Source organism: Mastigoproctus giganteus, chromosome 4 (genome assembly GCF_048544385.1).
Source record: "Mastigoproctus giganteus isolate SK-2022 chromosome 4, ASM4854438v1, whole genome shotgun sequence".
Classification (NCBI taxonomy): domain Eukaryota; kingdom Metazoa; phylum Arthropoda; class Arachnida; order Uropygi; family Thelyphonidae; genus Mastigoproctus; species Mastigoproctus giganteus.
The window spans coordinates 34617432-35072395 of NC_143578.1; the positions used below are offsets into that span (position 1 = coordinate 34617432).

Below are 454964 nucleotides of genomic sequence, written 5' to 3' on the forward strand. Positions count from 1 at the left end.
TGCTGCCACTTTATTAGGTACACCCCCGCTGTGGATATAAATGCATCAGAACAACCTTTCTAGTATCAGTTAAGCGTACAAACCGTAGCAAGAATGGGGAAAAGGAGTGATCTAACCGACTTCGAACATGGCATGAAGTAGGTGCAAGACGTGCTGGACAAACCATCTCTGAAACGGCAGTTCTTCTGAACTTTTCTCGCACCACAGTTTAAAGGGTGTATCGATAATGGTGCAACGAACAGAAAACATCCTCTTAACGGCACTCCTGTGGAAGAAAATCGCTTGTTGATGAGAGAGGTCAGAGGAGGATGGCTAGAATTGTGCAAGCAAACAGACGGGCCACGATGTCGCACATCACGTCACAATACAACCATGGGGCGCAGAAAAAAATATTGCAACGGATCACTAGTCGCAGTTTATCGCGAATGGGCTACAACAGCCGACCACCACATCGCGTACCTTTGTTATCAATGAGAAACAAGAGAGCACGCCTCCTGTGGGCACAGCAACACCATCATTGGGGTATCGAGGATTGCAAAACAGTTACTTGGTCTGACGAGTCGAAGTTCCTGGTGCATCATGCTGGAAGGCTCAGAATTTGGAAAACAACATGAATCCATGGGTCCATCATGCCTGATGACTACTGTGCAAGGTGGTGGGGGCAGTGTTATGGTGTGAGGAATGTTTTCTTGGCACACGTTGGGTCCATTGATACCCATAGATTCACGTCTGAATGACACATCGTACCTAAACATTGTTGCTGACCAAGTGCATCCGTTCATGTTGACAGTTTATCCTCAGTCAGATGGTTACTTCCAGCAGGATAATGCGCCAGTGTACAAAGCCCGAATTACTATGGAACGGTTCCAGGAACATGACAATAACTTTTCTTTGCTACAATGTCCCGCTCAGTCTTATTGAACATCTTTGGGATGAGCTGGAAAGGGCTGTTCGCTGCAGGCCTACACCTCCGTCGAATCTCCAAGGAACTGCGTGACACACTCATGTCTGCATGGTGCTCCATTCCTGCACAACGTTTTCAGCATCTTGTTCAATCCATGCCTAGATGAATTCAGGCTGTTTTGAAGGCTAAAGGAGGCTCAACACGCTACTAGGTAGGTGAACTTAATAAAGTGGCAGCACAGTGTATATATGCAGTAGTGCCCTTCACTACTGCACTGATGGAGTCACTACTCCATCGATACATTGATGGGGTTACTGTTTCATCAGTGCGGTGACCTTCGATCCATCGGAGGAGGAGAGGCATTCGAACAGCATCAAAAGCTGCTTCGGGATTAAGTTATGACGAATTATTCTTTCTTTTCTTCCAAAAGAATGCTGTGGATGGGCAAGATAGATGACCTGTTCGGTAATAAAAAATAAATTTAAGGCCGAACATGCGGAAGTCCTGAGTCGTGAAAATAAGAAGAAGGATCCTTTCTAGTAATTTCAGAAGACATAGGAATGTGGATGTAGTCTGAAGTGTTTTTTAATGTTCATGTTCTGATTTTTGGATGCGGTCAGACCTGATAAACATTCTATCGGTGAAGAAAGATGTGTTGGGTGAGTACTGCATTGAAAATGTTGAGTAGGAACTGGATGATACATGATCTTAGGCAATTCAGCATAAATTGGGGTATTCCTAAAGAACCAAGAGTTGTAAAGGTTGGTGTCGGGTTCAAGGCTGCTATGATTTGCTTTATGGATACGAGGTGGCGTTTGAAAAGTTCATGGCCTGAGTATGAAAGCCTAGTGGTACACTTTTAAAAGTTTCTGTACTTAATATATAACACTTCAAATAGTAACCCACCAGGGTTCATGCAGCTTTAATGGCATTTTTCTTCAATTACAGGTCCTGAAGTCAACAAATAGTGTGAAGGAGGAAAGATGAAAATCAATCACCGTGCAGTGATCCAAAATTAGGAAAAAAATGGACTAATACAAAAAGCAATTCTTGAGAATATGATTACAACACTGGGAGAGGATGCCCCATCTATTTCAAGAGTAAGAAGTAGGCAGCAGAATTTAAACGAGAGAGGGAGAGTCTGGAAGTTGATCCACGCTGTGGAACACCTACAACATCCAACACTCCAGAATTTGTTGACGCATGATCTGATGATGCGTGATCAACGAGTGAGAGTTTGCATTTCCAGCGTCTTGAGCTTCTAATCTGAACATGCACAGTATATCACATAATAATGGAAGTTCTCGCCGTGAAAAAAGTGTCAGCACGATGGATCTCAAAGTTGTTGGCATCTAATGAAAAACGCACAAGAGTTATCAAATGAACATTTGCACCGTTTCCAAACAGATCCAGCAATTTACTTGAAAGGTTTGTTACCATGGATGACATCATTTTAAAAAACAGTGGAAATACAGCTCTACCCTCCCTCTCCAAAGAGCCAAGTTGATTCCTTCTGCTGGAAAGGTGTTGGCATCGGTTTTTTTTTTTTTTTTTTTTTGGGATGTTGAAGGAATGTTGCTGGTGGATTACCTTCAGAAAGGCCAGACAGTCACAAGTGCATGTTGCACAGAACTTGTGAAGCATTTGTGTGAAAATATCAAAGACAAACTCCAAGGAAAACTCAACAAAGGAGTCTTGTTCCCCCAGGAAAACATGCCTGCTCACAAGTTTATCATTACCATGGTTGCACTGCATGGGTGCAGCTCTGAAATCTTGGACCCTCCCGCATATTCATCAAATCTACTACCACCGAATTTTCACTTATTTCCTAATTTTAAAAAAATACCTGCTTGGCAGCCATTTTCCCACTGACAGTGGCATCATTGCTGCAGTGGATGCATTTCTGGAGGCCCAAGAGAAACTTTCTTCGCAGCTGGAATCAACGCATTGTAGCATTGGTGGTATAAGTGTAACTCCAAGAGGGACTCTGTTGAAAAGTAACATGTCACCGGATTCCTAAAATCAACCCTTCATACTTAACCCATGAACTTTTCAAACACCCCTCGTATAAAAATTGAGGTTAATAAGTTCTGTCTCCCATCGTTCGGTATGGATTCGAGATTAATTTGAAATCTCATGACTTCTTCAAATCGCGTTATGAATCAGTCCATCTCTGAGGATCAAAGCTGATCTGGGAAGCCAGGACATTCTTCAAGGTAAATGTGTTTCTAATTGTGAGTGAGCGATCAAGTAGATCTAGATGACCATATATTTCTTCCAGTTGAAAATGGTCTAGGCTTCTAAAAGGAAATTTTGTCTTGATTCCACCAGATTGTCTTGATATTAAAATTTAAGAGAGAGGGGTGTTATTTGTTGAGTATGTTAGCAACCATTGGATTCTGCAGATTTATTATTTAGGCAATAGAGCTGATGCTGTAGAAAGGAGAAATTAAGAACTAAAGAGATTAATACTTAATGCTTTTATTAAAAATTAATCTCTTTAGCTTTTAAGAACTAAATGATTAATTCCGCGAATTAAGAGCTAAAACATTCTAAAATTTAGTTATCCCCCTAAAATCCTGCGGGTAAAAACTGGCCAACCACGGCGCGGGATAGGAAAAAATGAAAGGTTTTTGGGAGAGGCCTTTGCCCAACAGTGGGTCAGCAATGGCTAAAAATAAGAAGCAAAACATATACGACCTATACCGAGAAGTCGCGCTGGTCAACTGCTATCTATGTGTCCACAGCCCATTGGCAAAAATTAAGGCATATTTCCGACGCTGACATTGGCTCTGGTCAACCTGTTTTCTACTGTAAGGCCTCTTAGAGAATTAGGAGAAAGTGATTTTCCTTTATCCAGGAAATCCATCTGTTGTTTCGAAGAAATGAAGAAGTTTTGAAAAAAATTATAGAGGATTGCGAGCTCAAAGACATTCAACGTTGATAAAACAGATCTATTTTTTAAATGTTTGCTGAACAAGACGCTGACTGTTAAAGGTAATAAATGTTTAGGTGGTCAAAATAGTAAGGAGGGAATGCCATCTAGTGTCGAAAACATCTAGTGTCGAAAACCTTTAAAGGTTTTCGACACTAGATGGCAGCACTCACTCATCAGAGATCAAAGATAGAAAAACGTAAAGTTTCGAGTAATTCAGCGTTTGAAATAAAATTTGGAAAAAAATAAATAATAATAAAATACTGTGTTTTACGATGTATAAACAGTCATAACGTTGCAATATACAATAATAGAAAATAAAATACACACTGTGGTCGTTTTAAATAAGAACCAATGAAAATGAGAATAACTTCGACTAAAAGAATGCCTGAGACACGAAATATGTCTCACCTTTGAAGAACGTTTTTTGTAAATTTTATCTCTAGCATTCTTTTACTCAAAGCTTTTTTTTTTTCCTTTTTTTATTTTGTTTCTTATTTAAAACTAAACAGCCGGTCTCAGGCGATGGTAACGCGGTTTTTCCCCTCCCGGAAAGTCGGGTTTTTTCTTCTTGCAAACAGCAAACTGACCACAGAAAACACGCAATTACAGATATATTATTTACAGCGCAATTATGGCCAAAGTTGCTAACACCTGAAACCCTATAACAGCCAACCAGCTACTTAAAAAAAAATCAATGAATATGACACCTTGTTAAAAGTGTGACAAGGATTACTTCCAGGAAAACACAACGCCAATCTACCAAGCCATAAGGAAGATAGACAAAAGGCACACATCGCTCAACCACAACAAGAAGATCCCATTCACACAGAGACTACAATGACCTCCATCAACATTACATAGACAAGATCCTTTCGAATGCATGGTTTCGAACACAACCAACAGCAACAATAATAATAATAGTAACCGAACACAACCAACCACCCCATGCACCTGGTACCAGTACCCATCACGGGTTGGAAAAAATCCCATAAAAAGGGAAAAGAATTTTTTTATAATAATAAACTGATCAGGAGAAAGAACCATAAATGAGAAAGATAAAGTTGATCGTCCACACATTTTGAGCTGTAAGTTATATAGTGCTGCCATCTAGTGCGAAAAACAACATGAATGAACAAAGAAGGAATTATTGAATACCGGAAAAATTTTATTTTCAGGTCGAAAAGAAGTATATTTTTATTTATCCTTATCATTTGGAATTGCAGAAGGAATCAATGGCAAGTTCGTCAATTCTTTTGACATACTCCACTTGCTATGACAATTTTGGTTACAACCAAGCCATAAGGAAAAAATAATGGTAGTCAGGTAGTTCTCTCGAACTCTCTATAAAAGTCTAGATTCAATCGTGAAAGTAATTTTCAATACACTCTTAAATGTAGGACACCCTCTGATTCTTTTAACATCTGGAAGTTGGAACATTATTGTGATAGCCTGACGGTTGGGAGGGGAAAGGTATCATTATGAATGGTCACGCCGTTTATACACCTAGAAGGGAGCCATCTTGACTGGGAAATCTCTTTAAGCACTATGTGAATCTTCCAAGTACAACAGCCCGTTAATTCATTTTCGAAGAATTCCTTTGAAGATATTCTTCGGTGGGACCTTCGTGAGTAACACAGTTGATACAATCGCCGTCCACCACACACCACATGGAAAAGACCCGAGTTCGAATCCCATTAATGACGCGAGGAATTTTTATGGGCTTTTTTCACAAAGTGACTGAGTTAGTCAATGTCAGGCGAGAGTATCGCGGTTTTTCCTCCGAAATCCGGGTTTTTTTCTTACAGCAAATCAACCACAGAACACAAAATTACAGACTTATTACATATGGCGCAATATAGCCAAAGTTGCTGATACCACCTAAAATTCTCTAACCACCAACTATTCTTTGGATGGAAGTGTTAGAAAGATATCCAGGATTCAATACGATTGAGGCGCCGGGACAATTTTAAGGAGACAAATTGCACAGTAGACTAATCTCCTTCCAGGACCTTCTGTACATATTTTTAAAATCCTAGGCTTTTAAAAGTCCGTGGTTTTGATGTCCCATCCTAGTTATGACTGATATGTGGTATAACTGTATGCACGAACACCTCCACTGTCCTCAAAAAATTTACTGTATTTAAATATGCAACTGAACGTATTTTCCAGAATAGAATGCATTTTTTCAATTAAAATTTAAAATATAGCCACTCAGCTTTGGTACATTTGCTAACAGTATACCGATAGGTCTATTATACTGTTAAAAACGATTTCGCCTATTTTCTTTGCAAGTAAGTGTATAATTTATGAAAGAGGCAAGCGGCCGATTTATAAATTTGAAGCTCCTAGACCTAATGACCATCAACGAGTCCCTACAGAAGAGGATCGGGAGAAATTTGTCAAATAATGATACCCTAAACATGATAGTAGGGTGTAAAAAAAAATCGGAAGCTCAAGGTCACTTATTTATCTCCCCTCTCCCATTTCATTAGTATGAAATGGAAAGCAAAATTATTGACTTTGAACCTCCTATTGCTTATATCCCTACTATAATATGCTGGCTCTTCCAACACGAAAAAACTCCATATTACGAAGGGAGGATAATGAATATGTGGTTGGAACATTGCAGGCGATCAGAATAGAGCTCTGGTCTGAACCCAAGAGAACACTTTGGGATGAACTGGAACGCCCAATTAGAGCACAGCTAAGATGGTCCTCTTCGTTTGTGGATCTTAAACGCTTTAAAGGAGGAATGAAGCAAAATGTCACCAGCTTCCTACCAGAAATTATAAGAAAATCTTCCACAATGCACTGAAGCATTCATTATGGCCAAAAGGAGGGCAACCGCTATTAATTTCTTAAAATGTCATTAGCAGATACGCTGGCCAAAAAAAACGAAAGAAAGAAAGAAAATATACGAACCTTTATTCAGTATCGAATCAAGCGACTTTTGTTTTGAATAACAGCAACTGTGAGGCGCGGCATGGAATCTACAAGGTGTTTTAGTGCGTTTTGATCTAATTGTAACCAATATTCCAGCAAAACATGGCGCACGGCCACAAAATTGAAGGACGAGGACTTCATTGCCGAATATTTCTCTCCAGCATATCCACACATTCTCGATAGGATTGAGATCAAGTGAATGTGCGGGCCAGGGAAGGTGGTGGAAATCCGTGTCATGTTGTTCGAATCATTCTTGCATTCTGGCACAGTGCGCTGTTACATTGTCATTCATAAAGTAGCTATCATCTTGGGATTAAAATGCAAAAATTGCAGGATGCAGTAGATTTGATACAAAATTCAGGTACTCTCTGGATGACATCCATCGGTATCAACACACCCACTCCGTGCCAACAAAACATTCCCCATACCTTGATAATTCCTCCAAATGCTTCAGTAACAAGACAAGCAGGGTCCATCGCTTTGTAGGGTTTTCGCCATACACTCTGGTTACCATCAGTGAAAATTACGAAGTTCTCGGCACCACTGCAAGCGGATTTTTCTGTTTTTCTCTGAAACAAGTGGCTTCAGAATATGCAGGCGACTGTCAATATCCAATTTCTTCAATTTCTTGCGCATAGAGGGCAGTTCTGAGCTTCGTTGAATTCAGATGACATATTTGGTACACACTGGATGTCTTATTTTTCCATACAATCCTTAGAGTGTGACGGCTTCGCTCTTGAAGTATTGTTTTTCATCCACATTTACGACTTTCAGATGGGGAAGAACCGCTTGCTTTCCATTCATTAAAAAACTTTGGTATGGATGCTTTTGAGCAATCAGTTGTCTTTCATTTCTTGAATCGCGGCTCCTGCTAATCGTGCACCCAGGATAAGTCCTTTTTCAAAGTCTGATAACTCACGCGTTTTCCTCATTCTGGCTTCAGATTAAGGCAATCTTTGTACTTTCTTTGCAGGTAGATTCAAAGAAAACTGTAACCTACTTTACAGTTTTCTTTGCATCTGTTTGCATTTATTTTGTCTGTGACTGGCTTAATATAAAGTTTCGTATTTTTTGAACAGTGTATACATATTATCCATATGGTGCAAGAAAGCTCCAAGTGTTTGCTGCACTAGCCAAAACAAAAGATATACAAATAAATAAATAAAAGAAACTACATATTTCACTCCTTTCTCACGTAGGCACCTATCGAACTGACCTTTGAATTTCACCAAGCTGTCAGCCTCAACTACTCGCATAGTTAACTATTCGAGTAATTAACAATTCGTTGACTAAAAGAAAACTTTCTACAATCCAGTCTGAATCTCTTCCCCTCGTAATTTGAATTGATGGTCTCTAGTACCATATACCTCAATCGTGACCCCATTTTTTTCATAACTTTGGACTTTCGTCTCATAATTTTGGTAAGATAAATTACATAAAATCCTGATTCTGCACCTGAGGTAGTTATACCCTCATCTTGGCTCTATTATATCGACTATCATCACAAGAGCTGCTTGACCAATAAGTAAACCTCCCCCTCTGCCCCTGAAGCTCATTATGAGGGTTGTAAAAAATCTCGACTGATAGGAAAAACTGCCTGATTAATGAAGCTATTGTATAAATGGTTTTGTTGAAGTCAAATCAATGCAGCTATCCGGAAGGTGAAGAAGTACTGCTCTTCTAAATTTATTTTATCACTTTATGTTTTGACCTCCACGGTCTTATGATCCAGAACTCCAACTCGTAATATTAGAGAAATGAAGCTACACTTCAGAACATGAAATAAAAAGCGCTAACAATAAACTGACAAGATTGAGGTCACTTCCCACTGCCGGGAATACTACACATAAGCACTCATAGCCCATAATAACCCAGACCATCTCAAACCGGCCAGGCAACTAAGAGAGGGTTTAATCCATGTCAGCAGGCGTTATATCTTGAACACGAATGTGGTGAAAATCTGTCAAAAATCCGAGATATAGCACTCCTATGCAGATGATGTCACTACCAAGAGAAACACTTTCAACCAGAAGAAAGATGACTCAGCTTTTCAGCAATCTGTTTCCAGCTCAGCCAATGATGACGTAAATATAACCACACCCGAGAGATCCTAGCGCTAGCCTGGCTGACGGCACGCACCAAACTAGTTCTCTGATAACGAATTATCTCAACTTCAAATCTACACAGGATGGTAGTACAAGAGTCCGTTGCCATAGGAAAAATTTATTTACAATTTACTACTTATAATACTTGCTAACTTTTCTGCATTCTTTTGTGATGTTATCTTTCAACTCGTTGAATGTTCAAGGTCGGATTTGGTAAACGACCGACTTCACAGCAGGATATTAGAATCATCAGATTCAGGATTCTGTGAAAAATCCATAAAAGCGACCAGGAGTGTTTTTTAATTTCAGCTGTCGACAAGAACTGAATACAAATCTGTACCACACGGTATGAACCTGTGTTTTGATCTCCACCCATCCTTTCTCCGATTTTTCATAGATTTCGAAACACCATGAAACAACTTTCGCCCTATTAATACAAAGTTCAGTTTTGAGGACAAAAATAAATAAATAACATCCTTCAGTGGGCTGAAAGGCTGAATTCCATGTGGACAGTGGTCAAACAATCTACATTGTGGGGGTGAGACAATCTGCCTTGCAATCTCCATTGATCTTGCTCAATGGTGTGATGTTATTTTCATAACTAGTTCGACGAACTTTAATTTTCAGAATTTTGTCTTTAGAAATGGTAATGTATTACAAGTTGTTGACACGTTCAAAAACTCCATGGTTAAGTTTATACCAAGCGATCAATAGAATTAAAATTTTCGAAGTCAAATTCGAATTTGTGGACGGATGCTTTCAAAAAGTACACCAATTTGGGAGGAAGTACAATCATACGAGTACTACTGATACGGAATAAATTGACGAAAAATTAAAAATATATTTTAAATTAGTTGAAAGAGAGGAATGGTGATGGCGTAAGAAATCTTGTTGGTGATCATCATTTTTTCTAAAGTTTATATTTCAAAAGACCTCGAAAATTGAAAAATTCAGGCTTTTTGTTTGCCATTCCAGTGCTAATAAAAATGTTGAAGAATATTTTCGAATATTCACAAATCATTATTCAAATTATATTTGTGAAAAAGTTATAATTCATTTAAAATATTTCGTAATTTATAATCTTCCATAATGCTACTGATCATCAATTGGTTGTTTATGTCTAAGCTAGTTTAAGTTTCTTCTCTGACTACCAGATGGCAGCACAAATTCACTTCCAATAATTTTCAAATTATATTGATTTTATATTTCAAAATAACAGAGTGGTTGTTTGGAATAAACCCGATATAAATTTAAACGTAGTTGCATGTACAACGTTTTAGAAGTGTAGACTAAAGAAAGTAATACTAAATTTCAAATATTAAGCATCCTCGAAAAGTTATTTCCTTTTATGACGATCAAAGATTGCATTCTCTTATTTATTATTATTTTTTTTATTATTAGAAAAATCTGATTAAAAAACTATTAACACATAAACATCATTAAATTTTCTAAATAGAAGTAAAATAGTGTAGATAACAGTACTTTTGCGTCACCAACTTTCTAAACAGGGAATTAAGGTTCGACTTCAGCTATTTCCTCTCCACACTGAGTTAGTCGAAATCGGCCGTGGTAGGAATTCAATTCAGTCACCAAACATGCAATTCAGTCCATGAATTGAATGAATAATAGTTGATCTATGGATAAACTCCAAAGTGTCTTTTGCAAGGAAACTCGAGTGGAAATTATTAATTTCCACAGTTTTAGTCTATCACAATTAAATTCCCCAGTTCCTCCTACAGTCTAATCGATCCGCAACATCCTTCCTGGAATCCATCGTAGACGCGTCATGTCACATGTTAGTACAATATTCTAGAGTTAGCTAAGTCTATCGTTATATTAACTTAGCAGCAACTCCTACCTGTAGCTAACGATTTCTCCCAGGAGATGTTACTATAGTAACGAAGTCATCCGCTTGTCCATTTATTCCATGAACGAATGGAAAAAAGAGTGGAGTCAACGTCCAGACAAATTGGTATTCGGGAAGTAAAGATTTTGCGTACATCCTCAGGTAATTGTGTGTGGGCGTAAACACTAAGCACAAGGTTTTTTTCGGGAACTTGTATATAACCTTATCGCTTCCATAGGAAGATACTGTTCAAGAGGATTTTAAAACGTTATCTTTAAGAAAATGTTTGGTTTGCAATGTAATGATGCATATCATTGTTCTGCCTTTCTAGGGACAGCTAAAAAGTACTTTGGCATGTTTTGTTAGAAGAAAAGACTTGTCCTATGAGGATAATTCTGCAAGAACCAGTTTATTTTTGTCTTTACTGATAATTCCAAATCCTAAAGATTGTTGAGCTTCTATCATCTTACAATAGCACCGTGGGTGTATTTACTTTGTTTTATTGCGAATATCTAAATGGTAAATTAATAAAGTTACAAGCTATTTTAAAGGAATATTTTTACGAATAATACTGTGAAAGGCATAACTTGGGATAAATACTCAACATTTTTTAAATTTATATACTTCACTGACTCCACTCCACTTGACTCCATTTTATGCAATTAAATAGTTTATTGAGTCTCTGAAGTAGAAATTAGACAAAAGACTTAAACTTATTTCTTATCATAAAGCTAAGTCCAATATATTAAATAATACTGCAATCTTGCTGACGTTTTGAATCCAACTTTGAGTATCCGTTATAAAGACTAAGTTAAAAAGGCAACAGGTCTTCTCCAAGTTTGCTTTTTTCGCTTTGTTTGCTTGCCAAAAGTTACCAGGACATACATCAGGATAATTTTTGGCACGCAAACTTTTTCGCACTGACGTCATTGCCACTTCAATAGTGTGGCAATGACGTCCTTCTTTGGCTGCTATGACCATTTCTGGGTAGGCCTTCCACTAACATACGATACACCAGCTGGTATAGTCCTTCATTCCTCCTGCAAAACAATGATTTTTGTTTTTGTGGGGCCTGCTGGTCTGGCCCTTACTCCATAGGCGTTCCATGGAGTTCAAATGGAAACTCCAGCTCATTCCAACTTGTTGTACATTCATGTCCATGAATGGCACCGGCGTTATGCCATGGAGCATTATCCAGTTAAAAAAAAAAAAAACTTGCGTCTGTATTAAATAACCTTCTGATCATTGGGAAATGAAATTACCGAAATGTTACGGTAGGCGTTGGTGTTCTCAAAGCATAGCTACCAAACGCCCTAGGCCATAACTCCACCTAGTTGGCATAATGCACGCTAGCAGTAGGCATTCTTTGGGTATCCTCTACACCTATACCCAAATGGGATATGACGAGATTAGCTACTCCACAGGACCAAATCTCATTGCTCTGTGGACCAGTTACGGCATTCGTTGCACCATATAAAGCGAGATCGCTGATTGCAGTTGGTGTGTTCGGCTTATACGCCGCCGTTCTTCCATGAAAACCGAGGCTGTAGAGCTCCGTATTAGTGTATTCGTATAATCCCTCTTGATAGACTCCTGGTTGATGTTTTGCATGGATGTCTGACAAGATTGTCGTACTACTCTTCTAAGTACCTTCTAGTTACGTGTAGTGAACTTCAGTGGTGATCTTCGTGTGCGTTGCTAGACGATAGTGGTGCCGAAAAGCTTCCATTTCATGATAACATCACCGACGGTCGATTTCAGATGGTGTAAGCAGTTAACAATTGCACGAATCGATAAGCCAGAAATGTGACGTCGGACAATAGCAACTCTCTCGAAATCAGTCAACAACACGGTTGTACGTGCTATGGCAAGAACAACTAACTTGTGAGGTTCATACGGTTTTCTTATATATCGGCCAGAGTCACTTGTTTAGCTAGAAAGGTGTAATGAATTTGAAAACAAGCGTGTCCGGATATATTTGCGGAACTTCTATATTTCGTATTTGTTTCTGGCGCTATCGATTTCAAGATATCCATCATTGTAAAACTATCATAAAGGCCCGATTAGGACGATCCTTTGAGGTGGAGAACAATAGGGAGAATGAAGATAGGATAAAGTAAAATCGAAATTGCCAGTGGCTGAATGACTGGTTGTAAACACACTGTGGAACCAGTTTGAAAACACGAAACTATTTCTCTGCGAAACCGTCCTCTTATCATCTCCACATGAAGTAAGCTTATCTGGTTCTAACTGCTGGAGTTATAGAAATTTGCCATCACGACAACTGCTTCACGCTTGCTGTGCAGAATGACTTGTATACAAGTTAGTTTTTGTTGTTGTAGGGTTTTACGAATATCGGCAACCAAGACCATATTGTTCCGATTTTCTGTTTACTGGATGAAAAACCCGAGTTTCTGGAAGAAAAAACCGTCATGCTATTCTCCCCTGAAACCGACCAACTCAATCACGTTGAGAAAAAAGGCCCATCGACGGAACTCGGACTCAGGTCTTTTCCACCCGGTGGGAAGGAAGGCGATTCTACCAACTGTGGATTGGTAGAATCGCCTACCACATAAGGTGCAGGTGACGCAGATCACCAGGGCCCTGACGGGGGAGGGCCCAAAAGGAAAAGAGAAAAACGAGAAAGGCGCATAAAAAATTATGTTGCATCAGTATCCAACCTCGTAATGATAAACCATTGGACCCAGAAGCAAAGGATATACACAGAGCAACATGACCTTAGTCGCCGATGCTCCTAAAACCCAACAGGAGCAATAACTAGGAGCAAAGAGTCATGGTACTCTTCATTGACGAGTTAAGATACAGTTTTCAATCAGATTCCCGAGGCATTTTAATCTAAAAGGAACTGGGAACCAGATTCCGCAGAAAAAGGTACTCTTGGAGATTGTCGTTTAATATTTTTTAGTTAGAACCATTGTGACTGGTCGTACAGATTTCAACGTATTCACACAAGGAATTCTTACGTCTCTAAGATACCAAGACGAGATCGTCATGTTCACCTTTTTGGGGGAGCAACTGGTCCAGACTTTCTTTTATTAGACGATAATGCATGTCCTCCGTGTAGAATCCCCAACCAGAACTCAAGACCTCAATCCAATAAAGTATAGCTGGGAAAAAATAAAATAAAAATGTTCTGATCATACGCTGGCACGACTGCATTAAACTGAAATACACGGACCTACTGTACTTCAGCATTAATACTCTACGCAGGATGGTTTTGCCAGTCACGTCCTCCTCTGACCTTGTGTCAGCCCTTACATAAGAATGAGAATCGATACCACATGTTAATCATAATTAACACTCTCGTTTTCAGTATGAGGAGTCGATGTCACGCCTGTATTACTATTCGCGGAGATCTTTTAACGCATGTTTCATTGGTTTGTCGACGCTCCATTTTTAGCAACTCATGAATTCGTTTGAATAACGCTAATTTCTGATCGAATTTGTCCAGCGTTTATACATTATTAAGACACGTTAAAACGAATGTCTCTCTCTCTCTCTCTTTCAACATAATCTAATAAAAAGGCTTTAATTTATTTATGTTCTTTTTTTGCGTGTGTATGTGTGTTTGTCCTTAACTTTTTGAGCGTATTAAGAAAATATAAAGCGCAAAAGCAAAAGATATAGATTCGTGCAACTGTTCTTACTTCATATTTTAATAAGAACAAATTTCGGCCATCTTATGGAATATCTATCGTAAAGCTACTTCTTTTATCACCCATTTTGTCAGGTATAATATTGGCCCACTCTCTGAAGGGATGGCAATACCACGTAAACAACTATTGGGGCAGGGATACTATAAATAAATAGCAATGAATTCAATTTAGTCCCGAAAATATTGATAGTTTTTAGAATTAGGAAGAAAATTGTGCAATTTATTTCCACCTAGTACGAAGGATGCTTCCCATTTAAATCGTAAATAAATATTCGAAGCTTCGTCATACATTTCAAATTATCCAAACCAGGCTCGAAATAACAGATTATGATCTCTCGATTATGCCTATCACTAGATTATGACTGGATGGAAGGCGAACTGGATCATCGAACTCTGATCCAAATATCAGATAGCTGGCGTGTATCGCAAGTAAATTATTATCATTAAATATATCTGTAAATTTGGTATATTCTATAGCCGGTTTGTTTGTTTTCCTGGATGAAAAACTTGAACTGTCCTCTAACATTAATTTCTCACACCCTTGCTTCCTAAACCGCTCCTTACTGTCATCACTATCAGCCGTGAGGGCAACATGAGCTACTTTCTACAGTTTGCTACCTAATCAAAACAAACTTGAGATATCAGAGGTCATACCCAAATAATTCCTAAAAATTTATCAGCTTAAACTATGATGGCTTTAAGTTGTAGTTCAGCTGTTAGCAAAGTAACAAAAAAGAGGAGAAAAAGCAGATAGCGAAAAATTGCAATTTGGACTGCTTCCTGACAATTTCAAACTGGTTTGATTTTATTTGTCAGAAACCCGACATGCAAAAAAAAAAAAAAAAAAAAAAAGGTTGGTTGTATTCGTGAGTTTATTTATGTAACTTGGTAAACGTCTTATCAAACGTGTGTTGTGCATGTGTGTACTAGAAATTCTGCGATTACATCAATCACTGAAGAAGAAAGATGCCTTGAGTCAGTTCCTTTTGTTGCTTATCGTGTTCCGACCATCACTTAATGCTGTATCGTGTCACATGTTAGCCAGCATACTGATAAGACTGTACCCAACCGGTCTGTTATGCAATGTTTCTATTCGAAATGAGGAGACGGAATGTTCGCTTGAAATACCTCCACATTAAATATCCGGGGACTTTTTATAGCACTATATTTTTCAATTTTATTTACTTTTTTTGTTGGTAAAATATTATCATGGCATTACACACTAGCTAATCAGAGAGGAGGAAATAGTTAAGGGCTTGGGCACCCCTCACCAAAAAGGAAAGAGAGATCGTAATAAATGATATTGTAAGGTAAGAAAGGTCACCTCACTCGTAGAGCCATTGAATAAGAATTAAGTACTGCCTTGCATATGATTTAGTTTTTTGAAACAGAATACTAAAATTGCAACTATAGTTGTTATAGTAGGATTTCATGAGCATCAGGGACTAAGGCCATATTTCTCCGTGTATACTGTCTGTAAATTGCGTGTGTTCTGTGGTAGATTTTCTGTTTTCTGGACAAAAAACCCGAGTTTTCGGGAGAAAAAACCAGGTTACCCTTGCCTGAGACCATGTTGTGAAAAAGGCCAATAAGATTTCCTCACCTCATCGACGGGATCCGATCTCAAGTCTTTTCTACCCGGTGTGAGGAGGACGGCGATTCTACCCACGAGGAAACAACTATAGTACTAACTTCTAACATTTATCAGCACACATTCTCAAATATCTAGGAATAAAGTCAAATTTTCAAAAATATTTTATTACCAAAATAAAGACATGGGTAATACAAAGGTTAAAGTTCCTGTTTAAGGTTCAGTGGTTAGTTTATTTAATCAGTAAATCCCCTTCAACGTGACATGCCTTTTTATTTATCTCTCTCATTTGTATCGCTTCGCTCAATGTCTCTGTTAAAAGAATCAAGGAAGAGCTTCAGAAAAAGAAAACGAATATGTCTGGATTTGATCAAGCATGTCCGAAGTAATAAACACACAAGAGAGAAAGTGGATCACGTAAAATATAAATGCTAATACAACTTAACATTACGTGCTAAAAGTTTTACTCCTTTGTCCATGTCCAAATTATGTATTTTAAGCGAAATATAGATTAGTTAAACATTCATATCCTGTATCATAAAGTATGAGACCCCACGTTCAAATCAATGTTGCCTATTTCAGAAATGAATAAATCATCCAAAGTGACTCAACCCTCATCCATCGTCGGGTTGGTAATTTCTTTCTTTGTTCATTCGTATTTCAACTTAGAATGTACTTTATATACCGTTGTATAATAATTTCGAATATCACCCAAGAAAATCACCGTGGTAGCTATTAAATGCTGATGTAGTCAGATTTTCCTATCCATTGGCAAAAGAAATGGAGGAAGCAATTCATCTAGATTGCGTGGATTTAAAATAATCGTCTAGTCATGGGTTTATGTGGTAGACATGTTGCAAAAATCATTACTGTAATGACAAAAGCATTAACTTAATTCTCGTAAAATATGGGTTTCCATTGAAGGGATTATATTAGTTGTCTTTAAGTGTGATTCACTTAAAACGGATGATACGAACTTATTTCGCTATTAAAGAGAAACTTTATGGAATTGCTTAACTATATTTAGAATGTATAAAACGAATCGCTTTACATGCAACTCTTTTGAACGTTTTTTCCCTTCATGGAGGAATGGCAAAATTGCGTAACTGTGACCCACAATCCTTCTTTTTTACCAATATCCTAAGCAATTAAGAATTATTCAGTCGTGCGATTTTCCTATGTTTATTTGGTACTGCATTTTCCATACATCTGCAATATCGTTATTAGATTATAATACTGTTAATACTCGATACGCATGACCCAAGTTTTCTTCGTATCCTCCTCAGAAACACAGTTGATAGAACTCCGTCCTCTCCACACCAGGCGAAAAGACTTGACTTCGAATCCAGTCAATGACGAGGAATTTTGATGGACCTTTTTCCACAATGTGGCTGAGGTAGTTGGTCTCAGGCGAGGGAGCATGGTTTTTTTTCTTCCGGAAACACGAGTTTTTCGTCCAGAAAGCACAAAACACACGCAATTTACAGACATATTATATACGGCGCAATATGGCCTAAGTTGCTCATGGCCTTAACCCTGCACCAAGGAGCTTTATAAAGATAAATATAAAATTGACAGACGTTATTTGAAATACTGCTGCTTATTCATAAAAAAGGGACATAAAGTGTAATCATGGTTTCAGTAAACCATAAAACAATAACCAGGCAATAATAAGCAATGCTTAGTGCTTCAGTAAACCCAGAGTTAATCAACTTCAGAAATAACGCAACTGTTGTTGTAGGGTTTTGGGCGCATCAGCAACTTAGGCCGTATATAATATGTCTGTAAATTGCATGTCTTCTGTGGTCGATTTGCTGTTTGCTGGCCGAAAAACCCGAGTTTCCGGGAGAAAAAACAGTGCTGCCCTCGCCTGAGACCAACTAACTTAGCCAGGTTGTGAAAAAGACCCATAAAAATTCTTTCCGTCATTGACGGGATTTGCACTGAAGTCTTTTCCACCGGTGTGGGGAGGACGGTGATTACACCAACTGTGCTAATCACGAGGGCAGTATAACGGACAGCGTCCACTGAGCTAAGCTTTTTGTCCATACAGAACCCAGTGACTTAACTGCCTCAGTTTGATAGTGTTTCCCATCATTTAAAACATTTTAACAAACAATCAACAAAATAACGCAAACCACTTTAATTCGCAGTTAATGAGGAGACTGGCCTTATTTCGTTTATCAATACAATATATAACCCCACGGGTTCACATCTAGTGAGTATGGACTTGGCACACCCAGGGTCCTGAGCTGGATATCATCATTCTTCTCTTTCTTGGTGATTCCCTTCTACTACTGACTGTTGTTTTTTTTCTCTCTCTCTCCGGGGTAACTAAATTTTTTTTTTTTTGGCTGGTGCAGCAAAAGCCTCAGGCTTCCTTGCACCATATGGCTAATAATAATAATAATATCCGATAATCAAATAGAAAATATGAAGCATTTTTTGTTCTCTTATATGACATTGCTGAAATGTTGTTTTGAAGTCATGAGTACAGTTCCAGCTGTTTGGAAAGAAACCCCAAGCAAAACCAACTTCGTATGGCTTGCGTCTTTTACAAGATTCACATCGTAGAGAGTACAAGTGTGCCAGGATTTTTCCCATCATCACCTTCCATCAGTGTGTCAGACATCAGCAGGGAGTTATCCGAACCTTCAGCCACAATGCCAGAGTGTGCTTCGAATTCTGAATGAGCTTCAGTTAGAATCTTCACTGCCACTATACGACGTTGCAGAACTTCAACACCCTCATGGGGTCCATTAAATCTAGGTTTTACTGTATCACAAAAAATTCAAAATTTGGTCTTAAGCCATTATTAATAATTTATATTTATTGTTATAAATGCGGGCATTTATTGCTATGAATCTCGTACTAGTATTTTAATTTTTGTTTGTAAAAATCCTGAGTAAAGTATATATATCACCGCTGTAATATATTAAATCTATACGAAAACATAATTCGATTTACAATTTTGATATAAGTGGGTTTCAGAAACATCTTTCACGTAAATCGAGGGCTGTCTGTATATTTAAAAATAACTGCTTTGCTACAGGAATGTGTCATTCGTAAATTTGGTGCATTGATTTATTTTTTCCAACCACTTTGGCCACGGATTACAGTTTTTTGATTTTCAAATTCTTAAAAACTATAAAAATATTTCCACTAATTCTTCCTTCTTACCTTGTTATTTTCGTATTTAGAAAGAGCACTATAAATTTCACGCATTTCGAATGAAATAAAACGACAGTTGTTTACAAAATGGAAACTATTACTCCATTTTCTAAATTACAACAAAAATAAAATAAAAATTTTAACTTAAGAGCGGAAATGTTAGAAGATCAACTCAGACAAAATATTCGTTGGTAGAAGTAACTTGCTAAGAGGCCACTAATTTTGTCCTGTTTCTTGTCAAAAAAGCGTAGTTTGATGTATGACGTCATGTAATCTCGTATGAAGTGACTCACGTTCAACGTGACTGCTTTTAGTGGAGTACAGTGTTTATTTGTATTACAAGAAGACAGAATATCGCTTGGGGAAGTAAGATAGTAATCAGAAACTAAATACTTCTCATTTTTTCAGTTGATAACGAAGTGATTTAAGTATGTAGTTTATTCATATTTAATGTAATGTTCTACGTAGACGGTTAATGTTTATGTTTATTTTTTTTCTTTATTTTCGTATTAGCAGACGAACGATGCGTGATGTTTACAGCAGTGTTGTTGAATGTTATTATGATTACCATAAATATTTTAGTTTTCATTTAAATTGAGTTACGATTTTAAGTTTTTCTCCCCATGTTTTATTTATTTTTGATTCAGAAATGGTTTAAAATATTTGCAGATGATCGTATACAGTGTTCCACTTTCCTGATTCAAAAGAATCTGATTCGGATTTCTACACAACACATATTCCTTCTCGTATAAAGCTTAACTTTGAACCTTTCTTGGCATAAGCACATTAGAAGTACCACTTCCTCTACTTCCAAAATACTCCACCTCTCCTACATCGTTCTTTTTCTGAGTAGCTGTTGACTATTCAAATCTATCCTACCATTGGATATTCTTCCCATATAAACGTGGAATGTTTACTTCCGTACAAGAGCACATGAATATTTGACTGTTCTTTGTTTTTGACCTCAGAGTGCAGTGTAGTCTACTGGAATCACCAAAAGTTTGCGCACAAGTTCAAGTCTTGTAGAGTCACTGTTGTTGTAGGGTTTTAGGAGCATCAGCTACTGAGGTCATATTGCTTAGCGTTTATTGTCTGTAAATTGCGTGTGCTCTAAGGTCGATTTTCTATTTTCTGTATGAAAAACCCGAGTTTCCGAGAGGAAAAAAACCATGCTACCCTCGCTTGAGCTGACTAACATAGCCATGTGAAAAAGACGCATGAAAATTCTCACGTCATCGATGGGACTCGAACTCAGGTCTTTTCCACTCGGTGTGTGGAGGACGGCGATCCTACCAACTGTGCAACTACTCATAGATGCAAATTAGAAGGATAGAGATATGCTGCATAAAATTTATACCTCTGTTCTGTACAGTAAATTCGAATCGCCTTCTTTCGTTTGATGAGAAAACACAAAATAAATACACCATTCTTATCAAATGACGTAATATATTAACTAAACAAAAACTGAGTTATAAAGACATGATGTTACGCCCTACGGCCTCAGTTACTTTGCCATCTATTCTAAATAACGATAATACCTCTTCCGACTTTCATTTTTGTATCCCGAAAACTGGTGACTCACATATGCAAATTCTCTCTCTTCAGTAATGTTTCGGATGTACACATACATCATTTCAGCAAACAGTAACGGGATCTTTTAAATTTTGAGCAAGTGACAACGTACAAGTGCTCGTATTTACAATTGTGTTGGACATTATAATGACTAGTTGGCTAGTCCTCTTTCCCTATTAATGTAAAAACATAAATTACTTGTTAAAATATACACTTTTATTAACGATATTTGTACTGGTGGTCATCTTTTCCTGCTTTCAAGACCTGGGGTTATTGCAAAGGAAAAAAAAAAAAGGCTTAGATAAAACAAAAAAAAAAACAGAATTTAATGGGACTTGTGTAGAATACAAATCGAGTGATAGGGAGTAGCATACCTTGTACCACATACCTAAGATAAAAACAGGTTCTAGGTACGCAAAAATCGTCTTTCTGTAGTATCCACGTGCAGGAAGTTCGTGATAAGCCATCTTTCATGAGAGATTTACTCAGAATGAGACTAAGAGGAAGAATCCATTTTGCAGCTTCTGAGTTTCTCTAGGACTATTCTGGAAGTCAGAAGCTGCAAAATGGACTCTTCCTCTTAGTCTTATTCTGAGTAAATCATTTTGCAGCTTCTGAATTTCTCTAGGACTATTCTGGAAGTCAGAAGCTGCAAAATGGACTCTTCCTCTTAGTCTTATTCTGAGTAAATCATTTTGCAGATTCTGACTTTTTCTAGGACTATTCTGAAAATTATTAAATAAATAGATGCAGCCATAGTAAGAAATAGATTTCTCAAGAACTTCAGAAATCTATTTCTTACTCTGGCTGCATCATTATTATACACATTTGGTAGCACATGTATATAAGATTCCTGGCACGAATCAATTGAAGTACGTCTGAAGCACGTGGATGAGTATAGAGACAGGGCCAAATTTACACTAAGACAAATAACACAATGTAAAAAATCAGTTCAAATTGTCTGGGCCCTTAATTTGGTAAGGCTCGTGACAATTCCTGACCCAGGTGCTGTTATATTAATTATGTTATCTTTTGAAATTCATCATCATCATCTTCTTCAGCCATTGTCGATCCGGTGCAGGATGAAGGCCTCCTCAACACGTTTCCAGCAACTGCAGTGCAGTCTTGCGCTTTCTGTTGCCATTGTATTTCAGAATTTCATTGATCCACCTCATCTTTGGTATTATTCTTGGGATTTTAGAATCAAGCAGTATCCATTCCAAAATTCGTTAGACCATCTGTTCTTCTTGATAAGTGACTTTGCCCATTTCCATTTTAAGCGCATGCGAATACATACATTTGTTTTTTTTTGGTCTCTTTTGGTTATGTTCAAAATTCGGGGCTCTGGACTTCTCTGTGTGACCTTTTTGTAAATCTTTTGAAATCAAGCACATGTAAATCGTTGCTTTAGACCACGATACATACCTTCCCCTCCCCATTACTATATTTTGTCTATGGTGTATTTGTCCACTTTTGTGTACAGGAATACAAACCCGTATTTAACAGTTTAGGCCAATAGCTTTTTGATACGCTGTGAAAGCCAAAGAGTGATGTAATCAATGAAATTATTGGTTCCATGCCAATTCTGTCTTTGTTTTTATTTTCGACATAAAAATAAAACCAAAGTTTAGAAAGTACTTTTTTGGTCGCACAGATCCCGCCATTCGTTTTAAAGATTGTAAAGTCTTTGAGCAGTTTTAACTTTTAAAAATGTGAAAAAAAAATAGACAGGATAGAAAACTGAAATATGGAAATATTGCATGCCATTTCATTTTTCTCTGTCATAGTAGTAATTTTTTTGTAAGACTATGTTGTTGTATGGTTTTGGTGCATCAGCGTCTTAGACCATATTGCATGGTATATATTATGACTGTAAATTGCGTTTTCTGTAGCCTATTTTTCTGTTTGCTGGATAAAAAACCCGAGTTTCCGGGCGAGAAAACAATTCAGCAATTCATTTTCGTTGTGGAAAAATGCCACCTAAAAATTCCCCGCGTCATTGACGGGATTCAAACTCAGGGCTTTTCTATCCGGGTGTGAGGAGGACGTGATTATACCAACTTGTGTGCCCATGAGGTATTATTAATTGTGAAATCATTTCTGATTTATAAACACTCTATCTGATATTGTTTGTTTTGTTTTTTGTTTTTTTCGCTTTTATGGAGTATACGTGTGATTTATTTTAAACAAAAAATTTGTTCTAAAATTTGAGTGCCACGAGAGTAAGTGATTTATTTAATCAGCATCTACACAAATTAACTTTTGCATTCGTTATAAAAAGGAATGATTCTGGGATCGGAGAATTCAAGTGCTTGCTTATAGGTGGTCCAATTCTTCGTCGTCAAGGTAAAAATCTTGGTTATAGCCCTAACTAAGTGCAGTCGAGTACGTTTTAAACTTTTGTCCAAAGATAACTTTATTACAAGAATGATGGTAGTGTTATTGCAATCTTAGAGCGTATCAAAGACATAAAAATGTCTCAAAGCCTCCTTTTACAAGAAGAAGGCTATCTAACTCGTAAGTCTGGTTGTCGGTCAGCATCACAAGAGGTGATTCAAGGAATTAATGGTATGCAGCAATACCAACAAGCAGGATCAAATTCGTTGAGATTATCTGGTGCTCGCCATACATTTCATATGAGTGATACTGTAGTGTTCCTTGGAGCGCGATGGTTAAAGCCTTAAAGTAGGCCTCCACCTATTTCCCTATAAAACCAAACATCTGCATCGACTAGAGCCACAATACTATCAAAGGTGTTGTGATTTCGCCAAGTGGATGATTGACAAGGTTGCGCAGAATTCAGAATGGTTATTTGACATCATATGAGACGTATGAAGCGCACTTTCACCTAGATGGATCTGTGATAAGCACAAATTGTTTGTGCTTATCAGAGATTATAGATTTGCTCACCACGACCAAGAGTTTGTTTATCAGAAAATAATGACACGGAGATTTTATCGTCAATTAAGATTGGTGAAAATTTTACCACTGTATTATTTTTCTAAATTTCTAATAATTTTTATTGTTTAAAATAAATATACAGTATGTTGATTAATATTAGTGAGGCCAAGTGGTGCAGGGAAGCGGACTTTTTCTGCGTCAGCCAAAAATAAATAAATATAAAATAATAATAATAGTAAAATAAAATAATAATGATTATAATACAAAATTATGTTTCTCGATATGATCAGCTTTACAGTTATTATAAAAGAACTTTATAACCTCTGTACTTGTATGTTTGGAGAGGTGTCCCATTTAGTCTGTGCGTTTATATGTACTTAACACTTACATCGGGGGCTCCCTGTTGTAGTACTAATACTGCATGGCCCATTTATCTGTAAAGATGTTGTGCAATAGCAAGTTAATTTTTTCCTTTCCTTTTTATGGCTATGGATAAGAAACGGAAGTATGAAGCCTGAAAAAGTATTACGAAATAGGAAATGATTTCATTTCAAATGTCTCACTAATGGACAATATGGATTGATGTAATTCGTTTTAGACGGCAATTTAAAACAGCCTTTTGGTTATATCAGGTATTCGTACAAATGGAAATAGCTAGAGTGCCGAGATTAATATTAATTTCATGAATATATAATCAAGAAATTGTTTCAGCGACAGCCATAATCTTTTATAGGAACCCTTTCGATCATCTTTTTTCTACTCCTCTTTCAAACCATCTGCCGCATCCAAGGAGGAATATCATGGCTGTATTCCCTCTCATCTTAAAAGTATTCATGGAATTCTGGCTACGATTCTGTACCGTTAAGTCCAATCTGAAACATAATCACCTCACAACCAAGCCCTCAAATCTAGCATTATTACCCAGAAAGCATGGAACTGTCAAATATATCAATGTATTGAAATTACGAACAACAGTCCTCGTTCCAGTTCGCAAGACGTGTGGTCGTCATGGAGCATAAACAGAAAATTTAGTTATTTATTTATAATTTTCAATTAGGCACACAAACAATTTGATGAGTAGGTGGTGTATGTTAGGCATGTTTTAGTGGTACGATTTTTCAGAGTTAAATTTGTTAATATAAAATTAAAAAATATTAAATGAATTATCAAAAACAAATTATATATTAATCCTTAAATAAGAAAATAGATAACTGTTAAACTAAAACAAAAATGGCTGGAAGAAAGATATCCAATTCGTATACACTTTAATAAGTTTTAATTAGTAATGTATAAAGTTATGTATTAATATAATTAAAAATTAAACGTATAAATCATTAATTCTAAAGAACAGAGTGTGCATGAAAATACAGCTTTATTTTTATTTAATTAATAGTTGATTTAGAAGCAGATACTAAGCTACCAACTCAAGGAGGAAACCTCTATTAATTAACTCAATAAAAAATTCCTTTCTCCAACGCAGCCTACGCATTTTTCATACTTTGAACGAGCTGAGATCAAGACACTCGTCAGACAACGTTCTCCACCAGAATTCGGTTACATCACAATCAACAATAGTTCTATTATTCAAAGTCGCGATTTTATGTTTGCTCATGTGGGAGGGAAAACGTCTGAGTAGCCTAGTCTGTATGTAGTAATGACGGCACACACCATAAAGAAAATCAAAACGCCTTAAACTGCATTCGTAATTGTAAGTTGTAAAAAGATTATTTTTCTACAGACGAATGCTTGTGATAAGATACGATTGACTGGTGTTGTTGAAAATCGTGTTTTATATCATTGAATAATTTTAAATATGTAAATATGCACAAGTCTGGATAGGTTTTTGCATGGTTTGTAAACACATTGAAGATTTGCGGAAGAATCCTTTATTGGATCGTTCAAATATGACTACTGAAAGTCTGTTTCTTCCCCTCCCTTCACCCACCCACGCCAGTCTTATGTGAGCAAAAGACTAAAAACAAAATGAAAAAAAAAAAAAAAAGCCACAATCAACCAATCTTGCGGCAGCCGCCATAAGATCGAACTAAGAACTCTTTTTAATGGTCCAAACGAATAACCATCACAAGGTGCCCATTCCATACTGCTGGAGGAAGGGAGGGTGAAGAAACACTTCTGAGATCCAGAAGATATTGTCACTGTGGTTCTGTGAGACCTAGCAGCACTTTGGCTTAAATTTCAAAAATTAAAATTAATCAAATTATTGTTAAATTATTACCATAGTTAATGTTTACCTTTCCATTCGATTAATCACCATTCGCATCTCTATGTTTCTTAGTAAATCATTAATGAAAAAATCTCATTATTTTCAGAACCACCCTCATACATTATACAGGAAAAATCAAAATGCTCAATACAGTGAAAATTGTAAGCTAATGTTAATTTAATTTGAGAAGAACATTATCAAAACTAACTTAGTAGTAATACTACTAAGTTAGTTTTAAGACGGTACACCTTTGCACGTAATTCGATTTATTTTTAAGTCAAAAGTACAAATATACATATTTTTACCATTCAGTCCCAATACCTAAAAATGGTAATGTTTCTAAACTTATTGATACAATTCTGATAGTAGAATTCAACAAGGAAATCAGAAACGTTGCAATTTTAATTTAAGGTAATATAACTGAATCCTTCAAATACTTGTAAACATTTTAATTCTCACTTACCAGTAAACATTTTAACTAATTTTAAATCTTATCACACGAAAATTGCATTTTCTTAAAATACCAAGTTTGTTTTTATTAAGCTCTTATATACTATACTATGTATTCCACTATTTTAGGCACGTTCGTAAATACCTAGAATGCCTACTGTCTTCACCATGTCGTCTATCCGTTTTTCTGTCCCCATGTAACAACTCAACTCTCATTGCATGGATTTTCATAAAATTTTAAATTTGGATATTTTAGAAAGATTTGCTGAGCATTCCCAAATTTCATTAAAATTGAACCAATAGAATTTCGACAATTTTTTATCCGTAAAATTTCGAGTTATGTTTATATATAACTCGAAATTATGTTTATATATAAACATAACTTCCCAGAAGTTATGTTTATATATAAACATAACTTCTGGAAAGGTTTTCGGATCAATTGCGACTCGCCAGCACCCCAGTTCCCTTTCCCCTATCGAACGTTTCTCGAGAAGAAAATGTCGGATTGACAACAAAAAACAAAACTGACAACAAATTTGAAAACAAAAATAAGAGAATTGACAAGAAACGAAAACAAAATTTACAACAAATTTGAAAACAGAATTGACAAGAAACAAAAACAAGATTGACAAAAAATTTTAGATTCAATTCCGATTTTGCATTGAATACCACGTTTTTTTCTTTTTTCTCGCTCATAGCTTAAGTCAACGATTAAACATTGTGTTCATAAATTCCAAAGATGACAATAAAAACAACGTTATCTGCTCTTATAGACAGATAATATTTCTTAGATTTCATCACTTGCGCTTGTGGGCGTGAAAATAGTTAAATTCTTCAAACATCTACAACCATTTATCTGTGCAGACACATTTTCTTATCATTTGTCTTCTGGACTTGTAATCACATCTGTCATTGTCGCCCACCCATCTCTTTCTCTCTACTGCCTTCTTTTGTTTTCGGTTCATTTGTTTGTGTCTGTTCCCCACTCCTTCTATATTCCTGTTCGTAACCTAGCGACACTGAGAGGGGGAAAACTTACTCTTTTGTCTTGTTCATCTATTTCGTGACTCTCTCTCTCCTCCACAAGGTCTGTATATTGCTGACAGTGCGTTCATTTATATCGTGGTAATACTCCACCCTGGTCTTCTGATCGATATTGTCTCGTAGACATAAGAAAAATTACAAATTACAAAATTCGTTCTTAACAACCCACTTCTTGATGGTAACATCGTTATAATTGATTATAATTACATACTCGTACAGTTATACTCCATTGTGATGTACCATGCAGTTGGAAGCAGCATACATAGAGTACACGGTCGTACATGAAAATCCGTTACCAATAATTACCTAATTATAATTAGACTTAATTAGGTAATTAAGCTTAGTATTACTACGTCAATGTATTTATTCTTGTATTAAACTTTGAGTATGTCATTTGGTAAAGATCCACCGTCAAAGTCAATTATCCAACAAGTTAAATTCCAATATTTTCAAATAATCGGCATCAAAATATATACATATTGGGACAAAATATTTTTTTGGATTTGGTTTGTTAATGAAATCCTGTTTGAAATATACGTGTTATAATGGAAGGCCTGGGTCCTTCAAAAAAATAGTTATAGTGTACTTTAGTTTTAACTACAATTTCTTATATAGTTGGAAGTGGCTGTGGGGATATCTTGTGAATTCTGACGATAATCAAGAAAAGGACCACGTTAAGATGTTGGAAATTAGTGAAATAATGAGCACTTAAACCTGCGTGGAATGTAATCTGCCTTTAATTTCTTAAAGAATTACAGATTATTCTGACGTTTCGTGCTACTTAATGTACCACTAGTTCAGTGAACCCCTGTAATGCTCTCCTTACAGAAGTACCACGAAATATCTGAGAATAATCTGCAATTCTTTAAGAAATTAAAGGCAGGTTCAAGTGGTGCTCACTATTTCACCAATTTCCAGTTCTTGATATATATATATATATATATATATATATATATATATATATATATATATATATATACCTGCGCACCATGCACACTAAAGGATCAATGTTAAGGTGGAAGTGCTATCGTGATAGGACAGTTGATATAATCACCATCCTCCCCATACCGGTCGGAAAAGACCTGTGTTCGAATCCCATCATTGACGAGAGGAATTTTTATGGGCCTTTTTCGCAATGTGGCTGAGTTAGTCGGTCTCAGGGGAGACAGCATGATTTTTCTCACGGAAACTCGGATTTTTCGTCCATCAAAACAGAAAATCGACCACAGAACACACGCAATTTATAGACATTATATACAGCACAATATGGCCTGAGTTGCTGATGTGCCTAAAACTTTACAACAGCCAACAAGGTGGAAGTCTGGAAGCAAACACATCCAGATGCTAGATCTCAGGACGATAGAATGAATAGTATCAATGGGATCTTTTCATGTGGTGGGGCCGAGGTAAAATGAATACAGAATTATCAGGACGGTTTCATGCAATGGGGAGGAGCAGAATTTTCTTTACTTAAAAGTTCTGACTTGCCTCTGGTCTTGAAACTCGAAGTGACATCAGCTAGATATGATAATCATGCGCCTCTCATACCGCAAGATGACATCTGTCAAAGCTAATAAAAAGTTGGAGCAGTGACGAGTCTTCTTTAGCTAAATTTTGGTAAAATAAGGCTCAAATATTCACTAAAGACTTGCAGTACAGTTGAACAGTGATGCCTGTCAAAAAGGCAGGTGTAGGAGCGATGGATGAGCAATTTCTCTCGATGTTTCACGGCCGCAAACAGTAGTCAATCCTGAAAATTAAAAAAGTAGAGAAGGTTATTCTGGACAACTGCTGCATTTTGCGTATGAAATCTCAAAAGCGAGCATCAGTGCCAGTAGTTCAGAGAATCGTTAACGACGACCTTCACTTTCGAAAAGTGTGCAAGATAGATCCAAATATGCAGACATTCGATCAAGTAGTGTCGAGAATTGAAGTTTCTTTGAGGCATTTGGAACGTCACAGAGTGGAGGGAAATGCATTTCAAAACGAAGTTGAATGCAGTGCTGAGGGTAAAGCGTCCAGAAAAGTTCAAGAAAGGGATCATTATTCTAAGCAATGCTCAGCCGATACTGCCAATAAGACACTTACAATACTCAACACTCAGGGTTGGAGATCCTAAATTCCCTCTTCCTTACAGTCCATGCATATCTCTTTCAGATTTCTACTTTGAATTCAAATGAATTTTGGAGGATAGAAGCATGACAGCAAAAGAGTAGTGCAAGCAGGTATTCGACTTTTTCCCCTTACGATACTAGCAGCTGACCCTTCCCACCCCCTTATATGACAAATACTGTAGCATAGCCCTAGTGAAATAAGAAACTTTATACAAGGAGTGATCAGCTTACTCCTTCACACTTTGTGCACGCGGCCACCTAGTCATCCTTCAAGTGTTATGTGCCCCCGATTTTAAGACTAGCATGTCATAAAATATAGTTTCACATTGACTTTTGAAAATATCCGTATTTAATAATATTCGATTTTTCTGTATTGCTTCCTCATGTTTTATGTATCTTCCTCACAATTTAGCAATATTATTATAACAATATGTAATAATTGATTGATTTTATTTAATTATTAAATATAAAAACTGTAAATACGAAAGTACATAACAAAAAATAAATTCCATTTCAACAATGCATAGGTCCCCAGCTAAAAACGGTTAGACACCCCTCCATTACACTCATAGTGTAACAGAACTTTTGACGCACAGTGTAAATATTAAATATTCAAAATCATAGATAACTATAAAAATACGAAGTACTTTTTTATTGTTCTCTTGTATAATGCTATAGTGACTGTTTCTCCATACGTTTTTACAAATCAGAACGTTCAATACAAAACCCCCAAAGTTTATTTTTATAGTTCTGTCTTATAGAATAAAGCAAAACATTAATATAAAAAAAAAAAAAAAAAAATCTGCCATTACTGACAATTGTTATTCAACCAACTCCAACAGTTATTTGGCGCGCCCCCACTAGACAAGTTGAAATTAAAGTTCTCTTCTCGCTGCTGAGATAACTGGTCAAAGCATTTATAATATCCTGTAACAGTAACATAAGAACTTTGGAACGTGACCCTTTAACCCAGATTGTCTAAGGACCCCGGTATTAAGTGGCCTATCACGGCCTGAATGACGTCATTGACTTCAGTTAGGCAAACAACGTACTCAGAAGGAGAAAGAAAACTGAAGTAAAAATAGCAAGGGGAAAAAAAAAAAATGGAAATAAAAGAAATAGTCGTTTAAATGATATGGTCATCTGGATAAAAGTCGCGTAGTAGAACCTTTACTATGCTTTCTCCTTGAAGGTAAATGGCCGGTAAACAATAGCTGTTTATGTCTTGTAACTGATACTAGAAAAAATAAAAGACAAAAGTATCTGTGCATGAACTCCACTGCAAAGTTAGGGCAGATATTGGCTGCTACAACCAACGATTCAACAGAAGCAAAACTGTGTTTGTGATAAAAGGAAGTGAGAAAGTGCAGTATACTGTTGCATGTTCGTTGCTATGGTTACATGCATGTGACCTAGACTGCGTAATGAAATAAAGTAGAATGGAATATCGTAAGCACTTTCTTTCGGCAGGAAAGAAGATTGTATTTTAAGTGGTAAAAACTGTACATTCTCTGCGAGAAAAATAAATGGTTGGGGGAAGGGCTATTAAAATAGTTATAAATGTTTCTCATCTCGATTTAATAATTGGAGAATTAATATATTTATTATACATAGTGTTTTTGGGGAGGGGGCGCCACCGGTGGTTTCCCACAACTGCGCGTATTTATTATACAGTGGAAATTTAATACGTTTTTCACTATACCGAGAAAAATGAACTTTTTTTTTTTTTGTTTAAATGTCCACTTTTTCCAGCGAAGTGAAAATGTGCATTTACTTATACAGAAAAGTGTGCTGAAGCAGAAATTTATCCATGCTCGATGGCACAAATGACATTACGCCATCGTATGGCTTTGATAGGTCAGGAATTTGGGAAGATCATTACAATGATACCAGTAAGAAGATTATCTGAAAACACCCTCTCCCATCCAGAAAGAAATGCTGCATCATCAGCTGAACATGGTCAACAAACACCGAGAAAGAGTAAAAGAGTTACATGTCTAATTTCAGGGGTGTACCCACGGGCTCGCGCTTAATTTGTTAAATTATTACATAATTTAACAAATTTGTTGTTTTTGGTTACATATATAAGCTACTATAAACTAAAATTGGTACCCTGATCGTGAAATTGAAAAGCAAAAAGTTGTAGCAGGCATAATTTTTTGTTTTATGCGAAACACGCGAGTGTACATATATTTATTATTCAATTTAATGTAATAATAACGCTTTTTGAAAGAGAATAAATTTTTATTCATTAATAAAACATCATTTTCTTACATTATGTCGAAATATTATCACGGAAAATACAGTGACTCATAATTAGATAGTATGAATCAGAGCTGTATTACTCAATATGTTCTACGTTGGTAATAGTATTAGTAAATTGATAAGAGGAGTTTACCTCAATATAGTACGTGGAACACTTCCGTATGATACCCTCCAGAAATTAAAACGAAAAAATCGACAACTTACCGGTACATTAAAGTAAAATATAAATAATTAAAGTGAAATATAAATAATTAAATAATCAATTTAACACAATTCAAAATCAATTCAAAACAATTAAAATTCAAATTAACGCAATTAAAAGAATCTAACGAAAATATAAAGTAAGGAAGAAAAATCGTTTTGAATATTTTCGTTAGATTCTTTTAATTGCGTTAATTTGAATTTTAATTGTTTTGAATTGATTTTGAATTGTGTTAAATTGATTATTTAATTATTTATATTTCACTTTAATTATTTATATTTTACTTTAATGTACCGGTAAGTTGTCGATTTTTTCGTTTTAATTTCTGGAGGGTATCATACGGAAGTGTTCCACGTACTATATTGAGGTAAACTCCTCTTATCAATTTACTAATAGTGACTCATAATTTAATCATTAAACTCACTCTGTTCTTTTAGGTGTGCTTCTTTGCTGCTATGTGGGATGTAACTTGGATTTTACATTCCATTCGCTTCTTCGTTATCGGGAATAGGAAGTTCTTTCCAATTAATAGTTGATACAAGATTGCCTTCCCCATATGGAATTGGATTCATTGCAGAAGCAACGTTTTATATATATTTTTGCTGTTCCTCAAAAAATCTGAAATTTTCTAAGACAGAAATAGTGGTCTTCCTTGTGGTTAGTTGAATCACGCCATACCTTGGGAACACTGTTTTTCTTTCATCCATTAAATAAGCTTACATGGTACAATATGCAGCATACGTACGGTACCCAACTTGTCTTGTTATCCTAAGTGGCATCCAAAGTGAAGATAATTACTTTAACTATTTTTGTTATAGAACAACGTTGTCATTTTGGTGTAACCTGTCCACATACAGTTAACAAATATTGTCTGGTGAATTTACACCGCCAGTGTGTTGTCGTTTCTCCATACGGATTATCAGAAAACCATTTTAGGCAAAGAAAAACATAATAATAAAACACAACCGAGAAATGTCCTCAATTCACAACTAACACGATTGATCATATTGGGGTTTCAGGCTTATCAGCGACTTAAACCACAGAGTACTGTATATATTATGTTTGCAAATTGCGTGGGTGTGCTGTGGTCGATTCGCTTGTCTGCCGAACTTCTGGAAGAAAAGCCATGCTACTCTCACCTGAGACCAATTAACTCAGCCACTTTGTGAAAAGGCCCATAAAAATTCCTCGTATCATCAACGGGATTCGAATTCAGGTCTAACTGTGATACCCACGAGGCCCTGACACCAACTAACTCAGCCACTTTGTGAAAAAGGCCGATATTTGGGATGAGCTGGTCGCTGCAGGCCTACACCTCCATCGAATCTCAAGAAACTGCGTGGCACACTCATGTCTGCATGGTACTCCATTCCTACACAACGTTTTCAGCATCTTGTTCAATCCATTGCTAGATGAATTCAGGCTGTTTTTAAGGCTAAAGGAGGCTCAACACGCTACTAGGTAGGTGTACCTAATAAAGTGGCAGCACAGTGTACATTCAGTAAACCGCTTATTTTCAAAAGTTGTTATGAAAATCAGTTATTGTGATTTTTCTGGAAACTGATATGCTATAAAATTTGTGTCCACATTCGAAATTAACATTACAGAATTAATTTCAAAAATTAGTTCCCTTTTTTTTACCTAATTCTTGTTAAATAATGTTATTAGTCTTTTGGATGGTCTGCCGAATCTAATGTTAAGACAATTAGGTGAAGAACGGTTGATCTCAATTGGCCAGTCAACTGTTAATAATATAGAAAGTCAACGAAACACCACATCTCAGCTTTACCTTTGGTTGGTTGTTGTTGTAGGGTTTAGGCGCGTCAGCAACTTAGGCTCATATTGCGCTGTATATATATACAAGGGGATATCAAAAAGTTTGTACCCTTACCTAGAAATAATAACCCGAGAAAGGTGAAACTTCGCAGGAACTTTAATCCTTTCTATGTATTCTCCATGTATAGTAACACATTTCTCCCATTTATGGATCAATTGTTTAATGCCTTGATCATAGAAGTCCGCACTTTTTGCCTGAAATCACGATTCCACGTCATTGATGACTTCCTGAGACGAATCAAAGCGGCGTCCACTCAATGGTTCTTCATTTCTCGAAACAAGAAGTCTGACGGTGCTAGGTCAAGAGAATAGGGTGCGCGCTGCAGTAGTTCGAAGCTGCACTGGGCAACAAAGTTGGTTGTAGCAATGGCTTCTGCAAAGGCGTCAGCAGTCTTGGAACCCATCGTGCGGAGACTTTAGACATGTGTAGATGGTAATGTAAAATGCTGTGGGCGGACTCATAACTAATTCCCACTGCAATTGCGATGAAATGAATTGTTACATGTCTGTCACTCAGCACCAGCTGCTCAACCTTTGCAACCGTCTCACTGTGTGTGGACGTTGATGGCCTTCCTTCTCGTGGCTCATCAAAGACATTTGTACGATCGCACTGGAATTGCAGTTTCCACCTTTTTGCAGTGTCATAGGATGGAAAATTCTACCCATACACAGCTTTCATTTCTTCTTCAATTTCCTGAGCTTTCTTGCCCTGCAAATGCAGGAACTTGATCAGTGCTAGGTACTCCACTTTGTCAACCGTAGCGTTCTTCCTCAGATTCCGGGCTCCACCTGTGTTGGGTGCACCATCACCTACGGGAATTAAATTTCACTTGTTAGTTATTGAATATGTAGACAACTTATATTAAAAACGGCATCTTCCTACTGACGTTTGACCTAGGTCAGGGTACGAACTTTTTGAAACCCCCTTGTATATCTCTAACTGCGCGTGTTCTGTGGTCTATTTGCTGTTTGCTAGAAGAAAACCCAGTTTCCTGGAGAAAAACCATGTTATCCTTGCCTGAGACCGACTAACTCAGTCACGTGAAAAATACTCATAAAAATTTCTCGCGTCATTGACGGGATTCGAACTCAGGTCTTTTTCACTCGGTATGAGTAGGACAGCGATTATACATCTATACTACCCCGAGGACCAACTCTACCCTTATATTTTTTCTTCAAACTCAAGATTTGTAATGAAATCGGCAGTTGTCTTTAGCATTAATAAGTACAATAATTCGAAGTTCCTGATGTTATTTTTACGTCAGTTATACATTTTCATAATCGACACGACACATCATTTTGACCCTCGTTTGGAGAGATCTGAATTCGATTCTTCTCGTATACAGGAATTTCTAAAGATCCTCTTCAATCGAAGCTGTAGTTAGCCGATAGAAAACACTAATCGCTTAGGCAGAGAAATTAAGGTTTTTCCCATGAGTTTTCCTGTTTTTTTCAGTCCACAAACAGGAAAATTGGCCCATGCACACACACTTCCTCAGACAAATACACATATGCGGAATTGAACACGATTAATAATATTGTATTAATATTATATTATTAATTGAACACGATTAATAATATTGTATTGTTCATCTCGCATTTATCAACGATACGATATGGCAGTTCTGCACAACAGAATTCTTAAACACAACGTTTCGGGATCTAAACCAGTCTCTTGATCAAATGCGGCCCTTATGCTTCTGAATTATTTGCAAACAGACCAGTTATAACCGAGTTTATTATAAGATCTTTGCTTGCATGCTATCAACACGATTAGGGTGTTCAAAAACAAGCAGTTAGATAGCTGCATTTAAAAACCCATTGTACCCTCGAGGTAGTACAGTGGTTACAGTCGTTTAGCTTGTATTTAAGACCATGTGAAAAAAAGGCCAGTGCATTAAGCGCTTCAAGAGGGAGGAATTTCTCTCCTGAGCACAGCAATTATAATCACCGTCCTCCTTCACCGGGTGGAAAAGAGCTGAGTCATTGACTCGAGTTATTGTTATTTGTGAAAAAACAAAGTGGCTGGGTAATTCGGTCTCAGGGAAGAATTGTATAGGTTTTCTCCGGAAACTCTAGTTTTTCATCTAGCAAACCGACCAAAGAACACACTCAGTTACAGACACAATATAATTAAACGGAGGAACTTTATATATTTTTTTTATATTTTAGCCGAGCTAGTCGGTTTCGGGAGCTGTATTACATAGTTTTGAATCCCGGAAGCTTGTGTTTTTCATTCAACAAATTATGCAAACCGACCATAGAATACATACAATTTAACGCTTAATATTCTGAGTTGATTTGGTGAAAAAGCAAAATAATATAATAGCATGAAACATTGCAGTTAGGCGACAATTCTCAATAGTGACAATAACAGGAACTTTCGCATCTCCTAGAATCTGGTTTTAGTAATATGCAGTCGAAATTTGAGAGGTGTACAACCTTTCCGAAATATTAGAATACGAAGTAGCTTTAGAAATTTTAAAACTACACTGTCAAAATAGATGCAACTGAAATATTTCATCTTTCATTAAAGTCATTTTTATTCACGAGAAGGTTAATGAGTTGAGCAATGCTATTAACTTAGATTGTGTTGCTTTGTATAAACGCAGAGGAAATTAAGGCTACGCGGTGTCAATATATTTACAGTCACGCAGTACTCTTTTTATGCGAACGATTTGCAGAAGGCCGGTATAACTATTAGCATTCTACACCGACGTTAAAAGAGCTGGTCATTTGTGGAGAGTTGGATTTATTACCGCTCCAGTCTACGTGGCTTAAATGACAACTTCGGATAGGCGAGTATGATGGGAATTTCCCAGACAGTGATAAAATGATCACATGAGAGAACGTCTGGACCAAGTTGTCCTAATTTCTCTAAACAACATCAAGTTGATTATTATGTTGTGTTGGAAGCATACGTGATGCTGTAGGTTATTAGTACTCGCTAGATCCCTAAGTCACTATGAGATGGCAATGTCTATATGATCATATTGCAGATAATCATAATGGGTACTCAAATTTCATGTCTCTTGGAATATGAAATTCGATTATGATAGTCAATATTGCCGTAAAATATTGGAATTTACTTAAACTTGAATCCTAAAACGATAATAAGGACAAAAGTGATTCAGTCAGGTTTAATTTAAAATTCATATAATTATAATTTTTAGAATAATATGGATAGAAAAGTACTCTAAGCGCTTAAAGCTGTGGATAAAGGGGTTTGAGTGGCAGGACACATAGCGTAGTTATTAATGGGTACTGCTCGTTTTGGACTAAAGCTATTAATGGAGTCCCTTAGGGGCCAGTGCCGGGTCATCTCTTACTATTCTAAATATTGATTAACGATGTTAATGAAGGCATGTCAATTTAATGTCTAAGTTTGCTGATGATACAAAGTTTGGCAGGGTGGTTAATGACAAGAATCAAGGCAAACTACTGCAACAAAACCTAGAAAAATCAGACAATGAGCTGAGAAGTGGCAATTGAGATTCAAAATTGATAAATGCAAAGTACTGCATATGGGCAGAAATAATACTAGAATAACATACCAGTTGAGTGGCACCATGTTCAAGGTGGTGAAAAAAAGAGACCTGGGAGTAATTGTACACTCCGGCATGAAGTTTTTTGAGCAAAACACACAGGCTGCACGACAATGATATACAAGAATTTTTCCAGCAGAGACAAGGAGGTGATTATCTCATTTTATAAAGCAATAGTTAGGCCGCATCATGAATACTGCATACAAGTGTGAAGCCTTGTTTTAGAAGGATGTGAATCTGTTGGAACGAGTGCAAAAAAAGATCAACATGATTAGTCAGTGAACAAACGGGTACTAAAAAAGTCTTCTTAAATTGCAACGTCTGGAAACTAGTCACCCGCGAAAAGACTTGATTGAAGTGTTTATGGCTTTAAATCGATTGAGTAAACTAAATATTGATGGCATCGTTATCCTTTCTTGGACAACGCACACATAAGGGAACATGAAGTAAACTAAAACAGGATGGTTGCAGGATAGATGATGCGAAAATTTTTCTTTCAGTCATTGTTGGGACAAACTTCGATTTGATATGGTGAGGTAGATAATTTGAATAAAGTCAAGGAACGATTAGCCAAATTATTAGAGGAGATGGTCAAATGATGTTTTTTTATTATTATTTTTTTATGCTGACGTTGTATAAGGTTACTTCCTTGCATCATTTGCTACTACTAATACCTAAAATCTCGTCGTCTTATATACAATGAGTGCGACTTCATATTAGCATTCTTCGACCCCTGGCCGATTTTAAAACCAGCAATGTGGACGCCATTTCAGGACGCCACTAGATTATCTCACCATCAATATGAACATATGTAGGATAGAAGGAACATTTGCGTCACTTGATTTCTGTTCCAGCCTACGAAAAAGACAAGTCTTTTGCAAATATCTTAGTACCAAAAGAAATAATTCGTTATTCTTTTAAAAAGTGTTACCTCTCCCGGAAACTCTGGTTCTTTATCTCTCCAAGGCTATAAAATACCGTCTAAACCAGTCGGGGACCGAGAATTATCTTCTTCTATCTTCCTTCTATTCTTGACAAAAGAGGGAGAAGGCATGCAAGGACGAACCAAGAGGAAGAATTAGGTGAATTTTGAATATTTGGAAAAGATTTATTTATATTTTCTTAGTTGTCAGCCATGAATAACATTAAATCTCCTAATATCAAATTTAATTCTACTCACTGAAATTTGTAAATAGTATTTATTTTGTATTAACTGAAATTCTTTTTGTTATTTTACATTCAGGTGTTTTAAAATATATAATTGTATGCTGAATCGAAAAATGATATCCATTTTTGCAAATAGCCATGCAAATTTTTTCAATCTTTACCTAATTGAAAGCCGCTTGAAAGCATCATTTTAAAATCCTTAAAATCAAGCCGAAATGCATGTCACTGCAGAGTTATAAGCATACCGTGAAAACCAGTTTTAAAACTCGAAAAATGTGTAGAACGGCTTCGGACAGGTCTTCGAGAGTAGACATGTCCGAGGCTGTCCTCGTGTTACCTCCATACAAGATGGCCGTTATACGGTCCTAACAGGAAAGAATCATAAATATTTCATTCGATGACAACTGTTTTCAGAGCTTGATGGATCTGCTGCTAGACTTGTATCCAGGCATACACTGTATAGATTTTATGAGAGGGAGTCTTCAAGTACATTTTTATTGTAGGGTTTTAGGCGCATCAGCAACATAGTCCATATTGTGCCGTATATAATGTCTGTAAGTTGCGTGTGTTCTGTGGTCGATTTGCTGTTTGCTGAACTAAATATTCAAGTGTCTGAGAGAAAACATCATTCTACTCTTGTCTGAGACCGACTGACTCATCCACGTTGTGAAAGAGACCCATAAAAATTCCTTCCTTCATTGAGGGCATTAGAACTCATATTTTCCACCCAGTATTTGGGAGGACGGTGATTATAACCCACGAAGGCGTTTATTAGCGGAGCTACCCACGAGGGCGTTTATTTACAACTTTCTGGTTTCTTTTGTTTCTGTATGTGAATGAAGCAGGTTAAACTGATGCCAATAGCAAGGTGACTGGATCCAGAACCCTCGTGAATGGCACAGTTGGTATAATCACAGTCATTCCCACGCCGGGTGTAAAAGATCTGAGGTCGAATCCCGTCAATGACGAGAGGAATTTTTATAGGCCTGTTTCACAACTTGGCCTCCAATAACTTGTTTAGTATTAATGGTAACAAACGGTACAAAACAAACGTACACAGCATCAGAAAAAAAAATAATAATAATAAACCCTTTCAAATATTCATTCCCTCCAATAGCTTGTCTAGTTTTTCCTTCAATTTATTTACGCTATCAACTTCCACAACAACAGATGGAAGTTTGTTCCAACAATCAACCATCCGCTGTAGAAGGGCAAATTTCTGCACATCTGTTCTACAACTGTCCTTCCTCAATTTTAATTTGTGCCCATTTATGTGAATAGTCTGAGCAAGAGGAAGAATCCCATCAGCATCATATCACCTCGAGGTGTTTAATCTCCAGACGCCGCAATTTGCAGATATGAAGCCATTCTTGGTATGAGCATCCCTTTGTTCCCCTCACCAATCTTGTTGTCCTTCTCTGTACCCGTTCCAGCAGCTCTACATCCTTCCTAAAATGAGGTCTCCAGATCTGTATGAAGTATTCAAGATGCGGCCTAATCATTATCTTATAGAATGGTATAATCAGCACCTTATTCACGCTATCAAAATTCCAGTATATCATTGACAAAACTCCATGAACTGTCCTGCCATACTATCTGCATTGCTCAGAAAACTTCATATGAGACTGCTCAATTAACCCCAGGTCCTTTTAATTTCTACTACCCTGAGTTTAGTACCATACAGTTGACATGTTACTCTACGATTAACCGGGAGTTAATCTTCCTCAGGCGAACGTAGCATGTATTTTTCTCCGAAAACTCTGGTTTTTTGTTCAGCCAACAGCAATATACGGTGCAATATTGGCTAAGTTGCTGATGCGCCTGAAACACTACAAGAACAACTGGATCCAGAAGAGTGGACCATGGTTTTCTGATTGAATATATCTCGACTCATCAGTGACGCTGAGTTGAGTTATGAGATATGTTCTCAAAAGTCGAAAATCTTACTGAATATCTCTCGATTAACATGATGTAAGTGGAATGGAACCTTGGTCTCTATTCGCTGTATGAAAGTTACGTCGATACATGTTATTTATGTTGTGAGTTGGAATTACAAAGAGCTCTACTAGAATATACACTCCAAAGGGAGTGTATATTCCGTATGGAATGGCCAGTCAGATCGCCAGACCTCAATGTAATAATACGTGTCTGAGATGCTCTGGACAGGAGGGTTGCTATTCATAAGTTTCCTTCCCAGAAACCTCACTGAAATGGCGTTCGTTCTTACATAAGAACCACAAATTAATACCTCCAGCACTAATTAACAACTGCTTTCGTAACATGAAAAGTAAACTCAAGATTACTCGTTTTATTAGGATATGCCTGTCTATTTATGAAAATGCATTTTTTTTTTTTTTTTTTTTTTTTGATCAAAGAAAATCTTTGGTATGATGTAGTGACGCACACTTTCGAATTCAAAGATCTGTGAGGATATATTCCCTAAATAAACCGGTATATACACAAAATTATTAAGGGATTGTTTTAGATTTTTGCGGAGGTGTGGGAAACAGGTTGCATACAGTTCGAAGCTGCTGCACCTCTGAATTTTGAAGAGAGAGAGAGACAGAGAAGTAGCCGAATAATCGTTTATAAGCACACTTAATTAATTTATAAATGATTTGTATTTCTTTTTTTTTTTTTAATAATAACCTCAAACATGAAACGAATAAGAACCTATAGTATTTCGGTACGGGTTGAAGGCTGGACGAGAGAAGATACTTCTTGACATTGGACTTGAATTTCTCTAGATTGTAATTTTCAAAAAAAAAAAAAAAAAAAATACACGAAGCAGGGTTGTGCCAAAGGAAGTTATGCGAGGTTGGAATTGGAACAGTGAATAGATGTTAACTAGAAGACATGTATTCGGATTGGTTTGGTAGGACGGTAGAGGAATTATAGATACCAAATGAGATGTGGGTTAAGTTCTAAAGATCCCTCGTGGGTAGCGAGGGATCTTTTCCACCTGGTGCGATCCCTCTGGGATCACACCAGGTGGAAAAGACCTGAGTTCGCTTCCCTTAGATGACGTGAGAAATTTTTCTAGGCGTTTTTCAAAACGTGGCTGAGTTAGTCGATCTAAGGAGAGGGTAGCATAGTTTTTTTCTCTAAGAAACTCGGATTTGTCGTTCAGGAAACAGCAAATCGACCACAGAACACGCAATTTACACACTATATATGGAGCAATGTGGTCTTAGTCGCTAGTGCTCCTAAAATCTACTAACAACCGGCTAAATTCCAACGCCACTAAAGCTATGAGACATTAGTGTATTTGGTCGGTTTGTTGGACTAAAAACTCGATTTTCCGGGAGAAAAACCATGCAACCCTCCCTCGAGACAGACCACCTCGGCTAAATTGGGAGGCGGGATTCCATAAAAGTAGATGCCAAATCGAAAGAATAGTGCCCATGGAAATATCTACAGAACTACCATGTAGCAGACGCTGAATGTCTGCGGGACAGAGTGGAGAAACTTCGTAAGAGACGGGTCCTTAATTAAACTGAGTGCCCTCTTTTGATCGAAGTAAAGGCGTCTGGGAGAGGCTTAGGGGGCACCACCCTAGATGTGGAAGCAATATTTCATGGTAGGACGGATTTGATATTTGACAGAGTGAGTGTTGTTTAGAAGAAAAGGAAAGCTGTATGAGATTAAGAAAATTTAGTTATTTTTCTTCTTTTTATGCAGAGGAAGCAATATCTGTGAAGTACTCATGTTAAGAGAGATTATAAGTGAGGGTATTTCTTAATAGTGTTATCAAAGATGGGAGCAGCAGCCTTTCTTGCGAAAAATAACAGGACCGAGTTAAAAAAAAAAATGAAGCTAATCTTTTTTCTTTGTTTCATTCATGAATTACCTGAAGATCGGCGTGTAAAGAATTGGCTGTGGTTATTCAAAAATGTGAACTTGTTTGTGCAGAGCAGGCTTCTCCAACTGAAAGGTGAAATACAATGTAGTGTGCTGTCATCCGAAAAAACTATTGATAGGATTTTCAGGCAGTAGAAGAAGGTCATTTATGTAGAAAGAAGGAGGAAAATAATGGGAGAAAGAAAGATAAATAACTTTTCAACTAAAGTTAGTTTTCCCCGAGGTTCAGCTTGGGGAACACCAGCATTAGAAGTTAAAAGATAGAGAGCCACCTACTATCACCCGCAGTGCTAAAAAAAAAAAAGGAAAAAAATCATAAAATGGAATCTTGTTTAAAAGACATGACAAATTATGCCAAACAAGATCAAAACGTGAATTTAAGCAACATAGAAATATGACATATACAGAGGAGGTTTTATATCCTGGCCCTAGCCTCATATAAACAGGTGTACTGGCAACCGTACAGTGGCGCGTTATCCTATAGGCAAAAAAAGACATGTGCCTGGGGCCCCCGATCAGAGGGGGTACCAAAATCACTATTTCAAAAACTAATTGTGTTTTTCACTAATATTTTTTAAGTGATTTTTATCGTAAACTTAACTTTCTACCTACCACGGTCAACTTTACTTGAAGATTAATTTGAAAATTAAACTTTTATCAAAGTTTTTTTTGATAAAATTTTATATTTAGTTCTTATGTCATATAATTTGTTTGTTTTGTTGTAACAATAAAATGAAATTGAAAGTTTTTTATTAAGATGGGGCCTCAAATTCCAATGTGCCTTGGGCCTCATGAAGGTAGAGATGGGGTCTCCAAATTCCATTTTGCCTTGAGCCCATGAAAGTATAAGGAGCCACTGCAGCTGTCCTCTCCAAAACGATGTAGTTGGTAGAAGCCGTCCTACACACACACACACACACACACACACGCTGGACAGAAAAGACCTGAGTTCGAATCCAGTCGATGACGCGAGGAATTATGGGCCTTTTTCACAATCTGGCTGATATAGTCGGTCTCAGACGAAGGTAGCATGGTTTTCTTCCCGGAAACTCGGGTTTTTTGTCCAGCAGACAGTAAATCGACCACAGAACACATTTACAGACAAAATATAGTAGACTGTCGAAATAAGGGAACATTCCAGCTAACGGCAAATTGAGAGCGAATGTTTACATACAGAGGAAATGTTTTGCAGTGCCAAGTTCGCCATTTTGGAAGTGAATTCTTTACCGATATCACGGATTATACCTCTGTTTTACATTTATTTTAAATTATAAATCCCCTCACTATGGCCCCTAAAGTTAATAAACCTCATACAAAGAAGAAAAGATAGAACAAGCGTAAGTAATAAAAGTGCATACTTAATCTCTCACTACAACAAATAAACAATCCTATGCCATAAGATTTTCACAAATATGAGTTGAGCTGGCACTTTTTTTTTTTTTCCCAAATGCTTTCCTCTTAGTAAATTCAGATCTGGACATCGAATATGCCCAAAAGAGCCCTCTCCTGTATTTTCTGTTCATAATGGCTGAGCTAAAATAATTATATTTATGAGACGGAACTTATTTAAAACAATAATAAATAAATTAAATTAAGCGCTAATAAACTTGAAGCATGATCAAGAAAGACTGAGTAAAGGGCCTCAGACAAAATGCTGGATATAACCATACATGGGTCCCTACAGAGGGTTGATCGAGGATAAGATTTTAAAATAATAATAATAATAATAATAATAATAATAAATTTAAAAAATAAATACAAAATAGTACACTAAAAACTAGAAGCGCTGAACTCTGGACTGATTTAACTATTTTCGGGGGAGTGTGCATGCAGGGGTTTTCTTCCCACAAATAGGTCTTTCAAGCATAGGAAATTTACGGGCATGATACACTACCCCCCGATGCCTGGAAGAGAAAAACAACAGAGGATACGCTCATTGAATTAAGTGTATTCCGTTCTAATATTAAAAAAAAAAAAAAAAAAGTAAAGACTTATAAGTCGCAAACTTTCCTCAGAGGTCTAAAACTTAAAAGTAGGCTTTGGCCTTTCAAAATTTTGCGATACTCTTGCAGTGAACTGTCCACACAAATTAGTGTTCATTCGTTGCGATAGCAACGGGTTACTATGGCAACGAGTTCTTCAAATAACAGCACTCCGTATGAGAAATACGGGAATGCTATTTATTTCGGGGGAACTCGTTGCAACAGCTTCGCATCTTCAGAGGGCAAAGCCTATTTCTAGAACTTTTCCAACTTTTCTCGCAAATAGGCTTAAACCCTATAAAATAAAAATGAATTTGGTTACTTTGTAAGCTGCTCTCCCGGATTTGTACACTGAAATAAGTGGTTAACTAAAAACAACTATAACACATAACATTCCTCACCCATTCTCTCATCAAATAAAACGTTACTTTGTTTTTTTCTTTTATTCATTATTGCAATTACTGTTTATATTAATCTCAACGTGAGAATTTGCATTCTCACGCAAGTTGTATTTAAACAAAATATATCACTTTTGTATAATTGGTATACAAAAAGCGATATGCTTACTTCTGCACAGTGCTAGATTAAGGTACTGGCCAGCAGGGCCCTTGCCCGGGGTGCCAAAAGCGAACAATGAGCCGAAAAAAAATATATATCCTTAGTAAAGGGCGCCGAAAAATCTTTCTGCCCGGGGTGCTGCTAATATACCTTGGTCCGGCTCTGCTTCTGCAATAAACCTTATCTTTTGGAATAAGAAAAATACAGGGCACCCCTATTCTTCATTGATGCTCAACATTTTCATTATCAGTACTATTTCGACCATACTTTTCAAAGTTGGTGAACTTTTAAGTGTTAGGTTCACTGAGCCGTACCATTTAAATTGTACACTACGTTACAACACTGCGGTGCTTGAGAGTGGGAGTGGCGAAGGGAGCTAGTTCTGTGTGCTTAAGATGCGGTGTTCAAGAAAATAGTGCAGCATAAATGAAAGAAAAAAATGTATGGTAACTTAATTATAAATATAAACGTCTAATCCTTATATATATAGATGGTTATTTTCGTGTAATACCCAACTACTTTTGTTTTTATGGCCGTAGTACATTTGTACACGGGCGCATTGGTACACCGGTAGTAGAATGTTTGTGTGCTGAGGTTCCGTATCTCCGTCATTCCCAAACGTGCAAGACGTGGGGTGTCAGTGTGGCCTGTTTTGGTGTTGTGGTGTGGAAAAATTTATTCGGTGCAGCTATATTTTGTTCTTGGTTTTGTATCCAAGGGAACCCTGATCTTTTTTTTAAATTCAGATCTTCACTCTTAAAGGTAAGAAAAAGATATTTAAATTTTTTTATTAATTTTTCCTTATTATTTCAACACTGTTTACCTGACGAGATCTGTAGGCTTAGGTGCGCCATATTTAGTACGTGTACACTGAGGCCCCGTCGCCGACAGAGTAGGGTCAACTAGGGCTACGCCTAGTAGAGGGAGACGGAACGTCACGGTAGACTGATACTTGCCTGTTCTGAAACAAATGCTGTTGCGAAAAATATGAAGCTAACCTACGCATTTTCATCTTAGTAGTGATATAAATGGATGCGTACTACGGCTCTTTCAAGGGTATTCAAATTGTATGCATAAAGCTGAATTGTGTACACCTTGCAACTTTTTTAGCGTGTACAGTGGGACTGAATCTAACCGTATATTCATCTCATGCTAACCCCGTTCATCTCAGTAATGGTATAAATGGATATGTACTACGGCTCTTTTAAAGGTATTCAAATTTGTACGCATAACACTGAATTGTGTACACCTTGCAACTCTTTTTAGCGTGTACAGTGGGACTGAACATAACCGTATATTCATCTCATGCTAATACCGTTCAGGTGTATTCAGTGATGAAATACTGAAAAGTAGCAGTTCAGGAAAGCAGACATTTGAACATTTCGCCTGTTTTTTTATTTAATTTATTTTATTTTTTGAAATAAAAGCCGTCTCTTGAAAGTAATGGTGCAATTGCAGATATATATGAAGAGAGTATGAACAATATTTTCCACATTTGTGTGTATGTGTACATATTTTTATATTTTTTCCTTATTCGCCATTTTAAAATTTTCGTGTAGATGGCGGGCTGTAATATTTTCTCGATTCTGTTATTTTATTTTTTTGCCATTTTTATTTTTAGCAGAATTATTTTTCCACAAATGACATCATGCTAGGAGAAGAAATCTGTGTGATTTATAATAAATTCGTGTTACGATTTCATTGTTTTATTAAATATTCCTTAAAATAGCTGATACAATGCGAATGGAGTCATATTTGTTGACATGGTAAATGCTCGAATTATGATTATGTCATTGAACAGGTGAAACTGCTGATGCAGCAGCAGAGGCGTAAAGTTAATTATCTACTGGTCTCCTTCAAACATATTGCGTACCAACCAACATACTTTAATTATAAAAATTCGTAAATTTTTATTTTGATGATTTTTACAAGACAACAAAAGTTTTTTGATGTCTTGTAGAACACAGAGAAGTGTTCTACAAGACACCATAGAGGTAATTCCTCACTTTCTTAACTAATTGATGTAGAACGTATTGAGCCATTGCAGCTCTGTCATCTATTAATTACAAAAATTCGTAAAGTATGCTAGTCATCTAAATAATGCACTGAAGTAAAGCGTATGTAGCTTCACAACAGACAGGACTTATCCATTCTCATCAAAAAGAACTTGTTTTGGCCATTCTCCTTCCTCTTAGGTGTTCGTGGACTACGGGAATGATTGTTTCACCATTGCAGTGTTTTTACGAACTGTGTGCTAAGTAGTCAACATGACCTGACAGGGAAAAATTAAAGTGATAAGATGTGGTATAAATAGACCTACTTGTTCTGTTATTTCATAATATTATACTTGGCTCCAAACGTGTACTATCGGTTAATAAATGTTTTGAGAGCTGTGGTTCGCTTATTTTTTTTTTTTTATTGTTTAACCCCTTTGGCTGTTAGTAAAGCTTTAAAATAAAATTAATTATTGAATTGATTGAAAACATTTTAGTATTATTATTTTTTATGTTTCAAGGATTCTGGGAACATAAAAAAAAACACTCAACTGAAACTAATGAGGTATCCGAGTTCGTTTTGAAGAATACATTGCTTTAATTCGTCTCAATAGAAGGGAGTTAAAATAGTCTCAAATCTGGCTCAGTATCAGACTTGTTGGGGTAATTTGACTTCACTGAGGCGTAAGCCGAAAATGCTTTCTTGCACATCATGCAAGGGCGGATCCAGCTTAATTTATGGGCGGGGGAAGAGTGGGAACAGCATATGAAAAGTGTTCGATAATGATAAAGCATAGCATGCTCTTGGAATAATCTTTGGGGAAGGATAATTATCCCTCTCCCAACGCTGAACTATCTGTTTCATCATCAAGTTTTCTTTATGAAATAAAAGGAAATTAGGAAGCGGGAAAACTAACAGCCTTGCAGTTGCTGTTAGTGCTCCTATGTTAGAACGATATAATTTTTTAAAAATTATACAATCTTTTAAAGTATTTTTAAAAATATATAAATTTTTTTAAAATAAGTTTTTGACAGATGCAAGCTGGGTCTATTTCTTTGCATCCTTGTGCTATTTTAATGCTCATACTAATTATCAGGCTGTGAATAATTTTATTATAAGAATAATTATAATTCTTATAATAAGATTATTTCAAGTTTTATTACTCTATATCATAGCCACTCTGCTGTTGGCCGCCAGTTACCTCGTTTCTGGAAATGTCTGGTGTACCCGTTTCTAGTAGCAAGAACCGCTATAGGATTTTTCAAGGGGTAGCTGATTTGGTCCCAGGTGGAGGTGTGTGGTTTTTCATCCTGCAAAGAATGCAGGTTGACCTAGACTACACCTAATTTACAAACGTATTATGTTGGCGCTTCTTGGCCTTGAATTCACGATGCCTCTAGGAGAGGGGCGCATGAATGTTACGCAATAGTTTTTTTTTACAAAAATAAATAAATGTAACGGAAGTATTTGGCTACGTAATAATTGGCAAGAGGGTAGTGTTAAACTTTTGTTACGAAGCATTTAATTACCTTGGTGTTTATCTAAAACAGTGGTTTTCAACCGGGGTGCCACGTAATTTGGGTTTAAGTTACTTAAACTTATTATTTTTTAAAATGTATATGTTTATTTCATTATAAAAAGGTGTACAGTATCTTTTTAATTTTGTGGTGATCTATAATTGATGTTTACTTAGTACCTCTATAAAAAGAATAATATTATTATATACTATATATATAATTTGTATTATTGTAATAACTATCATATAACATATTTTTTTAATATTACACACACGCACATACACATAGAATCGGATCTAACAGGCAGAAAATTGAGTAGGGATGCCACAAAATAAAAAAAGGTTGAAAACCACTGATCTAAAACAACCCAACCATATTTAAGAATAGCAGTAGGAATTAAGTTTATTATTATGATTTGACTAGCACTGTACCAGATTATTCACCACTTAAATGGGTGTGGTGACTTGCAGATGTGCTCGCCCGCCCACAATCAGACAGACGAATTGATTTCGGTTAGTTGGATCATATTTTAACCCTGATAACTAATCAAAGTAAAACATACAGAACTGCTTTCTGCTGAAATTCATTAAAATAATTCATTGAGTGTTGAATATTTTACCATGGATGAAACGATATGATTTCCCCCTTCCTGGATTGCAAATTTTACCTCAGACTGCTAATATGTTGTAAGAAGTCTCTCTAATCAGTTAGGACAGAGACCTTTACTGAATAGGAAGTGAAGTCCATGGCACTTTAGCTATCATTTTAATGAAAATAACCAGCCCCAAGGGCTCACATCACATCTGGTGAGTATGGGCTTGGCACACCCAGGGTCGTGAGCTGGATATCATTCTTCTCTTTCTTGATGATTCCCTTCTCTCTGTCTCTCTCTCTCAGAGGTAACTTAGAAAAAATTTTTTTTTCTTTGGGCTGGTGTAGCAAAAGTCTCAGGTTTCCTTGCACCATATGGCTACTACTACTAATAATAATCCAATGTCTAGCATTGTCACAGCGTGTTGTTCTCTGCTACCCCCCTCTAACTCTATTAATCCCTACCTAATTTTTTGTTGAAAATCCCATCCCATAGCTCTTTCTACGTTTATTTCCTTGTTCTGTTTAAAGTAACCTGGTTGAATTTATTGACATAAAAGCTTCTCTTATTTTTCGTTTTTCAAAGTCTCTTCCCCCACAACCCATCACCACAAAGTTCCCTTCCCGCATACGGTCTGCCAATTCAGATTCTTTGGTTTCCATTAGCCATGTTGTGCGCATATTTCAAATTCTCTTCCCATAATTCCCATGTATATCTTACTGCATTTACATTTATTTTTGTATATTATCTTCTGTAATAATCTGGTGTTGGATCTTTAAACAAACTCTCCATCTTATTTAATCAGCTTAAAGGTCACCTGAAAACTACTTTTTATAGATTTTTTTTTTTTTTTTCCACCAGTGCCTTTTACATACTTTTCAATTAAAAAAAAAAAAAAATTGGAATCGTTACTGCCCATTTCTAATCCATATTCTGTGTTGTGTTGTTTATGTTGGAATGTTTTTCAATGGCTTTGTTGATTAACTGCCTTAAGTACCTGCTATTTAATAATAATCCTTTAATAGTGCTGATTTCATCTGTGATTTTTTTTTTTTTTTTTGTTATCATGAATTTTGGAAAATCTGCTCATTAAAGTTCTGTTAATGCCTGTTTCCATTTTTTGTGGATGATTAGATGCATAGTTCATCCATCAGCCTGAATTTGTTGGCTTCCTGCACACCTGCAAACATAGCGTATTTTTCTCTTTGGTCACTTAGGATGTTCAAGACAGGCAATTTGTTATTGGCTTCAATCTTAAACTTAATTGTGTGATGAATGCAGCGTAGATATTCTTTGAATTTAAGTAATTCTTCCTGTTCATGTTAGCAAATTATGAATACATCATCTACAAAATGGGCCCATAGGGAAGGCCTTAGAGTGTCTTGTCAGATTGGTGATAACTGGTTCCTTGTGCTGGGGCCTATCTTTTTTGTGTGTATATTTTATCTTTGAACTTAAAGTAACATGGTTTTAATGCTAATTTGAAGATATAAGGTTTCTGTTAGGTAATATCTTATTATTTTGCAACACACCTTCCTAACCTGTGATTTTTTATTTTTTCTATAATGTTATAATTTGATTCATTGATATGCATAGGCCGGATGGTAAGGAGATTTAAAATGTTCATAGACAAATATTTCAGAATAGTAGTGGACAAAGACAACAGACTTATGACTAAAGGGACTACCAAAGAACTTAATTTGGCAGAGCATGTGCTGGAGTGCAGTCAGGCATATAGTGATAGGAAATTTTCCATAATAGAGGAAGAAAGTGTAAAAAGAAAGATAAAAGAAGCTCTTTATATCTTGAAATTTAGTAAGGTTTCTTTAGACAGAAATAAGGGGAGAAACATAGAGGACATAGGGAGTGGGCTTTTCAACAATAAAATTAAGTAGGTATTAATGGTGTGTGCGGGGGCGGGGAGATGGTGGAGAACAGTTAGCTGTGAGAATGCTAGACTGGATTAGCTGCACCTCTTACGACATGACATCAGCAGTTTGAGAAAGACAAATTTGCAATTCTTGTTTTTACTCATTATGCATGTGAATGAGAACCTGGTAATGGGTTTTGTAACACAAAACTCATTTATTAAAAATTATTTATTCTGGTGTATAAAGCTTTAGAATAGTTTATTTTTTTATGGCTATCGCTTGAAAAGATGTCTTTAAATGTCTCATTTAAAGACATGATTAAAGCCAAAATAAATTGCATATTTCACATAATAGTCATAATTAACTCTCTTTTATACCACTACTGTTATTCACATAAGTAGTAGCACATCATTAAGTGAATTGATGGTAGCATTGCCAGAATTTGAAACACGGAGGGATAGAAAAGCATTATTTAATGGTTTTGCCATTTAAGTAGTGGTAGCAGCAGCAGCTTGTTAATATGGATCTGGCCTTAGTTGCTAATGTACCAATAAAACTTAAACCAAACCAAGCTGGATAATATATTTAAAGAACTTCACATTTGGGGGTGGGGTGAACTGCTGAAATGGATTGAGCAAGCTCAGTGCATATGACACTTTTCCTCTTGCTGAAACTACACACATGAGGGGGCATAAATTCAAATTGAGGAAGGATAGTTGCAGGATCGATGTGTGGAGGTTTTCCTTCAGCCGGCAGTGGTTGAGTGGTTTTCTGAGCAGTGCAGACAAGCTGCCAGAGAAACTCATGGAGTCTTGTCAATGATATACAGGAATTTTGCTAGCAGGGATAAGGAAGTGATTATCCCTTTGTATAAGGCACTTTGAGTACTGCATACAAGTATAGAGGCCTCATTTTAGGAAGGATGTAGAGCTACTAGAATGAATGCAGAGAAGGGCAATGAGATTGGTGAGGGTAACAAGGGTTGCTGTTACCAAGAAAGGCTTAAGTTCTGCAAATTGCTGCATCTGGAGACTAGGCACCTGCGAGGTGATCTGATTGAGGTGTATAAGGTCTTGAATGGTTTGAGCAAGCTCAATGCTGGTGGAATTCTTTCTCTTGCTCAAATTACACACCTGAGGGAGCATAAATTCAAATTGAGGAAAGATAGTTGCAGAATAGAAAACAGTTAAAGCGAAAAAAGATCAAAAGCTTAGTTGCAATTATAATGAAAGAGAAAATGCTTCATTAATAAAATTGCATGTTTTATATTCAGTTTATATTTTATATAAAACATTTATATGTTTTATACTCCCTATTTTTTATTATGAGTTAGTGCAAGAACTGAACTTTAGGCTGATGTTGTAGTGCTGCACCCTTTGATGGCCATTAGTGTCACATGTGCAACTTGTGGTGTAGCATTATCTTGCAGCATAAAACACAGTTTATTCAACACCTCTGACATTTTTTTCAAATTGAATCCATTAACCCTGCCATAGTATTGCATTTCTTGACAGGTCCTGCATAAAAATATTTAATCCTGCTGATTTATTTATTGAGGATTAGTAATTGTTACATTTTGTACTTTTTTAATAATGTTTTTATTATTATTATTCAATTTACTGCATATGCTCCATCCCTGCACATCCTACAGCCAGGAGGTCTTTTATGTGTTCATTTTTTGTAGATTTACATTGTTATTCACTTTACGTAAGCTGAGAGGGTACTATTGAGGCTATGCGATATCATTTACATTACTTCATTGCGTCCAGCCAAGTACAGTGTGTTGTGTACTGAAGCACAACTTTTTATCATAAAACAAACTCTCAATTTTCATAAGAGTTTGTAGCCATGAACACTAAATCAGCCAACCCCAGTGTATTTGCATTCCAGGAAGGTGTCACAGTAGCATTCTGCATTACTAAAAAAGAAATCCAGACAGCTATTCTGACATGTAAAATTTAGTGACATGTTAATGACATGTGGCAGTAAAATTAATGCTTCAACAGCCACAGATTGTCACATTTTACAACTCTATGAAAGGGGAGGGGCTTTTGACATAAGTTGTGTGCTATGTATGATATTAGCTGGAATACTATACGATGGTCCATGGTGATTTTGTTTTTCTTCCTAATGAATTCAGCAGGCATCAATTTGCAAGTGACATTTCTTACTAACAATACACATACAGATGGTAATATGCAAATAATGCTATTCCTAAGGAAAATAAAAATTATTACAAGAATGGTGAAGCACCATTCTTTATTTTATATTTCAGTTGTGCAGAATTTTCATGTAGTGAAGGTTACAAGAACTTACAAGAATAATTTCATGTTACTATTTTATATTTATAATATTCGTTACATACACAGGCAGAATTAACAGAAATTTATTCTTTCTTTTTTTTTAGAAATAAATTAATTTCAAAGTGTGTTTTGTATAAATATTGGTTTAATTTGTTGTGTTGGAGATAATGCCTTGAAGTTTTATGCAATTAATGGCCTCATAAACTTATTGGCAGAGATTGTTTCACATTGCAATTTTGTGTTACCAACACCTCTGAAAATTTAAGTATAGTCAATGAACTAATTTTTTTTTTATTAAAAATTAAGTATTTTTGATGGCCAAAAAACATTTGCAAGATTTTCAATTATTAAAAAAAAATTAAGAAATAAAATTAAAATGCAATGCAATCTACTGGCAAAAGATCAAGCTCTAGATGCTCCAAGCACAATTCAAAAAACTGAATACTTTTACAAATATTAAAATTAAAATTTGGGCTTGTCAGGCTGCACAATATCAGTATTACAAAACTGGGCAATGCTGCTTCTGGTTAAGCACAAAGTGATATCAGTAGCACTTGCAAATAATAATCACTGGTTGCCTGCCATTTGGTATGGAGCACTCATTGCTGTAGTGTGATGCTCTAAGTATCATAAAGAATTGACATAAACTTTCCTTCAGAAAGGAGAGTATAGGAGTTTTTTCAGCGGATATGAATCTTTGTTTCCAATCATATGATTACTGTTTTTATTTTGGATTGTAATGTCTAATCATGGTTCATTGCAGGTAATAATGAGTGATAAAAAATCCGTAATCCACTTCTGTTTTTGCAACGTGTTGCTCACAAATTTCCACACGCTTTTGTTGTTGCTCAAATGTAAGAGCAACCCTTTGTTCCCCTCACCAATCTCAAGGCCTTATACAACTCGATCAGATCACCTCGCAGGTGTCTAGTCTCCAGACACTGTAATTTGCAAAACGTAAGCCTTTCTTTGTAAGAGCTAATCTTGTTGCCCTTCTCTGTACTTGTTCCAGCAGCTCTTCATCCTTTTTAAAATGAGGCCTCCAGACCTGTATACAGTACTCAAGGTGTAGCCTGACCATTGCCTTATACAAGAGGATAATCACCTCCTTATCCCTGCTAGAAAAATTCCTGTATATCATTGACACCGTGGGCTACTCTTGCAGACCATCTGCACTGCTCAGAAAACTTCATATATGCCTGCATAATTACCCCCAATCCTTTTCATTCTCTACAACTGTCAGTGTAGTAGACAGACCACAGTTGATACATTACTCTAGGGTTACTGCTTCCCATATGCAGTACTTTACATTTGCCAATGTTAAACTTCAGTTGCCACCTCTCAGCTCATCTGCTCAACTTTTCTAGATCCTGTTGCATCAGTGTACTGTCATTAGTGTCATTAACAACCCTGCCGACCTTCGTATCATCTGCAAACTTGGACATTAAGCCTGATATACCATCATCAGTATCATTAATAAATACAGAAAACAACAATGGACCCAACACTGAACCCTGGGGGATTCTACTAATAACATTAGTTCACAAAGAGCAGTGTTCATTGATTACGACTCTCTGTCTTCTCCCACTCAACCATCCCTTTATCCATAGCGGCAATTTGCCTCCATTGCCACACTGCTCCAATTTGTGCAGCAGCCTTCCATGTGCAACAGAAGCAAAAGCCTTTCTAAGATCCAAATATATGATATCAGAATTATTCTTTGCATCCAGTTCCTTTGTGACCACATCATAATATCCAATCAAATTGGTCAGAGAAGACTTCCCCTTAACACACCCATGCTGTGTCTGAATTATTGCTGCAGTCTTGTCTAGATGATCCATCAATGCATCTTTAATCAGTGACTCCATTATTTTACCCAGAACAGAAGTTAAACTAACAGGTCTGTAATTACTTGTGTTGCCCTTTGATTCTCCTTTGTGAATTGGGGTCACATTTGCACATCTCCAGTCCATGGGTACCTCCCCAAAGAAGCTCTCATAATTATGGCTAAGGGTTTGCTTTCTTCCTTTGTTGCCTCCTTTAATATAACTTGATAGATCCCATCCATCCCAGGTGCCTTTCTTATGTTTATCTTCAACAATTTCTTCACTACTTTGCTCTCAGTTATTACAAAATCATCTAGCTCATTGCCAGAGTTTAATTCACCTCTGGCTTTCCTCTCCCTGAATAACTCCTCATGTGTGAATGTAGATGCAAAATATTCATTTAGTTTCTTAGCTGCTTGAGCAGGATCATCAACAGTTGAACCATTGATATCAAGTGGACCAATCTGATTCATCCCCTTCCTTCTAGAGTTTACATAAGTAAAGAATGCTCTGCTGTTTTTCTTTGCATCCTTTGCCAAAGATTTCTCATAATCTGCCTTTGCCTGCCTAACCTCCTTTGTGACTTGGTTACAGACTAGCTTATATCTATCATAGGCTTCCATGTCATCTGTTAATTTATATGTATCTCATGCATTTTTCTTCTCTGGCACATGTCTCATTAGTACAGTATATCTGACATCCATTTAGGCCTAAACCTTAAACAGTATTTCTTAGTTAGTATGAAAAGCCCAGAAGCTTCCAAGATTAAAATTTGCTGTTATTCACATCATCAGTTGGTCCCACTGGGCAGAATTTAAATACTGTCTCAGACCGTAGTCACATTTACAAAAGCAAAAACCCTTCCCTTTACCCCTGATGGTAGTTACCTCTTTGAGTAAATCCCACTTCAGCACTGTGATCTCTGCCACCTAGTGATCTTTTTCTGCAGATTCTTAATGGGAGTAATACTCTTGATCTTATTATCAGTAGTGAAGAATCACTACTGATAATCAGATCAAGAGTATTACTCCCTCTAGTTGCCTCCTGAACATACTCCTATGGAAAATAGTCATTCAATAAATCCACAAAAGCCTTGCTAGTGTGTGAGTTACCAACCCACAAATTCCAGTCAATCTCTGGGAAATTAAAATCCCCCATTATAAGACACTTTGATTTACTGGCCCACTCCATTTCTCTGTATAGTTGTTTATTATACTCATCAGAGTCATTAGGCCTATAACACTCTCCTACTCTCAATTTTGCTCTCCCAGTGCTTATGTCACACCAAACTGACTTGACACTGCACTGTCTAGCCATGTCGACTGGCTGTACTTCCTTGGATTTTGTGTTTCTTAACTAATAGCATAACCCCTCCTCCATTCCTATCCTGTCTATCCTTCCTGTACACATCATACTCTCCAAATTCCAGTTCTGCATTCCTTATATCTGTGACACCACATCTCTGATATCCCAACAATATCTGCTTTTGATATTTTGACCAACACCTCAAATTCATTAAATTTATTTACCAAACTCCTATCATTGGTGGACACGCAGGTATACATGCACCTGTTCCTATTCTTAGCTACCCAACACAGCCCATGTATTTACTTGTTCCGCAATGACTCCCAGAAGTCTCGGAAATTCCTTGCACCTTGTTTTCCAGGCTGCTGCTCATTCCAATAGAAGCAGTGCAAGAATCACTTTCACCTCTGCCAGCGACTACTGTTAATCTATTAGTCCGCGTATTCCCCCCCCAAGCTAGCAGTTTTCCGACCCACCTAACACTGCTTCAATAGCATCAGCAAATATTCTTGCACCCTTTCTATTTAAGTGTATCCCATCCCTGTAGAAGCCGTCTCTCCTGATGACAAGCCCAGACTAGGCTGAGAAAAATTCTACCCCTTGAGCCTTGCACAAAATCTCCATGGCCAAATTGATTGACAAGGCTCTCATCATATACTCGCTCATCAGCTACCAGAGCAGAATCATCAACAATCAAACCATCGATATCAAGTGGACCAAACTGATTCAACCACTTCCTTCTACAGTTTAAATAAGTAAAGAAGTCTTTGCTGTTTCTCTTTGCATTCTTTGCCAAAGATTTCTTGTAATCTGCCTTTGCTTTCCTAACCTCCTTTGTGAATTGATTACAGACATCTTTCTAGTACTACTTTATCTCAGTGTCGAAGAAGTGGACACTGAGAAAAAGTTTCTCAGTATACTGGTATGCAACCTTCCTCTTAAAAGAAAATTATGTTTTGCTTGTTTTTGATGCATTTTTGTTGCATATTTAAAAAAAAAAATTTTTTTTTAATACTCTACACAACGAAAAAAGTATAAAATAAGTTTCAAAGTGGGAGAGGTTGTAATGAATATATCAGATGTTCTGAATTTGAAATCATGAAGTATAGTTGTATATTAGTGATTTTCCCTCGCATGTTTCAGTTTAGCATTTCATGTTAAATAAAAGTTTGGTTGTGGCTACCTTTAGTTAGATAGGTTTAATATTTTTGTGTTAAATAAATATTTATTTAGCACAATATGTGTTATGGAGATAACACATTATTAAATAAATTTTAAATTTTATTGATAAATCATCAAATTATCATCAGAAATTAGTTATTCCAAAAAAAAAAAAAGGTTGGACACCAGTATAGGTTGTATGGTTTTTAGATGAGCACAAGAAATTTCTTGAATTTTATGTGGTATTTATTAAAGTGGTTGGGAAACACTGATATATAGAATTCTGTATTATTATGATGGAAAGAAGCCTATTGAACTTAGGACAAAGGCCTCCTGCTATGTGAACTATAAAACCTAATTGTAGAGGTACGGCATAGCCTCAGTCTCTAGTGCCTACTTCTCAACTGATAAGGTTCCAGAAATAGCCAAATAGTAGTATATTTCTCCATTGGAGTAGTGCTTTTTTTAAGATGCATAGTGTCATACAGTGGCAACTCCTGGTAAAGTGCCTATTCAGTATAAGATCAATGTACATTGCAACAAACTTAATATTCTCAGTACTTTGTACAGCCTGAAGCTATGCTGTATCTGTACAAATTTTGGAGGCCTGACAACTGATTGGATAAGCTGGTGAATGAAATAGTATATGTATTTGAGTTTATCATGATTCAAAGGTCATGTGACTGCTAAATACAGTTAACTGTTATTCTTTGTCAGAATGATTACTGGGAGCTCCTCTGACCTAGTGATCATTCTGGAGTGTAAAACAGAATTTTTTATTTTTATTTTTTTTTTTTTTATTAAATTCTTAGAATAAATTAACCATCAATTTCCATTTTTCTGTAATGAATTTAGCCCAGCATTATATAAACATGGGATTTTATTGCACAGAGTAAATGTTTACTTTTTAGTATAGATGTTATAAATTTTGTTTTGTTTTCTGTATGACTTAAATACCAATTTTTTTTTTTTTTTTTTTTTTGCTGTAACATTTCTGTACTTGTTAACTAGGTGTGTAATAATAACTTTCAGCAGTTACCACTTATCTCAGAATTCATTGCTTCAGAATAGTTTTAAGTTCTGAAATGCTCAACTGATTATAAAGTTCAATTTGACTTATATCAATATCATCAAATGTAATTAATACCAAAAAAAAAAATAAAATAAAATCCCTAAATAACTTTACATGGGTTTCTTTTATTATAATGTATTTCATATTTTATAAAATGAATAGCTGAATATTTGCAGCTGAGAAGGGATTGCGATTTTGTTATATATTGATTATAAATGAAGTGAATACTTTAGGAAATTTTTTTTATTAAACTGATGTAATTTCATCATAATAAAGTGAAAAATTATATTTGATTTTCAGTATTGTACATATCTCAGAAGTTATTCTGCACTGTGCTGTACTTATGAATTTGTGCAATGTATTTGTAAAGGTTTTTTTTATTAAGTGCAAAGAGGGGAGACAAAAATTATATAAAATCAGAACAGATAGTATGGAAAATACTTTGCAAACATCTTGCTGAAAGAGCTAAAAATTTCAGTTCTTGCAAGGCTATTGTTTGATAAATAAAGAATATTACACATTCTGCTACAACACAAAGTTGCTGGAAAGAAATAAGTCTTTCTGGGATACTTATTTTTAGTGATGATTAAGCTGTGCTTCACATGTGCAACAGAGTCAATATTAAAAGGCCCTAGAAGCCAGATGGAGCATTCATGGTAAATGAACACTAAAATATAAATCTGGTTTTATATTTTTATTTTAATCATCAGATTTTTTCTTTAATTATCCATCTTATAGTTTCAAGAACTGTTTCAAGCCACAGAAAGAATACTTTCCTGGAACATTAAGTATAAGCTTAACATAGTGCTTCACCTCACACCTATTACAGATACAGTATATGGAATATTGTTTAAATACGTGGGGAAGAGGATTCAGGTGGTCCGAAGACAGTCTATCTCTCTCCAAGTCTCTAACTTATTCTCTTATCATTATTGTAGAGGAAATTTTGGCAGTTTTTTTTTTTTTTTCTTTTTCCAATTCAAACTTAAAGCAAGATTTTAGTAAAAGAAACCTCATTATTTTTCAACATAGTTTCTTCTTTCTGCAGTATAAGTTTTCCAACACTAAACTAATGTCTGGGTGCCATTAGAGCAAATTTTTTTGATTGCTTGCTGTTCTACCCATTCACTTTTTTTTTTTTTTTTTGACCTTGTCATTAGAGTGGAAGTGCTTTTCCCCTTAATGCTTCTTTGGATGGTCCAAGAAAAAGAAAAAAGAGATAGTTACCAAAGGGAGCCAAGTCAGGAGAATAAAGTGGGTATGGCAGCACTTTAGAATGTAGACCTTGAATGATGCCAACAGTTACATGGGCACTGTGAGCATGGATGGGCCTTTTCATGCCATAAATAGGGCCCTTTCAAGATCAACCCTTGGTGTTTGGTCTGGTTATTCGTTCGTTATTTGGTTTTTAGGAGCATTAGCAACTAAGGCCATATTGCTCCGGGATATGCGGTGGTCATTCCTTGACCTTTCCGCATACTCCGTATTTGGTGGTGACGGGCTCGAACCCCGGTCTAATCAAGAAGCATGTGCTACGCACTGCTGCTCCTTCCCACCTGGCTACGGAGGCGCCCGTTTGGTCTGGACTGCAGGCATTAGATGACTTACAAGTCCACTGCAGCACAAAGCACTGTTGATAATTGTCCCCTTCTTCTTGTAACTCTCCAAAATAACTTCATTTTTGTTTCAGAATATGGTTAGCATTGCATTTCCTGCAGGTGGCATTGTTCAGAATTCTTGGTTTTGTGGGACTGAGATGATACCACTGCTTGCTGAATTTCAGCCTGAAAGTAATGCACTCATTACTGACTTCCAGGCCACTATACAATTTAGAAAATCAACCATTTCTGAATCCCAGCTAGTTATGGACACTATAATGAACAGATGCTGTGCTCACATTGAGTATCTTATGTCTTCAAACAGACAAACCAAACAATATTTCAACAGAAATATTGTTTGGAGTAACTGTGATTAGAGTAGCTAGGTCAACAAGGATGAAATTTTCACAGTTATAAATGATTCTAGAACTAGGCACCACAAATTCAAGTTACGGGGAGAGATGTTTAGATTGTATTGCAGGAAGTTTTAATTTAGCCAGTGAGTTATAAATTACTGGAATAAGTTATCTACGTGGGTTGATCGAGGTTGAAAGTTTGGGGAAATTCAAAGGTCAGCTGGATAGTTGACCTTTGAATTTCCTATGGGAGTGGGGAAGTGCATAGGTTGTCTATTTCCTTTTCTCTTATTATTATTATTATTTATTAATTATTTATTTATTTATTTTTTGGTTGGTGCAGCATAAGCTTTAGGCTTCCTTGGACCATATGGCCATTACTAATACTAAATACTAACCAGAATTATCTTCCAGATTATGATCTCCATTTTTAAACCTTTGAATCTACTCATACACTCTCCTTTGTGGAAAAGAGGTATTGCTGATAAACTTTAGCCATCCAAAAATGAAATTCAATGGGTTTTATACTTTCTGCCTTTAAAATTTCTATAACTTTCCACACACACAAAATGCCATTTTGAAACATGCAGCTGTAGGTATTGTCATCTGCCATCAAAACAGATTATCATCCCTTTGTTCTCAGAGTTGGGGCTAGGTTTTGAGAAAATGCACATTCCATTTTGCTATTACATATTCACCATTTAAATTGATTGTATTCACCATGCCATTGTTGTCTTTAGGCAAATATGTAACAAGAACTGAAATGAATATTATTATGGTAATCCACAGTGCCCAAACATTAGGAAATTTTTTTTTCTAGCCATATTAGCTCCCATTATAACACTCACACTTATATCCAACAATAAGTGGGAGTGGATGCTCATTTCTTCTGATCCCATGTTCAATCCTATGAAGTGGCATGCATTTTTTAATATCTGTAGCACTCTCTTTTAAACACTTTCCTGCTTAGATTTTTTTTTTTTAAAGGTAAGTTACATCCAGTTTTATTCCTTATTGGAAGACAGATTATCATCCCTTTGTTCTCAGGTTGCTGAATAACACAAAATAGCCCTCTGTTAATTGTTTCACATTACATACATTATTGCAATAATACACTTTGCGGCTCTCATTTGAATCATTCTTGTATAAATATTCAGTCAGGTGCCAACAGGTTAACTGTTTATTCCTTTTTGGAATAAACTTGTATGTAACTTTCATTTCTTTTGATGTTTGACTGTGAGAAAGGGATAATAGGAGGCAAAATTCTAGGAATTTTTATTGCACAATTTTTTTAGCATTAGTTGAAGCATATGATGCAAGAAAGCAAGTTTATACAGCATCAGCCAAAAAAAAAAAAAAAAAATCTTTCCATTTCACCCATCCAGTCACTCCAAATGTTTGTCTAGTTCAGCATTAAATTTATTTAAGTTATCAACTTCCACAACAATGGATGGAAATCTGTTCCAGAAATCAACTACTCACTGGCTATAGGAAACATTTCACACATCTATTTGACAACTGTCTTTCCCCAATTTCAGTTTATGCCCACTCAGGTTTGTAATCTGAGCAAGGGGAAGAACCCCATCAGCATTGAGCCTGCTCAAACCATTCAAGGCCTTATACACCTCGATGAGATCACCTTGCAGGTGCCTAGTCTCCAGATGCTGCAACTTGCAGAATTTAAGCCTTTCTTCGTAAGCACACCCCTTTGTTCCTCTCACCGATCTTGTTGCCCTTCTCTGTACTCATTCTAGCAACTCTACATCCTTCCTAAAATGAGGCCTCCAGACCTGTATACAGTACTCAAGGTGTGGCCTGACCATTGCCTTATACAAATGGTTTCTGATTACTTCTTAGAAATTATTCTTGGTGCACGTAACATTTATTTCATATTTAAGTTGAATCTTTGAAGGTAGATAGGCAACTCAGTGTCTGGCTATTTATTGTTGCATATAGATGCTCTCCACACCTTTTTTTTTTTTTTTTTTTAATTCAACGTTATTTGTTCACTTTCTTGGTACATTTATTAGTATTTTTTGTCTGTGAACATGTTTCATATTATTATTATTAGCTACATGTTGCAAGGAAGCCTGAGACGTATGCTGCACCAGCCAAAAAAAAAAAAAAAATCCCAAGTCACCCTGAGAGAGAGAGAGTCAAAAGTAGAAGGGAATCACCAGGAAAGAGAAGAAGGATAATATCCAGCTCAGGACCCTGGGTGTGCCAAGCCCATACTCACCAGATGTTGAGCCCCTGTGGTTATAGCATCAATAACTTTCATTACTGATGGCATTATTATGTTTATCATATTTATACATGGACATGTATCTTATGCAGGGCACCTCCTGAACATTAGTTCAGTTCTTCTGTGCTATATCGTGATGATACATAACTGTAAAAAGGTGAGAAATGAGTATAATACTATGTTTGTGCAGTGTGCATATTGTTTAGTTGTTTCTGGCCACTTTGTTACCAGGAAGGCTGCTTCAGAGTGCCCATCCATGCGGCAAGAAGGTAGGCCAAAATTATGTGTGCTTTGCCTTTTGTAAAATTGCTTTAAGATGTCATTTTACTCAAATATTTTCACCTAAATACACACTTAACAGTTTGGCTATGTTTTTAGGTTATACTGAACCTTGTCTTCCACCCTAGTTTGATATGGAATTGATACTAATTCTAATTACAGTATACTAATTTTTCATAAACATTCTATTAAAAAATATACCTTTAACTGCTGTAAACTTGTATGTTTCCTTTCTCTTTGCACATAATTTTTTCAAGTTTCTTTACACAGAATTTTCAGATTACAGGGCACCTTCTGAACATTAGTTCAATTCTTTTGTGCTGTGCTATATCGTGATGATACATAATTGTTCTGATGGAGTGCATGTAAATTTTAGCTTTGCTATTAACTACTTTTGTTCTTTTGAATAGCCACTTTGCAAGTGTGTAAATTTGGTGACTTTTCATTCAGATTGTTTTTGTTTTCTTACTAATGAAAGGTTCATGATCTTTTGTGCCAGAGTTCAAGAAGGTTAATGTTACGTTTGCTGGAAGAGCACTTAAGCCTCTCTCTCTCTCTTTCTCTCTGACTTTATTAATAACATATTTGTTTTTACATCTTAAATTTTCTTATTGGGGTGTTTTTCATATTGATCATCATACTTCATGGAATATTTAGAAAATTACTAAAAATGTTTTCTTATGATGTAAGCTAGTACTATAACTAACCGGACTCCATACCCCAAAGTAGTTATTATTAATATACAAGTTTAATGAACAAAATAAATACGTATTTCATAATGTTTTAATTAATGGCATTAACCCTTGCTTGGGACTTTGAGTGGCAGCATTTAGTGGCAGCTGAAGTTTAATCCTACCTAATGTAACTTGCATTAGTGGAAAATGCAATTTAGCCATAATTATGAGCACTTCCTTGGACTCAGGGGAGATAACCATGGATTGGAGATGTGCAAATGTGACCCCAATTCACAAAGGAGGATCAAAGGGTGACACAAGTAATTATAGACCTGCTAGTTTAGCTTCTGTTCCAGGGAAATTAATGGAAGCATTGGTTAAAGAAGCATTGCAGGATCATCTAGACAAGACTTTAGTTATAGCTCAGACACAGCATGGTTTTGTTAAGGGGAAGTCTTGTCTGACCAGTTTGATTGGATACTATGATGTGGTCACAAAGCAACTGGATGCAAAGAATAATTTTGATACCATATATATTTTTGGATCTTAGAAAGGCTTTTGATACTGTTGCATATGGAAGATTGCTGCACAAATTGGAGCAGTGCGGCATTGGAGGCAAATTGCTGCTACGGATAAAGGGAATCAATGGACACTGCTTTTCGTGGACTAATGTTATTAGTGGAGTTCTTCAGGGTTCAGTGTTGGGTCCATTGTTGTTTTCTGGATTTATAAATGATATTGATGATGGTATATCAGGCTTAATGTCCAAGTTTGCAGACGATACGAAGATTGGCAGGGTTGTTAACGACACTAATGACGGTATGCTGCTGCAACAGGATCTAGAAAAGTTGAGCAGATGGGCTGAGAGGTGGCAAACAAAGTTTAACATTGAAAAATGTAAAGTACTACATATGGGAAGCAGTAACCTCAGAATAATGAATCTACTCTGTGGTACTACACTGACAGTGGTAGAGAATGAAAAGGACCTGGGGGTAATTGTGCAGTCAGATATGAAGTTTTCTGAGCAGTGCAGATGGTCTGCAAGAGTAGCTCATGGTATCTTGTCAATGATATACAGGAATTTTTATAGCAGGGATAAGGAGGTGATTATCGCCTTGTATAAGGCAATGGTTAAGCCACACCTTGAGTACTGTATACAGGTCTGGAGGCCTCATTTTAAGAAGGATGTAGGGCTGTTGGAATGAATACAGAAAAGGGAATCAAGATTAGTGAATGGAACAAAGGGTTGCTCTTACGAAGAAAGGCTTACGTTTTGCAGATTACAATGTTTGGAGACTAGGCACCTGCGAGGTGATCTGATTGAGGTGTATAAAGTCTTGAATGGTTTGAGCATGCTCAATGCTGATGGGATTCTTCCTCTTGCTCAGAATAATCACCTGAGAGGGCATAAATTCAAATTGAGGAAAGGCAGTTGTAGGATAGATGTGCGGAAGTTTGCCTTTAGCTAGCAGTAGTTGATTGGTGGAACAGACTTCCATCTTTTGTTGTGGAAGTTGATAGCCTAAATAAATTTAAGGCTGAGCTGGACAGATATTTGGAACGAGCAGAGGGGTGAAATCAGAGCGTGTTTTTTTCTTTTTTTTGGCTGATGCTGCATAAGCTTGCTTTCTTGCATCGTATGCCTCTACTAATGCTAATGCTAAAATAAATCTGTGGTGAAAAAAAAGAGAATGACATTTGGAATATTGTATTCAGGTCTGGTGGAAGCCTCACTTAACAAGGTCATAGAACTTCTAGTGCAGGTCCAAAGAAGGATAACATTGATTAGAAGTTCTAAGGGTTATCCTGATGAAGAGTGTTTAGAAGGTATGGACTGTAGATTCTGGAGACAAGGTACCTTAGGGGTAACCTAATGGAGGTGTTTAAGACCCTCAAAGGAATAAGCAAAATAAATAAGGCAAGTATATTTGCACTCACAGGTGAAACAAGGGGGCAATTGAATATAAAATTTCTGAAAACAATAGAGGATTAGATCTCATGCATGTTGTTGAGTGCTGGAATTTTTTTTTTTTTTTTTTTCAGATGTAGAATAAGGGGATCATTTGGCCTGATTAATTACTAACACTATTATATCTTTTGTTAATATTAATTAATTTTATTGTAAATGGCCACAGTGGGATTATAAACTAATTACCACAATATTAGTAATTAAAATATGTAACATTTGGAGTTTGTCATCAGGCTTCAAGATTTGGTAGAACTTTGAAGTATCACTATAGTGCTTTAACTACTGAAACTAGATAGCTGAAATGGTGGCCTATTCAAATCCATAATCATGTGTGGACTAGGTTAATAGTTTAATTTTAGAGGTGTTAGCATTAATCTTGGCCTCAGGTGATAATACAATACCACATTATACAATTATGTTATGTTATACTTGTGAAAGTGTATAACCAAGTTTAGAATATGTGAAAAGTGTTTCTTATCCATGTTAAAATCCCAAAATTAATAAGTAAAGCAGTGAGAAGCCAGGCATATGAAATTGTATGTATTATTTCCCAATATTTTTGTTCTGTAGAATTCAAGGCTAAAAATTTGAATTACATGTGTGTTACATGTGAAACAACAGAATTATATCTTCCTTCTTATATATAAAATATATTATATATAAGAAGGAACAAAGTAAGTAAAAATAACTTAAAAGAAGAATGGAAAGGAAAAAAGACTGGGGAGAGATAGTGTTTCCTTCCTCTAAAGATAAGAAAAATAGGCATAAAAAAAATGAACAAAGTAGACAAATTTTACAAGGTGTTTTGCTGTTCATTTTAAAATTCATGATATTTATGTCTCACCTTAATGCTTTTTGTTTATGTCTATCCTTAATATCTTTGAAACCACCTATGTATGTAAAGAAACAAATTTTAAATGAAAAGTGCCAGTCCCAGAGAAAACATTTCATCAAAGAAATAGAAATAGTGATCATGTAAAAACAATACTTAGAAAGAATATACAAAGGGCATTTGAAAAGCTCATGGCCTGAGTATGAATGAATTTGAGGCGTATACTAACGTGTTAATTTTCAACGTAGTCCCCTTTGGAGTCAATACACTTTTGCTGCTGATACCACAATGTGTTCATTCCAGCTGTGAAAAAAGTTTCCTCTTGGGCCTTCAGAAATGCATTCACTACAGCAATGATGTCATTGTCAGTGGGAAAATAGATCCAAGCCAAGCCAAGTATGTTTTCATATCAGAGAATAGATGAAAGTCTAATGCTAGATCTGGTGAATATGGGGTTGGTCCAAGATTTTGGAGCCACCTTCATGCAGTGCAGCTATGGCAATGATAGACTTGCGAGCAGATGCATTGGCCTGGTAGGCCAAGACTGAGTTTTCCTTTACTGAGTTTTCCTCACAATTTGTCTTTTTTTTTCACACAGGCACCTTACAAGGTCTTTGTAATATGCCCCTGTGACTGTCTGGCCTTACTGAAGGTAATCCATAATGTTCCTACAGCCCAAGAAACTGATATCATCACCTTGTCTGCAAAGAAATTGACTTGACTTTCTTTGGAGGGGCGAGAATACTTGTGTTTCCATTGTTTGGATTGCTCCTTTTTCTCTGGCTAGAAGTGATGGAAGATCTTATCCAAGGTCACAAATCTTATATGGAAATTTAATTTTCTGGATTTGCTTGAAAACAATGGAAGTGTTCACTTGACAACTCTTGTGCATTTTTGATCTGTTATCAACAACTTTGGGATCCATTGTGCTGATGTGTTGTTTGTTTTCATAGCAAGAACCTCTGTTTATCATCTGTCATTGTTCTGCTATTCCACAGGTCGACATATGAAGCCTTACCACCATGCCCAGACGTGTACTTCTCTCTGTTGTTTCTTGCCACCTTATTCTTGGTTTTCCCCTTGGTCTTTTGTCCCTTAATTGTAAATCAAACATTCTTCTTGGCAAACTCCTCTTGTTCATCCTCTTGATGTGTCCAAACCATTTCACACAGGACTTTTCAATCCTATTCTAGAGTTTTTCAACCTGAATTCTCTCCCTAATCACATCATTTCTGATTTTGTCGCACCTTGTCTTTCCGGATATGCTCCTCACAAATCTCATTTCTGCCCCCTGAATTCTGCTTTCATTCTTTTTCCTCATAGTCCAAGTTTCAGATGTATACATCAGAATTGGTATGTAAGAGGCCTGATATATAGCCTTCTTACAGTTCAGTGGTATGTTCCTGTTCCAGATCAGATCTCTTGTCTGCCTATAGAAATTCCCTCCCGCTTGTATCCTTCTACTTATTTCTTCATCTATCACTCCAGTCTTTGTAATGATGCTTCCTAGATACTTGAAGTTGTTAGCCATTTTTAGCTCTTTCCCCTTCCATTGTAATGTATCTGTCCAGCTCACCACTCCTATTTAGAGCCATTACTTCACTCTTCTACTGACTGAAAACCAGTCCCTTCCATTGTAATGTACCTGTCAAGCTCACTACTCCTATTTAGAACCATTACTTCACTCTTTTACTGACTGAAAACCAGACCAAATTCATTGGCCATACTAGCCCATATATCAACTTGCTGTTGCACTTGTTCCCTGCTCTCTCTCCCCATTGCAGGAGACAAAGGGGCCCCACTCTTTGTGTAAAGGGGGGGTCCACCCTTTAATAAAAATGATTTATTAAATTTTTTTTATTAAAATAGTAATACAATGTAAATTTTAGTTGCATACAGTAATAATATTGGAACTTCTATTATATTTTCAAGCTACTAAAAGGTCATTAACATATTGTCTAATGTTATTGCAAGGGGCCCCACTTGCCATTGGGCAAGCTGACACCCTGACCGGTCCGCCACTGGCAGAGGTCATCTGCGAAGAGCATGACTTTCATCTGGTCCTGTCCAAGTTGTTCCACCACTCTACATTGCACATCATTCATGACAGCTATGAATAGTAATGGTGACAGGACGCCTCCTTGCCTCAAACCTGATGTTATTTCGAAGCTTTCCATCAACCCCATCACTGTTTTTACTTTGCCCACTGTATTGGTGCATATTCTCAATTCTCTCCATAAGATGTTCCTCTATCCCAAAGTTTCTCAAAACCTCCCACGCTTTCTCTCTTTTTATGGCATCAAACACTTTCTTTATATCCAAAAATGCTATCCATAATTCTTTATTGAGTTCATAACACTTTTCCATCAGTTGCCTAAAGCAGAAAAGTAGATCCACCATCGATCTGCCAGGCCTAAAGCTATACTGTTCCTCGACCATCCTATTTTCAATCGTTCCTTTTATCTTCCACTCTAACACTCTCTCATACAGCTTACTCACATGTGATGTCAGTGTGATGCCTCTATAATTGGAACACTTTTTCCTGTTCCCCTTCTTGAACAACGGGATGATCAAACCTTCTTTCCAGTCCCTCGGCACCTGTTTCTCATCCCAGATCTTACAGAACAGTCTGTATGTCCACACTATCCCTGCCTCGCCTGTGGCCTTCAGCATCTCTCCATTTATCTCATCCATACCAGCAGACTTACCTGTCTTGATGTATTTCCATGCCTGCACTACATCATTCCACATCAAGTCTGTCTGCTCGCTCTCTCCGTATCTTCTCTTCCATCCCCTCTTCTATGATCAACCTGCCTTTGTCCCTTTTGCTGGCTGTCCTGCACGTTCAACAGATTTTCAAAATACTTCTATATTTTCAAAATACTTCTAGGTTCTCATTCTCATCCATCAAGTATTTGCTCTGTTCACCATCTCTTCTTTTATTCCTCACTATACCATACAGCGTCTTTTTATTACCATGTATATCTTGTCATAGGGTTTCACTCCATTCTTCCAACCACAGTCTTCTCTCCCTGTTAACTATCCTCTTAGCCCCTCTCTTCACGGTTTCATATCTCTCTGTATTCTCATCATTTCTGTTCTGAAAGTAGGTCCTGAATGCATTATTCTTGATTTTCACAGCCTCTCTCATCCCATCATTCCACCATGGGGTTGCTTTCTATCTCCTTCTCTTTCTTGTCCTTCCACAAACCTGCTCTGTCAGTCCTACTATATAATCTTTGAATGCTTTCCATTCTGATTCCATACTGTTCACCACTGTCTTAGGTACAACCTTCCTGAACCTCTCTGAACATCACCCCTTTTTCCTCTTCTTTCAACTTCCACACTCTTAGTTTTCTCTCTCTTGTTATTTTGATCCTCTTCAATTTAGGGAATCTTAAAACTCCAACAACTAACTTGTGATCACTACCCAAGGAGACACTAGGAATGACCTTGACGTCCACTAGTCTTCTGTGTCGCTATTTATCCACGAGTATATAGTCAAGAAGGGATTCCTGTTGACCATCCCAACTGTATCCTGTCACTTTGTGACTCTTTCTCTTCTTGAACCGGGTGTTTCCTATGACCAAGCTGTTCCGTAAGCAGAAATCCAACAGCCTGTCACCATCATCATTCCTAGGTCTCCAACCATGCAAACCCATAACATATTCTAGTCCTTGTCTCTCCACTCCGACTTTTGCGTTCAAGTCACCCATGATAACTATATCTCCACCTGTGATGGTCTCTTCAAGCTTATCCTCAAACTCTATCTTCTCCATTTCTTCCCAACCAGTTTGCGGTGCGTAACATTGTACTATTTTCACGGTCATTCTTTTGTAGTTTAATTGACATTAGTCTGTCGCTGATATTATTCACCTCCAGTAGCCTTTCCTTAATTCTGTGGTCTATAATGATGTCTACACCCTTCCTCGTTACATCACCCCAGACCAATATAGGTTATAGTCTCCTCGTAATTCTCTACACCCATTTCCTTTCCATTTTGATTCACTCAATCCAAGTATGCTTATTTTTCTGTCCTTTAAGATGCCCACACACTCCTCAATTTTTCCTGACATAATATTGAGTGTGGCTAGTTTAATATATGCCGTCATCAGCTGATCTTGTTGATTGTAGATACCACCACGTCTGGGCTAATTAGCTTTGAGGCTTCTTTTTCTATTAAAGGCAATAAATTTAAGCTGCCGATCTGCGACACCTGTCGCAGCTATAGAGATGTGGTAGCTCTTATTCAATGGTGAAGCTTCTTCGTGATGTCGCAGTTCTATCCATGTATATCCAAATCAATAACTTTAACTTGTATGTCTTGATATTTCCTATCCCCTTCTTCCCAGATTCAAATAACCCTTCAACTGTTATCTATTGTAAAGATGTAAATTAACAATTTTACGCAATTTATGCCGATTTGCTAGTCACCACTGAACAAGCAGGTGGCACTGCTGTAGTTCTTTTATCTCATGGATAAATCCAAATGGCTAACTCGGTAGAATTACTGTGACCTTGAAATTTACAAAAATTAATAACTCAGCAACAAGTGAGTATTTTTAAATACAATTTGGTATCCTGAAAACTTCTGCAACAAAGCCATCAAGTAGCATAACTGTTCTGTTAAGAAGTCCCAGTGACTGATCATAGTTCCTTAAAAATTTATCAACCTTGAAATTTCCCGTGTTTTTCTATATTCAAGAATAATAGTATGTACTGTATATGGTAGCCATTTTTAGGAAAAACGTTCACAGTCAGAAATTGAAACCCCCCTTAGGTCCCAAATCACTCACCAACACTTATTTTATCTAAAACGTATCTTCTTTTTGAGAAGCACTCCTTAAAACCCAGGCGCCTCCGTAGCCAGGTGGGAAGGAGCAGCAGTGCGTAGCACACGCTTCTTGATTAGACCGGGGTTCGAGCCCGTCACCACCAAATATGGAGAATGCGGAAAGGTCATGGAATGACCACCGTATATCCCGGAGCAATATGGCCTTAGTTGCTAATGCTCCTAAAAACCAAACAACAACAACAACCTTAAAACCTTCTTTATTAATTAACTTTATTAGTGCACTAATTTAGCTGGCATACAGCTGGTGCTGCCAACGTCACCTGTAACCTCTGTTATTATAAATAAATAAATTTCCTGTTTGTACTCAAGGATGACCATATGGTCAGAAGAGTTCACAAGGTAGAGAGAATACAAGAAACAGCACCATATTAAGCAGATAATGAGCTTGAACCCCCAGTTCACTCAAAGTATATGTACTTACGCATTGTCATGCCTGACCACTTGGCTACAGCTGCTTAACATGGTATGCACATTCAATGAAATGCCCAGTATGCTGGCAATATATCAAATTGTCACCCATTGATCACTCATCACGAGGTCTTTCAATGCGCACTTTCAACAACTTATGGAGTGATGGACATTGCAAGTCTGCCACAGCATGGGTCATCTTTTATGCTCTCCCACCCTCATTTAATTTAAATACTGCTGCCCACTCCTTAACCATGGAATAGGAAGAGGCATATCCCCCCCCCAATGTTGTAACCAATGAATTGCCTTTAGCTTTAGTCCCTTTTTTCCCAAATATTGCATGACTGCACAGTGACTGATTTTGTCCATCCTTCCTCATTCACACAACTTTATTCATCTTCAGGACCTGTAATTAAAAAAAGACATAACTGAAACTGCAAGAAACTTGGTGGGTTACTGTTTGAAGTGTTATACATTAAGTACAGACATTTAATACTGCACCACTACACTTTCATGATCAGGCCACGAATTTTACAAATTCCCTTCATAACATGCCGGGTTGCAAAGCAAAGAAATGAACACTGATGAGATATATGTGCATTCAGGTCATGCAGAAGCTTGGTGTGGGCAATCTCCTGATGAAAGCAGTGTACTGTTACTGAACAGAAAAGCCCTTTGGTTAATTATTGTTCCTGATGGAAGAGGTGAGGGGTTCGTAAAAAAAAAAAGAATAAAAATTATTAATTTTAATTAATTTTTTTAAATTTTAAAAGGAGACATGACCTTGGAAAATTTTTTGAAGTGGAGAGAAGAAAAACTCATACCAAATATTTTGACTAACTGTGTAATTGTAATGAATAATGCTAGTTATTTTTGTGTCCACAAAATAAAAAATGAACAAGTTCATGATCTCTGAAAAGAGATGCATAAGAATGTAACATCATATATAGTGATGAGCCGAGAAAATCAGAACTCCTGGAACTGGTAAAAATGATGTTCAAATACCATTAAACTGATGAAATTTTTAATGCAAGTGCACATACTTGCTTATAGACTTCCACCATATCATGTAGATATGAATCCAGTTGAGCTTGATTGGGAAGAAATCAAAGGCCAAATTGCTTCAGAGAACACTGCTTTAACCCTGGATGCTGTGAAAATACTGGCAAAGAAGCTGCTTGAAGATTCTTTGATAACATGGTAGGTAAATGTAAAAAGTGTTGCAGTCATGAAATCAAAAATAATTAGTTGTATTGGAAAAATGAAAGTTAAATTGATGAAGTTGACAGATTGATAATAAGTACTGCACAGGATGATATCATCATCTAATTCTGATAGTGGTCAGAAATAGTATTCATTAGATTCTTAATGAATACTATTTCAGTTTTTGAAAATAAAATCTATAGAAATTTCTATTTAATATTTTAATGGATAGAGGACTATAGTTAGGAACTTGTGATAAGTTTATAGCAAACAAAAACTTAATTGTACTCTTTCCTTTGTTATTCTTACATGACCTCCCACTCCACTTGAGCACATTTTACACTGACTCAGCAAAGGCCACCATTTAAGTTGTTAAGTTATAGTGTTGTGGTTACTTTTTAACCATTTATAATAAGATTACTTAATATTAACATGTGGTTTTAGTGTTCTTTCATCTTATTCATTCACAGTGAATAACCACATGATAGCCTTTTTTCTGAAGACAGAAGAAAGTTTCCAAAGAATGTCTGTAAGAGCGATTAGTACTCCATTGCATTTATAAAACACCAAATAAATTATTGATTCATTAAGCATGCATGAACATGTTTTTTCTCTCTCTCATTCTCATTTACTGAGAACTACAAAACTGTTACCTAATTTTAAAAGCTCAATTAAGTTATTAATTTAACTAAATTATTTATTTTTGAAAACAGTCTCTGACATTATTTTAAATCCTGATTTATTTAAGCTTTATTAAATTACTTGTTTAACGCTATAATGATGCGTATCCATCCTTTTCTGAACCACTTAGTACTGTCAAAGTACTGTTGGGCAGAGACAGGACCAGGATATGGTAGAAATGCACTATAATGGCCTTTTTTTTTTTTTTTTTTTTTTTTCCCCAGAGGTCAGGAGTAAATTAATACAAACACTATTATTGTTGACACTGACCAGACATGAAATGTAATTTAAAATTTTAAGCTGTAAAATAAAGTCCATTTGTACAGTTAGTGTTTTCTTTCTTTTTCTGTTATTTTTTTCATATACAAGCAGATTTTCATATTCTGCTATTTATATTACTACTTAATTTTAAATCACATTTTTCTGTCTGAAATGTGATTTCATATATTGGTGTCAACAAGAATGTTGTTTGTGTTATGGTAGGAATGTCTCCAGCCATGGACACAACGATCTGTGCAGCACAGAATATGTTGGGTGTTATAATAAATTAAATATTTCTGTAAGATTATTTATCCTTCTACTTTTAAGGGGCATAATTTTGAAATTTGGCCACCGATGTAGAAGTGTTTTGTGTCAGCTTTGCTGTTTGGAACTACATTCTAGGTATGTTATGAGGTCACCACCTTTCTGTACATCAAGTCAGAACCAAAATTGAAATTATGATTCTTTCAGATTGTCTGCAAATCAGATTAAATCTGGAGCAATTGCATGAGGCATCTGGAATTATAATCATCTTTTATAATCAGTAATCATAGAGCAAATACTGATAGCATATACCAAACATAAAATGATAGGGTTGTATTAGGTCATTTTGGAATGATGCCAAGGCATTACAGACTAAGTGGTGTACAGTAGAAAATTGGCATCCTTCCTCCACAAAACACATTAGCCTTTTAAGAATAATGTTAAGGAAGGCCCTTTGTAAGTGGGAAGATGAGCAATTCTCTAGATCAGCATTTCCCAAACTGGGGTCCCTAGACCAGTTCCAGGGGGTCTGCAAAACAATGGTTGACCATATATATATGCATATAACATGCATATGTTATATATAGGGGTCTGCAAAGTTTTTTTGAATTTTTAAGGGGGTCTGTGAACATTTTTTGATTTTTGAAAGGGTCCGTAGATCTCAATAGTTTGGGAACCATTGCTCTAGATATATCCTCTCCTACTTTTCATTGTTGTTAAAGACCATTCTGCAGGCCTGCTGAGAGCCAGCATGGGTCCTTGGGTACAGAGCTTCATGAGCTTCACCGGGACCATCAATTTCCTCTTTTCTCTCAAAATTGGGGTGGTGGAGAACATTATACCTGAACCCAAGGCAGCTGATTTGCCTGTCTACCTCCCCCCCCCATTGACACTTTTTCTCTTCCTACGCATGTAAAGTTAAATAGCAACTTGCCAAGTTGCTTATTTTACGTTTCACGTCATGCAAAGTTATTTACAGCCTTTATCTTATTTATTCTGAAATTCTTGAAGATCTTGAAAGTAACTATTTAACAGCACAATTTAATTTGCTTATAATAATGAGTTAGTTTTACATATTGCAATTGTCTTTGTCAGTAAATGGCATTCTTTTATTAAAGGCCTATGAAAATTGTAAAAATAATCGGGTTGCCACACCTTCAAGCTGGATGTGTGCACACCCTATAAGAATACATCACATTTTAGAAATTTCATAGAGCCTTTAATAAAATAATGGATTTTAAAATGTGGCAATCACTTAAAAAAGTGACGATAAGATGAAATGCGCCTCATTCCGAGTTTAACCTTAAATCATTTTCCAATGTTTCCTTCAAACCTCACTGCAATTTGGCAGTTTTATAATGAAATATATACTACAGTAAATTTCATTTTGTGAACATAATTTAGACCAGTGGTGGGCAATCTTTATAAATAGTGAGGCCAAATAAAATGTCTGTGAGGTACATGCAGGCCAAATTTTTGTTTTGCTTGCCACGATTTTTAGGATTATTAAAATGGTGTGTAATGAAAAAATTTTCATAAACAGTTTTATGTTATTTATTGTAAATATATATACATGGGTATATATAATTAATTTTATTAATAAGAAAAATGAAATAAAAAATTCAAGATAAAATTACCAAAATACAATAATAGTAACAAAATACAAATACAATTCCAGTAACAAAAATTGCAGTATTTTATTTTTATAATATTTAATGAGAGATTTGATACTGTTTATTTTTATCTGTGAATCAATATCTGGATCGATATTTTTCGTAGCAATGCGTGGAGTATTTTCGAAATTTATGTCAGAAATTACATTAATTCAAAAATATATATAATAAATGGTGGACCATTTATTATATATATTTCGAAAAGGCCTGCAGGCCAGGTTATGCATGTTTGTGGGCTGGAGGTTGTCCATCCCTTATTTAGACAATTTAACTAATAACAGTACATTAAGATACCCCATCTGATTAATTTAGCATTGGTCAAATCAAATCCTTCCACGTTGTGCTCAAACTTATTCAAAATAAGAGTTGAAGGACATGGTAATAAATGCAGGAATTACTAATTCCACCCTGTGTGGTTTTAATCCTGATTGTTCTTTCCAAAACTTGCATTTTAGATTTTACCTGGTACACTAAGGATTGAAATTCCTGTATAATTTCCATATTGCAGTAAAGCAAATAATGGCTTGCTACAATATTAAACTTTTCCTTTGGGAAAGTTTAATAAACTGATATTACATCATCCAAAAAAAAAAAAAAAAAAAACCCCTACCCACATCAATATGTTTTATCCCCTCTAACAATTTATCTAATCCTTCCTTAAATTTATTCAAACTCCCATTTGCACAACACCAGATGGAAGTTTCTTCCAACAGTCATTTACACTCTGACAGAAAGCTAATTTTCAGTCACCTGTCCTGAAACTATCCTTTTTCAATTTAAATTTCTCTTTGTGTGTGTGGCATCTGAGAAAGATTAAGGATGCCATCAGCATTTAAATTGCTCAATCCATTTAATGCCTTAAGCACTTTAAATATGTCTCTTTGTTGGGGCCTACTTTCCAAATGCTACGATTTACAGAACTGTAGTCTTTCTTAATAAGAGTACCCCTTTGTGCCCCTGACTAGTCCTGTTTGCTGTTCTTGCAAGCATTCCAGTGGATCCACATCCTTCCCAGGATGAGGCCTCCAGACCTTTATGCAGTATGCAAGATCTGGCCTAACCATTGGCTCACACAATGGGATAATTACTTCCTTGTTCCTGCTGGCAGAATTATTGCATATCTTTGATGTTACCATTGTGATAGTATATTCCTTTAAGAAGTTCAGGTCTGATGATATCTTTCCATAAAAATAAATCTCATAGAACAGGGTTGTATGAGATTTACCCTCAAACTTTTTCTGCTAATTGGTCACATTACATCTGAATGGGTGCACTAAATGTTGGAATCATGTCAGAATTGTTTTTCCTTCTGATTTCCTTTCACTGTATTTATGTAACTTATCGATTAAAAATTTACATTTATTTCTTTCACACTTGGTAACAATGAGCTTTGGACATGTTCTTTCTGAATGATGTGAATCTTATGCAGCATTAGCAAAAGAAAAAAAAAAAAAAAACACTACCCACTTTGATAGTCCATATGAAATAGACTATATCAAGGCTGACATAGTCTGTTTTACATGGCCCTTGTTAAGTTTGTATTTAGTAATACACACCTTCCTTCTCTTCAGTCTTGTTTAGATGTTTTTGGCCTGAAACAAAGAAGTTGCATATTGTTGCATTTGCCATCAACTTAAAGATAAGGAACAAAAAGGTTAGGAAGTTGAATAATTACAGTTTCTACTTTTTCTACAAATTAGACTGTTGAGTTAACAATCTGAATGCTATTCAAAAGTCAGATTTGTCATCACTGAACTCAATCAGATCAATATGTAACCACCAAGGACAGATGCTTTTGTTGTTATATATATAAAATTTCTGCCTATACTTCCACAATCAACTTCTTTTTGGTTTAACAGTGGCCCAGATGGTGATACCCAAGAAACATTAATGTGAAGAACTGCAATTGGATCTGTAGCATATATGCAAAGGTTTATAAGTTCTATATTTGATGACTGAGCTTAATCTATTAGGGTCGATTTCAAATCTATTACAAAGTTTTATTATAATATTAGGAAAAATGTATTTAAATGCAGCTGAGGTTTCAGGCTTGCACCTGAATGCATTTTGATATATATTCTTCCAAGAAAAAAAGAGATGATTAATCTGATATCTGACACATCAGTCTTCTTTAAGATTTCATGTTGCAGTTTTAATATCTCTAGAGATAACTAAAAATGTCTTTACATCTGAGAGTAGCGAAAATAATTTATTGCAAGATGGTAACTGGACTCTACATGAGATAGTTTAATCACCTTGTTGATGTATTTCGGAATATACTACACAAGTAATATCTGATTCAGAGTAATAATTTCAGTTGATGTAAATAAAGTGCCATGGAAAATTAAGTGCAGTCCTTGATTGGCCCTAAGTCTTATATTTGATCATTTTATTAACTCGAGGCCCATCAGTTAGGATGTATATATTGTTTCTGTGATTCTTTTTTTGTAAAGGTGATTTGTGCTGACTTCTTTAATTTAATTCCATTGGATTGGAGACATTCACAAGTTTAGATGTGATCTGTATAATCCCTTGATTTACTCTTGGGCCTAAATGACAAGTTTCAGACTGTCAGCATATGACAAATTTGGATAAGCTGAAGGGAAAGGTTCTTGAGCCATGAAAAAGTGGTAATAGATGGGATTTCTGAAATCTCCTCTAGAGAAGATTTCAGAAAGTCCATATGAAATAGATGGGTTGTATGTTATTATTAGGTTACATTTGAGAAAGGGATTTTAGCTAAAATTATTAAAGGGCTACTAGAAATACTGAAATAATATTCTGATATATAAAAAGTTATAATTGATAGCCTGCCATAGTGCTTTGATATCCAGGAATCAAGTTGAATTTTGGAGTCAGTGATTTAACTAGGATTTTTGGCATCTGTGGATAAATATCAGAAATATGCCTCTGCATTTTTATTAACATGATTTAATATGACAAAGCATTGTTTTTGAACTGATGTGTTTGTGCTTTTCATTAATGCATTCCCACTGTATCTGCCCATAGTAACTGTTACACACCCCAAACATACTGGTGTGGACTGTACATAGGCTAGAAAGAGAGAACAATTTTCAAAAACATTTTAGAGAGAAAAAGAATTACAATCATAATATATTCATAAAAGACTTTCATAATAATTTATTTAGATAATAACAAAATAATAATTGAAACATGTAACGTTACTATAGGGATCAACATGATAATATCACTAAAAATTAATGGGAAAAGAAAAGATCACGTAATAAATAAGCAAATTACTGTTGCAGTTAAGGTTGAACTTGGCAAGGTGCAATTTGACACCAAGCCACCTAATATTCAAAATAAAATAAAAATAAGGAAAGACAAAGCAATACTTGCCCTAAGCAATATGAATGCATAAACTCCTGTGCCAATCCTTTTGGGAGTTCACAAGTGCTGATGAGGCGCCTCCGTAGCCAGGTGGGAAGGAGCAGCAGTGCGTAGCAGATGCTTCTTGATTAGACCGGGGTTCGAGCCTGTCACCACCAAATACGGAGGATGCGGAAAGGTCAGGAATGACCACCGCATATCCCGGAGCAATATGGCCTTAGTTGCTAATGCTCCTAAAAACCAAATAACAAACAAGTGCTGATGTCCCTTTGAAGCGGTAGTGCTTGAGAGTTGTTGGTTCCTGTTTATCATTTTGTTATAAAAGTGGCAATCATTCTTTAGGGAGTGATTGCATCCTGGATGAGGGCTTGTGTATTTGTACTGTGAGGATGAGTGTTGTTTTATCCTTTTTTTATTTGGATATTAGGTGGCATTGGAGCAGAATTGCACCTTGTTAAGTTCTTCCTTAACTGCACCAATAATTTGCTGTATGTGTTACATGTAGTGTTTTCCTTTTTTTTTCATAAGTCTTCATAATCATATTTTCAAAATAAATTATAAATTAATTTATTCTGTGTCCTTTCTCTAGCCTTTTCTTCCAAAAATTGTAGTTTTGCACCTGGAACTTCAACTTGAGGGCAGCTCTTTCCCCTTTTTTGACTTCATTAACCATAGCTAGTTATGCCACTGTTTGTAGTGAAAGGTTTCTTATATTTTGAAGTGTGTCTGAAGGAGTTTTGTGATGGCTGATCTGCCACTGATAATTATTCTAAAGATAAAGCAGCCTTTGTCCAAAAAAAAAAAAGGTTATTGTTTTTAACTTTTTTTTTTTTTTTGGAAGACTTAGAAGTGAGCAGCTAATAGATATTAGTCTAAAATCATTAGATGATTTTGATCCCCCACCCTTGAGAATTGGTTTTGCCAGGTGTGTATTTCTAATAGATGGTGGTGAAGCAGTGTCTCAAGCATTTTAAGAATTTCATTAATATGTAATCTTTTGAAATAGGACAAAAAGAGACTCCATTAGATACTGTAATTTTATTTGGAAAGTTTATTTATTGCCATCCGGAATGTGTGAATGTTTCCTCTTCCCACTCAGAGAAAGTGCATTCACCCATGATAAAATTCTTCTTGTGTGTGTGTGTGTGTTTTTAAGCTGATTCAAAATGTATTCATAAAGCATCAGTTTCTTCAGCCTTAAAGATTATCATCATTGGGAGCACTTGTCTTCTCTTTTTTTTACCATTTTCTGGAAGAGAACTGTGATTTCATTTTGGGTTAAAATGGATCACTTTTTATTCATCCAAGCAGTCTTCTTTAGTTTGAGTACATGTCAGTACTTACCTTAACTGATAGGCCACATGTGCTCTGCCAATTAATTATATCAAAGTGTTGAAAGGTTTTTTTTTTTTTTTTTTTTTTTGAGGAAATTTATGAATACAGAAAGTAATGAAGATCTTAAAATTGGTTATTCCTGATTAGATGCACAAATTCACGCATCAATTCAAAGGTAAGATTTAAGATCATGCTTAGCTGAGCCATGCCTTAGAAGAAACATTAAAGTTGCTGAATAAATGTAGGAATGACACACTGAACGTAATGTACCATTTATATAATGGCACATTACCTTCAGCCTTGAATTGAGGGTGTGGTCAGGAAGTAAATAATATATTTGAATAATTTTGCTTCTGAATTGTAGTTTGGCACCTGAAACTTCAAAGTGAGGCAGCTCTTCTCTTCCCCCCCCCCCTTTTTTTACCTTGTCTACCATTTCCATCAAAGAGGCAATAGCATGATTTGCTTAAAAGGTCAGTCTTACTTGCTCACTCTCTATCTTGTGAAACTCAGGTTTTTATTATGCAAATGAAAGTAATTTTGTCATAAATAACTAGAATTTTGAAGGGTCTGAATTTATTTGAAATACTTCTAACATTTTTGGAATGGCGTGAATAGCTGTAAGCATTTGAATTTGAGTGGGGAGTTAATTGTTTTATTCTTGTAGACTGTGGTGGTTTTTTTTTTTTTTTTTTTTCTACAAAGAGAAAGTTTTAACTTTTGAGTGCTTCGTCAGATTTGTAGGTATGAGAATGAATTCAAGGTCTTGAATTTTGCAAGATATTTGAAATGATGTGTATTACGGATGGGCATTGTGTTTATCTTCTGTACCTTTGTTAGAATCCATATTTTTTTTATTTATTATGCTTTGGACCATTTTTGTTCTAGTGGATGGGCTGAGTCTTGTCACAATGATCAGCAGGTCCCAGAACAGATTTGGCAGATGAGGTTTCTGTCTTTCTACAAATTAAAATACTAATACCACTATTATCCACAAGTTTGAGAGTCTGACTAATAATGCTGGAGTTAGCACCCATTGGTTGCAGAGGTTCATTATAAAGTAGTCTGATTAGCAGCGGTAGTTCTGATTGAAGCTAAGTGAAAAATGTGCATTGTTGATGATTGAGCAAGAAATCACTTCATAGATTTTGGGCTGGTAGTTAGGACCTCTCTCTCTGGTTATCTTGAGTGGTTTTGGGGTTCTGTGTGAGAACAGCAGATTCGTTATTTGTCTTCAACAGTACTTCATGCTGTTTTTAGGGAAAGACAGATGGGGAGGTAGATTCTTTTGGAATCTACTGAGAATTGAGAACCCAGCTGTGCTGGGAGGGGTTGCTTTGTATGGTTTGTCAAGTTGAATGAGTAGCAGAACCCTTAGTCCTTTGATGCTTCTTTGAAATATGAGACTTGTAGACTCTTGATACATCCTCATGGTCTTTGGTAATCTCTTGGGCTAGCCTCCTAGACTTAGGGTGTTCACTGTCATTAAGATAACATCTTGTGTCATTGAGAGATGAAACTGTAAAGTGAGAACCATATCTTTTTTCCAGTCTTTTCTTATCAATGAATTTGAATCAAAGGGTAGTTATTCTTGGAATGAACTTAAGAACTACCGTACTTTATTATCGAATAATGGCAGTTGTTTGTCATTTCTTATTTTGCTTATTCTCTTTCTTAACTCTTAATTCTTTTTTCATAATCTATTTTTCATAATTGATATTCTCCCAATGTTTTGGAGTGAAGATTTTCAACTCATCTCATTTTTCTGAAATTTGAACTGCTGCATGGTTATATTTTTTGCCTTGCTATTTCGTTTTATTTATTATTATTTTTTTCCTTTCTTGGAAAGGCACTGGTTTAAATCCCATGAGTGAAACAAGAAGGCTTGAAATGTACCAAGCAGGAGCTGAGTTAGTAGGTTTAGGTGCTGGAAAGGAGTTTTCAGTGTTTTTTTTTTTTTTTTTTTCCACAAAATAACTTTAGAACAGATTACAAACACAATACATTGATATTTCATGGTCTGAGACGTTTTGTTGTTTTAACTGAAACACCCAGCTCTTTGTTTTTAAATGATATTTCAGTGTTTATTGTGAGCCTTTTTTGTACTTCACTGTACATTTATTTCTCTGAACTGTATATTTTATTGCATTTATTTCCTCTCCAGTATGTTAATATTCCGCCCGCATCCAGTTCACTCAATTTGAATAGAATCTGGTAAGACCTTGTTGTGCTGTGCTTTTTTTTTTACATTTTGAAACTACAGCTAGATTCTCTTTTACCTTGACCACTGCCCTTGAAATACAAACTAACCATTTGTTGTATTCGTTTCTGGTATTGCCTATATTGATTAACATACTTTTGCTTTTTTGTGCAGCATCTTGGCAACTTTCCAGCATCTCACTAGTTGAAAGACATTTGTAAATGGAGGTGCCAAAATAGTAAGGCACATTAGAGAAATCAATTTTGAGTCCTTTAGTTATAGATCCTTTGCATCATGGGGTGATTGTGAAGTACACTGGTGTACAAAAATTGAATAACAAGTGAACAATATATAAAAAATACCTAATTTTAAATACATATATAGAAGGATGGTTCAAACGAAAAGACCAAAAGTTTAAATAATATACACTGTATATTTTTTTTTCAAATGCCGTGGTAAGGAAATTCGTTATTTTTCAAAATGAAGTAGTTCATCTCTATGCCTTCTCGGTTTTGTTATAATTTAAATATAACAAAAAAGTAGGAGATAGGGAAAAAAATCAGAAATTTTGAGAGGTCATCCTTGCTCTTTGAAAATAGTACGTGCTCATCTGATGCCGACTGCTCATGCGCATAAGGTTTCCACATACTGTACCTACACTGCAGTTCATAAATACATGCTAGTCAGAAAGGGAGGTGGGAGAGACAATTTTGTGGGTTGCGTTACTTTTGAATTTTCGATTGTTATTTTTTCATGCATGTCCCAAAATTGGAATTACTTTGCTCTAATGTTATTTGGTGGAGTCTAGGCGACTACTTAATAATGATAGACTCACCTCGTGCCAGAGGCCAGTTTATTATTATATTTGTGTGTAGGGGAGGAGAGGAAATAAATCAAAACATCTCAAAAAAAGTTACTTCCGCAGGAAGGGAGGCTTTTAGCAATTATTGGTGCTCCATATCGGATTGAGTACTTCTGGAACGTTTCTTTTGAGGTAAATCCTTTTATTTTTACATAATGTTGTACAAAATACTTTTACTATCTTCCTGAACTTATGGTAAATGTTTTTACAGGAAACGCCATTCGAAATTGAGATAGGTTTTGAAATATCGAGTTTGAAATATCGAACCAAAGTCTTTGTGACTGATGTGTCCCATTTAGGATATTTCTGTTAGTAAATATTAAACTCACGCTGTAAAATAAACTTCGTGCAAATGGCAGTTCACTTTTAGCTGAAAGGAGTCGTTTGTTTATTCAGATGATGGTGCTGGACCGCTCATTTGTGTATATTACAGATGGGAAGAAAGATAGTAAAATTTAGTGCGTTTTTATTGCGTTTTTATGAATGCCGTCGTTAACGAATAGAGATCATTTATAGCTTCCAGGATCGTCACCTGAACACGTGCACTAGGTGTTGGAGGGAAAAAGAAAGACTAGTGGGGTCAGTCAACTCTTCTCTTTTTCCCTCTCGTAAAACAGCATGATGTTTTAACCCTTTTAGTACACAATTTGTGTTTTTTTTCTCTGCGCTCCCAAAATTCCCTTCATTTTTCTCAGTTTCCGTTAATTGTATTCTGGCTGTGTGTAGAATGAAGACTAAAATTTTTAACAAATTTATATGATATTGTTTATGCACTCACTGGCATAAAAACTAGAAACCCTTCTGCAATATCTACTAGGGTCGTCTTTTAAATTTTGCCCATACACATACACATTTTGCCCATACACACCGAATTTTGCCCATACACATCGTGGTGTGGATTCCACTAGATGGCTGAGGGAGGCTAGCTCCAGATATCAGCATTCTTCAATTAGGATATTTGTCAGCTGTTATATTGTGGTCAGTAGAAGACTGCGAAGTCGAATTGGCCTTTCCATTCAGAAGTTCTCAATTGAATTCACACCGGTAGAATTAGGCGGGCCAGGGTAGATGTTGGAAATTTTGGGAATGTCTCTCGAACCATTCAGATACAATTTTTGCACTGTGAATAGTTGCGTTATCGTCCTGAAAGAATCCATCGCATGCGGGTAAAAATGAAGCATTTTCAGGATGAAGTTGGTCTGACACGACAGAAAGACATTCATTGGAAGTAACACGTCCTCCTAACAGTATGAGCTGACCCAGTCTGTACCAACAGAACAGCCGACCGGGCTAGCCGGGTGGGTAAAGTGCCTACCTAGCAACCCAAAAGTCGCGGGTTCGAATCCCGCCTCGGGCTTGGATCAAAGTACTGCAAAAACCTTGGGAGGTGCATTATGGCCACAGAAGCCGATGCGCCAACTACTACTACAAAAAAAAAAACCAACAGAACATAACCCATACCACCCTCAGCTGCTTGAGTGGTGGACACAATGCATTACTTCATGACATTCAAGCTATACTTTCAACGTACCTGGTGAAAAAAGTGTAAATGGAGACTCGTCACACCATATGACATTTTTTTCCCATTGCCTCGCATTTCTTCTAGTCGAATATTTCGATTTTATTACGCGAAGAAGTGACTACCAAATCCCAGGTTCTTAACCTCCCACCAGTGGGCCTTTCTTTCCCTAAATTGAAAATTTCAGTCATTTTCTGCACACTGGAGTTTCTGTTGTGACGCACAATTCACATTAAATTCCTGCGATCTCATTCTTGAGGTACCGACTTTCTGACACATTTCTTCCTTTTAGAGCTGCATTCTCCTTTCGTCTTCCACTCATTGTATACCTTTGAGTTTGTTGCTTTTAACACACCGGTGATTTCTTTTGTTCTTATTTTGTCTCCTGCCCAAACATGCTCCAACAATAACACGCTTCTGAAAATCGGAAGGATCACCTGTCTTCAGCATGACTGGATCGACTACGAAACCCTAGGAAAACTTGTATTTGTGATATGGAATTTTTGATCATGCCATGCGACAGCCTCCATTTGCATAAAAAAAGGAAGGCAAACTGCAGCTATTATCAATCCTCTGCAGGATGGAAACCTCCTCAACGATTCAGGTTGAGGGAAATGAACCATAATCTGCCACGCTGGTCCAGTGCTGGTTGGTAGATCGACCGTATTTAGCAGTCAGGGGCTTGAACCCCAGTCTACTCAAAGAGTGCACACTACTGCACTCTTTATAATGACCACTCGGCTACGGAGGCTACTTTGCATACGATACGTTTAATTATACTCCTATGTTGACGTCAATTGCAAAAGGCTTCTGATTTTTTGGCAAGCGAATGTAGATGCTATGCGAAACAGAAAAACATACTAGAAATAAATCTCCCTCTGTATTTTCAGTCACCACGACTTCCTGATGTTGTCAAATAACAAGAACTGAACGTTTGCTTATTTCCGTAGTTTGAATCATAAGACTCCTTTCCAGTTCAACTTGAGCGTAAACATCGTTTGCAGAGCAACCATCACGTGCGCAAGCGCATCCCACTCCCAAAGAAGCAAGCTTCTTTGGGAGTGGGATGTTGCCGTACCGTTGTGTAATCAAGAGGGAGAATAGATAGCAACCCAGCGTGGAGAACCTTCATTATCTTCATTCTTAGTTGCTTTTAAACAATTACAGGTTCTTTAAAGTGTGCGAAGCTAATGATCACGAGCTCATTTTCCGTCTAATAATATGACCAAATCGTTTGTTTGAATGTAATGGCTTTTGCACAACCCGAAATAGCTTGCGATTTTTTTTTTTTTTTTTTTTTTTTTTTTGTCAGTAATCAGCGTGAAAAAAAAAAAAAAAAACTTCGCCCTGCTGAAAGAATGGATTTTAGTTTTCTTCGTTGTTTTTATATCACGAAGTGCTCCATAATGATAGAACGCGTGTTTTAAGAAAAATTTTTATTTATTTTTATTATTATTTTTTTTATTCGTATTCAGCTCTACAATTTGGAATGGAAATCAATGGATAAACTAATTTCTATCCTCTCAATTTTTGTTTCCAACGAGTTTTTCAAACCAAGTTCGTTTGAAATCCATAAGGAAGCATTAGCTTACGCTGCAGCTCTTTTGAAAGCTTACGATGATGTAAAAAAAATATATCTTTTGAAGATTAAATTTCAGACGCGTAGACGTGGAAAATATATTAAAAATATAGTCAAGTGATTTCAGTGCACCCTGGTGCATAGCGAGTGGAAACTAATTGAACTTGTTTGTTTATATTTTATTGGTATACAATCGCTTCAGAAGCTTACATGCTCTTTATTGGACTGCTTAAGTGCCAATATTTGGAATTTGAACACCGTTATAAAAAAATTCCAAAAAAAAATCAAAATATAATTCATTGTCTGGAGGTACTGGATCGGTTTAACAAACAGATCTGAAAACAGCGTGAAAGGCATTATGGGGTGAATACTTAAAATTTTTACACATGATTGTACATTATTTATGCAATTTTTAATGGTTTATTGAGTCTGAAGTAGAAATTAAACAAAAGGATTTAAACCTATATTTATGTACATAAAAAAAAAAAAAAACAGGCTTGGTATACAAAATAATATTGCAATGTTGTCGACGTTTCGGACCCAACGTTGAGAATCCATTACCAAAACAAAGCTAAGAGAAAGAAGAGCATAAAATAACTAACTTAAGAAAAACACAAGGATAGTCAAAAAATTTAATTAACCATAAGTACTTTTCTTAATTTATCTATTTTATGCACCTCTTTCTATTAGCTTTATCTTGATAACGTATGCCCAAAGCTGAATCCGAAACGTCGACAAGATAAAATATTTTTTATATATATTAAGCTTCCCTTTTGGTAGGAAATAAAATTGTCTTTTGTCGAATTTCTGCTTCCGGGAGTCAATAAACTATAATTGCATAAATAACATGGAACCAAGTCTATAATTTTAAACATTTTTGAGAGTTAAAACTTTTTGCTTTGCTTTTTTCCGTTATATATTTTAATATTTGCATCTAGAATGCCAGTAATCCATGCACTTCATGTTACTGTAACTATTTTTCTTACCCATTAAGTAACAATCATTTTAAATGTGTGAACAGTTGAAGATTAACGACTTTTCTCAACTCTTAGACACATCTTATTATCCGTCGGGCTCTGGAGTAGTCGGGCACGGATGTAGTGAAGGTTTCCGTAATCCCCGGGTGGGGGAGGGGTAGGATGTGGAAGCCTTTACCACGTTCCTGCTAGAGATCTTAACCTGCACTTTGGATAGAAAATAGTACAGTTGCCGAAACGTTTTGCTGTGTGGCTGACGATTTCATATTAGTAGTTGCCACTTGAAGGAAATTGTCTGCTGGAATTGAAATAGAATCGCTATCTCGTCGTACAAACTCCGGACTGGATGCAATGTCCGCCGAATTGGTCGTTAAGAAAATTACCCCATTTGAGGACGTCAACGAATGGTCCGTTTTGTATTAAGGATACCATTTGGAAAGGAATTGTAGAAAACGGAGTTAGACGATGGTCATTTCTTACCGGGAATTGTGTTTTTGGCAACCATCCGTAGAATGAAGATTGATTCTTATGATCGGGGTGGAGTTTACTACTCACTCGAGTAGATGACGTAATAAATGTATTAAACTTAAAGGGACATTGAGTGTAAAGCAGCTGGCATCGATTCATTCAACGCAAGTATAAAAATTGACTAGTACATCATATTCATCAGCATCCAATAATATTCCAGTTACGAGCTGCATGGTGTAAAATATGCCCATCCTTCGATAATTTAGTTCTCCACGACTCATAGGCCACTCTTTCTAGAAGGCTAACTAATTGTGTCGCCGTGACATCTCTTTGCTCAGATATTGGAAGATGTTCTTTTATCACCGCTGTTGACTGTTTTCAGGAAATATCCGGTAATTTGGTGGGAGGCGGTGAGGTCATGTTACCTGTTTGCCATTATCGGTATATGCTGTGTTGGAGTATCACATACGCCTGTACGGTGTGGAATTTCATTCCTGATGGTATCGCATGACCTCCCCCGTAAAGTTTTCTAATAGCTTACAGCGAACACCGCCTGTCTGTCCTGAAGCTAGCGATGCATTCCGGCCATGACCAGATATTCATGGTCTGTTAACTTTAACTGGCTAAGGGCGCTGGAGAGAGAGAGAGAGAGAGAGAGAACCAATTCTTCCAGGTACATGCTACGAAAGAGAACGCCATCATAGTTTCCAACCGGAAAATTGATGCACTATAAAAACAACCATCTTTGGTCTAGGGAAAAGCGATAATTAGGGCCTTTCAGAAGACGTGTTTACGCATCTTATGTACTCAGAGTATTTTCCTCATTCTTTGTATTATTTTCGAGGTCTCGCTCCCTTTTTTGTGTATGTTATCTTCTACTAGTGTTAGATAGCAGAAAACAGCACATTTCTTACGAATACTGATAAAAATCCCCCCCCCCCCCTTCAAGATCTGCAGTCTTGTGTTTGATACCGTGCACATGAATGAGATGCTTCCTTATCTTCTCTGTCGTAATACGATTGCGAAAGAAGGTATGGGGGTGGTGATTTGCATACCGTTGTGCTGCACTACTGATACTAATTTTGAAGTCTGAAACGGAATTTTTATTCACGGCACAGACGCATTAGAGTATAGTTGCTAGTTATTTAATTAAAATCCATGCCGTCTGACGGGCCAAATTAGTAAAACAAATGTTTTGCTGGCTACATTTATATTTATTTCAAGAGAAACATCGTATAAAAAAAAAAAAAAACTGTAAGATGGTCCTTGTGTGTCGACGTTTCGAGGGAAAAATGGCCTTGCTTTCTTCATTACCAACAATACAGAAGACAATATGATAATCGAATATAACAGGAAATTCACAAAATTAACTAGTCAGATGTTTGTTTCACTGATCTTAAGAAATCTGAGGAATTCCCGTTTTTAAGATTTTATCTTTAAAATATCTCAAAGTATTAATTTATTATTAAGAGTAATTTAAATTATTGTACATCTTGAAAAAAATCTTTTGCGTATTGCATTTTTATTTTTCTGGAATTTCAAGCGGGGCATTTAGCATTCTTTTCCTCTTAGGACGAGTAGAGCATCTGATATAAAAGTGTTTAGTTTTAAGTAGTTTAAAGATTTATTTTTCTCTGCCGTTTGATGGACCAAACACGTTCCTTCTTAAAGATATTTCTTGGCTAAATGCCTAAGAGTATGAAAGAGTTTGTTTATGCATGTGTAATGCACGCACCTCATTTCTGCTACCAATGTAGTTTAAATGAATCATTTTAATTATATCTCATATGTGAATACCTTCACAACAAGTTGCCATGGTAGGGCACTATCTCGAATAAGTAACGCTTCACCAGTGGAGAAGACTAATGTTACTTATTCTCGGCGGATACCACCAACCAGACGGCACCGTTTCGAAGCTTATTGGCTTCTCATCAGTGGGTGAGCAGGTACCGTATTGTTGCAATAGTGACAACCTAGTTATGAAGCTTAACTCCACAATATGGAGTTATACTTCACGTTCCTTCTTTCTCCAACATTTGCAACACGGCACCCGCCATTTTGCCTATTCATTCTTCCATTGGTGCACCTCCTAAAACAGAATTTCCAGTTCAACTTGCGGTATCATGCTATACTTTTTTGTGAGGTGGTGATGATCGTGAAATTTGATAATCAAACGCGTATCGTAAGCCAATTTACACGATCACCGTTGTAGCTAACCGCCCAACAGAAATAAAACACTTTGGAGTTTACGCTTTCACAATATGGCTTCCGTGATCATATTTCATTGTGATGTTTTCTCGTAATGAGCTTTATTTTTATTTGCAGATGTTTTCCAACCCTTGATCAGATTATTATGTGAACTTTAAAACGCTTTTCAAAAGTGTTTACAAAGGACAGCGATTTGGAGGTTGGCAATGGGATTGAAAAACCTCTACTTGTATATATTATGTTGGTGGCACACGTTTGCAATTCGCTGTTCCATTTTATGTGAATAGGAAGTAAAGTAAGCGTTTTTAAAAGGAAGATAATTCTCACGAGAGGGTAGAAACTAGTTATTTCGTCACTGTGCAACTCGACTGTGCGGAGATTTATAGAGGCACGTCGATTGCGTCAACGCAGACGCATCCTACGCAGATGCAACCAATAGGTTGACATAATTGCTAAACACGAAACAGGATTATAATTGTCGTATTATACTTTTTTTTGTGGGATTAAGGGAAAAAATTCAGCGTACTATTATCGCACACCTTCATTCTCTTGTCTGTGACGTTACTTAACAAGAGGAGTAGTGCAAGGAATTTAGAAAATGGTCGTAGGTGACTAATGGCTGGTCGGCCTCTTAATTTGGCTATATTTTTTTGTATGTGGGGGTTGCAGGAAAATGATGCTGAACGGCTATTTGTAACATAATCTAGAGTTTTCTTCTTTTTTTTTCCCCCTACGAAATTAGCTGATAGTGGCACACGTTTGCAGTTCGCTTACGGCACATCTTTCTTATTTACAGTTTCAAAACAACGTACTATAAAACAAGCAGTGATAGACTTCAATGAGTAATATATATATATATATGTATATATATATTTTTTTTTTTTTTTTTTTCCCTCTAAGCGTATATGTCATGTCAGAAACAGAGGCCCACTTATTGTTGTCTTTCTTTTGAGTTTAATGTTTGACCCCTGAAGGCGACATTGGAATTATGAATTATATAGCAATAAGTACTTTCTTATTGTTTTTCGTAGTTCCAATCACCGTTTGTAGTTTATATTCTACGCTCATCCCCAATCTCTTCTCATTTAATCTTTACAAATTACTGCTTTGGCTGTTGTAGTAATATAAGAATTATTTAGAATTTTTGGGTTCAGGAGGATGAATAGTTACGGTTTCAGCACAGTGAGACACCAGTGCACTAGAACCGTGGGGTAAGGTGGGCAAAGGCCTAAGAGGGCTTTCTAAGAAAGTTTTACTGGGAAAACAAAAGTATGGCTAACGCGTGGAACGGTTGTGAAAATATGGTGAATACGTAGAACGTATAGGACACTCCACTCCAACCAGCCCTAAGCAGCTGTATCCGAGAGGAGTTAGTAAAATAAAATACACTTTTAGAGAATAGTAAGTTAAGTAAACAATTTTTAAATAATAATGTTTATATATATATATATATATATAATGCACAGTGAGTTAAGTAAAAATCATTGTAATAATACGAGTTTAAATGAATTACAACTAATAGCATAGAAAAGATAGAATATATATAAAAATAAATAATCATAAACCAAGGTACGTATTATCTTATCAAGAAGCTACATGACCAGGATTTATGGCATTATATTAAATCCACTCTCTCTCCCCCCGGTCCCTCCCCTATCTGCTGATTATTTATACTCTTTTTATCCTTCTTTCTTTTCTCTTCCTTTATTATTTCTTTATTATCATTTTATTTTCCTTGCATTGCTGAGGTGAGCTTTTTTTTTTTTTTTTTTCTCTTTTGAATTTCATTTGCCTACTCTTTTTCTGTCCCCTTTTCTTTTTATGTATTTTACATATATACATAATAAAATAAAAAAATAATAATCGATAATAATAAAAGTATAAAATAATGATAAATAAATCAAAAATAATAAAAATATAAAAAATAGATTAATTATGTAAATATAATTAGCCTAATTATGACAGTTGTTTGGGTGAATAAACGTACTACACTGAATCATCACATTTATTGACTGGTGTGTTCGAAAATGAACCTTGTAGTTTAATGTACTGGGTGGTTATAAATTAATTACGTCAAAATATATTAATCTATTTACAAGAAGACATAACCAAGTTTTATTGTGTGGCTTTAATTTACAGGACTTGCAAATATTGCTCAAAATGTTATCCTCTGAATCAATAACAGTTCCGATTCGGATAATGAAATTATCAACAGCGGAGGAAAGCTGATTTCGCGACACATTAATTAGTTCTGTTTTGTTCGCTACATCTTTGGAGAAAACATCAGGGCCCAGGTGTAGACTGCGAGGTGGCCACTGTTTAAAAGCTCTGCCGACATTTGGAAATTTCCAAATCTGAATCCGTAGAGATGAGAAAAGGTTATTGAGGTCTCTTTAGGCACACTAGATTTGGTTGCTCTTAGGCGGAGGTGCATAGCTTTTCCCGTGATTTTTACACACGCTTTTTTGTCATCCGCAAAAAGACAAATCACCGTCAGAATACGCAATATACTGACGTCTAATGGCATGCAGAGGAAAATATACCGGTACTTGGTCACACATAATTGATTTATACTATGAAAAAAAGTATATTGTTATATTTTTGTTTCGGCTTACTTTTGGCACTCAAGCCAGGAAAGGTTCACCTTTGCTGGATGAGGTTTTATTTCCTTCAGTCTAAATAAGCTTAAGCTAATATAAAGGTTATTACCTAGTAGTTCCTCTGGTTCCTTCGTGGCCTTATAGAGGCAAACGGAGTTAGGTCATTCGTTACTTCTGTTATGAGTATAAACTGTAGTAGTAAATTTTTATTGTTATTATTTTTCCGGTACAGGTTTTTCGTGTCGGTACATTGAATGTAAGAAGTTGTTTTGTTACTAAGTTGCGTTTTCTCGTCCTAAAGGGGAACAAAAAAGTGTACGGCATAGAAATAGAATTCCGGAAACAGTGTCTGTAATGTTGACTTCCTTTTAAAAGCAAGGGGTCAGGTCATCAATTTTTGTAATTTTAAAATGGGAAACCGCTTTTTGTTTTTTCCTTTTCGTAAATGCTCAGATATTGGACAGAATTATCTCTGACTGCCCAGTATCCGTGCAGTAGTGATGGTGTGTTTTTGTCTGAAAAACTGTTCACTTCAGGATTACAAATTGGACCTGTTGTGGTTGATCTATTGTCTTCACTTAAAACTGATAAGTGTTTGTTAAACCTATAAAAGGTTTTTAGTCATTACCAAACCCTCGTTCAGTTCTGTTTATTTATGATGCTGTTGTTGTTATTTGGTTTTTAGGAGCATTAGCAACTAAGGCCATATTGCTCCGGGATATGCGGTGGTCATTCCCTGAATGACCTTTCCGCATCCTCCGTATTTGGTGGTGACGGGCTCGAACCCCGGTCTAATCAAGAAGCGTGTGCTACGCACTGCTGCTCCTTCCCACCTGGCTACGGAGGCGCCTATTTATGATGCATTTCCACCTATTATCATATTTGACTGACTGTAGGACAATGGGTGGAAACGCTTTTGATCGTCTCCACCTACGTAAAAATCCTTGTTGGCGTATATCTATAAATGTATGCGGCCAAGAGGACGCGATATGTAATACGAAGCGAACTTGTATAACCTGCTGTTATCCCGGAAAGAATCGAGTTCCTAACAGGTTACGTCACATTTCACGTGTGACAATATTCCGCCTTATTCACTCCCTAACCCACCTCCCCCCCGCCTTAAACTTCTCCCCCTTCCTCCGTCGTAAACAGTGGCATCTAATGTGATGTCATTTTGGGGTCGTGAGAACCGGCTTGGGACTTGTACGAGTGACTCGTCTAGCTTGTAGGTAAACCTGTGACCAAAATTAAATGTGAAGGTAATATTGATGTGTACTGTATCGTCTCCGGTTGTCACCACTTCTATATCTGAAACATGCACGTGTCGGTTGTAGTAAATAACCCGCACAAGTTTCACCATCCTCGAAGCAGTGTGGGTAAAACCACTGTATCTTTTCATAAAGAACATCCGCAGTCATTTATGATGGCAGGTTTGCAATCTTAAGTGTAATGTCTCGGAAGTCAAGCTGTAAATCAAATATTCGATTAAAAATTTCCAAATATTTGCATTCACGCAATTTCCTGCCTCTCTCTTTCTTGCAACTAGACATATTTCTTTCTCGTTTGCAATTTCACGATGTTTTTCTTCATTCTAATTCAACTGACAGAAAGGAATGAGACCAATGACTTTCCATCCTCTTGCAGTGCAAATTTAATTTTGAGTTAATGCGTATGCAACAAGGGGCATCGCTCTGCCTGCGAGTTCGATGCACGAATACTCCCACGCAATTCTTGGTGATGGAAAATTTATATCTCGTCAGCCAACGGTAGTTTTAATCTTTAAATCACCTCCTCTTCCTCTCCAGGTAAACAAACTTTAAATTAGTTTCTTTGTGTTCACTTGCCGAATTCTTAACAAAATCAGTTACCCGTACCCACGAGGATTTGCTATGAATAAATTTAACCGTTAGCGCCATAGATGCGGTCAACAACTATTTATTTATTTAACTGGCAAAGGAAAACATCATGAGTTTAATATCAGAAGAGTAATAGAATTTATTATTTTGATTGCATTGGGAATTTTGTCATTCCTTACATTTCTGCCAATCGATTTAAATGTAATGTAGTGTATTAGCTGAATAGTTATGCCCATTTGATACTTGTTTATAGAAAAATTGACAGCCGCGATTCACCGACATAAACAGGACCAAGAGGGTAATTAGATAACCGAAATGTTAAAAGAAAAAAAAAAAAAAACTATAGTACATATGCGAGTGTATAAACATAAGATTTAATAACAGTGTGTCTGGATCATTACTCAGAATATTAATTATATTTAATAAGAATGTTAATATATTTTTATTAAAAAAATTGTAGTTGGAGCATGCATGCATGTCATGGGGCAGCAGTAGTGGATGGATACTGAGTAAAATTGAGGTAATGCATTAAATCGAGTTGTTTCAGTAGTTTAAAGGTAAAGTATGTTCCCTATGGCAGATACAAACACTATTCCTTGCGCTTTAACAAGGTGTGTGACTTTGTATAATCGTAGTCCTGGATAAACGCAATCGTTTCTAAAGAGTATACGCTCAAGTTCTCTCATTGTCACCAGAGACTGAAGCAGGGCATCTGTGTTCAGTTGGTGGGAGGCATTTTAAGGACGGCAAGTAGGGTCAAGGGTGAATCTCATAGTGGCTGAGAGCAAGCACAGGTATAGTCGATTTGAACGTTTGGAGGAGGAAGACAGATTGAGACAATGACTGCTGATTAATTATTTGGAAGCTCTGTGGTAGCACTTGAGGGATACAATTCTGGAAAAAATAATTCCAGAGACGTTAAGTCATCATTCTTCCTGCAGGATAACGGCAGAATGCCTTCTGCAGGTACATCACTCTATAGCGCGGATCCCTTCCCCTGTCGGTTTGTGGGCTTTCCCGACCTGAAACATTAACTAAAAGGCCAATTTGGTATCGATGCAGAGGTAAAAAAAAAAAAAAAAAACCGATCATGGCCGCTATTTTGAAGGGCATACGAAAGGACATGTGGCTGCTGCACGAGTTTGAGAAGTGAATAGACTGTTTAAATAAGAGCCGCTATTTTGAAAAGGAAACTGTTTATAACGCTCAGAATAGTTCTGCTTCCGTGCAGTCTCAGAACTTTTTAAACCTCCCTATTCTGTCATCAACAGTTTCTAAATTGTTAATGAATTATTTTCATGTTTTAAATGAATAGCAGATTCACCCTCTTGGTTGATGTTAACTGTTTGAAAACGATATTAGTAACTTTAGGTCGACTCCTGGATAAACGTAGTCGTTTTTAAACAGTGTAAGTCCAAGTTCTCGCACTGTCACCGGAGGAACTGTAATGTCCCCGGAAAGTAAAACAACGTTGCTATCCCCACCACCTTTCTTTACTGAATTTCATGGCTTAATGTTTTAAAACTGTTTACAGTTCTCTGCATTTATGGTGTTAGTTAATGATTTTTATTTTTTTGTAGCAACAAACCCCTCAATAGGAAAGGAATGGAACAGAAAATATGCATTTTTTTCTGTTCCATTCCTCTCCTATGCTTCAAGTCAGCTAGTTTTATTTACCTTGAAGTTTAGGCTGCGAGGACCTTGAGAACATCATCTGCCGCTATAGCAGAACCGGAAAGGAAACTGGATCAAGTAGCATGCCGCATGTGATAACATGGCTGACAGGTCGCTTGTGGCGTAATTATGGAGGTGAGGACAAAAAAAAAAAAAGAAAAAAAAAGAGAGTTGCTTCACTGTAGTGCATGTTGAAAAATGGCGGAAGTCTACCACAGCTTGGCTGCAGATATTCGAACTAATCATGTTTTCCTTAACGTGTCGGCTAGCCGAGACTGCTTTGTGTAGAATCATTCTTAAATATTATTTATTGGTGAAGTCTTAGATAAAAGTTATTTCTCAAAATGTATTTATTAATGATTTAGTAGTTAAAGTCATCATATATTTTTTTTGTTATAGATATTGTGAGTATATGACAGTGATGTTCCGAATCACATCAAGAATGATTTTAAAAAATATTTGGATGCATGTAATCATTTACATGCAAATGATTTTTTTTTTAAGTAAATCATCCATAAATGATCGCGAGCAGCCGCATTGTTTGAAGACTGATTAGAAAGTTTTTCTATTTTTGGGAGTGAAAAAACTATTCATAACCGATGTTCCCCACCTTTTCTCCCCTTTTTATTGCTTTGTTTTCGATGTAACTCTTTTTGAATGGACATGCACTTGAATTTTGTTTATGCCACTTCCTTTTCCAGCAAGTACAGTACTTTTCTTTTAAATTTTATTTTTTGGCTTTATAGTAATCATAAACAAGAAAAGTTGCTGCAATCTGTCTACTATTAATAATGTATTAGCAAACCTGTCTACCATTAATAATGTATTAGCAAAACGATGCAAAGAAGCTAGCTTATGGAGCACAACCGTAGTGGGGGATCGTAATAATTAAATGAATTGAATTAAATTTCTTAAAAAAAAAAAAAATGAAAGTAACCAATATCACCTTTCCTCACTTCATTTACCTATTTATTTTCCAGTATTTATCATATCGCTCTTTAAATTTAGGTAAACCTTCAAATTACACAAGAGAAGGTAGGAGTTTTTTTTTCTTCTTCTCCCAGCACTCACTCTTAACTAAACGAAGTTTTGTACATCTCCACTTTATCCCCTCTCAATTTAAATTTAGGCGTGTTACATGACAGAATATAAAAAAAAACGAACAAACACACCTAAGGTTTACCTAAACCTTAAAACACCTCGTTTCCAAACAAAACTCAAGTCTCTCTTGATAAGAATCACCCTTTCTGCCCTTAACCCATCTCCCCCTTTTTTTTTTCTTTTTATCTTCTCTACCAGGTTCGCAGCTTTCTTAAAATGGTGTCTCCAAGCTCCTATCCTATATTCAAGATAGGGTCTGACTATTGCTTTATGTAATGGTATTTAAAAAAAAAAAATTTTTTTTATGTAAACCCCAAACACGAGAGGTATTAAAACCTATGTACTTAGTACCGTGCTTGGGTTGGAGGTTGAGAAGACGAACGAAGATATTTGTTGACATTGGACGTGAACTTCTGTAGACCGTAATTTTCAGGAAATACGTATGAAGGAAGGTTGTTCCAGAAAATGGCAGTTGAATAAATAAACGAGGAAGATGAAAAGTTGGTTCTGTGAGTTTGAAATTGGAAAGTAAATGGATGTTGGCTGGTGGCGGCACGTGTTCGGACTGTTTTGAAAGAGAGAGCGGGAATTATAGAAGCCAATTCGGAAGACAGTGCCCATGGAAGTATCTGTAGAAGAGGCATGTAGCAGAAACAGAACGTCTATGAGACAGTGAGTGAAGAGGCTCTGTTAGAGATGAATCATTAATTAAACTAACTGTCCTCTTCTGATTGGAATCAAGAAGCCTGAGAGAGGTTTTGGGGGCACCACCCCAGATGTGGGAACAATATTCCATGGCAGGGCGGATTTCCGATTTATACAGAGTGAGTAGCTGTTTGGAAGAAAAGTAACGCCGACAGCGAAAGAGAAAACGAAGTTTTTTAGATGCGGAGGAAGCAATATAGATTAGAGAGATTAGAAGTCAGGGTAATCCCCAAAAGAGATATCATTTTGCCTAGAAATCAGAGTGTCACCAAAGATAAGCATAGGAGCAGAAGAATCCTTTTTGTGAGAAATAAGACAAGACTGAGTTTTAGAAGGGTTGAAATCAACTAAGTTGTCTTTGCCCCACTGGAGAATTACCTGAAGATCGGCATTTAAGGAATTGGCAGCAGATTTTCGAGAACTTGAAGCTGATTGAGCAGGGCAAGGATTCTCAAAATGGAAAGTAGAATGCAATGTGCTATCATCGGCAAAACTATGGATAAGATTTCCAGTCAATGGAAGAAGGTCATTAATATACAAGAAGAAAAGAGTGGGGGAAAGAACTGAACCTTGGGGGACACCGGCATTAGTGGAGAAGTTAGAAGATAGAGAGCCATCTATCATCACCCTCAGTGAGCGATCAGAGAGAAAACTGGATAACCAATTACTAAAAACAGTTGGAAAACCATAAGATGGAAGCTTGTTTAGAAGACCTTTATGCCAAATACGATCGAAAGCCTTTGAAATGTCAAGAGCAACTACTTGTGTTTCACCGAACCTTTCCATTGAATTAGTCCATAAATGGGTAACATAAGCCAGAATATCATCAGTGGATCGACACTGACGGAATCCATACTGGCGATCGTTTCTAGACGCAAGGTTTCTAGATAGTTTAAGAGTTGGCGGTTAATTGATTTCTCCATTACTTTAGATAGAGTAGAAGTAATTGCAATGGGACGATAATTGGATGGGAGGGATTTGTCACCCTTTTTAGGAACTGGCTAGATATGAGCACATTTCCAAGCAGAAGGAAAAGCACCTTTGGAATAAGAAAGTGAAAAAAGGCGGCAAAGAATAGGAGCACATGTTTTGAGAACAACTGGAGAAATGCCAATCGGACCTGGAGCTTTCTTTGCATCAAGATTCGTCAAAATCGTTCTGACATCCTTTTGACGGAAGACCACAGGAGGCATTGAATGGAGTGTGTTGGGAATGGTGGAGGTGTTTTACCATGATCATTAATACACGAGTTGGAAGAAAAATGGGATGCTAGCAGGTCAGTTTTATCCTTGGCTGAAGCGACAACAGAACCATCTGGTTTGGACAGAGGTGAGAGCAGAGATGGGCAAAAGTTGCGGCCAATAGCTTTGGCAAGAGACCAGAATGCTCGGCTACCATTAGGGCAAGAAGCAAGTTTTCTACTCTTAGCTTGTTCAAACTCTAGTTTGGGCTGATTAATACTGCTTTACAATTGTTGCGAGCTTTGGTGTAGGCAGAAAATGAAACTAGAGAATTAGAAACAAGCCAATTACGATATGCAACATTCTTCTCTTGAAGAGCCTTAGCACATTTATGGGAAAACCAAGGTTTAGATAAAGGACGAGATTTTAAAGTGGAGTGTGGGATAAAGGATTCCATTTCTGCAAGAATAATTTCACTGACAAGATCTGAGCAAACGTTGACATCAGAAGTTTTGAAACAGTAATCCGACCAAGGAAAAGAAGAAAAGAAATATCGCAGGTCATCCCATTTTGCATTCTTGTAATGCCAAACAACACTAGGTTGGGAATAGCCATGAGATAAAGGCTCCATTGGAGAAGAGACAATCAACAAGTTGTGATCTGAAGTGCCTAAAGGACCTCTCACTTCGACCGTGTACTTAGAAGGGTTGTTTGTGAGAAAAAGATCAAGCGTATTGGCTGTATGATTAGGATTGTCCGGTATTCTTGTAGGTAAATGAACAATCTGTGCAAGGTCATTAGTAATTGAAAAAGTATAATGGCCTCTTTATTTCTCCTGGCAAACTTCTTACATATTATTAACAGGACCACGATGTTTCCATTTTTCGGCCCATCCAAATAATTTAAATCCTGTTGAAGTTGCCTACTCTAATTAATGTCATTGACCGTCATTGTTTCATCAGCAGACTTAAACATTAAACTTGAAATACCTACATCCGTATCATTAATGAATTATTAGAAACATTAAGGAGCCAAGAACCGAACTCTGTGGGATTCTAGGATTCGATAAGACGGAAGAAACTTGTTGACAAAGGAGTTTCTTTAGATTGTATATTGTTGAATTTTCATCCCGGCCTTTTATTAAAACTATGTTATAGCGTTTCAAGGCCACGAGTCATTCAAAAACTTCCTATTTGGAGTGTGAGAGATCATGTATATCCAAATGATTTAATTAATGATGGTAGATAATCCCATTTATCACCAAATCAGCAGAGGTAATTCCATTAATATTAAAAATCTGTGTGTATAACAAATATTCATGTATGCAGTACAGTTGTTCAAGTAATCAGCGGTTTTGAGTAAATTTCTTACTGCATTGGGCTGCGAACACTACGAAATAGTTTTACTTTAGTGTTTTTTTTTCTCTTTGTCTATAAATTGTGCGAACTCTGGCGATAACTCGAAGTCCGTGAAGTGAAGAGTTGGCGAATGTCCCTATTCCCCCACCTTAGAGTGCTTGTGCGCCTTTTTATTTTATTTCCTTATTTTCGAAACTTGACCAAAGTAATAAAAATAAAGAATATTTAAGTCTCAGAAGATCGTTTACCCTAAGTTTTGTGGAAGAATATATTTGGAGAGAAGTAGGTCACCGGATGAAAGGTTGTATTTCCTTTTTTTTTTTTTTACTCTGTTTTGCTCCTCTGTTCCAGACATATTGCCGCTTAAACTTTGCTGTAAAGAGAATATATATATATATTACACATTTTCCTTTCTTTCCTTACCAACGCTGAGAATCTTTTTTCTTTTTTTGCTGAATAGCTTAACTCTCAGGGAATGGAAGGGAGAATAATGGAACACACAAAATACTCCCAGTTCTCTTCCCTCAGTTTTCATTTCTTATTTGTTTGCGTTCGTGCATAAAATTCATACGTTCTCTGGAAATTCGTAAGTGGGATTATTTAAGTAGCTTTTCTTCTAGCAGTGTGCGGTTATGCATTGTTAATGGAAACCACATGAGGATTGAGTTGCACTAAACACACACAAAAAAAGAAAACATGGCGTCATTTTTTTTTTAATGTTACTTTCGTACTTGCTAATGGTTTGTGAAGGACCGCTCTATTAACCGCAAGCCGGCAGATTACAACAAATCGACCCTCCTCCCCCACCTCTTTTTTTTTTTTTCCCCTTTTGCTGTGACCTCTACATTAATCTTTGGAGGCTGCCGTTCCTGTAATTAATCTGTTGTGGTTAAATGCCGCTTGGTAGAGTATGTAGAACGTTTATGTGGACCTGACCTCTTTGGAGTGGGAGGTTACACCTAGTGAGCGATCCCCCGTTGACGTGGGAGTTCGTGACGTGATGTGTGGCGTGAAGTAGCTGTTTTTCCACTTCCTCGGTAGCTGATGACAGCGTTAGCGAGATTCTTGGTTCCTAATTTCAGTTATTTAGGAGTGTCAGATTTCTGCAGCTGGGATTTTGGGCCACATCATGGAATTACTCGCTGAATGCGCTCATTATTACCATATAGTGAAATTTCATTATAATAAAAAAAAAGTATTATTATTTATTCGGAGCTATCCTTATTGTTTTTTTTTTGTTGTTTTTTTTTTTTTTTTTTTTTTAATTTCTGAAAATAGTTTTTGAATTTTACAGTACTTTGTGGAAGCTTCTGCAGATGTAACAGTTTCCGTTTCTTCGCAATCTTCATCTCGTTGTTGTCTGGATCCTGGTTGTGCTACAAGACAGATTTGAGCGACTGCAAGGTCGGTGAGTTTTTGAATTGCAGCAACTTTTGTAATCTGTATTTGCAAATTTATGGAAACTGCTGAAGGTGGCAGTCGGTCGGAGTTTGGTTTTTAATATCTTTGTAAAAAGAAATATTTCTTTTTTGTGCAGCATAATGATTGCTTTTAATCCAAGATTCTATCAGCACTCGACAACTGTTGATATCTGCAGATTCTACAAATAGCTGTCAGTTTTATTCTTTGCAGTGGAGGCGAGACCTTGGTGGGTAATTTCAACCATATGTTTTGAACTTCTTTCAGAGTTTTTTGGAAGTGAATCGTGACAGCGTGAATGCTGTCTTATTAATCTAAAGGCCGAAGGAATGATGTGCAAAATTCCTGATCAGTTGGTGCTTGTCTCCTTCAACTGCCGTCATAGTTTTAACTTTCCTCAAATAAAATTGCCTCAAATTAAAATTATTAATAGCGAATGCCTATCCATTGGCAAATTAACGGTTTGTAACTACATTTCAAGCGCATTAGAAAAAAGTAATAGTTCATGATTTATAAAAAAAAAGGAGCAAAAAAAAAAAAAAAAAAACCCAATTTTATGCACAAACCGAGAAAATTTCGTTTCTGCGCCTCCACCATATTGCTATTCATTCTTCCAACCAGCGCATGGCAAAAAACATTATATCAATTGTTTCAACTACAATATACGGTATATAGATACCCTATGTGATATGTATGAAAATAAATAAATAAACTATAATTTCAGAATTTCTGTTTCGATTTTAATGAGATTTGGAAAGGTCCTACAAATCGTTCTAAAAGTGCGAAATATAAAATTTCATGAAAATCCATTCAGTGGGAATCGAATATGCGGATGTATGGACAAAGAATTAATAATTGTCGGGTTTCTAATAGAAATCCGATTTTAATGAAATTTGAGATGATTCTACAACTCTTTCTAAAAGGTCCAATTATAAAATTCCATGAAAATCCGACACTGAAAGACAAGTTGCTATATGCAGGCGAGCAGAGTGGCATGGTGAAGACAATAGATGCATCATGCATATATGCTAACTCCCCAAAAAACGGCAAGAGTTTAATTAAGCGACTCTTTGCACTAGAGAACTTTCCCGTACCTTCGATATTATAGATCTATAGCCTGACAAGCTGACCATGATTTTTAACTATCATTAGTTTATATACTAGGCGTGGTAATAAAGTTCCCGGACTGATGCAACAAAAAGTGAAAGAGCCCAAAAACGGTTTTATTTTTATTCAAAGTAATCACCACCTGATTCAAATGCACTTATTACACCCTTTCTAAAAGTTTCTGGAAAGAGTCAGCGAAGGCTTCGAAAGAGGTGTTTTCTTTGTTTTCAACATCCGGAAATCTTTTTCTTTTGAGAGCAGTTTTCATTTCGGAAAGAGAAGTCCTCTGGTTGTAGGTCTGGAGAGTGGGCTGAATGGTTGATCTGTACAATGCCATGTTTAATCAAAAATGTCCTTGCAACAATTGCTAAACGGGTGGGGGTATTGTCGCGCAACAAGTACCGTCTGCCTTTCTCTCGAAACTTTGGCCTTACAGGCTAAATGCGCTTCAGTAGCTATTGGAGCATCTATATGTAGAATTCAGCATCGACTCCCTCCCCTTCAGGCACAAATTCCTTGTGAGTCACACCCTGTTTGTCAAAACACATGATCAGCATCGTGCTGAACCTGGACTTCTGTAAACAAAAAACATTTTGGGCTTTGGTGCTGATTTGGAAGTCCACTGCATGCCTTGACTTTCGTCTCTGAGTCGTACTGAAGCACCCAACATTCATCTTCAGTGACAGTATAGTCGAGAGAATTAGGATTGTCTTGTAAAGTCCGGATGACCTGTGCATGATGACACTCTTCGTTGCTCTGCTCATCAGCGAGGCTGTGCGGCACAAATGTTGCACAGAACTTCCTTTTATTACTACGTCTTCCTGCAGAATTTGACGTTTGATCTTATTTATATCCAACTCATCACATTCATATTCAACATCATGGTGGGGCTTGTCCTTGCTGACCTTTTGGGGTTGCCTTCCCTATCATACCCATACTTCTACCTGTTTCTCCTCGTTCTTCAGTTTTTACCCCTACTCTAACTCATCGCGATTTTTTTTTTTTTAATATACAATAGGCCCTTGCCACTGAAATCTTCGGAAACTAGGGGGCAGGACCTGCCAGAGTACTAATGCGATCTCTCTCTATGCTTGACCTGCCTCCTCGGGGCGAAGTGTGTGCAACAGAGAATCCCACTAGGGCCCAACGGCTAAATGGTCAGAGGAATAACACAACACTACCACATGCCTTACACTTTTTAAAAACCTCTAGACTTCACAGAGTTCTGTGGTACACAAACAGAGTACAAAACGCGGAGATTGTGGGGGAACCTCTGGGTCTGTCAGACATTAAGTACTTTACCCAACTTATACGCCATCATTGTGAGGGTTAAATGACGATTTCTTTCCACAATTTCCCGAACTTTTTTGCAACTGTATCCTCATTTCGAGAGGTTGACGGACAGCCACTTCTTGGGTCATTGCGAAAGTTCAGACACACTAGTACGACTTAACGTTTCATCGCCATAAACAGTTTTTAACATTTCGTACGTTTCTGTTGCAGATTTTCTCATTTTAAAGCAAAATTTGATATTTGTTCGTTGTTCCATTGCAAAGTCTTGACACGGAACGTTAACGCTACTAATGAAACTGGTTATTACTTGCAATCTGTCAGCCTACCGGACAATCTCTGTACTACCATCTGTTGTAGGAAGTTTGAACTACTTCCATTTATTTTCAAATTCATCGAACATGACCGCAACGACACCAGTCCGCGAACTTTATTGCCACACCTTGTAGATTATGCTTGACAGCTGTGGTCATTGAAACTGGTATTACCGACAGCTATTGAAAATCAGACCTTTGCGAGATAAATTGGGTAGCGCACTATTCTTTTGAAGCCTTCCATCGGACCAGTCTATGGTAACCATAATCCAATAACCCATGCCTTCGCAGAAAGTAATTTGTATTTTCCATTCATTGGAATGAAATATGTAAAGAAGAAATAAGAATCACAACATGGTCATCAAACAACTGTCAGCCCACTTGACCAATGGCTCAGCCATCAAAAGCTACAGACAAAAGTAATTAGACAAGACTATTCTATACAATTAATCTACTTAAAAAAAAAAAAGTTGTAACTAAGTGTCTTGTAAATTCTTGTGAATAAATGTCATAAATTCTACTATATTGAATTAATGATTGACTATTTGAATGTAAGTCTTATTTGTTGTTGACACACACTGGTATCCCGTGGCTTTGCAGAGGGGTCAGCAGTTTTGATTCCTTAAATAATAAACGATTTACTGAATTGTTGAATGGCTGACGTATTAAGTTCTTATAGGTCTCATATATTGTGAAATTGTTGTTTTTTAGTCGCTTCAGTGATTTAAGTCATATTGTGTATTATGTCTCTCTGTGTGTATATATCACGGGCGATTTGTATTTTTTGTAAATTCAAAAATATCTATATTTGGAGTTGTTGATTGTTTTGGGAACATCGGCTGCTTCGGTCATATTGCGTCAGTTCATACAATAAAATAAATTTAAAAAATAATAAAATAAATCTGTCTGTATATCAGCTTTATTTATTTTTTATTCAGAATAATAAAATAAAGCTGTATATGTTTATCAAGGTTGGTTGGCAACCTTGTAATCGAGGTAGTAGTAGTAGAGGAGGCATGTGATGCAAGAAAGCAATCTTACGTAGCATCAGCAAAAAAAAAAAAAAAAAAAAAACATTTCACACATTCATTCCCCTCTAAACGTTTGTTCAGTTCCTCCTTGAATTTATTTAAGCTATCAACTTCCACAACTACAGATGGAAGTTTGCTTCAGCAATCAACTGCCCTCTGGCTAAAGGTAAATTTCCGCACGTCTATTCTGCAACTGTCTTTTTTTCAATTTGAATTTATGCCCCCTCAGGTACGAAATCTGAGCAAGAGGAAGAATCCCATCAGCGTTGAGCTTGCTTAAACCATTCAAGGCCTTATACACCTCAATCAGATCTCCTCGCAGGTGCCTCGTCTCCAGACTCTGCAATTTGCAGAATTTAAGCCTTTTTTGGTAAGAGGACCACTTCGTTCTCCACACTAATCTTGTTTCCCTTCTCTGTACTCGCTCAAGCAACTCTACATCCTTCAAAAATGAGGCCTCCAGACCTGTACGCAGTACTCAAGGCTTGGCCTGACCATTGCCTTATACAAAGTGATCTTCACCTCCTTTTCCCTACTAGCAAAATTCCTGTATATCATTGACAATACCCCATGACCTTCTCTGGCAGCCTCTCTGCACTGCTCTGAAAATTTTATATCTGACTGCACAATTACTCCCAGGTCTACCACCCTAAGTGTAGTACCACACAGTTCATACGTTTCTCTTGGGGGGGGGGGGGTGTACTTCTACCCATATGCAGTACTTTGCATTTGTCAATGTTAAACTTCAGTTGCCACTTCTCAGCGAATCTGTCCAACTTTTCTAGATCCTGTTGCAGCAGCACACTGCCATTACTATCATTAACAACCTGCCAACTTTGTATCATCTGCAAACTTGGACATTAAGCCTGATATACCTTCATCAATATCATTGATAAATATACAAAACAACAGTGGGCCGAACCCTGGGGGACTCCACTAATAATATTAATCCACGAAGAGCAGCGTCCATTGATTACCACTCTCTGTCTTTTCTCACCCAATCACCCTTTTATCCATTGTAGCAACTTGCCCTTAATACCATTCTCCTCCAATTTGTACAGTAGTCTTCCATGCGCAACTAACATGACATCCTTGTAGGTCACAAAAGATTACACTAAGTTACAAAATGTTTAAAAAAAATTAATTAACGAAATATGTCCGGCTTGGAATGAAACAGTTATTCTAATTCCGGCCGATTAGTCACATGCCAATCTGATTGGGTTTCAGAAACTGACATGCGCAGTGACTGAACTGTTTTTTCTTATATTTTTAAGATGTGTGCTTTTTTTTTTTTTTTTTTCTAGTTTAACACAAATCAAATTATTTGATGGGACGTGGATTGATCCTGAATATGAATTTTACTTTTACGCACAAAAACTTTATCGTAACGTTAATTCTGTTGCTAGTTCTCACTCTCAGAGAATACTTACTTCATCTTCAGCTAAATCGCTTTTCACTTGAATCCGGAGCTTTAAAAAGTCGTGCAAAATTGAGAATTAGCAAAAAAAAAAAAAAAAAAATTTATTCAGCGGAACCTTTTGTTTATTTATTAATAGTGTGCTCGGGATGCCACCATTATCATTTACTAGCAGCTTGCATCCTTTCCGAGGCCACTATTTCTATACGCTCTGCCTCCTCTCCAGACTGGTGATTTTCACCACGTCAAGGGCGGATCCAACCTTCACATTTTATGTGGAAGATAACAGCAGAGGGAAACAAGAGAGATCCAATCTTAGGGAAAATAACAGCGTATGAAAATTGTTCTGTTCTCAGATAATTCAGAAGCATAAGAACATACTTTTGGAATAATTTAAGGGGGATAATTGCCCCAAATAGAAATTACAGAAAAGCTAGTTGGGTTTGTTTTCTCCTGCTATCTCCACCCACCCTCTATCGATCAGAGCCGAAATAGTGCAGCTATTTCAAAATAGCGTGCATGTTGTTCGTGCTTCAACCTTGTGCTCCATGAAATAATACGCCAGAAGTAAAATAGTTACCCTCAATTCACGATACAAATCTACTAACAATAGGGCTTTGTATGATTTTGCATTATGTTATTATAATACATTTGTAGTGACTGTGTGACGATTGGTTGGTTGTTGTAGGGTTTAAGTCGCATCAACGACTTAGACCATGTTGCGCTATATGTATATTATGTCTGTAAATCGTGTGTTCTGTGGTCGAAGCCCTCGTGGGTAGCACGGTTGGTAGAATCGTCATCTTCCCCACACACCAGGTGGAAAAGATCCGAGTTCAAATCCCGTTAATGACGCGAAGAATTTTTATGGGCCTTTTTCACAGTGTGGCTAAGTTGGTCGGTCTCAGGCGAGGGTAGCATGACTTTTTCTCCTGGAATCTCGGGTTTTCCCTCCAGCAAACCGATCACAGAATACACGCAATTTAGACACATTATATACTGCGCAATATGGCCTAAGTTACCGATGCGTCTAAAACCCTTCAACAACCAACCAATTGTGGTCGATTTGCTTTTTGCTGGACTAAGAACCCGAGTTTCCGAGAGAAAAAACCATATTAATTCTCTCCTGATACCGACTAACTCAACCACATTGTGAAGAAGACCCATAAAAATTCCTCGCGTCATTGAACGGATTCGAACTCAGGGGATGGGGACAGTGATTATACCAACTGTGCTACCTACGAGGGCCAATGGGAAGGAAATAACAGAATTCATTCTCCCTCACGGCTCGCACGGTGGTTATAATGATCATACTCCCACACCAGGTGAAATGAACCTGTATTTGAATTTTATTAAAGACGTCAGAAATTTTTATGGACTTTTTTTTTCATAACGTGGCCGAGTTAGTCTGTCTTAGGCGAGGGTTAAATATATATACATATATTTTTCGTCTATCAAACAGCATACCGACCATACAAAACGCGCAATTACAGATGCAGTATACTTGAGACCTGATAGCTTTAATCGCCTTGACGCTTAATGTATAATTCATATTAATTGCAACTTGCTTGCATCATTTTATGTTTGTATATGTATATAATATACAAATACAATGGCTGCTGAATGATCTTGATCCTAAGCGGATCAAGGTCATTCAGTAGCTATTTCACGCTACCATTCTACCCCTCCTCACCAACAAACTAAGAAATGCAGTGTTTACGTCGGCGGTCAGTACCACGAATTATGTGGGTGTACTGAATAAGAGAGAAGCGGAAGCTAACGAATGATATTCAGCCGCCTATAGAATTTCTCTATAATATAATAACTATAGGGATATGCGAATCAGCCGAGCTGTTAAATATTTAGCAAATTGTAACTTTTTAAAAATGTGAATAATAAATGCGAATTATTTTTAGCATCTTTTTCTTTTATTAATTTTTTAAAGTGCAGTTTCAGCAAGATGAATGCTACTGGAAATCGCCCTGTTATATGTAGCCGGTTCATGCTGACAGGCTCTTTAAATTGTCTCACTCTAACATGTTTGGGCTGTACTATTAGAAGTCTAAATAAGTCGATGACGTGGTATAATACGTAACTTTTTTTTTTTTTAATCGTTTCCCCGCATGTGGGCTGCTCCAGAGTTGATAGTAAAGGTAAAAATATGCACTACATGAAGAGGTAATTTAACGGTTAGGCGCCTGACCTCACATTATCCTATTACGTGTGGCTGGTATAGACAGGAAGTATTGTCCGCCAATTATGTGGCTTGCCTTTCACTTCACGTGTAAGTCGTGTGTTCTTATCCTGACCTGGAGGAATGGATTTTTTTTTCTTTTTTTTCCCCATCGTAATATAAATCTGTTGGTTATGGACTGCGTAACACCGAATCTGTCAGAGAAGGGCGAAGTTTTATGAAGCAGCCAATTTCCCAAACAAACTATCTCATGGGTTTGACTTTTACAGCTCCATTCGTAAACAGAGTGAATATTGCGGAGATGGATGTTAACCATTCATAAATGCGCCACCTTGTCAGTTATTATTTCGAATTTTTGCTTTACTGAAGCCATATTTCATCGTTGCTTAGCAACGGTCTCATTCGCTGAAATTATGCATAGTGGAGTCAAAAAGTTTCTGAACTTCAAGTATTTATTTACGTTAAATGATAGTGTTTAAACCACACCTCCGAACCCGTATTGCTACTTTTGTTACTACAAAAAGAGTTGCTATTAAGACATACTGTTGTTGAAACAGTCCTGAAGGTCTCTGTACACACGATATATATTAGTTTATTTTTGAATGAGCTAGAATATTAACCGTTTTGTGACACACTAGTCCAAGGGTCGAGAACCTTGACAAGAGCTTTATCACTTTTGGTGGAGTGATGCATTCTAGCTGAGCAATATGTTATTCTGCTGGAAAAGTTCTTTGGGAACCAGTGGGTCTGCTAATACCTGTGATTCAATACCTGGACAGTTCAGTATAGATTGGTTAAACATCTCCATGAATTTGGTGTATCCCATCATAGTATTTATATCCAACCTACCACAGTGCCCAGTATTGGACTGTTGTCTACTCAGAGGACATTTGATGAATCCACTTTCTTCCATTACCCAGGTTTTGAGGGATGTTATCCACTTTTGAAACTCGATGGTCACTATTTGCATTACATTTTTTCAGGATTAAAAGTTATATTATAGTTATATTAAGATTATAGTTATATTGTGATACGAAAGTTAAAATCATCATTAAAACTGACTAGAGATGTTGATTCAATAAAGAAGATATTTAGCCATTTACATGAGATTATTGTACTAATTACTTTGAAGTAACTGTTATAGTCTCTAAGTGTATTATATTTGGTACAAAAATATATTTTTATACCTATGTAAGTATTTAGAAATTGAATTAGATAGAAAGTTAAGGACAGTCGCTGCTGTTAGAAAACAATTTTAGCTAATTTGAGATGAGGCTAAAACTTCTTCAGTAATGAAGTGTGTGGATTTCGAATGAATAACATAATTGCTGGCATATTCTGTGATGGATTCGAAAACGAAACAAACTACTCTCCAGAATAATCTAATCCAAATTAATAAGGGTAATAAATATAAAAGAATTTTGAAAATGGTAACAGTGTCGAAGTTTTCACAGAGAATTCAACTGTACCCGACTAGGAGTTTCAGTAGTTTGCTGTGCCTATTGTGAACATCAAATTACAATCCAAGGTGAACCCTTTAATTGATCACAGTTAACTGTTTCCAAATAAGGAATTATCATATATTAATTTTATTCTGGGGATGAATTGAAAGTACGTTATTATTTATTTGAAGGATATTGTCATTAGTTATAAGTCTTCAAATTGGTCCGGCACAGATAGTCTGCTCTTGGCTTCGCATATTTATTTTGTACCTGGTCCCGAAAATCCCTATTGCTGAACTTTTTAAATAGATATTTTGACATCAACTGTGTATGTTAAGATTTTTAATCCGAAATTCTCTGCTATCACAGCGATATCGTTTATAAAGATCAGGAATAAGAATGAAAAAAATAATAATAATAAATAATAATAGTGTGTTGATAAAAGCTGTTAAAGTTTGCTTAGGAGCCTTTACACGATAGTTTCGTTGTATTTTATCTTCAAAATTCGGGTTTTTCATCCGGTAAAAGCAGGTAAATTTACCATAGGACACGCAGTTTACCGATATATATTTTACTTTAAAAATTGGGAAAATTTAGTATCACAGCATGTATAGATAGATTAGATTAATTGAAGGTTAATTTATCCATGTTTGAAGTAAAAGCTTTACATATCCAATTTTGGATAAATCAACGTTAAATAGGATTTATAATGAAAGTCTGTTTCTAAATACAGAAAGTTTACTGAGTATCCTTATTCTTCACAAACGTTGAAGAAAGGGTTGGAGCCCACTATACACGAAATGAGTAATTATGTGTTAACTGCTTTAATAATCGCACAGTTAATGAATCCATTAAGTGAATTATGTAATTACCCATTAAGTGGACTATTTTAATTATCATAATTACGATAAGTTCTCAGTACTAATTCACTGCCGTTTTCATGTTAAGTTTCCACCAACAGTATCTGTTTTAATGTGCTTGTTTTCAAAACGTTGCTAAAATTGTGAAGTTTTTTACGTGCAAATTTTCCGCTTTTCTACTAATGTCCACCATTTTTTTAAATAATATCCAGAAATGACGTCATTATTCACCAAATTGTTTTACCTACATCGCAACTGTTGCAAATAATCTCTTGTAATTGTTTGCTGATGAGGTACATCAGAAAATGCTTTTTGTTTGATTTATGTAAGTAATGAAAGAACATGTGACGAGAAAGGTTCATTTGAATATAGTACTGTATTATGAAAAATAAAAGGTTTACTGGAGCCTATTTATCCCTTGTGGGTAGCGCAGTTGGTAGAATCGCTGTCCTCCCCACAACGGGTGTAAAAGACCTGAATTCGAGTCCTGTCGATGATGTGAGGAATTTTTATGAGCCTTTTTCACATGGCCGAGTTAGTCGGTCTCAGGTGAGGATAGCATGGTTTTTCCTCCCAAACATTCGGGTTTTTCTTCCAGCGAACAGAAAATCGACCACAGAACACACTCAATTTATGGGCGATATAGTCTTAGTGGCTGATGCTTCTAAAACCCTACTACAACCTTAAATAAGCTCCACAACTGGTGCTTATTTAAGGGAATTTAACAATAATGTCCACTTGTTCACACCATTAGTGCCCCCCAGAAAATTTTAATGAAGGGGAATTATACGAGTTCAATGGCTATAATGTCCTAGTAGCCGAGTGGTCAACTTGAGCATGCATCGTGCTTTGAGTGACTGTGGTTCATGCTCGCGTGACCACCAAGCATGGCGCTATTTCTTGTATTCGCTCAATCTTGACGATATGTCTTCACTTTGTATAAATAGAAAATTTATTTTTAAATACACTGCCTTGTCAATTTAGCGTGAATTCAGTTGCTTTTATACTTGTTTCTGACACTTAGATTGCGGGTGTGGCTTTATTTAGGCTGAATGGTCAATCGCGATAGTGCAGAAGCACAATGTGCTTGAGTGGACCATGATTCTAATACTCTTGACTGCTAAATACTGTTAACGATTGTATTTATTATTGAAATGATTAATTATAAACTCCTGTTATTAGTAGTTGTGCCGGAGAATAAACAGTGTTCCAAAATTCAGGGGTATTCGTATACGTTTCATAATATAGTGTGCTACTCAATAGGCGGCGTGCGAAATCCACTGCAATGTGCGACTGGTTGGCACTTTCTTTGTTAAGAATTTTACCATTGAAAATACTTTCCAGTAAAATTTCCACCCAGTTCAGCCACCCACTCGTTCCTATCGTGAGAAAGCGTGGTATTGATAACACTTGTTTTATTGAGTGTGATAAATGGAGCAAGCGAAGCAAAACGAAAGCAGAACGAAGGGATGGTAGCCGGGCACGATGAACTAAACTAAAGTTCTGACAGCATATTCCCGAGGGAGAAGTTATTTGTAGCTCCCTTGTGGCTAGGTTTCAGTAAATTATTGGTTTACTGTTGTCACACACCAAACTCGCTGTCTAACGCAGAGCCTAGGGCTTATCGAGGTTGTCATCCAGAACGAGAATAAAGTTCTGAAATCAAATAAGTATACCGTAAATCAAATCTGAAATGGGCGGGATGGTGCGAATGTGGCAGAAAGGGACGTTTTTGATTAGTTTCAATGATGTTACAAGTGATCTTAATTACAATATAGCATAAGAAATTTCTGCTATATTATTATAGATTAATGCATTAAAAAAATTCCATTAAAAAAATATATACACGCGCACGCGCACACAGACATATTGAAAGGACATCAAAATAGTACCACCTACCTTAATGGGAGCAAGTAAATGTTCAGCTAGGCGAGCGCTGCAATCAGTCGATGCGTGTGTATGTGTACAGCTGACAAGTAGCGTTGCACACATGGTAAGAAACTGCGATATAACGAACTTCCATCGAGGCAGGATTGTTATTAGCACAAGATGGGGATGTGTGCCCATCTCTGAGTAGGATGTTCTGGGTGGCAAACAAGAACGAAACGCTAGCTTGACATAGCCGAGTGATTAACGCGGGTATGTAACAGTCGTAAACGCGTTTTTTGTTGACCGTGGTTAGAATTCATGTGACCGCTAAATGCCTTCGTATTCTCTATTTTGTTAATATCTCTGACATCCTATGTGAGAGTCCTGAAATATAAACAAACTATGACAGCCGAGTTGTCAAGTTTAAATGGACCTTTGTTTGATCCCACCTAACTACTAAATACGCCGAATACGCCCAAATATACTGCTTCTGACTACTCGGCTCCGGAGGCCTAAGCAGACATTATGTAATACTAAAATGAAAATTCCGCGTTCCATCCAACGAATCAGTTATTCAGTAATGCTTATTATCGTGTCAGTGGAATTTTTTCCCTTCTACAGGTACATTGGTTTTATCTTGATTTTCATTCGTTTACCAATAGAATATTTTACTGTCTACTTAGACCTGAAGTGTAACTGGAACATCACTATCAATTATTAAGCACTCTTCCACTGCTTCTTTATCCAATGACTGGTCCTCTCGACATGACAAACCTTTAGCATAGTTCACCAACTCAGCGATAATTTTCCTCTCCTGTTACACTAAAGCCGAATGATTTCAAGACTCTTGTTCATCATCATTGTCTAAGAATATAGAAATAAATTATGCATCCATATATATAGCCATAAGTTATGAATTTACCTTAGTCGCAGGCCTTAGCAGCACTCCAGATGACGTTTTTGACTTTAAATATGTCATCTGGAATTTCTTTATTCCTAAACATTTTATTGTATTCTGTCAGAATGTTTTTATTCCAGATTTCCCCTTATGTGAATTTAATAACTGCAGAATTCCTTAATCAAAAGGGTAGATAAAATATACAATTAGGTGAAAAATACACACAGACACATTATATTTGAATGTGGGTTCATTTCTCAGGTCCAGGATGGTTTTCCACGGGAACGTTAGTGTTCTATCAAGGAGTGCCACACCTTCATCAAGATTAAAGTACATGTATATGATAAGCAGCTTACACACTTTGATGTAGAGTTTAGTTAAAAAAGAAGGCAGTTGTAATAAATTTCTCTTTCAAAATATAGGAATTTATGAAATACCTTTTGAATGTTTTACGTTTTTGAAATAAGTGGATGGGAGGGAATTGACCCCATTTTGAAAGAGTGATTACGTCGTCTATAACTCCAACGTCAGCATTTATTTTTCTATTCACAGTCATCCACTTACTGATGTCTCCTCTCAATACAGTTTTTGTTTCGGGTTTATTTAATTTTACAAATTAATTCCAATGGAATGCTGATAATTTTTCAAGTAAATGTGATAAATGCATTTGAGCAATTTCCGTGTCCTATTTTGTATTTAATTTTAAAATTTCTATTACTTTTCAAATAAAGAGTTATGTTAGCATACACCATTTCCTCGGTTCTTGAAGTTAAATTTATATTAACTCTTCCCTTGTATGATTTCCTAGCCAATTTCGATAATAGCTTCTTTATTCTGTTGGCCTTCACTTAATCATTCTCATCTTGTGCTAACGGGAGAGAAAGATGAAGAATCTTTTCGCTTTGTATTCAGCACGTAGTATGCGAAGAAAGTGAGGCATTATCTTAATATGGACTTGGGGAAACAGTCATTACCATTCAGTTTCATCCAATGTGTTTATATTGGACGAAATTGAATGGTAATGACTATTTCGGACGTTAGTACAAACAAAATTCATTCATTTTCAAGATTCATTCATGGTTTGGGGAATTGGCTTCCTTCTTGTAGTTGGTAACCATGTACAGATAAATCTCCTATCTCGGGAGTTAGCATTGGCCAAATTGTCCAAAGAAGCCGATCTTTTCTGCGTTAGCCAAATAATAGTAAAATAAAACAGAATATGCATACTATCTCATTCTCACAAGCTAACCTCCATTTTGCTTGGGTGATGATTTGATTAAATAGCTATAGCAACGGTACCATGATGAATGTGTACAGACTTTTCTTTGGAAGACAGGTATTCCGTCATGGCCCACTCCCCCCCCCCCTTTTTTAGGAGGATATTTTAAGTCTTCACAGTTGATTGTAATGTTGTTCCTTGAGTTTCTTCGGGTTGGGATTATTGTTGGGAGTCCTTGTCCGTCCTGTGATTGACTTTCACGTTCAAACTTGGTTGTCAGTCACTCATCGAAAAATTTTCTGTCCATAGTCCTTGTGTAAGATTTAATCTGCTTTTGTCGTTTTCACAAAGCATTTTATACCTTACTTTTCATAATGCAATAACTTTTGGACTATCAAGGCAGTTTAAATGCACACAGGTCCTCGCAGGTGGTTGCGATGCTAGCTGCCATCTTCTACACATTTTGGAGAAGACTAGGTTAGTCTCGATTAGATGGGAGGAACTTTTATGGGCTTTTTCTTTTCTCTACGCCATGGCCGAACTAATCTTGGGTAATCTTGCATCATGGTCTCGGGGCAATGGCTGCATGATTTTTCATCGAGCAATTAGGAAGCCGACGATATATATACCTGTGATTTTTTTTTTTTTTTTTAGTTGCATCAGCAACCTAGGCCATATTGCGCCGTATATATTACATATCTGTAAAGTGTGTGTGTGTGTGTTCGATTTTATGGACGAAAAACCCGACTTTCCGTGACGGGGAAAAAAAAAAAAAATATATGCTTGTCTTGCCTGAGACCGACTAACTTAGCTACATTTGGAAAAAAGCCCATAAATTTTCCTTGCATCATTGACTGGATGATTAAGACTTGGCCTTTTGCGGGGAGAACGGTGATTATACCAACTGTGATACCCACGAGGGTATTCCTTTAATATGTACAGTATATTTAAATTTTACAGCCTGTACAGCATATCAAAATAAAGAAAATATAAGATAATTTAAAAAAAGTTGTGTAAACAGGGTGTCTCAAAAATATTGGTACAAACGTTTAGGGGAGGTAAGTAACATCTAAAGGAATGTGAATCGCATAGGAACCCATAACCGGAAACGTCATGGGAAAGTAGTAGCAGAGGCACAAGGCAGTAATTAGTGGCAAACATTTATTTGACATAATATTAACAATGGAGTACGAGATGGATGCATTTCATGATATTACAACAGATGCTCGAAGGTTCTTCCACCATGAGACGCGATGCATGCATGACACCGACGCAGCATGGATTGGCGGACACAGTCGAACACACCTGGAGTTTCTTTGACAGTAGCAGCAGCGCAGACGAGATCCATTTTCGTCTCCACAGGCGAGTCATACACGATAGATTTGAGGGACCCCACAGAAAGAAATCAAGGCTTGATAAATCAGGTGAGCGTGGGGGCCAGGCCAGGCAACGGTCCACCACGGCCAATCCATCGATGCCCAACACGCCTGTTGAAATGGTCACGAACACATCTTCCATGATGGGCAGGCGCCCCGTCATGTTGAAACCAAATGTTGCGTCTCACATTTTCTGGAACATTGTCAAGTAACCCTGGTAGAACTTGTTCAAGAAAGATCCGATATTTAGCGGAGTTCATGCGGGATGGTAACAGGTATGGGCCGACTAAGCAGTCACCGATCATACCTGGCCACACATTTATTGCGAAGCGATGTTGTGCCGTACGGGGGCGCACACCGTGTGGGTTGTCGTGAGCCCACACATGAGCATTGTGCTGAGTGAATAAGCCTTCCCGAGTGAAATAAACCTCATCCGTGAACAAAAACATAGGCTAGAAAATTCAAGTCTTGGAACACTTTCTTGGAGAAACCACTGCGCAAAAGCCACACGTGCAGGATGATCTTGGGGGAGCAGTAATTGAACCCTTTGGAATCGTCGTGCCAGACACGCTGTACACTGCAACGAGACACTCCTAAGGCAGAGGCAACGGCACGTGTGCTGGTAGTAGGATTATTCTGGACGGCATTCAACACACTTTCTTCCATGGCCGGAGTTCGCGTCGAACGTGATCTGCCCGCACTACTCCTGTTACCTCTAAATGATCCATAATCTCACAAATTTTGATGTACACGTTGTGGTCCGGCACATGTCTATCTGGGAAGCGTTCTCCATGAATTCATCGAGCGGCTCGTCCGTTGCCCTCTGCTAATCCATACACTAGATGCATGGGTGCCAGCTCACAGTTCGTATATCGATGCATGCTCTTTGTGCGGCGACTATTGCTTGAATGAGTAAACCAGAAATTTTTCCTCTCGCGAACTGATGAACAGCGCCGTCTACCGACTTACGGGACATTTTCGGTTATGGGTTCCTATGCGATTCACATTCCTTTAGATGTTACCTACCTCCCCTAAACGTTTATACCAATATTTTTGAGACACCCTGTATATTAAAAATGTTTTGTTTGTATTACTTAAAGTCATCAAATAATTTTAAATTCATCAACCTACTACGTCCATCAGGATTGGCAAGGATGCCAATATCTTAACTTGTAAAAGGTTATCTGTGACAAGGGTACTCTTATTTCAAGAGGCTATTGACTTTCATATCAGGCAGATAGAAGACAAGTATATTTTAAAAATACTTATTGGATGTCATCATAATGGATTATATTTTGGATTTTACAAACATATTTCTTCGCAGATTACTGTTGCAAAGGTAGGATTGATATCTTATGAGCTCTTTACGTTACTGTTTTCGAGTTTTTTTTTTTTTTTTTTTTTTTTAAACTACATACAGAAACATTTAAGTATAAACAAGACTGTAACAAAATGGTAATAAAATCTCAAAAGAATTGAAAAAAGTTGTTGTATCTTATTAAAATTTAAACATTTTTTTTTTTCTAAACCGTTTGTAAATCCAGACTGTATATATTACTGAATAATGCAAGTAATTCAGCATGCAGTAATTTCATCGTCCTCTACAACCCATTTAGAGATGGTATTTTATTATTAATATTTCCCTCTTAAGGCCTTGCAGCAGTTGCGCAAGACAGTCAGTCGGGTCGGCACTACCAAGAAGTCCAGTGGGACCTTTCATCTCTGGTTCTGTGAATAATTTAACTTGATTCCGAGCCTGTAATCACCATGTAATTTCTTACGTCTGATTCTTAATGCGCAGTGATAAAGCACGAGCCGGATAACCTCATCAGATTTTGGAACGTAAATGTCAGTGAAGTAATAAACTTAAGCAGCATATTGGATCTCAACCTGTTTACGGCAATTTGGTTTCTACAAGTTAGTTGCTAATGGTCTCTCTTTCTGTCTGTGCTTGTTATAGCCTGCAGTCATATTCATACCACGTAGACAACTGATTGAACTGATTGCGCGCACACATTTTCTCTTGCCAAGAATCGTGACTTGTAGTTTATCAGGAGATGAACATTTATTTAAAGTTTAGTGATGATGTTTCAGGGTCAGTGGAGTATCATTGGCAATATTGTTAAAAATAAAATAATATTTGAAGTTTTTGTGGTCGTGAGGATTGCATATGGTCATAAAAACGTGTATCATCACCTTCAATATTTAATAATGATTTATCACTTTCACTTTGCATTATTATTTATTTATTATTATTTTTTAAATGAAAACCCAAAACGCTATACCCGTGTATGGGTTGATGGCTGAGAAGACAGCAGATATTTGTTGACTTCAATTTCTGTAGATTGTAATTTAGGGAAATGCATGAGTTTTTTGCACCCCGTTACCTTTTTCACTTAATTTCGAAAGTCCATTACTGACTTTTTAAAAAGTTTTTATCAAAAAGTTTTGAGTTAAAAAAATTCTCCACAGAAATACGTGAGATAAAAATATTTTTATTTTATTTTGTTTTAATATTTTAATTAGAAAGTTAGAAATTTCTTTTCACCTCACTCATCAGATTAAAAATTTTAAATTTCCAAAAAATTTTATCCCTTTCTCGATCATAGCGCCCTCTTGCATGTGAAAGGCATATAGACAAAAACCCATTATTATATAAGATTTATGTATTAGTCATGCAATGTTATAACTTTTTGGTTTTAATAGAAGGTGGAGGGAAACCTGTGCAGCTTATAATGGCTGTTAATCCGTATGTTAGGTGGAATTGACTTATTTCGTAGAAAAATAAAACATGACTTTTTTTTTTTTTTTGCTGAAATGATTGATTTTCCTATTTCCGATTCAGTTTCGAAACTGATACCATTAACCTGTCTCTTTCATTCCAAGATATTAAATTTGTCATTGATGGATAGCACTACATGTTAATATTAGACATTTTATTAATGCGATGGGCAAAGCAATGCGATACAGAATTTAAAAAAAAAAAAAAAATATCGAATAAGAATGTAAAGGCATATTGCATATCGCGAACAAGCTGTTCTTGTTCGCGATATGCAATAATTCAACAACTTTTTCTTTTTCCAACAAAAAATTTCCCAATGTCAACAACTTTTTTATACGCCATAAATAAATTACAGTATATAGTCGATGCTCCCAAATACGGCAGCCTTGGGACCTGATTCTTGCTGAAATAAAATAAATTATTTTCCGTTCCAAAATGTACCATATACAGTTGATGAATCAACCCCGAAGTTATACACAAGCACTTCACCGAAGCCTACTGTAGAGCTCATCTAACAAGGCTAGTGTGTATGTTTGTTATTTAGGAGCATTAGCAACTAAGGCCATATTGCTCCGGGGATATTCGGTGGTCATTCCCTGACCTTTCCACATCTCTCGTATTTGGTGGTCATAGGCTCGAACCCCGGTCTAATCAAGAAGCGTGTGCTACGCACTGCTACTCATGGCTACTATGGCACCTCTAACAAGGCAACGTTTTCCACAATTAATAATGACCTGTGTTTGCATTTTAAACCACTACAGTCCTCTGGATCACTTGATTTTCTTTTAGGCAGAATATTTGAGTGCAAACCTCCTTTAAGATTTTACTGTTTCTTTACAGGATAACCTCGAAATAATGTATACGTCTTGAAACAGTCTTGGAAATTTTATTTTATTATTATTTGTTTTTTCCTGAAATACAAATGAATAAAAGTTGCCGAGTCTATGTCGAATCACGATAATCTAAATTTTGTTTAGTGTTCGGGGAATGTGTTACGTCAGCCAAAAATTTTTCTGTACAATCGCAGGCCCTAGAAAGTATTGAAATCGTTAATCTACTCAGCTCTTAAGTCGCTGCTTCGGCGAATGGCCAACCCAAAAAGTAAATTTTTCGATTCTCAGGCGGTTGCCCGATTCGTTCATTTTCCTAAAAAGAAGGCAGGCAAATGGATTGCCAAATTTGGGAAATTCAACTATAACAGCAGAAACTGCAAACATGATTTATTGCACGGTATTTCTAAAACTGCATCGTTGGTCTTGAAAGAGAATAAAAACCTTCACATTTGGGCGGTGTTTTTATTCTCCACTTTGATTTTAGACGAAAGGAAACCTAGCCCAGCCCTTCCTTTTAGTTTTAAGTTAATGCTTTTCTATTGATAAATTTTTAAACTGATATTAACTAGTAATATGAGGATATTGACAGCGCATGTAGTAACGCCATCTACCGGTTTCCTTTTGGTTCTGATAATGCCTTTAAGAATGCCTCCAGCGGGATTCGAACCTGCACTTCACCAAACAAATGGCGAAATCACTATACTCACGGAGGACGAATTTGGTTATAGGTAAATCAGTTATTGGTATTTGGATTGATGTAAGCTTAGTAACCTTTAATATGGATGCATAATTTTATCCATGTACATCAGACCTTTATCGCGTTCCAAGAAACTTCCGCTACGCCCACTAAAATGGTAGATGCCTTTTAACAAACTAACAATTAAACTTAGCCAACATAATTGCATACGTCATGAAAATAAAATGCATTGATGCTTTGGAGCATTAGGGCGTGGTAAGATATAATCAGCCCGTATTAACAGCAGTGTCATTCGCATGGCTTTTAGACACATTTCACTAATAACATTTTCCGTTATCTGTGCAGCTTGTCAGGGATGAGTTTTGACAAAGGACTGAAAACCATCCAAAAAAATTTTCCTGCTCGTTTATTTTATCACTTTTTTGTTTTAAATATTGCTATTTTAGGACGATGGTAATAAGCCAACATGACTGAAGTGTCACGTTATTAGGCAGTAACTGCTATTATGAGTATAATGGACACGTTGTAAGAAGTGACTTGCATTACGGCATACTTGGATTGATGAGAGGTATATTAGATGAAGAAAAGCATTAAATGAGAGACGAGTAATGGACCGGTAGTTGATGAAAAGAAAGTTTACCATTACTTATTAGTGTAAGTCAGTTTTATGTTAGCTATTCCATTGTTCTTAAGAAGTGCTGTTATATGCCTTCAGTTATATACCTACGCCATTCGCAGACCATCCAAAAGAGGTACCAGTATTCACAAGGATTTCATTGCTTTAATTTTTATAATTACGAAACATGACTGCCTACCACGAAAGATGTGATTCCTAGCTAATTTGGAATAAAAATAACGGAACCTCGTCATATAGTTCAATTTTTGAATTCCACTCGGAATTCAAAAATTGGGATTCAGGAATAAATGTACTGATGTATAGCAGATATTTCAGAGTTGTTCAGAAGGAAACGACATATATGTTTATAGTCAGAGAAACCTAGAAGAATTATGATGCGATGTATTTGTTTCTCTAGTTAAACTTTAATTAGAGAAACAAATTAGCATTAGCATTAGTAGAGGCATATGATGCAAGAAAGCAAGCTTATTCAGCATCAGCCAAAAAAAAAAAAAAAAAAAAAACAACCACTACTCCCATTTCACCCCTCAATTCGTTCGAAATACCTGTCCAGCTGAGCCTTAAATTTGTTTAGGCTATCAACTTCAACAACAAGCGATGGAAGTCTATTCCACAAACCAACTGCCCGCTGGCTAAAGGCGAATTTCCGCACATCTATCCGACATCCGTCCTTCCTCAATTTGAATTTATGCCCTCTCAGGTGATTATTCTGAGCAAGAGGAAGAATCCCATCGGCATTGAGCATGCTCAAGCCATTCAAAGCCTTGTACACCTCTATCAGATCACCTCGGCGATGCCTAGTCTCCAGGCTCTGTAATTTGCAAAACTTAAGCCTTTCTTCGTAAGAGCAACCCTTTGTTCCATTCACTAATCTTGTTGCCCTTCTCTGTACTCGTTCCATCAGCTCTACATCCTTCTTGAAATGAGGCCTCCAGACCTGTATACAGTACTCAAGGTGTGGCCTGACCAATGCCTTATACAAGGGAATAATCACATCCCTGTCCCTGCTAGAAAAATTCCTGTATATCATTGACAAGACACCATGAGCTACCCTTGCAGCTCGTCTGCACTGCTCAGAGAACTTCATATCTGCCTGCACAATTACCCCCAGGTCCTTTTCATTCTCTACCACTGTCAGCGTAGTACCACAGAGTTGATACGTTGATCTGGGGTTACTGTTTCCCATATGTAGTACTTTACATTTGTCAATGTTAAACTTCATTTGCCACCTCTCAGCCCATCTGCTCAACCTTTCCAGATCCTGTTGCAGCAGCATAGTATCAGTAGTGTCCTTAACAACCCTGCCAACCTTTGTATCGTCTGCAAACGTGGACATTAAGCCTGATACACCATCATCAATATCATTTATAAATACAGAAAACAACAATGGACCCAACACTGAACCCTGAGGAACTCCACTAATAACATTAGTCCACATTGAGCAGTGTCCATTGATTACCACTCTCTGTCTTCTGCCACTCAACCATCCCTTTATCCATAGCAGCAATTTGCCTCGAATGCCACACTTCTCCAATTTGTGCAGCAGTCTTCCATGCGCAACAGTATCAAAAGCCTTTCTAAGATCCAAATATATAATATCAAAGTTATTCCCTGCATCCAGTTCTTTTGTGACTACATCATAGTATCCAATCAAATTGGTCAGACAAGACCTGCCCTTAACAAACCCATGCTGTGTCTGAGCTATAACTGAATTCTTGTCCAGATGATCCTGCAGTGCTTCTTTAACCAGTGCCTCCATTAATTTTCCTGGAACCGAAGTTAAACTAACAGGTCTATAATTACTTGTGTCAGCCTTTGATCCTCCTTTGTGAATTGGGGTTACATTTGCACATCTCCAGTCCATGGGTACCTCCCCTGAGTCCAAAGAAGCTCTCATAATTATGGCTAGGGGTTTGCTTACTTCCTTTGCTGCCTCCTTTAATATAACTGGATAGATCCCATCCACCCCGGGTGCCTTTTTTATGTTTATCCTCAACAATTTCTCCTCCACTTTCCTCTCAGTTATTAGAAAATCATCTAGCTCACTGCCAATGTTTACTTCACCTACGACATTCCCCTTCCTGAATAACTCCTCATGTGTGAATGTAGATGCAAAATACTCGTTTAGATTGTTAGCCACCTGAGCTGGATCCTCAACTGTTGAACCATCAACATCCAGTGGACCAATCTGATTCATCCCTTTCCTTCTTGAGTTTAAATAGGTAAAGAACTCTTTTCTGTTTTTCTTTGCATCCTTTGCCAAGGATTTCTCATAATCTGCCTTTGCCTGCCTAATCTCCTTTGTGACTTGGTTACAGACCAACTTATATCTATCATAGGCTTCCACGTCACCCATTAATTTGTATGTATCCCATGCATTTTTCTTCTCTGCCATATATCTCATTAGTTCATCTGACAACCATTTAGGCCTGAACCTTGAACAATATTTCTTGGTTGGTATGTAAAGCCTGGTAGCTTCCAAGATTAGTTCCTTGAATGCTTCCCATTTTGAATTTGCTGTTGGTAACATCATCAGTTGGTCCCACTGTATAGAATTTAAATACTGTCTCAGACCATCATAGTCGCCTTTACGAAAGCAAAAACCCCTCCCTTTACCTCTGATGGTAGTTACCTCCTTGAGTAAATCCCACTTCAGCACACTGTGATCACTGCCACCCAGTGGTTCATTTATCTGCAGATTCCTAATGCATGAAGAATCACTACTGATAATCAGATCAAGAGTATTGCTCCCTCTTGTTGCCTCACGAACATGCTGGTGTAGAAAACAATCATCCAATAAATCCACAAAAGCCTTGCTAGTGTGTGAGTGACCAACCCACAAATTCCAGTCAATATCTGGGAAATTAAAATCCCCCATTATAAGACTCTCTGATTTACTGGCCCATTCTATTTCCCTGTACAGTGTCTTATTATACTCATCAGAGTCATTAGGCCTATAGCACACTCCTACTCTCAATTTTGATTTACCTATGCTTATGTCACACCAAACTGACTCAACACTGCACTGTCCAGCGATGTCAACTGGCTTCACTTCCTTGGATTTTATGTGTTTTTTAACTAATAGCATAACCCCTCCTCCCTTCCTATCCTGTCTATCCTTTCTGTAGACGTTGTACTCCCCAAATTCCAGTTCTGCATTCCTTATATCTGTGTGACACCACGTCTCTGATATCCCAACAATATCTGCCTTTGATGTTTTGAGTAATACCTCAAATTCATCAAATTTATTTACTAAACTCCTAGCATTAGTGTACATGCAAGTATACATGCACCTGTTTCTATTCTTAGCTACCCTAACACAACCCATGTGTTTACTTGTACCGCAATGACTTCCAGCAGTCTCTGAAATATCCTGCATCTTGTTTTTCAGGCTTCTGCTCATTCCAATAGAAGCAGTGCAAGAATCTCTTTCACCTCTGCCAGTGGCTACTGTTAATCCATTAGTCTTTGTCTCCCCCCAAGCTAGCAGTTTTCCGACCCACCTAACACTGCCTCGATAGCATCAGCAAATATTCTTGCACCCTTTCTATTTAAATGTATCCCATCCCTGTAGAAGCAATCTCTCCTGTTAACAAGTACAGTCCAGGCTGAAAAAAATTCTACCCCTTCAGCCTTGCACAATCTTTCCAGGGCCGAATTGATCGACAAGGCTCTCATCATATACTCCCTCCTATGTTTATAGTCAGAGAAACCTAGAAGAATTATGATGCGATGTATTTGTTTCTCTAGTTAAACTGTAATTAGAGAAACAAATTAATTGAAGAAACAAACAAATTGAAGAAGCTTTTGTTGAAATCATCAAACATCATGTGCTACAGTAATTGTAACAGAGACATGAACATGATTTCTTATTAGATGGTGGTCTTGACTTCGGAATATCTTTCTAATTCCTAAACTGAATGCAACTATTATTATCTTTTAATTTTTTTTAAATATTTTTTTTTATAAATGCAACATGCTGATCCCCTAGCGTACCTTTGTGCATCCAGTTTGGAAACGTGGTGATTAATATTGACCTTGTATGAAATTGAGCCAGTGGATGTAAGCAAACCCTCTGAAGACAGTTATATTCATGATTGATTTGACTTAATAACAGAAGCAAGAATTAGTTTTAAGGATGAGAAATAAGTTCGCTTCCAGCATCATTATAACATTTTAATACTGATCCCAAAGTGGATTCAAAAAAGTCGTCTGAAAATAAGCAATTACTTTAGTATATTGACTTGTCTGGTTTGAAATTTCCCGAACAAGAGTTTCCGAATATAGCCATGTATGGCATAATAGTCACATGTTTGAAAAGAAAAAAAATGCAAGATTTCCTGCTACCTTTCAAAAAGATCCTTCATGTGGGAAAGAAGATTGAGGAAACTGACTGTGTTTAGAAATGGAAGAGTCTCGGAAGGCAACCGGGCTCTGTAACTCCAGTGGGTGCGGTTCGGGCGAGTTTGCTAGTGTAGTCTAGGAAAGTCCACCTGCAAGGTTCTCCCTGACAGCCGAGCATGATATACACTATTTAACTAGCTTTTCGTAAGTCTGAATGAGTGCTCTCTTAACTTTGGAAAACACCTCCTCACCTTACAATCCTTTAATAAAGCTCTTAAGACACGAGATAATACGTCTCCGTGAGCATCAGCAAACTGTTATCTTCTTTTGGATCCCAGGCCACAGTGGTATTCTAGAACATGAATATGCAGATGATCCTGCAAAACGTCCCTCCAGAATAGCCTCAACAGTAATCAGTCCCATATTCTGATTATAGATGCAATATACAGAGAATATGTATGGAAAATGCAAACTGTTTCGACTGAAACGCGAACTACAGTTATGGACTTCTTACCATTCATAAAAATAGAAAAGAAGTAGTAATCCTAGCCAGAACACGAATAGGTCGTACTCACTCATCTGTTTACTTAACAGATGAGTGAGGTTAGTGTGATCTATTCGAGTTCCGGCCTTGTTGAACAATGCCTGACAACACTCCATTGAAGTTTCATTTCAGATATGCATGGACTTTTGTCGCCCAGCCCGCATCATAGGTAATGATGCAAAATACTCCGATTTTTTTTACTACCTGAAACAAATTCAAATGTGTGACCACTTCTGACTGTTCCCCTAGCAGTTATTATATGTAGACTTTGTTACTTTGGTAAGCGCAACATGTAGCCAGAAATTCCCATAACAACAACCTCGTGCAGTTATTGAATATGTGAGTGTTGGTCCTCTTTTTTTGCTGTGTAAAAAAACAAAAGTATTCGGATTCCATTTTCTTTTCAGGGAATGCTATCCCCCGTTTTTTATTTATTTCGATATATTGCAATATACAGTATATGGCAATGTGCCTCGTGCCCACTCCGAAAAAAATGTTTCCACATAATGATTTGGCCTATTGCTTGTAAGAGAAATTTTCAGTGACTTTAATTACTCCCACTCCCAAGATGGTGACCAACGTATGGTCAACATCTTGGGAGTGGGCACGTATCAGAATCCCTGAGACATGTCCAAATATAAAATAGTTCACAACTTATATAAACATTGCATATACTCTGTGTATACGCATGCACGTAAAATTTGCTACTGTTCTTTTACGCGTATTGCTGAATGACAAAACAAAAAGTGTAGCAGGAAATAGCTTCTTTCTTAAAAGAGGAGTGAGCCGTACAAGAGTTTTTGTTTCCTTCGGAGAGGATTCTCTGTGCTATTGCATCTTTACAATGATGTATACAGCGGATGTTAGAATTTTTACTTCCTGCTTTTATGGCTGCTTAATAGCAAGAGGGAAAAAAAGGAACTCAGAGTAGTCAGGTAGTGTGCGTGTGCATGGATTAAACATTACTATTCGCAGCCACTTGTGAAAGAACGAACTCTGGAACAGGTTCTGGTCGATATCTCGACATCACTGGCGTGTGTTGCCGTGATCAAGTTGAAGGTAACGTTGGAATTTTGTATTTGTTTCTATTAAAAGCCTTGGAAACCATCCGTCATCATTCGCTTCAAACACGCGTTGCAGTTCATGAAGGTCAAGGTGTGCAGGGTTCTTGTCGTGTTTGCTACTTCAGAGAAGTCTTTCAGTATATCGCTAATTTTGTAATGATAAGCATAAAGTTACTCGCACAAAGAAGTTATAGTTGAACGACAACGACCCTGTTATTCATCTTGAAACTTTAAGTAATTATGTTTCATCTAGCTACCACTTTCAGCGTGTAATAATTAGTGTGTGTTGAGTGAAACATTAAACAAAACTTTTTTTTTTTTTTTTTTGCCAGCGTCTCTCTGCACGCCTTTTAAATATACACGAAGTTGGATTTTCCAGTACGATGCACAATTAGATTCTGGATTGAAGTGCAAATAAGTATTTATATACATGGTGAGCCGAAAGCTGGAGTACGCATAAAATAAAATCTTGGAAAATATAGTTAGAAAGGTAAATTGTTTCTGTTTGTTGCAGGAAAAAGTAATTTTATATGCATCTTGAACGAAATAACAACCCAAACTAAATCTCTAGTGGTAAAGCTTTATTACCAACATTCCAGTGTGGCGATCATCCGAAAAGATGGGCTAAGCATTTTCATTCTCTATTACCCTCAAAATATGATATCTGTCAAATAATTAAGCGCTTAAAGGGAGACAAGAAGCGTTGCTAATCGCCTTAGAAGCGGAAAACCGCGTTCAGCTTGAAAAGAAGATAATGCCACTTGCATTATGCGAGAAGCCACAAGAAGGTTTTCAGGTGAGCTATACACCAAACTTCGGTGAGAAGAATTTTCAAAGGTTCAGGACACATGGTTTTCTTTCTAAAATTGCATCAAACACTTAATTGAAGATGATCCAGGTAGACAGGAGAGTTGAATTTACAGAAAAGTTTCTCCATATATGTTTCAAGATCAGTGGACTTATTAATCGATACACAGTTGTGTTCATTGAGCCACTGAGAACCCCTAATGTCCAAATTGCAAAGGAACTAAACTTTTCAGGCGTTGCTGGGCTGGAATTTACTCAGAGGGGATTGTTGGGCTGTTTGTTTTCATTATTTTAAGAATGTGCCAGGCTATAGTTTATTAAAGGGCTGATGTTTTTAATAATGTGTGTCCCGAACAATTTTTTTTTTTTTTTTTTTTACTGCACTGTACCCCAAGAACTGTGAGTTAGAGGTTCTAGGGACATAGTTATTGAGTGAAAGTTGTCTGTCACTGTGTTAAATAAAATGAATTTAGCTATAGAATAATATGTGAGCGTCTAGTTTGGGGCTATGAGGGTACCCCCTCATAATGTACTTTCTTGTGAATAGCTCTAAGAAAGGGCAATCAAATGGTGGGAATCAGGGGGTGTCTTCACTCAACACATACATGCTGTTGTAGCTCTTGGATTTTTTTCCTATTAAATTGCTCTCGTACTCTTGAGTAAGATTTGCGGTTGCAAACCACGTTGGCCAAGAGACACCATTTTGAAGTTTAACATGCCTTTCGCAATATGGTCATAACATTTTTGATGAGTTTGTTGATAATAAAAAGTTGTGTTTATGATAATATTTATGTACTTTTCCAGAGAATTTTAAGCGTACCTTGACTTTTGGTGTACACGTTTAAAAAAAAAAAAAAAAAAAAAGAAGTTATTTATAGTACATGCGAGAGACGAACTGAAATATTTGAATAAAATTTAAAGCGCATTTTAATATAGAACACGGATTGTAATTTGTTTTTCTGCCAAGGCAACTACGGGTTTGAAGCGCTAGTGTATTATCTGTATTGTGTGTGGTCAGTAGACTTTTTTGCTGGATGCAATACTCTAGCTTCTGAGAAGGGTGACTGTGCGACCTTCTCGCTGACTAACTCTGTCACAGTGCGAAAAACTAAAAAAAAAAAAAAAAAAAAAACTTGACCCTTCCGTCTTGACGGAATTCGAACCCATACAATTTTTTCACATCGTGTGGTAGGACATTGAGCGGAACTACTCCGGGGGGGGGGTGTTTTTATTTTTGGAGTAAAATAAGAATGTTATATGAAGCATCACTATCATCTCTGTAAATTTCTAGTGGTCTAAGGCTGGTTTGTTTTTGCAAATTGTTAAAATTGAGTTGGTAGCGCGATTCGAACCCGGACCTTTCCGAACGAATAGCAAGTGACATTCATCATCCTACCACGGAGGCTGATAATCGACAGTCAGTGGTTTGCCCTTTCCTCCCATCGAGAATGATGGAAAGTAATAAAAATATTGTTGTCCATGACGATGACCTGGAAAACGTGCGACTGTACCTCCTGTTCAAACAGTGTTCGGTATTCCCCATTGTTGTTTGCCTTTCGCTCAGTGAACGCGTGCTACTCGTATTTGAAAAGAGAGTTAGTTCTTTGCGCACGTGGCAGGACAGCCTACCAATAATATGGTTCCTAAAAATAGATCGCCGCACGTGCCGTACGCGGGACTTGTCCGATATTGTGTTTGTACAAGCGGCAGACTAGCATTAAATAGCAACTGGCTGCAGATAAAGGTGAAACATCAGTACAACGAACTCCACTGGACTTGAGAAATTACAGTATTCGTTAAGGGGAAATCAGAACGACTATCTTTACTCTCCTGTCGTATAAAACTAGCTAAATAGTAGAGAATATTTGTATGGAGCAATGGTACCTTTGCTATTTAAATGACCTCCATTCTTCTTTCTGTATTCAATCACGGTACTCCTTCATACACTGGCTCAGTTCGATCTTAACTGGTTGTATATTCAAATAAGTTAGCATGTGAAGGAAAACGAGGTCAGATTTTTTTCTCCTTTCCCCATTCTAGAATGTGAAGCCATCATTGAAGGGTTTTTATACCGCCTTCGAAGCATCATAAGAAATAATCGAACGTTTGTCTTCTGCAACCTCTTTTCTGCTTGCAAAAAGCAGTAATGGAAGTTGGCATTCTTAACAAACACGGATGGGATGTGTAACGTGAGCCTTCTTTTTGAAACCATTATGGTTTCCTGTTTTGTGTTGATTTTAAAATAACGAGTTAACTTTTCCATGCCTTTCAAACTACAGTAAAGATCCATAAATGAAAACAGTTATGATATACTCGTAGATTTGCACACGAAACTGTATTTCATGAAATAAATATTTGTGGAAGCTCAGTGCGCTTTGCCCACAAAGGAGTGGGTTGGAGTAGAGGGTTTTATGTTAATGTAGTCCGCAAGATGAGTTTCAAGTGGGGTTTTCGCTCAGGTAGAAAGCTATATTAGTGAAAATATGTTGCGTATTTTCTAATCTTATTGTTACTGATGATAACGATTAGATCCGCTATGGACAAAAAGTTAAAATACAATCAGAACAATGGAATTATTTTGACCGATTCATCGCTAACGAATAAATTTTAGTGTTCAGCCATCAGCGAACAAAATTCTGTAATGCAATAATTCTGGACCGTCAGGAACTTGCATTTCCTGTACCTGAAGCATTCTCTGTAATAAGAGAAAACAACTACAAATTCTGCAAGGTCATCTCCCACTATTGCAACATAATCCAAAGCTGAAAAATGGTTTCGCTCTGCACCACCTCACCTTACATGCATATTGCGTAACTTCGTGCCCATTCCAAACCATTTAGTGTGACAAGAAGTCGGGAATCACCGCAGGGATTGGAAGCGAACGCTGGTTAACAGTCGCCGACATTCTTATTCCAGTGACCAAAAATATACTAGAAGGTAATCAATAATTGGGCCAGCGGATAGCATATCTTAGGTTATGACAGTTGGCTCGAGTTACGCAGCATTTTTCTTATGTAATGCAAGGAATAATAGCATAATGATTGCGCCTTTTTTTTTTTCTTTTCTTTTCCCCTCTGTCTTTATGTTGGGTTATCGTATTTAATCATCATTTGTGTGCTCCCTGACGTCCACCTTTGAGTAACTGCTATGTAATAAAATCAGATCGGACTTGTGTTTCAAATTTGACCCATGTCATATGTTTCAAAATGATTTTTTTCCCCCCTGCAACTTTTTAGAATCCAGTATTGACGAAGAAAAATGGCTTCGAGAAGGAGGATCATCATCCTTAAGAAGAATGGTCTAAATAAATAATTTGAAACGATTTTGGCTTGTGTTATGACCGTACAGTTTTTGTTGTCCTTACAGTCCCGATTACATTTTCGATAGTGTAGGCACTTAGATTAAGTAACTTTGTATTACAGGCAGAAACATTAATTGGGAAGAAGTAGCAGCAGGGATTTCTTCATGCACTGTCTTTTCTTTTTTGTTCCCTACGCTTGGAAAGTGTGCATTCATTCATTCACTCTAAGATCTTGTAAGAATAGGCATTCATTCATTCACTCTAAGATCTTGTAAGAATAGGCATTCATTTTTCTTGATATCTTCTTCTTGACAGCCGTAGTAAGTAGCCTTTAGATTTGCTTGTTAATGTATGTTTTTACGCAATGGATTTGACAGTAATTGTGGACTTCATTTAATTGTTTGGTGTAGTGGCGTACAACGTGCAGATTTTTATCCCAAGAAAGATCAACCAAGACTAAAATGATGTCAAGTTGCTTTTGGATCATAATTTTCCTTTTGAAGTTATCAGTTACCATTTTTTGCTTGTTCGTGTTCGTCAGCAATCTTATGACAAGTATTAATAAATGTTTTGCATTGAGATTGGTCCAGAATAGACGTAGTCTCTAGCTATACCAAAAAGTACGGCACTTGGATAATATAAATTAATTTTGACTTACCCCCGTATTATAAACCTGCGATGCTACTGTCGGTCATCCATATATGAATTTATCATAATTTCAGATGAGAATAGAAGTAAATTGCCCTTGAGCACTTCCTCCCTGTGTTCTTGTCATTGTGAATTAGTGCTGTTATTATTAAAATTGACAGCATAGCTAAATTGGTAGTCTCATTCACACCGTCCTAATCGAGACTGTGCTTGTGGTGAAGGAAACAACGCGCTTGCTTTAAATATAGCCCAAAGGGAAAGGAAAATAAATAAACACCGAATGGAGAAGATCACAACAGATAATAAAATGAAAAATATGGCAATAAAAATATAAATAAAACCAGAATGGATGATAATGCAAGCATAACTCGTAATTCGTAAGCATAATTCTGTTCATAAGATGTCTTTCCGGTGTATGGATATTGTTTGTTGCATGTCCACTGGGTTTTTGTACTATCATGCGCATAACGGAATGATTCTGCACAAAGATCTGTGTAATATTCGTTTCTATTTGAAGGGTTATAAGGCGAAATATCCCCGAACCATTATTATTATTTTTTCTCTATGAAAACCCATAAGGAATTGTCGCAAGTAAAAGACCCGGGCCTTTGGAAGGCCGGTCCAGTGGAACGATCAACGTAGCTGACCTAGGCTGATCGCTCCCTATATATGCTGATTTTACCATATGCAGTAAATCCTCTCTTTAACGGATTTCGGACATAACGGACGGCGTCTTCTGAACCAGGCTTTTTTGTCTGTATGGGACTCGATGACGTCATCACATCAGTGTAATGGTGTTTACTATCAGTTAAAATATTTCCACAGTACAGCCGCGTATCAGTGGACCAGGATTATCCTCACCAGTGCCTTCTATCAGCCTGCCGAGCGTGTCAGACATCAGTAGGGAGTTATCTGAACCTTCGGTGAGGGTACTCGAGAGCTCTTCAGACTGAATAAGTTTTAGTTAGGGTTTCCATTGCCATTATACAACACAGCAAAATTCCAAGCTCTTCAAACTCTACACAATAAGTGCAATAGAATACAGTATTACTACTTGTGATGGTTTTCATTTCGCAGTACAATTTTTTTTTTGTAACGTTCTAGCAATTTCAGAGACTTATTTCTTTGTATTTCTTTCGAATTTAACGGACAATCGGATTTAGTGGACAGGCGTTCCTTCAATGTATTCTGCTAAAACGAGGTTTTGCTGTGCAGTATATGAATGTCGCAGAACTGGTGTATGCTCTGTTTTTACGTTTAATGAGATTTTCAGAGAACAAAATTCGCCCACGTTTGCATTTTGCTTCATGGATTTAAAACAATCGTGGTATAAAAGTGGATATATGTTTCAGTAAATCCTCACTAATTTGGACCTGCAATTCGGATTGGTTTCTTTTATTATATACTATGTATTTTATTTATGAAGAACGAAGAGTTGAGTTCGGGTCCCATTGATGACGTGAGGAATTTTATGGACCTTTTTCACAACATGGCTGAGTTAGTCGGTCTCAGACAAGGGTAGCATGGTTTTTTTCTCCCGGAAACTCGAGTTTTCCGTCCAGCAAACAGAAAATCGACCACAGAACCCCAGACAGTATACAAAACTCTGAAGCCTACAGGAGTCTCATTTCCAAACAAATTATGAGAAATACAAACAGCTGCCTGCCTGCAATCCAGTAACCACATCCGAGAGCCAAATGTGATGTTCTGCAATATATATTTTTGATCATTATAATTCATATTCGTTGTTAATGTATGTATAGAATATGCTATGCATTTTTTTATATATATATATATGTCTCCTTTGTACTGAATTTATGTCCCTAGCCTAGTGCTGTGATGGGCTTGCTGTAGTTGCAATAAATGAATATTTATAAGGAGCAATATGGCCTTAGTTCCTGCTACTCTTAAAACCCTACTATGACAACGGAGAGTTTTTCTAAACATTCTGAACTTATTTCAGAATTGTTTTGCCGTCTTCTTGCAAAAGAAATAAAATCATTGAAAAAGAAAAATTAAATTCAGATAAAAACATTCAGGCACGAAAAAAAAAAAAAAAAAAACGGCGATATAATATGGGACTTTTACTCGACAGAAAATTTTCGATTTCTGCAAAAAACAACACGATTCGGGAGGATCTAAATCCAGTTAAATGTATAGTTTATAACATTTACCACATTAATTAAAGTTAATTGTTTAAAAATCGTATTTGTGAATTATTTGATATGGACCGCGTATTCCATTTTGCTTTGAATATAAATATTTTCATAAAGTTTTATTTTTCTTTCCACCAAATTTGTGCCTTAATGCCATCTAAATGAACAGAAATTTTGCTGAATTTGAATAAATTTCCTCTTCTGATGACATTTGTCAACTTAGTTCTTAATTTTAATCAGAGATTTGTATCTGAAAGTCAGCTTAGTTGACTTTCCTCGGAGTTTTAACCTAGTTCCTGATTTTTTTATTTATTATTTTTTTAATAAGAGATTTGTATCCGTAAATGTAAACATTCATAGTGAGTCTTCTTCAAAGTCAGGAGGAAACATTTACTTAATCGCTGGCTGAGTGCATCAGTCGATCTCTTGTATGTTATATTTTATTCATGCGAGAAAATTGTTCCATTGATCATAAATTGTCACACTATTTTGTCTATTTTAATCGATCTGGACGCTTTTTTGTGGGTAAGGATGGGTTAGGAAAGACGTTTTTCCTGCAATGTTAGCTTTCAAATGGTTATACTGTAGACCAGTCTTTGATGAACTGTTCTTTCAGAAATAAATGGACGTAATATTCTGATACCTGAGCTGAGTGATTGATGTATTTTTTGATTACAGCAGCTGGTCTCTTCAAAACACGATCCATCTTGAAAGTGGAATGTACTTCCTGTCATTGCTTGATATTCTCTTTACGTTGTGTTACTCGAAATTTCTCCATCAGACAAAAAATTGTTGTACTACATTCTAATCTACATATTTATACGTAGTCTTAATAAGCCATTATGTGGTTACGAAAACTTTGGCTAAAACAGTATTTTATAACCAAAATTGTCGTTAATGATGAATTTTGACCTAAATTGCATCATCATTTACGAGAACTTTTGATGATATTGCGTCATTATTTCTCAAATGATGATGCCATGTTTAGCAGAATGAAGCGATTCTACCATTCTGCTGAACATGTATGCGCAAAAAAATGGAGAATCTGTTGCTGAATACAGTATCCATTCTGATTTTTACAATCACTGGCATCTTGATATTTGTAATTTTTTCCCTATGTTTAATGTATTCCTTCAGTGCGGCTATGCAAAAATTACAGCACTGACAGTAAACTTCCGATTTGCAAAGCATGGGATGACACCTGGTGCCATATAAAGGAGGTTACTGAACTGGATGTGCCCGAAAGTTCCTCTTCCAGTGCACTTCTTACCGTATTGAACTTCTGTCATCTAGGCTGATCAGACTCATGCTTACACATATTCCTGTGTAATTCCGATCCTTTTGTTAAGGGAAACTTGATTCAACTAGTCATTGGGGCTAGGAGTTTCTGCTGAGATATTTGCGTAGTACACTGTAGTTGTAATGGACAACATTTTATTGAAGGCTGCCAGTGTTGAAAACAGTTTTTCTCTCGCTAATGGAGCACCAAGGAAAAGGAGTTGAAATGTCACCATGATTGATATGGGCACTTTTGTAAGAGACATTGTTAGATAAAGTGGTGTACATAAAGCTGCTCTGAGTGGAACCGTTGTTAGATGGGAGCAACAAGATCAGGAACCCAACTAAAAAGAAAACGTGGAAGGAAAAAGCTTTTCCGATAGAAGCTGACAGCTGAGAGAAGGATAGTCCTGAAAAGTAGATTTTTATTATCCAAACAGCTTGTGCAAGAGCGAAATTAATCAATAAATATTGTTGCATCGCTGGCGACCCCTGTCAGGAGGAAACCTTTACTGAATAAAAAACAGACAGGTGCGCTTGAAATTGGCAAAAGGGAAAAATCAATATGCGCTATGGGAATGGTGGCTAAAGTCCCAAGGTGTTGGAGAAAGCATGAAAACACAGTGTATGGTAAGAACAGTAAAATTCTCAGCACGTGTCGTGAAGTAGTCATGCATTAATATAGATGGAACCGGTAGGCTGTGCATTATAGGGATAACCTGTCAAGGCCGATGTTTACATAGGCATTTTGAAGGAAAGTATGGAGACATTCATTGATCCTATTTCGTTTTCAAGGCGAGTCAGTCACAAAAAAAAAACAACCGAAAAAGTGGTTGCTCGATGAGATTGGTTCTTGCATCAGGAAATTCTCCTGATTTTAGCCCATGGAGAATGCTTCTACGCTTACCAATGTGTCTCTGATTCGAAGCCAGAAAAATTACAGAGAACACATTGTAGGTTTGGAGGTTTAAATAAAGGTTTAAGTCGTGCAGACTTCAACAGAAAATATAGGAAAATACATTGTATGGATACCAAAAGACGTAGTGTCGTTACTATCAACCGTAAAGCATGGGCGACTGCTTTGGGGATGGATGAGGGATTGGAGAACCTAATGTATTTCTGGTAAAACGATGTTTTTTTTTTTTTTTTTTTTCAGAAACGGGAATCTAAAATAAATGCCTACGATTTCAATTTCAGAATATTGAAAGTGTAGTTATTAAATATTAATAGCAAATTTTGTCATTAAAAAAGGAAATTAAGCAAACCATAGTCCGAAATTTCTTAACTGCTGATTGTAAGTGGGACATTTAAATTTATCACGAAGTCAGGGATTTGGTACGCTCTGAGTTTTCGGAAATCTAATTAATGGCATGATTAATAATGTACAAGATGGTCCATTCACTGAAATAGTAATAATCTTTCTTTTAATGTGTTGAGACAGAACGTTCGTGGCTGTTTATAATGAATTAACCTGAAATGTTTACAACACTAAATAAACTGCGTTAACAGTTGCTATCAAGCGAATATCATTGTGAGCAAAACATCGCGTTAAGTAGGCTAAACTCCCATACAGTAGATCTACTTGACGTTTTTAGATTCCGTGTTGAATCCCGTCATCACGCCTAATCAGGAGATTTTAAGGCTATTACTCACTGTACAGGGTAGAAGACTGTATTCTTCCACGTAGGTGATGTATTCGAAAAAGACAGAAAGTGCAGAGGTGGTTTTAATATGCGGATGGCCAAGGACTTTAAATCGATTAATTGTTACTAAATTAATTAAACAAAGCTATGTAGCGGCCAGCCGAAAATGTTCAACCGACGAATTAACAGTGTTAACGGCATAAATGGGTTGGATTCTAAAGCAGGCCAAAGAAATCAACAAGAATGTTATCTCAGGAGACAGATAGGAAGGTACATCCAGCGAATTCAAAAGAAAATCATAGCTGCAAATGCTGGAGACATTCCTATGTGCACTCTGAACAACGTTCCATTGGCACAACGGAAAAGCTGTGGTTCCAGCAGGTCATTGAACCACCGCATTTTGCAATCGTTGTTCGGAACTTTTTAATTTGCACGTGTTAATGCAAGTTAATCGATCGACGTTGGGCCCTTCGAATAGGTACCATGTCATCGGGCCTCACCACTTTTTACCTCTTTCTGTGGGGAATTTGAAGTCAGTTGTCTATGCTGAAAGTCTCAAGTTACTTAGTCGTTCCTCTTGTACCAGCTGGTGTCGAGGTTTCACAGAGAGAGATCGCCATCTTTACCTGTCACGAGCAATGGTTTTGACCTGTCAGGCCATTCCCCTCTCGGCCATTCTTCCCATTTCAAACATGGCCTCTCCCCCTCTCGGTTGCGCTCCAGAGGGTTTGGCTTCCGAGGCTAAACGTGGAAACTGATTGTCGTCCATTCTGATGCATGGCCACACCATCGAAGTTGGACTTCTTCGATCTGCATTTGAATTGCATTTACGTTTAATACGGCGCCTCCGTAGCCAGGTGGGAAGGAGCAGCAGTGCGCAGCACACGTTTCTTGATTAGACCGGGGTTCGAGCCCGTCACCACCAAATACAGAGGATGCGGAAAGGTCAAGGAATGACCACCGCATATCCCGGAGCAATATGGCCTTAGTTGCTAATGCTCTTAAAAACCAACCAAACAAACAACTTTGCATTTACGTTTAATGCAGCCCATATAGTTTTATTGCTGGTTCGGTCTTGTCTTTTATTCCACTCTACAAAAGTACCTGATCTCGACAGCCTGCAGTTGGCTCCGATGCTGCGAGGAAAGGATCCTTGACTCACAAATATATTCAAGATTGGTACATAAGTGGACTTGTCTACAGTTAACATGCTCAAATCCTTCTTGCTGCTAAGCCCTCGGTTTACGGCATGGTGCAGGCGTCTTGAGGCTGCAGGCCTTGCATTTAGCTCTTCATGTATTTGGCAATCCTCGCTGATGATAGATCCTAAATACTTGAAGTGATGAACCTGCTCAATGTTCTTCCCATCTAAGGTGATCAGATGGCGTACAAGTTTGCGGGAAATTACCATAGACTTGGCCTTGCCGGAACTAATGACTATTCCTCTTTTCGCAATAGCTTCCTACCAATACATTCAGGTTATGTTGAAGATTTTCCTGCGACTTGGCTATCAAAGCCACATCGTCGGCGAAAGCAAGCTCGGAGATGGCGAAAGGCCTCATCATTCAGTTTCCCAACCAGATTGTCCGGATATGTGCCTTGTAGCCCTTGATGATGTCATCCATGATGAAGATGAAGAGATACGGGGGAAAGAATGTCTCTGCCTCACACCCGATATGGTAAAGAGTTTTTCAGTTCCCACATGGTTTGTGGCATCACGTTTAGTAACTCCTAATGTTAGCTACCAAGTTTCTGCTAACATTTTCTTCTCCAGCACTCTCCGTAATTCAAGCCGTGGAATCTTGTCAAATGCCTTTCAAAAGTGTCAAGGTAGCAAAGTGGCACTTTTGAGTCGTATTCAACGGATTTCTAAATAATCTACCGGAGCATAAAGATAAGATCTTGTGTGCTCCTTCCTTGTCTGAATTTGCTTTGGGCCTCCCCCAGCTGCCCTTCCACCTCTTTCCTGAGTCTCGTTTCTAGTATTCGAGAATGCACCTTCCCTGGTACGCTAAGCAAGGAAATGTCTCGGTGGTTTTGGCACTCTCGGTTGTCACCTTTTAAAAAATGGGCACAATGATAAATCCCAGTCTGCCGGTATCTCCTTACCCTCCCACACCAGCTACATCACTATTAATAGAAGATCCATTCATGCGTCATCCATGTACTTCACCATCTCAGGTGTTATGCCATCATGTCCAGCTGCCTTTCCAGATTTCATCTTTCATATAGCCGCACTCAGATCTGCCAGACTGATATTGTTCTCCTCTCTGTCTGCATCTACAATATCATCACATAAGCTGGCTCCCTCATTATCATGATCTTCATTCTCCGTCAAGGGTTCCTGGAAATACACCTTCCACCTACCACCTATTCATAACTTCACCCTCTTCGATTAGAAGCGAACCTTCCTTTAATTTGATGAACTTCAGGGGATATTCCCTCTCCTTTAAGTTCTTGAGGACCCTGTAGAACAGTTTCTGTTTTTCTTTCTTTGCCGTTTCCAGGAATTCCCGAACTCATCCCATGACTTGGACTTTGCTGCTAGGACTGTCTTCTTGGCTTTTTCTCTATGCGCCTTGTATTCCTCGTAATCCTTGCTGGTCCTTGATGAACGATACTCTTTCCACCGAGCCTTCTTTTTGTCCACCTTAGCTTTTACAGATTCGCTCCACCATGCTGTTTGTTTCTTCCTTGGTTGTTGTTGTTGTTATTTGGTTTTTAGGAGCATTAGCAACTAAGGCCATATTGCTCCGAGAATATGCGGTGGTCATTCCATGACCTTTCCGCATCCTCCGTATTTGGTGGTGACGGGCTCGAACCCCGGTCTAATCAAGAAGCGTGTGCCACGCACTGCTCCTTCCCACCTGGCTACGGAGGCGCCTGTTTCTTCCTTGGACCGACTTGGGAACTTGGGAACCATAGGCTTTGGTTGCAGCGTCAAGTATAGATGTCCTGAAGAGTGTCCACGCCGCCTCCAAATTCGCCACTAGGTCCTCAAACTCTCCCTAGTGCTTGGCCCCTGTCTCTGAGTGACCTCCTGGTATTTCTGTTGGACGCCCACCTGCTTCAACTTATAGGCTTTAATCTTAGTGCAAATCGTCTTCCTTTTCCCTTTCTTAATCTTCTTCACAGGCGATTCAAACACTAACTCCATAATCAACAGAAGATGGTCACTGCCTATTTCTGGTCCCCTTTTAACGACGACGTTCCTGGCAAACTTCATTTTATTCTTCTTTATCATTATGTAGTCGATAATGGAATTCTCATTCCTGTACGGTTCTACTCTAATATACTTATCGATATCCTTATCAATAAACTTAGTGTTAGTTATTATAACGAGATCGTTAGCGATGCAGAACTGAAAAAGTCACCTACCGTTATTGTTGACAATTTCCTGTCCTCTGCTAATAATATTCTCCTACTACTCCTTTTCGTTTCCAACTCTCCCATTGAAGAACAATCATTCATCTCTTGCAAAGAACATTCAAGTGTTCTTTGCAGCTGCTCGTAGTACTCGTCCTTCACGTCGGTGCATTTGTCTTCGTTGGGAGTGCATGGCACCACCAAGGATATTTCTGCCTCCATCAACTTTATGTTAAATACCATGATATGCTCGCTGACTAATTCCTAGCTACTGATGGTACTCACGCTGGTCTTAGTAACAAGTAATTCTACCTCCGCTGTAGCTCTTTCTGTCTTATGGAGGAATATCATGTTCTTTCAGAGTTTCAGTGCATTTTCCCTTTTTTTCTGGTCTCAGCCACAGCTATATATTGACTTTAATCTTCAGGATTTCCTTTGCCCATTCCACTTCCTTCCCATTAACTCCTCTTACATTCAATTTCCCCAGAGTCACAGTCCTAAATTCGTGCCAGTTTCTTTGCAGCAGTAACATCTGTCCAATATCCTCTCTTACTTTTAATTAATTCAGCTGAGAAGTGCAGGGGATTGGCCTACATACCCGATGGCTGCTTCAGGAAGTCGGACGTTGGAATCCTTTCTTCCTGAGATTGAGAGCCTTCCCTCTTTACTCAGGCGCAACACCGTCACTCTCCTCCTTTATTCTGGTGTGGGACAGGCTACTACAGTCAGTCTCTTCACTGTATGTGGAGTTAACAGTTCGAATAATTTAGTATGCCATAGCTGTGCAACTTTTGCTGTACCATGTACATTAAATATATATTTACCATTGAGATATCGATAGGTGAACAATCAGGGATTGGAGGAAAGTAAACTACGACTATATCAAAGAGAGCTGCTCATTTCACGATTTAACAGTGGAATCATGGTTGGTGGAAACCTCTTATGATTTAATTTCCACGAGCCGTATGGCTTTTGCGAATATTTCGTAAATTCGTGACTAGGATAGCTAACCAAACTTCTCGCACTGTTTAAACGAAAGGCCAGTTATCCTTCAAAATTCTAGCTAATACGGCCAACAAAGTAAGTGTGCAATGCAAAACAGTCTCTCACATTGACGCCCTCGTGGATAGCACCAACTGGTAGAATTGCCGTCCTCCCCACATCGGGTGGAAAAGACCTAAGTTCGAGTCCCAGCGATTAAGTGAGGAATTTTTATGGGCCTTTTTCACAAGGTGACTGAGTCAGGCGAGGGTAGCATGGTTTTTTCCTCCCGGAAACTCGGATTTTTCGTCCAGCAATATGTAGTCCCTGATGCCCCTAAAACTCTATTACAACAACTCTCAGTTTGACACGAATACCGCTCCCAGTCCTATACAGTATTGATTTGAAATGCCCAGAGGTTGAGTTGTCATAGTGGCAATTTCAAGGCAGTTACAGGAGAAAATAGAATTCGCGATATTCATGGTTTGAACATTCTCTGAAAGCCACTGACCTGGTTATTTCGAATTGTTGAAATGTATAACTATTCGAATAGTGTTAACATTACCCATTGTTATTGGGTAGAGAAAACAATGTCTATCCACATGTAAATTGGAAACTCATCTAGGATCGTCAATAATTATGTCAAGAGAGGCTGAGTGGATAGGCCTCATCTCAGTCAAACCAGAAATTGTAAATCTCAGATGAAATTTGTTCAAATATTCATTAAATAAATATTATATGATATATTTTTATGATAATTATACTTTTTTTTTTTAGAAAATTAGGTGTCTAATTTTAGGTATATATTCTTCAGAAAGAATATTTCGGAAATTATATAGAGATTGTTGATTGCCTTCATTCTGTTGGCGACCTCTGGCATAGTGAAAAAAGCAGTGAATTAATCGTATGTGAATGCAACTTTTATAAATAATTTGAAAATGTTGCTAGTACCTTCCATACACCAGGAGAGCAGGTTTACGGATTATTTGCAAGTCATCTGCCCTCTAGTCTTCTACGCTGATCTTCCTAGGTAATCAGTTTTTCTTTTCTGTTCCTTGTTGCTTTCGTAGACATCTGTCAGCTAGGACCCATATCAAAGCAATCATAGAACGGTGCTGAGAACTGTCCATATCATGAAAGAAGAGGAATTTCAGTTTTTTATCGATTCATAACCATAATGGAAAATCGAGCTGCTTTTCTTAAAAGTCTTACTCCAAATTGTGCAAAGTGTATTTCCTTTGGGGCTTCCATTATAAAATTCCATCAAATATCAAGATAGAGTGCCCTCTATCTTGATATTTGTCTTACATTGTTATACATTGTCTTCTATTTTTTTGTCCTAATCATGGCGTTGGATAATGCAAAATTTGTTATTCGTGTTTCCTTTGTTGTCAGGTAGAATCTCTCCCAGGACAGCCACCGTTTTTTTTTTTTTTTTTTTTGTGTAGCTCTGTGTGTGTGATTCTTCCATGCTTTCTCCCTCCATCTTCTATAAAGAATTCCTGGAGCATGCTAATATGGTTACTTATGTAATCCAATCTAGTTGCTTCAACTCCTCCTAATTTTCTTAATCAAGTTTTGTATTGCGCACCAAATGTTTAACTTGGTAACGCGTGTGTTTTTGCTGTCGAATTTAGAAGCAACGATTCGGGCGCAAAAAAGGGAAGCTTGTGTGAGGGGGAAGAATCGAAAAGTCAGCACAATATGTGTATCCAGTCGTGAAGGGTAGTTAGTTTTATTTGTGGGATTGAATGTCACAGCGTTGCTGGCCAGTAGTGACAGAAAATTGCAGTCGCGTGCCCCTAGCATTGAAGTGTGTACGTGTAGTATTACCATACCTCCCATCCTTGTACAACAAATCCTCCAATTCCTGTTTTTTGTAGTTGCATCGGCATTTCGGATAACCAATTATGTTTTTTTAATATGAAATGTAGTGTTTTAGCTCTTTTGCTGAAAGATTTATTTTAATCTCTTCCCTTCTCCCATTCGCAAACTTTCTCCCAGCTTGAAATTTTAGATAATCTCAAACGTGCTGTGCCCCCCTTTTTTTTGGTGTACTTAATTTATGTTTCCTTTCAACAAGAACTAATTATCTTCATATTAAGGCTAATTATCTGTAAAAGTAGGTGAAGCAGCAGGGCACATCTCTTGATTTGGAAGGAATATATCGGAATTTTGGTATAGTATTCGCATCCTTTGGAGATTTTTTTCCTTTTGATTTTAATTGAGCTTAATTGGTTATTGGTGGTCTTCCTGTAAGGAATATTTCGTAAGTATGTTGTGTGATATATTCGCTATGCGACCTGAGCTAAATCAGTAGAGACATCTTATAGTACATAGAGTTTTCCAATTTTAAATCTGGTTTACATATTCTCCAACAGATAACTGCTGGAAACATCAGTACTTTGCGTGATGAATTATATTTTTCCCATAAAATAAATTGTATAACTAAAGTCATATGCAAGAAATGGATTTAAAAAACTATTTAACTCAAGGATCCCTCTTAAAAAAGGGACAAAAAAGCACTCTGTTTACACGGTGAAACGAGTCATTTGAAATGAAAGCGAGATAAGTATTTGCAGAATTTACCTCATTTAAAACACTGAATTCAGCATCCTATGTGATCGTTTATGTTGTTCTGGTCAAAGGCATTACAGATACTAGTTTTTTTGAAACTTTTGTAATCTTACCTTTACTCATTAAACTTCAACTCCAAACAAGCCATATCACTAATGCACTGCTTCATGTACCATTAATATCTGATTGCTTTACATTTATGGCTACATGGTCCCAACGGAAAATGAAGTGAAATAGCTGGTTGCGGAAGCCTGGAAGCAAGTCACTTCCACTACTTGTGATGCAGTCGCTGTGCATGAACTGAAAATCAACAAAACGATCACGAAACCTTTATGTGAGGGAAAATACAAATTCCCTATTTTTCTACCAGGATCTCTGCGTGCGACCTATATACAAAGGAAACTAATCCCGGAAATACGGTAAAAAGAAGTGAAATATTTATTTATTTGTTTATTTTCTTATGAAAACTCCAAACATGAAAGATGTTAGAACCAATAGTACTCAATATATGCGAAAAAAAGAGAAATAAAGTTCTATCTTCTCAACAGATGGTTGAGAAGATAGAAGATGCAAGATGCTTATTGACTTTAGACTTGAATTTTTGTAGGTTGTAATATTTCATGCATGTGAAATACACATGAAGGAAGATTGTTCCAGAAAACAGAAGTTAAAGGGACAAATAAAGGACGAGGAAAAGTTGGTTCTGTGAGCTTAGAGTTGGACCTTGAATGGATGCTGACTGGTTGCTGCAAGTGTTCGGACTGCTTTGGAAAAGAGTGGTGGGGGGATTACAGATGGCGATTCAGAAAAACAGTGCCCATGGAAGTATCTATAGAAAAGGCATGCAGCGGAAACTGAACGTTTCTGAGAAAGAGAGTGGAGAGACGTTGTAAGAGATGGATCAGTAATTAATCTAACTGTCCTCTTTTGAATGGAGTCTAGAAGCCAGAGGGACGTTTTCTGGCACCATCCCAGATGTTCCCACATCTCCATGGTAGGGCGGATTTGAGATTTTTATAGAGCGAGTAGTTTAGAAGAAAAGTAATGCCGGGAGCGAAAAAGAAAATCCAGTTTATTGGATGCAGAAGAAGCAATATTCGTGATGAGCTCCTAGTAGAGATATGTGATTTTGTCTAGAAATCTGGATGTCATCGAAGGTGGGCAGTGAAAGGAGCAGTGGAATCTCCCTTTTTTTATTTTTTTAGCGAGAAATAAGACAGGACTGAGTTTTAGTTGGATTAAAGTTAACTAAATTTTCTTTGCTCCGCTTAAAAATTACCTGGAAATCAGCTTTTAGGGTCTTGTTAGAGGATATTTGAGAAGTTGAAGCTGTTTGTGCATGACAAGGTTTCTCGGATTGTAATGTATCATCATCATCAGAGCTATGGATAAGACTTCCAGGCAGTGGAAGAAGTGCATTAATATACTGTAAAAGAGAAAAAGAGTAGTAGTAAGAACTGATCCTTGGAGAACACCAGCATTAGTGGAAAGGTAGAGAGCCATTCCACAATCATATGCAGTGAGCGTAAATTCTGAAGTGGAATGTGAGTTAAAAGAAGATGCTACATAAAGTTAGCTGAAATTCCTGTTACAATTTTTTTTTTCATGACATTTCTTTTCGATATCCTTGATGTGTCTTGAAGTATTTTGACACCTCTGAGTATGTACTACAAATTTTGCCGCTGATACTCTCTTACCAGTACTGTTTAATTAAGAAACTGTTCTCTGTTTTCAGTTCTTTTACTGCACGCATTTACTGCCCACATCTACTTGAGGTCTGCCAAATTTAAGTGAGTAGTAATACCAATAATAAAATTGCAAATTGGAGATGCATTATAATTACATTTATTTTGAAAACAATAATTAGTCAGACTTTAAAACCATTTTCAAAGTTTTGTCAATGATGTAATACTAACCAAATCTGTAACTCGTGCCATTTTCATAACAGTAATATATGTAATTTTGAAGCGCTTTAGCATGTGTGTGACCGGTCTATTGTCTTCACCATGTCTGCCCGTCTGTCACCCTGTAATAACTCGGCTCTTAATGGATGAATTTTCATGACATTTTATATATACGTATGTCATAGAGCACTTTAGGGTTATAAGCCTTAGGTTGTGAAATAGTTAACTGACGTGTAAGTTAGTGCAAGTGTATCATTTCTACACGCAGCCAACTACTAAGTAACTAGGAATTGGCATCATTAAGTACATCTCATATTATGAATGCCTTCAAACGAGTTACCATGATATTCTCGGGGGTTACCACACCCAGACTGCACCGTTTCGGAGCTTTTTTGGCTCCTCATCGGTGGGTGGGTAGGTACCCTGGTGATGTAATGATAATAGCCCAACGACAAAGTAGCTGGCTGCGTGTAGAAATGATGCACTTGCACAAACTTACACGTCAGCTAACTATTTCGCAACCTGAGGCTTATAGCACTAAAGTGCTCTATGATCTAAATTATTTGCACACCACTAGGCATCTCTCATGCTGTGGAGTTATACATTATATCACCAGGGTACCTGCTTACCCACCGATGAGGAGTAAACAAGTTCTGAAATGGTGCAGTCTGGGTGGTGATATCTGCCAAGAATAAGTAACAGTAGTCTTCTCCATTGGTGAAGCGTTACTTATTCGAAGTAGTGCAATATCATGGTAACTCGTTGTGAAGGCATTCACAATATGAGATGTACTTAATGATACCAATTCCTAGTATGTGTATATATATATATATATATTTTTTTTTTTTTTTTTTTTTTTACGAAAACCCCAAGCACGTGAGGTAATAGAACCTATAGTACTATGCATAGGTTGAAGGTTGAGAAGATGAAAGAAGATATTTGTTAACATTAGACTTGAACTTCTGTAGATTGTAATTTTCAGGAAATACATATGAAGGAAGGTTGTTCCAGAGAACGAAGTTGAATGAATAAATGAGGAAGAAGAAGAGTTTGAAGAGTTCTGTGAGTTTGAAGGTGGCCAGTAAAAGAATGTTAACTGGTTATGGCACATGTTCGGACTGCTTTGGAAGAGAGAGTGGGAATTATAGAAGCCTATTCAGAAGAACAGCGTCCATAAAAGATTTGTTGAGTCGTTCAAAATTTCATTAAAGTTAGATCAATAGAAATTCGACTATTATTTATTTTTTTCATGCATATCACATGGATTATCCATAAAATGTATATTGTTGAAACACTGGATATTATGTTTGTTGCCGTGCTCTGGTTGGAGAAATGAATGGACGATGTGGCGGATGCGCAGAAACGAAATGTTTTCGATTCGTGCATAAAAGTCGTTTGCCTTTAGCTCTTTTTTTTTTTTTTTTTTTTTGTTATAAATTATGAATTATTACTATTTGCTAACGAGCCAGAACTGTAACGCACTGTACATTAACTAATTTGTAAAATTACCGACTTTTCAAAATAATCGACTCGATTATGTCAGGCCATATTTAAACAGTTAAGTTATCCTTGTAATTTGCGAGTACAGTATGTGCGACACAAATGTAAATAAAGTATTCATAGTTTTCAATGTGTTCACATCCTCACTTCCGAGTTCCGTTGGCCCTTCTTGCAAGCCACAGTCTTCTCCTCCTGCAAACAGTATAAATGAACCGGTTCGCTGTAAAAAGGATGAGGTTTCGTGACTGGATAAGTCTCCATATAATCATGACTTTAGTTATCATGTCACTCACTTATCCGACACGAAACCCAACTAGCGTTCCGACGCTATCATTGGAGAATGGAAGGCTATCAAAGCAAATGCTCTTAACACCGCAAGTAATAATTTGGGAGTGTTCCGACGTCTTGCGTGTGTACTTGTCACTGTCGGCCGTTGCCCCGTATAACACCTGTCTTCACAATCGTTATTTTCCAGTCTTTTTGGTGGATGAAACGAATCCTTTTGATTTGCAATCATGGAAGCCAATAGTAAGTTTTTCTTTTGTGCTGCGATGCTGCGTCTCTCTCTCTCTGTCAGCATTGCGTTGAGTTACCTTAACGAAGTACATCTATGGTCCTCACTAATGAGACCCCCCGCCTTTTTTTTTTTTTTTATTTATCACAGGATTTTGCGAGTCACGCACAAAAAGAGATCAGCTATCCGTATCTTGCTGTAGGTGACAATGAGTCATTATTTAACATCCAGCCATGATCTCAGTAGTCGTAGTATCGTACTTCCGCGTCTGTTCTTGGCTGGTGGGTGTTAGCTGACTCAAGGCAGCGTGTTATGTGTGTGTGTGTGTGTGCGCGCGCGCACGCTGATGTCAAAGTCCGGTTTTATAAAGGACTCGCTTCCATGCACTGGCTGGTTTCCTCTACCTACACTTTGCACTTATTGTCATTTTTCGTCACGCTCTTCCTTTGGCAGCCTTGTGGAAATCCGGTCACCAGCTGACGTTATGCGACATCCCTTCCGAAGGGGACAGGTGTAGGACGCAGGAAAATGATTGTGATGTCATCGTCGGGTCTTCCTTAAGTCAAATAAATCAGATGCAGAAATGAGGCTACAGTGGTTAAAATGGACGTTGGAAAATAATTGGATGAACGTAAACGTCTCGTTTTCTGTCGGTTTGTTACACCAAAGGGTCCAAATTTCTTTGCTTTGTGCGCCGGTTGGAGACCAAGAACTGTAATGGAACAGAACAAATGACGTGAGTCAAAGGTTGCTAGAATACGTTTCCCGTTTAATTAGCTGAAAAAAAAAAAAAAAAACTAACGCTTGACTTGTGTATAAAGTATGTTCTTAATTCGACTTAGCCGAATGGAAAACAGGCGAAGCCATTAACATCCACCGATTGTTAGTAAAAGGTCAAGAACTATTTAAACACTGTGGGAATGAAGCTTGTTCTCATGTGACTTTCAGTAGACACGAAAAGGGGATTGTAACAAGTAACTTGACATAGTGGGTTTACCACTCGTTAATCTTTTCGAAATGTATGTGCATTCGAATCTAGTCGCTGACTGCAGGAGTGTTTTCTAGGTCTTTTCATCCGAGGCTCAGTTAGTTTAAGCCGAAGCTCATGTTTCCGTTGGTAACGAGGGCTTTTCATCCCGCAAAACAGGTAACTCGATTATACAATACTCAGGGTTACAGTGTGTTGTATAATCGAATTAGGTCAGCGCAATATCAACTGCAGTGAGATGAGTGTTACCGAAATTGATTTTGAATAAGCTTAAAATAGTAAATAAACATGTGCGTTCCTGCTACCGAAATCAGTTAAGATAGTTTTACACACGTAATCAGTAGAAGGGGCCGTGGAAACATTTCATTGATTTTCCCCCTCTCCTAGACGAATATAAAGTTAGACGAGGGATTTGGTACCCCATTGGTTCTGTTCTTTCACCTATTCTTTTATTTCTTGTTTTTTAATGATTTTCAGTTAACTGGAAACGCTAACCATAGTTTTGAAATTGGTTTGTACACTACATTCCACTTTGGTTGCACAAACAACCTAAGGTACTGAATGCCCACTGCCAGTTTTTTTTAAATGCTGATCACCACGTCATTATTTAGAAAGTTAGTTAATTTAATTTTAATTGATTGAAGCTTAGTTGATTTAATTCTTAGGAAACCCACTCTTGTGTTATTCCCCTCCCCGCTGGCTCGAAAATAATGAAGAATGTGCTGTTCATCTTCGAAAATAACGCTGAATATTTCCAGATACAAACACGTTTCTTTATTTGTCTTTATCTTCCACGCTTGGTGTTAAATATCACAACTGTCGCTTTCTCCATCTACATCCAAAGAACTAGACTTTCTTTTTTCTGCCCTCGGCATTGTATTTCTTTTGATCCACTTTGAACTCTGTACAAATCTTAAATCCGTTCTACCACAGAATATTTTTTGCCACAACAGGGACAGGTGTCTTCCGGAATCCTCTCTATAACTTTTTTTAATGTATCAAGAGAAGAACAGCTAGGTTAATCAATGATCCCCTTGACCCTTATTTCGAATATTCTCGCCACTTCTCTTTACTTATGTATGTATTTCCTGAAAATTACATCCTTACAGAATACCACGTCCGGTATGAACACGTTTCTTCTCGCTTATCAACCCATCCACGGTATTATAGTACATCTTTAAAATTCAACGACCTTTTATGTTTGAGATCGTTATTAAATATATACACTGAGTGATCACTGAATTATGACCACCTACCTAATACTTCGTAGGTCCTCCTTTTGTCCTCAGTACAGCAGCTATCCGACGTCGGAAGCGTTCGGGAGGTATGGCCAACCAAGCTGTGTGTAATGCGGCTAGCAAAGCAGGTATGGGGGTGATCGCTGTATCCAGACGCCTGATATGCCTTTTCATAGTGTCCCACGAGTGCTCTATGGGATTGATATCGGGAGAGTTCGGAGGCCATTCGATATGCTGGAAGTCAGAACTGTGGTCCTCAAACCATTCCTGCACATCAAGTGCCCGATTGCTCGGCGCATTGTCATCTTGGAAGACACCATCGCCATTCGGGAAACAGTGTAACAGAGCGGGGTGTACACAGTCAGCAAGCAGTTGACGATAGCGGAGACCACTGGTACGTTGTTCCACATTCACCAGGGGGCCAAGTTCCTGCCAGTGAAACATGCCGCACATTATACAACCGCCTCCACCGGCCTGCACTTTTGATGCCATGCATGATGAATGAAGAGCCTCATGTTGTTGACGCGAAATCCGTACACAACCATCCACGGTGTTGAGTGAATAACGTGGTTCATCCGACCAGTACTCCTTCTTCCAGTATTCTAACGTCCAACTTGCATGCTCTTTGCACCAGAAGTTTTTTTTTTTTTTTTTTTTTCCGCCGATGAACCTTAGTTAGGAGAGGATGCCGTAGGGGTCGTCTGCTGGTATAGCCCATACGTGTGAGCGTGCAACGCATGATCATGTCAGATATTGTTCCGGGTTGTCCCATGTTGTATTGGGTAGTCAACTCTTCAACAGTGCTGTGCTTGTTCGCCTGTACAAGTCGTCGGACCCGGCGCTCACCTCTAACATCAACCTATCGCTGACCTTTGCAGTTTTGCCGTCGGGTCGTTGTTTGATCATTTTGACGGCAATCCTGGTACACTTTAACAGCGGCGGCTCTCGAACACCTCACCAGTTCAGCCGTTGGGGAAATCGAGTCACCAGCTCGTCGAACTCCCACAATCTGTCCTTTATCAAAGTCCGATAAATCCTTCCTTTTACCCATCACGCTCCGAATTTTACTACTTTCTGAACCACTGACACCTTATCTATGCTACGTAGGTAGACTAACTCCACACTCTCGTACCTCACGTGGTCAACGGGTCGCATTCAGTTTTCATAGGGGTGGTCGTAATTCAGTGATCACTCAGTGTATATATGAGTGTAAGATTATCATTGTATCGTATTGAGTCGCAGACTATGGAATAATTGAACTTTGGTTTCAATCAAGATTTTTTCTGTGAATTGCTTGACTTGGCAGTTCTTGTAAGATTGATAATGTCTTGTTTTGGTATGGACAATCTCTGGGAATATTGTACGCTGCCACAAATATTCTACTCTGTCACACATATATATATAAATTTTAATATAATTACTTTCCAAAAAAAAATTATTTTTTATAGCGCTAGTCGGAGAAAGAGTGAATATATTGTAGCAGCGATGGCGCTCATATGATATTAATTTTTTTTTCATATACAAATTTTTAATGCGAGAGCAGCAAGTATTCCCTTCATGGGTCAGGCTATGTTCCATTCTATTACTCTAGCTCCTCTGTTTGATAGCTGACCAAGTCGTTTGAATGTTTCACCACAGGCTTGTTTTAGACTTCCACGTGTAATACAGTACGGCAAAAAGTTATTTTTAAAGGATTGTATCTCTCGAAGGAAGTGGCCTACGGATGCTGTACATTAATATGCTGGCAATGCGATTTGTGGCCATGGAAACACATTTTGAGTTTCCGAAAGTACATCCCAGGGCGACAGTAACAGTAGTAAAAGAAATGACCACACGGGCGAGGCAATAAAACACCCAATCCAGCAACAACGAAACCATTTGTGCAGTGTACTCGAAACATGCAAACAAACAGATTGACATTAAGATGTTGTCTTGCGCTGGTACTGTCAACGGAAGTCAGCCGCATCAACCGTAAGAAAATGTGTTCGAATCCGCAATTATCATTAAAGTCAGATTTTCAGACTAGCGTTTGGTATGTGACATTACCTGTAAGGTTACTGTAAAACAGTAAACATGTTGAACTAAATTTTTGAAGCCAATAACCATCACGTGTTGCGGAAAGGCATTCAAGACCTTTGAACGATTTGCTACACGCAAGAACTGCGTGCTGGGATTGGCATCTTACACCGATGCTCTATGTTGGAATTCTTCTTGTGGACTCAGGTGGTAGATGACTTTCATCAACCGGTGAAATACCACCACTTTGCTTATTGGAGACTTGAAGTGGTGAAACCCATGTTTAGTCTCTAGAGCAGAGTTTCCGGCATCCCTCTCCCCCGATACTTCTCATTCAACCCATGCACGGTACTTAGTACCGTGCATGGTTTTGATACCTTTCGTGTTTGGGGTTTTCATAAAAAAAAAAAAAAAAAAAAGTCAGACAAGTACTGGTTTGGCAACATTTTTCTGGGCAGATGAGTTCCATTTTCATCTCCATAGACTGGCCCGTACTCAGAATACTATCATCTAGGTTGGGTGATAGATAACCATTTACGATCCTTTTGAAAAGATTTAGGTTCGAATTCAGTTGAATATGTGAGGAACTTATTCAGCCATTTTCAATTCTTAATTCGACTTAAGATATACAAAAAGTCACTCAATCAGTTGGGATATTTACTTCCCATGGGACTATTCTCTGATTGTATCTCGCAAACAGGCAATCAGACACGAAAACACCTCGTGAGCTGAACTATTTGTCGTTAATGAAAATAATCCAGTCCAACTTTTTGTGTGGGATTTTTACAGGATCTTCATTACATATGGACCGTAGGCGCTCTCTGAAATGAAACAATACCGAATCTTCTTAATTTTAAATAGTAATTAAAAGGGAACAAAAATTTGATATTCAGACCGAAATAGTCTTTTTAAGATATCAAAATAAAGACGAACAATCAGGCTGTTTTTTTTTTTTTTTTTTTTTAAAATAAAGACATCTGCAGTTCTCTAAAAGAATTGTAAACGCTGATTTTTTCGAAAATGTTTTCATGATTAAAAGTTCCATCACCCATAAATTATTATATCCCTTAGTTTGATGCTCACTTGTTCAAGGAAGTAGTCGTTTTATAAGAATTAAGTAACTTTTTTTTCGAGCACCCTGTATGTTAAGTTCGCTGTCAGAATGGTAGCGTGAAGAGAACATCAAAAAACATGTATTTTACTTCAAGTATAGTGGGTCCTAGCTTGAGAAGTGGGTTAACGAGATACAAGTTCTGCATTTAATGATCATTATTGTATAGTAACAATAAAGGCTATAATCTTCTTTCACGGCCACATGGCCAGGAGCTGCTGGATATTTACTTGATATGTCACTTCCTCATTCACACACACACAACTTACTTTTCGAAACTGCAGTCATTCCGTGTAGGATGGATGTACTTCCTGATTGCTGTTCTGCTGCCTCTGGATTCTTGGAACAAAAAGACCTTGAAGGTGCAAATCATTCCATTCCTTTTCTTTTGACGTTACACCTTTTTCGTGCAAAATGCATCAACGCTTTATTTGGGTTTTGCTTTTCTTTGCTTGCTGGTTGGCTATTTGTTGAGCAGAGAAGGAGGCGAGTGGACCATTATGTTTTTTGTTATAAAGCATATATTTGCTGACGCGCCTGAAATGTAACGCCAATGCGTTACGTTGCGTACATTAACTAACTTTTTTGTTATTAATTTATTAAATATATAAATAATGAATTATTACTACGTGCTTAATATACTAATCATAATAGAAACGTGAACTACATGTTATATATTTGAATTGTTATTAATATCCTGGAGTAAATAAGTAAAGTACATTAGAGAGATGCTGATTGCCTATTACGATCTGACGTACGTGTTGCTATTTGCTTATTTTATTAAATTACGGAAAATCCGTGAAATACGTGTTGCATCTCAATTTTTCTTAAAATCCAGGAGATAAACATTGACTTAAAATCCAAAAGAAAAATCCATTTTGACTTTAATATGCTTGATATATATAAAAAACTCTAATATCACTCTTATACTCTCATAAATGCCTATCTTATTTTCACAGGTTCAATTCAATACAGTGCAGTACGGAATAACAAGAGATTTAAAATAGCCAACTCAAAGGAAAACATGGATGTCACAAAATTGGAGCACCGCGTCGTTGTCAGATTTTTGACAAAAGAAAGGAGTTGACCAAAAGTTATTCATGAACGCACGACAGCTGTATATGGCGATGTTGCTACTCCTCTTGAATGCCAGATAAAATTTTGGTCAGTTTAAATTGGGTTGAGATTAGTGGAAGATGACCGACGACCAAGTGACAACTCCAGAAATGTGCTAGATAATTGAATACCGCTTATGCAGGATAGACATATTGAAGTGTGTATGATTGCCAGGAAATATAATATTTCTTAGGGATCGGTAATGACCATCCCCTTGAACACGTGATCATGTGTAAGGTCAATTCTTGTTGGGCGCCAAGAACGGTCTTCTTCAAAAGAGCGTTCCTGGAATCTGTGCGGGAAAAATTTGCTGAAAAATTTACACATTCATGATGCAAATCCACAAGGGTTTCTTACAAGAACTGTAATTTATGATGAAACATGACCTCATTACTAGGATTTGGAAACAGGACAGGAGTAAATGCAATGGAAACACCATGGGTTACGGGTTACCATCGCCTGGAAGATTATAACCACCTTTTTTAGGGAGGGGGATATGGAAGAAATAATTCTTTTGATGGAGTAAGTGCCATATAAGAAAACAGTAGGTGGCGATGCCTATGCTGCTGTTCTCAAAAATTTTAAAAGGCCATAAAGGAACAGAGAAAAGGGAAATGAACATGAGGTGTCGTGCTTCTTCATGACAATGCTCCTATAAACAAGTCACATAAAGCAGTTGCTAGTCTGGGAAGGCACGGTTTTCCACGCCCTACAGTCCAAACTTGGCCACCAGTGATTATTTCTTCTTTAGAAATCTGGAGAAACACCTGCGTGGTCATCGAATTTCATATGGTGACTATTTCAAGCAAGTTGTAAATTGCTTTTTCAAGACTTCTTCTTTTTTTTTTTTTCATTGAATTTCCCGTTTGCCCTCAAAATTGGGGATATATATTGAGAAGAAAGAAAAAAAAAAATAATAATAGGCTATATTATTATAGCCTCAATAAAAAAATCCAAAAGTTTCAGAAGGAATATTGCTTTATACTAAAGATGTTAAAAAGCAGTGGTGGTTGCGGGCGCTTCTAGAAGTTTCCGTTATTTTTTTTTCATGTAAGGCTTTGTCACGAATGACTTAATAGATCTTAATATCGTAATCTTTATAGATCAACTGTTCGGAGCAGACCATAACCATTAGTAATTCAGTGAACTCAGGCGCGCGCGAGGTTTATTTATAGCTTTTTGCTGAGTAGGAGTAGCTCCCCGGTGACTGTCGGAAATAATGGACAAAGTCAATTAAGGGAGTGCTCTATAAAAAAAAAAAAAAAAAAAAAAATATATATATATATATATATTTTTTTTTTTTTATAGAGTATAAAATCATTTTATACTCGGCAAGCGACGATTGTTGTGAAATTTATCCATGATATCATTTTCATAGAGTATTCTCTCAGTTCAGTTTCTGTGATAACCAGAAGAGTTAATATAATCATGTGACAAGTAGCTTATTCTTCCATAGTTTTCTTTTACACCAGATCGCTAATTGATTTTTTTAAAATCCTTTGGATGGGCTAAAAAAGAAAGTTTTGAACGAAAGGTAACTTCGCTTTGCGATAGTGGAGGTTATTTGTATTATGGGGCGGGGACTTCAATAAACCTTTTTCCTCAACCACAGTAGGTCCTCCTCTTTTATCACTACAAATTTCAGGTTCCATTACGCCTGCAATGACTTCTTTTCGCGCATATCTTGAAAATCGCAATTTCTACATCCACTTTGGCGTAGTCTTCAAAACACGTTTCCCTCTACGTTTATGATGTACATCCTCAAAAATTTCTCACTATTCGGACTGTTCTCGCGATCAAGAGAAGCTTGCGAATCTTCATTCGTTGCATTATTCAAGGCGACAAATCCAGCATGTTTTGAAACATTTGGAGGTCACTTTTCGTCAGCCTCATCTGTTCTTCGATAACTTTTCTTAAAGCACTGAATTATACCTTCGTCAAGTGGCTGAAGAAGTGATGTCATATTAGATGGCAAGTACTCAACAGTGATTGAACGTAGGCCATTAACTTGGCAACGAGGGGTGTTTTTCTATTTTCCCGCTCTTCTTGCAATCCAAGTCTGATTCATTCTTTTTGAGCTTGCTCGATACATAGTTGACTTAGACCGGGATTCGAGCCCGTGACCACCAAATATGGAGGATGCGGAAAGGTCAGGGAATGACCACCGCATATCCCGGAGCCATATAGTTGCTAATGCTCCTAAAAACCAAATAACAAACAAACAAACATAGTGGACAATATCAAACCGTAACTGCAACGGGGCTTCTGGAATTCCCAACGCAAGAGATTTCTCTAAGATACTTCAGCCTCAGTTTTTAAAAGAGTTCCGTGTACTGGAATGCAATTTGATTGTGTCATCGTCAGCCATTCCAAGAGCACCTTTTTAAGATCCAGATACTTCATCTTTCTTGTTCTGATCCTACCCGGCGCAGCAGATTTCTCTAAGCTTTCAAACATTTTTCTATATTGTAGAATGGTGAATGGTATACTCTTAGGAATGCTGAGCTGTTTAGCAATGTCGGTCTTGCAAAATCTTAATTTTGTCTGCGATTGACAAAGCTACTTGTCTCGTAAGAGTCATATTGATAAATATGCAGTCCGTACAGCGCCTCCGTAGCCAGGTGGGAAGGAGCAGCAGTTCGTAGCACACGCTTCTTGATTAGACCGGGGTTCGAGCCAGTGACCACCAAATATGGAGGATGCGGAACGGTCAGGGAATGACCACCGCATATCCCGGAGCAATATGGCCTTAGTTGCTAATGCTCCTAAAAACCAAACAACAACAGTCCGTACATAATGTATAATAAATGAACTTATAGTAAATTTTTTAGTCGAAGTTAATTTCATTTGCTAACGAGCGATTTCTCGCCGTCAGTCTTCAAGCTCGTCTTTAGTTTCAATAAATTAGCGTTATTTCATTTTGATATGCGAATATTGTTATAAAAAATGGTGAAAAATAAGGTAGAGTGGAGAAAAATTTTGGGTCATTATACAGAATTTACTCATATTTCAAGGTCATTATTATAACGAATGTAAAATAACATTAGGTTTATGGGAAATTGGCTAAGACCCACCACGTGGCAGTTATAAGTAAATTTTCTGTTTATATTCCGAACGGTCAAAGGCTAGAGAGAATACAAGAAACAGCACCATATTTAGTAGAATTACGGGCTTGAACGCTGGTTACTTCGTGCCGTGACGTTAAAAAGGGAACCACTGTAAAGAGCTTCGATTGTATTTTAGTAAATACTAAAATACTATATGTCTAAAAGCATTTGGGCACCCCACTGCGAATATTGTGAACTGCGCCAGTTCACCTCGCCTGCGTATCGGCACAGACATACCAATATAATCTCGTGGCTTAGAAATCAGTATGGAACGTGAATCAGAACTTAGACTTTCAACGTGGGATGGCGGTTGGATGCCATATCAGTAACTTTGATGTGCGCACAATTGCCACCTGTCCGAACCTCCTAAAGTCCAGTGTAGTAGATGTTATTCGAAGATAGAGGCCTGGTAATACTCGCGGAACATGTTCGATGAACCCTAAAGAGGGTAGTTCTCGCCTCACGCTTGTCGTCTCCAGGATAGGTCCAAGAGGCCACAGGAACTGCCATCATTACTTTAACTTCTGATAGTGTTTGCAGCCCTCGGTTTAATGGTTGGGCAGCTGCGCATAAACCCAATATCATGGTCACCAATATGAAACGGTATTTGGAATGATGTCATTCCCGACGTTCGTGACTGAAGAACAGTGGCAGAAAATTCTGTGGTGACGAATCTCGCTACAGAATATTTATTTCTGATGGACGATTTTGGGTGTGCGCGTCAGAATCGGCTGCTGAAGCCAAATCTGGCACTTCAGTTCGGCTGGGTTGTAGCCAAAGCGGCGGCCTTTTAAATTTGCTCTGATAGCCGCTTTTCAGGAAGAATAGATGCGAATTGCTGTTGCTATCAACCAGAAAATTACGTCCAGGAGGGTTTAGACTGTCATACCGGCTACAGGTGGCCATTCTGTTTATTAGGTTTCTGAATTAAAACTCCTTTTTTGCAACTATCTGTGTGTCTAATACCTTTGATCATTGATATTATTTAAAAAAGGTAAACAGTGCTTGGCAAACATTAGGTTTATGGGAAATTGGCTAAGACCTAACAGGTGGCCGTTATAAATTACAGCAAAAATGGAAACTTTGTTGCAATTTTTTTGTGCAAAATTACACTTTTTACGGTTTTCACTGCTAGATGTGGCTAAAATACCACTAAAGAAATTTGTTTTGAAATAAAATAAAATATTTGTGGTTGTGGATAAATTTATTTATGTGTGGTTGCGTACCAGTGTCTTTTACTATGTGTGCTATTGGTTCGTCATTGCTGCAGTAGTGCAACGTATCTGAGTAAATGCGGTTTGGAAAAGAAGCCAAAATAAAATAAATGTGCCACTTGTTTATGAATTAAATATGTTCATCGAACAGTCAATGCAGAGAAACTGCATTCTTCACAGTAACATTATTTAACATGCATTATATGTTTGTTCACTTTCCTGTTGATAATCCATTCTAAATATGTGAAAGATTGGGATGCTTATGGAGCCACTTTTGTGTTTGCAATTTTCATTTAATAACGATTACGTGAAGTAAAGGATCCATGTACGATAATTCAGCTTTTTTTCCCTTTGTGTGTGTGTGTGTGTGTGTGTGTGTGTGTGTGTGTGTGTGTGTGTGTGTGTGTGTGTGTGTGTGTGTGTGTGTGTGTGTGTGTTTTCGAAGCTTTTCCATCGCGGTGTTTAATTTTCTGCACATTAAATGTTGATCTGGAAATTAATTGACGATAATTGAGTCCAGTAAAAAAAATTACATATTCTTACTCTTATTTGAGCGAAATCCGACACTGCGCTTAATTATTTTGTTTATCCAAGTTTTTATGACCCCTTGATCGATAATCTCTTTTATGGTTATGAAACATTCAGATGATGATGAGAATTTTATATTATCATAGCGAACCGAAACAAAATATGTCACTCCAAGTGTTCCCAGTGGACAATGGAAATTAGACGGAGCACATTTGTGTTGCATTGGATGACGATGACCTCTTTCCTGAAAATGCAGCAGGCCGGATATAATTGCGAAATGGCGGAAATGTAGACAGTATAATTAAAAAATAATGGAAGGAGTGCTGGTTACACTAGACGCCTCTTATGGAGAACTTATTATATTTAGTTCGAAGTGGTTCATTTATAATGAAGGTGGACGTTGTGTTGTAAGCCTCTTCAAACCAATTAAAAATTTGAGGAGAACATGTCATTATTGCTGGTTATAACAGTCGCATATGCAATAATTCACTTCTAGCAGAATATTGTTAACCATTATTTTTTGTTAGTACAGCATTTTGTAATCAATCTAAACTATCACATGAATGCAATTTCGATAGATGACGTCTTTTTCTTTCTTTTTTTAGGTCTATCCTTGCTAATGATGCTCTAAGAATTCAGCAGCACACAGCATTACTAGGTGAGTTCACATTAATAAGGAGATACTGTACTACATTTATTACAAGCGAAGCGTCAATATTTTTCCTGAAAAAAGAAACTGTTGATTTTTTTCTATGATTTTTTTTCAGCAGCTTATTCTTTAGTACATATATTAATAAGTTGAACTTAGTTCCTTGTTCTGGCATGCATTTGTGATTTACCGGACAATTTCATTTTATGCATGCTTTCATGATCCGGTTTTTTCCGGAATCTTTAAACAAATTGGTTAATTCAATTTTTCCTTCTGATATTTCAGATCTGAGGAATTCCTATTTTTCTACTGAAAATTCCTATTTTATCATAGATATTTGCGCTCAGAAGCCTTTGAAACTAAGATTACCCAGTAACTTGTTGGAATTCGCTGGGGCGGATACCGACTGGAAGAGTTCGACGATTTCATTTCACAGATACTCGATGGGGTTCAGATTTTAAGAATTGGCAGAGAAGGAAAGGAGGGAGAAGTTTTCCGAATGTTGCACACACCAGACATCTGTTTTCTCATGGCATAGTGAATTTCCTCTTTGAAAGATTTCATCACCGCTGGGTACCAACCGAAATATTACAGCAATGAAATAGCCCATAGCTATGGGAGGATCCAGAGATTCTGATTGAGGTGTATAAAGCCTTGAATGGTTTGAGCATGCTCAATGCTGATGGGATTGTTCGTCTTGCTCAGAATAATCGCCTGAGAGGGCATAAATTCAAATTGAGGAAAGACGGTTGTAGGATAGATGTGCAGAAGTTTGCCTTTAGCCAGCGGGTGGTTGAATCCTGGAACAAACTTCCATCTGTCGTTGTAGAAGTTGATAACTTAAATAGATTCAAGGCAGAACTTGACAAACATTTGGAGCGAGGGGATGGGTGAAATAAGGGGATTTTTTTTTTTTTTTTTTGGCTGATGCTATATAAGCTTGCTTTCTTGCATCATGTGCCCTTGCTAATGCTAATGATTCACAACAAAACGTTGCCAAGAATGTATCGTCGAATATCCTGATACCACGCAAGTTGCAATCATTGGTAATGTTGATGTGAGGGTAGCTGAGATGGGAGAGTTGTAATCTGGCGTGAATGTCTATCGTTATACCTCAACTTGGAGGGCATATGACAATGCTCTACTGGAAATGGCACTATCTGCGCCTCTCGGCGCTAAATTACGAGACGAGTGTCTCTATTGTCACTGGCCTATTGTAATGTATTAAAGGTTGCAATACATTACAATTTCCTCATATTTCACCCTATGCATCCACTTTCTGTTTTTTTTTTTTTTTTTTTCTTTTCATTATATCGCTTGTATAGGTGGACGCCTTTGTACTCAGTTTTCAAATCTGTATATCATCACATAAACAGACAGAGAGAGAGAGAGAGATTTTATCAGTTGGCATAAAGCCATCCTTTTTTTGAACTCCAGTAGATGACTACGTTTTCTCCATGAATGAGTACTACGATGGCTCAGCTCGTTTTTTGTTGTGCTGGAATGGTTCGTTCTCTACCATTCTTGGAGGAGGGTTTCATGTGAGTATTTCAGTGGCTGTTTTATTGGCCCAGTGTTTTTCAGTTAGAAAAGAATCAATTGACTGTGATTTTACTTTCGATCTATCATTTATTTCTTTAGCAATTAAAGCAGCTGTTAGTAAAACGAACTTTATTAATTTCATTATATGAGATAATTGATTTTAGTTAACTTCATGATTTTTTTAAAAGTTGTCTAATAATTTCCATATTAATTGGATTCGTACAAAATTACTGAGCTGTGCGTGGTTAAATTAAGAGTATGTTTTTACCGTTGCTTTGTGTATATTGTCTGTAAATTGCGTATGTTCTGAAGTAGATATTCTGTTTGCTGGACGGAAAAACCCGAGTTTCCGGGAGAAAAAACCATACTGTCCTCGCCTGAGACCGACTAACTAAGCCACGTTGTGATAAACACCCATACCTTCCTCCCATCATCGATGGTGTTCGAACTCATGTCTTTTCCACCCGGTGTGGGGAGGACGTGTGTGTGTGTGTGTGTATACTGGTTCAGGGTGGTTCCCAGGCAAATGCCCATCTCCACCTAAATCATTTAAAACAGAAAATCTGTAAAGTGGACCTGATAAATAAAAAGATAACTAAGAAATAAGAAGACAAAACATATTTTTGAAATGAGAAGTAAAGTAAAAAAAAAAAAAAAATTTTAAGTTAAGTTCATAATCTAAGCTAAGTTAAGTGTATAAACAAGAAATTTTGAATAGGAAAGAATAAAAGTAAATATAAGAGAGATGTTTGTGAGTGTAATATGTTGTTTATGTCAGGTCACTTTGCCATCAGAAAGCAGCTGAACTCTTCAACTGCAATCTGATGCTCATCCCTGGCACGTGGAGCCGGACCTGGTTCTATCTTTAAAAGCTGAAGCGCCAAAGCACAATTAAACACTCAACAGAGAGAGTGCTAGACTGTTGAGTGCCAGCTGTCCAGCCTTGGGCCGCCCAAACCCAAGAACTGAACAACAACTGAACAAAAAAAAAAAAAAAAAAAAACCACTTAAGTGGTCTATGCCCAGGAGCCCCAGACCCGACCAAAAGCTTCCAGGTCTGAAGCTCCCAAGCCATGATGCAATCAATGAAGATTCTGGTTGTAGACGGCCAATTCAATGTCCGTGAGGTTTAGTATGATAGATCTTTTAGGGAACACAGCATTTGCATACTCTTGTAAGGCCTGAAAGTTGTTAACTCCTTGCACTAATATATGTACGTTATCTTCATTAAAATTAGCTATCTGTTTTCCCAAAAGACACCGTTCAGCATTATAATAAGGACAAGAGAACAAAATATGCTGCCAAGTCTCTGCCGCTCCACAAGAACACCATGGATCCGGCTCCAATCCACGAGAATACAGTTTATCTCTGATCGACCCATGACCCGTTAGCAAAAAACTGGTATACATAGACGGACAGAACCACAACGACACCGGTTTAGTAATGGCAAAATCTGCCACAGGAATGATCTTCCTGGTTATCTCTCCCACCTCCTGAAGAACTCCACCGTGCTCTCCATATTCCGACCAACCCAGTCCAAATTTGAAGTTTCTCCTCCTTAACTGTAGCTGTAAGATTCAATGAAATCCCTAGATATTGTGCAGGAATACCTTTCCGCATCGCATACATCATTCCTCTATAGACCACATATAAATCCAGCGGTAACAATCCAGCAATCACCTGGAGTGCCACCGTAGACACAATCCGTGGTGCATACAAATAAGTCAGTATCATAGAACGTTGCAACGACATTAACTTACGTTGGATTCTGGCCTTGAACACATCCGCAATCCATACACCGGCAGCATAAGCAATAATTGGTAAAAAGATCGTCTTGTAATATAAACTCATAGTTTTTTTACTAAGACCCCATTCTCTTCTTGAAATTCGTACAACTGAGTAAATAAACTTCTTTATTTTGTCATTCAAATGTGCAACATGTAAATGGAACCTCATCCTATCATCCAGTATCACCCCCAAGTACTTAATGTTGGACACAAAAGGAATTTGCCTTCCGTTTAACACTACTCGAGGTGGGCGGTTATAATCAAAATGATTTTTAAATACCATGAATTTAGTTTTTGTGGATGAAATTTTCAACTTGTTCAAGGCAGCCCAATCAGCAAGGTACACCAAAACTTCCTGTATTCTATGCTCCAATACAATTCTAGATCCACCCGGGACCTCCATAATCAAATCATCCGCGTACGCCACATGGAAACAACTTATAGCTAGAGACTTCTGCAACCGCTGATCCAGTACGGCATTCCAAAAAATTGGACCCAGCACTGATCCCTGTGGCCATCCTCGGCCTACATAATAGCTATACATTAGGTGCTTCGCACATACCTTTACCAATCTATCTCTAAAATATGAACGTATTACTCCATATAAATACCGGTCACAGCCAGACCTCCTCAAAACACTCAGAACACTCTCCCACCACACGGAGTCAAAAGCACCTTCAAAATCTACAAACACAACCAAAACATATTTCTCGGAAGAGGACTGCGATCCTACCAACTGTGCTACCCACGAGGACAAATTAAGAGAGGGGAGGGATAGAGAATCCAGTACTAGAGTACGTACACTCCCGCCTAGAAGTTTGGAATCACGTTTAATTTTTTTTTAATTTTCAGAGTTTTTATTGAAATAGGACTAACTTGTTTGCCAATTTTTATTAAAATATTTTCTATTATGTATAAAAATCAAAAAATTGAAATAATAGTCAAAAATTATTTCTGGAATATTTTTCAATATTCCAGAAAGATGATTCCTGAATAGGGTAGAACGTTGTTGATGATTCTAGAATATTCTTGAAAGTGGGAGTCGTTTCAATATTATGGAAGATTGCAGATGGTTCTAGAGTGTTCTGCGATAATATAAATTGAAGAGTATGAGTTGTAACGTATAAAATCGAACAACCGTCATTCAGAAAGAGTGTCTGGTGTAAATGTTATGTGGTTCGTCATAAACATAGCAAGAAATAAGGAACTGAGTGTTGAAAAAAGAATTGCTATTATAATTCAGTACAAAGAAAGTTATTCTATGAGAAATATTGGCAAAAAACTAGGTATTTCATTTAAAGGAGCATAAACGATGTAAAGAGCGATCATTATCCTTTTTATTTTTATCCATATTTTTCCATCATATTCTGCCTGCTCACCTTGAACCGCATTCCTTTCCACTCCTTCAAACGCTATTTGCTGAAGTGGCCTAAAATTGCTTGCGAGTTTTTTTTCTTTTTCCCCTTTTTCCCTCGGTTATCGTGTTATTGACAGTGTCATTTTTTGGGAAGGAGGTAGTGCTCCTAAAAGAAAATCTCATTACTTTAGCGCAAAGATTAATAGCTATAGACAGAAATATCCTTGATTTCAGTATGATATTTGTGAAACTCTTCGCGTATATGGAAATTTTAAATAATTTTACAAACTGAAATTGAATGGTATACGGGAATAATGAGAGAATTGAAAGTGGTCGTAAATATGGATCACAGTGAAGACTGTTTTCTATCTTTGTGATTATTGGAGTCCATACTGAAGCATGTATACATTTCTGCCAATTTCCGTTTTTTAAAAGGCTCATCCAGTTTCATATAAAAGTTTATCGCACTTCATGGACTCGTTTAAATGAGTTACATTTTATTAGCAAGGAATCAAAATGTTTGAACAAGAGGTGTGTAGTTATCCTACATTATTTCTGTTGCATTATTTGTGCGTCTAAGACTGAGAAAAAGTCTAATTAGGTACAGTACTTCCAGCAGTTACTCTTTTGAAATTCTTGGTAATGACTGTCTTATTTCAGTCATTGAAAGAACGCTCCATTGAATAGACAAAAATATATTATGGAATTGCTGAGGAGCCATTTTCGCAGAAATCCGAACTTTTTTTTAGAGGTTGTGGCGAGATACGCTCGATTATATATGCTGCTGATTACTATAGTGATACCGTAAGATTCTCTGTCGAGCTCTGCATAATCTATATATAGGGAAAGCTTTCTCCTTGAAAGCAGCTTAGCTTACGAGGAGAAAGAATGCTTTAGCATTACCAATGAAATATGACAGGATAGCTTTGTAACTGTCTCTGAACGTTATTTTTCGCTATTAGTTAAAAAAAAAAAAAAAAAGAAAGAAAGAAACTGCCAGCACCGAATGTAAAAATGTATGTATTTTTTAATTTTTCAGGTAATGTCTTAAAAAATAAATCGAAAAATCTGAGACTACTATGCAAGACATTTAAAACTTTTACAAACAACAACTGGTCAAGCAGCGCAAAATGTTAGCAATTATAAGATATCTCCTTAGGCCAAACAGATGAAGGTATTCAGACCTTTTTTTGAAATTTGCAAAAACTGCATCCAGTGTTACGTACAATGTCGCGTGCACCATCTTCAAATTTAGATGACACAAATGAAATTTTGGACCATGTGGAAATTGAAGAAAACCAAACCACTGAAGTAATTGAACTAAATGAAAACAATGAATTTCCACCACGACAAAAAAAAAAAAAAAAAAAAAAAAGGCCAGCAAAGAAAGTACACAAGATAAATAGAATAGCCTTCGGTTGATAAAGTAATATCATACTTGAAAAATACTTAAAAAAAAAAAAAAAAAAAAAAAACAACTCATGAACAATTATTGCACTCAAATTTTGATGCCAGTAGAGCTTATGGGTTTTTGGGATTTGTAAAAACAATTAAGATATTTTCACCATGGATGCAAACACTGACAAAAATTAAAATTGCAAACATCATTATGGAGCAAGAAGCGGAACAGTCATTATTATCATCTACAGCCAGTTCTGATTATGGGGAAAGGACATCAACTGTTACACCTATACCTCCCAGTTCAGTTGAATTTTGTTCAACTAAGTTCATTACCTCTGCAGATCCCGACTTTGATTCAACTTGATTCAACATGATTCATATGATTCAACCATTAACAGAATAAAGTAGTGGAGTGCATACCAGCGTCCTGGTACGCACAATTTTCCATCCAATAATTCAAGAAAGATTTAATTCCACGATCTACACTAATATCATCCGTCCATTTTCTTTTTCTGGTTCTAAAAATCCATAAACATAATTAAATTTATTATCAAATATATATGAAATACAAGACATCTACTTAAAATCTAGTTCATATTTATGAAATGAAGTTCTTTTCTTCATCTTCACAGAATGCCAATAATAAGAGATTTTGACTCCTCAAATAGGCCTCGGATGTTCGGAAAGTTACGACTCATACTAATTGCAGTTGAATACACCAACTATATATGACCAAAACTTTATTAAGATAGAATAAAACAAAATATAACAGAATAAAATTTTTGATGTAAAAATAAAAATGCACCGATAACTGTAGAGTTAAAAGCGATAAAAATATAGATAAAGGAGGCAAGCTTTATCTTAATAAAGTTTTGGTCATATACGGTTGGTGTATTCAATTGCAGTTAGTATGAGACCTTATTGGATTATTTATTGTATCCGTCCCTTGCAGGGTGGATACAATAAGTAATCCAACAAATCACGAAATAATACAGTGCGCATAGTGGATACAATGAGTAATCCAATAAACAGTCAAATAAGTAATACAATAAGTCACGATTAATAATAATACACTGGTGTGTAAAACTTAAGGACCAGTCAGGTTTTCACCTGTAGCTTCTAATAGGAGTGACCTGGATATGGGATATCAAAGCAATCTCATGAAGAAATGAAGAAGGAAACAAAATGGTACAGAGGGACCTTATTAAAAAAAATGGAAACATAGCACTGGCTGCCATGATACAGATGCATCACTGCCAAAGACGGAACAAAGGGAATAGGTGGTCCTCAGTAGGAGATATGGCCACCCCTAATGTCGATGCAGGCTTTGCACCGCCTGTCCATAATTAGAACAATGTTGTTGATAAGTTCTTGCGGTAACATCGTCCATTCCTCTGTCAGCGCCATTTTCAGCTGGTGAACATGTTCTGGTGGGTGTGGATGTGCCTCTAGGCGTCTCCCCAGAGCGTCCCATATGTGTTCGATGGGATTTAGATCGGTAGAACGGGCAGGTCAATCTATACGAACATTGTCCTCACTTTTCAAAAACATATCAACAGCTGCAGTGCGATGGGATGTGGCGTTATCATCCATAAACACGAACTCGGGGCCAATGGCACCTCTGAACAGACGCACATGAGGAAGGATTACCTCAGTACAGTAGCGTGCACCGGTTGCAGTACCGCCTTCCAATATCTGGAGTTGTGTATGTCCATCCAAGATAACGCCTCCCAAACGACGAGAACACCTCGACCGCCATACCGATCCCTTTCAGTGATGTTTGCGGGGTGATACAGTGTGGCAACCTCTCGCCAGACTAGCTGACGTCCAGAATCGCTGCTGAGACCGAATCTACTCTCATCAGTAACGATTACCTTACCCCATTGTGCTGCTGTCCAGTCCTTGTGTTCGATGCACCACTGTAAACTGTGTCTCCGATGGGCAGGTGTTAAAGGGACACAGTGTACTGGTCGTCGAGCAAACAGTCCACCTTTGTGGAGTCTCCTGGCCACAGTAAACCGCGATATCCTGCGTCCTGTGCAGCTGGTTTGCGGTGGATCCCGCTGTCTGGTATCGGTCCCTCTTGGCCTGTAGGAGTATATAGCTGTCATAATTGGGCGTTGTTTTTCGTGGACGACCACCACTGGTACTTCGAACAGCTGTACCTGTCTTTCTGAAGGCCCACCACGCACGTGACACGATGCTATGGCCGATACCGAACTCTGCAGCCACACTCCTCGCACTTCGAGCTTCCCAATTATTTGACCCCGGTAAAGTCATCCATATGTTGTCTGCTGGCCATTTCATTGTCTGTTGCACTGTATGAAACCAATCGAATGTCTGTAACAATCGTGCTCACCATTCGGTAATTTGCACATAACTGCTGAACTGCTGCTTTTATCTGTTTATGTGATCCCTCTCATCACGATTCAGATTTTTGCACGCACCAGCTTTCTACTGATCGGCCACAATTATGCAAATCGCCACAGGCTGTTTCGTTTGATTTTGTGGTTGTAATCTTTAGAAATAATGTTGGTCCTTAAGTTTTGCACACCAGTGTAGTTCTAGGATGTGTTTCTGTGGAAGGAAGAGTGAGAAAAGGGTTTCTCCAATTTGTGTAGGTAAACACAGCATCCTAAACAAAATGATGCAGGGTAATCCCCTCAGTATATTGATTGCAAAATAAGGTTATTGACATTGAAAGGTACTAGATTAACTTTTTTTTACCTCTGGATATTCTTTTTAAATTTACGTAGCAAGTGCCATGCAGTTCACAGATTTAAAGCCTGTTGATCCCTATTTCAGTTGATGAATTTCCCAGAAGGTTTTCGAGTATATTCCCGCTAATACTTTAATTGACAGAAAGATCCATTTAGCTCCTACTGCAACATGCGATTAGTCTTCGCTTCATTAACTTTCGGTGTATCCATCGTGACGCTTAGTATTTAATCGTAACAGAGGGAAAAAAAAAAATTTAAATGTTCCAGCTTGCAAAATTAAGCTTTTATGGATGAGAAATTGTCGTCTAGAGGCGCTGTCTCCCACTTATAAGAATCCCTCCGTTGAAAATCGAGTTTAGAAGTTGCTTTCAGCATCTAATCTTAGCGACTTTAGGTTCCTATTTAGCACCGACGTCAATAGCTTCAGATATATATAGGTGGTTCAGAACGCAGAATTATACTCCAGGTAAGTCTCTGACGAGCTCTGCAGAATTCACTGTAGACCGTGAATGTGGCTTAAGGAGAGATGTGTGTAGATTGTACTTGACGTTTTCTCTCAAGTCACGATTCATTCGTGTTATTACGGTCTTTTTCTGTTTTGTCTTTTAAGAGGTGCTTTCATACCTCACATGGCTGATTGTGTGGTGTGGTAAAGACATAAAGCTTGAAGAGGATTGTCAAGGAAATAAATTTCACTTGCTTTACTTGAAGTAGCGTTGCTTGTTAGTGTCTGCGAATGAAAACGGCTCTCTCAGCTTGAAAATGCCGAATTAATCGATTTGGAGTTGCACTTTTTCCCCTCACTCTTTCACTGTAAATTTTCATCGTGACTCATTTAACAGATGATCTGACTTGCAGGCTGCATTACCCAATATACTACAGCATGCGGTGATAAATTTGTTTTTTTAGAGAAAATATTAAAATAAATTATATAAAAGAGAAAATTAACAAATTGTTATTAGAAGAGAGAGAGAGAGAGAGAGAGAGAGAGAGAGAGAGAGATTCCAAGTCTTGACAAGATTGACAAGAGATTCCAGGTCTGGAGATTCCAAGAATGGTCCAGATTCTTTGTTGTAACATAAAGGGCTTTTTGGTTCTCTAAGCTGTATTATTTTATTTTTTGATATATCTGTTTACCTGAATATTGACTGATTTTGAGAAATAGATATACTGCTGGTATCCTTATCTTTATTAAGGTAATATATGTTTCTGCGAACTGTAGACAACACTGCTATTCGATTTATATATTTCTATAAACGGGCCGACATAAAAAATTTTCGTTTGGGTCCCCAGCTTAAAGCATCTTCCACGATGTTGTATCTATTATTCTGATTTTGCTATTTATATTGTGTCAAACTCCGCAAAAATCCCCAGCAGTGTACAGTTCACTGATCACAGATTTCGTAGACTATACTGTATGCTCCTATGAAAAAATGGTTCATCAGTGTAACCATCTTTTTATTATGCGCTTTCAGGCTTGTGTTTTGTGAGGTTAAAAATCCAATGAAAAATTCTAGTCATCGACGAGATTCGAATTTCAGGCATTTCCATTTGGCAAGTATATGTTGACAGCCTTAAATGTTGTGCGTCCACTGAGTTTAAAAACTAGTGTCACAAAATATTAGTTTCACTTTGACTTGAAAATATCCGTTTTTAGTAATATTCGATTTTTCTGTATTGCTTTCTTATGTTTTTTTATTGTTCTCAACTTCTCAGTATTCGACAATATTATAACCATATAATGTTATTAGTGTTATGTAACAACTGTTGGAATTTCTTATTTTAATTAATTATTAAATGTCAAAAAAAAATTAACTTTAAATATAGTCCCTATAAGGAGCTGCCTCCTATAAGCAACGCCTTCGTGCTGTTCTTTATAAAGAGCGTTGCTATGTTTTCGCTTTGTCTTAGTATAGAATACCAAAACAGCGTGTTTGTCGTTGTAGAATTTTAGGAGCATCAGCGACTAAGGCCATATTGCTCCCTGTATACTGTCTGTAAATTGCGTGTGTTCTGAGGACGAGTTTCTGCCTGCTGGATGAAAAACTCACGTTTTCGGGAGAAAAAAAAAAACCATGCTAACCTTTCCTGAGATCAACTAACTCAGCCACGTTGTGAAAAAGGCCCATAAAAATTCCTCTCGTCATCGATGGGACTCGAACTCGTCTTTTCCACCCTTTATTGGGAGAGCGGCGATCTTACCAACTTTGCTACCCAAGAGGGCCCTAAAACAGCGTGTATTTTGCAAACTGAATATATTTTAGTATATTGTAGCAAAGGCGATAAACAAACAAAAGAAGAATTTTAAAGAGCAAATTGAACACCTTTATTATTGCATGCATGATATGTATAAACGTACAATACAACTGTATTGTAAAAACAATTCAGTGTATTATTTCTTAAACATGTCCAAAATTATAGATTAAAGATAGTCTATAAAGCGAGACGTGCTTCAGTTGCCTTAGCGTGGCCGATCGGAGTATCGATAATAACTTCATCACTGCTATCAGAACTATCACTCTTATGTTACTATTTTTGACTTTCTGCACTATTTCTTCATCAATAGCCGGCTCAGTAGTTACAACATCATTGTCAAAAGTAGCATACTTTTCAACAGAAGCATTACTGTCAACTAAACCTACTGATGCCAATATAACAAATAAATTTTGAAGTTCACTTCAATCTTCTTTGAATGGGTCTGGATTTAAATTGGCAACTTGAAACCCTGCATGTGCAAAGCACTTTTTAATGGTTTCATTTGTAACATGAAGCCATGAACGATTTAGCATTATTAGTGCATCTATTAGATTGTGCTTAAAATCGATTTTAGAATCAATAGATTCAATGCGTTTTTGCAGTAATTTTCGTCAATACAAAATTTTAAGGTTATTTATTATACCTTGATCTATAGGCTGTGTTACAGATGTTGTGTTCGGCGGTTAAAAAAAAAAAAAAATTAATTAATAGCTTTGACTGAAAGCTAGTTGAGGTGAGCATGGCAGTTGTCAATAACAAACTGTACTTTTCGATTTTTCAGCTCTCGTGGGTAGTACAGTTGGTGGAATCACCGTCCTCTCCACACGGGGTGGAAAAGACCTGGGTTTGAATCTCGTCGATGACGAGAGGAATTTTTATGGGCCTTTTTCACAACGTGGCTGAGTTAGTCGGCCTCAGGCGAGGGTAGAATGGTTTTGTCTCCTGGAAACTCAAGTTTTTCCTCCAGCAAATAGAAAATCGACCATAGAACGCATGCAATTTACAGACAGTATATACTGAGCAGTATGGCCTTAGTCGCTGATGTTCCTAAAACCCTAATACAACAACAACAACATCGATTTTGCAACACAACACTTTTTGTCAAGTTTCTGAATAAAATTCTCAAAAATTTCCCCGGTCATGGTCATCCATGCCTTTTTATTTGCCTTTTCTTGGTTTTTTTGGAAAACATCGATGATTTTTTGATTTATGAATGGCTAATAATGGCAACTTTTCATTGCCATCCATGTTTGCACTTACTAAAAATGTTTTTCGCAGCTTACTCATTGTACTACCACCATGACAATTGTCATTTTTAAGCTTGAACATGAATGTCTTATCAGTAGTGCTTCACAAAATAAAGCAGATTCGTCAGTATAAAAAATATTTTCTGAACTGTAATCTGTAAGCAAACCTGGTAGTGTTGAATCATACGATTGTTTTTGTCAACTTGCTGAACGACCTCGAAAATTGCTTCATGCTTGCGTTTAAATTTTGTAAGCTAGCCATCACTGGCCTTAAAATCAATTTCATTGTAACTTAACAATTTTGCAAAATTTTGAGCTTTAAATTGAATTAAAGGACCATCAAGTGGAACATTTTGATTGCAAATTTCTTTAATCCATTTTAAAGCTGCTTAATCAACATCTTCAAAGTCAGGCATACGAATTATTTTAAATTTATTTACATTTGGAAGATTTCTTTTCTTCAAAATCTTTTATTTGGTGCCAATATTCTTTGTATTACAGTTTTTGGAAGTTAGAATTTATTTGACAAATCTTGTAGAGATAAGTTACCATCCCATCATGCAGTCTTATCACATTTACTTTAACAGATTAAATCATAAAAAAACGTTTGAGACATTTTAAATTTTTGAATTCACAGAAAAGATGCACATAAACTAATGCTTATTTGTCATATAATATGGATCTTTGTAAAGTTAAGATATCCAGTATGTTTCTCACATAGGTATTTACCATAAAGACTGCTCCTTATAGGGAGAGTAACTTAACACATAAGATACACTGGCGTTCAAAGAAAGTGCATCACCTAGGAATTTCACATTTCTAACCTTTTTTCGCGATGGTGTTACATTAATGACTAGCATCACAAACAGAAATATAAACAAAAGATATTTATTAATAGTTAAGGCAAAGCTAAGTAATATTTGACAGGTGCTCTCAAATTCTTCTGAAATGTTATCAGAAGCCCTCAATTTGCTTCAGTTTATCATTATTTTAAATGGAAAACAAAATGAAAAGTTCGCCAGGTGCAAATTAATATTTAGTTGAACCGCCTCTGGTCCTGATGACAGCAGTACACCGTCGAGGCATTGACAAGATCAATTTCTGACGATAATCAACTGATAGTTCGTGGTTCCAAACACGAATTATTACTTTCTGAAGTTCACGAAGGGTCTTTGGTTTCTTTCTGGCAACTGCAGATTCCACACGATGCCAACAGTTCTTTATAGGATTCTGGTCCGGCCAGCTAACAGTTGTATTGGGCCGTTCTTCCAACCATTTTTTTTCACCTGTAACAAATGTAAACACATTACTGTCGAACCTCTAGTACAGAAATGAAGCTAAAGTAACTACAGAAATGCCTACTTAACGCTTTTCGCCCGATGACAAGGAGCAGAATCGTCCTGAAAGATGCAATTACTTGACAGGTTGAAATGGTCTCTAATGGTTGGCAGCAATTTGCCTTCCAATATAGCCAGATATCCATTGGCATTTACGGAACCTTTTATAAACTGCAGGTGACCTACCCGTGATACGAAATGCACCCCCATCTCATTTGACTAGTAGGGAATTTCACTGTAGACACCATACAGTCTGGATGGTATTCTTCACCACGTCCACGACGAATCGTTTGTCTCCCATCAGAGCCATGCAGGTTGAATTTCTTCTCATCCGAGAAAATAACTGACTTCCACTGCTGGGGGGGTCCATTTGCCATGCTCCTTACACCAAATTAATCGTCCTTTTTCATTTTTTTCTGTGAGGAGGGGTTGCTTCTTAGGACTACGGGCTACAAATCCATTTTTGAAGAGGCGTCTTCTGACTGTTACTTACTGCAATTGCTACCACTCCTGTATGTTCTTCCTTTTACTTTTCAGCTTAGACGAAGAAGCTTTACGGTTTTTAAGGCATAAACGCTACAAAATGCTGTCCTGTTTTGGCGTAGAGACTCGTTTCCATCCATTTTTCCTATCAGCAGAACCAGTATTCTTGAGTTTGGAAAAAAATCTACTCACTGTCGACTGATTACAAGACACTCTATAAGCAATATGACGGGAAGAATATCCTTCCTCACGTAAAGCAACAATAGCACTCTTTCTTCGTGGCGTCAACTGCACGTAACTCGCCATCCTAACACAATCAAGGAATGACTGCAACTCTTGCAGAGCGTGCTTATATAGCTGAAAGTAACAGCTGATGCAATATTACGTCATCCCCTACGCGTGTCAATATTATCTGATGCAGTCTGTAAGAAATATTGCCATAGACTTACGTAATTCGGACGACAATTACAATTTTAAGGGGTAATGCACTTTCTTTGAACACCAGTGTATACCTCTTGCGTTCCTTATAGCGAATAGAGAAAGTCCTTATAGAGTATTGAATACTTCAGTACTGTATAATATGTTTTGGCCTGGAGTAAGCAAAATGGTTCCTTATAGGGAGAGTCGACTGTATAAAATCGATAAAAATTAAATTTTATGTTGAAAAATTCGTAATTAGTGGGAAAGGAACTGTTCTGGCGACCCGCTTTTGGCGAGAACCTGTGCGGCACGCATTCTTAAGCATTTTATTTATTTTGGCCTTTAGCCAAAAAAGGTTGGACGCCCCTGATCTAAATGATCCACAAATGAGTTACAGAATATCCATAATCTCGCCTTGTTTGATAAGGATTTCATATCAAGAGTTTTAAATGTGTTGTTTCCCGTTTATAAGAATTCTAGAACAGAATACTTCGCTACTACAGCCCAACTAATTGATTAACTGAACGCCATTTGTTTTTTTATTTGCGCCCAGTTGCTAATTGTTTTTGTTTGCTTTCCTAACGAAATCTTACTCTTTTTAAACATCAGTAAGAGACGTACTAAAATTACTTTGTTTGAATACACAGATGTAGAAATATTATCCTATATACAGTGGTTATTTAAATAGTAAAATCCATTAGAAGAGCTATTCAGACGTGTAATTTTATATTAGTAGTTTATTCAAAGATCCCATTAAATAGGGTGGATGGGATGGCTTGGGCTTTATGCGTTGTCTTTGCCTTGAGTAAACATTGAAAGTAGCCTGCAGCCCTGTTTATATTCATTCTTATTATCTTCATTATTTTTGGATGAGCCATCTGCCATTTCAGATTATCAACTGATGTGTAGCAAGATTTGCTTGGATTTTCGTATTTAGTATTCTAAAAAAAAGTTGCCAATCTAAACAAGCTTAGCCGATTTGCAATCCCAATAATGAACTGGAATATTATACCGATTTTAAACATTAACCGAAATTCAGAATAAACATAATTCTATTCGGTGCCTATGATATTTCTGATTTCTTTCCATTGCCATACACCGTGGTGCCTTAATGATTAATGCAATTTTATAAAAATCGAACAATCGCATTCGAAGCTGCTCTGTTAAATCATAGCTTTCTAAATGAATGAAGTTCGCATTTGTCGCGCTCTGTTTCGCGTACCATTAAAATCTCGACCATCTACGAAGTAGCATAGATCAAGTGCAGAAAACTATCACTGGAAATTATTCAAGAATAGTACCCACCACTTTTTGTTGGTAATCACTTCTTTTTGCTACTGACAGCCTGAATTTCTAACCTTGTTCAAAGATACAAGACTGTTACCATAGAAATACGCAATTCGGGAATTCTATCAGAACGTTAGCAGTGTATTTCTTGGAATTGATTGCAGTGGGACTGTTTTTCTTTTCATCCTGATTTTTTGTTGGGCCATGTGGGATTTTTCCGTCTTCGATCACTAGTGCTGAGTCATAGCGGGTGGGGATAGTTGAGTACATTGTGAGTGTTAAGTTATAGCTGTTTTCTTTTAGAAACAGCAGCCCGCCCATGAAATAAGAAACGCATGTTCCCAACGGTCGTTTAGCTACAAGAAAGACACCCGGCTGTCATATACATAAAGTTCCTGTTGTCCAGACTGCTTTTCGAACGAAATCTGGAAACTGGTCAATTTGGCTAAAATTGTTATTATTTTTTTCTTTTTTGCTCATTTAACCCGATTCATTCTTTCGAATATTGTTCCAGGTTATTTCTAGAACTGATCGTTCTAGCTACACCTACACTATTGTGACATAGCATTATTCCTTGAATTACACATAAGTGAGGTTCTTTCATTAAATTTGCGTTTACAAGCTCAGTTGGTAGAAAATATTAATTCTGAAGTCATCTGGAAATTAAATATATATTGTTCTGTGGGGTGAAATGCAAAACTTTCTTAGGAGGGACACTTGGCATGCAGATATCATAGGTGAGAACTACAGCCCAGGGGCTGATGCGTTCCTCGAACCGGCCAGAAAAAAATTTGAAAATTATCGCTATTAAAATTAGATATCCTAGAGGCAAAATATGGAACTATAGCTTTTCACATCAGATATAAGTATTCACACCAAAGTTTTGATATACCCATGGAACACAGCTCTAAGTGCTTCGAGATCATTCATAAAACTTTAAATAATAAATGTTCTATTTTTTCCCTTTTATTGATATTCATAATTAAATATAAAAACGACACCATGCATCTTCATTAGCTTTTGCGGAGCAAAGTACAACGTTATTCATTAACCCTTGGAGGACAAATCGGAGCACGTCTTTAAATCAGCCCTTTATGCTGAAAGAATTTGGTAGGACTATAGTCTCAGCCTACATAAAGATTTCACTTAACGAAAAGGTTAGTGCAATTGCATCGTGTTTTTTCGTAAGTGAATTACCAAATTGTTAAAATGGCATCGTTTTTGTCATATCTCATATTGTGAGAGACACCATCTGGCGCGTCTCATATTGTGGAGTTATACTTCATAACTGGGTTGTCACTATTGCAACACCAGGGTACCTACTCACCCACCGATGATAAGCCAAATAGCATCGAAATGGGCGTCTGGGTGGTAGTATCCACCGAGAATAAGTAACAATAGTCTGATCCATTGGTGAAGCGTTACTTATTCGAGGTAGTGCAATACCAGGAAACTCGTTGTGAAGGTATTCACAATATGAGATATGATAAAAATGATGCCATTTTACGAATTTGTTAATTCACTTGGGAAAAAACATGATGCAATTGCACTAACCTTTTTTGCCTTTATGTAACTGGCCCGCGAACTCTCAGAAAATTCCTTTGGTTGGGATTGTTACAGTGGATGCGAAAAACAGATTGCGACTGACCTCTCTCTCTCTCTCTCTCTCTCTCTCTCTCTCTCTCTCTCTCTCTCTCTCTCTCTCTCTACCTACCTACCTACCTACCTACCTACGTACTTTGTCCAGTTAGTCTTCAGAACACGAAGAATATACTAGATATAAATTTATGCATTCTGTTAAAGCAAAGCATGATTTTTTTTTTTTTACTACACAGCACTGTTCATTATAATTCAGCAATCCACCAGTGTTATAATGTGCAAGAGTCATTTGAGATTATAAGCAGGTGCAAGGTTCCCTCCCGGTCATGCCTGAAATCAATAGGTACTCTTTTAGCAAGCGATCATGTCAAAAATTCCCGGGAGAGGTCACCACCACATAATTGAAATTTCGTTCGCTGTGACACGAAGCTGCTATCGATTTAACATCAATTCTTACTTTTCGCACATCAGTAGAAGGCCAACGCAGAATCATAAACAAAATTAGACCGTTAAGTGGAAGCCAAGTGAGGAAACATTTGAGAATTTCAAGTTTAATGATTTGGGAGACAGCATTAAGCAGAGATACACAGTTCATATACTGGGAATGAATGGTCCGTTTATTTAAGAACAGTCACAGTAACTGTGATATTTCTTTAAAGAGTTCTCTTACCTAATTAAGCTTGAATAAAGTTCATTCGACAAGGGTATTAAGAACGCATTTTTACGTTCTGCTCTAGTAGGATAATGCTACCATCAGTTTCTGCCTCTTTCATTTCCCATTGGTGTGTTTATGGATCGTATTTTGCCTTATTCAATGGTGCGTTATCCTTTAAAAATTTTTTTTTCTTTGTTCTGTTTGGTTGTCAATGAGCTGTTGTCCTGTTTCTTAAGAATCTTGAATACTCAGCTTCTTTATTTAATTATTTTAAGAAATGCTCGTAGGAATCCTCAGCCTAAACCAGTGGCATCTCTGTATTGGAAATGTTATTTATTGTTCCAAACATTGGACTCTGTCCTTCCTTTTCGTTGTTTTGACGAAGTTACAGAGGCTTGACAACACGTGTCACTGAGCGGAATGCGATTCCAATTACGTCGTGTCCTGTTTCAAGACGAAATTAATGACCTCCAAAATAGAATCAGACTGCAAATTAGTCTCCCGACCTTAACATTTGTAATTGCTTTTTTATTATATCGATGGCAAAAAATAGAAAAAATGAACTCATCTGAAAAGGAAATATAGACTTTTTTTTTTTTTTATTCAAGCAAGTGACATAATAAAATGTACTCAAGCGTGTATAGAATTTTTATCTTCTCGTGGCGCCATCTGGTTGCGGTGCTCTTTATCAAGAATGGCGTTCGAAAGCTGAGTAATCTCGAAAAATCTCTACACTTCGTAGACTTTCTGAGTTTATATCCTGTTGTATGCACTTAACTTGTTGACACGCTGAGGGATTTATCGTCTGAATAGTTCTGGCATTTATTTGCCATCGCCCCTGCACGAGAGGAAGGGGTGATTTAATTGACGCCCTTGTTGAATGGTGGCGCGGAGTACAATATAACCCCTCTTCAATAGGGCGGCAGTCTTGCGCCGGAGTACAGGGTTCTTGAAAGGACAATTCGCCGACGATCTCTGGGAGAAGATGAATTGAATGATATATTGATTTTAACGACTTTCCCCCTCGAGGGTGATGACGGCAGAGCAAGACACAGATTGCTGAGGCAGCCTGGTGCCAACTGTGCTATCGGAGAGAAATGAAGAGGACCGCATATTGTAGTGTTGCCGTGCGAGCAATGAAACATGCAGTTCTTTTGACAAGCGTGGTGGCGTTTTGTAATAAAGGTCATGTGATAGGTTGGAGTCGATGTTCTGCGCATTAACGCCATTTTTCACACACCTTTTCCGGACGTCATGTTGATCAATGTGTCAATTTTGAAGTATAGTCGTCGGATTGTCTGGGAAGAAGAAAAAGAGAAACCATCTTTATCTCTTCATCCATCTACCTTGTGCAATTCTAGTGTGACTCAATATACACGCCCCATTTCTGACTTATATGAAGTCTTTGCTTTCGTTTTTCCTTTGTTACCTTGAAATTGTGCGAAAACGTAATCTCCACAACGAAATTGAGTTCTGCTTAGTAACATTCCACCAACGAGAATTTGTTTCGCCTCAGTGGAAAACATTGCTGATTCATTTCCCTTTATGTACATTTGTTTTTGCGCTTGTTTCACTGGAAATTTCCTTTTAAGGGAGTGTATTAAGGATAACTCGTAGTGAACCGATTTTTACCTTTTAAAACAAACAAGACTTGGGACGAGTCTTATTTAGTGAGTAGCAGTGTGAATACAAGTAAATTGCTTTTCTGTGTGTTTCCTGGTTCTGGCCTGTTTTTGCGGTCTGATGAAAAGGCCGTATTTAAGAACGAATTTTCTAAGTTTATCCTGTTTGTTAACTTATATAACTCTTCTTCTTCTTTTGTGTTAAATATTTTTCGGAAATTATTTTAATCGTTGAACAGCAGCCGTTTATTGGATTGACGTCATTCATTTCTATATAGGTCCTGAATTAACGTGAGGTGCAGGTAAGATCCAAACTATGGTTTTTATGTATACACCTGTTTAGAATCTTGGTGGCCCCAAGCTTACTTTTATTATTGGATCTCTTCCCTTCTTAGGTAAATTATGCCACAAAAATTGCATGGCTCATTGTTAACAGAGCGCTGTTCAATTAGATGCCCTCACAGTGAAGTTCTAGGAACTTATCTTTCCCGACGGCTGTTCCAGGATATAAAAAGAAACCTCAAAACTTTTGAATTCGTTTCCTTACCAATATCCAGTCTTTTTTAAAAAATATTCGTAAAAGTGTATTTTGATTTTTCTTTTTAATATTATTTGGAACCTTGTGAGAGACCCACGTTTTTAACTCATATTTTAATCCGTATTGCATCTTGCATATTTTTACGGGATAAACTTTTATCTTTGATGATAACGTACCATTCATCTTTACTAAATCAGTACTTTATATAGTGCTTCGACCCGTTTTTTTTTTTTTCCCACCTGAATGAGTTTGTGCTTTTTTAAACTTTTGTACTCATCACTTGAATCTCTTTTCAGACATCAACAGTAGTCTTCCAACATTGCCTCATTCCATTTATTCTGCTATCATGTTTTTTTTTTTTTTTTCCCCATTTCATATTCTTGGTATATTGGGAAAATTTTCCACCCTGCTCTTCACTCACTACGCCAAGGTTCTGTGGAAAGTATTCAAGGTGGCGGCTGTACAGAAAATGAACTTTTCACATGTTGCGAGGTAGATCTTTGAAAGTAGTTGTTTTTTGGCAATCTTCTCTTAGTCCTTTGATTTATAAATGCCTGAAGTTTTTCTCAACATTCTTGATTGTCAACCAAGCCTCCGCTTCTTTCTGAGATTTAGAAATTATGAAATTTTCACCTTGCAGCAGTCTTGGTCATTTGTGGTCCGTCGAAAACACCAGCATGGAGTTTAGTATCAGTTATGAGGGGGCGTTCAATAAGTTATCTACCTTGACCTGTAAATATGCTTGATATATAAAAAAATTGTGGTTTTAATCATACTGTCATAAATGGCTATCTTATTTGCAAGGTTCAGCTCAATTCAGTAAAGTACAGTAAACGAGAATTAAAGTAGCTACCCCAAAGGAAAACATAGATGTCCGAAATTGGAGTATCAGGCCATCATCATAATGTCATAAGAAAAGAATCGCTGGAGATGCCTATGCTGCTGTTCTCAAAAGTTAAGGGACCATAAAGGAACAGAAAATAAGGAAATTGACACAAGCTGTCTTGCTTCGTTATGACAAATGATCCTGTATATAAATCCCGCAAAGCAATTGCTGCTCTGAGAGATGGTTTTCCATGATTTATTTGCTCTTATTAAATGTGAAGAAACACCCGCGTGGGCATCGATTTTCATTGATGAACATCTTAAGGAAGCTGTAGATGGCTTTTTCAGAGACCAGAACAAAGATTTTTTCCCTCCAGGTATTTCCTCTTTGTCCTCAAGATGAAGGACATGTATTGAACTCAATATACATACTGTATAGGGAAAAAAAATGTATAGGTTATGTTTTTTTTATTACCGAGATAGATAAATAACAACCTTCTACCTTTCTTCAGAGAAAGAGGCTCATCGATGACATTTATGTATGGACTAATCTCATACATAAATGGCCACGTCTTTCAAATGAAATGATTTAGAAAATGTTAGAATGATAATATGCTAATATTTTACAAGTTGGGCTTAGCCTCAATTAAAATATTACTACTACTACCACATTAATGGCAAATTAACAATTAAACCACTTTCAACACTTTTATTATTATTAGAAAATACAGTTCCTGGTATGGTCTATATCTCAGTTTTTTGTTTTGTTTTGTTTTTTTTTTCATGAAAACTCCAAACACGAAAGGTATTAGAACCTGTAGTACAGTACTTAGTACCGTGCGTGGGCTGAGGGTTGAGAAGATGAAAGAAGATACTTATGGACATTGGACTTGAATTTCTATAGATTTACTTTTCAAGAAATGTGTATGAAGGCAGGTCATTCCAGAAAACAGAAGTTGAAGGAATAAATGAGGAATTGGGTTGCCTACCTTAAGGAACGTGCGAAATGTATTTTTCTTTATAAAGAGAGAAGAAAATGTCCAGTTTTCCAATTTATTCATACGCTGCTTTAGCTCTGATCCCTTAAGGGTTTCCTGTCTACACGCAAAGAAGTTTTAACTTTTTATGCCCATGGGGTGTTCACTTGATAAATTACTCGGGTCTGAAATCACCCACCGTGATTGGAAACTATTCGCGCATTCCCAGCCTCACTGGTGTATCGGTAATTAGAATCTTTTCTATAATCGGAGCAGTGTCCTGTCACATCGGTGTTGAAGATTAGTGTGGGGTTACCGAGGAAGCAAATGTATCTCTTCATCGATTGCCACTGTCAGTTTTAATGATTCCACGCCGGGGATAGCGATTCGTCTGGCTCATTGTCCGTCTAGAATAATGACTCGAACTAGCATTTTCATGTGACCAGTCTGAGTGATGATAATTGAGCAGAACTCTTTGTTGACGAAATTTGTTCAGGTAATAGGGATCTTCTGAAAGGAAAACCATTTAAAAAAAGAAAAAAAAAATTCAGAAATGTAAACTAAAACAAGATCTGACAACTTCACTTAATTCCCTTCTGACATTACTTCAACAGTTTTTCTCCCTGAAAAAATAGAAATTTTCAGCAATAAAGGCAGAATGTTTTTTTTTTTTTTTTTTTTCTGCAGCAAAACAAATATGCCAATTGTGCATTCTGTGGTTGTTTCATTTTTTGTTGGATGAAAAATCTGAATTTTTTGGAGGGGCAGTCCTCTCAGTTATAAAGAGCTGTTTGTTATTTTTTAGTTTGTCTTTGTTCTGTTTTGTTTCTTTGCATAAAATAAATTTTAAAATGAATTTTTAAAATGTTTTTGACCTTTGATTATGTGCTTTTAAGTAGATCTCAGCATTCTTTGGGGAAGTTGATTATTAGACTGCAACCGATAATATAACGTTTAGTTGACGCCGTACTTGATGGTAGGCTTTCTCATTTATATGACTTACTTCTGTTTTTTTGTCGAAAGAATAAAAAAATAAAGGGTATAATTAATTTAAAATTAATTAATTAATTACAATTAGTTCACAGCTTAGATTTGATTATCTGCATAAAGAAATTGCCTAATGATGGAAGAAGCAAAGAGCAGCGGAGAGAAATAAGAACAGGAATAGCAGTGGATAAAAAAGCTTTTGAGAAGCGAAGAAGAATATCATATGGGAGATTAGGAATTGGTTTAAGGAGAAAATTGGTACGATGTCTGGCATGCAGTGTGGTACTTTATGGAGCAGAGACAAGGACACTGGGATTGGAAGAAATTAGAAGATTGTTAAGTTTTGAGATGTGCGTATAGAGAACGATGGAAAAGATAAGATGGATTAATAAAGTGAGAAATAAGAAGGTTTAGAAAAAGGGTGGGTGAGAAAAGATGTGTGATTGAAATAACCAGAATGCGGAAAGAAATTTAATAGGACATGCGTCAAGGTGGTGGATTCATGAAGAATTTGATGGATGGCAAAGTTAAGAGGACGAGACCTAGGGAGAAATTCAGAAAAACTTTGATATTTGATAGAGGAATTGAGAAGGATTGGTAGATATGGAGAGATGGGCTCAGAATAGGGAGATATAGAGAAATAGTTGAGACCCGTGGACCTGCCCTTGCCGGAACACCAATAATAATAATATTATTTTTATATTAAAAAAATAATAATCAAGAAACTACGATGACGAATGAAATTCGTCTATCCACCACTTCGTGCTTCCCTACTGGTTGTTAAACTGATAACAATAAGCTTATTGAGATATATAGGTTGTCCCAAAAGTCACTGCGTATTTTAGTGAAACAGTGTGATTTTCAAATAAATTTCATTACGACAGGTATATTTATTCTTTTTTTACATAAAACATAAGTACTGTATTTGTAATGTGTTAGAGATGTTATACTTTTTATTAATTTTTTAATGTTTTCTTTTCAGACCCATAATTCATTATGAATGTTCAAGAGCGAATTTTTGTTGTAACATCCCACATCAAAGGAATAAATCCCGGTCCTACAGACAATGCGATTTATGCACTGGTGAATAAGTTTAAAAGAACTGGGTCTGTGCGTGGCGAGGAGAGATGTGGATGCTCGAGGACAGCGCGTGAAAGCATTGAATCAATTCGAGAAATGTTCGCAGAGGACCCAAAATTATCAGTTGGAGAGGGATCTCGAAAACTGACCATACCCAAGACAGTTGTTCACAGAATTTTGCGTTCTACATTGATGAAAAAGCCCTACCACATCCAACTGTTTCATGACCTGCATGAAGAAGATTTTCCACGTCGAGCAGCAATGTGTGCAGAACTTGTCGATCAAATCCAAAATAACAGCTTAATGGACCACACTATGAAATTTCCTTGAAAATCTTTCCCTAATTTCACAAAACTTAATTCCTTTGAGGCGGGATGTTACAACAAAAATTCGCTCTTGAACGTTCATCATGAATTACGGATCCGAAAATAAAACATTAAAAAATTAATAAAAATTATATCATCTCTAACACGTTGCAAATATTTGTTTTATGTTAAAAAAGAATAAATATACTTGTTGTAATGAAATTTATTTGAAAATCACGGTTTTACCAAAATACGGAGTGACTTTTGGGACACCCTGTATTGACGCTAGTAAAATAAAAAAATAAAGAAAAAGAAATTCGCAATTTGGCTACAGAAACTATTGTTCATTTACTAGTAATATCGTAATTAAAATTATTTTAATTGTGGCTAATACCATAAACTTGGATCTTTGCCAAGGCTTTCGAATAATATTTGATATGTCTTTGCAGATGGAAAACTCGAGAGTAAGATAGAAGAAAAATATTCAGGAATGGACTTTAATAACATATAGTGTATGTAAAATGTATAAATTATGTAGAATCGATTTTACCTGATTTCCAATTTAAAAATATCTTTTCTGCTTCTTTTTTTCCCCCCCTAGATCTTTCTTGATTTGCAGCTCCAGTACCGAGATTTAGAGCCAAAATATTTTCCTTCGACGTCACAGTGCCATTTCAGTAAGTTGTTTATTTATTTTATCTTTAAGTGTTTACTGGCAACAGTGAGATTGGGGCAGGTATTATTTTGATCTGTTTAAGTAAGGGTCAGATTTATTGTGGGTACAAAAAGGATGGCAGCATCCCAGAAATGCGCAGTTGATGAATGTCTCTCTGCCCGTTTCATCTGTCAGCTAGCGGGTCTGCTCTTCCAAACTCTTGGTCACCCGTCTAGTTTCCTCCTCCCCTCCCCTCCTTTTTCGTTGCGTGCGATGGTATTGATTTTTGAAATACATTGTAAGATAGAAATTCGATTAGCTTGACCCAACGAATGGCCTGGTTCATTTATTTGTCGTGATATTGAAATGACTGCACTGTCTAGACAGGTGATTTATTAATATTTCTTACTTATCGACTACCACAGTTTATCTTTTAAATGCACAGCATTTTGATCATTAGCTACTGTGATGACACATTTGTTTTCACCTTTTTGGTTTTATGAATGTTGTATGCTAATTTTGGCTTTAGACTTGCACACTAATGATACTTTGTGTGCATAGTTTGCTGTGAAAAACACATTTTTATGAACTAAAAATTTTGAGCTGTTGTAATTATCTTCGGATATAACATGGATGAAATGTGTCCTTCTTATCCAGATAGAAGTAATCCCATGAAAATGGCTGACTTTTCTTATGCTCGTTTTGTTACAACGAGATTAATTATTTCGTTATATAAGTTACACGTCGACATTGTTATCCGAATACTAAATAATAAAGGAATTGCTTTTGGAAACGATTTTAAATACAGGGTAGTTCAAAATCGTGCAACCCAGAATGAAAGAGCTAATTTCTCTCATTTAGGTAACCATGCGCAATTCTTACAAAACCAGGCAACACTGTATACCGCCGCAGGAAGTATGGTTGTGAAGTAACACTTACACGAATACCGGCTTGTTCTTGATAAAGACCTTATGCCATATTATCTGAACAGTGCTATAACGTACTTTCACCCAAAAAATCACTAGAATACTTTCATCTTAAATGGGGATATCTTATTTAAGCGCATAAAGGGCTGTGAAAATGTCAACCCCCGCATCTCCATCACGTTCACATAATGCATGAACTTAAACAACTTGACTAAGAACTTAGACTTGACTTCAGCAAAGCTTTTTATACGGTTTCCTATGAAAGGCTGTTATATAAAATGGAGTAAATTGGGATTACAGGTTGTTGGATCAAGGGCTGCCTAAAAGAGAGGGTTCAGTAGTGGGACTGCTTGTTTTTCCCATCTTCGTTAACAGGCACTATAGCCAATTGACCAGGCGCATTGTGCTGACACGTTTGTGGGGAGTGTAGATCAAGCTCTCGTGACTGATAAATACGGTTAACGATTATATTCACTGTTGAAATGGCTAACTCTAAACTCCTCTGATCTAGTAGTCGTGCCAGAGTATAACCAGAATATTTTTAATGACATTGGTGAGGGAGTGCATGGAAAGTTTGCTGATAATTTAAAAGTAGAAAGGATGTTTAACGACCAGAAGTAGGCTATTTTTCTTGAGAATGACTTAGATCGATGCACAAATGGTCTGAAGAATTGCGACCGCAGTTGAATGCTTTTAAATGTAAGGATTTGTTTTGATTGCTGAACAGAAATCCAGGAATTACTTATAAATTAGGGGGGGGGGAGTATAGTTAAAAGTGGTCCAGGACGAAAAGGACAGGATTACGATTTAGTCAGACGTGAAATTTTCAATTCAGTGTAAATAAGTGGCTAGGAAGGCACACGGTGTCCTGGCTATGATATAGGAGTTCCCAAGAGAAAAGGATGCCATTGTTCCTCTATACAAGATGGTGGTGAGACGACATTTAGAATATCATCTGAAGGTTTGGAAGCCACACTTGGGGGAAGACAAGAGTTTTTAGAAAGGTTTCGAAGAAGCAGCCAGATTGGTGAGTCGCGTTGATCGATACCTTTATGAAGAACGGCTGAAGGGAGGAACAGAAGACTTGATCTGATGAAGTTTACTTTCTGGTAGCATGTTGTAGATCAGTGGAATAAATTTCCTGCACAGTAGTCGAGGCAGAGAGTTTGGTAACATTCAAAGCGGAATTGGATAGCCAGTTTTTGGTGACAGGGAAGGTATGAGTGATAGAGAATTTTTTTTTTTTTCCAAACGCAGCAGAAGTCAGCTTCCTTGCATCATTTAGCCATTATAATACTAATAATAATATGCAACATTAGATGGAATATGGTGTGGAAGGGAAGTGGTTTTCGTAAATTTAAAGAAGGGTTAGACAGACTGTTAGAGAGGAATGGATACATGAGGTGTCGAATAGAACTGGCATTTTGGCTAGTTCTATAATAGCCATAAAATATTATGGCCTCCGAAATCACCGGATTATTATTAGTGAGACTTGTTGAAAGGCAGAGTGTATAAAAATAATCCTCACACACTGCGGGAACTGAATGCCAACATGCAGAACGAAAATGCGAACATAAACCAAACTTTACGAAACGTGTAATCGAATATGACGAATGTGACATTTTAAACTTTTTTTTATATTTTTGATAATTATTATTGTAAAGTCATTAAAGTTATTATATTACTTGATTGCATAATGTTGGTGGTAAAAGAATTAGTAAATGAATCACTGCGTACTATTGCACACTTGAGAAAGAAAAGAAAAGAAAAATAATAAATCGTACTTTAAACACGGTCGAGATGAGATTGGCCTACTCTTTACGAGAGAGAAGAGTACTTTTGTTTATTATATGAACTCTTGAGAGATTTTTATAAATGAAAGTGATTCTCTCTCTCATTTTTCTCCTCAGTTCGATTTGCTATGTCGTTCCTGGTTGTTTTTCTGAAGAGTTGCATGTGACTTCGCTTTTGCAGATATGAAACGTTATTATAACGAGTATTGGACAAGTTCTTGATCTGCTGAAAGAGGCGTGTGACTGTCTCCAGAAGCACTTTCATGTAATTGTTGAACCGATTGATTGGGAAGAGGGGGAGGAGGTTCCCCATTTTCCAGTTCTTTATGGGTGCTTTTCCTCAATTGTAACATTCTCCCAGGGTTGCTCACACGGATGTGATGGGGAGATACTAATTGGATTTCCTGCTCTTCTTTTCCGTTTCTTTCAGTCTCTCTCTCTCTCTCTGTATTGATTTGTGTAACTACACAGTGAACCAGTGGTGCCTGATTCGTCAGAATGTGGCATCCTTGTTTTTATGATCAATTTCTTTCTCTTTTTGTTTTTCAGCATCTCTTTTCCTGCTTCAAAATGTGAGCCAGCCTTTTTATGAGACTTGAAAAGCATATAAAATCAGAATATTAGAATCTAATATTGGATGATTTTATTTCCAAACACTTGGGTCCATCAGTTAGACTTTACGAGAAAACTAACTAAAGTGAAGTAGGATGTGGAGATTTTGAAATCTTGCTAGTGACAATTGTTTGCATTTCTGCAGATCGGAAAGGTGTATTTTGCGCGATTTGTTGATGAATATGAAGTGTGTTTTATATACATGTATATCCCAGGTCATTTAGGAATTCACAGGATAAAGATCAGAAGAATATTGCATTTCTCTTCGCATCACGTGGTTTCCAAACGCGGCGTTTGTACTTGGACTTGATTGCGGTTGTGCCATTAGAATGAATTTTTACTTGTGTTCACTTATTCTTTGACTGTAGAGGAAATTTTGTCACTAGGGCTCCGCAGACCATATTTTGGGTGGAGATTGTCATATTTAAGAACCTATGCTTTAAAACAAACAGCATTTTTTAGTTTACTATTTCTTGAATCACTTGAATGGTGCAAACAAAGTAATCGCTGTCAAATTAGAGTGCCCCTGTAAATGTCGCACTCTGGTCTTTCACTGCTACAAGCCACGTTCTCTCAAAAACAGCTTTGATATCATATTTAGCAGTAAAATAAACTCGACCTTGTAACTAGATTTAAAAACAGAATCATGGTAGGATCCGGATACGCCCATCTTGTCTGGATATAAACAGTTGTTTCGCAGTCGCACTTAAAAATAGTTCTTAAGGGTCCTTTATGGAAGCGGCCGTGCGTGACATTGTGATATTTTTGTGCTGCCATCTGGGGAAGGGCGAGGAACTGAGCGATAGCATGATGGCTTAATTTATTTTTTCTTCTTCTATTCTTCCTATTTTCTTCCTCCGAAGATCTATTAATACAACTTAGTTGTGACAGGTAGGAGGCATTTATTTACAATTGTTATGCTGGCGTGTTTATAGCTAAAGAAAGACGTGTTTTAATTGCAGGCGTTGAACGTGAACTCTCATGCGATGTATGGGCTTTGTGATGGGTCACTTCCGCCTTCTTTATTTTTACTCGGCTCTTCGTGCGGTTTACTCAGCGGTTCAAGTTGTCGATATCTCTTCGGCGCCATCATCTGGGGTTATTGACATCAGCGTTCCCGCTCTTGAATTCAATACTGCTGATTGCGAACCGGTTGATTCCTGCTGTGGGGATATTTTGGTTTGAATTATGGTCAACAGTTTGATCATTAAACCTGAAATGACGAATCTCCCCGCAGATACTTGGGACAGGGGAAGGTTCGCATATTTTACCTGACAGTTGCACACCTGCAAGTTCTCTCGTCTCAAGTTGTTGATAGCATGGGAAGGAAGCGGGTCACACCGATAGCATCTAAAGTGGAAACTACATAATTGAATTATGCGATTTCATTTTTATGGAAACGTTAATTTAATTATTGGTACTACGATGTACCAGTCATGAAATTTGGCGTTCTTTGCATATCAAACGCAATAGGGGCCCACCTCTTATCACGTCCTTCGTTGCTATAGCAGTTTTTGAGTAGTCAGTGTCACAGTAATTGGTTGTCATAGTAACTAGTTTCATCTAAGTGTTCAGTAGTCACTTTCATAGTAATTGGTTGTCATACTAACCAGTGTCATCTTTCACCATTTCCATTGGAAGTCAATAAAAAAAAAAAAAAAAAATGTCCTGTTTATACTCTGTCACTTGCTAGAATATAAGCAGAACAATAAATTTGAGGAAGGAAACATGAAAAATATAACAGCGTCGTTCGAATGTATTTTGCTGGAATTTGGTATTTCAGTCAAACTGATTTTTCCATACCAGCTTCTTTGTATTTTACTGGAGAATATATCAGTAAGATTCTTTTTGTTCACATTCCATTTTACTCTTAACAGCTCTTGGTTTAAGAAATTTCGTTATTTAGATGCTTTTTTTAGTTTTATGTTTCCGTCATGCTTCTGAAGAGTCTGTGGGTGTAGAGTGTGTTTAGTGTCAAACGGCAACAGGGGTTCCCCCATCCCCGCATAGTATACACTGGTGTTCAAAGAAAGTGCATCGCCCTTTAAAATTGTAATTGTCGTCCGAATAACGTAAGTATATGGCAGTATTTCTTACAAATTGCATCAGATAAGATTGACACGCGTGGGTGATGACGTAATATTGCATCAGCTGTTACTTTCAGCTGTATAAGAACGCTCTGCAAGAGTAGCACTCATTCGTTGCTTGTGTCAGGATGGCGAGTTACGTGCAGTTGACCCCACGAAGAAAGAGTGCTATTGTTGTTTTACGTGAGGAAGGATGTTCTTCCCGTCATATTGCTTATAGAGTGTGTCTTGTAATCAGTCGACAGTGAGTAGATTTCTTTCCAAACTCAAGAATACTGGTTCTGCTGATAGGAAAAAAGGAAATGGATGCAAACGATCTCTACGCCAAAACAGGACAGCATTTTGAAGCGTTTATGCCTTAAAAACCGTAAAGCTTTTTCGTCTGAGCTGAAAAGTAAAAGGAAGAACATACAGGAGTGGTAGCAATTGCAGTAACAGTCAGAAGACGCCTCTTCAAAAATGGACTCGTAGCCCGTCGTCTTAAGAAGAAGAAGAATCTTTATTGCAACGCTTAGAATGATAATTTACATATTAGTTGCAACAGCCCGTCACGGGACAGTGGCCAGGGGTTAACATTGTAGTACAGAGACATTATTTCCTCAGGAACCAAAATACATAAATAAATAATAGAAATGATAAATAAGTGCAAAAAAGTACAGGAAATTGGATTAATAACTTTAGTATACTACATATATAAAAGCTCCTCCTCACACAAAAAATGAAAAAGGCCCAATTAATTTGGTGTTAGGAGCATGTGAAATGTACCCCCGAGCAGTGGAAGTCAGTTATTTTCTCGGATGAGAAATTCAACCTGCATGGCTCTGATGGGAGACAAACGATTCGCCGTAGACGTGGTGAAGAATACCATCCAGACTGTATGGTGTCTCCAGTGAAATTCCCACCAGCCAAATGATATGGCGGTGCATTTCGTATCACCTGCAGTTTATAAAAGGTTCCGTAAATGCCAATGGATCCTTGACTATCCATTAGAGACCATTGCTACCAACATTAGAGACCATTTCAACCTGCCAAGTAACTTCATCTTTCAGGACGACTCTGCTCTTTGTCATCGGGCGAAAAGCGTAAGTAGGCACTTCTGTAGTTACTTTTGTTTCATTTCTGTATTAGAGGTTCTACAGTAATTTGTTTACATTTGTTACGGGTGGAAGATCGGTCCATTACAACTGTTAGCTGGCCAGGAAACAGCCCTGACCTGAATCCTATAGAGAACTGTTGGCATCGTGTGGAATCTGCAGTGCCAGAAAGAAACCAAAGACGCTTCGTGAACTTGAGGAAGCCATAATTCGTGTTTGGAACCACGAACTATCAGTTGATTATCTTCAGAAATTGATCTTGGTAATGCTTCGGCGGTGTGCTGCTGTCATCAGGCCAGAGGCGGTTCAAATAAATATTAGTTTGCACCTGGTAAACTTTCATTTTGTTTTCCATTTAAAATGATAAACTGAAGCAAATAGAAGGCTTCTGATAACATTTCAGCCATTATTGTCGTGTTTACCAAAACTGTTGTATAAAGGTTGCAAATGCTCATTTTGGAATATTTTGAGAGCACCTGTCAAATATTACTTAGCTTTGCCTTAATACACCGCGGTAGCCAAATCGTGTAGTTTACTTGTAAGGGGGAAAAATAATAATAATAAAAAAGAGAGAGGAGAGGAGGGACCCGAGTTCACTTTAATTCCTTCTGCTCATACCTCCGTTGTTCCGTAATTGCATCTGCGTTCCTTAATTACAAACCTCTTGACACTGTTGTATGAGTTTTAACCCTTTGCAATGAGTGGAATAAAGCTCCCTTGTGAAAATAGTTTGTCAACATACTAAATCTTTCTCTATTGCATTCTGACTCAGCTATCAGTCAGCCAGACTGGCGACACCGATGCACTTGTGATATGAGCAAGTTTGGGATTTAAGGAATTTTGTTTCCTGTTAGCTCTCTCTCTCTCTCTCTCTCTCTCTCTCTCTGTCTCTGCTCCCAAGGACACTGTCAAGGATTGCATTGATCTTCTGCGTCCTTGTCCCTAACTGTCTTAATGCTGTGTGTAATTGCCGTCAGTTTAACGCCTACGATAGCGAACCTGCGCTGGATTTGACGCCTTAAGTGTTGGAAGTAAGCGCCCTTCACGTACTGGCCGTTTGATGTTTTCGGAAGTTGGTTTTCCTAATCCCGCTAATGGCGTTTTTCCCAAGAGTTTGGCTTCAAATGATGTTTAAATACACGACAGATCCAGTTGAGCACTGAAAATTTGTCTTGTACTTGGAAACAATTTTATGTCGGGTTTGTTGCTCCCTTTTCTACCAACGAACTCATCTCGCGTGATCTCTCAAGGATTTTTGTTACTTGACGTTGTGCGCCTCTTGTGGAAAATGTGTGAAACGGCGGGGAAAAATAAACACTCAGTTGAAAGTAACGAACATCAGTAGTGCCACAGCTAGAATTTGATGCTTGGAGATGACTTGGATTCCCCTTCGTGCAGATTCCTTTCGTATTCCCGTTGTTTAATGCCTGTCGCATTCCTGTTTATTTTTACCCTTCATGCAGACTACTGTATTTAGCAGTCAGTCCATCATACTGATTTTGTTTGATTGCTTTAGTATTATTAGATATACCAGGTTGCTACATACGTTATGAGAGTGGTGCGATAATAGTACGAATTTTACCATCTAGGTGGTATTGAGTATACGTTGGTGTTAGTCGTTATCGTTGTACTTGTGTACGCCAACCTGGTATATTGAAATTGTATACATACGTTTTGCGATTTTTTTTTTAATGAATTGTTTTTTAAGTTGATAAAAACAGCTTCAAAAAGCTGGTTTGTTGAAAGCACAAACGTTCAAGTTGTTTTCTTGCGAAGAAATAAATGACTGTGGTGCTCGATCCCCTTACTTTCCAATTCTTACACCCTTAGATTTGTTTTTGTTTCCAAGGATGAATTTGAAGTTCAAAGGGAAGAGATTTAACGATGTCTTGGAGGTTGAACAAACGTCGCAGGAGGATACTTGACAGGATTTTTTCTGTCAAGTTTAGAAGGGTGGCAGAATCGCCTAGCATGGTGCATTAATATCTGGTGAGTACTTTGAAGAGTACAGGTTGCAAAATTAGGTAAGATAAAGAATTCTTAACCTTAAATACATTCTCATAACTTTTGGGTACGTATGTATGTATATATGTAATTAACTTTGGCCTCTGAGGTGTCTAAGGTTGCCGTCAGTACCGCATTTTTAATTGTGTGCAGGAGCAAAACTGCCGAGGCTAATCTTGCGAATGGTATGGATCTTGAGTGAGCAGTGTTTGGTTTTGTTGTTTGTTGGAGACTGGCCACTTTGCTGCCAGCGATCACCTTAAGGATGCTTCCTAGTATTCATCCCTGCTGCGACCTGGCGGGCCATTATATACTACTCTGATAGGGCGGCACCTCCTCTGGTCGGAGCGAACACGGGAAAGGGGGGGGAAGGTTTATAAATGCACAAGAAGAACAGAGGAAAAGTGGGAAGGTTGGAAGGAGCATCCTCCAAAAATGGAACTTTGATAACTTTTAGTAGCGCCTCGTTTGTTATCATGCCTCTACGCCTCAGTATTAGGGTCTGCATGTTAGGATTAATCGTTATCCCTTGCGATTAGCGTAGTGCTTACGATATCGTTGTTTATTGATACCGTCTGGAAAAGGCCTGGGTTTGAGTTCCATCTGGACTGGAACTTTTTTTTTTTTGGACGTTTTCACCAAGTTGGTTAGTCTCGCATGAGGGTTGCAAAGTTTGCTGTCCGAAATTCGGGTTTTTTTATCCCTCAAAACAACCAGAGAATAGACACAGTATAATGGCAACTCATGTCCTCAGTTGTATCGGCGCAAAATCAGTAACAGCGACTGTTGACGTGGCTGTCTGTTTCTGTCATTACTTCAGACCCTTTTTGTATATTCTAATGGGGAGAAGGGGCTACCCAAATTGGACCAACGCCAAATTTCTTGTTTGGACCACCAAGAAATTCCAGATATATTTAAAATTTCAGTAGCCACTTGGTAACGAGAGTGCATTGCTTTTTGACCATCAGAGTTGTCCTTATTAGTTTAGTTTCTTGAAAGAAAAAAAAAAAAAATGTATAGCATCGTCAGAATGAGTGAATCTACTATGCATTTAAAAATATGAGACACCATCAGGTCAGCTGTTTCAAATCCTACTGGCTTCTCATCGTAGTAATGTTTTCGAATAGAAGATTTACTTCTGTACACCACTGGATGTTCACTTAGACACAATACATTATTCACAGTTAAGCTTACATTCACTAATAGAGATTACCCTCCCTCTAGCAGATGAGAAGCCAGTAAGCTTCGAACTGTGTCTCAGATATTTAAATACAGTATATAGCGGATTCATCCATTCTGGTGAAGCTATACAATTTAAAGAGATAATAGCATCTTACACAGAACCGTGGATAACGTTCATTATCTCTAAGTTGAACATAAGCTTAGGCCTTAGCGAATACGCATTCCAACCTGTTATTTTACTCAGTCCCCTCTTGAAGTTTGGCAGGAGAATTGGAAATCAATTGCATTTATCCGACTGTAATTATGTTAAATGTGGCAAACTGGCATGTTCGATTACTTATAAACTAAAGCAATTGTAATTGTTTAACTTAGTTTATGAATGAAGCCATTTATTGTGTTTATCCTGTATAAAAATCGTGTATTAAAGGCAGCATTCCCCCCTTTTGGGCCATTCATTTAATAAGACCATTGATAGTTTATCTTACAATGTCTGTTCTTGTACAGTAAATGGCACATCAGTTTAGACGTATCTGCTCATAATTTTTGTACCTTACGAATTGCTGCTGGGAGCTAAAAGATGCTGCGTTGCTATTTTTGAGTTAGATTGCGGGGAGGGAAAAATCCATTACGCAAATATAAGATTCAAAAAATCTCGCTCGGCGAAAAGGGCACCATTCTTCCGCAGTCTGGCAGACTCCTTCGGTTACGCTTCCGATTTACTCAAGGGCTTGTTTTTACTGTAATTTTAGAGAAGCAGGGTCGTCGGTAGTTTCATGCCCGTGACGTAAGTCAGCAGACGGCTTCCTCCCGTTAATGAAGAAGAATGGAGTTCGCGGACCAGTTTTGTTGCTAATACTGTGCTGTTGTCCGGCCCAACGAGAAAGTCGATTCTGTCGGCAGTCATTAGAGCGAATGGCTTGCTGTTGCAGGCCGCAACCTGCTTAGGACTATTGTTAAGGAGGTCCTTGTAGCGATCAGCCATCAGGTGAGGAATGCGAGAACATCAAGTGACGTCATAAAGTGCCAGTGAGTATCTCTTTCTGTTGCACAGATTTCTGCACTTCAGAATGCATGCATAAACATACAGAAAATTTCTAATGACCACCCCTATTATTTCACTGTATGATTATAGTATATTTTCTTCTATTGTGCCTAATGATTTGTGCTAGTATATTTCCATTTTTGCCCTGTGATAGTCATTCGCCCTTTGGCTCGAATAGTCATTTTAATCATGGATTATAAGATGTTTTAAGGGATATCGCCCTCGTAACACCATCCCTCAGGTATCGGAATAGAATTTTATGGTAGAACGGATGGATTTGGAATTTGTACAGCGAGTACGAAAGCCATATTTTTTTTTTTTTTTTTTTTGGATGCGCAGGAAATTGAAGTATCAATTTTGTGCAAAAAAAAAAAAAAAAAGGTTACAGACTAAAGTTATTCCAAGTTCAGAAAGCTGAACTCGTTTGAAGATCTGGATATTATCGAAATCATTACCCATACATTTCATTACAACTGCAATGTTTAAAATGGCCGCTGAAATATTAACCTACGATTCCAGAAGACTCGAAGATGAAGAATTCCACATTGTCTCAGGTCCAACTTGACATTACATCCAATCAAGTAATCTCTGTACCTCTCGGAAGAATTTCTTCTATAACGAATGCTCGTCCACAGTTCGTACACATTAATGTACAAACTGTTATTCTACCCTTTTGCCATAGATAAAAAATAAAAATGAATCCTAACTGAATACTGGGCCAAACATGGTGATTGGACTTTAAGTAGCTGTCCCGCTTAACCTGCACTTATCAATCTCTACCTCGGGAATGTACTGACTCATTCTCGAAGATGGCCTGTGGAATCCCTAGAATTCTCCTGATACGAGTCTTAGAGATGTTGTCTAGACATTCTGACAAAACAGAATGCACCGGCTCATGGTTAAAGCATCCAATTGACATTCCTCTGTTTGTTACTGAATGTCTCTTTATTAATTTACGAGCTGCCTCACAGTCGGGCTATTATGTCCTGACAAGTCTCAAAGTGTAGAGATTTTTTTTCGTGACCATCATAAGGTTTATTATTCGTTAATTATACCCCAGTATGACTTGCATTTTTATAAATGCTCTTCCAAGACTTTGCTGTCTTAATATGGTGCTGTTGTATTCTAATATTAATCGAGATTGTGTTAAAAACGGACATTATTTGCTTGTAATTTTTTACCATTGCAATCCTAATGATTTGTGCGAGTATATTTCCATGTTTGTTTTTATCTGAGTGTTTTCATCGGTGTCAGCCCGTGGTCGGGTTGCAGGTTTGCTCAACCTCCAGTTTTCTTTTATTATTTATATTTTTAAAACGAAGTTGGTATATAATTAATCGGTACTCTGCAGTAAAGCAATATTATTTTCTCTTATGTGATGAATTTTTTTGATTTTCCTGCCTTGATGACTTCGTCGAATTTCTCGTGATTCCACTGTATTTTTCTTTTCTTGTTGTAGTTTCGTGTTATTTCTGCTAACACACAGAGAATTCTCTTTGGGATACTACAAACCAAATATAGTTACTATATTTGCTCTCTTTATTTGCTTCTGTATCATTGCAAGTTGGATTACTGTTTTCCTCCATTACACCAATTAAATCTTTACTTTTCCATTAAACGCCCTTGCAATTCCCGTCATTCTTCAGCTAATCGGATTTCCTGTTTAGATGTCCGTTCCTGTCGATTCCGTTTTAGCTTTCCTGTTATTTTTTCGTTCACTGGAATTGGGGAATTAACTTTACTTAATGGTATTAAGCTAGCTTAGATGCCGAACTGAATTTGCGCTCAAAGACGAACAATATTCAAGGCGAGCAGGGGATTTGTATAAAGTTCATTAGCCTTAAGTAGAAAAGAAAACTGTGTCCAGCATTACGTCCCCCAGCATTCTGTCTGTTTTTCGAGATGAACCAGTAAGCTAGTCCAGCCTATGAGGTGACTTAGTCCATTTGAAGCGTTGCTTGTCCAAACTTCTTCCAGTAATTATCTGGTTGTCACAAGTCAGGTGTTTTCTTTTAGGAATCGCAAATGATTTCGAGAAGCGCAGCTTTAGGCACCATTCTCAACATTTTATTATGATTTGACGTGTGCCAGTATTCCATATTACCTGCTTGTTAAAAAGTATCTGTGTTATCGGAATTTTTGATTTTCTGGGTTTTTATAGCGTTCCTAGTGGCAGGAAATCGTTAGTAGCATTCTTACAAATGCTTCAAATATATGAAAAAAACAAAGGGAATGTGTCTCAAACTACAGTTGAACCTCCATTATCCAGCAGTCCATTTTCTGGCACTACCCATTTTTCGGCTGTTTTAGGAAAATGAGTGAATACAAACCACTCGAGAATTGTCAATTTAATTTTAGGATTGCCACTTGCTGAAGTGATACGACAGAGTACTGAGCGCCCTTAGTCTATTAGTCGCATCTCCATTTGTTTTACATCATCATCTCTTATATTTGTATCCATTTCACAGTGAAAAAAACTTCAAATTCTACTTCTCCCCGCGAGATATTGGAACACCCTCTCCTCTGCTCTAACGACCGTATTATATCCAACTGTCGGATCCCTCTTACTTTTTGGGTCCCCCAACGATCCGCGTTAGCGTCCCTTGTTTGCGGTATGGTAGTTTCCCTGCTGCCATTTCACAAGTATATTTAGCTTGCATTTTTTTCCTTAATTAAGTATTCTGCCTACAACAAAGGCAAGTGTTCCAGTGGACCGAAGTGCTCAAAACGCAAACAAAATCCGTGTTTGCGTTTTGAAAAAGCGTATTATAAAAGAAACACGACATAAATCTCAGTAAAGGACTTTGGTGAAACAGTTTTGTGAAATTCTGCGTTCATCAGATGTTTATTAGGTGAAGAAAAGCAGGGTGAAGTTGTTTAAATTCTTTGCAAACATTGCAGAAAGATGCAGAAAAATATACTTGTGAAATTGGCACAAAGAAAAGAATGAAAAAGTGTACTATATTTTTCTCTCAATGTAAGGTATATAGTACTTTTTATTATTACTACAATATTTTTTTCCATTAGTGTATGTATTTACATATATAAATATGGACTTCCGAAACCCAAAAAGGACCAGACCCGGCTTCAAGGTTTTTTGGAGATTGAAATGGATCTAACTCTCAAGAGCTACTGAAAATATTCGTCACCAGTATCCAAGTCTGCGTATTGGTGGAGGACATGCCTAGTATGTAACAGCCCTGGTCACTGGATTTAACTTCGACATTTTCTGGTGGGAGCTTCTGAAAGTATTCGGAAATAAGTTTCGTGATTATCGGCCTTCTGAAGAACAATATTTAAAAAAAAAAAAAAAAAACCGCCATTGCAGATTTGTATACAGCATCTTTTTGTTTTATAGTGTAACTCATTCTTTTGATTGATTAAGTTTTGAGAAGGATATTTGGCACTCTTTATATTGCTTTTGACAAGCCTTTCAACATGAAGAAAAAAAAATTAACTCAGTATTTGAATATTTTCAAAATAGCTCCAACTTGTTTATCCCTTGTCTGCATTCCTTGTGTTGTGTGAAGCCTGAATGCCTACAGATAACCGGATCACCCCATGTCAAATCAGCCAAGTGTAACGTTTAAGCCTTCATCGTTATCAGATGCGTAGCTTTCTCCACAATGAGGAGATAAGATTTTTTTTCTCTCTTTTCATATCATAACGTCATAGTAATTAAGCAATGTTTTCTAGATTCTTGATTCTTTTTCTTGCTTGCATCTTTTTTATAAAGAAAACATGGGAAGGCGCATTACCGTGTCGCGAGACTGATAAATTAAGGCGATATAGACCTTTTGATGTAATGTCTTGGAGACATTACATTAAATGTGTTCACAACGGTGACATTATTTTTTCTGTATGTCAAGGCATGACTCACCCCTCTTGCCTCCTCCTCCTCCTCCTCCTCGTTCTCTTCTCTCCCCGGGAGGAAGAGGCGGCGGTGTGTAAAATAGAATGTTCCGTCAAGGTCACTCTCGTTAGATACGCTACAGGAACCAAAAGACACCACCTGCTTGTGGTGAAGATAACACCTATGGATGTGCTGCTGTTGTGCGGTAGGATTATCGAATGAACGATACACTGAGTCAGTCAGTCTCTCTCTCTCTCTACACCCCTTTCTTATTCTGTAGCCTATAATTAGTTCTCTGTCTCGGGCCCTCTCGTAATCTTTAATGGTCATTCAACCTTTTCTGTTCTCTGTCATTTGTCAAAATATAATCAGCACTAGAGGTTGTAGCCCGTTTGGGAAGTTTCGTTATCGGTAGTCCGCTTCCAGTTGGTCTTTAATGTGTTTCGTTTTTTTTTTTTTTTTTTTTTTTTGCTTTTTTTCCCAATTATTTTTTTATTATTATTTTTTTTATACCTGAAATTATATCGCCTTGTTTTTTAAATACTCGAGTATACCGAATAAAATTTGATTTTGTCATGTTGTTTTTCCAGGGGAAGGGGATTCATTTGCTATGGGTACTGCTGTGGCTTTAACCGACAGCACGTGGGTGCTTAAATTGACTCCCAACAGGATATTGCAAATAGCGATCCCATGGAAATCGCATGCGTTTTCTGCTGTTTAAGTAATTGCTTCCTTTATCTCGGAAAGTGTTCTGGGACCTTCGCTTACATGCATGAAGAACCCTGTCATTATTTCGAACATTGTTAGACGCACTTCAAGTACATTACATATGCTGAGTCTTACTAAAAGTCATGGGAGACTCCCGACTGCAGGAAATTGTGCAAAGATTTTAGCGTATAAAGGTGATCAGCGGTTAGCCTGGAATTCGTTTCAGACATGTATGTACAGTACTAACAGAGTTTCTGAGAGGAATAATAGTTGGATGTCGTGGGGAAAATGTTGGTGCATGCATCAGTTATTAAATATTTCCAAGTCGCCAACTCGCAACGTGCTAAATGGATGTCCAGAGATGATATTGAGTCCAAGGATCATTCATGTAGGCGTAAAATAGACAAACGGGAGGCGACGGCCTCTTAGCTCAACTTGCTATCAGATCCCAGATAATTATAGTTTTGAGCTGCGAACTGCTACAGGAAAACCTACACATGGAGCTTTCTACTAATCATAGTCATGGCTGCACATACCATTAATTCTCATGGATGAGCTGCAACTCATAAGCCTTTGGTAACAAAAACAAGTGCATACTGTCGATATTCGTACTGTACTCTGCAGCATGCAGAGTACAGTAAGAATCTGGATTGTGGAGAAGTGAGTCACGCTACTCGCTCTTCCGGTCTAATACATTCGAATATGGAGGATGCCTGGAGATTGCTTACTACCTTATTGTTTTTTCCCCACTTCGCAGTTCAGAGGAGTCATCGTCTGAGTTGTTTCTTATGGTATGGACCAGGTCCATTGGTCGAAGTGCGTGGAACCATGAATGCTGCGTACTACATAGATGTTCTAGACAATTTGTTTTTGCCCCACATCGTGGTATTTTTATGGAAACGGCCCTTACACTTTTAAACACGACAGCACTCCATGTCACAAATCAGGAATTACGAACTCGTGGCTTGAGGAGAGTAATATCGGAGTGGCCAGCATAGAGCGCCGATCTCAATCCAATCTAGCGCAAGGTCAAGAAGGCACTCTTCGTTAGGGGAACTCACGAATACTTTAAAGGAGGAGTGGAACACAGAATTACCAGAAATTAGTCTAAAATCTTCCACGTCCATTCAATCGGTCATTGCGATCAAAGGTTGTACTGTACATGCTATTAATTTCTTTGAATAAATACGTTTTTTTCATCAAGTGTCCCATGACTTTTGATAAGATAGAGTATATGGTAATTTGACTGCTGTTTAGAAAAAAAATTTCCTTGAAACAGTAGTTGTTTTGGATTATTAACCTGAAACTTATATAATTATAATCGTGGTAAATTTCCTTCATTCCTCCCGCTTTTTAATCTACATTGATGTAGATTAAAAGCACTTTGTACGCTTCCTACATAAATAACTAAGACCTGTGAGAAAGCCTATTTATATGCCTTTTGTTTCCCAAATTGTAAGGCTCTCCCAGTGATTTTGCCTGCGTGCTGCACTAGGGAATAAGTAACGTACCCCCCCCCCCCCCCCCAAAAAAAAGAAGTACATAAGAAATGTTACTTATTTGTAAAGTAATCTTATATGTAAAGTCGGTATATAACTCATCGGTTTATTACCTGATTCAAGAAGATGAGAGATGCCATGAGTTTGTATGAAGAACACTTAGATAATTGGAGCATTACGCCTTATATCCCTCAAAGAAAGTGGTACCGCTTACGTGTCCTAATTCAAATAGACAAGACAAAACTGAAAGCTTGTTTGAAGAAGTACTTTTCGGAGTGCTGGGTTTCTACTCTCTCATCAGTGAATACAGTGTGCTAATAAGCACTGAAATGGTCATCTTTGGGGGCAGAATCACATTGCCTGCTGTACAAGAGGGATGTCACTCGACATAGTAGTCCACTCGAAGTTTGTCTTCAATCGGTTGATCATTCTTTGATCTACATAGCGTCCTATTCCGATGCCACGCTTCTCCAACTTAAGTTAATGTGAGAATGCTCAAAACCTTCTTCTGAAATCTGAGTCGGTTTTGTCAAAGTTATTCTGAGCATCCAGTTTGTTTTGTAAATACCTCATAATACTTTATCAGATTGGTCAGACAAGATCTTCCCTTTAAAAAAAAAAATATGTTGTAATTACTGTATATTATATCTTTACTATCGGGGGTAGTCTGCACAGCATCCTTAATAATAGATTCCATAATATTTTACCTGCCTCAGAAATTACTTACAGGTCTGAATTTGCCTTGCTCACTTTTGGAGCCCTCTTGTATATAGGAGAGATATTTGCATGTTTCAGATCTTTAGAGCTTCATCCGAATGTAGGATGCCTCCATTATTATAGATAGGATTTTGTGACTACCTTCGTCGCTTCTGTCATCATGACGAAAGCCTCTACATGCAAATGGAATGGGCAAGTAAGCGTTAATGTCTTATTATGGGTGATTTCAATTTGCCTCTAATTGATTGGAGTAAATAGGAAGGAAACTCGACATGGGGAACAAAATTTTTAAATCAGCTAGATGACTGTTATTTGTATCAACGTGTCAGGGAAAGTACTAGAGAAAAGAATATCCTAGACCTCATCATCACCCATGAATCAGATGACATAACAGGGCTGACAGTAGAGGAACTAGTAGCAGGAAGCGATCACGGAGTTCTACGGTGGATAATGATGAGAGAGGTAGCAGCAGTAAAAGGCAAAGGAATGGGTTTTAATTTCAGAAAAGGAAATAACGATGCCTTAAGGTACTACATGGCCTCTATTAACTGGGTAGATATCGCGCAGAGAATGGATACAATTGAACTGTGGTATGCTTTTAAAACATTAATCACAGATGCCTTGAATGCGTATATACCATTAAAAAAAATACTGCATGAGGAGGGTTCCAAGTTGGATGAATAGTGAAGTTGCGACATTACTTGAGCAGAAAAAGGTGTGGCATGGAAAAGTTACAGAGCAATAAAAAGTACTGAAGCCTATAACAGCTACAAGGTGATGTGTAATAGAGCCACAGAAAAGGTTCGACAGGCAAAGGCAGTTTATGAGAAATCACTAGCAAACAGAGCAAAGAGGCGGGGTGGGTAAGGAATTCTTCATATATATATGAATGCCAAGAAGGCCTGATGTAGCCCAGTGTCAGGAGCGAGAGTGCATAACACGCGTTCCTTGAGTGGACTGGGGTTCAAGCCCGTGACTACTAAATACGATAAATATTTGTATTACGATTTATTGTAAACTCTACTGACTTGGTTGTCGTGCCGGAGTATAAACAGAAAAAGAAGAGCAGGACAAACCAGATCGGACCTTTATGTAAGGGAAAGGGGATAGTATTAAATACACCAGTTGCCGTTGCAGATGAACTTTTTATTTTGCATCGATATTTACAAATGAAAAACCTTTTGTGGCAATGGGAAATTGTGGGAGCGAAGTTGAAAAATATGTAATCAATGATATTGAAATTTCGCAAGATTATTTAATGAAAAAACTTTCGAGCCTACAGGCCAGTAAGGCTCCTGGAGGTGATGGAATATACCCTATAATCTTAAGGGAGGCGGCAAGTGAGTGCATTGAACCATTGAGGCTAATTATGCGAGCATCACTAGACTCTGGGGAGATTCCCTTGGATTGGAAAAGTGCCAATGTATTTCCAATACATAAGGGTGGCTCTAAGTGTGAAGAGGGAAATTATCGACCTGTCAGTCTGACTTCAGTTGTAGGGAAAATCATGGAGACAATGATCAAGGGTGGAATTCAGGATCATTTGGATCGAATTGAAATTCTCAAGGATACTCAGCATGGTTTTGTAAAGGGAAAATCATGTTTAACAAATCTGGTTCGCTATTTTGAAAGGGTCACTCACGAGCTGGATTTAGGGAATAATTTCGACATTGTTTATTTAGATTTCAGCAAAGGTTTTGACTCAGTCCCACATGAGCGGTTGCTTTATAAGCTATAACAGGTTGGAATGACTGGGAAAATCCTTAGATGGATAGCAGGATGGCTTCAGGGGGCAGAGGGTTGTGATAAATGGCTATTCCTCAGATTGGGTTGATGTAAGAAGTGGGGTTCCCCAAGGATCAGTATTAGGACCATTGTTGTTTTTAATTTTCATAAACGACATCGATGAAGGGATAGAGGGCGTGATGTCTAAATTTGCAGATGATGTTAAATTTGGTAGAGTAGTTAATGATCATTGTCAAGCTGAACTTCTTCAGAGAGACCTAGATAGACTTCAGGAATGGTCAGAAAAATGGCAGCTATGCTTTAATCCAACAAAGTGTAAGGTATTACACCTGGGAAACAGTAATCCCAAAATAACTTATTCACTTGTTGGAGTTCAACTAAACCCAGTCCTGGAGGAAAGGCACTTGGGTGTTACGATACGGTCAGACATGAAATTCTCTGAGCATTGTAAACAGGTTGCAAGTAAGGCCAATGGGGTCCTATCGATGATCTATCGAACTCTTGCAAGTAGAGATAGGGACGTGATAATCCTAGTATATATAAAGCCTTTGTTAGACCACACTTGGAATACTGTGTTCAAGTATGGAGACCGCACCTAAAGAAAGACATCGAGCTTCTTGAAAGGGTGCAAAGACGAATAACTTGCCTGGTGAGATCGGCAAAAGGGTGTCCATATGAAGAAAGACTTCGAATATGTGGGTTGCAGAGTTTGGAAACTAGACACCTTTGAGGAGATTTGATTGATGTGTTTAAGGCTGTGAGAGGCATCAGTAAACTGAATGAGGAAGGAATTTTCAAGGTTATAAATGATGCTAGAACTAGGGGACATAAATTCAAGTTACGGGAGGGAAATGTTTAGATTGGACTGCAGGAAGTTTTATTTTAGCCAACGAGTTATAAAATTACTGGAATAAGTTGCCTACATGGGTGGTAGAGGCTGACAGTTTGGGGAAATTCAAAGGTCATCTGGATAGTACCTTCGGGTCAGGGAAGCGCATAGGATGATAGGTTTAATTTCCTTTTCTTCTACTAATTATATTATTTATTTATTTTTTTTTATCATTGTTTTATTCGGTTTTTTTTTTTTTTTTTTTTTTTGGCCGGTGCAGCATAAGCCATAGGTTTTCTTGCACCATGCGGCCATTACTACTACTAATACTAACTGGATAGATACATTCAATTGATTATGCATTCTTTAAACCTGATAAATGTCTCTCCGAAAGCTTTTTCACTTTCACAAAACTTTCTTCCAGAATTATTACATAAAATTAACAATCTTGTCTCTTCAAAATATGTTTTTGTGTGAATATAGATGTAAAAAATTTGTTGGACTTAGCCATTCTTGAGGTGATTTATACTTGTTTGCCAATGCTGTTGCGCAGCATGCCGATACTGTTCATTCTCATGCTTTTTGGGTTTATATATACAAAGGAAAAAAAAGTCCTGCTTATACTGTAGCATGGCCACTAGGTCAGAGGAATTTATAATTAACCATTTCGACAGTGAATACAATCGTTAACGGTATTTAACAATCATCACGCGGGCTTGAATCATGATCCCTTCAAACGCGTGTACTGCTGCACTCGCGTGCTGCCAATCGGCTACGTTGGATGTACAGTTTTTTTTTTTTTTTTTTTTTGTTTAATCGTCTGCCTTAGCCTGTCTCACTCTGATTAATCAAATTATTCCATACAAATCCATACTGAACATGGTATCTTATTTTGTTAGTAGTAGTATTAGTAATGGCGATATGGTGCAAGGAAGCTTAAGGCTTATGCTGCACCAGCCAAAAAAAAAAAAAAAAAAAAAGAGGGAGTAAAATAATAATAATAATCAAATAAAATAAAATAAATAAATAATAAAAGAAAAGAAAATACACAACTTATGCATTTCCCTCCTCACGTAAGTAAATATCCAGCTGACCTTTGAATTTCCCCGAACGTCAGCCTCAACCGCCCCCTGGTAACTTATTCCAGTAATTTATAACCCGCTGGCTAAAATAAAACTTCCTGCATCCAGTCTAAACATCTCTCCACGTAACTTGAATTTATGGGCCCCTAGTTCTATAATCATTTATAACCATGAATATTTTTTGCTCATTCATTTTACTTTTGCCTCTCAGAGCCTTAAACACCTCAATTAAGTCTCCTCTAAGCCTAGTTTCCAAGCTGTGCAACCTACATATTCGATGTCTTTCCTCATGTGGACGCCCTTTTGCCGATCCCACCAGGCGAGTTACCTGTCTCTGGACCCTTTCAAGAAGCTCGATGCCTTTTTTTAGGTTCGGTCTCCATACTTGAGCACAGTATTCCAAGTATGGTCTAACTATAGACTTCTAGCAAATGTTCGATAAATCATCGATAGGACACCAATGGCCTTCCTTGCAACTTGTCTGCAATGCTCGGAGAACTTCATGTCTGACCGTATCGTAACTCCCAAGTCCGTTTCTTCCCTACTGACTTTAGTTCAACTGCACCAAATGTATAAGCTATTTTGGGGTTGCTGTTCCACAAGTGTAAGACCTTGCATTTTGCTGAATTAAAGCATAGCTGCCAATTTTCTGACCATCCCTGAAGTTTATCTAGGTCACTCTGAAGAAGCTCTGCTTGGCGGTGATCATTAACTACTCTACCAATCTTTACATCATTTGCAAATTTGGACATCATACCCTATATCTCTTCATCGGTGTCATTTAAGAAAATCAAAAACAACAGTGGCCCAATACTGATCTCTGGGGAACCTCACTCCTTACATTAACTCAATCTGAGGAATAATCATTTATCACAATCCTCAGTCTCCTACCCTGAAGCCATCCTGCTATCTATCTAAGGATTTTCCCTGATTTCAACCTTTTCCAGCTTATAAAATAACTGCTCATGTGGGACTGAGTCAAATGTTTTGCTAAAATTTAAATAAACAGTGTCTAAATTATTCCCTAAAACCAGCTCATGAGTGACCCTGTCAAGATAACTAACCAGATTTGTTAAACATGATTTTCCCTTTACAGAACCATAATATGTAGATATCCCAAACAGTAACAGCATTCCTTTCTAATATCAATTTCATCAATTATTTGGTGGTTCCGTTTTGGTTTTTGCCCTGTGCCATATCTTATCTTTTAAACAATATAAATTTTAGCGGCGTAGTGGAGAATCGGCAAATTAATATATGTGCTAGTATGGCCAATGAATTTGGACTGGTTTTCAGTCAGGATAAGAGTGAAGTAATGGTTCTAAAGAGGAGTGGCGAGTTTGACGGATACATTATAATGGAAGGGAAACAGCTAAAAATGGTTAACAACTTCAAGTATCTAGGAAGCACCATTACAAAGACTGGAGTAATAGACGAAGAAAAAGTAGAAGGATACAGGCGGGTGGGAATTTCTATAGGCAGACAAGAGATCTGATTTGGAACAGGAACATGCCCTTGAAGTGTAAGAAGGCCATATATTAGGCCTATTACCTACCAATTCTGACATATGCATCTGAAACTTGGACTATGAGGAAAAAGGATGTAAGCAGAATTCAGGGGGCAGAAATGAGATTTGTGAGGACCATAGCCAGAAAGACAAGACGCAACAAAATCAGGAATGATGTGATTAGGGAGAGAATTCAGGTTGAAAAACTCCAGAATAGGATTGAAAGGTTCCGTTTGAAATGGTCTGGACATGTCAAGAGGATGAACGAAAGGCGTTTGCCAAGAAGAATGTTTGATTTACAATTAAGGGACAAAAGACCAAGGGGGAGACCAAGAATGAGACAGCAGGACATGATAAAGACCGATGTCATTAAGAGAGGAGGAAATTGGAGTGAAATCAACGACGGAGAGAAGGACAGGGCATGGTGGCGAGGCGAGTCATTAGCATTTAGCGTTAGTAGAGGCACATGATGCAAGAAAGCAAGCTTATGCAGCATCAGCTAAAAAAGAAAAAAAAAAAAACCACTCCCATTTCACCCCTCCGTTCGTTCCAAATACCTGTCCAGCCCAGCCTTAAATTTATTTAGGCTATCAACTTCCACAACAAAGGATGGAAGTCTGTTCCACCAACCAACTACTCGCTGGCTGAAGGCAAACTTCGGCACATCAATCCTACATCTGTCTTTCCTCAATTTGAATTTATGCCCTCTCAAGTGATTATTCTGACAAGAGGAAGAATCCCATCAGCATTGAGCATGCTCAAACCATTCAAGGCTTTATACACCTCAACCAGATCACCTCGCTGGTGCCTAGTCTCCAGACACTGTAATTTGCAAAACTTAAGCCTTTCTTCGTAAGAGCAACCCTTTGTTCCATTCACCAATCGTGTTGCCCTTCTCTGTACTCGTTCCAACAGCTCTACATCCTTCTTAAAATGAGGCCTCCAGACCTGCATACAGTACTCAAGGTGTGGCCTGACCATTGCCTTATACAAGGGGTTAATCACCTCCTTATCCCTACTAGAAAAATTATTGTATATCATTGACAAGACACCATGAGCTACTCTTGCAGACCCTCTGCGCTGCTCAGAGGAACTTCATATTTCAATGCACAATTACCTCCAGGTCCTTTTCGTTCTCTACCACTGTCAGTGTAGGAGCACAGAGTTGATACATTACTCTGGGGTTACTGCTTCCCATATGTAGTACTTTACATTTGTTAATGTTAAACTTCATTTGCCACCTCTCAGCCCGTCTGCTCAACTTTTCTAGATCCTGTTGCAGCAGCGTACTGTCATTAGTGTCCTTAACAAACCTGCCAACCTTCGTATCATTTGCAAACTTGGAAATTAAGCTTGATATACTATCATCAATATCATTTATAAATACAGAAAACCACAATGGACCCAACACTGAACCCTGAGTGACTCCACTAATAACATTAGTCCACGATGAGCAGTAACCATTGATTACCACTCTGTCTTCTCCCACTCAACTATCCTTTTATCCCTAGCAGCAATTTGCCTCCAATGCCACACTGCTCCAATTTGTTCAGCAGTCTTCCATGTGCAACAGTAGCAAAAGCCTTTCTAAGATCCAGATATATGATATCAAAGTTATTCCCTACATCCAGTTCCTTTGTGACCACTTCATAGTATCCATTCAGATTGGTCAGGCAAGCCTTTCCCTTAACAAAACCATGCTGTGTCCGAGCTATAACTGAAGTCTTGTCTAGATGATCCTGCAGTGCTTCTTTTACCTGTGCCTACATTCATTTTCCTGGAACAGAAGTTAAACTAACAGGTCTATAATTACTTGTGTCGCCCTTTGATCATCTTTTGTGAATTGGGGTCACATTTGCACATCTCCAGTCCATGGGTACCTCCCCTGAGTGCAAAGAAGCTCTCATAATTATGGCTAAGGGTTTGCTTACTTCCTTTGCTGCCTCCTTTGATATAACTGGATAGATCCCATCCACCCCGGGTGCCTTTATTATGTTTATCCTCAATTTCTCCTCCACTTTCCTCTCAGTTATTACAAAATCATCTAGCTCACTGCCAGAGTGCAATTCACCTCTGGCATTCCCATCCCTAAATAACTCCTCATGTGTGAATGTAGATGCAAAATACTCATTTAGTTTGTTAGCCACCTGAGGAGGATCATCAACCGTTGAACCATCAATATCCAGTGGACCAATCTGATTCATCCCTTTCCTTCTAGAGTTTACATAGGTAAAGAACTCTTTGCTGTTTTTCTTTGCATCCTTTGCTAAAGATTTCTCATAATCTGCCTTTGCCTGCCTAATCTTCTTTGTGACTTGGTTACAGACCAGCTTGTGTCTATCATAAGCTCCCATGTCACCCGTTAATTTACATGTATCCCATGCATTTTTCTTCTCTGCCATATGTCTCATTGGTTCATCTGACATCCATTTAGGTCTAAACCCTGAACCGTATTTCTTAGTTGGTATGTAAAGCCTAGTAGCTTTCAAAATTAATTCTTTGAATGTTTCCCATTTTGAATTTGCTGTTGGTAATATCATCAGTTGGTCCCACCATATAGAATTTCGAACGTCGACCCGTAGAACAGCGGAACAATGATAGATGATGAGTGGAGAATCATTTAGTGTGTGTATTCTCCAGGAATTTAAGGTTCTCCCACTGAGTTTAACCCAAACGTGTTTACAGTCTGTATAATATTCTTTATGAAAGTAACTGTAATTTTCTAGCATACTTTCTTTAAGAAAACGTTTTGTTCTTTGCCAGCTAATGGCTACTTTAACTTGACGATCTTTAATGATACATCACTTTTTAATAAAAACCAAGTTAAGAATGTTTGTCCCCTTTACATCGAATTCTTTAGGATGCCCTAGTGGCATCCTAAAGAATTCGATGTAAAAGCACATTGAAAGCAGTCGTTCAGATGGCCCAAGAACGGACTACGCGAATGTCCAGTCCCCAAATCCCAGTATACGTTCGGATATATAAAAGTTCCCATAATAAGACATTGATTTGCTTACACGCTCTTGTTTCACTTAATATATCTTTAATATACTTAATATATCTTGTTTCACTCATCATACTCAGCGCATTACATCTGTAACCCAATTTCTACTTTCATTTTGTTGTTTCATTCTTTATGTTACGGCAGGCTGATTTAGTATTATTCTGATGTTTCCTAACCAGTGGACATGTTTCTGCCAAGTTTCCCCTATCCGTCTTCTGACAGCCGTGGATTACTGGGAGAAAAAATCTTGGTGCTCTTCGTAAAAAAACGTATCATGGCATGCACAGTCTACTGCACTTCTAAAAGCCCAATACAATTGCATTGTAATAAGAATTCAAAGGCTGCAGAAAAGGTAAAAATATAAGAAACAAGTAATTTTTGGTGTATTATTCAGCTAGATTGTGAAAGCCTTTAAGGTCGCTTTAATCGTGATTTGAGACTTATCCCATTAAAAATATCTTCGGGTGAAGTCGCTGGAAGCAAAGCAACGTTCGTGTATCATTTTGATGTGCTCCAGGAATGAGATCTAGTTAATGCGAGTGACTTATTTCGACCGAAATATTTTGCTTTTCTCTTATATCCGGACAGTGCATAATCGGCTTAGCAAATACCCTTTGTGGGAAGGAAGTGGATTTTATTCGTTGATAGCATAGAACGACAAAGCCCTTTTTTCCCCTCCTCTTCTTTCCCCGATTACCACAGTTAATCGGATTTGACCCTAGAAAGTACGTGGATGAGTTAATTTTTTATTCTTGCACTACTCTGATATCTCTTTTGTATTTCAATGCAACATTATTAGAAGATAGGGAAAGTTTTGGATTTGTTATGTGATAAAGGCCATTAATAACAATATGGTGGGTAATTACGAAATACTGTAGTAAATAAGGACCGTTGTTCTTAGAAGCAAATGAACAAGAAACCCCAGTAGGAGTTCATCTATCGACCTCAGTAAATTTCTCCATTTTAATCCCACGCACGTTAATAATAATTTGTCTTACTCAGTTTAGATAATTATCCACCAAATTGGTCTGATAGGCCATTATCTTAACTAATTTCAGTAGAGTCTGTTTGGTGGTTCAGGGATTTGTTCCCTGAAAAAAATCAGCTTTTCAGCATTGAGTTTGCAGTGCGTAATCTAAGTTACACTAGTAGAATAGTGAAACTTCTGTTAATGTTTACTATTAAACAGTAAGGGGCGGTAAATCGAGAGAGTGAGGTAAAACGAAAAGATGGGACAAGAAACTAAAAAAAGTATCAGTTATCTTCCTTCAGAAATAAATTATATTACTTGCAGAAGAACTGATTTTCTTATGAATATGTGTCAAAAAGTGGCACAAAATGGAACACCATTTGAAGAAACAGGGTTGGCATATTGTAATGTCAAAGCCACAGTGGTACACAAAGATACGTCTATTGTAAAAAAGAATCTACAGTTTAATAAAACTGGTATGTGATCCTGAAGTTACAACGAGTTGCTTAGGTATTGTACTGCTTTTAAATAAATGACATCACCGAAAGGCTAGTCTGCCATTCATTTAAAATAATGTAATTATTTTATTTAAACAGAAAATGCATTAATTATTTAAAACAGTTTTAAATAAATGACACACTAGCCTTTCCGTGATATCATTTGTTTGAAATAGTGCAATACCTATGCAACTCGTGGAGTTAGGTATTCTAACTTTCCCCCTGTTGATGTTTAAAATGGTTCATAAAGACTTCTAACCTTTTCTTAAATTATTGATAAATCGAGAATACACGAGTGTTGAGTCCTGAAATCAGATGGTGAGAAATTTTTCAACATCAGCAATAAGCCCCAGTCGTTGCTTGATTATCACAGTAATCAACGTAATCCTCGCTTTTTTACCTTGTCTTTTTTGATTTGTCTACCGATGTACGAGAGATATCCAAGGAAGAGATGTTTTGCAAGCGTCTCACCTTTCTTAGAGTACTTAATTTGTCAATCTTTGTATCCATTTGTAAATATTTGGAGAGTTTTCATGGACTTTCTTGGAGAGTTAGAATAACTCTCTATAGTTGCTTTTACCTGGTGTTCGAAGGACTGTGAAGCAATCTGCAGTATGAAACTCCTGTTGCTTTACTTGCCTGTTTAAGAAAAGCTTACTCCAAGTTTGTTCTCCGTTAAATTTTTATGAATATTCGCAATTATTGTGCCGGCCTGGCTATTTAGCGATATCGCGTGAGTCAATGAACAGTGAAAGATATTCGACACCATTACAGTACAACTACAGAGTTATCTGTAAACTTGGCTACTGCAATCGAAAAGCACATTCATTACGCATGCGTCATTTTCTTCCAACTTTCGTGCCGGCTTCTATAACTTGTATCGAACCATAAATGTAAATCTCTGACTTGTGCTATGAAGGGCATTTTGTATAGGCTTGCGTAAAATATTTACTTTATTTACTTTTAAATTTTACGTGGGTAGTTGGAATGAAAAATCCATACCAATATAGATTTTTAACATGTTAAATCGAAAGGCCCTTGATTCTAGGTAATGCGATCCTTGGAGATGAAATTTAATACTGTAAGCTGAATTCATATTTCCGAGTTTCTTTTGGAATAACTACAGCAGACCAGACCAGACCAGAGCCGTGCCGATGGTGAGTCGAACGAGGCTGTTGCTTCAGATTAAAAGCTGAAAGGGGCGCTTTCAAAAGAAAGATTAAATAATTGCGAACGTTGCCATGATTAACGGTAGGGCGCAATTTTTCATTCTTGCTTCAGGTACCAAAATGGCTCGGCACGGCCCTGCAGCACACGTTGTGAATTGTTCTGAAACTTTAATTTTTCTACACAATTCCCTAATATTTTTACCAGGGAATTGTGTAGAAAATCCTACCAAAACGGTGAGCCTGTTAGGTTAGACTGCGAGATTTGTCAAAAGGACTGAAATATGACGAAGAAAAATATGATAATTAATGTAGATTTACACTGATCAGATGACTGGAATTTGGTGATATTCTGTTCTGATTATTTGCGCTGTTTTACTGCGTTCTATTAAAATGTCTTGACGTTTCTCCCAAAGTTCCACATAACATCTTAATAATTTGATTTCACTCATAAACCCAACGTCGTGTTACGAAGCATTTTCCTAATTAATAAAATGAATTTCGCATTTCTCCCTTTTACTTTCACTTTTCTATTGCTTGACATTATTTGTTAAGCACTTATTTGTATTAATGGAATTGCTTGGATTTCGATTAGTGACTCGGCAATCTTAATATGCAGATTTTCGAAACGAGATTATAACCCACAAAAGCTGACCTCCATTAGTCGCGACTAATAAGCAGACGCCGACAGCTCACGTGCTTCCCTCTTGTGTTGGTTTTAGTAATAATGAATAAATTTTTTATTTGGGTGTTTGTAGGTGTTAATTTTGCGTCTTTGGGCTTAATTATTTCTGTTTAAAATGCAGCTAAATATTCTCAGCCCTGAAATAACTCAGAATATAACCGAAATAAATTTCTATTCGCATGCTTTTAGTCTTTAACTAGGCATTCGCTTAAGGCAGACAGCGTAATTAGAAGTCTTAGTTTGTGAGAACCATTTCTCCGATATCTGGTGTATGGTTGTAATGCTGCGCGGAGAGAATGGAAATCGATTAGAATTTAGGAAGCCATATGAAAGAGAGAAACAAGAAATTACGAGTTGTACCGACTTGTCTGGCTTAGTCTCTCTTTGCATGTCTTATCTCAAGGAATGCGTGTTCAGGGTATTTCATTTCGTGCCATCCGTTGGCTGACGTTGGCAATGCGAATACCGCAATACCACCTTCCACTATCGTAAATGTAATGGCCAAAATTTTTCTCCCTACCATTTTAGGGGCTTTAAATATATGCATAAAGCGTCTGTTGTCTTCACCATGTCCGTCTCTCCGTCCGCCCGCATTTAACAACTTGATTCCCAATGGATGACTTTTCGTAAAATTTATATATGGCTTCTTTTTTTTTTTTCTTTTTTCTTTTTTTTTTTTTGGAAAGAATTGTCGAAACATCCCGAATACCATTAAAATCGGAACAATAGAAATCCATCAATTAATTTTTGTTCTTCCGTCTGGATGGGGCCGACCGGGCTAGCCGAGTGGGTAAAGTACCTGCCCGGCAACCCAAAGGTCGCGGGTTCGATTCCCGCCTCGGGCTTGGATCAAAGTACTGCAAAAAAAACCTTGGGAGGTGCAATATGGCCACAGAAGCCGATGCGCCAACAACTACCAAATCAAAAAAAATCAAACCGTCTGGATGGAATTTCATGAAATTTCATATTTGGCTCTTTCAAAAATATTTGTCGAGTTCACCCCAAATTTAATTAAAATCGGACCAATATAAATCCAAAAATTTCTTTCTTTTATTTATTTCTTACACATCACATAGGCTATCCATATATTGTAGCTGAAGCAGTGGATATTGTTTGTTGCTGTGCGCTGATTGGAGGAATGAATGGACACTGTGGCTGATACGCTGAAACGAAATATTCTCGGTTCGCGCATAATTTTTTGTTTTCTATAAATCATTAATTATTACTAATTGCTAACGCCCCTGAAGTGTATCGCACTGCGTACATTAAGTAACTTTTGTTAATGTAATTTTCAGCTGCCTGCTAATTTTAAGCATTAAATTAACAAGTTTATAAAATGCTTACAGTGTGAAAAGTTATACATGTTTTTTAATTTCTCCTATCTTTTGACGATATTTTTGGCCAACCTAAATTTATGCACATCTTATTAAGAAGTTGCATTATAATTAAGGTTCGTAATTTTCGGTTTAAATCAATGTCAAAGTCGATTTTTAAAAACTTCCGAGGATTTGAAAGAAGTACTGTATTATTAGGCATACCACAAAGACCAATATAAACTCCAAAACAGAATATAAAAAAATCACCGACAAGCGATATTATGTGGAACTTTAAATGAAGAAGTTGAAAATGAAGATGACCACTTCAAATTATGTTTGTTTATGGAAATTATTTTGTAAATATGGTAAATATGCCAGATACAGAAGACCAATTCAACTAATAGTGTCCTTCAACTTAACTAAATTTTGGGAAAACGTTTCTGCATTCTTTGTGAAATCCTGTCATCTGGTCAAAAGACGAATTATATTTATAAACTGGAAATCTAAGACTATTTCATCTGCTGAAATTCAAAGAGAGACTGACTGGATTCCGGCAGATGCAGCGATCCTCGATTTTTCAGTCTGCGGATACCCTTTTCCCTTTTTGGTAACCCTCATGGTTAGTCCAGTGACTTTGGTCGCTGTTATTCTGCACCGTAGGAGTTAGATTGGGGAAGAAATTTTATGGGCTTTTTCGCCCCTTTGGGCGAGTTTTAGGGGAAGAAACTCCAGTTTTTCATCTAGCAAAACAGGAAACTGACTGTAGAATATATTCACTTTATATACATAACACAGTGAGTTCGTATAGCTTTAGCTTTCCTGCAAATTAGTGCAAAAACCAACAAACTTTCCTCTTTTGGCTTGAGGACAAGATCTGCATGCATTTCAGGAACGTCCGCCCATAATGGCTAATTCGTCATGACTATGCCACTTACCTGACTATGACTGCCATTTTGTGTTGTTGTTTCTTTGTATACGTGATCAAATCCAACTGTAGACAACGAGCATTTTCTCATTCTTAATTCAAAGAAGTGAAGTTACAAACCCGAATGGTTTGTAAAAAAGCACGACTTCACTAAGTAGCTTTGTCAAGTTTCAAAATACTGATTAACCAGGGTGGATATAAAATAAATTTATCTGTATAATCCGCAAAATGAAAGAAAAACTGAGACTACACTACTGCATCACTTAGTACATTTAATTAATTTATTATTGAAATTTGGACGATTGAAACACCTCAATACTAAACACTTAAACAGTTCTGGCTACGTTTTGGTACTCACTGTTTCCCGTCTTCGGGCTTGTGGAGTTAGAACATTTGTTGAGGTTTTAACCCCCACAGGCCTGAAGACGGGAAACAATGTTTCCCGAAACGTAGCCAGTGTTTGGTATCGAGGTGTTTCAATCGTTCAAATTGTAGCATTTCAGTAATAAATTACTTAAATCTCCCACGAGATTTAAGTAAAGAAACCACGAGAGGAAACCAAAGAAATGGTACAGTTTCGAAATGCTACCGTTTAGAAACATTATCTTGTCAGCGAGTGTGCTGTGCTGTGCCCTTGTTTCCCCATGTAGTCAAGCAGAGAACCATTAAAGTCGACACTACCTTTTTCGTGTTTATTGATGAACTGAAGTTTTTGTTCACTAGAAAGAACAGCTCGTTTTCGTTTTAAAGATGGACGCAAACAAACTCAAATAAAAAAAAATAAATAAATAATAAAAACACGGGGAGAAGAACGTTAGAATTAACCATACAGTATAGTATAGTATGGTTAATTTTAACTTTCTGAAAATTCAAGGGTCTAGTCTTTGGGAACATTACAAAATATAAACGAACAACGAAACCTTGATTAATCTGTAACTAGGATAATCCATCCTCGGATAATGGCGAATCTACTGTAATTTCACGTTGTTATGCAGAGTTGAGTTTTCTACAGTAAGGTTGAAAAACATTGGATACATCGCCGTTTCTCAACTGCCGGTTTGCGAAACTTTTATTTTAATCGCAATTATAATTACAGTTATTTTACTGGTCTGTGGTGAAAAATCTGCCGGTTCGTGATACATTTTTTATTGAAAAGTACTGAATTATACTGTATTTTGCTGACCTGTTTCGCTTTGAAGGTAATTTACTCTGGGAGGAAAACACAAATGATGATTACTTTTGTTTCTGGTAAACTTCTCACGGGAGACTGACGATAAGAAGTTTTTATCCTTGATAGGATCATTTCTGGCATAACAGAACAGTCACTTTCTTATCAGATTTTAAAAGGTTGTTACGCATGTTCCACTCTTCTGGGCAACGGATCTTTGAAGTTTAGTGCGTAGTAGTACAGTGATGAACTTCTTTATATTTTGTGCTCTTCGAGTAAATTTTTATACCATTAATTAATCAGAATTTAAGAAACGTATTAAAAAATGAAGTCTCAAGGTTTTAACCATTTAAAAAAGTTTTATTGAAGTAAATTTTGAGCAAACGCTGCCCACGAGAGCTCTCTCTCTCTCCCTCCTCTATATACAAACTTATTAGTATTAGTATTAGTATTAGTAACGGCCGTATGGTGCAAGAAAGCCTATGGCTTATGCTGCACCAGCCAAAAAAAAAAAAAAAAAAAAAAAAATCCGAACAAAACAATGATAAAAACAAAAATTAAATAAATAAATAAATAATAATAATTAATAAATAAATAAAAATAATAAAATGAAATTAAAAATTAAATAAAAAGGAAATTAATCCTATCATCCTATGCGCTTCCCTTACCCGAAAGTACTATCCAGATGACCTTTGAATTTCCCCAAACTGTCGGCCTCTACCACCCATGAAGGCAACTTATTCCAGTAATTTATAACTCGCTGGCTAAAATAAAACTTCCTGCAGTCCAATCTAAACATTTCCCCGCGTAACTTGAATTTATGTCCCCTAGTTCTAGCATCATTTATAATCTTGAAAATTTTGTCCTCATTCATTTTACTGATGCCTCTCAGAGCCTTAAACACCTCAATCAAATCTCCCCTAAGGTGTCTAGTTTCCAAACTCTGCAACCCACATATTCGAAGTCTTTCTTCATACGGACGCCCTTTTGCCGATCTCACCAGGCGAGTTACCCTTCTTTGCACCCTTTCAAGAAGCTCGATGTCTTTCTTTAGGTGCGGTCTCCATACTTGAACACAGTATTCCAAGTGTGGTCTAACAAAAGCCTTATATAATGGGATTATCACGTCCCTATCTCTACTTGCAAAAGTTCGATAGATCATCGATAGGACACCATGGGCCTTCCTTGCAACCTGTTTACAATGCTCAGAGAATTTCATGTCTGACCGTATCGTAACACCCAAGTCCCTTTCCTCCAGTACTGGCTTTAGTTGAACTCCACCAAGTGAATAAGTTATTTTGGGATTACTGTTTCCCAGGTGTAATACCTTACACTTTGTTGGATTAAAGCACAGCTGCCATTTTTCTGACCATTCTTGAAGTCTATCTAGGTCTCTCTGAAGAAGCTCAGCTTGACAGTGATCATTAACTACTCTACCAATTTTAACATCATCTGCAAATTTAGACATCACGCCCTCTATCCCTTCATCAATGTCGTTTATGAAAATTAAAAACAACAGTGGTCCTAATACTGATCCTTGGGGAACCCCACTTCTTACATCAACCCAATCTGAGGAATAGCCATTTATCACAACCCTCTGCCTCCTGCCCTGAAGCCATCCTTCTATCCATCTAAGGATTTTTCCAGTGATTCCAACCTGTTCCAGCTTATAAAGCAACCGCTCATGTGGGACTGAGTCAAAAGCTTTGCTGAAATCTAAATAAACAATGTCGAAATTATTCCCTAAATCCAGCTCGTGAGTGACCCTTTCGAAATAGCGAACCAGATTTGTTAAACATGATTTTCCCTTTACAAAACCATGCTGAGTATCCTTGAGAATTTCAATTCGATCCAAATGATCCTGAATTCCACCCTTGATCAATGCCTCCATGATTTTCCCTACTACTGAAGTCAGACTGACAGGTCGATAATTTCCCACTTCACTTTTAGAGCCACCCTTATGTATGGGAGATACATTTGCACTTTTCCAATCCAAGGGAATCTCCCCAGAGTCTAGTGATGCTCGCATAACCAGCCTCAGTGGTTCAATGCACTCGCTTGCCGCCTCTCTCAAGATTATAGGGTATATTCCATCAACTCCAGGAGCCTTACTAGTCTGTAGGCTTGAAAGTTTTTTCATTAAATAATCTTGCGAAATTTCAATATCATTAATTACATATTTTTTAACTTCGCTCCCACAATTTCCCATTGCCACAAAAGGCTTTTCATTTGTAAATATCGATGCAAAATAACTGTTGAGTTCATCTGCAACGGCAGCTGGTGTATTTATTACTATCCCCTTTCCCTTACGTAAAGGTCCGATCTGGTTTGTCCTGCTCTTCTTGGCATTTATATATGTGAAGAATTCTTTATCCCCCCTCTTTGCTCTGTTTGCTAGTGATTTCTCATAAACTGCCTTTGCCTGTCGAACCTTTTCTGTGGCTCTATTACACATCACCTTGTAGCTGTTATAGGCTTCAGTACTTTTTATTGCTCTGTAACGTTTCCATGCCACCTTTTTCTGCTCAAGTAATGTGGCAACTTCACTATTCATCCAACTTGGAACCCTTCTCGTGGAGTATTTTTTTAATGGTATATACGCATTCAAGGCATCGGTGATTAATGTTTTAAAAGCGTACCACAGTTCAAATGTATTCATTCTCTGCGCGATATCTACCCAGTTAATAGAGGCCATGTAGTACCTTAAGGCATCGTAATTTCCTTTTCTGAAATTAAAACCCATTCCTTTGCCTTTTACTGCTGCTACCTCTCTCTTCATCATCAACCAATATTGCTAAAATGTGACTTCGTATACAATAATAACAACTTGCCAATAAAATCACAAAAATTGATAAAAGTTATAGTATCATTCTTCTAACCCTTTTTCAGATACGGACCACTTACATTCATGGGCCTAAACATTATGACCGACACTGTCTCCACTAAAGGACGCATCCCACAGCATTCAAGAGTGACGGTCACCCACCTGCTCAGCATATATAATGGCGACACGGTAGTGCATATTAGTTCGTTAGTAAGAAGTCCGCGCAGAGTTTGAACGGGGAATGAGTTGCAGTGCTAGGTAGGCGGTGGCCAGCATCTCAGCAACCGCAGGAATTGTCGGCTGTTCGAATACCACCGTAGTGGAGGTATGGCGGGGATGATCCGAAGAGGAGACGCACAGTCAGCAACGTGCCGGGATGGAGAGACTACCACTTGTTGACGGTCGAGATGAACGGCGATTGGCACATGCTGTTTGGGACAATAAACTGCTCACGATCCCTTAATAACAGCAGACTACAACCAGGGCACACAGAGAAACGTTTCAGAGCACACTATCCAGCGGACGATCTTGTGGATAGGCCTACGGAGTAGACGACCTGTTCGTGTACGCATGTTGATCGACCATTATTGACATTTCTGCCTGCAGTGGGCACGGGAGCACCGTTCTTGGACATTGGACTACTGAGAAAGAGTCGCCTGGTATGATGAATCAAGGTTCCAGCTCAATCATGCCGACGGACGAGTGCCCTCTGTCTCAAGGCCTGCATTGTGCAGGAATGATTCGAGGATCATGTCCAAGCATTTCCTGTGCATCCCCTGCCCCTGGCCGTAAAATTCCCCCGACATCAATCCCATCGAACATTTGTAGGATGCGGTGGAACGCAGCATTTGTCAGTGCGTCGCTCCGTTGCCAAACTCTGGGACGGCCTTCTGTTCAGCTGGGTCAGGTGAACAGAAGGACGACTCCACGAGACCTTCCGTGACCTCAACACGCTATTAGGTAGGTGGTCATAATATTTTAGCTCGTGAGTGTATATCTGAGGTGAAAACACGGGTCACTTTTATATTTGTAGTAGAGGCCACGAACCAGAAAGCTATTGAATTATATACATGCAAATATGATATACAGTGTATAACTATTTTTTAAATACAGTGATAAGTACGCATACTTGACATATGCACTATACGTTAGGTTGTTATAGGCATACTTGTATCTCCCATCACTGTTAATAATAATCCTGTTTATACTCCCGCACGACCTCCAGGTCAGAGGAGCTTACAATCAGTCATGAATACAGTTGTCAACTGTATTGAATAGTCATGCGAGCTTGAACCACGGTCCACTCGGATTGTTGCTTATCGCAAAAAAATCTCTATTTTATTTTTAAGTCCCAAGGGATCATTTACATGGACCACAGGCTGGGAAACACTGCTCTAGATAGTTATTTATCTTGGATATTTCCCAATTCGTATTAAAATATTGTTGGTGTATCTCAAAGGCAAAGCCTCATTTAGACCTGCTTTTGCTATTCCTCTTACACTAAAAAATATAAAAAAGCACGAATATCGTAAAGCGATCTCTCTCTCTCGCGAAAAATCAAAAATCTCACCGAACCCCAACACGATGTGATGGAACCCATTTCGAAAACCTATGCTGTACAAAAACTCGCTTTGTTTACAAACCCATTCAAAAATAAATAAATAATGAAGAATACATAGACTGATTTAATGATAATAATAATAATACGGGGATAAATACTTGTTCTGGCATGAGGTTTGTTTTACAAACCTCATGCCAGAACGTTTAGACAAGTCTGTACGTGTGTGGCTATTTGCTTATACTCATTATGTTTTATAGGCGATGTGTAATCATCTTGCTCGTTTTCCATTTGCACTGTTAATGCAAAGCATGTATTTTTTGGTCTAAGTGGTCAAAACCTCCCAGATTCACAGAAGGACGTTTTATTTTTACAATATGAAAAAAAAGTGCACTGGTGAAGGAAACGTGTACGAATGGGTGGAAAGATTTAGAAGTGGCAGAACATGTCTACATGACGAAGACCGTGTAGTCTGTCCAAAAACTTCTAACCATGAATTTCTGATCACATTGTCCAATAATGCAATTGGAAAATGACCGACATAATTACATCTAGACTGAAAAACAGGTAGAGGTGGAGGCAACTTGGCGACATACATATAGCCTTTTCCAACAACAGGAGTAGGTATTATGACACAGTGGAGTGGGGGGGGGGGGTACTCTGGTTTGAGATGCCTGTTTTACACACAGTACTCTGAATTATCCTTGTGGTTTGACCGCTTAATGGAAAAGAGTTTCAAAAAGCTTTAGCTTTTAGAAGTTGCGTACATGATAGTTTAAATTGGATGAGATGAAGCAGAGACAGATGATTCAGTAATGGAGATAAAAACTTGCATATTATTTGTAAGAAAGTATGTTAACTGACGTGGAGGGTGGCACGTGAAAGAGATAAAGTTGAACACCACTGCTCTAGAGGTATTAAACACTTATTGAGAACTATAGGAAGGAGGGTAGATAAGGAACTAAGTCACATCTTAAAAAAAGCACTTGGAAAATAGCAAGAGAATGCCTGTTTTTTTTGTAGACTTTAAAAAACAATACGAATAGAGTGTTGAGAATACAAGAGTCTCTTGGGTTCCAAGGAAGAAAGAGGAGATTACATAAAAGCTAGAACAATCTAGATACTTGCGAAGTACACTGTAGGGTAGCGGCGCGATTGACACTGGCACGGCAATCTGTTCCGTGTAAGGGCTTGTTTTTTGTATTTTAGTTTTATTTTTTCGTGGGGCTCCAATTTTATAGGGCTCCAGGCTATCACTTACAAAACATTTTAAGCGCAGCTTGCTTTTAAGAATCGATATCATCTTGAAAAATATGCTCGGAAAAAAAAAAAAAAAAAACTCAGTTTACTTACAGACTCCTCCTCACTCCCCAGATAACTACTACTAATAATAATTTACAATACTGTTTGCAGACATACAAGTATTACCGAATTAGAAATAAAATGCTCAGAAAGGCTGACACGTAATTTGTATACGGTGGCATTGTTGAAGGTAGAATGTAAGTGTTAGAAGCATAAGCTCATCAGATGTAACTTACCATACTGTAAACATGTCGAATTTGAGATATATGAGCAGTTGATGGATTCTCGTGGTTTTTCTATTTAGCTTATTTTACTTTGGACAAAACTGGAGGTCAGTAAACCACCGCAAATAATTTATTGGCTGCGCCAGATCGCTTGTGTTTTCAAGCGATCTGATGAAAGCTCCAAGTCCCTGAAAATGAAAGAGAAAAGTTTAAAGGGGTTGTGAGAAGTAATCCTAAAGATATGTGGGAAAAGCCCAAGTGACAGAAAGTGGCTGTTTTGGGAAACTGCTGAAACCTCGCTGGAAAATGGTGAAAAAATAACCGAAGAAATTTTAAGTGAGAAGGGCAGTCAAAAAAATGGACTTTGCATTTTATATTCGTCTTGCCTTCTGTACTCTCTGGTTTACACGCTGTTTTCGATTAATGCCAAGATAAACCAGGCTAAGAGGCTTCTGTGTCCTGAGACCGGTTTGTCTGCTCAACTGGTTTCCTCCCCTTTTACCGTAAAGGGAGAGTGAATTTGTTAGGCCAGATTAGTTAGCTTCAAGAAGCGAAATTGGAATACAGTAACAAATTCTTTATTCTAGGCGAAAATAATGGCTTACACTGAATTGAATAATATAAATGGCGGGGAAAAACATCCCGTATGCACCCTGTATCAGTTGCATTACTGCATTAAAGATCTTGTGGTGTGTGCGCTCTTCGGGTTCACTTTCGATAAGGGCAAAAAAATTAAAGTTGTTCTTATTAAATGAGATTTTCTTCATGATAAATGCATTTGAATAACTGATCCAGTAAAACCTGCTACCACCATGCCACCGTTTTAGAACTACCATTATTGTTGAAAATTACCATATGAATAACAAATTTTATGTCCAGTGCGCATGTCTAGTAATACCCTGCCATGCTTTATGGGCCCTTCCTTGTTTATGATTCCTTTCGGTTTGCCGGCTTTTGTTGCTTCATACTGTTATATGGAGCAGCTTTAGAAATAATAAGGGAAAAAATAACAAATTCTTGGGTTATGAAGTGATTGAGACTTGCTTAATTCCAATTTGTTTGCGTGGTGTACGTTGAAATGCTTTCCTCGGTAACGAGATCATTTTCATACCAAAGTTGTTACTGCAAATTCATTTCAAGAACGCAGCTGCTCATGGAATAAATCTGAAAATATTGCATTCCTCGCTCTGAGAATAAAAGAGAGGGCGCGCGCGAGATTATAGTGCTCCTTCAATTGGGGGGGGGGGGGGAGTGTACGCCTAATGAACTCTGAGTGGCATTTTGACAACGCTCCAGAAATGTGTACTGTTTTCCGTATCTCCATTTTATTTAAACGAGTCTGCACAGTTTTTTTTTTTTTTTTTTCTGTTGCGCGGTAGCTGCGTGCAGCTCATTTTTTATTTAATCGCTGCAACGTGACCGTTACTCATGAAGGAGATTTGAGTCCCTCCCCCATTGACTGAAGTGGATCAGTTATTCGAATTTTGTTAAATGAGAATCCATTTGCAGTCATTGTTATTAGCGGCCGATTTAAAAATTACAAATCGTTTTGACACTGGCCATAGTGAGTGAATTATTTTCAAATTAATAATTCACTCACATTGGCTTCGGATATTAAAATGCGTGTACCTTAAAATGCCATTTCTATCTGCCATCTTCATATAAGATGGCCGCTGCTTAAATTTTAAGTGCTACCATTTGGAACGCGTGTGTTTATTACAGTCCGATTTAGACCAGATTCATATTATACTATGAGGAGAATTTGAGTATCTTGACAGGAATGTTTTTATTATGACCTTCTATATTGGGGGAGATAAAAAAACTCACAAATAATCCTCCTTGAACAAGATGACTGCCAATTATATTTTAATCATCACCCGTTAAGAGTTCCTGTGTTTACAGTCTTCAAAATAAATTTTAAAAGTAGATATGAAAGAGGTCCTTGGTCATTCTGCCGGATATTTTTATTTCATTCTTCGATCTTGAATATTGAGACACCATCCATTGTTCACTTGTGGAAAGGAATGAAAGTAAGCTGCATTTCAGCTTGGAATTTACCCCACCCCCCCAACGTAGCTTGTTGGGTCAAGCGCGAGAGGACAGTGCTTCACGCCTACATAACTACCAAATATGGTGATGTTCTTATATCCTCTATCATGTGAACTCCTCTCTCCTTATTTAGTTGAACAGAAAATATATTTATATGCATTTTTTGACATTTTACCATTTTTATTAAATTGCACATTCTCGATACAGTTATTGATCGCGAAAATTTATACACACAAGATGTTGCAATAAAGTTCCTGGACTGTCACATAAAAAAAAAAAAAAAAAAAAACACAAGGTGAAGGAGCTCAAAAATAGTTTTATTTTTATTCAAAGTAATCACCACTTGATTTATTGCACTTATTATACCCTAAAGTTTATGAAAAGAGTTATCATAGGCGTCCAAAGAGATGATGTTCATTTCTGCAGTTATGATTTTCTTTATGTCTTCAACATCCTGAAATCTCTTTCCTTGGAGGGCAGTTTTCATCTTGACCAGGTTGTGGGATTTAAACTTTTTTTATTATTATTTATTTTTTTTTTTTTCGCGTTCTGGCCTGGGCTGGGGCTTCCCAGACCAGGCAAGCTCCTCTCTCACTCTGTATGTTTTATTTATTTATTATTTATTTATTATTTGTTTATTTTTATTTATTTATTTTATTTATTTATTATTATTATTATTATTATTTTTTTTTTTTTGTTTGCGTTGTTGCTCTAGCAATCCATCCTGGATTGGGACTTCCCTAGGCTGGGAGAGTCCTCCTCTTTACTCCTTCCCTCTTTTCATCTTATACAAGTTTTTCTTTCCTCCCTGGGAAACTCATTCCCCAGGGAGGAGGGCATGCAGATAGTAAGGGATGCCTTGCCCTCCTACTAGGGACGAGTACCTGGAGGAAGTCGTCCAGGTGATCACTACTTCCAAATAGCCAAAAGGCCAAAACACAACCCCACACTACAGAACACACACACATAAGCTCACAAACACATCACTTTCTCCCATGCAGGATGAAATCTCTCTCTCTCTCTCTCTCTCTCTCTCTCTCTCTCTCTCTCTCTCTCTCTCTTCATCTATCTGCATCCACATGGGATATTCCTATGTGGAATTAATTATTTTTTTTTTCATACGATACACATTGGCCTTACCTTGACAGTCTGTAAAAACTGAACAGAGCAACGAGGCGCAGATAAACTTTTGTTCTAGGAGCCGCCCATACAAAAACATACACAAAAAAAAAATAAATAAATAAATAAAAATAAATAAAATAAAACACCTCGGGGAAGAGGAAGATGTTTCGCTCGTGCTAGATCGGAGAGTACGGTGGATGGTTGATCTATATAATGCCATGTTTCATCAGAAATATCCTCACAAGTGAGAAATGGGCGGGGCATTGCCGTGAAACAAGAACCAGCTGCCTTCCTCTCGAAATTGCAGGCTCAACCGGAAAATGTGCTTCAATAGTCTTTGAAGCACCTATACATAGAACGCAGCATTGAGTCTCTCCCCTTCAGGTACAGATTCCTTGTGAATTACCCACCCTATTTGTCGAAAAGCATCATCTGCGTCGTTTTGATCCTCGACTTCTGTAAAGAAAACTTACTTTTTGGGCCTTGGTGATGATTTTGAAGTCCACTGCATGCTCTGACGCCTCGTCTCCGGGTTGTACTGCAACATCCAACACTCATCTCCAGTGACGATTCAGTGAAGGAAATTAGGATTGTCTTGAACCGTTTGGATGAAGTCTTCACATGATGATACTATTTGTTGCTTATGCTTGAGGCTGTGCGCTAAATTTTACACAGACCTTTCTTTTCCTCAAATCTTCATGCAGAATTTGATGAATTGTCCCCTTATTCATATACAACTCATCAGCCATCATTCCGTAGGTAAAAACGGTCCCTTACCACAATTTCCCCAACTTTTGCAACTCTGTATTCATTTCGAGAGTTTGACCGACGCCCACTTCTTGGGTCATCGCGAACATCCTCACATCTCTCTTTGAACCGCTTTATACCATTCAAACACACTGGTACAACTTAACATTTCATCACCATAAATAGTTTTTAACATTTCATACGTTTTTGTTGCAGATCTTCCCAATCCACATGCCCTCCTTCTACTAGGGACGAGTACCTGGAGGAAGTCGTTAACGCTACTAACGAAACTGGTTATTACTTGCAAGGCGCCTCCGTAGCCAGGTGGGAAGGAGCAGCAGTGCGTAGCACACGCTTCTTGATTAGACCGGGGTTCGAGCCCGTCACCACCAAATACGGAGGATGCGGAAAGGTCAGGGAATGACCACCGCATATAAATAAAATAAATTTTCTGTTTATACTCCGGGACGACCAAACAGTCAGAGGAGTTAACAAGATAGACAGAATACAAGAAACAGCACCATATTCAGCAGTCACGGGCTTGAACCCCGGTCACTCAAGGCACGTGTACTTATGCACCCGCGCGCCTGACCACTAGGCTACGGCGGCCGTCCCGGAGCAATATGGCCTTAGTTGCTAATGCTCCTAAAAAACCAAATAACTAACAATTACTTGCAACCTGTCAGCCTATTAGATAATTTCAGAACCACGAGCTCTAGGAGGAAATTTGAACTACAACATACCACTTCCGTTTGTTTTCAAACTCATCGAACATGACTTCAATAGCACTAGTCCGGGAACCTTATTGCCACTCCTCGTATATGTCAGGCCAACACTGATAAGCGTATGTTATGATTCTTAAAATATAATGTGATTAAAAATGAAAAAATATATCATGAGCTAAGGCACTTGCCTTGGCTCATGATATCTTTTTTGCGAATCGAGAGTAGTGCCCTTCCTGAATGGAAGTGCTAATCACTGTAATTTCAGATCTGACGAAGTCAGCTTGGTTATTGATGCCCATGAGCAATATACACAATTAACTAATATTTATATTGAACTTCGTTGTTCCTGTTTTACACCTTTTACAATATAGAAAACTTGGGATTCTTGATTTCATAGATAAAATCATGATTTAGCTCAATTGTGAAGCAACAGCATTTGAATCGTAAGATATGGAATTTCTTGTGCGAAATTCCGGGTCTTAAAGTTAACTGACCAGATAGATAAAGTCATAAGGAAGTATATGTCAAAGCGAAAATTAGAATCATTTGTTAATGTTTTTTGGATATATTTAGCATAAAAGCATTTGGATATATTTGGATATATTTAGCTCTTTAAAATTTTTAAAAATATTGGAAATTTTAAATTTATAGAGTAATTTAGCGTGACGACAAAAGTTTCGAATGTAGGGTAGATTAGGTGGCATAGATTTTATTTCACGTATAGTAATCTTTATTGTTTTATAATAAATTTTTATGGGAAGTAAAACAAATTGCCATTTTAGTTGGTTAATAAATCTGATTAAAGATTACGCGATAAATATTTAGCAATCATTTCTCATACTACGATACTCCCATCTCTTCCATCATGCAGTATGATTGATGTCTTTTTGAGGTTATGATGGGTATCTTGGCGAGACCCAATCGTCCTTACATCTGGAGGGTACAGGTCTAAAACAATGTTCGCAGGCCGGCCGCTAGTTAGTCCCCGAAGTGAAATTATTAGTAACTCTCTAGGAGGCATCCGGATCAGCTAGTATGTAATCTTGCTGACTCTACTCTGCCAGATAGTGATTGAAGGAAGTCCGAGTAGTGTGCATGCCGGGGGGGGGGGGGGAATTGTCGAGCCCACGTTATGTCAAGGAGTTGGGTCTGTCTTTGCTGTGTGTGTACGCCATATCCAAAAAGTTCATTAATTCATACAACGTGTCCCCCCTACCCTTTCTTTACTATGGAATACACCATGAATAGTCAAATTAATAGAAGAACGTTATCTGCGAAAAGATCTAAACCTCCCCATTACTTCCTCATTCATTTCACAAATATACGTGGCCTCAGTTCCAATCTCAATGATGTCCATTTCTATTTACAGTCTGCCAAACCCCGCGTACTTTTTCTGTCAGAATCTCAGTTATCGGTTAATCAGCCGATAATTGGGATTACTTTTCTTCTAAACAGCTACTCACACTGTACAAATCTCAAATCCGCCTACCGTGGCGTATTATTTCCATATCTGGGGCGGTGCCCCTTAAACTCTCTCAGGCCTCCTAGACTCCATGCAAAAGAGAGCAGTTAGGTTGATTAATGACCCATCTCTTACAAATTTTATCCACTCCCTGTCTCATAGACGGTCTGTTTCTGCTGTATGCCTTTTCTATAGATACTTCCATGGACACTGCTCTTCTGAATTGCCTTCTATAATTCCCACTCTCTCTTCCAAACCAGTCCAAACTTGTGCCGCAACCAGTCAACATCCACGCACTGTGCAACTTCAAACTCTTTCTTCAGCTTTTCTAGAGAATCAACTTTTCTTCTTCTTCTTCATCATTTATTCCTTCAACTTCCGTTTTCTTGAACAACCTTCCTTTTTATACATTTCCTGAAAATCACGGTGTACAGTAATTGAAGCCTAATTTAAACCAGTATCTTCTTTCATCTTCTCAACCTTCAACCCACGCACGGTACTAGGTTCTAATACCTTTTGTGTTTTGGGGTTTTTATTAAAAAAAATAATCTACGATACGCCGAACTTTTAATTTTGTGTTACTGCTGGAAATAGAACATGTGCAGATTTTATTGTGGATAACTTTATAGGTTTTTGTTTTTTAGATGTATGTATGTATATATATATATATATATATATATATATATATAATACCTTTTGTATATAATATATATATATATATATATATATATATATATATATATAATGCAGTTTTACAGGAATTTGCATTGTTCACACAAACCTTTGGAAACAAGTTTTATTACCTATGCTCTGCTCACCTGAATAGACTTAAATATGTTCCGGTGAATTTAAAAATCATCATATTGTTATTAAATCCGATTCCATATGCATCTTGTCAGAGAATTTTTTTTTTTTTTACATTTTACGACTTTATACATTACATTATAGAAAAATTTATAATTACAGATTCGTACACGTAGCAGCTCAGTGGTTCCCAATCTTTTGTCACTCAAGTCACACTTTAAGTGAAAATACGAATATTAGCGGCACACCGAAATAGTGATTGCCATTGAACTCAATGGAATTTTTCCTCTCAGGGTAGACCAATGTGCCGAGGCACAACTCTTGGGAATCACTTCTTGACAATGAAAAGAATCTCTTAAGCTGAGTAAGAGATTCTTTTCATTTTAAGATTTACTGCTCACATAAAGCTAAGCATTCTCCAGAATCTTACTACTGCTTGATTCGTTGTTTTGTGTTTAATTACTCCCTTAATTTCTATGCATACGTTTGGGCTAATAAAATTGTTCCAGCTTGTAGGAGTTCGTGTTTATACCTAAATAACATTCTTTGTTAAATTCGCCTTTCTTTAACAGAGAGAGTATAAATGGACAGGTTAAGATTATTTGGTTTCTGCTAAGCATCGTTACCCCATACTCGTAAATTATAAATAAATGGAAAATTCGGTTCCATTGCCCGAAAAAAGGAAAACGAGTTTGATTTGATTATCCATTGAAATGGCTCGATGAGTGGTAAGCACACAGTGTATTATTTTTTACCTGCATTTTATATATTTTCTTTATATTTTATTATTCGTTTTGATTTATTTATTAATATTTTTATTTATTATTATTGTGTTTATTTATTTATTATTTTTATATTCAAAAAGCTAAAAATATCCCTGGCGTCATAAAAGCTCCTCTGCAATATTGCCTGTATAAAAATGTAATAAAACAGATTCAATAAACATTTTATTACATTGAAAATGGAATGAGCTTTCATAATAGATTTTTCTATTTTTGGTAACTTGCTTCCAAAATAAGTTTTTCCAGTAATCCATGAGCATCTCGGATTTTCTCTCATAAGTTAATCTGTACAATGTTTATATATATTTTTTTAAAAATTATATCCCCCTTTGGTTATATTGCAGTATTACTCCATTTCGTTATACTGTACTCCTGTCCATATGCTCCTAGCTTTACGATAATCTCCACCTTCTCAGTTACCTGCGAGCGCATGGACATTACAGACAGAATTGATCCAATTGTCGATCAATATCGCAGAAGACTGCTACTAGAGGTAGCTGGATTGCTTAAGGACCCTAGAGTCTACAGTTTGCACCAAACAGTAGACATATTTTTGTTAATTTAAGGCAATAATATAACGATATATACTCATATTTCTCCTGGGAGAGATTGCAGTTCCTAAAACTTCGGACTGTATCCCTTTTATGGTGGGGTAGATGGGTCAGAAACTGCTTATTATGAATTTGATTTCTACTGTATGGCTATCGATATGCGTATATACTTTTTTCCAAAGTCATGCATAATTGCACTGTCTTAGCAGATCGTGAATAAATTTAAGTGTTTCGTTGTTTACTTTGGCAGATAACGGAAATCGCAAATATTTCTTAAGTTTCTCAGGATTATATTTGACATGGAAGTGTGCGCATTGATAGGGTAAATGTTTACTTGTTTCTCCAGCATTCGCTGGAGAAAAAAGTAAACTATATATATAGTTCTGTGATTTGATTTTTAGAAAGAAACTTTTAATTTCTCCAGCGGGTTAACAAAATGTTCTCGCTGGTTACAGGTTGGGGGAACACTGTTTTAGATCATGTCACGATTCTTCCGTTTGTTGTTCTGAAGATCGGTTTGTACGTTTTGTGGTAAAAAAGTTCTGTAGGATGACAGACTAAGGATTCATGAGTTGTACTGGTGTGAACTGGGGTGTCTAAGAGAAAATAAATTATACTAAGACAATTCCTAAATATTTTAATATGGTCACCATTGCACAAAATCACTATCTCGTGACTAGAAAGTCATAATTATGAATATTCTTAAGATTTATGATTAATTAATATTTTATAAAATTTAATTTACCGTTTAAGTACTACTGTGGAACTGTAAAAAAGTCGGTAATGCTTGAATTAGAGAGCAAACTTTGAGAGACCCCTGTGCACGTCAAGGTTTTTAATTCGGTCAGTTCTCGATCTGAATTATTGGAATATTTGTTTGTTGTCACTTATAATGGGTATAGAGGTATATCTAAGGCTAGATATACCTCTATACCCACCCATTATAACGCGCCTAAGAACATTCGAAAACAGACAAACATTAGACATTTCATGAATCATCTGTGTTACTTGATTTGAGTGTTTGTTAGTATGTTAACGTTATTGTGCCGTAAGTCATCCAGGAAGCGGGATCCGATCCACACAAAAAAAAAAAAAAAAAAAAAAAAAACCACCCCTGTTCCTTCAATATTGGGCTATCTGTGCAATACAGACATTCTTACCTTCCTTCTCCTCTGCTATCTTCGCCTCTTTTGTTTTACTACTTTTACCTTCCCTTACCTTGTTTTATTTCCCGTCTCTACGCCATTTGCCTGTTACTCTTAATATTTTTGACTTACAAAATTTTCATTCGAAATTTATTGTCACCTTTCTCACTATTTCTTATTTTTGGCATGCAGATTACTTTTTCACCAATATTTTCCCTTTTATCCTTTTTGACCTACAAAACTACATTATTGTACTACATTTTTAATTACTTTTTTAACTACATTAATTTAATTTCGAACACTGCGTTGGGGCTACCTTGCTTATGTTTATGGATGGAGGACCTATCATTTTTGCCCTCCTTTTTAATATATATATCTCCTTAAAGCTTCCCTTTAATTTTTTTTATCTTCCATAACCATAAGTATGTATAGACACGCAGTAATTCGGTACATAATCATGTGTAGTCCCCTGAAAAATACCTGATTTACGTACCAATCCTCTATAGTTTGCATCAAACTTTTTCTTTCCCTTAGTTTTTTATTTCATTATATTATTTTCGCACCTTCAATTTGATGCTCGCTATTTCTCTTTGCAAATTATTAATCATTATTTTTTATTTTTCCCTTATAGCTTCTCTCCTTTTAATTGGCTCTTTGATTCAACCTTTAATTTCACATAATTAAACATAGCTTTTAGGTTCTTCACATTCTTTTCCTTTTTCGCCTTATCCTTTTCTTTTTCGAACTTTCCACCCTTTTATTACTTCTGGCTTGAGTTCTTTACTATTCCATCTTTAGACTGAATGCATTTTTCTATCATATTACAATGAATTCAAACTTAATTACTGTATATACTTTTGTAACCTTTGATGCAGCCTTGCGAACTTAGGTATAACCTTTTTGCTTTTAAAGCATATTCTGCAAATCCTTTTATATCTGTTACTGTTGTTTTCCATTCGAGGCTGTATACATATCAGGCTGCGTTGTCTAGAATGTTGGTACCGGTCGCGAGACATAAACTATCGTATTACTGGTATCAATTTTGGTGGACGTGACTTACGACTCCTGTACAGACATTCACCCCATCTTTTCGGAATGAAATCGGCATCCCATCGATCCTCATGCGGTAACTCTACGAAAATAGGCACGGCGGAAACTTATGGTCATTTCGCCATTGCATTGGGTACATTAGGGTAGATAGCCTCGGGGTTCTCATTTAAAAGCTTTTTTCTGGATGTATTTTATTTTTATACGCAGTCCCGTTAACACGCTGTATACCGTGAAGCCTAAGACCACGTCTGGATTTCTTTTCATGTTTTAGTGATATGGCTGACTCCTTTCGACTGATTCTTTAAATTATACTAGCTAGATAAATTCGTCATTTGTGATATCGTTCCACCGAAATATGTTCATCGTATGTTCCACTCAAGTAGAGCAGCCGATATGGCGCTTATTTATAAAAGGGACATATTATTGTGAAGTAAACATGGTTATTTACTCGTCAGGTGCGCATTATACCTTCATGGGGCACAAGGCAAAATGGAATTTGGGACCCCATCTAAAGAAAAAACTAATAAAGAAGATTTTCAATTTCATTGTATTGTGACAACAAAACAAACAAATAATATGACATAATAACTAAATATAAAATTTCATCAAAATCCGTCAAACCATTTTTGGAAAAAAAACAAAAAAAAAAAACGTAATTTTCAAATTAATCTTCAAGTAAAGTTTTGACCTTGGCTGGTAGAATAGAAAGTTAAGTTTCCCATAAAAATCACTTAAAAATAATGGTAAACAACAGCAATGAGTTTTTGAATGGTTATTTTGGGGCCCTAGGCAGATGTCTTTTTTGCTTATAGGATAATGTGCCACTGTTACTCGTGGATATGCTTGTGTTAAATACGTTTTATAAAAATATATGGTGGTTATAATTAAACTGTGTCACTTTTGAAAGCCTGTGGATGGAAAACGGCTAATCTTACAGAGCCGAAATTTAGAATGGACAGTAGTTAGGTAATGCAAAATGTTCGGAAAGGAATGTCTTCTAAAAAATAGTTCGGAAATTAAAAAAAAAAAAAGCTATTTTCAGCTGTTAACTTTATAACAATTAATTTGGCCATAATGACAATCCACTAGGAGCCCTTGTCTAAATTCAGAATAAGGTGCCCACTCCAGACTCATAATTTTTTAATTGTGAGGATTTGGCTAGGGAAAAAAGGTTGGGTTAATTTGCGCCACTAATCCGGGATGGATTCAAACAGGCTAGTGAAAAAAAGGTTATTTTATGTTATGCTGGTGTGCACACCCTGTTTTGAAGTTTTACCAAACACTCTTCTGGATTCTCAGCTGTTGCCATAGCAAACTTTTTCTTTGGGTTATAAAATGGCATACATTTTTGTAAGATAAGTTAAAAATAAATTTTTAATTTATTTTTATGTTTTTAATTTCTGTTTTAAATAAATGATGAAATTCAATCAATTATGGATGGAAATTGAAGATTTTCATTGAAGATTCTACAACTGAAGATTTTTGCATATGCACTTTCATTTTGAGATTTAGCAGCTTGGAAAGCTTGGCTCCATATGACCGTTATCTTTGGTTAACCTTTAGCAAAGTAATTTCAAATACGAAATTACTATTCGAAAATAATTTCAAATATGAAATCATAATTAAAAGTAATGACCTCTGTGAAAGTGTGACAGATTTTAACTAATTTATAATCAAGGCCATTCCACAGTGTATTGCTGCTGTGTTGCAAACTTTTTTTTTCTTGACACTTTAATAAAAAGAAAAGTTATATAATTTTTAAAACTTATTTTCATTTACAGTTAGCAGTTATGTGGATAACATATGAATTTTATGTTCTAATTATTATATTTTAAACAGATGGCATAAGGCAATTTGCTTGCGCTCCTCTGTTGTTCGTTTCAGTAGAGAGCGGACTAGCATTAGCAACAGGGGGGGGCCTGTTCGAACTGAAACTGAACAATAGGAGTGCTAGTTTGAAGCAGTTTTGTTTACGGTAAGTAGAGCAGTGGTGGCACTGTGGAAAAAAGGGACAAAGGAACGCCCCCCCCCCCAAGAAACAGTTTGGACTCCAAAGAGGAAAGACCCGAGATCATAGAGCAAGCCGAGATTGGGTATCATAGCGCTGTATAAACAGGCCGACACCGAAGTGCGCTCTTATAAATTTCAAGGGCGGTCACTTAAAAAGGGCGTGATGAAAAGGGGTAAGTGGACAATAATGGTCAGAAGAAAGTTGTAGAAATTTCTTAGCGTCCGGATGTCCCCACTACGAAAAAGGGAGTGCGACCTATCCGAACGTGGGCCGAGACAACAGTAAAGGAAATGAGTGAATAAGAATAAAGATGAAGAAAGAGAAATAGAAGATGATTGGTCAAGAAAAGGGGGAGAGAGATGGACAAAAAGGTGATGGGGGGTGAAAGGGAGGAGTCCAAGACAGAGAAGCGGGAGAAGAAGTCAGGGAGAATCGCTGGAGAGCAAGAGAGAAATTTTTTTGGGAGTGAGAATTGTTAAACGGTGAGTTTTAGAAATGGCACAGTTCAGTGGGTATTGGTTATAGAAAAGGGAGAAAATGATTGAGAATAAAATTGGATCGAGCTTCAAATGGATGGCCTGGAGAAAAAGTCCTTGTGTGTCGAGAGAACCGACAGAGAGCAGTATAAAGATGTGCGCCTAGTGGATCAGCAAAGGCCAAGCCCAGAGAGACAACCATTGGAAAAGACCTGAAGCGGGAAACACCCATCCAGGTAGAGAGAGAAGAAAGTACAAGTAAGTTTGGAAAATTTTGCTAATGAAAAAACTGTATTATAAAGAAAATATAAACGGGGGAGAAATGAATAGGACAGTTAGAGGAGATTTATGATGAACTGAATATTGTATTGTAAAAGATAGAAAAGGGGGAACAATAGAATATAGATAAAGACAGAGAGAGTGAGTGTGTTACCTATCTGTGTTAGAAGTATGTGTAAAATAAAGGAATGTGTTACTGTTGTTAACGAAATAGCCTGTACTCTAGAGAAATATCCTCAAGTTGTGTATAGCCCACCGAAGGCTCAGAAGGATATGCCCAATTAGATGTTCATGTGCATAGAGGGAGAGAGGAAGAATAATGTTTGTTTGTTTGTTTGTTGTTATTTGGTTTCTAGGAGCATTAGCAACTAAGGCCATATTGCTCTGGGATATGCGGAGGTCATTCCCTGACCTTTCTGCATCCTCCGTATTTGGTGGTGATGGGCTAAGAATAATGTAATTACCTATATATATATATATATATATATATATCATTGCATATGTTTAGTTAGTACTTTGTATTGTTTAAAAGTTGTAGATGGTTATGAATTCACTGAAAGAAAGGAAAGGTGAGAACATTATATTATGTATAGTAAAAAAGAGAGCTATGAGAAATTTTGATATCTTGAATTATTTAGTGTGTGTATTTTGATTATGTACTAGAACGGTCAAATAAACTTTGTTATTTTGGTGACATATGTCTTATCTTTGGGGAGAAACAGGAACAGGACCAGGGTATGTCTGCCAGGGGCAAAGGTTGATGACGTTGTAGAGCGAATATCATCTTTTAAGGGCACAAAAGGTGATATAGTTGTACACGTTGGCACTAATAATATTAAGAGTAGGAGACCGGCAGAATTACTTAACAAGTACAGGTCACTGTTGAACAAAAGCCGAGAATTAGGGTTGAATTTGAAAGTGTCTGCAATTCTGCCCAGACACGATAGGAGGGAGTATATGATGAGAGCCTTGTCGATCAATTCGGCCCTGGAAAGATTGTGCAAGGCTCAAGGGGTAGAATTTTTTTCAGCCTGGACTGTACTTGTTAACAGGAGAGATTGCTTCTACAGGGATGGGATACTCTTAAATAGAAAGGGTGCAAGAATATTTGCTGATGGTATCGAGGCAGTGTTAGGTGGGTCGGTAAACTGCTAGCTTGGGGGGAGACAAAGACCAATAGATTGACAGAAGCCACTGGCAGAGGTGAAAGAGATTCTTGCACTGCTTCTATTAGAATGAGCAGAAGCCTGAAAAACAAGATGCATGGTATTTCAGAGACTGCTGGGAGCCATTGCGGTACAAGTAAACACATGGGTTGTGTTAGGGTAGCTAAGAATAGAAACAGGTGCAGGTATACTTGCGTGTACACCAATGCTAGGAGTTTAGTAAATAAATTTGATGAATTTGAGGTATTGCTCAAAACATCGAAGGCAGATATTGTTGGGATATCAGAGACGTGGTGTCACACAGATATAAGGGATGCAGAACTGCAATTTGGGGAGTACAATGTCTACAGAAAGGATAGACAGGATAGGAAGGGGGGATGGGTTATGCTATTAGTTAAGAAACACATAAAAACCAAGGAAGTGAAGCCAGTCGACATCGCTGGACAGTGCAGTGTGGAGTCAGTTTGGTGTGACATAAACATTGGGAGATCAAAATTGAGAGTAGGAGTGTGCTATAGGCCTAATGACTCTGATGAGTATAATAAGGAACTGTACAGGGAAATAGAGTGGGCCAGTAAATCAGAGTGTCTTATAATGGGAGATTTTAATTTCCCAGATATTGACTGGAATTTGGGGGCTGGTTACTCACACACTAGCAGGGCTTTTGTGGATTTATTGGATGATTGTTTTCTACATCAGCATGTTCGGGAGGCAACTAGAGGGAGTAATACTCTTGATTTGATTATCAGCAGTGATTCTTCATGCATTAAGAATCTGCAGATAAATGAACCACTAGGTGGCAGTGATCACAGTGTGCTGAAGTGGGATTTACTCAAAGAGGTAACTACCATTAGGGGTAAAGGGAAGGGTTATTGCTTCCATAAAGTCGACTACGATGGACTGAGACAGTATTTAAATTTTATACAGTGGGACCAACTGATGATGTTACCAACAGCAAATTCAAAATGGGAAGTATTCAAAGAACTTATCTTGGAAGCTACTAGGCTTTACATACCAACTAAGAAATATTGTTCAAGGTTTAGGCCAAAATGGATGTCAGATGAACTAATGAGGCATATGGCAGAGAAGAAAAATGCATGGGATACATACAAATTAACACATGACACAGAAGCCTATGATAGATACAAGTTGATATGCAACCAAGTTACAAAGGAGGTTAGGCAGGCGAAGGCAGATTACGAGAAATCCTTGGCAAGGGATGCAAAGAAAAACAGCAAAGAGTTCTTTACTTAAGTAAACTCTAGAAGGAAGGGGATGAATCAGATTGGTCCACTTGATATTGATGGGTCAACTGTTGATGATCCTGCTCAGGTAGCTAACAAACTAAATGAATATTTTGCATCGACATTCACACATGAGGAGTTATTCAGCGAGGGGAATGCCAGAGGTGTATTCAACTCTAGCAGTAAGCTACAGAATCTTGAAATAACTGGGAGTAAAGTGGAGGAGAAACTGTTGAAGATAAACACAAGAAAGGCACCCGGGGTGGATGGGATCTATCCAGTTATATTAAAGGAGGCAGCAAAGGAAGTAAGGAAACCCTTAGCCATAATTATGAGAGCTTCCTTGGACTCAGGGGAGGTACCCATAGACTGGAAATGTGCAAATGTGGAAATGTGCAAACCCCAATTCACAAAGGAGGATCAAAGGCTGACACAAGTAATTATAGACCTGTGAGCTTAACTTCTGTTCCAGGAAAATTAATGGAGGCACTGGTTAAAGAAGCACTGCAGGATCATTTAGACAAGACTTCAGTTATAGCTCAGACACAGCATGGTTTTGTTAAGGGGAAGTCTTGCCTGACCAACTTGATTGGATACTATGATGCAGTCACAAAAGAACTGGATGCAGGGAATAACTTTGATATTATATACTTGGATCTTAGAAAGGCTTTTGATACTGTTGCACATGGAAGACTGCTACACAAATTGGAGCAGTGTGACATTGGAGGCAAATTGCTGCTATGGATAAAGGGGTGGTTGAGGGGGAGAAGACAGAGAGTGGTAATCAATGGACACTGCTCATCGTGGACTGATGTTATTAGTGGAGTCCCTCAGGGCTCAGTGTTGGGTCCATTATTGTTTTCTGTATTTATAAATGATATTGATGATGGTATATCGGGCTTAATGTCCAAGTTTGCAGACGATACAAAGGTTGGCAGGGTTGTCAAGGACACTACTGACACTATGCTGCTGCAACAGGATCTGGAAAGGTTGAGCAGATGGGCTGAGAGGTGGCAAATGAAGTTTAACATTGACAAATGTAAAGTACTACACATGGGAAACAGCAACCCCAGAGCAACATATCAACTCTGTGGTACTACACTGACAGTGGTAGAGAATGAAAGGGACTTGGGGGTGGTTGTGCAGGCAGATATGAAGTTCTCTGAGCAGTGCAAACGGGCTGCAAGAGTAGCTCATGGAGTATTGTCAATGATATACAGGAATTTTTCCAGCAGGGATAAGGAGGTGATTATTCCATTGTATAAGGCGATGGTCAGGCCACACCTAGAGTACTGTATACAGGTCTGGAGGCCTCATTTCAAGAAGGATGTAGAGCTGCTGGAACGAGTACAGAGAAGGGCAACAAGATTAGTGAATGGAACAAAGGGGTGCTCTTACGAAGAAAGGCTTAAGTTTTGCAAATTACAGTGTCTGGAGACTAGGCACCAGCGAGGTGATCTGATAGAGGTGTATAAAGCCTTGAATGGTTTAAGCATGCTCAATGCTGATGGGATTCTTCCTCTAGCTCAGAAAAATCACCTGAGAGGGCATAAATTCAAATTGAGGAAAGACAGATGTAGGATAGACGTGCGGAAATTTGCCTTTAGCCAGCGGGTGGTTGGTTGGTGGAACAGACTTCCATCCCTTGTGGTGGAGGTTGATAGCCTAAATAAGTTTAAGGCTCAGCTGGACAGGTATTTTGAACGAACAGAGGGGTGAAGTGGAAGTGGGTTTTTTTTTTTTTTTTTTTTGGCTGATGCTGCATAAGCTTGCTTTCTTGCATCAAATGCCTCTACTAATGCTAATGCTAAACACCACAGCTCTATAGCAAGTATCTGGAATTATCCAGGCAGGGGAAATTTATCCCCAGGGGCTCACATCTGGTGAATATGGGCTTGGCACACCCAGGGTCCTGAGCTGGATATTATCATTCTTCTCTTTCTTGGCGATTTCCTTCTACTTTTGTCTCTCTTTCTCTCTCTCTCTCAGGGTAACTCAGGAATTTTGTTTTTGACTAGTGCAGCATAAGCCTCAGGCTTCCTTGCACCATATAGCTAATAATAATAATTATATAAAAAAAATAAAATCCTCATTACATGGAATCTTCTGACGTAAAAAAAAGGGCTAAATGGAATTAATTTATTGAGCAGCAGATAGCTTGTGGACCTTGGAAGGGAAGTGAGGACCCCTGTTCCAGAATTTAAATTTAAAGCAACAGCCTATTGAGGTTCCAAGGTAGATAGAAATTAAAATTGTACACAAAGTTCCCACAATTGGCTTCTAGATCCCACAGTATGACATAATATGCATTGTTTTTTGTATAAAGTAAAACTAAAGTTGTCTCAAAACAAAAATGCAGTTTTGTAGTTAACGTTGTTTGACACTAAAGCATCAGCCAAAAAAAAAAAAACACAGCTCACCCATCCATACCTCCAAGAATTTGTCTAGTTCTCCCTTAAATTTATTCAACCCATCCACTTCCTCAACTTGAATTTATGTCCACTCATGTGTGTAGCCTCAGCAAGTGAAAGAATACCATTTACATTCAGCTTACTCAATCCATTCAAGGTTTTAAACACCTCAGTCAGATAACCCCGCAGATGCCTGGTCTGGAGACACTGCAATTTGCAGAACTGAAGCCTTTCTAGATAAGAGTATCCTTTTGTTCCATTCACCAATCTGGTTCTTCTCTGCACCCATCCTTCCTAAAGTGAGGCCACTAGACCTGTATACAGAACTCAAGATGTGGCCTAACTATGGGTTTATACAAAGGGATAATCACCTCCTTATCCCTGGCAGCATGTCTGCATGGTCAGAGAATTTCATGTCTGACTGCACAATAATCCCCCACACAACATTCTGTCATCTGCAAATGTCTACATTTGCAGATGACAGAAGGTTGTGTGGGGGATTATTCTTCTGTTCCGGGTAAAATAATGGAGTCACTGGTTAAAGATGCATTGCAGGATCATCTGGACAAGACTGCAGCAATAATTCAGACAGAATGGGTTTGTTAAGGGAAAGTCTTGTCTGACAAATTTGATTAGGTATTATGATGTGGTTACAAAGGAACTGGATGCAAAAAATAATTTTGATATCATATATTTGGATTTCAGGATTTCACTGTTGCGCATAGAAGACTACTGTACACATTGGATCAGAATGGTATTAAGGGTAAGTTGCTACAGTGGATAAAAGGATGGTTAAGTGGGAGAAGACAGAGGGTGGTAATCAATGTGTGCTGCTCTTTATGGACTAATGTTATTAGTGGAGTCCTACAGGGTTCGGTGTTGGGTCCACTGTTGTTTTGTATATTTATCAATGATATTGATGAAGGTATATCAGGCTTAGTGTCAAAGTTTGGAGATGATACAAAGGTTGGCAGGGTTGTTAATGACAGTAATGGCAGTGTTCTACTGCAACAGGATCTAGAAAATTTGGGCAGATGGGCTGAGAAGTCGCAACACAAATTTAATATTGACAAATACAAAGTACTGCATATAGGTAGAAGTAACCCCAGAGAAATGTACCAACTGTGTGGTACTACACTTAAGGTGGTAGAAAATGAAAAAGACCTGGGAGTAATTGTGCAGTCAGATATGAAGTTTTCTGAGCAATGCAGACAGGCTACCAGGGCAGGTCATGGGGTTTTATCAATGATAAACAGGAATTTTGCTAGCAGGGAAAAGGAGGTGATTGTCCCTCTGTATAAGGCAATGGTCAGGCCACGCTTTGAGTACTGCATACAGGTCAGGAGGCATCATTTTAGGAAGGATGTAGATTTGCTTGTGCGTGTACAGAGAAGGGCAACAAGATTGGTGAGGGGAATGAAGGGATCGTCTTACAAAGAGAGGCTTAATTTCTGTAAATTTTAGCGGCTGGAGACTAGGCACCTGCAAGGTGATCTGATTGAGGTGTATAAAGCATGAATGTGGTTGAGCATGCAGAATTCTAATGGGATTCTTCCACCTCAGTTTATGAACCTAAGGGGGCATAAATTCAAATTGAGGAAAGACAGATGTAGAATAGATGTGCAGAAATTTGCCTTTAGCGAGCAGGTGGTTAAATGTTGGAACAAACTTCTATCTGTCGTTATGAAAGTTGATAGGTTAAATAAATTTAAGGAGGAACTGGACAAACATTTAGAAGGAATTGTTTTGTAAAAAAATTTTTTTTTTGGCTGATTCTGCATAAGCTCATACACTTGCTTTCTTGCATCACATGCCACTACTACCACTACTACAACATTAATCCTAATATACCCTCATCAATATCATTGATAAATATTGAAAAAAACAATGGAATATCATTGATAAATATTGAAAAAAACAATGGAATATCATTGATAAATATTGAAAAAAACAATGGAATATCATTGATAAATATTGAAAAAAAACAATGGACCCTAGCATTGAACCCTGGGGAACTTCACTAATTACATTAGTCCACAAAGTGCAGTGCCCATTGATAACTATTCTCCATCTTCTTCCACTTAACCATCCCTTTATCCATAACAATAACTTGCCCTTAATGCCACATTGCTCTAGTTTGTATAGCATTCTTTTATATGCAACAGTATCAAAAGCCTTCCTGGGTTGACATGGTCCTGTTTATAATTATTGCATATCAACAGGTATGCCTATTGTTAACAAATTGCTATTATATTGGCTGCCACAATAGTGATCTTGTGAACTCCTCTTGCTCTGGATGACTCTCCTTGAATTTTTCTGTTGGGAACTTTCCCGTAAAGATTTTCTTTTTTTGTTTTTAAACTGATGCATTGAAATGTCAAAGGCAGTTTCACTAGTTTTTCTGTTTATAATTATACATAATTTTTATAATTATAATTATACATTATTATAAGATGGAGAAAATGATATGCCATAATAGATGTTATTAAAGAATGATGTTTATTCAGAAAAGTGAAGTGAAGAATGATCCTAAGTTATTCAGAAAAGTTAATTTTCTGTTTAAGATTATTGTGTTTTACTTGTTGTACTTACCCATAATTTGAAACAAAATTTGATGAGATTTCACTGCTCAGTAAAATCACTTATTTTAAAATGTGATGAAAGAAATGCATATAATATGTTTATTGTATGCTAATTCAGATTGATCAGATAACCCAGTAATTCATGCATTGCTATGTGTAGATGAATTGACAAACATGTGACAAGTTGTAACATTCTGTGAAATAACAATTTCAAGATGCAAAGTCAGCCCCATTTTTGATCATACTTATATAGATGCCACAGGCACTGCATCTTTTGGTTATTATTTCAGAAGTTCTGAAACTTATTGACTCTCTCTCTCTCTCTCTCTCTCTCTCTCTCTCTCTCTCTCTCTCTCTCTCTCTCTCTCTCTCTCTCTCTCTCTCTCTCTCTCTCTCTCTCTCTCTCTCATATTTATTTTATTTTATGAGCCTCTGTGTGAGTGTGAAATTGACACCTTTGACACCTGTTATATGTTCTTTATCTTAGTGAATGATGGCAGAGGAGAAGGGGGAGACGGAGGAACAGAAGCCTCCAGCAGAGAAATCTACACCTGATCATGATACAGCATCATCTACAAGTTCACCTAAACAAGGTAGAAGGTCAGCAGCAGGAAGAGGAAAGACTGTATTCTGCAGAGTTCGCCTCTTAGATGAAACTGATTTTGAATGCGAGGTTGATGTAAGTTACCTAGTCATACATAATATAGCATTTAACTTAAAAGGTTAATTTTTTGCTAGTGGGCTTGCATAGCAAAACTGATCTGCAAACAGAAGTTATTTGACAGAGCATTGTCATTTTTTTTTTTAGATTATTAAAAATGCAGGCCAACTTATATAATACCATTTTAGAATAATTTGATGCTCTAGCTACAAACTATTTGTAACCCAAATTCCCTGCTATTTAAAAGTGTACTGTTATGTTTATAGTTATTTTTTGTTTGTTTTGTGCTCACTGTGTTTCGTTATTATACAAATATTGTGAATTACCATATTTTTGGGACCATAAGATTCACTTTTTTCATGAAAAACATTGCATAAAATTACATGCATCTCATGGTCATGGGTATATGGGTGTATTCAGCAATGTTTCTACACTGGTGTGCAAAACTTAAGGACCAGTCAGGTTTTCACCTGTAGCTTCTCATAGGAGTGGCCTGGATATGGGAAAAGCATACCAAAGGAACCTTGTGAGGTACAGAAATGATGAAGGAAACAACACCGACACAACAATGGCAACATAGCACTGGCTGCCATGATACAGATGCATCACTGCCAAAGATGGAACAAAGGGAAGAGGTGGTCCTCAGTAGGAGATATGGCCACCCCTAATGTCGATGCAGGCTTTGCACCGCCTATCCATACTTAGAACAATGTTGTTGATAAGTTCTTGTGGTAACATCGTCCATTCCTCTGTCAGCGCCATTTTCAGCTGGTGAATATGTTCTGGTGGGTGTGGACATGCCTCTAGGCATCTCCCCAGAGCGTCCCATATGTGTTCGATGGGATTTAGATCATTGGAACGGGCAGGCCAATCTATACGAACAATGTCCTTACTTTCCAAAAACATATCAACAGCTGCAGTGCGATGGGGTGTGGCGTTATCATCCATAAACATGAACTAGAGGCCAATGGCACTTCGGAACAGATGCACACGGGGGAGGATTACCACAGTACAGTAGCGTGCACCGGTTACAGTACCGCCTTCCAATATCTGGAGTTGTGTATGTCCATCCAAGATAATGTCTCCCAAACGATAAGAACACCTGGACCGCCATATCGATCCCTTTCAGTGATGTTTGGGAGTGATATCGTGTGGCAACCTCTCGCCAGACTAGCTGACATCCAGAATCGCTGCTGAGACGGAATCTACTCTCATCAGTAAAGAGTACCTTACCCCACTGTGCTGCTGTCCAGTCCTTGTGTTCGATGCACCACTGTAAACTGTGTCTCCGATGGGCAGGTGTTAAAGGGACACAGTATACTGGTTGTCGAGCAAACAGTCCACCTTTATGGTGTCTCCTGGCCACAGTAAACCGCGATATCCTGCGTTCTGTGCAACTGGTTTGCGGTGGATGCCGCTGTCCGGTGTCGGTCCCTCTTGGCCTGTAGGAGTATATAGTGGTCATAATTGGGTGTTGTTTTTCGTGGATGACCACCACTGGTCCTTCGAACATCTGTACCTGTCGTTCTGAAGGTCCACCACGCACATGAGACGATGCTAAGGGCAGTACCGAACTCTGCAGCCACACTCCTCACACTTCGACCTTCCTCGAGCTTCCCAATTATTTGACCCCGGTAAAGTCATCCAGATGTTGTCTATTGGCCATTTCGTTGTCTGTAGCACTGTATGAAACCAATCGAACGTCTGTAACAATCGTGCTCACTATTTGGTAATTTGCACTTAACTGCTGAACTGCTGCTTTTATCTGTTTATGTGAGCCCTCTCATCACGATTCAAATTTTTGCATGTGCACCAGCTTTCTACTGAATGGCCACAGTTATGCAAATCGCCACAGGCTGTTTCATTTGATTTTGTGGTTGTAACCTTTAGAAATAGTGTTGGCCCTTAAGTTTTGCATACCAGTGTATTTATCACTGTAGCCAGAGAAAGTACAGTCAAAGTGGCCAGGTGGCTTTCAGTGTGTGACCAGTTCAGATCACATGCAATGAAAGCCACAAAAGGACATTTTCTGAATTAAACATGGAGTTAGTTGGGATTCCAGGAAGGCCTTAGCCAACTACAGCCATTGAACCTTGGTATCATCTGGAAAATATGCTATATAAAACAGTACTATACTATAATAGTTGCCTAGCCAATTTTTCAGCCTGATGTTCCTTTTCTTTACCTGACTGTTTGGCATTGAGAGAAGTCAGCGGAGTTTTGGTTTTAGCTGTTTGAGTTTTTCTGTATTAGAATAATGTTATCCTTGAGACAAATAATCTTTGTGGATAAGAATAATCTTATCCACAAAGTGGAGTTCTGCATAATAAAGCTATTGAGAAATGGAATTACTAGTCAGTCTGAAATCTTTTATTCCCTTTCATAAAAATATTAAAGTAGTAAAGGTTATGAAATTATATTTCTGTGATGAATTGTATGCATTTTTGCATTCTTTTGCTTTCTAGAGGGCACTGTTGTTCCAGTGACAAGAGATTACTTTTGGTTTTCAAGGCTAAGGCTTCTGCTCACATTAGAGATGACATTGTTTTCCATGCATTGACCTAATTTCCTCATACCATTTTAATATAAGTAGCATCACCAAAAAGGTGAATTTGTTATTTATTTAAAACTCAAGGTACCACTGTGATGGCATAGCTGGTTCAAGACTTCCTGCTTTCTCAGTCTCTCAGCAGATGAGACCAGGAAGTCTTAACTGATGTCTTACAAAGTGAACAGTCAACACTTTTTTGGTTTTTTATCAACAAACAACTAATTCAGACATATTTCAGTGATTTATTTATTTGTCAAAGATTTGAATAGAATTTTTATTACTGTAAGTTACCCAATCACTGCAAGTATTTCAGTTTGTCTTCTACCTGCTCATATTCCTGCACAAAAGGGGCAACCAAGTCACGCAGTGCATCATATCTTCTCTTTTTCACCTCTAGATGGACCTGCCTGTGCATTAGCCAGTGTCAATCTGTGGGAAGCCAGGTCCCTCTTCAGTCCATCAAACAAAAATCATACGCTGGGATGACTGCAGTGGAATAGGGAATTAAGTGCATTGTGAAATCCCTCACAGCAGTTTGTAGTTTTAGGCAACCATTCAAGAGCTGCATCGTGATGATTCCATATTCATATTGGAAACTGGGGATCTCTACCTGCTGCACCCTCAATTGTCATTCTGTTATGAAAACAGTCTGCATGGGTAGCATAGTGGTATCGTCACCGTCCTCCCCCACACCGGGTGGAAAAGGCCCAGGTTCAAATCCTGTCGCAAGGAACTTTAATGGGTTTTTTTCACTCCATGGCTGAGTTAGCTGGTCTCAGGCGTATATAGCAAGGTTCCCCCCCAGACACAGGGGTTTTTTCATCCAGAAAAACAGGCAAATTGACCAGAGAACACACACAATTTACAGACGTAATACATAAACGGGTATATATAATCATTTACAGGAGACCCTAATATAATAATTTTTTTTGTTATGAAGACAAAAGATGGCAACATAGCACAACAATCAACCGAACATTGTCATGATTCCTGTCCTCAAAAAGCAGAAGGAAAATGAGGCAATACATGAGAGTAGTTAGTTCTACTCCTCGCAGTTTGATGGGGAATGTGTTGTCAGAGTTGATTGACAATGTACTGGCCCATATGCCAAAACAATCATTCCTTGCAAGAAATCTTAATCACAGAAAAGACGGTCATTTGCCTAATCCAACAACAATAAATTTTGAAGTTCCTGAGAAGTACTGTAAACTGATACTTCATGATTCAGGTGTGGATGATCCAGACAGAATTCTGGTTTTAGATGATAAAGAACTCTTGGTTGAATTGAACAAAGATACAATTTATGGAGATGGCACCTTTGATAAAGTTCCAAACATGTTTTTCCAACTGTATACATGGCATGCCAAGGTGGGTAACTCATATCCGCTATGTATTTACATTTTGTTACAGAAAAAGAACTTGGATACTTATAATAGAATATGTGAAATCATGAAGCTGTTGGTTCCAAATCTGGTGCCTCAAAAGGTTTTAGTGGATTTTGAGAAGGCTTGCATGAATGCAGTGAGGATTGCCTTTCCACACACTGAGGTCAAAGAGTGCTATTTCCGTGTCAGAGTCCGATCAGGAAACTCAGCAATGTTAGCTTGAAGACTGAATTTGAAACTGATATAAATATAAAACTCAAGCTGAAGTCTCTTGCTGCATTAACCTTTGTCCCAGTCTATGATGTGAGGAGTGTCTTTGATGAGCTTGTCGCCACATTTACAGATGAAGATAGCTATAATGAGGTGCTCACATACTTCTTATCCACATACTTCAGGTAGAGATACCCCAGTTTCCAATAAGAATATGGAATCATTATGATGCAGCTCTTGAACAGTTGCCTAAAACTACAAACTGCTGTGAGGGATATCACAATGCATTTAATTCCCTATTCCACTGCAGTTATCCCAGCATGTGGTTTTTGTTTGATGGACTGAAGAGGGACCTGGCTTGCCACAGATTGACATTGGCTAATGCACAGGCAGGTTGTCTAGAGGTGAAAAAGAGAAGATATGATGCACTGCATGACTTGGTTGCCCCTTTTGTGCAGGAATATGAGCAGGTAGAAGACAAACAGAAATATTTTCAGAGATTGGCTAACTTACAGTAATGAAAATTCTATTCAAATCCTTGACAGATAAATAAATCACTGAAATAGAAATATGTCTGAATTAGTTGTTTGTTGATAAAAAAACAAAAAGTGTTGACTGTAATTTATTTTTATAAATAAAATAAAAGGCTTTAGTTGAAATAAAACCAGAGCATTTTATTTCCTGTAATTTCCTTTACAAACATTTACATCCAAATATTCTATTTTATATTAAATTACATCGTAAGAAGTAGAATCAAAATATATAAATTCAACATTTTATTATGTTTTGAAATATGAAATTATTATTTTTTTGTAAACTAAAAATAATGACATTGGTTTTACTGCTAAAAAGTAGATTTAAATATTTTTATCTCTTCCTTTTCTTTCTTTTTGAATGTTAATTTAATGTACTTGTTAATTTAAAAGCACATTTTATATTGAGTTAATTTTATTTAACAGCGAAAATCACGAGGAGTTGAACTTTTTGAGAAGGTTGCTGATAGCCTCAATCTCCTCGAGAAAGATTACTTTGGTCTTACATTCCGTGACCACGAAGATGCTAGGGTGAGTTTAATCTTCTAGAATGTCAGAAATCTATTATCAGTTTTTTATTATATTTATTATTATAATATATTATAATAATAATAATAAATAAAGGATTAATATTATAATATATTATTAATATTATAAATTTCAGTTATAATTAATGTATACAAAATGATAATATACATGTAGTAAACCATGCAAATATTATCAGTTTTTTTTAAAGACTATTAATTTATTAGAAACATTATTAAAAATCTTAAGATAGAGACTTTTCTTTTACAAAAATCCATATTTTAACCAGCAGTGCATCTGTTTTAATCCAGGTGGTAATGTTATAATTAATTATTATGAAAATTATTTGTCACTGACTTTATTGACTATTCAAATAGAAGACATTTTCACCTGAACTTTGTCAACTTCCTATCCATATTTTTATTCAGTTTAAATTTTTTCAATTTGTTGGCTCCATATTTCTTTTTTTGCTTTGTATTATTATCACAGTAAAATTTAGACAATATTTTGCTATAGAATAGCACCTGCAAAACCTTATATCTTGCTACTTATCGCAGTGTACTGAGAAGTGGCAACTGAAGTTTAACATTGACAAATGCAAAGTACTGCATATGGGTAGATGTAACCCCAAAGAAATATACCAACTACGTGGTACTATACTCAGGGTGGTAGAGAATGAAAAGAACCTGGGGTAATTGTGCAGGCAGATATGAAGTTTTCTGAGTAGTGCAAACAAGCTGCCAGAGCAGGTCATGGGGTCTTGTCAATGATATACAGCAATTTTGCTAGTAGGAAGAAGGAGATGATTATTCCTTTGTATAAGGCAATGGTCAGGCCATGCCTTGAGTACTGTGTACAGGTCTGGAGGCCTCATTTTAGGAAAGATGTAGAGTTGCTAGAATGAGTACAGAGAAGAACAATGGGATTGGTGAAGGGAACGAAAGGGTGCTCTTACCAAGAAAGGCTTAAATTCTGCAAATTGCAGCATCTGGAGACTAGACACCTGCGAGGTGATCTGATTGAGATGTATAAGGACTTGAATGGGTTGAGCAGGCTTAATGCTGATGGGATTCTTTCTCTTGCTCAGATTACAAACCTGAGGGGACAAATTCAAATTGAGGAAGAACAGTTGTGGTTTAGATGTTCAGAAATTTGTCTTTAGCGAGCAGGTGGTTGATTGTTGGAACAAACTTTCATCTGTCGTTGTGGTGGTTAATGGCGTAAATAAATTCGAGGAAGAACTGGACAAACTTTTAGAGTGAATGGTTGTGTGAAATGGGATATTTTTTGACTGATGCTGCTTTCTTACATCATATGCCCCTGCTAATCCTAATTTCCAGATCATAATTTAGCATTGATTTTCTTTTATATTGAAAATAAATTTTCTGTAGCAAATTTATTTATGTATTGTTAATTTTAATAAGAGATTAAACAACATTGAACTCGTGTAAATTTTTAAAGGCAAAAAATGTGTCAAGTTTATTGAAAAAATCTGGTAATAAAAGTTTATAGAGACATCCCAATAACCCAACCATTTAAGAGGCCAATTTTAACACCATTTCAAAGTTCTTGTAGATATCATTCTCACGTTTATATACAGAACCAGTGGCATATCCAGGTATCATCGTAAGAGGGGGCATGGTGTCTAGGCTTTTGAGCTTTTTTTTAGAATGCCTACTGCATTCTTTTTCTTTCATTTCAAATTTTTGGTTGGGGGTAATATGCCCCCTCTGCCCACATCCCTGTACAGAACCACCTGCCCATTATTAGCTTCCACATTGTATCATGGAACGGGCAAACGATGCCAGTTTTGTGATACCATGCCCACATGGCATGCAAAATATTGCAATATTAATACTTTCAATAAACATGATCATTTTTTGCTTCAAAAATTTATATGGAATGTAGTGTTGTTTAATCTCTTGTTACAGTATTACAGTTCTCTCAAGAAATGATATATTATTTTATATCTTAATATTAGATGCTTCTGTCTCTCAGTATGAATGAGAAATTTATTTTAGTTTATTTTTTTATTTTGCAGAATTGGTTAAATATCGACAAAATGATAAACAAGCAAGTAAAAAGTAAGCAAAAAGTAAAAAGTGCCATCTTACTTATAGGATTAATTACTTACAAATTTTTTTGCTTGTTAATTTTCATTTAATTTTTTCAGATGTTTGGATTAGCTATTAATCCATTTAAATCTGTTCATATTAGTTTGCTTAAAAAAAGATAAACCTTTTGAATTTTTCCCTTTAATTCAAACTAAAAATTATTCAAAAAGGTATTTGTTCTCCCACTGTGCTCACATTTCTGTTGATGATCCAATTGAAATCAAACTAATTGCGCGCGCACACACACACACACACACACACACACACACACACACACACACACACACACACACACACACACACACACACACACACACACACACAGTCCCCTCTTTCCCCATCAGGGAGTTCAAGTAACCTGATTGGAGGTTGGCAATATTATCCCCATTTATAAACAAGTTGGCCACCATTTGATATACTGGAATTTATGGTTTGATTGAGTGAAACAAAATAAACAATACTTGATTTACAGTACAAAATTAGTATTGGTAGTATGATGCAAGTAAGCAAGGCGGCCTCCGTAGCCGAGTGGTCAGGAGCGGGAGTGCAGTAGTACACGCTCTTTGAGTAGACCGGGGTTCAACCCCCTGACTACTAAATACGGTCGATCTGCCAACCCGCACTGGACCAGCTTGGCAGATTATGGTCCATTTCCCTCAGCATGAATTGTTGAGGAGGCTCAACACACACACACACACATACACACACACATATATATATGTGTGTGTGTGTGTGTGTGTGTGTGTGTGTGTGTGTGTGTGTGTGTGTTAATATATAGAAGTTCCTGGTACACGAGCAGGTGTAGTCCCCTGATAAAATACCTGTCCATGTATTAATATTTACTTCAGCTGACATCAGATTCTGCTTAGCCAACCGGGGCTAGCCAGGTGGGTAAAGTGCCTGCCTGGCAACCCAAAGGTTGCAGGTTCAAATCCCGCCTTGGGCTTGGATCAGAGTAAAATGCAAAAACTTTGGGGTGCGTTATGGCCGCAGAAGCCGATGCGCCAACAACTAACAAAAAGAAAAAAGATTCTGCATATTTGCCTTACCTGTATTTGACTTTATCTAAATATGTTCCCCCATATCTGATGAAAGCTTTACCACTTTTTTATTTCATTTTATTTTATTTTATCTTATTTTTATTTTACTTGTATTGTATTATACCTTATTATTAATAATTTTACTTTACAGTTCACTCACCTCTGCCTGTCTGCATTGCTCAGAATACTTCATATCTGACTGCACAATTACTCCCAGGTCTTTTTCATTTTCTACCACCTTAAGTGAAGAACCACACAGTTGGTACATTTCTCTGGGGTTACTTCTACCTGTATACGGTACTTTGCATTTGTCAAGGTTAAACTTCAGTTGCCACTTCTTAGCCCATCTGCCCAAATTTTCTAGATCTTGTTGCAGTAGAACACTGCCATTACTGTCATTAACGACCCTGCCAACTTTTGTATCATCTGCAAACTTTGACACTAAACCTGATATACCTTCATCAATATCATTGATAAATATACAAAACAACAGTGGACCCAACACTGAACCCTGTGGGACTCCACTAATAACATTAGTCCACAAAGAGCAGCACCCATTGATTACCACCTTCTGTCTTCTCCTACTCAACCATCCTTTTATCCATTGTAGCAACTTACCCTTAATACCATTCTGCTCCAATTTGTACAATAGTCTTCCATGCGCAACAGTGTCAAAAGCTTTCCTGAAATCCAAATATATGATATCAGAATTATTTTTTGCATCCAGTTCCTTTGTAACCACATCATAGGCACCTGTGCAGTGATCTGATTGAGGTGTATAAGGCCTTGAATGGGTTGAGCATGCTGAATTGTGATGGGATTCTTCCACTTGTTCAGATTACGAACCTAAGGGGGCATAAATTCAAATTAAGAAAAGATAGATGTAGAATAGATGTGCGGAAATTTGCCTTTAACCAGCGGGTGGTTAATTGCTGGAACAAACTTCTATCTGTCGTTGTGGAAGTTGATAGGTTAAATAAATTTAAGGAGGAACTGGACAGGCATTTGGAGGGAATGGTGTGATTTTTTTTTTTTTTGGCTGATGTACGATAGTCTTCCTATTGTACCCTTGCTTTTTTGCATCACATGCCACTACTACTACTATTACTACTACTACCTTCTATTGGCTTTGTAATTCGGCCCATAATTTTCTTAATTCATCATATTTAGGATATTAACATTCTTTCACCTTTTACATATCTACTATACTTCTTTTTCTGCTATCCTTACCCTTCTAGTCACTGGCACTTTGTGTTATTTTCACTTCCATCTTTGCATACTTTATCTAATTATCTATTCATATATACTTATATGCGTATTAATATAGACAAATGTTTATATTCAGTGTTACTGGGTAGGGATGCTGACCTGTCAATTGTAATTACCATGGAAAAAATTGAGAATACCAGCAAGGTAAAAGCAGATAACCTGAAATTAAATTAGATTAACATAAAAATAATAATGATAATAACGATGGTACCTAAAGTAGTGGGTCCTAGGGCTTTAACTACGTCTTCTGAGGATTGGCAGCCAAAACCATCAGAGCCACCAAAAGGAAGGAATAAAATTCAACCATAAATAAAAATAAATATATAAGTATAAAATAGAGTTAAAAAGCTAAAATAATGCCAATTAAATCTAGTTAAAGGAAAAAAGAATGAAAGTTTGAATTCAAAAAGACAAAATACAGTATGAAATTTAAACAAAGTAACTTTAGATATCGGAATAAAGTCAGGCTAATGCCAACTTACTGTTTGCTTAGACCGGAATCAGTGAAGTTAGCTATGTGTGGTGATTTGGGTTTCCAATGTTGCTCTGTAATCACCACATGTAGCTAACTTCACCGATTCCTGTCTAAGCAAACAGTAAGTTGGCATTAGCCCGACTTTATTCTGTTATGTAAAGTTACTTTGTTTAAATTTCATTCTGTATTTTTGTCTTTTTGAATTCAAATCTTCATTCTTTTTTCCTTTAACTAGATTTAATTGGCATTATTTTAGCTTTTTAACTCTATTTTATACATATATATTTATTATTATTTATGGTTGAATTTTATTCCTTCCTTTTGGTGGCTCTGATGGTTTTGGCTGCCGACCCTCAGAAGACATAGTTAAAGCCCTAGGACCCACTACTTTAGGTACCATCGTTATTATCATTATTATTTTTATGTTAATCTAATTTAATTTCAGGTTATCTGCTTTTACCTTGCTGGCATTCTCAATATTTTCCATGGTAATTACAATTGTGACAGGTCAGCACCCCTACCCAATACACTGAGTATAAGCATTTGTCTATATTTCATTATGGTTGCCAGGTATTTCAATTATAACTAGTACTGCCCCAGATCCATAACCCTATTTATTAATTTAATGCTTTTTCTTGCTTGCTTAGTCATTCAGTAATGTGATTAAATCCTATTATTTTTATCAATATTGTGTGTATTAATATATATATATATATATAAAATAAAAAATATATACAAAATATATATATAATTATCCACTTTGTTTGCTCATTCTCTCCATTAATTTGTTGAAAACTTCCCATAAAGTTTGTTCTAGCAATTAATTACCCTTTGGCTGATTGCACATTTGCTCACATCTATTCTGCAGCCATCCTTTTTTCAATTTAAATTTGTTTTTAGTATTAGTAGTGGCAGATAATGCAAGAAAGCATGTTTATATAGCATAAGCAAAAAAAAAAAAAAAAAAAAAAAAGGTAAAAAAAGACAACCACATCACATGTCCAACCTTTCTAATGATTTGTCCAGTCCTTCTTTATTATACAGACTGCCCACTTCCACAACACCAAATGAAAATTTATATTTATATCCCCTTGCGTGCGTGCATGCATGTGTATGTGTGTGTGTTTGTTATCTGAAAGAATGTAAAGATACTATCAGCATTTAGTTTACTTAATATCTTTTAAAGCTTACTTAATATCTTTTTAAAGCTTACTTAATAGTTTACTTAATATCTTTTTGTGCATCAGTTAGACCAACAAACAGATGCTTAGTTTTCAGAAACTGCAATATCCAGAATCCAGTCTTTCTTAGTAATAATATCCTTTTGTGTGCCCAGTAATCTTGTTACTCTTCTCTGCACCTTTTCCAACAGATCTATAAAAAAAAAAACTTGCAACAATTATCAACCCACTGCAGGATGGAAGCCTCCTCAACAATTCATGCCGAGGGAAATGGACCATAATCTGCCACACTGATCCAATGCAGGTTGGCAGATCAACTGTATTTAGCAGTCAGGGGCTTGAACCCCGGTCTTCAGACATATAACAGATCTATATCCTTCCTCAAATGAGGTTGCTTGATCTTTATTAATATTAGTAGTGGCAAATCATGCAAGGAAACACATACATCCTTCGTTCCCATATCACCTATCAATCCCCTGCTGTAGTTTATTTAATTCTTCTTTGAATTTATTCAAATTATCCACCTCTGCAATGCCAGATGGAAGTTTGTTCCAACAGTCGACTACCTGCTGGATGAAGGCAAATTTCCACACATCTATCCTGCAACCATCCTTCCTCAACTAGAATTTATGCTCCCTCATGTGTGTGTGTTATCTGTAATGTGTTATGTATGTTTTTGTTTTTTATGAAAACCCCAAACATGAGCGGTATTAGAACCTATAGTACTTAGTACCGTGCTTGGGTTGAAGGTTGAGAAGACAAAAGAAGATATTTGTTGACATTAGACTTGTACTTCTGTAGACTGTAATTTTCAGCAAGTACGTACAAAGGAAGGTTGTTCCAGAAAACGGCAGTTGAATGAATATACGAGGAAGATGAAAAGTTGGTTCTGTGAGTTTGAAGTTGGACAGTAAATGGATGTTGGCTGGTGGCGGTACGTGTTCGGACTGTTTTGAAAGAGAGAGCGGGAATTATAGAAGCCAATTCAGAAGAACAGTGCCCATGAAAGTATCTGTATAAAAGGCATGCAGCAGAAACAGTACATCTATGAGACAGCGAGTGGAGAGACTCTGTTAGAGAGGAGTCATTAATTAACCTAACTGCCCTCTTCTGAATGGAATATAGAAGCCTGAGAGAGGTTTTGGGGGCACTGCCCCAGATGTGAGAACAATATTCCATGGTAGGGCGTACTTGTGATTTGTAAAGAGTGAATAGCTGTTTGTAAGAAGAGTAACGCCAAGAGTGAAAGAGAAAACCAAGTTTTTTAGATGCAGAGGAAGCAATATTTGTAATGTGCTTATGCCAAGAGAGATTAGAAGTCTGGGTAATCCCCAACAGAGATATATTATCTTGCTTAGAAATCGGAATGTCACCAAAGATAAGCATAGGAGCAGAAGAATCCTTTTTGTGAGATATAAGACAAGACTGAGTTTTCGAAGGATTGAAATCAAATAAGTTGTCTTTGCCCCACTGGAGAATTACCTGGAGATCAGCATTTAAGGAATTGGTAGCAGATATTTGAGAAGTTGAAGTTGATTTGAGCAGGGCAAGGTTTCTCAAAATGGAAAGTGGAATGCAATGTGCTATCATCGGCAAAACTATAGATAGGATTTCCAGTCAGTGGAAGAAGATCATTACTATACAAGAGGTGGTAGATGACTTTCATCAACCAGTGAAATACCACCACTTTGCTTATTGGAGGCTTGAAGTGGCGAAACCCATGTTTAGTCTCTAGAGCAAAGTTTCTGGCATCCCCCTCCCCCCATACTTCTCCTCCAACCCATGCACGGTACTAAGTACTATAGGTTTTGATACCTTTCGTGTTTGGGGTTTTCATTTAAAAAAAAAAAAAAAAAAAAAAAAAAAAGAGGAAAAGAGTGGGGGAAAGAACTGAACCTTGGGGGACACCGGCATTAGTGGAAAAGTTAGAAGACAGAGAGCCATCCACCATAACCCTCAGTGAGCGATCAGAGAGAAAACTGGATAACCAATTGCGAAAAACAGTTGGCAAACCATAAGATGGAAGCTTGTTTAGGAGACCTTTATGCCAAACACGATCGAAAGGCTTTGAGATATCAAGAGCAACTGCTTGTGTTTCTCCGAACTTTTCCATTGAATTTGTCCATAAATGGATAACATAAGCCAGAATATCTCCAGTCGATCGACACTGACGGAAGGTTTCTAGGTAGTTTAAGAGTTGGTGGTTAATTGATTTCTCCATTATTTTAGAAAGAGTAGAAGTAATTGCAATGGGACCATAATTTGATGGGAGGGATTTGTCACCCTTTTTAGGAACTGGCTGGATATGAGAAAATTTCCAAGCAGAAGGAAAAACACCTTTGGAATAAGAAATTGAAAAAAGGTGGCAAAGAACAGGAGTAACTTCAGGAGCACAGGTTTTGAGAACAACTGGAGAAATACCATCAGGACCTAGAACTTGCTTATCATCAAGATTCGTCATAATCCTGCTGATATCCTTTTGACCGAAGACCACGAGGCAACACTGAACCTCAGGGTTCAGTGTTGGGTCCATTGTTGTTTTCTCTATTTATAAATGATATTGATGATGGTATATCAAATTTAATGTCCAAGTTTGCAGACGATACAAAGGTTGGCATGGTTGTTAAGGACACTACTGACAGTATACTGCTGCAACAGGATCTGGAAAGGTTGAGCAGATGGGCTGAGAGGTGGCAAATGAAGTTTAATATTGACAAATGTAAAATACTACATATGGGAAACAGTAACCCCAGAGCAATGTATCAACTCTGTGGTACTACACTGACAGTGGTAGAGAATGAAAAGGACCTGGGGGTAATTGTGCAGGCAGATATGAAGTTTCTTGAGCAGTGAGATGGGCTGCAATAGTAGCTCATGGTGTCTTGTCAATGATATGCAGGAATTTTTCTAGCAGGGATAAAGAGGTGATTATTCCCTTGTATAAGGCAATGGTCAGGCCACACCTTGAGTACTGTACACAGGTCTGGAGGCCTCATTTCAAGAAGGATGTAGAGCTGCTGGAACAAGTACAGAGAAGGGCAACAAGATTAGTGAATGGAACAAAGGGTTGCTCTTACGAAGAAAGGCTTAAGTTTTGCAAATTACAGTGTCTGGAGACTAGGCACCAGCGAGGTGATCTGATAGAGGTGTGTAAAGCCTTGAATGGTTTGAGCATGCTCAATGCTGATGGGATTCCTCCTCTTGCTCAGAATAATCACCTGAGCGGGCATAAATTCAAATTGAGGAAAGACCGATGTAGGATAGATGTGCGGAAATTTGCCTTTAGCCTGCGGGTAGTTGGTTGGTGGAACAGACTTCCATCCCTTGTTGTTGAAGTTGATAGCCTAAATAAATTTAAGGCTCAGCTGGACAGGTATTTCGAACGAACGGAGGGGTGAAATGGGAGTGGTTTTTTTTTTTTTTTTTTTTTTTTTTTTGGCTGATGCTGCATAAGCTTGCTTTCTTGCATCATATGCCTCTACTAATGGTAATGCTACCATCTTTAAGCCCATCTGATTAGGTTACCAATTTCTCCTTGCAGTAGCATATCCTGATTATTGTTATTAACCAATGTGCTCACCTGTGTATTATCAAAAAACTTAATGTCAAACTTGAAATATCATTAATAAATATTAACAAACAGTAAGAGACCCATCACCGAATCCTGTAGTACTATCCCATTTGTCACATTAGTTGATGAAGAACAGTGATCATTCATAACCACTTTTTGTCTGCTCCCACTTAACCATCCTTTGTCTATTACCACTTGACCATCTCTCTTTTCATTACTACTTTAACGATCCCTAGTAGTTATTTGCCCTTAATGCAACATTAGTCCAATTTATACAACAATCATACATGCAATACAGTATTCAATCAACTGGATTCAAAGAATTATTCTTTGCATCCAGTTCCTTTTTGATAATCTTATAGTAGTTAATAAGATTGGTTAGGCATGATCTATCTTTAAAGAATTCGTGCTATGATTTGCTCCATGCCTATCAAGGTGACCTTGCATTACACTTTTAACTATTGACTCTATTATTTTCCCTGGCTAAGAGATCAAACTACAGGTCAGTAGTTATCCATTTCACCCTTTGAACTGCAATTTGAATAGGAAATACATTTGCATATCTCTAATCTATATGGATTTTTCCTAAATTTAAAGATGCTCTCACATTATGGTTATAGTTTTAAATACCTCTTTTCATTAGCCATATAATGTAATGAAGCCAAACCATCCAAAAATTAAAAAAAAATAATAAGTAATAAATATATAAGAAAAAATTAGAGATGTTTTATGTACTTCAATCAGAGCCTCATATACTTCAATCAAGTCCCCCTCTAAGTTATCTAGTTGCCATGCTCTGTCGCCCACACATTCAAAGTCTTCCCTCACGAGGGACCAGTTTGCATATTTTACCAAGTGGTTTACCCATCTTTGGACCCTTTCAAGAAGCTTAGCATTGTTTTTTAGGTACTACAAATGATACTACATTTGCATTATACAGTGGGATTATGACCTCTATCTCTATAAGCAAATCTGTGATAAATATCATTAATAGAATATCATGTCCTTTCTTGCCACATGTCTGCACTGCTTAGAGACCTTCATATCTACCTGTATCATAAGTATCATAACTCTTAGATCCTTTTCTTCCTCCTCTACTGTTTTTTATTCAATGAAAGTAAGTTATTTTAGGTTTGCTATTCTCCAAGTGTAAGACTGCATTTTGCTGCATTAAAACGTAGTCCACTTTTCAGACCATCTGTGAAGCCTATGAAAGTTGTCCTGAAGGAGTGCTGCTTGGTGCTGATCATTAACCTTCACATCATCTGAAAATTTCAACATTGCATCCCCATCGATGTCACTTATTAAAATCAGAAACAACAGTGGTTCCAGAGGCGATCCTTGGGGAACTCCACTTCTAAAATTAGACCATTCCGAAGAGTAACTGTTAATCACAACCCTATGCAGCCACCCCACAATCCAACTCTGAATCTCACTAATGTTTCCAGCATGTTCTATCTTATACAGTTACCTCTAATGAGTGACCAGCTTAATTAAACATGATTTTTCCCTTAACAAGACCATGTTGTGTATCCTTCAAAATTACGTTTTTATATAAGTCCTTGTATTAAATTCTTTATCATTACTTCCAAGTCAGACTGACTGAAGTAGTTACCTACTTCAATCTTTTGCCTTCATGATACATTTGCAATCTTTCAATCCAAAGGAATCTCTCCTGACTCCAGTGATGCTGTCATAATTAATCTTAATGGTTCAATAAACTCTCTTGCTGCCTCCCTCACATTACTGGGTTTGTGTCATGAAATCCAGGAGCCTTATTTGCCTTGTGCTCCCAAGCTTTTCTAATAAACAATCAGCTGTAATTTCAGCATTGTTAATTTCTCAGCCTCACTCACTATGAAGGGTCTTTCGTCTGTAAAGGTTTCTGGATGTACCTATACAGTTCATCAGCAATGTTAGTCATGTTATCTAAGATATTTCCACACCCATTAAACAAGGGAAAAATTTAATTATGTATTTTTGACCAGCAGGATTTCAGCTGCAGTGAGTAATGACTGTGATGTTTGTTCAAGGTAGAGAAAACATCTTTTGCCATTCAACTACAGGTAACCCTCATATAACACAGTTATTAGGTAAAATGTCATGTTGTGTGAAACAGTGTTATATGTGACTAAGAAAAAGTACAAAAAGGGGGATTACATTCCGAAAGCTAACAAAAATACACCATTCTATATTTCATGTATCTTCTGCTCTCTTTAAAAAATCAGTAATCTGGGTTTGTTTGCTTTTGCTTGATAAATCTTTGTGAATTTCATTGTATGGAACTAAGCATTTTTGAAGCTCCCTTTTGAACTTTGGACTCCTTTCATTCAAGGATCTGCATTTAAAAAATAAGATTATAATTGCTTGGCTAACTTTATCCCTTCCCATATGCTTTTTAGTGTAAAATTTGGAAGTTTAGAATTTTCATCTGTGATATCATCATCTGAATTGATTTTACCTCCAGTGCCATTTGCACCAAATCCGGCGTAGATTTGCACCAAATAGAATTACCGGTAAAGAATCTACCAGTAATTCTTGAACGTCTTCAGTAATCATATCTTTTTTTATTTTTTTAAGAGCATCAGCGACTAAGGCCATGTTAATCTCTGTATATTGTCTATAAATTACATGTGTCCTGAGATCGATTTTCTGTTTTGCTGGACGAAAAACCCAAGTTTCTGGGAGAAAAAACCATGCTACCCTCACCCAAGCCTGACTGTCTTTGCATCCACCAACTCAGCCATGTTGTGAAAAAGACCCATAAAAATTCCTCCTTTCATCAATGGAATTTGAACTCTTTTCCAGGTGGTGTGGAGAGGAGGGCGATTCTGTGAATTGTGCTACCCACGAGGACTTCAGTAGCCATATCATCAAAACCTTCCCCTCCTACCGACGTAGCAAATTCTACTATCACACCAATTCCATTTTCTGCCCGTTTGATCATATTTCCTGAATGAAAAGCTCTGGCTATACATTTTTCCAACATGCACCTGTTGACAGTTTTACTTCTTTCAGCAATAAAGCTATGATTCTGATACAGTCTGCAATTGAGAAATGTTTCCATGCCTCCATTACTTCAATAGATTTGGAATCAATTTTTTCCAAAATTTATTGTAACAATTTTCTGATATAATGAGTTTTAAAGGTGGGTATAATGTCTTGATCTAATGGCTGAATGAAAGAAGTTGTATTAACCCAGTACAACTGTGGCAGTAGGAACATAACTTCAACATTTGGATGACTTAAATCTTTTGGATGGTCTGGCATGCTATCCAATAGTAATAAAACTGAAAAATCTAGATTTTTCCACATGTTCAACAAGTACAAGTTCAATAGCACAGAACATAACATGGGAATTTCCCAACAAAATAAAATACAAGGATTTCTCAATAATTTTTTTTGTGACTAGTGACAACAGCGGGATTCAAAGAGTGGAAACGTTGAAAAATTACATCCAACATAATAGCAGGATTTTCCCAGCACAAAAGCTCAAAAATGCAGTGTTATGTGAGGTTTACCGAAATTCTCTAACCGTGTTATATAAGTACCGTGTTGTGAGAGGATTGCCGCAATTTATAATGTCTTGATCTAATGGCTTCATTAGATCAAGTTATAATGAAACCGTGTTGTAGAAGTACTGTGTTATACGAGGGTTGCCTGTACTTTTAAATGAATAACACATCACTGAAAGACAATTCTATTATTTTTTGCTTGATTACTGTGACAACAGCCTGTTTCAAGAATATCTGTGAGTTACCATGCAGTATACAGAACTAATACTTAAAACTTTTGTAAAATATAAAAATAAATGGAGGATAGCAGTATAACCCAGTTCTGTACACAGAAAATTTTTGTCTGTGGTTTGAATAGTGGGAGTGCTAGAAAAGATTTTTAAGCAACTTTAAATATATTTTTTTAATAAATGTTTTAGCCAAAAATCCTGAGTAATGGTTATAAACAAACAGGAAGAAATGACTATCATTTCCCCCCCCCCACTCCCTAATATATTTTCCATCTTTGGTGTAATGGTGTAACCGCAGCTCTTCATTGTATTGCATAAAATATATGTTGAGCCTCTTTAGATGATTCACCAGTAATGATTTCAGTTTTTTGGTTTACTATGTTTAACCTATATCTAAAGTAAATTAATTTTAAATATTATCTTTTACTATGTTTAACGTATATATAAAGTAAATTAATTTAAAATGTTATCTGTGCTTTTATTAAGTTTAATAAAAACTTTGACTGGGGAAGTTATATTATCTATAATCATGCTTCATTTATTTTTTAGATAATCCATGGCTCTTTTCTTTTGAAGTTAAATTTTATCCACCTGACCCAACACAACTTCAAGAAGATATTACAAGGTAAGCAGTGCATTTTCAGAATTATTTATCAATTAATAGAATGTAGATATGTAGTTTGTTAATTATACTTGATAAAAGGTTTAACTCAGTTCTTTGCATAACATCAGATGAATGAGTAGACTACACATATGAGTATAATACAACTATTCCACTCATAAGTCTGAATGGTGTATATTTTAAGTTTTAACAGTGAGTGGTTAGGCTACTGGTAACGCCCTTTCTCCTCTTCCTCCAAAGCCTGAGAGTGCCTCTCAACTTGTTATGATTTAGAATTCCTTGATGCCTTGGCAAAGAATGGGTGAGTAGGTTGTAACTAGCCTCAGCTCTTGGGGAAATGCTGTATGGTACACACATAGGGGCATTAACTTAAAACTTACTTAACTCATTGGTGAGTATGCAACTTATGCATGTATTTTGACCTATATTCAGAATAAATCAGCAGTTAATTGAAGATCATTGACTAGTTCTCCCCCCCTTCTCTGTCTGTATGTCTTTTGCTCCCTCTCTCTCTCTCTCTCTGTATTCCTTTCTGATAATTCATGGTACTGCTGCTGATAGTAATAATTGCTTTTCTTAGACCAACAGTTTGTTGATGAGGAGTGATGTTATAACAGAATGACATGGAGAAGCTAGAAAATGATCTTGCTCCACCTGTAGATTTTCTTTTGACTTTATAGGATTATTGAGCACTATACTTCAATGTATGTTTACTGATTTTGTCTTTGTAAGATGAATTCATATTATTTATATATTGGTGATCATGAAAACATGAGTGAGATATTCTTATCTGTTCACTAAGATAAATTTTTGCTTCCATATAGTCTCAGTAATTTAAGTGATTGGTTACTGTTATTGATAACTGTTGTGCAACCAGACATTTACTAAATAAAGAGTTTGTTTAAGAAACAAAAATTGGTGAACTATTAGCACAGCTTGATAAACATGGTTGTTAAGAAATTTGGCTTGGCAGATAGTAATTAGCAGATCAACCTAGTGGCTATCAGGCTGAACTACCAGTTTTTTGTTTTGCAATCTCTGGCTCTGTGACTTTCAAAAAAAAGTACAGTATTATGAGCTCTTAGTATGGACACTAAACTATCAACAACATTATTTTATGGAGTAAATCCTATTGACAAGGGAATACAGTTGTCAAAGTTTTCTGATGATTTAAAGATAAGAAAACTAGTTAATGAGCAGATTGGATTACTTGCAGATATGGTGCAGTTATGACAACTGAAGTTTAATGTTCTAAATGTATGGTTTGTCCTGGGTAACAGAAAAAGTACTTAAGGGTTATGATTTATGATGTTCTAGCTATGATTTATAGAACCTTCACAGGTAGAGAAAAGGATGTTGTTCCTCTGAATAGGATGATGATGATACTGGCACGTTTGGAGTATTATGTTCAGGTCTTGAGCTAACACCTGAAGAAAGTCATAGAGCTTCTGGAGAGAGTTCAAAGAAGGGAAACCATAATGGCGAGGAGTGCAAATTGATATGGCTACATGAAGAAAAAGTTAGAAGGTGTGGACTGCAAAGCATAGCAGCTAGAAATCTTAGGGGATTTCTAGCTACTATGCTTTTCAGCTAGAAATCTGACCAACTTATATAAAACTCTGAAGGGGATTGATAAAATGATTGAAAGAGTTATATTTTCACTGTAGGAGAATTAAGAACTATGTCACAAATAAAATCTTAAGGCACAATAAAGGCTGGATCTCATCTCATCATTGGAATAAATTACTTCCCATGGTAGTTGAAGTGGAAAGTTTGGTAAAGTTCAAAATGGAATTCGATTGTTACTTTTAGCAATAAGGAAAATACGAGTGTTGGGGAAACTTTTTTCCCATTTTTTTTATTTTCTTTTCTTTTTTTGACTGCAGAAAAAGTCCACTTCCTTGCATCGTATTAGCCATTCTAATACTAATACTATTAGTTCAATCATATGTAGTTTTTGTTAGTTTTTATCCTTTTTTAATTGATCAGAGAAAAAAAAATATCTGAAGGTAGTTCAGATATTTTTTTTTCATGAAAAGAATGTTCAGATATTTATTATTCATGAAACATAACATGAATTTGTTATATTCATAACATGAAGTTGTTTATCTTATGATGATTTGTTTGCATGCACAGTTGTAGGTCGGCTGTTTGTAACTAGGGGAGAAATTCAGTAATTTATCAAGTCTTATGTTTTTTGAATTGGTTGCTTCAGTATGCTGGTAATAGTTAATATATCATTTATAATTAATTTAATATATAAATAAAAGTTATCATTTAAAGAAATTTAAAAGTGCTCTCAGGATTGCCCTTCAAGCATTCTGGACATTGCTAGTTAAAAGTCTGTTTATAGATGCCGGTGAACCTCCACTTCACGTTTAGAAGAAGATGCTACTTACTAATCGTACAGTAAAAATCCATATTCTCTTTTCTCATCCTATTTGGACACACCTCTATGTTTCTTAATGAGTAAACCTTTTCAGAAATAACCCTCACGAAAATAAACCTACAAGAATCTGCCTCCAAGAACTACATGAATCAGCAATGGAATATACAGGGTGTCCCAAAAAGGTGTAACCAATTTTAAATGTTTGTGACAAATGTAATTTTAATGATAGAAACACAAAACCTGCACTAAATGTGAGAAAAACAACAGTTGAAGTTTTTCTCATATTTAGCGCAGTGCACCACTTGTCACAAAAACAATATCTAATCGGTAATAAAGTTCATCCCATGTTTTTTCAAGGATGTCACACTTAATCATGGTAATTGTATTTGTAATTCTGCGCTTTAAGTCTGCGATGTCTGCAACAGGAGTCTTGTAGACTGTCTTTGATGAATCCCCATAAGAAGAAATCACAAGGGGATAAATCTGGTGAACATTGTGGCCACGCAATGGGACCATCATGCCCAATCCAATGGCCAGAAAACTTGTCATCAAGAGACCTCCTCACACTCAAAGCCCAATGTGGCGGCACTCCATCCTGTTGGAAAATAACCCCATTTGGCAGTTCATCCAATTGAGGATACACATAAAGCTCAAGCATGTCCTAGTAATTATCCGCTCTCACAGTCACTCTTTGAAAGAAAAAAGGGTCCAGTAACACGATCAACCATGATGCCACACCACACATTCACCTTTGGGCTATCTCGCTGATACTCCTGCACGCAGTGTGGGGTTTTCAGTCCCCCAAATTCTGACATTTTGCTGAACCTGCATTTCAGACTGGGTTTCAATAAACCACTCCACTACATGTGCTTTGGTCACGGGATCCATTTGTTATCTCTCTATTTAAACTTCAGGACAACTGTCACAATCTGCAAAAGAAAAGAATGAATTATTGAAGTAAAAACTTCAACTGTTTTTCTCACATTTAGTGCAGGTTTTGTGTTTCTGTCATTAAAATTACATTTGTTACAAACATTTAAAATTGGTTACACCTTTTTGGGACACCCTGTATATCTGGAAAATAATTATAAAGATGCAGAAATAGTACAACTTTCAATGGAAAATATGCATTCCCTCATGTGTTAGCTACTTTTGTTGAAGGAAGCATTTTGGACGTCAAAAAGCTATATGCAGCCCACTCCTTCAACAGTGCAAAAGCTCTGAAAATTTATACTAATGGCTCAAACACTGATATAACTGTGGGATCTACAGTGTTCCTCCCAATATCTACTCTCTCTATCACATGAATGCAGCATGTTCACTGTTAAACTCACTGCTATTAATCTGGCTTCCATTCTCTTGCTGTTCTTTTCAGTCTGAAGACTATAATCTATATGCCCTCTTCGAGAGAAGTGGTCTGTCCAAAATAATTTTCATCCTTCGCATCCACTTCTAAAGCAACTAAAATCTCATATATTTCAGCTTGTTAACAATAAACTCTATTCATAGGCAACTGAAGTTTAACATTGACAAATGCAAAGTACTGTATATGGGGAGCAGTAACTCTAGAGAAACGTACCAACTCTGTCATACTACACTCAAGAAGGTGGAGAATGAAAAAAAATCTGGAGGTAATTGTGCAGTCAGATAGGAAGTTCTCTGAATAGTGTAGACGGGCTGCCAGAGCAGGTCATGGAATTTTGTCAATTATATATAGGAATTTTGCTAGCAGAGACAAGGAGGTGATTATCCCTTTGTATAAGGCAATAGTCAGGCCACACCTTGAGTACTGTATACAGGTCTGGAGGCCTCATTTTAGGAAGGATGTAGAGGTGCTACAACAAGTACAGAGAAGGGCAACAAGATTGATGAGAGGAACAAAAGGGTTCACTTATGAAGAAAGGCTTAAGTTCTGCAAGTTGCAGCATCTGGAGACTAGGCACCTGCGAGGTGATCTGATTAAGGTGTATAAGGCCTTGAATGGATTGAGCAGGCTCAATGCTGATGGGATACTTCCACTTGCTCAGTTTAAGAACCTGAGGGAGCATAGATTCAAATTGAGGAAAGATAGTTGTAGAATAGATGTGCATAAGTTTGCCTTTAGCCAACGGGTAGTTGATTGCTGGAACAGACTTCCATCTGTTGTTGTGGACGTTGATAGCTTAAATAAATTTAAGGCTGAACTAGACAAACATTTGGAGTGACCGGAGTGGTGAAATGGGAAGGGTTTTTTTTTTTTTTTCCTTTTTTCTTTTGGCTGATGCTCTATAAGCTTGCTTTCTTGCATCATATTCCTCAACTAATGCTAATGCTAATATTGGAATACCAGGAAATGCAGATGATGCAAGAAGAAATAAATGAAGAAATGATGTATGAAGAAATCCCTCTGACAGTGATCTTGTTCAGATTCTTTTCTCATATTATAAGCCAGTCATACAGCAAATATGCAGTAAAAGTGGACTGAAATTTGTCATAACCATATATATATATATATATATATAATAAGCTACGACAAAATAAAGTACAATGCATATCTTTGGAAATGCAGCTTACAATCAAATTGACACAAAGAGATTGTGCTGGCCAGAGCTCATATTGACCATATTCATCTTATGTATATCTTTTTAGTGCTAGGAGATGATTCCCCACATTGCTCATTGCTTGCACTACAACTGCTCACTTACTGAAAAACATTCTTATTGAATGGACTCATTTCCTCCTTTCACAGCTGCATTCTTCCAGTCCAACTTTAACCTACAGGAGTCTCTATATCTGTTATGTTATTGGGAACAATTCCAATCTAAGTTTTTCATTTATGTGTAATTGATTATATTACATATGCATTTCTAATTCCATTTTAATAACACGTGCTCAACTTAATTTCACAGGAAGAAGTGCAATTTAGCTATTATAGCCCTTGCACCAAGAAACCCACTCCAACAAAGCTAATTCTGCACATATTTTAATTTTTATTTCAAATCAGTTTTAGAATTATATGAAAGTGAACATGGTGACCGAAAATTAATGAAAATTTCAGTGATATGGGTAGTAATGATAATAAATTATTAAATAAGGAATATCTTTCCATTCTATGTATTTTGTGGCTATGTATTTCACTTGACGTGAGCAAAGACAACAATTTTAATACTCAGATAGTACAAACTTCCTTAGCTACAAGTCACTTTGAAGCACATTGTTTAAACAAATAATATTACCAAAAGGTCATTTTATTAATAGTTTATTAACAGAATTATAAAAATATAGCTGCATAGCTTTCCATTTGTGTTTCCCAACATTAGTAACTGGTCGTCAAAATAATAAATTAATATATCATATGCACTTTATTTGTATGAGATTTCCATTTTCTACGAGGGTTGTTCTATAAAGAATGATCATAATTTTTCATGAACAACTACTGCTTGCTATTTCTAGCTGAGCTGCAGAATTTAAGACCACATAGCAACTGCGAAGATTGCATCTTGACCTTGGCGGTCGGTCAAGTTTATGCCTCTTTGGTTTTGCCTACATAACAATGGACGTAACATGCAAGGAATAGTATACTGCTTTCAAATTTTGTTTCCATCTCAAGAAAACATCAGCTGAATCATATGAAATGTTAAAAGAAGCTTATGGTGAATCTACACTTCCATATAGCACAGCTCGCAGGTTGTTTAGAATCTTCAAAGATGGATGTGATTCAATCACAAAAATCAGTGGTCCTGGAGCTCCAACCACTGCTGTCACCACAGAAACCATAAACACTGCTTCTGTAATCGTGAGAGAAGATTGTCCTATAACAGTAAGGAAACTAGTAGAAATGTTGAGAATGTGAGCCGGAAACATGCAGGTATTTTCCATGACCATTTGCATATGACGTGTTTGTGCACGCTGGGTTCCAAGACTTCTCACACTTGAGCAACAGCAAGTTCGCATGGAAGTTTGTCAGGAACTGCAATCAATGGTTACTGAAGATGGTGAGGTTCTGCACAAGGTGATAATAGTGGATAAGACATGGCCCTATCATTTTGATCCAGATAGTAAGCAACAAAGCTCTGTTTGGAAGTCTACATCATTGCCAACACTGAAAAAAGCAAAAGTTGTGGCTTCTACAAGAAAAGTTATGGTCATCTCTTTTTTTTGACATTTCAAGGAATGGCTTACCAGCATGTTGTGCCACATCATATGACTGTTACAGGACCTTACTACAGAACTGTTCTGTACACTTTATGGGACCACGTTCATTGCAAATGACCACAACTGCACACAGGTGGGTGGATGCTACATAACAACAATTCAAGACTTCACATTGCTCGTATTGTCATTTAGTACTTATCCAGCATTAATGCCAAATGTGTTCCTGATCTGCCCTACAGCCCTGAGCTTGCACCTCGCAATTTTTTTATTTTTTTTATTTTCAAAGTTAAAGAAGGAACTGTGAGGAAAACATTTCCAGTCATCAGAAGTTGTAAAGACATCAGAGGCGAGTCCCAAATGCATGGCTTCCACCATAATTTTGAAGAATAGCAGAAACATTGGAGTAAGTGTGTTTCATCAAATAGGGACTACTTTGAAAAGGACTGTCATAATATGGATGATTAATAAAGGTATATTGGGAATATAAAAATTATGATGATTCTTTATTGAACAGCCCTCATACATATAAGAATTTAATAAAAATGCAAAAATGTATCCATTTACACAGAATATTATGATGGTTTTTTATGGAGTTAAAAATATCAAAATCAAATAAGCTATATTGTTGTTATTATTATATTTTTGGCAGTAGTGAAGATTGCAGTTGATACTCCAAAAAAAAAGAAAACATGAAACCCTGGATGGCTATGAAATTAATTGTTTATTCATTTTTATTTTTATTTTAAATTATATTTATTTGTATTCTTTTCAGGTATCAACTTTGTCTTCAGGTCAGAAATGATATTCTTACTGGAAAGTAAGTAAGAATTAAATATGTCTAAACATTTTTAATTGTTTTTTGTTTCTTTTTGGGTAGAGTACATGTATTATAAATATACAAATAAAATGAAACCACTATTTTATGGTACTTCGAGGACCATATATAAGAATTATGAAAGGGGGAAGAAAATCCACTTCTATAAGTTCAGCTTAACTCATTATAATGAGAAAAGAGGCGATTCTTTTAACAAGTAATTTTAGAACTCTGAAATGACATTGATATTCTAAAGTGAAGAGAATGTTACATTAAATCCTAACTATTATTTATTCTACAGAGTGGGTCAAAATTACATATACACACTTTAACAATATGTATTCATGAATATATATTGTTAAAGTGTGTATATGTAATTTTGACCCACTCTGTAGAATAAATAATACAAATTGAGGTGTATAAAGCCTTGAATTGAATGGCCTGGCAAGCTAAATGCTGGGATTCTTACTCTTGCTCAGATTATGCACCTGAGGGGGCATAAATTCAAATTGAGGAAAGACAGTTGTAGAATAGATGTGTGAAATTTGCCTTTAGCCAGCAGGTGGTTGATTGTTGGAACAAACTTTCATCTGCTGTTGTGGAAGTTGATAGCTTAAATAAATTCAAGGAAGAACTGGACAAACTTTTGGAGGGAATGGATGGGTGAAATGGGAAGTTTTTTTTTTTTTTTTTTTGACTGATGCTGTATGAGCTTGCTTTCTTGTATCATATGCCTCTGCTAATGCCCAACATCTGCCTTGATCTCCAAAGTGGCATCTGAAGTAGAGATAATAAACAATATATAATCATTTTTGTTGTGAAATGTCCACACGTTAAAATTATCTGGAAAATTTACACAACCATAGTGGTATCATTTCTCTGTGATTGCCTGAAAATCACTTTATACAAGGATTTTAAATTAACAAGGATTAAAAACAAAGATAATAAAACAAACAACCAGTCTCAAATGTGCACTAATGGCTAACATGGGCAAACCTGTTAACAAGTTCTTATAACAGTTCATAATTATGAGTCAACATTCTCTATGCTTCTGTTTTGCCTATCTTGTAAGCACTGCTTATTTTCTAAGATTTTTATGGAAAATCATTTATTACCTTTTTATTATTAGTATTAGTATTAGTAACGGCCGTATGGTGCAAGAAAGCCTATGGCTTATGCTGCACCAGCCAAAAAAAAAAAAAAAAAAAAAAACCGAACAAAACAATGATATAAACAAAAATTAAATAAATAAATAAATAATAATAATTAACAAATAAATAAAAATAATAAAATGAAATAAAAAATAAATAAAAAGGAAATTAATCCTATCATCCTATGCGCTTCCCTTACCCGAAAGTACTATCCAGATGACCTTTGAATTTCCCCAAACTGTCGGCCTCTACCACCCACGAAGGCAACTTATTCCAATAATTTATAACTCGCTGGCTAAAATAAAACTTCCTGCAGTCCAATCTAAACATTTCCCCCCGTAACTTGAATTTATGTCCCCTAGTTCTAGCATCATTTATAATCTTGAAAATTTTGTCCTCATTCATTTTACTGATGCCTCTCAGAGCCTTAAACACGTCAATCAAATCTCCTCTAAGGTGTCTAGTTTCCAAACTCTGCAACACACATATTCGAAGTCTTTCTTCATAAGGACGCCCTTTTGCCGATCTCACCAGGCGAGTTACCCTTCTTTGCACCCTTTCAAGAAGCTCGATGTCTTTCTTTAGGTGCGGTCTCCATACTTGAACACAGTATTCCAAGTGTGGTCTAACATAAGCCTTATATAATGGGATTATCACGTCCCTATCTCTACTTGCAAAAGTTCGATAGATCATCGATAGGACACCATGGGCCTTCCTTGCAACCTGTTTACAATGCTCAGAGAATTTCATGTCTGACCGTATCGTAACACCCAAGTCCCTTTCCTCCAGTACTGGGTTTAGTTGAACTCCACCAAGTGAATAAGTTATTTTGGGATTACTGTTTCCCAGGTGTAATACCTTACACTTTGTTGGATTAAAGCACAGCTGCCATTTTTCTGACCATTCTTGAAGTCTATCTAGGTCTCTCTGAAGAAGCTCAGCTTGACAGTGATCATTAACTACTCTACCAATTTTAACATCATCTGCAAATTTAGACATCACGCCCTCTATCCCTTCATCAATGTCGTTTATGAAAATTAAAAACAACAGTGGTCCTAATACTGATCCTTGGGGAACCCCACTTCTTACATCAACCCAATCTGAGGAATAGCCATTTATCACAACCCTCTGCCTCCTACCCTGAAGCCATCCTACTATCCATCTAAGGATTTTCCCAGTGATTCCAACCTCTTCTAGCTTATAAAGCAACCGCTCATGTGGGACTGAGTCAAAAGCTTTGCTGAAATCTAAATAAACAATGTCGAAATTATTCCCTAAATCCAGCTCGTGAGTGACCCTTTCGAAATAGTGAACCAGATTTGTTAAACATGATTTTCCCTTTACAAAACCATGCTGAGTATCCTTGAGAATTTCAATTCGATCCAAATGATCCTGAATTCCACCCTTGATCATTGCCTCCATGATTTTCCCTACTACTGAAGTCAGACTGACAGGTCGATAATTTCCCACTTCACTTTTAGAGCCACCCTTATGTATGGGTGATACATTTGCACTTTTCCAATCCAAGGGAATCTCCCCAGAGTCTAGTGATGCTCGCATAACCAGCCTCAGTGGTTCAATGCACTCGCTTGCCGCCTCTCTCAAGATTATAGGGTATATTCCATCAACTCCAGGAGCCTTACTGGTCTGTAGGCTTGAAAGTTTTTCATTAAATAATCTTGCGAAATTTCAATATCATTAATTACATATTTTTTAACTTCGCTCCCACAATTTCCCATTGCCACAAAAGGCTTTTCATTTGTAAATATCGATGCAAAATAACTGTTGAGTTCATCTGCAACGGCAGCTGGTGTATTTATTACTGTCCCCTTTCCCTTACGTAAAGGTCCGATCTGGTTTGTCCTGCTCTTCTTGGCATTTATATATGTGAAGAATTCTTTATCCCCCCTCTTTGCTCTGTTTGCTAGTGAAATTAAGAACTGTAATGTGTTGTGAAATTGTGTGTCCAGATTTGGAATTAATGTAACAGATTTAATTAAAATATTTTTTTATTTTTATATTACAAAAGCCTTGATGGTCTTCAATTAAAGATATTGCTTTGAACATTTCTAATGTGTTATTTCTTGAAATTTAACTAAAGGCCTGATGTAGCTAAATGACTAGCATGGAAGTACAATAGTACATGTATTTGAGATGACCATAGTTCAAATCCACGTGACCACAAAATACAATTAACGATAGCATTCATGTTAAAATATCTAGTTGTAAGCTCCTCTGATCTGTGTGGTTTGTTTTCCTATGAGACTGGGCCTATTGATTCCTTACATGTTAATTATATTTATCATAAAAAATTATAATAATGACAAATACAGATGCTGTTATTAAAGTTAAAAACAATGTAGACATATGCTGCAGTAGTAAAATAGCATTTACTATCAGTACTACAATGCAGATTTTGTAGTACTGCAATAAGACAGTATTGCAGTAATATTGAAGGTCTAATGAATATTTTATTATACTGTAGACACTATGATGCAAGACCTATGCAAGGCTATGAAGCAGCAGTCATTTAAAAAGAAAATTAAGATTATTATTATTATTATTATTATTATTATTGTACTTAAATAATGATACCATACTATTAACAGCATGCAGATTTTATGTTGTTAATATCAAATGTCACTATAGAAAAAATCTTAATGTATTCCATAAAATTCTTAAGTTACTGAATTTATCTTGTTGACAGGGAAATGTTGTTAAAAACAATGTTTTAAAATTAAATGTTATTGTATATGCATTATATACTTTTTGGGAAAAGCCATACCCCTTTTTCTGTCTTGCTTGGACTTTACCATCTGGCAGATGGTAAAGTTCAAATTTAATTCCTTGTAGCATTAGTAGAGGCACAGGATGCAAGAAAGCAAGCTTATACAGCATCAGGCCAAAAAAAAATTCCCATTTCACTGATCCATTCATTCCAAACATTCGTCTAGTTCTGCCTTGAATTTATTAAAGCTATCAACTTCCACAACAACAGATGGAAGTTTGTTCCAGCAATCAATTACCCACTGGCTAAAGGCAAACTTCGACACATCTATTCTACAACTGTCTTTCCTCAGTTTGAATCTATGCCCCCTCAGGTTTGTAATCTGAGCAAGAGGAAGAATCCCATCAGCATTGAGACTGCTCAATCCATTCAAGGCCTTATACACCTCAATCAGATCGCTTTGCAGGTGCCTAGTCTCCAGAAGCTGCAATTTGCAGAACTTAAACCTTTCTTCATAAGAGCACCCATTTGTTCCCTTCACCAGTCTTGTTGCCCTTCTCTGTACTCATTCTAGAAACTCTATATCCTTCCTAAAATGAGACTTTCAAACCTGTACACAGTACCCAAGGTGTGGCCCGACCATTGCCTTATACAAGGGTTGTTGCCCTTCTCTGTACTCATTCTAGAAACTCTATATCCTTCCTAAAATGAGACTTCCAAACCTGTACACAGTACACAAGGTGTGGCCTGACCATTGCCTTATACAAGGGGATAATCATCTCCTTATCCCTGCTTGCAAAATTCCTGTATATCATTGACAAGACACCGTGACCTACTCTGGCAGCCTGTCTGTGCTGTTCAGAAAACTTCATATCTGACTGCACAATTACCCCCCCAGGTCTCTTTCATTCTCTACTATCCGAGTGTAACACCACATAATTGGTACATTTCTCTGGGGTTACTGCTACCCATATACAGTACTTTGCATTTGTCTATGTTTAACTTCAGTTGCCACTTCTCAGCCCATCTACCCAACTTTTCCAGATCTGTTGCAGCAGCATTCTGTCATTACTGTTATTAACAACCCTGCCAGCCTTTGTATCACCTGCAAACTTTGACATTAAGCTTGATATACCTTCATCAATATCATTGATAAATACACAAAACAACAATGGGCCGAACACCGAACCGTGGGGGGGACACGACTAATAATATTAGTCCACATTGAGTAGTACCTATTGATCACCCAGGCACCTCCGTAGCCAGGTGGGAAGGAGCAGCAGTGCATAGCACACGCTTCTTGATTAGACCGGGGTTCAAGCCCTTCACCACCAAATACGGAGGATGCGGAAAGGTCAGGAATGACCACCGCATATTCACAGAGCAATATAGCCTTAGTTGCTAATGCTCCTAAAAACTAAACAACGACAACTGATCAACATTCTCTGTCTTCTCCCACTCAACCATCCTTTTATTCATTGTAACAACTTGCCCTTAATGCCATACTGCTCCAATTTGTACAGTAGTTTTCCATGTGCAACAGTATCAAAAGCTTTTCTGAAATCCAAGTATATGATATCACAATTATTTTTTGCATCCAGTTCCTTTGTGACCATATCATAGTATCCAATCAAATTAGTCAGACAAGACTTCCCCTTGACAAACCCATGCTTTGTCTGAATTATTACTGCTGTCTTGTCTAGATGATTCTGCAATGCTTCTTTAACCAGTGACTGTTATTTTCCTTGAAACAGAAGTCAAACTAACAGGTCTGTAATTACCTGTGTCACTCTTTGATCCCCTTTGTGAATTGGAGATACATTTGCACATCTCCAGTCTGTGGGGGACTCCCCATGAGTCCAAGTATGCTCTCATAATTATGGCTAAGGGTTTGCTTACTTTCTTTGCCACCTCCTTTAATATAACTGGATAGATCCCATCCACCCCAGGTGCCTTTCTTATGTTTAACTTCAACAATTTCTCCTCCACTTTGCTCTCAGTTATTACAAAATCATTTAACTCCCTGTTAGAGTTTGATAAGCATCTGGCTCTCTCCTCCTTGAATAACTCCTCATGTGTGAATGTAGATGCAGAATACTCATTTAGTTCGGCAGCTATCTGAGAATGATCATCTACAGTCAAACCATTGATATCAAGTGGACCAATCTGATTCATCCCCTTCCTTCTAGGGTTTACATAAGTAAAGAAGTCCTTGTTGTTTTTCTTTGCATCCTTTGCCAAAGATTTCTCATAATCAGCCTTTGCTTGCCTAACCTCCTTTGTGACTTGATTACAGACTAGCTTATATCTACCATCGCTTCTGTGTCACCTGATAATTTATATGCATCCCATGCATTTTTTTTCTGCCATGAGTCTCATTAGTTCATCTGACATCCATTTGGGCCTGCACCTAGAACAGTATTTCTTAGTTGGAACAAAAAGCCTAGTAGCTTCCAAAATTACTTCCTTGAATGCTTCCCATTTAGAATTTGCTGCTGGTAACATCATCAGTTGGTCCCACTGTATAGAACCTAAAAAATCTCTTGAGACCACTGTAGTCACATTTATGAAAGCAAAAACCCTTCCCTTTACCCCTGATGGTAGTTACATCTTTAAGTAAATCCCACATCAGTATACACTGTGATCACTGCCATCTATGTGTTGTCTTACTGAAGTTAAGTTCTATCATGCCTGACATTTTTATGACACTATCTTAATATTAAATTATGACAGTCTTATATATTAGATTATTGTTTTTATCAGTCATATAAACTATAGATAATTTTATTATTTCTTTGGATATTAATGAACAACACTTCACTAAAAATGAATGACAGAATGGCAATGAATATTTTGGGTAATGTTGATATGTAACATAATTTCAAATTCTTTAGAAATAATATAAAAAAAACCAGCTAATTTTTTCACTAAAACTTTGCTCTTTAGCCTTGGCCATCTTGAAAATAAGCAGAAATTTATTTATCTACTTGCTTAATGTAAAAGTGTTAAAAGGTTTCTTCATATAAAGAACTGTTCTTACATTTAGTTATAGCAGTGATTCATTTTGATTTTGTATTCTAGATTACCATGTTCCTTTGTTACACATGCACTTCTTGGCTCTTATCTGATTCAGTCTGAACTTGGAGACTATGATCCTGAAGAGCATCCCAATAACTATTTATCAGAATTTCGTTTTGCTCCTAACCAGACACCAGAGCTTGAAGAGAAGGTGATGGAATTACATAAACAGCATAAGTATGTTGCTAAAGTTTTTACTTGAACTGGATGAACTAGTTAGTATGTTTTTTTTTTTTTTTTTTTTACTAGCACATAAAAGGGAACTTCTTTATATTGAATTTATAAAGAAATTGGAAACTTTTGTGTACTATCTAAGATTTGGTGAAAATTCATGTAAAAAGTGCTTTGGAATTAATTGCATTTGGTTGCATGCTGTGGAATTAATGTAATATACTGTAGCTTATTTTGCATAGCACTGCACAATAAGAGATTAAGTATAATACAATGTGTCTTATGTTGGAGAAAAAAGTAACACACAATGCATGGAAAAAAACTAATATATCTTTTGCATAATGACCCAATGAATAACCGATAATGATGTATGCTTTTATTTTGGAACCACCACAATCCTCTGGCCATTTAATTTTCTTTTAGGCAGCTTATTTAACCGAAAATGCAGGCTAAATTGGACTCTCAGAATATCACACACAAATAAACGTCTTGGAACTTTTTTTACTGATCACCTTCATATTTTTGTAATGTCTTGATGCTGTTTACAGTTAACAGTCTAAACATTATTGATGCCCAACTAAAATTTGCTGATTCCTGGGCAGTTTGCTAGATTTTTCGGAATTCCTATACATAGTCAAAAAATGAGTGGTGCTGGAAAATGGATTACAACATTTGGAGGTTCAACTGTATAAATACTTTCTTTCGTCCCAGGAGCATTTCAGATTTGTCAGAAGAAATTTATTATTAAAATTACGATTTTTTTAAAATCTGTTTTTAGTTTTTGTTAATTTTAATTTCTGTATTATCATGCCATGTTGAGCAGAGAGAAAACTTTTTATAAAATCTTATAAGAGTATTTTTGGTTTTTAGATTCCAATCTTTTAACATATTTTTCCCTAATATTGTATTTCTATGGCATTGCCTCAGTTTTTATGTAACAATGAGAAAACTGAGTTTGCTACTAAATGCATTACTTTCATACTCTGGAGACATGTCACCATGAGTTGACTCAGTTTTGCATTCACACTTTAAATAAAAGTATTGCTCTAAAGGGAGAAGCACACTAGTATTTATTTTAAATGCATGCCATTACCCATACTGTTGTTTGAATACTTTATATTCAAGATAAAACCATACTTTTCAACCTGAAAGACTCCAAAATAGTAGAAAGACGACAGATGAAAGTGTGCCACTGAAAAGAAAAGGAAGCCTCATTCTGAATTCTCTCAACCTCATAATCACAGCTTATCTCAGAACTCATTACACTGCTTTTGGTGCTGGTTTATAGCTTATTGCCGGGTAAGTAGATGCTGTGACTGAATGACCTGACAACCCAGTGATGAGAAATATTCACAATAAGTGAGGTGCTTGATGATGCAGAAGTTTTAAAAGACCAGTTGAATTTAGGGCAAAAGCCTCATGCTATGAGACTTGTAAAATATTTTTGTACAGGTATAGCATAGTCTTCGTTTGTACATAGCATTGGGTAAATTAAATTTGATCTCATTTTGGAGGCACTTCACCAAATTTCCACAGTAATTGCACTGACATTTTTAAATAAAAAGCACTGTTCCAAAGGAAGAAGTATACTGCTATTTATTTGAAATGTGTGCCATTACTTATTTTTATTGTAACCAGTACAGCAGTTAATGTGCTGTGCATTTTTTGTGAAAGCATTCTGCCTTGATTTCATGCTGTGCAGTGAGTATCCATTGTATGGGAAGCCCAGTCATTACATATTTATTTCTGATTATTGGTTGATCAATTGGTAGGTGTGAAGAATGCATTCCTTCCAACCATTCCATCAGTATTTTCTGAAGTTCATTATGTGGAGAAACTTCTGTGTTCCTTCTCTTGTTTACGCCACATTTGCTTTTCAGTTCTGCACTTAGAAAATCACATTTTTCATTAGGCATCATAAAAATAATGGCGCATGGGCCAAGTTTCATGCTATCTGTACCAGTGGAATGTTTTGTATGTTTGTGGTTTTTTTTTTTTTTGTTCACAAATTATTTTAACTTTTTTCATGATTATCAGCTTCTTTCTTTTCATAGCCATAATGAACAATGGATCTTGTTACTGATTAAGCACTAATTGATTAACTAAAAATATATAAAAGTAATTGTTTTCATTTCACTGCACATACCTCCCAGTGTAATATTCACTCCAAAATTGATAATACAGGTAGTCCTCGATTTACATCGGGGTTAGGTTCCTGGGGGGCAAATGGACAGGTGCAAATGGAACCCTTTATATAACAGAGTCAATTGGAAATCACAGGGTTAGGTTCCGGGCACCAAACATTTTACCTACCACTTTGCATGGAATATAGAGGCATATTCATAGCCCTACACACATTAGGGTGGCTTTCATCAGATTCCAACCTCCAAATATCGCACTAGGATTCAATTAACTATTTTTACCAGACATGGCATGTCTTTATTCTATTAAATTAAAAACTTTATATAGCACGATTGGAAAAAAACTGCACACGGCTATCACTATCATTATTATTTAATTTATTAATAGCACAATTAATAAAAAAACGTTAGCGTAATAAATTTCCAACATGTGTAAATAGCATAAACAACAACCAACTGAATGCTTCACTGCATGGACCTTTACTACCCGCATCCATGAGTGGTTACTTTGAGGGCAGGAATCTTTCTCGTCTCTGATACGAATGTGCTAATTGCTGATTGGCTCAGATTGTCCTAAATCATCTGAACAGTGCACAATACTGTTCAACACTGAACAGGAATCTTTCTCGTCTCTGATACGAATGTGCTAATTGCTGATTGGCTCAGATTGTCCTAAATCATCTGAACAGTGCACAATTTTAAGGGCACAAAAGGTGATATAGTTGTACACGTTGGCACTAATAATATTAAGAGTAGGAGACCGGCAGAATTACTTAACAAGTACAGGTCACTGTTGAACAAAAGCCGAGAATTAGGGTTGAATTTGAAAGTGTCTGCAATTCTGCCCAGACACGATAGGAGGGAGTATATGATGAGAGCCTTGTCGATCAATTCGGCCCTGGAAAGATTGTGCAAGGCTCAAGGGGTAGAATTTTTTTCAGCCTGGACTGTACTTGTTAACAGGAGAGATTGCTTCTACAGGGATGGGATACACTTAAATAGAAAGGGTGCAAGAATATTTGCTGATGCTATCGAGGCAGTGTTAGGTGGGTCGGAAAACTGCTAGCTTGGGGGGAGACAAAGACCAATAGATTGACAGTAGCCACTGGCAGAGGTGAAAGAGATTCTTGCACTGCTTCTATTAGAATGAGCAGAAGCCTGGAAAACAAGATGCATGGTATTTCAGAGACTGCTGGGAGCCATTGCGGTACAAGTAAACACATGGGTTGTGTTAGGGTAGCTAAGAATAGAAACAGGTGCAGGTATACTTGCGTGTACACCAATGCTAGGAGTTTAGTAAATAAATTTGATGAATTTGAGGTATTGCTCAAAACATCAAAGGCAGATATTGTTGGGATATCAGAGACGTGGTGTCACACAGATATAAGGGATGCAGAACTGCAATTTGGGGAGTACAACGTCTACAGAAAGGATAGACATGATAGGAAGGGGGGAGGGGTTATGCTATTAGTTAAGAAACACATAAAAACCAAGGAAGTGAAGCCAGTTGACATCGCCGGACAGTGCAGTGTTGAGTCAGTTTGGTGTGACATAAGCATTGGGAGATCAAAATTGAGAGTAGGAGTGTGCTATAGGCCTAATGACTCTGATGAGTATAATAAGAAACTGTACAGGGAAATAGAGTGGGCCAGTAAATCAGAGAGTCTTATAATGGGAGATTTTAATTTCCCAGATATTGACTGGAATTTGGGGACTGGTTACTCACACACTAGCAGGGCTTTTGTGGATTTATTGGATGATTGTTTTCTACATCAGCATGTTCGGGAGGCAACTAGAGGGAGTAATACTCTTGATTTGATTATCAGCAGTGATTCTTCATGCATTAAGAATCTGCAGATAAACGAACCACTAGGTGGCAGTGATCACCGTGTGGTGAAGTGGGATTTACTCAAAGAGGTAACTACCATTAGGGGTAAAGGGAAGGGTTATTGCTTCCGTAAAGGCGACTACGATGGACTGAGACAGTATTTAAATTCTATACAGTGGGACCAACTGATGATGTTACCAACAGCAAATTCAAAATGGGAAGCATTCAAAGAACTTATCTTGGAAGCTACTAGGCTTTACATACCAACTAAGAAATATTGTTCAAGGTTTAGGCCAAAATGGATGTCAGATGAACTAATGAGGCATATGGCAGAGAAGAAAAATGCATGGGATACTTACAAATTAACACATGACACAGAAGCCATAGATACAAGTTGATATGCAACCAAGTTACAAAGGAGGTTAGGCAGGCAAAGGCAGATTACGAGAAATCCTTGGCAAGGGATGCAAAGAAAAACAGCAAAGAGTTCTTTACTTATGTTAACTCTAGAAGGAAGGGGATGAATCAGATTGGTCCACTTGATATTGATGGGTCAACTGTTGATGATCCTGCTCAGGTAGCTAACAAACTAAATGAATATTTTGCATCGACATTCACACATGAGGAGTTATTCAGCAAGGGGAATGCCAGAGATGTATTCAACTCTAGCAGTAAGCTACAGAATCTTGAAATAACTGGGAGTAAAGTGGAGGAGGTGGAGGAGAAACTGTTGAAGATAAACACAAGAAAGGCACCCGGGGTGGATGGTATCTATCCAGTTATATTAAAGGAGGCAGCAGAGGAAGTAAGCAAACCCTTAGCCATAATTATGAGAGCTTCCTTGGACTCAGGGGAGGTATCCATAGACTGGAAATGTGCAAATGTGACCCCAATATACAAAGGAGGATCAAAGGCTGACACAAGTAATTATAGACCTGTGAGCTTAACTTCTGTTCCAGGAAAATTAATGGAGGCACTGGTTAAAGAAGCACTGCAGGATCATTTAGACAAGACTTCAGTTATAGCTCAGACACAGCATGGTTTTGTTAAGGGGAAGTCTTGCCTGACCAACTTGATTGGATATTATGATGCAGTCACAAAAGAACTGGATGCAGGGAATAACTTTGATATTATATACTTGGATCTTAGAAAGGCTTTTGATACTGTTGCACATGGAAGACTGCTACACAAATTGGAGCAGTGTGACATTGGAGGCAAATTGCTGCTATGGATAAAGGGGTGGTTGAGGGGGAGAAGACAGAGAGTGGTAATCAATGGACACTGCTCATCGTGGACTAATGTTATTAGTGGAGTCCCTCAGGGCTCAGTGTTGGGTCCATTATTGTTTTCTGTATTTATAAATGATATAGATGATGGTATATCAAGCTTAATGTCCAAGTTTGCAGATGATACAAAGGTTGGCAGGGTTGTCAAGGACACTACTGACACTATGCTGCTGCAACAGGATCTGGAAAGGTTGAGCAGATGGGCTGAGAGGTGGCAAATGAAGTTTAACATTGACAAATGTAAAGTACTACACATGGGAAACAGCAACCCCAGAGCAACGTATCAACTCTGTGGTACTACACTGACAGTGGTAGAGAATGAAAGGGACTTGGGGGTGGTTGTGCAGGCAGATATGAAGTTCTCTGAGCAGTGCAGACGGGCTGCAAGAGTAGCTCATGGAGTATTGTCAATGATATACAGGAATTTTTCCAGCAGGGATAAGGAGGTGATTATTCCATTGTATAAGGCAATGGTCAGGCCACACCTAGAGTACTGTATACAGGTCTGAAGGCCTCATTTCAAGAAGGATGTAGAGCTGCTGGAACGAGTACAGAGAAGGGCAACAAGATTAGTGAATGGAACAAAGGGGTGCTCTTACGAAGAAAGGCTTAAGTTTTGCAAATTACAGTGTCTGGAGACTAGGCACCAGCGAGGTGATCTGATAGAGGTGTATAAAGCCTTGAATGGTTTAAGCATGCTCAATGCTGATGGGATTCTTCCTCTAGCTCAGAAAAATCACCTGAGAGGGCATAAATTCAAATTGAGGAAAGACAGATGTAGGATAGACGTGAGGAAATTTGCCTTTAGCCAGCGGGTGGTTGGTTGGTGGAACAGACTTCCATCCCTTGTGGTGGAGGTTGATAGCCTAAATAAGTTTAAGGCTCAGCTGGACAGGTATTTGGAACGAACAGAGGGGTGAAGTCGAAGTGGGTTTTTTTTTTTTTTTTTTTTGGCTGATGCTGCATAAGCTTGCTTTCTTGCATCAAATGCCTCTGCTAATGCTAATACATAACACAAGTATTATGTTGATAAATTTTGTCTGACGATTTTAAACTTTCAATTTATAAAAAAAAATTGCAAAAATAAATAAATAAAAATGGTGTTGTGGTTAGTGATCTGCGCTGTTGCAAATCAGCACAAATCGGAGCGGCGCAAAATGAAGGCTACCTGTACTTTGTAATAAACAGTAATTGAGTGCAACATGTATTTCAGGCTCAGTGATAGAATGGATTAAACAGTCATAGGATACTGATGGTGCTTTTGCAGTTTTACTTATTTTTTCCTGAATTTTAATGACATTTAAAATTTAATATGTATTTAATGTTCCTTCTGTGATTAATATAATAAGCAATTAGATTCATAATTTATGTATTTAGTAAAGTAATTAAAAAAAATCCAACTAAAAGCAACAACTTTTATGTGTGAACTGAGAAAGAAGAAAATTTCATTTCTGCACATCTCCCATATTACTCATTCATTCCTCCAATCAGCACATGGAAACAAAGATAATATCCAGTGTTTCAGCTACAATATACAGGGTGATTCTCAGTTATTTTCGGAAACAACAAAATAAAACTGCTTACAGAATATGAAAGTTAACTCAAAAAGTTTTATTACCTATACAATCAATACTGTAGAATGCTAGGCAACTTCAACATACATACCTTTAATGGCACGTAAGATGTTCAAGCAATATTCAATTTCCCTCCAAGTGTTCTCGAGCATTTGCAGTGTAACTGTTTCGATCGCAGCAACAATTCTGAGCTTCAGTTCGTCGAGGGAGATCACAGGGGTCTTGTACACAATGTCTTTCATGTATCCCCACAGGAAGAAATCAAGCGGTGTAAGATTCGGTGAGTGTGGAGGCCTTGGAATCGGTCCACCATGCCCAAACCAGTGCCCAGGAAAATGCATGTCAAGAAATTCTCGGACAATAAGAGCCCAATGTGGCTGTGCACCATCTTGCTGGAACACCACATTTGGCTGATGATTTTCCAGCTGGGGTAACAGATGCAGCTGTAGCCTGTCCAGGTAGGTCGCTGCTATCACTGTTTTTTCCGCAAAGAAAAAGGGCCCCAAAAATTCTGAACATGACTAAGCACACACCAGACATTGACCTTTGGATTATCCCTTTCAAATTCTCGAATGGTGTGAGGGTTTTCTGATCCCCATATTCTGCAGTTATGACGATTTACCCTCCCTGATACATAAAACATTGCTTCATCACTAAATCTCCATCTCCGAAGGTAATTTTCATCAGCTTCGATGTTTGACAAAATGTCTTGAGCAAATTGGAAACAGCAGGGTTTATCTTTCGGCTTTAAAGCCTGCACAATCTGCAGTTTGTAGGAATGGAGGTGAAGGCAGTTATGAACAACCCTACAAACAGTCATTTGTGGTATACCTAACTGCAAAAAAACTTGTCTAGTTGATTTTTGTGGGCTTTGGAAAAAACACTTCGTGGATTCAATTAACATCTTCTTGCAAAGTGCTTGGTCTTCCTGCTCCTTTTTGGTGCAGAACACTACCAGTCTCTTGAAATTGTTTTAACCAATGTTGGATAGCATTATCTGAAAGTGAATCTTTTCCGTACTGAGTTCTGTAATGACGTTGCATTGTAATAACAAACTTTGTTTCGAAAAACCAAAGTATGCACATTGCCTTCTCTTGAACAGTCACCATTTTGAAGTAATGCCGTCAATATCTCCCATATGTAAATGCAGCGAGTACAACGTTTGTCTCTTCTGGAAGATTGTTGTCTTCCAGTTGTCTCTTTTTTTAATTGTTGTTTCCGGTTTGAAAATTATAGGCTACGGAAACCCCAACAATAATTTAGAATCGCCCTGTACTTTATGTGGACAGCCCATGTTGAGATGTATGAAAAAATAAATAAATAAAATAATAGTTGCCAGGTTTCTGTTGATTCAATTTTAATGAAGTTTGGGATTGCATGAAAAATCTTTCTTTTAAGATGGATTTTCATGAAAAATCTTTCATGAAAATCCATCTACTGGAAGTTGAATTTTTACATGTCCTTACAGATGGACGAACATGGCGAAGACAATGGGTACAAAATAATGAAATATTAGTGACAGAATTCACAACCACCTTGGTTGAGAGTTGAAGGCATCATGACATCACAAGTGATGGCAGCAGTTTTGGTGCAGGTTCAGCAATTGATGTCACTTGCCAGCTGGCAAAAGAATAATGTGAATATTTGTTGTTAAGTTTAAATTCACCAAAAATGGGAAAATAATGCATTGTTTATATTGCGCTTGGGCTAGGACCAGAAAAAAATATGGTATATTACTAAATGCAGGAACACTAAATTGGAATTTCACTATATTATGGAATTCCATTATTTGGAATGTGACGTTCTGTAGGATGTGTTGTTTGAATTTCTGCATTTGGTTGCATAATTAGAATTTCTGTGATTAACAAAAATTCCTAGGCATTCAGCAAGGTTAAGCCTCTATTGGCAGGGTAGGATTAGGTCCATTAAATGATGGAATGTTTGACCTGCGAGGGGCAGTAGTAAATAATAATTATTCTGCAGTAACTTCAGAATAATGATTATTCTGGAGTTATTGTAGTTAATATCTATAGAAAAACATTTTATAGCTCAGAAATATTTATTCTTGAAGTGAAAATCCCCCATTTTTCCCCCTTTCTTTCTCTAGAGGTCAGACTCCTGCAGAAGCTGAACTTCATTATTTGGAGAATGCTAAAAAACTAGCTATGTATGGAGTAGATCTTCACCAAGCTAAAGATTCTGAAGGAGTAGATATTATGCTAGGAGTTTGTGCTTCAGGATTATTAGTATATAGAGATCGCCTTCGTATTAACAGATTTGCGTGGCCAAAAATTCTTAAAATTTCTTATAAGCGAAACAATTTTTATATAAAAATCAGGCCAGGAGAGGTAAGATATATTTTATTGTATTATTATTATTTTTCTCAATTGGAATAATTTTGGTTTAATGTACACTATCTTCAAACATGTATTAATGTATTAGGACACCTTACTCCTGAGAAGTAATGATTAATTCTGGAGGGTACATGCAGATATATGTCAGTACCAGGTAAAAGTAGAATGTGAAAGGAATGCACTCCAGTGATAGAAGGAACAGAACAGAACAGAACAAGAAAAGGACCTAGATTCCTTCACAAGTGGCATGATGGTAGGTTGTCACTTAGCGTTTAATATAATTCAGGCATGAAATGTCTGTCCATCCTCTAGATAGCAGAAAGAATGGGACATCCAAAACCAATATTATATGCCAATCAAAGGCAGAAAGTAATGTGCACATCCACAGTTGAAATAGGTGGTGAGGGGAAATCAAAGAGGTACTCTTAATGAGCTGACTTCAGAGATAGAATGGGAAGTGTAGACCCATCATCATCAGAAAAATGCTTCATAAAATGAGTTACTATGTTTGCTCAGCTGCTTTTAAGCTAAAGCCATCAACTTCAGCTGAATATGAATCCTAGTAGTGCATCACTGCTTGTCCTGGTGCAGAGAACAGAAGCATTGGAGGTTACAGAGTGGCCAAATATGATGTGGAATGATGAATCATGCTACACAATCCAGGCATGAGGTGGATGCACTTAGATGTGGTCAGTGTCCAAATAGTAGTTTATCCAATTTGTTTTGCATCAGTAATGAAGCTTGATGATGATAGTGTCATGGTATGAGTCTGATGTGCATAGTTTGGACTTGGTCCATTAGCTGTCATTGATAAATCCTTGAATGCAGCTGTCTGTAGTGACATTCTTGAACAGTTCTTCCTTAACTGCATTTGTGGCAAGTCTTTGGAGAGAGGTGTCCTAGTTCAAGTAGAGAACTAGCCACTGCTGTTTTTTGTTGGACAAGTATGACAAGATTGAAGTCCATGCTTACCAAAAACTTGTAAAAGAATTGTCCTCATAGGTTATTGATGTGTTTAAACCCTAAATGGATCACACTTGATATTAAAAATTCCTTTTTTTTTTTCGTAACCTGATGTTTTTTTTTTTTTTTTTTTTTTTTTACCCATTTAGTGTTCCAGTACATGTTGTGGAAGGTAGTGTATATTTTATAAAGATTTACAAAGTGAGCCTTGAATTTTTATGTAATTTCTTAATGTTAAAAAGATTTTAAGTGTTTGGTATCTGTAGTAGAATTTTTGTTTTTCTTTATAGTAGAACAATAATTGTTCACTTCACTTTAATTAGTTATTGGGCCATTTGTGTTTGAATATTTTTAACATATAAAACTTCAAGCTGTCAGAAATTTAAAAGAATAAGAAGGCTCCAAGCTTGGTGTTAAAATTAGGTACAATTTGTCTGGATGAAAAAACTTGCCATTTATTTTCCAAGATAAAGGCAAAGAAATATTTGTGTGTGTGTGAAAAAAAAAAAAAAAAAAAAAGAGTATTCACGGCTGAGTTATTTTGAACTATATGGGCTAACATATACCACAGTTCACAGTTGCCTAAATATTGTGGCGTGAAAAAAAGGGGAAATCTGCTAGTAAGTGTGTGTGCGTGTTCGTGCGCACGTGCGTGCACGTGTGTGTACCCACAATGCACATACAATGAATGCGTGCATATGGTGTACATTCATGTCTGCATGCACACAATGAATACATACCAAGTCACCTGCATTGTGTATATGCTTCTGCATGTCTGTCTAATGAGAGACCTAAATTTATTTAATTTCTAATTTTATATGAGGAAATTCCATGAGCTAAGACACTTAAAACAGATATTCCTTTAGAATTCTTGCCAGAATGATTGTTTTAGTTAGTTTTAGCAAGAACTAACTTTGTTAAAATTGACGTTTAGTCAGTTTAGTGAAAATAAAAATGAAGTAATATTTTTTATAGATCTTGGTGTATTAAAAAAAATAGTATTTAGCTTTTGGTATAATTAAAAAGTAGTAAAACTAAGAATACAATGCATAATAAAAGTGATAAAACACATAGTAGCTTTCAAAGAAAAGAGGCCAAGTGCTTCTATGTCAACTGTAATAAAAACATGGGACAAACCATGTAGGTAAAAGAGGGAGAGCGTGTAACACAGCAAGTATCCCATTCACTCCCTGTCATACTGAATAGAACTGTGGATTCCACAGCAGGATGTGCATGGATCCCCCTATTTTAATTACTATTGTGATCCAATATCAAAATAGTATTAGTATTAGTAATGGCCATATGGTGCAAGGAAGCCTAAGGCTTATGCTGCACAAATATGCAAAGCTCTAAGCCACAAACAGATTTGGAAATTATGGGAACAATAAAATAACTCAATATTATGAGAATATTAAACCGTGATTGCAACATTAATGTTAAATTTCAGTTGCCATTTCTCAGCCCATCTGCCTAACTTTTCTAGATCCTCTTGCAGTAGCATACTGTCATTAACCACCTTTGCCAATCTTTGTATCATTTGCAAACTTGGACATTAAACCCGATATGCCTTCATCAATATTATTGATAAATATAGAAAACAACGATGTGCCCAGCACCAAACCTTTGGGGATTCCACTAATAACATTAGTCCATGAAGAGAAATGTTCATTAATTACCACTCTCTGTCTTCTCCCACTCAACTATCCCTTTATCCATACCAGCAACATGCCCTTAATGCCACACTGCTCTAATTTGTACAGTTGTATTTTATATGCAACAGTATCAAAAGCTTTCCTGAAATCCAAATATATGATTTAAAAATTATCTTTGCATCCAGTTCCTTTGGTACTGCATCATAGTATCCAATCAGATTGGTCAAACAAGATTGCCCTTTAACAAATCCATGCAGTGACTGTATTATGTTTGCATAGCTGTCTAGTTGGTCCTTCATTACTTCTTTAACCAGTGACTCCATTATTTCCTCTGCAACAGAAGTTGATCCCCCTTTGTGAATTTGAGATACATTGTAGTAATCAGTCAAATTGGTCAAACAAGGTTTCCCCTTAACAGGCCCATGCTCTTATGAAGAAAGGCTTAAGAACCCCAGGGGCTGACATCTGGTGAGTATGGGCTTGGCACATACTCACCAGATGTCAGCCCCTGGCACACCCAGGGTCCTGAGCTGGATATCATCATTCTTCTCTTTCTTGGTGATTCCCTTCTATTTCACTCACTCACTCACTCACTCACTCTCTCTCTCTCTCTCTCTCTCTCTCTCTCTGTCTCTCTCTCTCTCTCTCTCCAGGGTAATTCAGAATTTTTTTTTTGGCTGGTGCAGCATAAGACTCAGGCTTCCTTGCACCATATGGCTAATAATAATAATAATAATAATATAAGTTTTGAAAATTACAGTGTCTGGATGGAGACTAGGCACCTGCGAGGTGATCTGATTGAGGTGTATAAAGCCTTGAATGGTTTGAGCATGCTCAATGCTGATGGTATTCTTCCTTTTGCTCGGAATAATCACCTGAGAAGGCATAAATTCAAATTGAGGAAAGACAATTGTAGGATAGATGTGTGGAAGTTTGTCTTTAGCCAGCGGGCGATTGATTGCTGGAACAAACTTCCATCTGTCGTTGTAGAAGTTGATAGCTTAAACAGATTCAAGGCAGAACTAGACAAACATTTGGAGTGAGTAGATGGGTGAAATGAGAAGGGTGTGTGTGTGTGTGTGGGTGGGTGTTTTGCTGATGCTATATAAGCTTGCTTTTTTGCATCATGTGTCCTTGCTAATGCTGTGTCTGAAGTATAATTGCAGCCTTGTCTAGATGATCCTGCATTACTTCCTTTACCAGTGACTCCATTTATTTTTTCTGGAACAGAAGTTAAACTAATAGGTTTCTAGTTATCTGTCACCCTTTGACCCCCCCCCCCTTGTGAATTGGGGATACGTGTTCACATCTCTAGTCTGCAGGGACCTCCCCTAAATCCAAGGATGCATTCATAATTATGGCTAAGGGTTTGCTTACTTCCTTTGCTAACTCCCTTAATATAATTGAATAGATCCCATCCACCTCAGATGCCTTTCTTATGTTTAACTTTGAAAATTTCTCTTCCACTTTCCTCTCAGTTATTACAAAGTCACATAGCTTTCTGTTAGTATTTGATAAACATCTGGCATCCTCTTCCCTTAAAAAATTCCTCATGTGTGAATGTAGATGCAAAATACTATTAAGTTTGTCAAACATCAAACATCAACAGTCAGACCATCAATATCGAGCGGACTAATTTGATTTATCCCCTTCTTTCTAGTGTTTACATGAGTAAAGAAGTCTTTTCTGTTTTGCTTTTCATCCTTCACCAATGATTTCTCATAATTTGCCTTTGCTTGCCTAACCTCCTTTGTGATTTGATTACAGACTAGTTTATATCTACTATAGGCTTCTGTTGCCCAATAATTTATATGCATCCCATGCACTCTTCTCTGCCATGAGTCTCATCAGTTCATCTGGCATCCATTTAGACCTTGAAGAGTATTTCTTAGTTGGTATGAAAAGCCTAGTAGATTCTATGAATAATTCCTTCAACACTTCCCATTTATAATTTTCTGATGGTAACATCATCAGTTGATCCCACTGTATAGAATTTAAAAACTGTCTAGACTGCTGTAGTCACCTTTACAAAAGCAAAAACCCTTCCCTTTACCCTTGATGGTAGTTAAATCTTTAAGTAAATCCCAAATCAGTACACTGTGATTACTGCCATCTAGTGGTTTTTTTATCTGCAGATTTCTTAATGCGTGAATAATCACTGCTAATAATCAGATCAAGAGTGTTACTTCTCTTGTTGTCTCTCTAACGTGCTGCTTAGAAAACAGTCATCCCTTTGGAATTGCTGATTATATATCTTTATTGCAATCAGTGAAAAGCCTAGTTAAAATTAAAAACTTTATTGCAATCAGTGAATAGTTACATGCAGTGGTGCGTTATACCTTCATGGAGCCCAAGACTAAATGGAATTTGGGGCCCCATCTAAAGAAAAAACTAACTAATGAAGAACATTTTCAATTTCATTTTATTGTGACAACAAAACTAACAAATTATATGACATAAGAACTAAATATAAAATTTCATCAAAATTGGCAAAACCATTTTTGAAAAAAAAAAACAACGTAATTTTCAAATTAATCTTCAAGTAAAGTTCATTGACCATGGAAAGTAGAAAGTTCAGTTTCTAATAAAAATCACTTAAAAATATTAGTAAAAATCAGCAATGAGTTTTTGAAACAGTGATTTTGGAGCCCCCATCAGATCAGGGCCTTAGGCAGATGTCTTTTTTGCCTATAGGATAATGCACTGGTTACATGGATGCCTGATGCAATACCCATAACAGCAACAGTGCTAAGGGTTTAACATAAAAACTAACCAATACAGCAAAAATTACGTACTAGCTCTCAGATATTCCTCAAAGCCAAAACTTGGCTAGGGTGAGGTAAGGAAATTTAGAAGGGTTGGGTTGCATTTTATTACAAAGCTCTAGAAAATAATTCTATTCTGAAAATGCCATCTTCCTGATCACTATTCTCAATGGTATTTGCTATATACAATATCATTTAGTGTTACAGTGCATGTTCATCCAGAGCCCTGCTAGTGTTCTCCATTTTTTGGAAGAATGGTCCAGTGATAAAGTCTGCTTTATTACCGAATACCTTGCCATGACTTTAGCTCCCTGCACTGGTCTCCCAGCAGTAACATGTGGGTTCTTCCAAATAATGCATTTGTTCAAAAGTTATGGTTTTGTAACTTTTATGCAAATTTTCAGAAATCAACAACTAATCATTATTGAGATACTTGACTCTGAGTTGACCATACTTCTTTATACTTTTGCTGTAATTTAACCTGTTCTATGAAATATGTATTACATAAAGTTTATCTATAGTTTTCTTATTTTGTTTTATTTAGCTTGAACAGTTCGAAAGTACAATAGGTTTCAAGTTAGCTAATCACAGAGCAGCAAAACGACTTTGGAAAGTCTGTGTTGAACATCATACATTTTTTAGGTGAGTTAAAAAATGAGTGAGTTTTATGTTACTGTGGCCATAAATATAATTACTAGGCAGAAGAATAGCAATTGTGCAACAATATTTGATAGCAGGCACATTCTTTATGGCTATAAATATAATGTTAAACAAAAAACTGAAAAGTAAAGTTTCATTTTACCAGTGAACGTAAAATGTGGTGAAATAATGAAGTTATTGAACTATGTTAAGTTTACAAGTTCTGGTTATTGGGCGCGTTATAGCCTTAGTTGCTAATGCACCAATAAAATCCAACAATAACAACCAAATCTGTTTATTGGTCACTTAGAGATTTATTAAAGTGTGATTGACATAGTTTATGCAACAGTGGGTGATAATAGGTGCATGCATGCGCGCGTGCACACACACACACACACACACACACACACACACACACACACACACACACACACACACACACACACACACACACACACACACACACACACACACACACACACACACACGTGTATGCAGGCATTTTTCAGTTTATATGTGTTCCTGAAATCAATATAATGGGTGAGGTGGGATTGGATGGGACTGTTGGGTGGAAGCACAGAGTTGAATTCTAAAATGATAGATAGTTATAGATGTTTATATATGTAAAATATGAGTCAGGTAGTACCAAAAATTATATTTTTTATAGTTAAGTGTTTTTAAATGCATATCAGTTGATACTTGAAGTTTATGATAGACATTCTCTTAGGTATGGCAAGCTTGCTTGCTACCTGGGAGTCTAAAAATGCTGATGGAACTGATATTCAGGTAGTATCTGAGTCAAGTAGGCTGAATTTCGGTGAAGCCTGGTCATTCTGCAACAACCAAATCTCTGCTTGCACCTTCAGGATGATGGGACTGTTATTAATCCTGGTTATAAACCCCCATATGCAAGTCCTGAAATACTGCACCTAGTATACTGTAGGAGACCCCCCAGATGTCAGGCCACACCTTGAGTACTGTATACAGGTCTGGAGGACTCATTTTAGGAAGGATGTTGAGTTGCTAGAACGAGTACAGAGAAGGCCAACAAGATTGGTGAGAAGAACAAAGGGGTGTGCTTATAAAGAAAGGCTTAAGTTCTGCAAGTTGCAGCATCTGGAGACTAGGCACCTGCGAGGTGATCTGATTGCGATGTATAATGCCTTGAATGGTTTGAGCAGGCTCAATGCTGACGGGATACTTCCGCTTGCTCTGACTAAGAACCTGAGGGGGAATAGATTCAAATTGAGGAACGACAGTTGTAGAATAGATGTGCAGAAGTTTGCCTTTAGCCAACGGGTAGTAGATAGCTGGAACAGACTTCCATCTGTTGTTGTGGAAGTTGATAGCTTAAATAAATTTAAGGCTGAACTAGACAAACATTTGTAATCACTGGATGTTTGAAATGGTAAGGGTGTTTTTTTTTTTTTTTTTTTCTCTCCCTGATGCTGTGTAAGCTTGCTTTCTTGCATCATATGCCTCAGCTAATGTGAACTAATGTAAGCAGGGATTGAGCTGTGGCATCCACACCACACAGAGGAATGCTGCCCCTCTGTGTTTCCAGGCAATGTTAAGTGGTAGATGACTCTCATCAGTTGGTGTAGACAGTACAGAGTGAATTTTATTTTGTCTCATTTTATATTATTGGCAGTAGTAGTTGGGCCTGCCAGCAATTATTGCCAATAGTATTACTGCTGCTATTACTACAAATTTGAGAAAAACTAATAATCAGAGATAACCATGATAACTGTTGTATCTGCAGCACTTTGAAAGAAAGACACTTTTAGTTAGTTAAAATGACAGCCCTTTGCAAAAATCATTTTATTGTCTGAAATTATCATGTCGAAATTCCAGTAGAAATTTCACCCAAAAGAAAAGGGAAACTAATTTATTCTTCTTGTTATTCCTATTTTATATTAGCTTAGCTAAAGACATATTAATCTAACACTTTTGTTAGTTCTTGACATTAACAAAGATCAGTAACTTTAAAATATGATAATTTATTTTCAGGTTAATGACCCCTGAACCTGCTCCAAAGCCCAAACTGTTTTTACCTCGCTTTGGCTCTAAATTTCGCTACTCAGGACGCACCCAATATCAAACAAGGATGGCCAGTGCACTTATCGACCGACCTCCACCTCATTTCGAACGAACACACAGTAACAGACGATTTGGTTCACATAGTATGGATGGTGGTAAGTTCAGCATGACCTTTTTGTTTATATTTAAAATACATAAATTAATAAAAGTAGTCCATTAAATGAAATTTGTAAATGTATTCCATTCAGCTTTACAGAAGCAACTTATAAGAAACCATGGATAGGATGAGATAAAAAAATCGACTGCATTCACCTAGATATTCCACATCTGCTTAGTTTGGTGGAGAAGGGCAGGAAACCCATTTGGTTCCTCAGTTGAAAAGAAGCAGTATGCCTTTAAGTATGTCGCAGTTAGCATTCTTGTGCTATGCTATGCTAGTAAGGATTCAAAAAAATTGCTCTGTCTTCTGTTACAGTCTAAGCTGCTGTTACACCAGATTGATAAGTCTCATAATCTGTCTCCTTCCCTAAATACACATTTTAGAAGAAAAGATTTTTAGTCTTATGTTGCAAAAACTTGCAGCCATTTACATATACAAACTACATAGTTTTTTAATAGTGAAATTGGATTTTTTGTTGAGTGGCCTAGGGTCGTATCTCCCAGCTGTTTATAGAATGAGTTTCTGTTTATTCATATTAGTGAGATTATTTTTTTAATATCTTGGCATATTAATTTCCCAGTTTTACTTTTATCTTTCGGGTATTTAAATCACTTCATAATTACCCCACCATATCGATATTTCTTGGTATTTTTGCAAATATTTGTCTTATCAGCATACCAGGGCATTATCATTAGCCTTCCTTTTTTTTTTAATGAAATTTATTTTCAAAATATATTCTTAGACAGAGCTTTATTTTGCTTCTAGAAATAACTAGGAGAAAATTTTTAAGTGAAGGAGGAAAGTTCTGTTTTATTTTCAAAATGTGTTCAACTTGGGGGTTTTTTTTTTTTTTTCTTTTTTTTTGTGTGTTTCTTGTGTGTAGTGGAGGGGGTGATATTGTTTTGGAATTGCATGAAAATTGGAAATTAAGTTTTTTTTTCAGATAGTTTGTTTCCTTTATTTTGGTTGGGGATGAGGAATATCCTTTCTCTGTAATCATTATCTTAGTTTATAACTTGGAAGTTTATTAATCAAGTTTTGTGTGAAGAGGAAGAAAAGTTTTGTTAAGTTAATAAAAGCTTTATTTACTTATGTATTTATTTTCATACAGACTCTGTACATTATTTCTCCCTTATTTGTTTTATATTATCTGCTACATTACTTCTTTAATTATTATTATTTGCTTTATCTGCTCCCCACTCTCATTTCTTTAACATGCTGTTTTTTTTCTTTCACACAATGTGTAGTTTAAAGCTATTAGATGTTCCTCTCTTAAGCCAGTTTAGCATTGAAGCGTAATCATTTTTCTTTTTTAATTGGTGTAAATACACTGATGGATTGTTTAGGATTCTGTTAGGATTATGGATTGTTTAGGATTATGGATTGTTTAAGATTCTGTCATCAAGGTTTTCTGCTTGGAAAAGACTGTTTTTAAACACGTGCCTTTCTCTTGATTCTTTTCTCTCTCCCTTAAGGGCACATATGCCCAAAAACCCAGATGAGCAAGTTTTATAGATATATTGAAATTTATAGCAAAATTTGATGCTTATTTATTACTTGATGGCAAAACAGAAGATTAACTGCTAAATGAAAGTACAAAGGGTAGGCATTGAGAAATAAGTTTCATAGGAATTCAGGTAAGGTGTAGTGAAAGTGCTTTTTTTTTTTTTTCTCTCCCAGAAAGAAATGGAAAATCATTAGTGGGAGGGGGGTTATGATAGTGTATGAAAACTGACCGATGGAGGGGGGGGTTATGATAGTGTATGAAAACTGACCGATGGAGCAGTCAGCTGGAGCTGAGAGGGAAGATTCTGAAATGGTGGAAGGGTGATTCTTACATTTTCGAGTGAAAGATGGCATGATTTGAAAGTAGAAGATTTTGATAAATTTTATATGAATCATTCTAGTCTGTGAATGATATTACTATTGCAGCAAATATTATATCAGTACCAAGTTTATAAAATTTCTTTGACTTTAAAGCAAAGAATACAATAAGGTATTTTTGACAGCTCCAACTTTCAGGTTCTTTTCCACTAGATAACATTGTAAATTCCTGAATAAATGGTAACCTGATAGTGCAAGGATGGTGAATATAAGCTGAATATTTTTCTGAACATAACTCCTCAATTATGCCATGTGATTTCAAGCAATCTGAGGTTGCATACTGTCTTGATAAAATACATTGTGATTTGTCAGAGAAGGGCATTTTTCTTGCAAAGCAGCACTCAGACTTGTTGGAGAGTTGCTGGCAGTGGACTTTAGCTATGATGATTTTATTGGGGTGTAAAAATCTAAAATATGAGAGAGTAAAATGAAATTGAAATTCCAGTTGTTTGAATTTATTTAAATTATGCACCACTATGGGTACAAGTTATGGATTGGTACTAGTGCTTCTATTGAACAATAATAGGGCAAGTTGGGTGTTCTATATACTCAGGGAGTAATACATAGGAACAGTAAAGCTAATATGGCTCACTGTGATAGGTAGGTCAAGCTATGTAATGTTATTCAGGTTTTTATGGAAATCAAGTGGTTGGGCTCTCTGCAACAGAAGTTCACTGGTGTATGAAAAATGTTTGACAACAGTATGTTGTGTCCATGAGTGTGACTGAATCACTTATGAAGGAAGAGGATAAATCTGGAGATGGATAGCAGTTATGGGTCTGCCTATAGCATCTTGGAAGACTAAAGAATGATCTGGCAGGACAGTGAAGTGATGAAAGCTATCAAACAAGGTTAGTTAGTGTATGCAGTACATTACATTTCAGTTGCATTAGCAAATATAAATAATACATGATTTATAATAATAATAATAATAAAAAAAAAAAAAAAAAATCGAATGACTTTTATATATGAACTGAGAGCATTTAATTTCTGTTCATCTGCCATATTGACCATTCATTCCTTCAGTCAGCGCATAGCAACAAACAGTATTCAGTGCACAGATAGCTTTCATGATATGTATGAAAAAAAAAAAATAATAATAATTTCCAGATTTGTATTGTTTTGATTTTAGTTAACTTTGGGTAGGCTCAGTAAATCATTCTGAAAGAGCCAAATATAGAATTTCATGAAAATCCATCTGCTGAGAGATTAGTTATTACATGTGAACAGAAAGATAAAGAAATATTAACTGCCAGATTTGGATTGTCCCCTCTCTTTTTTTTTTTTTTTTTTTTTTTAGGAGCATTAGCAACTAAGTCCATATTGCTCTGGAGATATGTGGTGGTCATTCCCTGACCTTTCCACATCCTCCGTATTTGGTGGTCATGGGCTTGAACCCCAGTCTAATCAAGAAGCTTGTGCTACGCACTGCTGCTCCTGCCCACCTGGCTATGGAGGCACCTGTCCCAATTTTAATGAAATTTAAGATTGCTTAACAAATCTTTCCAAAAGGACCAAATATAAAAATCTCATGAAAATCCATCACATTTTTACATTAAAATCAGACCAAGGATTTCCATTGGTTTGACTTTAATTAAATTTGGTATGGCTTGACAAATTTTTCTGAACAAGCCATTATACTGGTGAACACAAGGTGCTTTATGCAAACATGCTAATAATCCTAACAGTGGTATCAATATCAGGTAGAAGATTTATGAGCAGGGTATAAAAAATCTTGTGTAAAGATGGGAAAAGTGCCTAAACTGTGTGTGGAGAATTTTAAAAACAAAGTAACAGTTATTGAGAGGGGGAGGGGAACCACTTTCATTTGACCCTTGACAGCATAAGCTATGTCTTGAGTATCCCACTGAATGCACTGCTACAAATTTGCTCGGCTGTAATGTAGAAGATTCTTTTGCACTACCGTACTGTTGGCATTGCTTAATTGCAGCAAAGTACTCATTTTTCATCCCCAGTCATTACTGGGGATGAAAAATGAGTACTCTAAGTACTTCAAAAACAGTGCTTGGAGTTCACAAGAGTGCTGTGAAGTGCAAATGTTTATCCAATCTCTAAGATTGTACAATGATATGAGGAACTGTTTTCCAAGTTTTCTAGTTGAAGAGGGGAATAGTTAAATTGAATTTCTGGGAAAGACTTTCAACAGTTGCAGCAGAATTTTGTTCAACTGCTGCTCACAGTGGGTGATCATTAAATTGAAAAGTTTGGTCTGAATGCATTTGTTGTTAAATCCTTATTAAATGTTCCTGTCTTTACAAAGATTGTACAATGATATGAGGAACTGTTTTCCAAGTTTTCTAGTTGAAGAGGGGAATGGTTAAATTGAATTTCTGGGAAAGACTTTCAACAGTTGCAGCAGAATTTTGTTCAACTGCTGCTCACAGTGGGTGATCATTAAATTGAAAAGTTTGGTCTGAATGCATTTGTTTTTAAATCCTTATTAAATGTTCCTGTCTTTACAAAGATTGTGCAGAAGAAAGCATAGCAGTGATACCCATCACAGCCCAGGGGTTAACATAAATAAATTTGCTGAACTGTAGTCACAGTTATGAACATCTGGAATCACTGTTGGAATTTAGAGGTTCCTTATCACATATGTCTTGAGTGGTTTTTGTGGTTACAGTCATATGTGAACATAATATACCTAATGTTTTCTTCTGACTCCTCCATCTTTTTTTAACATCTGAAAAAAAAATCACTGTTAACTTGATGACTAATGCTTATATAAATTAGTATAAAAATATTCTACATGGCATGGAGTTATACATCAAATCAAAATTCATATGCTTTTCCTGCATTTGATTTCAATCATGGAGAGACACGCTTTGTTCTAACTGAAGGCAGTACTTTCCACTAAGTTTTGCTTGCTTGTGTTCAACTTACAAACAAATGCATTATCTACAGTTCACATTTAAAATGTTATTGACAGCTTAGGCTGAATTGTGGATAACATTATTTGTCTGTAATTTGGACTTGAGCTCAAGCCTTAGTGCCGAATAATTGGCACTTAGTTTTTAATGAGAACGGAAAGTCTCTCTCCGTGATCAAAATTGAATGCAAGTAAAGTGTACAAATTTCATTTTTGATTTTAACTACAGCATTGGAATAAAATACCCTTGCAGTCCTATGGTGATGTACATATAAATAAGTTTGGCAATGTGAAAAAACAGCATTATTTATGCAATCACCTGATGTAATGGTATTGCTAAAAAAAAACTTACATCCTCAGCTGGCTTATCATGGTTCAATGAAAAGTTCTGTTGTTGCTCATTACATTTCGCTAATATGAACCTGAATAATCCAAACATTTCACTGAGTTAACATAGTTATTCATATCAGACTACTCATACTTGGATATCGTCTACCTTATATGGCATATCCTAACCAGATGATTTTTTTTAGTTTTATTTTTTCTGATTGTCTTTGCCATTAGAGTTTCATACTATGAAATGTGAATTATGGAAGCTTATAACAAGTTCAAAAGTGAACTTTATATCCACTAAATCCTTATGGATATAAAGAAGTAAATTCCTGTGTTGTAAAATGATAAGGGAGGAAATTAAATTCTAAACTTAAATTTAAAATTTACTCAGTTTGTTATTTCTCATTATCATTCAGATCTTTTCCAGATCTGCATTTTATTACCACTATACAAAATTCAATTTTTTCTTTTGTTTTGTTATTAAGCTAAGTAAGTTTTTATTTTATATAGTTCTGTTTTAATCATAGTAATGATAGAAAAAAGTGTAAAAAATTTACTATTTAAAATTAATGTTTAAAATTGAAGATAAAGTTATTTCATGAAATTGGTCCCAGAGTAGCTCTATTCTTTGCATGTACATTCCTTGCATTAAAAGATCAGCCAAGATTTATTCCTCTGTTAATAGAGATTGGGATGATAAAAATATGACTGGGGTAATGTGCACATCAATGATAGATTACTATCTATAATTTATTTCTTTCAACGTTTCTCTCTTACTCTCCTTTTGTCTAAATATTTCTTTCTGCTTTTACTTCACTTTCCAAAAATAATGCTGCCACCTTCCCTTACTTAAGTATAACGTCTCTCTCCTGATAGTCTGTTCTTCGAAGATCTCAACATGAGTAATAATTTTGCAATTTAATAATGGGATAAAAAACAGTCCTTGATTTAAATTTTCTCTTGGGGGGGCTGTCAATTGACTTTAGTTTATTGAACTTTATAGTTGATGTTCCTCTTGGTAATATAGCAGTATAAATATTTATATTTGTATTTTCAATAATAAATTAATTTAACTAATGGCAGCAATGTTTACCTTTTTTTTTTTTTTTTTTAAGGTTTCTAGTTTGAATGACTAGTAATCTGTCATTCACATTTTCAGATATTGCCTTTATAACCATTTCATTTTTAAGTTATCAGCAGGATGTATAATTTTAGTGAGGGCACTTGAAGGCTGCTTGTCATTTGGTTGTAAATGCTTTGGATGGGACTACAGTGGGGTAGATTTAAAGTGTATAAAAAGTAATTGCTATGAAATGTTTATATAATTTTCGTTAAGATAGAGCATCTATGGCCTATTCTATAACCATATATAAAGGGGGTGAGAAGCATTTCTAGAACTTAATTTTTGGAGAAGTTTCGCACATTCTGTATTTTGGAAACAAATTATTGCTGTGTGCATTATGTTGCTCATTTATTGTGAGGGGAGATTTCTTTTATTCTGTATTCTTTTTCTGAGTTCTTGTGATCAAATAATTTGGGCAGTTTGGGGAATATATGTTTCTGATAAATTCCCATAACCAAAATGTAAGATTACAAGAACTTGGGGTGGGGGGGGACATAACACAAAATGATTTTGCTGTGAATAATGATAATCTGCTATATAAATATCTAATGTGGGAAACTTCTTTAATAAATTTCTCCCTTGCCCTTGCCTGTAGAATGTGAATTAGCCACCATGTTTTCTAAACAGCATTATGATGAAACACTTCACATGCCACAACAGTTATTTTTTATATAGTTTAAACCCAACAAAAAATCTATATTGAAAACTTACATTCTTCTGACTGATAAATGCAGAATACATAGTACATTCAAAAAGTTCCCGGAATCACACACTGGTATTTAAACAGTTTTCGCCATGGCTATATGGTTTCATAGGGCATTGATGTTGACCTTGGTGTGCATGCATGCCAAGTGGAAACTGGCTCAACAACTTCACTCATGTGTCACAGTTCACTGATTGTGGACTGTCGCAGTTTGAACAGCAAGCTAACATCAAGTTCTTTAAACTTGGGAAAAGTGCTACAGAGACACTGCAAGCATTACAGAAAATTTATGGAGAAAGTTAATGCTTTGAAGAAAATAGCACTTTACGAGTGGTTTATTTGGTTTAAAAATGGATAGGAAACACTGGAAGCTGAACCTCCTAGTGGATGCTTTTTTGATGTTATGAAATGGTGAAAGTGTCACAAAAGTGAAGGAATTCATGCAAAATGATAGAAAGACTGTTGTTGAGATTGCTCATGAAGTTGGATTGTCTGTGGGCTCAGTCTGTAAGCTCACACAATCCTGACACAATATTTAATAATGCATTATATTGTGCAAAGTTTGTTCCACACTTGCTGCCAGACTATCAGATGGACTGCAGAAAAGCCATCGCACGTGAGTTGTTTGAAAATTCTACAGGATCTGAACTTCCTAAGATCCTTCGCCTGTGACCATGACACCATGGTGGAATCATCTGAATGGCACACAAAAATGTCTCCACTTCCCAAGAAGTCTTGTTCAACAAAATCCAACTTCAAATTCATGCTGATTTTTTTTTTTTTTTTTTCAACAGTGAGGGCATAGTGCACCATGAATTTGTTACTAATGGAGAAGCATTACTGCTGCTTATATGTTGAGATTCTGACATGTTTATGTGAGAATGTGAGGCAAAGACAACCTTAAAAATGGAAGGATGGCTGGATCCTGCACCATGATAATGCACTCAGTTACGCCGTGATGGAAGTGCAGCACTTCTTGGCTGCAAAGAAAATCACATTCATGCAGCATCCTCCCTACAAATCCTGACCTTGCACTGTCTCACTTCTGGCTGTTCCCTAAACTAAAAATGGGGCTTCAGGGTTGTTATTTCACTAGAGTGGATGTCATCAAAGAAAATGCTGAAGTGGCCCTATGTGCTCTAAATAAACATGATTTTAAAGAATGTTTCAAAGTTTGTTGTTATTTGGTTTTTAGGAGCATTAACAACTAAGGCCATATTGCTCCAGGGATATGTGGTGGTCATTCCCTGACCTTTCCGCATCCTCGTATTTAGTGGTTACGGGTTCAAACCCCAGTATAATCAAGAAGTGTGTGCTACCTGCTGCTCCTACCCACCTACGGAGGTGTCCACACAGAAGAAAAGCACTTTGAAGGTGATTAGGCTAGTAAGCCCAACTGTTCACTAAATAAACTTTTATAGTAAAATTCCAGAAACCTTTTGAATGCACATCGTAGAATAATATCCATCAAAGCAGTGTTTCAGAATAGGCAGATTACCAATCATCAATAAGTGGAAGCTTATGTTATGAAGTTGCTGCCATTAATTCAACTAAGCTTATTGGATTTAGGTGTTTTTCTACTGAGAGATAATACTAATAAAGCAATATGAAACAGACTTAGGCTCATTGTTAGGTCCTGTGCATGAGAGTCAATTAATTAAGTTACTAGCCTAGAAGCTTAATGCTTCTAGGCTAGTAAGAAGGCTAAGCTTATATAAAATCAAAATTGCTTATATGTAAAGATTAATTTTAGTATATGTATCATACCTCGTACAGCTATTAAATAATTATATTACTATATCATACTACATAGTTTTAAATTAAAATACTAGCCTAGAAGTTTTCTTCTTAGTGAAAAATTTAAAAAAAAGGTTGTTTTTTCGCACCTGTTTCCAACAATACAAAAAACTTTTATTAATTACAGTATGCTTATATAAATATGAACCTTCTAAGCTCTTTCATTTTCAAGTTGATGAAATCATTGTGCATTTTATGTATATATACATGTATTTATTTTGAGAATCCTCCTTGAAATATACCATTGATCCATAATATATTTTTTGTTAAATAAATAAATTAATAGAATATACAGTAATTAAGAAATTATTATGGGTAATATAATTAATATAATATTAATTTATTATATATGTTTAATATAATTAATATAATAATTAAAACAAACTAAGCAGTACCTAACTTACTGTAACAGTAGTGTCTATTGTCTGATGAGAACAGTACTTGTTTAGATAAAGCTGAAAACAGAAATTGTAAAACTAACGGATCACAAGTCTTGTAGTATGATATGTTATACCTGTTGTGTTTTAAATCTGAGTAGTGAATAATGTTTCACTTTCCAAACTACTCAAGTAAGACTGTATGTATAACTAAAAAGGTAGATTGTGAAACAACAAAAAATCCTGAACCAATGATTAAATGGGCAATAGCTATTGCTCTGGTGTCTCTCAGACCCCTACAGTCCCCTGCAAGGGTAATAATTGTCCAAGTTAATAGTGGACTTTTAATTATTTCAGAATTTGCTATATAAATACCTAATAATTCCAAATGGTGGGTTTTTGAAGTTAAGTGTTTCCAGTTGGATCGTAAATGTGATAATCATTTTAGTTGTGTCAATTTTGATCAAAGCTTTAGTCACTTCATTATAAGACTTTTTTTAATCTTCAGTAATTTGCAGTAAAGTGCAATCCATAATTTTAGTGTTGGCTGGATTCTCAAAAAAAAGCTGCACTAAGCATTTAGTACATTCATTTATGATTTTTTTTTTTGAACATTAGTAATTCCATGAGCAATATAAAAATGAAATATACACTATCTGATCCACTGTTTGCCCAAATCATTGCTCTGAGACACTATGCTGTGGAGTCAACAGTGTTGAAAAGTGACATGAGGACTTTGGACCATTCATATTACTTAATTTCGGGTGTGATATGGGCAAAGGATTGTGCTGGCGAACATGCTTTTCTATTTCGTCTCACAGATGCACTGTGGGATTGAAATATCCATGGGGTAAACATGCAGAATTTCCAGGTGTATCTGATTCTCAATAATGTTCAGATATGTTCTGTTATTCACTGTACCCAAGGATGGTTCTAGTGCCTTGTGTGATTTCCTCCCTGTGTGCATTGTCCATCACCGCTGAAAAGCATAAATTAGGACTCAGTGGACCATTTAGCTTGCCTCCAGAGTTCTATCTGTCCTTTGTTATTTCTGGCACCAATGCAACCATTTTTTCTGATTGGCATTAAAGATGCCAATTAGAAAAATGCATGATTCATGTCTGAGGAAACTATATGGGCAGTTTTCATTGCTTTCAAAATTGTTGAAGTTTTTTGGTTGTGCTGATAACAATGTTCACACCTTGTGATGTCACTTGCCCTTTGGTTCATACTGCTCAGCTGCGTCTTGTCTGTGTTCATCATGTAGTCCAAGAATGCATTTTCTTTAGTTTCAGAAAGCATTAGCTATTACAGTTAGACCTGTTCACAATTGTTTCTGGTCGCCTTCATAATATCTTAAGTATTCACTTCAATCAGATTCTTCTGAACCTATCGTGAAGAGAGTAGACTAAGTGTTACATATTGTGAAGGGTGTTACTGCTATGAATGAAGGGATGATTCAGTGGAAGAAGACAGAATGGATATCAATGGGTGCTGCTATTTGTGGACTAATGTTATCAGTGAAGTCCCCCAGGGTTCAGTGCTAGTCCCATTGTTGTTTTCAATATTTATTAATGATACTGATGAAGGTATATCAGGCTTATTGTCAAAGTTTGCAGATGATACAAAGTTTGGAAAGGTGGTTAACAACAATAATCTAGGAATCTACTGCAACAAGATCTAAGAAAATTGTGTCAGTGGGCTAAAAAATGGCAGTTGAAGTTTCACATTGACAAATACAAGATACTGCATATGGGTAGCAGTAATCCCAGAGTTACTTATCAGCTGTGTTGTACTACACTCAGGCTAGTGGAAAATGTAAAAGACCCGGGGGTAACTGTGCAGTCTAATATGAAATTCTCTGAGCAGTGCAGACATGCTGCCAGAGCAGCTCATGGGGGATTATGTCAATGATATACAAAATACTTTGCTAGCAGGGAAAAGGTGGTGATTATCCACTTGTAAAATATAGATTTGAATATAGGAATGAGTGGAATGGGTAGGTTATTTGTTATTTGTTATTTGGTTTTTAGGAGCATTAGCAACTAAGGCCATATTGCTCCGGGATATGCGGTGGTCATTCCCTGAATGACCTTTCCGCATCCTCCGTATTTGGTGGTGACGGGCTCGAACCCCGGTCTAATCAAGAAGCGTGTGCTACGCACTGCTGCTCCTTCCCACCTGGCTACGGAGGCGCCGGAATGGGTAGGATGTACAGAGACGGGCTGTCTCAAGGGTGCAAGAGGTGCACTGCACCCATGCATCAACATTCAAGGGGCATCTGAAAACCCGAAACTTACATATACATATTAAGAAAATTTTAGGGGGGGCACCAAATTTCAATTAGCACCCAGGCGCAAAATTGCTATTGGCACACAGGTACCACATACCCTAGGAATGCCCCTGAGGATGTAGATTTGCTGGAATGGGTGCAGAGAAGGGCAACCAGACTGGTGAAGGGAACAAAAGGGTGTTCTTACCCAGAAAGGCTTCACATCTTCAATTTGCAGCTTCTGGAGACTAGGCACCTGGGGTGATCTGATTGAGCTGAATGGGAATGGCATTCTTTCTCTTGCTGAAACTACACTTATAGTTTAATATGAGGGGGGCATTAATTTAAGTTGAGGAAGGATGGGTACAGGATAGATGTGTGGAAGTTTGCCTGGTGGTTGGTGATTGAAACAGGCTTCCATCTATCGTTGAGGAAGTGGATGGTTTGAATAAATCCAAGGAAGAATGAGACAAATTCTTGGAGGGTATGGACAGGAGAAGTGTGTAGGTTTTTTTTTTTTTTTTTTTACATTATATAAGCTTGTTTTTTGTATCATTTGCCACCACTTCAACTACCAGCCCATGGCTCTTGCTCAGCTCTGCAACCACACTTTCTTGAGTAAGATACTGAATCATGCTGGTAACCTAGTTGAAAACAGTTTAATTGAGAGAAAGGATCATTGTAATTAGTATTGTATTACTACATTTTGTAAATAATTTTAACTTGTATTATACTTTTGCACAGTAGTGTAATGTTTTCCCTAGATCTTACTTACCTATAAGTTACTTATTTTTTTCTCACTCTAATGAACATTTGACAGTTTTTCCCTCTTTCTGTAGAGATTATTTGTTGTGAGGATCTTGTAACAAATTCTTTCAAATGCATTAGAAATAAATGCTTTTTATTTGTGCCACCCTCCAGATTGCTATTTTGATGGTTATTGCCGTCTTGCTAGCAGGAATTCAGACTTCAGCAGCTGGCAACACAGTGAAAATTAAATTCATAAGATGAGAGATGCTAAGCACTGATAAGGTATCTTTTCTCTCTGACTTGGTGATGGCAATAACCATTAATAACAATAATACTACTATACTTTGATGAGTATAGAATTAAAAATAATAAAAGTTCCATGAAATATTATTATAGTGTAATAGCAGTAGTTTTTCATATAGTTCATCCTAACTTCATATTTGTAAATATGTATATGCTTTAAAGTAAGGTGATTTCATATAGTTTTAAGTATTTATTTATTTTTATAATATAGCTAAGAGTTGTACGTTATGTATATTTTATCCCTTAAAATTATCTTTAGCACCTGTAGACATTTAAACTGCATTTTCCCTTAGCCAACTTTATAGGAAATTGATGACATAAATTTAATAATTATATTTATGGGTCTCAAATAATTATGTTTATGAATCTTGGCTGAACTTGCTGCCATATAATTTTGTGTTATAAAACTTAGCTTATTTGCCTAAATGTTTTATCTCTACTATCCCTTAAACAGCCAAATGATATATGTGTTATAAGAATATTAATAGTATACCTTGGGATGAAATATGTGCGTATATAAAGTCTTAAGTTAACTTATAAAAAGTGATAAATAAGATTCTGTATTTCTAAATGGAGATTTCTTAGGCAAAAGAAAAAGGAAAAAAAAAAAAAAAAAAAAAGAAAGAATGCAGTTTTGATCATGTATGTTTGTGATGTTATGTTGTTTAAGGATAGTTGGGGAATTCTCTTAGCATTCTGCAGCATTATAACTGCTGCTTTTAAATATTTTCACAATAAAATTGCTACTTTGTTCTTCGTCCTAATAAGTTATTCGATTTTTTTTTATATATATATATATAATAAGGTCTCTGATGTGTGTCCCAAGAAAATGATTTAAGATAATTAAAATTATTAGAACTAATAATAAAAATAACAAAAGATATTTTAATCAACACTAGTTTATTTAACAGTTCACAACTTCATATAATCTCTTACCTAAAGATAGGCTGTTGGCCTTTGTACCAGCTAAGAATTGGCCTAAATGATAAACATTTCTGTATTAAACCATTCTACAATATAATTATTTTTAAACAGCAAGAGCTGTGATGATTTATTTATTTTTTTATAATTAATTTAATAATGCCTTTGTACTGAAAAGGAAGCAGTTGTATTACTTTATGATATTTTCATATACATATATTACATATAACTGCTATAATTAGAGCCTCTCTGACTTGGTGGTTTTGCCATTGCCATCCATTTGGAGAGAGCTGGATTTCGTTTCTAGAATTCTCCAGTCAGCTAACCAAAATTTGTATTTGGTTAGCTGATTGGTTGGAGGAACTTCAGGTTTTTTCATCCAGTGAAACATGAAAATTGTCTGCATAGTTTCCTCATATTTGGTTAATAGGGAGATTTAAATAATCATAGTAGGCTGACTACATAGAGATAGCTTACAAGGTTGAAATCAAGATTTGCCACTCCATGTCACTCATTTGGAGAGGTCTAGGTTCAAATGCCATCGAAGACTAGAAAAATTCTCAAAGACCTCTTTGTAATCAAAGAGGGCTTTATTTAGCTAATCTGCACCTGAGGTTGGCAAATTAAAATTATGCAAATTGAATTGCATTATGTCTATATCCAAAGTAATTTTTATTAGGAGGGGGAACATTATATCATTAGCATTAGTAGAGGCATATGATGCAAGAAAGCAAGCTTATACAGCATCAGCCAAAAAAAAAACACCTTCCCATTTCACCCATCCATTCATTCCAAATATTTGTGTAGTTCTGCCTTGAATTTATTTAAGCTATTAACTTCCGCAATTACAGATGGAAGTTTGTTTCAGCAATCAATTACCCACTGGCTAAAGGAAAATTTTCACACATCTATTCGACAACTGTCTTTCCCCAATTTTAGTTTATGCCCCCTCAGGTTTGTAATCTGAGCAAGGGGATGAATCCCATCAGCATTGAGCCTGCTCAATCCATTCAAGGACTTATACACCTCAATCAGATCATCTTGCAGGTGCCTAGTCTTCAGATACTGCAATTTGCAGAACTTAAGCCTTTCTTAGTAAGAGCACCCCTTTGTTCCCCTCACCAGTCTTGTTGCCCTTCTCTGTACTCATTCTAGCAACTCTGCATCCTTCCTAAAATGAGGCTTCCAGACCTGTACGTAGTACTCAAGGTGTGGCCTGACATTGCCTTATACAAAGGGATAATCATCTCCTTATCACTGCTTACAAAATTCCTGTATATTATTGACAAGACCCCACCCCACCATTTTCTGTTTGTTGACTTACACAAGGCGAGACCATTATGTTCACAGCAACCATCAATGAGGCATGCGTGCCTGTCATTGACCTGGCTACTGCTGCTCTGTAAACTCTGTCCACTCTTGGAACACCTTAACTACAGTAGTTTGCAAACAGCCTGCAAGATTTACAGTTTCTATAATACTGCCACCCTTCAGTTAGTACCCAACAATCATTTTTCAAATTCCATCAGATCCTTTGCCCATGTTGATCAAGTGATTTGTATGGACCACATGTTACAAACTTGCAGTATCACATTTACTAGTTTTCACTATGACACATATACCCCAGCCAGCAAAGAACAACCAATTGTTCAAACATTGGGGGGGGGGGTCATAATGTTTTGACTGGACAGTGTATTTAGCCTTATTTAGGAGGAGGTATAGACTTGTGCATGCTTCCTTCAAGAGACTGCTGTGAGTAATGGAGACATATTTGTATAAATTGGTTTTTAAAGAGCATGGGGAAACATATGCAAATCTTATGGGGGAGTCCCAGAATTCATTACTGATGCTTCACTGTTCTATGAAAACCTATAACTAGTGATTTTCAACATTTTAAACATGTGATCTGATTTCAGTGGTAGCTCACTTATGTAAATGTGGTGTTATGTAAAAAAGCTGTACATGATGATGAAATTTTGATACCATTTTCAGAATCAGCATGCAGAAATTGCTATATAACAAGTAAAACATTTAAGATAATAAACCATACAGGCTTGTATTTGTTTGATTTGCTAGCCAGTAACTAGATTTGAAACTTGTTATACACAAAGGCTTATTCAAAAATATGGCACTCCATACAAAATGGATACAGTTCTCAGGACTTTTATTGGCCAACTCTTCCATTTTTATAAATCACTCTTCTATTTTTATAAATCACTATCTAGTAAATTAACCCTTCTTAAAAGAGTTTACTAATTATTACAGTAAATATCGTGCAATAATTAGTCACTGTGATACTTATCATGGTCTATAGTAATTAATGAAAATAACATCTTAAATCCCTTTTCCTGTTGGTCACGTATTGTTTTTGATTCTACTACGATAAAGCTCAAAATTGCTTTCTTAGTTTAATATATTGTCACCTAGAAAGATAAAAATTATTACTTTCATTTAAGATAACTTTATTTTAAGCTATATTTTATTAGCTTTATGTACTTTTTTGTTTATTCTGTAGTGTAACATGTAATGTAACCCCTCTGATGTGCATTCTCAGAGAATTTGTGTGATTAAATTCTTTACGCTCTGTATGTAACAAGGGTAGGTGAACATGCTGTTACATTGTTATTCATATAATAATTGAATATAACATTAGCAATGGCTGCATACTTGGAAAATTTAAAATGGGTGGCTTTTTTTTTTTTTCTTTTTTGGTAAAGGAGGTGATAGTGTTATTTATTTTGTTATTCAGCATAATTTGAGTTGGTGGTACTGAATACTAAATGCACTTTCTTTACTTATACTTATCAGCCCCAGTTTTTGATTTTGTTGTGAGATAAGAAAATAGATTAAGTGTAAGTTGATAGTGAAAAGATATTAGGTAATCTGTAGCATTATAGTACTAAATGATTATTTTAGATATTGTGTTTATGATACTGATAGCAATAGAATGAATGTGAGATAACAGATGACTACTCCCCCAAGTTGATATTAAGTTGAATAATGTATAGAAAATTTCAGTTAGATCAGAGGATAAGACAAGATTAAGAATATTACAATTTTGTTTGTATTGAAGAATTTCTGAAATTCTTCAATATAAACAAAACTGTTATAATATAATAATAATATTATTTATTATTATTATATAATAAATAATAATATTATTATATGAAAGATTAATATTTTCACTGCTGATACTATAATTTGTTTGCCTCAGGTTTAATCAGCTTTTTTTTTCTTTTTTTTTTGTCAGTTAACTGCTTAAAGGTGTAGAAAGCAGGTTATCATTTGCAATTATATTTTGCTAAATTTCATTGTATTTTACAAGGAAAAATGGATGCTGCAAGCCCTCAACATCAAAAACTAAGCAATATTTGAGAATAACAAAATTTGACAAGGGGGAGGAATAGAAGACTTATGCAGTATATGGAAACACAATAATAATAGATTCCCTTGGATCCAGCATGAGAAAGCAATTTTAACTGCCAAATAGCAGTCTGTTTTATTGCTACTAATCTGCTAGCCCAGCACTTGAGGCTACCATTTGGGAGCCTTGAGCTTCTTGTTCTCAATTAGGGTCGAACTTACTAAAGTCATCAGCACACTTATTGCTTACCCACAAATCCAAATAAAAATACTTGAGCTTTCTGTGGGGTTTTTTTGTTCCCAGCATGACCCTTCTACTAATCTACAGATGCTGTGAATGTAGCTGCAAATTTATTGCTATTAAGCAAGGATGAACTGGAATGGGAAGATAATAAGGATAATCTCTGAAGATGAGGATAATCTGATAATGAGGATAATCTCACTAAGGTCATTGATACATTTGTTTGCAGATCTAAACAAAAATAATTTTATTTTCTTGGGTAGTTCCTCTTTCCATTTCAACCAAGTGACTGATCCTTTAACACTGCCTCAAGTGCATGATATAGCATTACAATTGGTATCACAGTTAGACTGCACAATGCATTTGGCAGTGAGTGTTAATTTAGTAATCATAGATGGATTTTAGAGATAACAGTGTGCTAATAGCATTGATCCAGCAATTCAGCATCCAGTCAGACAATGTCTCATGACATTAGATTAGAGGAAGATTTTTAACAAAATAATTATTTAAAATTCTTAACTATCATGTTTTATTCTATAAAAAAGTAAGTCTACCACCATGCTTGATTTTAATGTTAAATTTATATAAATAAATATTTTAATTAATATAAGTATAGTTTGGCTAGACGATAATCCTTTACCTTTAGCTAAAAGCAAACAAAAGTTGTACCACTACTTAATGACTTATTACCTCCAAGCCATTAACATAACTTTCAGAGGTGTTTGCTTAGATTTTTTTGTTGCTTTGATGGCCTGGTATCATCAAGTGATTTGCCTTCATCAGCCAAAGGTTTTCAACAGGTAAAATGATAATTAGATTTCAATAGGTCTGAAATTAAATCTAGATTCTAAATTCTCTGTGTATCTTGAAATTTAACCAAAAATAAAATATTAGCAGTAGTTTGATATTATTTTTCCATTATATGGTATTATGTTTCATTGGTTTGGCTTTTGCCACTCAGATGTCCCCCTTCTTCACAGTCTTCTGTCCAGTTAATTGTTATCATAATCCTTTATATTCAGACTTCTGTTTTCCAACCTTCAACTAATTTTATGTATAAATAATAGTACTACTTTCCCAAGTGAATGACTGTCTGAGAATACTGAACTCATTCATTAGCAGTTGTATGTAATGGTTTCTTATAAGTTGTAATATAACTATGAGAGCTAGAAAGTTAGTTAATTCTATTTAATTATAATGAATGAAAATAAATTTACCAAGATTTATTTTTATTCACTAATGATCCACTGTTTCTTTAGAAATGCTAGAATTTTAGTGAATGGAAGCACTTAGGTAGAAGCATAAGTTTTAAATCAAGTAGCATAACCTCATCAGAGACCTTAGTAGAATGTTCTGTATAGTAATTAGTTGCTTTTTTGCTGTTATGCTTAGCACAGCCTATGTTTGCACAGCTATTTTGTTTTAGCTTAGCATGCTTGTCAGCATGTGATCATCCTTTGTTTTGTTTTGTTTTGTGTCCACCTGCTTCTTCCTAACTTCCCATTGTCTCCTGGGGACTTCCTCTGTCCTCAGCACCTGGCTACTCTAGGGACCGTCCTTCTCCTCGTGAACGACCAGACGAAAGCAAGCGCCACACTCTTTCAGGTCCACCTCTAAAAGGGCACATGGGAGATGACAAAAGGGATGACATTTCTACAACTCCAGAAGAAGTTGTTAGAGACAAAGATGGAGATGGAGATAAGAAAAGAGAAAGTAAAGTAAGTAAATGTGATTCTATCCTTGCGTTGATAATATTATCTTGGAGAGATCAAAACAACTTGCTCTTTTTTTTTTTTTTTTTTTTTTGTTTTTTTAACCAATTTGGCATAATTAGAAAATCTACGCATTACCAGTGCGACAAACTTGCAGGAGGTGTAGGGGACACAAAGACGAATCGGAATCACATAGCATTGCAGGGTCCAAAATGCCTTTGTCATGCAGTAGAGGACATTGAATGGGAGATCGCGTCAACAGCGATCCCGCTGGAAGTCAGCATTTGCAAACCGTTTCTGTTGAAGAAACCAAGTAGCAAAAGTCTTCCGGAGTGGATAATTCGCAGGCTCCAATGATTGGACGCGTTGCAGATGGTATGAACTCATTTGGTTTGTTGACAGTATCCTCCATACAGTGGATTGGGAAATACCCAATCGTTGGCCTATCGCTCGAGTACTCGTACTCGGATTGCCTTCTGCAAGATGTAGGACATTCTCCTCATTGTCTGGCATCCTCGTCATTCGCTTTCGATTCATGGCACCTCTCATTAAACAGCCAGTCTCACGTAACCTTCTGTGCACACGTGCGAAAATTGCATGATGAGGAGCATGCCTGTGCGTGAAACGTTCCTGGTACAAGTGCACAGCGGCTTGTAGCAGGCCTGTTACAGTCCGCAGCTCCATATGCGAGGTGCATGTCGGCCAGTTCAACGTTTGAATACTCGTCCATCCTACTGCCTCGGGAACCGGTTTGCAAATGCTGACTTCCAGCGGGATCGCTGTTCACGCGACCTCCCGTTCAACGTCCTCTACCGCATGACGAAGGCATTTCGGACCCTACAATGCTATGTGATTCCGATTCGTCTTTGTGCCCCGTACACCTCCTGCAAGTTTGTCGCACTGGTAGTGAATCACCCTGTATATATATATATATATATATATATATATAATTAATTAATTAATTATACATTAATAAAAAATATGGTATTATTGTATTTTAATATTTGTAACTGTTATTTGACTACTACAAATAAAAAAAAAAATAATATATATATATATATATAATTTACGATAAAATTTGAAATAGCTATTTTTGTGGAATTGTGACCACTGACTCTTGCATGTGGTGGTACCTTAGTACTGAAATACCATTTCCTGTTAATTAGTGTTAGAAACAGGGAGATAAAAGATTTTGCTCTTTACAGTAAAATCTTTTATCTTCCTGCTGTTATTAATTCTATTCTAGAATGTTACTGCATAATACAATGATATTTGAGACCAACATGAATTGTACTGTATTATTATTTGTGTGATCCTTGGTTATTCAGTCAGCAAAGCAGTAAATTAAAGAGAATTATATTTCCTGTAATAAAATAAAAATATATAGTTGATTATATAAAAGTATAGGATGTGTCAAAAAAAAAAAAAAATATATATATATATATTCATTATCTGAGTTTCTCAAAGTTTTTAACTGAAAAATTTAGGCATTGTTGGCAGCTTTGAAAGACTGATCAACAAACTTCATGCCTAAATTCTTGGATTTTAGCTGTTTTTTTTCTGATCGTGTGCACCATATCCTTTAGGTAACCCCTATAGCAGTGGTGTTCATCCTCAACTTTTTCCTCATGTGCCACTTTGTCCAGGCTAAAAATATAATGTATCACAAGTCATGTACAATAGGTAGATAAATTTTTACAACTTTAAAATATATGTAATTTCACATATTTAGTGAAAAAAAAATTATAAAGAAAAAATAGTTTATTACAGGAACTTTTGGGTATTTTATTGCTGCTGCACCTCAGCTAATTTTTCAACATCAGGTTGTAATTTTATTGCTGCATGAATCACCAGGTTTTTAAGATTACAGTTTTTAAGTCGAGACAATACTGCTGTTTGGTCTTTATTAGTTTCATTGATGAAAAAGGCTTGTTCGTAGAGACAAACACTTTCAAAATGGCAGAGATTTGCTGTACAAATTTTCAGAACCCAGTAAAACTCTGTAATGTCATTTGCTGTAGTAACTGCTGGTAGTTCTTTAAAGTCATTTTAATATAGTACTAGGGGGGGGACTCCGCTCGCTTTGCTCGCCAACCCCCACTCACGTTTTCTATGTAAAATGTAGAGGTATGACAGAGTAAGTCAAATTTTCCTACATAAAAGACACACCTGTCAAATGCACTGATTGATATCGATTCAGGAAATTTACCTGTGCATTTGTAGTGACTTAATTGCCCCACCCACGTGTACCACATGACCCACATCCTTCTTCTCCCATTGGCTCCCCCAATCCCCACCACGTGGCATTCTCAAGGTCGAATAAATATCACCATGTAATTATTTGCCTGCATTTACATAGGTCACTTAGGAAAAGGCCTTTTGCTTCGGGTTCCATAATGCATGAGGAATATTGTTGCATCCGAAAGAGCAGGACTGAAATATTTACAAAATACTAAACTATTTACAAATATACGTACTATATTGGGTCCCTTCATCAGCTGACATTACAATGGAACATCAAATGATGCTGGGCATGGTCATGTATTAGACAGTGGAGCACGTGCACAAGTTTGGTGAATGTTATGGTGGCAAGTGTCTTTCAATGCAAGGAACGTTGGCATGTGTCCCACGTACACGTTCTATATTGTCAACATCAATTGTCTGATTTGTGCCCAGTAACCCATTTGTGTGCCTTCCATTTAATGTTCACCAACCTCATTTGTGAACATTAAATGTAAATTGTAAATAGTTTAGTTTTTTGTAAATATTTGTATAGTTTTGTATTGTATAATAATAACATTATAACACACTGATCAAAATCTAATCAGGAAATGACCTATGTAATTATTTACCTGTGCATTTGTAGTGACGTAATTGCCCCACCCTCTTCTACCATTGGTTCAAATAAGTGACATAATTCCCTGCCCTCTTCTCCCTTTGGCTCGAATAAATATCACTAGGAGGAAAACTTTTTTAATCTATAGAGAGATTACATTTTAATTCAGTAAATCTATTTGCATACTAATGTGCAAGTAATAGATTAGTAAATAATGAAGACATTACTTTCCTCTGTAATGGTCCTTAAAAATTAACAAAAAAAGAATCACATGCTTCTTTGAAAATGTTTATTTTGATAATATATTTTGAAAAGTTAATACAGTACCTTGATTTTCAATTTGTAATTTCGTATGTCCCAATTTTCTTTTATTTAATTCAGTGCAAAATAATCTTAATTTCATTTTAAATGATAAAATACCACTTATTAAGTTGGTAAATAATTTGTTACTGTCTTGTAATTTGATATTTAGTGCATTTAGGTGGGTAGTTATATTGACTAAAAAAACGAGTTCAGAAACCCACTCCTAGTCTTATAACCAGTATCTGTTATGGTAATTCATTTTTCATTTCCAAAAATGTTTCAAAACTTCCCTCTGGAAAGCCATCACACATCACAATGTAGTATCATTTCTTTGTATTCTTCCTCCAATATTTTACAATATTCTTTGAATTTTTGACAAAAAAACAACATGATCCAAAATTGTATTGCACATTTCACTTCTGTATCCATAACATGACTAAGGTTTAAATATTTGCCTCATAATGAGCCTTGATAAATAATATAGTAATATTTGAAAAGTGGAAGATTTAAATATTTCTGTGGAAATGCAGACACATTTTTGTCAACTGCCACAGGAGTACACACAAACTGTCAAGTTTTTCCTGGTCTAAATTGTAATTCTCTATGCAGAATTTAAATTTTTCAAGAATATCTCCTTTGTTGTGCTATACAGTTGCTTGAGATAGGCATTCTTATGTAACATTTAAACTTTCATCAAGTACAAAAGAAAAATAGAATTATTTTTAATATTGGTCAAACTCAATTGTTTGGCCATCAAGGCATTTTACTACCATTTCTAAATTTGGCTTCACTAGCCCCACTTTGTCAGAAAATGCCCCTTTTTATTTTCAATTAATTATAAAATATATGATGCCACAGCCATAGCTATCAGTTTTTCAGAATTTCATTGAAACAATGTTCTTATATATGTTGCAGATGTTTTTTTTTTTTTTTTTTCGATATTAGCATTAGCATTAGCATAAGATGTGTTCGAAAACAAAGAACCATTTCAGACCACATTGGTGGATAAAGAAGTTTAGTTGTTTTTGATCCCCATGACTCAGCCATTCCATCTTTTTCAAATTTATATTTGCATTCTTCGTTACATTTTAATTCACTGGGTTCTTGAATTTCTTCACTACCAGACTTGGCATCGCATCCAGTTGGATCTAGAATCCATGGCTTCACTTCAAAAGAAAATTAATCTGAAAATTTATTTTTTCTTTTCACCTTTTAAAGAACACAAATGATCTGAATAATTTTTAAGATCATTCTCGGTGAGAGATTCACTGATTTCAGCTAATTCTTTCATACCGTGAAATTGTTTTCAAATATTTTCAGTGAAGGCTTTTAATATGTGTTTGTAGTCTATCACCGTAATTTGGAATCTCCTCTTTTCGATCTTCTCTGGCTTAAAATCTCTCTACCTCATCTGCTGTCTCTACTGTTCTCCCAACTCCACTAATCACTTAGAACTCTTTGACTTTCTCCCTCTGCAACTTGACTTTCTCCAGTCCAACTTTCCTAACAGTGAGGTAATGTTCCTTGGTGATTTTAATGTTCACAACTCCAGCTGGCTTCCATTTTCTAGTCACACTGACCCAACTGGTCGAGATGCTGAGGCTTTTGCAATTACTAATGACCTCGCACAGATTGTTAATTTTCCTACTAGAATACTGGACAGTCCTAACCATACAATCAACATGCTTGACCTTTTTCTCACAAACAACCCTTCTAAGTACACGGTCAAAGTGAGTGGTCCTTTAGGCACCCCAAATCACAACTTGTTGATTGTCTCTTCTCCAATAGAGCTTTTATTTCATGGCTATTCCCAACCTCATGTTGTTTGGCATTACAAGAATTCAAAATGGGATGACCTGCGAGATTTATTTTCTTCTTTTCCTTGGTTGGATTACTGTTTCAAAACTTCACACGTGAGGAATTATACAATTTGAAAATGGAAGAAGGTTATCAAATTGTAGCAGTGTGCTTAATGATTTTGTAATAACTGAGAGCAAAGTGGAGGAGAAATTGTTGAAGTTAAACATAAGAAAGGCACCTGGGGTGGATGGGATCTATCCAGTTATTTTAAAGGAGGCGGCAAAGCAACTAAGCAAACCCTTAGCCATAATTATGAGAGCATCCTTGGACTCGGGGGAGGTTCCCACGGACTGGAGATGTGCAAATGTGTCCCCAATTCACAAAGGTGGATCGAAGGGTGACACGAGTAATTACAGACCAGTTAGTTTAACTTCTGTTCCGGGTAAAATAATGGAGTCGCTGGTTAAAGATGCATTGCAGGATCATCTAGACAAGACTGCAGCAATAATTCAAACACAGCATGGGTTTGTTAAGGGAAAGTCTTGTCTGACAAATTTGATTGGTTATTATGATGTGGTCACAAAGGAACTGGATGCAAAAAATAATTTTGATATCATATACTTGGATTTCAGGAAAGCTTTTGACACTGTTGCGCATGGAAGACTACTGTACAAATTGGAGCAGAATGGTATTAAGGGTAAGTTGCTACAATGGATAAAAGGATGGTTAAGTGGGAGAAGACAGAGGGTGGTAATCAATGGGTGCTGCTCTTCATGGACTAATGTTATTAGTGGAGTCCCACAGGGTTCGGTGTTGGATCCACTGTTGTTTTGTGTATTTATCAATGATATTGATGAAGGTATATCAGGCTTAATGTCGAAGTTTGCAGATGACACAAAGGTTGGCAGGGTTGTTAATGACAGTAATGGCAGTGTGCTACTGCAACAGGATCTAGATAATTTGGGCAGATGGGCTAAGAAGTGGCAACTGAAGTTCAACCTTGACAAATGCAAAGTACTGCATATGGGTAGAAGTAACCCCAGAGAAACGTACCAACTGTGTGGTACTACACTTAAGGTGGTAGAAAATGAAAAAGACCTGGGAGTAATTGTGCAGTCAGATATGAAGTTTTCTGAGCAGTGCAGACAGGCTGCTAGGGTGGGTCATGGGGTTTTGTCAATGATATATAGGAATTTTGCTAGCAGGGAAAAGGAGGTGATTGTCCCTCTGTATAAGGCAATGGTCAGGCCACGCCTTGAGTACTGCGTACAGGTCTGGAGGCCTCATTTTAGGAAGGATGTAGATTTGCTTGAGCGTGTACAGAGAAGAGCAACATGATTGGTGAGGGGAATGAAGGGATTCTCTTACCAAGAGAGGCTTAAGTTCTGCAAATTGCAGTGGCTGGAGACTAGGCACCTGCGCGGTGATCTGATTGAGGTCTATAAGGCCTTGAATGGGTTGAGCACGCTGAATTCTGATGGGATCCTTCCACTTGTTCAGATTACCAACCTACGGGGACATAAGTTCAAATTAAGAAAGGACAGATGTAGAATAGATGTGCGGAAATTTGAGTTTAGCCAGCGGGTGGTTAATTGCTGGAACAAACTTCCATCTGTCGTTGTGGAAGTTGATATGTTAAATAAATTTAAGGAGGAACTGGACAGGCATTTGGAGGGAATGGTGTGATTTTTTTTTTTTTTTTTTTTTGGCTGATGCTGCATAAGCTTCTACACTTGCTTTCTTGCATCATGTGCCACTACTACTACTACTACTACTTCTGATGTTAACTTTTGCTCAGATGGAGTCAGTGAATTTATTCTTGTAGGAATGGAATCCTTTATTCTGCACTCCACTTTAAAATCTCATCCTTTATCTAAATATTGATTTTCCAATAAATGTGCTAAGGCTAGTCAAGAGAAGAGTGTTGCATATCGTAATTGGCTTGTTTCCAACTCTTCAGTTTCATTTTCTGCCTACAGCAAAGCTCGCAACAACTCTAAACCAGTTATTAATCAGTCCAAACTAGATTTTGAACAAGCTAAGAGCAGAAAACTTGCTTCTTGCCCTAATGGTAGCCAAGTATTCTGGTCTATTGGCTGCAACTTTTGCCCATCTCTGCTCCCACCTCTGTCAAAACCAGATGGTTTTGTTGTCACTTCAGCCAAGGATAAAGCTGACCTGCTAGCAACTCATTTTCCTTCCATCTCATGTATTAATGATCTCCCACCACCACCACCATTCCTAGCACGCTCCATTCAATGCCTGCTGTGGTCTTCTGTCAGAAGGATTTTGTCAAATCTTGATGCTAAGAAAGCTCCAGGGCCAGATGGTATTTCTCCACTTGTTTTCAAAACCTGTGCTCCTGAACTTAATCCTGTTCTTTGCTGCCTTTTTTCACTTTCTTATTCCAAAGGTGTTTTTCCTTCTGCACGGAAATTTGATCATATTCAGCCAGTTCCTAAAAAGGGTGGCAAATCCCTCCCATCAAATTATCGTCCCATTGTAGTTACATCTACTCTTTCTAAAGTAATGGAGAAATCAATTAACCACCAACTCTTAAATTATCTAGAAACTTTCTGTCTGATCAATGATCGCCAGTATGGATTCTGTCAGTGTTGATCCACTGGTGATATTCTAGCTTATGTTACCTGTTCATGGACAAATTCAATGGAAAAGTTTGGTGAAACACAAGCAGTTTCTCTTGACATCTCAAAGGCTTTCGATCATGTTTGGCATAAAGGTCTTCTAAACAAGCTTCCATGGTTTGCCAACTGTTTTTTGTAATTGGTTATCCAGTTTTATCTCCAACTGCTCACTGAGGGTTATGGTAGATGGCTCTCTGTCTTCTAACTTTTCCACTAATGCTGGTGTCCCCCAAGGTTCAGTTCTTTCCCCCCACTCTTTTCCTCTTGTATATTAATGACCTTCTTCCATTGACTGGAACGATGATTGCACATTGCATTCCACTTTCCATTTTGAGAAACCTTGCCCTGCTCAAATCAACTTCAACTTCTCAAATATCTGCTACCAATTCCTTAAATGCTGATCTCCAGGTAATTCTCCAGTGGGGCAAAGACAACTTATTTGATTTCAATCCTTCGAAAACTCAGTCTTGTCTTATATCTCACAAAAAGGATTCTTCTGCTCCTATGCTTATCTTTGGTGACATTCCGATTTCTAAGCAAGATGATATATCTCTGTTGGGGATTACCCAGACTTCTAATCTCTCTTGGCATAAGCACATTACAAATATTGCTTCCTCTGCATCTAAAAAACTTGGTTTTCTCTTTCGCTCTTGGTGTTACTTCTCTTCCAAACAGCTGTTCACCTTGTACAAATCACAAAACCGCCCTACCATGGAATATTGTTCCCACATTTGGGGTGGTGCCCCGAAACCTCTCTCAGGCTTTTAGATTCCATTCAGAAGAGGGCAGTTAGGTTAATTAATGACTCATCTCTAACAGGGGTCTCTCCACTCTGTCTCATAGACATACTGTGTTTGCTGCATGCCTTTTCTACAGATACTTCCATGGGCACTGTTCTTCTGAATTGGCTTCTATAATTCCCACTCTCTCTTTCAAAACAGTCCGAACAAGTGCCGCCACTAGCCAACATCCATTTGCTGTCCAACTTCAAACTTACAGAACCAACTTTTCATCTTCCTCCTTTATTCATTCAACTTCCATTTTCTGGAACAACCTTCCTTCATGCGTATTTCCTGAAAATTACAGTCTAGAAGTTTAAGTCTAATGTCAACAAATATCTCCTTTCCTCTTCCCAACCTCCAACCCATGCACGGTACTAAGTACTGTAGGTTCTACTACCTCTCATGTTTGGGGTTTTCATAAAAAAAAACAAAATTAATTTCCCTTGAAGTTGAAGTGATATTTCATTAAGTTTTCGAAAAATCCAAGCCATATAGTATATGGTGTTTTTGTGTTTTCTGATCTCCTTTACTAAATCTGTGTCTCCTTTGGTTTCTAAAAAACTAATTATCATATTAAAAAGGTTTAAAAATCTTGTTAGACAGTTTCCTTTAGAAATCTATCTGACTTCTGTATGTAAAAGAAGCCTCACACACTGTTCTTTGTTAGCAACACAAATTTTTCTGAAAAGGCAATCATATTTGCTATGTGACTTTGTTTTATCAATGGTTATAATAACTATACTAAGGGATTGATAAATTTAGGTGAGCTGTAAAACCTTTGTCTTCCAACCTGTGCCACCAACAGTGGCACAGGTAGAGTGTCCATACGTCCCGGATTTTTAAACGTCACGGCAAGTTTAGTTTATGTCCCAGTTAAAAATATTTTTATTTCAACTGTAAATTTTTATTGGTCTGTTTTTCTATTCCTTAGAGATTAATTAACACTAACTTCCTAAGTAATTTATAGCTTCCAAGTTACTTAATAATAGAATTATACACAAATATAGAATCTTATGCAAACGATAAATATGGATTAAATAAATTATCGTGTTATACTAAATCTCAAACACAGAAGTGCTATCTATTACACAACCAGACAGCAAACCAGCTAAACCATACGGCAGCCTGTGAGCGCCTGGCAGTCTTGCGAACTTTTACCTAGCTACCCTCAGAGCAAATATTTTTCATTAAAAAGTATCTATTATTTCAAAATCTACTGGAGAAGACTTAACTTAACTATAGTAATTAATAAAGTAATTTTTTTTATGTATAAACATCTTTGGCGCACCTACTAAATTTCGGATGGTAGTAAAATCAATTTGTCACGATTTTGCGACACGGAAATGATATAATTTGATGTCTATGATTCGAAAAAACATTTATGATTTGGGGCATACCACTTAGGTGACTTTGGGATAACCATTTCCACCAGTGGCAGAAACATTTTGGTAACCAGAAAAATGAATACCTTGCAAAATTTAAAGTAAAGCAAAGCATTTAAAGCAAAGGATCATGGGAGATGATCTTAGATGTGCTCAGAGTAGTAATAACCAGCTGGTTGCGGAAAAGCGTTTATGATTCGAGGCATACCACTTAGATGGCTTTGGGCTAACCATTGCCACCTGTGGCAGAAATCTTTTGGTACCAAGAGAAATATAATAATTAATAAACTACTTCTTATTTTCAGCCATATCAACAAAAAAAGAAAATGCACTTTTAATGAACAGCTACATGCAGTTTATATGCATATAATTAAAAAGACATGAACAGTAACATTGTTGCGGTTTTGCTCCAAAAATATATGGTCACCCTAGGCACAGGATACAAAATGTTCCAAGAGTACTTGTTTTTCATCAAACCGTGTTTTTACAGCAGCAAAAATGGATGCTCCAGTAGAGTCATTTTCTATAGATTTTAGGCATTAGCATTAGTAGAGGCATATGATGCAAGAAAGCAAGCTTATGCAGCATCAGCCAAAAAAAAAAAACTTCCACTTCACCCCTCCGTTCATTCGAAATACCTGTCCAGCTGAGCCTTAAATTTATTTAGGCTATCAACTTCCACAACAAGGGATGGAAATCTGTTCCACCAACCAACTACCCGCTGGCTAAAGGCAAATTTCTGCACATCTATCCTACATCTGTCTTTCTTCAATTTGAATTTATGCCCTCTCAGGTGATTATTCTGAGCAAGAGGAAGAATCCCATCAGCATTGAGCATGCTCAAACCATTCAAGGCTTTATACCTCTATCAGATCAACTCGCCGGTGCCTAGTCTCCAGACACTGTAATTTGCAAAACTTAAGCCTTTCTTCGTAAGAGCAACCCTTTGTTCCATTCACTAATCTTGTTGCCCTTCTCTGTACTCGTTCCAGCAGTTCCACATCTTTCTTGAAATGAGGCTTGTTTGTTTTTTATTTGGTTTTTAGGAGCATTAGCAACTAAGGCCATATTGCTCAGGGAATATGCAGTGGGCATTCCCTGACCTTTTCGCATCCTCAGTATTTGGTGGTGACGGGCTCAGACCCCGGTCTAATCAAGAAGCGTGTGCTACGCATTGCTGCTCCTTCCCACCTGGCTACGGAGGCACCTTGAAATGAGGCCTCCAGACCTGTACACAGTACCAAAGGTGTGGCCTGACCATTGCCTTATACAAGGGAATAATCACCTCCTTAACCCTGCTAGAAAAATTCCTATATATCATTGACAAGACACCATGAGCTACTCTTGCAGCCCGTCTACACTGCTCAGAGAACTTCATATCTGGCTGCACAATTACCCCCAGGTCCTTTTCATTCTCTACCACTGTCAGTGTAGTACCACAGAGTTGATGCGTTGCTCTGGGGTTGCTGTTTCCCATATGTAGTACTTCACATTTGTCAATGTTAAACTTCATTTGCCACCTCTCAGCCCATCTGCTCAACCTTTCCAGATTCTGTTGCAGCAGCATAGCGTCAGTAGTGTCCTTAACAACCATGCCAACCTTTGTATCGTCTGCAAACTTGGACATTAAGGTTGATATACCATCATCAGTATTATTTATAAATACAGAAAACAGTAATGGACCCAACACTGAACCCTGAGGGACTCCACTAATAACATTAGTTCATGATGAGCAGTGTCATTGATTACCACTCTCTGTCTTCTCCCCCTCAACCACCCCTTTATCCATAGCAGCAATTTTCTTCCAATGCCACACTGCTCCAATTTGTGCAGCAGTCTTCCATGAGTGACATGGAAGCCAATGTAGATATAAGTTGGTCTGTAACCAAGTCACAAAGGAGATTAGGCAGGCAAAGGCAGACTACGAAAAATCCTTGGCAAAGGATGCAAAGAAAAACAGAAAGGAGTTCTTTACATACTTGAACTCGAGAAGGAAAGGGATGAATCAGATTGGTCCACTGGATATTGATGGTTCAACAGTTGAGGATCCTGCTCAGGTGGCTAACAATCTAAACGAGTATTTTGCATCTACATTCACGCATGAGGAGTTATTCAGGAAGGAGAATGATGTAGGTAAAGTAAACATTGGCAGTGAGCTGGATGATTTTGTAATAACTGAGAGGAAAGTGGAGGAGAGATTGTTGAGGATAAACATAAAAAAGCACCTGGGGTGGATGGGATCTATCCAGTTATATTAAAGGAGGCAGCAAAGGAAGTATGCAAACCCCTAGCCATAATTATGAGAGCTTCTTTGGACTCAGGGGAGGTACCCATAGACTGGAGATGTGCAAATGTAACCCCAATTCACAAAGGAGGATCAAAGGCTGATACAAGTAATTATAGACCTGTTAGTTTAACTTCTGTTCCAGGTAAATTAATGGAGGCACTGGTTAAAGAAGCACTGCAGGATCATCTAGACAAGAATTCAGTTATAGCTCAGACGCAGCATGGTTTTGTTAAGGGCAGGTCTTGCCTGACCAATTTGATTGGATACTATGATGTAGTCACAAAAGAACTGGATGCAGGGAATAACTTTGATATTATATATTTGGATCTTAGAAAGGCTTTTGATACTGTTGCACATGGAAGACTGCTGCACAAATTGGAGCAGTGTGGCATTGGAGGCAAATTGCTGCTATGGATAAGGGGATGGTTGAGTGGCAGAAGACAGAGAGTGGTAATCAATGGACACTGCTCAACGTGGACTAATGTTATTAGTGGAGTTCCTCAAGGTTCAGTGTTGGGTCCATTGTTGTTTTCGGTGTTTATGAATGATATTGATGATGGGATATCAAGTTTAATGTCTAAGTTTGCAGATGATACAAAGGTTGGCAGGGTCGTTAAGGACACTACTGACGCTATGCTGCTGCAACAGGATCTGGAAAGGTTGAACAGATGGGCTGAGAGGTGGCAAATGAAGTTTAACATTGACAAATGTAAAGTACTACATATGGGTAACAGTAACCCCAGAGCAATGTATCAACTCTGCGGTACTACACTGACAGTGGTGGAGAATGAAAAGGACCTGGGGGTAATTGTGCAGGCAGATATGAAGTTCTCTGAGCAGTGCAGACGAGCTGCAAGAGTAGCTCATGGTGTCTTGTCAATGATATACAGGAATTTTTCTAGCAGGGATAAGGAGGTGATTATTCCCTTGTATAAGGCAATGGTTAGGCCACATCTTGAGTACTGTATACAGGTCTGGAGGCCTCATTTCAAGAAGGATGTAGAGCTGCTGGAACGGGTACAGAGAAGGGCAACAAGATTAGTAAATGGAACAAAGGGTTGCTCTTACGAAGAAAGGCTTAAGTTTTGCAAATTACAGAGTCTGGAGACTAGGCGCCGGCGAGGTGATCTGATAGAGGTGTATAAGGCTTTGAATGGTTTGAGCATGCTCAATGCCAATGGGATTCTTCATCTTTCTCAGAATAATCACCTCAGAGGGCATAAATTCAAATTGAGGAAGGACGGATGTCGGATAGATGTGCGGAAATTTGCCTTTGGCCAGCGGGTGGTTGGTTGGTGGAACCGACTTCCATCACTTGTTGTTGAAGTTGATAGCCTAAACAAATTTAAAGCTCAACTGGACAGGTATTTCGAACGAACGGAGGGGTGAAATGGGAGAGGTGTTTTTTTTTTTTTTTTTTGGCTGATGCTGAATAAGCTTGCTTTCTTGCATCATATGCCTCTACTAATGCTAATGCTAATGTTCAACAGTATCAAAAGCCTTTCTAAGATCCAAGTATATAATATCATAGTATCCAATCAAATTGGTCTGGCAAGACTTCCCCTTAACAAAACCATGCTTGTCCGAGCTATAACTGAAGTCTTGTCTAGATGATCCTGCAGTGCTTCTTTAACCAGTGCCTCCATTAATTTTCCTGGAACAGAAAAACTCACAGATTTATAATTACTTGTGTCAGCCTTTGATCCTGCTTTGTGAATTGGGGTGTCACATTTGCACATCTCCAGTCTATGGGTACCTCCCCTGAGTCCATGGAAGCTCTCATAATTATGGCTAAGGGTTTGCTTACTTCCTTTGCTGCCTCCTTTAATATAACTGGATAGATCCCATCCACCCCAGGTGCCTTTCTTGTGTTTGTCTTCAACAATTTCTGCTCCACTTTACTCTGTTATTACAAGATTATCTAGCTTACTGCCAGAGTTGAATACACCTATAGCATTCCTCTCGCTGAATAACTCCTCATGTGTGAATGTTGATGCAAAATATTCATTTAGTTTGTTAGCTACCTGAGCAGGATCATCAACAGTAGAACCATCGATATCAAGTGGACCAATCTGATTCATCCCCTTCCTTCTAGAGTTTACATAAGTAAAGAACTCTTTGCTGTTTTTCTTTGCATCCCTTGCCAAAGATTTCTCGTAATCTGCCTTCGCCTGCCTAACCTCCTTTGTAACTGGGTTACAGATCAACTTATATCTATCATAGGATTCTGTGTCACGTATTAATTTATATGTATCCCATGCATTTTTCTTCTCTGCCATATGTCTCATTAGTTCATCTGACATCCATTTAGGCCTAAACCTCGAACAGTATTTCTTAGTTGGTATGTAAAGCCTATTAGCTTCCAAGATAAGTTCTTTGATTGCTTTCCATTTTGAATTTGCTGTTAGTAACGTCATCCGTTGGTCCCGCTGTATAGAATTTAAATACTGTCTCAGACCATTGTAGTCGCTTTTATGAAAGCAGTAACCCTTCCCTTTACCCCTAATGGTAGTTACCTCTTTGAGTAAATCCCACTTCAGCACACTGTGATCACTGCCACCTAGTGGTTCCTTTATCTGCAGATTCTTAATGCATGAAGAATCAATACTGATAATCAAATCAAGGGTATTACTCCCTCTAGTTGCCTCCCGAACATGCTGATGTAGAAAACAATCATCCAATAAATCCATAAAAGCCTTGCTAGTGTGTGAGTGACCAACCCACAAATTCCAGTTAATATCTGGGAAATTAAAATCCCCCATTATAAGACTCTCTGATTTACTGGCCCACTCTATTTCCCTGTACAGTTTCTTATTATACTCATCAGTGTCATTAGGCCTATAGCACACTCCTACCCTCAATTTTGATCTACCAATTCTTATGTCACACCAAACTGACTCGACACTGCATTGTCCAGTGATGTTGACTGACTTCACTTCCTTGAATTTTATGTGTTTCTTAACTAATATCATAACCCCTCCTCCCATCCTATCCTGTCTATCCTTTCTGTAGATGTTGTACTCCCCAAATTCCAGTTCTGCATTCCTTATATCTGTGTGACACCACGTCTCTGATATCCCAACAATATCCGCCTTTGATGCTTTGAGCAATACCTCAAATTCATCAAATTTATTTACCAAACTCCTAGCATTGGTGTACACGCAAATATACATGCACCTATTCCTATTCTTAGCTACCCTAACACAGCCCATGTGTTTACTTGTACCGCAGTGACTCCCGGCAGGCTCTGAAATATCCTGCATCTTGTTTTCCAGGCTTCTGCTCATTCCAATAGAAGCAGTGCAAGAATCACTTTCACCTCTTCCAGTGGCTACTGTTAATCTATTAATCCTTGTATCCCCCCAATCTAGCATTTTTCTGACCCACCTAACACTGCCTCGATACCATCAGCAAATATTCTTGCACCCTTTCTATTTAAGTGTGTCCCATCCCTCTAGAAGCAGTCTCTCCTGTTAACAAGTACAGTCCAGGCTGAAAAAATTCTACCCCTTGAGAATTGCACAGTCTTTCCAGGGCCGAATTGATCGACAAGGCTCTCATCATATAATCTCTCCTATCGTGTCTGGGCAGAATTGCAGACACTTTCGAATTCAACCCTAATTCACGGCTTTTTTTTTTTCAACAGTGACCTGTACTTGTTAAGTAATTCTGCTGGTCTCTTCTTGCCAGTCTCAACATCTCTTCTTGCAATTTACAATCATCGAAATAATGAATGTATGCCATTATAAGGGCCTTATTGTCAGTAACTGTGGATTCATCAATCTGAATAGAAAAATTTCTCATTTTTAGTTTGTCAATTAGCTGCTCTTCAATGTTAACTGACATCTCATCGATTCATCACTGAATCATTGTTCAATGGCAATGCTTTTAAAATACTGGAAGGATTTTGATGCATCACTGTTGAAATTAGTCTAATATGGGTCATATCACAGTCTCAGCAACTGTATGAGCAATACCAGTTTTTGCAATGATTTCTGCAATTTTATAAGATGCAGTCATTCCATCATCGTTTGTTTGTGTGTTCTTAAATAAGAAAGTAACAGTGTTATGTAGCTTAAATTTCTGTTTTAAATTTTTAAAATATTCGATATATTTACCAACTTTATCAGGATGTTTCCTTTTTAAGTGATCTAAGTGATCTCGATGGTTTCATAACCTCATTTGAAAAAGAATTATTACACATAAGACACATAGGCTGTCTTGAGTCGAATGGACTGTCAATAAAACCGTACGCTAGATATTCATCCAGATACTATTGATACCTTTTTTTCAGCACTTAACATGATTGATGATGGGTTAAACTACAAAGAATTAAATACTAAAATATAAACTATTTTTATTTAACTCTCATAGCCCATGTCACTCACAAAAGCGCTTTAGATCAAGAATAAACAACTTCCACACGGAAACAATAAGGTAAGGTAAACTGCAGCCATTATCAATCCACTGCAGGATGGAAGTCTTCTCAACGATTCATGTTGAGGGAAAAGGACCATAATCTGCCATGCTGGTTCAGTGCGGGTTGGCAGATTGACCGTATTTAGCTGTCGGGGGATTGAACTCCAGGCTACTCAAAGAGTGTGTGCTATTGCACGCTTGCTCCTGACCACTTGGCTACATGAAAACAATAAATCAATATTAATTATTGCTTAGAAAGTAGAAACAATAGACTGAAACCTTAACTCATCCTATCCATGCGTCATATATTGACCAGTGAAACAAAAGAATAAATAAATAAACCATGCCTACCATGAAGATCGTAGCTGTCAGAAAGGCACAAATGCCAAGGATTACTGAGACATTACCTCTAAAAGCACTTAGGCATTTAATGCCTATGAAAAGTAGAGGTGGTTGAATTAAATCATGCCCACTATCTTCCTTTTATCAAAATTTCTCACTTACTCCTAATATAATATACCTATATGTTAAAAATCAGTTGTCTCAAGGGAAAAGAAAACCCAGTGAGAGAAACTAAATATTAAGGAATAAGATATCGTCAGGTATGGTTGAACTTTGGAGAGCCACAAACCATTGTAATACCCATGATTTTTGTCCCCCCCCCAAACCATTTGGGGGCGATATTGCCCCCGTTGAGAATCCCTGCTGTAGACCCACACCCCAGTACCATTGCCTGCCTAGGGGCAAGCTTAGAGGACCATAGAAAATGTCATAAGTGCTGATATGCTTTGCATTTTCAAAGCTTAGTCAAACATTCAGTAGCTTTACATTCTACAAGGTACATCTGAAAAATTTCAGGACTACTTTCATAAAAGGCGCCTCCGTAGCCAGGTGGGAAGGAGCAGCAGTGCATAGCACACACTTCTTGATTGGACCGGGGTTCGAGCCCGTCACCACCAAATACGGAGGAGGCGGAAAGGTCAGGGAATGACCACCGCATATCCCGGAGCAATATGGCCTTAGTTGCTAATGCTCCTAAAAACCAAATAACAACAACAACTTTCATAAAGAATCGAATCTCACGGAAAAATTTTTTTTTATTACCTTTTAATTTTCAAAACACATCCCTCATAACTCAGTACACCTCTTTGCACTGTTGTACAGCTTCTGGATGGCTCTATGAAACTGATCTTGTGGAACCCCTGTTTAACTCCTTCATCATGCTGTTTTAGATATCTGAAATGCTGTCAAAACGGTGCCCCTTCAGGTGGGATTTCACTTTGAGGAACAGAAAATATTCAGAAGGTGCTAAATTCCGGTGAAGGTATCCTAACACACTGAATTCTTTTCAACAGTCTATCCATCATTCCTCTGTAAAATTCAGAGTTGACTGTCTGTGCTTGCGGTAAAAATTCTTTGTTTATGACCCCTTTCCAATCAAAAAAAATCGCCAACATAATTTTGGTTCAAGACTTTTGGAACCAGAGTTTTTTTTTGGCCTCAGCGAATTTTCTCCAACCCATGCAGTTGATTGTCTGTTTTGGGTTCATACACAAAGCAAGGATTTATCAGCAGTTATGATTTTTTAAAAAAAGTCTGGATCACTGTCTGCCATCTCAATCAAATCTTGAAACGCAGTAACTCATTCTTCCTTCTATTTCAGCGTCAATGCATGCATACAAAGTGCGAGCACACTTTTATTTTATTTATTTTATTTTTTTTCAAATCTTGGACAACAATCGAATGCACAATATCCTAGCTGATATAAAACTTGTCTGCTATCATTTGGAGGGATAGACGACAACCTTCCATTAACAGGCTGCCAAACTTTTTTAGTGGTCGAGTTTGTATAAGACTGATATGGGTGACCACTCCATATGTCATCTTGAACGTCTTCCTGCCTTTCGTGGAACCATCCATACCAGCTAAAAATGTTGGACTATGATAGTGCTTCCTTCATGTCCATAAGCTGCGTTCACCATTGCAACTGTTTCAGTTGCACTTTTTCCAGTTTTAAAACAAAATTTTATCACCAATCTTTGCTTGGACCTTGAATGCATGATGATGTGATTTTACTGCTCCAACTCAGACATGATTTTCCAGTAGAATGCCTTTTTGCATGCTGATGAAACTTGCCACAGAGCCAGTTCAGACTTGATAGCAACTAGTTTCAATAGTGGCTGATGTATGGCACTAGTAGTATCGTTAAAAAAAAAAATCAGTCCTTAAACTTTTCAGACACACCTTGTATATATCAAGAAGATTTATTGTGGGATTAACAAATTCCAGTGCCTTGGAAAATGCTTTCATGGAACAGCTGCCTCAGTAAAGTAAAATAACTTTCTAGTTCTAACTTCTTAGATGTCTTTAAAAAGCTGTGACACATGTACTGAGTTAAAGATAACTAGGCATAAACAAAGATGAGCTTACCTTTGTGGGTTTTTCACAAAAACAGCACCAGTAAAAGTGAGAGAGTACCTGAGAAACACTTTGACAATGTAGACTGAATGAACACCTAGTATCCTTGAAGCAGAGCAAGCACTAATAAAGGATTCACAGAAGGTGATAATGGAGTGAGTTATGTAGTGCCTCTGAAATTTAGTAGTCATTGAGCTTTCTGGTGTTCTGCCTGGGGCTGAATGTCAAAAGTGGTAGCTTCTGAACATGGTTTATATCTTAAAGTTAATGCCTCAAAAACGAATACTCCCAACCCCCACATACATATTTAAGTGCAATCATTAGCAAAATCTTGACATTTTTGAAGACTGAAACACCACATGAAATATGCTGCAGTACAAAGGAACCACAGGAACAAAATTATAAGTAAATAGATTCTGACCTGTTCATCTCTGGAAAGTGCTGTCTTGTTCTGCAATTGAATGCCTTTTACTACTTATTAGCTGTCATAAACACTTTGTACCACACAGCATGCTAGAAAAACAAAGCAGAGGTAGTGAGTGCATTTGACCATGCAAGATGACTTTTCTTGAGCTTTACAAAGTCCATCGCACGAGTAACTTCCTCTGGTATAGACCCAGTACTGTGTATGGAATTGCAACCCTCTTAATCCCTCCGCCCAATAACTGCTCTAAGTAAGGACTTAGCTACTGATGTAGAAGCTTTTGTTTCAAGTTTTCTCACCAGAATGCTGTTGATCAGTTACTGCAGACAAATCTGCAACCACATGTATTTCCAGTGAACCCATGACAACAAATAACCCAGGATCTGTATCAAACTGTTGTTTTAAATGCTTGCCTATATCATGCCTGATGATCAGCTTCAGGCAAATTCACAAAAACTACTTGTAGCCTAATTGTATATGCCATCCCTTGTCTGTAAGTGCTAAACATCAAATGGATAATCAGAATATAGGTAAGACGGGATAACATAAAAATTTCCAAACACCTCAGAGATTGACGAACTAGTAAACAGTGTGTCCAGTATATAATAGGAACTGCCACTGGATCATTTCAGCCTCAATCATAAATCCTTGGAGCAAAATGCTACATTCTTTGTCTCACCACTTGCCCCGCACACAGCTGAGCAATTTTCCTGTAGTGTTTTTCAGAAAGGAATAAATCTTACAGTAATTATTTCCCAACTACTTGCCAAAGGAACTATGTAATATATCATTTAGAATTGACTGCAACAATCAACAGTATAAGCAGGTCATCATGTTAGCTGACAGGTATGACAGGTACACTTATTAGACCCTTCGTTGAAAATAATAACCATTAAGCACCTCATGACGTAATTATGCCAGTGAAAGGTTGAGTGTTTAAGAAAGTAACTTACAAATACTGTACAGTGACTTGTGTTGTAATTTGTACTGTTATTATCACAATAGATTTAGGTCATGGAAAGTGTCTGTCTGTTGATCAGATGAATTTTCTTTCTTGGCAATTTGGGTTACAGTAATACATTCATATTATATCATTTCTGTATGTAGCCAACTACTTAAATTGGCATCATTAAGTATATCTCATATTGTGAATACCTTCACGAGTTGCCATGGTATTGCACTACCTCGAATAAGTAATGCTTCACCATAGGAGAAGACTATTGTTACTTATTAAGTAACAATAGTCTTCTTTGGCGAGCTCATTCTTCTCCTATGCGCTCGCCATTTATTGGAAAAAAAATTAGTTACAAAATTTGTCATTGTATCTTAGTTACGATTATGCAAATAACGTAAGTTATTTGCATAATCGTAAGTTATTGCCACAGCGTCACTACTCAGCACTGTGGCAATAACTTACTGTACAGGATAGTTCTGTACTGTATGAAAGCAAAGCAGTCTCTTCCAAATCATACTGTACAGTAGATGTTTGCCTGCACTACAGCAGCAGCAATGCCAACAGTGTTACAGGAAAAGGCACTATTAGTGAAACTGTACTATCAGAACAGCAACTATGCAGCTATCAGAGAATTCCAGCATCAGACGCACATAAGGTGTGGACCTATGACTGTTTGTGCTGTCCGCAAAATGATTGCGAAATTTGAAGTGACAGGACACCTTGATATTCAGCCAGGTAGAGGTCATAAACGAGTGGACTCCTCTCGTGTTGACGATATGGCTGTCGTGCCGACCGGGCTAGCCGAGTGGGTAAAGTACCTGCCCGGCAACCCAAAGGTCGCGGGTTCGATTCCCGCCTCGGGCTTGGATCAAAGTACTGCAAAAAAACCTTGGGAGGTGTAATATGGCCACAGAAGCCGATGTGCCAACAACTACCAAATCAAAAAAAAAAAAAAAAAAAAATATGGCTGTCGTGGATTTATCAAGTCAATCTCCATGTGGTAGCGCAAGTGTGCCACTTGTTTCTCGTGAAGTGGACATGATATATTCCACGTAAGGCTAGTAATGTGTCAGGTGTTGCCGTACTATCCTTACAAGATGCACATGCTACAGCAGCTAAAGCATGGTGATGCAGATATTCGTTTCATATACGCACTTCAGTTTCCGTCGCGAATGACAGTGGATATCACTTGGCCATGGAACATCCTTTGGAGGTGATGAAGCCTGCTTCTGCTTAAATGGACAAGCAAATACGTACAACTGTCACATTTGGGCAACAGAAAGCCCTCGAGTTATCCAAGAGGGCCCATTGCATTCTCCAAAAGTGATAGTGTGGTATGGATTTACGGCCACATTCATGATTCAGCCATATTTTTTTGAACAGGTGACACTGACTGGACCTCGCATCTGTTCCATCACTGGACAGTGATATTGGGTGCCTTCAGGATACTATATTCGTGCAAGATGGTATGCCACCCCACATCCACTGTTGTGTGCAAAGATTGCTAAGGCAACACTTTACAGACGAATGGGTCATCAGCTGTTGTTTCCAGACATCTTGGCCACCCCAATCACCGGACCTCACCCATGTGACTTCTGGTTGTGGGGTTTTTTGAAGAACCAGGTGTATCAAGAAGGATGTCAAACTCTGGAAGATCTGAAGGATAGCATTAGAAAATGCTGTTCTTCGAATGGAAACTGTTGTTGACCAAAATGGAGGACACATTGAACAATTGTAGTGCTTTTCAAGTGATTTGTATTGCCACAGCTCCATATAGTGACAAATTTTGTAACTAATTTTTTTTTTCCAATAAATGGTGAGCGCATTCTTTATTGTACCTATTGTCTAAATTTCTCTTTAGTATGAGCCTTACAACTCGCTCCAGAGCCCTCTACATGGGGATACTTTAATTTTAACAACCCTGTACTTAATGATGCCAATTTATAACTACTTAAGTAGTTGGCTACTTACAGAAATGATGCAATTGAACTAACTTGTACATCAGTTAACTTCCTACGTAACCTGAGGCTTTAGCCCTAAACTAATCTGTACATTCATATTTTAAACAAGGATAGCTATGTTAATATTGTTTTCAGTTCTTTTTAAAATGGTTTTTGGGAAGGTTTCACCATACTAATAAAATATATGCATTTTACCAGCCCTGATATCAACAGAAATGACGTAACTTCAAAACAGTAGAGATGTTAATATAGGCTTTGATATAACTTTGAAACAACAGCAACTGGACTGACTAACTGTTTCACAATTATTTACTATGTATACAGTTTTCATTGTGTGTGTTTTTGAAGGTAATTTTCAATGGTGTTTCTGCTAATGTATGATTATGATGCTCTAATTACAATATGACTCCTTTCAAGATGATCCAGCAATACTTCGTTAAACTGGTTCTATTATTTTCCTGGGAAGGGAATTCAACCTTACAGATTAAGTCTCTCCAATTGTGAATTAGGAAGACATTTGCTTCAGATGTCTCTTCAGTCTATGGGGACCTACCTGAATCCAAGGAAATTGAGGAAGTATTTACCTGAAGTCCTACAAAATCTGTCTGCCAGGCAACCAGCAGCTGCAAGCAACATTGCACAGAGTAGTTTGCAAGAGATTGAAACTTTACAAAGTACAAATCATTTTGGAAATAATGCCTCACGACAAACCACCACAATGAAGGGATTTTTTTTCATTCTCATATGTAACGAAGATGAGCACTTTCTGGAAGGCGCCTCCATAGTCAGGTGGGCAGGAGCAGCAGTGCGTAGCACAAGCTTCTTGATTAGACCGGTGTTCGAGCCCATGCCCACCAAATACGGAGGATGCGGAAAGGTCAGGAAATGACCACCGCATATCCGTGGAGCAATATGGTCTTAGTTGCTAATGCTCCTAAAAAAAACCAAACAACAACAACCTTCTGGAAAATGTTGTTTTCAGTAATGAAGCAACATTCTATCTGTCTGGTAAAGTTAAGAGAAACAATTGTCGCATATGGGGGATTCAAAGTTCCAACTCAGTTTGTGAACATGAGCATGATAGTTCCAAGGTAAATGTGTGCTGCACACTGCCTTTCAGCCAGGTGATTGGACCATTTTTCTTTCATGAAAACACTGTGAATTCTAATAATTATCTAGATATACTTAAATTGTATGCTGCACCTCAGCTGAAAGATATGCAGCCACATATATTCTATTAGCAAGATGGAGCACCACCACACTGGAGCTTGCATGTGCGCAATTTCCTCAATAAAAAATTTCCTAACTGATGGATCAGCCTGGACAGTCCAGTTCCATGGCCTCCTCAATCCCTGGTTATCACACCTATGTATTTCTTTGTATAGGGCTACCTAAAGGACAAGGCACATGCAAAAAAAGTTAATGTCTCAAAGTTAAAAGACTGCATTGAACAGGCAGTGACTTCCATTTCTCAAGAGATGCTTGAAAACACTTGGAATGAAATCGGCTACTGTCTTCACATTCTGTTTGCTACCAAAGGTGCTCATGTGGAGGTTTACAGAAGTGCGATTGTGTGATAAAAAATTCTTTGAGTTGCTTTATTAAGTACAACAAACTGTTTTACAATATCTATATACAATAAAAATTTAATCAGGCAAATAATTTATAGACACACTGTACTATATATCTGTTCTATATAAAAAAAAAGAATGGGACAATAATTTCATTATTGTCCCATTCTACTATTAGTCCACTGAAGTTCCATTGAAGGGTCTGTCTCCCATAATTAGGGATTTTTTAAATGTGGATCATTGAATTGTGCTTTTTAACAGTTGTATGCAGATGAAAGTTGTCACCATGACAGTTTAGTGATTTTGTTACTTACTTAGATGGGTATGGTTAAAATCCCACTGGAAAATGAGGAATTCTCAATGGGCTCTCCGATCCTTCAGTCAAGACTGTAGTCATCTGATTTTAAATGGATAGAATACAAATTTCTGTTAAGCAATTTTAATTAAAGGATACATAATGAGAATTTTCATCCAAGAAAAACAATACTATTCAAATATAGTGTGTTACAGCAAGACAGAATCAGTTACCTCTTTTTCTGTAGCAGATATTAGTCTCTATAAGAGTTTGTAATTTTAACTTGACTAAAATTACCTAATTAACTAAACCCCCTATTCTCTGTTATTCCAAAGCTTTTATCTTGTTTCAGTATAACAATATTAGGATAAACTGCAGGTGGTATGTGTAGAATGGTTTGCAGTCAACTGAATTTACATGTGTCATCTATCGGTAACCTTTAGATTATGACTCTTTTCTATAATGACATGGAGTACTGATGCAATACCATAACAATAGGGCATACAGTTCTTCTTCTTCCCCAAGCATTTGCCAAGCTGCATGGTTAATGCAGCTTGACTGGTTAATGAAGTTATCATAAAGCTGTCCTTGCATTTTTAAACTAAGTGTGTACTTTTCCAGTTTTTTTAGGCAAAATTTGGAATTGCCATTATTGCATTTATCACATATTAAGTCAGTGATTTTTGAAACATTTGTTGGCATTGAATAATTTTGATGTTGGATGAATGCATTTACTCAGTTTCACTAACTTTAATACAATTAAAGTTTTTTTGCTTTGGCTTTGTAATGGTTTTAGAATATGATATAAGGTTTTTTCCTCTGGACACATTACTAATAGTAGTTTATAGTATGGGATTGATAAGGGAATGTTTTGATTTGTATGCATCTGCCTAATGAGTCCTTTTAAATTTATTTTTCTAATTGTAAAATAACTATTTTAAACTTGTATTAAAATTATATGGGTACAACTAACCCCAGAGGAATGTACTAATGGTGTGGTATTAGACTTAGGATGGTAGAAAATGAAAAAGACATGGGAGTAATTGTACGGTCGGATATGAAGTTTTTTGAGCAATGTAGACAGGCTGCAAGAGCAGGTCATGGGTGTTTTGTCAATGATTAGGAATTTTGCAAGCAGGGAAAAGGAGGTGATTATACCTTTGTATAAGGCAGTAGTCAGGCCACGCCTTGAGTACTGCGTACAGGTCTGGAGGCCTCATTTTAGGAAGGATGTAGAGTTGCTTGAGCATGTACAGAGAAGGACAACAAGATTGGTGAGTGGAACGAAGGGGTCCTCTTACCAAGAGAGGCTTAAGTTCTTCAAATTGCAGTGGCTGGAGACTAGGCACCTGCGAGGTGATCTGATGATTGAGGTGTATAAGGCCTTGAATGGGTTGAGCATGCGGAATTCTGATGGGATTCTTCCGCTTGCTCAGATTACAAACATAAGGGGGCATAAATTCAAATTGAGGAAAGACGGCTGTAGAATAGATGTGTGGAAATTTGCCTTTAGTCAGCGGGTGGTTAATTTCTGGAACAAACTTCCACCTTTTGTTGTGTAAGTTGATAGCTTAAATAAATTCAAGGAGGAACTGAACAAACGTTTAGAGGGGAATGAATGTGTGATTTTTTTTGCTGATGCTACATAAGCTCATGCGCTTTCTTTCTTGCATCACATGCCACTATTACTATTATAACAATATGTACGAGGGACATTCAAAATGTTTTGTCAAACATGTACTCTAGATTTAGGTACAAATAGGCATAGTAACAAGAGATAGTAGTATCTGTAATAAATTTCAGCCTTCTTTTTGGCAGGTGTGATTCTGAAGTCTCCTGACAAAAATGGAAAAATTTCAGCAGCAGGCGGTTATGAAATTCTTCACAAAAGAGACCATGGAGTTATCTGAAGCCATTCAGCATTTGAACAGTGTATATGTTGAATTTACTCCCATCAGAACATAAAATCCAGAGGTGATTTGTTGAATTTAAGCATGCCCGAGAGAGAGCATTAAATATGACCCAAGACTGGATGGCTAGCAACAGCTCAAAATGAGGAAATGGTTAACAGTGCGCATAAATTAGTTATGAAAGACCTTAAAATGAACATTGAACAGGTAGCCAATAATGTAATGATTAGCCCTGGTTCAATACATGCCATCCTACATGAGCAGCTACACATGGCAAAAGTGTCTTGCCGATGGGTGCCAAAAAATGCTGAGTGACAGTCACAAAGAGGCAAGATTGAACATTGTCAGGTCTCTTTTGGGGCTGCCACTCCAAATGAAGAAGAGTTTCTAGCCCAAGTTGTTGTTGCTGATAAATGTTGGGTTCATTACTTTCATCCAAACTCTAAAGTTGCCACTATGCAGTGGAAGCATGCCGGTCACCCACTTCAAAAAAATTTCAAAGCCTTAGCTGGGAAGAATCTGTTGACAGTCTTCTGGGATTATTCAGGAGTACTGCTCATAGATTTTCTTGAAAAGGGTAAAACTGTAATGGGGAAGTATATGGATCTATTAACCAAATTACAAAAAAAACATCAAGTGGCACCAATAAGGAATGTTGTCCTGAAGAGGGATGTTGCTGAATGACAGCATCTCATATCACATATGTAAACTGACAGAAACAACAGTGGCCAAACTGGGGTTCAAGTCTTATACAGCATCAGCCAAAGGAGAAAAAAAAAAAGCAAGCTTATACAGCATCAGCCAATAAAAAAAAAAAAGAAAAAAAAAAAAAGCAAGCTTATACAGAATTAGCAAAAAAAAATAAAAAAAACTTCCCATCCAGTCACTCCAAATATTTGTCTAGTTCGGCCTTAAATTTATATTTAAGCTATCAGCTTCCACAACAACAGATGGAAGTCTGTTCTGTTCTAGCAATAAACTACCTGCTGGCTAAAGGCAAGCCTCTGCATATCTATTCTACAACTGTCTTTCCTCAACTTGAATCTATGCCCTCTCGGGTTTGTAATCTGAGCAAGAGGAAGAATCCCACCAGCATTGAGCCTGCTCAATCCATTCAAGGCCTTATACACCTCAATGAGATCAGTTTGCAGGTGCTTAGTCTCCAGAAGCTGCAATTTGTAAAACTTAAGCCTTTCTTCATAAGACCACCCCTGTGTTCCCCTCACCAGTCTTGTTGCCCTTCTCTGTACTCGTTCTAGCAACTCTACATCCTTCCTAAAATGAAGCCTCTAAACCTGTACGCAGAACTCAAGGTGTGACCATTGCCTTATACAAAGGGATAATCACCTCCTTGTCTCTGCTAGCAAAATTCCTATATATCACTGACAAGACTCCATCACCTGCGCTGGCAGCCTGTCTGCACTGCTGAGAGAATTTCCTATCTGACTGCACAGTTACCCCCAGGTCATTTTCATTCTCCATTTCCCTTGGGTTACTGCTGCCCACATGCAGTACTTTGCATTTGTCAATGTTAAACTTCAGTTGCCACTTCTCAGCCCATCTGGCAAACTTTTCTAGATCCTGTTGCAGTAGCATAGTGTGTTTACTGTCATTAACAACTCTGCCAACTTTGTATCATCTGCAGACTTTGACATTAAGCATGATATACCTTCATCAATATAATTGATAAATATACAAAACAACAATGGGCCCAGCACTGAACCCCAAGAGACTCCACTAATAACTTTAGTCCACAAAGAGCATGTCCATTTATTACCACTCTCTGCCATCTCCCACTCCACCATCCCTTTATCCATTGTAGCAACTTGCTTTAATGCCATAACACTCCAATTTGTACAGTAGTCTTCCATGTGCAACAGCATCAAAAGCTTTCCTGAAATCCAAGTATATGATATCAAAATTATTTTTTACATCCAGTTCCTTTGTGACCACATTGTAGTATCCAGTCAGATTGATCAGACAAGATGTCCCCTTAACAAACCCATGCTCTGTCTGAACCATTACTGTAGTCTTGTCTAGATGATCCTGCAATGCTTCTTTAACCAGTGACTCCATTATTTTCTCGGAACAGAAGTTAAACTAACAGGTCTATAATTATTTGAACCTTTGAACTCCATTTGTGAATTGTGGATACATTTGCACATCTCTAGTTCATGGGGACCACCCCTGAATCTAATGATGCTCTCATAATTATGGCTAATGGTTTGCTTACTTCCATCGCTACCATCTTCAATATAACTGGATAGATTCCATCCACCCCAGTTGCCTTTTTTATGTTTAACTTCAACAGTTTCTCCTCCACTTTGCTCTCTGTTATTATAAAATCATTTAGCTCCCTGTTAGAGTTTAGTAAACTTCTGTCTTCCCCTTCTTTACTGAATTCCTCATGTGTGAATGTAGATGCAAAATACTCATTCAGTTTGTCAGCTATCTGAGCAAGATCATCAACAGTCGAGCCATCAATATCAAGTGGATCAATCTGATTCATCCCCTTCTTTCTAGAGTTTACATAAGTAACGAAGTCTCTGTTGTTTTTCTTTGCATCCATTGCCAAAGATTTCTTGTAATCAGTCTTCGCTTGCCTAACCTCCTTTGTGACTTGATTTCAAACTAGCATATATCTATCATCACTTCTGTGTCACCTGATAATTTATATGCATCCCATGCATTTTTCTTCTTTGTCACAAGCCTCATTAGTTCATCTGACATCCATTTAGGTCTAAATCTTGAATAGTATTTCTTAGTTGATATGAAAAGCCTAGTAGCTTCCAAGATTTCTTCCTTGAATGCTTCCCATTTAGAATTTGCTGTTGGCAACATCATCAGTTGGTTCCACTGTATAGAACTTAAAAAATTGTCTGAGACCACTGTAGTCACCTTTAGGAAAACTCCAGGGGCTCATATCTGGTGACTATGGGCTTGGCACACCCAGGGTCCTGAGCTGGATATCATCATTCTTCTCTTTCTTGGCGATTCTCTTCTACTTCTGATTCTTATTTTCTTTCTCTCTCTCTCTCTCTCTCTCAGGGTAATTCAGAATTTTTTTTTTTTTGGCTGGTGCAGCTTAAGCCTCAGGCTTTCTTGCACCATATGGCTAATAATAATAATAATAATAAAAACCTTTCCCTTTACCCTTCTTTCTTTTTCTTTGGTCCTTAGCTGGCAGTTGGAGGAGGCGGTTGTCCATGCAACCAGTACGATGCTGTAGGTGCCGCAGGGTTTCGGACTTGCTCTGTGATGTTCTTACATGCTTTACGATCCATGGCAGCAGTCCTGGCCTGATGGTAGCTACATCTTTAAGTAAATCCCACATCAGTACACTGCGATCACTGGCACCTATTGGTTCCTTTATCTTCAAATTCTTAATGCATGAATAATCACTGCTGATAATCAGATCAAGAGTATCACTCCCTCTGGTTGGAACTTGAACGTGTTGCTGTAGAAAACAATCATTCAATAAATTCACAAAAGTTTTGCTAGTGTGCAAGTGATTAACCCACAAGTTCCGGCCAATATCTGAAAAGTTAAAATCCCCCATTACAAGACATTCTGACTTACTGGCCCACTATATTTCTCTTTTTAGCTATTTGGTATACTCATCACAGCCATTAAGCCTATAACACACTCCTACTCTCATTTTCTCTTTCCCAGTGCTTATGTCTCACCAAACTGACTCAACATTATTCTGTCCACCAGTGTCAACTGGATGCACTTAGATTTTATGTGTTTCTTAACTAACAGCATTATCCCTCCTCCCTTTGCCACGTCTACCTTATTCACCTGTTATGGGTAGCTGTTATGACCCAATCTGACTTTTACTCATTTATAAAATTGAAATAGCATCTTTTTGAATGCATTTTGTGGACAGTGAAATCTGACACAGGCAGTAACTGAGTGGTTTGACAAGCAAAATACAGACTTCTACAAGGAGGGGATTTTCAAGTTGAAACACAAATAGAGAAAATTCATAACTGTGTGTGGTGACTACATAGAAGTCATAACATGCTATCCAAATTTCACGAGTCTGGGATTATAGGAACTATATGTTTGACAGAACGTTTTGAATGCCCCTCTATGTGCAGTGGCATTGATTTTATATTATATACAATTGGTGTCTTTATTTATTAATTATCTTTTGTAAATCAATATCCAACATTGGCATTTTAAATATATTTAGAACATCAAAGTTAGATATTATTTAATTTAATAAGAATGGTAATAATTTAATTTAATAAGAATGGTAATAATTTAATTTTCTGAATGTATAGTTTATTTTGTTTGATGGGTAGTTTTGACGTTTATTTTGGTATAAATTGTTATTTAAAAAAGTAAAAGAATGGTCAGTGGGTTATTATATTTTTATATTTTATTGTATTCTGAATAGCCATAAATTGATATAAACTGCTATCAGGAGTGATATTTCTAACTTTTAATAGAAACCAATTGGAGGGGTTGCTGTTTTGCCACCAATGGACATGTCAAAGATAGAACATAGACAAAGCAGAGGGAGGTCACCAGTTCCAGAAATTGTAGAAAAGGCAGAAGTAAAGCCACCAAAGGAAGAGCCACCTAAGAAGACACAAGAAGTAAGCAGTCCAGTTCCCATGCACTTACCTATTACTTAAGCAGTGTATAGATAAAGTTTGCTTGAAATTGAAAAAGTAACAAAACTATAGTGCTGTTTATTTTTATAAACTTTGAAGCATCATTGTCAAAGATTACATTATATAATTAGTATTTTGTTATGCAGAACTGGAGGGAGAAAAAAGATTTTTTACAAAATCTTTACTTTTTTTTTCTGCTATTGAAATGTTTGGATGGCATCACATTGTATTAGATAAAAAAATTTCTGTTAGCTGAACAAAGCTTTAACAAACAGAAAATTTCTTTAGATTAACTCTTATTTGATAAACTAAAATTTAATTTAAATAATGACTTGTTATATTACTGTTTAAAATGTGAATTGTGAACACATTATATTTGAAAATATGTTTCTTTGAATTAATTATCTTTCACTTAAAAAGATGTTACCATACAGTTTTGTTTTGATTTGTATGCAATGATCATTTGCATTTTTGACACTTGCTGTTCCATTGAAATTGTTACTTTCATCTTCCCTTTTTTTTTTTTTTTTCTGTAATTGTGTGGAGATGGGGGAAGAACTGTTATTATTATTATTGTTAGCCATATGGTGCAAGGAAGCCTCTGGCTTTTGCTGCACCAACAAGAGAGAGAGAGAGAGAGAGCAAGATTCAGAAGTAGAAGAGAATTGCCAAGAAAGAGAAGAATGGTGATATCCAGCTCAGGAATGATGATATCCAGTTTGGTACACCCAGATTGGGTGTGACACCCAGAATGGTTACTAGTGTCTTAGTTTTGCCACTTGTCATTTAAGATAGAAGCAAACTTTTTGCTGTCTGGCACCAGCTTTATCAGTGCTGCCAAAAGCTTGATGGCAGCATTTTGATTGCTGCCATCAAGCTTTTGATGGCAGCAATCAAAATGATTCAGAGCTATATCCTGTTGTGATTACCTAGAAGGTGACTCTAAGGTACAACATTGGACACGTTCTTCTGAACAACCAGAAAGCATGTGAAATTCCTTTAAAAACAACTGCCTTGCACTTAGTATTGATAATGCCCCTGTTATAGTAAGCCTAAAAACTGGAGTGTCAAAGATATTAAAAGAGGAGATTGAGCACTCGGTGGTAATAGGCTGTCCTTATCAACTTATTTTTGTGCCAAAAAGGAGACCGCACACCTTTCTGTGAAAGTGGATGAATATTTGGCAGATATCCAACTATCTACAAAGAAGTGCTAAAAGGAATTGATAGATTTAAACAGCTTTAACAAATGCATGCCACTAGAGTAAAAAAAATTTAAAGCATGTGTGTTTACACAGTGGCTGTCTTTGATTAATAAATGTGTAACTAGACTGATAGAACAGTAGCAACCAGGGCCACGTCCAGAGCTTTTTGGGCCCTAGGCACAAATGAAAGTTGGGGCCCTTCTTATATAAACAAGAATGAGGGTGATATTTGTTAAAAAAATCACAATTTTTGAAGTTTGTAATCTCAAACTAATTTATATTATTAGTTTGAGATTACAAAAAAATATATAAAATGAAAATAAAAAATCAATATTAAATTATTTTAAGAAATTTAAAATTTTTGTTTTCTAATTTTGACATCTGTAAACTTATTAATAATATCCTCCAAAAAATATATGTAACAAAAAATTTGTGTGAGGAACTCTCACGCGTTGGAAGTAAAACTTCTTACCATCAATGTTCGGGTCCTCTGATGTGTGTATATTTACCGATAGCGGTTCAACTGCAACTGTATGCATCAAGCTATGTGTAGACAAACATTTTCCCCTGCCTCCACTCACGTACTAGTGGTTCATGTAAAACAGTGTATACTTATGCACAGTGCACAGCTGAGCTATTGCATACGTTTCCCCCCCTGCCACCAAAGTATCGACAAAAGATACCACAAAATATGACGTTGGCATTGCAATAAGTATTATTATTGGTATATATTTTTAAATTAAATTTAAAAGTCATTTTTAAATTTATTATTGGTATATATTTTTAAATTAAATTTAAAAGTCAAAGCCAATGGATTTATTTATTTCATGCAGTAATGACAAATATCTCTGTGCGGGCGCTAGGCACGTGCCTATTTTACCTAGTGGTAAATGTGGCCCTGGTAGCAACCTCTGACAAATCCATTTAAATAAGAGGTTAGAAGCAGTGAGAAAAGCTGCATGGTCACTTTTTAGAGTTACCAAATTTAAAATGAGCAACAAGCAGTCACTAGTGAGTGGTGTGACTCAAGTGTCCAAATGAATTTTTCAAAGAAGACAAATTAATGCAATCCTCAAGAAAAAAAGAATTTCTATTGAATGCAACCCTAAACAGTACAAGCAAGCTAATAACTCTAAGCATGTTATCTTCACCTGTGCAGAAAGTCAGTTCACGTGTTCCTCTTTGGCTTGAATAAAGTAATTTGTTTGTTTTTGTTAAATATGCCAGTGTTTGAATTTCAAACATAGCTATTCAACCCAATTTCTCACATCCATGTGCTGAGCTCATTACTCCTAAATATGTTGAAGAACATTATGTGCAAATTTGTTATGCCTAGTTTTTAAATTTTCCACTCCCATTTTGGAAGTTTATTACCATAGCAGATGGATGATTCTGACATAATCATTAGCATTTCTACCCCAAAGGTTGTGGAGAGTCTAAGGCAGGAGGAGATATCTTTTGTTCAGTGAGGAATTGCTTTATTACTGTATGTGACTATATGATGTACAATTTCCCATTGAAAAATTACATCCTTGTAAATACCAGGGTAGCACAAATTTCATCATTTGCTGTGCATTTTTAAATTTAAATTTTTTTGTGGCAGTGTCCAGTACTTCTTGGTGTCATTAATGATAAAAAATAGATGAAGGAATAGATGTTTTGCAATGTCAATTCTGTCAGTTTGTATGAGAACCTACCAGATGCTATTATGAAAGAATTGATGTGCAGTAGTCCTTGGTTAGTGAACTGACAAGTGCACAAAAGAAGCATAACTCCTGGCATTTAATAATTCCTCATAGCAATGCTGAATGTCAGAGAATATTCAAATGGGTGGGGAAAAAATGAATTCATATCTTCTCTTTTTGGTGCATTGCTGGAAATTCTCTTGACAGCTTAGTCTTACAACAGTGCCATTGTTTTGAACAAAATTTTTACTCAGTATTTCTGAAGAGGTGCAAAGTCTACTACAGTATCTTCCTTGAAGATCATAATCAGTTGATGTCTAACAGACAATCCAAACAGAAATCCACGATGTTAGGTAAGCTAATGTTTCAAAGTATGCTGTACTGGTTAACGATCCTGTTGCTGTGTTTAATATAAAATGTGTATTTTGTCAGTAAAATTTAATCTCTAGTGCAGTGTAGACTAAAAAAAAAAACCCTCCTATTTTTTCTGGAAAATCTTGTATTTTGCTTTTTTCGGGAAGAAAAGAAGAAAAAAAATTCCATTTTAGGTTCATTAGCATATATGCATAAAGCACCTATTTATTGTCATCACTATGTCCGTCCGTCCATCTGAATTTAATAACTTGACTCCTAATGAATGGATTTTCATAAAATTTTATATTTGACTCATTTAGAAAAATTTGTCAGGCCATCCCAAATTTCATTAAAATAGAACCAATAGAAATCTGGCTATTATTATTTCTTTTTCCAGCCATTGAGGAATTTTGATGAAATTTTACATTGGGTCTCAGACAGACTTGTCAAGAAACAATTAGATTTCTCAAATTTTATTAAACTTGAAGCAGTAGAAATCTATCAATTATTTCTTTGTTCATCCATCTTCAGGTAATGACTTGACTCCCAGTGGATTGATTTTAATGACATTTTATATATGGCTCTTTTAAAATGATTTGTCAGGCCCTCCCAAATTTCATTAAAATTACACTGATAGAATCTGGTAGTTTTTTTTTTCATGCATATCACATCTTCTGGTTCATGCATAAAAGGTGTTGCTTTTTTCTCTTTTTTATGTATGTGTGTGTAACGTTAACTAACTTGTGTTTGTTTGTTTTGAGCAAGACACTTCCTGTTTCCCTCCTGCCTGCAAAATACCTGATTTCCATCTTTTCAAAAGTGAATAGTTGGCAGCTATGCAGAGTCTTTGTTTCATTGAAATATTGACAGCAGTGAAAACAAAAATAATTTATCTATTTGTTCTGTTTTAGTAGCATTTTGATGTAGTTACAGATTATTTTATGTTTTTATACATTGTTTTTTTCTTTAAACTCCTCTAATCTGTGTGGTCATGCTGAAGTATAAACAGAACATTGGGTGGTGGGGGGTTATTTTGAGATAAATTATTAATATTTGATAGTTATTTGTCATAGTTTCTTTGCCTTGCATTAATGAAAGCTCAAGTAATCTTAAAATAAACTGCTTTTAACTACTAAAACAAACTTTATAAACTTCATTATAAAGGATATTAGAATTGTGAATGTATTTAGTGAAAATATTCTGTAAGAAATCTCTCTTCCCTCTTCCTTCAAAGCATGTCTGGACCAACATCATTCTTACTATTGATCCAGACCTTTTTATATTTATATAGTACTACCATTATATTAAATCTTGATTTGAATCATATAGGCTCTGATTCTCTGCCTTACCATTGCCTTATACCAGTGATTTTTGACCATTTTTTTTAATAATGGCACCCCAAGTAATTTATTTTATTTTGTGGTTTTTAATACAAAAATTTGTTATAATAATATAACAAATTTTTGTATTAAAAAAATTGTTATATTATTATTATTATTATTATTATTATTATCAGCCATATGGTGCAACATAAGCCTGGTGCAGCATAAGCCTCAGGTTTATGCTGCACCAGCCAAAAAAATATTCCTGAGTTACCCTGAGAAAGAGAGAGAGAGAGAGGTAGAAAGGGAAGAATGATGATGAAGAGGCAGAAAGAGAAGAATGATGATATCCAGCTCAGAACCCTGGGTGTGCCAAGCACATACTCACCAGATGTAAGCCCCTGGCGTTATGATAGTTATTACAATAATAACTATAAACAAAATTAAAATTCATAATACAAATTTATATATATATATATATATATATATATATATATATTTATTCTTTATCTAGAGGTACTAAATAAACATCAATTATAGATCATCACAAAATTAAAAAGATACCATACACCTTTTTATAATGAAATAAATATATAAATTTTAAAAAATATATAAGTTTAAGTTACTTAAACCCAAATTACATGGCACACCTGGAATGTTGTTGCGGCACCCCGGTGTGCTGCAACAACTGCATTTACTGATATATATATATATATATATATATGTCTCACCTTTTTTATTTCTTCCACTCCTCCTCTCTGTTTTATGTCATCACTTGAATGTTGAGTTTGTATTTTAACCATATCTGATATAATGTTATGACAGCTAAACTTAAGTGTACAGTATATGGTTTCTGTAATGTATCTTATTGTTAACTATATTCTTTTGTTCATGGTCATGTAACTGGATTGTAAACCCTACATTAATTTTACTTGATTCTCAACGTACAGTTTCTGTTGTATTTGTGATTAGCACTACAGATTGCCCAGGAAAATTTGTGGGAAATAATCAGTTTTTGTCTTTCACCCCCATATATATCGATGGGTCAACTGATAGATATTTATCACCGAAGAGGTTTAATTGTTAGAGATATTTAAAAATACAATGAAATAAAGGACTCATGATTCAATTGCTAAAATCATATTATGCTATTTTTACCACATATTAACATATTAAAAGATGTTGAACAATCGCAACACCCATATTTGGAGGCAGCATTCAAATCTGCAATATTTATTTCTTAGACAAATATGTTACACCCATTGCACCAATTTGGCACAGAAAGTTTCCTTTTGTTATTTGACTCCCATTATATTGTTTTCAGTTTATTTTTATTAGAAATCTTTGTTGTTTGGTTTTGCTTCAATAATAAAACAAATATTGGTTGATTAAAAAGATTCATTTCAACAAATAGCAAGAATTACAAATTGATGTTATGTAACAGTTGCATTTAATTATATTTTATTTTTATTACCTTTAATTATTTTATGATCCCCCTCCCCCCAGTATAATAGTTAGGCCTAGTATTAATCCTAATTCATTCCATAACTTAAAAAATGTGTTATATAGATTAGACCATGTAATATTTTTCAGTTTTTCTCCAATTATTTTGCATGTTTTTGTTTTTTTGTTGTTTTTGATTATTATTATTTTTTTTTGCTTTAATATTGTTTTAAAGATGAATTATTTTTCTTTGCATGTTTTGCCTTCACCTTTATTGCCATCCTGCTCACCATCCTGCCTGCTCAACAATTTCTTTATGCATGCTTGTATGTAATTCACACGTGTTGGTTTTACCTGGATTCTTCTACATATGTAGCATTCTCCCTCACCTGTAGCAAAAACTGCAGTAATTGCACTTAATACTAAACCACAGACGGATAACATAGAGGAATTTAATTCTGGACCTATCACCAGTACCCCTAGACAAGTGTCTCCTGCAACTCCCAAGGCTTACATTATTGAGGGTGATAATATTCATAAACCTGGAGATGGGTTTGAAGGCAAACCTGGTGCTTCATATACAAAAGAATATACATATAATGTGGATGAGTCAAATCAAAAACATCCACATAGTCCTATTGAACATGGATTTAATTATGAAGGTCAAAAGCCAGGAAATGTATCACCAATTGCTAAACATGATGAACCCTCACCACCAAGTAAGCGAGGAACAGCAATTGCATTTACTTATGCTCCACCTGAGGTAGAAGATGAAAAGTCATACAGATCAATTTCACCAGAAGTGGAAGAGGTAGTTGAAAGAAAGTCTCCTGAGGTGGGAGTTCTTGATGTGTCAGAGGAAGTTAAAGATCAGACACCAACATCAGATGACTCCCAAGACAAAAAGAAAATGAAAAATAAAATTTTGCTATTCAAAAAGTCCAAAGAAAAAAAGAAAGAAAAGAATAAAAAGAACAAACAAAAAGATGAGAAAAAAGATGAGGAAAAAGGTGAACCACAAATTATAAAAGAACAAAAAAGCTTAGATGAAAATAGTAAAGATGCTATGGAACAAAAACAAGATGAGATTGATAGTTCGAAAGATGAAATAAAGGAAAAGGAACTGAAAGGAGGATTTTTATCTAAAAACAAAAAAACAAAAGAAAAAGATATGAAAGATAAAAAAGCAAAAGATAAATTAAAAAAAGAAAAGGATAAAAATGCCAAAGAAGAAAAGAAGAAAAAGAAGGAGGAAAAAGATCAGAAAGTAAAAGAAACAAATGAAATTCAGAAATCTGGTGTGAAACCATCATCAGAAAAACCAACTGAATCAGAAAAGACCAAAAAGGGAAAAAATACGAAAAAAACACTATTTTTTGATGGTAAAGCTAAAGATGTCGAGGCTGCTAGCTCAACTTCAGAACCTTCAGAAAGCAGCATGGATGATTATGGTGTCGAAGGCTCGATAGAAAAAACTGTTGTTAGTTCACCAACTACGTCACCTCTTAGTAGCACATTACCAACATCTGCAGTTAGTAGTAGTCCTGGGTCTCAAACAAGTGAGAATCAAAAGACTGTTGTAGAAGGAACATCTCCAGATAAGTTAAAAGGCTCATCTCTAGAAAATAGCACATCTGTGAGGCCAGAAGTAATACCCCTAAGCACGGAAGACCAACCTCCTTCACCATCAAAGGTTTTTATTTATTAATTTATTGATTAAAAATGTATTTATGAAATTTTATATTTTGAATTATTTTTATTTTTGTGCACTATTTTATATATATTTTAAGTATTTTTCATCACTGATTAAATTGCTGCTTACAGTAGATAGGCAAACCTGAGTTTGCTTTTACTGATTTCACTGTTATAGTGACATTTACATAGTGATCTTTTACAGCATTGCAAGAAATACTTTCTTTGTACTTTCTGTTCTTTGATGAAAATAATGCTATGCCCCTTATAAGACAAAATGAAGCTTTTGTCCAGCATCTGCAACCTGTCTTGATGATTTTATTACTAGTTCATCAAAAAGATACATAAAAAAAAAAAAAAAAAGAGGAACTTCCAGTAAGTTAAGAGAATAATGAATCTAACCTTTCATCCAAAAACTGCTGCAGTTATATAATGTAAAGTGAACGATATTTCTGAGTAAATGACTAATTCAAGTTTTTTACCAATGTTCTCTTAGAAAATCTCTACAAAATATCTGATATCATTTAACTGGAAAATTTCCTATCCAACCTCCACGCAACAACTGTTGAAGTGGGCTTCTGTGTGAGGCATGATTAGCTTATTTACATTAGATAGCAAAGAGAGCCTGCAAATGCTTTGAAAGATCTAATATTAGAATCATTATAATCACTAGAATTTTTGTTTCAATATGAAAAATCATAAATTTGCCTAGCATGAGATTTGTTGAGTGTATTAGAATTATGTTCTAAGCTTAAAGCCAGATTAAATAGCTAAAACTATTTCTATTAGTCATTTAGTGTTATTGTGGTAAAAGTATAAAAACTACCTTTCTAGCAAGATTTACACATTATTTATTATATGTACCATGTTAGATTATTATGATCCATAAGAGTTAACTTTAATCTTTTACACTTCATGCTGAGCTATAAAAATATATATGTATATTATGCATGTTCTCCCAACTAATAAAACTGAACCACACATTTTATATACGGAGACAAAATAATTATACAATTTAAAACACTTATTCTTTGAATAATGATTAATATATATATTTTTTGTTTTAATATTAATACTTTCTTAATACATTTCCCTCTTAATTCCAAGATGGTGTGATTTCATCAGTCTTAATTGAAGGGTTTTAAATTGAGTGAAGAAGAGGCTTAGAATGAATTTTGCCAGCTGCACTACAGCTAGTATATTCCATTCTCTAATCATTACACAACTTATTCTTACCAGAGTAAAGAAATTAAAAAAAATAATAATAATAAAAAAAAAAAAAAACATAAATAAGATTCCAAAAAAATAATTACTGCAAAATTCCATTGCAGTTAACTTCGTTGGAATCCATAAATAATTATATTGTAATGAAATATCATTCTAATAATTATTGCTGAAAATTATTTTAAAACAGTCATTATCCAATAAATTTTGCTCTGCTTTTGTAATATATATATATATATATATAAGTGGTAATTTCTGCTTTTTTTTACATAAATATCAACTTTAAAATTAGTAAAAATTAATTTACAAAATAATCATACTATAAAAATAAAAATATTTTGTTTATAAGATATATCACACATTCAGAAATATGGTACAATAAATTTTTTTTTTTTTTTTTTTTTTTTTGTCCTCGCTTTTTCACATTATATATGGGGTCAGCGTTTTTATTGTTTTGGCATGCAATTTTTACGGCCGGATGCCCTTCCTGACGCCAACCCTCACCCTTTATCTGGGCTGGGAATATGCGGGGTCATTCCCTGACCTTCCGCATCCTCCGTATTTGGTGGTTACAGGCTCAAACCCCAGTCTAATCAAGAAGCGTGTGCTACGCACTACTGCTGCTGCCCACCTGGCTACGGAGGCGCCCAAATATGGTACAATAAATACAACTATTTTTTGCATATGAATATTACAATTTTGGGTTTAATGCTTAACTTTTTTTCCCCCTTCATTAATTATGCAAATTCGGCTTTAGTGCAATCGAATGTGAGTACCACAAGGCTTATCATTCGAAAGGGTTGAATATGTAATAAAGGTGTGTGGTAATGAATTCTTTTATTATTATTATTATTATTATTATTATTGCTCTTATACTATTTCTCCCTGATTGTGGGTTCCACCTCATGACAGGTATTGCTACCAATTACACAGGGTGGTTGTTATGTCTGGTGTTACTGTTTGTTTGTTTGTTATTTGGTTTTTAGGAGCATTAGCAACTAAGGCCATATTGCTCCGGGATATGCGGTGGTCATTCCCTGACCTTTCCGCATCCTCCATATTTGGTGGTGACGGGCTTGAACCCCGGTCTAATCAAGAAGCGTGTGCTACGCATTGCTGCTCCTTCCCACCTGACTACGGAGGCGCCTGGTGTTACTGTTGGTCGAGGAACTCTCTGACTATCCTACAGGTGTTCAGGATTGCGACTTTCTGGAGTTCCTTGTAAGTGTTCACTGGGAGACCTATTGCTGCTAGGCTATTATGTCGGGTCTTTGGCACCATAGTGGTTGACACAATGATCAGGATGGTTGTTATTTGTTGCATATGCCACATCTCATAGCGGTACCCAACACTGGCCATTGGTGGCCAGTGTTGGGTACCGCTATGTCAATCAGATAGGTAGCCTTTTCCTTCTTGGCCACAAGGATTATGTCCGGTCTGTTGTGTGGGATTGTCCTACCTGTTATTATGGCGCAGTCCCAGTACAGCTTGTGGGTTGAGATCTCAAGTACTGCCTGGGGTTCGTACTTGTAGTACGGTACACTTTCTTCGATCAACTGGTATTTCCTTGCTAGCTTCTGATGTATTATCCTGGCTTCCTGGTTGTGTCTATGAGTGTACTCAGTCTGGGTGATCACCTTGCACCCCACGGTGGTGTGTTGGATCACTTCTGAGGCCAGGTGGCATCGTCGACGTATGTCAACGGACATTCCGGGCTCCTTGACAATGTATTTTCTATAGTTTCTGGTGTTGATTACCTGGTCTTGGATCACGAGCATGAATCCTTCAGTCTCGGGGAAGAGCATCCCGCTCATGAGCCATGCATTGGAAGCAATTTTATCTATGTGATCTTGCTGGAGATCATTGTAGTGTCTGCCATGGAGTGTCTTCTCTGCCCATCTTTCTAGCTTCATTTGTACCTCCTAGTTGGAGGGGACTCCTTGCTTAGGTTGAGTGGGGTATACTGCTTCTCTATCTTCCTTATGGCCTAGTGGAGTGCTACTGTGTGTTTCTGGAAGTAATCCTTCAGGTTAACTATCGCTGTCTTCTGTTGCTCAATGAGGTCTATCAGGCCCCTTCCTCCTCCTTCCTGGGCAGTTGTCAGTCTCTCCACGGCAAATTTCGGGTGGTGTTGGTGGCTCTTGGTCATCATTGTCCTTGTCCTTCTCATGATATCCTACAGCTCGATGTTAGTCCAATCTATGACCGCGAAGGAGTATGTTAGCACTGGGACTGCATAGGTGTTTATGGCTTTAACTGTATACCGTCCATTCAGGTTTGCTTTCAGCAGGCTTCTGAGTCTCTCATGGTATTTTTTGGTCAGGCAGGCTTTAATTTCTTTGTTCTCTAACTGCTGAGCCTGCATCATCCCCAAGTATTTGTAAGCCTCTCCCTCTGCCATGGCTTTGATCTCTTTACCAGTCTGCAGCTGGTAGTTTCGGTTGACTAATTTTCCCTGGTGCAACCCATGGGTCTTGCATTTGTCTAGACCAAATTCCATCCTAATATCATTGCTGAATTCTTCGGTGATCTGGAGTAGTTGCTGGATGTGCTTCTCGGTTCCTGCGTAGAGCTTGATGTCATCCATGTGCATCAGGTGGGTGAGGATGTACAGGTTCTTCCTTCCTTTTTTGAGGTTATATCCGTACTTGCTACTGTTGAGCATGGTGGATAACGAGTTAAATGCTAGACAGAACCACAATGGCTCAGGGCATCTCACTGAAAGATTTCTCTCCTGATGGGGGATTGACCTGGTTGTGACGTTTTCGACCTTAATGGTGGTACTCCATTTCGCCATTGTGTCTCCTAGGAAGTTTGTCACTATCGGATTGACTTTGTAGATGTTCAGCACCTCTATTAGCCAGCTATGAGGCATGGAGTTGAAGGCCTTGTGGTAATTGATGTAGGCTGTGTACATGTTGCAGCGCTTCTTGCAAGCTTGCTCCATAGCCACGGCATCTATGGTTAATTGCTCCTTGCATCCTTTCTGCTGTTCAGCCATTATGTTCTGGCTCTCCAAGTGGTCTGATATCTTCCTGGTTATGCAGCTGATCAGGATCTTGTACGTTGTTGGGAAGCAGGTGATTGGCCTATATTTTGCTGGTTTCTTGTATCTTCATCTTTAGGCTTCAGATATGTGATTCCTTGAGTGAGAAACTTCGGGATTGTCTCTGGGTGCCTTATCATTCGGGTGTACTGTTCTGCCAGATGCTTGTGTGTGCAAGTGAGCTTCTTGTACCAGTAGTTGTGGACGTTATCTATTCCTGGAGTTCGCCAGTTGTGAGAGTTCTTGATCGTCTGTTTTACTTCTTCTTCCTGAATCTTCCACCCTCTCATTTCTTGTACATTCTTGGTTTTCTTGCGTTCTAGTTCTATCCAGGTGGCTCGGCTGTTATGTTTTACTTCCCTGCTCCATATGTTTCCCCAGAACTTCTCAATCGTCTTCTTCTCGGGTGGTCCGTTCCCTTCTTTCCCATCTTCTCTGAGATTCCTGTAGAAACCTTTGATTCTCATCGAAGATTCAGTTCCTCTGGGAACTGAATTTATTTTCCTCTGGGAGCTCTCTTTGTATCGGCATAGTCTCTTGCTGAGTGCAAGGAGATTCTGCTTCAGTGTATCCAAGTACTCTCCTATTCTCTGATTTTTTTTGTCTGATGTTTGCTGTGGACGCTGTCTCCCTTGAGAATGCTCTTCACTTTTCCAATTAATTTCGCACTGCTATTGCCCCATTGGTACTGGGTCAATTGGCCTATCTTGACTCTTAATTCTTCTATCTTCTGCTGAAGTCTTCTTTCCCAAGCTGGTGGTTTCTTCTGTTTTTGGTTTTTCTGCTGCTGGTCCCTCGCTTCTCTTCCATTAATCCTCGTGGCTGCAAGGTTTTCTGATTGAGATGTTAAGGCTTTGAATGGATTGAGCACGCTCAATGCTGATAGGATTCTCCCTCATGCTCAGCCTGTGCTCATGAGGGGGCATAAATTCAAACTGAGGAAGGATGGTTGCAGAATAGATGTGTGGAAGTTTGCCTTTAGCCAACAAGAGGTTGATTGCTAGAACAAATTTCTGTCTGATGTTGTGGAAGTGGATAGCCTGAATAAATTCAAGGAAGAACTAGCCAAACTGTTAAAGAGAAAGGTCAAGTGAAATGGGAAGTTTTTTTATTTTTAGGGGCTATTATTGTTGAAGCTTGTTTTCTTGCATTATTTGTCACTACTAATACTAAAGTGGACATTAACCTCCTCACTGACATTATGCCTAACTGGTCCATTTCCAATCAAAAGGGGAAGTTCTACCTCCAAAAGACTGACCTAGCAAGGGGAAGTGTGTGGAGAAAAAAACTTGAACCCTTCTAAAACTCAGTCATGCTTTATTTCTTTAAAAAAAAAAAGGGAGGGTGCTGTTTCAATGCCCATCTTCAACTTCAACACTCAGATTGCAAGCCAAGCTCACACATCTTGACTTGGGATAAGTCTGATTTCTAACCTTTCATGGCATAAGCATATCACACTGTTTCTTCTGCAATGAAAAAAACCAAACTTTCACTTTTGCTACCAGTATCTTTCTTTAAATAACTTTGACTTTGCACAAATCACATTTTATACTACCATGAAATATTTCCCACATCTAGGTTGGTATCCTTAAAAACCTTTCTTAAGGTTAGCCCAACTTGAAAGTTGATAAGCACCTTATGTCTTGTCTTGCAAACTTTCAACTCATACACAGTAAATAAATAAATAAATGATCTTTATTTATTTATTATGCATCTCTTTAAAATGTACAGAGGGGTGAATGCAGGGGTGAAATGGAAGTGGTTTTTTTGGCTGATGTTGCATAAGCTTGCTTTCTTGCATCATATGCCTCTACTAATGCTAATACTAATATATCATTCATGGCATATGCCAGGGGCTTACATTCAAACTAGGAAGAATAAACAGGTCCACCTCCATAGATGGATGATGTCGCAGAGAAATATTAATCAGACTGCATCCAGTATGGCGAAGGATAAAGTCACTCGCATTCAGGCCTAAGGCAGAGGGGTCGGTTCGAAACAGAGACGGTCTCCTAAGGAAGACAGTGGAGCGTGTGGTGCTGTCCCCCATATGGCTACCACAAGAGAAGGACAAGACCATGCAGCCCCACCAACTGGAAGTGCTTCCTGCACAACTGTGCAAATAACCACGCAGGAAGGGTGGTCATGCCAACGCATGAAGTGGAGCATCGAAATGAATACGTACATCATGCAAGCATACTATGAAATAACGAAGCTGGAGACTGATATGACAACTTACAGGGCGAGACTACATACCAAATGGCTGGAACGATTCCCGGATATTCAGGTCACCGAATAGTGGACCAGAGAAGGACCATCATCATGAAGAACCTGATGGCTTCTGCAATCTTGGAAAAAATCAAGCAGGATGTGAGTGATCAAACTACAAAGGATAAAGAATACGGAACCAGAGGAGGAAGAACATACCACCACCAAACCAGAGGAGGAACAGCAAGAAGAAATACATCCCACAGTAGCCGAAGTGGAAAGAGACGAGGTCATGATATCCAGAATAGAGGACGAGTGGAAGAAGGCCCTAACAGAATTCGAAGAAATGGACCCCACAAAGACTCACGTGATACCGAAGCAGAGGCCAAATAGAATCTTGTGGAGAGTCACAGACCACCTGAATCGGCACATAATACCACATTACCTCGACAGCAATGGTACAACACTGGAGGCCATCCACACAGCCACGCCTAGTCTCCAGATGCTGCAGTTTTTTATTTATTTATTTTATTTTTATGTGAACCCCAAACACGAGAGGTATTAGAACCTATAGTACTTAGTACCACGCTTGGGTTGGAGGTTGAGAAGACGAAAGAAGATATTTGTTGACATTGGACTTGAACTTCTATAGATTGTAATTTTAGAAAATATGTATGAAGGAAGGTTGTTCCAGAAAATGGCAGTTGAATGAATAAATGAGGAAGATGAAAAGTTGGTTCTGTGGGTTTGAAGTTGGACAGTAAATGAATGTTGGATGGTGGCGGCACATGTTCGGACTGTTTTGAAAGAGAGAGCAGGAATTATAGAAGCCAATTCAGAAGAACAGTGTCCATGGAAGTATCTGTAGAAGAGGCATGCAGCAAAAACAGTACGTCTATGAGAAAGCGAGTGGAGAGACTCTGTTAGAGATGAATCATTAATTAACCTAACTGCCCTCTTCTGAATGGAATCAAGAAGCCTGAGAGAGGTTTTGGGGGCACCACTCCAGATGTGGGAACAATATTCCATGGCAGGGCAGATTTGCAATTTATACAGAGTGAGCAGCTGTTTGGAAGAAAAGTAACACCGAGAGCAAAAGAGAAAACCAAGTTTTTTAGATGCAGAGGAAGCAATATTTGTAATGTGCTTGTGCCAAGAGAGATTAGAAGTCAGGGTAATCCCCAAAAGAGATATATCATTTTGCCTAGAAATCGGAGTGTCACTAAAGATAAGCATAGGAGCAGAAGAATCCTTTTTGCGAGATATAAGACAAGACTGAGTTTTAGAAGGGTTGAAATCAACTAAGTTGTCTTTGCCCCACTGGAGAATTACCTGAAGATTGGCATTTAAGGAATTGGTAGCAGATTTTCGAGAAGTTGAAGCTGATTGAGCAGGACAAGTTTCTCAAAATGGAAAGTGGAATGCAATGTGCTATCATCGACAAAACTATGGATAGAATTTCCAGTCAATGGAAGAAGGTCATTAATATACAAGAGGAAAAGAGTGGGGGAGAGAACTGAACCTTGGGGGACACCAGCATTAGTGGAGAAGTTACAGGACAGAGAGCTATCTACCATCACCCTCAGTGAGCAGTTGGAGATAAAACTAGATAACCAATTACAAAAAACAGTTGGCAAACCATAAGATGGAAGCTTGTTTAGAAGAACTTTATTCCAAACATGATCCAAAGCCTTTGAGATGTCAAGAGTAACTGCTTGTGTTTCACCGAACTTTTCCATTGAATTTGTCCATAAATGGGCAACATAAGCCAGAATATCACCAGTGAATTGACACTGAAGGAATCCATACTGGCGATCGTTGATCAGACAGAAGGTTTCTAGGTAGTTTAAGGAGTTGGCAGTTAATTGATTTTTCTATCACTTTAGAAAGAGTAGAAGTAATTGCAATGGGATGATAATTGAATGGGAGGGATTTGTCACCCTTTTTAGGAACTGGCTGGATATGAGCAAATTTCCAAGCAGAAGGAAAAAACACCTTTGGAATAAGAAAGTGAAAAAAGGCAGCAAAGAACAGGAGCAAGTTCAGGAGCACAGGTTTTGAGAACAAGTGGTGAAATGACATCAGGACATGGAGCTTTCTTAGCACCAAGATTTGTCAAAATCCTTCTGACATCCTTTTGACAGAAAACCACAGGAAGCATTGAATGGAGCATGTTGGGAATGGTGGGAGGTGTTTTACCAAGATCATTAATACATGAGTTGAAAGAAAAATGGGCTTCTAGTAGGTCAGATTTATCCTTGGCTGAAATAACAACAGAACCATCTCTTTTGACAGAGGTGGGCAAAAGTTGCGGCCAATAGCTTTGGTAAGCGACTAGAATGCTCGTCTACTATTAGGGCTAGAAGCAAGTTTTCTACTCTTAACCTGTTCAAAATCTAGTTTCGATTGATTAATAACTGCTTTACAATTGTTGCAAGCTTTGATGTAGGCAGAAAATGAAACTGAAGAATTGGAAACAAGAATTATGGTATGCACCATTCTTCTCTTGAACAGCCTTAGCACATTTATTGAAAAACCAAGGTTTACATAAAGGACAAGGTTTTAAAATGGAGTATGGAATAAAGGATTCCATTCCTACAAGAATAATTTCACTTGCATGATCTGAGAAAACATTGATATCAGAAGTTTTGAAACAGTAATCTGACCAAGGAAAAGAAGAAAATAAATCTCGCAGGTCATACCATTTTGCATTCTTGTAATGCCAAACAACACGAGGTTGGGAATAGTCATGAGGTAAAGGCTCCATTGGAGAAGAGACAATCACCAGGTTGTGATCTGAAGTGCCTAAAGGACCACTCACTCTGACCATGTACTTACAAGGGTTGTTTGTAGAAAAAGAAAAAGATCAGGTGTGTTGACAGTATGTTTAAGATTGTCCAGTATACTGGTAGATAAATGAACAATCTGTGCAAGGTCATTAGTAATTGCAAAAGTCTCAGTATCTCGAGCAGCTGGATCGGTGTGACTAGAAAACGGAAGCCAGCTGGAGTTGTGAACGTTAAAATTGCCAAGGAAAATTACCTCACTGTTAGAAAGTCAAGTTGCAAAAAGTGGAAGTCAAAGATCTCCGAGTGATTAGCGGAGTTGGGAGAACGGTAGAGACAACGGATGAATTTGAGGTAGAAAGATTTTAAGCCAGAGAAGATTGAAAAGAGGAGATTTCAAATTATCAAGTCTCTGACAGGGAAAATCGGAACAGACATATACACAAGTATCACCTTTGAGGCGAAAGAAATCATATAGCGAATAATTTGGGCAACTGAAATGAGCAGTACTTGAACCCAACCGATAACTGAGATTCTGTCGAAAAAGTATTAGCATTAGCATTAGTAGAGACATATGATGCAAGAAAGCAAGCTTATGCAGCATCAGCCAAAAAAAAAAAACACGCTCCCATTTCACCCCTCCATTTGTTCCAAGTACCTGTCCAGCTCAGCCATAAATTTATTTAGGCTATCAACTTCCACAACAAAGGATGGGAAGTCTGTTCAACCAACCAACCACCTGCTGGCTAAAGGCAAACTTTTGCACATCTATCCTACATCTGTCTTTTCTCAATTTGAATTTATGCCCTCCCAAATGATTATTCTGAGTAAGAGGAAAAATTCCATCAGCATTGAGCATGCACAAACCATTCAAGGCTTTATACACCTCAATCAGATCACCTCGCAGGTGCCTAGTCTCCAGAAACTGTAATTTGCAAAATTTAAGCCTTTCTTCGTAAGAGCACCCCCTTGTTCAATTCACTAATCTTATTGCCCTTCTCTGTACTCGTTCCAACAGCTCTACATCTTTCTTAAAATGAGGCCTCCAGATCTGTATATAGTACTCAAGGTGTGACCTGACCATTGCCTTATATAAAGGGGATAATCACCTCTTTATCCCTGCTAGAAAAATTCCTGTATATCATCGATAAGACACTATGAGCTACTCTTGCAGACTGTCTGCACTGCACAGAAAACTTCATATCTGCCTGCACAATTACCCCGAGGTCCTTTTCGTTCTCTATCACTGTCAGTGTAGTACCGCAGAGTTGATACGTCACTCTGAGGTTGCTGCATCCCATATGTAGTACTTTACATTTGTCAATTTTAAACTTAATTTGCCACCTCTCAGCCAATCTACTCAAATTTTCTATATCCTGTTGCAGTAGCGTACTGTCATTAGTGTCCTTAACAACCCTGCCAACCTTCATATCGTCTGCAAACTTGGACATTAAGCTTGATATACCATCATTAGTATCATTTTTAAAATACAGAAAACAACAATGGACCCAATACAGAACCCTGAGGGACTCCACTAATAACAATGGTCCACGATGAGCAGTGTCCATTGATTACCACACTGTCTTCTCCCACTCAATCATCTCTTTATCCATAGCAGCAATTTGCCTCTGATGCCACTGCTCCAATATGTGCAGCAGTCTTCCATGTGCAACAGTATCAAAAGCCTTTCTAAGATCCAAGTATATAATATCAAAGTTATTCCCTGCATCCAGTTCTTTTATCACTGCCTCATAGTATCCAATCAAATAGGTCAGGCAAGACTTTCCATTAACAAAACCATGCTGTGTCCGAGCTATAACTGAAGTCTTGTCTAGATGATCCTGCAGTGCTTCTTTAAACAGTGCATCCATTAATTTTCCTGGAACAGATGTTAAACTAACAGGTCTATAATTACTTCTGTTGCCCTTTGATCCTCCTTTGTGAATTGGGGTCACATTTGGACATCTCCAGTCCATGGGTAACTCCACTGAGTCCAAGAAAGCTCTCATAATTATGGCTAAGGGTTTGCTTACTTCCTTTGCTGCCTCCTTTAATATAACTGGATAGATCCCATCCACCCCGGATGCTTTTTTATGTTTATCTTCAACAATTTCTGCTCCATTTTCCTCTCAGTTATTACAAAAGCATCCAGCTCACTGCCAGAGTTTAACTCACCTCTGGCATTCTCCTCCCTGAATGGGTGAATGTAGATGCAAAAAACTCATTTTGTTTGTTAGGCACCTGAGCAGGATCATCAACAGTTGAACCATCAATATCTAGTGGACCAATCTGATTCATCCCTTTCCTTCTAGAGTTTACATAGGTAAAGAACTCTTTGTTGTTTTCCTTTGCGTCCTTTGCCAAGGATTTCTCATAATCTCCCTTTGTCTGCCTAATCTGCTTTGTGACTTGGTTACAGACCAGCTTATATCTATCATAGGCTTCCATGTCACCCATTAATTTATATGTATCCCATGCATTTTTCTTCTCTGTCATATGTCTCATTAGTTCATCTGACATCCATTTAGGCCTGAACCCTTAACAATATTTCTTAGTTGGCATGTAAAGCCTAGGAGCTTCCAAGATAAATTCTTTGAATGCTTCCCATTTTGAATTTACTGTTGGTAACATCATCAGTCGGTCCCACCGTATAGAATTTAAATGTGGTCTCAGACCACCGTAGTCACCTTTACGAAAGCAAAAACCCTTCCCTTTACCCCTAATGGTAGTTAAATCTTTGAGTAAATCCCACTTCAGCACACTGTGATCATTGCCACCTAGTGGTTCCTTTATCTGCAGATTCTTAATACAAGAAGAATCACTACTGATAATCAGATCAAGAGTATTACTCCCTCTAGTTGCCTCCCGAACATGCTGATGTAGAAAACAATCATCCAATAAATCCACAAAAGCCCTGCTAGTGTGTGAGTAACCAGCCCCCAAATTCCAGTCAATATCTGGGAAATTAAAATCTCCCATTATAAGACTCTCTGATTTACTGGCCCACTCTATTTCCCTGTACAGTTTCTTATTATACTCATCAGAGTCATTAGGCCTATAGCACACTCCTACCCTCAATTTTGATCTCCCAATGCTTATGTCACACCAAACTGACTCGACACTGCACTGTCTAGCGATGTCGACTGGCTTCACTTCCTTGAATTTTGTGTGTTTCTTAACTAATAGTATAACCACCTCTTCCCTTCTTTCCTGGCGCCTCCGTAGCCAGGTGGGAAGGAGCAGCAGTGCGTAGCACACGCTTCTTGATTAGACTGGGGTTCGAGCCCGTCACCACCAAATAAGGAGGATGCGGAAAGCTCAGGGAATGACCACAGCATATCCTGGACCAATATGGCCTTAGTTGCTAATGCTCCTAAAAACCAAATAACAAATAACAATCCTCCCTTCCTATCTTGTCTATCCTTCCTGTACACATTGTACTCTCCAAATTCCAGTTCTGAATTCCTTATATCTCTGTGACACCACGTCTCTGATATCCCAACAATATCTGCCGTTGATGTTCTGAGCAATACCTCAAATTCATCAAATTTATTTACCAAACTCCTAACATTGGTGTACACGCAAGTATACATGCACCTGTTCCTATTCTTAGCTACCCTAACACAACCCACATGTTTACTTTTACCACAATGACTCCCAGCAGGCTCTGAACTACCTTGCATCTTGTTTTCCAGGCTGCTGCTAATTGCAATACAAGCAGTGCAAGAATCACTTTCACCTCTGCCGGTGGCTACTGTTAATCTATTAGTCCTTATATCCCCCCAAGCTAGCAGTTTTCCAACCCACCTAATGCTGCCTCAAAAGCATCAGCAAATATTCTTGCACCCTTTCTATTTAAGTGTATCCCATCCCTATAGAAGCAGTCCCTCCTGTTAACAAGTACAGACCAGGCTGAAAAAAATTCTTCCCCTTGAGCCTTGCACAATCTTTCCAGGGCCTAATTGATCAAGAAGGCTCTCATCATATACTCCCTCCTGTCGTGTCTGGGCAGAATTGCAGACACTTTCAAATTCAACCCTAATTCACGGCTTTTTTTCAACGGTGACCTGTACTTGTTAAATAATTCTTCTGGTCTCCTACTCTTAAGTACATGGGGTTTGGCAGTTTGCAAGTGGAAACGGACCTCATTGAGATTAGAACTGAGTCCACATATATTTGTGAAATGAACTAGGAAGTGTTTGGGAGGTGTAGATCTTTTTGTAGATAAGCTTACTCTATTAGTTTGACAATTCATGGTGTATTCAATAGTAAGAAAAAGTCGGGGGGAGGGACATGTATGAAGTAATGAAATTTTTAGATATGGCGTACACTTGGTAAGAATATACCCAGATCCTTGACATAACGTGGCCTCGACAATGCCCCCTACATACACATTACTTTGAATTCCCCCCCCCCAGTCTCTGGCAGAGTAGATGTAGCAAGATTATACACTAGCTGATCCGGAAGCCTCCTAGAGAGTTACCAATAGGTTCGATCCGGTGTACTAACTAGTGGCCGGCCTGTGAACACCGTTTTAGAGCTGTACCCTCGAAATGTAAGGAAGATGGATCTCGCCATGATGTCCATCATAACCTCAAAATTCATCAATCATACTGCATGATGGAAGAGATGGGGAAGGGTGACCGGAACTTAGCTCTAGAGACTAAACATGGGTTCCACCACTTCAAGCCTCCAATAAGCAAAGTGGTATTGCACCAGTTGATGAGAGTTATCTACTACCTGGTATTCCAAATTAAAAAAAATTAAAAAAAAATAGACTTACTCAGTGAATCTAATGAGAAACCTGCTGTGATAGATTTTTGATTCTGCTGAAATTAGGTGTCAATTCTGTTTCTCTTTTTTGATTTTGTGTAACAATATTTGGCAAACCCACATTCCCATAAATGGTACAACTCTTGGTGGAATGCAGAATGTGCAACAGCAAAAACGAAACAAAATCGTGCATGGAATAGATTCTGAAAATATCCAACTACCCTCAATTTGATTGCATATAAAAAAGCCAAAGCTGAAGCGAGGAGAATTTAGAAAAAAGCAAAGAAAAATTCTTGGATCGTGTTTGCTTCCACACTTACTAGGAACTCGAGTCCTGGTTTGGTGTGGAAAAAAATTCAGATTTTAAGTGGAAAATATCCAAGCACACAATCTCCAATCTTCCATTGGAAAGGGCAGGATGTTTTTGCAACAGAGCAGATATCAGAAATTCTGGCTGACTCTTTCGCTTCCATATCAGCAGTTACAAGCTACAACACTGACTTTCAAAAATATAAAGAGTAAGCTGAATGGAGTAAGTTGAATTTCTCTACCAAGACATCTCATCCCTATAATCTACCATTTCTAAAAGAGGAATTACTTACAACCATTAAAAAATTGCCTAATAGCGCACCGGGTCTCGATGGCATTTATTATACTATGAATCAACACCTAAACTCTGATTGTCTGGAAATCCTACTAGCTCTATATAATAGAATTTTTCTGAACAACCTGTACCCATCCATATGGTGGCATGCAGTTGTCCTTGCATTTCCCAAACCCGGAAAAGATCCTTCCTATACATATAATTATCGCCTGATTTCACTGACCAGCTGCTTAGGGAAAATCCTTGAACGAATGGTGCATAATAGACTTACGTGGTTGCTGGAAAAAGATAATGTTTTATCACCCCACCAATTTGGATTTAGAAAAAATAGATCGACACTTGATCTACATGTCAAAGTGGAAACAAATCTTAGAAACTCATTTATAAGAAAGCAGCATGTGGTGATGGTAAATCTAAATCTTGCAAAAGCTTTTGACACAACATGGAGATTCGGAATTCTGCGAGATCTATTTCAATTAGGATACAGAGGACAACTTTCACAATTTATAGAAAAATTCCTTGCTGACAGAACATTTCAGGTACGATATAAAGGCTGTTTATCTATAATATATATACAACAGGAAGGGGTTCCCCAGGGCTCAGTATTAAGTGCAACCCTGTTTGCACTGCGTGTGAACAATATCACAAAGGTTATACCACCATCATTGGAAATCTGTATGTATGCAGATGATCTCTCCATTTCATTTCAATCACAAAGCATGAACACAATAGAACAACAGCTCCAATTATCCATAAACAAAATAGAAGTATGGACTAAAAATAATGGATATAGAATATCTGAGAAAAAATCAGCTGTTATACACTTCTGTAAAATGCATGGTCTTCATCCTGAACCAGTCTTATACTGAAATAAAATTGCTCTACCTGTTGTTCAAAATTTCTCCTTCTTGGGCTTAACATTAGATAGAAAACTAAACTTTCATGAACATATACTAAGACTTCGAACTAGTTGCCTCTTAAAACTTAATATCTTGCGCACAGTATCTTCAATGGCCTGGGGAGCCGACAGGTCCACATTATTACTATTATATAAAACTTTGATTAGATCTCGTTTGGATTATGGATCTCCTATATATGCTTCAGCAAGAAGGAGCATCTTACGTCGCCTAGATACCATTCACCATAATGCTCTCCGCATAGCTCTAGGAGCATTTAGAACTTCACCAATTTACAGCCTGTATGCGGATGCATCGGAACCCCCACTGCACCTTCAATGAGATTATCTACTGTGCATGTATGCGGCAAAAATATACAGTCAGCCATCACATCCAAATAGGTCCATTATTCACGATCCACCATGGACAAGGAATTATGATTTCAAGCCAAACGAAAATAAACCAGTAGGACTGCGTCTCAGACACTTAGCTCAATTTTGGGAAATAAATTTCCAGCACATTTCTGCAGTAGATATAAACTCAGAACTTCCTTGGATTCCGACTGTGCCTTTGTCCATATCATCATCAGCCATTTTCAATCCACTGCAGGATGAAGGCCTCTCCAGCAACTTTCCAGTTCCTTCTGTTTTGAGCACTGGCCATCCATTTACTACCCAAAAACTCATGAATTTCATCTATCCATCTCCGCCTTTGTCTTCCAGGTTTTCTTCTAGCTCCTCTTGGGTACCATTCTGTTATTTTCTTAGTCCATCTGTCATCATGTCTTCGAGCTTTGTGTCCTGCCCAAGACCATTTTAGTTCTTTAGTTTTGATAAGAATGTCCTTTACTTGAGTTTGCTGCCTAATCCATGTGTTTCTCTTCTTATCTAACAGTATGATTCCCAATATAATTCATTCCATTCTTCGCTGTGTAGTTCTCAGCTTCTCTTCCATTCTTTTGGTGAGTGCCCAAGTTTCACTTCCATAAGTCATGGTGGGGAGTATACATTGATTCATTATTTTACGTTTCAGACAAACTGGGATATTGCTTTTCAGTATGTGACTATATTTCCTGAATGCTATCTATCCAAAATTTATTCTTCTCTTTACCTCCAGCCATTTATCATTATTACAGCTAATAACTTGTCCCAGATAAGTATATGACTCCACCTTTTCAATTACTGCTCCTTCAATCATTATTTCCCTTTCCGTGGCATACTTGTTCATCATTACTTTTGTTTTAGCCATATTCATCTTTAGTCCAAAATTCTTACTAACTGTGCATAACTGATTAAGATTTTTCCTCTAATTCTTTGGGATCGTGGCTTATAACCACAATGTCATCTGCAAATTGTAAATGGTTTAGGTACTCTCTGTTCACATTGACTCCTTTCTGCCACCAGTCTCATCTTCTGAAAGCTTCCTCAAGGGCAGCAGTAAACAGCTTCGGAGATATTGTGTCTCCTTGTCGAACTCCTTTCTCGATTTTAAATTTGCTACTGTCTTTGTCTAGTCTAATACAGGAGGTAGCACTCTCATATATTTTCTTCAAAATCATAATATATGGGGTATCTATGCCTTGTCTTTCCAGTGCCCGAAACATTGCCTTATGCTGTATGGAGTCAAATGCCTTTTCATAATCCACAAATGCCAGCAGGCATAATGGTGTTTTATATTCATTTGCTTTCTCCATTAGCTGTGATATTACATGAAGGTGATCCATAGTTGAGAATCCTGTCCTAAAGCCAGCTTGCTCTTTCGGTTGATTCTCATCAAGTATTCTTTCTAATCTGTTAGTAATGACCCTTGTGAACAACTTGTAGATGTGGGATAACAAGCTAATTGGTCTATAATTTCCAATTTCTGATTTATCTCCTTTCTTATGCAGCAAAACTATGATTGCATTATTCCACTGCTTAGGCATCACACCTTTTCTAATGCACTTTGTGAAGAGCCTTGCTAGTTTTTGTGTTATGTCTCTTCCTCCCAATTTTAACAACTCTACAGTAACTTCATCTTCCCCCGGGGCTTTCCGATTCTTCATTTTCTTCAATGCATGTTCTACCTCATCAGGAAGAATATCGGGTATGTCGTATGTGTTGCTACTTTGCAATCCATCTTCCCCACTGCTGGTATCATTCCCTCGCTCCTTGTATAATTCTCTATAGTAGTCTTCTGCTATTTGAATTATGCCTTCTCTGCTGTTTATAAGTACACCATCGCTATTCTTCAGTTTTAGTATCATTTGTCTTTCTGTATTACTGCTCATGGCTGCTGATTTAAATCCTTTGTTTTCCCTTAATGCTTGTTCTACTTTTCTTGTGTTAAATCTTCTTATGTCCTCTCTGAGTCTCTTTCTAATGGCTTTGCATAACTCAGTATACTCAATTTTCTCCCTGTCAGTGTTTTTTTTGCTCTTCATTTGTCGTCTTTGGTTCATCATGACAAGTGTTTCTTGACTAATTTTTTCTTCTTTGGATTTCTGTTTCCCTATAGGTTTCTTGGGCTTTATCACTTTCAGAAGGTTGTAATATTCCTCGTCGATATCTTGGTCCTGAGCAGTCTGCAGAAGCTCAAACTTGTTCTTAAGTTCCAGTACATACTGCTTTTTCTCCTCCTCTGTTATCTCAAAGACCTTTGTATTATTTACTCGAGTCAGTTTTTTTCCTTTCCTTTCCTTTCCTACATCTATATCAAGTGTACATCTTACCATTCTGTGATCACTTCCAACATTTACCTTATTCAGGACGGTAACATCATTCACAATATATCTTCTGTTAGTGAGGATGAAGTCGATTTCATTAGTTATTAATCCATTTGGACTCTTCCATGTCCACTTTCTGTTCACTCTTTTCTTGAAAAAAGTGTTCAAAGTGTTCATTACTGACAGTCCTTGAGATTCTGCAAATTCCACAAGTCTTTCACCTCTTTTATTTCTTTCACCAATTCCAAAATTTCCTATAGTTCCTCTTTCTGCGCTGTTTTGCCTTTTTCCAATCTTAGCATTGAAGTCCCCCATAATAATAGTGTAGTGGGTTTTCTGCTCATCTAGAAGACTCAATTTCGGTGTACATTTCTTCAACATCATCATCATGGCTCGATGTTGGTGCATAAATCATTATAATCTTTAGCTTGTACCTCTTAGAAATCTTGAGTATTAGTCTTGACACCTTTGGTGATGTACTTTTGAATTCCAAAATGTTGTTTTTAAAATCTTTATGGACCAGAAACCCAACTCCACCTTCACTCCTTTCACTGTTTCCATTGGTGTACAGCAGATTTCCACTTGATAAACTTATAAGTGATTCATTTCTTCTTCTTGTTTCAGCCAAACCGATGATATTCCAATTCACATTTTCTAATTCCTTTTCCAGCTCTAATATCCTGTCTTCACCGATGAGTGATCGTACGTTATAACAGGCCAAGTTCAGTTTCCGTGCATGGCAGCCTGGTCGTACCCAGAGATTCTTAGCACCCTCTGCTTCCACTCTGATCCTCTCGCTGCCGTAAGAGGGAGAGTGAAAGCTGCTGGGGATTGAGGGCCATTTGTATTGTTGTGCTCTCATATGCTGGAGGGTTTGGTCTTTTCCTCTTCACGTTGACCAGGCGTCTTGAAGAGAACCACTCTACACGTTCGTTGCCACCTAAGTGACATAACAGGGCTTACCATCGAGAAGGTGTGCATGAGTGGATTTTAGGGAGGCGGGCCAACCGGACTTCTCCTAAATCTTCTGTAATAGAGAGATATTGGATCCATCAGTGTTTTAGGCTGAGTGTCTGATAACACACAGGATACCTGTTCCCCTCTAAGCCCCTGTCCATATCACATCTTACAAACAGGAATAAAAAAGAGATCTCTCCAATCGTTATACAGAAGCTTCATGCACTGCACAGTTTTGAAAATAGAAACGGTCATCAGATTTACACGGATGGTTCAAAATCGAACAACTCAGTAGGTGCCGCAGTAGTTTTACCGGAATATATTATATGTCTCCATGCCTCGTGTTTGTAGTATTTTCACAGCAGAATTATATGCTATTAAACTAGCACTGGATGATATTACCAAGCATCAACTTCTACCTGCTCTAATCTATACTGACTCCCTTAGTGCAGTAGCAGCTTTACAGAACAGCAAATATTCTTCAAATTCCTTGATTCAGCATATAAAAAAACAACTCGGAGTTTTGCATAAAGCAAGAAAACAAGTGTCTATCTGTTGGATTCCCAGCCATGCTGGAATCCCAGGAAATAATCATGCAGACCAAGCTGCAAAAAATCCAGATCTTAATATACAAGATAACTTTCAGTTTGTACCATTTACAGATTATAGGGATGTATTTCGTACCAAATATACTTCCACCTGGAAACAACTTTGGAAGGACCAATCGTGCAATAAACTTCGCAGAATAAAAAAAAATCTATGTTCATGGCATTCTAGCTCATGTACAAATAGACAGGAGGAAGTTATATTAACAAGACTGCGCATTGGGCATACCTTCCTCATTCACAAACATTTACTTTTAAGAGAAGATCCCCCGCTCTGCTCTGTCTGTCAGATACAACTTATAGTAAGGCACATCCTGATTGATTGTCCAATCTATTCAGCTGTTCGTACCACATCCTTCCAATCATTAGCAAACTTGCAAGCTCCTCTAACCCTCTCTCATGTACTTGGTGACAAAGCAAACCTAAGTGAGCTCTTTATATATATTAAACATCTAGGAATAATAAATACACTCTGATATATCCATCCTAAATCATTAAAATGAACGTAATGATGCTGACACACACATATTGGCCACAGTTTCCCTTGTGTTGTGAAACTTTCATACCAACAACAACAGCAACATTCCCATAAATAAGTTGTCACAAATGGTAAAACTTTATGAACTTATTTGTCTACTATATTATGATAAAATCTAACAAACTATTCCAGAACGAAGACAGTTGAACACAAAAAACTTTTCTTCTTGGAGTGATGTGGCACAAGAACTATTAATCAGTTCTTTTTCTTTTGTGGATAGGACAGAGCAGTTTCAGTTTTTTAAGAAAGGGTTAGATGTAATTTTCAATGTCTATATTCACTTGTAATTTTCAATGTCTGTATTGATAGGAAAATATCCTTCAAAAGAGATCAACAGCTGTGTCAGGTGATCAATTCTTGCTTTCTGGAAGTTTGACTGCAGAGATTTTTTTTTCAACAAGACGTAGTCGGTGCTGGCCACAAGTATGTTCAACTAGTTCTAACAAACAGGGCCCCACACTCAAATGTTCAAAACAATATTGTTGATTAATGTATTAAATATTATTCATATTTAAAATTTTTGTTCTGTATAATATAAAATTGTCTTAGTTACTGTAAAATTTGAAAAATTAAAAAAAAAATCACTATTACAAAAACACGCTACATCAGTTTTGCACAAGACCCTAGGGCCCTACAAATTTTGGGGTCGGCTCTGGACAGTAAAAGTATCAAAGGTATCATATTGTCTTATATCAACTATCTTTCTCCAAAAAATAATTTTATCTTTGAATGCAGAGATTTTATCATTAGCCATGAAAAGTGTCATGTTTTTTACCTTGAAATGATAGATTTAGTGCATTGTTTATCAGATATATCGGCAAGGTATGCAATCCCTTGTGAATTATAATCACTGGACATAAAGTCCATGAATCTCTGCAGTTTCTGCTCACATATTAAACACAGATGGATTCTGTTCATTATCACAATAATAGAGGCCATATTTCAAATATAAATTTTGATAATGCATTGGGTTTTTTTTTTTGTTTTTTATTATTATCTGGAGCTGATTTGCTTTTAGACAGACTTGGTGAATGGTTTTGATTACACTTGCCACTTGTTCTGTCATATTCAGGTGTTCTCAACTCGTGTTCTCTCCATAGAATCTAACTTTCTTTTTGTTCTTCCTCTTTATAAAAATTTATCCCACTGTTCCACTTTTATTATTTCATATTTTATTTCCCACAGTCAAAGATTTCCATATTAGACAGTGGGTTTTATTTCCCACTATTCAATATGGAAATATTGGACAGTGAGAAATAAAAATTAAAAATAGTTATGCAGAAGAACCACCACGTCACTCCATCATAAGCTCACAACACAAAACGCTTCTGGGACTTGTATTTCTAAGAGGAGAAAATAGATGAAAGTGGCTGTATATCTCTTTGATGTATTCAGTTCCCTAGTAATTTTTGTAAACAGCAGGACTTGTCAGTGAATAATTACTGTAAACACCCAGTTTCTTCCCTCAGCTGGTGATGTAGTAAAAGAATATTTCAGTGGAACACTAATTACAAACGGCTACCTCTGGAGAGGAATACAGCTACCATTCATTTTCAAGTGCAGTAAATTAGTTACAAAGTATAAATTTTTGTAAACAACAGCATATGACAGCCTTTTGTCGACTAGAAGTTACACTTAGGATAACAAAAACTGTTAATAGCTAAACTAAACAAAAATGTACACTAACTGCAAAGTGATTTATAGAGAAATCAAGTGACTTCACTTCAGCAATGATAGGCCAGACAGTTTGATTTTGATTTAGTTTTCTCAAGACATAAATTCTAGGTTATCAGAAATAAATACATAGTAAAATGAGTAAAATTTCACAATTAGGTGATAAATATTTAATTTCACATTTAATTTTCATGATTATTATGAAAATTAAATGTGCAAGGCAGACAGTGTAGTTGCAATGAATTATTTTAACTTTTGCTTTATTGTGTAATTTTCTAGGTGGATGCAAGAAGTACATCACCAGCATTTACTGAGTCAGCAACTACAGCAACTTCATCATACACAACAGTAACCACTAAACAGCTTTCTGGGCAAGAAACTGCAACTCCTGAAAGAGGAGTGACATCAACAAAAACAACAAATACCAACCTTACAGAACAGAAAACTGTCACGCAGCAATTATCTAAAAGTACCCGGATCGTAACTGGACCATTGGATGAGCTTCAGGTATGGATTGCAAATAAAATACAAAGTTACTTCTCTTATCATGTAACAGGTCTTAGCTATAATAATTTTTGCTGTTATTACAGTGGAAGTTTGTATTTTGCCATCTTTTATTGTGTCAATTTGTATAACGTTATAGGAAAAATATTAAATTTAAAAAAAAATATATATATATATAAAGTAATAAATAATAATTTGTGCTAAAAGCAACCAAATCATACAATAAATACCAATGCCATACGACCAGTATAGGAACAAATGAATTCTTGGTATATTACCTGATTATTCTAAAGGATAAATATACTATGGTCTTTAAATATTTTCAGTTATCTGAAGTTGCTATTATTATAAAACATTTCAGTATTTGTTTATCTTATTTATTTTTGTTAATATTACTGTATTATTATAAAATAGTAAATTCAATATCTGCATTCATTTTTCTTCTTTATCTACATTCCTTTTTCTTCTTTCTACTTCACAAATCCCTTTACTTCTAAGGCAGTCATTTTTAATTGATATTGTCAACTTTTTCAATCTGTGTATATTAATTTCGTGAAACCCTTTTCTTATAGTCAGCCATTGTGAAAACTGAGGCTATTAAGTATGATCCTAATACTATGCCCAGTGCTCAACATAGTACTACTAATGTTCCAGTGGTACAAACTGAAACTAGGAAAGTTGCATATCCAGTAGATCAGATGCCGCCTCCACCTCCTCCTCCACCACCTCCTCCATTACCTCCTGGAAATGCAGTATATCACAGTGGTATACCTTTACCAGAAGACCTGGGAGAAATCATCAGCTCATCAACCATCTCCAGCAAGACAAGGACCGTAGAGACAATAACAGTTAGTTATGAATTTTATTAGTTACTGTTTTTTTTTTTTTTTAATATTTATTTTGACTGAACTAATTTTTCCTTTCTTCTTTATTGCTAAACAAATTACAGAATGAAAATAAATACAGATGTGAGTTATTTAAAAAATATATAATTAAGAAAACAACAGCAAATTTAAGATTTAATAAATAATACATTTATAATGATAATAAGAAGTAATATATTAGTGTGATAAATAAAATGTATAAGTATTTATTAAAAGTTACAAGATTATGGCTTTTGAAGTATTCATGATTTGCACTTGATTTTACTTTTGCAAGTTTACTTTTCTTCTGGATTTTAATCAGGTTCATGATTTGATTTTCTTTTATTCTCAGATGTGCAAATATGTGCATGTGTTATATTTTATTCTTTGATATGGACTTCTGAGCTGCCATTAGGTAGTTCTTTTTAATGAGGAGAATATCAGCTCAGTATATACTTTCAGTTTCTGTTGTGGACATGAGTGCCAGAAGTGTTTGTGTGATTTTTTTCATTTGTAAGTGGTTAATTCTAATTACAGGTGACCACCAGAAGCACAGCTTCACCGTGCATGGATTCGCACTTATGCAGTAGAAATCCATGCAACATGGATCTTGCGATACACAGCCCAAGGTTTGCAAAAGCAGTGTATCTGACTCAGCCGTGCTACTTTCATTCTAAGCAACTTTGTTATCAGAGACAGCTGTTTTGTGGCACTTTGCAATTTCGCAATCAGTCAAAATTTAGCCTCTCTACATTGTACGTACTTTTTTATTACAATATTATTTTTCGTTATGTACCTTTCAATTCAGAAGTTCTCAGAAACAATGTTATGTAATGCTTCAACGACCCCTTAGTTGGCTTGGGTCTTTGCTAATTACAGTGTCAGTGTGAGTTTCCAAGTTGAGTGAAAAGTGACTTCATTGTGTGTGTTTTGTCATTGAGTGAATTTATATTTTATTTCAATAGTAACCCTAACATAATGGCTTCAAAGCATGCCTCTGCATCCGAAAGTGATTCTGGGAAGAAAAAATCCAGAAAAATTCTGTCATTGCATGAGAAAATGATTATTTTGGGGAAAATAGAGCAAGGAAGAACGTATGCATCTTTAGCTAAAGAATATGAGTGCAATGCATCATCAATACGAACAATTAAAAAGTGTGAGGACAAAATTAAAGCAAGCATTATGTTGGCAACATACTCTGCAAGTGCAAAATCCACTTTTGTTAGTCGACACGATACGCTTATTGAAAAAATGGAACAGTTATTGAATGTTTGGATCCGAAGACCAAAAGAATAGAAATGTGCCCCTCACTTCTAATATGATCAGGTGCAAGGCCCAACATATCACATAAAGTCTCATGCTGCTAGTGCAAATGGTGAATCAAGTTTCAGTGCATCCAAGGGATGGTTCGATAGATTTTAAAAAAGAGCAAATCTGCATAATATTAAAGCTGTGTTGGTGAGATTGCTTCTGCTGATGTGGAGATAGTGGAAATTTTTTTTTACCGGAATTGAAAAATGTAATAGAAGAGGGAAGATACGTGGCAGATCAGATTTTTAACTGTGATGAAACTAGACTCCATTGGGAAAAAATGCCTGACAGGACATATTTAACCAAAGAAGAAGAAGTTGCACCTAGATTCAGTGTCAAAAGACAGAATCACTCTCCTATTTCATAGTAATGATTCTAGTGATTATAAATGCAAGCCTTTATTAGTGTATCGTTTAGAAAACCCAAGGGCTTTGAAAGGCAAAAATAAATCCTCTCTTCCCATTTACTGGTGATCGAATAGAAAAGCATGGATGACTGGCTCACTGTTTAGTAACTGGTTAGAGCATTGTTTCATACCTGAAGTTGAAGGATATCTGAAAAATAAAAATTTATCATTCAAAGTGCTCCTTATCGTAGATAATGTTCCAAGTCACCCAGTGTCACATCTCCATTGCAATCAAATGTAAAACTTGTATTCTTCCTCTGAACACAACATCAATTTTACAGCCCCTGAACCAAAGGATCATTTCAACTTTTAAATCTTATTATCTGAGGAGAAGCTTGGCAAATCTTGTTGATAAAATTGAAAAATTTCCAGATAAAAACGTGCGCCAATGTTGGGCTGAATTCACAATACTAACAGGTATTGAAATAATCGAACAGTCATGGACTGAAATGAATAAGTCAACTTTGAAAAACTGTTGGAAGAAGCTACTCCCTGAAACAGGAAGTGACTCACAAGATCTCAATATTATTCAGACAGAAGTTCAGAAAATTATTAAACTGTTAAACATTATTGGAGGTGAGGGATTTAGTGATATAGAGCAGGAGGAATTAAAAAATGAGGAGTTAAAAGAACTACTGAACTCCAATAAAGATGTTTGTGAAGAAGAAGAAGATGAAAATGAAGAGCAGAAAAAAACTTGAATTAACAAACAAGGTTATATCAAAGATTCTAAAAGCAGCTGAGTTCCTGAAGGAGAAGATTATGTAGGAAGATCTCAACTTTTATAGGAGAACAAGAATGAAGAGAGGCATTGATATTTCTCATGTCAACATTAAGAGGTTTCTTATGTTGACATGAGAAAGATAATAATAATAATTTTTCTGTTTATACTCCGGGATGACCAAACGCTCAGAGGAGTTTACAAGATACACAGAATACAAAAAACAGCAGTCACAGGCTTGAACCCCGGTCACTCAAAGCACGTGTACTTATGCACTCCCATGCCTGACCACTAGGCTTCGGCGGCCCATAACAAAACAGCAACAGACAAAAATTAAATTTTTGTATCAACTTCAAAAGCATGTTCACTTTCTGCTAGCAGTTTCATCAATTGAAGATGTGTTCAATTGATGAAACTGCTTTCAACAGAAAGTGAAAAGTTTCATCAATTCTTCATGTGTTGGTAAGTCATGGTCAATTAAAAGTTTTATTTCATTGTTTTACTTTTTTCAGCATGCAGTTTTATTTTAAAATTTAGGTAGGAATTCATTTTGATTCCGTAATGGAAACACATACCAGATTAAGTTTCTGTTGTTTCCATAATTTAGTTTTGATTTTTTTGGGGTTTAGTTTTCTTTCATCGTGTTTTCTTTTAACATCAGGGCCCTTTACATTTACGTTAGGGGGCATGAACTTGCTGTCACTCAATTAGATTAAGGAAACAAGAGATAAGACGTTATGGAAGAAGTCAGTCTTGCTGTTTATATTTTAAATCCGATTCCAACAAAATTAGCATAGAAAAATATTACTTCCATATATTTTTTGATGTTTTTAATTGAAATACATTTTAAATTATAAAGTGAAATTGTTAATTTCTTTTAAAAATAAATTGTACCATTTGTAACACAGATTATGGTTTTAATTTCCGTAATCTGTGTTACCTTTCATCATCATACCTACAAATTCATCATTAAATTATATATTATCTGACCGTTTTTGTGATTGTGAGCAGTTTGTGTAACAATGGTGATATTTAAAACAGTGGTAGGTTTGTATACAAAATTATTCTTACTCTTTTCTGGGGTGGAATATATATTCCATTGTAAAACTCATAAAACTCTTTCTTTAAAATTCTTGGATATAAACTTCTTAGTCTTTTTCTCTATTTTATAAACAACCGTATTAAATTGATGTTGATGTATATGTCCATAGTTAATGTTTAGCTAGACTATAATAATAATTTCCTGACATGGATTTAATTTCATCAACCTCTAAATACTATAGGCAAGTGGCAGCAATTAAATTATCTATATTTTCAGTTGTTTTTAGATTCATTCACAATTGTGTAAAGCACCTATTTTCTTCACCTGTAACGAAAAACCCACGAGCAGATTTTCATGAAATTTTATATGTAGGGTCTTTTAGAAAGATTTGTCATGTCAAATCCCAAAGTCCATTAAAACGGGACCAGTAGAAATTTGACTTTTTTGGGTAAAATTTTGAGTTTTCCCTACATATTTGTATAAATTATGATGTTACTTTGGATGTTACTCAGTCAGGAAAAGTCAGATTGATACAAAATTTGCATTGTGCATTCTGTTAGTCCCTGGGAAGGGTTAAGCATGAATTGTTTTGAAGCTCCCACCCCCACCCAATAAACCTATATTAGTCTCAAATATTTGAGCATTACTTGAAGAGGTAAAATTTTTACCTCTTCAAAATTATTACCAAAGTTTTATCATATATATATTTTTTTTTTAATGAAAACCCCAAACACGAAAGGTATCAAAACCTATAGCACTTAGTACCGTGCACGGGTTGGAGGAGAAGTATTGGGGGAGGGGGATGCCGGAAACTTTGCTCTAGAGACTAAACATGGGTTTCACCACTTCAAGCCTCCAATAAGCAAAGTGGTGGTATTTCACCGGTTGATGAAAGTCATCTAGCACCTACATTGTTGATCCCCAGGGATGTTTTAGGTCCAATTCAGATTTCATAGCCCCCACCACACACACTCTCACTCAGAAACATTGCACATTGTAACAAAGTTCTGATCCTTTTCAAAATTTTGAGATGTATTTAGAATATTCTTCTGGACCCTTGTATAATATGAAATTTGTATAATGTGAAATAACCTATTAATATGAAATTTTCCAAATTTCTTATTAATAGGTTAACCCATAATTCCTCCTGTGTTATATATGTGCAGATATTTTAACAAAGATCTGCGCATATATTTGAGATCCAGTTTGTTTGTTTTCTTATTTGGTTTTCAGGAGCATTAGCTCCAGGGATATGTGGTGGTCATTCCCTGACCTTTCCGCATCCTCCGTATTTGGTGGTCACGGGCTCGAACCCTGGTCTAATGAAGAAGTGTATGTTATGCACTGCTGCTTCTGCCCACCTGGCTACGGAGGCACCTAGGGATTCAGTTTTATTATTTTTCCTTCAAGTAAAATAGTATTTAGGAAAGTGTATCCATTTCTGTTTTATCTTTTTTGTCCTTAAGTGTTACTATTAAATTGGCTTTTGAATGTTTTTTGTATCATTCTTATAAAATCAGCAGATATGATATTTGTAATTCTATTTTGTTACTTGAATAGTATAAAATGGAGAAGGATGGAGTAATGGAAACACGAGTGGAACAAAAGATAACAATACAAAGTGATGGTGATCCTATTGACCATGACAGAGCATTAGCTGAAGCCATTCAGGAAGCCACAATGATGAATCCAGACATGACTGTGGAGAAAATTGAAATTCAGCAGCAGACCAGTACCCAGTGAATAAATCAGGTAAAGAAAATTTATTGGAATTCTGTGCAACTGAAACAAAAGATGCACATTGAGATAGCGATCAGGTAATTCTTGTTTATTTTTGCACGCTTGTCTCCAGTATACAAGTTTAGTATTGCAACATAATTACAAAATAGTATTTAACAGTGTAATATTAAATGGTGAATATTACTGATAAATTGAAAAGAACTCAAATATGAATCCATCTTCTGCAGTTCATTATTTTTTATAATTTTTTTCACATGTTATTATTTTCTTTAAGTTTGTTCACTAAGCATTAAGAAAATCTTCAAAAAATTAATTAATCTCCTTTTTTTCTAATTTAGTCGAATATGGAGTCACCTAACTTTTCAATGAGGTTTTCTTGAGTAACATTTTAAACATGGAATACTTTATTTTAACATCATAAATCAGTGTGTATGTTATTGATAATGTTGAAGTATAACAGAATTTCAGCATTATTATTCCTTTTAGTTCTATTAATGGAAGGGCCAAAGGACTTTCTTACTTGCAGCATACTTAAATATATGCATGTATTCATATTCATGAATATATATATATATATATATATATATATATATATATAGAAATTATGAATAAAATTACTAATTTATATGACATTAAATATATACAGCAACCTTGTGTGGTACCAGATTAAGCACTCAAGGAACATTTCCACAAAAATTAATTTATTGTGAATTCTAGTGTATTTGTAGTATGTACAGTATAAGACAAAAGGTATTTGAATACACACAGGTAGTTGAAAATGGGATTTTAATTCAAAAATTAATGCATAGTAGGGCCATCTTTGGCCTATATGATAATTCAGTCCTTCTGGAATTCTTTCTGCCAACTTCCAGTAGGTGTCAGCCAGAATTTGCTTCCATTCCTCTTGGAAAGCGGTTTTGGCCACAGCCTAGTCCACTGCACCAGTTCATCCCACAGGTTCTAAGTGGGGGTGAGGTCAAGGCTCTGAGCTGGAGGACCTCAACCCCACTTTTTAATGTCATTGTGATCCATGTATGACACTGAATATTGTCATGCTCATACTGACAAAACCCATTTTCATGGTACTACCCCAATGTATGTAGCACATTATTGTCTAAAACATTGAAGTATGTTTGGATTTCATGGTTTTGGGTACCACCACCAATGGGCCAGCCTACGTGCCAAGCATATTTCGTGGCCAAGTGAACCTGCTGCAACTTTTGTAGTGCACTTGATCAGTGATTAAAGTTCTTTTTTAAGTTCCATAGTCTTTTACTCATCAGTTCTATACTTGAAAAATCACAAGTAAGAACACAAAAAGGAAATTCACCTTTCTTTTTTTAGTACATATATCTAATTTTACTAACCTACTAATGCTTCAATCGCTTGGCCTCCTAGCAGCACTGCTCCTGCCCTCCCCATGACAAGACCAGAAACCTTGGCAGAAAAGTCTTCTTGAAGGCAAAAAGGAGCAAACAGGACAAATGCAGACCATCAAACTGCTGCTCAAACCAGCAGAAGACTTGATGAAACAAGTACATCTACAGCCAGGCAGTAAAAGAGGAAGACTCATACACTAGTCTTAATTCTATTCTTAGTCATTCAGTCTATGAATAAACTACCCTTGGGAAGCTATCACCATTCCATTACAAAAATCCTTGAAAGCACAGTTCCCCTAAAAGAGTCAAACAGCTAAAATCAGGGGACTTACTACTACATTTAGATGACAAACAACAAACAGCAGAGCAACTACAAAAAGCAGAAGGCTTAAGAGAAATTCCGTAACAGTTACTTCACATTCCACTGTGAACACCTCAAAAGGAGTAATCACAGAATGGAATCTCCTGAATGTGCCAGAGGAAGAAATTCAAGGTGTGAAATATTAAGATATGTCCTACTTTTCTTCATTAATTTTCATACATATAGTTTCTCAAATATTATACTGTAGATTCAATTTTGGTCAGAGTGTTCATATTGCTCTGCAATGACAATAGCCCATATTCCATATATTTAATTATTATTTCTATTTCACCATACCACTACACCTATTTCATTTCATTATTCATATTGTATATATAATTGAAATTTTACATGCTTAATAGTTTTATATATACACGAAAATGAAAGAGACTAATAGTTTTGTGTTTATAACTTATTTTTATTATTTTCAACGGAATTAATAAGCTTTTCACTAACAACAGGTTTGCAAAACAACATTTTTTAATTTTAAATTATTCATAAAAAAATAATAAAAATACATTTAATAAGTAATGCAATCTAAGTAATGCAATCCTTTAAAGGTCAAGTATGTATATACCTCAAGCAGAATTAAAAAAAAGCAACTTTCAGGTTCTGTGCATCCCATTTTTGTTAAGGTTGATAGCACAGTCAACTTCTGAGTTGAAATCTTGTGCATGATCTGCTTTGTTTGTTTTTTGTTTTGTTGTTTTGGTTTTTAGGAGCATTAGCAACTAAGGAATATTGAAGAAATATTGTTCAAGATTTAGGCCTAAATGGATGTCAGATGAACTAATTAGACATGTGACAGAGAAGAAAAATGCATGGGATACATATAAATTAATGGGTGATATGGAAGCCTATGACAGATATAAGCTGGTCTGAAACCAAGTTACAAAGGAGGTTAGGCAGATGAAGGCAGATTACGAGAAATCTTTGGCAAAGTATGCAAAGGAAAACAGCAAAGAGTTCTTTACTTATGTAAACTCTAGAAGGAAGGGGATCAATCAGATTGGTCCACTTGATATCGATGGGTCAACTGTTGATGATCCTGCTCAGGTAGCTGACAAACTAAATGAATATTTTGCATCGACATTCACACATGAGGAGTTATTCATCGGTGGGAATGCCAGAGGTGTATTCAACTCTGGCAGTAAGCTAGATAATCTTGTAATAACTGAGTAAAGTGGGGGAGAAATTGTTGAAGATAAACATAAAAAAGGCACCCGGGGTGGATGGGATCTATCCAGTTATATTAAAGGAAGCGGAAAAGGAAGTAAGCAAACCCTTAGCCATAATTATGAGAGCTTCCTTGGACTCAGGGGAGGTACCTACAGACTGGAGATGTGCAAATGTGACCCCAATTCACAAAGGAGGATCAAAGGCTGACACAAGTAATTACAGACCTGTGAGTTTAACTTCTGTTCCAGGAAAATTAATGGAGGCACTGGTTAAAGCAGCACTGCAGGATCATCTAGACAAGACTTCAGTTATAGCTCGGACACAGCATGGTTTTGTTAAGGGGAAGTCTTGCCTGACCAATTTGATTGGATACTATGAAGCAGTCACAAAAGAACTGGATGCAGGGAATAACTTTGATATTATATACTTGGATCTTAGAAAGGCCTTTGATACTGTTGCACATGGAAGACTGCTGAACAAATTGGAGCAGTGTGTCATTGGATTCAAATTGCTGCTAGGGATAAAGGGATGGTTGAGTGGGAGAGGACAGAGAGTGGTAATCAATGGACGCTACTCTTTGTGGACTAATGTTATTAGTGGAGGCCCTCTGGGTCCACTGTTGTTTTCTGTATTTATAAATGATATTGATGATGGTATATCAGGCTTAATGTCTAAGTTTGCAGACAATACAAAGGTTGGCAGGATTGTTAATGACACTAATGACAATACACTGCTGCAACAGGATCTAGAAGAGTTGAGCAGATGGGCTGAGAGGTGGCAAATGAAGTTTAACATTGACAAATGTAAAGTACTACATATGGGAAGCAGTAATCCCAGATTAGTGTATCAACTCTGTGGTACCACACTGACAGTGGTAGAGAAAGAAAAGGACCTAGGGATAATTGTGCAGGCAGATATGAAGTTTTCTGAGCAGTGCAAACAGTCTGCAAGTGTAGCTCATGGTGTATTGTCGATGATATATAGGAATTTTTCTAGCAGGGATAAGGAGGTGATTATTCCCTTGTATAAGGCAATGGATAGAGGGATGGTTGAGTGGGACCACACCTTGAGTACTGTATACAGGTCTAGAGGCCTCATTTTAAGAAGGATGTAGAGCTGCTGGAACGAGTTCAGAGAAGGGCAACAAGATTAGTGAATGGAACAAAGGGTTGCTCTTACGAAGAAAGGCTTAAGTTTTGCAAATTATAGTGTCTGGGGACTAGGCACCAGCGAGGTGATCTGATAGAGGTGTATAAAGCCTTGAATGGTTTGAGCATGCTCAATGCTGATGGGATTCTTCCTCTTGCTCAGAATAATCGCCTGAGAGGGCATAAATTCAAATTGAGGAAACACGGATGTAGGATAGACGTGCGGAAATTTGCCTTTAGCCAGCGTATGGTTGGTTGGTGGAACAGACTTTCATCCCTTGTCGTGAAAGTTGATAGCCTAAATAAGTTTAAAGCTCAGGTAGACAGGTATTTCGAACGAACAGAGGGGTGAAGTGGAAGTGTTTTTTTTTTTTTTTTTTGTTTTTTGGCTGATGCTGCATAAGCTTGCTTTCTTGCATCAAATGCCTCTGCTAATGCTAATGCTAATGGGAGAATACAGAGTCATTATTAATGGACACTGGTCATCTTGGGCTAATGTTAGCAGTGGAGTCCCCCAGGGTTTGATGTTGGTCCCATTGTTGTTTTCTATATTTATTAATCAGGCTTAATGTCTAAGTTTGCAGATGATACAAAGGTTGGCAAGGTGGTTAATGACAATAATGATGGTATGCTACTGCAACAAGATCTAGAAAAATTAGGCACATGGTCAGAGAAATGGCAATTGAAATCTAATGCTGACAAATGCAAAGCACTGCATATGGTTAGCAGTAATCCAAGATTAACGTACTACATTGAGTGTAGGGGAAAATGAAAAAGACCAGTGGTGGGGGGGGGGGGTAATTGTGCAGTCAGATGTGAAGTTGTCTTTGCCATGCAGACAGGCTGCCAGGACAGCTCATGGGGTTTTATCAATGATATACAGGAATTTTTCCAGCAGGGATAAGGAGGTGATTATCCCATTGTATAAGGCAATCATCAGGCCACATCTTGAGTACTGCATACAGGTCTGGAGGCGCCTCCGTAGCCAGGTGGGAAGGAGCAACAGTGCGTAGCACACGCTCTTGATTAGACCGGGGGTTCAAGCCCGTCACCACCAAATACGGAGGATGCGGAAAGGTCAGGGAATGACCACCGCATATTCTCGGAGCAATATGGCCTTAGTTGCTAATGCTCCTAAAAAACCAAAACAACAACAACAACAGGTCTGGAGGCCTGATTTTAGAAAGGAAGTAGATCTGCTGGAATGGGTGAAAAGAAGAGGAACAGAGGAATGGTCTAATCAGGTTTGTTCTGCAAATTGCAGAGTCTGGAGACTAGGCACCTGTGAGATAATCTGATTGAAGTGTTTATGGCTTTGAATAGAATGAGAAAGCTCAATGCTGACGGGATTCTTCTCCTTCTTGCTCAGACTATACACACGACAGGGGCATAAATTCAAATTGAAGGATGGTTTTAAATAGTTGTGTGGAAGTGGATAGTTTGAATAAATATTCAAGAAAGAACTAGACAAACTATTGGAGGAAATGGATAGGGAATGTGAGGGGTTTTTTTTTGTTTGTTTTTTTTTTTTTTTTTTTTTTTTGGTTGATGCTGTATAAGCTTGCATTATTTTTTTTTTTTTTTTAATGAAAATCCCGAACACAAGAGGTATTAGAACCTATAGTACTGTGCATGGGCTGAAGATTTAGAAGATACTTGTTGACATCTTGAATTTCTGTAGATTGTAATTTTCAGGAAATACACAAAGGCCCTTCCAGAAATTTTGAATGAATAAATGACGAAGAAGAAAACTTGGTTCTGTGAACTCCCAGCTCTTGATTTTCCTAATAACATGAGGGTGGGAAATTATTTATAAAAGGGAACGAAGAAAGGAAATGGCAGATTAAAGAAGATTAACTTGCAAAACCTTGAAATTATTAAGTGCATACTCAGCAATTGTAGACCATAGTATGTATTTTGCATTTCATCCAGCAATATCCCAAAATGAAGAGTGCTCAAGAATGAGTGATTTCTGTAGGAGTAATTTTATTTTTAGTGCTGCATTTGTTTCTTGAAATATGATCTGAGTGGCATCATGTTGTGACCAATATGACTCAAGTCACAGTTTTACAATATGGAAAAATTACATAATTGCACATTCCACCACTCTACATGTCAAAATGTGCAGTAGTCTCTCTCCATGTTAGAAGAACCGTAACAGTCCTGAGAGTTCATATTTCTAGGCATAAACACAATGCTAAAAAAATCAAAACATATTGCTATAGATTGCACATGCAGAAGATGAATCACAGACCATCATTCAATAGAGCTTTTGTTATAGATAAGTATCAATGCTTATCTTATTAATTAGCACTGGTGCTAATCTCCTTTCATGTTAATTATTTGCTTTTCTAAAGTTAAATACAAACCACATCCTCAGTCAACAAGTATAGACCAAATGACTCCCCCAAGGTTTATTGAATTTACCTTTTTGGTTCTTCCCTTTGCTGATTTTTTTCTTTTCCTTTTCCTAAAAATTTTGCATTTTTATGTAAAGCAAGAAACAACCCCAATTACAGTAATTGGGGTTGTTTCTTGCTTTTCTTCCTTCCTTCAGATTAGAATTTTTGGAGGATTTAGATTATCTGAATTCTCCAAAAATTATCTAAATTTAGATAATTTAGATAATCTTTGCCAGATAATCTCACTGTGCTGAAAGTGGTTTTTGTCCAATTTGTTCTTTCTGGTTTGAAAATAAGAAATGGACAGTCATGCTTGCTTGTTTGTATAGGTTAATTTTAGCTTGGATTTTAATTTAAGCTTAGCATCTTTCCTTAAGGTTTACTCATTTCTTTAGCTTCTTAATTTTGACTGTGATTATACTTGTACTTTTTAACTTTACTGTGAGTTTTTTTTTTTTATTATTATTCATTTATTTGAAGTGGTGTCTCAGGTTTTAGGCACATCTTTACTTTGTTGTTAGAGATCAGGTATATTAAAACTTCACTTCTAAAAGTGTATTTATAGAAAAACACAGTGATGTGAAAGTTTGTTAATTGATTTAATTTAATGTTACGTTAATTTAAATCATAATTTTATATTTTTTCAAGGTTGTGAACAGAATTCTGCATCATTATGATGGTGCACCTGCAGAGGAGCAGCAAGACTATTGGTGGCAGCTGCTAATGGTGCTGACCTCTGGTGTTCATGCCATTAGAGAACTTATTGGAATCACCTAGATGCAAAATTGTTGTAGTTTCTGAGCTCAGTGGCTTGCTGTGACTGGAAGTGCACCGGGTAGTGACCTCTACTGTTTTGTATATAGACTAACACCTTTGTCTCTAACCCAGAGCTGTACTGAAAAGCAGCTGTTTTATATGTATAAGTTTTCCTTTAAATTTTTAGAATATAGCTTCTGACAACTCTAGTGACAGGAAAGCTGCAAACTCTCATGGTAGTTACCTGATGAATAGAGAAGTTAGTTTTGCTGTTGTTGCTTCCTGAATATGTTTGGCCCTAATGGTTGAATGGTAGCCCAGGATATGTTCTTTTTAACGTCATCATGTGAGCAGATCAGATATCCTGACTTCATTGGAAGAATTCTTAGAATAATACAGCCTGTCATTTGGTATTCTACTTATGAGAGACTGTTAAACAAACTTTTATATTTAGAAATAAAAGCATATTGTTGCCTAAATCATAAAACTATTGTATTGTTATAGAAATCATGTACTGTGATCATCAAAAATTATGGCTTGAACAGCCATATTGTGTACTCATATTGAGGACTGTGTACAGTGTTGTGTTGTTTCTTGTGTTTCTCTAGAGTATTATCATATTCATATTCTCATTACTATTATGCACATGGTTACTCATAATTGCATTTTTTGCACTCTGCAGAATGCAGTATTAATTTGTGAGTTGATCTTTGAAGTTAGAGGTATTATTGTGATAACTCCTCATTCATCAGGTAGTAGTCATCATTTTTCAAGCCCATTGAAAGGGTCCAATTTTTTGTATTAAGAAGTTCCACATGTTTTATAAATGAAATTAGTCTTGGTTGGGTAAAGTATGTGAATAGTTACTTGTACTTTTGCAGCAAAGTATCATCTTCACTGTTAATCACCTTCATGTTAGAATTTGAGTGAGAAGAATTTTGATCTTATAAATTATTATGTAGTATGCAAAAAAAAAAAAAAAATTAGAAAAGTTGGTGTTAAGTTAACTGTTATTTTACTGAACATGAATATACCGTGAAAAATTTTTTCCTCTTCAAATTCCTCCTGCTGAGTAGAGTCAGAAATTTCAGTGCACTTTTCTTCTTCCTGCTCTTTAGTTATTGAGAGTTTGCAGCTTTGTCATATCCAGAGTAGGAAGCTCACCTTATTTATCGAGTCTTATTGGTAACACCCAATAAATATAGGATTGGGAAAGGGCTTTTGACCATAAAAGTGCTTCCTCAGCGTGTTTGCTGTTGTTTATATTGTCACCTCTTCACTCTGTTAGAGTTTAATGTTTTTCTATGTCTGATTCTTCTGTATGTGTGGCTGCAAATTTTAGTATTTCTTGTCCATGTTGTAATCTGTCCGTATTCCTGTCTCCTTCCTCTGGCTCAGTATTATAATTAATACACAGCTGTACGATCCATTCGTAGCACCAGGGTGCAAAATAATTTTTATTTTTTGTTACAAGTTAATATAATTATGGGTTTTAATTTTTATGAATGAAAATTATGATGGCAGTGAGAAATGTAGTTATCTCTAGCAGTATTTGCTTGCACTATTACATGTTGTTTATTATCTTAATGATTTTAAGGAAAGGGTAGCACATTCTTGAGGAAGGTATTTTCAAATCTACCTTTATAGGAGTTAGTATTTTGAATGCAGTTTTGTAATAGTAGTGGCATACACATTAAAACCATACTGAGAAAAATTGCATTTGTTTATGTTTAAACGTTGAATGGATACTTAGAGAGCTACAATTGTTTTTAACCTCTAATATATATATTTTTTACTGGTTAGATTCTTTTATTCTCCTTCAAATGCAGCACCACACATGCAGTGCAAATCATGTGAAAGACATCATTTTTTCAGCTTTTAAATTTTTTTTAGTGTTTCCTACAAATAAAAGAACAATATTTTCTGTAGATAGTTTATTAATACACAAAAGTTGTATATGTTTTAAAATTTTATTTAGCTTATTACGTCCGAATTATTTGTGCTACACATTTAAATAATTTTTATCCCATTAACCACCTAGGTAGCTGTGATTTATTTCTTGATTTTACTTTTTCCTTGTAACATAATACAGTAAAAAACTATTTGTTTAATTCAGCATTTATATTATAAATTCTTTGTTGTTTCTGTGCATAGTGAGCAGAAAAAAATAATAAAAAACCCCTCTATTTAGTATATTAAACTTAACCTATTGATATATCTAGGTAAATGTGACCATAACCACTATCTTCATATACCTCTGATTGTTGAAATATGACTGTATAGCTTTAAATGTAAAAATATGCTTCAGTCTTAATTATTTATAAAGAATGCTTTTTAGGAATGACAAAAACATTAAAATACAATCCTTTTTCTGTTTTATAATAATAGCAATAATTTATCTTCTAGCACCTCAAAATGTCAAAAAAATAAATAAATTAGTGAAAGAAACATGTAAGAGCAGATATCTTTTCATGAATGCCTGGGTGGTTAATGATTCCTTTGTGTAAAATCTCATTTAAGAAATCTGCCTTAAAATTAACATCAGGTGTACCATAATCTTATATGTATGTATGTAAAATAAAAATATATGAAATATGTTTTTTATATGTTTTGTAGTTTCATTCATAGGTTCAGCATTATTTCATTTTCCATATTGAATGATTATTCACTTGCATTGGTATTTTTAATGGTACAAATAGATAAACAGTTTTATTCAAGGGATTATGGAAGTAATAGCACTACCTGTTTATAATTAAAATTTTCATTTCTAGTTGTATTTAATTGAGTTCACTAATTTATCAAAGAGTTGTATTAACTAAGATTTTAAGCTCAAAATCTTCTTTTAGCTTGTTATATTTACTAATTAAACCTAAAGATTTGGGTAAATAGCTTATTCAAAGCAAATTATACTAACTTTAAAAATATATTGCAATCTTGAAAGTGCTCTGTTGGCTCTGGAATTGAACTAGTTGATATCCCCTTAAGAGGGTGGATATTTTGTAAATGACAGCAAAAGTAAAATACTACCAAACTGTTAAAAATGGTGATCCTTCTTACATTCTTTACTACTTCTAGTAGTGTCCTTAAAGCCTAGATGCCTTTCTTTGCCTGTCCAGACAATTCCCTAATATGTGCTAAGGTAGGCAGGCAAAGGCAGAGTTTGTATAAACTGATGTACCTGAAGAATGTTAAAATATAAAAGGAGTTTATATGAGTTATTAGAGATATTATTACTAAAGATAAATTCATCTATGGCAGCCTAGAACAGTAATAAACAAAAGTATGAAGGTTTAATATATATATTGATAAATTTTCCTGATGATAGCGAGTCCGAAATGAGACTTTTTAATAACATATTTAAGATGCTACCACTGTTTATTGTACTGTGAAAACAGTAAGATATGTCAGTTGGAAAATGTCAGGGAACTGTTGTTTACAATACTTAATCTTCATATTTGTTGCTGTAGCAAAACCTTTTTATGTGTTCATTATGAAGCTCCAAAGCTGTATCAGCAAAGCATTTCTTTTTTTTTTTTTTTTATTGAGATACCCATCTCAGTTTACTTTTCTATAAGGTTTATTAAAGTCCTTACCTAGTCTTCTAATGAACTTGGTAATAGAGTTATAATTGTATGAGTTGCATCAGTAATATAAATTCATTCTTAGCATGAAATTAAAGTTTTTTAATATAAAATTATTAATAAAGTAATAGTATTGAAGTAGGTAATTCAGTCATAATTGCATATAAAAAAGGGTTGCATATTATGCTTATGTATAATATGCTGGTCCTTTCTCTCTCACTTTCCTCACTGTAATCACAGACAAAGATACATTTTTAAAAATCAAATAGCAATAATCAAATTGGTTTCCTAATGTTTTACAGCATTTTAAATTTACGTTGTTATTATAATACACTACTCTCTTTTATACCTTTTGACATTGTTGTTTGCACTAAATATAAAGTTGCAGAATGTTTCTCAATGAATGTTGTGGTATACAGATGGAAGTGGACCAAATATATTTGTAGCATTTAATTTTGTATTCTTTTTTTTTCTTTTTTTTTTACCTGTATTATTTAATTTCTGGGGACTGCACCAGTGATTATTGTGTGATTACTTGTCTTTCACACTATGGAATCTATCTCATAGCTTTCATGTGTGCTTCCTGTTATGTTAGCTTCACCAAAAATTGGTGGTTAAAAAAATGTAAAATCTATTTTATTAATAATTAATGTTATTAATTATTAATAGTAATAAAATTTTAATTAATATTAATTATTAATTAATAAAATTTCTCCACCTTTATTCTAAAATGAGGTATGATGTTGAGAATTTTGAGAGTTGTCTGAACTACCCCTAATGCAGAATCGCCAGATACTTCCTCCATAATATCTGAAAAAATTAAAGTACATGATTTTCAAAATAAGAATTTAACTGTGTAGGAATTTACATTAAAAAATATACTAATACATTTAGGTTATATTGAATTGAATAAGAAAATGTGAAAGTGAATGAATTTTGTCTTTCACATAAAATGTTTTTTAAATGACAACACTGTTAAGAAAGTGTGCTAAATAAAGATGTTTATATCCTTTTCAGTAAGCTGTAAGTACAAAATTAGAATTTCCTTTCACAGTATACACTTACAAGCCATAATAATTCTTTTATGCTCTGCATCAAAATTGGTGCTATTAATAGAAAATATACATTCCTTTATTAATCTGGTGCAAATATAGTAATGTTTTTGTTATTGTATAAATGTTCAGGTGGTGGCTTAACTTTTCCTTCACAGATTTGTGTTACTGTTACTTTGTTTGTAAAATTTGTGAAATTTTTATTTATTTTGCATTATTGAAGATTTAATTAATGTTTTTGAATGAATTCATTATGCTTTTATGTAGTTTGTGTCCATTTTTTCTTTCTTTCTTTCTTTTTTTTTTTTTTTTTCTTAATTCAACATCATACTAATATTTGGAATAAGTTTTTACACAATTTAAAAGACATGAAAATTAATAAACTGTGTTCACTTGCATACTTTAATTTTTAGTTAAAATTTATCATTGCAAATAATTCATTTCTAAGCATAGAGCTAACTGCTGTAACTTATGCTGGTTGATTTTCTTAAGGAAGGTGTATTTTCTAAATATAAAATTTAGCCATATACATATTTATATCTTAATCTTATTTTCTAGATAAGATAAAGATATAAATTGCTACAGAGTAATGTCTATGGAGTAAACAGATTTCATTCTGAAAGCGAAATAAAAAGAAAAACTCGCAGTATTGTGTTTTTGTTTTCTGTCAACAAGATAAATAACTGTTCCAAGTGTGTTTTTTAGTTAGCTCGTAAATCTGTAACCATGCAAAATAACAAGTGTGTTGGTGTTATGTTTTGTTTTTCCTGATGTGTTTATGGGGATATAAACCATGGGAATAAAGGTTTGCAAATATCTGACTCATCAAATCGAAATACTTTGGATATTCAACATCTGGTCACTCAGATGTGAACTATATGGTTGAAAGAGAGTCTGTAATGTTGACTGTGATTGAGCTTTCTAGCCACCTATGAAATATAATTCCTTTTAATGAAACTTAAAAATCTAGTTCACATTCATTATTTCAATTAATGATTCTTATTTCTATGTGATGTCTCTGGGAAGTTTTATAAAATAGGATTTGAGTCTGTTTTATGGAACTATTCATATATAAAATAAGCTCTCATTCTAATATATGCTCTGTATGAATGCTTAAGAAATAAGTTGTTGACCTTTTCTTTTCTAGGCAGTATTTGGATATATGGCTAGTTGCTGCATTTTCCTCAAGATGTGGTTTTTCCTTCCACATACGAGGAGCAGTACAAAAGTAATACCTCCTATTTTTTTCCTCAGAAAATTTAATTCTTACAACTATGCCTTTTACATCAATTAATCCTAAATCATTAATAAACACACTGTTATTTTTCCACAAAGTCACCATCATTTTCTATGCACTTCCGCCATCTCTGAGTCAGCAGATGCTGTATTCCAAACCTGTAAAAGTCCTTACTCTTCCTCCAAAGGGCTTCGTGAATACTACTTGAGCTGGTCGTTGTCTGCAAATTGGGTTCCATGGAGTGGTCCTTCAGCGGGCCAAAGAGGTACTGGATTTTAAGCAGTGAATTTCACTCAGATTCAGCTGCTGAGAGCGAACCACTGCCAAGACCTCTTTGGGTGATAGTCGGAAGATGCAAGATCCGGACTATGGGAGAGGTGAGGAAGAACAGTGCACTCCAGTTCTGCGATGGCCTCCATCGTACACAGACTAGTGTGGGATCATGCATTGTCATGGAGAAGCACATCATTAAGGTTTTTGTCCGGTTGAACTCTATGGATGTAGGCTTTCAACTTTTTCAATGTTTTTGTATATCGATCTGAGTTGGTTGTGGTGCCACGCTCCAAGAAGTCCACAAGAATCCCCATCTTTGTCCCGAAACACTGTCACCATGACTTTACCAACAGAAGGCTGTCTTTTGAACTTCTTCTTGAGTGGTGAATTTTGATAGTGCCACTCCATCAACTGTCTCTTCATTTCAGGGTCATAATGGTGGACCCAGGTTTTGTCACCTGTGACTGTGTGTGAAAGAAAAACCTCTTCTTCACTCTCGTAGCACCCATACAGATGACTTTTCAGGCTTCTTTGCATTCATGTATCAGCATTTTTGCAACCCACCAGGTGCATATTTTGTTGTAGCCTAGTTTCTTTATGATGGTTATCACAGAAAGTTTCCCTACTGCATCACACAATTCGCATGTTGTCATGCGGTGGTCCTCTTTGATCATCGCATCGATCCAGCTCCTGTTGTCTGTTGTCACTGACATTACTGGCCGGCCACTTTGGGGCTTGTGAACAATGTCCCTTTCTCCACTCTTAAAGTGTCTTACCCAACATCTAACTGTACTCACATCTACAGTATTGTCACCATAAACATCTTTGAGACGCGTATGGATTTTGATAGGCGTCACTTCTTCTGTGCTAAGAAATTCAATCACCACTCTTTGTTGATACATATATCTGTAACATCCACCATTTTGAACTACCTGTGTGCTGCACTCACAAGACCAATCACAGTGCGACTCAGTGACATGCGAAATGATCTACGGCACCACATTTGAAAGCAAAAATTTAGAAGGCATTACTTTCGTACCGGTTCTCATACTTATAAACTCTGGCCTAGAAGACATACAATTTATAGACCTGCATACTGATGCATGCAGGTTTTTTGCCTCAGAATTTAGCCTAGACAGCCTAATTCCACCCAGTTACTCTAAGATGCATATCCCAAATCGAACTGTTTTTTGATTTCAAATATATCAAGTTTATCTCATTGTTGAAATAAGAAACCTTAGAAGAATCTCAAAGATCATCAATGAAGAAAAGTTGACCCGATAAATGCTATGTAATCAAACAAGTACAAGAATCCCCCCCCTAACTGCAGGTTTCCCAACTGTAGATTTGAGGATGCAGTTTTATATTTGTATACACAGTTCAGTATAGTCTGTTTAAACAAAATAACATGACAGTTATTGCTTCTGCCTCCCATAGATCACATGGAAGGGTCTAGTAGGCAATACTGTATTTAGGTATCCTGGGCCTTGAACCATGGTGCCTCCATAGCCAGGTGGGCAGGAGCAGCAGTGCATAGCACACACGTCTTGATTAGACCAGGGTTCGAGCCCATGACCACCAAATACAGAGGATACAGAAAGGTCAGGGAATGACCACCGCATATCTCCGGAGCAATATGGCCTTAATTGCTAATGCTCCTAAAAACCAAATAACAACAACAACAACCTTGAACCATCAGTGACTTAACTAAGTGAAGGGCAATAGCACACACACACACATTTGAGTTCATCAGGATTTGACCCCAAGTGACTGATAAATATAGTAATGCTTGTATTCTTGTCAGAAAGATTGATTCTGCTGACTTTGTGGTAATTACAAAGTATAAAAAGAGCATTTCTTTCTTAATTATGTTGTTCCAGGACTCTCTGTAACCTTGGAGATTCTGAGGCAACTGCACCACTGCAGTTCAATAAACATGACTTGCAAGCACCCAGACCAATTTATGTTCTGCTTGCCTCATGACACACACCAGTACTATATTTGTATATACCACATGTCACCACTTTTATTTATGTGCCATATCAGAAAATATTCATCACAGTCTTTGTTAGTAAACATGTACCTCATCATGGTCTAGATCCCTTTTTGGCATAAAATTAATAAAATGTCAAATACCTATTATAATGGAAACTTAATGCACATACATAAAGTTATCCACTTTATGGCTTGCTTGCTTTACAGCACTTGAATTAGTCTTGGAACTTTTAAATACACCCTTGTATTTTGTAAGATATTTTATGTATACAGTAGAACTTCAAAAATCTGGCACTTTTGAATATTTCTCCGGGTGTAGTCGACCATACAAGGCAGAGGGGGAATAGGTTATTCATGCTTTAAAAAAAACCATCCCGGGTAACGGATTTATGCATTATGATCCATTAATAATTTTCTAGCTCCAGTTTTTTTCTGTTCTGCATATTTCTTGGACTGTATGTGATTATTACTATGCATTTGCAATGTATAAAATCATTCATTTTATGAGACATTCTAGTTCTCAGTATAGTACCTAATAGTACAGTAGTATGTATTTAGATTTTAAGGTGATTCGATTGTGGAAATCATATCCCAATTTATATCTCATATTAAAAAGTACTGGACAATCGCACCACCTATACCACAGCAGCATTTGAATTCGTGACCCTATTATTTTGGCAAGTATGTTACTCAATGGACCAATGTGGCAGTATGGGTTAACATTTTGGCTTAATGGTGGTGACTATCATTTGGTGTAAATTATAGGAGTCAGAACTACTGCATTATTTAATAAAAATAACAATTTACCTCTGAATACTTAGGGTATGAGCATGATCTTAAAAAAAATCTAAACAAATCTAAAAAAATTTTCAAATTTCAGCAGGTGCTGGATTCTGAGGATGCCACATTTATGAGGTTCAATTATGTGTACACACACACACACACACACACACACACACACACACACACACACACACACACACACACACACACACACAGTTGTGCCTCTGTATCCGGTGATTCGATTACCTGCAGTTAACCATGGGGAAAAGAACAAAAAACTTAACATGTACTACTCTCATGTCCAATACGACGCTTCCCCTTAATTTTTACAATGTCGCATATGGTTTGGTCTTTTTTTTTTTTTTGTTATTTGTTGGTGCATCGGCTTCTGTGGCCATAATGTACCTCCCAAGGTTGCTAAAGCTTTAGCATTTCCTAGAACTTTCAGTATATTTATGTGTATTCATTGCTTAATCAAAATTTCATTAAATAAATATTGTTAAATCTGTATTATGAGGATATGTAGTTTATTAAGAGAAAATCTTTTAGAATATTTAAAGTACATTATAGCAGTCAAATGGAATTATATCTACATTTTATATATTTACATTAAAATATATTTTATTTTATTTAAAAATAGCGTTTAAATTATTAAAATGCATAGTTCTTGTTTTGTATGATGAAAAGTACTTCTAAGAAAATTCAATCCTGTTTTGATCAACTCCTTCCTTTCCAGTATAGTTACAGCAGTTGCTTTAAGTTTACAAAATTAATTATAAATAAGTACAGCTGAATTAGTATGTAGAAGTTATAAATTTTTCTGTATAAAGTTCTTCTTGGAAAACAACTTCTTTCATTGGTGTAAATGCTATTGAAATCATGCTTCAAAGACCATGATTACATCAGCATATCACATAATTACAACAAAATGCACTTTAACCTGTTTCTTCTCTCCTTCTTTCCTTCCCTTCCTCTATGCCATATTGTCATTAACAATTCTTATAATTAATGCCAGTGAAGGGCTTTGTAGGGAAAGTCTGTTAAAGCCTTTTACATTGTGGCCAGAGTTCCCACAAGACGTTGTACCAGATCAAATATATCCATGTATTTGCTACTCATGGATAATAAATATGGTTTAATATATATTTCTGTCTGGATGTCAGTGTTATCTTTGAAATTCTCATTTTCTTAAACCCACTTTATACATTTATATTATTATTTAAGAAATTGTTACAGTGATTTTCCCTTAGCTGCTGTTTTCTCACTTTTATTTGGTGTTATAATATTTTTTCATTTAGTCCTACTTACTCTTATCACTAGCAGCTGCAAACAAAATTAGTATAAATCATTCATCACAGTATGTAAAAGCCCTGTTATTTGGTATTCAAGTGGTCTGAATTCAGCACTGAGCATTCATATTGCTGAATTTTATGATGGATAGTTGAGTTGCCGTCATGCTTTGAGTTTTGCCATGGATCAAAAAGCTGGTGTAGCAGGGGGAACAGAAACTTACTGGTTATGATACAAAAGTATAATAATAATTTCCAACAATTGATGAATGCAGCTGTCTAGTTCATCAGTGCTGGATTAAAGTATGAGCTAGCAGGGCCCTTGCCTGGGTGGCAAAGTTTACAAATCATGAAAAAATATATATATATCCTTAGTAAAGGGGTGCCAAAAAATCTTTCTGCCCAGGACGAGGAAATACCTTGGTCTGGGCCTGTAGTTCACGAAGCAGGGATTACATAGTCTAGGCAATCTAATAGAATACTAAACCTACAAAAGATTCCAAATGTACACTGCAGATGAGACAGCTGTAGTTTCATAATGTTTGGAATCCTGCATAAAAGGTATAAAATGGCCTAAATAAAGGCAGTCTAATAGAATGCTCAGCCTACAAAAAAAAAAAAAATGAGACAGCCACAGTTTGGTAATGTTTGGATATCTACATAAAATGGCCAAATAGACTAATGTATGTGGACTTCTTTAGCCAATAAGAGGTTGCTTGGTGGGATGTGTATCAACCACTCCTCTTCCTCCCCTTACCTTTTAGGCACCCAGAGTTAGAACAAAAACAGGTGCACATATACTTCCTTGTGCACTAATGCTCAGTGGTAGACTGGGTAAAAAAATATTGGTTGCCAGGAGACAAAGGGGCCCACCCACAACTATTATATTTTCAAGCTACTAAAAGGTCATTAACATATTGTCTAATGTTATCGCAAGGGGCCCCACTTGCCATTGGGCAAGCTGATACCCTGACCAGTCTGCTACTGCTAATGCTAGGAAAGAGATTTGATGAATTTTAAGTACTAGGTAAGCCATCAAATGCAGACATAAAGGATGCAGAAATTGAATATGGTGACTACAGTGTGTGTAGAAAGGACAAGAGGGATAGGGAGGAGTTATTGCTCTTGGTTAAGAAGGACATAGAATCTAAAACGGTGCACCCAGTTGATGTGGATGGAAAGTGCAAAGTTGAATGAATTTTGTTGTGACATAGTAATGGAAAAACTGAAAAAGAGTAGGAGTCTGCTATAGGCCAAATGACTGTGGTGAGTATAATGAATGACTACATAAATGAATGCAATAGACTAGTAAATCAGAAAGTCTTAATGGGAGACTTTAACTTTTCAGATTTTGACTAACTTATGGGTTGGTCATTCACGCAGTAGCAGACATTTTCCAGATTTATTGGAAAATTATTTTCTACAGAAACATGTTAGGCAACAGGAGAAAACAATACTATTGTTTTGACTATTAGCAGCATACATTAAGAATATACAGATAAAAGAAATCCCACATCAATATATTATGATCACCGCCACCTAGTGACAGTGATCATACCACATCATTATATTATATGATCAATACATAATATAATGATGTGGAATCTGCTTAAATTCCTCTCAGTATGACAAACTGATAATGTTTGACCTGTATACAGTACTCAAGGTGTGGCCTGACCATTGCCTTATACAGAGAGAATAATCACCTCCTTATCCCTGCTAGAAAAATTTGTGTAAATCATTGACAAGACACCATGAGCTACTCTTGCAGCCCATCTGCACTGCTCAGAGAACTTCATATCTGTCTGCACAATTATCCCCAGGTCCTTTTCATTCTCTACCATTGTCAGTGTGGTACCACAGAGTTGATACGTTGCTTTGGGGTTACTGTTTCTCATATGTAGTACAGTCAGTCCTCGTATAGCACGATAGTTGTGTTCCTAGAAACCCTCGTGCAATGCAGAATTGTGCAATATAAAAAACAGGCCCTATGGGAAAAATAGGGTTAGGTGCCGACCACCCAAGATTGAACACACATTTGTAACCAGAACATTACCAAACACAATAAATAATCGTAATAAAATATGTAAGTATTTTATTACGACTAGTACGTAATAAAATATTTCTAATGCTTTTGCTTCTATGGTAAGCAAACTTGTTTCTTGTTTGATTTTCTATCCAAACAGTTGACAGCCGTTGCATCTCTTCCAATTCTTTGTGTCTTAATCTAATGGATTTTAATTACACTTTGAGTTGTTACTGCTATGAAAGTTGTTTTTATTTTCTCTGCATTCTTTGTAATTCTCGGCGTTGCCTCATTTGGGTCTGTAGCACGTGCAATATCACATGGTCTTTCATTTCGCTCAAAGCGTTTCACAGTTTCATATTTTTTCGCTATCGACAGTGGCGGACTGGCCATAAGCCTTACCGGGGAAACCCCGGTGTGATTTTCGCCATAAACCGTAGTATGAGGCCACTATACGTTTTCCCGGGTAAGAATTTTTGACCCAGTCCACCTCTGTTTATTGATATTGCTTTTCTTTTTCTCTCTGAATCTGCAGTGTCTTCACCAGGACACTTTCTTTTCACACCTTTTAAGTATTTTACTCATTTTTAGGGAATAAAGCACAATTACAAAATGAGGAGGCAAGCTTGATACACATAAACAAAGCTGCGTGCGTGTAGCAACTGAATAAACAACACCGTAAAGGCAGAGATACACTATTAACACCTCACATTTTACTAAAGCACATTTCTAGGGGTTACTACCATAAAATAATAAAAACAATTTCCAGTTGCGTTTCTGCTAGTGGACTCTGTTATAAACTGGTAGTAAACTCGATCTAATTGCATTTGCGATTATACTGATAGCTGGAATTGTGTGGGTTTTTACGTTATTATGGTGAAATGTGTTTCCCCTTCACTGGTATAAAACACAAATACATTTTCAGAATCTTCTCTTTATTCCTATCGTGTTGCTTGCAGTTGGGGTGATTCTGCGTTCGACTGCCATTTCTTGTAAACACAAACGCGAATCGTGCATAAGCAAATTCGATTCGTGTTATATAAGATATCGTTCCCCTATTTATAAATCGTGTATGATCAAATTCGTGTAATGTAAACACGTGTTATACGAGGACTCACTGTACTTTACATTTGTCAATGTTAAACTTCATTTGCCACCTCTCAGCGGATCTGCTCAACCTTTCCAGATCCTGTTGCAACAGCATAGCGTCAGTAGTGTCCTTAACAACCTAGCAACCTTTGTATCATCTGCAAACTTGGACATTAAGCTTGATATACCGTCATCAATGTCATTGATAAATACAGAAAACAATAATGGACCCAACACTAAACCCTGAGGGACTCCACTAATAACATTAGTCCACGCTGAGCAGTATCCAATGATTACCACTCTGTTTTCTCCCCCGCAACCATCCCTTTATCCATAGCAGCAATTTGCCTCCAATGCCACATTGCTACAATTTGTGCAGCAGTCTTCCATGTGCAACAATATCAAAAGCCTTTCTGAGATACAAATATATAATATCAAAGTTATTCCCTGCATCCAGTTCTTTTGTGACTGCATCATAATATCCAATCAAATTGGTCAGGCAAGAGTTTCCCTTAACAAAACTATGCTGTGTCCAAGCTACAACTGAAGTCTTGTCTAGATGATCCTAAGTTAAACTCACAGGTGTATAATTACTTGTGTCAGCCTTTGATCCTCCTTTGTGAATTGGGGTCACATTTGCACATCACCAGTCTATGGGTACCTCCCCTGAGTCCAAAGAAGCTCTGATAATTATGGCTAAGGGTTTGCTTACTTCCTCCTTTAATAAAACTGGATAGATCCCATCCACTCCGGGTGCCTTTTTTATGTTTATCCTCAACTCCACTTTTCTCTCAGTTTCACTTTCCTCTCAGTTATTACAAAATCATCTAGCTCACTGCCAGAGATTACTTCACCTCTGGCATTCCCCTTCCTGAATAACTCCTCATGTGTGAATGTAGATGCAAAATACTTGTTTAGTTTGTTAGCCACCTGAGCAGGATCCTCTACTGTTGAACCATCAATATCCAGCGGACCAATCTGATTCATCCCTTTCCTTCTACAGTTTACATACATAAAGAACTCTTTTCTGGTTTTTTTTTTTGCATCCTTTGCCAAGGATTTCTCATAATCTGCCTTTGCCTGCCTAATCTCCTTTGTGACTTCGGTACAGACCAGCTTATATCTATCATAGGCTTCCATGTCACCCATTAATTTATATGTATCCCATGCATTTTTCTTCTCTGCCATATGTCTCATTAGTTCTTCTGGAGGGCGCCTCCGTAGCCAGGTGGGAAGGAGCAGCAGTGCGTAGCACACGCTTCTTGATTAGACCGGGGTTCGAGCCCGTCACCACCAAATACGGAGGATGCGGAAAGGTCAGGGAATGACCACCGCATATTCCCGGAGCAATATGGCCTTAGTTGCTAATGCTCCTAAAAAAAAAAAAAAAAAAAAAAACAGATAACAGATAACAGTTCTTCTGGCATCCATTTAGGCCTAAACCTTGAACGATATTTCTTAGTTGGTATGTAAAGCCTAGTAGCTTCCAAGATAAATTCTTTGAATGCTTACCATTTTGAATTTGCTGTTGGTAACATCATCAGTTGGTCCCACTGTGTAGAATTTAAATACTGTCTCAGTCCATCGCAGTCGCCTTTACGAAAGCAAAAACCCTTCCCTTTACCCCTGATGGTAGTTACCTCTTTGAGTAAATCCCACTTCAGCACACTGTGATCACTGCCACCTAGTGGTTCCTTTATCTGCAGATTCTTAATGCATGAAGAATCACTACAAGAGTATTACTCCCTCTAGTTGCCTCTGGAACATGCTAATGTAGAAAACAATCATCGAATAAATCCACAAAAGTCTTGCTAGTGTGTGGGTGACCAACCCACAAATTCCAGTCAATATCTGGGAAATTGAAATCCCCCATTATAATAATACTCTCTGATTTACTGGCCCACTCTTATTTTCCTGTACAGTTTCTTATTATACTCATCAGAGTCATTGGACCTATAGCACACTTCTACTCTCAATTTTGATCTCCCAATTCTTATGTCACACCAAACTGACTCGACACAGCACTGTCCAGCGTTGTCGACTGGCTTCACTTCCTTGGATTTTATGTGTTTCTTAACTAATAGCATAACCCCTCCTCCCTATCTTGTCTATCCTTCCTGTACACATTGTACTCCCCAAATTCGAGTTCTGCATTCCTTATATCTGTGTGACACCATGTCTCTGATATCCCAACAATATCTGCCTTTGATGTTTTGAGCAATACCTCAAATTCATCCCCCACTCTTTTCCTCTTGTGTATTAATGACCTTCCATTGACTGGAAATCCTATCCATACTTTTGCCAACAATAGCACATTGCATTCCACTTTCCATTTTGAGAAAACTTTGCCCTGCTCAATCAGCTTCAACTTCTCAAAAATCTGCTAACAATTCCTTAAATGCCTTAATTCCAGGTAATTCTCCATTGGGGCAAAGACAACTTAGTTGATTTCAATCCTTTTAAAACTGAGTCTTGTCTTATATCTCTCAAAAAGGATCCTTCTGCTCCTATACTTATCTTTGTTGACACTCCAATTTCAAGCAAAATGATATATCTCTTTTGGGGATTACCCTGACTTCTAATCTCTCTTGGCACAAGCACATTGCAAATATTGCTTCCTCTTCATCTAAAAAACTTGGTTTTCTCTTTCGCTCTCGGCATTACTTTTCTTCCAAACAGCTGTTCACTCTGTACAAATCAAAAATCCGCCCTATCATGGAATGTTGTCCCCACATCTGGGGTGGTGCCCCCAAAACCTCTCTCAGGCTTCTTGATTCTGTTCAGAAGAGGGCAGTTAGGTTAATTAATGATTCATCTCTAACAGAGTCTCTTCACTCGCTGTCTCATAGACATACTGTTTCTGCTGCATGCCTCTTCTACAGATATTTCCATGGGCACACTGTTCTTATGAATTGGCTTCTATAATTCTCGCTCTCTCTTTCAAAACAGTCCAAGCACGTGCTGCCACCAGCCAACATCCATTTACTGTCCAACTTCAAACTCACAGAACCAACTTTTCATCTTTCTCGTTTATTCATTCAACGGCCGTTTTCTGGAACAACCTTCCTTCACATGTATTTCCTGAAAATTACAGTCTAGAAGTTTAAGTCCAATGTCACCAAATATCTTCTTTCGTCTTCTCCAATCCAAGCACGGTACTAAATACTATAGGTTCTACTACCTCTCCTGTTTGGGGTTTACATGAAAAAAAAAAAAAAAAAAAAAAGGCAATCCATAAGATGAGAGCATGTTTGAAAGACCGAAAGCCTTGGAAATATCAGGAGTATCTGCCCGAATTTCACCAAACTTTTCCATTGAATTTGTCTAAAAATTAGCAAGTTAAGCTGATATATTACCAGTATATCACACTGACAGAATTCATATTGGCAATCATTGATCAAGTAGAGGATTTGATTGTCATCAGCATCAACAAAAATCCTAGTACGTTACAACACACATTAGAGGTATTGCATCATAAAAACACTCCCCTGTATTTGTGTGCAGCAATGCATGAATCAAGCACCTTTGCAGCTTACAAAGTCCCATCTCAACAGGAAGTACTATAGGGTAGCCAAAAAAGATGTACATTTTTAGGCTAAAATTTGAAACAGATTAATATTTACTGTTAACTTATCAATGATATGATGAAGGTATACCAAGCTTAGTGTCTAAGTTTGCAGATGATATGAAGGTTGGCAGGGTGGTTAATGGCAGTAATCAGGGTATGTTACTGCAACAGGATCTAGAAAAATTAGGCAGATTTTCTGAGAAGTGGCAGTTCAAGTTTAACATTGACAAATGCAAGGTACTACATATGGGTAGCAGTAATCCCAAATTAACATACCAACTGTGTGGTACTACACTCAGGGAAGTGGAAAATGAAACAGAACCAGTGGTAATTGTAGAGTCAGATATGAAGTTTTCTCGCTGCACTTCAGACAGGTTGCCAGGATAGCCCATGGGGTTTTGTCAATGATGTCAGGAATTTTGCTAGCAGGGATAAGGAAGTAATTATCACATTGTACAAGGTAGTGGTTGGGCCACATCTCTGAGTACTGCATACAGGCTTGGAAGTCTCATTTTGAGAAGGATGTGGATCTGTTGGAATGGATGCAGAGAAGAGCAATGAGACTAGACAAAGACACAAAAGAACATTCTACCATAAAAGACTAGTTCTGCAAACTGCAACATCTGGAAACCAGGCACCTATAAAGAAATCTGAGATGTTTAAGACTTGGAATGGATTAAGTAAGCTAAATGTTGATAGCATTCTTCCTCTTGCTCAGACCACACACGAGGGGGACATAAATTCAAACAAATATACTGGTTGCAGAAGTTTGCCTTTGGCCAACAGGTGATTTATTGTTGGACAAACTTGTATCTGTTGTGGAAGTGGATAGTTTGACTAAATTCAAGGAAGAATTAGACAAACTATTGGAGGGAATGGACAGGTGATGTGAGAAGGTGGTTGTGTGTTTTTGTTTTGTTTTTTTTTTTCGCTGATGCTGTATAAGAAAGCTTGCTTTCTTGCATCATTTGCTACTACTGATACTGATACAGATATAAAATTGAATAAAAACACTTTAATCTTCTGTTATCATTGACCAAAGGTAGAAACTATATGTATTCTGAATAACAATTTATTACAGGAAATGAAAATGCAGTTATATTGTTTTATGAAAATATAGCACTTATAATATATTATTGTATAATGAAAAGATATAGTGCTTGAAACACGACCCCTTTTCGGAATTTGCAAGTGCTGGTGTCCTTTCAGGAGATGGTGCTGTGTTCTTTCTTTCTTTCTATGGTATTTTTGTAGCATTTTAGTGGCACTCGGCCTTTGGGGTGTGGGCTTGTGTCTCTGGGTGAGGAACCATGCTTTTACTTATCCAAAGGTGAGCATTGCTTTGGTCCTTCTATTCTTTATTTTACTTATTTTGAAATAAATAAATAAAATAAGGATCATAAGAGCAGAATAGCATCTTGCCTTATAAATAACACTATTAACAGTATTAATTAATTTGCTGTATTTTTTGGTTCAAGTGTTTCCTAAGTTTAATTTAATAACTGTATTCCACTAGACAGCAAAATCTGTTGTTCACAGGTTCACAACTAGTGTGATCGTTTGATGTTGCTGACAAACTATTTTTCATCGGACTTCAACAACCAGTCCAGAGTCATTATTTTGCGACCTGAAGTTAGCAACAAGAAATTGATAATCTCGGGATTTTGTTGTCTGATGTGATGCGAGTTTCTGTGGAACCAAAAGTTTTTGCCCAGTTTGTACACTTATTTTCCCATTTTGATTTAAGTGCAAATGAATAGTTTCATCATTCACACTTAATCATTTTTGCAAGCACCTGCAGAGCTGTACTTATGAACAGGCATAAACAGCACCAGCCACAGGCCCCGCCATAGAGAGGGGCCTCATATGGCTTCTGTAATCTCAAATTTTTAAAACAATTTCTTTTTTTAACAACCTGATCTAAATTAGGGTCCACTTGTACCTACCATGCAAACAGACAGGTGAAATTTACTGAAAGTGTGGATGACTCATTTCTGCGAAAGAACAGATTAATATCCAGAATAAAGGAACATCACTCTGCTAATTCTCTAATAGGATGTAACAGTAGAACACAGGTTGACCACTGCGTATTATCCACATCAGGAATATGCTTAATCTTTTCCACTGGCTATGAACACAAGAAAGCAGTTAACCAGTGCGACTTCTTGGTACAGTGTGGAAGTCAGTTGTAAATGTAGACACCACTAAATTGTGCAATGGCCCTTTAGTTCTTAATTTGTGCATTCGACAGCAGCAGCGCTATTGCATAAAGGCCAGAGGTGCAAACTGTGCATACCCAGGTCTTGAAATCCGTTCGTTATATGGAAATTTTATTTGTTCTGCGGAAAATGTTTTAATAGGACCACCCACAGATTTCAGAATCTATATAGGCTGAGATCCGAAAACTGAAATTTAGTTTAATTTAGCAGCTAATAATGCATCGAAAATATGAATCTGGAGTATCTAAATGAAAGAGGCAATGAGAAAAAGATCGAATTCAAAAACAAGTTCAGTACTGTTCTTTATATTTTGCAGCATTGCAACATTTGTGTTTAAACAGATTAATAAAAATAATTGTTTTTTTCTGATTATATTTATATGTACAAGTTTTTTTTTTTTTTTTTTTTTTGGACTGGTATCTTGAAAGGGGGTCCTGCAAGACCTTATCATGCCCCAAGAAGTGTAAGTACGGTCCTGAGCACATGCCATGTTTGGATTGAATCTAAATGGTGATCTTCAGTACATCCTCTTCAATGGTAGGCAGTCCTCCCGCCATTGATGCTCTATTAAGTAACCCATTGCCTGATTAAAACTCAGCCATTTTTAGGCTCTGTATTTACTATCTTTTCTGAATATGCTGTCTTATCGATTACTTATGTGTTGTTTGTGCCCAATTTATACTCATAAAATGAACATGTGACTACTATTCGAAATGAGCCACTCATACCACCTGGATAATGCAAAATTTGTTTATTCATTGTTTTGACTTAATTCCTAAACTTACAAGTTTAAGGATCTTTGCCAGATCCATCATCAAACCATATACGACTAAAATAAGAGGAACATAGGGCAATCTATTGATGATTGTCCCCTAGAGTCATTTACAAATAATGTGACTGGCTAGAGCAGCCATCTTTTCACCACTATTTTACTGAACATGCACTTCCAGTGACGAAACTACAAATTTTGCCTCCCCTTCACCAGATTCACGAATGGGCAACCTGTGCTCCTTAACAATCATTTTCAACCAATAACTTTTCACCCTGCCCCACATGGTGATGAAACTCTAGGCATCAACTGAATCATTGTCACCTGTTTCGAAATGTGTGGAAGGTGCCATCAACAATGGCTTCCATATATTTTTTGCCAAAATATTAATCTTGAAAAACCGCACAAACAGTTTTGATCATGTGTTTTTTTTTTTTTTTTTTTTCAGACAATGGGTGAGGACTGTGTGGTAGCACAGTACTTATAATCACCATCCTCCCCACAACTGGTGGAAAAGGCCTGCACTTAAAATCCCATCAATGGTGCAAGCAACTCAGGCTTTTATCACTCTGTGGTAGAGTTAGTCTCAGGTGTGCATAGCAAGGTTTTCCCCTGGCGAAACTCATGTTTTTCGTCAGCCAAAACAAGCAAATTGATTCATTACCTAAATACATCCATAAACATACAGTTTATGGATGTATTTATACATGGGCGTTTCCATTATGTGGAAACTATAATATCGGTGTTTAGATACACCATAGACACTCTTAAAAAAACTACAAAGTAGTTGTTGTGGGCATCATTTGCTCTTTCTCATATTGTGCTCTGCCTTCACTATTGTTGTTGTTTTTTTGGTTTTTAGGAGCATTAGCAACTAAGGCCATATTGCTCCGGGGATATGCGGTGGTCATTCCCTGACCTTTCCGCATCCTCCGTATTTGGTGGCTCACGGGCTCGAACCCCGGTCTAATCAAGAAGCATGTGCTACGCACTGCTGCTCCTGCCCACCTGGCTACGGAGGCGCCTGCCTTCACTAATAGAGAAGACTATTGTTACTTATTCTCAGTGAGTACCACCACCCAGACATGTTTCAAGGCTATTGCTATAGACATGCTATCATCAGTGAGTGGGCAGGTACCCTAGTATTGCAGACATGACGACCCAGTTGTGAAGTTAATCGCACAATATGAGAGATGCCAAAAGGTGTATACACCTTTTGGCATCTCTCATATTCATGATAGTGAAGCGTTACTTATTTGAGGTAGTGCAGTATCATGGCAACTCGTCGTGAAGACAGAGCACAATATGAGAAAGAGCAAATGATGCCCACAACAACTACTTTGTAGTTTTTTTAAGAGTGTCTATGGTGTATCTAAACACAGATATTATATAGATATTAAACTCTTAAAGTATTATGCCAAGTGCATTTAATTATTTTAAATATTATGTAAACATACTGAGGCCTCCATCCGAAGAATTATGACTTCTTTCTCCCAGAAAAACCATGGCAATTGTATTCTGTGAGTGGCATGGTTTTCCCATCTACTTTCAGGAAAACCAGGAGGGGGGTGGAATTGGCCGTCACTATGACCTGTAATACTGCATAACAAGGGAAGGATGTGATTTTTGAGAAAATCGAAGCAGTTTTGTAATCATATGCGATGGTCATTCCCTGACGTTTGTGAAGGTAGGCACAATATGAGATAAAAATCAAACGATGCCATTACACTACTTATGTGGTTAAACTTAAGGGGAAACTATGGTGTGTTTACACCGATATTATATAATTATTAATTAGCATAATGTTACCTATGTGCAGAAGATTGCACTTAAATTCCTGTTATTAAGTTCAAGACTAGCCTTTTTTTTTTTTTTTTTTTTTTAGTGGGTTTACATCACATAAGTTACCGACGTGTGTAGCAAACAGATGATAGGCTCGCCGTCCGCCCCATACCGGGTGGAAAAGACTTGAGTTCTAATCCCTTCAATGACGGGAGAATTTTTATGATTTTTTTTTTTTTTTTTTTTTTACGCAAAGTGGTCAAGTTAGTTGATCTCAGCATGGCAGCACGGTTTTTCTCCCGGAAACTATGGTTTTTCGTCCAGCAAACAGAAAAGCAACCTCAGAATTTACGCAATTTACAGGCAATATGGCTTTAGTCTCCTTACATGCTCCTAAAACAATTATACAGCACCAGCCTCCCCAAAAAACACTTCCTATATCTCCTATTCATACCTTCTATAATACTTTGACCAATTCTTTTAATATATATAGTAGCGGACAAAAAAACTGCATCACTTTAAAAAAAGTGACATTTGTAGTGAAACGTATAAGATATTGTTCGATTACAGTCATTTTGTTTGTTGCAAAGCAAAGGTATTGCGCCAGATAATGCTTCTATTGGATCCAACAGTATTGCCTCAGCCGTTTCAATAAATAGGGCATACATGCTCATTAGTATACTGTTTTTCGAAAGTGCAAGCATGGCTCCATATGTTCAGTTGACACAAAGAAAAAAAAAAAAAGGTATCTGTTACTCTAGAGCAACAGATACTTTTTTTTAGACCTGGATCAGGCCGTAAGAGTGACTACGCTTTCCCAAGATCGATATTTGAAAAGGCTATGCCTTCGTAATCGCCATGCTAATGCTCCTGATCTAAAACTAGGCTTTGAGATGGCCTCTGGTGTTGAAACAAATGCACGAACTATCCAAAGACGGCTTTCGTCTGCATGCCTATCGGCCCAAGAAGAAGCCTTTGTTGAGCCAACAAATGAGGAAGAAGCGACTTGCTTGGGCTAAAACGCGTTTCATGGACAAAAGAGCAATGGGACACCGTTTTCTTTTCTGACGAATCGAAATTCAACCTGCATGGATCGGATGAGAAGCGATATGTCAGAAGACGAAAATCGGATGCATACCATCCTGACTGCATAACACAGACTGTAAAGTTCCCAGATGGTCTGGGGATACAAAACAAACAAAAGGGTTGGGCAAATTAAGTTTATTACCCGAACGGCAAATGCAGAAACCTACACTGCTATCTTGGAGGAGTGCCTGAAACCCGTTATTAGGGATAACCCCACGCACATCCAAAACTGCATTTTTCAACAGAACTCAGCACCTTGCCACACAGCAAAATTGGTAAGTTTTATGCTATATACATTTAATCACGAGTTTGTTTTCTAGTCTCACAAGGTTTAAAACATATACTGGTGTTCAAAGAAAGTGCATCACCTCTTAAAATTGTAATTGCCGACTGAATAACGTAAGTATATGGCAATATTTCCTACAGATTGCATCAGATAAGATTGACACGCATAAGTGATGACGTAATATTGCATCAGCTGTTACTTTCAGCTATATAAGCACGCTCTGCAAGAGTTGCAGTCATTCCTTGCTTGTGTCAGGATGGCGAGTTATGTGCAGTTGACGCCACGAAGAAAGAGTGCTGTTATTGCTTTACGGAAGGAAGGATGTTCTTCCCGTCATATTGCTTATAGAGTGTGTTGTAATCATTCGATAGTGAGTCAACTGATTACAAGACACTCAGAAACTCCAGATTTCTTTCCAAACTCAAGAATACTGGTTCTGCTGATAGGAAAAAAGTAACCGGATGCAAACGAGTCTCTACACCAAAACAGGTTCTTGAGGTTGTCACAGACATTCTCTCAGATATGCCAGACAAGCTGTACTTGCTATCTGGGAGTCTAAAACGCTGATGGAACTGATATTCGGGTGACACTCAGGTCAAGTGGACCCAATTTCGGCGAAGTCCGGACGGTCTGTGACAGCCAAATCCTCTGCTTGCACCTTCACGATGGTGGGACTGTTAGTAATCCTGGGTATAACCTCCATGCACAAGTACATGGTGGGTGACCACCCAGGTGTGAACCAACGTAAGCAGGGGTCGAGGTGTGGCGCCCACACCACATGGAGGAACACCGCCCCTCTATGTTACCAGGCAGTACTAGGTGGTAGATGACTGTCATCAACCGGTGAAATACCACCACTTTGCTTATTGGAGGCTTGAAATGGTGGAACCCATGTTTAGTCTCTAGAGCTAAGTTCCGGTCAACCTTTCCCTATCTCTTCCATCATGCAGTATGATTGATGACTTTTGAGGTTATGATGAACGTCGTGGCGAGATCCAATATTCCTTACATTTCGAGGGTACAGCTCTAAAACGGTGTTCGCAGGCCGGCCGCTAGTTAGTACACCGGACTGAACCTATTGGTAACTCTCTAGGAAGCTTCCGGATCAGCTAGTGTATAATCTTGCTGCCTCTACTCTGCCAGATAGTCACTGGAGGGAGTCCGAGTAGTGTGTATGCGGGGAGCATTGTCGAGGCCACGTTATGTCAAGGATCTGGGTATATTCTTATCACATGTACGCCATATCCAAAAATTTCATTACTTCATACAGCATGTCCCACCTACTTTTTCTTACTATTGAATACACCATGAATTGTCAAACTAATAGAGCAAGCTTATCTGCGAAAAGATCTAAACCTCCCAAGGACTTCCTAATTCATTTCACAAATATACGTGGTCTCAATTCTAATCTCAACGATGTCCGTTTCCACTTGCAGTCTGCCAAACCCCATGTACTTTTTCTGACAGAATCTCAGTTATCGGTTGATTCATCTACTGCTCATCTCAGATGCCCAACTTATTCGCTGTATGATTCCTTTCGCCTCAAAGGTGGTACTTGTACATATGTCCGTTCTGATATTCCCTGTCAGAGACTTGGCAATTTGGAATCTCCTCTCTTTGATCTTCTCTGGCTTAAAATCTCTCTACCTCATTGTGTCAAATTCATCTGTTGTCTCTACCGTTCTCCCAACTCCACTAATTCCCTTGGAGCTCTTTGACTTCCTCTCTTTGCAACTTGACTTTCTCCAGTCCAACTTTCCTAACAGTGAAGTAATTTTTCTTGGTGATTTTAATGTTCACAACTCCAGCTGGCTTCCGTTTTCTAGTCACACCGACCCAGCAGGTCGAGATGCTGAGGCTTTTGCAATTACTAATGACCTAGCACAGATTGTTCATTTACCTACAAGAATACCGGACAATCCTAATCATACAGCCAATACGCTTGATCTTTCTCTCATAAACAACCCTTCTAAGTACACGGTCGAAGTGAGAGGTCCTTTAGGCACTTCAGATCACAACTTGGTGATTGTCTCTTCTCCAATGGAGCCTTTATCTCATGGCTATTCCCAACCACGTGTTGTTTGGCATTACAAGAATGCAAAATGGGATGACCTGCGAGACTTCTTTTCCTTGGTCAGATTACTGTTTCAAAACTTCTGATGTCAACGTTTGCTCAGATCGTGTCAGTGAAATTATTCTTGCAGGAATGGAATCCTTTATCCCACACTCCACTTTAAAATCTCGTCCTTTATCTAAACATTGGTTTTCCAATAAATGTGCTAAGGCTGTCCAAGAGAAGAATGTTGCATATCGTAATTGGCTTGTTTCTAATTCTTCAGTTTCATTTTCTGCCTACACCAAAGCTCGCAACAGTTGTAAAGCAGTTATTAACCAGTCCAAACTAGAGTTTGAACAGGCTAAGAGTAGAAAACTTGCTTCTTGTCCTAATGGTAGCCGAGCATTCTGGTCTCTTGCCAAAGCTATTGGCTGCAACTTTTGCCCATCTTTGCTCCCACCTCTGTCCAAAGCAGATGGTTCTGTTGCCACTTCAGCCAAGGATAAAGCTGACCTGCTAGCATCCCATTTTTCTTCCAGCTCATGTATTAATGATCTTTGTAAAACACCTCCCACCATTCCCAACACGCTCCATTCAATGCCTCCTGTGGTCTTCCGTCAAAAGGATATCAGAAGGATTTTGATGAATCTTGATGCAAAGAAAGCTCCAGGTCCTGATGGTATTTCTCCACTTGTTCTCAAAACCTGTGCTCCTGAACTTACTCCTATTCTTTGCCGCCTTTTTTCACTTTCTTATTCCAAAGGTGTTTTTCCTTCTGCTTGGAAATTTGCTCATATCCAGCCAGTTCCTAAAAAGGGCGACAAATCCCTCCCATCCAATTATCATCCCATTGCAATTACTTCTACTCTTTCTAAAGTAATGGAGAAATCAATTAACCGCCAACTCTTAAACTACCTAGAAACCTTCCGTCTGATCAACGATCACCAGTATGGATTCCGTCAGTGTCGATCCACTGGTGATATTCTGGCTTATGTTACCCATTTATGGACTAATTCAATGGAAAGGTTGGGTGAAACACAAGTAGTTGCTTTTGACATCTCAAAGGCTTTTGATCGTGTTTGGCATAAAGGTCTTCTAAACAAGCTTCCATCTTATGGTTTGCCAACTGTTTTTAGTAATTGGTTATCCAGTTTTCTCTCTGATCGCTCACTGAGGGTGATGGTAGATGGCTCTCTGTCTTCTAACTTCTCCACTAATGCCGGTGTCCCCCAAGGTTCAGTTCTTTCCCCCACTCTTTTCCTCTTGTATATCAATGACCTTCTTCCATTGACTGAAAATCCTATCCATAGTTTTGCCGATGATAGCACATTGCATTCAACTTTCCATTTTGAGAAACCTTGTCCTGCTCAATCAGCTTCAACTTCTCGAAAATCTGCTACCAATTCCTTAAATGCCGATCTTCAGGTAATTCTCCAGTGGGGCAAAGACAACTTAGTTGATTTCAATCCTTCTAAAACTCAGTCTTGTCTTATATCTCGCAAAAAGGATTCTTCTGCTCCTATACTTATCTTTGGTGACACTCCGATTTCTAGGCAAAATGATATATCTCTTTTGGGGATTACCCTGACTTCTAATCTCTCTTGGCACAAGCACATTACAAATATTGCTTCCTCTGCATCTAAAAAACTTGGTTTTCTCTTTCGCTCTCGGCGTTACTTTTCTTCCAAACAGCTGCTCATTCTGTATAAATCACAAATTCGCCCTGCCATGGAATATTGTTCCCATATCTGGGGTGGTGCCCCCAAAACCTCTCTCCGGCTTCTTGATTCCATTCAGAAGAGAGCAGTTAGGTTAATTAATGATTCATCTCTAACAGAGTCTCTCCACTCGCTTTCTCATAGACGTACTGTTTCTGCTGCATGCCTCTTCTACAGATACTTCCATGGGCACTGTTCTTCTGAATTGGCTTCTATAATTCCTGCTCTCTCTCTTTCAAAACAGTCCGAACACGTGCCGCCACCAGCCAACATCCATTTACTGTCCAACTTCAAACCCACAGAACCAACTTTTCATTTTCCTCATTTATTCATTCAACTGCCGTTTTCTGGAACAACCTTCCTTCATACGTATTTCCTGAAAATTACAATCAACAGAAGTTCAAGTCTAATGTCAACAAATATCTTCTTTCGTCTTCTCAACCTCCAACCCAAGCGTGGTACTAAGTACTATAGGTTGTAATACCTCTCGTGTTTGGGGTTCACATAAAAAAAAAAAAAAAAAGGACCGCGTTTCGAAGCGCTTATTAACCGTAAAGCTTCTTCGTCTGAGCAGAAAAAAGAATGGGAAGAACATACAAGAGTGGTAGCAGGTGCAGTAACAATCAGAACTTGTAGCCCGTCGTCCTTAGAAGCCTCTCCTCACACAAAATATGCCCGATTAATTTGGTATAAAAGCATGGCAAATGGACCTCCGAGCAGTGGAAGTCAGTTATTTTCTCGTATGAGAAGAAATTCAACCTGCATAGCTATGATGGGATACAAAGGGTTCGCCGTAGACGTGGGTAAGAACCCCATCCACACTGTATGGTGTCTATAGTGAAATTACTTACCAACCAAATGATATGGGTTTGCATTTCGTATCGGGGAATAGGTCACCTGCAGTTTATAAAAGGTTCCGTAAATGCAAATGGATACCTGTCTATATTCAAAGACAAATTGCTGATAACCATTAGAGACCATTTCAACCTGCCAAGTAACTGCATTTTTCAGGACGAGTCTGCTCCTTGTCATTGGCCGAAATGTTTAGGTAGGCACTTCTGTAGTTGGCAGCTTCGAAGCCAGGTGGGCAGGAGCAGCAGTGCATAGCACACGCTTCTTGATTAGACCGGGGTTCGAGCCCGTGACCACCAAATACGGAGGATGCAGAAAGGTCAGGGAATGACCACCGCATATCCCCGGAGCAATATGGCCTTAGTTGCTAATGCTCCTAAAAACCAAAATAACAACAATAACAACTTCTGTAGTTACTTTCGCTTCATTTCTTAATGTGGCTTCATATCTTCATTAATGTGGTTCCATATGTTACAGGTGAAAAAATGGTTGGAAGAATGGTCCATTACAACTGTTAACTGGCCAGGAAACAGCCCGGACCTGAATCCTATAGAGCATCGTGTGGAATGTGCAGTTGCCAGAAAGAAACCAAAGACCCTTCGTGAACTTCAGGAAGCCATAATTGGTGTTTGGAACCACGAACTATCAGTTGATTATCTTCAGAAATTGATCTTGTCAATGCATCGACGGTGTGCTGCTGTCATCAGGGCCAGAGGCGGTTCAACTGAATAGTAGTTTGCACCTGGTGAACTTTTCACTTTGTTTTCCATTTAAAATGATAAACTGGAGCATATTGAGGCTTCTGATAACATTTCAGCCATAATTGTCGTCTTTACTAAAACAGTTGTATAAAGGTTGCAAATGCCCATTTTGGAATATTTTAAGAGAACATACCAAATATTAATTAGCTTTGCCTTAACTATTAATAAATATCTTTTGTTTATATTTCTATTTGATATGCTAGTCATTAATGTAACATACCATCGCGAAAAAGGGTTTGAAATATGAAATTCCTTGGTAATGCCCTTTCTTTAAACACCAGTGTGCTTACACCAATGTTTTTCCTCGTGTTTCTTCCTTAAGGTGCAGTCATACCTCAGAAATGCTGGTATTGCAGTGTTGAACTGGCCCGGGAACAGTTCACATTTTAACCCTATTGAAAATTGCTCAGAAGGAGGCAACATGTAAGATCCAGCTGCAAGAGAGCATAGTAAGGGTGTGGTACCACGAAATTGGGCAACCATATATCCAGAAGTTGATTAACTCTATGCCAGATCGTTGCAAGGCTGTAATTGCAGCTTGAGGAGGAACAACAAAATGTGAAGGACTTATTTTGTTGTTTTTAGGTACATAATACGAGGGGTTTCCGAAAAGTAAGGTAACATCGTATCGTATGTGAACTTTTCTTCGGCGGCACCCAGGCTAATGCCCATCTCCACCTTGTATCTTGTTTATTCGAGTGGATCTTCCACATATAGGCCTGCCTGTAATGTAAATGTGTCAGTGTAAGTGTAGAGTAGTGTAATGTAATGTTTGTGTTTTTGGCAAGTCACTTAGCCAGCAAGAAGCAGACGCCATCAGGGCATCCGCTACCTGGCGCCCCTTCCTGGCATGCAAAGCCAAAACCGGGTCCATTAAACCTTCTATGCTGTAAGCACACAGTCCCGCACCCATCAGTAGTAGTGCAAGTCTGATGGGTGAAAGTAAAGTAAGACATTTTTTTTCCTTAATAATGGTGAAAGTGAATGAGATGAAACGCCGGGGACAGATAGACCCGTTAATAACGTTCGTAAAATACCGTCAGTGCAGTGTTGCGGTACTGTCGACCCACAGTACCGCAACACTACATTTTTTTTTGGCTGATGCTGCATAAGCTCATACACTTGCTTTCTTGCATCAAATGCCACTGCTACTACTACTACAGCAGTTTCCAGTTGCATAATGGCGGCTACCGTGCGAGTGTGGTCCAAAACAGGTGTTCGTGAAGTTATTCGCTTTATGCAAGCAAAAGGATCTTCACCAAGTGACATTCACCGTGAACTGGTTGCTGTGTATGGCGAAGAGGTGATGGCAAAGAAGCAGGTGTGTTTTTGGTGCAATGAATTTAAAGCGGGCCGTGTTGACTTTGAAGATCGACATCGGGCGGGCAGGCAGGCCTTTATTGAGGAAGACAGAAGAGAACATTTTGCGCATTAAGGGCATCGTTCTTGAAAACAGGCATGTGAAATTGCACAAATAGTGCCCCGACAATTGTCAGAGGAGGACAAAGCAAAACGCATGGGGATGTGTCTGTAGAACCTATTGCGATACAGTGACGAAGGCTAGGATTTTCTCGCTCGCATAGTCACAGCAGACGAAACGTGGGTTCATCACTTTACCCCGTAGAGCATCTTCATCACTTTACCCCGGAGAGAAACTCCATGAATTGGAAACTTCCGCAATCTCCTGTGCTCAAAAAATTCAAAACTGTTCCCAGTGTTCGAAAATTCATGGCCACAGTGTTCTGGGATCCAAGTTGTTTCTGTTGGTGGATTTCTTGTCAAAGGGATGAACAACCAATGCACAGCTTTACTATACAAAGTGGGGAAAACTGAAAGCCAACATTCGACGCAAACGACCAGGGCTCTTTACAAGCGGCTTAATTTGGTTGCACGATAACGCAACTCCACACACTGCTCATGCTACTCCTGAGTGGTCGCACCGTAATCGTTGGGAAACTCTGTCACATCCCCCATACAGCCCAGACATAGCACCTTCAGACTTCTATTTGTTCAGCCCTCTGAAAAAACACCTTTCAGGAAGCCTGATGAACTTCATCCGTGGTGAAATCCACGGATAAGGAGTTCATCAGGGGGTGCGATGTTGGTTACTGCTCGTGGATACAGCATTGTTCAGTACTGGTATTGATAAACCGATCCATCGTTGGGATAAGTGCATCAATAAAACTGGAGACTGTGGAGTAGTAGTGCATGTTCACTTATTTCTTGGTGTGTAATTTCAACTTCCTATTATTAAACATCATCGAGAGAAAAAATGTGTTACCTTACTTTTCGACAACCACCTTCGTACTATTACGTTAACTTGTCATTTCAGTTTGTTCACGTAAATGCAATAAAATGTATGTTGGTTGTCATGATTTCTCATAATTTCATTAATTATGCATTTTACCCTTTGTGAAGATATTTATGGCAATTAGGTATATCAGTTGGAGTCTTTTTATTGGATTTCATTCACATAGATATATATCCTATCTAACAATTGCATTTTGAACATTTCTGCAACTCACAATGCAGCACAAAACACATATTTGCAAAATTCACAAGTGATGCAGTTTTTTTGTCCACCACTGTACAGAGTATACCAATTTCCATAAGACCAAATGCAAGTCTGTTCCAACAACCAATTACTATCTGGTTGAAAGAAAATTTTAACATATCCATCTTTCCTCAAATTTGAATGCATGTTTCCCTCATGTGTATAATCTGAGCAAGAGGAAGGATGCCATCAGTACTGAGCTTACTCAATACATTCAAAGCCTTAAACTGGTGATTAGTCTACATTTGCAGAAATGAAGTCTTCGTACAACAGTTCCGGCGTCAACAATCTTCTTGCATTTCTGTGTACCCGTTCCAGCTGATCCACATCCTTCCTAAAATAAGGCTTCCCGACAGGGTCCGATTTAAACTTGTTGTGGCCCTAAGCTATAACACGTATGAGGCCCTTTTCTCTTACAGTTCACCTGTGACAATATTAAAAAGGATTATTTTAAGATAGAGCGAAGTCCCTTATAATGTGAAGCCTTAAGCTGTAGCTTGATTAGCTTATGTGTAATTCCTGCCCTGCTTCCGACCTGTAATGGAGTAGTCAAGGTGTGGACTGACCACCGCCTTATACAATGGGATAATCATCTTCCTGCTGGCAAAATTCCAATATATTATTAATAAAACCCCATGAGCTGTCCTAGCAGCCGTCTGCACTGCTCAGAGAACTTAATGTCTTACTACACAATTGGTATGAATGCGACAATCTAAGTGAATCACAGATGTGTGTGATGGAAATACAGCAACTGTGAATCGCAATTTCAAATTTTCATGCAAGGGTATCTGGAGAATGGGAAGAATACTACTTTTGCCCTTTAATTAAAATCGGAAAGGGATATAAAAAGGATGTGCAATAAATCATTTGAATGGCGATAGAACATAAGTGAATCACAGTTTCCAAATTTTGTACAATGTTATGTGCGGGGGGGGCTTGCTTTTTTCCACATATCTCGGCGTTAACTAATCGGAAATATATATATATAAGGTTATGTCAAGGTAATCAGGTTCTTACGCTTTACATAGTTGAACAACTTTTATCATTTTTAACTGACAAGGTAGATATATACTGTCAAATTAAGCCGTTATGACCACAGCACTCAATTGGCCGTTCTACATCCGCAATAATTACTCTGTCTATTGAAAGAAATGACTTGAGAACAACGTCACGTCACTTAAACCAATGGGCACACTAACTAATGATTTAACAATTTTGCGCTTAACTATGTCGGGAGATCGTGATTTTATTTTCATCATCTCTCATGAGATGGCGCAACTTTTCTGAATATTTTAAAGTACTGCAAAATTTTTTAATAAAAATGAAGTAAATTTACTTATGGTGGCCCTGGTGGATAGAATCACCATCCTCCCCACATTGGGTGAAAAAGTCTGAGTTCGAATCCCATCGATGACATGAGGAATATTTACGTGTCTTTCTCACAATGTGGTTGAATTAGTCGGCCTCAGGCGAAGGAAGCATGGTTTTTTTATCCCAGTAACTCGAGTTTTTCGTCCAGCAAACAAAAAATCGATCTCAGAACACACGCAATTTATAAACATTATACCTAGACAATATGGCCTTAATCGCTGATGCTCCTAAAATCCTACAACTTCATATAGTGTCTATTTTACTTGTCGTACAATTATTTTAATATCACTTCAAAATCATTGCTAGCAATAAATCCAGATTCATTTTATAAATGTCATGAAAATTCGAAAGAAGACTTATTTCTCCCCGTATTTACATATATGTTATCATTATTTAATGTATTCTGCAGTAATTTATATAGCTTGCTTATTTAGTAAGTATTGTGAACAGCCCAGTACTGTATTTGTTTTATTATTCAGTAAAATATGACTTGGGTTTTCTTTCTCAATATTTGATGGTCCTGAAAAGGACCCTTTATATTTGATATCAATCTGATAGTGGAAGAGAATTTTCACTTTCGCTTTCTGAAGAGTCGCCTGGTGACATATTAATTACGATTGGCTCCACGGCAATTCTTAGTCTCTTGAATAATTTTTCTACACAATGAATTGCTGAAATCCAGTTTTCCTTTGTAATTGATGCAAAAGCTTCTTTTATCAAGTTTTCACATCAACCAACTTGAACGTGGTGTTTTTTCGAGCGACATGTCCCTTTACCTGAATCCACAACAATTAGGTGTGATTGAATTCACAATGATAGGTGGGCAATCGAATAACTGACCTCTGGATGCAGCCTCTTCATCAGTCTCCTAGCGTATCCTGGAATCTTTATGCATCTTAATTATTTCATAAAGCTCCTGTTTGTATGCCTGATCTGGAAATGAAATGACATATTGAATTAGCCAGTCTATCATTTCCGCTTTTAGACTATTGCTGCAAGGAGAAAGCTCCACTCGACGGCTGTATTATTAAGCATTTCCATCTCAATGTACGAATTTGAATTTTCTGGCCTATTTGGAATAAATTTATTCTTGAACAATTTTAGAGAAATGTCTGCATCCATTTCCTTATGGAGTCTGGATCTCTACCTCTGGATACGAAAACAAGCTCGGCGTCGAAAAAGAAACCATTTTCGTTTACTGCATGAAGGAAATATTAATCGCCTGCCTTATTCGATAGGGGCTTTCAAGTTTGTTTCATTGTCTTGCTAGCATTTTGAAACATGGTTCGCTCACCCACGTCTCATCTAAATATAAAAGGACCGGCCTTTGTCCATTGCTTGAATGGTATGCAAAAACTTTATCCTGAAAACGACCGTGTCATTTCTTTCCAAAAAAGAGCTTCGGTAATTTTGCACTAGCGAAATCCGGGCTTCTTTACTATCATCCTTAATGATTCAACGCATCCTATCTTTCTTTTAAATCAGAACGTAGGAGACGAACGCCTGCACAGTACAAACTGTGAATATGTCCCCGAATTACGGAAAAATCTGGGTAATCCTGCACTTTAGTATCCTGAGTCCCGGTCAGCCATCCAGTCACCGTAGCCCGGAACTGTCGTGAATCGTATTCTGACGGGCAGTTCCGACTTGACTGAGCATACGCAACACTCACTCTATCTGCTGGCTGCCAATCTGTGCTGGGAATTGTCAAGGAGCATGCGCGACACTCACCATACATTGGCAATTTACTACGTACGCGCAATAATTTTTTGTTTTTCGTTTTCAGAAAGAATACAAAGAATAGCAGTTTACAACTGTTAATGGCGACAATAAAATGGCAAACGAGGAAGAAGCCGGAAATAACCAGCGCCACCTTAAGAACATCAAGATGGCGCTGAAATAACTCGTCAAAACTAAGCGATAAATGCAGGATGCTCATTGGCTAATATCCAAGTCATTTCTTTCAGTAGACCGAGTATGAATCCCGGAAAAAATGTACCATTTTCTTGTTATCTTTCTGTACATTAAAATAATTTTCCTCCTAATGATATTTATTCAGCCAGTGGGAGAAGAGAAATGCGGGTTACGTGTAATACGTAATTTTGTATTTGTATACAAAAATACTAAGCTTGTTTTACTGTGGTAAAACAAACTTCTGTTTAATCGTGGTCACGCGCTATGTTTATCTAACATGACCACGCGGTACCATTCTTGCTTTCCATATGCAACACATTTATTTATATAAACTAAATGCAACAAGGTATAATATTTTAAGATTCTATATCTATATAATATCGGTGTAGATATGCCATAAACAACTCTTAAAAGAAAAACTTCGATCGTAGTGTGAAAGGCACCCACTGACGAAAAGCCAAATAGCTTTGAAACGGTGCCGTCTGGGTGCTGATGCCCACAGAGAATAAGTGACAATAGTCTTCTCTATTAGTGAAGCGTTACTTATTCGAGGTTTTTTGTAATAATATACACTTGCTGTACATTATTATATGCAATACATGGTAACTCGTTGTGAAGGATGAGCATAATGAGATACAGATGAAATGATGCCTTTCAAACTACGATCGTAGTTTTTCTTTACGTTGTCTATGGCGTATCTACACCGATATAGTAACGTATTTATGTATTCATAGCTGAGGAAGAGACACACACAGAGTCGAAAGCTTTTTGTATTTTATTTTATCGAAAGAAGCGAGCCCCCTGGTTATAATAATAAGATTATTTAAGTAGGTAAAACTGCAGATCAGTGATTGACAGATGCCGCTCCCTGTTTTTCCCGCCCACTGCCTTCCTAAGTTGATATGCCTAGGGTGTTAACACCAAAACTAAACGCGGTTTTTAAATCGTGAACTCGTTTACCGATTTTAAAACAGCGGAGTGGGAGAAATACCCTACCTCAGTTGAGCACCCCCTTCCCTCCACGACACAAAACAATCAGAAAGAAAACGCCTTCACAATAATCACCCAATTACAGAATTCGATCGTACAATCAATTCGTTCTACGAAAACGCACACTGCACGGAGACAAATATTACCAAAAAACAATGGAGATTAGCCTTTAAGTATTATTATCAATGAAAAGCTTCTTCAAAAGCTTGAAGAAGCTTTTCAACACAGAAAAGAGATTTTTGAATCACAAGGTTCAAATTTCAAGTGCACTAGAAAAGTTGCTACAGATTTAAAAAATGTGTATGTAGGCTATCATGAAATTTATAAAAAAAATAGACTGTCTTGGAATTTACAGAGTAGGTGCAAGGGTTTCATAAGCCCTAGGTGAGACTTAAAATTTGCATCCCAGTTGTATTCTGTACCATCCTTCTGCCTATCTATCTATCACCCTGCCTACCAACAAGCTTACCTATCCACCCATTCATCTATGATATTTATCTGCTTGCATTATATTATTATGAATTATTACTACAACATAGTACTTTAGCACTATGTTGTAGTTGCTGAGTGAAAAATAGAGAAGGCATCTGACTTAAATATTATCTCTCTTTCCCTACATTTTCTATTAATATTTTTGGAAGCTTTTAATTAAATATCACAGTGATGTGTCAAAAAAAAAAGCAACCCAAAATGTCATAAAACCGTAAAGAGGATTATGTTATAAACTACCGTATTTCCCCATGTATAAGATGCACCTTTTTTCGAAAAATTTGGGGTCTAAAAACTGGGTGCGTCTTATACAGTGGTTGTAGATTTTTTTACTGCATTTCCTGCTTTTTCACGCTTGTTGTCTTTGCACTCATTGTTTAGCACTTGTTACTGGTATATTAGGTTACGTTTTGCCACGTTCTGCCCAGAAATGGCTCAGAAAAGATTTTCGTACAGTGCTGAATTCAAGTTATGAGGAGTTGTATGAATTTTATGATGAATAAAACATGAGTTCAATAACTTTATGTAATACATTTTTTTTCAAATTTCGGGCCCCAAAATTAAGGTGCGTCTTATACATGGGAAAATACGGTAATCTTTTTTTAAAAATATATTCTTAATATTTGATAAATATTTAGATAATGTTATTTCTTTATTTAGAAATAATTATCACCTTATTTAATTTAAATAATTATTTTTTAACCACTAAAAAAAAATTACAATTTGTTCGAATGCCTTATACATTCAAGGCCTTATACACCTCATTCAAATCACCTCACAGGTGCCTGGTCTCCAGACACTGCAATTTGTAGAACTTAAGCCTTTCTTAGTAAGAGGACCCCTTCGCTTCCTGTCACCAATCTCGTTGCCCCTCTCTGTACTCGTTCTAGCAACTCTACATTATAAAATTAGGCTTCCAGACTTGTATTCACTATTCAAAGTGTGGCCTGACCTTTCCCTTACACAAAGGGATAATCGCTTCCTTTTCCCTACTAGCAAAATTCCTGGTATATCATTGCTAAGATGCTATGACCTGCTCTGGAGCGTGTATGCATTGCTCAAAAAACTTCATATCTGATTGCCCAATCACCCAAGGTGTTTTTCATTCTCTACCACCCTGAGTGTAGTACTACACATCTGGTACATTTATTTGGGTTTACTGCTACCCAAATGAAGTACTTTGCATTTGTCAATGTTAAACTTCAGTTGCCACTTCTCAGCCCATCTGCTCAACTTTTCCAGCTCCTGTTGCAGTAGCATAACTATCATTACTGTCATTAACAACCCTGCCAACCTTCGCATCGTCTGCAAACTTAGACATTAACCCTGATATACCTTCATCAATATTATTGATAAATACTGAAAACAACAATGAGCCCAACACCGAACCCTGGGGAACTCCTCTAATAACATTAGTCCATGAAGAGCAGTGTCTATTGATAACCACTCTCTGTCTTCTCCCACTCAACCATCCTTTTATCCATTTTAGCAACTTGCCCTTAATGCCATAATTTGTACAGTAGTCTTCCATGTGCCACAGTATCAAAAGCTTTCCTGAAATCCAAGTATATGATATCAAAATTATTCTTTGCATCCAATTCCTTTGTGACCACATCATAGTATCCAATCACATTTGTTAGACAAGACTTCCCCTTAACAAACCCTGCTGTGTTTGAACTATAACTGCAGCCTTGTCTAGATGACCCTGTATTGCTTCCTTAATCAGTGACTCCATTATTTTCCCAGAACAGAAGTTAAACTAACAGGTCTGTAATTACTCACATCACACTTAGACCCCCTTTGTGAATTGAAGATACATCTGCACACCTCCAGTCCATGGGGATCTCCCCTAAGTCCAAGGATCCACTCCTAATTATGGTTAAGTGTTTGCTTCCTTCCAGCTGCCTCTTTTCATATAACTGGACAGATCCTATCCACCTGTTTTATATTTATGTTTAACTTCAACAATTTCTTCTCCACTTTGCTCTGTTATTATAAAATCATTTAGCTCCCTGTTAAGTTTAATAAGCTTCTGTCCTCCACTTCCCTACAGAATTCCTCGTGTGTATGTAGATGCAAAAATACAGTTCAGTTTTTCAGCTATCTGAGGAGGTTCATCAACAGTCGAACCATCAAAATCAAGCAGACCCATTTGATTCATTACCTTCCTTCTAGAGTTTATATAAGCAAAGAAGTCTTTGCTGTTTTTCTTTGCATCCTTTGCCAAAGATTTCTTGTAATAGTAATAGAGGCATGTGATGCAAGAAAGCAAGCATATGAGCTTATGTAGCATCAGCCAAAAAAAAAAAAAAAAATTCACACCATTCCCTCTAAATGTTTGTCCAGTTCCTCCTTGAATTTATTTAAGCTATCAACTTCCCCAACGACAGATGGAAATTTGTTCCAGCAATTAACCGCCCACTTGGTAAAGGAAAATTTCCTCACAACTATTCTATAACTGTCTTTCCTCAATTTGAATTTATGCCCCCTCAGGTTTGTAATCTGAGCAAGTGGAAGAATCCCATCAGAATTCAGTGTGCTCAACCCATTCAAGGCCTTATACACCTCAATCAGATCACCACGCAGGTGCCTAGTCACCAGCTGCTGCAATTTGCAGAACTTAAGCCTCTCTTGGTAAGAGTACCCCTTCGTTCCGCTCACCAATCTTGTTGCCCTTCTTTGTACATGCTCAAGCAACTCTACATCCTTCCTAAAATGAGGCCTCCAGACCTGTACGCAGTACTCAAGGTGTGGCCTGACCATTGCTTATACAGAGGGACAATAACCCCCCTTTTCCCTGCTAGCAAAATTCCTGTATATCATTGACAAAACCCCATGACCTGCTCGTGCAGCCTGTCTGCATTGCTCAGAAAACTTCATATCTGACTGCACAATTACTCCCAGGTCTTTTTCATTTTCTACTGCCCCAATTGTAGTACCACACAGCTGATACGTTCCTCTGGGATTACTTCTACCCATATGCAGTACTTTGCATTTATCAATGTTAAACTTCAGTTGCCACTTCTCAGCCCATCTGCCCAAATTTTCTAGATCCTGTTGCAGTAGCACACTGCAATTACTGTCATTAACAACTCTGCCAAGCTTTGTATCATCTGAAAACTTCAACACTAAGCCTGATATACCTTCATCAATATCATTCATATGGGTTGAGCAAGCTGAATGCTGATGGGATTCTTCCTCTTGCTCAGACTAAGAACCTGAGGGGGCACAGTTTCTAATTTGGAAATATAGTTGTAGAATAGATGTGCAGAAATTTGCCTTTAGCCAGCGGGTGGTTAATTGGTGGAACAGGCTTCCATCTTTTGTTGTGAAAGCTAATAGCCTAAATAAATTTAAGGCTGAGCTGGACAGGCATTTGGAAGGAATGGAGGGGTGAAATGGGAGGGTTTTTTTTTGCCGATGCTGCATAAGCTTGCTTTCTTGCATCGTATGCTAATGCTAATATCTATATAATATCAGTGTAGATACACTATAGATAACTCTTAAGAAAGGCATCATTTGTTCTCTCTCATATTATGCTATTCCTTCACGAGTTGCAATGGCATTGCGCTACCTCAAATAAGTAATGCTTCACTAATAGAGAAGACTATTGTTACTTATTCTCAGTGAGTACCACCACCACCCAGATGGCACTGTTTCAAAGCTATTTTGTATATGTATGGGATATTAACTCTACTATCCACTTGTCCCTATTAGACTTAGAAAAGTAAAAAAATTGAGGGAAAGTAATAGTAAGAGTGGAAGAGGAAAAGAAACGGCATAGAAGAATGAAAGGGACAGTAACTCCAACTCACACCACTCAAAAACTCCTTGAATAGGCAACGCTTCTCCAGTGGAGAAGACTGTTGTTACCTATTCTTGGAAACTCCGGACATCATCAGGCTCACCCGGGCGATCATTTCAGGGCTATTTGGCCTTTCTTCAGTGGGTGGGTAGGTACCCTAGTGTTTCACAGCTATTGGGCTATCATCGGTGGGTGGGCAGGTACCCTGGTATTGCCCACATGGAACCCAGTTGTGAAGATAATCACACAATATGAGAGATGCCAAAAGGTTTATATGATAATATTTAAAATTAACTAAATGTAACCAGGCATAATGCTTTAAGAGTTAAGAGTTTAATATCTATATAATATCAGTGTAGATACACTATATATAACTCTTAAGAAACTATGATGGTAATGTGATAGTGCTGTGTGGTGGTACTCACAGAAGAATAAGTAACAATAGTTTTCTCTATTAGTGAAGTGTTACTTGTTCAAGGTAGTGCAATACCATGGCAACTCGTTGTGAAGGAACAGCACAACATTAGATAGAACAAATGCCTACCACACTACCATCGTAGTTTCTTAAGAGTTATCTGTGGTGTATCTACATTGATATTATATAGATATTATACTCTTAACTCTATGCCTTGTTGCATTTAGTTAATTTTAAAATCTAATGCTAATAAATATACAAAACAACAGTGGGCCCAAAACTGAACCCTGTGGAACTCCACTAATAATATTAGTCCACGAAGAGCAGCGCCATTCGTGGACTTCGTGGATTATCACCTTCTGTCTTCTCCCACTCAACCACCCTTTTATCCATTGTAGCAACTTACCCTTAATTCCATTCTTCTCCAATTTGTACAGTAGTCTTCCATGCACAGCAGTGTTAAAAGCTTTCCTGAAATTCAAGTATACGATATCAAAATTATTTTTTGCATCCAGTTCCTTTGTAACCACATCATAGTATCCAATTAAATTTGTCAGACAAGACTTCCCCTAAACAAACCCATGCCATGTCTGAATTATTGCTGCAGTCTTGTCTAGATGATCCTGCAATGCATCTTTAACCAGTAACTCCATTATTTTACCCTGAACAGAAGTTTAACTGGTCTGTAATTACTCATGTCACCCTTCAATCCCCCTTTGTGAATTGGGGATACATTTGCACATCTCGTCCATTGGAACCTCCCCCAAGTCTAAGGATGCTCTCATAATTATGGCTAAGCGTTTGCTTAGTTTCTTTGCCACCTCCTTTAATATAATCTTTTTGTAATCTTCCGTCGCTTGCCTAACCTCCTTTGTGACTTGATTACAGACTAGCTTATATCTACCATAGGCTTCTATGTTACCTGATAATTTATATGCATTCCATCCATTTTTTTTCTCTGCCATGGGTCTCATCAGTTCATCTGACTTCTATATAGGTCAACCTAGAACAGTATTTCTTAATTGGTATGAAAAGCCTAGTAGATTCCAAGATTAATTCCTTGTATGCTTCTCATTTAGAATTTGCTATTGTTAACATCATCAGTTGGTCCCACTGTATACAATTTAAAAACTGCCGAAGACCACTATGATCACCTTTATGACTGCAAAAACTCTTCCCTTTACGCGATTCTAGTGACATCTGTAAGTAAATCCCACATCAGTACACTTCGATCACTGCCATCTAGTGGTTCCTTTATCTTGAAATTCTTAATGCATGAATAATCACTGCTGATAATCAAGTGTATTATTCCCTCTGGTTGCCTTTCAAACATGCTGCTGAATTAGCATTAGTAGAGGCATATGATGCAAGAAAGCAAGCTTATGCAGCATCAGCCAAAAAAAAAAAAAACCACTCCCATTTCACCCCTCTGTTCGTTGGAAATACATGTCCAGCCGAGCCTTAAATTTATTTAGGCTATCAACTTCCACAAAAAGGGATGGAAGTCTTTCCACCAACCAACTACCCGCTGGCTAAAGGCAAATTTCCACACATCAATCCTACATCTGTCTTTCCTCAATTTGAATTTATGCCCTCTCAGGTGATTATTCTGAGCAAGAGGAAGAATCCCATCAGAATTGCGCATGCTCAAACCATTCAAGGCTTTATACACCTCTATCAGATCATCTCGCTAGTGCCTAGTCTCCAGACACTGTAATTTGAAAAACTTAAGCCTTTCTTTGTAAGAGCAATCCTTTGTTCCATTCACTAATCTTGTTGCCCTTCTCTGTACTTGTTCCAGCAGCTCTACATCCTTTTTAAGTTTTGTCTGCCGCTGTGACACTATCAGTCTCAGAGTAGAGTTACCCCCAGGTCCTTTTCATTCTCTACCACTGTCAGTGTAGTACCACAGAGTTGATACGTTGCTCTATGTTGCTGTTTCCCATATGGGGATGAATCAGATTGGTCCACTTGACATTGTAGAGCAGATATCATCTTTTAAGGGCACAAAAGGTGATATAGTTGTACACGTTGGCACTAATGATATCAAGAGTAGGAGACCGGCAGAATTGCTTAACAAGTACAGGTCACTGTTGAAAAAAAGCCGTGAAATAGGGTTGAATTTGAAAGTGTCTGCAATTCTGCCCAGACAGGATAGGAGGGAGTATACGATGAGAGCCTTGTCGATCAATTTGGCTCTGGAAAGAGTGTGCAAGGCTCAAGGGGTAGAATTTTTTTCAGCCCGGACTGTACTTGTTAACAGGAGAGATTGCTTCTACAGGGATGGGATACACTTAAATAGAAAGGGTGCAAGAATATTTGCTGATGCTATCGAGGCAGTGTTAGGTGGGTCGGAAAACTGCTAGCTTGGGGGGATACAAAGACGAATAGATTAACAGTAGCCACTGGCAGAGGTGAAAGAGATTCTTGCACTGCTTCTATTGGAATGAGCAGAAGCCTGAAAAACAAGATTCAGGATATTTCAGAGACTGCTGAGGGTCATTGTGGTACAAGTAAACACATGGGTTGTGTTAGGGTAGCTAAGAATAGAAAAAGGTGCATGTATACTTGCGTGTACACCAATGCTAGGAGTTTAGTAAATAAATTTGATGAATTTGAGGTATTGCTCAAAACATCAAAGGCAGATATTGTTGGGATATCAGAGACTTGCTGTCACACAGATATAAGGAATGCAGAACTGGAATTTGGGGAGTACAACGTCTACAGAAAGGATAGACTGGATAGGAAGGGAGGAGGGGTTATGCTATTAGTTAAGAAATACATAAAATCAAAGGAAGTGTAGCCAGTGGACATCGCTGGACAGTGCAGTGTCGAGTCAGTTTGGTGTGACATAAGCATTGGGAGATCAAAATTGAGAGTAGGAGTGTGCTATAGGCCTAATGACTCTGATGAGTATAATAAGAAACTGTACAGGGAAATAGAGTGGGCCAGTAAATCAGAGAGTCTTATAATGGGAGATTTTAATTTCCCAGATATTGACTGGAGTTTGGGGGCTGGTCACTCACACACTAGCACGGCTTTTGTGGATTTATTGGATGATTGTTTTCTACATCAGCATGTTCGGGAGGCAACTAGAGGGAGGAATAATCTTGATTTGATTATCAGCAGTGATTCTTCATGCATTAAGAATCTGCAGATAAATGAACCACTAGGTGGCAGTGATCACAGTGTGCTGAAGTGGGATTTACTCAAAGAGGTAACTACCATTAGGGGTAAAGGGAAGGGTTATTGCTTTCGTAAAGGCGACTACGATGGACTGAGACAGTATTTAAATTCTATACAGTGGGACCAACTGATGATGTTACAAACAGCAAATGCAAAATGGGAAGCATTCAAAGAACTTATCTTGGAAGCTACTAGGCTTTACATACCAACTAAGAAATATTGTTCAAGGTTTAGGCCTAAATGGATGTCAGATGAACTGATTAGGCATATGGCAGAGAAGAAACATGCATGGGATACTTACAAATTAACACATGACACAGAAGCCTATGATAGATACAAGTTGATCTGTAACCAAGTTACAAAGGAGGTTAGGCAGGCGAAGGCAGAGTACGAGAAATCTTTGGCAAGGGATGCAAAGAAAAACAGCAAAGAGTTCTTTACTTATGTAAACTCTAGAAGGAAGGGGATGAATCAGATTGGTCCACTTGATATCGATGGGTCAACTGTTGATGATCCTTCTCAGGTAGCGAACAAACTAAATGAATATTTTGCATCGACATTCACACTTGAGGAGTTATTTAGCGAGGGGAAAGCCAGAGGTGTATTCAACTCTAGCAGTAAGCTAGAGAATCGTGTAATAACTGAGAGTAAAGTGCAGGAGAAACTGTTGAAGATAAAAACAAGAAAGGCACCCTGGGTGGATGGGATCTATCCAGTTATATTAAAGGAGGTAGCAGAGGAAGTAAGCAAACCCTTAGCCATAATTATGAGAGCTTCCTTGGACTCAGGGGAGGTACCCGCAGACTGGAGATGTGCAAATGTGACCCCAATTCATAAAGGAGGATCAAAGGCTGACACAAGCAATTATAGACCTGTGAGCTTAACTTCTGTTCCAGGAAAATTAATGGAGGCACTAGTTAAAGAAGCACTGCAGGATCATTTAGACAAGACTTCAGTTATAGCTCGGACACAGCATGGTTTTGTTAAGGGGAAGTCTTGCCTGACCAATTTGATTGGATACTATGATGCAGTCACAAAGGAACTGGATGCAGGGAATAACTTTGATATTATATACTTGGATCTTAGAAAGGCTTTTGATACTGTTGCACATGGAAGATTGCTGCACAAATTGGAGCTGTGGTTAAAGGGGTGGCTGAGGGGGAGAAGACACAGAGTGGTAATCAATGGACACTATTCATCGTGGACTAATGTTATTAGTGGAGTCCCTCAGGGCTCAGTGTTGGGTCCATTATTGTTTTCTGTATTCATAAATGATATTGATGATGGTATATCAAGCTTAATGTCGAAGTTTACAGATGATACAAAGGTAGGCAGGGTTGTCAAGGACACTACTGACACTATGCTGCTGCAACAGGATCTGGAAAGGTTGAGCAGATGGGCTGAGAGGTGGCAAATGAAGTTTAACATTGACAAATGTAAAGTACTACACATGGAAAACAGCAACCCCAGAGCAACGTATCAACTCTGTGGTACTACACTGACAGTGGTAGAGAATGAAAGGGACCTGGGGGTGGTTGTGCAGGCAGATATGAAGTTCTCTGAGCAGTGCAGACGGGCTGCAAGAGTAGCTCATGGTGTATTGTCAATGATATATAGGAATTTTTCTAGCAGGGATAAGGAGGTGATTATTCCCTTGTATAAGGCAATGGTCAGGCCACACTTAGAGTACTGTATACAGGTCTGGAGGCCTCATTTCAAGAAGGATGTAGATTTGCTGGAACGAGTACAGAGAAGGGCAACAAGATTAGTGAATGGAACAAAAGGGTGCTCTTACGAAGAAAGGTTTAAGTTTTGCAAATTACAGTGTCTGGAGACTAGGCACCAGCGAGGTGATCTGATAGAGGTGTATAAAGCCTTGAATGGTTTGAGCATGCTCAATGCTGATGGGATTCTTCCTCTCGCTCAGAATAATCACCTGAGAGGGCATAAATTCAAATTGAGGAAAGACAGATGTAGGATAGATATGCAGAAATTTGCCTTTAGCCAGCGAGTAGTTGGTTGGTGGAACGGACTTCCATCCCTTGTCGTGGAAGTTGATAGCCTAAATAAGTTTAAAGCTCAGCTGGACAGGTATTTTGAACGAACAGAGGGGTGAAGTGGAAGTGGTTTTTTTTTTTTTTTTTTGGCTGATGCTGCATAAGCTTGCTTTCTTGCATCAAATGCCTCTACTAATGCTAATGCTAATATGTAGTACTTTACATTTGTCAATGTTAAACTTCATTTGCCACCTCTCAGACCATCTGCTCAACCTTTCCAGATCCTGTTTCAGCAGCAGCATAGCGTCAGTAGTGTCCTTAACAACCTGACAACCTTTGTATCATCTGCAAACTTGGACATTAAGCTTGATATACCATCATCAATGTCATTGATAAATACAGAAAACAATAATGGACCCAACACTGAACCCTGAGGAACTCCACTAATAACATTAGTCCACACTGAGCAGTGTCCATTGATTACCACTCTGTCTTCTCCCCCTCAACCATACCTTTATCCATAGCAGCAATTTGCCTCCAATGCCACATTGCTACAATTTGTGCAGCAGTCTTCCATGTGCAACAGTATCAAAAGCCTTTCTAAGATCCAAATATATAATATCAAAGTTATTCCCTGCATCCAGTTCTTTTGTGACTGCATCATAGTATCCAATCAGATTGGTCAGGCAAGACTTTCCCTTAACAAAACCATGTTGTGTCCGAGCTATAACTGAAGTCTTGTCTAGATGATCCTAAATTAAACTCACAGGTCTATAATTACTTGTGTCAGCCTTTGATCCTCCTTTGTGAATTGGGGTCACATTTGCACATCTCCAGTCTATGAGTACCTCCCCTGAGTCCAAAGAAGCTCTGATAACTATGGCTAAGGGTTTGCTTACTTCCTCCTTTAATAAAACTGGATAGATCCCATCCATCCTGGGTGCCTTTTTTATGTTTATTCTCAACTCCACTTTCCTCTCGGTTATTACAAAATCATCTAGCTCACTGCCAGAGATTACTTCACTTCTAGCATTCCGCTTCCTGAATAACTCCTCATGTGTGAATTTAGATGCAAAATACCCATTTAGTTTGTTAGCCACCTCAGCAGGATCATCAACAGTTGAACCTTCAATATCCAGTGGACCAATCTGATTCATCCCTTTCCTTCTAGAGTTTAGGTAAAGAACTCTTTGCTGTTTTTCTTTGCATTCTTTGCCAAAGATTTCTCGTAATCTGCCTTCGCCTGCCTAACCTCCTTTGTAACTTGGTTAGTAACTTGCATATCAAATTGTATCTATCATAGATTTCTGTGTCATGTGTTAATTTGTAAGTATCCCATGCATTTTTCTTCTCTGCCATATGCCTCATTAGTTCATCTGACATCCATTTTGGCCTAAACTTTGAACAATATTTCTTAGTTGGTATGTAAAGCCTAGTAGCTTCCAAGATGAGTTCTTTGAATGCTTCCCATTTTGAATTTGCTGTTGGTAACGTCATCAGTTGGTCCCACTGTATAGAATTTAAATACTGTCTCAGTCCATCGTAGTCGCCTTTACGGAAGCAATAACCCTTCCCTTTACCCCTAATGATAGTTACCTCTTTGAGTAAATCCCACTTCAGCACACTGTGATCACTGCCACCTAGTGGTTCATTTATCTGCAGATTCGTAATGCATGAAGAATCACTGCTGATAATTAAATCAAGAGTATTACTCCCTCTAGTTGCCTCCCGAACATGCTGATGTAGAAAACAATCATCCAATAAATCCACAAAAGCCCTGCTAGTGTGTGAGTGACCAGCCCCCAAATTCCAGTCAATATCTGGGAAATTAAAATCTCCCATTATAAGACTCTCTGATTTACTGGCCCACTCTATTTCCCTGTACAGTTTCTTATTATACTCATCAGAGTCATTAGGCCTATAGCACACTCCTACTCTCAATTTTGATCTCCCAATGCTTATGTCACACCAAACTGACTCAACACTGCACTGTCCAGCGATGTCGACTGGCTTCACTTCCTTGGTTTTTATGTGTTTCTTAACTAATAGCATAACCCCCCCCCCTTCCTATCCTGTTTTTCCTTTCTGTAGACGTTGTACTCCCCAAATTCCAGTTCTGCATCCCTTATATCTGTGTGACACCACGTCTCTGATATCCCAACAATATCTGCCTTTGATGTTTTGAGCAATACCTCAAATTCATCAAATTTATTTACTAAACTCCTAGCATTGGTGTACACGCAAGTATACCTGCACCTGTTTCTATTCTTAGCTACCCTAACACAACCCATGTGTTTACTTGTACCGCAATGGCTCCCAGCATTCTCTGAAATATCATGCATCTTGTTTTTCAGGCTTCTGCTCATTCTAATAAAAGCAGTGCAAGAATCTCTTTCACCTCTGCCAGTGGCTACTGTCAATCTATTGGTCTTTGTTTCCCCCCAAGCTAGCAGTTTTCCGACCCACCTAACACTGCCTCGATAGCATCAGCAAATATTCTTGCACCCTTTCTATTTAAGTGTATCCCATCCCTGTAGAAGCAATCTCTCCTGTTAACAAATACAATCCAGGCTGAAAAAAATTCTACCCCTTGAGCCTTGCACAATCTTTCCAGGGCCGAATTGATCGACAAGGCTCTCATCCTATACTCCCTCCTATCGTGTCTGGGCAGAATTATAATTAAAATCAACAAACTAAGTATATAAATTATTTTTTAGTAATTTTACTTGATGTTTTGTATTTTGGAACTTTAGTTGATAGCAACTGTATGTAAGGGTGGTTGTTATATTCACAACAAAAAAGTTATAACAAATGCCTATTATGTATTCAGCTATGTAAGTGCAAACTGGAGAAGTACCAATGTATCACCAATACTTCAAGACAGTTCTAAGACTGAGGTGGATAACTACAGACTAGTCACTGACTTTTATGGTAGGGAAAATCATGGAGGCAATGGTAAAGAGTGCAATATAGGATAGTTAAATATAAATGGAATTAAGAAGGTTACACAATATTTTGTTAAGAGAAAGTCATGTTTAACTGAACCGGTTGGTATTTTGACAATTACTTGTTACATGAATGCTGAATGTAGAAAATAATTTTGACATTGTATATTTGGATTTTAGCAAGGCATTTGACTCAGTCTCTCGTGAGAGGTTATTGTATAAGCTGGAACATGTTGAAATTGTGGGTAAGATGAATCACAGAGTGGCTGCAGAGCAGGAGTCAGAGGGTTGTGATTGGGAATTCACTTCACTTGATAGCTTACTGTATTCTGGTTCCACTGTAAACAACAGTTGAAAGTTAATTTTAAACTAATACAGTATCTGCTTAGGTAAATACAAGTTTCAGAAAAAACATCTTCCCTCTATATAAAAAAAAAAAAAAAAAAAAAAGGTTTATGAGAGATTATTATCTACATTAACTATATGGTGCAAGGAAGACTGAGGCTTATGCTGCACCAGCCAAAAAAAAATTCCCGAGTTACCCTAAGAAAGAGAGAGAGACAAAAGTAAAAGGGAATCATCAAGAAAGAGAAGAATGATGATATCCAGCTCAGGACCCTGGGTGTGCCAAGCCCATACTCACCAGTGTGAGCCCCAGGGGTTAATATATAAGGTGTAATAAAAAAGTTCAAAGAAAATTACACAAAACCATTCAATGATAAATTTTTACATTGTGAATATCTTCAATGTAATCTCCTGTAGCCACACACTTCATCATGCCTACCAAGTCAATTACTCTTTTGCTGAAAGCAAATTTTCACATATCTATCGTGCAGCCATCCTTTTTCATTTAAATTGCGATCCCTTACCATATGTTGTTGTCTAAGAACATCATCAATACATAGTTTACTCAATCCATTTAATGCTATATACACTTCCATCAGGTCTCCTCACAGTTGCCTAATTTCCAGGTACTGCAATTTGTAGAACTGAAGTCTTTTGTGGTAGGAGTACCCTTTTGTGTTCTTGACTAATCTGGTTCCTCAAGGACACAAAACCTTGTTTGATTGGATTCTTGAATTGGTTCAATTTCCTTTCAAGTCCTGTTTAAATTTTGGGAATAGTCAAAAATCACAATCTTGATACCAAATCAGGGGAATCACATGGGTGTAGCATGACAGGAATGTTCGTCACTCTCCATCCAGCAATTTTTGACATATCAAAAATTTCTGGATGGAGACTGATGTGTAACACAATGAAGGCACAACCATTTTGCCACTTTTCATTTATGGCACATTACATTCTCAACCATTTTAACTCCTTGGCAGTAGGTTGCATTAACATCAGGGCCAAACTTAGGCATTAGCCAAATAAAGAAATGTCACGAGGCCATGCTACCTAAGGGGGTGGGGTGTGGGGGGGGGGCTTAGAGCCATCCTATGTAAATCTAGTCCTGATTAACAGTGATACCACCTGGAAAACACTATCCTCTCCTTGTCAAAAAAAAAAAAAAAAAAAAATGCAATCAGCATGATCTTCACACATGATTTTGACTGATATACTTTTCTGGCTTTTGAATCACTTGAAAATTGCTTTCTTTGTCATTGTCATCTATGTAAACTGTGATGAGTATTTTGTGTTTCCATGGCTGATTTTCCACATCTACAACAAATTTTGTTTGTATCCTGTTCAAATTTTGTTGTTTCCAGTACACCTGACAGATGAGAAAAATAAGTGTTCATTCAAAGCAGCTTTCTGTTAGACTGGCATTTAATAGCAAGTTAAAATGTGGTGTATACATGCTCAATAGTTGTAAGCCAGGGCCAGTTTGCAGGTAGGGGAAAAAAGAATCTAAAATAGAGCAAAAATATCTGCTCAAGACTGGCTAATAAGAATAATGGCATTATAAATGAATACATTTGTTTTTGAGGTGCTTACAGTATTTTGATTTGACCAGGAAAAAGAAAATGAAAAAAAAAAAAAAAAAAATCATATGTGACAGCTTCTGAACGTTGGGGTTAAAAACATTCTGTGATGTGGAACTTGGTGTAATAACGAGCACTTAAACCTGCATGGCATGTAATCTGCCTTTAATTTCTCAGATGTTTGTGGTAATACTCTTTTTGTACCATTTCTTCAGAGAAAATCTGCAATGCTGTGATACCATCAGCCTCACATACCAAGACTTGGTATAAATCATATTATGAAAGTTATTTTATTTTTATTATTATTTTTCAAATAATTATTTATAGTGTTACTGGCCAGTTAAAAAAAAACAAAAAAAAAACCAACAAATATTTATAAACATCCACACTATAAGCATTTAATTTGGAGATGTTTACTGAGTTTCCACTTGTGTTTATGCCAAAGCCAGTTAAATTAAAGAGAGGGAGTGGTGCAATTTTCCTTGCTGCCCTTTCCCCCAAGACCCTACTGACTGATGTCTTAAAAATTTCAATTTTTTAAACAGCAAACAAAACATTTTTATTACCATATCCAAATATATATTTTTTATATATACAATGGTGGTACATGCACAAAAATGTACACACAAAACAATTCTGGTTTTCAAATAAAACCACACTTAAAGTGCCAATTAATGACTAGACAAACATACATTATCAAGGTTAAAAATTCCATAAAGATTTGCATGACAATGTAAGTTAGTACATGCATCAGGTACATACAAAATGGCTTACAGAAGAAAAGATATTTAAAAAAAAACAACAATCCAATATTAGCAAAGAACTGTTACCCAGTAATTTAATATACATTATTAAATACTCTAATGATATATAAAGAGTTTAATATTAACAAAGAATAGATTTTTAAAGCTTAAGAACTTTTATACATCTAAATTAAATTATGCAAATTGTATACTGCAATTTAATTTACATTTGTTATTACTTTCCGGAAGCAATTTGGAATTGTAATTACACAAATATTTTTGTTTTTCAATTTCAAAATTTGTATTCTATTCTGCTAAGTAAACAGACATTTCTTAGTAATAAAGATATAAACATTCTACCAAAAAATTTTTAAAAATGTTTCAAATGAGTTGAAGGCAGTGATGATTTACAATTTAACTGGTAACATTAAACAGATAACCATACTGAACGTTCAAACATGGTTGATCCTTGTAATTTTTTTAAAATCTTTCTTTATAATTTGCAAGCTACACAACTTGATTATTGGTATTTTAAATAAGTAGTAAAAAAACCTGTCCATCAGCTACAAATAATGTAAGCATCAGTATGGTATACTGGTATTGTTCCCCTAACTATAAAAAAGCATGCAACCCTTGTCCTTGTCTATTTCTTCCTAAAAGCACTTTTTGCACATCTATAAGTGCTTGTACTTAATTTGAGTAAATCATATGTGAAAAAGAAAAGAAGCAGCACAGAAGCACAAATCCACATCCATAAAAAAATATACAATATATATACTTTCATAACATACAGAAACATATGCATTATTGAAAAATTTTCTCTCTTTTTTTTTTTTTTTTTTTTTTTTTGTTTTCCTAATATGACATTTTGACCTCCTGATCAAAGATGAAAGAAATTACATGGGTACTGGTTACTCTGGGGTTACTTTGTAATGCAAATTACCACCTAAGTTTTTAAATTGGGAAACTTAGGTGGAAACTCACCACCTAAGTTTCCCAATTTCCAAAATGCAAATTTTGGAAACTGAGGTGAAATAGATCCTATGTACAATGTATGAAAGGAAAATATATTTCCAAAGTAAAACTGACAGTTATTTCAATTAATTATAGTTACTGCACAAACAGAATTACTGAACACACACACACACACACACCATTCAAACAGATATGCAGAGATTCAATATTAAGTAATTACTTGATACTTAACAAACAGTAAATTACATAAATAATATTAACCTCTTAATCAGAAAATCTAATAAATTCAAGAAAACAGATCTAAGAAATTAAAGACAAATATATCCATGATAATTCTGGTGGATGCATTAATACTTAACATTTAGTAGAACCAAACAAAAGTATGAAGTTCCATTGTACATTAAAATACAGTAACATGGATGGAGAAATTATTTATGGAATAGTTTATTTACCAAGTACAGCAGTAGTTGCATGACTGATACCACATTCACAGTATGATGTGAATATCTAAAGATTACATGCTTCAGAAGGACAACAAATTACTAATTTACTACTAATTAATACTTGAATTTATCAATTTTTTTAATAAACAGAATTTGGGTAGACACACTCCTTGAATAAACTGTCTTATCAACTGGAACCATATACGTCGAAGACATGCATCTAGTAGCCGTCAACTGTCAGTTATCAATGATGGTCCAGTGTCCATTAGCCTTTTGGCTTTATTGAGAAACCAAAAATATCAAAAGACAAAATAGGGAGGAAAGTGTGTAATACCCCAGCAACAATTAAGGCTGGTTTAATATGCTACATTATATATACTTATTGAATCTAATTGCCTTTAAAGTTCTACATATCAAATATAAGTACAGATGTGCAACTATCACTTGTAGATGACAATCTATGGACATTTATAACTATGATGGATTATGAAAGATGGAAGAGAATGCACATTACCATGTGTGGTATTTTATTTGTATCACTGCCATCTAAAAACTTAGGTGGTAATGCAAACCACAACATAACAGAAATTGCAACCTGTACATTATACAAAATAAATTAAGACCACAAAGTTATAAGCCTGTTTTCCATGGCTTTTTTTTTTTTGCTGTAGTACCTCTCTTTTTTGAAGTTCTCTCTCCTTTCTGATAATAATAAAAATATGCTTCACTCAGAGAGAAAGAGAACTGTAGGCAGTCAGACAGGGAGCTTCATTGTAGAGGTGGCCATTCATGGTTAATTTTTCAGACTGCCTTAAGATTTAATGTCAGATTGACAAGTATAAGAGTATTACAAAATAAGTTTTCTGTGCTTTAACTCATTTTATAAATTGCATTCTTCCACTCTGCGAGGATGATGAATGGTTAATGATGCAATTGTCCGAAGAAAATCTATTTATGTAGAGAACTTTCTGTTTATTCATAGGCAAATAGGATGGCATTAATTGTGATATTTAAATGTGGGAAGCATATTTACTGTAATTTCATGTTTATGGGCAAGCAAGAGTTTTTCTAACTCCTATTTAAGTCTGATCATTTAATATTATACAAAAATAAGTGCCAAGGCAGCTAAAGCCATGCAACATTGGCATATTATGCCTGTAAACTGTTTTATGATCAGCCTCACTGTTTTATAGGATGAAAAAACCATGCATCCCTTGTCCAAGACTAACTCACTTGGTCATAATGCCAAAAATAAAATAAAAAAACAACCCTCAAAGTTCTTCCTGTTTAAACAAGGATCAAACCAAGCCTTTTTTCATGTAGTGTGGAAAAACAGTATAACTGAAATGTAGTGAAAGTTATTTAGGTTCTGAACTGAGATGATAAAAAATCAACTTCAAATTTTTCCAAGGATAATTTTACATATATAAAATTATTATTAATATACAAATATAAAAATTAGTGATGGGCATAATTGAATGATTTTCATGATCAAAATAATCAATTATATGCAGATTAGTTGTTTATGAAATTGGCAACAATAGTGACTGAACAGAAACATTGCCTAAGTGGTAGCATCATTTTATCTTTAGTTTTGATAACATTAGATCAAATCTCTCCACTGTAGATTTCACCCCCCCTGTCAGTTTTGTAATACTTAATTTGCATATATGACGTAGCCCAGTGGTCAGGAGCGAGAGTGCATAGCACGCGTTCCTTGAGTGACCGGGGTTCAAGCCCGTGACTACTAAATACGATAAATATTTGTATTGACGATTTATTGTAAACTCTACTGACTTGGTTGTCGTGCCGGAGTATAAACAGAAAATTTATTTATTTTATTTATTTATTATGAAAATGTCATAAATGATTATTTGGTTACGCTAATCACTAATAAAATTATCACATAAAAAAGATACTGCAATAACATTAAAAGCTGTTTGGCTATAAGTTATATGCTACCATGCATATATAAAATGGCAAGCTCTATTTTTAACTTCAGATGCACAATTGTTCGTTTAAGTGCTGTTTTGGAACCACAAGAAACTCTTTTGCATAAACATTGGATTGTTTTAAAAATACACTTGCCTATATAAGAGCACAACTTACTCTAGCATTTTGCAGCTGGTTCTCGTTATTGGAAAAAAAAAAAAATACTGTTTCTTAGAAAATATGCAAAAAATTGCATGATCTTATTTGTTATCATGCGACAATCATGAAAGCAAAAGTCATACCATATATTAGTTTCTCATATACAATACAATATCACCTGTCATATGTTCTCTTAGTTATTTAAAAGCTATAAAGTGCACACATAATAACCAACATTTTCATTAGATTAAATAAAGAGTGAAAAAATTGATTAATTATTTTATTTTTTTAATGAGTTTATATACTTTGAGTCACAAAAACAGGAAAGAAGTAAAAATGATCATGATGAATCATTGTAGAATAAACTGTGACTAGAACTGTCAGTGATATTTGAGTTTTATCTGACAAAGGAGCAGTATAGAAGACTACTGAGATGTGAGGAGAGGGATTTGAAGATCTACAGGAAAAAGAGAGATGGAAGGGATGTTTGGCAGAACAATCAAAACTGTCTAGTGAAGATCTAATTGACCTTTGTTAACAAGAAGAGGATGATCAAGAAACAGAAAATGTGGAAACATTTAATTGCTAAGAAAACAGGAAATATTTTAAAAATGATCAATGAAAATGATTGCGAATTTTTCATGGAAAATTTTGTTGAGTTTGATCCTCTTGTTATTTGGAACAAAGTTCAACTGGGAACAGAAAAATCAAAGCTTTTATATTACTGTATAAAGAATTAAAAAGAAAAATAATCAACTTTCACTCATATAATATCAATGTTGACTTCTACCTTCACTACACTGAAGTCCGTCACATCTATCTCTTCCATCAACTAATTAACTCTATCATCTTCCAATATGTCAAATCCCACATGTGACATTTTCTTTGGATTACTTATATCTTTGCTGTCTTATACATATAAATACTGTAAGTTACACTTAAGGTATTTATATACATATAACTTACAACGCTATTTTTTCTTAATTCTATTGTATTGTTTAAAAATTGTTTCTTTACTCCACACCCTACCCCAACTTTCCAGGAATGTAACTCTCCCTTTTCGTATTACTGTTAAGTATTTGCTCTTCAAAATGTTGCTTATTATGAAGGTTTGCTGGTCCCTAGCTCCTTCAACTGTCAAGAAATACTCATATATTAAAATGAAATATAAAATATTTTACTTTGATATATATTAATATTATGTATATAGTAATTTCACTATACTGTATATAAATTTTCATTTTGTTTTAATTGTTAATATTGATCCCTGTTAAGGATATTATCCTTATTGGGGTAGGGGAATATATGATGTTGCAAAGTATTTATGCTTTAATGATTTAGTCTAATCCATGTATTTAGTAGATGTGTGAGAAGTTTCATTTTTTAATTTTGACATTTTGTACAGAGAAATCGCCCAATAATACCGTATGGCAAGCATTTTAATATGTTACTACATCTCAGAAAATGAAATGAAATAATGTGATGCATTGATTACGATTTCGGATGCATCATTTTATTAAATATTCATTGTGAAAGGCATCAATGCATTTATCTATTTAACAATTCCTGCAAATATCAAAAGTAAGTTAATCACTTCTGAGAATGTTCTGAAAGCATCAATTGATTCAGAGATCATGGATTGCAGTGCAGATATCAAACAAAACTTTTAATATTAGTCAGCATATAAAAATCACCATAAATGATCATTTGATTGGCCCCACCCCTAAGAATTGGCATAAGTACAAACACTTTAACTGATCTTTATATATCTAGCTGGAATGTCACAGTATTATGGGATTAGAAGTAATTTACTTTTTATTATCATATCTGATTTCCTATTTTACTTTGAGAATACAACTTTTAAATTTTCACATGCAGAAAACTGAATATTAAGAACACAGCAATGGCGGTATACTTTGGAAACATCAAAAGAGACTTTCAATAAAAGTGTAAATATATATATTTTTTTTAACGCAACAAATTACTTTATAGTTAAAGACTATATTAATTTTTTAGTAAACACTATGTGAAACAGATAAAATTCTTCTGTGTCTCTGATTTAAGTGGCCGTTCAGTAGTGATTCCCAAAATTCTGTACATAACATAATAATATTCACAATTTCTTAAATGCTTTAACTGATCCACAGAATAACCAAATGTATGTATTATTTGCAACTGCATTACGTTGTCTCTGTTTCAAATAGCACTTGTTAAAATCTAATGGCAATTTTAAATTTCATAAGTTTTCATAAACAATGTTTTAACTATGCACTACCATTTTCATGTTTGTTTTTACAAATTTTTTCACAAGGCTTATTACTATTTAGAACTTTTAAAGTTTACTATAACTCTTATGTTTTTCAATATTGCATTCCATAGTACTGCTTAATAAATTTAAAGACTACAATTAGGGCAAAACAGAATGAAATAAAAGGGTATAAAAGTTTTATGAAAAGAATAAGAAACAGATACCATGCATGTTAGAGAAGAAAGGAGAAAAATATGAAAATGAGATTCCTTCAAGAATAATAACATCGTTAGAATAACAAAAATAAGATCAATAAAACAATCTTATTTTGTTTGACTTTAAATTCACAAATGTAAATACATGTATATACTTTTGTATATACCTATATATTAAATATACTTTTGTATATACCTATATATATATTAAAAAATGACTGAATAAGCACACAATAATAAAAAGATATCAACTGCAACAACACCAAATCCCATAAACATTGTATAACAGTAAGTTTTTATATAATTAGTTTAAAGTTGTTAATTCAATTAAAAAACACAAAAATAAACTGTGCAACAAAAATATTTGTATTACATTGCTGAATTAATAAAAAGAAGGTATGCACACAATTCAACATTACAGATAAACATTATCAAGAACTTATCCACGAGCAGTAATCTAATAAATTGATGTAAGACAAAATAATTCTATATTTTTATGCCACCGAGAAAATCAATATTCATTATCTTTAATATATTTTTAAAATAATTTTATAGAAAATTTTGACTAACTAAAATTCACCAGTTTGTTGTATGTTTACAGAAATGCACAATGGTATTCAAATTATTATATAGGATACAATTTGTAGAATACAATCACTTAATCACATGCAAATAACTGCGCTACTTCCATATTTACTAAACTTAAATTAGTAATTTATACGTCTGGTATTAACTGTTATTAATAACATACTATTTGTTTGTCCATAAAGTAAAATACTCACATCTGAAAAAATTACTACAGAACAAAGAATATTAAATATTAAGTGATTAAGAAGTAAATCTAAAAATTCTAGTGATATCAAAGAGCTAAAAGAAATAAATCACAGTGCTAGTATGGAATTCAAAGAAGTAATGATACTATATTTTTGCTCCAAAAGAACGTAATAGAAAAGAAAAATTAATCAATACAGAAATTATTTTGAAAATGTACACCTATAGCAGTCAATCTCAACTTGTTACTTAACAATGGTGCAGCAATGTTTTTTCTAAATAAACTTCATTTTTTTAGCTTTATATTATTTTATTATTAACATTTCCTGTTATTTTTGAAGCTAGACATCTATAAATATTCAGTACTAACAAAATTATGGTTGTAGTAATTAAGAAGCTTGAAATATGATGCAAATTAGTTTGTGTTTAATAAGGTTGTGGATTTATTCTACCATTAGAAGGTGAAGACAAACAAAGCATTAATTTGTAATAGAAAAGTTCCTCCATGAGCAGTAATCTAATAACTTGATGTAAGACAAAATTATTCTGTATTTTTATACCACCAAGAAAATCAATAATAGAAATACTCATATGTAATTTCAAAATAATTAGAAAATATCACACATAAGAGATAACCTTTAATTTAAAATTGGAGTAACATTTCTTTTTCATGCCTGCTAATGGAAAACTGTTTTATTTATTCTGAGATTCAATGATTAATTCAATAGACATTAGCAGAACAGCTTACAATATACACATTCACTGATAAAGAGAGACTGTGTTTTTAATCTTTCAATTTAAACGTTTAAGTGCTAATTTAATTCTAACAGTTTATTATAAAAATAAACTTATTTACTATAAAAACAGGCAAAAAATCTAAATATTAAAAACACAACTTAGATTGCTGCTTTTAAATAATATAATTTAATATTTAATGATTGTGTGTGTGTGTGTGTGTGTGTGTGTGTGTGTGTGTGTGTGTGTGTGTGTGTGTGTGTGTGTGTGTGTGTGTGTGTGTGTGTGTGTGTGTGTGAGGGTACTAGAGAACAAAAGGGATATATGAGGAAGGAAAAAAATTGGTTCTGTGAGTTTGGAGTTGGAAAATGAATGGAGACTGACTTGTTTGGGGCACATGTTTGAACTGGTTTGGAAGAGATTGAGCAGCAAAAAAATTTCTGTGAGACAGAGTGGAGATACTTTGTAAAGGATGGATCATTAATTAATCTGACTGCCCTCTTTTGAATAGAGTGTCTAGGAGGTTGAGAGAGGTTTTATGGAGGACCACTGCAGATGTGAGAACAATATTCCATGCTCTGGGCAGATTTGGGATTTGTACAGAGTGAGTAGTTGTTTAGAAAAAAGTAATGCCAGGAGCTAAAAACAAAAAAATGAAAGTATTTTTCATTGCATAATTCTAATGGAACAAAGAATTCACATTGCTAAATTAATAAAGAGAAGGTATGCACACAATTCAACAATACAGATGAACATTATCAAGAACTTTTCTATGAGCAGTAATCTAATAACTTGATGTAAAAAAAAAATTATTCTGTATTTTAATGCCACTAAGAAAAATCAATGTTTATCATCTTTAATATATTTTAAAAATAAATTTTATTTTACTACCTAAAATTCACCAATTTGTTGTATGTTTACAGAAATGCACAATGGTATACAAATTATTATATAGGACATGATTTGTAGAATGCAATCACTCGATCACATGCAAATAACTGCACTACTTCCATATTTACTAAACTTAAATTAGTAATTTAAAATGTCTGATATTAACAACATGCTATTTGTCTGTTTCATAAAGTAAAATTTTCACATCTGAAAAAATTACTACAGAACAAAGAATATTAAATATTAAGTGACTAAGAAGTAAATTTAAAAATTCTAGTGATATCAAAAAGCTAAAAGAAAGGTATTGGTGGTGGATATTTGAGAAGTTGAAGCTCTTTGTTCAGGGAAGTTTTTGAGAACAAGTGGAGAAATGCCATTACAACTTAAGAGCTTTCTTGGCATTAAGATTGTTCAGAATTCTTCTAACATTCTTCTGTCAGAAGGCACTAAGTGGAGTGGATACGGTAGGAGGAGGTTTACCAAGATAACTCATACAAGAGTTAGAAGAAAAGCAGGGTACTGGGAATATTCAGTTGGGGATGAAACAGAAACAGCCAATAGCTTTGGTTAGAGATTAGAATGAATGACCACCACTTAAACAAGAAGAACGTTTTCTACTCTTAGCAATTCGAAAAATGATGTTCACAACTCAAACTGGAGTTGCAAACATTAAAATCACCAATGAAAATTACCACACTATTAGGAAAGTTAAACTGGAGAAAGCCAATTTTCAAAGAAAGAAAGAAAGTCAAACAGTGATTAGTAGAGGTGGGAAAATGACAGAGACAACAGATGAATCTGACAGAATGGGTTAGAGACATTAAGTATGTTTAGTAAAAACACTGCTTAGTAATTCCACGTAATGCTCTTCTCAAGTTTTATGAGGGGTAGAGACATTTTAAGCCAGAGGAGATTCCAAATTAGGAAATCTCTGACAAGGAATATTAGGGCAGACATGCAAAAGGATCACCTTTGAAGCAAAAGGAATCACAGAACATATAAATAGGACAACTGTGATTAGTAGTGGTTGAGGCAATTCTTACAATCTGCCACTTGGCAGATTGTAAGGCAAAAGGATGTCATCAAGGTTGGTACTGATACCATGTATATTTGTGAAATGAAGAGTTTTTGGGAGGTTTAGTTCTTTTTGCAGATAAGTTTGTTCTATTAATTTGACTTTTCTTGATATAATATACAAACAGCAAGAATATACCACCAGCTCCTTGACATAATGTGGCCTCAACAATGTCTCCCACATACACACTACTCAAACTCCCTTCAATCACTGGACTGAACAAATAGCTTTAGTCTTGTGGAATATCTAGCAGCTAGCCTGTGAAAATTGTTTTAGAGCTCTACTCTCAAAATAAAAGGAATATTGGATCTTGTCATGATGTCCATCATAACTTTAAAAGACATCACTCATACTGCATGATGGAGGAGATGGGGGTTTAAATAGTAAGTACATATCTAAGTATCTCCTGACTGAAATATGCTTACACCACCATAACAGTTCTAATTGGCAGTACCACTACCAGTGAGCATGACAGGTCTGTGGCTTCATATCATTTTCTCTTCACATCCAAAGGGATGGTGGAAGAAAACTTCCACCTGCACCACACAGATGGCTGGGATTTATTGGATTCGCACTCCTCCTCCAGTTTAGTGTCCAGTGTGTATTGCCAATATTATATAAATATTAAGTAGGAAAAGGATCAATTCCTACCTTCAGAAATCCTACATAGCCAAATGGAAGTGTGTATGGTAAATGGTACATAAGATATAAGGATTAAATATATACAGAATTATGTATTACAAAGGATAATAGCTAAGCAAAATATTAACTATAGCTGTTATGTAAAACGTAACACCAATACTAACTCTCTGGATTCCTATGAGTAAACTACTGTAACCTATATTGGACATGTCCAACATATCATGCACTGGATTAACTGATGCTGTAGTTGAGATATTATTTGGGTCACCATGGGATGTTATGCATTGTTCAATTCCAAACAGTCTTTACCCTCAGGTGACAGTTAATTTCAGATTACACATTTATGTTGACTACTTGTTTCATTGATTATGAACAATTCCCAGCAGACATTTGATGACATTGTACATGAGCATGATGCCATGGCCACTGTTGTAGTGATACCAGCATCTACTACTTGAATATTCCCTATCATTCCAACTGTAATATCAGTTGGATCACATGACTAATATATTTTAATATTACAGATGGATTGTAAATAAATGTCAGAGGTATCAGCTGTAAGCCTACAAACACAGCCTTAGATATGGTAGTACATCATAACAAGCATGCTTGCTGAAATAATGTTTTTAATAAACTCTCCTCTAAGTGTAGATTAGAGAATGTATATACTAGGGCTTGCAAACCGGTTTTATAAACCGGTTAAATCTGGTTTTCATATTGAGTTGTTAAAACCGAAACCGAGCTTCTAAAACCGGATTCAAATATTTTTTTTAGTTAGCCCTCGAATATAGTTTTTTGTTACGCACATTTTCTTTTGTTTGTTCGTTTGTCTGGATTGTTCAACTGCTTTATGTTTTAAACATGTTTTTCATTTTATTTTATTTTATTTTAAGGTACGAACCTCATGGGCAAGTGGCCCAAATCTAGGAGGGGTGCCTTTTATCTTCCCACCTGTATCATGGCACGATGCAGGTGTACTCATTTACGACTGAGTGAGTCGGAGCGATAGCGTAAAAGAAAATGCTCAACATTTCTCCGTTCCATCTATCTTGTTCGCCAGGCAAGTTATGGAACGCGCCTTATTCGTGGTTACCCACTAGAAACAGATTGGCTGAATATTGCATCAAATTTCAATCGTAGAAAGTTTTTTGCTTCTTTATTCCTATTAAATTTGCGATCAAATGTCTCCAAAAAGCAGCTTCACCAAAAATACAATAGATTTAATTGGGGGGGAAAAAATTGCAAGTAAATAAATAAAAAATTTCTTTCGTGAAAATTTTGAAACTTGCCTCGTTTAGACTCTTCATTCAGTGCTTGCGGAAGTGACACATAGTATTGTGCCTTTGTTATCTTTAATATTTTTATTTAAAATTTTCGGTAAAAATATATAAATTTATAAATATATATAATATATTTATATTTATATAAATATATATTTATAAATATAAAAAAATATATAAATATATATAAAGATATAAATTCCTACTAAGTAATATTTATTACTCTGAATATGTCTAAGATGAAATCAAATGTGTGGAATTATTTTGCTCGAAAAAGCAAAGATGAAGCACAATGTTCGAAATGTCTGAAGATAATGAAGTCATCTGGAAGATCTATACCATCTTTGATGTTGCATTTAAAGAAAATGCGTCAGATTGACATTAAACAAGATAACAGTGAACCTCCCGTAAAAATGGTAAGAACATTAGAAAACTTTATCGTTTAAAAATCTATGGAAGAAGAGATTTCAAAATTAGCTGCTTTAGATGAATTTTCTTTTAATTCAATTGCCAAGACTGAGTTTATACAATCAAGCCTTCACCTTCAGAGAAATAAATATGATAAATTACCACCAGCCTCAGTGAATGGAATTAAAAATATGGTTTTGAATTATTATAAAACTAAGAAAGAAGAACTCATTCAGCATTTCAAAAATTCATTGATTTTGGGTGCACGGTATTCATTTACTCTAGACGAATATACGTCTATACAAAATAAAAGGTATATGAATATAAATGTGCATTCAAAAGACAATCATTGGTCGTTAGGTCTTATTGAGATTAATGGTTCACTTGATAGCAGAACTGAGCAAATTGTGAATGGACACTTGAAAGAATTTGGTTTGAACTTGGATGAGGATATTGTTGCCTGCACCACCAATGGAGCAGCAATGATGATTAAGTTTGGCAAGCAAATTACGCCTAATCATCAACGATGTATAGCCCATTGTATACATCTGTCAGTTATAGATGTACTTTATGAAAAAGCAATCAATTATGGTGCCACAGTCTCTGAGTCTCCCAAAGATAACGAAGAAAATGAAAATAATGAAGAAAGTAGTGATTATGAAGAAGTTGAAGAAAGACAGCAAGGCATGCTTCATCAAACCGACTTTGCCGACGAGCTCATTTATTTCTTCAATCCAATGGCCAATATTGCACAAACTATTAACAAAGTCAGAAAAATTTGCAAGCTTTTTCAAAAATCGCCTACAAAAATGACATATTACAAAATTTTGTTAAAGCAAAATTTAATTGGAAAGAATATAAACTTATATTAGATTGCAAGACTAGATGGGATAGCACATTCTATATGATTGAGAGATTATTGAAATTGAAAAATTGCATTCCAAATGCTCTATGTGCAGTACTGTCAACTGAAGCTGTGTCTGACGATAACTGGAAAACACTTGAATTGCTACGTGAAACTTTGCGACCAGTTGAAATGATTCTGAAGGCTATAACCTCAGAAGATACAGACTTATTTAAAGCAGAGTTTTCAATAGAATTTCTGCTTGCTAAGCTTGATACAGCAGAAAACCCATTTGCTTTAAAGTTTCATCAAAGCCTTTTGCAGCGTTACAATGCAAGACGAAATTGCCAAACTGTCTTTGCTGAGCTATCTAAACAACCCCAAAAAGTTTAGGAAAGAAGATTCAGGTTCAAGAACTTTTGATTTTCCAAGTAAGCAAGTTTTGAAAAAGCATGCTGAAGAGATTTATCAGAGATTATTTGCAAAACATTCCGAAGGAGTCTTAGCGTTGAATGAAGAAACTGAAAATAAACGAACTGTTCTTTTAGAAGAAACAAAGACTCGTCTAGTTCCGATGTTGGAGATACACTCATGTGAGAGTATGATAGTGTAATAAAGAAATTAACTGAAGAGCCTTCAAAATATTCGAGTGAATTGGAAATCAGCAAAGAATTTAAAATTTTGGAGGCAACTAGCAGTAGAAGTGAAAAGCTGGAGAAAGTTTATAGAGCACTGCTGACCATTAAACCAACAAGTGTCCAATCTGAGAGAGTGTTTTCGATCACTGGTCTCTTTAACACAAAAATAAGGTCAAGTCTATCAGGAAAAATGCTTAATATACTGTGTTTTTTAAAGGATCATTTTCAGAAAAAAGCTGAGCAAAAAATAGTAAAGTAATTTCCCCAAGCTGTTTTTTTTTCACATTAATTTTTTTTATTTATTATTATAGGGCTTATTATTTTTTGTTTACTATACAAGAAGATAGTTTTTATTCAAAGGATTTGAATACAATTTGTAATTTTGTATAATCTCAAGCTGGTTACTTTTTTGGAGCATTTTAATTTTTTTATTTTTTTTACTATAAGAAAAGATTTGATTACGATTTGTACAATCTACCTAAGATTAAATAAATACCTGTGTTATAAGCTTTTATTTATTTTCCCTAAGTCTGAGAAAATCGGTTTTAAAACCGGTTTTAAGAGTAAACTTCAGTTAAACTCGGTTTTGAAATTTCTCGGTTTTATGCAAGCCCTAGTATATACATATTGTAATGTTTTTATATACCCTTACACTATAAATGTTTATCATATGTATGTTCCCTAGCCATATAGCTGTTTCTTTGGGACAGTGTTTATACCACTGCTCTGCTTTCATCACCTAGTATATAGGCAGTAATAATATTTTTGTTTTTATATATGGATCTATAACTCTTTCTTAGGTTAATTATATTTTATGGTAAATCAGTATGTAAGGAATATCTAAAGATCTATTTCTTGTAATATTGAATTTATTCTACTATAAACCTTATGCGTAAAGATAGGCTTTATGACCGTGTGAAAAAACTTTAGAAGCCAAGGCATTAGGATTTTCTTCCCCTATATCTATATAGCGAAACTTTTTTAAAAAAAATCTTTCATTATATCTACACACAGTTTAGTCATTTTCAGGTGGGATATTGCAACTGTTTTGCTATTTTTAACAGTAATGCATAAGATTACTGACTACATGTAATGTATATATATATATAGGGGAGGTTAACAGCATTTTTATGGCTTATCCATGGTTTGTTCTGGGAAGGGCATCAAGTCACAAAACAGTTACAGTCATTTGGCAGATCACAGGAATATCTAGAATTCAACTGACATGACAGCTCACAATAAATATAAAAGGATATGAATAATTACTGTATAACCACAAAAATAATATGGTAATTTGTATATGATGTGTGACTTTCATAAACGGATCACTTTTCTACCATATAAAATTCTTGTCCTATATTTCAAATTCTCTGAAATAAAATAATTTCCCTCTTTTTATCAATTACTTTGTGCTTTTTGCTAAAACCGGTTAAAAAGTTAAATATAATTACTTTTTTTGCATATAATTACTTCTAAAAATTCCATACAAGTGCAAAATATGAGTAAAAAATATACGTAAATACTGATTGATATACACAAAAACATATATTTGATTTTGCATTAAACTGTTCTGATATAAAATAATGTGTCAGAAATATGA

The 454964-nt window shown here is 36.9% G+C and overlaps 1 protein-coding gene across 6 annotated transcripts; it reads left to right on the forward strand.

Annotated features, from left to right (window-relative positions):
• Positions 1-45523: 45523 nt before the first annotated feature.
• On the forward strand, positions 45524-390316 carry LOC150086618 (uncharacterized). 6 transcript variants are annotated; one of them, XR_016546895.1, is made up of 20 exons: positions 45524-45657; positions 102104-102213; positions 160745-160797; positions 185815-185890; positions 245282-245473; positions 250561-250665; positions 252701-252743; positions 264604-264679; positions 271972-272016; positions 278974-279147; positions 288078-288318; positions 294249-294346; positions 296354-296538; positions 315034-315218; positions 345658-345807; positions 352210-353526; positions 375820-376047; positions 376617-376892; positions 381948-382204; positions 389245-390315. XR_016546895.1 is itself a non-coding variant. In XM_090372632.1 (20 exons), the coding sequence occupies exons 5-19, from the start codon at positions 245285-245287 to the stop codon at positions 382128-382130; spliced, it is 3423 nt and encodes a 1140-aa protein (XP_090228758.1). In that variant the 5' UTR covers positions 45524-45657; positions 102104-102213; positions 160745-160797; positions 185815-185890; positions 245282-245284; the 3' UTR covers positions 382131-382139; positions 389245-390316. The 6 variants fall into 6 exon arrangements, 5 of the variants coding, with proteins under 5 accessions (XP_090228758.1, XP_090228754.1, XP_090228753.1 ...); XM_090372632.1 differs by having other exon boundaries at positions 315106-315218; positions 381948-382139; positions 389245-390316; XM_090372628.1 differs by having other exon boundaries at positions 102104-102217; positions 381948-382139; positions 389245-390314.
• The last annotated feature ends 64648 nt before the right edge of the window (positions 390317-454964 follow it).

Bases quoted from the DNA above. Each gene is read 5' to 3' on its own strand.
- LOC150086618 (XM_090372628.1), top strand. From the start codon at position 245,285: ATGATGGCAGAGGAGAAGGGGGAGACGGAGGAACAGAAGCCTCCAGCA. The intron at 294,347-296,353 runs GTGAGTTAAAAA...ATTTATTTTCAG, and splicing joins GAACATCATACATTTTTTAG to GTTAATGACCCCTGAACCTG. The intron at 376,893-381,947 runs GTTAGTTATGAA...TTACTTGAATAG, and splicing joins GGACCGTAGAGACAATAACA to TATAAAATGGAGAAGGATGG.